This window comes from Miniopterus schreibersii (assembly GCF_964146895.1).
Source record: "Miniopterus schreibersii genome assembly, chromosome: 7".
Lineage (NCBI taxonomy): Eukaryota > Metazoa > Chordata > Mammalia > Chiroptera > Miniopteridae > Miniopterus > Miniopterus schreibersii.
Genome location: NC_138108.1, coordinates 69,051,671 through 69,628,386, shown reverse-complemented (window position 1 = coordinate 69,628,386; position 576,716 = coordinate 69,051,671). Strand labels below are relative to the sequence as shown.

The 576,716-nt window shown below is 38.9% G+C and overlaps 5 protein-coding genes across 17 annotated transcripts; 3 read left to right on the top strand and 2 right to left on the bottom strand.

Moving 5' to 3' along the window:
• Positions 1 to 43,262: 43,262 nt before the first annotated feature.
• Positions 43,263 to 87,966, top strand: ACMSD (aminocarboxymuconate semialdehyde decarboxylase). The gene is made up of 10 exons (XM_081143381.1): positions 43,263 to 43,478; positions 50,247 to 50,291; positions 54,429 to 54,525; positions 55,342 to 55,391; positions 56,721 to 56,957; positions 60,523 to 60,616; positions 63,374 to 63,469; positions 64,868 to 65,040; positions 84,769 to 84,867; positions 85,936 to 87,966. Exons 1-10 carry the CDS (start codon positions 43,422 to 43,424, stop codon positions 85,996 to 85,998), a joined length of 1,011 nt encoding a protein of 336 aa, XP_080999507.1. The 5' UTR covers positions 43,263 to 43,421; the 3' UTR covers positions 85,999 to 87,966.
• Positions 87,967 to 100,373: 12,407 nt separating this feature from the next.
• On the top strand, positions 100,374 to 137,478 carry CCNT2 (cyclin T2). Of its 9 annotated transcripts, none has more exons than XM_081143010.1 (10): positions 100,374 to 100,576; positions 101,340 to 101,421; positions 122,147 to 122,275; positions 124,018 to 124,078; positions 126,449 to 126,511; positions 129,634 to 129,679; positions 131,301 to 131,464; positions 133,142 to 133,212; positions 133,681 to 134,839; positions 134,941 to 137,478. In XM_081143010.1, exons 1-10 carry the CDS (start codon positions 100,419 to 100,421, stop codon positions 135,006 to 135,008), a joined length of 2,001 nt encoding a protein of 666 aa, XP_080999136.1. In that variant the 5' UTR covers positions 100,374 to 100,418; the 3' UTR covers positions 135,009 to 137,478. The 9 variants fall into 9 exon arrangements, 8 of the variants coding, with proteins under 8 accessions (XP_080999136.1, XP_080999139.1, XP_080999134.1 ...); XR_013999209.1 differs by having other exon boundaries at positions 100,388 to 100,576; positions 129,634 to 129,998; positions 134,941 to 136,288; XM_081143013.1 differs by lacking the exon at positions 126,449 to 126,511 and having other exon boundaries at positions 100,386 to 100,576.
• Positions 137,479 to 143,553: 6,075 nt separating this feature from the next.
• On the bottom strand, positions 143,554 to 215,097 carry MAP3K19 (mitogen-activated protein kinase kinase kinase 19). 2 transcript variants are annotated; one of them, XM_081142999.1, is made up of 16 exons: positions 214,776 to 215,097; positions 194,376 to 194,488; positions 193,417 to 193,581; positions 187,411 to 187,606; positions 179,662 to 179,850; positions 177,632 to 177,786; positions 175,843 to 175,958; positions 173,658 to 173,770; positions 163,429 to 163,525; positions 158,263 to 158,341; positions 157,134 to 157,393; positions 153,085 to 153,128; positions 148,852 to 151,305; positions 146,832 to 146,972; positions 145,168 to 145,865; positions 143,554 to 143,978 (listed from the first exon to the last, which is right to left on the bottom strand). In XM_081142999.1, exons 3-16 carry the CDS (start codon positions 193,437 to 193,439, stop codon positions 143,912 to 143,914), a joined length of 4,632 nt encoding a protein of 1,543 aa, XP_080999125.1. In that variant the 5' UTR covers positions 193,440 to 193,581; positions 194,376 to 194,488; positions 214,776 to 215,097; the 3' UTR covers positions 143,554 to 143,911. The 2 variants fall into 2 exon arrangements, with proteins under 2 accessions (XP_080999125.1, XP_080999126.1); XM_081143000.1 differs by lacking the exons at positions 193,417 to 193,581; positions 194,376 to 194,488 and having other exon boundaries at positions 214,776 to 215,061.
• RAB3GAP1 (RAB3 GTPase activating protein catalytic subunit 1) lies at positions 214,691 to 302,046 on the top strand. Of its 3 annotated transcripts, XM_081143004.1 has the most exons (25): positions 214,691 to 214,751; positions 214,853 to 214,908; positions 218,622 to 218,697; positions 245,456 to 245,588; positions 248,469 to 248,547; positions 257,428 to 257,547; positions 258,435 to 258,600; positions 261,355 to 261,454; positions 265,860 to 265,941; positions 270,424 to 270,492; positions 272,079 to 272,152; positions 275,406 to 275,498; positions 275,946 to 276,115; positions 277,946 to 278,035; positions 278,842 to 279,014; positions 280,236 to 280,290; positions 280,535 to 280,906; positions 287,576 to 287,713; positions 291,627 to 291,854; positions 294,993 to 295,089; positions 295,187 to 295,290; positions 295,424 to 295,539; positions 297,165 to 297,267; positions 299,592 to 299,612; positions 300,426 to 302,046. In XM_081143004.1, exons 1-25 carry the CDS (start codon positions 214,734 to 214,736, stop codon positions 300,660 to 300,662), a joined length of 2,970 nt encoding a protein of 989 aa, XP_080999130.1. In that variant the 5' UTR covers positions 214,691 to 214,733; the 3' UTR covers positions 300,663 to 302,046. The 3 variants fall into 3 exon arrangements, with proteins under 3 accessions (XP_080999130.1, XP_080999131.1, XP_080999132.1); XM_081143005.1 differs by lacking the exon at positions 299,592 to 299,612 and having other exon boundaries at positions 300,408 to 302,046; XM_081143006.1 differs by lacking the exon at positions 299,592 to 299,612 and having other exon boundaries at positions 214,692 to 214,751.
• Positions 302,047 to 338,852: 36,806 nt separating this feature from the next.
• On the bottom strand, positions 338,853 to 524,730 carry ZRANB3 (zinc finger RANBP2-type containing 3). 2 transcript variants are annotated; one of them, XM_081143380.1, is made up of 21 exons: positions 524,661 to 524,730; positions 502,414 to 502,581; positions 445,797 to 445,815; positions 421,595 to 421,773; positions 420,342 to 420,573; positions 418,945 to 419,030; positions 405,842 to 406,013; positions 404,595 to 404,711; positions 389,132 to 389,251; positions 386,283 to 386,402; positions 383,757 to 383,936; positions 382,806 to 382,958; positions 366,290 to 366,674; positions 363,174 to 363,371; positions 356,702 to 356,793; positions 353,725 to 353,826; positions 352,434 to 352,576; positions 346,157 to 346,267; positions 344,768 to 345,170; positions 341,790 to 341,921; positions 338,853 to 339,879 (listed from the first exon to the last, which is right to left on the bottom strand). In XM_081143380.1, exons 2-21 carry the CDS (start codon positions 502,572 to 502,574, stop codon positions 339,781 to 339,783), a joined length of 3,204 nt encoding a protein of 1,067 aa, XP_080999506.1. In that variant the 5' UTR covers positions 502,575 to 502,581; positions 524,661 to 524,730; the 3' UTR covers positions 338,853 to 339,780. The 2 variants fall into 2 exon arrangements, with proteins under 2 accessions (XP_080999506.1, XP_080999505.1); XM_081143379.1 differs by lacking the exon at positions 524,661 to 524,730 and adding an exon at positions 524,166 to 524,420.
• Between the last annotated feature and the right edge of the window lie 51,986 nt (positions 524,731 to 576,716).

The following is a 576,716-nucleotide window of genomic DNA, read 5'->3' as shown; positions in this document are numbered from 1 at the left end:
CCATTGAGCCTCAGAGTTCTAAGCCATAAAATGGGCCAGTAATCTGAGTTGCCTCCTGGGGCTGTTGTGGGGATGACATCGGGTCACCCCTGAGATGCTCTTGTTGCAGGGCTTGGAGCCCAGGAAGCTCTCACTTGGTTCCTGTCATTATCAGTGCCTGGGGCTAGGCCGCTAAGACAGCCAGTGCTTTAGCTCACAGGCACCTGGAGGCCCTGAGAACACAGGTTGGTTTTACAAAAGCCAGGAGTAAGAATTTGCATTGTGCCAAAGATGAAGCCAACTGTGGTTAAGGGAGTACATCCACTTTCAAAAGGAGGATGTGAGAGCTCAGCCGAGCCAAGCACGTTACTCATCCAGGCGGGGTGGGGGTGGGGCCTCCGCAGCAGCTCCGCAGGTCCCCCAGATCACTGCCCGGAACAAAGGGCCTCACCTGGGCCTTCACAAAGATTTACCAGCCTGAGCTCACTACCTCTAATTTGGAGGATCAGCTTCTTCTGCCTGTAACCAAAGAGGATGTATGTCCAGGTACAGATTAGTTCAGGCTCTGATGTCAGACAAATCTGGGGTGTACCCTGGCTCTAGCAGCTGTGTGGCCGTGAACATGGTATTTAGGCTCTCTAGGTTTCATTTCCTTCTCAGTCAATAGGAGGAAATAATATCTACATTGAGGGTTAATACAGAGAATTAAATGAAATATTTGTAAATACTTAGAGCAGCCCCTGCTCCCAAAGGGCAACTATTATTGTTGTTATTGATGTTCATTTGTTCAATCAATAGTTATTGATCACCTACTATGTGTCAGAAGTGTTACTGGTAGTGCGAAGACATTGGCAAGAAAAACACATGAGCTTCCTGTTCTTAAGGAGCTTACATTCAAGTGAGAAGACACAGTCAATAAATAAACAAGAAAAACTCCAGGTGTGGTTAAGTGTTATGCAGGGAATTAAAATAGGGTGGTGTTTCAGGGAGTGATTAAATAGATCCTTCGTGGCCTCTTCTTTAGAAAGACCTCTCTGAGGAGGTGAGATTCAGGCCGAAATCCAAAAACATAAGATGGCTCCAATGATGAAATGACCTGGGGAAAGTACATTTCAGGCAGAGGGAGCAGATAATGAAATGCCCAAGAGTGGGAACCAACTGAGCAGGGCCAGGGCAAGCTCAATATGTCCAAGGGATGCACACAAGTGGGAGAGGGTGGTGGATAGGTGAGAGAAGTTTCTGGCACAGTACACAGAGGAGACCAGGTAGGGTTTTGTAAACAGGGTGAGAAGTTCGGATCTTAGTCTAAATGGGATAGGAAGCAACAGCAGGATTTTAAGCTAAAGAGAGAGAGAATCTGAAACAGACTTTTCAAAGTTCACCTGGGTAATTTCATTCAATACTTAAAGGAAAATTGACACCATCCTACATATCTTTCAGAAAACTGAAGGTGAAGAAACGCTTTCCAATTCATTGTATGAGGCTGGTATTATCCTAATAATAGAGCCAGAGAGACATAAGAAAAGAAAACTGAAATCTCATACCCACGTAAACATAGATGCAAAAATCCTTCACGAGACATTGGCCATCTGAATCCAGCAACAGGGCTTTAGTGACTTTCCCTGAGCCTTCAGCTGCAGCCTTCCAGACCCTCTTCCCGCTCTGCCCGTGGCCTTCTTCTAATATTAAGCCTAATAAATCTCTAATACTTGTTGTAAAAAATGCAACTGACAGAATGCAACACCCACTCAACATAAAAGCTTTCAATGAAACAGGAAAAGAAGGGAACTTCCTCAATCTGAAGAAGGGTATCTGTGAAACACCTACAGTTAACTCCATGCTTAATAGGAAACGCTGATTTAGCCCTGAGTCAAAGAGAGGGCGTGCTGGCCTCACAAACCTGAGACTATTTGCAAACATTAATTTGACTTTTTGGATTGATCAGATGTCAACATTAGGTAACAGAATTCTGGGAAATTTGTGGGAAGCTAAATCGTATGGAAATCTCCAGACATCTTATATTTCTATGGAATTAGAAATTGACCAGTATTCAATATGGTACAAATCATCCCCAAAGCTGTACAACAGAGTGTAAAGACAAGAATGTTTGAAAGCTTCAAATACCTTCTTCCCATTTTAGTCACAGTAACTTTGACCCCCATCTGAAAACCCTGACACATCTTTTCACACCTACATGCCTAAGCCATCAGCAAATCCTGTTGGCAAGACCTTCATAATAGATCCCTAGTCTGACCTCTTCTCAACACTCTTTTCTAAGCCACTGTCATCTCTTTCCTGAGTCTGGTGCTAACATCCATTTGCTCTGTGACCCATAAAAGGAGGGGCTTTGCTTAGCTAACCTCTGAGGTCCTTGCTAGTGCTAAGAGTCCAGGGAGTCTAACTCATAGAAGGGAGTAGGCATTTACTGAGCGCTCAGTATGTACCAGGTGCTCTATTTTTGTTATCTTATTTCATCCTCAGACCAACCCAAGGAGGCAGGTACTGTAGTCCCCCTTTGAAGAGACAGGGAACTGAGACTCAGACAATGCTGGCGGCCGCCCCAGGGCCACTCTTTTGCCTCCTTGTTAATAGAGCCTGATTATTTGAGGGGCATTGGGTGGCAATGAGTACAGCTCCTCATGAGTGAGTCGAGGTTAGTCAAAGCCAGTTTTGGTCACCATGCTCTGCTGAACCATGACTGGTACAGATGTGGGCACGAGAGATATAAGAGGAAGCGTGCTGGGGGCTCCTGGGAAAGTGTCTCCTCCCTGATGAGAAAAAAAAAGCAGCAGAAAAGAAAGCCCTTTACGTCTTGTTCCTGTTGCTTCAAACTTTGGATGTTATCCGGAGAGGAGGTGGACCGGCAGCTTCGCCAGCCTTACGGCAGGCGGGAGGCTGAGGGATGGGGGCACCTGAGGACGGAGACGGAAAGGGTGAGGAAAGTGGTCCTTGAGGGTCTCATTGAGCCTGGTAGCAACTATCTACCTCCAGAGTTTTTTAAAAGCAAACCATAGATGTCCTTGGAATTCAGCCAGGTAAATTGAGACTCCTGGAACCCAAAGCATCATGATACGACTAGGAAGTGGCAGCACCGGGCTGCAAAGCCACTTCTGTCTGTCTGTCTGCCTGCCTGACTGCAAAGCCTACTTAGACAGGCTGTGGCCTCTGCCCCACCCCCATACCCCTGGAACAGAATGGGGAGCATTCAAGGGCTCCCCAGCCATAACTGATACTGGGCCCAAATCTAAACACAGCTACTCTTACCACTCTGGGCAGAACCTTCCTGACTGTTAGCCCTGTGGGAGCCAGGGTCCCTCTTGGAGTCATGGAAACCCTTGTCAGGGGTCATCATAGTAAACAGTGAGACCCCCTAGGAAGCCACCAGCCTTATCAGTTACCTATCTTCATGGCACCCCCTTCGTTTCACTGTGCTCATGTCTGCAGCTTGACTAACCTCAGTCAGCCTGTTTTCTGAGGTTGAAGCTCAACGGGTAGATCCTCCCCCCAAACCAGCATGTTCTCACTAGGAGGCCTGAGAAATCAAGCCACTTATTTTTGTACTGGATTCAGAGGGCTGGAGGGGTTGGAATGTCCCCTCTCCCCACCCCTGGCTTAGCCGGGAACCCCAATAGGCTGGTCTACAAATAGAGCTGAGGGATGCTAAAACATTTGGCCACCTTTAAAAGCCTCTCCCACTGGCCTGCTCCGGGGTGAGAAGTTCCTACCCTTAGTCAGTTTTAGGCAATATAGTAGTAGTTCAGATTGTGCCTCATGGAAAACAAATAGGGATGGCAGATCAGCTTTCTTGCTATACATGGTACACTTTTATGTTGCTTTCACTGTGTACTTTAGAAATGTCATTTGTTATTATCTGTTTGTCTTTCCCAATAGTTTGTAAGCTCTTTGAGTGCAAGGAGCCTTACATTTTTTTTACTTGCTATTGTAGTCTGAGCATCTAGCATGGTTCCTGGCCTTTGATAGGTATTTAATAAATATATGTGGAAAGAATGAATGAGTTGCAGTGCAACAAAGAGAGAAGGGAAGGTAGGAGATGAGTGTAAACAACTCTTTTAAGATTGGCTGGTTGGGGAGGAAGTGGTAGGTAAAGACAAATGTGGAGGAAAGGGACATTGTTGGTAATTGTAGACTGGGGCAAAAGAGATGGCAGAGAAGGAGTAGTTCTGTAGTTGTGCGCTGCAGTGGCCCAGTTGTATATGAGAAGTGATCACTGATGGAGACGAGGGTAGAGAGGGCAGAGATCTGGAGCATAGGTTGGCCTTAATGGGGTGTTTGTCCTCTGAGATTGGACAGATGGCTATATTTGGGGTAAAGTGGAAAGTAGGGAATTAGAGCAGTTTTTGCCCAATGGCCTACTTGGGGGTCATATAGGAGATGAAGTGATATGATTTGGGTCATCTAGGAGAAGAGGGAGCTGGGCCTGTGTGTAAGGATTAGGAAAAGTGATGAGGGTTTGGAAGGAAAGCGTTGACTAAAAACAACTAAAAGGCTGTAACTAAACTACGTGGGAAGTTGTAGGGATCAGAGACCCGGTCTGGTACCAACACGAGACTCTGGGAAACTTGGGGTCATCAAAGAGAAGGAATGGAGGCTGGGAAATACAGCAGGAAGGTGATGAAGCATGGAAGAATGTCTTCCACACATAGCCTCCAGTTCCTAAATGGTTACAAAACTCATTTTTAAGAAAGTTGTCTAGACTCAGAGAGCATTGTCCTACTGGAACGATTGTTCATAGTAGCTCAATTCTCCAGCCAGCAACCCAGCAAAGCCCATTTATTCTTCAAAATCCCTGATGTCACAAGCTAATGCTGTATTGGTCCTTCAATATTGTCCCCACTATTACTAATTATAGCCTTTTATGGGAAAATATATGCCAAGTTACAGCTCAGTCGACCAGGAACACCTCTCCCCATCCACCTCTGAGACTCTCTCCCAGCATCCCTGCCCAACCTATGTTGAGAACCTTGGCCTGCCTTCAGAGCCAGCCCCTTCAGTGGGACAAAGACTCTGTGCACCCAGAGCTGTTAGTTGCATTCACTTACCCAGTTACTGGACCTCTATGCATTGTAAAGGGATGGAGAACTCCCCCGGGGATTCTGAATCCAGGGTTAGGAAAGGGCACATTCTCAGATAAGTCTCCCTTTGAGGGGGAGGCCATTTCTATGTCATACACTTTTCCATTGAAGTGTTATTGGAAGGGCCGTTAGATTTTGACCCAGTAGTTCTATTTCTAGGAATTTATCTGGTTGAAATATTTTCACAAAAGTACAAAGATAATGCCAAAGCAGTTCATTGCAGCATTATTTGTAATTAAGAAATGCCTGGAACAATGCAAATATTCATCAAGGGAGGGAAAGGGTACATTAATTATGGTATCTGTGTCCTCTCATTCAGTGGGCCACCATGTGACCTTTGAAAAAATAAGATTGATCTACAGGAATTAACATGTGTCTGATTGCTACATTCAAGATAAAAAACGGGTTAGAAACAGTATATGCGATACGAAGTTAGATACAGCTCTATAACAAAATACAAACATGTTAAAATGTACATGTGCATGCATGATTACAAATGTTCTTATTCAAAAACACCTTCTAGGATGAACAGCTAGTTATTAACCGTGGTTGCCTCTAGGAGAGGGATTGGGAGAGGAGAAATGGGGCTTCATACATTCATACTCTACTTCATACATTACAGAATTATCAGAACTTTTTTACAATGAGCCTGAATTATTTCTATAATAAAAACACCATTGTGACTAATCTTTAAAGGATACTGGGCATAGTAAATATGTCAGTGTACCACAATTAATCTATAAACACAATGCTATCCCAGTTACAATATCAAAGGGGCTTTTTTGGGAATGTAACAAGTTGATTCTACAGTTCATATGGAAAAGATATGAAAAGATGCTCAGAGTCAGAGAATCATCAGAGAAATGCAAATTAAAACCATGAGATATCACCTCACACTTGTCAGAATGGCTACATACATTCAAAAAGAAGTTAATATCCAAAATTTAGAAAGAGCTCATACAACTCAATGCCCCCCAAAAGCCAAACTATCCCATTGAAGTTCATCTGGAAAAATAAACATACTAGTATAACCAGAAATTTTCTGAAAAGGAAGAGAAATGAGAGGACACAAATCCTAGCAGGTATTAAAATGCACTGTTAAAACCATAATAATTAATGGAATTATGTGGGTAGTGATCCATGGATAGGCACATCAATTCAATAGAAAAAAGGCCAGGAATAGACATGAATGCTTGTGAAAATTTCTTATTGGCTAAAGATGGCACTTCAAAACAGTGGGAAACAACCAATCCTTTAAAAACGGTATTGGGGCAACTGGATTGCCAGCATGGGGAAAAAAGGAACTGAATTGCTCATTTAATCTCTATACCTAATACATTCCAGGTGAATCTAGGTATTAGCAATAAGACAAAACTATAAAAGTATTGGACTCCAGTACGAGAGAATAGAATGTTTTATACTATGGGAATGAATAGTGCATTTCTAAGCGATAGGCAAAGTCCAAAAGCCATAAAAGAAGTCATTGATGGATTTGACTTGATGAAACTAAACATTTTCGGCATGGCAACAAACATCATGAGCAAAGTAGAAAAGAAAAACTACTGGCTGGAAAAATGCCCACATAATAAATGTCAGAAGGTTAACTTCATATATATATATAGATATCTCCTAAATCAATTTTTAAAACAGGTCAGCGAACCAACAGAAAAAATGAAAAATTCATAGCAAAACCATGAATAGGAAATTCACTGAAATAGAAATACAAAGGGCTCATGGCCACATAAAAGATGGTCAACCTCACATGAAACAGCACAGCATCATTTTTAATCTATTATCTTGGTAAAGTTTGTTTAAAGTTTAATAATAAAGTTTTAGTACGGCAGAAAAAGCAGAGACGCCTACATTGTCAGTGAGAGTAGGTGCATCCTCTTTGGAAGGGCATTTGGCAACATGAGAATAAAATGTGTCCCTACCCCTCGACCCTGCATTATACTTCTAAGAGTTCATCCTGGAGCTGTGCGCATGTGCAAAGATGTGTATCCAAAGACTGTGGCCGCAAAGACTCAACACAACTGGGTATCACTAGGGAACTGACTGAAGACTGAGGAACATCTAAGCCAGGCGCTGACATGTCACGCAGCGACAGGAAAGCATGAGGTCATTTTATGCGTGCTGGTATAGAACAACCTTCATGCTACAGTTTTTAGTGAAAAAGCAATGAGCAAAGCAATGTTCGCAGCATATTGCAATTTGTGGACAAAGGGGGACATGATACCTGTATTCCTAGGACGTCTGGAAGCTTGCAAAACACCTGGTCCAGTGCCTGCATCGGGCAGGGAGACCGAGGACTCTGAGTTTGGGGTAGAGGAGAAACTTATTGTCATCATACACTTTTTTCGGACTGTTTGAGTTGTTGTTTACCACGGGCGTGCATTCATTTTTCAGTTAAGTGGGTAAAATGTGCTTTAAAATCCAGCATCAACTAAGCTCAGTGCTCCCATTTTACAACAGGAGATGGAGGAAGCCCAACCCATCATTTACTCCTTCAGAAGATGCTTTTGAATGATGTCTTAGTGTGCTATTGACATGGGTGGTAAACACACAATGCAATATACAGATGATGTATCAGAGAATTGTACACTTGAAACCTACGTAACAATGTCACCCTAAGAAATTTAATAATATTAAAAACATAAATAAACGCAAGGGAGAAAGTCAGGAGGCTATCCCAGTAAGCTAGGCATTACAGGGAGAGAGTGTGGCTGGCAGGGCCAGCCGTGGACGTGAAGAGGAGAGTTTGGTTTTATGAGATGGCAGGATACAACATACATGCGGCCAGGTCTACAGACGCACTGTTTGTAGGATGTGAGAGAAACTGGTAAGTCAAGGCTGACTTTGAAAGATGGGACTGCCATTATCGGAGAAAGAGGTTTGCAAAAGAAGGGGATTTGAAGGGGATAGTCCAGTTTTGAAAATGTTAATTTTGAGATTCTATTGGACATCCGGCGGAGCTGCCCAGTGGGCAGTTGTAGATCCAAATCTTGCGTTCAGGAAAGAGGGCCACTGAGAGAGAAACACTGGGAGTCCGAGAAGCGGCATTTAAAGCATGAGACTGAACGCTGGGCTAGGGGTGAGCAGAGCCACAGCCTGCGCCCAGCTCTCCTGGTTCCTGCCCTTCTACGCTGGGGATTTGAGAGGGAGGACTGACTGTATTCCTTATTCTTTGTCTGGTTTATAAAAGAATTAATTTCCATGTTTTTTATAGGAAAGTATTTCATGTTCAATTTAGAGACTGAAAGATAATAAACACCAAAAATTAAAATTACGTATAATCTCATGAACCATAAGTAATCACTTCTAACCATTTGATTTTTTTTTTTCAGACTCTTGCCAATTGAAAGTATATATTTTGTATGTCACACAATATCCAAAAAGAATGTTGCTTTTGCTTTTTTTATTTTATAAAGAAATATGAGAAGGGAAATGGGGACAGGGCACTTTGGAAGGCTCACCTGGTGAAGATCCATGCAGGCTTTCTGCCCACGGTGCTTCATTTGGCAGAAAGAGAGTCAGTTCCCCGTCCTGGGCTGTGTGGCCGCTCGGCTCTGCCACCTGCTGAACACTCAAGGAGCCTGGTTTTCGGATATGCCCCTCTGGCACCTGGTGTATAAACACATAAACGGGCACTCCGCTGGTGTCACCGCCTCATGGATAATATGCCTCTGGCCACGGGGCTTCCACCCTCCAGCGTAGCTGGGTGAGAGGCTGTTTCTGTGGCAGCAGGAAATGCATTTCCTTTACCCAAACTGTGAGGTTCAGGAAAGGTTACTGAGCAGCGGTTTCACAGTGAAAGAGAAAGCTGTCTCAGACAAAAGGGGAAAGAAAAACCCTTGGGAATTCATTTTGTCTTTTGAGCTCCCGGAACATCTCATTCAGAGGGGAGCTGTCACCTTTCTATCCCTGATCTGGTACGAGGCTCAGAACTAATGGCCTGCCCGCCTTTTGCCGGAATTTCTTTGAAAATGTGAGGCCCAAAGTAAATCCAGAGAGCATCTGTTCCAAATACTGATTAGCAAAAGGAGCAGAGGGCAGGGGGCAAAATCCCCTGGCCCCTCTCCCGACCCCATACCTTCCCCTCACTGCCGATCCTTCCAGCTGCTCCTCTCTGGACAAGGTGAAACTGGGGCCCCAGAGCCCCAGAGTCAGCGTTTTCACCACTATGGAGGTCTGGCATCTCTCATCACGATGGCCTTAGCGTCACTTACCCCTGCAAGAGCCCAGCATGATGCACTGGTAAAAGCACCAATTTTAGAGGCAGCACACCTGGGCTCAAATCCCACCTTGAGCAAGTAACTTAATGTCTATCAGACTCAGTTTCCACACTCGCAAAACGGGGATGATCGCCGCCCATCAGGTCTGTGGGGCAAGACAAGTGAAATGTCTCATAGCCCCCGGCTCCTAGTAGGGTCAAAGCAGATATTCTTTCCCTCCTCTATTCACTGAGGCCAGCCTGGTCCATGCGGATTCCCTCTCTCTGTGCTCCTTCTGGGGACCTCAGAAGGTCATCTGGAGACACACTTCTGTAGCATCTCCAGTGGTGCTGAAAAGGAATCACAGGTCATTCCCTCGGCATTTGCAGTTGATACTAAAATAGACGTGACGTGAAGTGCAAAGTCTCAAAGTCACAGTGTGGGGCTGGGGGTGTGTTTCAAAAGAAAAATGACCTGTGATAGTTTAATTGGAAAAATGAGAGTAACTCTCTTTGGGGGGACATGTATCTGCTCCCTGAAATTGCTTCAACAGCAGCAGTGGGGAGGGAGGCATGTGGGTGGCTGGCATAGAAAAGAAGGTCCTGGCCTGTGGTCTGGGAGGCCTCATAGGACTGGAACTGCTGCTCTGCCCAGATGAGGCCTCCGGAAGAATGCTCAGGGTCCGAGAGGAACGCCTGCGCTCCGCTATTATGAAAGGCTTCACCAGATCATCTCACTGGCACCTCACAGGGTCCTCCCAGAGGAAACAGGAAAGCATGAGATAAGCGATCTTACTCTTTTCTACTTAGGCGTTGTTAGAAGATACACCGGGGGAGCAGTAGTGAATAAAAATTTTTTATTTAAAGTAAAGATTCTAGTTTCAAAATAATTTCTATAAATGAGTATTAAATGCCTGGGGTGTGACAGGCGGGGTAAAGGCCACCTCCTGCCCAGGGCGCGCTGTGCCTCTGCCCCCCTCCTTCGCACGCTCCCTCCAGCTGCCCTGAACTGCATTGAGAGGGCAGTCGGTTGGCCTTACATCAGAAGAGCCACAGCAAGTGCTCCTGATATCAGCATTTCCGTCAGTGCTTTGCTAATTAGAACAGCAAATGTCAGAAATCGCTCTTCAATAATGAAATTTGTGACTTGTTGATGAACATGATTCCTGGTTAGAAATGCATTTTCATTGGTAAAAATAATGGTATTTAAGATACGTGGGCTGGATAAAATATTTTAGAGTTGTTTCCCACCTTTTATAATCAGGAAGTAAGAATCCTGCACCCTGAGGAAGGAATGTTCCCAGTGATCCATATCCGGCCATTGTTTCAGAGGATTTCTAGTTGCCAAGGCCAACCCTAACCCTAGCCCTAGCCCTAATTGAATCCTGCCTCTGGAACGCAGCAGCGACTTCCTCAAGTGAACACTGGGGCATGGACCAGGTGAGTAACTGAAACAGCAGGAGCTGAGCTCCATTCCAGAAGAGGTTTTTCTGGACCATTTTGGTCCCTGCTGCTTGCTAATAAATGCTCATGTAATAAGTGTCTGCAGGGGTGGCAGAGTTTGGTCTGAAGCTTTTTGGGGGAGGGATTAAAAAAAATTTTAATGAGGCTTATTTTGTTATACCAATATTGTGGAGTCTACTGCAATCTTCCCAAACCATATCTGCTGTTAATTTGCAACTGGGCTCCATCACAATGACAGTATGCACTAAGGTACCTTTAAGAAGCTTCTAGAGCAGGGATGCTGGCCTGGGAGAGTCAGGACATGAGGACAGATGTGATGGATGAAAGAAGGAACTGGGGGCAGGCTTCTGAGCACTTGTGAGACAGCCCTTCAGAGACCACTAGCAATAAATAGAAGATAATTGGTAGGCAGCTGGTGAGAGCTCACAGCAAAGCTGGTGAAGGCCCAGACAATTCCAGTTGGGCCTCAAAAGCAAACTTAACTTCATTTCCTACCTACATGCCAGAGAAGCCTGAAATATTAGTTACATCCAAGGAAATTAAGTCCAATTATATATAATAATTTCAAAAAACAATTTAAATATGCAATGGTTCCTCTTATAAGCTATCCTGGATAAAAACAGTTGAGGTAACCATTAGTCTTGATCCAAAGCGTGGCTTCTGTAAGGGGTAATGGGGACATAGTCTCTTTTCCTCTACTAGACTCATAAAAAATTTTTTCTGTGACTTCTGCTGATTTTACATGCTACATTTCTGGAAGGCAGAGGAGTGGGGTGGTAAAGCTTGCTGTGCCAAAGGCTTGTCGTGGGAACCCTCTGGCTGATGGTATCAAATAACGATTACTGAGAAGATTGGGGGGGTGAGGGGGGTTGTTGGGTTCCCATTTCACCTCAAGAGGCCATTTTGATGGGGAACCTGATCAGGAGCACAGCCACTCCATGGAAAGAGAAAATCACATGGGGCTTTAAGCTGGGGACCTCACTACCACAGGTTAACAGGAGGACCCTGCTTGCCTGTGTCCTAGGAAGCAAAGTGGAAAGTTGGTCAAGTCAATCAGCAAATAGGTACTGAGCTCTTGTTAAGTGCCAAGCACTGTGACCCCAGTCTTGCTGTGAAAAGCCTTGTTAATAGCAAAGCAAAATAAAACATAATAGTAGTTGGAAATCAAGTGGTGGAACGAAAGCCCAGGCCCTTAGGAGATGGCATTTGCTATTCTAGCCAATTTGTTAGTCCCAATAAGTAGAATATCTTCGGGTGTGATGCTTACTCCACCTGAGCCTTGATGTACCCTAACTTCCCTCTTCCTCCCTTCCTTTCTTTTTCAGTAATGAAAAAATTTTCAGCATCTAATATGTTCCAGACACTTGTGTTAGAGTCTCAGGATACAGAGATGAAAACACAAGATATGGCCTTTCAGAATTCATGACCTCATGTGCGTGTGTGTGTGTGTGTGTGGAGGAGGGTGGTGGTGAAGAGATATAGATACACAGACCATTAAAACACAACTTGATAAAACGTAGGATAGCAAGGCCTCAGGTAGCTGAGGAGACACATTGAACTCAGAAAGCATGTCCAGGGTATAAGGCCAATCTCCCTGGGGCCTCCTTGTGGAAGCCAGGGGAAACCCAAGGCCCTCCCCCAGAGCCCAGGTGCCCAGGGAGAGGGAGGGACAGCCCTGAGACAGAAAGTGAATTTGAATCCACTGTTTACCCCCAGTTGACAGTTTTAAACTGGAAGAGACTTAGTTCAATAGAATAGACAAGTTAAGTGTCTTTCTCAGCATGGGAAAGAAGGGGGATGGTCTCGAGCAGACGGGCTCAGCTTGTGAATATAAGGATATAAGGTTGCTTGGTGGGGGGCATCTGAGTTACAGTGAGTAAACTCTCCTGCTTCATCAATGTGTGTGACGCACACACACGCACACACAGGCTTTTGAATTCCTTCTCTGACAAAAGCCGTCACATCAAAAATTATGCTCCAGAATAGCAGCCATCATAAGATCCTTGGAAAGATTGGCTTTTGAATGACAAGGCTGAGGACTCACTTACTTTCTAGCTCAGGAGGCAACAGAATGTGACAGTTAAGACCATGGAGGCCGACACGCTGTCTTTAAACTTTGGTTCCCCCACTGACTAGCTGTGACCTTGGGAAGAAGTCATTTATATCTCAGTTTCCTCATCAGAGAAACGGAAGCAATCATCACGCCCACCTCTAGGCTTGTTGTGAATACTGAGTTCAGATCCGGAACGTACTTGGGACAGCTTCTGGCATACAAATGGTGCCGCATAAGTGTCTCACAATCAAACTTTGGCCCCAGAACCTCAAACTCCTGAGGGACTTATGACTGAAGGGAGGGTCACATGTGAGATGGTGATTTGGAATAAACATTAAACTTTTTGTTCAGACGTCTCTATCTGAACAGGTCCTTTGGCCCTAGATCCCCGTCTCTCCCCCTAAATCTGTCTATAAAGTGCAGATAAGATGGTTTTGTCTGTTTTTGATACTAAAGAACTACAAAAATTAATAAGGAAGACTTCTGTGAAGTGCTTTGACATCCTTGAATGAAAAGTGAATCATAAATAAAAGGTAATACAATTTTTTTTTTTTTTATCCTAACTGGAGGATATTTTTTCCATTGCTTTTCAGAGAGAGTGGGAGAGAGACAGAGAGAGAGAAAAGCATTGATGTGAGAGAGACACATCGGCTGGTTGTCTCCCGCATGCACCCCGACCGGGCCAGGGATCGAGCCTGTAACTGAGGTACGTGCCCTTGGCCAGAATCGAACCTGGGGCCCTTCAGCCAGTGGGCCAACGCTCTAACCACTGAGCCAAACCGGCCAGGGCAAAAGGTAATATAATTTTTGAGGCACTTTTTCACAATCTTTAACATTCGACTATTTCATCATTATTGTGTTTCTTCTAGTGCGCTCCATTTATTTGCCAGCTGATAAAAGATAGCAATCGAAAATGCATATGTTTCATGAAATGTTTGACCTTTAAATATCTCATAAAATTTAGAGCTGATTGGCCTGTACTTTTGATATATTTGATGATAGATTTTTAAAATGTATTTCATCACAATGGTGGTAGCATTCAACACATAAGGAAGAATTTCTTAGACCTGAATCCCAGAAAATTAATCTGACATCCATCTAAAAATAAAGACGGCTTCTTTTTTTTATGTCATTTCTCTATTTTTAAAAGCTCATTACTTGTTCATTTGCCTTCCCCAAATGTTATCTGGGAAATTGAAGCCTTTTTTTAAAGCCTAGCTAGAAGAATTCACAGATACACAAAGGTGTTGATAACACCAAAGGTGCAACCTACATCAAAATATCACAGAATTCAAAATTACAAGGATTGGTGGGTGCTGCTTCCTCTTCCATTATTAAATGCATAGAAATCACAAGGTGTGTGCCTGTGAGAATTTTGTGAATTAACAAACATCCAAAATGTAGAACTAATGGGGATGACATTTAGGCTTTGAGGCAGGGCTAAATTCAGGTTTTTAAAAGGTCAGTCAGCTGTTCCATGCAGATGTTGTTTTATCTAGTGCTAAAATCATTTCATCATACAAGCATGCTTCTTGAAGAATCAGGAAACTTGAGGCTTGGGATATTTCTAGAAGAGGCTGTTCCTAGGATCCATGTAGATGCACACATGAATTACACACAGCTGGGTCCACTCCCATCATCTAAAGCAGTTTTTCAAACTGGGTCATGAACTACTCCTAGGTCCCGAAATCACCTTGTGAATCAAAACCCCATTTAAAAACAATAGAAATTAATAGAATACAAAAAACCATAATTTTGCATTATATGTTGAAAGAGGAAGTCTTTTTAAATATGTGTGTGTGTGCATATTGGATTATGATACAAAATGTGTTTTCTAGGGTGAGTCAATAAAATATATTTGAAAGCCACTAATCTAGATTACTATATGCAGATTTCCCACCCAATTAATAAGAGAGGAAATTAATACAAACCTAAAGGAAAATAATTTTCAATAAGTTTCATAGACCTTGAGATTATTCATAACCTCTAAACCAGTTATTTCATCTTTGGATATCTACCTTAAGGAAATAATCCAAAATCTAGACAAAAAATTTTTTACATAAAGATATTCACTACACTGTCATTCATTGTACTGGAAACACCCCATAGTTTAAATGCTCAATAACATGGAAACAGTAAGTCCATTTTAGAATATGAAAAGTAGTTGAGTATTGTATCATCACTAGAAGCATATTTTCAGAGGATTTATAATGATGTGGGCAATGCTTATAATATAATATTAAATTTAAAAGAATTCAAAATTGCCTATACCCAATAATCTTAATAGTTGTAAAAACTTACTAGAATAAAAAATGTTAAAATAGTGGGTTTTCTGAGTGGTTGAGTTATTGAGTGATTTTCATTCCCTGCTTTTCTATATTTTTCAAGTTTTCTACAGTGCATGTGTGACATATCTACTGTCTGGGGGAAGAAAAGTATTTCTTTAAAAAAGAAAGCTCCCTGCTCTAGCCAGTTTGGCTCAGTGGGTAGAGCGTCAGCCCGCAGACTGAAGGGTCCCCGGGTTCAGTTCTGGCCAAGGGCATGTACCTCAGTTTCAGGCTTGATCCCTGGCGCCTGTCGAGGCAACCAATTGATGTGTCTCTCTCATATCAATGTTTCTATCTCTCTCTCCCTTCCACTCTCTCCGAAAAGCAATGGAAAAAATATCCTTGGGTGAAGATTAAAAAAATAAAATAAAATTTCCCTCTCCCAGGAGAGTCAGTGTGTTTTCTCATCAGCAAGGTAACAATGCCATCATTTGCTTTTCAAGGACGCCCACCACCTCAGTTGACCCCACCTGTTGGGCCAGAGAGAGTAACATTTCACTTCTTTAAATGCATTTTCATAGTGCAATGACTTTCAAGATTCCGTTTCCCATTCTTCCTGGATGATTAACACAAAAGCCACAGAACCTGGGTCAGGGTTTCTGTTCTCCCGAACAGCATGCCCATAGGCAATTTTCCTTTTCTCAAATCAGCATCTAATTTTCCTATCCTGCTGCAACAAATCACCACTAACCTGATGGCTTACAACAACACAAACTTATTATCTGACAGTCCTGGAGGTCAGGAATCCAAGATGGTTCTCCCTGAGCCAAATCAAGGTGTCACCTGGCCTGAGATCCTTCTGGATGTTCTAGAGGAGAACCTGTTCCTTGCCTTTTCCAGCTTCTCTAAGCTGCCTGCATTCACACCCCTTCCTCCGTCGCGACCAGCAGCATAGCACCTTCAACCCTCTCTCTGCTTCCATTCTCGCCTTACCTTCTCTTGTCTCTGACTCTCCCACTTCTGTCTTCATAAAGATCCTTGCAACTACCTTGGGCCCACCCAGATAAACCAGGGTAATTCTCTATCTCAATATCCTTAACATAACGACACCTGCAAAGTCCCTTTGCCATGTCAGTAGCATATTCACAGGGTCTGGGGATTGGGACATGGGTATCTTTAGGGGGACCATTCTTTTTCCACCACCAGGTTTGACAGAACAGCCTGAAACTAGGAGTTCATCTCTCCTGCATTACAGAGTGGGCTGAAAATCGCAGTGCCCAGTTATCCCTCCCGAATGTGCATGGACCCCTGGGACTCCACTAGGGGGCAACAGCCATTAATAACAGGGTCTCGCTCAGGCACTGGCACTGGCCAAAGGTCCACGAAGGAAGAGACTTGTTTCTAGTTTTTCTGTTACTCTTCAAGTCGACAGCATCACAAAATGTAGATGAGGTGTGAAAGCAGACAGAACTAGATGCTAGAGGACCAGCTTTGCAGTCTCATTCCTTCCCATCCTCAGCTCCCAGGCTAGTTTTATGTAAAAGGCACATGAGCCAAAGAAGGGGGGTCCAGAGGCTAACAACAATAATGAAAACATCTTTATGTACTCTCAGTTTGCTGTGAGAATGAAAAAAATTCAGAGGTTAGTCTAACTTGTTTTTGTCTTTATTTTAGAAACTTTAAAGTTCCTAAAGTAATTCCACCCTGAAAAAAATTAGAAAACACAGTTAAACTATGATAAAAATATTGTTTTTATGTCACATTCAAAGTGGAATATGAAATAACTGTCAGTTTTACTTTTTAAAACGCTTTTACTGAGTTGTGGATTTAGACACTTAAAATTCATTTAAACAACTAAATTAAACTTCAAAGCAGTAAGAACATTTGGTTATTAGTTTAACAATCTTCCCACCTCCTGTGTTGTTTTGTTTGCTTTAAACTTAATAGTGTGCTATTTTTAAAAGATTACTTTCACTGAATTAATTAATTTAGAGTCACAGTTTTCTCCAGGTTGGGCAGACCCCTCAGTCCCACAGCTTTTCTTTTGTAGCCTCCAGTGTTTTCCCTGCTTTCCTTCAAAGCTGATGAAATAAAATGCCAGCATTCACAAGCCAATGAGCCTTTTCTCTTAACTTCTCATTGTGAACAATAAAGAAATCTGATTCTTTTCTGTCTGTCTCTTCATTTCCTTTCAGCTTTTTCTTCTCCAGATATTACCCTGCCTGAAATAGTGCAACTTCCTCCCCATTTGCTTAATTTCTGCCCATCCCCTCAAAGCTCAGCTTAAGCACTGCCTCTCCCTGCAGCCTTGGGGAACCACATAGGCCAAAGCCGATTTCTTCCTTCTCTGAGTTTCTCCAGCATCGATGAGCTTCCCCGAGTCTGACACTTAATCACCAATGTACTTTTCAAGCATTTCCCTGTAGCCTGGCGTTTTTCCCCTTATCTACAGCTACGGGGGCCTCAGCTCAGAGAGGCTAGGCCACTGTCCCAGAGTCACACAGGATGCTCAGGAGCAGCGTGGGCCCTCTAGCCAAGTCTCCAGACCCTTTCCCATTGCCTGAGTACCCATCCCACGCTGCCTCGGGTGTCATCACACTGCCCAAAACAGGTCTTTCCACTTGATAGTGGGATTAACCTCTCAAATATTTGTATCTTTCCACCCTAGACACATTATAAACTGCTTGAAGGTGGAGATCATATTTCTTCCTGCAAAATACAGCAAACGTTCATTGAGCTCCTACTCTCTGCCAGGTACTGGGCCGAGTGCTAGAAGTGTGAGGCTAAATTAAGGCAATTCTTACCTTTAAAGTTCTTAGAGTCTGGTGAAGACAGAGAAGTAAACCAGCAAGGACGCCGCAGTTGTGAAAAGGGTCCTCGTACAGGAAAGTGCAGACGGTGGTCAGGCAGCCTGGAGGCAGGAAGGTCTTTCCAAAAAAGGCCTGCACCTGAGGGTGAAAGGTGAGGAGGGCAGAAGGAAGGGGGAATTCGCCGTGAACCAGGTGTCACTCATATAGATCACCTCGTTTAATCCTTCCAGCAACCCTAGCGAAGATGTGGGGAGGGCAGAGGACACCAGGCAGGTAGGATTCATTGACCATGTGCCACCACCCACTATTAATACCAGCAAACTCCTGGGTAGCACTTTTTATGCGCCGGCGCTATTCCAATATTTCACATATCTTACTTGTTCAATGGTTACAACAACCCTCCAAGGTAAGTACTACAGTTACCCTTATTTTACAAATCAGTAGAGTAGGCACACAAAGGTTAAGTAACTTTTCCACAGTCACACAGTGAGTAACTGGATGTAAACCAGGCAGTCTGGCTCCAGGGTCTGTGCTCATAACCACCACACTACGCAGCCTCCACCAGAATATATTTCATCCCTTGAATACTTTTATTGGCAACAGTCATGCACATTCTTACTAAAGATGTCAATGATTTAAAATTGTGTAAAATGTAAGTCATTTTTTTTCACACTTCCCCTGATGTAATTTCCAGTATTTTGGGTGAGTTTTAAAGCTAAATATTATTATGCCCATTTTACGTATGGGAGAAGTGAGTCTTAGAAATGTTAAGTAACTTGCCTGGAGTCACAGAGTCGGTAGGTGAAATTCTGGGATTCAGAACCGTCTTTCTAGCTCTACCATCTGTGTGGGAACTGCCAAGCACACTAGGGAGCGTGAAGGGCCCGAGCTGATGACCAGCATGTGCTCACAGGCAAAATCGAGACGAGCTGCAGGAGCCATGCTGGTAAGGCTGGGCTTTCTTGTTGGTGATGCACAAGAGGGAGGGGACACGATCCTATAGGACTTTGGGGAAGCTCGCTCTGGTGACTGTGGAGACCGGAATATCAGAAACCAGGACCTGAAACAAGGCAGTGGTAAGCATAGACAAATACTCGTGATCTTGGTGGAATGGAGTGATGGAACCTGGTGACAGTGAGGGGAGCTCTCTGGAGGGAAAGCTTGCCTGAAATCTGAAAGATGAGGAAGGGACAAGCATTCCAGTAGGAGGGAATAGCATGTACAAAGGCCTTCACAGAGACGGGAGCAGGATGCCCCCAGGGAACTAACTGTTGGTAAGAACTTAAAACGAATAGTCTTTTGCGAGGCCATTTGGCAGTTGGTATAGAAACGTTCAATGTGCATACTCTTCAACCCAGCAGACCCCTCTCAGGTTTCTATCAGGAAAACTACTTGCACGCAGGCACAGAGTAGCGTTAACCTGTTGAAGACAACGGCAGTGTTACAACAAAACTCAGGAAACAGCCTAAGTGCCCGTGAACAAGAGAATGTGCGATACAGTGTAGAACATCGTCTTACAGAACAGCAGACAGCAACTAAAAGGAATGAAGTAGACTAGATATGGTAGCTTGGAAATATCTAGAATTCTTAGTGGTTAAGGAGAAAAAGAAGATTATTGGCAAGCCTGTTCCCAAAGTATCCCAGATTCCATCTCCCTCATAGTTTGGCCCCTGAATGGGAGCATTGGCAAACAAGAGTTAATCCTTCCTTGGCATGGGACCTGCTGCTTTCAGAAAACTAAAGTGGAGGGTCTTTCGAGAGCAACCCTTACGCCGCTTGCATGACTAGTCAGACCCTGAAGTAGAGTTAGGGACGCCTGACATTGTTCAATTTTCTATTAATAAATCTGGATTTCTCTTGAGCACCAAGGTAAGCTTAATTAACATTCTCTTTCAAATGATCCCCGAGTGGTTAGCTTTCTTGCCTGTAATTCAATGTCTAGTGCAGCTCCTTGTCAAATGGTTGCCAGGAGATAGCAGAAGAGCCACCTCCCATCTCCTCTGCCATGGCAACGTGACGTTATTTCCTAATCCATCTTCTTTCCACAGGAGTCTAGATTTCTGAGAGTAGTGTGCAACCCTTGATTATTTAGTTAATCTTGCAGAGAGAAAAGAACCCTTCTAACCTTCCTCCTGTGCAAAGAGACCTCGCCATGTGGTCTGTGATCTTCCCTGTAGCTGCCATCATTCTTTTTCATCCTTTCAAGGCTTCAGTGAGACACTTCTGGAGCAGAAATAAACTTTGAACCCTTAAAAGTATAATATCTTGCCTGGCAGGGTCACTCAGTTGGTTGGAGCAACGTCTGGCATGCCAAAAGGTTGTTGGTGTGATTCCCTTTCAGGGCACATTCCTAGGTTTCGGTTCGATCCCCAATCAGGGCACCTATGGAAGGCAACCAATGGATGTTTCTCTCTCACATCAATGTATCTCTCTCTCTCCCTTCCTCTCTCTCTAAAAATTAGTAAAAACGTATCCTCTGGTGATGATTTATAAAAAAAGAACAATATCTCACTTAAATGGTGACCCTCAAATAGGAGGCAAGATCTTTGTAATATTTTCCTAATCTAAGAGCAGAAAATGTGTTGAACACAGGGTTGATGGGAATGGGGCTCACTAAGTGCCTCAGTTTCTCCATCTGTAATATAGTTACATAGTCCCCTGTAGGTTCCTGCAAGGATTATATGAGTGAGTGTATGTGAAGCTCTTTGAACAGTGCTCAATAAACGTTAGCTAGGCCTGGCCGGGCGTGGCTCAGCGGTTGAGCGTCGACCTAGGATCCAGGCGATCGGGGTTTGATTCCCGGTCAGGGCACATGCCCAGGTTGCAGGCTCAATCAATGACTCTCTCATCATTGATGTTTCTATCTCTGTCTCCCTCTCCTTCCCTCTCTCTGAAATCAATAAAGATATATTTAAAAAATAAATAAATAAATAAACGTTAGCTAGTATTATTGTAAGTAAGATTTACTCCCATTTGTTTAGTAGGAACTCTAATTAAATTTACAGGAAAAAAATAACTGAATATAAATTGTTAGTCAGGACTATTTGATTTGTAAGTGACCATCCCAGTTGGCGTATGTAAAGGGCATTGTATTGGCCCCGAGTTGAGTTGTCTTCAGACAGAGCTGGCTCTGAGGGCGTAAAGAAAGTCATCAAGACTTGCATCTGTTTTCTTTGTTAGCTTTACCTTCTCACAGGTTAGCTTTACCTTCCCAGTAGAAAGAGGGTCCCAAAATGTCCCACAGTGATTTCAGGCTGAGGTCACTGGACTGATATATATGCCAATCCCTGTGGCCAGGGGGATAGGATCCACAGATGAACCAGAACTGGTTCTCAGCTCCACCCCTGAAGCTGGTGGATGGAGGGGGTCTGGGGACATGGGGTGAGCCCAACCCAAACCACATCAACTGAGGGTGGGGCAAGGGAATCTCCAAAGGGAAGCCAGAGTACTGCTACTAGAAGAAGGGGAAGGGATGCGGTGCAGGCCAAGACAGCATGTGTGACGCAATATCATTCTAGTTCATATATCATGTATGTTCATAAATATATGAACATGTTACACAGCTTCAATCTAGTGACTTTTAACAAGATACAATCATCAAAATAATTTACAGTTTATGAAAAATTCAGATGGCCAGGCACCAACTATAGAAATTCTGATTCAGTAGTCCTGGAGTGAGGACCAGGCATTCCCATTTTTTGAAAACTTCCCAGGTAAGTCTGACTTGAGGTGTAATGTGGTAAATATGTAAGTGCTCTGTTCTTTTTTCCTATTTGACAAGGAAGGCATGCTTGTTACATACACATCTAGGATTTTCAATCCTGTGCCCATATATCTAAAGAAAGATAAAATACCATAAGGAAAGATGAAAAGGAAAGGGCTCCTTCCTTGTGCTCTGACTGCATCTTCTAAAGGGACTGATTACAGCCCTGTCCCACTCATTCATCCACCCATTTATTCATTCACTTGTTCCTCTCTTACTCTTTGCTTGGTGTGAGGATTCACGATCACAGACACCACTTCCTGCCCTAAGAAGCTCCTAGACTACTGCAGAGAGATAAAGAAAAACCCAGACCTTGACAAGACAATTCAATAAGGTTGTGGTGTGTAATGTTTGCATGGTGTGATAAGGGACAGGGAAAGGCTGTTACTGTTTACCCATCTGTATCTCCCCCTGGACTCTAAGTCCCTTGAGGACAGACATTGTGTATTTTTGTCTTAAGTTTCTCTCAGGTCCCGGGGGTTGGGGGAGGGGGGGTTGATATTGAAGCAAGTCCAGGTTTTGTGAGACCTAAAGCTGATATCATTTGGGAGGCTCTCTTTATGAAAAGTAGAGAATTACAAATACACAATAGATAAAGGATGAATATTTATTTAGAATAAGAAAAGAACAGATTCCTGAGGCCTTGGAGATCACTGTCTTTTTAGTATGAGGTCCCTTTAGACGATATCAAAGCTGCTTACAGAGAAAGACTCCCAATTGCTAACTGGTTTTGCTTCCCCACAGAGCACACTTTACAGCTCCCAGCAGCAGTCAGCACCCCAGGACCCACATGAATGAGAAGCCTTCAGGCTTCAATTCCAAGAGCTTCATGATAAATCCACTTCTGATGGAGTATTTCTTCCCCTGCTCCCTCCCTGCAGGGTTGGCTTGGGCCTGCTGTGCCCCTCCCTTCAGGCCTAGGAGACGTAGCTATACCCCGCTGGTTCTAGCCTTGGGGTACTGCGCTATCCCAGCAGCTTCCCTGCCCCCTGCCTGCAACTTTGTAAATAGTCTTTTTATTACTGTCTCTCAAATGTTCTAATTTAATGTGCCATTAGTTTTACCAGGACCCTGATTGATGCAGAAGGTAAACTGTTCATTTAGATGACCCAGGGGTAAGCACTCTGTAAGTACTGTTATGCACACTATGGTATTATGCACCCCATATTCTGCATATGACATCATTATTATAAGTGTATACACTATTCCTAGGTTCTTCTAATTCACTAGCATGAGAGTTCACCATTTCTGTTCCTTCAGAGACACATGTACTAATGTTAATAGAGACCTAAAACCCAAAACAGAAAAGAAGTCAGGCCTTCCCATTGGAACAAATCTTTTGAAGGTCTGAGGACAGTGAACTATCCCCTTCCAGTCCCTACAGGTGAGCCCCAAAGTCAGGGGGGGACTCTGTGGCAACCCAGGTCATCTATAGTCAGGGTCTTAGACTGCTTAGAGGGCAAAACAGTGAGATCTTTGCTTCAAGCAGATACAATTCATCTACAGGCTTCAGCTGGGTGCCCCAGAGACCAAGTCACCCTCAGCAACTAGCACTTTTAAAATGTGCTGAAACAGGTGGCAAGCAGAATGAATGGGACAGTCTTCCTGGAGCTCCAAACTTTCACCAGGAAGCAGAATTTTAGCTTTCCAAGGGGACTAAGTTTCAGTAGGAAGTGATACATATCAAATTAAACTTGCCTAAGACGAAAGAGAAAGAAGTGCATAGGCTCATATCCCCAAAAAGTCCAGGGATAGGTCTTGCCTCAAATGCAGCTGGATTCAGGTGCTCAAAGGGTGTCACCAGGAACCTCAATCCCTCTCTCTCTCTCTCTCTGTCTCTTTCTCAGCTCTGCTTTCTTCAGGGTTGAGTCTTCCCAAGTGGTGGTAAAATGATCATGAATACCTCCAATTTTATATACTACCAGTCATCATCCTTCTCCATAGCAACAGTGAAAGACCTGACACAGTCTGATTGGCCAGACTTGGGTCACATGTTCATACCTCTAACCAATCATCTTGGCCACTGTCCAGACTGGATCCAGGGGGTGACATTAGCATCACTGAAACCAAATGAACTGAGAGTGAGGGACCGGGGAGTAGATGTTGTTAGGGAGGAAAACACCACAAATATCCATCACACGGTAGCTGCGGAGGCGCCAGGCTGCATCTAATGACCTCTCTGGCTTCAAAGTGCTAAGCAGCAAATGATGATGTGGGACCAGATCTCTGAGAGTCCTTCTGGACCTAAAAAAAAATGATGACTATGTATACTGAGCAAATATTTTAAAATCTCTAGATCTCAGAGAACAAAATTTTTTCACTTTGTTCTCCAGCAGCAGGAGCAGCAGCTCTGCATCCTCAGGCTCCCACCGAATCACACCCTCCTGAGGTCTGTCAAGGCAGCTGATGGGCAGGCAGGAGTGAGACCAGCACTTCTCCGACACATGCTGATCTTAGCACAGCAACCAGGGGCATTTTCAACAAAGGATTGGGGGCTGACAAAACTGGATGTGAAAACAAATTCATGCAGGAAAAGGAAGCAGACCTCACAGAATACAAATGGGGTGATAGGCCTGACTTTCATAGGAAGTCAGGAGTACTGATTACATCTTGGTAATAGAAATTAAAGACTAGATTTGCCACAGTTTGAAACTGATGTTTGATATTAACTTCTCAACAAACACAGGAAAGAAAAGTGATCAAATGAAGACTGCTTGCAAATAGGAGCGCATAAACCTTGACATGACGTTGACTTTGATTTTGCAGCATTGTCTTTGGTGTGAGGGCTGAGCCCACGTGCTGGCCAGATGACCACTGACACATCAAAGCTGAGAAGAAATACGTTTGTAGTGAGCAGCCTCACATCCATATCAATGAGGGGCAGAATTTGGAGTTTCAGTCTGTCAAAAGTATGTAAAGACCTTGATACCATGTCAGACCCATAAGGCACCAACTGAATTCCATTTGCTACTGCAGCTAAATGTCCATCAATCCCACTGCTTCCCTTTTTATGGACATCAACACTGTACTTTAATGGGAACAGACCCCACTCAGACCCAGAAGCCTGGTATGAAGTTCTTGCTGCCTGGTCTGGAGCTGGAGGCTGGGCATGGCTAGCAGAAGATTTGGCCTTATTAAATTTCCAGTTTGGTTTATCCCATGAGAGTGATACAATCAAAGGATGATCAGAACAAGAATATTTAGACAATTATTTGCCTGCCAGTTTCTGGTTAAATTGATTATCTGCTCAGTTACTAATCCAATCAACCACATATTATTTATATGTAGTTATGTTTGACATGTTGCCCCCAGTAATGAAATAGACCTTTATTGCAACTGCTCTTCACTGCTCTAACTCTGCTATGACTTTCTGGGTAAGAGTTTTATGACCTATCTTGCAGTGTATGAGTGGTTCTCAAACTTTTTGGTCTCAGGAGCTCTTTACACACTTAAGAAATGTTGCCCTGCTAGGCATGGCTCAGCGGTTGAGCGTTGACCTAGGATCCAGGCAATCGGGGTTTGATTCCCGGTCAGGGCACATGCCTGGGTTGCGGGCTCAATCCCCAGTCGGGGGCATACAGGAGGCGGCCGATCAAGGACTCTCTCATCATTGATGTTTCTGTCTCTCTCTCTCTCTCTCCATCTCCTTTCCTCTCTCTGAAATCAATAAAGATATATTAAAAAAAAAAATTGTTGAGGACCCTAAAGAGCTTTTGTTTATGTGGGTTAGATCTATGAATATTCACCATGTTACATATTAAAACTGAGAAGTTTTAAGAATATTTATTAATCCACATAAAAATAATAATAATTTCATTTCATATTAACATTTTGTGAAAAATAACCATATTTTCCAAAACAAAAATAAAAAGAGAGCAAAAGAGGGAGAAAGAGAGATGTGTGGCAGAGTTTTTTAATTTTTCAAATGTCTTTCATATATGGCAGAGGAGAACACTGCTGGATTCTTACATCTGGTTGTGCACTCAATCTATTGTGTTATTAGTTTTGGTGGAAGGCTATAAAGATTATCTGGGCTCACACAGATGCACAGTTGGAAAAGAGAACTATTATAATAGCCTTTTCAGATAATTTTGGGTCTTCTTTGATATTACACTAAAACTTGAGAAGTGACAGTTTGTTAAAAGTAAGCTGCAGCCCGGCCAGGCATGGCTCAGCGGTTGAGCGTCGACCTAGGATCCAGGCGATTGGGGTTCAATTCCCGGTCAGGGCACATGCCCGGGTTGCGGGCTCGATCAATGACTCTCTCATCATTGATGTTTCTCTCTCTCTCCATCCCTCTCCTTTTCTCTCTCTGAAATCAATAAAGATTTATTAAAAAAAAAAAAAAAAAGTAAGCTGCAATGTGGAATCTGAAACCATGTTGATGAATTTTTTTGTACTGTATACATTAAAATTCACTGGCCTATCTTGCATTTGGAATCATTTTATGATGTCATGCACTCCAATAACTGGAAAATATTAGTTCTCTGAATTATGCAGATTTCCCAAATGTTGAACATTTTATTATACAATATTTTTAAAGTCACATTCATTAATATCATTACCTATCTCATCAGAAAAGTCTTTAGGTAGGGGGACGTTATTGAATTCATAGACATGGATGCAAGTTTTCCAAAATTCTAATTTTGGAACACTTGAAAGCTAGAATTTTATCATTGGCAAAAAATATTGTTGAGGTTTTTTTTGTTTTGTTTTTATTTTTAGAGAGGGAGGAAAGAAGGGAGGGGTGGAGAGAGAGAGACACACACATCCATGTGGGAGAGAGACATCGATCAGTTGCCTCCCGTATGTGCCCCACCTCAGCCTTGGTTATACCTAACTACTTGCCTTCAGGTACAAGAAACAGGGAGAACCAAGGGAGTCAAGGGTGTTTAAAGGGGAGGCACACAGTATGTACTTGGAATCTAAATTGAGAACGGGAAAAAAAAAAAAGCCATGAGAACCAAGAGAGTAATGGGTAGTGAGAAAGTGGTTTGGTCAACCATAGGATGCTTTGGTCCAAGTGGATGGTTGCCATCAAGATGTCAGAGATACTGGAGCTAACTGATAATTTCAAGCCTCAGTTTTGACTCTGACAGATAGTAAGAGTGACTGATAATAATAAGAGTGGCTGGCATTTACTGAGGCTCGATGCTAAGCATATTACAAACATTATATCATTTCATCTTTATGTCAATCCTATCAGAGAAGTACTATCATTATCCACTATCGTTTATCCACTGGATAAAAGTTTAAAAAATGGTGGGTTTAGGGAGGTTACATGCTTTACTCAAGATCATTTTGTATTGGAATTGGGTTTCAGACCCAGGTTGCAGACCCCAGAGCCCACCTACTTCATCACTACGCAGTAGTTTCCTATGCCCACCAAAGTCAAGGTATTTGGAAATCAGGCTTGGTCTGCCTTGGGCTTTATAATGGAAGAAGGTTGGTATTTGTGAAGTGATGAGAAGAGAGCAACATGGTGAAACCTAGACACGTAGATAAGAGGTGGGCACGCCTGGCATCTTCCCTAGAGGTGCCAATTTCTCCTTAATAATTGTTTTCATTCAACTCATAGAAACTGAGTTCTTCACTGCTTGTGTATTATCTGCTTTATTCCAGTCTGTTCCTTGGTCCATGGACATGTGACTCAGTGATAGGAGCCTGGAGAAGGTGGGACAGAGTATTTACATGTTAATTTGAATTTGAAAATCTTTTTTTTTTTTAAAGATATGGGCAGATGCATTTTCTTCATTTAGAGATAAAACATATGTTTTGAATAAGAACAGATCATATTACTGATGCACAAAATTTGACAAAAAAACAGCTCTAGAGTTCACAGTTATCTTTACCACCATTCTTTGCCTAATGAGACAAGCTTTCTTTGCAGATCCCCCTTTTTAAAAAAAAAAGAAAAAAAGAGGTGTTTTGCATAATGCTTTATATTTTTAAAAGACTCTCATTCATTTTTTCATACATTAAAACTTAAATATAAGTATGAAATAGCAAACAACTATATAGAAGGTTTGCTCTGGCCTAGTAGATACTAAATTGCTGAAGCAAACATGGCACCTCTATCCTTATATTCTAGTTAGGGAAAGAGACAGGGAAACAGCAAGTTAGACAACCTTTCACAGGTGATTCTCTATCTTGACTCTCCTGACTCCCTGTGCAGTAGGTAGTTGTGGTAGAAAGAATAATGACCCCTGAAGAAGTCTACGTCCTAATCTCCAAACCTGTGAATATGTTATCTTATATGGCAAAGGGACTTTACTGATGTGATTAAGAATCTTGAGATGGGGAAATCATCCTTGACTATCTGGGTGGGCTTAATGTGACCACAAAGACCCATATAAGGGGGAGACAAGAGAGTCAGAGAAGATGTGTCAATGGAAGCAGAGGTTGGAGCGATGCAGGGCACAGGCCAAGGAATGTGGGAACCTCAAGATCCTGGAAGAAGCAAAGAAGTGAATTCTCTCCCATGCCTCCAGAAAGAATGAAACACTGCCAATACCTCCATCTTAGCCCACCGAGACCCATCATGGATGTCTGCTATCCAGTTACAAGATAATAAATTTGTGCTGTTTAAAGCAACTAAGTTTGTGGTATTACAACAGCAATCAAAACTGATATAGTTGGGCATCATTATTGGTCGTATTTAACTGATGCAAATGAATGAAAAGTTTACATGACTTAAGCCTCACATTCTGGAGGGAGTGTAAAATGGTATAACTTCCATGGAGGACACTTTGACTTTACCTATCAAAATCACCAATGCATTCACCTCAATCCTACAGATTGACCTACTTGCATGAAATGACACACGTTCAAGTTCATTCACAGCAGCATTGTTCATCAGAACAAAATATTGGAAACAATCCAGTTGTTTATATCTAGTGAAGTAATGAAATAAACTCCATGGTGGAATACTATGCAGCTGTTAAAAAGCATAAGGAAGCTCTCTACATACTGATATGAAAATATCTCCAAGACATAATAAGTGAACAAAAAGCATAGTCCACAAAAGTATATATAGTATGCTCTCTTTTATATATGAAAAGGGAAAAATGAGAATATATTCATATTTGCTTCTATTTGAATAAAAAAATACTGTGAAATACACAAAAACTAACAAAAGTGGTTACCTATAGAGTACAAGGCTGTATGAAATGAGGTGAATGGTAAGAGAGGTGAGAGAAAGATATTTCAATATACATCTTTTTATACCTGACTTTCTAACTATGTAAATGTGTGACCCTATTTTTCTAATTAATTTGAAAATGAGTTGGTCTAAGGCAGCACAATTAATTATAACAGTAGCAATAGAAGTAGAAAGAGCAGCAGTGGCAGCAGCTACCCCTTATTGAATGCATTATGTGCCAGGTCCTTTCAGGTCTTTCTTATTAAACCATTCAAAATGTAAGGTAGGGGTCCTTGTCCTATTTACAGATGAAGAAAATGAAGCTCAGAGAGGCTGAAACTTGCTTGAGGTCACTCAGCTTGTAAGCAGAAGAGCTGATCTCCTAGGCTGGGTCTCTGACTCCAAAGCCCATGCTCATGGGCACCGGGTTATAGAGACTAGAAACCATGTCTTCAACATCTAGCATTAGTGCTCTTAATGTCACAGCACAGCATGTCACATACAAGTTGTTGACAGACAAAAGTGAGAGCCAAGCTGGCTAAGTAAAGTATGAGCTCTTTTTTTTTGGGGGGGGGGGGGGCTAGGGGGACAGGCTCTTCAGTGAGGCTTCAGAGAACTTAATTTTGGGCCAATCCATTTATTTTTAAATTTGTAAAATTAGGTAATCAAGTAGTCTCATTGGTGTTTGCACCATGGAATTAAATCCACAGGTTCTTCCTTTTATTCCCAGGCCAAGAGCTGGGCCCCAGCCTCTTGCGTTCTCCATCTGTCTGCCAGGCCAGGTCAGGGTCTGTGACAGGGACATAAATGGAGACCTACCTGCTATACTTATGACTGACTATAAGTTATAAGCCAAGCTAAAAAACTGTCGAATAAAACATTCTATCTACCTACCCTGACAAATATACCTTCAGAACTATGTGGAAGGCCAAGTTCTGTGCCCAAACATGGTATTGCAGAGAGCTCTGGTCCCTGGCCCATGAACTATGCCCTTTCTCTCCTCACTTCTAGTTCCCTTCCTTTCCACAGTGGGCCTCAAACCCCCAGCCCACACATCCAAGCTCCATTTACACACCCCCAAACAGCCACCCCTTGGCCACTCTTTGGGCTTAGGGATGTGCATTCCGTGGCACATTCTGTCCTTGAGAGGGTGGACCAGGAAAAGGCCCACACAGACCCTAGAAGCAGGCCAGGGGCCACTGGGAATTCCAGGGCTGTGGCCTAAATGGTGAGAGGGAGGGCTACATGTAGGCATGGTCCCTTGTTCTCTGGGACTCCTCACCCTGAGGGGAGGGCTGAGGCCAGAGGAGGAGCAAAGCCCACTACACATGGGGCCCAGAGAAGGAAGCGTTCTTTCTCAAGGTCAAGAGAAACACCACCTGCCCCTGGAAGTGTTCACAAAAGCGACCCTGGGAAACAGACGAAATTCAGGGCTCAGGCCCAATCACTTAGTGAACAGGAGAGGAGTAAGGAGAAAGAATCACGTGGTTCGTGGTAAACTCAAGCAAACAGTGGGTGGGGTAAGCAGCTAGACTACACCCAAAATTCCAGTGCACTTGGGATGTTTTGGATACTTTTAAGCTCGAATTTAAAAGATGAGCAGTTGAGCAGTGATGAAAATATACCATTTTCCTTTTTGTGGTTAATGTTGTCAGGATATTTAAGTCCCACACATACATTTTGCACCTTAGAGAACATTCATTCCTACTATGAAAGTCCCTGTCCAAGTTGCTTGAACTCTGTTGATCACAAGGAACTGAATGTTCCTCAGGCCCCTAAAGCGATGTGGGTCTGTGGCGAGGCTGCGGTGGGCCAGGTCATTAGGCCCAGGCACCCTCCTCTCCCACCACCACTGAAGGCTCAGGCTGGGCCTGCTCAGCCTGCTCCCCACCCCTGTTTTGGGATTTGGGGATTTTCTAATGCACAACTGGATGAAAAGGAAAAAGGGTAGAAAAACTAGAAATCCAAAGGCCAGGGCTAGGGAAGAATTGGGGGCATGGGGCTTTATGTGGAAAAAAGCATATTTACAGACATTTGAAGATGTTTTATTTTGGTGGATGTGCCTCCTTCATGATGTTTGAGAAATATAAGTGGGAGACTTGAGTTACTTTGAAATTTCATTTAATTCCTGGGACAGGCTCTGTTGGCAGTAACTGGGTAATGTGATGCCACGGGTGAACGCTTCACGAGCTTATAGGTGTATGTGGGAATAGGATCTTGGGAATCTCATAGGGACATGGCAACAGTCATATTAACACATCCATGGTGAGCAGAACACAATGCAACAACCTTAGAGATGGTTCAGGACTAAAAGCAGCTTCAACAACCATCATCAGCCATCATCAGCCATTGTGTGACCCTGTTCGTGTACACCAATGTCTGACTACTCTTGCCACTGCCAACCAACCAGCCAGGGCTTTCCTCGTTTACTGCTCGCTGTTCTCATGCCATCTGTGTGATGTCCTCTTCCTGTGTATTGTTTTTAGCTTCAGCATCTGTGTTGTCATTAGAGCAAATATTCTGACTTTCCCTCCTAAGCGAGTGATGAGATTATGTTACATGAAGTGACACATGTCACTTCCAGGGGAAACTCTAAGAGTCAGGGTGTGCTTCACCCTTCTTTCTGCCGTGATGTCCAGAATGGTTCAGAGAGTGGCTACTGCATCAGTCTGGGTCTCAGTGTGAGGAGACTGACATTGAGCAGCATAGTGCACAGCTATGTAGGCTGAACAGGTGGCCCGAACAAGAAATAAACTTTTGTTCCCTGCATCCATGGAGATCTGGAACTTGTTTGTTACTGCAGCATAACTAACCCAGCAATCCTCAAAATGTGGTCCCTGAATCTAAAGCAGCAGCATTGCCTGGAAATATGTTAGAAATGCAAATTCTTGGGTTGCAGCCCAGACATACTAAATCAGAAACTCTGGGGTGGGCCCAGAATTCTGTGTTTTGATAAGCCTTGCAAATTATTCTAATGCTCACTAAGTTTGAGAGCCACTGACTTAATCTTCCAATTGATTCAGCTTCCATTTCCAATCATCTGACGCTCTGTATCCATAAATAAAAAGCACAGAGACTGTCTGGTCTGATGTAATCATCACACTACTGGCAGAACTCTGTACCACACCACCTCGCAGGCCACTGTCCAGACTATAAGTGGACAGTCTTGGGCCATGTGCCTCCCTCAGATTCATTCCTGCCCCAGTGGCCACAGTTGGGAAGAGGGGAGGGGCACTAATGCAGAGCATGGCTACACAGGCCTGCATAAACACCCAGAACCACCCCCTCAGCATCAGCCGAGAGTATAGTTTAGAAGGGGCTATGGATGCAGCAGTCACCGTGATTGTTCTCAGCAACTTAGAACAAGTAAAGAGCAATACATACAGGAGACAGGACAACAAAATAGAAGACTCTAGGGAGTTATGATGGGTTCCACTGACCTATCTTAACAATCATTTCCCATCCTTCTCGCTCCTGTTTTTAGTTTGCCTTCTGTGAGCCTGTCTGTAGAGAAGGCCTCTTAAGGCTTGAGTCCAGTGTTACTGAATTTTAGTGCACATTAAAATCACCGAGAGACTTAAAAAAATACCAGACCCGTCAATTCTGAATCTGATGGGGCTGGGGGAGAGCTGCCAGATTTAGCAAGTGAAAATAAAGGACTCACAGTTAACTTTGGATTTCAGAGAAATAATGATTTTTTTTAAGTATAAGTATGTCCCATGCAATATTTGGGATATACTTATACTAAAAATATTATTCATCATTGCCCTGCTGGTGTAGCTCGGTGGTTGAGCATCTATCCGTGGATCTGGAAATTGCAGTTTGATTCTCGGTCAGAGCACATGCCAGGGTTGCGGGCTCAGTCCCCAGTAGGAGGCAGCCAATCAATGATCCTCTCTCATCATTGATGTTTCTATCTCTCCCTCTCCCTTCCTCTTTCTGAAATCAAATATATATATATATTTCCCTCCTAAGCGAGTGATGAGATTATGTTACATGAAGTCTTTTTATATATATATAAAATATACATATGTGTGTGTGTGTGTGTGTGTGTGTGTGTATAATTCATTGTTTATGAATTCAAATTTAATAGGCCTCCCTGGACAGGGGGAGCAGGGGCAGGGGCTGAGAGGGGGGTAGATCAGTATATTTAAATTTCCCCAAGTGATTACTATTTGGAGTTTAAGACTGAGAGCCTCTGGTTTTACCCAACCCCTCCTCAGTCTCACAGGATAAGTTATTATTATTTTCTGTAATCAGATCTCTGAATAAGCTTAGAGGGGAATTCATTCCTTTCTAAACACACTTCAGGTGATGGATTTCACATTCATTCATTTCTGCCCCTCCTCCCACAGCACTGTAAGAACGTGCAATGATCGACAAGCCTGGCACTGCCATTATGAGTGAATAGCACATAATCCCCCGTTATGTAAATGCCTACCTCCTCATTTCCGAGTTAGGCATTAATTATGGCAATAAGGAGTGAAGAGGCTTAGTCAAAGAGGAGAGCTGATCTCTGAGTCAAGTTACAGTGAAAAAAAAGATGAATAAAATACAAGTGCACTAGCTTTTAGGCTGACACTCATAAATCTAATTTAGAGTGAGCCAATCATTCTTCCTGAGCTCCAGTAGGCACAGCTCTTTCTACCAGTGTAGAATCTTTCTAAATTACTCTAATCTGGCAAATGCTAATTTAATCAGAGGAGATCTTGGATTGATTCTTAGTTCTTGATTCCTGCAGTTGATTTAAAAAATACATATTTCTACTGGAATAGAATGTGTGTTGCTGTGAGATTATTGGCTCAATGACTGAAGCAAATAGGTAAGTTATACTGTATCTATCAGACTGAGATGAAACGTTAGATTAGCCTGTGATAAAACTGCTTAGAGAAGACAAAGCATTATGCTTCATGGTCAAAGAGAACATTAGTTATGGTGACTTTTGAGAACATTGACAACGTGACACATCACAAATTCTTTTTAAATATATTTTTTAAACCTTCCCAATTATCAGAGTACTATAACTTCATTATATAATATTTTGAAAATAGAGAGATAAAAGCTCATTCTGGGTCTTGCTCCTCTAATTGAAACAGTGTGTGCATTTTGGCTGCATTTTCTTCTGCACTAAAACATTATTTTGCATGTTTCAGGTGGTTGTCCACTGAACACTCTTAAAGTCCACTCACTGTAGCCCCTAAGATGCTAGTCATCACCTAGCAAGCAACTCAGCTGGCATTTTAGAACTGTTCCTTTCTTTAACAATCTCTAACCCTGTCTCAGTGGATGACCTCACTTCCTACCTTTAAAAGACCATAGATACCAGTAGCTCCTGGTGGTTGATGGCCTTTGGTTCAGCACATCATGGCCCCCTCCTGTACTTTCATATTTCCCTTCACCCTTAAAATGCAGAGGATCCTCTTCTACAAAACTAACCTTCTACCTGTACTCTGATCTCCATCACTTCCTGCCACCTGTTCCCTGGTTCCCATTATTCAATGCTCCTCTCCCCCTAGTGAGCTACTGCTCCATGTCTACTCGGGTCTCCATGCCTCCTCAGGTGGTTCACATCCATTGATAATACACAGGGCGGGATTATCAATCCCAACCCACCCCCCCCCCCCAAACTTCTCTACCCATATAATAACACCCGGGCTTCCAAGTTGAGCTTGCAGAAATTTCAGGTATGTCCTTGTACAAATGTATGAAGAAAATGTAAGTTTCTCAACTTTTCTGTAATACCTCTCGATTATTAATACAAATCCTTATGCCATCAGATGGCAGAAATTAGTTATTTCAGGATTTCTTTTACCCATCCATTTTCCTTGACATTGTATCTAAACTCTGGTGGGCCTACATGACAATAATAATACAAAAAATAATGACGAACCCTACATGCCACTTACTCCATGATAGGCATTGTTTTATATGCCTTCCATGGCTTAGCTCATTGATCCTTACGATGCCTGAGGTAGGTTCTATTACTCTCCTGTTTTATAAATGGGAAGACGAGGACATGGAGAATTAAGTAATTTGCTCAAGGTAGCAAAAGTCTATACTATAGAGTCCATGCTCTAAACCCTTACCCCAGACCTCCCTCTCCCCCTTAATCCCTTTTGTAGCCCAAGGCATTGGCAGGTAGAGGTAGCATCTGGTTTGGGTCGCTGCCTACATTGGCATATGCTGAAATACCTTCCTTCCATCGTCAACAATGCAAGTGCCTGCTCCCTCATCCCTCACCCCTCACCCCTCACCCCTCACCCCTCACCCCAAGGCTCCTTCATGACTGGCTTGCTGTCAGCTGCTTCTGTCCTTTTGGGATCACTCTGCAGCTCCCTTGCCTTGCTGAGCCTCGAGCACTCCGCCTACACATCTAAAGCCTTCCCTGTCCTGGTACAACTTTAACCATATTTCCTTGCCACCTTCCCAGGCATTGCCTAGGAATCAAGGCACGGGTCCCCTCTACCACCAGATCAAGGTCTTGAGGCCTATCTAGGGTTTCTTCCTCCGCCCAGCCCCAGGCGTGCCCGTGGAAGGCAGGGCATAGGGATGCCCTCCTCAGGGACCCACAGTATAACACACTCCCCCTCCTTCTCTGACTCCCCTCTGCCTGGTCTGGGAGGTCTTTATTTAATCAGTGGTGGGGAAATTTGATCTCAGCCCTGAATCCTCCTCGGTCAACGGCTCTAAGTCTTTTCATCAACCACCAAGGCTGAAGCTTTTAGAACTCAAACTCCAAGAGCTGGCTTCTCTTTTTACCTTCGAATGCTTAATTTCCAAATATAAAAAGGGCCACACGATTCAAGGAAATACTGGGAATAGCACTGCCGCTGCATGATATTGAATAAAGGCTGAAATCGCTCACACAGCAGTTCCACATGAAGCTTAGACAGAAATGCTCCTTTAAAGACATTTTATCCACTTATTCACTTATTTATTAATTAGGTCATGAAGTATTCATGAAACATTTATAAAGCATTGTTATTAATCAAGATTTCCTGAGAAACAGAACCAATAAAATGTGTGTATATACATAGAGAGATTTATTTTAAGGAATTAGTTCATGTGGTTGTGGAAATGGGCAAGTTCAAAATCTGCAAGGTAGGCCGACAGGTTAGAGATCCAAGGAAGAGTCGAAGCTGCAGTCCAAGTCCGAAGGCTGGCGGAATTCCCTCTTTACCCAGGGGGGCAATGATTGTTACATGAAGGCCTCGAATGACTAGAAGCCAGCCCTCCAACATCAGGAGGGTAACCTGCTTTTCTCAAAGTCTATTGATTCAAATGTTAATCCCCCCCCAAAAAAAACCCTTTATAATAACATCTAGAATAGCGTTCAACCAAATATCAGGGTGCTGTGCCCAGCCAAGCTGACACATAATATTCATCACAAGCACCTACTCAGTTGCTTTTCACTGAGAATGTAGCAGACAAGAGAAACATGGCCCCTGGCCCCATGCTGTCTTCTGAAAAGTTCATTGATTCAACAGTGCCCCAAAGTACACAAATTCAAATTCAAGTGCAAAAGGCTGAAACTTGCTCCTCTCTAAATAGCAAGTATCGATAAGGAGGAAAAAGAGATAAAGACATCACTGGGCGCAAAAGCTAGAGGCCGCAGAAAAGGTAGCAGAAAGGGGCCGCATTAGCTTTGAAGATGAACTTGAAGTCATTCACAGTGTTGTCAAGGTGACCCCTACTCACTGACGCCCCCATCTGACTCTTGCAGGAGGGGGTGGTCCCCCTTTATTGTTTAGAGATGGGTATAGTCAGGAGAGGCTTCGCAGAGGAAGCTAAATGTTCAGTAATGGAGAGGTAGGTGTACACTTGGCAGAAAGACTGGCAGAAAAAGGTTCTTCCAGGCATTAGAGGTCAAAGAATCCGTAAGTACAGATAAAAGGGAACTATGTTACATTTGGGGAGACACAAGTATTCCCTGTGGTTGGGGCACAGGGCACAGTGGCAAAGCATAGAGACAAGAGAAATGGACAAGTGGGGCCTTGTTTCCCACGCAATGAGAAACCATGAGAAGGGTTAAGCTGGACAGAGATAGGACCATTTTGTGCATTAAAGAGATTATCCTGGCTGAGGGTCCTGGGGATTGATTACAGTGGGACAGGACTGGAGTCAGAGACCATTAGTGGGCTGATTAAACAATCCTGGAGACATGACGAAGGTTGAAAAGTGAAACTGGAGAGGAACAAGGTTCAGAGATGCAATGGGATTAGAATAAAAAGACTTGGTGATTTACCGATGCTGTGTGTGTCAGCGGGCGGCTGGGGGGGGGCAGGGTGGAAGAGAGAGAAGAGAAAAGAGAGGGGAGGGGAGCGGAGGGAAGGGGAGGAAGAGGGGGAGAAGGGGGGGAGAGAGGGGGAGAGGGGAGAGAGAGACTTGTCATCCACTGGAAGAGAAGCAGATGTAGGGAAAAGAATTCCATTTTGAAATGAGAGTTTCTAGGATTGGTCCTGTCAACCAGTGAAGCTGCCCATCTTCAAGTGAACCACTTAGGCCTGGCCAAGGAAAAACACAATCACGCTGACCACCATAAGGGATGTGCCCCAACTCTGCAGTCCTGGATCACATAAAACCAGGCTTCTTATATAATCCAAGAAGGAGGGAGAAAGGTCCCTCAAACTGACTAATACCAGACTTCCTGCTAGTCTTTGTATCTGGCAGACTAGGAAATAATTCGATTATGTGTCATGGTATAATTCATAGCTGAGGGTTTTATCTTTGAAGTTAATACTTCAATAACTCGACTATCATCCTTATTTTGCAGAGAGACTAGGTAACTTTCCCAAGGCCATCCAGCTAATAAGCAGTAGAGACAGGGTTGAACCTTGGTATTTGAGCTGATTCATAGCCCTCTGATCAGGGCCAGGAGAAAGGAGATACTCAGACTTAATTTAAACCATTCTTTATTCTTATACAATCCACCTACTGAATAATTTAAGGATGTCTTGCTTTTTTCCACAAAGAAAGGCCAGTATAGGGGGAGTGAAGGGGTGGAAATAAGGGGTTTCTGTAATACTGTCAATAATAAATAAATAAATAATAAATAAATAAGCCAGTATGAAACTCATCTGATTTATAATTCATTTTTTTAAATGTGGAGATAAGATCTTATACAATTTTCCTTTTTTGTTGTCACTTTCTTAGTGTCGTAGTGGGAACTGAGAGAGTGTTACCTGTTCGCTCACAAGGACCCTATAAACTCCTGCCCATTTAGCCAAAAAGTTTGCCTGTCTTTATAAGCAAAATCAAAGCATTGCTCTCTTCTGCTATCGGTACACTGAACACACAGGCCTCACTGGATGTTATTACAGATGCAAGATTTAAAACCTCTCTCTTCCCATTTACCGCTGCTTGGTGAAGGGGGTCTTTCTCTTCCCTCTGGAAGAAAACCTATGCAGCCTCCATGACATTCTATTCATTTTCAGATAATAAAAATGTGTAAGTCCCCTTTCAATCGCAAACCGAGTCTCAGTGACAAAGTAAAAATGCCCAGCACAATGTGCTAGAATCTCTTCAGTGCTCATTGAAAGGTAAGGCTTCTTTCTCTCCCTGCCGGTGGGCACGTGAGCCTTTCTTAGCTCCCAACTGGCATTTCTCCCTCTCCTTGAGCTTGATCTCCTTCCCTGGGAGGTCTAGGCAGGGAGAGGGAAGAACTGTTAGGGCTATAGGACAGCTGTTACTTGGATGACCCCGTGGTAGAATGGCTCAGAGCTCTGTGGGCAGCTGGAGCTTAAATGTTCTCTTTTCCTTTCTCTTTCAGAATGTGCTTGGGGCTCTTGAGTGGCTCCCCCACACTGGGGCCTCCTCTGCAGCTCCCTGTGGGTAATTATTTGACTGAACTATCAGTAATTGAGAGAAATATGTTGAAAGATTTGTCAAATATACATATTTGTAATATGCGTGTGTGCATTACATATTTTGAGGCAATTTGGCGTACCAAATTTAGAATTATTAGGGCTTTGTACTTAGTTGAACCTTTGATTATTATATACTGATCCTCTTTTGCCCTAATAATGCTCTTTGTCTTGCAGTCGTTCATTTGGACTCCCCTGAAGTGTTTGTGACAGCCATGGTGGTCGCTGCTTTCTTTGGGTTAGGATTTGCTTCTTTTATTTTCTCTTACCTTTTTGCTTTCAAACTTTCTCTACCCTTATAGTTGAAAAGTGTTTCTTATAGACAACATATAGCAGGATTTTTTTTATTTCTACCATTTTTTGTGTGTGTGTGCTTTCTATTTGCCTACATTTTTATGTTTTGTTTTTACTTTATTGCCTTCTTTTAAATTGACTTTTTTCTTATTCCATTTTCCATTTAAGTGCACTGGAAGCTATATACTCTCTGTGCATTCTCTGTAGTTGCTTTGGAAATTTCACCATGCCCAGCTGTGGTAGGCTGACTAATACCCCCGACTCAAAGGTGTCCACGTCCTAATCTCCAGGACTTGTGAAAATGCTACCTCACAGGCAAAAAGGACTTTGAAAATGTGATTATGTTAAGAATCTTGAGATGGGGGAATTATCCTGAGTTATGTGAGTGGGCCCAGTTTTATTACCGAGTCCTTATAAGAGAGAGACGGGAAGGTTAGGGGCAAAGAAGGTGATACGATGATGGAAGCTACACTGCTGGCTTTGAAAACAGAGGATGGAGTGTGAGCCAAGTGTACAGATAGTCTCTAGAAGCTAGAAAAGGCAAGGAAACAGATTCTTTTCAAGAGCCATTCTCAGGAATACAGCCCTACTGACCCATTGTAGACCTTTTACTTCCAGAGCTGTAAGAGAATAAATTTGTGTTGGTTTAAACCACTAAGTTTGTGGTAATTTGTTACAGCAGCAATTGGAAACTAATACAGATTTTGGTACCTGAAAGTGGCATGCTGCTGCAACAAATTCATAAACATGTAAAAGTGGTGTTGAAATTGAGCAGTGGGCAGAGGTTGGAAGAACTTTGAGGTGCATGATAGAAAAATCCTAGATTGCCTTGATCAGACTGCTGGTAGAAATATGCATGTTAAAGGCACTGTTGGTAAGGGCACAGAAAGAAATGAGGAACATGAAAGAAAGTGGGGGGAAGAGAGATCCTTGCTATATAATGGCAGAAAACTTAGCTCAGTGGTATGTCCTAAAGTTGTGTGGAAATCAGAATGTATAAATGATGAAATCTGATATTTAACTGAGATTTCCAAGCAAAGCGTTGAGGGTTCATATTGGTTTCTTCTTGCTGCTTACAGTAAAATGTAAAAGGAAAAAGATAGCTGGAAAAACTTATAAGAAAAAAAAGAGGACTTGATGATTGAGGAAATTTTCAGCTTATCCAGATTGCAAAAGATGCTAAAATTATGAGATTCACTGTCAGGCGAGCAGTCCTTGGAGAGAAAAAGCCAAGAGTATGGCTGGACAACCTTTGGCTAGTGCCTTAACTCCTTAAACTAGGCATTATTATTACTGTTTTAAATATTTAATATTATTTAGATTTACTTATATGATCACCAGTTTCTTTGCTCCCCACTCAATCTTGCATTTCAGACCTTGTTTCTGGAGTGATTGACCTCCTTTCTGGAATACAGGCACACCTCTTTTTACTGAGCTTCACTTCACTGTGCTTCGCAGATATTGTGTGTTTTCCAAATTGAAAGTAAGACCCTCCACGAGCAAAAAGATTATGACTCACTGAACACTCAGATGATGGTAAGCATGTTTTTATCAGTAAAATATTTTTAAATTAAGGTACATACATTGTTTTTTAAGCATAATGCTATTGCACACTTAATAGACTACAGTATATTGTAAACATAACTTTTATATGCACTGGGAAGCCAAAAAATTTGTATGACTCACTTTATTGTTATATTCACTTTATTGTGGTGATCTAGAGTCTAACCCACAATATCCCTGAGGTATGCCTGTACACTATTAGAAATTCCTTAAGTGAGGATCTGTTGGTAGCAAATTCAGTTTTCATTTGAAAATATCTTTACTTTTCCCTCATTGTTAAAGTAAATTTTACAAGGTATACAATTCCAGGTTAATCTGTGGCATATTGAGGGGACTCAGTTGGAATGATTTCCTCCAGAAATGATATGTATTTTCTTTTTCTGGGTATGGGTGAGAAGGAGTAGTTGAGCCTTATAGTGTCTCTAAGCCTTTTGAGTGTGTCTTCCATTGTCCAATGGCCCCCATCATTGTTGTGAGAAGTTGGCTGTCAGTCTAATTACTGAGTTTTGAAGGCATTCTCTTTTTTCTCTCTAGCAGTTTATAGGATCTAATCTTTATTATTGGTGCTCTGTAGTTTCATTGCAAGGTTTCTAGAAATGGAGTTATTTTTGTTAATCTTCCTTCATCTAGGTTTTGAGTTTTGGATCAAGTCTGAAAAATTCTCAGCTATTATCTTTTGGAATCTCTCTCTCCTCTCTTTTAGTACTTTGATTAGACTCCTTTTAGACTTTCTTATTCTATCCTGTGTACTTTGTGGAACTTCTATATATGCTCAGTCTCCTCATTTCTCTGTGAAAGTCTCATTTCCAGTTTATTAATTCTCTTTTCAACTATGTCTATTCTGTTGTTTAACCTATTCATTGGGTTTGTAATTTAAATTACTATGGTTTCTTTTATGAAAGTTCTATTTTGTTTGTTTTTTCAAATTTGGCCAGTCATTTGATAGTCTCTTGGATAATTTTAAAATTTTTATTTTTAAAAACACTTCATATATAATACACTTATATACTATGTTTAATAACTCCAATATTCATGTCCTTGGAGGTTTAAATCTATTATTATTTCTGTGGACAATCACTTATGATGGCTTTTTTCCTCATGTGTGTAGAATTTTTTATTATAAGCAAATGTTTTATTGACCTTAATCTGTGACGTACTAAGGAGACTCAGTTGGGATGATTTTCTCCAGAAAGGATTTTAATTTTATTTTTTTGGGTATGGGTGGGGAGGGAGAAGTTGAACATTACCAACCTGGTACCTTAACTAAAATTTTCAGTAGGTATTTTTGAGTAGTACTTCTCAAAGAAATTCTCAAAGAAAACTATTATTTCTTATTTTCTTTTTCTTCTTTTCCTTTTACCATAGTGGATACAGATTTCCTTATGGATTCCCTTTGCTGACCAGTGGACATTTTTCAAGTCTACTTTTTCACTAGGGAGTCTAGCCCCTTCAAGAACACTAGCTTAACAAGAGAGTCTCAGCTTTGGACCAGTGCATGGTATGATCTCCCACTCTCTTGTGGAATATTTATCCTCACAGCTCTAGGATTCTACACTGCCTGGGTTCAAATTCTGACTCTACCACTCATTGTGTGACCATGGGCAAGTTGCCTAACTTCTCTGTGCTTCAGTTCCTCTTCTATAAAATGGGTGTTAGTAATAGTTCTTCCCTCATAGGACTGTTATGAGGAACAAATGAACTGATATGAGTAAAATGCTTAGAACTTTGGGTATCAGGGTGTGCCTCCATGTCAGTTTAAGACTCACTTATTCAGTTTTAGCTCATTAAACTTTTATAAAAAATGATCTTGAGGATTTCATTTTCTTTCAAGCTAAGCAACATCTAAAAGTCTGTTTGCTATACTTTATCCAGAGTCTAGTTGAATAACCTAGTAGGAAGGCTTTTTAAAACAACTTAGTCCGTGTGTTGTAGAGACTGAGCTGAAAGGGAACATCTCAAAGCAGGTGCTAGACTTGACAGGGGCCTCGGTCCCTTAAACATTTTCCACTTTCCAGGAACAGGAAAGGTTAAACATAGAACAATAAAGGGCTGCTTTGTTCCAGGCTCTCTTTAGAGGCATAACCATAAGCCCCACTTTATGCTCCAATGAAAGCCCTCCCCAAACTGCTCTGACAACCCTCAATGAAAATTACTTATTTCTTCTTTCCTTACACTTATGGCTGTGTACAATTATCTATTACAATATATGTATCATTTTAGCTCATTTGACCTTATATCATCTGCACATAGTAGTTCTCAATAAGTGTTTGTTAAATGCATAAATGAATGAATGAAAGAAAAAAGTGATGGAGGAAAAAACATGTATGAAGAATAGGATCTTTCTATGATTTAAAAGTAAAGACAAAACTTCCCCAACTTTACAACATTCTAGATTTTCATGAAAAATGCTAAATATTGTTTAAAACATGGAGGCAACAAACTGAATAAAAGGAAGAAGCTTTAAAATTGGTTGCTTTTGGGGAATAAAACCAAGAGTAAAAAGTGGTGAGTCGGGGATCTATTATTTTTCTTTAAAAAACCATCTGTTCTGATTTTTAACCAGGTACTTCTTGATTTTATTATGTATATCTTGATAAAAATGGAAATATTTTAAAACAAAGAGTCAATTTTGGACCTGTTGTACTCATAGATTTAGTGCAGTCCTTCTTTTAAAAAAAAATGTTGTGCTCCACAGCCTTGTTGCCAAAGAATTGTTCACCCAAAGCTACTTTGACAAACAGAACTTTGAACTTCAATAAGGCAGCTCCAGTGGACCTAGACTTGGTTGAGCAGGCATGCTGGCCAGGGCCTAAATACAGCTGTAAAGGGACAAAGTCAATCAATTAACTCCACGGTGTACATGGAGATCTCTTGATATCAAAATTTCTTTCTTTACATGCTTCTCCTCTGATCCTGTAGAGATGAAAATTGACATCCATAATCATATTCTACCAAGAGAATGGCCAGATCTAAAAAAGGTAATGGTAATTAATTTGCTGGATTATTTTTGGAACTTCTCCAAGGTTTCTCAATGCCTCTGTTATAAACCTAGCTCTTCTTTGAGGAATTAGATGTTAAGTTTCTCTGCTTTAGGAATGCTTTATAATTATTTGGTAGCTCTGATTTTCTAGTTTTTAAAAATAACTTTTATACTAATTTTGAAAGAACATTGATCAAAGATGTGCTTTCTCAAAATCCCTTTCTCCCCTTAAATGAAGCATTCTTTAAAACTTCTGGATAATTTAAGTCAGGCAGTTTTACTTCCATTTGAATCACATATTCAGCTGCTAGGAAGGGAAGATATGTGCCAACTACAGGATTTAAAGTTACAGTTTCAAGTAAGAGACTATTAAAAAATGGAATGTCATAGGCTTCCGGGATTTCTAAAACATATCTCCTTTCCAAAATGTTTAAAATAAGGTTTAAAAGCACCAAGAGATAACTTGTGGAATTTTTTATAGTCTATTTTAGGATACTGCCTGAAACCTTTCCTTTTTGATGTTCTTTAAGCTGTAAATCCCTGTTATGAACAAGAGAGAAGGAACATCAAAAAACCCTAGAGGAAATGACATGCCGCCTTCACACAATCAGGGTCTCTAAAGACTCGTCTGTGTTTCTCAAAAGATGGATATTTCCTCTTGTCATTAAGAACTTTTGAATGAATAACTGTAATTCTGAATAAAATCATTAGGAAGGTGGGAGACATGAAAGAAATTTAAAATTGGTTTCAGTTTTGTTCAGGCTAAATATCGGGTTTTACCCAATCTTAAACCTTCTCTAGAACATTCACATCATCGATATTTCACCTTTTTATTCCAAGTGAGGAAAATGAATTACAGTGGTACCTCGGTTTTCTAATATGATCCGTTCCAGAAAACCATTAGAGTTCTGAAACGTTTGAAAACCGAGGGATCCGCAGCAGACAGCTAGGCCTCAGGATCTTGCCCTCAGCAGAAGCCACATGGCATGTTCGGCTTACGAGGCGTGTTCGAAAACCAAAGCATTTCCTCCTGGATTTACGGCATTTGCAAACCAAAATGTTTGTCAATGGAGATGTTCGAAAACTGAGGCACCACTGTAATCTAAACTCTGATTAAATGGTGCAAGTAGCTGAGGCTATTTTCTTCTCATAGTTGTCTCCTGGAAGAATGTTAACCTTAGTGTTTCTTTTTCATCGTTATTTTAGGTAAGATAGGTGGTAGACATTGTGGATTAAAACATACAAATGATGCTGAATTATCTTTGAAAGACTGTCCTGTTACAGCCCAGGGTAAAAGTGAACCCCATCAAGCTCACCCCTCCAAAAGGAGTCTGAGTGCCGACTTGCTGCTCTGAATACGGCTGTCCTCGTCATATTTTATTAAAGTGTAAACACCACTTCATAATGTCAGTGATGATGGCCTAGGGCAGCCTAAAAAGGTGCCTCCTCTGCTAAGGGGAGGAAACTATTTACCTAGTGTCTTGTGCCACAACTCTGCCTCTCATTGCTTGTCTCCCACCCTGAAGCCTGCCTCTAGTGTGAGCAGAGAACTGGTCACCAAGAACTGATCATTCCTAAGTGCCCCCCAATGCAGGGCCCTAAAATATTGTGAAAACTGCTCAGGAAGCTGAGGGATGCAGAGCATGGGGAGGCTATAGCCATAAATGGGTGCCCTGGAGACTCAGCAAGCACAGCTTCTGCTGGCTCTTTAGCCCACCTCCTGGTCCTATCTTCTAGCTATTGCCTCAAAGAGGGGAGGGGCATTTTGTCCTGATAAACCAGGCTTTTATCTAGCAGTCTCACAATATGCAAGCAGATAATGGATGTACTTGATGATGGTGGTGGTGGTGGTAATAATAATCATAATACTCTTATACTTCCAGGGAGCAATGTAATTTGATCCACATAAAATCTTGTGAATCTAGAATTTATGGGATTTATATTACTGACCCTGCTGGAAAGATAGAGTACCAGACACTCAGGAAATAAGCCTCAAATCCCAGAGCTACATGGGACTATGGTGGCCCCTCCCCAGCACGACCACCACACCCAATTGAGAGAGCTGGCCGGGGAGAATAGCACTGCTATAAGGGATATCCCTGCTTCCTTCTGCCCCCCACCCAGTGTCTCCCTCAACACCAGCCTGCTCCCAAACACCCCAGGCCCACCTAGGGCTTTATGATGGGGTCATTGGAATCTGGCTTCCAACTTGCAGGTCAAGCAATCAGATCTGTTATATGGAAGAGGTTTCCATTTGAGTGCAGGCAAGCCAGTGACGAAAGAACCAGCAGAAAACAGTTCTGTGTTTTCAAATTGGGAGGAGTGAGATGAATAAAAATGCATGAAATGAGGCTGGGTCCCTTCTCCCTCTCTCCGCAGTTTCAGCCTATGCAGTCAGAGTAAAGTAAGTATTAAAGTGACAGCAGCTAACAGCAGATCCTCTTTGGTGTTCATATAGTTCAAGAGTTACAGCAGATTTTCCTTGGTCTTTCAATTGTTTCTTAGTGGGTAAAATATTTCAAAGCATCAAACTCTGATCTTTTCTCACCGTTTTTGCAAACTTTCCAAAAAAAGAATGAAAAGGGTAAACCAGTACTAGTTTTAGGTCAGAAGAAGAAGCCCATCTGGAAGAACAAGTATCTCTTTTCAAACCTGACCTTTTATTTTATTTACTTTTTTTAAAAATTAAATTTATTGGGGTGACAATGGTTAATATGAACATACAGGTTTCAGGTATGGGTTTCTATGTTACAAGATCAGTATATTGCTCTGTGTGCCCACCACCCAAAACCTACCTGTCTTTTATTAAATATTAATAGATACACCTCGATAACCTTGACCTCCTTATGTAACAAAGAAACAGAAGCAGAATCAACATGCCTGGCTTGATGATTAACTAATCATTACAAAAGACAGATTTGAGAAAGCTTTTCATTTCCATTTGCGATAATGATTTTAGTCAGAGTTATAATATAGATCTGCAGATGGAAAGAGAGCAGATTCAGAGGGCACTTGATTAAGTTGTGTTTCTAATGAATCAGGACCCACACTCTCTGCTGTCACAAGTAGGAGGATGGTGGCTAAGAAGCCATGGTGGACGTTGTTTCATAAAATCAATGGAGATAATAAGGTTTCAGCTTTTTCTTTCAGCATGACTCTACTGACCACCAATTATATGCCTGATAGTAGGGCTTGCAAAGATTCTTCTAGTTTTAAATGGAGTAAAAAAATTCTGGCCTTTGATAAAAAGTTTATATATTTATATATTTACATCTTCTTTTGTTAGCAAAATTTAATTATACTTGATCACCGTGAGATTTTAGGAGACAAAATCCCAGACAAAGCTTCACTTTGAAACAACCTCTGTGAGGAAATACAAATTTGGTCTCCTCTCTGAGGAGGTTCATCATTCACAATACGAAAGTGTGAGGTCCCCAGGACACTAAAAATGTCATTCAGTTCCTCAACCTGACTCATAAATACCCACTTCACAATCACATCTATTGTATATAGAACTGAATGCCCTTGAAGTTTCTAATTTTCTTTGTATTTGTCATGCCCATAAATGCCTATGGGACATTGGTCCTTGTCATCCAAACATCTTCAGACTGTAAATGCCTCCTGGCATATGCTCAGACCAAAACTACTCCCAGGGTCATAAATTTCAAACCACAGGCTTGGTTCAACCTAGGATGAGAGCTGGGGGACTGAACAAATCCCAGACTTGGAACAAAATTAAGTTGACCCAAATAAGTTAGGTATTTGCATGGGGCCTAGAAGAAGCACAAAGTGTTCAAATCTTGTGCTTTGCAAGAGAGGAGAGAATGGAACACAGGGTGACAAAGGGCTACTTCCTTCATAGTGTTCCTTGGTGTCTGACCCTAGGGTATGCCTTATTTTACCACCTAAGGATAGAATAGGCTGTCACCACTATGCCACCCCCGGGGCCATCACTGCCTGCCACCACTACCAGTACCACCACTGGTACCACCACTGCCACCAAACACCACCACAACCATCACCACTACCAGCTCACAACCTCCACCATTGTCACTATCAGCACCACCATCCCCACCGAAACCACCACCATCACCACTGTTGCCACCACCATATCCACCTCCACCACCGCCACTGTCACTGTTAGCACTGAGGAGGTCCTTTCTATACACCAGGTCTGGTGTCAGTAGCTTTCTGTGAATGACCTCAGTTAATTCCCATAAAACCTTATGGCACAGCTGCTGCTGTTAACCTCATTTTACACATAAGGAAACAGTGACTTCCAGATGTTAAGTTACTCCAACCAAGTCAAGTGTCTTCTAAGTGGCTTGTTGTGTGTGACAAGGGCCCTCTGTTCTGCCTCCCTCTGCCCCTCTGCCCTTCCCCAGATGGGATGCTTCCTAACCTGCGAAGGTATGCATGGGTTAAAGTCCCACAGGGAATTAAGAAAAAGAGAGTGAGGACAGAAAGGAGGAGAAAGAGGGAGGGAAAGAAGAAAGATTACATCCAAGTAAGATTTCAATGGTGACTTTCTTCTACATTCAAGTAAGATTTCATGGTGACTTTCCAGTTCAAGAGTTTAAGTTTACCCTGCAGTGTAACTGACGGAGGCCATATTCCAGCCTGTCCTCAGCATACGTCTCTGGGCAGCTTTATCCAGGGGAACAGGAGGCAAAAGCACAAGGATATTGAATGCACGAAGGGAGGGGGGGCAGGGGCGTGCTCAGGCAAAGGAGAAACTGGGTGCAGGGCGGAGGAGCTTGGGCCCCTGGTCCACGATTTCCCTTGCACTCCCAGCCTACGGAGCCAGGTCCTCTGATGTCACTTGGAGAGAAGCAGGTGGATCCAGAGCTAAGGTGATTATTAGGAGATGTAACTCAAGAACAGGACTTATGCTCAGGTAGGATCAAGCTGGTATAGAATTGACCCAAATCTTAAGAAGTCGTTGGAGCCAACCCCAGTCACAGACACAGAGATATGCAAACACCCCTGTGCTGCAGGCCCAGGCCTCCCCTCTCAGTCAGGAGAGGAGGGCAGGGCTAGGAGGAGGGATGGACTAAGACCTGACTTCCTCAAGACAACCTCCCTGTCACGACATAAGAACCAACCACTGTTAGCTGCTCTCATCCAAATAAAACATGTAGAAATTGTACTGATATTCAGCTTCCTTAACTCATCTACCCATCATTGATGACTGGAGCTGTGAGGAGCTCGACACATCATTGTCACCATCTGCCACACCCTCCTTCCCCTCTTACATCACAATTTTTTTCTTCCACCTTTTACATCACAATTTGAGAGCCACTGCTTTGGAGCACTGCAAGTTTCTCTCCAATCTGGCCCCAGACTACCCTCTCAACCTCCCTTCCCTGACACCACCTGACCCAAGTTATAGGTCAGAACCCTCCTCCTGGCTCCCAGAGAATTCGTGCATCACTCAATCACAGCCCGTCTCAGACGTGATTATGCTTTTCAATTATTTGCCCACCCCAGCCCCACCCTCTCAGGACTGTGCTCCACACAGGCTGGAACTGCCCTTCACTTTTCTTTTCTCTGCCCTAGTAAGGCCGGTCATGGCGGGACTCCACGAGGGTTTGCAGAATGAGTGAATGAAGGGTGAATGACTGAATGATCAACATGAGATTTTAAAACCTATAGCTACATGAGTCACATATACCTATGTTCTTAGGCAAGGCTTTCAAAATTTCTTATTCATAACCGCCAAGGAGAAATATATTTTATATTATGATTCAGTACAAACATCCGTATATATAATGGAAACAAGAGTTTCATTAAATGAATAATTACACATGGGAGGTGTTTTAATCTATTCCATTCCATTCCATTCCATTCCATTCCATTCCATTCCATTCCATTCCATTCCATTCCATTCCATTCCATTCCTTTACTATCTTGACTTGGGTTTTCTAAGAAGCAGACCCTCAGATAAAGAATCAAATGCAAGTAGCTTACTTCAGTGGTGATCTCAAAACACCAGTAGAGTGAGGAAGTGAGACAGGGAAAGCAAAGCAACCAAAGAAAGTGTAGAATGTGTGCTTCACCTCAGTCAGAGCTTTGGTCTCGTGTAGTCAGTGTATTTACAGGCAAACGTCCTTAGTCATTGGTTGAGGACTGCTGAGGGGAGGTGGGACAGGAGCTGTGAGGAGTTACTAGGTTCCTGGTACTTGTAACCTGCTAGAAGGGCCTGACCAAAGTTGATTTCAGTGGCAATGGGCAGGTGGGCACAGAGGTGTTAACACAGGGAGGGAATATGGGTGGAACACCAACGCCATCTGCTACACACACTGTTCTGTGTTTTTAGAACATCTAGGTCACTGTCCACTAAATTGATTTCATGGATTGCAACCTCCAGTTTGAAGAGCAGTGTTCTAATATGGTATTTCTTAAAGAGTGGTTCTTACCCTCCATGTACTCCTGGTGACCCTTGAAATAGTTTAGGTGGTACGGAAACAAATAATTTTTTAACATAAATCCTCATTTTAAAATTGCAACCTGCATGAGGATACAAGGTAAAACCGGCACTTCTATGATATTTTATTAGAATTTTACTCCTGAATAAATATATTTAAGGAAAGAAAGTGAATTGATTTAAATATAAATATTGAATACATGATGTATGGACATATGGAAAAATGGGAAGGTGATGCTTGAAAGGATGGAGCTCAGGATTCTTTGCCCTAGAAACGCCCTTTATTGCAGTCCTGTCTGCTTTGCTCTTTCAGTCTAACTGTGCCTCTCCCCACTGCAGAGATTCGGCTATGGAGGCTGGGTGCAGCTCCAACACCACAGCAAGGTGAGTTTCTCCCAAAGTGAGCTTGCCTCGCACCCAGGGACATCGTGAGCCCGAGACCTTCCTGCAGGCCTCCACGGAGCTCTCAACCCTTCTGTCATCCTGTTGACTTTGTAGTAGGCAAGGGAGCAGCACTGAAGTTTCTCCAAACTATTAGAAAAAAATGCTGGTAACTTCAAAGAGCAGCATTCAGGAAGATAAAATTAGAATTAGAATTTGAGAAGCCATTAAGAAACCTTTCCCTGTTTTGCCCTCGAACCAATTTTAGCATTTATCGCTCTGCCTTAAGAAAGTGACATGACCCTCTCCACAAGTCATTATAGTGTATTAAGGCCAACCAAATAAATGGAACCATTTAGGTTTGAGCACAAGCTAGAGAAATTAAACACTGGAGACCAAGGAGAAGAAGCCACTCTTTGGGTGAGTTGGGTAAGAGGAAACAGTGAAAGGAGGCCTGAGAATGAGCTCAAAGTCTAGGGCTGTACAGAGGTCAGCTCTGACTTTATTTTCAGAGGTAGCATGTGCCTGTGTGGAGTTCAGAGGGAACATTCCTGAGCTTCCAGCTGGAACACAGGCATGTCTACGGCAGGCCTGAAAGACTCATGGTCTGGGAAGACACAGTTTCCTGAGCAGGGGTAACGCGATGCAATGTTATAAGCTTAGGACTTGCTGGAGGACACAGATTTGGACACTGTTGGAGAAGTCCTCCTGGAGGAAGTGATGCTCATCTTGAGTCTTGAAGCGGGGGTGAAGGCTTGCCCAAGGAATAAAGGAAACAAGTTTCCAGGAAGAGAAGACAGGGAGCAAAGGCATGGAAATACTAAACTTATGCAAACCCAAAACTCAAGCGCTTGGCTATGGCTGGGACCAGCATTTCTCAAAATGTGATCCCCAGGCCAGCAAGTTCAGCTTCACTTGAGAACTTGGAAGAAATACAAATTCATGAGCCTCAACCCAGACCTACCAAATCAGGAACTCTGAGGATCCAGCCAGCAATTTGTGTTTTGACAAGCCTCCCATTGATTACTCAAGTTTGAAAACCACTGACCTTAATTACTCATTCACTCACTCCTTTTTATTAACATCAGTTTTGTGCCAGCTCCACCTGTTTAGACATTTAGAAATATATTGGTGAACAAGACAGACATGCTCCTTACCTTCATGGTGCTCAGATTCTAGGGGAAGACAAACCTGATCACTTTAGAGAATGGCATGAAAACCAGTGCTGTAACAGGAAGGTTAATTGTGGTTGGCTGCACAGGCAGCTAGTGAAGACTGGGAGAAACAAAGGAAAACCTGGAATAGTGACCCTGGCTTGGGGAACAGCAGTTACAGAGGCTACCATATGAGGAATAGCTGTGTTTGAGGAACAGAAAAGAGGGCAATGTGGCTGAGATGTGATGAAAGGGGGAGATGGTAGGAAATGAGCTAGCGAGGTAGGAAGGAGTCCAATCATGAAGGGATTTGTAGCATGTGCTAAGGAGTCTGGATTTTATTTTCAATGCAATGCAAATTCTTTGGAGGGTCTTAATGGCTTAAAAAGACCACTTTGGCTGCGGAGAATGGACAGAAGCAGGCAAGAGCAAACTGGTGGGAAGTAGCTGAAGAGGTGGACATAAGCCCCATCAGGTGGAGCCATGGAGGCTGGGCTTAGGCCTTTGAACTTGATCCTGAAGGCAGTGGGGAATCATTACAGGGTTTTCAACATCAGAATCTCTGGGAAAGCTCATTCTCACCTTCATCACAGAGCGCCCACTCAGTGCCAAGTTAGACGCTGAGCTGCACTTCTGTGATGAGAAGTGCTGGTTCCAAACCTGGGAGCTAGTGACCTAAGCTGTCCTCAAGCCTCCCCAAGGGAGAGAACAATCTGAGCGGAGCTGTTACTAGGCTACTAGGGAGCCCCAAATGCAGGGACAGGCAGCCTGTGATTTTTTTTTCATTCCATATCCCAGGCTGCAGTCTGTAACCTCGATAATGGATTTGAATGACCTTCATTTCACTTTGTTTTCATGTCAAGAGATTGCATAAACTTAACAGCAAATCTCAAAAGAAAAAAAAGTAACCAAGAAGGAAAATATTTTCCAGTCACATCTACTACCCACATACTTCCAGCAAAATTGGATACAATAGTGGCTAACAAAACACAACAGTGACACTCTCCTTCCTTCTCTCTCAAAAACAAAACAAAGTGAAACAAAACAGAATCTGAATTTTTCATAATTACAGTGGCCAAGGATTACAGTCACTGGAAAACAACATGCAAATGTACACAAATATTCAAATGAGGCTAACAACTTGGGGGTCGAAATTTCCTTTTATTCTCCTACATTCCTTTGGTGAACAAATATTTTCTGTCCCCACGCCTGACTTATCTCAGAGATTCCTGATCTGAAAATGATTTTCCCCTCACTGGGAAGCCAAGAAGACATCCAAATGGATAAAGAACATATAAATAGTGATAATTTTGTGCTAACTGAACTAAAGAGACAATAAATAGCAAGGGAGTTCAGGGAGTGAGGAAAGCCGAAGGCAAGGGGCAGTTTTCATAAAAATAAAGAATCAAAGACTATGATCATCTACTCCAGTGTTTGAAAATAAGGGTTACAACCCAATAGTGAGTCATCAAAACAAGTCAGTGTGTTAGGTAGGACAACTTTAAAGATAAAATGGATTACAAAAGAAAAGAGCAGAATGCATTGTTCATGGTAAGAGTGAATGCTATTTCATGAAACTGCTGTCCCAGTTTGTAGCTATATAAATAGATATATATGGGTCCGCTGGGTCACAGTGGAAAATATATTTCTGCAGGTGGGGCCACAGCCAAAATGGATTGAAAGCCATTAATCTAGTCCAATGCTGTCATTTCATGTTTTTATTTTGAAGGTTAATTTTTCATTACAAAAGTATTACTTCAATAAATTCTCCTTTTAAAGTTTAAGTTATTGCAGATAAAACTACAGTTCCCTTGGATCAGCATTCCCCATCCTCAAAAGTAATTCCTATTAACAGTTTGGTGGGTATCTTCCCAGACCTTTTCCTATGACTTTATTTATGTATACAGCACCTATAGAAACACAGAGGGCCCAAGGGCAATCTTGAGGCCCTAAAGCTCCACCAGAGGTGGTGTGTCCTCAGAGCTGGGGACACCAGGAGATAGCCCAGTCCCTAGTTAGTCGTGTCATTAATAACTAATACTTAGAATAACTAACAGTTAACGTGTCAGATACTTAACTACATGCTCTATATGGATTCTCCCATTTTGTGCTCACAAGATCCCTTTAAGGTAAGTTATATTATTTTTTTAAGATAAGTCATATTATTATCCCTATTTTAAAGATGGGCAAACTGGGGCTCAGAGGTGTTTAATTTGATCAAGGCCACACAGTAAGTAGTAGAATGGGGACTTGAGCCTGAGTGGTCTGATTTCAGGGACCCAAATCAGAACTTTTCCCTTTTCTTTAGGGATCACAAACTGCAGGCCCGATTTAGAAGCCACTGCCATGCTTCTGTACAGCCACTTACCGTGGCCCCCTGTGCTGAGTAATAAAAGAGAGTGTACCCAGGCAGGCGTGATGCCTGGTGGGAACCAGCAGCTCAGCCCCAAATTTTGTGCATGCTGCCACACTGATTCACTTCATTGCCCACCTCCTCCTGCAGGTGTTGACATCAGTGGCCCTGCTCTGCTAGACAGATCACTTATTCTCACTATCCATCTGTTGCTTCTCTATGAAACAAGAGGGCTGGACTAGATGGTCTATCTCAGAGATCCTTTTCAATTCTAAAATGTTAGAATCTGGAGTTTTCCAGACACTGGGCCTTCCTCTCAGGGCTTGGAGCCAGTGTTTCAGATAGACAAGGTGGCCAGCTGTCCTCAGTCATGAAGCCCCAAAAGGCCACGACCATGGCCTTGTTTGTCTCTGTCTACTGATACTTACAGAGCACACTCCTTTAACTCCAGGCCAATATTTAGGCATGAGGATAAAAAACTGAGTTCTGCTGAATGAACAGACTTCTATCTCTTTGAGGATTAAGTAAAAACCCCTAAAAATGTTAGGAGAGAGCCACATTCCAAAGCATACAAGAAAGGATTATCCAAGTAAACTTAGGTTAACTTTTGCTGATGTGCATCTTCTGCCCTAGGGAGAAGCAAAGATGCTGAAGGATGGGAAGGTTTTCAGGGTGATCCAAGAGAACTGCTGGGATCCAGAAGTCCGTATTAGAGAAATGGACCAAACAGGTACTTAGGATGAGAGATGTGACCAGTGATTGCATCTGATATAAGAGCCATATCTCTCCCTAGAGTCTGTTAACCACGTTGCAGGGTTTATGTGATGGTAACTTCTGATCACCTTTTCTCCACTGGGCCGACTGCTCCAGCGTCGCTGAGAGAGGGATGGGGCCTTCTACCATAATGTTTTTAGTGTAGATTAAAATTTTTTAAATCAGGTATACCTGTTTTAAAGTAGAATGCTATATCATAAAAATATAAATGTGGTATTTTATTATTTTAAAGCCTTTTTTTAGTTCAAATGTATAGTATTTACTTATTATAGAGTCAATTTAAAAAAGTAAAAATTAGAATTCAGAGTAAGGATGACAATTTCCTTCTGAGTCAGATTCAGGATCCAATTTCTTCCTACACTTTGTCCCAGTGCACAGTACACACAAAGTCCCTATTCGCACATAAAGGGTGGAAATGAGAGCAGTTAAACAGCAAGTTAATTGTGTAGTCTCAGAACAGTCTACAATGAAACTAATTCAGAAATTTCAAAGAGGAGAATTGGGAAATTTTTGTTTCAAAGCCGAATCACCAACAATTTCTAAGAACTTCTTTGCATTCCTTACCTTATATTTAAAAAGTAAACAAGTTCCACAATTTGAATTTTAAAGACCATCTAAAATATGGCCTGATGGCCACATTTAGAGTAAAACCTTGCTCTTTGCTGAGGTCTGAGAAGCTTGCTCTTCCTCTAGCTCCCCTCCCACCACATACTTCTAGGCCAGGGGCATATACACTATTACCAACTTTGCCTTTCTTTGTGTCTGTGTCCAGGAGTGACCGTGCAAGCCCTTTCCACAGTTCCCGTCATGTTTAGCTACTGGGTGAGTGTGAAACTTCAAACCATCTCCTTGGTGGGCAAAGGCTCATGTCTAGCAAGTAGGTAGATGACTCATGTCTTGACATTGCCCACCTCCCCTCCATTCTCCCCTTTAGAGATCAGTGGGGTTCCTCAGCTTCTCACACTGCAGTGTGCCCTCCCAGGCCTGTCATCTTAGTCCTGACATTGCTCTAGACCCACCTGGTCCAGCACAGTAGCCAGTGGCTGCTTGTCGCCATGTGACTCGAATTCTATTCTCACTTGACAGCGCAGTTCTACACCCAACCTTAATTTCCATCAGAATTTACCTGATGACCCATCCCTGCAGCGCCTCACTCAGTAATTAACAAGCCAGTTTAGCCTGCAGTGATAATGATTTTGAAGTGGGACTGATAATAAAGGCCTAATATGTTGCCTCTCCCAGGGAAATAGCCAATTCAAATGGGATTCCTGGAGTCGGATGCTTTTCCCCAAGTGATTAAGTGTCAAGTGCTAAAGTTTCAGGCATGATCACGCACCTGTGGAGGACACCTTTGTACACAGCTGGGGTGCAGTAGCACCTGCTCAAACCTGTAAATATTCACTTGTGTTGTGATTTAAGGAGCAGTGGAAATACCACCTGCTCACACATATTTCCCCCACCGGTGCTCATAATTCTAGTCCTAGTGATTCAGTTCCTGTGATGAGATTCATGACTTACAAATGCCCTTAAGACTTCAATATGTCTAAATTTATCAGATTGGGTATCATTCTTGCAACACAACTGGGATTGCAGGAGAATACCAAATTCCTGGCAGTGGGGCGAGATGATGTTGAAAGGAAAGAAAACAATGAAGAAGGAAGAGTTAGGGGGAAAGAAAGCAAACTTCATCTGCATCAGCATTTTGCTAGGGTAGCTGTGAGTGTCACTGCCAAGGAGAGAAAGGGGGATGAGCCGGGACAGGAGAGGTGTAGAACATCCTGACATCTCACAGTGAGAGATAACAAGGAGGTGCCCTGGTGACCTCAGGCCCTCACCAGGCCCAGCCTCCTGTATGGGGGAGAGGGGATTCCTAGGAGTGCAGCCTGCAGGCTCCTGTCTGCAGTGGGTGGGGATGCCAGGCCCAGTAACTATTTCGAATTAATCGGCAACACTAGCAGTTTTCTTTGCATTTGCAATGACTGGCTTCTGGGTCTTCTGCAGCGAGCACCCACCCCAGTCTGTGCCTCAGCTTTCTGCAGAGAAAGCCACTGATAGTGACAGTGATTTCGCCTAGGGGAGGTGTTGTTCAGAGCCAATAGCTAAAGAAGGAGATTTTGAATGACGTGTTTTTCCTTTACCTGTCCCCACCAGGCCAAACCTCAGGACACGTTAGATCTGTGCCAGTTTTTAAACAACGACTTAGCTGCCACCGTAGGGAGGCACCCCAGGAGATTCGTGGGCCTGGGGACGTTGCCCATGCAGGCCCCCGAGCTGGCCGTCCAGGAGATGGAGCGCTGTGTGAAGGAGCTGGGCTTCCCGGGGGTCCAGATCGGCTCCCACGTCAACCAGTGGGACCTGAACGCGCGGGAGCTCTTCCCTGTCTACGCAGTGAGTGCGGGGCGCTCCGAAGGGACTGCGGAGGGCTGGGCGCTGGCGCGAAGACAGATGCGCCCAGGGAGCCAGAGAGGCCTGCTGACCGCGCAGGGGTGTAGGCGGGGATGTGGCAGGGCTCCCCAAAGGAGCGGGCCGGTCCACTGGAAGAGGGACCAGGGGAACTAGGCCCGCCCTGAGTTAACTCACGGAAAACTCTTTTCTTTCTAACTCCCATGCTCTCTTTTTAATCTTTCACCTGGAAGCCAAAATGTTACCTTTATCACAGCCACTGTGCAAAAGAACCCTGTTAATGACATACAAAGAAAAGTATTGATTTTTGCTTTGGGGAGAAAATACTTATTTTTCAAAATTACGAAATCATTTTAAAGAAATTGTGGGAAATACAGGAAAATGTAAAATGGGAAACATATTCCATAATTCAAAGTAACCCATAGTATATTTCATTTGTTTTTTTATTTGCCTATATCTATAGTCTATTATACATGTGATTCTGCATCCTAATTGAGAATTTCCACCCTAAATGAAAAGTCTCTCAATCATGATTTTTAAATAACTGCATAATATCCCAATATATGCACATGTTTGGATTTATTTAATCATTCCTCAATTAAGATACTTTTTAGGCCATATATTTTGCAAATGTATAATAAAAATACACAAAAAATATTGCCATCAAAATGTTAACATTTGATGGTGAGTTTATAGATGTCTATTATACTATTGTTCAAACTTTCAAAGTCTGAAATATTGCATAATTAAATATATTTTCAAAACCTCAGTGCCATGTATTTCTGAAGCATCCAGCTGAAGTGTCCACAGTTCCATGGTCCTCTCTGCCAGTCTTCCTCTCCCTCCTGTTCTTTCTGCAGATAAACCTGCTTTCCTTAGCACCAGGATTCAAGATGCATAATTCTATATTCAACTGCATTTTTAAATTGTTTACTTCCCTCCTAGAATTATGATAGTGTTGTTTCTATTATTTTCATTGTAAATGAAAAGCTTTAATAATGAATTAAATAGATGTTGGTGAACTCCCAGGCTCTATAATCACCGATCATTTATTCATTTATCAGCTATTGAGCTCTGACTACATGGGAAAAAAATTCCCATTTTTGTATCTATGGACACTGCCCACTAGTTGGGAGGTTGCCTGTTAAATTGCCTCCTAATGACCTGGAAGATTTAATGTTCCTCTAAATTTTAAACTCCCTGAAGCTTATTGGCTGCCATGGCTGAGCTGATGCAGTGAATGTTTTCTAGAAACTTTAATGAGCTTTGAAAGAGGCTTTATTTGTTGTGCATCCAAGTTGTTTCAGCACAGTGTGAGCAAACCTTCAGCTGCAAGTCATTTTATTGTTCATTGGAATTGGGTTTATGAATTACTAAGGGGCTCGGAAAGCAGCAGCAGCTAGCTGGTTGGGGTCCAAATGGGTAGTATTTTCATTTGTGTGACTAGCTCGACCCATCCATCATTCCAACTAGGCTATTAGGGGGCTGGGAGCCTTTGAGGGGGTTCAGGAGAGCCTCCTGGCTCCAGCTGACTTACAATGTCCTGGGATTGACAGTACGTTTGTTTGCTTGCAAGACTTGCCAGCCTCACTACTTTGCAACTTAGGTTGATAACATGGGGTGAAACAAATCAGAGGGGTAACATGAGCCAAGTTGGCTTCGTCATGTCAAGGTCAGCCTGGAGATCTAGAGCGTCTAACTGTCCACCTTATTTCCTAGACTTCTTTTTTCAGTGAGTGAACCCAACAATACACATTCAGGTCCCTTTTTGGGCACAAAAATGACTTTGTGACAAGTATGAGGCAGACAGAATGGTATTGGCGTTCTGTCTCTCTCACTTACCAGCCAGAAGACCTGAGAAAGTTACTTAGCCTCTATCTGCCTTTGCTCCCTTCTCTGTAGGATGGGAGTAATACAAGTGCTCGTTTCATTTTACTAATTAATAATGTAAAATCCTTATGACAGCTTTGGCACACGGTAAGTTCTCAGTTAATGTGAGTTATGATTTTGAGAGTACAAGTGACTTCTGTTTGTGTTCTCTCCTATACTTCACCTATAAAAGGTGACCAAAAATACCTGTTAATTTGAAATGAATAGAAATGAACCATCGTAGGCCATAGAATCAACCTCTGTACTAATGAGAAGTCAGATCCCACTGAGACATCATGATCATGTGTCTTTGTCAAGCCCAAATTACCCCAAGAAGCTGATACTCTCTTTCCAGCCTTCATCCATTATCAGCTTTATATCAAAAGGTTTATGTCCCTTCTGCTCCCCAGAACCTGTTGAGTTAGAAGTTCTTTTTCCAGTCTACCCTTTGCCTGCCACATCCAGAATCTCATTGTCCCAGAATTGCTTCTCCATTTAAAAAATGCTTATGTGCAGAAGTCCCATTGTATCAAACTAGTTAGCCCACATAGTAATATGTAAAGGTAGGATGAGTCACTCAGCACCCCAAAATATTTGGAAAAGAAATGTGCTAAGGAAAATCTGTTTTGAACCTTGATAAGTATTAATATTCAATGCCTATTGAGGGGACTTTTTAAAATTAAACATTTGTTGAATAAAGGTCATTCCATCCAGATGGTATTTCCATTTCCCAGAAGGCCCTGGTACAGGTTTGCCCATGACCTTCATCTCAGCACATCCCTGATGGAGGCACTGAGAGCAAGAGCTCTTTCCTTTCTAAAGTTATTTCATTCACAGCAGACTGTTCAGGGACTCAGCTGGGCTCCTGAGGCTTTGTGAGAGCCCACAGACTGACCCCAGAAATTCCCACCCAACATCAGGCTCTGAGTGACCCAAAGGCTTGGGTCAGGCCAACCTGCTCCAGCCCAGTCCTGAACCCTTACTCCCAAACCATCACTCCCTCACTTCCACATCCTCAGGTTTTCAAGTGGAGGGAAGAAGGGAACACTCCAGTCCTGACTCCAAAGGTATGATCTGAGCAGTCCTTCTGACAGAGTAGACCAAGAAGGAACCAGCAGGGGAAATCTCCCTGGCATTTGAGGTACAAGATCAGTCCTTAAGCATTTTGCTCTCTGCCAAAACTCTTGAGTGATGGATGTTCCCTGTGACCTGTTTTGCCAAACAATATATTAAATTCAACAACCTCAATGGCAAATCTACAACCCCCTCATTAAATTTATTTTATTTTTTTAAATATATCTTTATTGATTTCAGAGAGAGGAAAGGAGAGGGAGAGAGAGAGGTAGAAACATCAATGATGACAGAGTCACTGATCGAGCCCACAACCCAGGCATGTGCCCTGACCGGGAATCGAACCCCGATCACCTGGATCCTAGGTCAACACTCAACGTCTGAACCATGCCCGGCAGGGCCCCCTCATTAAATTTAAGTGTCCTTTTATTTTCCAAGCAGGAGCAGAGTTTATCAATGACTCTTTTATAAAGATCAGAAAACAACTTCAAAAATATTTTGGTTTATGTATTCAGATCAATATAAGCCTAGAGAAAAACAATTTCCCTAAAATAGAACCCTGTATCTGCTGGCTCATCCAAGTAACCCTCTCTCTCGTTGCTTTTTGAAGGCAGCTGAAAAGCTGAACTGTTCCCTATTCGTGCACCCCTGGGACATGCAGATGGACGGACGGATGGCCAAATACTGGCTCCCTTGGCTCGTAGGTTTGTGTCAGCTTGGGGGTCTAGAAAAGAGGATCTAATCTTTGGGGTTTTTCCCCAATGATCTGTGGAACACTATTACATCAAAGAGAGAAAGTATAATTTATTAATAGGGTGGTGTGTTATTGAGCTCTTAGATTAGTGCTGTATACATTACCTCATTTAATTTTAATCATATCCACACAAAACTTTATGAGGCTGACATTATGATAACCATTTCATAGATGGAGAAACAATCTCAGAGTGGTTAGGAATGTTGTCCAAGTCACATAGTTAATAAGTGAAAATGGAATTTATACAGATCAGTCTCACGCCAAAACCACCTTCCTACACAGACTCCCAAAAAGGCTCCAAAGATAAGTAACCTTGTCTTTCTATAGATTTTTTTAGAAGCCAACAGTTGCATCAGCTCTTACAAATGAGAACCTTGGAATTTGGAGTAGAAAGTCACCTTCCACTGCCCAAGGATCTGAGGCACTCCATCGTGGGCGACCCAGGCTTTCAATTTTCCTGTTACCTGCTCTTCTCTTCTGCTCTTTGCCTCCTCCATTCATTCATGGTCTCACACGAGGGACAGGAAAAGAGGAGAGACCTCCATTTGGCCCATCCAATCTCTCATTATCACCCCTGAGAAGAAAAAGAAATGAAGACAGATTTAGAATCCTGGGGCCATGAGTGAAGAGCGCAGCTCATCTACAAACCCAGGGAAAGGTGGTCCCCGATGAGCAGCACTGGATTTTCACTGGGAGGCGATTATCCATGCCCTTCTCAGCAAATGCAACTAAGTAACCATCATAAAGTGAAGTAACCATCATAAAGAATTAAATGGAGCAATATATTGAAAGTAAAAAAACTGAATTTCAGTTCCAGCTAGTCTAGTTTTCTGTGGCAAGTCACTTCACCTCCTGGGGCCCCAGTTCCTCATCTGTAAAATGAGAGAGCTGATTTGGATTCTCTTTCTGCTCTGATATTTTATGCCCCTGGCATTGCTTTTGGACAACAGTGTATTTAGTAAGGCAGTCTCCTACCCACTCCCCACCAATATTGAGCAGTAATTAGTAGAAAGAGATAACCTATGAAGCCCCGGTGCTTTCCAGCTCCAAAGAAAATCTCATTCTAATTCACATAACACTTTGACAAGTCCTACCAACTTATTTACATGGCAACTTCCCACATGAAAAACAGAGGCAAATATTTGCATAAAGGGTCATCTTATCATTCATTTATGCAATATATATATATTGATGTCCTCTAGCATGTCAGGCCCTATACTAGGAACCAAGGATATAGACATGGACTAAACCTCTGCCCTCCTGAAGTCTATGTTCTGGTTAGAGGGAAAAGACAATAAATAGGTACACAGATCATAAACAAACAAATAGGCTAATTTCAGAATTCTATTCTTGATACAAAGGTGATCATTAGTGGATTGGAGGATTTTCAGCAAGGGGGCGGGGCATAATCCAATCTACACAGTAAATATTCTACTTTGGCTCCTGTATGGAGAATGGATTGTGGGGTTATGGTCCAAGTAATTAATGGAAAGCTGAATAACAGGACCAAAAGGAAGTGATGCTGTTCATCTCCTGCCTTCAGGAAGCTCTGCCCACTCCCAGATGAACATGAATCCATCATGCTTCCAGAATTCCCAAGAGGCCAGGGAGCCAGGGGCAATGGGGCAGGTTGAGCATCCACTAAAGCCCCATTAGGCAGCCAGAGAAGCAGGCTTCACCAAAAAGTGCAAGGTTCAGCTGTGGAGCCCCTAGAGATTTCTTAATCACCGTCTGAAAAGCAGTCATCTGAAAATGTAACCTGGACTGACTCCATGGAAGTAAAGGTATCAGGCATGAAACAGCTGCTTCTAGGAGCACAAAGCACTTACAAGAATTCATTTTAACTCAGTGGGGTGTGGTGTGTTTTTTTAATTTTAGAGAGGGGAAGGGAGAGAGAAAGAGAAAAACATCAATTTGTTGTTCCACTTATTTATGCATTCATTGGTTGATTCTTGTATGTGCCCTGAGCAGGAATCAAACTCGCACTGGTATGATGCTCTGACTGAGCTACCTGGCCAGGGCTTAATCCAGTTATTTTCAACCTCAGCTCTAAGAAGCAGCAACAATTTGGAAGGAATAATAATATTAGTCAATATTTATTGAGCACTTACTAAGTGGCAAGAACTAACAATTATCATCTCCCCCCTCCCCATTTTACAGATGAGGAAACTGAGGCACTGGGAGGAAACTAATATTTGTTGAGCACCTCTAGTGTGAGGTTCTGGCCAAGAACTTTCCTGACATCGTCATTTGCAAGGCTCCCCAAAAGTCTTGCAAGATGGACAATACTGTCCCCATCTCACAGGTGAAGAAGCACAGCCTCAGGAGCTTTAAATAACTTGCCAAAGGCTGGAAAGCAAAAAAAAAAAAAAGGAGGAGTTAGGGTTCAGCCCAGACTCATTGTACTCTCTTGCCACACTATATCCAAAACTGAAGCTGTGGGAATCAGGACAAAAGCCAGGCCCTAAGGCTCCTTGGCTATTCTAGCCATTAGGTGACTCTATCTGCAAGTGGCAAATAGGAAGCATCAGATGGTTCTGCTCACCAAGGTAATAGTCTGTAGACAACCAAGCCATGCTGGGGCACAGGGACCCCACGTTTCTTGCCACTGACAAATACAGCAAGCTGCCATTCCCCACCATGAGCATCACTGAACTTCTTACTAGAGGTAACAAGCCCTGTACCTCGTGACTGTTTCCTCTTTCAGGAATGCCAGCAGAGACCACCACTGCCATTTGTTCCATGATCATGGGTGGAGTATTCGAGAAGTTTCCTAAACTGAAAGTATGTTTTGCACATGGAGGTAAGACTGCATCTGTATTGGTCAGCTCAGCTTCCATAACAAAATACCACAGACCAGGTCACCTAAACAGAAATGAATGTTTTCATAGTTCTAGAGTTCCAAGATCAAAGTGCTGGCAGGGTTGCTTTCTAGTGAGGTCTCTCTTCCTGGATTGAAGAAGGCCACCTTCTTACTGTGTCCTCACATGGCCTTTACTCCGCGCATACACAGAGCGGGAGAAGAAGAGAGGGAAAGAGGAAGAGATGGAGGGAAGGAGGGAAAAAGAGAAAGAGAGCTCTGCTGTCTCTTCCTCTTCTTATGAGGACACCAGTCCTATCAGATTAGGGTCCTACTTTATGATCTCATTTAACCTTACTTATCTCCTTAAAGGCCCTTTCTCCAAATACAGTCAGGGGTTAGGGATTCAACATATGGATTTTGGAGGGACGTAATTCAGCTCATAACATCCTTTCAGTAATCATTCTAGTCATAAAGTATATGATTGTTCAGGGACCAAATTCTATTTTTGCAGACAACTTTAGTTTGGTTGGGAGATTTTACTTTATTTTATTTTGTTTTGTTCTGTTCTGTTTTAAATCTCGCTTGTCAGACTACAAGCTCTCCAATTTGCAATAATCCCTACCATTCACTATTGTTTACAGATAGACCTATTTTATTTATTTACATTTCCTGCTTGGTCCCAGTAGGTAACTGAGTTTGTGACTCATGAACACACAGACATGCACAATTGAACTCTTCATGCTGCTCTCTAATCTGCTTTTCCTTCTCACCAGCACACAGAGACATCTTTCCAGGTCACGAAAGACAGAGCTTCATCACTTTTGATGGTTGCATGTATGGCAATACATTTTATGGATATGCCATCATTATTTAGATAGTCCCCAACTGATAGGTTGCCTCAGTATTTTGCTACTATAACCACACTACATTTGAAAACTTTGACCACATATCTTTATACACTTGTCTTCTCTTTTTAGGATAAATTCCTCAAATCTGAATTTCTAGATGAGGCCTTGTTGTTTCTTCTGGGTCATCTCTCAGCATTCAGAACCCAGTAGGTCCTTTGTTAACCAGCTGGGCTATAGTAACTTCTCTTTGCATACAATATGAGGATTAAAAGGAATCCTTTTCAGCCCTGGACAGTGTGGCTCAGTTGGTTGGAGCATTGTCCTATACACCAAAAGGTCATAGGTTCAATTCCCAGTCAGGTCACATACCCAAGCTGTAGGTTCGATCCCCATGAGGGAGGCAACCGATTGATGTTTCACTTTTGCATTGCTATTTCTCTCTCCCTCTCCCTTCCTCTTTCTCTAAAATCAGTTTTTTAAAAAAAGAGAAAAACAAAACAGGAATCCTTTCCAATCTAAGCAAGCCCTCAGTAATGGGTTTTACTTGCAGGTGGAGCCTTCCCCTTTACAGTCGGAAGAATCTCCCATGGATTCAGCATGCGCCCAGATCTGTGTGCCCAGGACAATCCAATCAACCCAAAAAAATACCTTGGTTCCTTTTACACAGACTCCTTGGTTCATGATCCTCTGGCCCTCAAGCTGTTAACAGATGTCATAGGAAAGGTAAGTCGGGTATGCCATTTGGATGGCTTATAGAGAGCAGAGCGCAGGATCAGCAGCCAGTTACTTGGTCTCTCTCCTCAAAAGGGATGGAAGAAAATGCAGGGACAGTAAGGTTTGGGATTAGGCTTGTTTGCACAGGGATCCTATGCAGAACATCCTTCACCATAGAGTGTGTTTCACCAGGGAACTGTTGTATATGCCGGAGAAATATCAGATAATTCACATGGCCCAGAGTCATGCAGATAAGCTCCTCTTCCTTAAGGTCATCTCTGTACCCATCCAAAATGACACATTGTGATGGAGTAAGGAGAAAAGAACCACCAGTTTTTTGTTTGTTTGTTTGTTTTTAAATATGTTTTTACTGATTTCAGAAAGAGGGAGAGAAAGAGATAGAAACATCAATGATGAGAGAGAGTCATTGATCGGCTGCCTCCTGCATGCCTCCCACCAGGGATCAAGCCTGCAACTGGGACATGTGCCCTGACTGGGAATCAAATCATGATCTCCTGGATTCTAGGTCAATGGTCAACCACTGAGCCACATCGGCTGGGAAAGCACCACCAATTTTGAAGTTGGATTGACCTGGGTTAAAATCCTGGCCCTCCCTCTTGCTGATAGGGTAAATTGTGAGCCCAACTGTCCTCATTCACTAAGTAAATAAAACTGGAACATTAAAGAGGGGGGAAATGGACCACCTGAAATTTCTTTCTGAAATAACATGGCCTACATTTTGAAAATTAATCTTTTGTTTGGCAAAAAAGACCAGCACAGTAATACTTTAAATCTCACAGGAAAAAAATATTTCCTCTCTTATGGTCTGCTAGCTGATCTCTCTGCTGGCGACATCACCGCCCTTCAGTATTCTTTGAAAATGCTAACTCAGCAAGTTAAGACAATTTTAGAGCAAAGGTCAGTCTGATTAGTGAAAAGTCTGAAATAGTATTTCAGTTCTGTTTTATCACTGACAGATATCTAGAGAAAGTTTCTCGACTTTCCCAAGGAAACAAATATTTGGGGTTTTCTGAAAGAACATGGACATACTTAAAGATTTGAAATATGGTACTTGGATTGAGAGGAGACTCAGAGGCATTTAAAACCTTGTTTAGCCTGGCCAGTGTGGCTCAGTGGACTGAGCATCAACCCATGCACCAAAAGGTTGCTGGTTCAATTCCTGGTCAGGGCACATGCCCGGGTTGTGGGCTCAATCCCCAGTAGGGGGCATACAGGAGACAGTCGATTGATGTCTCTCATCGATGCTTCTCCCTCTCTCTCCCTCTCCCTTCCTCTTTCTCTAAAGATCAGTAAAAACATATTTTAAAAATAAATAAATAAATAAAATCTTGTTTAGCAGAAAAAGAGGCCCATCATCTGAAAGGCACAAGTAGTGTTCTATCTCCAGGAATGGAGACTTCATCTCACTGTAAAGCTGACTGCCTCTCTGGCTGGAGAAACTTGCTAGAACATAAATGTTATACATTCTGGTTTGGTAACAAAGTATGTGGCTGAGATGTGTTTCTGAGCCTTTGAGCTTTTGTGTTGTCCCTGACAAAATGGGTGCTTAGCAGCTGGTTGTGACTGTTCATTGTTTCTGGTTTGGACAGAGGATTATGGTCAGGTGTGTAGGCAGGAAACTGCAAAGAGAAGCCGAAAGAGACTGTGAGCTCTGGACTTTGAGCAACAGAGGAGGGAGAGGGGGGAAGTGGTGTGGAATTTTGGAAAAGGGTCATTTCTATTACCTCCCATCAAGCCTAGTACTTCCTGGTTTTCTTGGAAATGGCAAAATCAGGAAAAAACACCCTTGGCAAATGCAACACCAACCTCACAAGAGACACCGTCAACAGTGAGGGATACTATTAGCATGAGGGATACTTCATACAGCATTCAGGGCAGTCCATGTTGGTCAGTGGTCAGAGCAGAAGTGGAAGACCATGGCAAAAGCCCGTGGACAGACTAGATAGTGAGCACTTCCCTCTTAGGGACCCACAGAAAAACTCAGAGGGCATTTTGCAAAGTTAGTGGTGCTGAGATCTTGCATTCAAACTGTGAAGGTCTGAGCCATTATAATTTGGGCATCCAAAGCAAATATGACCTCATTCTATGTGACCTCACAGGCTAGTGAATCAGGACATATAAGCAGTATATATTAATAATTTAGGATTCTCTTTAAAATATTAATGCTTCCTCATTCTAGTTAGATCCATATCAGCAAATCTCTCAAAAACAACCCCCAAACCAAAACAGCTAAGGGAAGTCCTAGCACAGCAGCTGGGCTAGAGAGCCACTGTCCCGATTGGATCAAGAGGACAGAATGCTGTGGAGGGAAGTCTTCAGGACGGGAAAAAAGAACTGATGGGACATTTGATGTGTTTGAGAAGCTGAAACAATGATTGTCACGCGTGGAACAGATCTGTTGATGCATTAGGGACAAACAAGCAGCATGTGCACAGATAATTAAGCAAATGAAAGAAAAGGAAATAATGAACTCCAAGAAAACAAACACCCATATCATGGCAGATAATCATTGCACATTACTTCATCAGCAGCGAACAATATTTACAGCCATAACTGTGTAAATACTAAGTACTGGTTTAACTGAAAATTGTAATTCTACTGGGAAAATGGAGAAAAGTTGGGGTAAGAAATTCTCAATGATTATAATGGGAAGTTGGTAAATACTCTCTAAAGTTAATAAATCAAGAAACAATAGTATATGCTTATCATCTGAAATTATGAGGGGAATTATCACAAGATGCAGTTTAAAAAGGTAAAAGTGGCTGCCTTGGGGGACAAGAGCTGAGAAAGTGGGCACAGGACTGCTTCAATAAAGATATTAGTTATATTTAATTAACTACGTATGGGAATTGGGCTCCACCTTTGAAGGAAGGTGTATCAAAAATTTAAAGACATATTTTCAAACCACCACATTCCACACTCTGGCCACAAATGATTTTTATTCCTCCTAAACGCAAAATATCCTCACCCCCTCCTATAACCACCCCCAAAAGTCTCATCCATTCACAGCCAGCTTAAAGTCTAGGATCTCATCATTTAAATTAACTTGTGGATGATGCACTCATGTAGTTGGTCTCAATCTGAAGACTATGAAGTAAAGAGACAAGTTCTTTGCCCAACACATGCTCAATATAAAATGGTAAGACAGGCAAAGGATAGTTGCCACAGACTCTCCTTTCCAAAAGGGGGAAATAGAAAGTTCAGACAAGTCACTAGTCATTAGCAAATCTGAAACCCATGAGGCACATGTTGGCAGTTATTGATTATAACTCAAAGCATAGGAATGATTCTCTGTGGCTCTTGGTTCTACCCTCTGAAACATCCCTCTTTTTCCAGGAAAGGTAGCCTATGTTTATGGCTAAGGAGCTTTTCCAGACCACTTCATGACTACAAATTTGGGTGTCCAAAGACCTCTTTTCATTTTATTCTATCTGTTCCTTTCAAACCAAGCTGGTGGTGTTTCTGCTAATACAAATCTCTTAAAAACTTTGTAAGTCTTAGAATGAATCTTATAAGATTTCACACCATTAGGCCTGACCCATGAGTCTCTGAGAAAGCCCTTCTCTACCTTTGGTTTCTTGAAAGGTGCTGAGGGACAACACCGTTAAGCTACCTAGAAGCCTTTCTTGTTTGACAGAATGGTTCTTTGAGGCACTGCCTTAAATCTTTTGAGGTCATAACAAAGATATCATAGTTACATCTTAACTTCATTTTTAGGCTTTTTTTATTGTGCCTTGGTTTTAATCTTTGCCAGAAAACCAACTCTAATTTTGCATCACTTGGCATTGGAAGGACTGGGACTTTTCAAACCCAACAATTCCTGACTCCTTTATATTTAACAATCCTTCATCTAAGGCACTCTTCTTGCATGTTACTATAAGCAGCAAGTAGTTGACAGTGCTGCTAATTTTTTTGCCACTACTGAGCAAAGACCTCCTTTCCTCTAGTTTCCAATACCATTTTTCTCACTCTCCCTCAAGTCCTACCGACAGCCTTCTGTCAGGTGTGTCGGGTAAGGGCTGACCGGTCTCGGTGTCCCGTGCGTGACCCAGACCATCCTGCGCGTGCACATGATGGCAACCTTATGTAGTGACGCTCCAGCAGAATGACACTGTGCGTGCGGCTTAGCCTTCTGTGATGACGATTCAGTAGAACGCAGCTGCGCGTGCGACATTAGCGCACTGCTTGCCGTGGTCTCTGTAACCAGCACTGTGCGCAGCAAAGCAAGGAATTGTTCTCTCCATGTCGGCTCCACGGGCCTTCTTTATGCTGGGGATCTTGCCTCCGAAACACCCCTTGCAGCCTTCCCTCCCGCAATGCCTTCTCACAGTCCATCAGGCTTATAATAACAGTCTTTACAAGGATCTTTAGTCCTTCCCTATTCTCTAGGTCCTTCCAACTTCCACTAATCAGTTCCAAGTCCACTCCCACATGTTTATGTTTTCAATGAGATGACTGTGGCCCACCAATATCTATGAATCTATCTATATATCTACCTATCATCTATCTATCTCTCATTCTTTTTTTTTGCTCACCACTTACACTAAAACTCAAACTCTCCACCAATTTTGTAACTCTTTTCTAAGTACACTTAAACACGTTGTGTACCGTAGCCTATTAATCCTATCTTCTTGAAGAAATACCTCAGGAGTCTTCTGACTTGCTCCAATCTGGACTGGGTTGCTATTAAGACCTGCTGCACCACCATTATCTTGAAATCTCCCTTTGATCGCTCTCGTTCTCTTTCTCTCTGTCTCACACACACACATACACACACACACACTGAATTCCCTGTTTCCTGAATTCTATGATTTTCCAATTGCTTGGTGGAGAACATCCTCCATTAACTTTCTGAGAAACGGAGCATGGGAGATGAAATTTTGGAAAACTTAGTTAACTATAAATATCTTTATTCTTCCTTTACAATGAGTTCCTTGGCTAGGTATATAATTCTAGTTTGGAAACTGTTTTTCCTATTAATTTTAAAGACATTTTCCATTGTATTCTGACTTCTGGAGTTGCTGTTGAGTATTGTAATTGCATTCTAATCTTTGAATCTTCATATAAAACCTGCTTCTCTCCCCTCCTCCCCCAGTCTCAAAGGCTAAGATTTTCTTTTTGTCCTGAAGTTTCACAATAATGTTACTCGATGTGGGTCTATTTTCCAGACATTATACTTGCCACTTGGCGAGCCCTTATATTCTGTAAATTGTCTTAATTTCTTTCTTTAGTGACTTCCTTTCCTCTGTTTTCTCTTTCTGGAGTTCCTATTACTCTAAAGTTGAACCTTATTTATTTTTTGTCTTACATTCCCCCTTCTTTGAGTGTTTGCTTTATGTCCTGGGAGATTTCCTGAACTTATTAAATGATTCCCTCAAGTGTCTGTAATCCTTGGCTATCTGCTCATATTTAAGAGCAGTGACTGAAAAGGTGTTTAGAAATCTCTGCGTGTGGATGGGGCCTATCACGTGTGGTCTTCTCCAGAGTAACCTGACTGAGCCATGGACTTTAGAAACTCTAGAAATTTGGTATTTCCTTTTTGATTTATCAGTTTCCCGGAGAAGCTTTTTCAGTTGCTTCTCTGAATGGTAAAGGTCTAGCCACTAATATTCTGGGAACTAAGTAGGGCAAAAATACTGGAAGTCTCAATTTTTAATGAGTACACTTTTATTTAACCCTCCTGCTTTCAGAACAGGCCCCACTCTCCACTGTGCCCGGTGCCCTCCAGTTGAGACCCTCCCTTTCACCCTCTTCTGAGACTAAGCGGCCAGCCTTTTGCCAGGGTGAGGGAAAAGCAGACACTGGGCGAAGCAGTCACGGAGGTGTCTAGAGTCTAACTGCTTCTGACACAGGCTTAAATAAACCCTCCTGGTTTTAGTCTCATCTTTGTCTCTACTTCCAGAGGCAGCTGGTGCTGACAATTAGAGATAGTTGGGGGGCTTGGCAATACAAGCCAGATATATGCCCTTTAAAAATCTCTTTACCGAGGATTCTTGAACAAGATGGCGGCGTAGGTAGCCATGGTCCCCGCCGCCTCCCGCAACCACATCGAAATTTCAAGTAATATACAGAACCACCATCACTCAGCGCCTCCTGAGATCTGGCTGAACAGAAGCCCCACAACCAGGGAACTGAAGCAGCACCAAGACCGGGAGGAGGGGCGGAGACGCGGGCGGGTGGGGGCTGAATCCCGGAGACATGGCCGCGGGCCCACACCCGGTGCCTCGGTTTAAACCCGGGAGGGAATCTCGGCGGCAGAGGTTTCCCGGAGGAGCGAGGGGTCCCAGCCCCACACCAGGCCCCCAGCCCAAGGTTCCAGGGCCGGGAAGAGACGTCCCCACACCTGCGGGCTGTGAAACCAGCGGGGACTGTCGCTGAGGGTCGGGAGGCTGCGGGAGCCCCAGCAGCTCCTCTCAAAGGGCCCGGCACGGACTCACTCGGACACTCCCTCTGAGCCCAGCGCCGGGAGCAGCCTGAAAGGACCCGGGACACTCGGGGAGGAACTAACCTGCCTGAGATCCGGGCGAGAGCTGGAGGGGCGGCTTCCTCCCAGGCAGAAGGGCTGGCAGAGGCCGTGGCTCCTTTGGGGAGTCCTCCCCGCACAGCCGGCAGGCAGGCGCCATGTTTGAATCCCCGGCACCTGACTCACACCTTTGGCCCCACCCCGGTGAACCCCTGAGGCCCCGCCCCTCCCCACCTGCAGCTCATCCAGGCCATTTCCAGGGGCTTTTCTATGCAAGTGGCCTCTCCAGCCTCATGCTTAGGACTTTCCTAAAATCTCTCAAACAAGCAGCAGCGGGCCCCATACGGCTTGATAAGTGGCCCCAGGCCTGGCACTAGCAGCAGCCTGCACTGGCTCACAGCTTGGCCTCTCCTGGGCACCTCCAAGCCCAGCACAAGGAGCAGCCAACTACAGTTTGCTGTGTAGCTCATGCTGGGTGGCCCTGGGCAAGGCACTGGAAGAGGCTGACTCTGCACCTCCTGGGAGGCCCCAGAGACAGTGCACCTGGTGGTCAGACTCGACCACACTAGATTACAACCCTACCACATCCACAAGTGACACACTCAAGGGGCGCACTTGGTGAACACCAAAGCTCCACTGAAGTAAATCCTGCTCCATAGGGGTGTCTCCAGCACAGCAGCTCTTTGGCTGTAGTTGCAGCTGGTCTTCACAGCCAATTGGCCTGAGGGTCAATTCCTCCTAGTGACACCAATAGCAACCAAGGCTCAACTACAACAGGACAGTGCACACAGCCCACACAGGGGAGCACCTAGAAGGCCCAGCTCAGGTGACTGGGGAGGCTGAGCCACTGGATCCTACAGGACACCTACTACACAAAGCCACTCTACAGATTCCAGGAGACATAGCAGCTCTACCTAATACATAGAAACAAACACCTGGAAGCAGCCAAAATGTAAAGGCAAAGAAATATCTCACAAAGGAAAGAACAGAAGAAATCTCTAGAAAAGGAACTAAATGAAATAGATCCAAGCAAGCTACTAGATACAGAGTTCAGAATTATGGTTATAAGGATGCTCAAGGATATTAGCAAGACTATTAAGGAAACAAGTAAGACCATCGATGACATAATAAAGTACCAATCAGAAATGAAGCTACAGGAACTGAAATGAAGAATAATTTACAGGGAATCAACAGTAGAGTAGAGGATGCTGAGAATCAAATCAGCAATTTGGAACATGAGGAAACAAAAAACACCCAACCAGAAGAACAAAAAGAAAAAAGAACCCAGAAATATGAAGATAGTGTAAGGAGCCTCTGGGACAACTTCACGAGGCCCAACATTCTTATTATTGGGGTGCCAGGAGGAGAAGAGAGAAGAAATTAAAAACCTATTTGAAAAAATAATTACAGAAAACTTCCCCTACCTGGGGAAAGAAATAGACTTACAAGTCCAGGAAGCACAGAGTCCCAAGCAACAGGAACCCAAAGAGGCCCACAGCAAGACACATCATAATTAAAATGCCAAAGGTTAAAGACAATCTTAAAAGTAACCAGAGAAAAGCAGTTAGTTACCTACAAGGGAGCTCTCATATGACTGTCAGCTGATTTCTCAACAGAAACCTTGCAGGCTGGAAGGGAGTGGCAAGAAATATTCAAAGTGATGAAAAACAAGAACCTACAACCAAGATTGCTCTACCCAGCAAAGCTGTCATTTAGAATAGAAGGTCAAATAAAGAGCTTCTCAGACAAGGAAAAGCTAAAGGAGTTCATCACCACCAGAAGGGTACTACATGAAATGTTGAAGGGTCTTCTTTAAGAAGCTAATGAACAAAAGAATCTGACAAACTAAATAGATCCAGAGACATTGACGCATGCACCAGACAATCATATTTCAGAGGGTGGAGGGTAAGAAGAGATTAACCAAACAAGTTATATGCATATGTGCATAACCCATGGACACAGACAATAACGGGGTTGAAGGCCTGGGGAGGGGGTGGGAGTGAGGTGGAGGGGGTCAATTGGGGGAGGAATGGGACACCTGTAATACTTTCAACAATAAAGATAAATTTAAAAATAAAATCTCTTTACCATCTTTTTAGCAGGGTTTTAAATGCCACCAAAGTGTACACTTTAAAAATGGTTAATTTTGTTATATGAATTTCACCTCAATTTTTTTTTTAAGTGAAGAGGCCTCTCTCTGCAAGTTAGACTTTCAACTAACCCCTTCAACTAATATATCTATTCATATGTTCCTTTCTTTATTTTTTATAGAGAAGCCAGAAATTCCTGTTCTGCAAAATAGGAAGTATTTTTATCTCACAGTAAAAGAAATGGTTCACTTTTAGAAGTCGCAGTGTCATTTTAGGCATTTCAGGCCTCAAATTTTTACAAAAGGCTTAAATGTGATCTTGTCTTGGGAATTTGATCTTTGGGTTAAAAGATGGACCTAAGCTGGAAATCAGGCCCAAAGGCTAAAGCTTCTTCACCCCTTTTCCATGCCTTCATTAACATTACGGACTACTTTGTTCAGGGGTTCTAAAGGTTAGGATGATTGGGAAGCAATAAAAAGATCTTTTTTCACCAAAGAAAGATTATTTTATGTTTAGGCAGTGGAGCGTATCATATGTATTAGGAATATTTCCATCTGACTTGAAATTTAAATACTTGTCTGTAACAGCCTCTCCAGTCTGTATCCTAGTGAAATGATATTTTCCTGTGCACCGTGCATTGCTGTCCTCAATAGAGTGGAACCTTTTTTGATGCCTGTAAGCTTCCTGTGAACAAGAGTATAACTTACTACTTTTTCAAGAAGTTGTGGTAAATGAGAGAGAGGTCAAGTTCTGGCTCTACCACTTGTTAACTGGGTGACTTTTGCTATCAAGCCACTTACCTTCTCAGCCTGTTTCCTCAGTTGTAAAATGGAGCTGATAACGAGGTAGAGTTGATGTGAGGAGCTATATAATACTATGCCAAAGGACTATACAAATGTCAGTGATTTATATTATCCAGTGCTTTACAAATAGTAGGTATTAAATTAATGTTTGTTTAATTGAGTTGTGTAATGATCTCATGGATGTAAGGCTAATCTTACTTTGTATTGATCGAGAAAAATCTGGTTCGTTCTCTAGGAAATTATATCTCAGGGGACAAACTGAATCCTTGGTATACCAGAATACTTGTAGCAAGCTATGATATAGCAGAGTTATGTTGTAAATACTACTAATGAAATATGCTAATAAGAATATAGTTAATTGTTCCTTTTCCAGAAGAAAAATGAATTCTCTTCCACTATTTGAATGTATTTAGTAAGCTACATCTTTCAGTGTTCACAGCATCCCCTGAAAATGTGGAAGAGTTAATGCATCCCAGCAGGTGAGCAGTTTATTTCTCTTCCCTGGCAGGAATATTAATCACTATTATTATCAGCTCAGTAAGTCTTTGGCCTCATAGGGTATGTGTGCTGCTGGCTTTGGGAAGGGAAATATATGTTGGGCAGTCTTTTGGTACTGAGAAATCAATCAGGATCATTCCCTGCTTTGCTACCTAATAAAGGAAACCATTGTCTGTCTAGAAGATATAATTTCAGGATCCCAGAAGAGGCAGCCATGGTACCCAAAATGCCCACTGTTAGAATTATTCCTTTGGATTTAATAGTCTTTAGAAAGGTCCTACTAAAATGTAAATGTTGTCAAGTGTTATGTTAACACAGATATCCTTAGAAGTTGGCTCATGATCAATCCCAAGGGAATAGACTCCTAAATCACTGACAAGAAAAACAGAAGAAAGTTCCAGCTTTGGGGAGGCCAGGATCAGGTATGTTACTTGGAAACCTGAGATGTGACAAGAGTCAGGTATCCCAGGGAGCTTGAATCAGTGGAACATATATCGTCCAAGGCCATGTCCTATGCCTCTTTAACCAGGATTCTGCATGTAATCCATTTAAAACAATCCATTTACAGTTACAAGATAACAAGTAATAGAAATAGTAATACAAAAAGCATTTTTAACTCCAGAGGTACTTATTAAGCATCAATCAAGTAGAGACTGATATTAAGAAATGGAATATGCAACCGTATGACTCTTGAGGAATCTCTTCTCCCCACCTTTTCCCTGCTACTATCCCTTCTCCCTCTAAACAAGAAAAGCAATAAACAAGAACTTCATTTCCAGTTCTTTTATGTCTACTTCCCTCTCCCTTATGAAATTACTAACAACCTAAAAATGCTTAAAATTCACCAGGAGGTATCAATAAAAGGTGTAAGACCAGATAAGGGTATGAAAAATGTACAAACCAGATTGTTACAAGAGGATAATTAACCTCCTATGAAGAGGAGTCGTGTACAAGAGCCACAAATAATAATTAAATGCTGCCAAACCATAAGTTTGGTGTTCTGCAACAGGCGTCCAAAATCAGGTTAGGAAGGGGAGCAGGGAAGCATCTTAACCAGAGAGGATGAATTGCTGAGGAGTGGTTTTCATTTCTGCTTTAAAGTCATTTGCTTTCTCCGCATTAAAACAGAACAGACGCCCCCCGCTCCCTGTAAAATGTATCTATGTCCTAGAAAGCCATAATACTGGGAATGGAAGAATTCTGGACTAGAAAGAAAAATAAATTTCTAGATTTCAATTCCATGCTAATGTAGTTGACAAATATAAGTGTGGGACTTTTAAAAGTTATATTGTGTTTTGGAATTGTAAACAGCATTAGCAAGAGGAGTAGCAATAGGGACAAATGAACCTCTGGCGAATACCAATCAGGCAGTTCAGAACGAGATCAGCTGTTGGCACAGATGTGAGTAGACATAACTTTGGGTCTTCAGGGCTTCTATCAGCAGGTATAGTTGCTTGATTTTATACAGTAGTGAATATAGGAATCTAGAAATAATTGTTAGTCTATTATGGCCTTTCTCTAAATTTTATCATGTACTTACCATATTATTTAATGTAAATACATTCATAAAACCTAGGGGAAAAATTTTTTTGGTAGAAATAAAAATGTCACATCCTCACAACAGTTTCAATTTATTTAAAAATACTTTTTTTTTAATCTCACCCAAGGATATTTTTTCCATTGCTTTTCAGAGAGAGTGGAAGGGAGTGAGAAGGAGAGAGAAACATCGATGCTGGTTGCCTCCTGCACGGGCCCTGACCCAGACCAGGGAGGGAGCCTGCAGCTGAGGTACATGCCCTTGGCTAGAACTGAATCCGGGACCCTTCAGTCCACGGGTCTACACTTTAACCACTGAGCAAAACTGGCTAGGGCTAAAAATACATTTAATATTTGAGGCCTAGTAATAATGAGACTTCCCTCTTTCATACAGTAAAGCATCATTTCTTCAATACACACATTTGTTAAAGAAACTCTTAGATTGATAAGTGTAAGAATTTAATTTCCAACTTGTTTCAGAAGAGGCTTTCTGAAAAGTCCAATTCAAAGATTCTATCTCTTCAGACATTTTATAGGGGAAAAAATGGTTAGATAGTGCTGTTAGACTGGAGAATAAAAAAGAAGGGGTGGAAAAGGGGAGAAAAAGAATTATATCAAGAATGCTAATTATTGCCCTGGTCGGTGTGGCTCGGTTGGTTGAGTGTCGTCCCATGCACGGAGGGGTCACCAGTTTGAGTCCCAGTCAGTGCGCTTGGCCCTGGTTTCAGGCTCGATCCCCAGGAGGGGGCGTGCAGGAGGCAGCCGATTGATGTGTCTCTTTCACATCGATGTTTCTCTCTCTCTACCTCTCCCTTCCTCTCTCTAATATCAATAAAAACATATTTTTAAAAAAGAAGAAGAATGCTAATTATTTCCCAGGAAGAGCAGCTAGTCACATCGGGCCCCAAAGTTCTGCCCCAACTCAGGTCTGGACAGCTTTCTCACATTTATTGGGGGTGACATGCTATGCTAAGGAATTTGGACTTTACTTTCTGGATAATGGGAAATTATTGAAGGATTTGAAGTGGGGATGTGGCATGATCAGATTTGTATTTTTAAAATAGTATTCTCTCCAGCGTTAGGTACCGATTGATAAGGCTGAAATCAGAGAGATCAGTTTAAAAACTATAGTAGTGGCCCAGTTTAATTCAATAAACATTGACTCTATACCAGGCCTTTGGCTCAGAGCTGGAGACACAGTATCTGTCCCATTTTTTAGCTGAGTGGATGAGATGGAGACACAGCTGTAGATAGAGCTGTGCGATTCTAGGCGAGTTAGTTGTCATCTCTGATTCTTCATCTGTTGAATAGGAATCATAATAAAACCCATCCCATAGGAAAGTTGTGAGGATTAAATGAGTTAATGAATGCAAATGGCTTAGAACAACATCCTGCACATAGTAAGCAATCAATAAATGTTACATATTATTACTATTATTATTATAAGAGATTAGCCCATAGAAATGTAAGAAGTGCTATGAATAAAAGTGTATATAGGGTGCTTTGGGAATAGAGAGCTCACACTTGGCTGAGCTAAGAGGCGGTAGGAGCCTGAGTTAAGGAAGAAACTGGGGAAGTGAAATGTAAATGATACATGGAAGAAATAATATAGAGGAAAAATCCAAAGCTTAGTGACCCATGACACCCAGGCTCAGACATACATATGTTTATGGATTAGTAAAAAGTCCATATTGTTAATATGTCAATTCTCTCCAAGACAATCTGTAGATTCAACATAATCCAAGCTGAGGCTAATATTTTAGGCATATACACAAAGAACCAGAGAGCCAAAGTAATTTTGAAAATGAAGTTGGAGACTTGCACGATCTGACTTCAAGAGCTGCTATGAAGCTGTAGCACAATGTGGTATCAGCATAGGATGGCAAATAGGTTGATGGAGTAGACTAGAGAGTGCAGAAATAGACTCACTCTTGTCTGGTCAATTAATTTTTGACAAAGGTGCAAAAGCAATTAAATGGGCATTGGAAAGCCTTTTCATAAGTGGTGCTGGAACAGGTAGACATCCATATGAGGTTAAAAAATGAAACTTGGCTCTACTTCACACCACACACAAAACTTAATTTGAGGTTGTCTTTAATGCATGAGGGTTTGGTGTGCAAAGACAGGTGAATGGTGCCCAAAACTTCTGTTTGTTGAAATGCTGCCACGTTCCTGAGACTTTTACCTTTTCCCAAGAAGGGAATAAAAGAGGTCAGATGATGACAGCAGTGTTCTTGACTGCCAGGCCCCAGGAATCAGTGACTTTTGAGGACATGGCTGTGTACTGCACTGAAAAGGATTGGGCAAGCTGGGTGCCTGCTCAGAGGACTGTGTGCAGGGATGGGATGCTGGAGAACTATGGGAAGCTGGGTGCCTGCTCAGAGGATTGTGTGCAGGGATGGGATGCTGGAGAACTATGGGCTTTCCTAACATCACCCACTTCCAAACCAGCTCTGATCTCTCAGCTGGAACAAGGGAAAGAGCCAGGCTTCATCCAGCCACAGGGAGCCCTAAACACAAGGAGCAAGAGAGCAGGCTTTGCAGGATACATCCCAAAAATAGGATTTACCTACTTAGCTAAAATAATATCACATGTAATAAAATTTAAAATTCCTAAAAAATCATCAGTTCTGAGAAGACAGGACAAAATTTAATTCTTTACTTCTAAATACCAGTTTTCAAAATAAGAGGTTGATCTAAAACACTGTAAAATTATGTCAAATACACATTTTCTTTTTCTGTAGACTCATAGATTTACTTTCAATTCATTAAAGTTATTCATTTTGATGTATTAAAAAAAAGTTAATTTGAGAAGGATCATACACCTAAACATGAAAGTTGAAACTATAAAGCTTCAAGAAGAAAACATAAGAGAATATCTTCTCAACCTGAAAGCCAGCAAAAACTTCTTGGACAGGACACAGAAAGCAATAAACATTTAAAAAATAAACACTTCATCAAGTTAAACACTTTAGTTCATCAAAAGTTAATTAAATGAGTAGGTAAGCCACATAATGATAGAAAACATCACAAAACACACACATATATATATGATAAAGGACTTATATCCGAAATAAAGAACTACTACAACTCTATAATAAAAAGATAAACAACCCAATTTAAAAATGAACAAAAGACTTAAATACCCACTTTCCAAAAGACATACAACTAGCCAATAAACATGTTTAAAGAAGCCGGAGGATATGGGTGAAGGCAGTCAAAAGGTACAAACTTGTAATTAAAAGGTAACTAAGTTCTTTTTTTTTTTTAATTTTAAACATTTTTTTTTTAAATGAGGATGTAATGTACAGCATGGTTACTGTAGTTAACAATACTGTGTTGTATATTTGAAAGTTAAGAGAGTAAATCTCAAAAGTTCTCATCACATGAAAAAAACCTGTTACTATGTAAGGTGATGCATGTCAATTAAACTTATTGTGATCATTTCTCAATATTTACACAATAGTCCCCCTTATCATCAGTTTCATTTTCCAAAGTGTCTATTGCCCATGGTCAACTGCAGTCCAAAAATACTAAATAAAAATTCCAGAAGTAAGAAATTCATGTTTTAAATTGCACACAGTTCAGAGAAACAGGATGAAATCTTATGCCATCCTGCTCCATCCCTCCCAGGAAGTGAATCATCCCTCTGTCCACAGTATCCATGCTATATGTACAGTAAAATAAGATATCTTGAGAGAGAGAAGAGAGAGAGAGAGAGAGAGAGAGAGAGAGAGAGACCACATTCACATAGCTTTTATTATAGTATATCCTTACAATTGTTCTATTTTATTATTAGTTATTGTTAATCTCTTACTGTGCCTAATTTATAAATTAAACTTTATCATGTGTATGTATGTATAGGAAAAAAATACTACATATAGGGTTTGGTATTATCTGCAGTTCCAGGAACCCAATGGGGGTCTTGGAACATATTCCCTACAGATAAGGGGGACTACTGCATATATCAAGTCACTATGTCATACACCTGAAACTAATACAATGTTACATGTCAATTATATCTCAACTAAAAGTTGAAAAAAACAGAAAAAACTAAAAGGAAATATGTTTATTACAATGGTAAAAAATAACTAAGCAAAGATGTTCTACATAATCACTTCATCAGGGAAATGCAATTTAAACCACAATGAGAAACCACAACCCATCTCTAGAGTGGCTAAAACCAAAACAATTGAAAACTCTGTTGGGAAGCTTGTGGAGCAACTAGAACTTTCATACACTGCCAGTAGAACATATTCCTACCTTATGAAACAAAAGTTTTTGTTTTTGTATTTACGTATTTACCCAAGAGAAATGAACACATACGTCCTCAAAAAGACTTTACAAGAAAGTTCATAGCAGCTTCACTCAAAATAGCCCAAAACTGGAAACGATTTTAAGTAAAGGGACATGAGAGAACTTTCTGGGGTGATGGAAATGTTCTGTATCTTGATAGGGGTATGAGTAACACAGGTGTATACATTTGTCAAAACTTATCTAATTGAACACTTAAGAATTTTGCACTTTGGTCTGTAATTATTACCTTTAAAATATTGAATTCTAGCTAGTAATTTTGCTTTTTGCAGCTGTATGTTTTGGTAATTCTGCAATACTTTTTGTGCATTCTAAGCTTGAGCAAAATGAGTAAATAAATTTACTAAAATTCAAGTGTCTCCTTGTTAGAGAAGGTAGTTACAAATATAGATAAAGAGATATAGAAATATAGGTGCGTCTGAGTGTATATACACACACACACAGTACCATATCAACAATAATTATCACATCTGGTACTCAGATCTTGGTTTCTAGATACCATTTTCCACTATAAGGAAGCTAAACTGCTTGGAGAAAGGCTGATTTAAATACAGATAAAGTACAAAGTGAGCTAGAATGACTTCTTGTGCCTGAGAGTAAGGAAGTACTCAAAATAATGGTATCATACTTACTGGCAAAAGACTGAAATGTTCTGCCCTCACCACTTATAATCAACATTGTAATGGAGATTTTAGCCATGGCAATTAGGCAAGAAAAAGAAATGAAAGGCATACAGATTGGAAAGGAAGAAACAAAATTATTTGGAGATGACATGACCTTGTATATAGAAAATCCTTGCCCTAGCTGTTTTGGCTCAGTGGTTAGAGCATCAGCCCATGGACTGAAAGGTTCCAGGTTTGATTTTGGCCAAGGGCATGTACCTTGGTTGCAGGCTTAATTCCTGACCCTGGTCGGAGTGCATGCAGGAGGCAACTAGCCATTGTGTCTCTCTCACGTCGATCTTTCTCTCTTTCTCTCTCCCTCTCCCCGCCCCCCCATTCTCTCTGAAAAGCAATGGAAAAAATATCCTCCAGTGAGAATTCAAAAAAAACAAAAAAAAAAAACCAGAAAGAAAATCCTAAGGAACCCACAAATAAACTATAAAGGCTAATAAACAGATTCAGCAAGGTTGTAGGATACTAAATAAATATATAAAATTAACAGTATATATACTAGCAATGAATAATCCATAAATGAAACTGAGAAAACCATTTCATTTACAGTAGTATCAAAAAAGTATAAAATACTGAGGAATAAATTCAACTAAAGTACAAGACCTGGATACTAAACTACAAAACACTATTGAAGAAAATTAAAGAAAACCTAAATAAATGAAAAGACATCCCACTGACTGGGGAAAAAAAATTGTTAAATTGCAACACTCTGCACATTGATCTACAAATTCAATGTAATCCCTATCAGAAAACCAGGTGTGCTTTGGTTTTTGTTTTTTGTTTTTTTGCAGGCATTGAAAAACTGATCCTAAAATGCACTTGGAAATGCAAACGACCCAGAATAGCTAAAACAATTTTTAAAAAGAACAAAATTGGAAGATTCAAACTCCCAATTTTAAAACTTTCTACACATATACAGTAATCAAAATTGTGTGGTACTGGCGTAAGGACAGACACAAAGATCGGGTGATTTTGGACAAAGATGCCAGTACAATTCAGTGAGGGAAGAATAGTCTTTTCAACATACTGTAGTGGGACAACTGGATGTCCACATGCAAAAAAAAAAAAAACACAAAATAAAGTTGGACCCCTTCTTTACACCACACAGAAAAATTAACTCAATATGATCAAAGACCTAAGTGGAAGAGCTAAAACTACAAACTCTTAGAAAACATAGTTGTAAATCTTTGTGACCTTGAATTATGCAATAATTTCTTAAATATCATACCAAAACCACAAGCTGCCAAAAAAAACAACAGATTAGACTTCATCAAAATTAAAAATTTCTGTGCTTCAAAAGACACAACCAATAAAGTAAAAGGACAACCCAAAGAATGAAGAAAATATCTGTAAATCATATACCCAATAAGTATTCAGAAAATATAAACTCTTACAACTAACTAAACAACAACAACGAAAATATACATGGGCTTAAATAGACACAAATGATCTGAACAGGTATTTTTCCAAAGAATGTTTAACTTAATTAGCCATTATAGGAATGCAAATCAAAACTACAATGATATATCACTTTACACCCCTATGATGGCTATGATAACAAAGATGAACAACAGCAAGTGTTGGTAAAGATTTGGAAAAGTCAGAACCTCATACTTTGCAGGTGGAAATGTAGACTGCTGCAGCCTCTGTGAAAAAGAGTTCCTCAAAATGCCAAACATGGACTTAGCATGTGGTACCGCAATTCCACTACTAGATATATACCTAGGGGAAATGAACATATGTGCACACAAAAACTTGTACACAAATGTTCAGAGCAGCATTATCATAATAGCCAAAAAGTAGATACAAACAACCCAAATGTCCATCATCTGATGAGCTGGTCAACAAAATTTGGGATATCTATATGATGGAATATTATTCAGGCTTAAAAGAACTGATTTGGGCTGCAATATGAATGGACCTTGAAATCATTATACTAACTGAACGAAGGCAACATATTATACTTCATTTTTATGAAATGTTGAGAATAGGAAATTCCATAGACACAGAGGGCAAATCAGTGTTTTCCAGGGGCTGGAGGGAGGAGGTAATGGGGAGTGCCTGCTAATGGGAAAGGGGTTTACTTTAGGAGTGATAAAAATGTTATGGAATTAAATAATGGGAGCGATTACAAAAGTTCATGGATATCCAAAAGCCCACTGAATTGTACACTTTTAAAAGATTAATATTATGGTATGTGAATTATATCTCCAAAAAAAAGAAGGGGGATCTGATCTCCTGTACCCCAAATCCTAGTCTTCTTTCCTGGAAAAACTAATGTTATTTGTTTCTTGGGTACCATTCCTGAAATAGACTGTATACATACAAACATGCATTCATGTATGTATAGGTCCCTTGTTAAAAACAGAAATATGAATATAGCAGATACATTGACCTAGAGTTTTTTCTCTCTCTTTAAAATATAACTTCAAGTACATTCCTCTTTACAATATAACTAAGTGATTATTCCATTTCAGCATATGTAAGTATCCCTCATTCCTTTCTGGTTTTCGATATGCTATGATTTAGTTTGCTAGTATCCTGCTGCTACAAATAATGTTGCAATTCATTTCCTTGTATATATTTCATTACATGCATATGAGTGGGATATGTTTCTAGAAGTTCAATTTCTGGATGAAAATGTGTTCTTTTCATTTTATTTTGATAAACTGTCATTATTGATTTAATGGCCTCCTTACTGGATTATGAGTTCTCTGAGGACATGGACCACTTCTCTTTTGTTGACCCGGGTGATCTAGATTCCAGAACATTGCCTGACGTATCTGTAGGTGGTGAGCCCTTTGTGCTTTGATGTGCTAAGTGTCAAATGAAAATTTGAAGCTACTTCATTCAAAAAATAGACAATGATCCAGTTTATAGAGATGGGAATTGTTTGGGGGTTTGTTTTCTTTTCATTCAATTGTTTTATTTTTTCCTTTTCAACTGTAGTATGTTTTCAAAAATTGTGGGATAAGTTGCAATATGTCATTCTAAGAAATACAGAATCTTTAAATTCATCTGAAGGCATGAGCATGTTTTATTAAATAAATGTCTGCTTCTTATATTTGAGTATCCTGTATTTCAGTTATTGAAAATTGAAAAAGGGAAGGATGAGGGTTGATTTGCAACTTTAGGAGACCTAATAGCGACACCTACTGGAGAAAATGTCAGAATAAGTTTTGAATCCTTCAAATTAAAATTTTAGATCAATTTGTTTCTATTAATCAGGAAGAAACTTGATATTTTACCATAAAAGTGCTTGCAATAAATAAATATAAGTTTACAGGTTCTTTGTTGTTCTAAAAAATTATAAATAAAAATATATTCCCTTTTTTCAGGATAAAGTCATTTTGGGAACTGATTACCCCTTTCCACTAGGCGAGCTGGAACCTGGAAAACTGATAGAATCCATGGAAGAATTTGATGCAGAAACGAAGGTATATGCCTTTTATTTCCTTCCTGTTTTCCTGCTCAAACTGTGTTTGATTTCAGAGTACTTTGATATGTGATGTCAAAGGACAGGGAATTATTACACTTAATATTCCTAGAATTGTTACTAGATCACCAGAAATAGCTGAACTATTAAAGGTCAGGAAAAATGTTTAAAAGCTGAAAGTCAACCTAGTACAACTACATTCAGGAAGACAAGAAAGAAACCTGCAAAGAAGCATATCAAAATAATACATCTATGTTTGCATGTTAGATGAATAATAAGAAAAATGTCTAAATTTTTCATTTAATATTCCTGTTACAATCGACCAACCTCAAAAATTGTAATGATTCTAGTAATTTGAATATTGGAATTGAAGTCTTGATTAACAAGGACACAAGGACCAGAACTCTTCACCTGAGACTCCTCATCCCTCTCACTTTTCCTGCTCTGAAAGAGCTTCCCTTTTATTTGAGACCGTACAAAAGGACAGGAAGCTGGGGGGTGGCTACGTGACTCCAAGTACTGTTTCTAGCCCTCCTGTCCCACAGTCCTAAACTGTACCTTTGCTCTGTTTTGCCTCCAAATGGTCTTTACAATCCATTGGAAAGTCCTGTGGAAATTTCCAAAGAGCATTTTCCTAAGGAGGCTCTTCCCCCTTATTATCTCCTCCTTTCCTCCTACAACCAAGTTTCAAACTTAGATTTCAAATAGTGGTAAAAGGTTCATTGCTTAACCTGCTAATATTTTTCTCTCACATTGGGAAACTGATTTTTTAAAAACCTCGCCCAGCCGGGCGTGGCTCAGCGGTTGAGCATTGACCTAGGATCCAGGCGATAGGGGTTCGATTCCCGGTCAGGGCACATGCCCGGGTTGTGGGCTCAATCAGTGACTCTTTCATCATTGATGTTTCTACCTCTCTCCCTCTCCTTTCCTCTCTCAAATCAATAAAGATATATTAAAAACAAAAACAAACCAAAAAAAAAAACCAACCTGATAAAAACATTCAATAAAGTACTTAAAAACAACCGTTAAATAATGCTTTAAAATGAAATCTTTTTCTTTTCTTTTTCAGGACAAACTCAAAGCGGGCAATGCCCTAGCATTTTTGGGTCTTCAGAGAAAACAATTTGAATGACTGAATATACTACAATCTTTCAAGAGGATATTTTATTCTTGTTTTTAAATATGTATCACACATGCATACTAAAATCCTATGTTGAACTATTTTATCCAGAAATAGAATATCCTGAGTATCCTAAATTATTCAGAACAAAAATGACTCACATGTGTTTTTCACTCTGAAAAGCAGTACAATATTTCACATGCAACCAAAAATGATTTTCCCAGCACTTTAAAAATTAATGGCAGAAATAAAACATAAAATGTCATTAATGCTTTATGTGGAGAAAGTTCAAAACCAGATTCATCCTACAGGGCTCCAGTAGGTTCTCCTCTCTGAGCAAGTATATGTGCCGAGGGCCTAAATAACCCATTTTTATTCACTTTAAACACCTTCTATTGGCCCATAACTGGGCTGGGAATGCTCTAGATTCTACAAAATAAGTGATGTAAATGTTACATAACCTGTAGGAGCTTATAGTCCAAATAAGGAGACAAGTCACATGTTCATGCAATAATTACTAAGCAGTGCAACATGAGTGTCACAGAATTTCAGTAAAATTCATCTGGACTCAAACTTTTGGGAAATTTTTCACGGAAGTTGGAACTTGGACTGAGTCTACAAGGATGAATAAGGCTTGTTTAGAGTGGAGATATAAATGGATAGGAAGGCAAAACTATGGGAACAGAGGTTTCAGTCTGACTGAGAATTTATCTATTCTGGAAAAAAGTTCCAGTCTATCATTTACTTTTACCAGAGCTACTTTAATTTAAAATACTGAGCAGAGTGTGTAAAGCCAGCTGTGGAGATTGAGCAGGGCAATACCAGGGTAGCCTTGTTCTCCTCACTTCACGTATGGTCCTACCTGGGCTACAGAAAAAGAATTTGGTTCTGAGACGAAGGATGAATATCTGTGGTTTGTATACCTCTGGCTGAATTCCAAAACCAAATATAATTTTTCAAAATTACCCTCTTGCTTTGATTTATTAATATTTCTTTTCCTTCCCATTAGCCCAGAAATATCGAGAGTATTGACATATAATTTATGCTGATATAATTTTTGCTAAGTTATGTCCATCCCATTACTTTCACTTTATTTTTATTTTGTTCATTACTCCATGTCTTTGTTGCTCCTCCTATTGCTTTCTAGACTTTATCCACCCACCACTCTGCTTATTACTCCAATCTGCGTAAAAAGGAAAACAAGGTTGAACAAAAGAGCAACAGGAAGCATGTTATTTTTTCCTTCCCCACTATTTGGGGACAAAGTCCACTCCTTCTCAAATATTCTGTATTTGCGCACTTTTTAACATAATGTTTAATTACTGTTTTGTTATTTAAAGTGTCCTGATCACTTTAGTCAGTATCATAGATAGATGACGGGTAGGTAGGTAGACAGACAGATAATGGGTATATTTGTATTCACAGAGTGTTTATGTGATGTGCCCAAGCTGCAGCACTGTTCCAGGCACTGGAGAAATAGAAGGAAATGAAAAGGGTGATGGATAAAGTCCTTCTCCAATGAAGCCTCCAGTCTGGAGGGTAAGAAACATAAGTAAAGGAGGGAGCGAGGAAAGAGAAAGGAGGAATGGAGAGGAGGGAAGAAGGAAAGAAGGAAGGAAATCTTTCTTATACTGATAAACACAATGAAGGAATTAAAATGAGAATGTATAGAGCGTGACAAGGGGAAGGATGAGGGACAAGACATTAAATTGTGGGACCAGAGAAAGCCTCTTTTAAAGATGACTTTAACCTAAGACTCAAATGATAGAACAGTAAAAATTAGAAAGCCCTTCTCTACACCCAGAATAAAAAGGAATTTACTCATCTTTTCTTCTAGTGCCTGCATGGTTTTATTGTCTTATAGTTAAATCTTTGATGCAATCAATGTTGGAGTTATCCTTATGTATGATGTGGGGAATGAACCTAATTTTATTGCAGCATTATTTGTTATTGCAAAATATTAAAAATTATATATTGTCCAAATGTAGGAGACTGAACAAACTATAATACACACACATGTACACATATGCACACACACATACTGATACCTCGGAGTCAACCTTGATTCCTCTTTCCTGTCCTCCTTCTTCCTTACATTCAGTCCACCATCAAGTGTTGTTGGTTTTACCTATGACATCTCACATCCCCATAGGATGTGCCCACATCATCATCATTTCTTGCCTCGTTGTCTTACTAACATTCTTGACCCCTTAAGTAATTCTCTACCCAACTGCTAATGTGGTTTCTTTTTCTTTAAATGAAAAAAATAACTCAGAGCATATCACAAAGTTATTTTTAAAAGTCCAATGCTTCCTAGGAAACTTATAAAAACCTAAGCTCTTGACCGTGGCCTACTTATCTGCCCAGCTTTCCAGCTTCATATCCTCCCTCTTTTCCCCTTGCTCACAAACTCTGCCACAACCTCTTTTCTGCATAAAATCAATAAGGAAATATCAGCTTTAAACATGTTAGACCAGTTGGACTTAACAGATATATACAGAACAGAACATTTCACCCAAAAGCAACAGAATACACATTCTTAAGTGCACATGGAGCATTCTCCAGGAAAGATCATGTTAGTCCACAAAACAAGTCTTAATAAATTTAATGAGATTTAAGTCAGATCAAGCATCTTTTCCAAATAAAATAATATGAAACTAGAAATCAATTACAAGACGAAAACTGGAAAATTCGCAAATATGTGGAAATTAAACAACATATGTCTGAACAACCAATAGGTCAGAGAAGAAATCAAAAATAGAAATAAAAAAATATCTTAAGACAAAGGATAATGGAAACACAATATTCCAAAACATATGGGGTGCAGCAAAAGCAGTTCTAAGAGAGACATTCATAGTGATAAATGCCTACATTCATAAATAAGAAAAGTCTCAAATAAACAAACCTAACTTTACCTATTGAGGAATTAGAAAAAGAACAAATGAAGCCCAAAGTTAGTAGAAGCAAAGAAATAACAAAAACCAGAGTTAAAAATACCTATTCATTGAAATTAAAGATGGCAGTGGACTGAGTGGAAGCTACACTGACACTCTCCTGGGACCAAACTAGAATTACAACTAAAATATAGAAAAACCACCCTGAATAATCAACTGCAACTGAAGACGAGCTGAGGAGCACCCTCATAACCAAGGAGGAAAAGTGGAGACCACAGAGAGACTGGTAGGAAGTACAGAGGCATGTGAGGGCTGGTTGGGCTCCCACAGGCAGCAGCTGAAGGTCCACAGGGATATCTCAGCTATGGGGGGTTCCCATTGAGAACTCTGGGATCTAAACCCCAGGCTTGGCTCCCCAGCCCAGAGCAACAGAACTGAGAAAGGTGCTCACATGACATCTGGTTGTGAAAAGCAGCCAGGTTTCTGTCTGCCAGGGAGAGATGGCTGGAACTGCAGGCACCCTCTTAAAGAGCCAACGCACAAAGTTTCATGTGCAGCCACTCACCTTGGACTCCAGCAGAGGGAGGGCAGAGTGGACTGGAGCTATGTGAGGAGAATCTAGGGTTTTGGGCTTTGGAAATACAGATCAGAAGGCACCCTTCTGGATTCTTGTGGTGAGTCATTCCTCCATACTGCAGAGGACATCTTTCTCAGACAGACATTTTGTTGCTTTTGCCTGGAGGGGAAACAATTGCCCCACCCTGCTGTAAAACCTCTCACCCTACCCAGAGGAGTTTCCACAGCCTGAGGCTCTTTAAGAGAATCAGATTAATCAGCCTGCAGGCAGAGGCAGACCTCAGAGTGCTTTGAATCTTAGCCTAATCTTTTTCTGGAACTGGGCCTTGGAAAAGCAGACTTTGGTGCGAATCTTGGTCCTGTCCAACCACACCCAGCCCCAGCAGAGGAGTCCTCAAGCCGAGGGTTGTTGATAGCACCAAAGAGGGTACTCAGGGCCAGTCATAAACTGGTTCTGACATTGGCCTGTACCAGAGACCCTCCAAAAAGAATGAGTGTCCTAGCAGATCTACCTAATACATGGAAACAAACCCAAACAGGCAGCCAACATGAGGAGACAAAAAAACAAGCCTCCAATGAAAGAACAAGAGAAGTCTCCAGAAAAAGAGCTAAATGAAATGGAGATAAGCAACCTATCAGATATAGAGTTCAGAATACTGATTGTAAGGATCTCAACAGCATGAAAAAAGGTATGGAAATTAAGAATGACATAGCAGAGCCCAGCTGGGTGTGGCTCAGTGGTTGAGCATCGACCTAGAATCCAGGAGATCGTGGTTCGATTCCCAGTCAGGGCATATACCCGGGTTGCAGGCTAGGCAGCCGATCAATGACTCTCTCATCATTGATGTTTCTATCTCTCTCTCTCCCCCTTCCTTTCCGCTCTCTGAAATCAATAAAGATATATTTAAATAAATTTTTTTTAAAAAAGAATGACATAGCAGAAATAAAGAATACATTGGAACAGCAGATTAGAGGAAACCGAGGATCAGATCAGCAAATTAGATGACAGGGTAGAAAAAAATCACTCAATCAGAGATCCAAAAAGAAAAAACAATTAAAAAACAAGAGGACAGTCGAAGGGAGCTGTGGGACAACATGAAATGCAGCAATATTTGCATCATAAGAGTGCCAGAGGAGGTTGAAAGTAAGCAAGGGTTAGAGACACTGTTTGAAGAAATAATGGCAGAAAACTTCCCTAACTTGGTCAAGGAAAAAGTCACACAAGTTCAGGTGGCACAGAGAGTCCCAAGCAAGAATCCAAAGAGGCCCAAGTCCAGACACATCATAATTAAAATGCCAAGAATTCAAGACAAAGAGAGAATCTTAAAGGCAGCTAGAGAAAAGCAATATGTTACCTACAAAGGAGGTCCCAGAAACTCTCCAAGCCAGAGGGAATGGCATGAATTATTAAAGGTAATGCAAATAAGGATCTGAAACCAAGACTACTCTATCCAGCAAGACTATAGATGGTGAAATAAGAGCTTCCCAGACAATAAAAGGCTAAAGGAGTTTATCACCACCAACCTAGCATTACAGGAAATGTTAAAGGAACTGCTGTAATTAGAAGTAGAAATAGAGAGAGAAACATAGAGATAAAGAATTAAAATGGCAATGGATAAGTGTCTATCAATAATAACCTTAAATGTAAATGTATTAAATGCTCCAATAAAAAGGCATAGGGTGGGAATACTACGCAGCTGTAAAGAAGAAGAATCTCGTACCCTTTGGAACAGTATGGATGGACCTGGAGAATATTATGCTAAGTGAAATAAGCCAGGCAGCGAAAGAAAAATATCACATGATCTCGCTTATACGTGGAATCTAAAGAACTTAATAAACTGATGAACATGATAGATTCAATGACATGGAAGCATAGATGAGACTGATGAATGTCAGAGGGATGGAGGAGGGCAGGTGGGTGGAGGGGGAGAGAGTAACCAAAGAATTTATGTGCATATATACACAACCCAAGGACATGGACAATGGTGGGGAGAGGGACTGGGGAGGGGGAAGGAACGGGGTGGAACGGGTCATTGGGGAGAAAAAGGGACATCTGTAATATTTTAAACAATAAAAAAAAAAAAAAAGTCATAGGGTGGTTGAATGGATGAGAAAACAAGACCCAAATATAAGAATGGAAAAAATTTACCAAGCAAATGGAAATGAAAAAAAAGGTGGGATAGCAATACTCACATTGGACAAAATAGACTTCAAAATGAGGACCATAACAAGAGACAAGAAAGGTCATTACATAATATTAAAGGGGTCGATCCAACAAGGGGATATAACCCTGATAAACACATATGCGCCCAATATAGGAGCACCTAAATTTATTTTTAAACTTCTAGAGGACTTTAAGGGAGAGATTGATAGCAATACAGTCATACTAGGGGAATTTAACACCCCACTGACATCACTGAATAGGTCTCCCAGACAAAAAATCTACAAGGAAACAGTGACCATAAACAACACACTAGATCAGATGGATTTAATTTACTTTTACAGAACATTCCACCCCAAAGCTGCAGAATATACATTCTTCTCAAGTGCACAACAGTAGATGAGTGGATAAAAAAGTTGTGGTACATTTACACCATGGAATACTATGCATTTGTAAAAAAAGAAGAATCTCTTATCCTTTGGGACAGCATGGAGGAAACTGGGGAGTATTATGCCAGGCAAAATAAGTCAGTCAGAGAAAGACAAGTACCACATGATCTCACTCATATGTGGAATGTAATAAACAAAATAAACTGATGAACAAAATAGATCCAGAGACATAGAAGCATGTAACAGGCTGATAAATCTCAGAGGGAATGCGGGGGTGGGGGAGTGGGTGGGGAGGATTAATCAAAGAATTTATATGTTTATAAGCATAATCCATGGACACAGGCGGTGGTAGGGGGAAGGCCTGGGAGTGGGATGAATGTGGGGTGGAGGGGATCAGTGGGTGAAAAAAGGGGTCATCTGTAATATCTTCAACAATAAAGATAAAAAAATAATTTAAAAATCCCTATTCATCAAGTTTCAAAAAAGAAAGAAAGAAGATCAGAGTAGAAGTAAATAAAACAGAGACTAAAAAGACAATAGAAAACAGATGGGTACTATACTGATCACTTTGTAAGTTATATAAACATCTAATCACTATGTTGTATTCCTGAAACTAATGTAATATTGTATGTCAACTGTAATTGAAAAATAAAATATTATTTTGAAAAAAGACAATAGAAAAGAGCAATGAAACTAACTCTGACTTTTCTGTGCACATAATGCTGAGGACATTTAGCCTCTGAGATGTAGTCAATGGTATTAAACTCATCCACACTTTACACATATTTACTGGAGCAGCTGGGTAGATTTAGTACCATTTACCATGATGAGGAACACTATGGGATAAACAGGCCTGGGAGGGAAGGGAATCAACAGTTCATTGTTGGACTTCTTATATTTCAGGTGTTTCTTCAACATTTAAGTAGGAATGTCCAGTAAGCAGTTGGGTATACTAGCCTGGAGAATTCAGGGGAGAAATAGGGGTGAGGTCATCAATGTACACAAGGTATTTTAAAAAATAAAACTAGGTAAAATCACCTGGAGAAAAAGTAAAGGAGAGAACCAAAAGAACCTAATTCCTGCCAATACTTGAAGGTCAGATGGAGGAGCCCGCATTGGGCACTGAGTAGTAGTCAGTGAAATAGGAGGAAAACAAACAAAAATATGTGGTATTCTGAAGTCAAAGGAAGACAATGTTTCAAGAAGTCCTCACAGCTTTAGGCATAAAGAAAAAAAATCAAAGCTATAATACTATGGTACCTCACAGAATCATATGCTCTTTATCCCAAAAATTAGTTCCACTTCCTAAAGTACCAACTCTAATTAATGGCATCACCCACTCACCTAAATCCTCTCCATCACCCATATCAAATCTGTCATAATCCAATAAATTCTACCACTTTTATAGCTTTTATTTCTTATCTGTTCTTTCTTACCTATGGCTTCTAAATAAATTCAGGTCCTCATCTCTCACCAGGACTATTGAAATAATCCATTTATACTCCTAACTCTGGGCTTAGCCTGGTATAATCCATCTTCCACCATGTGGCCAGAGAAAATTTTCTAAAGTATGTATCTGATTATACCCACTCCCTCAAAATTCCTCATGAACTAAAGTGGTGGTTTCTTGGATTTGGGATTTCATTGATCAATACCTCCCCCTTTTAAAAACTGTACTGCCCGGCCGGGCGTGGCTCAGCAGTTGAGTGTCGACCTAGGATCCAAGCGATCGGGGTTCGATTCCCGGTCAGGGCACATGCCCGGGTTGCAGGCTCGATCAATGACTCTCTCATCATTGATGTTTCTGTCTCTCTCTCTCCCTCTCCTTTCCTCTCTCTGAAATCAATAAAGATATATTTTAAAAAATAAAAATAAATAAATAAATAAATAAATAAATAAATAAATAAATAAATAAAAATTGTACTGATATCTCCAATAAAGTACATCCCTCATTTTATTTTTTATAGAAATTTGTTGGTGTTGGGAGAATGACCTTTATTATTATTTTTTAAATGTCTTTATTGATTTCAGAGAGAGGAAGGGAAAGGGAGAGAGAGATAGAAACATCAATGATGAGAGTCATTGATTGGCTGCCTCCTGCATGCCCCTTGCTGGGAATCGAGGCTGCAACCCGGGCATGTGCCCTGACTGGGAATCAAACCTCGATCTCCTGGATTATTGGCCGATGTTCACCCACTGGGCAACACTGGCCAGGCCACACCTCTCATTTTAAACTGCAATTGCTACCTTCCCACTAGACCAGGGGTGGAGAACAAAATCACTTGGTCTGGCCCTGCCAAGGCAACTGCAGGCAGAACTTGAAATTCAATAAATCTAGGAGCTTTTTTCATAGCTAATTTTTAAGTTGGTAATTTTGTATGGCCCTCAAATGATGTTATAAATATCCAAATGGCCCTTGGCAGAAAAAGGGTTCCCCACCCCTGCACTAGAGTGGGACTGCCTTGAGAGCATGAACTATGCCTTCAATCACTCATTCACTTGTTCACGTTTTCAACAGTATTTATTGAGGGCCTGTTATGTGCTAAGAACCATGTTAGGTGCTAGGATAATGTAAGTAAAAATAAACATGGTTCTCAATGGTGCTTATAATCTGGTTAGGGAGACAGGTATCAAATAAGCAACAAATCGATATAAAACTGCCACCAAGACAAGAGATATGAAGGAGCATATAGTGTGTAAAGAGCTTATAATAAGGGATTTGGCCTAGTCAGAGTTGGGGGGAGACTTTTCAGAAGAAGTGTTGCTTAAAGTGGGATTAGAAAAGGCAGACAAGAGCTAAAAGAGGAGAGGGAAGAGTAGTCGGCAGAGAGAATAGCATAAATGAAACCCTTATGGCAGAGAGAACATGGCAAGAAATATGACCACTGAGGCTAGAGGTAATAAAGCAAGATGTTCTTGGTATAAAGTGGCAAATCATTTGGGGTCATAAGTCAACTGAGGAATTTATCTATCAAAAAGCAGTGAGGGCCTGGCTGGGCGTGGCTCAGCCGTTGAGCATTGACTTAGGATCCAGGAGATCGTGGTTTGATTCCCAGTCCAGGCCCTGCTGGAGGCAGTCGATCAGTGATGACTCTCTCATCATTGATGTTTCTCTTTCTCTCTCCCTCCCTCTTCCTCCTTCTCTCTGAAATCAATAAAGATATATATATTTTTTAAAAAGGCAGTGAGGTTTTTAAGGAAGGGGTGACATAACTAGAGTTAAATTTTGAAAAGACCCTTCTGGCCCTAAAACAACCCTGCTTATACCCAGAATTTTGAAAATCTCTCAGGAAAATAACATTTTCAGCCTTTCCTCTCCTTTGTTATCTAGTGTAAGTACTTCCCCCAAATAACCCTTTGACAAAAAGTCCCAGCACCATCAGATTCCAAAGGACAATCATTCATAGCCATCAAAGCATATATCTTCCTTTTACACTACCTTGCCCCACCTTTTTGATCTCTCCTAAAAAGGAAGCCAGCTCTGACTCAATTCAATTTATATTACCCAACAGAAAACTTGAACCTATATTCAAAGCAATTATTTAAGATTAGCTTCATTAAAATAAATACCCACTTTATATTTAACTTAAAGAGACGACTCAGGCTTTTTCCAACCAAAATTGAACAAAAGTGGATTGATGTTTCCATTTCTGTATATAAAACACTACTTACAACCTAATAAAAAACAAGAAGTTTATTTTTGAAGTCAATACATAAACACATTAGAAGAGTTCAAAAAGATGAAATTCAAACTATGTCTCCCAGAAGGAATCAACTTTACGTGTGTGTGTTCTCACAAAGATAGCCTATGATTATATAAACACTTACACGTACATTTTCTTTGTTCATTTTACCCAAACCGTAGCATCTTGCTAATTTTTTTTTTCCTATTTAATACATTGGTGGTCATTCCACATATAAGCTGTTTTCTTTTTTTTAAAAAAAACAAACTATTTCTTTTTGTATTTTTCAATTACAGTGGACATTCAGTATTATATTAGTTTCAGGCATACAGCATACTGGTTAGACGTTTATATAATTTATGAAGTGGTCCCCCTGATGATTCTAGTACTCCCCTGGGACCACAGATAGTTATTACAGTATTATTGATGACATTCCCTATGCTGTACTTTACATCCCATCACTATTTTCTAACTACCAATTTGTACTTAATCCCTTCTCCTTTTCACCCAACCATTCAACCGCCCTCCCATCTGGCAACCATCAGTTTGTTCTCTGTACCTATGAGTCTGTTTCTGTTTCGTATGACGGTTTATGTTTTTTAAGTTGGTAACTTAAGTTTAGACACATCCTAAATTATACATTTTTACTCCCCCCACCCCCACCCCACCTTTTATATTTTTGAGATCACAATTTATAATTTTTTATCTTCTGTATCCATTAACAAATTATTGTAGTCATTTTACTACTTTTGTCTTTTAACCTTCATACTAACTTTGCGATTAACCCACCACTTTTACAGTTTTAGATTATTCTGATTTATGCTACATAATTATCATTACCTGTGAGATTTATACTTTTATATGTTTTTCTGTTATTAATTAGTGCCCTTTCCTTTCAGCTTTAAAAAGTCCCTTTAACATTTCTTGTGAGGCCAGTCTAGTGGTGATAAACTCTTAGCTTTTGCTTGTTTGCAAACTTCTATTTCTCCTTCACTTCTGAAGGCTTTGCCAGGTAGAGTTTTCTTGGTTGGGAGTTTTTTCTTTCAGCAAAGAAAGTAGTCGAATAGCATTTTATTGCATAGCTGTATCATAATCATCAAATCATCAAGTCATAAACAATCATGTTTCCAGTCTTTTGCAATTATAAAATGCTACTGAGAATACCCTTATGGCATAATGTTGAACATGTTTTCATATGCTTATTAGCCATCTGTATATCTTCTGTGTCTGTCCACCTCTTTTGCCCATTTTTAAAATGGGTTGTTTTCTTATTGTTAAGTTTCATGAGTTCTCTGCATATTTTGGACAAAAGTCCTTTATCAGATATGTACATTGCAAAGATTTTCTCCTTGTATTTTCACTCTCTTAACAGTATCTTTTGCAGAGCAAAGATCTTTAATTTTAATGAAGTTCAACAAACTTTTTCTTTCAAGGGTAATACTTTGTTTTATCTAAAAACTCATCGTCAAACACAAGGTTGACTAGGTTTTCTCCAATGTTTTCTTCTAGAAGTTGCATATAAAGTTAATTTTTGTGAAAGGTGTAAAGTCTGTGTCCAGATTTTCTTTTTGGTATATGAATGTCCAGTTGTTCTAGCACCATTTATTGAAAAGACTGTGCTTTCTGAATTGTCTTTGCTCCTTTGTCAAACATCAGTTGACTATATTTGTGTGGGTCTATTTCTAGGATCTCTACTGTGCTCCACTGATCAAAGTGTCTTTTCTTTTGCCAATACTTGTTGTCTTTATTACTATAGCTTTGACATTGGGTAGTAGTCCAACTTTTTCTTTGCTATTATAATTGTCTATCTTGGGTCTTTTGTCTTCCCATATAAACTTTAGAATCAACTTGTTGATATCTATATAATAACTTGCTAATATTTTGGGGGGATTACATTGAATCTATAGATCAAGTTGGAAAGAATTGATATCTAACAATATTGTCTTCTAATCCATGAACCCTGAAAGCCTTCCATTTATATTTTTTTTCATTTCCTTAATCAGAGTTCTGTAGTTTTCTACATGTAGATCCTGTACATATTTCAGATTCATACCTAAGTATTACTTTTTGTAAATGGTATTGTTTTAAATTTCAAATTTCAATTACACATTACTGATATATATTGACGCTTGTATATTAATCTTATATATTATAATCTTGCTATAGTCACTTTAGTTTCAGCTTTTTTTTTGAGATTTTCTATATAAACAATTGTTATCTATGAATAAAGTCAGTTTTATGTCTTCCTTTCCAATTTGTTTACCTTTGATTTTTTCTTATTGTATTAACTAGGATTTCCAATACAACGTTGAAAAGAGTGGGGAGAAGAGGCATCCTTAACAGGAAAGCTTCTAGTTTCTCACCACTAAGTATAATGCTAGGTGTAGGGTTCTTACAACTGATCTTCAGCAAGTTGAAGAAGTTCCCTTCTATTCCTAATTTGTTTATAGCTTTTATCAAGAATAAGTGTTGGAGTTGGAACTTTATAAACTTTGCTTTAAATCAATCCTGGAACTTTTTTTTTTTTTTAATATATCTTTTATTGATTTCAGAGAGAGGAAAGGAGAGGGAGAGAGAGAAACATCAATGATGAGAGTCATTGATTGGCAGTCTCCTGCACACCCCCGGCTGGGGATGGAGCCTGCAACCTGGGCATGTGCCCTGACTGGGAATCAAACCCCGATCGCCTGGATCCTAGGTTGATGCTCAACCGCTGAGCCACGCCCGGCCAGGCAATCCTGGAACTTTTAGGTAGCATAAGACATGAGGCCAACAAGGTAGGTAAGAAATGGAGTTATTTAGACAACTAGTCATGATAACTGCCTACTGCAACCAAATCAATAGCTGGATACTGTAGCGTAATGAATGGGGACAGAGTCAAGATCCAGCAACATGTTGCGCATTGCAGCCCCCAAAAGATGACAAAAGTCTAGTCTTAATCAGGAACTCAATTAAAAATACCAGTCGCCTTTTAGAAATATATCTGCCTATACTCTGTAGTGGTAAAATTCGAAATTTAGAAACTTTCATACACAATAGTGTTACCAGTGAGACAAGGAGAAGACCTCAGTTCCTGTCTTCCTGATGGAAAGATTTCAATCAAGAGACAAAGTGTAGAAAAGAAAGCAAGAATTTATTCACTGCAGCAAAAATATACTTAGGAAAATGAAACAAGGAAGGGCATAGAAGCAGCAACAGAAGAATCTAGGCTGAGCTGCTTTGGGTCACTGGAAGTCAGAGAAAGGCCTTGGAGATAGGTCCAGGGAGTTAAGCGGGGCCTGAGCTGCCTCTGCCCATTGCTCCCCTGGTTGCAAGACTCATGAGGTCCCTGAGAGGTTGGGGGACACCTGCCAGTGGGGGAAGGGAATGACCCCTTCCTGGGTGCTCCCTGGAGAGAGAGTGCATGGGGACCTTCATTTTCAGGGGTTTTAAGGCTGGCCCTTAGGGGAGGTCTCTGGGTAGGTCAATGGAATATGCATCAGCTTTACGCTGCTGTGCCAAAATGAGATTTTTCTCTTAATTTGTCTTTGGGTGTTGTCAGCAAACGGCACTAATTGGATTTCTGTTGTCTCCCTGAGCAGGGTTATTTAAACTACTTACCCTCTGTTTGCAGAGAAGTGCAAACCATTTACTCTCAAGCCTCCTCGGTTTAGGGAAGATAGGGTTTACGAGGTGGCTGCAAACTGCTGTTTAACTGTCTCAGTTCCCTGGAATTTTCCTAGCTTTTCCTACGCTATAACAATAGGTACTGGCTCCGAGCCACAGACCTACTCACCCGCAGGGTGGAGCTCGGACGTGTTCTCTTGCAGGGACTTGAGATGAAGTTAACAGATATACGCAGTGTTACTGTATTAAATACTCAAGACTAAGTTTTTATGGAGTCCCTCTTGTACTAGCTCCTTCTCCTAACCTCTTTTAAATCATAGCAGGGTTTAAAAGCACACTATTGATAAAGACTCGAAACCTATTCTAGAAAGTCAGCTCCTCTAGTTGCTAACTGCATAACCTTTGGCAAGTCATTAGAAATGGTAAGCTAACGGCCCGCGTCCTTGTGGGACTCGCATAACTTTGCGGGAAAGCACTCGGGTGCCACACAGCAGGGCGTTCCTCCCGCGCACCCTGTCCCAGGTACGTCCTGCCCGGCGCCACCGGCGGGCACAGGCTGCTCGCCCCGCACACGGCGGCCCGGAGCCCAGGCCCTGCGCAGGCCGACGGCGGAGGACAGGGGAGGCTGCGCGGGTCGCTGCGACGGAGGAAGGTTTTCCTCTTTTAAACGCTACCACGCCCCCGGCCGAGAACCCGCCCAATTTCATAGTCCACAGCCCGGCCCCCATAGCTCGGCGCGACCGACCCCACCCGACGCCAGGCCAATCTCCTCCTTCCTCTCCTCCCCGCCCCTCCGCCCCGCCAACCCCAGACCAGGCGTGCAACGCGCCGACCTCTTCCTTCCGCCAACCCCCACCTTCGGGTGCCTCCGAATGACAACCGGCGCGGAGCATTGTGGGCCCGTACGCGACGGCGAGGAGGGGCGGAAAAAAAAGAAAGCAAAACACTAGCGCGAGCCGGCCGGGCGGCCCCCGCGCACGCGCACGGCGGCAGCGGGGGGCGAAAAGGGGCGGAGCGAGGCCTACGGCGAGCGGAGTGGGGCGGGGTCGCGCGGCCTTGGCGGGGAGTCCGCGAGCCGGGAGGGGAGGGGCCGGGCGAGGGAGCGGGCGGAGGAGGAAGTGTCATGGCGTCGGGCCGTGGAGCCTCTTCGCGCTGGTTCTTTACTCGGGAACAGCTGGAGAACACGCCGAGCCGCCGCTGCGGAGTGGAGGCGGATAAAGAGCTCTCGTACCGCCAGCAGGCGGCTAACCTTATCCAGGAAATGGGACAGCGTCTCAACGTGTATCCTTTTCCTGTTCTTGGCCCTCCACTGCTCACACCCTGTCCCCCTCGCTCCTCGCCGGGTCTCCGGGCCTGGCGCCCCGCGAACATGGCGCCGCTGCCTCCGGTGGGCCTCTGCCGCGCTTTGAGGGAAGGCAGGCTCGGGCTCCGAAGGCCGCGAGCGGCCCGCGCAGGGGGGAGGAGGAGAGGAGCCCGGGAATGCGGGCTGGGAGGCTGCGTTGTGTAATCCGCTTGCGGCCGCGCGTGGCGGCGGCGGGGGATGGGAGCGAGGCCGAGGCGAGGGAATCTTAGGGGTTCCCGCAGGAAGGAGGCGGCTGCGTGGACTTCTCGTCCGGGAAGGGGCTGAGAGTGAGGAGGAGCGATGCTGAAGGCGTGTGAGTGGTCGCAGCCTCTCCCGGCGCTTCTCGCCTGTTCGATGGCGGCTCTCGTACCTCGGGAGCGCCTGGAGGTCTTTTATGTTCTTGGTTTGGTTTTGTACAAGTGTGCGCGCGCGTTTCAACTGTTTGAGACTGGGTTTAGTCAGTCGTAGCTACTGATAAATCCTTCCTGGGCTCGCTTAGTAGTAATAACAGAGTGAAATGCTCTCGTGTTTGGCGTCGAGCCTTCACCACCCTGCGGGGTTTTACTTATTTTCTTCCTGCTTTTGGTTTTTGTGTGAACGGGAGGCACTGGAAAAGAACCGTAGATGGGGAATTTTCCATCAGAATTGTTTTGGAAATGAGATCTTGTTTTTCTCAGGTATTTCCTAAATGTTACGTTTCAGCTCTCAGCTTACAATAAACACTGCGATTGTTTATATGCACAGATTTTATATGTACCATTCTTTCACCAAATTCAATAGAAATGTAAGTACATTTTATTTTATTGTCCTTTTTACTAGTAAATTTTAACCAAGTCGATACACAGGGGGAAAAAGTTGGTTATGGATTTTACTTTGGGATTTAGTGTTCTAAGTTAACAGTGAAGGTAAATCTCCTGATAAATATTTTGCTTCAATTGTGGGGTTTCTGCTTTTTTAAATTTGTGATGACAAGCTTTCAGACACAGTATTAGGTTCTGCCAGGTATTTTGAACTAAAAGATAAATAGGAAACATTTCTTTACTCAAAGGATTATTAGCTCGGTATTCATTTAAATTTTATACTTAAAATTTCAATAATTTCAGATAGTAATGTACAGTGTAATGTGGGCAAACCTAGTTATTCTGTTGTACGTCTTAATTGTATTGGACTCATTGTTTCAAATATTGTGAATAGGGATTAATTTAATTGTAACATAGTTTGAAAAGACCTTTTGAAAGAAATGTTTACCAGAAATATTTTTACTTGCTAACACAATAATTCCTTAAGATAGCAGACGTTCCTGTTTATCACACATTAGCATTAGTTGTCAACTTAAATTTTTGGTGATTCAAACGTCCAATCTTGCTTCAGACATAACCATATCGGGTGTGTGTGGGTGATAATTTTGAAGTAAAACTTACACCCCAGTACTAAGGCACTGATTTTGAACATAACCTGTAAATCTCTGCAAATTTAGTAATGGCGTTTAGTTATGAAAGATGTGAATTTGAAGCCTGTTCTTTTCAGAGTAACTTGCATATTGTGTTGCATCTGTTAACAAAGAAAATTGCACATTGTTTAGAAATATTTAACCCTACCTTAACTCTTACTGTATTTTTTCGTCTTTTTTTATCACAGCTATTTTTAGAATGCTATTCTGAAAGGTGTGTGTAGAAAAATGGACCGTCTAAGACTTTATGCTATTTGTGGATTGTCTTTAGGACCTTTTTTGCTAAGAAAAGTCTTTGAAAAGGTCCTTAAGATATTTTTTGAATTGGAAAGAAAAGTTTCATAAATTAGATTGATTCCTATTTTCACCTCTTCTGATCATAAGTCTGGTTTGGTTTAATAGATTGGCGTATAGGTTTCCTTATCTTGATCAGTGTATTTTTGTATACATTTCGGTCTCTTGCATTCTTTGTTGCTTATACTCCTTCTCTTTTAAATTTGTATGACTCTTGATCTGTTTCCATTTTCCTAGTATTTCTTGGGCACAGAACTTAGGTCAGTGATGGTGTTACGGAAGAGAGAGGAAGCCTTGTTGGTAATAACATTTAGATTGAGGGAATTAAGTTTTATTTAAATTGTCTCCAGTGACAGTGGTGAACTAATGAATACTAATATAAATGTGGCTTTCTTTAAGTAGCCCTGGAGAATGCTGGTAGAAATCACAAGTCAGAATAGTTCTGGAAATTCTTTATGCGGCTACAGATGTCCCATTTGCTGAATCAGGCTTGCTTTTCTACATCCAGTAAATGATCTCTCTTTAAGACTACACTTCTCATTTTGAGCCCTCCCTCTTTCATAATTTGTCCCTATGACCTGGTTGGTATGCTTTAAAACAACTGTTTTGCTTACAGCTAAAATTCACAGCTTTAACTTTAAGTTGACTGGTGAACTCCAGGTCACTTGCATTCTAACTTTCACTATTTTATTTAAATGCCATTTTCAATTAAAAAGCCAGAAGATTAACTTTTATTGCCCTACTTAGTATCTTATATGTGTATGGAGGTAAACTTCAGTATTTTGCATTGACTTGTTGTTAGCAGGATAATTGAAATATGGTGTCAATTTCTATTTTGAAAAGTAACTTTGCACCGTTCATATGTAATTGTCTTTTTACCTTTGCTATTAAATCAAAAGTGGTTTTAATATTTGTGTTGGTGCACTTACACCAATTGCACAGCCTCACTCTTTTGTCTTTTTCCCCCCTATTCTTTTAGGGTGAAGGGGGTGGTCTGAAATTGAATGTGAGTCACTTTTAAATTCATACGCCCCCACATCATTGGGAAAAAGTTTTTTATAGGGTTACAACGGAATGGGATAGTAAAGTAAACTTAGAAAAAGCATGAGTCCTCACAAAGTAAACTGAACACCATTCAGTACATTAAACTCTAACAGGCTTAGATTTTAAGATGCTAGTGACAAACTATATCTAGTTTTATAATAAATATCATTAATTATATTAAAATACTTTTTACTGTTTATGTAGCTTCATTTTCCCACATTGACAAATTTAAAAAGTAAAAAATCCTATAAAACTCAAGCACTGTTGAAGAATAAAATCAGTTTCAACATGTTTGTGACCCAGAAACTGCCTTTCATTGAGTTCTGTTGTCATTTTCTCTTGGAGAGTTGGATCACTATCAGCAGTAAATGACTTTTATATGCAACCTAGTTAGGTAAATCTACCCTTTGCTCACTGGATGCAGTGAGGTTTATGTAATTGGGATTAGTAATTAAAGAATGGCTTTGCTGGATCAAGCTCAAGATAAATCTAGTAAAGTATAAAAGCCCTGGCCCCAACAGTGCCTCCAAGGTGTATACTGTGGGAGAGCATCCTCCCCAAGGTCAATAGAATAGACATTGACCTAGCTTCTCTTAGAAACTGCTCATTAATTTGGCTAGACAAGTTTATGATGCATTTGTTTCTTATATTCCAAGTCTAATGAGTTCTCTGAAGATCAGGTTGTAAAGAGCACACTCTGCTGAGTATTTTGTTGTCATGGTCTATTGTCATAGCACCTCTACTTTCCCTAGTTCCTTTGCCTCTTTTGTGCTGCAGCAGTCAAAACTGTACATAATATGCTAAATTTAAGTGTACTGTAATTCTCTTTAAGGTCCCAAGAGTACATGGTTGGTTAAGGATAGTATTCAAGATTAGTGATTTTAAGGAATGACTTCTAAGAATTAATGTATCACCTATCTCATATCTGAGTTTGATTTTATACATCTAAGTTTGGTCAGCTTCTACACATAAGTAAACTTGTATTTGCTTGTGCTAAAATCTGATTACCACTTTTTGCTTACAGTATGTATAATCTTTCTCAGTTGACTTGGCTCTTGACTAGTAGATGGCATTTGAAAATTGGAGGTTCTCTTATCTATCTAGAAAAGTGCTCACTATCTTTGTTCTTTGTCTGATAATATAACATTCTCTCATTTTTAATAACAGTCCTTACTGTAGAAATTTAAAACTTTTTTAAAAGTAAAGTTTATCCAGTTTACACGATTGCCTTTTGTGAAAGAAAACATTTGGGGGAATCGGTTAGCTAAAGGGTCTTGTTTAAATTTTTATTGTGAAAGCCCTAATTTTTCTCAAAAGATAGGAATGTAGATAAAGTTAAATAAAAACGCCCCCCTGATATTCATTCACTCATTCATTCATTCTCTCATTCTCTCTCACACACACACACATACACACACATATATTCAAACTAGAAAGTAAGCACTGTAAAGGGCAGAGTTTTTTGTTTGTTTTCTTTTTAGCTTCGTTTACTGTTGTATTACCAGTACCTCTCATAGAGTAGATATTCAGCAACTATTTGTCAATAGAATGGATCTAATTTTGTTGCCCACAGCTTTATTGAATGAATCCTTACACATTTTCCTCTATATATGTCCTCCCCACAGACACACAAATGTTTTCTTATTGAAAATTAATGTAGGCATACCGTAAATGAAAATGGTACAAAAAGGGATATGATAACCTTCCTCCAATCCAAGTGTCTAAGACCCCTGCCCTACAGCATTTGCTGTGGCAGTATTTGTGTGCCCTTTCAGAAATGCATTTTGTTTGTACAAGCATATATGTGTATATCTTTTTCAGCACAAAAAATGGTCCATCCCCCCCAGTTCTTAGATCTAGCACACAGCAGCATACAGAATTGGACTCATCCTACTTGGGGTTAGGTGTGGCTACTTCGTGTATAGAAAATGGATTCTGCTAAATATCTCACAATGTAAAGGACAGAACCCCATAACAGAAAGTTACCTGGTCCAAAATGTCAGTAGTGGTGAGGTTGAGAATACCCCATGTTAACCTAAGGAGTTGAGTGACGGGGACTAAAACTATGTTTTTTCACTAAATTAATTTTGAGTGTTTGATAAATTTCATCTGTTCAGTAAGAAATTGCCTATTCATCTAATCCCTCAAGGATCTTAAGAACAAAGATCAAATTTGTAATTTTTTTAATTGAGGGTGTTAGGGAGACTTTTTGATAAAATTTAAAGTTTAAATTTAGTTGGTTAATAAATGTTGCCTTTCTCTGAAATACTGTGTTTCTTAGCTTCTTTGAGTTTGTTATAAATTTGACATCATATTACAAAATATATTTTTTCTAATTTGTCTTATAAGTTTGTTCTTCTAATTTTAATTATGTTCTATTTCTGTTAAGTTTTTGTTCATTGAATCTACCAGCCTTGAATTTTGCTTTATTTCATTACCTTTATGCTTATCTGGCGATGAGGTGTTCCCTATATTTATTTACTGATATCATGGGAACAGTTCTTGGGTTTTCTGTTTTGTTCTTCCTCCTTAGGTTTACTTTGGTATGTGGTTCCTACACATTCATTTGAAGTTGATGTACTCTTAATTCAAATAAGGAAGATAAGAATCATAAAAGCTAAATACTTTACCTAAATTCACACACCAACAGAGTGACAAAAGCAAAAATTACAGCCAGATCTAGACTCCATAGTTTATGTAACTATCACTATATCCACCTCAAGAATCTATTTCTAGAAATCTCTTGATAGCCCTGAAATTTCCTACTGAAAGCGGTACATGTAAAGCTTTTGTGATTCAATAGCTGCCTGCATCAGAATTATCAGGGTGTTCATTAAAAAAATGCTTGAGTGGCTCAGTTGTGCATTGTCCTGTGCACCGAAAGATTGCAGGTTTGATCCCTGCTGAGGCAGGTATGAAGACCAACCAATTGATGTTTCTCCCTCCCCTCCCTCCAGGATATCCTCTGGTGAGGAAATTAAAGACAAATCTTTTAAAAAATGCTTTACTGGACCGTGCTTTAGACCTCTGTAATCAGAAAATTTGTGGTGGGACCTGGGATTCTTTAACAAGCTTCTCAGGTGATGCTGATGGCTGCTCAACTTGAAGACCATTGGTTTAAATTCTGCTCTTTCCCCTGTGTGTGTCATAATCCATTGTTAATGCTCTGGTTTTACGAAATCTGAGTGATTATTTATATTATAGCTCACTTGTACTTCTGCCTTTTAATTTAATAAAAACAATCCAAGAATAATCTTATGTTCAAACATCCATTAATACTACTGGGAAATACTGCAGTGTTGTCCAGTAGAACTTTATGCAATAATGGAAATGTTCTGTGCTGTTCAAAACAATAGATACTAACCAAACACTTTAAATTCTTTTTTAACTGTAAATTACATGGATGAAAATTTAAGATCCCAATCTGTAACAGGTGCTTTACTTAACTAAAGTATTATCTTCCTGAGAAAACAGATGGAATTACTAAGTGATTGTCCAAAATCTAAGCAGCCATTATGTGACTGGCATTTGAACTCAGATCTGTTGCCTAATCCCGTGCTGTACTCTCACTTTTATGAGAGTATGCTAATATGTTTTAGAAATAGGGTGCACTAACAGTTGATGCCAGTGATTTCTGAGGAGGAGATGAGTAGACAAGTAACTAATGAAAATACTCTTAGATTTTGATTTGCTTACCTCATTGTACAAAATCCAATAAAGTCCTTTTTTGTGGTTTGTTTTTTTTTAACACATTTTTATTGATTTCAGAGAAAGGGAGGGAGAGGGAGAGAGAAACATCAATGATGAGAAAGTCATCATTGATGGGCTGCCTCCTGCACGCCCTCCCACTAGGGATCAAGCCCGCAACCCAGGCATGTGCCCTGACCAGGAATCGAACCATGATCTCCTGGATCCTAGGCTGATGCTCTGCCACTGAGCCATGCCTGGCCAGACTAAATTCCTTTTTTGAATTAGGCCCCTAATTACTCTTTCAGCCATATATCAGTCTTAGCATTTATGCAATGTACACACACACACACACACACACACACTTACACTTCTTTTTTTCCTATATGGGGCTTTCTCCATTTCATGTGATGGTGGTCTGTCAGGTTTCATGACTCAGCTGAAAGTACAGCTCTTCATAAAAAGCATTTCCCAGATAACTCCACTCTTTTGCTTCTAAATTTTTACCTCTGATCTTACCTTTGACTCCTACTCACATCCTAGTGTATTCCATCTATTTGGTGTCCTTTAGTGATGACGCAAAACTGCATATATGAGGTGAACTGTTTATGATTATAAAATATAACACAAACATAAAACCACCAAATGTATAGCTTAGTGAATTATAATGCAAACAATCTTGTAATCCCCACTCAAGTCAAGAAACATGGCTAACTACCCCAGAAGTTCCTCCATCTGCCCCATTTTGCTATCAACCCCTTCCCTCCATTAAGTAACCAGTATCCTTACGTTACAGTAATCACTTTTTGCAGTTCATTTATACAACCCTGCATTCCTAAACACCACAGGTTAGTCTTGCCTATTACTAAAAATGTGATAGGTTTCCCCTCTATCCCTTTCTTTCACCTAAATTTTAATCTGTTGAAGGACCTAGGGCATTAGACCTGAAGAGTTTCCAACTCTGGAATCTGTTCGTTGTATACTCATGGTGCAGTTTATCATGTTTCTTTGTTCTTGTATTCCCTGCAAATTGCCATTTGGGTCCTGAAATTTGATCAGATTCATATTAGATCCCTTTGCCAAAGTACAGGTGGTGGTGTGTTCTTTCATCAGGAGGCGCCTAATATCTGGTTGTCTCTCTTTTTGTGGTGTTAGCAGCTGTTGATATTCGATCCCTAGATCCTTTCATTCATTTTGATACCCTAATTCTATCATTTCTTCTTCATTTATTAATTGGAATATTTTTATAAATGAAATGCTGTGATTCATATACTATTTGGAAACCCCATGGTACAGTTTGTATTGAAAAGGCAAGATAAATATTTGTTTCTTGCTCTATATTTACTACCTTTGTTGAGGTATAATTCACATACCATGCACTTCACCTATTAAAAGTACACAACAGAATGTTATTTTAGTGTACTCATAGAATTGTGCATCAGTTTTAGAAATTTTCATTACCCAAAGAAGAAACCCCATACCTCTTGGCCCTCTCTCCCCAGTTCCTGCCTATTCTGAACATTTCTTGTAAATGGAATCATACACTATGTGGTCCTTTGTGACTGGCCTCTCAGTGTGTTTTCAAGCTTTGCCTGTGTTATAGCATGTATCAGCACTTTATTTTTCTTGAACTACCATTATAACACATTTTATACACATTCATCAGTTAATGAACATTTGGGCTGTTTCTACCTTTTAGCTTATTATATTGCTGCTATGAACATTTATGTATAACTTTCTGTGTGGACATATGTTTTGGATTCTCTTGGGTATATACCCAGGAGTAGAATTGCTGGACCATATTGTAACTCTATACCCCAGCTTCCTCACTATCTGTTATAGTTGGATATTCCAGGCTAATTTGTACATTTTCTGCTCCACAACTGGAATGGCCATTTCTTTAAAAAATTTGCTTGCTTTTGGGAGCAAGGGGTATTTCAAGATTCCAACCTGGACACTAGGGATACTTACTGTTACTATATTGGTCTTGTTTCTAAGCATCTTTAATGAAAAGTGAGGAAATACATTATATGTTCACTATGCATATCAATATATTAAATGTTTATTATTTGTTTATACATTAAGTGTACGAAACATACATTTAGTAGGCTTGTTATATATTTTTATTTTAAATACATATTTAAAATACCTCAGGAATTCATTCTGATTCAAGACGGTCTTTTTTAGTTAACCTCTTTCGTATTACATCTCTATGACCTTTCACACCAAAAAGCTTAGTTAAGTCTCAGAAAAATAGTACTACCACCACCAAAATGTTTACTGAGAACAGTTAAAATGGTTTTGCTTTGCTTTCATTTTTCACCCCTGGTTTTTAATTCATATTATGTCTACATTACCTTAAATAGCCATTACAGAACTCTCCCTTTTAACCCTTGTTTAATCTTGGTCCTGCGCATAGCTGTATCTTTATTGTTCACCACCGGTGTTAGGTTGAAGTCTCTGTTTCTTCTGATAATAACCATCCTAATGGCTGTGAAGTGGTGTCACTGTAGTATTGATTATCACTTCTCCTATGGCTATTGATGTTGAGCATCTTTTCGCGTGCTTATTTGGCCACTTACATCTTTTTGGGGAAAATGTCTACTCATGTCTTTTGTCCATTTTTTAATTGGGTGTTTTTTATTAAATTATTGTTTTTTCTAGTTTGGATATTAATTCCTCATCAGATATATGATTTGCAAATGTTTTCTCTCATTCTGTGGGCTTTTTCACTTTTTTGATGTACACCTTTTATTTTTATGAGGTCCATTTTACTATTTTTTCTTTTGTTGCCTGTGCTTTTGTTATCATATCCAGAAAATCATTGCCAAATCCACGGTCATGAAACTTTTCCCATTTTCTAAGAGTTTTATCGTTTTAGTTCTTACAATTAGATCTTTGATCCATCATGAGTTAATTTTTTTATATGGTTCAAGGTAAGGAACCTATTTCACTCTTGCATGTAGATATCTAGTTTTCCCATTACCATTTGTTGAAAAAAAATTTTAAGCAATTCATGGTGTGATTTTGTTGCTTGAGAACAACTCTTCTAATTTTTTTCTTAGCATATCTTTGTATGACCTAAATACTCTTCTGTTACTCACTTTTTGTGAGAGATTAGTTTTTCTGATCTTTAAGTAGATGAGCTTCAGAGTAGCTTTTCTAACTTCACTGAGCTCCCTGTTTTGTGTAATATTCAGAAATGTAGCAGTCTGCTTTCTGAAGTTTCCTGTCTGTGTTCCCCTCCCTCAATTTTATCTTCTCTTTGCCTTGTCTCTATCCTGCCAATTTTGCTTTTATTCCCAGAGACAAATTTTAAAAGTTATAGAAGTTGGCTTCAAGCCTTTAAGCCTTATCTAAGCTTCTTGGATTCATCCACTTATTGGACTTGACAAAATTTCTTCCAGGTTTAGCTGCAGTTCTCAAGTTGGTCCATCATGATTTCCAATGAATGTCTGTTGGCTGCTTCTAGGTTCCTCTATAATCAAGTCCAGCACATGCCATATTACTTTCCTTTGCTTCTTGTTGCATAGATGCTGATACTGTGTAGGTAATCGTAGTTGCGCAGTAGCCTGTTTTCTCCTTACCTATTTGTATTTCGAGATTTCCTAAGAATGCCTCCTCAAGTGGTTTGCTTATAAATGTCAATGAGGTTTTTCCCTACAATATTTTGGGGCATTAAACTTAGTATTTTATACTTAAATAAGTTATGGTTCTAGTTATAAAGCTGGCATATTAAATAAGTACTTCTTATGTGATCATATTTAAGAAAATACATGCAATGTGAAGTTTTTCTCTAAATTATTTGAGTCTGATATAGGAAAAGAAACAAATGATGACTATAGTTAGCCTACTTGTGTTCAGTGTTAGAATTTTTTAAAGTTAAGTCTTTAATGCCTTCTACTTAGTGACAGTGTGCTATATATTTACATGATAATAGTTATTCCACAAACAATGCACATTATGTGACAAGCAGTATGCCAAGTTGGTATTTATTTTCTTATAAATAAGACTGCTTACCCTGAGGGACATATTCTAGTGGGAGAGCAAAAAGAAACCTGTCTTTCTAATATGGGAATGACAGGAACATAAATCAATTTGAGCTATTTTGTGATGCCTATGAACATTTAATACATTTAAATCTGTTTTTATATAATTTTAATGAATTTTATTTTCATAATGGCAACTATGGGTTTAAACCTGTGCTAATATTATATGTCTTTATAACCACCAACTAGAAGTTAATTTCCTGTTTGTTTACTATGTTAATGTGGTTACTTGAAAAATCATAATTACATTCTATTTCTGTTTGACAGTGCTGGTTTGGGCTATAAACTCTTGAAAGTAATACCAGGTAACTGCTAATGGAAAATACTGTGTAGACATTTGTATTAACAAATAAATTATTGTGGAATTTGTCCTATAGGGAAGAATGCACATTCAAACTAATTTTAAATTGAGGACTCATTTAGAAATTGAAAAAGTAAAAATGATTATTCTTTTCTAGTCAAGAGTCTTGAGGTCATGAAAACTGACATAGTTCCATGCTTGAAAAAAAATAGCTGAGCTGTGGCAGGGTGGCTCAGTTGGTTGGGACGTCATCCTGCACACCAGAAGGTTGTGGGTTCAATCCCCAGTCAGGGTGTGTATGGGAGTCATCCAGTCTATGTTTCTCTCTTACATTGATGTTTCTCTCTTTCTTCCTCCCTCCCCCCACCACTTCCTCTATCTCTAAAATCAATAAAAACATTCTTGAGTGAGGATTTAAAAAAAATAGCTGAGAGAGCAGGGAAAGAAAGTTCTGAGGATTTGGGAGCAGTCTTTAAACGGTGCATTGATTCAGAGAGGATTTCAGAGTTTTACACACCCCCCATATCCTTAGATGTTTTAGATACTGTAGTTTATGTTGCTCTAGTTAAGTGATTGTTGTTTTCAATGCCTAATAGGAGTAGCTATTTGAATTAATGTGGTTCATTTATGTAGATTTGAACATAGTTCAAATTATTTTTGTTAAACAAGCAAATTAATGGTTTTCTGAAATAATTGCATAAGTCAAAGTGAATCATTGTTTAAGAAATGGATATATACCTTCTGAAAATGGAACCTAATCTACTTTTTTAAAAAAATATATCTTTATTGATTTCAGAGAGAGGAAAGGAGAGGGAGAGAGATAAATAGGAACATCAGTGATGAGAGAGAGTCATTGATCGGCTGCCTCCTACACGCCCCCAATTGGGGATCGAACCTGCAACCTGGGCATGTGCCCTGACCGGGAATCCAACCATGATCCCCTGGATCCTAGGTCTATGTTCAGCTGCAGAGTTATGCCTGGCAGGCCCTCATTCTACTTTTAAATTAACAAATGTGCATTAAAGTTATGCATGGTTACATGTTTACCTGTATTGTGCTGTGTTTAGGCTTTTGTTTTCCTTGAAATTTGTTGGTGTGTGTACACTAAATATTTATGAGATGTCTTTAACATTAGCTCCTTTTTTAAAATGTCTATTGGGATACAATTCATATACCATAAAATTCACCCACATAGAATGTGTAACTCAGTGGAGTGGGTGTATTTACAAAGTTGTACAGTCATCATCACAGTGTTAAGTTTATAATATTTTCATCACCAAAGAGAAACCCTGTGTCAGTGAGCAGTTCACAGTTTCTCCCTCTCAACCCTAGGATACCATTCTCTGTCTCTGTAGCTTTGCATATTCTGAACATTGCATATAGCTAGAATTATGCAGCGTGGTCTTAGCATAATGTTTCCAAGGTCCATCCGTGGTGTAACATGTATCAGTACTTCATTCCTTCTTACTACTGAACAACATTCCATACATCATGGGGATATACCTCATTGGAATTGTTTCTATTTTGGGGCTGTTATGAATAATGCTACTTGAACATTAATGTACAAATTTTTATGTAGATACTAGTTTTCATTTATCTTGGGTATATACCTCAGAGTGGAATTGCTGGGTTGTATGGTAACTGTAGACCTCAGTAATCTTGGAGGGCTTGACTCTCATCATTGATGTTTCTATCCATCTCTCTCCCCCTCTCCCTTTCTCTCTCTGAAATCAATGAAGATATATTTTTTTTTTTTAAATTTTTGAAAAACTGCCAAACTGTTTTCCAAAGTAGCCACACTATTTTACCTTCCCACAAGCAATGAATGCATAAGGGTTCCAATTTCTCTACTTCTTTGTCAACACTTGGTATTTTTTTTTTAATTAAAGCCGTCTTATTGTGGCCATCCTAATGAATGTAAAGTATCTCATTGTGGTTTTGATTTGCATTTCCATAATGACTAATGGTATTAAGCATCTTTTCATGTGTTTATTGCCCTTTTGTGTTTCTTTCCTGGAGAAATGCCTGCTTATATCCTTTCCCCATTTTTAAAGTTGTGTTGGCTTTTTATTATTAAGCTGTAAGAGTTCTTCATATTTCCTAGATAACAGTCTGTTATTAGATATATGATTTTCAAATAACTCCTCCCATGCCATGGGGTGTCATTTTCACTTTCTTAATGGTATCATTTGTATTGTAGCACATGCATTTAGTTTATTCATATTTTTCATCTGTCACTTGTGCTTTGATGTCATACCTAAGAAAGCATTGTCGGATTCAAGGTCATGAAGATTTATTCCTGTTTTCTTCTAATAAGTTTTATAGTTTTACCTCTCACATTTAAGTCTGTGATCCATTTTGAGTCAGTTTTTGTTTATAGTGTAAAGAAGAGGGACCAACCTCACTTTTTTTGCATATGGACATGCAACAGTTGTCCTAGTACCATTTGTTGAAAAGACTATTCTTCCCCTATTGAATTTTCTTGATATTCTTGTTGAAAAATCAATCGGCCATAAATGTGTATATTTTGGTCTCTGTATTCTGTTTCATGATCTATATATGTCTGTCTTTATGCCAATAACACATAGTCTTTTGTTTTTGTTTGTTTTTTAATTTTTCTTTTTCACCCTAGCTGTTTTGCTCAGTGGTTAGAGCATCGGCTGTCAGACTGAAGGGTCCCAGTTCAATTCCAGCCAAGGGCACATACCTCAGTTGCAGGCTTGATCCCTGGCCCGGTCAGGGCAAGTGCGAGAGGCAGCCAATTGACGTCTGTCTGTCTCTCTCTCCCCCCCATTACACTCGCTCTAAAAAGCAATGGAAAAATCCTCAGGTGAGGATTTTTAAAAAAATAGTTATTTTTCAATTATAGTTGACATACAATATTAGTTTCAGGTATACAACATAGTGATGAGACATTTATATAACATACAAAGTGATCACCCCAATAAGCCTAGTATTCATCTGACACCATACATGTATGTAGTTATTGCAGTATTATTGACTATATTCCCTGTGCTGTACCTTTACATCCCCGTGACTGTTTTTATAACTGGCAATTTGTACATCTTAATCCCTTTATCTTTTTCACCCATCCTCCCAAGCCCCGTCCCATCTGGCAAACATCAAAATGTGCTCTGTATCAATGAGTCTGTTTCTGTTCTGCTGCTTCTTTATTTTGTTTTTTAGATTCTAGATATAAGTGAAATCATGGTATTTGTCTTTTTCTGTGTGACTTATTTCACCTACCATAATACCCTCTAGGTCTCTCATGTCATAAATGGCAAGATTTCATTTTTTTTATTATTTTTTATGTTTGAGTAATATTCCATTGTATATATGTCCTACATCTTCTTTAGTCATTTGTTCCATCAATGGACACTTAGGTTTCTTCCATATCGTGGCTATTGTAAATAATGCTACAGTGAACATAGGGCTCTCTATGTCTTTTTGAATTAATGTTTTAGGTTTCTTCAGATAAATACTAGAAGTAGAATCATCTCTCGTTGTTTGTTTTAAAGTCTGTTTTGTCCGATATAAATATTGCTACCCCAGCTTCCCCCCAACCCCCCAGTTTCCATTTGCGTGAAATGCCTTTTCCCATCCTTTTACTTTCACCTACGGAGCCACACCAGCCAGGGCAATCTGTGTATCTTTTGATCTTGTGAGTCTCTCATGTGCAGCATATGTTTGGGCCTTGTTTTCTTATTCATTCAGCCACCCTGTCTCTTGACTGGAGCATTTAAGTCATTTACATTTAAAGTAATTATCAATAGGTACTGTATGTAGTTATTGCCATTTTATTAATCATAATTCTTACCCTTTTTTCATCCTCTTAAAAAAGTCCCTTTAACATTTCTTGTAATACTGGTTTTGTGGTGCTGAACTCCTTTAGCATGTTCTTGTCTGTTCTTCAATTCTAAACTCTAGCCTGGCTGGGTAGAGTAATCTTGGTTGTATGTAGTTCCTTGCTTTTCATCACTTCAAATATTTCTTGCCAGTCCCTCCTGGCTTGCAGAGTTTCGGTTGAAAGTCTTATAGGAGGTTCCTTGTAAGTCACTAACTGCCTTTTTCTTGCTTCTTTTAAGATTTATTTTAATTATGATGTGTCTTGGTGTGGCCTTTTTCCATTCATTTTGTTTGGGACACTGCAGTTCCTGGACTTATAAGTCTATTTCTTTCACTGGGTTGTGGAAGTTTTCGGTCATTATTTCATCAGTAGGTTTTCCATTTATTTGCTCTCTCTCTTCTCCTTCTGGTACCCCTATGATGTGAATGCTAGTATGATTGTGAATGCTAGTTTAAGGACTAAATTATCTTTCCCCTACCCGTTTGCTGTTCTGATCAGGTGTTTTTTGCTCCCTTGTCTTTGAAATCACTGATTCAATCCTCTGCTTCATCTACCCTAATGTTGATTCCCTCTAATGTATTCTTCATTAAGTTATTCTTTGTTTCTGACTGGTTGTTTTTTGTTTCATATCTCCATTTTTATGTTTCCTCTCTCTTTATTAAAGTTCTCACTGAGTTAACCTAATTTTCCCCAAAGTTCTTTGAGCATCCTTATAACCAGTGCTTTGAACTCTGCATCTGGTAGATTGCTTGTCTCCATTTTGTTTGGTTCTTTTTCTAGAGTTTTGTTCTGTTTTTTCATTCGGGACATGTTTCTTTGTCTCCCCATTTTGTCTGTCTCACTGTGTGTGTTTCTATGTATTAGGTAGAGCCACCACATGTCTCAGTCTTAGTAGAGTGACCTGATACAGTAGGTGTCTTGTAGGGCCCAGTCATGCTGTCTCCCTGGTCATCTGAGCTGGGTGCTCCAGGAGTGTCCCTTGTGTGGTTGTGTGTAGTTGAGGCTTGATTGCTGTTGGCACGTCAACAGGAGGGATTGACCCTCAGGCTGATTGGTGTGAAGACTGGCTGTGACTACAGGGAAGAAGCTGTTGTGCAGAGGCTGACCCCACAGAGCAGGATTCGCTATAATGGGGCTCTGATGCCTGCTCTTTGGATGTGTCATTTTTGAAGATGGTTGAGTGGTGCTCTGGTGCAGTACAACATAGTTTTGGTTACTGTAATTTTGTAGTAAATTTTGAATTCAGGAAGTGTGAGTCTTCCAACTTTGTTCTTCTCTTTCAAGATTGTTTTTGCTGTCTGGTTCCCTTGCATCTCCATATGAATTTTAGGATCAGCTTGTTAGCTTCTGTAAAACTGAAGCTGGGATTTTGACAGGCATTCTGTGAATTTGTAGATTAATTTGAGGAATACCACCATCTTTGCAATATTAAGTCTTCTATAATATTCTTATTTGTTTAGCCATCTGAAGGAAAATGGACTTTTGTTTTGTTTTGTTTTTAGAGAGAGGAAGGGAGAGGGAGAGAGACACGTCGATATGGGAGCAAAACATCAATCGGCTGCCTCCTGCATGCCCCTACCAGGAATCGAACTGGCAACCTTTCAGTGTACAGAACAGTGCTTAACTGAGCCACACCAGCCAGGGCAAAAATGGACTTTTTAAGATTAATGTAGAATATTTGGTACCTATGCAGTGTTAATGCTCTTGTTTCACAGTAAGTACGGCATGAGTTTGGGAGATGGTAGGAGCTGAGTATGTGAGGAAGAATGGAGACTTAACTATGAAATGTTAAGTGTACTTTAAAGTATAAGTTGTTTTTTGTTTTGTGGGGGAGGTTGTAACAACTTCATGAAGGTGAGGTATTCTTCAATAAATAAGTGTTAAATTGCCAGATAGTATTAAGCATATTTAATATATTTAAATGTAATTATGGAAATCAGACCTTATTCTCTTTCTCAGGACTGCTTTTCAGCAATACTGAATACTAGTGTTTCTTAGTCTTTATTAAGCCAGCTCTCTTTTAAATGCAATTAGATGTCCCAAATAGCATCCAGCCTGAAGATTTTTTAAATTCTCAAGATAAATTATCTCTGTTGACAGTATTACATTCACATATAATTATATGAGTAGGAAAAAATAACTAAATACCAGATTGAGTTAATGACGTTTTCCGTAATACTGAAATGTCAGTCTTTTCAGCGCAGCAAAATTAAGGATTTAAACCACTTCTTAACATTGTGCTGGAAATTTGGTTTAATTTGCTTGAGCTTGGTAATCTTTCTTATTAGCAAATGTACATTTTGACCTGTTCCATTTTCTTCTTGGTGGGGGGGAGCTTACCTCCTTTGTGTTTATTTATGTCTAAGTTTCCACTTTTCCTTTTTCTATTCTAGTAGTTTCTTTCTCAGTCTTTGCTAAAGTTACACCATTACCACTTCTCCTTAACTAGCCTTAGGCAAGTGATTTCCAAATTTTAACCTCTGATACCTACAGCTAGCTAGATATTTATTAATGAAGTCCTTTTCAAAGCACAGAAATAATTGTCCTAGTTTTAGTCAAGGGAGGAGTTGGTGTTGGGCAGTTAAAAAAAAAGGGGGAAGGAATGGCTTCACTGGCCTGCATGATGTAGAGATGAAACATAAGAACAGTTTAGGAGTCTGTTGATACTGTTTTATCAAATGGAAAGCAGACTTGAAGTCTTATCTTTGCTTCTTTTAGGGCTCTTTTGGATTAGGAGATTTAAAGTTGAGTAATAAAACAGCTATGGGCAGTTCTTAAATACAAATGTACATACAGTATGTGCATAAATTTACTTGAAACTGGCTGATAGATACATCCCTCTTTGGTGACTTAGAAATTATCCAGGCTTTTTGTTAATTCAAACTGACCTTGCCTCCAGCTATCAAGGTTGAAGCCAGCATTGGAGAGTGAAGAATGTCAGCAGTGAGGGCATCATCAGGAGCAAAAAGGGGAGACAGCGGCCAGGAGTGGGCAGGAGGAATGAGGCAGATCAAGAGGTAGGAATGAAAACCTATAAAGGAATAGAAAAAGAGAAGGGGGTGAGCACAACTGCAGGAAGAAAGGAGTGTGGGTATAACCATTAAAGTCATGTCAAGTGCCATAATTTCAGTGTTTGAATCTGCTTAGTTAGGAACTAAGAACCTTTAAAGAATTGGGTTTAACTGTGGAAGGAAGGTGAGCAAAAAAGGACATTTTTTTAAGGCATTTAAATCACATTTAAAATTTGAGCTCAACAGTAACAATACACAATTGTTAAGTATTTCAACATAGTAATAATATTTGAGTCACACTATGGGGCACTATTCTGAGTGCTTTACATATCTTGATTCGTTTAATTCTCACCACAACTTTATAGCAGATGCTATTTCTCCCATTTTACAGATGCAGAAACTGAACCACAAAGAGAATAAGTAATTTGCCTAGGCTAGTCAGATTCTACTGAGGCAGTCTGACTACTGTGCTGCAGCTGGCTTCATCACCTCTTCCTCCCCCTCTCCGTGATTTGTATGGTATATTTCTGTAGAAGTTTGTCTTGTTTTGAGAATGTAATATCTCCTTGAACTACTCATACATTTTTGCTAGAGTAACAAACTCATGACTATTTAAAAATCAATTTCTTCCCTTTAGTTATAGTAATTGGAGAACATTTATCAAACTAGGGACCAGAACACAAAACGGGTAGTGCATGGTTCCTGTCCCCGGTGAACTGAATCTCAGTTTGTAATTGTTTGGTCATTTGAACCAGCCAAGTATGTATTCCAGTTTTGGTGTGAATTCTTTGACTTTGAACAAAGTTTACGTGTGTTAATGAATATTTGTTCCCTCAAAAGACACAGACCAACTACTAATATTGCCAGTACTTAAAACTTGGAATTCTTTTCCTTTTAATAAGCCACACAACAGAATCAGCTTTCCATACAAAAAGCAGTAGTGCCTAGTTTGATTACCTTTCTTAGTCATCCTTAAAATTAAAGTCTCACATGGATATTCACAAAGTATTTCCCAAAAAAGGTGTTTTGTTTTTAAAGCCTTGATGAAGTAAAATGTTTGCAGGCTATAGAGAAGGAAATGTAACTGGAGTTAGTGGATTTCACCGGGAATTTTGAAAGAGTGTTGGGTATTAGTTGCAGTGGAGGAGGGTGAGAATTGAGCCCTATTTAGAGAGAACAGAAGGATTTCTGTGAGGAGTGTCGGTAACTACACAGGAATCTACCCTGAAAATCATTGCTTAGCTCCCGGATATCTAAGTTCAGTCTGATTTGACTTTGACTTGTCCCTCGGTTGCTTCACTCCTAGATGGATAGTTGTAGCATTTGAAGGCTGGCTTAGCCACTCCCCTCTTAGACGTGAATAAGATAAGTGAGAGGTTATGGGAAACTCTTCATTTTATTGGGTGTTTCTTGTATTTATTTATTTATTTATTTATTTATTTTTGTTTAAAATATTGCAGATTTTCCTTTTTCTCCCCAGTGACCCACTCCACCCCATCCCACTCCCCTCCCCAGTCCCTCTCCCTCCCATTGTCCATGTCCTGTTTCTTGTATTTCTTACCTTGGTATTGGTTCTTAGATTTTTACTGTGGCATTTGGAATACTTTGAATTTAATATTGGTGCCTTTATATTTATATATAGATTATCCACATGTTATTCATTCAAATATATTGAACAGCAGCTGCACAATGCTAGATAATGGGAACATGAATGAATAATTCAGTCTCTGTGTTCAAGCTGCTTCTAGACTGGAGGACAGACAAGATTAATAAACCAGAAGTTAGAATGCAGTATAAGTATACAATGATAGAGGTATGCACAATTTTTCATTGACTAAAGAAGGGTACTACACTGTGACTCAGAAATTTTACTTTGAAAGGAGATGCTCTTTTGAGTTAAGCCTTTAAATAGAAAAGGAATTAAATTAGGTAACAGTGGTAGGAAGTGGGGAAAAGTAACAGATAGGAATAATTGTCCAATCTCAGTTATCTTACATTTTCTACATCTCAGAAACACCACCACCACCATCTCTGCCCCCTGCCCTGGTGACTGCTATTTAACTAGCATTTCAAGAATATTAAGTAATTTTGATGTTGGTTAATTAAATTTGTTGTAAAGAATAATAACAGTAGTTTATTCTAAGTTTATGAAAACTAAGAATACATTGTTTTTTAGAGCATTCTCAATTTAAAAATATTTTTTGTTGCAATAATTTTAAAAGATGGAAATAATTTGAAAGTTCAAGTTGAAATTATTCAGTCCTTTTAAGATAACATTATTTCTGGTTGTTTGGAGCCAAACTCACTTAATTTTAGGTCTGTTTTAAAGATTTATACACCAGGAAGAAAACTTCTAGTCATTTTTACTCATTTACTAATCTGCAAATGCATTTGGAATAGAGAAGGTCCTTTTCATATCCAAAATTCAGCAATTAAATTTCATGTCTCTGCAATGATATAAAGGCTCCACCTTCCCTGTATCAGAAATTCTCTCCTTTTATTACCTGCCCAATCATATAGCATGATTTATGCTTCTCTCTCTTCCCCTCCCTCTTTTGATGTTTTTGTATAGTGATTGATGACCCCCAAAGTACAGTGAGACTGAGATGTTTACCTCTTGAAAAATAATGTATCTGAATCTTGACATTTAGAAATTCTCTTTTCATAAGATATTCCTTTTTTTAAATTAAATTTATTGGGGTAACATTGGTTAATAACTTCATATAAATTTCAGGTGTACAACTTTATAGTGCAATATCTGTATACTCCATTGTGTGCTCACCATCCAAAGTCTAGCCTCCTTCCATTACTATAGTTCTCATATGTAACCTTAGAATGTTATTAAATATGCCCATTTTCTGAGTCAGCAGTTATTTGGTTTATTAGTAACTTCAGGGGTAAATATATGTTCAAAATTGGTGTTTCTCTTTTTAGTCAATGTCATTGTTAGTGCTATGTTCTTATACTTTAATCCAAAGAATATAACTCAGTAATGCTTTAAAAATTGCTAATTTCTTGATCTCCAATTGGCAATGTTTCTACTCTGTTGGTTTGTCTTACATGTTTATTTCCTGTTTTTTATGCTACTTTTAATGGTGTTAGTAAAGTAATAGAGATCAAGTAGCAGTTTCATGGGCAGAATCCTCATTTTGCCTTGTAGATCATTTTTCTGTCACCTTGCTGACTGGCTATTTTGAGCCAGACCTAGCCCGTGTGCCTGGCTACTTTGGTCAGCAAGGTGTTTAAAATTACTGAAATTAATGTAAGTGCAGACACAAGTTATCTCGTGACCAGTCAGCAGCTTTCTGACACTGAAGCACGCGTGTACTCCTTACTGGTCAGCAAGGTGTTAAGCAAGATTGTGTAGCTCTTAGCCACACAATGAATCATTGATTAAGAAAACCCTACAAATTGGTGACTGCCCTAAAGGAAGGAAAATCTGGATATACATTACCCAGTTTTTTTCATCTTTTTTTAAAGCTGTGGCTTCATTTCTTGTCTTGAGGGGTCTTTTCCCTTTTTCCTTCACAATGTGCATTAATACTATTATTTACCTAACTTTCTGTTAGGTAGAGTATAAGATTTTTCCTTTTTCCCTTTAGTATTCTATCTGCAAAACAAGTAAAACAGATTTTATCAGTTAGGGGTACTAGTTCTATTTAATGAATAACTTTATTAAAACTTTTAACATCAATTTTTTCATAGCCCAGCTAGCAATTCATACTTTTAATATTGCATTTCTTCTTTACACACCCCACCCCTTTAGAAAGTAAGTTTTTCCAAAATTTGTTTGTTTTTAAATCACCAACTTTTTTCTTTCCTGCAGATAATATCACCTACCGCATTATTTTTGGCGGCAAAAGTGGAAGAACAGGCTCGAAAACTTGAACATGTTATCAAAGTAGCACATGCTTGTCTTCATCCCTTAGAGCCACTGCTGGATACTAAGTGTGATGTATGTAAAAACTGGGTTTTGGGGGTTTTCTTTGTAAAGTTGGAATCTTTTCATTATTTATACCTAATAAAAATATAATTCAATTAGTGTTGCATTCAAATGCTGTTTATTCCTATTACCACTTAGGAATGTAATGGCAGGAAGCAATCTGGCAGAAACATTTCATGTATGTTCATGAATTATACTGTCATTCTGAATTTTGTAAGGTGCTTTTTAAGTGTTTCACTTTTTGTTGTTTATCCTCATAGCAAACCTGTGATACATGTAAAGGGTAAATCATTTCACCTCCATTGTTTGGGTGTGTTCAAGGTCAGAGATAAATAATTTGTCAGCAAATGAAGGAATAGGAAAACCTCTGGATTTACCTCCAGATCAGTAATTAGTCTTTTTACAGAATTGTTTATTTAATGCATATATAGTACTAACTAATCTCTCTGATACATAAAGGTACATTTTACCATGCTTTCATGAGTGCACTTTTAAAAAATATTTTAATTTTTCTAAAGAGTAATGCTAGTTTCTAAACAAACTTGTTCATCATCGTTTTAATAGACCTTATTTGAAAGCATCATTTAAAATTTTTCTGATATCTTAAAACAGGCAAGAATTCTGGGCCTTTAAAATCATTTTTCTAGCACTCTTGTTATAGGTGAGTTACTTTGTCAGGAACTTTTACCTACAGAATGACTCCAGATCTATATTAATTCAGTTTGATTTGGATCAAGTTTAAGGTCCAGTTAAGTATATCTGATTTTATTAATGACACGTTTTATCCTAGATGTTGTTAAGGAAGTAAAATATTCATGTAGCCATTTCAATAGTAGAGAATGTGTGTATTCAAAAATAAGAACTATTTAGAGTTAGTAGTGTCTACTAATTTTACAAATTCAGGATTATTTCTTTTGGTTACTTATATTGTTCAAATAATAGAAATCTGTGTTTTAAAAATCAGCTCAGTGACCTTTTCAAAATGGGGCGTAAATAAAATTAAAGGTGCTTTCACTCTAGGTTTAGCAATATGTTCTTACATAAATGAATACTGATATATATTGTTTTCTTATCATCTTAGTCAGTTGTCATGATCTAAGAATGAGATGGCAGAAAATTTTTCATACCCTTTATTTCCAGAGTAATTGCAATAGGTGAATAATTTATTGATGTTGGGTGAAACATTATTTTGGTATTTTATATCTAAAATTTTTTCTTTTAATCTAGAGATTATACAACTTGTTTTGATTTTATTTTGTCTTTTTTGAAGAGAGGGAGTTAATTGTAAAAGTAACTCACTCACTGTCACTGTCAAGAAATTACCACATGAAGTATCTTAAATTAAGTTGATAAGTCTTTTCCTTAAAGGTGGCTTTGAATTTGGTGTTCTTACTTGGGCTGGTGCTTCCTGTCCTTAATGTCTTGAAGCACCAGTAATACCTAGGTCAAGTTTTACATTACAGACTGGAGATCTCTTTTGTTCCAATTAGCCCACCCCCTTTCATATTATCATTATCCTTAGGTTGTTTTGGGGGGGTTTTGCTTTGTATACATTTCCTATATAGAAGTAATTCAATTTAGACTTGTCACAGAATATAGGTTTTTCTATCTCCCTCAATTTCTTTCCTTTGTATTTATAAACTACTATGGTTCTTTTGTAATCAATCTGTAACTCTCATGAAATTTAACGGTCCCATCATCTAGTAGTGTTATGTTTATCTTAAGCATTTTAATATTACTATTTTTACCTGCAGGCTTACCTTCAACAAACTCAAGAATTGGTTTTACTTGAAACCATAATGCTACAAACCCTAGGTATGTACTTACATCATATATTTTTGTTTGTTCTTCAGTGCAGTACAATAAGTTCTTATTTAATGTCATCACTTGGTTTCGCGACTGAGTGAAACAACATATAACAAAACCGGTTTACTTGGCCTAACTGATAAAAACAAGAGTTCAGTTCCTATGGTATAACACATGATGTTGAATGAAATAACATTATTCGAGGACCTGCTGCGTTCTAAATAAAGGAAAATTTCTGGAGTAATTTTGTCTTTTTTTTAAACATATCTTTATTGATTTCAGAGAGAGGAAAGGAGGGGGAGAGAGAGAGAGAGAAACATCAATGATGAGAGAGTCATTGATCGGCTGCCTAGCCCGCAACCCGGGAATCGAACCCCGATCTCCTGGATCCTAGGTCGATGCTCAACCGCTGAGCCACGCCCGGCCGGGCTGGAGTAATTTTATCTTTGATGAAAGTTTCATTTTAAAACAAAGTTGGGCAGAATACTGCTGGCTGGTTATAAGGAAACCATTTTTAAAAATTAAATTTCATTTGACATAAACAACCTTGGGTGAGATTTTAATGTTTTCAGACGGTTAAGACACTGCTTCATTCTGGGTTTGCATTGGAGAAGGAAATACTCTCTCGAGCTGTTGCATCTGATTGTAATGTGTACAAACATACATGGCAGTTCTTGTTCTCCTAGGGCTTATAGTCAGTGTTTAATGAATTTAGATCATTTTTAATGTGACATAATAGTTAATTAAATGTTGAAATCCTTTTCTAAAAGTTACATTGTCTGCAAAGTTCATGCAACTTAAGTGATTTCTAAAGATCATCTACTCTTAGGTTTCACTTTACTATGAGGAAATTGAGGCTGAAGGCAGTTTTTACTTGTGTAAAGTCATGTGTTACTTCTAGAAGAACATTGTCTGTATGGAGATCTGGGTTTAAATCTGTAGGCCTCTGACTTGCTTAGTAAACTTGGGCAAAGTTCCCCACTTGACTTTTTATACCTCCATTCTATATATGCAAGGTATAATAATAATGCCTGCCGTAACATTGTGAATCTGAAGATGAAAGATATATAAAAAATATTGCTACATAGTGTGTATATCATAAATAATCATTATTATGGTAGTTATTTTTTATTTATTATTCCATTCCCAAATGTTGAATAGAATTGGTAATCACCGCTTCTCATAATGACAGTCTTTTTATTACAAAAGTAGCTTGTTTGAAATGTATATCACTTGTTTGAAGTTTTTATATTATAAAAAGATACAAAAATAAAAGTGAGAATCTTCTCATTCCCTCCAAATCCTGTAATGTAAATGTTATTGTTTTATTATATAAAATTACATAATTATGAAAACTTATAAATAAATAAATAATGAAAGTTGAAAAGATTATATTATTTTAAAATAATACAAAGTTATATTATTTAAAATTATTGTGTCATTTGCATTGTTTATGACAGATTCTTAAGCACTGAGAATGAATAGCATTTAAGGGGAGCATAAGAATTTATAAGAAATACCTCTTTGACTTTCATTAAAGTATGATATTGCAGGTTTTATTACAGTAGAAATATAAATAGACCATATAGTAACTTTATAAATCCAGATTACCTGTTCGTTAGGATATTATTCACTTACTGCTTTGAAGGCATTAGATGCGACCGACCTCGACTTTTTAAAAAAGGAAGAGCCCTGCCCTACTTAAGGGTTGATTGAACATTGAAAGCTTTTCTACATTTTATCTTTGGTTTTAGAAAGTGATTTAATGAATCATGAGGCCTACAAGGTGTACTTACCTTAACAATTTTATTAATGAAACGTAGTTGTAAGCTAAGTGGCTGAAACCCTTTGATCTAAGGCACACTAAGAAAATAACAACACTATGTTATTTAAAAGGTCATTTCTTACACTGAGCTCAGAGGTTATATTTATGAAAAATGTTCTTTTCACATCTTCTAAAAGAGTTGGAATACACTGAAGAACCCCAGTAAATTCAGTAGGGGGAGGGTATATTACATATTGAATTCCCTGCTTAACCTGAGGCGCAAGCTTAATAATAATTGTATTTGTGATGATTTTAGTTTGTTTTTAACATGAGGATTATTTCAAACTAATTGTAATTCAGAATTTTCAATGAATATTACCCCCTGATCTACAAATAATTTTGATAATCAATTTTCATAATTGGAACATTGTCCTTAAGAAGAAATGATTTCTTATCAGAAGTATAATAATCATGTCAGTGATAAGAAACATTGTCTTTGGGTTTTTTTAATAGTGAAAAATATATTACACATTTATGGTTGTGTGGTGAGTGGCATATCTCAGGCAAGTATTGTAGTGGTAAGTGATTGGGGAAAAAAGTGCTTTTCTTTTCAGGTTTTGAGATCACCATTGAACACCCACACACAGATGTGGTGAAATGTACCCAGTTAGTAAGAGGTAAGTGATCTTTGAAACTTTTAAATTAAGTACAGTAGTAATGATTTTTATTGTCTATAATTGATTTGAATGCTATGTTCTTACAGCCTTTTCTTGAATTTTATTAAAATAAGGGAAATGTCATTTTGAAGCATTACTTTTCAGTGTTCCATATCTTCCTCTTCATCTACTTCTATTTGTGGTTCTCCCAGTCAATTAGCTTCCTTTACACTTCCACTTCAGCAAGTCTCATTTCACTGAAAAGTTGGAGGGCTTCCAAATATTAGGACTCTGTCTACCTCCCCATTGGGCTATGCCTGTCCGATTTCAGTTGATATTTAAGGTGGAGGCCGTTAATACATGGGTGCAGAAAATAGTAAAAATTTTTTATTTATGTCAGAAATGTTCACTGACTTCTTGAAAAGATTACAGTATAAGAATTTGCAAGTCAACCTCAGATTTTATTCTATAAAAATTGCCTTTCTTTGCAGATTTGCCATGTTTGCGAATGTTTTGCCCATGTTCATTTGAACAAAATTGGTTTTATATATTTTTCACAGTTCTTTAGTATTACTAAAAATGGTTTCCTTTTTGTGTATAATGAGGAATTATTTATACAGCTTGATACATGGTGTATGATGTGGCTGTTACACCTTTTATAAACAGGAGTAGGAAGCTTTTGTATTTTCTGCTTTACTGCTTTAAAGCATGTGGTACACATTTTTCTATTCTTGTTAATGAATCCTATATACCTGCTGTATTCCTACAAATATTTTTTACACAGTTGCATGTTGTTATACTACTACTTCTATTTTCTTGTTTCCCATTAGAAGTATTACATACTAGTAACAACCTCTTGGAATCTTTAGTTTGCCTTTTTCTCTTACTTCCATTTTGAAAATTAAATTTTGCAGTTTCATTCTTTCACCACCAGACTTCTTTAGGATTATTCTAAACAAAATGGGTAAGACTTTTGAAGGCTTTGTTTTGTTTTTTTTAGTGTTTACCTAAATATTCTCACATTTTATTCATTCTAAATTGAATTTATTTTATACCTAGGTAGGATTTTATTATGTTATGGCTACATTTTAAAAAAAAGAAAAGAAAAAGCTCTGTTATCTGACACCACAATGCCACAGTGTTTTGTTAAGATCTGGACCTCTAAAAATGGTGTTTATATATTTTTTATCCTAATAGCATATATTAATTATCACTTGTAAACTAGAACATACTTAATTCCTGTTCTTTGTTGTTATATGAGTATATTTTATAGCACATTCTCACCCCCAGTATTACAGTGTGGTATAGATTTGTATGGATAACTTTGTAGATGTTGAATTAAGAAAAAAAATCTGAGATAGTAGTTCTGTTTTCCTGCAAACTTGAAAAGGGTAAACTGTTTTGTCAGACTAATGGAAAGCCACTTAATTTGTTTTAAATTGAGTCTGATGAAAAAAGATATTAAAGGAGGATATTAATATGGGTTAAAATAATACTTTGATTTAGTAGGAATTGAAACTGGAGTTTCAGCTTAGTATTGTGAAGTTTTAGCTTTTTAAAAATCCTTTTTTATTAATATTTTTGTACGTTGTCCTATATCTAAAGAAGCTAGAGACATAAAGAACATAGATTTGCAAAGTTGAATAGTAAATTTTAAAACATTTACAAAAATTACAAGTTTGATAAATCATCCAAAGCAAAATATTAGAATATTTTTTGTTAATGTTTAAAATGTGACTGATTCTTAAATTTTAGTACAGATCTTATGTATGTTTAACCTCCTTTTGTCTGACTAACATTTCAAGTAACTAGGGTTTGTATCTCACTCTATTTAATAAATTTTCTTTCATGTTTGGTTTATTTTCTCTATTATAATTTTTAGCTAACAAAAGAACATTTTCCCTCCATTCTTCTGTTGCACAGTGATGGGTTATTGAATTTAGATATATTCTGAGGTGAAAACTGCTATGGCAATTAAAATTTTCTTCTCTGCATATTTTGAGTCTTTTCTGAAGGGGATAAATGGTTCGGCTTCTTTAAAGCCCTTTACCGCCTCCTTTTCCCCTCAAGAGAAAGCTGGTATTATGCTCCTTTGCTGCAGAATTGACCTTTCACTTCTCTGATGGAAAAAATGCAATAATTAAGTCACACTGTCTCCAAGACAGCTCATGCTTTGCACTCTTCCTTAGCACGACTCTGCGAAGCCCAAATCCCTTTTTAAAAGATTCACATGGGCAGCAGGGATTACAGGTGCTACAGATAAAAATAGGAGGGGCAAGAATTTGGAGCCTTTTAGAGAGGGGTGAGTTGAGCGGAACTGACCCTAGTTGAAGCAAAGGGGAAAGGGATGTCAGGGCCGATGAGAGTGATTGGAGGAGGTCACCCATAGCAGAGGCATCCCTGCTGGGAAGAGAGAGAAGCAGAAGGGGCCGGGCTGTTTTCAATTTGTGTCTTAATTTCAATTTGGGGGTTGGGGGGGTATGTTGAAGCATCCTGATTCCCTCTAGAGCACTGTACTCATATCTAAAGTTCTTGTTAATTGGAATCTATAATTTTTAAAAAATACAGTGGAGTTTCCTATATCTATGTCCTTACAATGTTTCTAGGTTGTTTATTCTGTTGATGCTTTTAGTAGCATGATGAAAAATTGAGCGGTTGTGCTCTCAGTTTGGAGGGTGGGGGCTTGTTTTCTTTTATTTTGATGGAAGTACTAGCCAATTTAATATGACTGAGGATTAAGTCTGGCAGGCAACTCTGTATTTTGTATTAGACTTCAAAATCTTTTCTTCTTCTTCCTCTTCTTTTTTTTTTTTTTTTTTAAATCCAGGAGAATGCTTTATTGCAACTTTTAGCTGACTAGATGCTTAACTTAGTAACAAGTTTAGCCCTTGTAACTGGCTAGCTAAAAGCAAATCGGCTTGTTTCTCAGATCTTTGGGGGATAGCAAGAAACATTTGAGTGAATGTTGTTGAAGATTTTCAGTAGTATAGAAAATGATGGCGCTCTTGTGATATTTGTAAGTAGTAAGTAAAATTTACTTTTTGTGTACACATCTTTGAAGTTTTTGTTCTGTTGAGAATTTTTTAATAGTAGCATGTTAAAGCTGATAGTATTGTCTTCGTTTTTGTTTTTTTTCCTTACAGCAAGCAAGGATTTGGCACAGACATCCTATTTCATGGCTACCAACAGGTTGTTATCCTGACCCTCTTTGTTGCACTGTTGTAGCACACTATAGCTTCCTTTAATGCAGGGCCCCCTCAATGTGTCTCTTACCCTTGTTGCAACAGGAGACTGGACCATCTACTGTGGTGGTACCTTCCTGTCTGCTTTGCGGTGTATTGTACAAGGGACTTTGGGCACAGAGGGGTTAAATGCACAATGTGAAGTGTAGTGGTGCTTTCTGATGACATATTCTCGATTTGTGAGTGCATAAGTCTAAAATTGGTAGCCTGAATAGCAGCTAAAGATTACAGAGAGCTAAACTTAACGTAGAAATTCGAGCAACTTGGTAAGTATAAAGCTATTTCTAGTTTATAATTATAGTTAAATGACAATTTTTAAAATTTCACATTTATCCGATCTTAACTTTAATCATTAAAATTTTTTTAATAAGTAAAATTTATATAACTTGGGTTTTGTTCCAGATAATACCCACTAGTAGTAAATTAGAAGTAGTCATCTCCTATCAGTGCCTGGATTTGCATAAGTACAATTTGTACTTTTTAAAAAAAGCTTCTTCCTTTTCAGTTTATATAAATAAAAGGTGGTGTGGGTTGTGATTGATCAGTAAACATTTTCATCAATTCTGAAACTGAAGTGGAAGAATAGTTTTTAAAAGCCTTCGATATCTAACATAAAATTCTGTTCTGTATTGATTATATTAATTATTTGTTTTTTAAATGGGTCATTGGGGAAGGGACCAAACCAGCTTTGTGTGGTCCTTAATTTTTTTTGTAACACTATTAAGTTTTATTTTTGGATTGGCAAATACCAGTGTATTTTCTTAGATACGTGTTGTTGGGATTTAACCTCTATCCCAAGGAATTCTGAACAATAAAAGCAGAAAACACTTAAATTTAAAACTGGTTAGAAAAGCCTAATTGTGACATGTTACATGCCCAGCATAGTAGGAGAAAGTAGTATTTTGTAATATGTAGCAACAGTGGACCTTGAAGCTGTTGTGTAAATGGTAAGTTTTCTCTGTGGCTTTATTGAAAAGAAAACATAGGTTTACATAGATAAGTATTAAATTCTCTTTAACTTACTTGAGAATTATGTTTGCTGAGCCACATCAACTGGTAGAATCCCTTATAATGCAGTGTTGAAATTTGTCACTTTTATGAAGAGTCCTCTGCTTTTTCTTTACTTTTTTGCCATGATATTACAAAAGAAACAAAAATGCCATCAAAAAAAGTTTAAGGTGTTGTACTTGTATATAGTGACTATTGGAAATAGAAGTATATTAGGTATATCTTCCCCTCCTTTTATAAAGAAATAAAAATACTTTGAATTTAGATGTAAAAACAAAATTTAGAAACATTAATATCTTAGTAGTATTAATAAAATATTAATATAATACTCTGGGTAGTAAGAGTATGGGGAATGTTCATAATCTAATAGGTTTTTTAGTACTAGAATTATATAACTATAGTGTTAACTTAATTTTATAAAATAAGGTTTTGTACTCTAGGCTTACAGAAGAAAACCTTTGTAATTCTGTTTTTGCTCTAATCTTACTGGTAAATGTTTTTCTTTGTTTTACATATTTGAATTTCTATGGCTCTTCATTTTCAAACCTACGCCACAACAGTCTACATCTTACCACCTTCTGTCTTCAGTACAAACCAACAGTGATAGCATGTGTATGCATTCATTTGGCTTGCAAATGGTCCAATTGGGAGATTCCTGTGTCAACTGATGGAAAACATTGGTGGGAATATGTGGATCCTACAGTTACTTTAGAATTATTAGATGGTAAGTAGAGAAAATCTTTTCTTTACAATAAAAATATTTCTTTTTATTACGGAAAAAAGTCTGTCTACTTCTGCATAGGTTTGAAAACTAGTGAATTCCATGTACTCATTCCCAACTGAACAGTTAACCAATTCTGGTCAATTCAATATCCTTCTTCCCCTGTGGTTTTTTGTTTTTTTTTTTAATTATTTTAAATATGTCTTTATTGATTTCAGAGAAAAGAAGAGGGGGAGAGAGAGAGAAAGAAACATCAATGATGAGAGAGTCATTGATCCGCTGCCTCCTGCACACCCCCTACTGGGGATCGATCCCACAACCCCATCATGTGCCCTGACCGGGAACTAAACCTCAATCTTCTGGATCCTAGGTCGATGCTCATCCACTGAGCCACGCCAGTTGGGCTATTTTATTTTTAATCCTCACCCAAGGACATGCCTTTATTGATTGAGAGAGAGAGGAAGGGAGAGGGAGAAAGAGAGAAACATCAATCGGATGCCCCCTGTACACCCCCCCACTGGGGATTGAACCTGCAACCTGGGCATGTGCCCTGATCGGGAATTGAACAGATGACCTTTCAGTGTACAGGAGGACAGTGCTCCAACCCACTGAGCCACACCTGCTAAGAATCCCAGATAACACTTCATCTATTAATATTTCAGTTTGGATTTCAAAAAATAAGCTTTAAAATCATAACTATAATTGTGTTTTAACAATTTGGTAATAGATTTAAAAGAATAATTACATGATCAAATGAACAGGATGAAAATAAGTATTCATTAGCCCAACAAAAAATAAAATGAACATATGTTGACCACTCAAAAGCCCTTTGAGATGTTTTCAGATTTTAAAGATTAATTTTGTTGAGTTTAAAATGTACAGACTCAAAGTCAGGTATTATTGCAGAAGATGTGAAGCAGTGAGCTAAAGGTATTTTCCAGGTAACATTCCTTGCTCTGTAGATCCACTGAGGAAGCTTGCCATTGTTGTCTTGCATTATTAAATGTGAGTTGACAGGGAAAATTGGAGGTGCGAGTTCTCTAAATTGAACCTGGAATTTGGGAGTCTCCTGATAAGATATATCTCTGGTTGAGAAATAAGAGAAGTTGGCCAGAGGTAGGAGATTCTTGGAGATTAATACATTTTAGCCATGTATTCTAGATTTCAGACAGGAAATCTTGCTTTTACTTAATACATATGCCTAAACTGGTATGTTGGGTTTTCAGCTTATTCTTTTTGTGGGCTTTCCCCAACTTTGTTCACAAAATATGAAGGTAGTGGAAAATAGGGTTTACATCTGTTGCAACTGAGGACCCTACTACCGTAGAAATGCATTTTATCAGTGATACATCACGTTGATAAGATCTGTTGGTAGACCTTGCCTACAACAATTACTACTATTGTTTTTATCTAGTGGAGATTTCTGTTTTGGGGGAATATTTTTTAATGCTACTAAATTTTCCAGAGATTCTGAGTGAGCACATAAAATTGGGGTGGGGGGTGATTTTCTTTAAAAATACGAATTCAGAGCTGTGTCTATTCTATAAATGCTGAAGGTTGAATAAGAGGGTGCTGGTGGACTAGATGAACTGTTGAGATCCCTTTTTAATGTTGCCCACTTGAGAGAAGTTTAAATCCTAAAGGCACCTTCTAAGTTATAAATTTAAATTTTATTTTTAGAGTTAACACATGAATTTCTACAGATACTGGAGAAAACGCCTAATAGGTTGAAGAGGATTCGAAACTGGAGGGTAAGAGATTGGCAGGGTTTAATAGACTATCAGTTTGTCATTTATCTAACAATTACATAGCTAACCAGTTTGAATTTTTATCTAACAATTACATAGCTAACCAGTTTGAATTTTAAGTATTCTTATTTCCAGTATCCCTAAGTAATTACAGTGTATTATAAGCTACATACACACATAGTTTATTCAGCTACTGTGTCCAGTGGACTTTGCCAAGTGTTTTATAAATTTTTTATAAATCTCTCAATGATGGAAATAGTCTTCTCTTCTTACAAATGGGGAAGTTAAAGCCTAGACCAGTTACTTTCTCAAATGGCTAGGCTAGGGTTTAGCCTGTATCGAATTCCAAAATTAGTGCTTTCACATTCTCTAGCCTTGTTTTATACCTATAAATACAGAATTTCTATAAGCAAAGAAATGTGTATTAAATTCCTTTGCTGTCATTGATTCTTTTGTGTTTTGTTTAAATAGGCTAATCAGGCAGCGGCTAAGAAACCAAAAGTAGATGGACAAGTATCAGAAACACCACTTCTTGGTTCATCTTTGGTCCAGAATTCCATTTTAGTAGATAGTGTTACTGGTGTGCCGGCAAACCCAAGTTTTCAGAAACCGTCCACGTCAGCATTCCCTGCACCAGTACCTCTGAATTCAGGAAATATTTCTGCTCAAGACAGCCATACGTCTGATAATTTGTCAATGCTAGCAACAGGAATGCCAAGTACCTCATACAATTTGTCGTCACACCAAGAATGGCCTCAACATCAAGAACCAGCAAGGACAGAACAGATATATTCACAGAAACAGGAGACATCTTTGTCTGGTAGCCAGTATAACATCAACTTCCAGCAGGGACCTTCTCTCTCACTGCATTCAGGATTACATCACAGACCTGACAAAATTTCTGATCATTCTTCTGTTAAGCAAGAGTATACTCATAAAGCAGGGAGCAGTAAGCACCATGGACCAAGTTCTGCTACTCCTGGAGTTATTCCTCAGAAGATGTCTTTAGATAAATACAGAGAAAAACGTAAGCTAGAATCCCTTGATCTGGATGTCAGGGATCATTATATAGCTGCCCAGGCAGAACAGCAACACAAACATGTGCAGTCACAGGCAGCCAGCAGCAGCTCTGTAACTTCTCCCATTAAAATGAAAATTCCCATCACAAATGCAGAAAAACCTGAAAAATATATGGTAGATAAGAAGGAAAAAAGTGGATCATTGAAATTACGAATCCCATTACCACCCTCTGATAAAAGTGCCAGTAAAGAAGAACTGAAAATGAAGATAAAAGTTTCTTCAGAAAGGCACAGCTCTTCTGATGAAGGTAGTGGGAAGAGCAAGCATTCCAGCCCACACATTAGCAGAGACCATAAAGAAAAACACAAGGAACATCCCTCAAACCGCCACCACCCCAGCAGTCACAAGCATTCCCACTCACACAGCGGCGGCAGCAGTGGCGGCAGCAAACACAGCTCCGATGGAGTACCGCCCACTGTTCTGAGGAGTCCTGTTGGCCTGAGCAGTGATGGCATTTCCTCTAGTTCCAGCTCTTCAAGGAAGAAGCTGCATGTCAATGATGCATCTCACAACCATCACGCCAAAATGAGCAAAAGTTCCAAAAGTTCAGGTAGTTCATCTAGTTCTTCCTCCTCTGTTAAGCAGTATATATCCTCTCACAACTCTGTTTTTAACCATCCCTTACCCCCTCCTCCCCCTGTCACATACCAGGTGGGCTACGGACATCTCAGCACCCTCGTGAAACTGGACAAGAAGCCAGTGGAGACCAACGGTCCTGATGTCCATCACGAGTACAGTGCAAACAGCCAGCATATGGACTACAAAGACACATACGACATGCTGGACTCGCTGTTAAGTGCCCAAGGAATGAACATGTAATCATTTGTTTAGGTCAATTTTTCCTTTACTTTTTTAATTTAAAAATTGTTAGAATGGAATCCTCCTGATCTAGCAGTGGTAACACCTGCTGTTGCTGCCACTGTCTCAATATTTGTAAGTGCTGCTTTATTCTCTTAAAAGAAGAGATTATAGTAAACAAGTCTTTCTCTCCACATATGATAGTGTTATAAATACTGTAAAAGCATGGAAGGTGCAAAACTCAGTATTTCTACAATTGCAGCTAAGAACATTAGGATGAATGGCTGGCTGCTTCTAGGAATATAATATGCCTCAAGCATTCGTTATTTATAATTTGAATACTGTAGCTATCTTATTTTTTTGTTGCTTGGCTTTTGAATGAGTGTAAATTGTTTTCTTTTGTGTATTTATACTTGTATGTATGATTTGCATGTTTCAGTGTTAAAGGGATAAAACAGTATACTGAAAACTGTTTACAAGAAAGTGGAGAAAAATGTACATACATTTTTGTATGTTTAGATATTACCATAAATACTCAGGATTGGAGCTGCTTGTAAGTATAACAATATACAGAATAACTTTATTTTATCTCGTCAGAGTCCATCACTAATCTAAAACAAAGGCGGCACTTTTTCATGTTAACCTTAAACTCTAGGCCTTACTGGAAGCCTCTGAAGGGGGACATTCACTACCAGATGGGTATGCAGTGCCACACATGGTCACTACACTGTGAGGCACTGAACTTCTGCCTTCAGAGGTTCTGACCAGATTGGCTGCTGAAATAGCCCCTAGTTTTCTGAAGGCTTGAAGAAGAAAAAATGAAGTTTACACACTCTTGCTGTGAAGTGCAGTTAAATGTGTGTGGGTCTGTTGCAGTGCTGTAGCAGAGCTGTTAATAATGGTTATGTAGAGTACTGTGATTTGAAAACTAAAGTCACAAGACGTACATAGTGAAAAATTAGTAAGTTTTTTCTTCTTAAATAAAGAACTTTAACACTACGTAGTTTAACAGTAAACAGGGATCATTTCCTTTAGCATTCAGAATGACACCATATTCTTAAACATACTCCTCCCCTGAAGCGTGTTTGTGTGTGATGCCATATTTCTTTTTCAGGTAAATTCAGTCTTCCTTATAAAAATAAAATTAAACCTATTGCTCTCTCAGTTCTTTTATATTCTAACAATAAATAAAAAGAAAAGATCACTGTGCATTGTACCTGTATTTATAGCTTATCGGGAACCTCTGAGAAAAAGATGGTCATCCTCCAGGTAGACAGCTAGTGGAGGTTTACATTTGTTTGCACATCTCAGTATATTCCTGTTGGGGGCAAATTGGCACAGTCGTCTGACTTCTGAATAAGCGGTAAACATGAACTTGTTTAAAATTTGTCTTAAACACCAGTAATATGGCTCCAGTTTATCAGTGAGTCTTGTATTTATTCTGTGGTAAATCTTTGAGCTGTTGAGTATCTTTGAGATGGGTTGAATTCAACTTCCTTTGAACTGAAAGCTGTCTTCATTTTTCCTCTATGTATATGAATTATTTTTGTTAAAGCCACTGATATGTGCACAATTGTAATTTTACTCAAGTATGTTGCAGTTGTAAATATTAGAGTTTAATCTTGTGCTCTACTTTTATTTAGCAATTACCTAATTTGCCAGTAGCTTTATAATTTTTTAAAGATAATTGTTGGTTATTTTGTCAATGTTATTTGAATTTACAATACTAGGAGCCTCTTTCTAGGGACTTTGCCTAGCTAGCATGTCCTAACATTTGTTCTTGTCTTGCATAACTTTAGTAATCTTTGTCATTATGTGTAACTGTTCTGTATGGCATATTATTGTATCCACAAACATGATAATTTTGATACAGTTATACTTTGACAGTGGTACATAATCCAAGGACTAGTATATAGAATTAAGCTGAGTGCAGAATGAGGGAGGGAAGGGTTTTGTTCTTGATAATTTAGATGTGAAACCTCTAAGGAACTATCATGTGAAACTACATAGGGTGGTTGTGCTACTGTATGCTTAGGGATGATAATACCAGGAATTTTAATAAGATTTTGTAAAGAATATCCAGAAAATTAGTGAACTTATTTTCAGTATGACATAGAAAACAATGTGAATATTTAAGGTCTGTGACTATACTTAAGCTTCACAAAGAATTGCAGAATTGTTTGAGATGTGGGAATAAAGGTAATTTTGTTGAATCTTTATTGGTGCTAATGATGGACAGTTTAAAAGGTAGCTAGTGTATATTGTTATGGGTCAGTACTTATTAGTACTTCCAAAATTGAATTTAAAATGCTATGTATTCACTTTTCACTCTGTAAATGTAAATCTTTACAATGACTTTATTTATTAAAGAGCAGCCAGTTGTAATTTTTACAGGATTGTGTGAGCTGTTCAAACTCTTTAACCTCTGAACAGGATTTTAGCTTCCAAAACCACAGTGGGGATAAATATGGAAATCCTTTTTATTCCATTCAGTGAAAATCCTTAAAATTCATATTACCATGAATTTGCTTTAGCCATCTCCTCAGCCTGGTCCCAATAGGCTCAACCAAAGAAAAAGACTCCAGTGAATGGACATTATTACTGAGTCTTCTTGTAAGTAGCCATAAGTAAACCAAAATAATATCCTCAAATTTAGGTATGAAATTCCACATGTGCAAAGTACTGTTAAGGTGAAACATTTTTGATGAGATTTTTAAAAATATTTGAAATATTAAAAAGCATTATCTTTAAACAGCCTATAAAAGAGTGATTCATTTTTTAGTTGTGTTTTCCCAAGATCATAGTTACCTTTATGCAGAAGCACATTACATACAAAGGCTTTACTTCTACCTCTTTCAACTAATTTTCCAATATTGAGCTGTGCCCCCTAAATATTTGCCTTAGCTACTTTAAGATACAGTATTTTCAGAACCAAAGCAAAGGAGTATCTTTTCACAGAAATATTCCTGGAGGCCTGCTTTACGAAACTGGCAGTAGTATTTTTTACTGATAAGACCTTGCAAAAATCCTAGTTCCTTTTTCTTGTTTAACCTAAGGTTCATTTCTTATGCAGGTTTTTAAATACTGAAAAGTCATGTAATCTCCCCTAAGTTGATCTTTGAGTGTATTTATAGATGCATCTGGGTCTTCCTGTGAGTATGCAGTATATTCTGGTTAGTCCCAAGAAAATTTCTAATGTGATGCCTGGTTTTATGCAGAATTTTGTGGAGGGGTGCTTACTTTCCTTTGGACCAACAGATTATAATTATGTAATGTTAAGAATCTTCAATGCCAAAAGATTTTTTGAAAGAAAGGGCTAGCCAGAGTAAGGACCAGGCCCTGGGACGTGCACCCTAAACCAACCGCAGGGCTCTATGCTGCCATCCTAGAGTGGGTGGGGCTCTGTCATACAATGAGTTTGGGGAAGAAAGGTGTAAGTTGTTATGAAAGAATTCACATTGGCTCTAGATAACAGGGGGCTGGAAAAGGTGAAGCAGGGACAGTTCTAAGACAGGCTGTGAGGGAAACTTGTTGCTTTTGTATTGGTTGTGGGCTACAGTCTGGAATATTCGTGTATAAACGGGATGAGGCATCCTCAGGTGATGGCTGTTCCCTAGATAATCAGGAATCGCTACCTGGGAGTTCAGTTTCAACATACATTCAGGAACAGGAAGTCTCTGGTTTCAGCCCTAGGTTCTGTTTGTTACCTGACTTCCTGTTGCTCCCACCCTCCAGCCTGCTGTAATTTAATTAGGATATCAGAATTATCAGCTTGTCGGTAAGATACCTTAATTTTGGCCTGTCTGTCCCCTTGGAACTTAAAGAAATGACTAGTCGAGGTCTACTTTAGATAACTAATTTAAAATGTTTTTTGTTACTGAATGCCTTGCCTTAAAAGCATTTTAAGCACATTTTTGTTATATTTGACCATTTAAATTGCTGATTTTTATCCCTCAGCCAACCTTAGAAATAAACCACTGCTTGTAAGTGAACGACTGTTACCTACTCTTTAAGTCCTTGGTTGATGAAAGATTTTAGGGCTTCGCATTTTATGGAAATAAGGAAGGTGTTTTTTAAACCTGGTATTATCTATAAAGGAAGATGGTCCTATTCTCAAGATAATCTCACTCTTCCCAGACTATCTAAACCGAAAGCAGTCGTTTCTCACCTAGAACCGTGCTTAAATTGCTAGGTAATTTTTATAGACATCTTGCTGTCTCATGTGCCCATCTGTATATAATGGGCTGACTTAGACGGATTTTTACATTGGAAAAGCACATTCTGTCCCTGGCCACCCAGGCTGCCAATTTACTGTACAAATGTGTTCATTTGAAAATTCAAAATTCAGCTATGTTAACATCTGAAATTTGATCACTGTGGGCTGACACATTGTTTTGTAAGAGAAGTTTGCCTCTGAAACATCTTCATAGCCAGTGGTCTGGGATGCTCAGTGTTTTCAGTCTGAGACCGCGCATCCGTTTCCTCCACGCTGTAGAGTTGGGCGCAGCTGGCCTTTGCTCCTGTGGCTCCTCTTTTTCTGTCCTGTGTAACTTACCAGCGTCTGCTACCTGACAGGTTCTTTAGGAAGGTTGGTAAGCAAGGCCCGTGGAAGGTTGTGCGGCTAGGAGCAATTTTGTTCTTATAAAGGTGACTTAACTCATTCACTGTGATCCATTAGTCTCAAAAGTAAATTCTGAAGGCTGTCTAATTTCCTTTACTTCCAAGTTTTTGAGGGAAGACTCGCTTAAAACCTGTTCAGTTGTTGATTTAACTTGATTGGCCTGTTAATGAGTACATCCTTATTTTTAAGGTGTGTTTTTCAAGCAGTTTCACTCGGTTTGAAAAACTTCACATGTACTCATTTTGTGGTCAACAATGACTGGAATTTCATTTTCTGAATCCCCCAAGGACTCTTGATGGGATGTTTGCTGATAGAAAATCCAAAACAGGAATATGTGTATATGGCATGAATTCAATTAGTCATTGAATTTCAGCTCAGTATCTATTACAAGGAATTAATAAAATTTGTGTATTGACAACATAAATCCAAGGCTCTAACATGTCTTGTTAATGTGAATCAGAAATAACTTTCAGTCCGTGGGAAATAAGGTCTCTATTAATATAAGTTACTCTGAGTAACTTCAGACACCATCATGGAGTGCGGCCTCGGGGGTCAAATTGTCCGCAGTCTGGTCTTGGCCTCACCACTCTCTTCCCCAAAATGTTGGTGATAGTACCTATTGTAGGGTGTGAGGGGTAAGGCCTGGGTGATGGGGAAGGGCTGTATATAAAGAAAATAGATGACACAGAAGAGCATCCTAATAGAGGTATATATTTTGGATATTAGAGGGAATGATGAAGGCCAATCCTGGCGGATTAAACTTAAACACTGCATGCCTCTGTTTATAGACTTAAGTTGTTCACTTTAATTCATACTTTGGAATTTTCCTGTTTAACCTCTTGCATCACCTCCACAAAAAGCAAAGAGTAAGTAGTTGCATTTATATGGAAGGAGAATTAACCAGAAAAATTCTAATCATAAACTGCTTCAGTACTGCTGCTCTTCTCCAGCCCCCTCCCCCACAGCCACCCCCACGGCCTTGCCTGTACCTCCCACTTCAGAGACTGGAAGCCTTGCATGGCTTTAATAACAGAACTAGGTAGTAGAAAAGTTACTTCCTCCACAATGCATTTTAAGCCTAAATGCGAAATAAATGTTTTGAAATCACGTGAAAAGGTTTGTCTTCATCTTATGTTGATAATACGAGTAAGGGCTTATTTCCTTAGCACACAATAAATTGCATAAGTTTTATTTAGAAACGGTACAAAGCCGGTAATTACATTTAACCAAACTTAGTAATTCCATTTAGTGATTCATCCTACTCCATTGTCTCTTCCTTCACTTTCCCTCTGCTGTTTTCCATATAATGAAAAAAATTGTACATTTTTGTTTTAACTACTATATGTGCTTGCCTGTTCCCTCCCCATACTCCACCTCCCAAAGCAATGTAGGACCTCACTAATGAGAGTTTCTATCACTTTGCCATGAAATTAAGCTTATTTAGACCTTAGAAATGTCCAGACATATACCTGAGATCGGTTTTTTTAGTCTTTCAAGTCATAACCTGTAGTAGCAACTGCTTTAGGGATGACATCAGCCTGGTGGTTTTCCACACGTTTGGGCAGCCTTCCCTGGAGCGTTTGCTATCCCAGCTTCTTCCTGTGGCGCCATACACAAGGACGTGTTAACCTTGTTGAGAACCAGTGAGGATGTTAGGCTACCAACGCTGGGTGCTTTAAAGTTCACAGGTCACCTGGGAAGCCTTTTTAAATGCAAGTTTCTACATTATGAAGTTACTTTAAATTCATACATGTGCAGCAAGTATGAGGAATAAAGACAGGCCAGTAGGCAAGGAGGCTTTTGGCTGCTTGTTGGGCATATGGAGTGGGTTCATCTCAGAGCTACTCGTTACACTGTGGAAGGCCCAGTCTCATGCAGGAGGGACTGGATAAAGCAACCACCTGGAATACGGCGTATTCCCCAGCCTAGTACTCTAGAGCTCCCTCCCACTATGGCAACTCCTAATTCAGCCACTGAGAAATGGCCACAAGTGCTGTAGAGTTGGAACTACTTTTAGACGTTTACTTGGGGAGTTTACTGGTGGGTTTATCAGCATCCCAGTGGAGTTTTGTTTGAGTACAATTTAATGATATAATTGATTTATAAACCATGAATCTGGGAGGCAGCAGGGAAAACGCTCTAGAGTCAGACAAATCTGGGTAGCAGTCCCAACTCCCACCTACCAGTTGGATGACCTTAGGAAATTGGCTCTGAGCCCAGTTGTTCATTAATAAAATAAGAAGACTACCTACCAACCCAAACAGCAGCCAGAATTAAGTGATGTGCCTTTTCTAAAAGGGCTCGGTGAGTGCTAGCCCTCCCAACCCCCACCTATCTGCACTTCCAGTGTCCTTCCAGACCTTTTTCCTATTAAGGAAGCTATAACGGAGTCAAATACCTGGGCGATGATAAGAGCAGGATTCCAGTCTGTTATGTCTTAAACACGCTGACCAACAAAATAGAAAGCTTTTAAAACCAAGACTGGTCTATTGAAACTTGAAAGTTTTGAAGCTTCTCTTTAATATTGTAAAACTCTTCTATATCAATAAAAGAGGGGTAGGTTTGTCAACACCAAAGGCATGTGTCCATTACTGTGATTTGTATACATAGTATAAACATCTTACTCCCTGCCCTTTCCCCTTATGGTTTAATAGGCTTGGATGTAAATAATTGCTTCAAAATAAGAGATAACCAGATTTTAAAGAATACTGAAAATCCCAACTAAAACTTTTTAAAAATTTAAGCCCTAATTTAACAAAATGTTTCAGGTTATGTTGGTATACAAGTACAGGCGTAACTCAGATACTGAGGCTCAGTTCCAAAGCACTGCAATGAAGTGAGTTGTAAACTTTCTGCTGGTGGAGGGTCTTCAATTTGTTAAAAAAAAAAAAAAAAAGTGACATCCTTGAAATGGTAATAGAGCAAAGCGCAATAAAATGAGGTATGCTTGTAAGTAAGGGACATATCCCTTAAATTCCTATCAAATCTGAGAAAACTGTACAACTGGAGAGAAGGAAGGTATACCCACAAAGACCTGTCTCAGCATGTTGGCCAAAGTAAAACCCGTTTTACCTCAGCTGGACTACCTTTCACATTCATTTCTCAAAAAGTTAAAGCAGCAGCTTGATTTTAACAAAGTCTGACAACTGGTGTTAGAATACACCTAAAGTTTATAGTTGTACCATGTTGAAATGCTAACCAGCTTTTTTAAAAAAAATCTACATACGTAACTAAAACAATAGGTGTCAATTAATGGAGCTGACAGCTATAGAAACCTTATCAAATGTGCTTAGTCCACCAACTTACAACAAGAGCTTGTAGTAACTTTGACAACTTGCCCGTGTTCATTTCTGTGAGGCTGAGCAATGTTTGGGACATGAAGGTGAGGCGCGACCTAAGTGGGGATGCCCTTCATTCAAGTGAGGGGAGCAGAGTGCCCTGGGAAGCTGTATGTGCTGACCCATTCTCCCCCTATTCAGTCCTGTTTTATCCCGCCACCTGGCTTAGGTTTAGCTGCTTCTAGATGTGGCAATGACCTAAGTCACTCTGAAAACAACCTAAGACCTAAATCATACTATAAATTGCAGGGAAAGCAGCCTGAGGTTTATGAGGCCACCTTGTATAACCCAGCTTCTTGTAGGTGAAGACTTCAGAGGAGTTTGGGGACCTCCAATAATGAAATACCAAGGCCCTTAGCCTTTCCTGTTAACCTTGAAGCTCCTATGACCTGCAAGGTTAAGACTGAGGCCAAAATAAACAGAACCTAGTGCCTCTCCACTTTTAACTCCTCACCTTTCTCAAGACTTCTGTAAAAAATGTGCCTTTACTTACCAGGCAATTAATTACAATTTTCTTGTTTCTACAATTTATTTTAAACTAATGACATTAAAATTGACAGGACAAAAATAAAAAGAAATATAGTATAAGCAATAGAGATTATAGTTCCTGGATAGTCAAAACTGTAAATACTGGAATAGGTTTTTTTGTTGTTACTAAGAAAATTTTTTCATCCACCTAAGTAATCGTGCCTGGAGCTTGAAGAGACTAATATGTAACAAACTGCAGTAGTGACACTGTAGAATCTTGTTAAATTGGGTTAGATTGACTTTCCAGTAGGAAAACAAAGGTCCTTCAACCATCGTTCCCAAAATGAAGCAGTAACATTATCTGTAATGGAACTGGAGAGAAAGTGTTGGTGTATTTTCAGTGACTTCTCTTCAAGAAGGAGTGCTTCAGGAGCTGAACAGCGGAAGGTCGCTCATGCTGGTCCCTAGGAAGGGAAAAGCACATTAGAAGCAACACCCCAAAATGTGCATGCCAACTAGATATACTTGACTCAAAATGCCAACTTTAAGATGAAAGTACAACCTCCGCCAGTCAAACAGATGGATTGAGTCCAGTCTGGTTTTCAGCTGTGTGATTTTAGACAAGTGACGCAAACGCTTTCCTTATCAGTAAAATAAGGATAACAGTAATAATGTATATGCAGCTTTTAAACAGTGTCTGGCACATAGTAATTGTTCAAAAAAATACTATTAAGATTAAAAAGTAGGCCCTGTTTTTCACATTGTGGTTTTGTTCAGTTTGTTTGGGGTATAACTTATACACAAGTAAAATTATTTTTTTAAAAAAGCTTGCCAGCCGGTGTGGCTCAGTGGTTGAGCGTCAACCTAGGAACCAAGAGGTCGTTGTTCGATTCCCTATCAGGGCACATGCCCTGGTTTCCAGCTCGATCCCTAGTAGGGGGTGTGCAGGAGGCTACGCATCAATGATGTTTCTCTCTCACTGATGTCTCTCTCTCATTCCATAGATACCAGGGGGCATCAAAACAGGAAAAAGGCAATTTATTGGGGCTTTTCTGCTTCCCAAAATATCGCCCCACTTGATGCTTGAAATGCTCCAATTAGGAACCTGTTCTTTTGGCTCCAAATGTTTACCCCCACTTTAAATGCAAGTATTTCTGGGGGAACCAATACAATAAATATCAGTCATCAATCAATCAATCCATATCAAGCCCACTATATGAATGAATTTCTCACACACTTTCCTGAGAGCTGGTTTTAGGAAGGAAATGAGAACACGGTTCCCTGAGAGGAAAGGGAAACCTAAGCACAGGTGATGTCATTTCACCTTGGCCAGTCCCTGGAGAGGTGTCCCACTGGTAGGTAAGTAGATGTCTAGCAACTTTTATACGTACCTGTTGAATTGGGGAAGAATTGTTAGGACCTGATAGGACATTTAATTGTGGCACTTTCTGCTTGAAGCATAGCCCCCCTGGACCCTGACACAACAAGGCAGGCAATCACCCAGAATGGCTAATGATTCCTTTCGGCACAAAATCACTCCCTACCTGATCTTCATAGCGCCAGCGGAGGTTTGAATGGGCCAGAAATTGCAGGGGAAATGTCAGCTGCTGGAAATCTCTGGGCAGCACCTTCCTCCTGCCTTCAGCCTCTTACCTGGTTAGGCACACGCGCACGAAGTCCGCGGCGTTCTCTGAGAAGCGCTCTGGTAAGGGGGGCATCAGCCCTCTGTGCGCACCGATGTAGAACATGGCTGCCATCCTGTCCATGGACGCCAGCGGGGGCTTCCCTGTGGCCATCTCAAACACAGTGCAGCCCACGCTCCAGATGTCCGACTTCCTCCCGTAGCCAGACTCATTGATCACTTCCGGTGCCATCCAATACGGAGTCCCATGCATGGACTTGAGCATGTCACTGTGGGTGCCACTGAAGCCAGCCCAGGCCAAACGTTTGGCACAGCCAAAGTCAATCAGCTTTATGACCCCGGTAGGCATGAGCATAACATTATTGCCTTTGATGTCTCGATGCACCACGCAGTTCTCGTGGAGATAAGCAACACCTTGCAGAATTTGTTCTGTGTATTTACAGAACACCATCTCAGGCAACGGCCCAAAACGGTTGATAATACTAGAGATGGAGCCACCTGGAACAAACTCCATGAAAATGCTCACCGTGTTTTTTTCCAAGCATGTCCCCAGGTAGGCCACAATGTTGACATGTTTCAGTGCTTTGAGCAAATCTACTTCTTCCTGCAGTTTCCGGTACTCTCTTTCCGTAGCTAATTTATCAGAGGTATCCAAAGCCACCTGCTTTACAGCTATTAGCTGTCCTTGGCTAGTGAGACCACAATATACCTAGAAGCAAACCAATACCTATGATTAAGTATAATCCAGTGTTTCCATGGAGCCCAGATGGGGATGAGCAGCATGGCGAATGGCTTTCACAATGGCTTGGAGTCAAGTGGCTGGACTGGCTGGGTAGAATCCTCACTGCACCCATCCCCAGCTGTGTAAGTTGGGTAAGTTGTATAACATTTTTTACTTCAGTTTTTTCTCATCTATAAAGCTGAGGTAACAGTACGTACTTCACAGATATCTACGACGATTACATGAGATGGTGGTTTGGGAAAGTTCATCATGTAATAAGTACAATGGGGCTATTTCAGTGCTAAAGCTCTAAGGAGAGAGAGGAAGGCAGGTCCTGAGAAAATTCACCAGTCACCTCTGCCACGTCCTCAAATGTCTCCAGCTAGAAGCGTAACATGCTGTATCTGGGGGACAGTCTTCTCTTTACCCATCTATGTAAATACTATCAATAGTGCTAGGACTTCAAGTAATCTTTTTTTGCAATTCACAAAATCTAAGGAACATCTTTTGTTTCTGCCACTCAGCAATGATTCTCCCCACTTCTGGTAACATACTCTGAGCTGCTGAACAAAGAGACTCCTTTCCCACTGGACTTAAACCTAGGAGACTGAGAGGCTAGAAATGCAATGGCCATTGTACCACCACATGGGCCTGAGAATGAGAGCCGGAAGGAGGGATTAAAGAGCCCAGATCCTGATGACATTGTTTCACCCCTGAAACCACCTGTGCCCAGAGCCAGACCTACTCCAGATCCTTCCATTATGTAAAGCAGTGAGCCGCTTTTTCCTTAAGCTAGTTTGGGTGGGTTTCCTGTTACTCCCAACTGAAATTGTTCTAAATAAAAGATCTGATGGGGGCTGCGGAGGGAAGGGCCCGCTCAGAGCATTAGAGAAGAGGGAGGGGTCAAGGAGGAGTAGGGATTTTTGGTTTCATCTTGTTTCCCATTTAACTTACTGTGCCGTAGGCTCCCTTCCCAAGGATCTCACCCTTGGTCCACAGGATAGATTCTTCATACTTTAAACTATTTTCAGAAAATATCTTCTTTTCATTGAGAAATGTCTCATTGTCATATATTCTGAACCCATTACTATGTCTCTGGAAGAATGAGACAAAAAGAAAAGTCACCAGAAAACTGAGTCTTTGGGGTGGAGAAAAGAGGTGGGGAGGAGAGTCTTCCTGTCTTCTAACTCAGGACAAACTAAGTAGAGAAAGCCAAATATGCACCCCTAACTAATCACATAGGCTGCCCCTTCTAGTTAGTCCGCCGACGGCTTCCCCAACCAACAGCCTCTGATCAGGTCACACCTGCAGACCAGCCGTACCAGCATCACCTGGTGCTTGTCAGACATGCAGAATCCCAGGCCTCAGACATACTGAATCAGTGTCTACATTTTAACATGATCCCCAAGAGATGTGCATTCACAGTAAACTGTGAGAGGCCCTGCCCTAGGAGGGAGGAAACAAGTATCCCTTTGTAGAATTTAGACCATGTTTTCCAACTGGTTGATCATGACCAAAAATGCTTAACAAAGCATTTGGTCTCCTTTACAAGTCCTTAAAAATAAATGATGATGGTGATGCAGAGGCATGGCAAAGGCCCTTTATGAACAAGCCTCCTGTAGGATCACCTTCCTCACAAAGGAGCATGCATGCCGCCAAAGGGCCATCTGGGTTCCTCCTCCCCATTCTCTCACGTTTCTCTATCCAAACTGAAATTTAAGGACTGCATGAAAAAGAAAAGGTCACAAAAGGTCAGTTTTTGACTCCATGATTTCAAGGTAGGGTTATGACTGATTCTATTTACCAGCTTGTTAGCTTTTCTTCAGTTTGAAATGGCAGAGTGGTAGACCCATCTCAGACACACCGGCACATACATACCCCTATTTCCCACCCAGCCTGAAGGCCTCTCTGAATCACTCTCTTCTTCCCAGCGGAGACCAAGATCACCAGGAAGGCAGAGCTGGCCTTTTAGGACACGATTAAAGGTGTGAGGCTGGAGTCAGAATGCCTGGCCCCACCATTCACTAACTGGGTGATTTTCTACACTTCAGCTTCCTCATCTGCAGCATGGGGACCGCAACACAGCGCCTCTAGAGCTTATCTCACAGAGCTGTTACAAAGCACGCAAAGGAAGCAGCATGTCGCACTTCGCTCAGGCATGGTAAGTTCCCCATAAACCCAGTTTGATACAGTTATTTATCGAGTGTATTGCTCTGATCGACTATTTAAAATAATATTCTAGATCCTGGTATAGTGTGACATAATCTGAGTTAACTCTCAATGAGTAATATTTCAGCTAAACCTACTGTTTCTGTCTCTAAAATCTGAGAACAGAAACGTGGGCTCATGCACTTCAGTGAGAACTAAACAAACAAACAAACCCAACTACCTGTTGACACTCTGTGCCCCCAGTCCCATGCCAAACATTAAAAAAAATTATTTTCAAGATCATGGCGTATGCTTCCTTGAGAACATGTTGTACCCATCCCAACATGTCTCTCGTTCTTAGCCCAGTGCCAGAGACACAGTAGCCATCACCAATATTTTCATGGTGAACTAGTGAACTAGATGGTGAGCCACTCCAGGACCATGTTAATTTCTTTCTACTCACACACCAGAGACCAATACTTTACCCATAATTATCTCGCTGCTGCGATTCGTTGATTGAAAACCATCACTGTATAAAATATTGACCTCTTTAAATAAGTAGTTTTGCCGTATTAAAATACCCCAAATGTTTTCTTTGTAGTGTCAGGCCAATGAAATTCCAGAAGTAAAGCAGCATGATGAGAACATTTTAGCCTGAGAGTCAGGGACCTGGATTCCAAACTTGCAACCTAACAATGAGACCTGGACACAACTATCTAATTGTTTAGGATTTCTGATTCCTTATTTGAAAATAAGGGGTTCGAGCCAGATTGTCTCTGGGGTCCTCTCCCACCCCAATTAAATCACTGATTCTAATTATACCAACCTGTATTTTGACATTTGTTGTCACTCCACCCAGCTCTTGCATGGTATTACCTCTCTCACCGAAGACAAGATGTAGGTTTTCAGGATCTGTTTCCTTTGCCATTTTCTGACAAGAGTTGTTATCTTTCTCATCAAGAGCTAATAGTTCTGCAGCTAGACAACCTAATAGTTCATCTGTCAATTCTTCGCTCTTTATAGAGTCAAGAATGTCTTGGGAAATTGAATTTGCTTCATTTAAAGTTTTTCCAAACATCTGATGTGTAACTGACTTATTAGCTAAACTATCATGGTCAAAAGAATGTGCCCAATGTTGATATGCTTGGGAAGATGCGCTTCCTTGTTTCTCTTTGAAAGAGCAATTCATAAGTGTTTCAGACTTACCTATCAAACTGTCAAATTCTACATCATTCATTAAAATTTGGTTGGCATTTATTTTACCAAGAGATACCGTATTCTGCTTTTCTTGTGGTACATGCTTGTCCAAACTCTTCTCACTGGGCACTGGCCTGCTGTTTTCTGAAAGGAAAAGCAAGGTCTGGTGATGTAGCTCTTCAAGCTCATGCAGATCTCTGAGGCTCGTGGCAAGTATGTGATTGTTAGAAATGTCTCCTTCATCGGCAGACTCTTCCATTGAGACTTCTTCAACAATGGACAAATCTGAGGCAGGAAGGAATTTGTCCTGTTCAATGGACTGCTCATGAGTCTGAGCAAAGTTCATGGGCTGGACTTCATCTTTGGAAAACAGAAAATCATTTCCCGAAGGCTTCATCTGCCACTCTGGTTCTGAAATACCACCACCATTTTCAAAGTCTTGTAGATTGCTACCTACAGCCTTGCAACCCTTTTCTTTGGAAATTAAACGTTTGTGTTTGTGTTTATTTCCAAGCAAAGCCTTTGGGGGTTTAACATGTGGTCTTTTCTGAGAAGGTTTTGTTCTGCTGTTGCTACTCCTCTCACTGTGTGAAGATCGACATTTACTGGTGATACATCTGCCTGATGGAGCTGAACATATCTCTTGGTAATATTTGTTTTCATGCCTTTCAGACTCTCTCATGTGACAATAAACAGGGGTCCCAAACATTTCATAGATTCCAGGTCCATTAGCAGTTGAATTGATTTCTTTGAACATATCACTATACTTAAGATCTAAATCATTTAGTCTGGGCTCTGTTGGTTGAACAGGGAGAGGAACTGAAGATTTTTTTATTCCTGGATTTTTACAGATGCAAGGAAATGATTGCTTTTTAGGCTTCAGAGCCCGGTAAGTTGATTGTTTCTTTTCTGTCTGTGGTATTCTCCTTTGAAACTTGAGTGATTGCTGAGGTCTCGGGTCAACAAGCCCCAAAGAAGGGAAAACTTGCGTTTTTATGCTGGTTTTATGCATGGTAGGCTTAATGGAATCTTTCATGGAAATCATGAAATTCTGAGGTGTCCTGTTACTGGTCTTGGTTTTTGAATCTAACTTATTTCTTTGGGTTTCCATCTTCTGCCTGTCATTTTCTTGGTGTGCAAGTATGTTGAAGCTATAGTTATTATGAAGGGTGCCCTTTCTTTTTTGGAGGCTTGGTTTGGCTACTGCTGGTCCCTTGGGAGTCTCGTCTCCAGGGAAAGTGATGTGGATAAGAGGCACTATCCCATTCATTTCTGGCTTGGTTGCCTCTGCTATTGATATTTTTATATTTGTCTCCATGTTGTTATGACCTTCCGGCAGCTTTTCAATGGGGCTGTCAGGAATTACATTGGACAAACTTTTAAGTACAGTAAACTCTTCTAAAATATGATTTGGCTCAATTTCTTCACCTTTAAGTGCCAAAGCACTTTTTGAATCACCTTTATCATTTCCAGTCTCTTTATCCTTGCTTAGAGTTATTTCTGAATGCTGGGCTTCTTGGAACTTGATTGGCTTGGTACATCCAGCGTCTGAATTGTACTCACAATTTCTGACTACAGAACCCTCTGTCTTTCCTGATGAAAGATATTGCAAGCTGTCTTCTTTTGCTCTCCGCATTTCACTACCATGGCAGTCGATATCCACTTCCCTGTCTGCAGGAAAATTGCCTTCCTTAAAATTCTCAAAGGACACCAAAGAGTCACTTTTTTCAAAGTGAGAGATTTGAATTTTGTCACTTCCTTCCATCTCCTTAGGCTTCCTATTTGCCTCCATCTCCAGGTGTTGTCTGTGATGGTTAGCCTTCCAAAAAGAGCACATGTTTCTGGACCAAATAGACCTATCAGAGGACCTGAGAGTCTGATCCACAAACACCTTGAACGAGTCTTCTGGTTGCTTGTTTGATGGCCTAAACTCATCAGATCGAGTAACCAGCTCTGAGAGCTTAGGCACAAAAGATACAAGACTTGGGATATTTATTTCTCTCTCTTTTTGATCCTTGTGATTTGGGGGGATAGTAAGAAGACCATGTCTCATGGGCAAGAGTGACAGTGGTGGCAGAGGGAACTAAAAGGAAAGAGAGAAAAAGCTAATGAATGCAGAAACATATATGCTTATCACGTTAACTGGTTTAAAGTAATTTGAAGAGCCCTGGCCAGTTTGCTCAGTGGTTAGAGCATTGGCCCGCGGACTGAAGGGTCCCAGCTTCAATTCCAACCAAGGGCATGTAGCTCAGTTGCAGGCCTAATCCCCGCCCTGGTCAGGGCCCATGTGGGAGGCAACCAATCGACGTGTCTTACATCGATGTTTCTCTCTCTCCCCCTTCCACTCTCTCTGAAAAGCAATGGAAAAAATATCCTCGGGTGAGAGTTAAAAATAAGTAAGTAAATAAATAAAATAAAGTAATTTGAAGAGATTCTAAGATTCTCTTTAGGAGGGCCTTGTACTTAGGAAGCACAGAGCTATTCTTGAGATCACAAATTTAAAAACTAAAAGCTCATTCCCAGTGTTTGTTTTTAGAACCAAGGTAAAATAATACTTTTAAAAACCAAGATTATCATAAAGATTCATGGTTACACATTTAAAAGAAGGGCCCTATAATGTAAACATTAAAAATATAAGATGAGACATTTTATTTCTCTTCTCTTTCCTTTTGTTTTCCAAAGAATTGATCTTAGATTTTTTAAAAATTTTAATTGATTCTATCTATCATCTATCTATCTATCTATCTATCTATCTATCTATCTATCTATCTATCTATCTATCTATCATTTATTATTGTTGACACTATTGCAAGATGTCCCCCATGCCCTTATCGACCTCCCCCCAGGCCCTACCCCACTCCCTGGACTCTCCCCACACTGCTGTCTGTATCCATGGGCTATGCATGTATGTTCTTTAGCTAATTCATTCACTTCCTTTATCCGGTGATGTAAGATTTTTTCAATCCCCACTTAGAACAGCTTAAAATTGCTGTTTACATTGATTTTACTAATGAGTTACAGACTGACTCATAATTTGTATCCAGAACACAGCTACTCCTCATTGTTTTTGCTGATCTGTTCTGTTGAAGGTGGCTTTTAAATGTGCCTCACTATCCCCTTGAAAGTTAGCAACTCTGATGGATTTTAATTCTCCTTTGCCCTCCAAGTCGTTTCAAACTAAGCTAGTTTTTGCTTTTATCAACCTCTAGAGGTCAGTGTAACCCAATATGTAATATTCAGCTTTCAGGTCATTAAGCTATAAACTCTTTATGCTTCTTTTCATTGAGACCTTTCCGTGTGTATACAGATTTAATACTTAATTATGTCAGAATATTTATGGGCTGGATCTTGGGTGGTAATTGAGAGCTATGTGTTTCATTTTCATTCTGTTGCCACCTGTGTGTAAGAAGAAAGGAAAAGGAAAGGATCCTGACACTAGAAACTTAAGCTTTAGAATCAGGTGAGATGCAGTGTAATCTCCCAGTTTTATTGCCTAGATGATTTTCTCCCATCTCTCAAAAATAACAGGAAATAAAGACAGATTCTCCTAGTGTTTAAACATGTCCTTAAGAACAGCCATTTTTTATTTATTTATTTTTTAGGCCAATAAACTCCTTTTACAACAATAAGCAGTAGCTAGGCATTTTCTCAAAAGCTCCTGGGTACAGGAGAGTTAGACAGTTGAGAGAACTGCAATTTTCCCAGAAATTATTTGCTACTCTATAAGCTATAATGTGAATTGTTGCTTTTTTTCCAAGAAATAATAGCTGAGGAGTTTGGTTCTGAGTTCTTTGATAAAGTTTGTCTCTAACAACAAAAGTTCTTAGGTGTATTCAATGACACTAAAACTAATTAATCATACCTCAGTTCTTCGGCTACTGTACTTCATATCAGAGGTAGAAAACTCTATAACAAGAAAAAAATAATAAAATTTAGATATTCTTAGTCGTAGAGCTTTGTCCCGATATGCCAAGGTTGTGGGTTGGATCCTCAGTGAGGGCACATACAAGAATCAGCCCATGAATGAATCAATAAGTGGAACAACAGATTGATGTTTCTCTCTCTCCCTCCTCTCTCTCTTCTTCTCTCTCTAAAATCAATCAATAAAAATAAAAAATAAAAAAAGTTATTTCAGGTGTAACCCATGTGGCGGTGGGTATGGTATGATTTTGTAGATATGTAGGTATATAAATATATAAATATATATTGATATATATTTATAATCACATTCTGGCAGGAAACACGAGATCTCTGGATCAGAGAACAGAGCCGTTATTACTCACAGGGCATCACCGCACCAGCTGCCAACACCCCAGTTTTACAGGGAACGCGCCAAGAGCCAGATGTTTACCTGTACATGTAGTGGGGCTGCACCACAGGAATGAACACAGGAATTATGAGATTCAGAGTTTATATAGAGTGTTTGGCACTTTACCCACCTTTCCCTCCTAAGAAAGACAGATCTTTACTATGAAATGTAAGCAAATGTCTCCAGGAGGAAGCAGAAATGTGTCTCTGGGTTTTATTACCCTAGAATGTAAGCAAACAGCTCCTGAGGAAAGAAGCCTCTGAATCTCTCTGGAACAAGACAACATCTCTCATTTCTAAAACATGTTTAATATTCAATCATCTTTTAGCCTAGTTTCCTAGTTCTTTTTACTCAGAAAGCCTGGACTGTGGAGAAATGTGAAAATATTCATGTATCATTCTCTCCCAACCATCATTTGAACTAAAACTTGGAATACATCATGATTTCTGAAGGGGAGGTTTGTGGAGGGGGAGGTGGGATTTACCAGGTAGTGTAAACCCAGTTGTCTTCTTATCAAAAAGTAAGAGTGGGCCCCAAACCCTACCCACCACCACAGCTTAAAGCTGAAGCCAAAAGTGCCAGTGTGTCCAGAGTCAGAGCAGGTCACACACATGGTGAAGTGGGACAGGTGGGGACAGGGGTAGACAGAAATCATGTGCCCCAACTAAAGGGACATCCATTGCCAAGTCCTAGTTGATGTCCTTCCAGATGGGTAATCCATCACTGTGAGATCTCCAATTGTCAAGAGAAGCCAGAAAGCTGGAGACTTTACATGGCATCTCCTTCCCACTCCCCCCCCTTTTTAAAAAAATATCTTTATTGATTTCAGAGAGAGGAAAGGAGAGGAAGAGAGAGAGAGAAACATCAATGATGAGAAAGTCATTGATTAAGCCCGCAACCCAGGCATGTGCCCTGACCGGGAATCAAACCCCAATTGCCTGGATCCTTGGTCGGCGCTCAACCGCTGAGCCACGCCTGCCCCCCCCCCTTTTTTTAAGTGCTTTGAAGGCTGAACAAAATAGGTCTATGGGTCCATTTTAGCCACAACTACCATTTCAAAATTTTACTTAGAAACAGACCTAAGATGTAACAGGTAAAGAAGCCATTCTCGATGAAAAATGGTCACCTAGATAAGGATCCCAACTGGAGGGTCACAGCTGGCCAGGGCACCTCCCCCCAATTCTTTATGCACTTATTCAACAAATACCAAGTGCCTGCTGAGTGGCCAACACTGTCCCAGAAGATGGCACTATAACTGTGAACCACAAAGACAAAACCCTTGCCCTCACAGAGGTCATATTCTAGAGGTAGAGATCTTTCTGCTGGGAAGATTCTACATGTTAATACCAGAAATACAAATGAATATAATTTATAGTTGGGTGCATATGTATAACTTCCCGAGTTTTAAAAAACAGCTCTCTGGAATTATTATAAGCATTTGGATAAATGGGACCCAGCATTGGTAGGAATGACCCGAGGTGGGGAGGCCCTCAAACACTTCTGGCCAGAAGCAGACACTAGGTCTTTCTGGTGGGTAATTTGGAAGCCTTTTAAAATGTACATAGAATTCCAGTGAAAAGAGAGAACATACTTTTCTCCACTGTCTTCACAAACCTCACTAAAAGGGCAGTAAAGGAATTTTAAAATGCGTGAGTAAGAACAACGAAAACCCAGAGGACAGAACAGCAGGTGAGCAACGCCAACAAAACTTGGGGCAGGGAGATGGTGCAACCGATAGTAACTGACTACCCATCTGCGGTCTCCAGGCCGCTCCCGGCCCGCAGGGGGCAGACCTCAGCCAGGAGCCAGGAGCCAGGAGAGCCCCAATGGCTCGGGCAGCCCGGAGGGCAGGGCCCGCTGGGCCGGGACAGGAGGCTGCTCGCAAGTCTGCAGAGGAGGCTCTCAGCCCCCGCTCTTCTCCGTCCTGGCTGATGGCTGGAGGCTGGCCCTCTGCAGAGCTTGAAACAAAGATGCCCAGGAGCGAGGTGCAGCTGCGAGCAGATGCGGTGCCACCGTGAAAACAGGAGGGTGGAATGAAAACCGACGCCTGGCAGGCGAAGCCCAGCCTTGCACGGGCAGGCAGGGGCCTAGATGCTCCCCACTCCCTCTCGAGGGAAACCGCCGCGAGGAGAGCAGAGCTGTGCGCCCTGAGACACGACCTAGGCCCACTGTCCCTTCCGCAAGGCCCTGGGCGCTCCACACATTTAGCGCCGCCTTCTAGGTACAGACAGCTGGCCAAAGCCCCAGGCTATGTGAGCAGCGCCTCCAGTGCGGAAAGGCAGGGAATACGGCCACGGGAAGAAAGCAGAGCTCAGAGGACCTGGGGACCATGCACAACCATCCTCAACGCGTCCTCAGGAGGCCCCTGGACATGCACTCGCTGAACCTGGGGAGTAAACCGAGGAGGACCCTGAGTGCCGGGGACACGAGTGCCCAACGCAGCTGGACGCCGAGGCAACCTTCCAGAGGACAGCGAGGGACGCCCAGACAGACAGCTGCTCAGAGGGCCCGAGGGCCCAGGGCTCCGGGAGCAGCTTCTCCGAAACAACACTGACCAACAGGAGGCCTGGCGTGCAGGCCCCTGAACTGAGGCGCATTTTCCAGTCCATCAGCCAGGATGGGAATGAACTGGGAGCGGTTACAGGGTGAGGAATCCTGGACTGAGGCATTCATGACACTGGAACCAACACCAGGTCTCAGAGGAAAGGGAACGAAACCGCAGCGCGCTAGTGACCTCGGCTGTAACAGTCCTTTGCCCAGTCACAAAAATGGACACATTGAATGCTGAATTCTTTTCAACACGAAGGCTGAGAAGATTGGGGATTTCCCATGTGTGAGGAGAGTAAGGTAAAAGTGTTAAAATCTAACAGATTAGGTCTAAATTGAGCAATCAAACAAAATCATGATGAAGATGTTATTTAGAAATATGGAAGTACATGCTAGAAGAAATGGTCTTACAATGCTATTCGTACTTCTGTTTTTTATATTTGCTCATCCGTCTTTCCTGAATTCTGGGGATGGATGGTGGTGATGGCTGCACAGTGTGAATGTACTTAATGCCACTAAACTGTACACTTCAATAGTTAAAATAGTAACTTTTAAGTTATATACATTTTGCCACAATAAGAAACTTTAATTATAATAAATACTGCTTTATTTAAATTTCACTTAAGCTCTACCCATCTCCCTAATTCTTATAATTTTATTTTTTTCCTTTGTTTGGTGAGATGCCTCACAGTTCCCATGATGTGCCATCTCCCTCACTGCAATAAGCCAATAAATGTAGCTTTTTGGATTACAGGTTTGTCCCAGGTGGTTGGTGCATTGGTCCAGGACAGCAGTAAGCAAATAGCAAAGATAGCATTGCCCTGAGGGGAAATGCTGGCCTGAGGGCTGCTACCTCGTACATGAGTCTTGGGCTGGATAGAGCGGCAAACTCATATCCTGCAGGAAAGCATCCTCGGTGTGGGCTCCAAGATTCCCACAGATAAACATCAACCAAACATGAGTTCGCCAGAAAGATTTTCAAACACTCAAGAAAAAGATAAACAAACATGTGTTAAACTAAGAATAAAGGAATCCCTGCATTTAAATGGACTCACCTCCAGATTTTCTCTGCTGGCCTTTAGAAAAGTGAGGCGCATCTTCTCTGGCTACAGACTTGGAGATGTTGGGTTCTAAGCAAGGTCTTGGCAACAAGAAGCCCAGGTTCTCATTGCAGGACTCCTTGGAGCTCTCCTCTGTCTTCAGGAGTAAAGGCTGTGTGGTTGGCATCTTTGTTCTGAAGTCCATCATCTCAGTTTCATGTGGAAGTGGAACAGAATGTGCTTGTTCCCATTCCTGATGCTCTGAGGTTATCTGACTAAAAGGAGGAGGAAATGGCTTAATTTAAAACTCACTCCCCATGTCTTCTGGATCCCTGGTTGTCAGTCTAGCCTGGCTTCCTAGGAAATTTGGAGAACTATTTCCAAATGGTGCTGCTGAGCAGGTTGGCTGCATTCCTGAAAGGACAAGACCTCTCCACCCTTCAGCTTTGTTCCCTGAAACTTCTGCCCTCTGCACCCCACACTCAGGCTTCCCCAGTCCCTATTTTGAGCAGAGTGACCAAGGACACCCTTGTACTTCTCCAAAGGAATTAACTAGCCAGGGCTTCTCAATCTATCTTTGGTAAAGGGCCAGTTTTTAAATTTTCCAGTCCATTGTGGACTGACACTTTTGTAAAATGTTATCAAAGTGAATGACTATAAAAATAAAATGAAAATCCAAAATAAGCCTCCATTTTTTTCATTATCAGATCCATGAACATAACATTACTTTGAAAAATTGCTATACAACTTTTTAAGTGTCTAAATTTTTGTGTTTATACTGACTTCATCCTGGACCCATAACAGAAGGAGCACAGAACCACACTTCAAGCAGCACCAATGCAGGGAAAGCAAACCATGACCTTTGTCTGTTTTTTGTCATTTTATTGAATCATAGCCACACCTGTTTGTTTTCAAATGGCCTATGCCTTCAGTCAAAATTCAACTGCAGAGATGAATTATTGCAGTAGAAACCAAGTGGCCCACAAATATTTACCTGGGCCGTGCCACAGTAATATTTATTATGAGCCCTGCTTTCAGGTGATATTTTTCTTCTTTTTGATTGACTTCCTAAAAATGTAGGTTGCCATACAAGCATCATTTCATACTTAAATTCCAATCTAACACTTCAAAGAATATTCCTTACTTGTTTTCTTTTAAATCTTCTTGGTTCATCTCTTGGGGGCGATGAACATCTCTTGGAAAAGTAACGATAATCTCAACACCTAAAGAAACCCGTGACAATAATAGAAAGAAGAAGAAAGGAATGAATTCAAGTGGTAACCGAGAGAAGTATTTTATTTTTGGTTATTTGACTAATCTATTTTTAATGATTACAGAATGGAATTAACCAGGAGGTTTAGCCATAATTGTATCTTTTCTGTCCAGCATATAATAGGTCTTAAATAAATGCTTGCTTAAAGACCCCCCAAAAAACTGTATAACAAAACTTTCCAGATGTAAACTAAAGTCTTATGTGAGCAGTGTTGTCCCGAGGATAGAAAGACAAAGCTATCTTCTGTGAAGTGTAACTGATGACACCTACATTAGAGACTGCCGTGAGAGTTAAATGAGATAATTTATGTATTCCCATGGGAGCTTACTTAACTTTGTCATTTTGGTCATTTCCTGTCTGATTCCATGGAATGATCCCCAGTATAACCCTTAAAAGAGAAAGTTCCAATTTGTAGAATCAATGCTTGCTTACAGTATTCCATGTTAAACAAATATACCTAAAAAACCACTGTGAGTTACGCCCAAATTGCCTGTACTTTAAGGTTTGTCTGTCCGTTCCTTTCTTCCATTCAACAAAGTTTTATTGAGTGTGTAGGCCAAGCCCGAGGCCTTGTGCTGAAGATGTAGAAATAAACATGGTGCAGCTGTGGCCAGCACAGAGCCGATGAGTAAGGAAACAAAGAGAACAGCAAGATAAGTGTGGTGACAGAAGTGAGCAAATGACAATGCAGGAGCCGGCTCGTCCCAGCTTTCAGCCCTGTCCATGGGTTTGTCAGAGCTTATTCAGGCTGCATAGCCTGGAAGAGGCCTGGTTTTAATCAGCTCCACTGGTCAATTGCTAGGGAAAAAGTACACAGGGAAGACAGAGCAGGGCGTGAATCTAGGTCTGCATCCCTCCTCCACTCCTTGGGTGACCTTGGGAAAGTTCCTTAATAGCTATCATTATCAGCATTATCTCAATTAAGGATTGTTTTTTTAAAAAAAGAACTTTAAATTTTATTTTTCAATTACAGTTTATAGTCACTATTATTTTATATTCGTTTCAGGTGAACAGCATAGTGGTCAGACAATCATGTTTTTATTATTTTTAAAGGGCTTTGGGTATTCTGTCACATACACAAGAACCACCATAACAAAAGCATTTTTATTGTTCAATTTTTATGCCTGTGTTATCAATGAGGCTAGTGCATGAAAAACGGTAAATATTTCTAAAAGGGAAAGTTTTGTTTACAATGATAATAGCATTTGCTATCTTTGTTATTCAGTATTATATTTTGTGGCACCATGATGACGTGTCACTAAAAATGAAGTCTCTCTGGAGTGGTTTTGTTTAAAAAACTTTCAAAGTTCCTATCACCGCACTAAGTGAACACAAAATGAGAGGCTTGGAATTACTGCAAAGAGCTGGAGAGAACTTAGAGGCCATCTGATCGGAGCCCTCCATTTGAGAAACGGAGAATCGGATACCCACGAGGCTGTGTGACATGCCCAGAGCCACCCTTGTACTTGAAAGCAAGAGGGATGTCTTTTATAACATTTCTGTAATCGGCCCAGAGGGCAAACACCGAGCTGATGTGTTAGTGTAAGAAAAACACGCAGCAGCCATTCCCAGTCGCTGTCTGCACTGAAAGGATGTCCTGGACAAAGCAAGGTGCGGTTAGTTCTTTGCTACGGAGGGTGCAGTGTCTTCACGAGGACATGCTCTTAAGGATGACTGTATCTTTACAGCAACTGAGGACTAATAAAACCAGAATGTTTTTAACCACATTTAATGTGTTTAAAAAGTCTGTTTATTGGTTGATTTCTTTTCCACACCAAAGAACAAAGATACAGTAGTAAGTATAAGAAATACCCGCTTTTAAAGAAGTTGTTAAAAGCTGATGGGCCGAGCCCTGGCCAGGTAGCTCAGTTGGTTAGAGCGTCATCCCAGGACGCCACGGGTTCGGGTTCTATCCCGGGTCACGGCACAAACAAGAATCAACCAATGATGCATAAACAAGTGGAACAACACATCTCTCTCTCTCCTCTTTCTTCCCTTCTCTCTAAAATCAATCAATAAAAAATATGTACTTAAAAAATGCCAATGAGCCCATCCTAAATTGTTGGCCCTAAATGGGAAAAGAAATTATAAAATGTGCTGACTCTGAAATCAGCTGGGAATATACAAGTGTGTTCTCTCTTTTGTCCCTTGAATGCTGAGAGTGGTCTGGGAGCCTCTGAACCTGCCCAGTGGGCCAGGAAAGATGACGCACCGTCATAGGTGAAAACAAAACACTTGCTCCTTTCTGAATGCATCTCCCCACATGAGAAGGTGTAAATTAACCCCACCAGAAAAATGTTATAGTAGAGAAACTAAAAGGCAACATTTACACGTAGGCAGAAACATAATCTTCTCAAAAATGGAAAAAAGGCCTTCGTAAAGCCTGAAAATGATTGCTAATTTGTAATGTTAAAGCCATTATTAAAATGAAAATTTTAAATTGGCCCAGCCTACTTCATTCAATAAAGAAAAATTATTTTCTCCTGAAAAGTCTCATGTTCCTGTGTTTTTCTGCTTGTTCTGTTTAAATTGATGGGCATCAAGGTTCAAAATATTTTTATAACCACGCCATGTTTTGACAATTTCCTAAATCATAAATCTCAACAAAGAATTTTCAAAAACTGCATTTTCCAGTCTCCTTTGCCACTACAGTTCAGAAAAATAACTTGAGAGACAGGTTCACGTGAGTTACATGAAAAAAGATAAGGTGCAGGCATCCCTTTGCTGATGCGGTGCGGCAGAGAGTCTAAGGTTGCTGCAGACGGAGCTCCCTGGTCGTGGCAGAAGCAGCATGATCGGGGGTCAGTAGCAGCTGGTTTTGAGATGTAATTATAAGAATTCTTTCTGAAAATCCAACCTACAGTCTGCTCTTCTCCTTTGGCTTTTCAATGGTCTATGAACTTTCTAATATCTTTTAAAACTTCCTTTTTAACCGACCTCCAGTAGATTCTGTTATCTGCAACTAAGAATCCTGATGGATATACACTATAGTAAAAATAAAAAATAAAATAAAATAATTAAGGCCTGGCTCTGTGGCTCAGTTGGTTGGGTGTTGTCCTGTGCACCAAAAGGTTGCTGGTTCAGTTCTCGGTCAGGGCACGTGCCCAGGTTTCGGGTGGGATCCCTGGTAGGAAGCATGCAGGAGGCAGCTGATCAAAAACACTGATGTTTCTCTCTCTTTCCCACTTTCCCTTCCTCTCTCTCTAACGATCAATAAAAATCTTTTAAAAAAAAATTAAGCCCAGTAATTTCAGGAAATAAGTTCTTATTACTCATGAAAAGAGCAATTTTACACACTTTATTTCCAGTCTACAAGGTTTGTATCTGTTATGTTCTGGGAAAACAGGTGATTGAGGAATGCAAGATTTTTATACAAAGGAAAGAGATGAGGGAATCTTTGTTGGAATCTATAAATTGTATTTTACACACCACCATCTGTAAAAGCCTATAATAAAGCAAATGCATGGTGCGGGAATACTTAGTTGTTAAAGTCTGTGGGAATGATCCAAACATGGAGATTAATATTTGTGTGTATTTTAGTGATGCTCCCCTTTTCATAGAATACTGCAATAGACAAGCAGATATAAACTAAATGATTAAGTGTGTATATATCTACAACAGAATAAATAGTCTGATGGTATATGCATAAGGTCTTCATAAAGCGTGGAAGCACTTTCAACATTAACCACTTGGAGTATGTTAGAAACAACACATAAATGGGATTTAAAGAGATGTACTAATATTTAAGATGAATGTGACCCACAACAATGCCCCAAACATTTTTATTTTAGACTTTGTGACCGAAAAGAGTAACTAGCTCAACTGAAGACTTTATCAACTATGAGAAGAAAATTTAAAAACATAAATGTTTCTTTTCATACTCCAAGTTACTAAAGCTTAAAGCCACAAGAGCTTCGTGGAGATGCTGAATAAGTGCCATGGCTCCTACATGAAAACGTGAAATACTGCAAATCGATTTAAAAAGAATTGCTAGCCCCTCAAGTGGCAAGTCATCTTCAAACTGAGCCCAATAAATGAATTATGTAACCACTTGGAAGGTGATTGGGATACAACTGGGCATCTGAGAACTTGGCTTTGAATCTTTGAAAGTCAAAGGCCAACCTCAAGGACTGCTTGGAAGGGGACCAGGATTTGTTTATTTTTATTAGGCCTTTCAGGGTTCATGGTGTGAGTAATTTTAAATGTTGCTAAATTATTTGCAGCCTGGGGAAAGGAGATTCCGAGTGAGGCTGAGAAGGCTGCCCAGCAGAGGGCAGCATTGCATAAGGGGCCGGAGGAGACACCGCAGCTTGACTAGCGCTGCTGCAGGGAGGGAGGGTCCCAGGACGAGAGGAAAAAGACATCCAAGGGGGCGGCTTCCCGGCAGTGTTAGAAATGGAAGCCGGAAACTGCAGCAGTTTGAATAAACATTTAATTTAAGAAGTTTATAGGTGATTGGGATAGACAAATGTGATGCTATGGTGACTATTTTCTCAAGTGAAAATTTGCGAATACTTCGTGGTCTGTTCAACGCAAGGACACTTATAGATATGACAGGGCAACATATTTGGAATGGGTCATTGTTCTGGGAAATTCCAGACTTATGGCCTCATAGAATAAAAGACTGAGACTTGGAGCTTTACGGCCTTGTTCAGTTCCCCATCTTCCCCTCAAGGCGGGAGCTCTGGGACAGCAGCGGATGGCCAAATGAAAGGGAACAGATCCTTGTTGCTGATGGAGGATTCTGTGAGGAAAGACATGGGGCGGGGCAGGGGCGGGAGAAATATTACCAAATAAAAGGAAAGGGGCAGAAAATGGCTGGCTGAGATGGCGTGGGGTAGAACAAGGAGAAGGGACACCCGAGGGATGCTCGCTTTGACAAAGCAAGTGGACAAGACTCGCTAATTCGAGTGGACCAAAGGGTAGAATTATGAATGGCTTTTCATTCTCTTTGTGCTTTTCTGTGTTTCCAAAGTTCTGCATGGAGCACTTCTGAAATGAGGGAGAAATCCAAATAACCCACATTATCCGAGATACCTTCTGTCCTGGGTTGCCAATCTCGTCCATCGCCGCTCCAATCTCCTCCTTCGGTAACCAAGATGGAAGGACTGCAGTCATCGTCTTGATCAAACTCCTGAAATATCATAAAGTAGGAACTCGGTTGTTCAGTGTGCTCCTTTTATTTTTTGGCAGAGTGAATGTTGACTTTTCTAGGCTAAAGTTTCACACTGTGGATTCCTTTTAAATTGGATAAAGTATTTAGGACTAAAATAATGGGAGAGTATCTGCCTCCAGAGCACCCAGACGTGGACGTGATTAATTGCATAATCAAAAATGAAGATTAAAGCTGAAATCACATAGACACATAGAAATTCAATATTTTATAATTTATCATGTCGACACCCAGGCTTCTAAGCTGCCACAAAGTCTATCTGGGCGGGTAACTGGAAAGAATCTTTTGGCCACAGTCACAGTGAGCAACCCCAACGGAACAGGATCTTTTCCATGTGCCTCCTTGAGGCATCATTTACAGATGCTGAGGGTGGAAATCCCTGCCCCATATGGAAGCTACAGATAGGGCCCTAGCCCGAAAGGAGGCAGCAAAGCTGATTAAAGTTTCATTCTGCCAGACTCCTGATAAAATCATGGCACACAACCTCTCAAATTTCCTTTTTACCCTCCAGAAAGTAGTCATTATGCCGAAAAACATGGCTGTGAACCAACTTGATTTATAAAAAACTCTTTAAAGAAGAAATGCTTTCTTATTGGAATTCATTGTTGTTGATAGGTTCCTTCATTAGAAGTTGTTGCTGGTGGTTTTGCCCCTTTTAATGACTAGAACAGTGACAGGTGCAAGTGGCAGTTACAATATCCCATCCCAAGCAGCGTATTACAATGAGCTCTCTGGCTTCTCTGATGTGGGTGACCGACTATTTAAGGAGACTGTTGGATGAAAAGTCTTTGCCCGAAATGCAGATGCCTGTTGGACCAGCAAGTAGTCTACCTCAAAGCCTCTGCCAAGAGAGAGCATGGGAATCTTTTTTTTTTTCCCCACTTTGTTCATTTTAATTATCATAGAAAATAATAAAATTAAAACCCTCATTTATACTGCCATTAACAATATTTTAGGTATTCAATCATACTAACTTAGTTGTCATAGCTTACCTTTATGCAGCAAGTCATGCTTTTAAAAGTATTTTCTACTTTCCAGCAAAGGTTAGGTACCCACTCAGACTGTCCTGGTTGTCACTGGCAGATGGGAGACCTGGACTGGTTCACCCTGATCCTAGACTGTTATCAATTTCATGCTCACCCTCCTCTGCATTTCAAAAATTCTACCACTATCTGGCAAATTTCTTCTTCCTCCAATCCAATTACAAAGGGGAGGGGGTGTCCTCTTTTTAGAATGTATGGAAATACAAAATACTTTTTTTTTTAAAGCAAGAGAAAAAATCACCTATAATCCTACAAATGAAAAGCAAACATTGTTAACTGTTATTAACATTTTAAAACATTGTTAACAATTATATTTCCTTTGTCTTTTTCCTAAGAATTTAAATATAGAGTTACATCGTATAATTTTATATCTTAATATAAGCATAAATTACACAGCAATTTAAAATTTCTTTCCCTCACCAAGTACTATCAGAGGGTCATAGCAGTACTTCGTAAGTCCCATGAGTCTTACGACATAAGCTCTATAATGTTTATTAGGCAGTTTTTAATTCTCCACTATTACACATAGTGCTGTGAATATCTTTGTAATTAATACCCTAATTTTGCATTATTTCTTTAGAGTAGATTCCTAGATATGGAATTATAGATCCAAAGAGTAGGAAAAATTTTAAGGCTTTTTTACACACAAAGCTTTAAAAGTAAAGCTTCACCAGCTGTGCACGGGTGTGTTCCATTCCATCTTCCCCTTATCAGTTACCATCACTTTTCATAGTGATGTAATACATAGAATTGGTTGTCTTATTGTTGTTTAAATGTTCATACTTTGATTAGCTGAAAAGTCAGAGATAGTTTCAGATGCCTATTGACCACTGAATTTTTTTTTAGTATATATAGCTTTTGTTCAGATCCTTAGTCAAACAACACTCCATGAGACCTCAAAATGTATTCCTACCACTTCGCATAATTACAATGATTCAATGAAATTTTTATGTTAAGCTTTGGAAAATAGCAGTCCTTATTTGGAAGTGTTAAAAATACAACTGGTTCTCACACCAGGCTTCTATGTTGATTAATGTCAGCTTCAACTGCTCCGTTCATTCATTAGTTGGTCCTTTAGGAAAAGTTGGAAGATGCAGAGTATGGGAACACCTCCCTACTAAATCCATAGCGATAACTAGTATTGACTTACACAGTGCTGACCCTGTTCTCTGCACCCCACATATAGTAGCTAACTTAATGCTCACAACATTTCTAAAGGCAGGAACTATTTTCCCCTTTTCACAGCAAGGCCCAGAGGAGTTTAGTTACTTATCCAAGGTCACATAGCTGGCCAGTGGTAGAGCCGGGATTCACACCCAGACTCTGAAGTCTGGTTCCAGACCTCTTAACAACTCCGCTTTCTTGCTACCATGAAAACTTCAAAACAAAGAATCTCAACAAAAACCAGAAAGGAAAGAAAATAACAATGAGCAAAATTCAGAGAAAGGGTGCTCAAGCCTGGCCGGTGTGGCTCATCGCTTGAGCATTGACCTAGGATCCAGGCAATCGGGGTTTGATTCCCGGTCAGGGCACATGCCCGGGTTGCGGGCTCAGTCCCCAGCAGGCGGCGTGCAGGAGGCAGCCGGTCAATGATTCTCATCATTGATGTTCCCATCTCTCTCTCTCCCTCTCCCTTCCTCTCTCTGAAATCAATAAAGATGGATACTCAAACCTAATTTATAAGTTTTGCACAGGAAAGAATAAGAGATGTGTGTTACCTACCAGTGGCTGACAAGAATGTCTTTTTAGAATAAACTGAAAAACCATAAGCATCACAAACAAAAGGATGCAGAGAATGATATCCACCCCGAAGGCTGTCATGGAAATGAAGACTCATACGGAAACAGCTCAGAATTTTCTAATTCCTTTCAGAATGCTAAATCTGAAAGACTTTAACATGTGCTCAGGTGTCACAAGGAAGGGAATTTAAATAATGACACTCGGTCGTGAGTGGAGAGAAAATGTTAGCGTAGCACATCCCAGACACAAATGAATTTCAGAAACCACTGACAATAATGCAGGTGGTGACAATAGACCAGAAATAGGGCAGCATTCTCATCTACGAGCAGCAGAATGCTAAACAGACAGGAGAGAAAAAGGCATAGAAATCATACATAATTAAATTTGGAAAGAAGATTCTTCTGAGATGAGAAAAGACTGGGAGAGTCTATAAAGAGCCTCTGGGGACAATCCTGCAAGCAAGGCAGCTGCTTATATTTGTCAACTATAAAAACCTATTGCAGGCAACCAAAAAGAAAAGAGAGCTTTCATTCAAAGAAAAGAAGTGATGGATGACCTTCGGTTTTGCAATTGAAACTCTAGAGAAAGCGCTAGGGAAGAAAAGGCAGATTCAACAGTGAAAGGGTCCTGCTTCTCTCTCAGAAATGAGTGCAAAGTTACTTCAACCATAACAAGAAAAACTATAGAGGGAAAGTTCAACAAATATTTTAAAGTTGCACCAAAAAACTGGTATTAATATGAAGGGATTTTTTTGCCTTTTCAAAAAGAAAATTGCTTAAATATACCATAACGCTTTTAAAGTAAATGTGTTTTGTTAATCAATTTCTAATCCATGACACTCACTCTAAAGATTGGTCTCCAGGTATTTTATTTCGATTACTATGTTGTATTAGTAACCAAAAACAACACAACTGTTACAGTGTTGTGACAAAATCCACTGCAAAGCAGGGTTTCTCAGCCTCAGCACTATTGACATTTGTGGCTGGATAGTTCTTTGCTGTGCGGGCCTCCCCTGTGTATTGCAGGATGTTTAGCAGCATCCCCTACCTCTACCCACTGGATGCCAGTAGCACCTCCGCCCTGGTTGTGACATCAAAAATGTCTCCAGCTCTAGCCAGTGTTGCTCAGTGGTTAGAGCATCGGCCCGTGGGCCAAAGGATCATGGGTTCAATTCTCAGTCAAGGGCACATACCTGGGTTGCAGGTTTGATACCCAGCCCTGGTTGTGGCTTGGGGCACATGCAGAGGCAACCAATCGATGTGTCTCTCTCGCATCAATATTTCTCTCTCTCTTTCTCTCTCTCTTTCTACCCTCCTTCCACTCTCTCTAAAAATTAATAGAAAAAGTATCCTTGGGTAAGGATTAACAACAGCAGCAAAAAATTAAGACCCATAAAGATATAGATAAATTCGTTTTCATCAAAATTAAAAACTTCTGTTCCATAAAAGACCTGTTAAAAGGGTCAAGATGGTGGTGTAGGTAAATGGAATACTTGCATCCTCCCACAACCACATCAAACTTACAACTAACCGACAGAACAACCATCACTCAGAAACACCTGGAATCGCTGAACAGAAGTCGTTTAACTAAAGATATAAAAAAGAAGCCACTGAAACTGTTAGGAGGGGCAGAAATGTGAAACAGGCTGATCCCACACCCACGTGTGATGGATAAAAATCCAGAGGGATATCTCGGCTGCAGAGGTCCCTGCTGAGGATCCCGGGGTCCCGGCCTATACCAGGCCTCCAGCCAGGGTTCCAGTACCAGGAAGAGAAGTCCTCATAACTTCTGGCTGTAAAGACCAGTAGGGATTGTCGCTGAGTGGAAAGAGGGCTGCTGGAGTCCCCTGTGTTCCGTTTAAAGGGCCCCCACACAGGCTTACTCAGACTCACTAGCTCCAGGCCTGGGGCACCAGGGACATACAGGGAGGAACTGAATTGTCTGGCTTTGGGATAAGATTTGGAGAGGCAGTTTTATCCCAAACAGAAGTGCTGTCAGAAGCCATTGTTCCTTTGCTGAACCATCCCCCAACAGAGCTGACAGGTGCTATATCTGAGTCTTCATCAACCTGGTTCACACTATTCACCCTGCCCTGCTGGTCCCCTAAAACCTCGCCCAATTGCAGGCCCAACCAAGCCATTTCCAGTGGTTTTTCCATACAAACGGCCTGTCTTGGTTCATGCTATGAACCTTCCTAAGATCTCATAAAGGTTCACAAACCCCAAACAAGCAGCATCCGGCCTCTGCATGACCCGTGCCTCTCACTAGGGGGCCCCAGGCCCAGCAATTGTGGCGCTAGCCCCCGAGCCTCGGTTTGAAGCTTGGCCTCTCCTGGGTATCTTCAAGCCCAGCACAAGTAGCAGCCATCTGTATATTGCTCTGTAGCTCATGCCAGGTGGCCCAGGGAGGGCACAGGCAGTGGCTGGCCTTGGCCTACACCACGTGGGGAGCACCAGGGCAAGAGCTTCAGACCATGCGGGATTACAACTCAACTACCTCCATGAACAACAGACTCAAGGGGCGGACTCAGCAAGCGCCAAAGCCCAACTGAAGCAAGTCCTATCTGTGGGGTCGGCCCTTGCACAGCAGCTCCACCACTGTAGTCACAGTCGGTCCTCACAGCCAATTGCCTGGGTGCATGGAGGTCAATTTCTCCCAGTGATGGGCCAACAACAATCAAGTCGCAACTACACCAGAAGAATATACACAGCCCACACAGGGTGTGGGGGCACACCTGGCGTTCCCAGCTCAGATGACTGGGGAGTCTGACCCACTGGGCCTTACAGGACACTTATGGTGTAAAGTCTCTCTGCCAGGACCAGGAGACATAGCAGCTCTACCTAATACATAGAAACAAACACAGAGAGGTTGCCAAAATGAGGATACAAAGAAACAGGTCCCAAATTACAGAATAGGAGAAATCTCCAGAAAAAGACCTAAATGAAACAGAGGAAAGCAAACTACCAGGTATAGAGTTCAAAATAATGGTTATAATGATGCTCAAGGAACTTAGGGAAAAAGTAGATGAACTTAGAACTTCAACAAAAAGATAGGAAACATAAAAATGGCGGTAGAAAATATAAAAAAGAGCACTGGCCAGGTAGCTCATTAGTTGGAGCATCATCCCATGCACCAAAAAGTCTCAGGTTCGATTCCTGGTCAGGGCACATGCCTAGGTTGCAGATTTGGTCCATAGTTGGGGTATGTACAAGAGACAGCTGATCAATGTTTCTTTCTCTCTCTCTCTCTCCTTTCCTCTCTCTAAAATCAGTGAATGGTCCAGCTGGTGTGGCTCAGTGGTTGAGCATCTACCCATGTACCAAGAAGCCACTGGTTTGATTCCTGGTCAGGGCACATGCTCAGGTTGCAGGATCGATCCCCAGTAGGAAGTGTGCAGGAGGCAGCTGATCGATGTTGATGTTTCTCTCTCATCAGTGTTTCTATCTCTCCCTCTCCCATTCCTCTCTCTCTAAAAACTCAATAAAAACATATTTTTAAAATAACTAAGATAAAATTAGTGAATGTATCTTTGGGTGAGGATTAAGGAAAAATAAAGAACTAGTCAGAAATAAATAATACAATAAATAAAATGAAGAATACATTACAGGGAATCAACAGTAGATAAAGCAGAGGATCAAGTCAGTGGTTTGGAAGATAAGAAAGCAGGAAATACACAATCAGAACAGCAAAAAGAAAAAAAGAATCCAAATAAAGTAAAAATAGTATAAGGAGCCTCTGGGACTTCAAGCATATCAATATTTGTATCACGGGGGTGCCAAAAAGAGAAGAAAGAGAGCAAGAAATTGAAAACCTATTTGAAAAAATGATGATGGAAAACTTCCTCAACCTAGTGAAGAAAGTAGACATACAAGTCCAGGAAACACAGAGTCCCAAACAAGAGGAACCCAAAGAGGGCCACACCAAGACACATCATAATTAAAATGCCAAAGGTTAAAGGCAAAGAGAGAATCTTAAAAGCAGCAAAAGAAAAGCAGTTAGTTACCTACAAGGGAGCTTCCATAAAGTTGTCAGCTGATTTCTCAATGGAAACTTTACAGGCCAGAAGGGATTGACATGAAATAATCAAAATGATGAAAAACAAGGACTTACAATCAAGGTTACTTTACCCAGCAAAGCTATCATTTAGAACCAAAAGACATATATAGAGCTTCTCAGACAAGAAAAAGCTAAAGGAGTTTATTACCACCAGACCAGTATTATAAGAAATGTTAAAGGGTATTCTTTAAACAGAATAAGGGGGAAAAAGATTTTAAAAATATGAACAATAAAATGGCAATAAATACATATCTGTCAACAATTGCTTTAAATGTAAATGGATTAAATGCTCCAATCAAAAGACATAGGGCGGCTAAATGGATAACAAACAAGATTCTTACATATGCTGTCTACAAGAGACTCACTTCAGATCAAAAGACATACGCAGACTGAAAGTAGAGGGATGGGAAGTGATATTTATGGGGGGGGGAAATAATCTGGAATAGCAATACTTATGCCAGACAAAATAGACTTTAAAACAAAGGCTATAACAAAAGATAAAAAAGAACCCAACAATTATACTTCTGTTTATTTATTCAAAGAAACCCAAAACACTAAATTGAAAAGACATCTGGATCCCTATGTTCACTTCATCATTATTTACAATAGCCAAGATATGGAAGCAACATAAGTGTCCATCAATAGATGAATGGATAAAGATATATTGTATATATACAATAAAATATGACTCAGCCATAAAAAAAAGAAATCTTGCCATCTGCAACAACATGGATGAACCTAGAGGGTAGTGTGCTGAGTAAAATAGGGCAGACAGAGAAAGACAAATACCATATGATTTCACTTATATGTGGAATCTAAAAACCAAAATAAATGAACAAGCAGACCTAAAACAGACTCACAGATATAGAGAATATTTTGATGGTTGCAAGATGGGGGGCCTAGGAAGGACGAGTGAAAAAGGGGGAGAGATTAAAAAGTATAAACTGCCAGTTATAAAGAGTCACGGGGATGTAAAGTACAGCATAGGAAATATAGTCAATAATACTCTAGTAACTATGTATGGTGTCTAATGGGTACTTGATTTATTGGAGTGATCACTTCATCTAAGTTATATAAATGTCTAATCCCTGGGATGTACACCTGAAACTAATACACTATTGTACATCAACTTTAATAGAAAAATAAAAATCAGTTTTTAAAAAGGGTGAATAAGGAAGCCAAGTTTTTCTACTGATGAGCAGAAAATATTTGTGAATCATATATTCAGAATATATAAAGAATTCTCTAAACCCAACAGTAAGAAAATTAATAATCCAATTAGAAAATGGACGGAAGACTTAGACAATCAATGCTGATAGCAAATAAACATATGAGAAAATGTTCAGCATTGGTCATTAGGGAAATACAAATTAAAACTACAATGAGCTCGGCTGGCATGGCTCAGTGGATGAGCATCGACCTAGGATCCAGGAGACTGAGGTTCAATTCCTGGTCAGGGCACATGCCCGGGTTGCGGGCTTGATCCCCAGTGGGGTGTGTGCAGGAGGCAGCGAATCAATGACTCTTATCATTGATGTTTCTATCTCTCTGGCCCTCTCCCTTCCTCTCTCTGAAATCAATAAAGACATATTTTTTTTAAAAAAATACAATGAGATACCACCACACAACTATCAGAATGGTTAAAATAAAAAAAATACTGACAGTACCAAATGCTAACAAAGGTGTAAAGAAACTGAATCCATCTGGTGGGAATATAAAATAGTAAAGCCACTCTGGAAAATTGTTTGACTTTTTTAAAAGTTAAACATACATATGGCCTAGTAACTGGACTCTCGGCATGTATCTTAGAGAAAGAAAACATATGTGTGCACAAAAATCTGTGCACAAATTTTCACAGTAGCTTTATTTGTAATAGCCCCAAACTGGAAACAACCCAAATGTCTTTCAATGGGTGAGTGGTTAAATAAACTGTGGAACATCTGTATCGTAGAATACTACTTAGTTATCCAAAGAAACTATTGACATACACAACCTGGATCTAACTCAAGAGCATTATGTTGAGTAGAAAAAGCCAATCTCAAAAGTTTACATATATGATAATTCCATTTATATGACATTCTCAAAGTGAAAATAAAATTATAGAGATGGAGAACAGATCAGTGGTTGCCAGGAGTTAGGGAAGGGAGGTGTGTGTGGTTAAAAAGAGGGCAGTAGGAAGGGATTACTTCGTGGTGACAAAACAGTTTTACATCTTGATTGTTGTGATTCAGGGGATAAAAGGTCATAGAACTCTGCACACAGACTCACACAAACAGAAAAGAGAGAGAGAGAGAGAAAGGCTTACATGCAAAGACTAGGGAAATCCAATTAGGTCTGTAGGTTAGTTAATTGTATTGCATCAATGTCAATTTCCTAGTTTTGGCAATGTACTACAGTTACAACAATAGTTCTCGTTGAGGGAAGCTGGTGAAGGACACAAAGGACCTCTATGTATAAGTTCTTGTGACTCAATAATTATTGCAAAATAAAAGCTTAAAAAAGGATGTCTTGTTTTTTAATTTTCTTTGTTGTTTTGGGATGATTTTTGAAAGGGAAAAGGGAATAAAATGTGTTTACTCCACCATCTCCGAAACTCCTCATTATTGTTTATAAATAGTATAGTCCATACTTCATTAACTTTCAAAAATAAACAATTTTGTGGCCATATTTTTCTGATCCATAAAATATTGAGTAGTAATATTTTTAACTGCTTGGGCTATGTTAATTTTTATAAAAATTCAAAAGGTACTATTACCAATTTGTTTAAGTCTTGGGTATCACTCCACAATTTTCTATGGATCACAATGTTTATTACTAGTACTGTTACTGCACTAGGAGGGGCATTTGTGGAGTCATTCATCACAGGCAGGGAGTGGCAACTAGGGACAAGAGGAGGCATCTCCTTTGTGGTACCCTGTGATGGATTTGATATGATCAGATTCATGATCTTCTCCTTTTTCATATTAACACCCATAAAGACAAGCCACACTTTGTTTAGTGTGGATGCAACAATATTTTGTGGTATTAGATACACACACATACACACACAATGCATGAGACTGAGGGTTGACTAGCTAATTACTGCTCTGAGATTAAACTCGAAGAACACTGTCTTATTTAATGTGCTTTAAATTTCTTTTAATATAATTGCGGTACATAATTGTTATAAAATATTCAAGCAACACAAATGAAGCAGTAGATGAAGTAGGTTATTCATTTTTTGTTGGTTTGTTTCTCTAAAGAGAGCAACTTACCTCACTGCTGCTGATGCTTTGCAAGAGTATATTATGGTTTTTAGTAACTGTCATATCAGTTGGAGAAGAGTTTGTATCGTGACAAATGTCAAGAAATGATTCAGTATGTCTTTCTGCCAAAAGAAACATAATAACGTGTTTTGATAACACTCATCTCCGGCAATTTCACAGGAGAATTTAGCTCTTGGTTCTAAAATCAGTTCCATTTTGTCAAAGATTTTCCTGAAATAGTGGTCTGGGATCCTGATGCACTTCAGGGGATAATTTTCACAGGAAGAGATGCGAGGACAAGAGTCCACAGAATGAATGGGGTTTTGTTTGATTTTTAAAAACTAGACAAAGCTGCTATGTGAAACCCCGAACAAGGGGCTGGAAATTGCATTTGCTCTATAGTCACCAAAATTAAAAACATTTAGCTACTCTGAGCACACATCCCGTCTAGTACTGAATCCACATTAAATTGACACGGTTTGAACACCAGTGAACTCCCAGGTAGCTCCTGAGGGACACTGTTCTGATTCATGCCCCTCCTGCTAGCCTGCCTTCCTCAAATAAGCATGGGCTTTTCAATGAAAACTTATGCTGGTTCCAATGGCGCTTCCATTTATCTTGTAGCTGAAACAAAATTGAACAAGTGATCCATACTCAGACCCTCTATTTCTTCATCACATTTTTCTTCTTAACTCTTTGCAATCTATCTTCTGCCTCTATCCTGCCATTGAAACTTCTCCCTTCCTTACCATACCTGCCTTGTAACCTCTTTTCTAATTTGATGTTGTTTCCATTTATTCCTCTTGCAACTCTCTCCCAATTCTCCTCCACCCCCCTCACTCCCTTGAGACCCTATGTGCACAACACTCCCTAACTGTGGGTACACCTCCTCGGCTCAGTACCCCCAATTTTTTCACCGTCATTAATCTGTCAATGATTTTGTCCACTTTCAGGTTCTCACAGTCTCCTTTGTGTAGACATCTCCCAGACTAACATATCAACCCATCTTTCCCAGAAGCACTGTCCTACAGAAAATTGCTACTTGAAAGTGCCAAGGTTCCGTCAATACAGTGTTTGAGAACACATTACCTTTAATATCCTCACCAAACCACCCTTCTTCTAGTTTGTTGATTATATTTCCATCTTCCCACGTCCCATGGCTGAAACTCCGGAATTATGTTTGACTCAACTCTTTCTCAACTTTTGTCTTTGTGTCTCCTCTATCAACTTTACATTACTAGGTTCTGTGAATTCTTCTTTCACAATATCTATTAAACTCACCACACCCAGCACCTCTCAGACCTCCTGCCACATCTTGCCCACGGATTCTTTCCCTGGCTCTTACCACCATATGCGGACACTTCCATACTTTCTTAATAGAGCTCCCTGCCACAAGTCTCTTTCTTTGAACCCATCCTACACAATAAGAACAGGTTAATTTTCCTAAAACATGGCTTTCATCATTCTCTGGTTCAAATTCTTTAGTGAATCTATTTTATTGGAAAAAATTATATCAGCTTTACTTTTAATGGGTCCTCAATGGACCCAGTGTCTTTATGTATCTGATGTTATGCGTTCCTTTTCCCTGACATGAACTTTCGGTTCTAGTCTCCCATTTGGTCCTGGGATAACCATGCTCCCTTATAGCATGGTGCCTCTGCTCCACAAAATCAAATCCCATCGTTTTTCAAGGACCAGACTGAGTCTCACCTCTTCCATGAAACCCTCTTAGGTATACCCTTGTTTCCTGCCCAGAAGCTTCAAACAAAAAGCCAATTAAACAATAAAGTCAAGCAGGTTTCACAAAGTCGTATGTTACTCAGTAGCATTTTTTTTCATTTTGCCTTTCGCTATGTCTTTGCTCAGACTCTCTTTCCCTATCTCTATCAAGCCTTCTCTTTTTTCTTCCTACCATATCTCATCCAGCATTCAAGAACCACCGTAAGTCCCTCTTCCCCTTTCAAGTTCACAATAAGTTCTTTCTCCTCTGACTTATATGATGTGTCTCTGACCACTTTCAAAGGGCTTATTTGCATCCCTCAGAGAACCTGGTCATGGGCTTTCAGTCACTGCTCAATAAATAATTGTTGGCTAGATTTCTTTAAATGGACCATCAAATACATGTAGAAAAAGAAAGATTCGTAGTAGGGCTCTTATAGTTGGGAACATTTGAAAGTGAAATAAAAATATTTACCTGGTTTGGGCATTGAATTCATCAGAATGTCCAATAACTGCTGTTTCTTAAAACTCTTTACTTGTGACACATAATGTATTGCTGATTTTCCACTAAAGTCACAGAGTTTGGGATCTCTAGGAGGAATAGAATCAACACAAAGATTATTAGTTAAATCTGTAGAAAAAGAAAACGAATATGGAAGGAGAAACATTGACACATCAAATAAATGAAAATAATCTTATGTAGTTTGGGGATGACAATAATGACTTCAAATGTATGAGGTAGTGACAATTTTTCTAGAAACACTCTAATATTTGTGGAAAAAGTTTTGGACAAAAACTTTCATAATTCTTCAGTGAGGTATAAATTAAGTAAAGATAAAACATCCTGATAAACCATTGTCCTATCATTCCAAACAGTTGACTTGACTTTTTCTTTCCAGTGTCTTAGCTAACTGCTTACTTTCTTGATATATCTTTTTTTCTAAGGCTAACACCTAATTTTTATCATTCAAAATAGTAGAATCTCTCTTTAAAATTAAGCTGATATGCTTACTTCATAGGCTCTTGTTTGAGTGGAGAGATCTTGTCATAAAACCCTGCTCTGCATGGTCTTTTCATTTCTCTTTGCTTTGCCCTGTGGTGGTTAAGCCCAACTGGCTGATCTTAGGGCTCCTTGCAACAGCACTAATATCCTCTCTATGCTGCACTGAATCTAGACATCAGCTCAGAGAGACCCAGAGGGTAAATGATGAGAACCGGATCAACAGGTTATGGTGAGGAAACAATGGTAAAACTTCACTCGTCATGTTCTGGGACAAGGAGAGAGTTGAGCATGGTCTCCGACCTAACACCTTCGAATTTGAACCTGTTGTTATGGGACTGGGTATTGTTTTATGATACGAAACAATATTCTATTATGGCCTTTTCTCCACTAAGGTCACGATTCAAGAGAAATAGCATAAGATCAAGGATCAGGAAACTGCCACTACCTTGATATGTGGCCTTAAGCAAGTCACTTTACTTGTTGGGACCTCAGTTTGTTCATCTGCCTGGATAGTGTTTCTCTGTGTGGCATCATTTAATCTCCTGTATTCTGGACCCCACTTCAGGACTACTGAGCACCATCTCTGGGGTGGTATCCAATCTCCTCAGCTGTTCCTCAACACTAAATTCTGAGGTAGCTTCAAACTTCCATCTTCAACCTCTTATACTAACTGATACTTTTACAATAGCTCACATTCCAGATTATACTTTTCTTTTTTAAGCTCCCTCCCCAAAACAAAATCCATATGAAAAAGCTTGGGCCATGTGTTCTTATTTGATGACAAAATATCTAGGTAACAAACAGCATCAGGAAACCAATCCTAGCATGGGAGGCTACTTGTTAACCCTCTGATTTTTTAAAAGTTAATTGTTTACTTGTCCCCTCCTAAAAGAGCATGTTAGCATATAGTAATTTTTAGATTACTGGAAATCACTACTATAAATCCTTTTGATAATGGACAATGCTTTCCAAAATAATTAATAACACACTGGAGGTAGGAAGCTATATACTAAAGAATCATCTGACATGCCCAGTAACTATGAAAAGAGTAAGTATTTAAACAAATAAAACAAAGGACCAATGTAATAAGAATAATAGATAGCAACATCCAACATCCGTACATCACTTTGCAACTGCAAAGTCCCTTTTATGAACACCCATGTGCATTTAGTATATGTAATTTGAACAATCTAAATGACTTCTGTAAATAAGAATGGCATCTATGCCTTTCCATAGGTGATGACGGACCACTCATACTCACGCACGATGCCTGAGGAGCTCAGTCAGAACCTCCACAGGACTGTAGGCTGTTAGCATATCAAGACTCTCAAACAGGTCCACGTCTCTCACAGCCAGCATCAGAGGGGTCAGGCCATGTTGGTTGGGGAAATTTACATCCAGGAACTCTTCAGATGCCTTTAAAAACATGAAACTTTATTTCCTTTATGTTTTTCTGAATGTTTATTATACTAATCTTTGCATTTTCATTGGTTGACCAAATTCTTATTTTAACTTCAATATATTTGAGAGGGAGTTGATGAATTGAAAGAACACAGCCTGAGAGGCAGACAGCCCTGGGTTTGAATTTTAGCTTGAGTTGGTTATTTAACCTCCCTGATAGGGTTCTATCAAGGACACTCTGTTAAAAGGTGATTAAATCACACTGATAAAATAAGGGACACCACCAGTTACACAATGAATCATTTTCATTTGGGACATAATTATACTACAAAATTGATATTTATCTAAAATTCAAATTTAACTGAGTGCCCTGTGTTTTTGTTTGCAAAACTGGCAACCCTCCTCACTGGCCTTTAGAGCCCTTAGCTATAAAGCAGCAATAACAGTGTGTTCCCTGCAGGGCTGTTTTAACGACTGGAGAGCAGAGTGTCTGACAGAGGCTCAATAACATTTGTGGAATGAATGGCTGATTTACAATAATAAGGCCTCTCATTTAACTGTATTTATATAATCAAATGGAGGCTATATAAATGTTGTTTTAATGTCTTAATTAAATTTTAAATTTGGATAATTCAAAACTGAAAAGCTACTGGAAGGCCAAATTATCCAAATTGTTTATTTCATAGACCAAAGTAACTCACTCATTTTCATCTTATTTCACTTTATGCCATGTTAATATAGTCAGCGTCTCTACCTCAGTTCCTCCAGGGACAAACTAGAGATAATGATATTACCTCAGAGTGGTGTTGTGGGAATTAGTTAACTTTTTTTCAGTCTCTGAAAAGAAACCACCTCTTATATCAATGTTTATTATTAGTTAGAACCAACATGAAAATTTTGAGCTGAGACAAGTCTTACAGCAGCATATTAATTCAGCATCTGCTGCTTAAACTCGGGATCCAGTTATAGGCACCAGTTTCTTAAAACTCGGTTGCCAATCTTTAGGGGTGAAAACTGTGGTCACAAAAACAGACACTAGATTACAACTGTTGCAAATACCATTAAGATAAAATGTACTGTCTTTCAAAAAGAATTCTAAGCCAGAATTCATGACGTATGGCAATTTTAGACTATCATTTAATTCAACAAAAAATGTAGAGTCCTTTGGATATTGTTGTATATTTTCTTGAACTCTAGGTGACTAGAATGTCATTCACTTTTTCTTTATCTGTTTGTGTCTCTACCATAAGGGAATGGAAGAAACTGTTTCCTAGCAGCAATTGATTTTCTTTCAGTCAAAAGGTGATGTGATCTGACGGTATCTCTGAAGGTAAATGCCCTCGGTTATGCATATGGTTTTGCAAGTTACATTGGGAAAGAATATCTATGGGTAGAAAATCTAACCAAGAAGATCAATACCCTATGAAGACAGCATTTTAAAAATGTATCGTCTTAACTCCTTTAGTCACAACTAAATACTATGCAAAGCTAGGCTCTCAGATTCCCTTTTCTGGATAAAGATAATAACTGCAACTAGTCCAAAGGGATCTAAGCAGCAATTGTACAAACGGCAATGATGTCAAGGGAATGCATCTGAGCAAGCTGACAGCTCTCCAGGGGCATCCTGGGACCACATCATTTCCCAGAGGTGTTGCATCCAGAGCAGGAAGGTGGAAATAGGCTGTTGCTTTGTTCTTTTATTACATTATTTTTCAACCCAGTGTCATGTCTGATCCTGTTTCTTTCTCATATTTCCTGCCTGAAACTTCCTGGGACTGTATTTGCAAAGAACTGATTTCTCTTTAAAAGGAGTTATATGTAGCCTGTGCCCTTCTTACCACCCACCCACCCACCTACCCGAAGGCAGAAGCAAACATCAATTTGACTGACCAACAATTGTTGAAGTTGTTCTAGATCACCTTGCCATGAACTTTGTAGAAGTTGCATTTGGGGAGCTTGGATTTCATTGATGGCCAAGAGCTGTCTTTGGACATCACAATTAGCCACATGGACCGCAGTTTGATGCTTGTAATTGCAAAGGGTGATATCTGCTCCCTTTTCCAGAAGAAACCCAACAACCTGCAACACCACAACATTCTCGTTTAGCATTTTTCAGGGCCAATAGTGTTTTCGGGGCTGAGTGGAAAACTTACTTAAATGTGGCTTTGATTCATGATATAGGAAAGGAGACTAAGAGGGGCATAAAAATGAAGAACTGATTTGGAAGTAGGTGATTGTATTTGCCTTTTGTAAATTTGGGAAACAAAAATCTCCATAATGTGGATGGTTTGAGGATACTACAGTTTTTTTAAACTAACGGTCTGTGAGTATTTCATGTCCAGATAAAACATTCAAGTCTTATTAGTATCATCTGTAGTTTTAGAATATCAAACCCCAAAATTCAGGCTTATAGATTATTGAATGTTTCAAGTATTTCTAGGTAGAGAACAAGCTCCAATTATGGTGAAGGCATCATTTACTCAACAAATATGGATTGAGGGAGTGACTAGCATGTGTGTCAAGAACTGTTCTTGGTGCTGAGACCTCAACAATGAATAGACAGATGACCAGCCTTTAAGGCATTTGCAATCTAGTGAGGAACAGAGACAGATAAAAAGATAATTACAACACAGTGTGATATACGCAATGTTAGGGTAAATACAGGAAGCAGAGGGGGGCACTTAGAAGAAACCTGTTAAGCTGTCTTAGAGGGGCTGGGAAGACTTCCTGGAGAAAGTGCTGTCTAAGTTGAGAACTGTGGAAACAGACTCAACTGACTAGGCAGAGACTGCTGGGAAAGATTGTTTCAAGCAAAGGATATAGTGTGAACAAAGTACTGTGAATGCTATGAACAGAATTATGTCACCTAAAAATCCATATGTTGAAGCCCTAACCTGCAATGTGATTGTATTTGGAGAGAGAGCCTTTAAGAAGTAATTAAGGTTAAATAAGTTTGTAAGGAGCGGGCCCTGATATGACAGGCTTAGCGTCCTTATAAGAAGAGGCATCATCTCTCCCTCTCCCTCTCCTCATTTCCTTGAAGATTATAATTCTAATTCCTAAAAAGGGGTTGGTAAGGCCTTTCAAGTTAGCTACTAATGATTTCATCACATCTCCTACTCCTGCTTCCCCCCCGCCCCCGCCCCCCCCCCCCAGCTCCTTCCAGAGCTTTGAATGTCATTTGTCCTCTTGTCCACTGTATCAGTTCAGGATCCCTCTCTTATAATCCAGCCCACTGTATGTGTATAGGTATCACCTCTTCACGTTGCCCTGTGGAGATTGGGGCTCATGGAACTGAAGCAAATGCTGGCTATTACTATTATGAATAATAAACTATCATTTTTCTCTGACCCAGGATCTTGTGTCTTCTGCCAAACTCTGAAACTATGGCAATTTCAGCTGCTTCACAGTTGATAATTTTTGCAAAAGGTAAGATGATTAAACAGGAATGAGGGCTTCAGGGGCTAATTAATGGTATTTAAGAAAAGTTCATGGGAAATGGTAACAAATATGTTAACCAAATTGTATGGTAAATGGGACACTTAATGATCTTCCACTTTACTGACTACACATGACTGTTTAAGGAACTAAACAGGGAGGTAGTTATAGGATGTCTATCGGGAAATAAGTTTAAAACAGCTGTCTCCTGGTTTTTGAGAATTCTTCTGTGGGTGGTACCTTCCTTACCAATCTGGCAGTTGGCCTCAGGTTCACGCCATTGTAGCAAATAATGCCAAGATTTGTCCTGGGTGAGCAGAAGATTCTAATTCCTTTCAGACAACAGTTACAGAGATGCATGTCTTCACTGAGGATGGAAGTAGGAAAATTGATGATTGAAATGGTAAGAAACCAGGCACACTTTGAACTTTGGCTGGTTCATTTAGAATATGGGTGGTAAGATGCATAATGCTTGATAAGGAGGAGTGACAATAGCTATCTTGCAGCTTAGCCCTTCCTGCTGACCACCTTAGATCCATTTAATGATGAAGGCAAAGTCTCAGAATTTTTGCAGTAGGTTTAGCTACTCTAAGGGAGCATTGGCTCTCTTGGGGGATTTCCCTGAGACAGAAAAATTCCCATGGTAAACTACAGATGAGGCATTAACTAGTGTTCAGGTTCTTACTGGCCTGGATTGGGTTAGATTGCTGATGAAGGTGACTCACTAGAGAAAGAGAAACAGACACAAAGAAATCTAGACAGTTTCTTCTGATCAGCCCCACTGCCTTGAAAAACTCCCGTAGACTTTATGTCAAAATCAGGTGAAATTTTAAGAGATGTTATCATGACAATGAGTCAGCAAATGATTTATATTAATGTAGAATCCTTAAAAAAAAAATTTAAAGGTCCTGCTGTGAAATTTAAGTCCGAGTCAACCAAAGGCTTCAAACCCTGAAGCTCCAGTCAGAAAGCAATGGGGCCGTAGCCACTGAGTCACCCTTGCCTGTAGCTGAAGTAGATGGTGTCAGTAATAGTTACTTTGCCACCTGATAGAGGGCTTAGACAGACTGAAAACATCAGGACTTCATTTAGTTGAGCAACGAGAAGCCTCCATGTTTCTGGAAACCAGAAGTAAATGTACCTTGCTTATTGGCCTATAACCACCCTTTCTCCTTGTTCCTAACCCCTCTCCAGCCCCCTGTACCCCAACCGCATCTGCTTTAAGGAAAAAGAGCATAAGAAGTGGGACACCCTATCTTCAAAGGGGACTGAAGATCATGGCCATCCATGAGAGTACATTGGTGAACTCTGGGGAGAGGAAAGACTCAAGCCTTTATGGCTCTTGGAGTTGCATTGCTTGCTGCCCAATCCTTGGGTGGGTATCTGAATTCAGCTAATGGGGTTTGCAGTAGGGAAGGAAAGCTAGCGTGGTTCTGTGGGTGGTGCTTTTGGGGTCAATTCAATGTACTATTGTTGCAGCTTCTATATCTGAATCTGCAATAGGAATTAATGTATTATAAGTGTATACTTCCCAATCCCATTAAGTGTCAGGTAGGATTCTTCTGACCATGATGAGTTACTATGTAGAAAAGTGCTAGTATCTTTGGAGCCCCTGACCCTTTTGAGTCTCTATGACTGATCATATTGCCAACTGGGAAGCCTCTGGCAAAGGGAGGGAGTCTCCACCCAGAGTTGTCCCTTGGGGATTTGGACTTATAGACTCCCTGACATATGCAATAGGTACATCACTTTTGAAAAGTAGATATTAGCTTGCTAGTGGCTCTTGTCAAAACTGAACACATTATGCATGGAGACCTTGTGACCCTCAGGCCCAATACAGGGGTGAGCAAAAGTAGGTTTACAGTTGTTCCTATGGGAAAAGACATGCAGGTTATGATTATCACAACAGTTTTACTAACTCAAAAGAATGTGATTCACAACTGTAAACCTACTGAATTCCCTCTTTGTGGTAAGTTAGTTTGGACTTGATGACTAGAATGATGGGAAAGACTCAAGCCTTGCTCTTCACATGGAAATGATATATTTAAGAAGCCGCCTGCCCAGCCAGTGTGGTTCAGTGGTTGAGCATTAACCCATGCCAAGAGGTCACCAGTTTGATTCTGGGTCAGGGCACATGCCCGGGTTTGGGGCTCAATCTCCAGTAGGGGGCGTGAAGGAGGCAGATGACTGATGCTTCTCTTTCATGGATGTTTCTATCTCTCCCTCCCTTTCCCTTCCTCTCTCTCTAAAATCAATAAAAACATATTTTTAAAAAGGAATAAAGGAAAGCCACTGACCTGGCCACACTAGCATCTTCGCTCTACATGAAAATGTGGTACCTTTTCATTCAGGGGAAATTTTATCCCACAATTCACCACCTGAAGCAAGACTGTTGGCTCAGGGGAATTTCACTTCACAGAGGTCCCCTAAATGCCTGGGCCTGGGTAACTGATGGTTAAGCCAGGTTGAAACCCAATGGCATGCACTGGGCTGCTGCAGCTGGTTGGCCTCTGTGTCAATGATACAGAACCAACAATGGATGCAGTTGTTCCATTCAATGGGTAGCACTGAAGGCTATTCACATAGCTCTGGCCACTACTCTCCTTAATGAACTTGGTTTTTACTAATTCTTGGGCTGCTGCCCATGGCCTAGCTGTTGGGTCTGCCACTTGGAAAATTATAGACTGACAGATTAAAAACACCTCTCTTTAAGGTTGTGAACTATAAAAGCAAACTGTCTCGGTCAGCTCATGTTGGAACCCATGGTAAAGGTCTGCTCTCTGATGAAATAGATTGGAATGAAACTATTGATTGACCCTGCTTGACCCACATTGCCTCCATTGCTGCCTGGACCCATTATAATCAGACATGGCAACAACCACCAATGTAGACTGGGCACAAGGTAAAAAACTCCATGTTTCTGATATAGGGGTAAAGTTGTAGCTACTGAAATGCGACACACAGACTTTGTGGTGGTGGAAGGAGAGAAACAACCCTCGTACCTAAAGAGAGAACTTTCTGTAGGGTACAGGGGAGGGAGGGACATTAATGACCCTTGTCCTTCAGAACCACCCTCCTGAAAGAAAATGTCCTGGTGTGGCTCTATAAAACATTAACAAGCACCTTAAATTTGACTGCTGGGCCTGCCAGATAGCCCAATCATGATTTGTTTGCCAGTTCCCTTAGCCTTACCAAGAAGTCTATTAACAATAGTGGGCAGCAGCCCCAGATCTTGCACCTTCCATGTAAAACACTATCAACACCAAATTATTCTCACTTCTATAGCCATCACTCATCCATTCTGTGGGGCGAGTAACTGCTACTAGGCTATTGGCATGGGCAAACAGTACTGATAGTCCCTCTAAATCAAGGACCAGGCACAATTATTCAGACTGAGTTGGGAATCTTCAGGCCTACTGGCCATCTGAAAAGCTACATGAAGGTAATGTCAACCTGTGCCCACTTACTAATGCAGGTCCCATTTGTAAAACCACCTCCCCCCAAAGGGAAAATACTTATTGAGTAGAAATCTGGCATTAACTTGCATCCCTTCTGAAAACATGGTGACTTATGCCTTAGGGGTGGTCACAAGAGACTTTCAAATCTTTAAGGAAATACCATCAGTAGATGATATAGCCTCAGATGACTCCAGAGATCTCCCCAAAATGAAGCTACCATTGGTTATATGGGGGAGCTTCCAGAGGGATAGCTGACTTGTCGTTTATGTGCCCCCTGTGGATAATTATTCCTAAGATAGGAGTCAGACCATTAGAAAAAGGAGGACAACATTTGCCCCTGAATTTAGTTGAAGTTACCAATCACACCATCTCATCCTTGAAAGACATTCCGATCAGCAGTCAAATCACTGGCCAGGGTCGTTACCCGTGATATAATTGCCCTAGATTTCCTGCTGTGGGCCAAGGTGAAGTCTGCAATGGCTAATACATGCTACTGTACCTGGATTGATGCCTCAGAATGAATGGGACTAATCAAAAGAGAAACCTAAGGAAAAAGCCACCTGGTTTTGTAGGGCAGGTCCTGGTGGTTTACGGGATTTGCTCAGCTGGAGGGGTCCAGGACCCTGCATGGCAGGGTTGAGGCTAGCCTACAGTATGGCCTCATTCTGCTGCATGGAGTCCTATATAGTAGCTTTAATTGAATGTTGTGTGAAACAAAAGGATGGATTTGATCCCAGCCTCTGTTCGTCAGATTAGTCAGAGTGACCAACAGAGTGGTCTACTCATGAGAAAATTCACTAGAAACGAAGACAATGTAGAAATAAAGGGTAGATATTTTTAGGAGACAAGGCTCCCTGGGTCTCTTACATTTCTGCAAGTCTAATGGGCAGGAGCACTGACTGCCTTGGCCCCAGACTCCCTTTTCAAGCTTATTTGTGTAGTGTTTGTATAGTGAACAGCCTTGGATAGAGATAGTATCTCCTCTGGAGCAAAGAGTAGGTTTGCTTAATGCCCATTATAAAAGATTTGGCTTCCATAAATTTAGGGTTCTTCTCCTGCAATCTAATCCTCTGTTTGATCAGGTCCTCCGGTCCCCTTCCTATCATCCTGTAGGAATTAAGGTTTAGGGAACTGACATAAAACCAGTAATACTCTGGCAAAAACTACTGTTTCTGACCCTGCTTTGTTTCTTATGCCAAGAACCCAAGAAATTGTATCAGGCTAACAATTTGTAAGACGGACAAATAAGTTGTGGCATAAATGGAATACTAAACAGCAGTAAAAATGAAAAACCACAGCTACATGTGTTGAAGCGGGTGAATCTCAAAAACATAATAATGAAGAGAAGCAGCACGTTACAGAGAAACACATGAAGTGCAGGTTTGTTCTTATAAAATTCAAAGACGGGAAAAGCAAATAATGCATTATTTAGGAATACATGCAAAAGTGGGAAAACTAAGGAAATGATTAACCCAAAATTCAAGATAATGGTTATGAAGGGTAGGGATGCAATTCAGGAGGAACATATTGAAGGCTTCTGAGGCATGGCTATGTTCTAATTTTGGCTTGGATGGTGGGTACATTGGTGCTAGTCTCATTTTTAAGTTGTGCATACATGTTTCTTTTTAAAAAGCATATATAATAATATTTTATAATTTCTTTAAAAGGTGTTAATAGAAAAAAATCCAAAGAGAATAAGAGTTAAGAATTAGTCAAGAGAGAGGCTAATTGAAGTGGCCAGGCAGGGTTAAGGATCCATTTCCATTTAGATTCAAGAACTTGTAGAGGCACTGGCCTGTGCAGCTGAGCAAAATTTGTTATTCACTGTAGTTTCTCCATTCTAAGACCTTTTCTATTCCCCTTATAGCTTCCTCCTTGCTGACCCTCCAAATTCTAAGTGCTCATATTGTTGTCACTTTCACCTGCATTCTTTTTTTTTTAATCCTCACTTGAGAATATGTTTTTATTGATTTTTAGAGAGAGCAGAAGGGGGGGGGCATTGATGTGAGAGAGAAATATTGATCGGTTGCCTCCCATACATGTCCCTACTGGGGATCGAACCTGCAACCTTTTTGGTGTACAGGACGATGCTCCAACCCACTGAGCCACCTTTCCAGGGCTCACCTGCATTCTTAAAAAGGACCTTATGAATTACTACACACAATAGTATAAATGATCAATAAGACCCAAATAGATTATTTAATCATTAGTTTACCCATTTAATAAATATTTATTAAGCACTTAGATGTATGAGGCACTCTAGCTGGATATATAGCTAAAACAAAGAGGAAAATCTTCTGCCCTTTTATGTCTTACTTTTATTTATTTACTCTTTTCTCCCTGCTTTCAGGATTATATGCATTTGTTAGAGCAGGGAACAAATTTCCAGGTCTAATGGGGCTTAGGGTGGGGATTAAAAAAGAAGAAAAAACTCAGGCTCCATTATGTGGTCCCACTAGACCATAAGCTCCTAAAGGTGACATCTGTGTTTGATTCAACTTTGTATCCAACACGAAGTCTAGTATCCTGTTGACTAAGGGAATAAATAAAAGTGGTGACTGTCTAGATTATTTAGGATCTCCTAGTTCTCCCTCCAGTTGCCCCTCACCCCCATCCCGCACCTCCCTGCTTTGTATCTTCAGGAGTTCTTTCATGGAGGTGGGAGATAATGCTATTCCCAAACATCCCATCGTGGAATCCTTAGGTAGAAGAGTATCCATGGGCCCTGGACAGCACATATTACCTCTGTGAGATTTCCTTCTGCTGCAGTAATGAGAGGTGTGTTCCCAGTCTTTGGATGCTGAAAGTCAAGGTTTCCAAGGATGGAATGGACTTTAGTAATATGGTCACAGATGAGTGGCACATCACCTCTTGAAACAACTTCCAGGAAATCATGAATCAGTTTATTTTTATTCATCTTGCTTGTTCCATATAATTGCCTTTAAGAGAAAATAAACGATTTAATTCAATGAGAGACAACAAAGCAGTGGGTGATTCAAATGTAACAAAGTCTATCTTTAGGTCCCCTGTTTCCTTCTTTTATGTGTAAAATACTATAATAGTTTTAAAGACAATTTTGAAAAAGAAGAAAACCTCAGCATCCCACCAATCTTGGCTCTTTGCACACATACAGGATGGGGCAAAAGTAAGTTTACTGTTGTGAGTACGCAAAACGGAGTTTATTCTTGTAATTTTACTTATTAATTTTTATAGTATTTTCCATACGAACAACTGTAAACCTACTTTGGCCCAACCCTATATTTTAAAATTGGAACAATAATAATTTTACTATCACTTTTCAAGATCTGCTGTGGTACAGGAGAAATAAAAATGAATCAACACTGGAACGGAAAGTGCACAAGTTTAGAGTCCGACAGACCCAGATTCAAATCCCTCCTCCTCAGATCATCAACTGTGTGATCTTGAGCGTACCATTCAACTTCTCTGAACTTTATTTCCTCATCTTGAAAATGGAAATGATATTCTCCTTTTCAAATAGTTGGTAAGGATCTGAAATACTATATACAAAGTGTTGGCTCATTCCACTGGTGAAAATATTCGTAGGATTTTATTTTTTTTAGTGTTGTTATTAAAACCCCTATATTATTTTCTTTTTGCAAGTCCAATCTTCCCAACAATGCTGTAAACTGCTCAATAGCAAGGACGTTCCATGCCTTCCCCTTTTATATCCTCCATAACTCTAGCACAGTGTGAGTCATTGAAGAGCATGGTGGCCACTACTCTAGATTTTTCAGGGAAGTCCTAATTTGAATATCCCATCATGGTATTCCAAATCATTGAAATAGCTCTTAAATTACATTTTTTTGTAGTCACCAAACTACCTCCCCCATGGAGCCTCTTACTGTTGGAAAATCCTTCATCAGACTCTATATTCCAATTTCACCTGACACCACAGTCACATGCTATTTTATTGAATGGGCAATTTACTTGCAGCATACTGGCATTTGTTTGAAAGCAAAAAAACAAAAGGCCCATTTCACAGTACAACTTTGTGGAGGAAAGCTAAGAAAAATAAACAAGAAAATATCTAGAATTGGTCTTTAATATTCTAAACATACAAATGTCTTCAGAATTCATGGGCTAGGCTATATGAAGCTTTTTTTCTCAAAGAGAACATGTACTTCACCCTAGAATTAGTACTATTTAATAAATTCATCCATTTGTTTCAGAGGATACTATTGTCCTTCAGGATCTTTTATGGACCTGTCACAATAGAACATAATATAAAATAGTCAAGACAAAATACAGGAAAGAAAATATATAATTGTCAAAGCAAATGACAGATATTGAATTTTATAAATGCCAGAGAAATGGGATGGCTAAGTGGGCTGGAGCACTCCATGGACACAAAGGTGTCAATAATATTTGGAGACCCAGAGTGAAGGAGAAAGGGCAGTTTTGACTGGGGAAGGGCATGAACAAAGGCAGATACCCAGGGTCAATGAGGAGAGAATGGACCAGATGGGAATTTACACTTTACTTCTAAGCAGGTTGGGAAGGCCATGGAGAGTTCTGAGTAGTGCCTTTTAGGAACATTGGTACTTTTAAAAGATTATTATGATAGGGAATAGAAAGGCAGAAACAAAAATTTGAAAATAAAGCTTAAGAGGATTTGTGACACATTGGCCATAGATTAATAAAATATGGGTCCAAGAGGATGGGATTGGGCAGCAGAAGGCCTGATGCAGGAGGAGGCAGGCATTTGCTTTTATGGAGTGATAATAGATGAGGTCAGCAACGGAGCCAGCAGATAACTAGGGTGTCTTGTACCTTTGGCTTTTAAAGAAATGTGGCCTTAGCTCAGTGCAGTTTCCTAAACTTGCTTGAGCATAGGTATTACGCTATACCATTGTTATAAATAAAGATTCCCAGATTCCTTTTGGTTTAGTAGGTCTGGAATAAGGCTGGGGGTTCTCCCCCTTTTTGTTTTAATTTTAAAAAAGAATAGACTCTTAAAATATTCCCCGACCCCTCCAAACACAGCCTCCCCTCCATCAACATTCAGCACCAGTGTTGTACATTTGTTACAATTAATGAACATACATTGACAACCATTATTATCCAAAGTCCATAATTTACATTAGGGTTGGACATCCTAGGGGTCTGGACAAATGTACAAGAATGCCCCCACCATTATTGTATCATACAGAGTAGTTTTGCTGCCCTGAAAATCCCTCGTGTTCCACCTATTCAACACCCCCTCTCAACCCCTGGCAACAACTGACCTTTGTATTGTCTCCAGAAAGCACCTTCCACCTCCCCATCCTCCCCACCCCCAGCACCACCCTCCCACTTAAGCACTCACGTGATTTCTATCATTAGACAACTTCTGGAAACACTGACCTAGTGATTAGAATCTATCTACAATCTTTCTTGCAATTCACTTTATTTTCTAATTGACATTTATCATTACCACTTATTCCCTTTAAGTCTCCTAGGATAAATACTAGTGTTCCCCCCAAATTTCTAATAGAGAATAAATCGAAATAGAGAATCAATTCCTCAAGTCTTTTCCTACCTTTGCTCGAAGTGATGTTACATAACAATAATACTATAATAATAACAGCAATATATCCAACATTTATTAAATGTTTACTACGTGCCATTCATTATTCTAAATGCTTTACACGTATTTTATCTATTTAATTCCAAATAACAACATTTTGCAGATGAGAAAAACGAGGCACTGGTGAGGCAGGACAGTGAGAAGCTAGGAAAATCCCTGGGCAAGGGGAATGGAGAAACTGAGACAAGAAAATTAAACAAGGCCAAACAGTTTGAACTTTTCACAGCCAGCTGGTGAATCGCAAGACCTTATCTCCCCTAACAAAGGACACCTGAGAGTGAATGGTTATTCTCCCCAACCAGAGAATACATAGCTTAAACCACTCTGGTCGGGGAAAATAAAGAACAGAGACCCAGTTAATGCTATTTCTGCCAGACAAACCCAAGGGCAGATGAAGTCTGGGGAACAAATAACAAAAAACCTCATTAGAGCAAAACAGACCGAAGATTAAGTAAAACAAACCAAACAATGCATCAACATATTAAAAATTGCACCTGGAAAGCTGATGAATATTCTGCTGAAACCCTCCCCTAAAATTTTCACCAAAAGAAAGGATATCAGTCCTGGCTCACTCTACAGCATGCCCATGCCCCTTCCCAGGCATGAACTTTTTTTAAAAAAAAGAATATGTTTGTTATTGATTTTAGAGAGAGAGGAGTGGAAAGGGAAAGAGAGAAACATTGATTGGCTGCCTCCTGCACACTCCCTACTGGGGATCGAGCTTGAAACCTGGGCATGTACCTTGACTAGAATTGAACCAGTGACCTCTTGGTTCATGGGAAGAAGCTCAACCAACTGAGCCACACCAGCCAGGGCTTGGACATGAACTTTTTATTTTTTCCTAAACTCTAAGGGTCCCCATGAGACTTGCAACAAAGGGAGCAGCAGGCAGGGACAGCTCAACCTGGGCTCACCCCCAATCCTGTCTCCAAGGCTCCCTTTTTCTCTGACTTCCCAGTGAGGTAACAGCAGCCCCACCTTGGCTCACTGCTTTCCTATAACATTTCTAGGGAGCCAAAGCAGAGCACCACCGAGGCTCTCTCCTGTTGCTTCTTCTATCCTAAATTCTTCCTTTGTTTCGCTGCCCCCGGCTTTAATAAACATACTCTCAAACCCACCTGGACGCATGTTGTGAAAACTTTCCTGCACGAAGTCAAGAACTTACACACTACAGGCCAGCCTGAGGCAGACCCGCCCCAGGCCGGTCCCTGTCTGGTAACACTGGCATTGGCAAAATGGGATCGCACACCGGAGAGATGTGGGTGCTAGTGACCCAAAAACTTAATGCAACTAGTATTTAAAGGAACATTTGTAAAATAGGCCTATTTTCATGTCCTCGTTTGGACCTTCAGTAGAGGAGGTTGGGTTAATCATGCTCCTCATTCAGCTTTCCTTTCGTTTTATTTTATTTTTCCCCCTTCAGCTCTAATCCCCTCTCCCACTCCCTTCTGCCTCACGGGAACCCAATCTAATGTTCCTGGAGGTATCCTCAGATATCTGTATGTCTTTATAAGGCATATGGTGCTATTATGTGTGTGTGCCTGTTTTAAATTTGCAGAAATAATATCGTACTATAGATTTGGTTGCTTTTTTAAAATTCATTTAACAAATACTCATTTTAAAAAATATTATTATTGACACTATTACCGATGTCCCTCATTTGCCCCCCCTTATCCACCTCCACCCAGCCCCTGTACCCCCTCCCTCTGGCCATCACCACGCTGTTGTCTGTGTCCATGGGCTGTGCACATATGTTCTTTGGCTAATCTCTTCACCTTCTTTCAGCCAGTCCCCCTATCCACCTCCCCCCTGACATCTGTCAGTCCATTCCATGTATCCATGCCTCTAGTTCTATTTTGGTTGCTTATTTTTTAACTTACCACTGTTTTTAAGCTTTAGCCTGTACTTATGTGTACCTCTGGTTGTCTGTTTCTAATGGCTGTATCGTGCATGCTCAACACCATACTATTTTATTATCCCTTCCCTTGGTGATGGGCATCTAAGGTGCCTCCAACTTCCCACTCCACAAACAGCACTGTGATAAATATCCTTGTTCAGGCCTTATTTCACATCATGCAAAAGTTTCTCCGAGGTGAATGGGCCAAGTATATTTAATTTCACCAAATACTGTCAGATTGTTCTCCAGAATGGCTGTACCAATTTATACTCTCATCAGTGCCTGACTCTTTTCTTTAAACTCTTCTAAGGGAAGCAGACATTTGGTAGATTGTTGTCCCTTCATCATCATTATCCTAATCATTAGCATTAAGTGCACCATGTCCTTGGAACTTTACTAAGAGCTAAAGGAGAGATGATACACTCAAAATCAGGCCACAGAAAAATTTAAAACTAGGATAGATATCTGTTCCAGCAACTAGCTTTGCAACTTGGATTTACATACTTTTTTTTTTTTAAATGCAACAGTATTTGCAATATCATGTTAGGTAAAAGAAATGCTTTCAGAAACAAAAAATAATTAAAACCTGTTCTTCAATAAAGTTGAAAACTGGGTATGCAAATAACAACCAGGCAAGAAATATACATTTGCATCATCAGCTTAGTCATAAATTGGAAATAAGACCCCAAAGGTATTTTTTCCAAAGTTATTATCCCTAGCAATGAAAAGACAACGTATGGTGGGGGTTGGGGGGAGTGGAAGAGGGCATAGAGGGGATAAATGGTGATGGAAAAAATAAAATAAGACAATGTATGTTATGGAGTTGTGGCTTAATTCTTTAAAGAAATTTTTTTTTTACTTCTCAATTGCAGATGACATACAATATTATGTTAGTTTCAGGTATACAACATAGTGATTACACATTATATAACTTACAAAGTGACCATCCCAATAATCTAGTACCCATCTGACACCATGCATAGTTATTACAATATTATTGACTATATATCCTATGCTGGACCTTATGTAGTTTAATTTTTAATGTAACCTTTAAATTAGAGTATTTTATAAGTAGTATCTATCATCTACATAAAAAATGAAAATTAAGATTTCAACCAAACTGCAACCCAAAAGTTATTAAATCCATTCACTACAATACTGGGCAATGTTGTCATTATTTGGTCATCCATTGCCTCACACACTCAGTAGTGACTGGAAGAAGACAAGAGTGACATATAGCAGCATCCCTACGGACAGATACTCACTGCTTTTTATTAGGGAGCTCCATTTCCTTTTGTGATCTTCAGTATGTACATTTCCATTTTAAGTTTTTTCATAAGAAAACTTTTCTCAATCTTCCCTTCAGGATTGTTCTGATCAATTTTTTTGTTGTTGTTGATAACCCTCAGCCAAGGATATTTTTTCCCTTGCTTTTCAGAGAGAGTGGAAGGGAGGGGGAGGGGAGAGAAAGAGAGAGAGGAACATCGTGTGATAGAGATACACTAATTGGTTGCCTCCCGCACACCCCCCCAACAGGGGGTGGGAAGCAAACCCACAACCCTGGTACGTGCCCTTGACAGGGAATCAAACTCGAGATCCTCCTGGGCACAGGCCACTAAGCCACACCGGCCAGGGCTTGATGAATCATTTTTGAGCAATAGTATTTCATTGCACAGGGGTTTCTGGTTTAGCATCTATGAAGCCCATTCTCTTTTATGTTTAATTGTATGCATGATTAATCTATTTTTAAAACAAAATATTTTTACTACACTGTATATTTGATTTGGAATCTTAAGAAATTAAGACTGAAAGCAATGGGAATCCTCTTTCATTTTGAGAAAATATGGCCAAGAACACAAATATACAATACTGAGTGGTTACAAGGTTTGTACCACATAAATTTAACACATATTCTGGTGATTAAAATAAAAGATTGTGGCTGGGTATAATTCAATGGAAGCAATTTTATCTACTTTTCATGTCCTTACCAGTTTAGCCTATAGTCTAGAGGCATTTGCATAAGATTAGAAGGGATTGTCTCAATATTGGAAAAGTCAAAAGTAGTTTATTACAACTCTAAGGATATAATTATTTGAGATTAGGACACAGTTTTCTCTCTCCATTTATCTGATATTCCCCCTCTGGGACACACTTTGGGGAGAAAGAAATTGTTACAACATATGGTATTATGTAAAATGTGATGAAAAATGGAGATTTGGCTTACCTATGGAGTGCTTTGCCGAGAGAGTTGGTACCCAGTGGAAGAAACATCAAGCCAAACAGCAGTCAGCGTCATCCTAACTCACTGTGGCACTACTTTCTGGGTCAGCTGTCAGCCTGCACTTCAACAAGGGGTCCATTTAAAAGCAGCATAGATTTAGATTTTTTTTCTTTGCTTATTTTCTGGTGTTGCACAGTTCAACGTACTTTTGAAATATATTTAAAGCTGGTTCTGTGTACACAAACCCTTCAGCTAGCTGCAAAACGACTACTTAGTTTACGAGCTGTCACCCAGGCAACCATCCACTGTGCATTTAGCCTGGAGAATTGAAAGCAGGACAATCTCACCCAGGAAGGAAAACAAGTATTGCACACTCCTCAAAGTTGCGGTTTAAGTACTTCGAAGAGTTGGATCCCTGTGCACTTCCATGATTAGCATCAACTCACAGAGATTTTCTCCAGGAAAGCCATTATAATTGCTCTAATGTGCCAGAAGGGCCCCTTTCCAAACCTGAATCTAATATAGTGAGAACCCAACAGATTGCCCCCAAACTGGTTGCACTCTTAGAGTCATGCTTGAGAAAGTACCAGCGAATGGAAATTCTTACATTAGAACATATTTCTTATCTACACTTGTGATATTTTGAAGAGCAAACTTCAGTAAAAGGACTGCACTTTTGTGAGTCAAAAATAGTAATAAACCCAGCTGTATGTGACTTTAAATTCTGGACTACAAATGCATACTCAGGAGAAAGTATACTCAGGGCATTCTAAAACATGAGGCCACCTGGAATTTGTGTGCTGCTAGTTTTTTTCTTGCCACTTACTGAAGGACACAGGGGGTTCTAGTCTAAAGATGTACTTAATCTTATAAATACTCAACTGAATAGGGTACAAATGTTTTATCATAACAACAGCTTATATGTATTAAATGCTTGCAAAGTTAGTCCTTTGCATGAATGATATCATTTAAGTCTCACGACAACTCTATAAACACTATAATCATCATCATTCCCATGTTACAGATGAGGACATTGAGGCTTGCAAATCTTAAGCTAATAATTGGTAGAGCTAAGGGATTGAACTTAATTGGCCTGACCACAATGTTGAACTTCTCACCGCTTTTACTGTGTTAACACACAACTCACACACATACTTCTCTCGTGAGTGAAGACTTCAGGGTTAAAAGCACTCAGTGATTGCTAGTTTTATGTATACTCTTTCATCACCCAATTCAGCTTGAAGTAGTCTGACATTAATCCAAGCACTGTCATTCTGTTTTACTTCCTACACTCGACCTTGTTTCTCCCCCCACCAGGAATAGTACTGCCTCTTAGCTTTCAGGTCAAGAGAAAGTTAAAGTACTATGGTTTCTGATATTAAGGATCTCTGCTGGTCTGCAATCCATTAATATTTCAGTTGGGTCCCCGAAGAGTAATCCTCTTGTCTCTCATTTTGAGAAAGTCATTCATTCAAATAATGTTTTTTCAAGAAAACTTGGGTTTTCAGAAACAGTGGTGAGTCAAGCATGCAAAACAAACGTAATATTAGGTGATAAGGTCACCATGGAGCTGTATAAAAGGCTCTAAGAAAGCATAGAAGTGGAGTGTCTAACTTTCTGGGTTGGAAGGAGTGGGGTATATTAGTTTTCTAGGGCTACCATAACAAAATACCACAAACTTCGTGGCTTAACCAACAGAAATTTATTTTGTCACAGTTCTGAGGCAGGAAGTCTAAGATAAGGTCAACAAGTTTGGTATTTCCTGAGGCCTTTCTTCTTGGCTTGCAGATAGCTGTTTCTTACTGTGTCCCCACATTGTCTCTTCTCTGTGTATTTGTAGACCTGGTGTATCTCCGTGTGTCCTAATCTCCTTTTCTAATAAGGAGTCCAGTCAGATTGGATTAGGGCCCACTCTAATGGCCTCATTTTAACTAAATCTCCATTTTAACTTTTATCTCCAAATACAGTCACAATCCAAGGTACTAGAGATTAGGGCTTCAACAGATGAATCTTGGGGGAACACAGGCTCATAACAGAAGGACATAGGGAGTCTTCAGAAAAGACAATTATCTGAGCTGAAAAGTGAAGGACAACCAATTCACCAGGTAAACCACAGGCAGAAAGGACAATGCAGGTAGACTAAACAACAGCATGTCCAGAGAAAAGATAAAAGCACAAAATATTGAAAATATTCAGGGAGACACATGAGTAAATCTGTATTTTAGAAAGAACCCCCTGAAAGCAGGATTGAAAATTAATTGGAGAGAGACAGATAGAAAAGTTAGATTATTATAATGAGTCAGGAAAAAAATAATGGTGACAATTTAAATCAATGACAGCAAAGATAAATGGAAGGAGATGAGTCAAGAGATTAAAACAAAACAAAGCATGTTTCAGGTTTTTCCAGAATATGGTAGGCTATGTTATTTGGACCAATCTTCCTACAGATAAAAAATGAAAATGCTGGATAAAATATTTTAGGATTTTCTTAACAGTAAAGAAGAACTAACAAGATAATAAAAAATTACCCAGTCAAAATGTAGGTGAAAATAAGAACCCATGTTGTCAAAGGATGACTGCTATCACCACTTCTTTTCAAAATTGTGCCAGAGATTTTTGTAAGCACATTAAGTCCAAAGAAAAAGAAAAGAAGCAAAAAACAAGACACAAAAAGTCAAAGATTGGAAAGAAAAAAACAAAATTAACATTATTTATGGTTAATACAAATATGTATGTGAAAATGCAAAACAATTATATTAATAAAATAAAAATTATAAGAATTAATAAAATAAGTGGATACAAAATCAAGATGGACTATATTTCTATGAGCTGGTCAAAAACAGTTAGAAAATAAAATTTTTGAAAAGGTGTCATTTACAATATTACCAACAGATATAAAATATCTAGGAATAAATCTAATGAAATGTGTCCAAGACTTCTTAAATTTTTATTCATAGGCTTACAAGATATGAATAGAGAGATATACCATGTTCATGGATAAGAGAGTCACTCAAAATAGTCAAGAGACTATGAAAGAAGTGGGGCCTAGGCAGCCTGTGCACATCTTGTGCCTCAGTTCTTAAAGCTGCCATTAAGCTGCAAAACCTGCTGCTTAACTCAGCTCAGAGTCCAGCCATTAACATCCTGGAACAACAACTGCTGTATGGACACATATAGACTTGACCCCCCCCCCCTTGTAGTTTCTGCCCCTTCATTCGCATATTGGAACTAGCCAATCCCTGTTAAACTACCCAGCAATCCTTCATTTGAATGAAAGAATTGCGCTTTGTGGTTTTTGCCTTTATAAACCCTTTCTTTCTTCTCACAGGAGCTCAGTTTGGTTTGCTAGCTGAATCTGCATCTCTCAGATTGTAATCCTTTTGCTCAAAAAATTTATATAAAGTATAATTAGATAAACCACTTCGAAACACTAGCATTATCCAGTTGTTTAACACTCATATTCCATGACCTAGAAAATCCATTCCTACTATTCTCACAAATACATACCAAGATATAAGTACAGGAATATTTCTAGCAGCATAATTCATCAAAACCTGAAAACAATCTAAATGTCCATCAGTAGTTGAATGGATAAATAAATTGTGTTATATTCATGTGATGGAACATCATATAGCAATAAAATAAATGAATTACTACTATACATAGTAGCATGGAAGAATCTCATGAGCACAATGTAAATAAAATAAGATACATACACAAAATATAAAATGATTCTATTTAAGGCGGGCAACACTAAACTATATTGTTTAGGGATGGAATTTTATTATAAGTAAACTATGTTATAGTAAAACTATAAAGGTTAGCAAGAATATCACCATCAAAGTTGGGGTAGTACCTATCTTGAGTTGAGGATGAACTATAATTGGTAGAGGACACATGACTGCTGGCAATGTTCTATCTCTATTTCACCTGGTTGGTATGTGGATGTTTGATCTGTGAAATAGTAAAACAAAACAAAATAAAACAAAACCCTTTCATTAGTTTTCTTACTACTACAGAAGAGACAAACGAGCCGAGACCTAGCAGATGAGAATGAGCAGGCCATACAAGAGCCTGGGAAGAGCATTCCGCAGAGGGTGCCTCCGGCTCCAAGGGCCGAGAAAGCGGAAGAACTTTAAGCTTTGTTCAAATAACTAAACGGAGATGACTCAAGCACACTGACCAAGGGAGGAGGTGGTAGCTAGTATGTGAGGTTTGCACAGCAGGATTGTGTTGAACCATGCAGGCCACAGTGAGGAGTCTGAATTTATTCCAAGGGCAATATAGAACCATTAATAGGTTTTAAACAGGAAATTGGCATGCTCTGATTTTCTTTTCTTTTTCTTTGTTATTTTTTAAAAACCAACAAAATCAACAAACCCTGGAACCAAAAAACAAACCCTGGAACAAATAACCGATTACAGGAAGGTAGCAGGGTACAAGGTAATACATATAAGTCAACTGCTTTCCCATATACCAGTAATGAACAATTGGAATTTGAAATTAAATCACAATACCACTTACATGAGCAACAAAAATGTATCATACTTGGGTATATATCTTTTAAGAAAATATGTACAAGATTTTTATGAGGAAAACTATAAAAGTCTGACGAAAGAACTCAAAAAGACAAATAAATGCAGAGATATTCCATGTAAATATAGAGAAATATATAGGAAAATTCAATATTGTTAGGCTAGCATTTCTTCCCAGAATCAATGCACTACCAATCAAAATCCCAGCAAGTATTCTGTGGATATTGATAAACTGATCTGATTTTAAAGTTTTTATTGAGAAGCTAAAGATTCAGAAGGGCCAACACATTATAGTAGGAGAAAGAACAGTCCGAGGATTCTTAAACTATCCAACTTCAAGACTTACTATAATGTTACAGTAATCAAGACAGTGTAGTATTGGTGAAAGAACATACAAATAGATTAATGGAACAGAATAAACAGCTCAGGAACAGAACCACACAAATATATTCAACTAATCTTCGACAAAGGAGTAAAGGCAATTCAATGGAAAAAGGACTGATATTTCAATAGATAGTGCTGGGACAGCTAGACATGCAAAAAAATTAATCTAGACACCCACCTTACACCCTTTACAAAAATTAGCTCAAAAAAATCACAGACCTAAACGTAAAACACAAAACTATAAAACTTCTAGAAGATATTGTAGGAGAAAAATCTAGATGACCTTGGATTCAGCAACGACTTTCTAAATACAACATTAATAGCATAATCCATGAGCCCTGGCCAGGTGGCTTAGTTGTTTGGAGCATTGTCCGAAAACACCAAAAGGTTATGACTTTGATTGCCCATCAGGACACTACAGGAAGCAACTGACTGATGTTTCTCTCTCTCTCCTTCTCCCTTCCTCTCTCTGAAATTAATAAAAATATATATTTTTTAAAAATGCACTGCACCAACACAAGTGTAAATAATAGGGGAAACTGTGTATGTGTTGGGTGGGAGGTATGTGGGAACTCCCTGCATTTTCCAATTTTTCCTTAAACCTAAACCTGCTCAAAACATAGTCTATTAATAATGTTTTTTAATTAAAGGACATTAAATGGAAGACATTTTTACATAAATAGAAACGGAAAGGAGTTGTCACCGACAGACTGGCACTACAAAATGTGCTAAAGGAAGTTCTTCAGTGTGAAGTAAAATGATACCAGACAAAAGTTGGACATGTAGGAAGGAGTGAAGAGCACCAGAAACAGTAAATATGCAGGTAAAGATGTTTTTTAAGAGGGGGCTGTATGTCAATTAAACCTCAGTAAATAAAAAAAAATAAACTGGCAAGGTAAATGAACTTACATGGTTGGAAGACTCTAATATTTAATGAGAAGTGATACAGTATATTAACCATAAGTAAATTGTAAAAAGTTAAGAATGAAATTTTCATTCCTGGAGTTCTCACTAAAAAACCTCTAATTAGTAAACCTCTAATAATGCAGATATATAACTAAATAGCCAAGAGGTTATTTTAATTTATTAATACAAAAGATAAAGAGGTAAAAAGGAACAAAGAATAGATGGGGCAATACAAGATGGTAGATACAAATTTAAACACATAAGTAATTACATTAACTATAACTAAAAGGTATATATTGTTATAATGGATTTTAAAAGAAGATTAAAAATATCAGCTGTATATAAGAGACATGCTTTAAATTGCAAGAATAAACTCAAAATGGATAAAAGACTTAAATGTCAGTTGCAAAGCCATAAAAATCCTAGAAGAAAATATAGGCAATAAAATCGCAGACATCTCTTGAAGCAATATTTTTGCTGATATATCTCCTAGGGCAAGGGAAAGAAAGAAAAAAATAACCAAGTGGAACTACATCAAACTAAAAGCTTTTGCACAGCAAAAGAAACCATCAACAAAATAAAAAGGGAACCCACTGTATGGGAGAATGTATTTGCCACTGATACACCTAATAAGAAGTTAAAAAATCCAATTAAGAAATGGGCAAAGGACCTGAATAGATACTTCTCCAAAGAGGACATACAGATGGCCAAGAGACATATGAAAAAATGCTCAACTAATCATCAGAGAGATGCAAAAAAAAACTACAATGAGATATCACCTCACACCTGCCAGAATGCCTATCATCAATAAACCAACAAACAACATGTGCTGGTGAGGGTGTGGAGAAAAGGGAACCCCTAGTGCACTGTTGGTGGGAATGCAGATTGATGCAGCCACTATGGAAAACAGTATGGAGCCTCCTCAGAAAATTAAAAATAGAACTGCCTTTTGACCCAGAGATTCCACTTCTGGGAATATATCCTAAGAATCCTGAAACGCTAATTTGAAAGAACATGTGCACCTCTGTGTTCATTGCAGTGTTATTTACAATAGCCAAGATCTGGGAACAGCCCAAATGCCCATCAGTAGATGAGTGGATAAAAAAACTGTGGGACATTCACACAATGGAACACTACATATGCAGCCTTAAAAAAGAAGGAAATCTTACCTTTTGCAACAGCATGAATGGACCTGGAGATTATTATGCTAAGTGAAATAAGCCAGTCAGAGACAGACAAATACCATATAATCTCACTTATATGTGGAATCTAATGAACAAAATAAATTGATGAACAAAATAGAAACAGAGGCATAGATACATGGAACAGTCTGACAGCTGTCAGAGGGGGTCTGGATGAAAGAAGGTGAAGGGATTAGCCAAAAAACATATATACATAATACATAGACACAGACAAGTGTGGTGACAGCCAGAGGGAACAAGGGTGGGGGTTAGGTGGGAGTGGGCAAAGGGGGGTAAATGGGGGTGGAAAGAGACTTTGCTTGGGGCGATGGGGACACAATGCAGTGTGCAGGTGATGTTTTATTAAGTTGTACATGTGAGACTTCTATGGTTTTGAGAACCAATGTCACCCCAATAAATTCAATAAATAAATAAATACATAAGTAAATAAATAGAAACAGGTTGAGAGTTAACAGATGGCAAATATATACCACACAAAAATCCACTTTAAGAAGTCAGAGTGACTATATTACTATCAGATAAAATAGACTTTAAGACAAAGGGTATTACCTGAGATAAAGAGAAGTGTTTTATAATGATAAAGAAATTAATCATCAAGAGTCATAACAATCATAAATCTTACAGGAGATATAGTAGGCATAGGGTGGTTTAGGGGAGGAATTTGTAAACCAGGTAGATTGCTAGAATACTCAGCAGCTTTATCCCTAGAATATGTGAATCTGTGTAGTATTACTACACCTGTACACTTGTTTTGGAACATACAGCTCTAAATTAAGCTTAGTTTGTTTTGCACATCATGGTTTGGTACAGTTTATCTGTTTTATGTGTCAGGGAACAGTTTGCTCTGTAAGTGGTTATGTCTGTTCCAATTTTAAATTGGACAATTTGAAATGTATTTTAGAAATAGAATTAAGAGGATATGCTGAGAAGATTGAAATTAGGAGGTGAGGGACAGGAACAGATCAAAGAAGACTTAAATTTAGGACTTAAGCAAATGTAAAAATGAGGGTGTCATTTATTGAGATGTAAATAGGAGAGGAACATTTGGGGCAAAACAATCAAGAGTTGTATTTTGCTACCTACTAAGTTTGAGATGCTTGTTAGTCTTCTAAAAAGCAGCTGAACAAGAAGTCTGCAGTTTAGAGGTGCTCTTTGGGTGGGAGATAAAAATTTGAGGGTCATCTATGTATAATATATGACATTAGGTCACCTTTGAAGGTCAATGGTTTGGGCCCTTTTTTCTTTTCTAATATAAGGCTATATATTTCCCTCTGGGCACCACTTTTGCTGTATACCACAAATTTTGATAGTTGTACTTTTATTGTAATTCAAAATATTTTCAAATTTCTCTGATGATTTCTTCTTTAATCTATGGGTTTCTTTTAAGTGTGTCATATAATTTCCAAATATTTGAGAGTCATCTACATACTGATGTTAGGTTAGATTACCCAAAAGTGTACCTGAAGGAAAAAAGAGGGCCCACCCATTCATTCATTCATCATATCTTGAAAGTATTTTTGTGCAAAGCATTATTTTAAGCACTGGAAAATATCAGATAAACAAGATAAATAGATAAACAAATAAAGAATGAGCCCTGGGTGGTGTAGCTCAGTTGGCTGAGGGTCATCCCATGCACCAGAAGGTTGCTGGTTCGATTCCCAGTCAGGGCACATACCCAGGTTGTGGCTTAGGTCCCCGGTGGGGGGGCATATGAGAAGCAACTATTGATGTTTCTCTCACATCAATGTCTCTCTTTCTCTCTCTGTCTCTCTGTCTCTCTTCTCCCCTTTACTATCTCTCTAAAATCAATAAAAAGATATTTTTTTAAAAAAAAAAATCAAAGTAATATCAAATGGTTATAAATGCTATGGAGAAAATTAAAGTGATAGAGACTGACAGTAGTGGGTAAGAAGGAACTTTATTAGATTGCATGCTCATATAAGATCTTCCTCGCAGGTAACATTTGATCTGTTACTTGAATGAAAAGAAGTAGTCAGCTGGAGGCAGAGAATTCAAAGGCCCTAAGGTATATACAAACATAACGTGTTCAAGTTACAGAAAGAAGGAGCTTGGGGAAGGTGTTAGAATTGAGGATGGAGAAGTATGCTGGGGCCAGATCTAGAAGGTCCTCATAGGCATGGTAAGAAGTTAGATTTTATTCCAAGTGCAATATGAAACCATCAGAGCATTTTACTCAAGGGAGTAACAGAGTTGATTTGTTTTTTTAGGAGGTCACATCAACACTTCTATAGAGAAAAGAGCGTAGGGTGCAACAGTGGACATCAGAGGTGAATGTAAAAGCAATTGGTACTTCGTTTGCCATAAGTACCTACCAGTAAGTGAAAGCTTTGAAAGCAAAAAATATTACATAAATGACTGTAAGAGTGCTCTTGTTTGAAGGACATTCTTATGAGTACATTTTTGTGGAAACCAAGATAGAGTGAAATAAAAGGCTTTGGAGAATTAAAATGATGAGACAACAAGATGGCGGCGTAGGTAGCCACCACCTCCCGCAACCACATTGAAATTACAACTAAAATACAGAACCACCATCAACAGAGCCTCCTGAAATCTGGCTGAACAGAAGCCCCACAACCAGGGAGCTGAAGAAGCACCAAGACGGGTAGGAGGGGCGAAGACGCAGGCGGATCAGGGCTGAATCAGAGACTGGCCGAGGGCCCACACCCGGTGCCGCGGTTTAAACCCAGGAGGGGCATCTCGGCGGCGGGGGTTTCCCGGAGGAGCGAGGGGTCCCAGCCCCACAGCAGGCCCCCAGCCCAGGGCTCCAGGGCCGGGAAGAGACGTCCCCACAACTCCGGGCTGTGAAACCAGCGGGGACTGTCACTGAGGGTCGCGGAGGCTGCGGGAGCCCCAGCAGCTCCTCTCAAAGGGCCCGGCACGGACTCACTCGGACGCTCCCTCTGAGCCCAGCGCCGGGCAGCAGCCTGAAAGGACCCGGGACACTCGGGGAGGAACTAACCTTCCTGAAGTCGGGGCGAGAGGCGGAGGGGCAGCTTCCTCCCAGGCAGAAGAGCTGGCGGAGGCCATGGCTCCTGTGGCGAGTCCTCCCCGCACACAGCCGGCAGGCAGGCGCCATGTTTGAGTCGCCAGCACCTGACTCACGCCTTTGGCCCCGCCCCGTGATTCCCGGAGGCCACACCCCTCCCCACCTGCAGCTCATCCAGGCCATTTCCGGGGGCTTTTCTGTGCAAGTGGCCTCTCTAGCCTCATGCTTACGACTTTCCTAAAATCTCAAACAAGCAGCAGCACGCCCCATACGTCTCGATTAGTGGCCCCAGGCCTGGCACTAGCGGCAGCTGCATTGGCTCATAGCTTGGCCTCTCCTGGACACCTCCAAGCCCAGCACAAGGAGCAGCCAACTACGGTTTGCTGTGTAGCTCAGGCTGGGTGGCCCTGGGCAAGGCACTGGCACAGGCTGACTTTGCACCTCCCAGGAGGCCCCAGAGACAGTGCACCTGGTGGTCAGACTCGACCACGCTGGATTACAACCCTACCACAGCCACGAGTGACACTCAAGGGGTGCACTTGGTGAACACCAAAGCTCCACTGAAGTAAATCCTGCTCCACAGGGGTGTCTCCAGCACAGCAGCTCTTTGGCTGTAGTTGCAGCTGATCTTAACAGCCGATTGGTCTGGGGGTCAATTCCTCCCAATGATGCCAACAGCAACCAAGGCTCAACTAGAACAGGACAGTGCACACAGCCCACACAGGGGAATACCTAGAAGGCCCAGCTCAGGTGACTGGGGAGGCTGAGCCACTGGACCCTACAGGACACCTACTACACAAAGCCACTCTACAAATTCCAGGAGACATAGCAGCTCTACCTAATATATAGAAGCAAACACCTGGAAGCAGCCAAAATGTGGAGGCAAAAAAACATGTCACAAAGGAAAGAACAGAAGAAATCTCTAGAAAAGGAACTAAATGAAAGAGATCCAAGCAAGCTAACAGATACAGAGTTCAGAATTTTGTTTATAAGGATGTTTAAACATATTATTAGGGAAATAACTGAGAAAATTGATAACATAATAAAGTACCAATTTGAAATGAAGTCTACACAAACTGAAATGAAGAATAATTTACAGGGAATCAACAGTAGAGTAGAGGACGCTGAGAATCAAATCAGCAATTTGGAACATGAGGAAACAAAAAACACTCAACCAGGAGAGAAAAAAGAAAAAAGAATCCACAAATATGAAGATAGTATAAGGAGCCTCTGGGACAACTTCAAGAGGCCCAACATTCGTGTTATTGGGGTGCCAGAAGGGGAGAAAGAGACCAAGAAATTGAAAACCTATTTGAAAAAATAATTACAGAAAACTTCCCCTACCTGGGGAAAGAAATAGACTTACAAGTCCAGGAAGCACAGAGGGTCCCGAACAGGAGAAACCCAAAGAGGCCCACACCAAGACACATCATAATTAAAATGCCAAAGGTTAAAGACAAAGAGAGAATCTTAAAAGCAGCAAGAGAAAAGCAGTTAATTACCTACAAGGGAGCACCCATATGACTGTCAGCTGATTTCTCAACAGAAACCTTGAAGGCCAGAAGGGAGTGGCAAGAAATATTCAAAGTGATGAAAAACAAGAACATACAACTAAGATTACCCTACCTAGCAAAGCTGTCATTTAGAACTGAAGGTCAGATAAAGAGCTTCACAGATAAGAAAAAGCTAAAGGAGTTCATCACCACCAGACCGGTACTACATAAAATGTTGAAGGGTCTTCTTTTAGAAGAAGCTAATGAACAAAGCAAACTGACAAACAGAATAGACCCAGAGACACTGAAGCATGCAACAGATGGTCATATCTCAGAGGGAAGAGGGAAGGGGGTGTGGGGTGGAAAGAGATTAACCAAAAAAGTTATATGCATATATGCATAACCCATGGACATGAACAATAATGGGGTGAAGACCTGGGGAGCAGGTGAGAGCAAGGTGGAGGGAGTCACTGGGGGGAAAATGGGACACCTGTAATACTTTCAACAATAAAGATAAAGTTTAAAAAAAACAACACAATTTTAAAAAAAAGAAAAGAAGAAATATGACTGCTTGCCTGTGGTTCTATTACTTGTTTGGCCCCAAGAAACTGATTTGGGATAGCATTTTTACAGATTATGATTAAAGATGCTCCAGAACCGAAATTCTAATATTTCCATCTCCCTCTCACTCTGATCTTAGTTAAATATGGATTCTAAAACAGTAAGAAAAACAATTTTGTTTACACAGTAAAAACTAAGGAATGAGAAATAACAGTGATCAAGTCCTCCCTCTGGTGGTCACCACATTCACAAGCTTGCCGCTATTCAGCCATATTCCTGAGGACTTCGGTACCCCCAGGCTCTACTCTGTTCTCTGATGCAATAGACTCCCCTCCAGTTCACTCTATCCCCATGTCATTTCACGCTTCTATTATGACACTTAACAAAGTCAGGCTCGCTGTAGAGTTATTGTATCTCTCCAATAGATTCCAGTTTCTAGAGGACAAGGAATGCATTTTAATTATCTTTGTTTCCCTTATTGTGTTTATGTATTTTACACATAGAAGGTTCTCAGTGAATGTTTCTAGAGGAAAACAGTGGAGAATTGTACACAGTGGCATTTTGCTTACTGTAGGAAAAGCTCAAGTTCTCAGTAGAGCTATGTTTTTATGACATACTAGCTAGGTACAGAGGAGGAGAAATAGTTAAAGGAAACAACAGTAGCAAATGAGATGCTGTAGAGAGCTTGAAAGGAACTATAATTAATGTTTTAAATCCAGTGTTAGCTGTCAGAATACACTATGAATAAATTTGGAATGCCTGGCAACCCGAACGTATTGAGCAGGACAGGATGAGAGGATTTAAAAGTTCTAAAAGGAGCTTTTCTGCTGAGGTAGCAGTGGTTTGAATGTGAGCTGCCTCCTCTGCATGTTAAGCTCAACCTGTTTGTCCCTTGCAGCACAGTTGTGGAACAAGGTGGAAGCTTTTCCAGGAAGATCATGAAAGGACTGGTTGCTTTTAAGGAACATAATCTTCTAGGACACTTTGCTCCAAATCTCTTTTCCACTTAGAAGGTAATGGAGGGAGCGGGGGGATGGAGGAAAGGAAGGAAGATAAATTGGGCATTTTAGTGGACTGAGAAGAGAGGCAAAAGGGGATCACTGAGGTCTAAGAGGCATAGTAGCCTAGAGAGAGACCAGGATTTTCTGTGACTCTGAAGTGGGCAGGGCTACTGGTTTCATTAAACAGGAGTTCCGCAACTCAGAAAGAGAACGTGAGAAGAGACATTTCCAAAGCTATGGGATGGAGCCAAAAATGACAACCCTTAAAGCCTTGGCAAACAAATATGGTTGACGTCAGCCTCATCTGGAGAGATTTTATAAAAACACTGATTCTTACAATCTGACTGAAAAACAAATAGAAGATTTGAAAACATTCTTTATAGGAGAGAAATATGAATGGCCAACATACACATGTAAAATTGTTTAACTTCACCAAGGGTCAGGGAAATGCAAATTAAATCCCATTTTTTGTTTGGCATATTGGAAAAAATTTAAAAGGCTGGTAATATTAAATATATGAGAAAATGGATATTCTTACATAGTATTAATGGGTGTGTAAATTAGTAATGCTTGTATTGGACATTGCAGTCTGGTGCTATCTGCTACGGCACAACTTTAAATGCACATACTATTCAACCTGTATTTCCATTTCTCAATATTCACCCTAGAGTAATTCTCACACATGATTACAACAATGCTGGCATAATAAATTTTTATCCTAGTATTCTTTTAAGAAAACTTTTATCGTGGAAAATTTCAAACATGCGAAGTAAACAGTGTAATATAATGAATCTCTATATACGTATCACCCATCCAAGAATGTTATTGATAGCTTTAAGCAGTAAACCATCTACGTGTCAAGCCATAGGAGACAAATAAATAAAAAGTAGTACACCTATGCCTTGAATTCTGGAAAGCTGTGCAGCAGTGTGAAAAAGGTGGAAAGAGCTTCACATCACGTCCTAAATGGGCACCAAGTCATATAGCTGAGTAAGGCATACACAGTAGTGTGATACTGATATTGTCACCCTCGAAAGGGTTCTCATGCCCCCCCCAATAGAAATCAGGAAAGGAGGCAAAACAGATTCAAAAGAAGAGATTTACTGAAAGCAAGGTGAAGGAAAGGAGAAAGGGGGGCAACTTGATGCACCAAGAGCACACGCTGAAGACGGCGTGGCTCCCGACTGCTGCCAGGTCTGGCTCTTATAGGGCCGCTTCTTCATGCAGGCACAGAGGGCATTTCTTTGTTTTCCAGGTTCCCACCTTTGGCTGGTATCCACCCACCAGTGCAGGCACAGAGCAGAGCTCTTTAAGGATTGCCTGAAGAGAAACTTTAAACTTATCTAGGAGATGCTTTAAAAAAACAACTGAAGAGCATTCCCATCCGTTTAAGAGAGGCTCAGCCTGAGCATCATGAGGAGGTTCAGGAGCCAGGCCCAGCATTTACTAGGTGTACGACTTGGGCAAGTTACCTACGCTCTTTCTGCCTTAGGTTCCTCATCTGTAATATAAGGATGTCTGAGAAGAATAGTATCTACCTCACAGGGTAATTGTAAGAATTAAATGAGCTAAAATGAGTAAAGCACTTAGAAGAATGCTTGGCAGATACTAAGTGCTAGACATTTTATTTCTGTAAAAAAAAGATTTAAAAAGGGTAAAACAATATATTTTATATAAACAAATAGTATGTAAAAGCATAGGAGAAGGTCTGAAAGGATTCACACTTAACTGGCATTAGTGATTTTATCTTGGGGGTACGGGAATTGAAAAGACAGTCAAGGAGGCCATTTATTTTGTGCATATGATATGAACCTTTTGTGAGAAGAAATTCCTATTACTTATACAGTACTTGCACATTTAAAATACAATTCCCAGGCTCTACCTTGTGATAGTGATTTAAGTATCTTCTACCAGGCAGTATATTGCTGTACATAAATGGACAAATGCAAGAACAGAGCTAAAAGAAAAACAGCAGATTAACTGCAGCACTACAGCAGAAGCAGTTGAGATGGAAATCAGTTCATTTAGTCTAGTTAGAAATAAGACTGATGTGAATGTTAAAGGGGACCTGAGGAGCAGATCAGCAAGCATTTGGAAATATTATTCATGTAAAAATAGTTAGTGGGACTTATAACAGTACAATACAAAGTAAGGTCAGGATTAGGTTTAAGATTTTGCATTTATTAATCATCCGTGGCTAAAATAGTTCACTCTCCCTAATAAGGAAGCATTGGTGATTAAATAAGAATATGCCAGTGTAAAATATAGTGATTAATTGTACACACACACACAGGCTTAGAAGAACATGCTTATTCTGTAAACTTGTACACAAGTCTCATGACTCTTCAATTAATTCTTTTGTTTCCCAGATTCAGAGTTCAAGAACCATGAAAACATTTTAAAAACAGAAACACATAGACTTGGGCAAACTAAATCAACCTGCCAGCAAGTACTGTCCTTTCTGAATCTACCAGACAAGTTACAAACTTAAAAATTAGAACTAGCTGCTCTTGGCTTATTATTATCTAGAAGGACTTCAGTTACTTGATATTTGAAACTTCCTGAGGGCAGGCGCTTTGTTTTATATTTTCATTTCCCAGTTTCTGCACATAGCAGCTTCTTTTAACAAAGGTTTACTGAATGAAGAAATGACTGACTGAATGATGAGACTATGAAGATGGCATTACTTCTCTTGAAATTTTCTGAAGATTCCTTGACTTGTTGATTATACCTCTTTCTAGTTCAAGAAATAATGGACTACTTATTTAGAATATAAGATAGTGTATGTGTTCTGAAAGGTCACTTGAATATTTTCCTGCCTCTGATTTTACAAAGAGTTTTAAGAAGTTGGATAACCATGTTGCATCCCTTTCTAAACCATATTATAGTTCTTTATGTCTTATCTCAGATTGTGAGCACTTTGAGGGCAAAGATTATTCTTTGAATCCCTCCATAAGATTGACCACAGTCCCATGACAGTAGATACTGAAAAAATATTACTGGATGAATGAATAAATGCTGTCTGATCATTTTGATTTAGAGAATCTCTCTTTAAAGAGCTTCTTGTTCTCATAGCACGTCTTCCTCCTCCAGCTGTGCCTTCTACTGCGATTGTTCTCATGGCAGCAGCGTTGAAATTCCTGATTCTCCCTGCGCAAAGGCCATCAAGGTGGATGCAGACAGTGTAGTCCCATTGTTGTTGCTCCTCTCACAATGTTTACTCTCTCATGAAGACCTAATTAATCTGTTATGCCCCCACATTCCCCTGAGGACTAAGCCAAGGGGGATTTTCCAGGCTTCTTAAATTGCCTATGCCTCAAAATTCTCCCCATTGCCATTATTGGTAACGCCTTGAAGTAACTGAAAATCATGCCAGAGAGGAAACACATTTGCACAGAAAAGCCCATGCCTTTGGATGTGTAGCAAAATAGCTCCTAATATGGAAGAAACAAAATCTTTTCTGCTTTGTGAACCAGTGAAAATCTAATAAAAGTGTGTCTCCCCTGGGTACTTTACATCATTAGCATCCTGGCTTCATGCTTCTCTTTAACAAATAACTTATTTTAAAAGTTTCTCCAGGGAGAAGGCAAGGAGCCAAAAATATCTTGGAAGGAAACTTTACTTAGCAACCCGATAAGGCTGTTTCATACAGTTTCTAAAATTCATGCTGCCAAGTCTTTGTGATTTTTTAGTTTCTGATTTTGATATGTACTGAAACTTCTTCATGGCTAAGCAAGGAGAGAGAAAAAAGTAAAGCCTTACATGTGAGTAGCACTTTATGGTTTTCATAGTACATTCATTATAAATGCTGCTACCAGAATTGATCACCTACTACATTCCAGGACATGTGCTAACCACTGTACACATGTACATAGAACTTAATCTTTACCACAATCCTATGAAGTAATAGGTATTACAAGTCCCATTTTACTAATGAAGAAACTGAGGTTTACAGGAATTAAATAACTTGCTCAAAGCCACATAGTTAGTACATGGCTAAACCTGGATTTGTCTAACCTTGAAACCTACAGACTTGCCCTAGCCCGTTTGGCTCAGGGCACGTACCTTGGTTGCAGGCTCTGGCCCCCGGGGCTTGTGTGAGAGGCAAACAATCAACGTGTCTCTCTCACATCGATGTTTCTCTGCCCCTCTCTCTCTCTCTCTCTCTCTCTCTCTCTCTGTCTCTCACCCCCCTTCCACTCTCTCTGAAAAGCAATGGAAAAAATATCCTCAGGTGCGGATTAAAAAAAGAAATTCAAACAAACCAACCAAAAATACCCTACAGACTTATTTCACTTGGTGACAATCTTAAAAATTAGTTAAGTGAACAAGTTACTCTTTTCCTTTCATATGTACAAATCTCCTGATGTTTATGTTCGCAGCCATCTTTTTCTTTCCTTCTTTCCCTTCTCAAAAAAAAAAAAAAAAAAGCCAACCTGCACACATATCCTTCATTCCCTCCCAATACATGTGTCCTGAGTTCCTGGTACCACCCTGCTGCACAGCTCCAGGGAGGCTATTCAAGAGGCGATCTCTGTGGGTAGGCCGGAGGGAAGCCAGACTCCAGAATGCAAGTTTTGAGTTGTGCGACCACCAGCTCCATGGATTTCCTCCCCTCTCACCTTGTCAAGAACTCCCTCTCTCGTTCATCCTACTCCTCCTCTCCCCCTCCCCCCCCAGATTATTATCATCAGCATGCAAACTCATCTACAATTGACCTGTGAACAATGTGGGGGGTAGGGACTCCCAGCCCTGTGCAGTCAAAAATCCGGTATAACTTTTGACTCTGCAGTTGCCTTTTCACATTCACAGATTCAACCAACTGTAAATGGAAAACAGTATTTTTGATCCACAGTTGGGAATTCATGATTGGAAATGCAAAAATACTGTTTTCCATCTGGGGTTAGCTGAATGCTGTGCAAAATCCCTGGGTACAAAGGACTGACTGCATTGAAAGAAATCTGCGTATAAGTGGACCCAGGCAATTCAAACCCGTGTTGTTCAAGAGTCAACTGTACTACCTTCTGCCTTAAAGACAAACAAAAAAACAAAAAACAACAATCACCCTTGATCCTATATTCCTCTCTCGCTTAATTTTACAGCAGCAGTCAGTATTTACCATCTTGAAACATTCTTCTTTCTTGGGTTCTGTGCCATTACTCTTTCCTAATTCTCTAGCTACTACTTTCTTCTCTCTGTCAATGGATACTTGTTGTTTTTAATCCATCTCTAAGTAGGAAATTTCTTCAGGCCTTTATGTGAGGCTCCTTTTCTTTCTATATTCTCTTCTTAAATTATCTCATCTATTCTTGTAATTTAAAATACTACCAAATTTACATCTTCACTTCAGGTCTTGCCTCTGAGTCTTATTATTATACCCAATTTTCTCCTTGACAACTCCCTTGGAATGTCTTACAAGCCTGTCAGACTTGCCAAACGAAACACTAGTTTCCTTGTTCCCATCTCAGGACATGGCATCATCCTCAAATAGCTGCTTAGGCAAGAAACCAGAAAGTTATCTTCAATTCCTTCCTTTCCCTTATCACTGCATTTAATTCATTATCAAGTCCTGTCTATCATATATCCAAAATACATATCAAATAAGTTCACCTGGTCTACTGACCACCCTAGTCAAAGTCTCCAAACCACAACTCACTGGATGCTTTACAGCAACCAGCTGTTCCTACTTCTTTTGTGCCACCTTCCAATCTATTCATATAGCATCCAGACTGTTACAAAATGTAAATTGAACCACATCGCTCTCTTGCTTAAAACATTTTAGTGACTTCCATTGTACTTCAAATAAAGTTCAACCTTAGCCTAGAAGGCCCTTTAAGGTCTGGCCCATACCTACTTCTCCAATTTCATCGCAAACAGTGTGTTCAAGGTGTTTTTCTTTGGTCCATTATACAGATCAGAGTTTTCTACCATCGAGCCTCTCAGGACATGCTATTTCTCCTGCTTAGAAGCCTTACCCCCACCAACCTGGCTGCCCCCATCTTATCCTTCAGCTTTCCTCCAAAATTCTTCTTGTCAAGGTTACCATTGACCTCCACGTTGCTAATAGTGATGCTAACTCATATAACACCTCTTCTTTCTGTTCATTCAGCAAATTTCCAGTTTCCCTACTAGACTTCAAGAACCATTTCTACAATACATCTTCATATCCCCAGACCCTAGCATGGTGATTGGTTTGTACTATAGTAGGTGTTGGATAAATGCTTGAAAATGATTGAAGGTGCAAGTTGAGAACTCTTGGGAAAGATTGATGCAGTAGTAACTCACAACCCCCCACCAGTGTAGTGGACAGAAATTAGAAGGCACATCAAGAGATAGGGTTCAAGGTTTGGCACTGGCAATAACTATCTTGTTAAAATTCTTCTGACTTTAGTTTCCTCATCTGTCCTAACTAGGTCACCAAATTTTGGTATCTCTAACCCTTAAGATTGAATTGTGTGTTGCTGATGCTGAATTTCTTAGTTGTCTACCCCCAAATTCTTTCTTATAGATTGCAAAACTCATTAAATAAGATTTAATTTTTTAAAACTGTTAATATGAAAAACTTCAGACCTAACAGAAGCAGAAAGTATAAACACCCTTGTACGTATCCCCAACTTAAGCAATTACCTACTCGTAGCTAGTCTTGTTTTATTCCTAGCCCAACCTACTTCCCCCTCCTATGATTTTCAAGCAAATCTTGGACATGGTATCACTTTATTTGTATATACTTCAGTATCTATGAGATATAATTATTAAGTGCTAGACAGAACACCTCCTCGATGGCTTAAAAAGTGAAGTGTTCATTGAACAGCACGTTGCTCTTCCTAGAAACCAGATAACTAGCATGATGATTTTTATTTCCTGGCCTAACTAACCCTGTCAATTCTTTGAGGGGGGTTGGTGGGGGAGGGTGGATAATAGAGCGTCTAGGTCAGTGCCCCGCAATCAACAAAGAGAGAATGAATGAAAACTCAAAGAGCTTTAGGTTTTTAATACAATCGTACCCTGGGAATCTAGGACCTTGTCTTACCTCTTCGCTTCTGTTCCCTTCCTGAACTCATTATAGAAAAATTTCAAGTCCAAAGCACTTTTTAAATGTACTTCTTTCAGGCTAAGGACCCTTTCACAAGCAGGATTGACAGGGGGCGGTGCCTCCGGGGGCGGGGCTGCGCGAAGGCCCCGCCCCCGCGCCCTCGGCCCTGCTTTTCCTCCTCCCCTTCCCTTCCCACTCTTCTTCCCGGCAGCCCTAGCGCCCGCCCGGCGGTCCTCAAGATGGCGGCCGACAGTGAGGTGAGGTGTTGGCTCCCCACCTACCCTGTCTGTAAGTTCGCTCCTCGACGTCAGCGCCTAGGTGCTCAATCTCTTCCTTTCTCTCCTCCCTTTTCCCGCAGCCCGAGTCCGAGGTATTTGAGCTCACGGACTTCACCACTGCCTCCGAATGGGAAAGGTGAGTGAGGCGTGTCATTGGTTGTCAGTCCCTTGGGCCGCGGCGTCCCCCGCTGCTTCCCCAGCCTAGGCAGACCACAGGTGACGCCACTGCTTTGGGAAAAGGAAGACGCAGGCGTCCCCGGTCTCCGCCGCCTCCCTTCTCTGGTCAGCTGAAGGCCTCTTCCGCGTCTCGCGTCCGACAAGCCCCGGCCCGCCCCGGTCAGCTGAGCCCTTGAGAGACCGGCTCTCAAAGTTTTGTTTATTCTCACACCGCTTGCCTTAGACCTTGGTTGCTGCCCTGACGCACAAACAATTGCCGTGGCTACCACTTCCGTGCTGTTTTCATTTATGTTTAACTCGGTATCTGTCATAAGCAATAAACTTCGCAGCTGCTCTTTTTCCTCCGGTGTGACGTTGGTGCTCCCTTCTCAGGAGGGGGCCTCCAGCGCCGTTACTGGTGGTCGTCCCTCTGCCGCGCTCCAGCCCCTTCCATCCTGTCTTTTAGCACAAAAGAGCCTGCAGATGACTTTGGAACGCTTTGATTCAGGTGATCACATTTCAGTGGGTAATGTGCCCAGGCTTCCTGTGCCTGGCAAACTCCATCAAACTGCTGAAACTTGTATCACCGGAATTAGTTGAAAGCCAAGTTTGTGGAGGAGTGATAGCTTAGATCAGCCCTTCAGTTTTCTGGGTTTTGAGTTTTAGTTAGCTTGTTGCAACATTTTATAATCTTTCTGGTTGGGAGAGGAAATTCGAATGTCATGTCATTAGATGACATAGGAAAATATAAAAGATCCCTGCTGGGATAATAGTTTGTTTTGTGGCACCTTCCAAAAAAGAAAAGTCAGTAAGACATAACCACACTGGCAAGGCTTTATTGAGCAGATACTGTGTGTCCAGAATTATGCTATTGGGAAAGAACAAACACGAAACCCTTGATCCATATTTTAAAAAACAAACATCAAATAGTTAAATTGTAAGCCATCTGGCACTAACTATAAAAATAGCAGTTTAAGTGAGGATGATATTGTTGTGGATTAGAATTGTTGGAGATATTTTCCTAGAAAAGGTAGTAAATGAGCTGGGCCTTGGAAGTAAGAAGTGGTTGGTTAGACATGAGAAGGTACTGACATGAGGAGAGACAGGTGAAATGAACCTTTGGGACTTCATGAGGAGGTGCTTTACTGGAGTGAAGGTTACCTACTCTAGGGAAATAACCAAGGTTAATAGGGAATGATAGGACCAGGGTATGGACAGCCTCCACATCTAAATAAGGGAAATTCTAGATTTGGTGCTTTAAGACCAGTGAGTCTTAGAATTTAGTGTGCCTCAGAATCATTGTTTCTGATTACATCTGAGGTAGACCCCCAAAATTTGTGTTTCTAACAAGTTCCCTCTGGGAGAACACACTTAGATTGAGTCATCAAAGAACAATAGTGAGAGACACTTGATTGTAGAGTGGCAAAGTGATGTGAGAGGTCTTTCAGAAGATGAAGTAAAATTAAGGCAGGTGACTTTGATCCATAGTTAGGTTGGTAATTTGGATACTGGAGAGAGGATAGAAGGAAGGATTATAAGGCATTTGAAACAAGATTTAGATTGATGCACTTGATGAAATGTAAGAGTAGAAAGAAGCAAACAGAACTGCAGCTTCTTGCCTGAAAGAATGAAGATAAGAAAGTGATAAAGTGAGAAGAGTGAAGTTTTAGACCTGTTGAATGTGAATTAACAACTTGATGTCTTGAAGGTAGGTAGGAAAGTGTAACCTGAATCTTGGAGGATGAGAGCTGGGGTGAGCGAGGAAACATCAGAATATTGAATGGAAAATGATCACCACCACCTAAATATTTAAAATATCCTGAAGTAGAATATTAAAATCCTTTAGCTCCTTATATGAAAATAATTGTTAATACAGTTATGAGTACTACCACAAAGTGGAACCTTTGGATATTGACTTTTATGCTCTTGTTTCTAGAGTGAAATAGTGTTTTGTGATTCATGGGAAGATGTTAAAAGACTTCGAAGTCTCTTAAACTTTGAGTTTAATGTTTGAATGAAAAGTCCTTCTTAGTATGTTATGAGCGATACAGTTTATTGAGAGGACTGACTCTAAACCCATACTCTCTTTTTATCATTTGTCCATTGAAGAAATATTTATTGTGCTCATGTTTCACGTGCAATTCAGGGCATTAGGGATGTGAAGGTCAGTAAGAACAGGATTCCTGCTCTTACTGAATGTACAGTCTAGTAGAAGAGACAGGCATGAATCAAATAATAATAGAAATGAGTCTGTATTTACAATTGAAATAAGAGCTGAGTAAGGGAATAAACCTGGTTTCTTATAAGAGCATATAGCCATTAGACCTAATATAGAATGTGAAGTCAGAGGAAATGACCCTTTACCTGGATCTGCAGAGCTTTCAGGGATAAAATTATTAAATTTTTCTAGTCAGATCTCAATACTTTCAGGATAGAGTCCAATAGTAGAATTAAAAAGAAAGAAAAATCACCTGTAATCCTACCATCATTATAGTTACTGTTAATATTTTGAGAAAATTCCTTCTAATCTATGTAGTAAATTTTTGTATCAAACTATTTTAATACTTGTTTCATTTAACATATGAACATGTATTTCCTCAAATGGTCTTTAAAACGTGATGGCTAATGGGTACATATTATTCCGTTGAATAGATACACCATTCATTTACAGCTGTTTGCCGCAGTTGGACGTTAAAATAGGTTACTGATAATTGCCTTTTGACTGAACTCCCCCCAAAAGTGAATTAGTATATTAATGCCTTTAATTTTAAAGAGGAATTAATTAGAAGTTTGAATCATAAAAAGTGATTTATCATTACTGTCTTACAACAGAAATGTAAAAATTATTGTGTAATATCACAAGAAAAAACCTCTGATGCCTTGTATTTTGACTAGAATTAACCAATACTCTAGCAATACTAAGTAGTGTTTTAGGAGAGCAATGTTTTTATATTGCATCATACTTACATAAGACGTCAGCTGCTTAGAGTAATAACAAGTCTTCAGAAAGTATCTAAACATTATTGCTGAGATTTGACAGTTTTCATTTGCTGATATTGAGCATATTGCTAGTCAGATTAATTCTTTTTTTAAAAAAATAGGTGTGCATGAAAATTAGAATTAAAGATGTGAATAATTATAAAATCTGTCAATTATTCCTTAAAGCTGACAAATGCACTTGCATTTTCTTGCCAGCTGTTCCTTAAAACTTACATTTTATATTAATGAGCAGTGTTCCCAAATGGTTTTTTTGGAGGGGGGAGCGGAGGAGGAATATCAGAGAATTCCTAAATCTTTAAAGGAAAAGTTAAATAGATCAGTTATTTTGAGGATGGGGAAAAGATTATGGTTTCATAATTATCTTTAATAGTATATCATGTTAATCTGTCAGTTTTTACTTCTGTCTTGAATTTATTCATTTTATATAGACATTCTTAATTTATATTTTATAGCAGGCAGAATGCCTTTGTTGGGTAAGCAATAGACTTAAAAATCAAAATCTAAGGATTCTTGGGTTGAAGAAAATTATTTTCACTTTTATTCCATATGATAAATTAGACTAACAATACTAAACTTATGGAGACTTCTCTGATAAAAATGTTTAAATATAAAAAATGCTGTCTTAAAGAACTGTATAACAGTAGAATAAAATATGCAGTTACATATTTAGAAAGTTTTTTTGCTCCTTCCTAGGTTTATTTCCAGAGTTGAAGAAATCTTGAATGACTGGAAACTGATTGGAAGCTCTTTGGGAAAGCCACTTGAAAAGGTCAGATCTATTTGCTCATGTCTCTAAATGAGTATTTACTTTGAAACTTCTATTTTTAAGCCCTTTGCTGCAGTTGGTACATTTGAATTAAAAGTTTTTTTAAGTTATGTATAATCTATGAACATAAAATGGTATCTGGAAGAATTTGGATTTGAATATGTGACATAATATATGAAAGGCATTTGTGAACTTTTTTTTAAAATAAAACTTTATATGTACAATGTCATTCTTTGTGAGTTATTTTGTTTCTCCTAATGTTTACTTCTCTCTTGCCTTATCCCTTAGAATGTTAGAAAATCTTTTTTAAAGTTTTTAGTTGGTTAGAGAAACACTACAGTTACCAAATTCCTGGGTAGAGTATTTTGCTTAATTAATGAGCAAAAAATCGTGGACTTAACAACTTACTGTAATAATTAGCGGCTATTTTACTCAATATTTGTGTTTTACAAATACCACTGATAATACTTGTTTTCCCCACCTCCTTTTTTTTTTTTTTTTAAACCTCAAAGATGTTTTGAGGATAAGACTGAAAAAAATAATTCAAATCTAAGGTACTGGTGGTTTTACTCATAAACTGTGCACAGATGTTTACTGAAAAATACTGAGAATAAACCTAGATTTTTCTGTAGTTTGATAAAGGGAACTAACATTTTGATTTAGGCTTATGTATAGATGCTTCATTTGTTAGATTCATTCTTTTGAAGTAAAATTGATCATTTTTATTATAAATCCATTAGCTACAATTTATCCCTCTGTAAGGAACTCTCATTTCTCAATATTTGCTAGTTTTTTTCACCTTAATAGTGATGTTAACAGAATTTGAGTCTATGAAAGCATTAGGATATTTTTCTTTAGCTATGTAAATAAGAGCAGGAAAAGTAACACTACGTGTAGAAATCACATCATTTAGCCCTAGCTGGTTTAGCCCAGTGGTCAGAGTGTTGGCCTTTGGACTAAAGGGTCTCAGGTTTGACATACCTTGGTTGCAGGCTCGATCCCCAGCCCCAGTTAGGGCATGTGCCCAATCAATGTGTCTCTCTCACATCTATGTTTCTCTCTCTGTCTCTTCCCGTCCCTTCCATTCTCTCTGAAAAATCATTGGAAAAAATATCCTCAGGCGAGGATGAACAACAACAAAACAAAAAGAGAAATCACATCATCTAAAGATATGCTGAAATTATAGAGTAAATTGACTTACTATTAAAATATTTTTATGATTACATTTTTAAATAAAGAAAATGTGAAGTTCTCAATTACAGATCATTCTATTTCACGTGAAACAAATACATAACAGCAATTGATACAGATGTCAGTAAGATTAAAGGCAAAACAAGCTGGGTATAACTGGAATGAAAAATGATTTGACAACCAAAAAGATAGTTAAGTTGGGTATTTTTGAGTTTTGATATTATATTCCTCAGTTCTATGATTTACAAATATTTACTGAGTATCTGCTGTGTGTCAGATCTGAAGAAATAGTGAGCAAGATCCATGTTGCCGCTGAACATAAATTCTGAGAGAGAAAAGTAATAAACAAGACTGAAATTTTAGATGCCAGATTTAGCTTTGGGATATAAGTTGGGTAATGTATTCAAAGTAGGTAGCATACTGACTGACATGTAGTAAGAGCTAAAGGAGTGTAGCTCTCCAACTCTCCTTCCTATAGATTATAGTAAATAAAATGAGATGTGGAAAATGTAAAGAGATTTCAAGGTGAACTGTAAAGAAAGTTTCTTTAAAAGATTCCTTGTAAAGAAAGTTTCTTTAAAAGTTTCCTTGTAAAGAAAGTGTAAAGGAAAGGGATTCTTCATAGAAAAGAAAGTTTAGGGAATGCCTTTATGAGATATTTTTACTTTATGTGAAGGACAGTGATTACCAATTTTCTTCTTTCATTGACAGAGAATTAAGAAAAATTATTTTTTCAAAATGCTTAATTATGAAGAATTTCAAACAAATAAGATACTGTAATTTAATGAACCCTTGTGCCCATTACCCAGTTTCAATAAAGAATATTCTACCATTTCTTGTTTCAGTAGTACCTCTATCACCTCCCCACCCCACCCCCACTAGATTTTTTTTGATAATTGGTTTTTGGGGGATAAAATATACATACATTGTAATGCACAAAACTGCTTAATTTTGACAAATGTTTATATCATTGTAACACTCTTCACTCAAGATAATGGATATTTCTGTCACCCTAGAAAGGTCCTAGTGACCCTTTCCAGTTAATTCCCATGCTTCTCAGCCATGACCCCTAGGCATCTACTGTGTTTTTTTTAAACTATAGATTACATTTGCCTGCTCTAGAAATTCATATATATATGATATCATACAGCATATACTCTTTGTGTCTGTTTTTTTTAAACAGAATAGTTTTGACATTGTTCTAGGGTGTCACATGTAACTGTTTTTATTTGTATGAATATACCACAAACTGTTTCCCTTGTTGACAGACATATGAGCTATTATGAATAAAGCAAAACATTCTTGTATGAGGCCTTTTGTGGACATATGTTTTTATTTTTCTTGGGTAAATACTTAGGAGTGGCTTTATAGGGTCATAGGATAGTGTATACTTTATGGTTCACTATAAGAAGTTGCTGAAACTTTTTGTACCATTTTAACCCCCCCACCAGCAAATATATGCGAGTTTAGAGTGGCTGCACATTCTCACCAACAATTGGTTTTCAGTGTTATAAATTTTAGTCATCCTAATGGATATGTAGTTTGTGGAATTAATTTGTATTTCTCACTCTGGTTTTAATTTGTATTTCTGTGGTGAATATTGGTATTAACCACTTTTTTAATGTGCTAATTAACCATTTGTATGTGTCTTTGTGAAATCTCTAAGTTTTTTTGTCCATGTTTTAAGTTGGCTTGAATTTTTATTGAGTTGTGGGAATTCTTTTAGTTCCTCTATATATTCTGCTTTTAAGTCTTAACTCAGTTTTGCTAGGTTCTGAAGATATTCTTTTTTTTTTTTAATTTATTTTTATTGTTGAAAATATTGCAGGTGTCCCATTTTTCCCCCCATGAACCCCCTCCACCTTGCTCCACCCCCTCCCCAGGCCTTCCCCCCATTATTGTCTGTTTCCATGGGTTATGCATATATGCATATAACTTCTTTGGTTAATCTCTTCCTACTCCCTACCCCCCTTCACCCTTCCCTCTGAGATACCAGTTTGTTGCATGCGTCAGTGTCTGGGTATATTTAGTTTGTCAGATTCTTTTGTTAGCTTCTTTTTAAAGAAGAGCCTTCAACATTTCATGTAGTACTGGTTTGGTGGTGATGAACTCCTTTAGTTTTTTCTTATCAGTGAAGCAATACCAAGACACATCATAATTAAAATGCCAAAGGTTAAAGACAAAGAAAGAATCTTAAAAGCAGCAGGAGAAAAGCAGTTAGTTACCTACAAGGAAGAACCCATATGACTGTCAGCTGATTTCTCAACAGAAACTTTACAGGCCAGAAGGCAGTGGCAGGAAATACTCAAAGTGATGATAAGCAAGAACCTACAACCAAGATTACTCTACCAGCAAAACTATCATTTAGAATTGAAGATCAGGTGAAGATATTGTTTTTATGCTTTCTTCTAGAAGCTTTATCATTTTAGCTTTTATTTAGGTCTGTGATCCATCTTGAACTAATATTTGTATATGATGTGAGGTGGGGCATCAAGGTTCAGTTTTTTACATGTGGATATCATATGTATTGCAGAATCTTCTAGGGAAAAACACTTCCTTGCCCATTGAATTGCTTTGTTGTATTTGTCAGACAGTTGACCTAGGGTGTCACCTTCTGGAATCTATATTCTGTTCCATTATTCTTTTTGACTCTCCTGATGTTACTAAGTTGTCTTGACTACTGTAATTTAGGGTTTACCCAACCTTGGCATCATTGAAATTTTGGGACAGATTGTTGTGGGGCTGTATTGTGGACTATTTAATAATTAGTAGTATCCTACTAGATGCCAGGAGCACCCTCCCAGTGATAACAACCAGAAATGTATCTTGTCATTGCCCAATGTCCTCCCAGGGGCAAATTGCCCTTAGTTTAGAACCATTAAATAGCTTTATAGTAGGTCTTGAAGTTAGTTCATGTAAATTCTGTAGCTTTTGTTGTTTTTCCGAGATTATTTTGTCTATTCTAGGTCCTTTATGTTTCCATTATGAATTTTATTTTACTTATTTATTTTAAATGTTTTTATTTTTTATTTTTTTATTGATTTCAGAGAGAGGAAGAGGGAGAGAGAGATAGAAACATCAATGATGAGAGAGAATAATTGATCAACTGCCCCCTGCACATCTCCTACTGGGCATCAAGCCTGCAACCTAGGCATGTGCCCTGACCAGGAATCGGATCATGATTTCCTGGTACAAGGGTCGACACTCAACCACTGAGCCATGCCAGCTGGGCTCCATTATGAATTTTAGAATAAGCCTGTCAGTTTTTATAAAAAGGATGATTATGCTGAGGCTGTGATTGGGATTGTATTGAATTTATAGATTACTTTGGGGAGAAGTGACACTTTGGCAATCTTGAAGCTTCTAATCATGAACATGGTACATCTGTCTAAGTCATTAATTTTTCTCAGAAATGTTTTATAGTTTTATTGGAGGTCTTGCATATCTTTTGATAAATTTATTACTAAGTATTTTATGTTGTGTGATATGTTTGTGAATGGAATTATTTATACATTTCATTTTTTTTAATCCTCACTCAAGGATATTTTTTCCACTGCTTTTCAGAGAGAGTGGATGGGAGAGCGAGTGAGAAAGAGAAACATCAATGTGAGAGAGAGACATCAATTGGTTGCCTCCCGCACACCCCCAACTGGGGCCGGGGATCGAGCCTGCAACCAAAGTACATATCCTTGGTCAGAATCGAACCCCAGACCCTTTAGTCTCAGGCTGACACACTAACCATTTAGCCAAACCAGTAAGGGCTTCATTTTCTAGTTTGTTGCTAGTGTATAGGCATATAATAAAATTTTATATGTTGACTTTGTGTTTGGATAAATGTAAAAATTCATACTCTTTGTTAAATCTTTTGTATTTTCTATATTCATAATCATATTGTCCATAAGTAGGAACAGTTTTACTTCTTTTTCAATATTTTTATCTTTTATTTCTTATTGCACTAACCCGTAAAATATTGAATAACTGTTGAGAGTAAATATCCTGCCTTCTTTGCAATGCTGAAGGGAAAATATTCAGTACTCCAGCATTGAGAACTATAGGTTTTTCATAGATATCTTTTATAAGAATGCAGAAATTCTTTTCTTAGTTTGCTGAAAGGTTTTTAATCATGAATGAGAGTTTATTCAAATCATATTCTATATTTATTGAAATAATCATATGGGTTTTTTTAAATTCTCCGAATATGGTTATTTATGTTGATTTAAAATTTTCCTTATTGTGGTAAAATATGTATACATAAGAATTACCATTTTAACCATTTTTAAGTGTGCAATTCAGTGGCATGAAGTACTTTTACATTGTTGAAGTTTTTATCAACCCAAACTGAAACTCTGTAGTCATTAAACAATAACTTTCTCTCCCCTCCTCCAAGCCCCTTGTAACCACTATTCTATTCTTTTTTTCTATGAATTTGACTACTTTAGGTATCTCCTATAAGTGGGATCATATAGTAGTTATCCATTTGTGCCTGGTTTGTTTCACTTAGCTTGTCTTCAGGGTTCATCCATGTTGTAGAATGTGTCAGAATTTCATTCCTTTTCAAGACTGAATAATATTCCATTGCATGATATTTTGTTAATTCATTTATTCACCTGTTGATGGGCTTTTGGGTTGTTTCCACTTTTTGACTATTGTGAATAATACTGCTATACAAATATCACTTCAGGTCCCTGCTGCTTTCAATCCTTTTAGGTATATACCAAGAAGTGGAATTCCTGGATCATATAATTTTATTTTTAATTTTTTGAATAATTGCCATACTTTTGCCTGGCTACAAATTCTGTTTATGTGAAAATATCTTTTTCTTCCTTGTTTTTGAAGGACAGTTCTGCTGAGGAATTCTGGCTTGACATTTTTTTCCTGTTCTTTAAAGATGTAGTTACATTTTCTTCTCTCTATAGTTACTGATGAGAAATTATGTTTCATTCATATTTTTGTACTATGTTGGCATTTTCTCTCTGGCTGCTTTGAATATTTATTTTCTTTATCTTTCTATTTACGCTAAGTGTGATGTATATAGTTGTGTTTTCTTTGTTAATATTGAGTGTATAAATTTTTTGTTTTTCATCAAGTTAGGGAAGTTTGGCTGTTATTGCTTCACATATTTTTTTGCCCCATTCTCTACACTTTCCGTGACTTAAATTATACTTATCTTTGACTTTTTACTAGTGTCCCATAGGTCTCTAAGTCTCTGCCTTTCCTCACTGTTTTTTTCCTCTCTCAGATAATATGTCTTGCTTTATTTTTGAGTTCATTTACTCTTTCTTCTGCTGTCCCCAATTTGCTTTTAAGCTTACCTGATGTATTTTCCAGTTCAGTTATTGTATGTTTTTGAGTCTAGAATTTTTATTTGGTTCTATTATAATTTCCAATTTTCTGAGGCTTCTCATCTCTAAATTTGTTTTGAAATGTCTCCCTATAGTCTTTGAACGTATTTATTACAGCTAGTATAAAGCCAATTGCAACACCAAGGCCTCCTTGGGTATAGAAGTTGACTGTATTCTCTTGAATTGGGTATAGGTTACATTTTCCTGTTTTTGTTGTTGTTGGGTAATTTCTTAATTTTATAATTGTATTTTGAGTGAAATATAATGACTAGATTCTGTAGTGGCCCTCTGAAGAGTATTTTTTTTTTCTAGCAAGCAGTTCACTTGTCTGGATTAAAACTCCATTCTCTTCTCAGTGGTGACAGACAGCTGAAATCATATTTTTCAATCTCCTGCTTTTCACTGTACCCTAGAGACTCCATTGCATGTGCATGGTTTAGCAGATAGCCAAGATTTGACACAGAGTTTACATTCAAATTTTGAGGCTTATTTCTATTGGCTTCCAGAATTTATGCCTTAACTTTAGAACTTCCTTGCTATCTTTGAACTCTGTTTTCTGTTACCTGAATCCAATAAATCCCCATCATTCTGCAGCCGTGAGTTGTGCCCTTATATCAGCAGTTCTCATGGTGTAGTCTGAGGACCCCTGTTGCTCACTGAGAGCCTTTCAAGGGTTGACAAGGCCCTTCCTTTTCCAATTACCTAGTGTATTTGAGGCCAGTTTTCTTCATGTACCTCAGTCAGAACAATGGGTTGCAAAAATTGACTGAAGGTGTGGAAATCGGAATCCAGTTGACTTTTTAAAATGAATTCAGAGAATTACAAAATGTAAAACAATGCCACCCTTCTCATTAATATTTTTGTTTGTTGTGGAAAATATTGTTAGAACTTTATTTAACATGTAATAAGTTCATTATTTTAAATGAGTTAAAAAATATGTAATTTTTTCATTTTTAATTTCTAATATGGGGTCCTCAGTAATTTTTAAAAGTGTAAGGAGTCCTGAGGCAAAGAAGTGTGAGAACTGCTGTATTAGATAGGTACAAACACTCACATCTCATCAGTTATAATTGCTTTGTTTCATGCATATACTCTCCAGAGTCTGCCTCCATTTGGTCACTTCAGAGCCTTGAAAAACTGTGTTGTTTGTCCAGATTTTATAAGTTTTATCTGAAAGATGGTTAATTTGACCAAGCTACTTTACCACATGAGACCTTGAAGTGCTGGAAAATGACTTTGAGAGAAGGAAATGGCAGTTACTGAGCATCAGCTCAGGCACCATACATTATAATTGGGACTTTGCCTATTAACCTAATCTTTAGACATATTTCGGTGATGAAGTATTGCCCCATTTTATGGATGAGAATGAGGCTTTGGGTGCTTGTAGTAGTTGCCCAAGGTCATTCTACCAGTAGTTGGTGCAAGCACAGTTATGCCTAGGTCATGCTTACCTTTAAAACCCATATTGTTTCTATTTTAATCTGCCCTTTTTGGTTTCAGATTTAAGTAAATGTAAGATTACATAGTGGAAATATTAGAATAGGTTTCTAAGGCCCATTTTGGAATTTTAGTGTCTTGGGCTTAATAAAATAGATAAAAAGGTCTTGGTGGTATGAGTATGATACTTCTTGAAGGCAGGAAAATTAAAGAAATTACTGTTTAAATTCTTTTTAGCCTTTTTAGCCTTGTAATTTTATGATTCTGTGTAGCAAAAATTGTAAGTACTGTTTATGAGATGATAAGTTTAGGTATGGCATGATCCGGTAATAGACCAATTTAGTCAGTGACTCTTATCTCACTGAAAAATTTATGGAAGAAGAATCACTAACTTTAGAATAATAATAGAGGAATAAACACTATAAAAGTATTTGAAGTGAGTTCATATTTTTTTATACCCACCCAGTAGATTGGAATGACATTTACAGTTGACCCTTGAACAACAACATGTGGGTGAAAGGCACTGATCCCTCCCTGCACAGTTGAAAATTTGCATATAACTTTTGACTTCCCCGAAACTTCTAAATAGTCAAGTAACACATATTTTGTATATGTATTATATACTGTGTTCTTACAATAAAGTAAGCTAGAGAGAAGAAAAAGTTATTAAAATCATAAGGAAGAGTAAATAAATTTTTTGTATTCATTGAAAAAAAATCTGCATTTAAGTGGACCGACGCAGTTCAAGTGTGTGTTGTTCAAGTGCTAACTGTACTTTAGTACTTAAAGTTTACATGGCAGGTATAAAATAAATTTGAAGTATAGGCTTTCTCTTGTGTGAGAAACTTCCCAAACTAAGTTATAACAATAGGTCAAACTTGGGACTGATATAAACATTATAAACAATTTATATTCTTTTATTTGCGTTCTCTTAGAAAATTTAAGTGTTTTATGGATCATTAGAATGGGAGAGAGTGAAGTAACTTTAAAGCTAAAGTTTTTGAAAACTAGACAGTTGAGAATCAGTGATGAGAATACAGTGTTTCCGAAATGTAGTAAATCAAAATGAAAGCGAGATTGAGCTGTCTATAATGTTTTTAGGAATAGGATTATTTAAGATAAAGTTTGTAGTCTTTTTTTCCTTTTTAATTTTTCCTTTAAATAGTAATCATAGTGTCTATAACTTTTCTGGATATTATACAGAAGGAAAAAAATCAATATTTTGTCATAGCTTCTTTACTTTTTCAAATTGGAAGTTTTTGGAGTTCTTTGTTGTTATTGTCTTAAATTTTTATTATAATAGGAAGTTGCTGGGGATATCTTTAAGAGACAGCATAGCATAGTGATGAGAAGAGTATGGGTCCTAAAGGCATACTGCTTATATTGGAATTCTAGTCCTATTATTTGCTCCCTTTGTGTCATTGGGCCATCTTCAGTTAGTGTTAGTTCCTGCTACTGCTGCTGTTGCCTCTCTGCCTTAAAACTATTCACCAAAGGCTTTAAAATTATATTTGCTTCAGTAGATTGGAATATAAACTAATAGAATTATTTAATATACTTTTTTGCTATAAAAAAAATTCATTGTTTCCTTAGAGCTCTAAGAAATTAAAAACTTAGCATCTAGCTGGGGAAAAATAAAGTTTTATGTAATGTATTTTGGTGAAAAAGCTCAGAATTAATCTGAGGATAGATAAGAGGTCCCTTCAGATGTTTTTAGTTCTATTATTTCTTAGTTCTTATATTTTTTGTATATATTTAAAGATTTTTTGCTTGCTATTTAGTTGTAGCATAAATAAATAAATATACATCATGAATTTCTTTTTTTTAATGTTTTTATTGGTTTTAGAGAGGAAGGGAGAGAAAGATAGAAACATCGATCAATTGTCTACCATACACACCCCAACCAGGGATTGAACCTGAAACCTGGATATGTGCCCTGACCGGGAATCGAACCGGCAACCTTACAGTGCATGGGGTGACACTCAGCCAGCTGAACCACACTGGCCAGGGCTACATCATGAATCTTACTTTGAACTTTAATTTCTATAGGATGTATGCCACTAAAACAAGAACTACACAAAAATATTTCTAAACAAGTAAATAAAAAGGACCTAACAAAAACCATTGGTTAACTTATTTTAGGCTATTTATTGTAATAAAATTTCTCTTCAGCATAACTTTAAAGAACAAACATAAATCTGCTATGTGAGCTGTTCATAAATTAATACTCAATTTCATTAAATGATGCCTTTAAATGTTACTAGTTTGCTTGGTATAGATCACATCTTGTTATAACAAATGCAACAATAAAATATTTTTAGCAAAGAATTAGTTGACTATAATCACTTCTGAGAGAATTCAGTTATGTCTGTATTGCTATAACTATTAACTTTTCCCCCACAGCAAACAGGCAGAGTGTGTGACTCAAAACCATTAGTAATAATTGCTAATTTCCTAATTCATTTATTGCATACATACACATTGCCTGGTATGTGCTCAATAAATGTTTGCTGATTGAAGCCCAGAATACCTGATTAACCTCTTGAACTTGTGTTTCCTTCGCATAAGATATATACCTTAAACATTTAGTTGCTTGGCATTTTGATAAAATATGATGATGGTGACATTTTAAAAAGCATTTTACTAAAGGTAGCAAGTCTTTTAGATGGTCCGGTACATTTCAAAATAAGTAACATTTAATTTCTCTGCATTTAGTTTTGTATGTAACCCTTGTCTTTACATTTTGATTTTATTTTCTGGTTTTTTCCTCCCTCAACTTACTATTTTATTTTGAATTACTAATTTGATTGTTTTCCTTATAAAGAATGTTTTATATACTGTAATTGCAAGTCTAATGGATTAGTTATTTTCTAAAAATTTGTTTGTAAAAATGACTGGTGAGAATTTTTATTGGATTTTTCCATAGAGGGGAAATGTTCAAAATATATTTTCAGGGTAATACACAAATATTAAATTTTCCTCCCTATTTCTGGAGCTGTGTTATAAAGTCTTTTTTAAAGTGCTTACTTTTGTTTATTTTATTTACTTGTCTTTTATTCATACATTTATATAGTTCCTACTTTCTGTTTATTAATAAACAACCTTTTCTCTGCCTTCCTTCACTTCCAGATTGTTAAGTTCTTTACCTCTTTACTCCATAGTAGTGTTTTCCAGCTCTCAGCTACCCAGCATTCTTGTATTCCTTTCTCCATGAAGTATACAACTTACGACTTGGAGCTGTTCAGGCCGTTAATCCCTAATTAGATCTCTAAACTCAGTTATTTAAGAAAATTATAATGGAAGTTAGGTTTTATCATGTTAGTAGAATTAAATAATTTTAAAGGATAAAGAGCTCTTTGTGGACAGAGGGACCTTACCATTATATTTAATAGGAATTCTTAACCAAGAATCTTGGGTCTTTTTAAATTGTATAAATGATTTTTTTATTATTATTATTGACATTATTACAGATGTCCTCCAACACCCCCCCCCCTTCTCCCACCTCCACCCAGCCTGTGCCCCCTCTCTCCTGGCCTTCACCACACTATTGTCTGTGTCCATGGACTATTCCTTAATTTTTAATGTGAATATGCATGATTTTCTTGGGAGACTGTCCAGAGCTTTCATCAGATACTTAAAAGAACCTGTGATTCAAAAAATGTTAAGTAAAAACTATTAAAATTTTTATTTTGTATTTACTTATTTTAAAAATTAATGTATTTTGTTTTGGTGGAATACATATCCAAAGGCTTACTTGACCATGAACTTTTGGGACAGTTTGTATGACGAGGACAATACGTCTGTGTGGAAAGCATTGCTTACTCTCACATGCAGGACTAACAATTTTTTAAAAAAATGTATATTGTTGAAAGTATTACAAATGTTCCCCTTTTCCCCCCATTGATCCCCTCCCACCCACACCCCTCCCCCCAGGCCTTCACCACACTATGGTCTATGTCCATGGGTTATGCATATAGGCATATAAGTTCTTAGGTTAATTTCTCCCCACCTACCCCTGCCTCCCTTCTGAGATTCGTCAGTCCGTTCCATGCTTCTGTATCTCTGGATCTGTTTTGTTCATCGGTTTATTTTGTTTATTAGATTCCACATATGAGTAAGATCATGTGGTAACTTGTCATTCTCTGACTGGCTTATTTCGCTTAGCATAATATTCTCTAGGTCCCACCATGCTGTTTCAAAAGGTAAGGGATCCTTCGTTGTTACAGCTGCATAGTATTCCATGGTGTAAATGTCCGAGAAGATACTTGATATGATTTCAATCTTCTTGAATTTGTAGAGACTTTTGTGTCCTAACATGTGGTCTATCTTTGAGAATATCCCAGGTGCACTTGAGAATGCATTTTCTGCAGCTTTAGGGTGATATCTTCTATAAATGTCAATTAAAACCATCTGATCTAATGTGTCATTTAGAATCACTGTTTCCTTGATTTTTTTTGTCTGGGAGACCTATCCAGTAAAGTAAGTGGGGTCCTAAAGCAGGACTAATAATTTTTGAGTCAGTGAAATTTGTACTTAATACCCTTCTGCCTCTAGCCTTTTACAATTTCTTGGTATCCTTGCCCTTAAGACTCAGAACCTCAAGTTTTGCCAGCTGGCCCTACCGTTCAGTATTGAATGCTCTAAAATTACCTACTTCCTTCAGTACTGAATGCTTTAAAATTACCTACTTCTTTCCTTTGTTTTCCTCTTTCTACCCTCATCTCCAAAATAAAGGCTGATTTCACTTGGTTAAGTAGAGTTTAATTAATTTATTTAAAAATATTTGAATGGATGATAATCACTTGATCTTATAAAATTATTTTGGTTTCATATTTTACTAAAATACTAAAGAAAAAATAAAAATGAAGTCAAAATTGTTACCCTTTTAAACAGAGTTCTTTATCCCAGCAATAACTAAAGTTATTCACAGAAACTGCGTTTGGGCTCCTAGCCTGCATTCCTTTCCACCATTTAGTCCTCAGGTTTTTAATGCTTTTAAAAGTATGCTTGTGGAATTTCAGAAAAATGTAAGAAAAGTAAGTAAAGATTTTAAAATTGTATGGAGAAATATATTGGGGCAAGATATTCCTCATATGGCCTAGAAGGTGGTCCTGTGGAATCAGTTATATCAGATTAATTGTTTTTCCTGTTCTTTCCATTTTCTGTTTGTGAGCCCCAAATGCTTTCATTAAAAATTTAAAAACCTTTAATTACAGAGTAATTTAACCAAATCAAATGTATATCTTTTTGTTGTTGTTTTTTTTATATCTTTATTGATTTCAGAGAGAGGAAAGGCGAGGGAGAGAGAGAAATAGAAACATCAATGATGAGAATCATTGATCAAGCCCGCAACCCGGGCATGTGCCCTGACCGGGAATCAAACCCCGATCGCCTGGATCCTAGGTCGATGCTCAACTGCTGAGCCACGCCCGGCCGGGCTCAAATGTATATGTTTATTTAATTTATTTATTTTGTTAATCCTCACCCAAGGATATTTTTTTCCATTGATTTTTTTTTAGAGAGACAGAAACGTCGATGTGAAAGCCACACATTGATCGGTTGCCTCCCTCAGGTGCCTGGCCCAGGGGGAGGATCAAACCTGCAACCAAGGTACATGCCCTTGACCAGAAATCGAACCCAAGACCTTTGGTGGGCACGCCAGTGCTCTAACCATTGAGCTACACTGGCCAGGGCAAAAGATAAGTCTTTTTAAAACACGATTTGTCAGCTGCCTTTTTTAAAAAATTTGTTTTTTTCAAGATGGGACATAGACATCTAATTTTCTAATGCTCGAATTGTAGTCCATTGAATGGATGACTATCATAATGTGTTTATGTATATTCCTATGAAGGATATTTACTTTACAATTTTTGCACTTATAGTACTGGGGTAGTAAGCATAATTGTACTACATACATTTGCATACTTGTTTGAATATTTCTGTAACATTTCCAAAAGTAGAATTACCAGGCCAAAGGGGATGTGGTTTTTATTTTTGATAGGACCTTATTTTCCACCAAGATGATGGAATGTACTTATTCTCTCCCCACACATGGCATATGAAAGTACTCATTTCTTCACTCCTCTAACACTATTTTCATCAATGTGAGAGACTAAAACTATCTAATTTTTATTTATATTTTCCTGAACACTGATGAGGTTGAGTCTTCATGTTTATTAGACACTAGAATTTCCCTTTTGATTGCTTGTTATATACACTGACCTATTTTCTGCTATCTTCTTGAATTATAGAAAGGCTTTTATGTTTTTATAAACATTTACTCTCTGTTACAAATAATTTCCCCAGTGTGTCAGTTTTTTAAAATTTGAATGTGTCTTTCGCCTTACAAAGTTTATACATTATTTTCATTTTATTGAAATGCATAATAAAAATTGTAAATAAAATATCACTTTAGCCCTAGCCGTTTTGGCTCAGTGGTTAGAGTGACAGCTCTCGGACCGAAGGGTTCCAGGTTCGATTCCAGCCAAACACGTACCTTGGTTGCAGGCTCGATCCCCAGTCCCTGACCATGCCCTGACAGCCAGCAACTGAGGTACGTGCCCTTGGCCGGAATCAAACCCGGGACCCTTCAGTACAAAGGCTGATACTATAACCACTGAACCAAACAAGATAGGGCCATTTTGAGGTGATTTTTGTAAATGGAGTAAGGTAAGAAGTGTTTATATTTTTAAGTAGTCTCCCTTTATCACTTCTAGATTTTATGTACAAAGAGTCTCATGACCCTAAGATTATATATTTATGCTTCTCTATTTTTTACTATTTACTAGTTCTTCTAAATATTTTTTCTTTTAACATTTAGAAATCAAGGATTGTCTTAAGTTACATTCATTCAGTTTTAAATTGTGAATGTCTTTATCTCCAAATTTAATCAAATGGCAGGAATATATGCAACCTAATGAAAAAGGTACTACATCTTATGGCAACTTTTTTCCAAGTTCCTGGCTTTTTGCTTGTAGCAACTACTCACGGTTTCACATTCCCCATTTTCTCCTTTCCTTTCAGATATTTTAAAGGTCTGCAGATATTTTTGGAATTATTCTGAGAATCCTATAATTGCTACTTTAGGTTGGGCCTTGTCCTGATTGCCCATCAGTCTGGAGTTATTGTTGCAAATCTAAATCAGAACCTACTGTGCTCTGTTTTTCATATTTGTGGCCATTGTTTTATTAGACCTAGCCATCTTACCCATGACACTGAGTACCATCTGGGATGACATTAGTGACTTAGGTTCTAAGTATTTGTGTAAGGGGCCAACTTCTACAGTATTTTAGAACTTTTTACTTCACTTCTGAATTTTTGACAATACAACAGCTGCTTTATGTCATTCGTTGAGTGCTTACTATGTGCTAGGCACTTACTAAGCACTTTTATATATCATCTCATTTAATCCTCAAAAACAGTTTTAGGAGATAGATACTATTATTATTCCCACGTTATAGATGAAAATTGAGGCATAGAGAGGAAAGTAATTTGCTCAAGATTACTTTAGTTAATAGTCAGGGGTGGGGAATATCCAGCCCACAGACTGTATATGGCCCACAAAATCATTTGGTCTGGCCCTGCTAAGGCAACCACAGGTGGGACTCGAAATTCTATAAATCTAGGAGCTTTTTCATAGCTAATTTTAAGTTGATACTTTTGTGTGGCGCTCAAATAATGTTATAAATATCCAAGTGGCCCTTGGCAGAGAAAAGGTTCCCTACTCCTGTTAGAGCTACTCTGAACCCAAGACCTCTACCCTGAGATATAGTCTTCCCAGTATAATCACTGGGCTATATTTTATTTTTTTCCATCACCATTTATCCCCCATACCCTCTTCCACCTCCGCCCGCCCTTTCCCCTACAATCACCACACTGTTGTCTGTGTCCATGAGTTCTTTTTTTCCTTTTCTGCTCAATCCTCTCCCAACACCCCCCTCTACCAGAGCTGCCTGCCTGCTATTACTTTCTGACCACCCTTTTTGCACACCTCTTCCTGCTTTCACCTTTACTGCCTTAACCCTTTCCCATTTCTTTTTTCCTTCCAGTGTATTCTGAGGAATTTCCCTAAACTGATATTGTTATGTTACAAGCCTGCACAGAAGCCTTCAGTGGCTCTCTACTGCCTACGGGGTAAAGTCTGAACTCATAGGCATCCTTCCCAGGTCTCTACTTTCTCCACTTTTTTTTCTCTTTTCCCCTGTAGCAGTGATTTTCAACCTTTTTCATCTCATGGCACACATAAGCTCATTACTAAAATTCTGCAGCACACCAAAAATATATTTTTTACCAATCTGATGAAAAAAATAGGTATAATTTTGATTCATTCACACTTGACGGCTATTATTGTGTTGGCTGTTGTCATTTTTTTATTTGACAGACTAAGAGAAAAGATGTCAGTGCCCATGACTAAGAAGTTTTAAAAATTTTTGCAGCATACCCGTTGAAAATTGCTGTCCTATAGGAAACTTGAGCAGAATTAAGCTATTTGTTCCCTAAATTTGATGTCCAGTTTCTTGTCTCAAGCCCTTGTCTTTCTCTTACCAGTCTTACCTAAAGGCTAACTGGAATTCAGTTTTCTGAGTAAATCTATTTCTGACTCACTTAGCTGGGATTTATTCAACCATCTCCTTAAGTTCTGACCCATATATTGTTCTCTCTTCATATCTAGTTCTCATATGTACTATTGAATTTATACATATATATTTATACACATACATGTACATACATTTGTGTGTGTGTGTATATATACAGGGAGGGGCAAAAGTAGGTTTACAGCTGTGAGTATGAGAAACACAGGGTTTATTCTTTTTATTTATTTTTTTAAATTTATTTTTTTTAAATATATCTTTATTGATTTCAGACAGAGGAAAGGAGAGGGGGAGAGAGAGGTAGAAACATCAATGATGAGAGAGTCATTGATTGAGCCCACAACCCGGGCATGTGCCCTGACCGGGAATCGAACCCTGATCGCCTGGATCCTAGGTCGACGCTTAACCGCTGAGCCACGCCTGGCCGGGCTATTCTTTTATTTTTAGTCATCATTATTTTCCATATGAACAACTGTAAACCTACTTTTGCCCCACCCTGTATATGTATCTGTCTTAACCTCTAGTGGAAAGAACAGGGCCACGGCGGGTCCAATTCTAGCTTTACCTTGGACAGGTTTTTAAATCTCTGAACCTTTTTTCATCTATAAATGGAGTTGAACTTATATCACAGTGCTAGGAGATTTTATGCACACACACATATACATACATAATTACATGTGAATTATTTGGCTCACTCAGTAGATGTTAGTTCTTATTCTGAAAGGCAGGGATTTAATTATATTGGATTAATTAAAATCCTTGGTGGATATACACATATGTGGTGCATATATAAACAAATGGGAAGAAGGTCACCTGTACAGATGAGAAGGTCAGAACAAGCGACGAAACCCTGGCCTTCAATTGCAAGCCCCGCTCTTAGATCCAAGCTCCTATTGGAGTTGAGTGCCCTAGGTGGCGCTAAAGAATACTTGTCTTTAAAGAAGACTGACTTGGGTCAACCAATGTGTCTTCTGCCTACTTGACTAGTTCTCTTTCCTGAGGTTTAGCTTATTATATTGGTTATGGTCCACTTCTAGTTGGCTATGTCCCCTTTTTCCAGGAACTTTTACTATTACAGTTCTTAGGTAGCTGAATGTTCTCTGGATGAATTGTGGTCCTTTATTGATTCAGTAGGTACTAATCTCAAGTTCCCTTGTGTTTCCAAGTTTCCCTTGTTAGGGTATTTAATAGCCCTCTGAAACTAAAGTCACAGTTGCGTACAGAAGAGCTTCTAGACTAAGTTTTTATATCATTCCCCTTTTTACTTCTGTACTTTTAGTGGGATGATCCTGATCCAGGCTGAGGGTTGTTAGCTAGGCTACCTGAGAAGAGTGGAAGATATAGATGGCTGGAATTTTTTTTTAAATGATTAGATGTAGTTTTTAAAAAATCATTATTAATTTAAAGTTGTCATCAAATATATCTATGACTGCATAATAAGTATACTGAACTGGAAACTTTGTCATGAAACAAACATTAGTATCACAAACTCTGTCACATATTATATTCATTTCATAGCAAACAAAAATTCTTCAAAGTAGTAAAACTCCTGTGTGACAAAATGGTTGGAGAGAGCAGTGTCAGCCTTCTAGATTAAATATGTTCTTTCACATTTTTGCTCTCTTTTGGAGTTATCGTTTGTGGTCATCAGGAGACTAGATTATCTGTTGGAATTGAGTTCTACTCGGTGTTTATTTGGATGCTACTTTGCTAGCGTACATGCATATTTCTTTTATTTGGGGAAAACTACTTGAAAACTATACAGTTTGAGTCACTTGTGACTAGAGAAACACTTATTTTGTTTTATTCCATAAATAGATGAAATGCCCAGTGAGTGTCTTGTTATCTTCTTTATTTTTAAAGATTCCTGTGCATTTAGATTTGAAACTGCATGGGGTATCTTTTCAGACAAAACAGATAGATGCAAAATATTGTGATTAAAATAGAGTCCTCTCAGTCTGTTTTTCTTGAGGTATAATTGATATACAATTCACCAATTTAAGGTGTACAGTTCAATAGTTTTTAGTACAGTATATTGACAGAGTTGTACAACCTTCACCACAATCAATTTTAGAACATTTTTATCGCTCCCAAGAGAAACCCCATATGTGTTAGCAGTCACTTGTTATCTTCCATCCCTAGGCAATAGCTCACCTACTTTCTGTCTCTATAGATTTGCCTATTCTGGACATTTTGTATAAATGGAACCATAAATATGTAGCCTTTTGTAATTTGCTTTTTTCACGTAAAGTTTTCAAGATTGGTTCATATTGTAGCATTTATTAGTACTTCATTTTCATTGCTTAGTAATAGTCCATTGTATGGATATACTATATTTCCTTTTATTTATTTATTTATTTATTTTTTTGGCTTAAGCAACAGAAATTTATTGTCTTATAGCTCTAGAGCAGGGGTGGGGAACCTTTTTCTGTCAAGGGCCATATAAAATTATCAACTTAAAAATTAGCTATGAAAAAAGCTCCTAGATTTATTGAATTTCAAGTCTTATCTGTGGTTGCCTTGGCAGGGCCAGACCAAATGATGCCAGATGTCCCCACCCCTGTTCTAAAGGCTATAGAAGTTCAAGATCAAGGTGTTGGCAGGGTTGGTTCCTTCTGAAGGTTAGGAGGAAAAGTTCTGTTCCAGGCCTCTTTTCTAGTTTCTGATGGTCTTAGATGCTACTTGTTAGGTAGATAGCATTCTCCTTATATCTTCACATCATTTTCCTTCTGTATGTGTCTGTATCTGGGTCCAAATTTTGGATATACTCTATTTTCTTTAGGCATTTATCACTTGATTGACATTTGCATTATTTCTACTTTTTGGCTATTATTAATAATGTTGCTGTGAACATTCATGTATAGCTTTTGTGGGGACGTATGTTTTCATTTCTTTTGGATGTATTTTTAGGAGTGTAATTGCTGGGTCATAAAGTAACTTTATTTTTAACCTTTTGAGGAACTGCTGGACTGTTTTTCAATGTGGCTGCACCATTTTACATTTCTGTTAGCAGTATATAAGTGTGTTGCTATCTCCAAATCTTCACCAGTATTTGTTATTATCTCTGATTATCGCCACCCTGGTGGATATGAAGTGATATCTCATTGTGGTTTTTTGATTTGCATTTTCCTAATGACTGTTGATGTTGAACATCTTTTTATGTTCTTATTGGCCATTTGTATATCGTCGTTAGACCTATTCAGATCATTTGCCCATTTTTAAATTGGATATATATTTTTTAAATTTTTCATTTGTAAGACTTCTTTATATATTCTGGATACAAGTCCCTTAAGAGATATATAATTTGCAAATATTTTCTCTCGTTCTTGTTGTAGCATGTGTCATTGTGGGTTGTCTTTTCATTCTCTTGATGGTATCTACAGTTTTTGCTCTTACATTTAGATACACAATCCATTTTGAGCTAATTTTCATGGCTAGTGTAAGGGAAAGTTACAGCTTCACTGTTTTGCATATGGATATCCAATTGTCCCAGCATATGTGGCTTTTTAATATTTGTACTTCAATACTGCAAATGGTCAAAAGGATTATTTTCTACCAGTGGATGAAAACTTTAATTTTTAGCTCTATACCCAAGTGGCTGTCTACCCTGGCTGCACATTAGAATCAGTGAGGAGCTTTTGGAAAATTCTAGTTAGGTCAACTTCGAAGATTCTGATTTAATTGCTCTATTGTGGAACCTAGTTATCAGTATGTTTTTAAAGCCTCTTAGGTTATTATAAAGTCTAATTAGGTTAAGAATCACAGCTCTGTTCCTCAAAAAAGAAATGGAAAAATGCCACTGTTTTTTAATGCTTTACTCTGTTTTTCTCCTTTTCAAAATTGTGTTTCTTTTGTAAGTAGAAGAAAAAAAATTTAATTTGTTAAACAATAATTTAAACTGTTAAATTTCTATTTTTAAAATGGAAGATTATATTTTTACATGATAAGCTGTTTAAGATGTGAAATTAGATTATGGAAACCAGTAAATCCTAAAGATGACTTATGTTTAGGTATTATAGAAAATCTCTTAATCTGGGTAGGCAGTGAATTTACCTATCTGTGTTTAACCTGTTCAGTGAGGAAATAAGTTTCATCAAGATCTCAGTCTGCGGATTCTGATGTATATATGTCAATTCAAGTCAGAATACCTTTTGGATTGGCTTTTGTGCTATTTCAGGTTGTTAGACTAGATCACAGTGTATATTATCAAAATATATGTGATGGTATTTGGATAATATACTGGTATTTCTCAGCACCTTTGGGCCATGTGGGGGTTATTACAAATATTGAAAAGTAATCCCTAAGATACCTAGTAAGCATGCAGGCACTGTTAAATTCTGGGCTGCAAAGAAGAATAGAACAGTGTTGCTCTTCATAGTCTAATGGAGAAACACATATAAACAAATGATTAGATGTAATTCTAGTGATTTGAACAAGATACTGAGAAGAATCACTAACTTGCTTGAAGATAAAGCAGATTTTCTACAGGAATTAATATTTAGGTTGAGTTTTGAAAAATGGATAAATAAAAATATGCTAAGAGAAATAAACTAGTGAAGAGCAGGATAAATAACAGCGTGTGCACAGGTGTGAAGGATAGAGCACACCTCTGGGGAAATGCAAATCATTAGGAATAATTGTAACAGGGTAGGTGGAAGGTAGCTGTGAGATATAAAACTGGAAAGGGGTGGGGCCACACCTGTGGGCTTTGTATTTCTATCAGTGTAGATACATGCCACTGTTAGAGGCACTTGTCATGAGGTTTTTGTGTGTTATGATTTCTAATTGTATTATATTTTACATCCATTTTTAATGTCAATTTTTGTGTTTTTTTGTACAATATGCATAATATATTGATATAATAATGCTTAATTTATGAATAAATATACGTAATGGAGATGAATATTCAAAAATTTTTACCAATAGAATATATGATTAAAAATCTCTAGCAGTCACTCACTATGTAGATTATAGAAAGCCACTAAAGTATTTTAAATGGAGAAGAAGCAATATCAGACTTGTATTTTAGGAAGATAACCATGTGGAATAAAGATTATAGGATAGAGTAAGGAGACCAGAGAAAAGCTATTAAAATACTCTGGGCCAGATATTGTGAAGGGCCGAATCAAGTATTAGAGAGTGATCTTCATCCTGCTGAGGTCTTGCGCCCACCAGAGTTCTGGCTCAATATATTGTTAGTTACCTAATTATTAAGTTAAAAGGTAAGTGGGAAGGATTGTTAGGTCCAAATTATGATGATGTTTAGTCTATGTTGTTCTTGCATAAATGGCATTATTTATTTTATTTTTTTTTGAAAGAAAGCATCTTTCTCTTCTTTGTGTTTTCTCCAGAAGTTAGAATCTCACCCTTCCCCCACTTCCTTGTTTCTTTAAAATCCTTTTGATTTTTTTTCTTTATTGGATTATAATTGCACACGGCAAAATGTTCGGAATTTAAGTATACAGTTTGTTTTGACAAATGTGTGTGCCCAGTTACCACAATCTAAATAAAAATATAGAACATTTTCACCATCACAGAAAGATTCCTTGTTTCTTTCTCCAGTCATTCCCCATAGGTAAAACAAACAAACCCAAAACCTGTAATGCCACAGTTCTTATTTCTTTCACTTATAGAGTGTTTTTCCTGTTCTTGAACTTCATATAAGTGGAGTCATACACAATGCATGTTATCTTTGTGTCTGATTTTTTGCTCAATAGTGTTTTAAAAATTCATCCATGTTGCCCATATAATTCTCTGTGTTGTATGACAGTGCCACAATGTGTTTATCTTTTGTCCTGTTGATATTTAAATTGTCTCCATTTTTTACTTTTATTAATAAAACAGCTATGAACAATTTTGTGAACTTATGCTTTGATTTTTTTTCTTAGTATGTTCTTAGGAGTGAATTGCTAGGTCTTGTGTTTAATTTTATTAGAAACTGCTAAAATATTTTCTAAAGTGGTTGTACCAATTTATGTTCTGAGCAATGTATGAGATTTCAAGTTGTTGCACTTTCTCCCTGACACTTAGTATTGTTAGTTTAAGTCATCCTATTGGGTGTGAAGTGGTATTTTATAGTGGTTTTAATTTGCATTTCACTGATGACTACTGATATCAAATAGTATCTATAACTCATCACAATTAACTATTTATTGGTCATTCATAGCTTCTTTGGCTAGGTGCTTGTTTGTCTTTTGCTCATTTAAAGAAATTAGTTTGGCCCAGCTGAGCATGGCTCAGCAGTTGAACATCGACCTAGGATCCAGGAGATTACGGTTTGATTCCCCATCAGGGCATATGACCAGGTTATGGGCTCCATCCCCAGTCGGGGGCGTGCAGGAGGCAGCCGATCAATGATGACTCTCTCATCATTGATGTTTCTATTTCTATCTCTCTCTCTCCCACTTCCTTCCTCTCTCTGAAATCAATAAAGATATTTTTTTTTAAAAAAATTGGTTTCCTGCCCATTTGGCTCTGTGGTTAGAGCACCAGCCCGTGGACTGAAGTCTCAGGTTCGATTCCCATTAGTTGCATGCTCGATCCCTGGCCACAGTCAGAGCTCATGAGGGAGGCAACCAATCAATGTGTCTCTCACATCAATGTTTCTCTTTCTCTCTCCCCCCCCCCCCCCACTCTTTCTGCAAAGCAATGGAAAAAATATCCTCGGGTGAGGATTTAAAACAAAAGATTGGATTGTTTAGTTTTTAAATTATCCTCATATATCTGGTTGTGCGTCCTTTGTTAGGTATATGTATTTTGAGTGTTTCCTCCAGTAGCTTCCTTAATCATTTTCTTACCTGTGTCTTTTGATAAGCATAATTATATTTTAATGAAGTTCTTTTTCTCAATTTAAAATTTTTATTGTTAGTGCTTTTTGTTTCCTATCAAAGCATTCTTTGCCTAACTCAGTGTTGTGAAGATATTCTCCTGTGTGTTCTTCCATGTGAATATCTTATTATTCCAGAACCAGTTGAAAAGATCATCCTTTCCCTACTGAATTGCAGTGGCTCCTCTGTGGTAAAATGAAGTATATATGTGAATGTATTTCTGGGCTATTACGTTTTATTGATCTATTTGTCTTTACGCCAGTGTTATACTGCCATAATACTGCAGCAAAGTAAACTTTAAAATCAGGTAGTATATTTTCCATCAAAATTATTTTAGCTATTCTTGGTCCTTTAAGTTTTCGTATTAGTGTAAGAATCAGCTTGTCAGTTTCTACAAAATGCCTGCTGGGATTTTGATTAGGATTGTGTTTAACTTATAGTTTAATTTGAGGAGAATTAATTGACATCTTCACAGTATTGTGTCTTCCAATCTATATGTACATGATATATCTCTTAGGTCTTTAATAAATGCAACATTTTGAAGTACTTTTAGGTATAGTTCTTGCTCATCTTTAAGTTTATTCATAGATATTTGATTTATTTTCCATGTTGTAAGTAGTATTTTTTAAAATTTTCATTTTCCAAGTGTTTGCTGCTAGTATATAAAAATACACATGGTTTTTGTATATTGACTTTGAATTCCACAACTTCGTAAACTCAGCAGTTTGTAGATTTTGTTGAATATTCTTTGTATATAATCAAGTCATCTGTGAGTGCTGACAGCTTTATGTCTTTCCAATTTATGTGCTTATTTCTTTTTATTATCTGATTGGAGCCCTCAGAGGTTATTTTCTTTTTAAAAATTTTTAAGATTTTATTTATTTTTTATTGTTCAAAATATTACAGATGGCCCTTTTTTTCCCCATTGACTGCTTCTATCTCGCCCCCACTCCCTTCCCCAGGCCTTCACCACACTATTGTCTGTGTCCATGGGTTATGCATATATGCATATATGCATATAAATTCTTTACTAAATCCCTCCCCACCCACCCCCACCTTCCCTCTGAGATTCATCAGTCTGATCCAAGCTTCTATGTCACTGAATCTATTTTGTTCATCAGTTTATTATGTTCTTTAAATTCCACATATAAGAGATCATGTGATGTTTGTCTTTCGCTGCCTGGCTTATTTCACTTAGCATAATATTCTCCAGGCCCATCCATACTATCCCAAAGGGGACGAGATCCTTCTTCTTTACAACTGCATAGTATTCCATGATGTAAATGTCCCACAGCTTTTTTATCCACTCACCTACTGATGGGCACTTGGGCTGTTTTCAGATCTTAGCTATTGTAAATTGTGCTGCTATGATCACAGGGGTGCATATATTGTGTCTGGTTAGTGTTTCAGGATTCTTAAGATATATTCCTAGAAGTGGGATCACAGGGTCGTTCCACTTTTAATTTTTTGAGGAAACTCCATACTGTTTTCCATAATGGCTGTACCAGGCTGCATTCCCACCAGCAGTGTACCAGGGTTCCCTTTCTCCACATCCTTGCCAGCACGTCATTTGTTGACTTGTTGATGGTAGCCATTCTGATAGGTGTTAAGTGATACCTCATTGGAGTTTTAATTTGCACCTCTGATGATTAGCAACGTTGAGCATTTTTTCATGTCTCTTGGCCATCTGTATGTCCTCTTTGGAGAAGTGTCTATTTAGGTCCTTTGCCCATTTCTTAATTGGATTTTTTGTCTTCCTCTTGAGTTGTATGAGTTCTTTGTACCCTTTGGAAATTAGCCCCTTATCAGATGCATCCTTGACAAATATGTTCTCCCATACTGTGGGGTACTTTTGTATTTGAGGGATGATTTTTTTTTGCTGTGCAGAAGCTTTTTAGTTTGATGTAGTCCCATTTGTTTATTTTTTCTTTTGTTTCTCTTGCCCTAGGAGATGTATCAGTGAAAATTCCACTGCATGAGATGTCTGTGACTTTACTGCCTATGTTTTCTTCCAGGATTTTTATGGTTTCACAAATTACATTTAAGTCTTTTATCCATTTTGAGTTTATTCTTGTGTATGGAGTAAGTTTGTGACCTGGTTTCAGTTTTTTGCATGTATTTGTCCAATTTTCCCAGCACCACTTATTGAAGAGACTGTCTTTATTGTATGCTCTTGACTCTGTTGTCAAGTATTAACTGACCATAATGGCATGGCTCTATTTCTGGGTTCTCTGTTCTGTTCCATCGATCTATATGTCTGTTGTACTGATACCAGGCTGTTTTGATTACCATGGCTTTGTAGTGCAGTTTGATATCTGGTAAAGTGTTCCCTCCTACTCTGTTCTTCTTTCTCAAGATGGCTGCGGCTATTCGGGGTCTTTTTTGGTTCCACATAAATTTTTGGAATATTTCTTCTAGCTCTGTGACATGCTGTTGGTAGTTTAATAGAAATTGCATTGAATCTTTAAATTGCTTTGGACATTTTAATGATATTAATTCCTCCAATCCATAAACATGGTATATTCTTCCACTTGTTTATATCTTCCTCTATTTCTTTTTTCAGTGTCCTGTAGTTTTCCGAGTATAGGTCTTTTACATCCTTGGTTTATTCCTAGGTGTCTTATTTTTTTTTTTTACTTGCAGTGGTAAACGGTATTGTGTTTTTCAGTTTCTCTTTCTGAGAGTTCATTCTTAGTGCATAAAAATGCCATCAATTTCCTGATGTTAATTTTGTATCCAGCTACCTTGCCAAATTCATTTATCAAATTTAGTAGTACTTTGGTGGAGTCTTTAGGGTTTTCTATGTACAATATCATGTCATCTGTGAATGATAGTTTTAATTCCTCCTTTCCAGTTTGGGTACCTTTTATGTTTTCTTCTTGTTTGATTGCTGTGGCTATGACTTCCAGTACTATGTTGAATAAGAGTGTTGAAAGTGGACACCCCTGTCTTGTTGCTGTTTTTAGGGGAAATGGTTTTAGTTTTTGCCCATTGAGTATGATGTTGGCTGTAGGTTTGTCATATATGGCCTTTATTATGTTGAGGTGTGATCCCTTTATTCCAACTTTGCTGAGAGTTTTTATCAGAAATGGGTGCTGGATTTTGTCGAATGCTTGAAAATTAAAATTTTGTAAGTTACTTGATAGTTAATATTCTAGGGAATTGTTTTAAAGGAACATCAATAAATCATTTATAAAATAATTTCCTCTTTGTTTTATTCACTTATGTATTATTTTTCCTTTTTCTTTATGTGGAAGATATAGGATGAAACTTTTAGATTAGTGGGCAAGAAGAGGGAAAAAAATCTCTGTGGTTAACAAATATAATGGTAGGTATTGAATACTTTTTTCCCCCCTCTTATCGTTAAATACAGGGTATATTTACTTCTGGTACATGGGAAGAGAAATCAGATGAAATTTTCTTTGCTGACTTCAAATTCTCAGTTACTCATCATTATCTTGTACAAGAATCCACTGATAAAGAAGGAAAGGATGAAGTATTAGAAGGTAAGTTTTTATACATATTTTAAACTCTTGACTTGTAGGGTTGATTATCATTTTGAATTACGAATTTAGTTCTCTTAATTATATAGTATCCTCTGGAGATGTTTTATAAATGAAAGCTGTTTCACCACATCTGAAATGGAGTATGATCTTTTCAAGGGAGAATAACAGCATTTAAAAATTAATTAAATCAGCAGATATTGAGAGCCTAACATGTGCTAGGTACTCTGCTAAGCCCACTTGAACCCAAATTTAAATTTATATTTCAGTAGGGGAGATAAGGTTTATAAGTTAGTAACTGTAATAGGTTGAAAGTGATAAGTGCCATCCCAAAGCACAGATAAAGTTCTCCTAGAGTTCAGAGGAGAAAAGATTGCTTTTAATTGGGAAAAGTCAGAGAAGGTATTATGGAGAATTAGGCAGCGAAGCTGGGATTTGAAGGATAGAAAAACATTAACAAGTTGTTTGTTTATTAGTGTGGTGTATTGTGTGTATCCCAGACTTGAGAGTCAGATCAAGTGGGTAAAGTTTTGGTTTTTCTACTTAGTAGTTACTTGACCTTTCTATACTTGAATTATCTTAAAATGAAGTAATACGACTTGGAGGGTTAATGGGAGGGTTTAATGAGAGAGTGCCCATAAGTTCCTCTCTCACTATCTAACCATACTAGATGCTCAGTAAATGTGCTTGTAGTTAATAGGTCACATCATCCAAAAGTCTCTGTAAATGGTGCTAATAGTTATTTATACGTCAAATCACCAAAACTTTTGTGCTGAGATATATTAGTATATAACAGTGAGTGAGCAAGGTATTGAAAATACATAAATTTTGGAGCTGTCAGTCAAAAAATATTCAGAAAATAAATATGCAGAATGTGTAAAGTTTTTCTGGTCAATTGAGGACATTTTGCTAAGTGAAGTAAGTCAAACCAGAGAAAGGCAAATACCATATGATCTCACTTATATGTGGAATCTAAAAAACCACAACAACCAAGTTCATAGATGCAGAGAACAGATTGGTGGTTGCCAGAGGCAGGGGGTAGAGGGTGCACAAAATAGGTGAAGGGAGTCAAAAGGTACAAAATTCTGGTTAGAAAATCAGTAAGTCATGGGGATGTAATGTACAATTTGGTGACTATGGTTAATAATGCTGTAGTGCATATTTGAAAGTTGCTAAAATAGTAAATATTAAAAGTTCTCATCACACACACAAAAATTTTTTTGTAACTGTATAGTGACAGATGTTAATTCGACTTATTGTGATCATTTCACAATGTGTACAGTTATCAAATTGTGTTGTGCACCTGAAACTAATATAATATATGTCAATTATACTTCAATACAAAAACAAATTTTTTTAAAGTTTTTCTGGTGAAAACAGATTACTAATTGTAAGTATAGGCCTGAAATATCTGCGTGCCTTTTCTTGTATAGGAATGAAATTGTATTACCTTCTCTGTTATATATATTCTTCTTACAAACAAAACAGGTAGATAGCGTCTGCATTTAGATTCATGAACTAGGACAGGTAACATTGACCATCCATACACATATGTAACACAATTATACAATAAAATAAAATAATTAAACCAGAATATGAAATATGTACTTTAGGAGTAAGGGGAAGAGGAATATATATGAAACTGGTGAGAAGTCTGATAATGGCCCAGAGATTTTTGGGTCCAACATTTTCCTGATTAATGAAGGCAATTTTTCAAGGTAGAGAAATTTTAAGTGCTATTTTTAGGAAAGGTCATACATGAAGGAAAAACTGTTTTGTTAAAGAGGCTTAGAATCAGTGCTTCTGAGGTGAACAGATGAGGGGGCTGTGGTATGAGAGAAGATGAATGGATTAAAGACAGTTAAGACGTTATTGTTGCATGTGTGTAGTATTGTGCAGTTTTAATTTAGTTGTGACTAAAGCTGTAACTAATGGTAGAATTTATAAGTTATAAGTAAACCATTAGTTCAGTTAATGTAGAGATACACATTTAAAACCGTATTATCAAAGATCAGAAGATTTGAGCACTGATCTTTTATTTTGTTGGAGTTGCTTATTGCTTTAGTAAAGTAGAATGTCAAGTTATTAGTGTTCTCTTTATATACTTTTTGCAAATTAATAAAATATAAATTTGCTAAGCAATTATAGCAATATAGCAAAAAGAAATATTTTAACAAGTATTCTTTATGCTTTGAATTTATTATGCATTTATGAATAAATAATGATCATTGATGTTAGTATTTTATGGATAGAGGTAGCAAGTGCTTTTGAAGATATATGGTTATAAGTGGGAAGATGGTTAGTGGTTTAAAGAACATTTAAGATGGCCAGGTTCCAGCAAAGGCTAGTCATGGGAGGTGATGAGTTGATACCTCTAAGCAGACTTTTTAAAAGTGGAGACAAGGGCAGGCAAAGAACAAATCAAACGGCTTTCTAGTAAGGACGGGGAACTGTATGATTCGTGGCTTATAAGAAAGGAAAATAGTATAAACATAGGAATATACAGGGGTGAGCAAAAGTAGGTTTGTACTTGTTCATATGGAAAATTATACAATAATACATAAAAATACAGATTAAACTCCATGTTTCACATTCTCACAACTGTAAACCTACTTTTGCCCACCTTTGTGTGTGTGTGTGTGTGTGTGTGTGTGTGTGTGTGTGTGTGTGTGTAAGCTGATTTTTTTTTGGAGAAAAGAGATTGAGAGAGAAAGACATCCCTCTTCCCCCAAATGTAAGTGCTAGCCCTAGATTTAAATCTTTAAGCAATTGCAAAATTACGTGGACTAGCAAGACATGTTATATAATGTTTCTTTAAATCATATTATAAAATTCTGCTGTAGAACAAACAATTAACTTTTTCATTATCTAATGTTTTTGTAGATGTTCTTCCACAATCTATGCAAGATTTGCTGTGCATGAATAATGACTTTCCTCCAAGAGCACATTGCTTGGTAAGATGGTAGGTATACATTTTACTCAGATAACGTTTAGTATGTGTGTTGGGGAGGCCTCAAGATCACCCCAAGGTTTGATGATTTGCTAGGAGGACCCACAGTACTCAGCATATAGTTGCACTTACTGCTGTGATTTAGTACAGTGACAGTATGCAAAGCAAAATAGCAAAGGGAAAAGGTGCTTGAGACAAAATTAGGAAGCAGTGCAAGTGTTTAAGAGTCCTTTCCTAGTGGAGTCACACAGGACGTACTTAATTCCCTTAGCACCAAGTTGAGACAAACACATGAAATGTTGTCTACCAGGGAAACTTGTTAGAGGCTCTGCTCTCAGGATTTTTAATTGGGGATGGCATCTTCTGACTGTAAATAACAAAATTTCAGACTCCCAGAAGGAAGCAGGTGTTCAGCATAAACTACATTGTTTGCACAAACATTTTAGGCACAGTGACTCTTATCAGTTAGAGCAGAAGTGAGAATCTTCCCTAAATCCAAGTTCCCAGGTGCGAGCAAAGGTCAGCCTTGCAAGCAGATTATTCTAAGGGTAGCAGTCACAGGCCTGCTGTTAACTCTTTTCTGCACAGTATGTATCATATTTAGGATAATATCTAACCTAATTCTGATGATTAGTATAGAACACTAAATATTATAGAAAACAATATATATTGTTGGAAACAATTGAAATAAAATGTTGATCTCAGTTACATGATAACATCAAAATTATAAATTATAAATGCGATACATTAATAAAAGAGGCACAACACATTTAAAAGGTATTTATCTTTTTCAATAATTCAGAGTATATCTGAACTTTATTTATTTTGGAGGTAGTGTTATTAAAACACACAATCACCAAAATGGCCCAAGTATGAGTATATGGTCAAGAAAGGAGACTTAGTAAAGGGAATTTCTATACTGGTTTAAAATTATTCTGTTGCTGTGAGTTGGTCTTTTGTATTAAAGAATTTTTAAGAAAGGGGAAAATTATAACATCTGTGTTTATTCTTTTTTTGTTCATTCCATTGTGATTACTATAGCAAGCAGACTATGTAGCACACTAAAAAATAGAAGAGAATTATTTGCAAGTGCAAATAAACTGGATATTGTTTCATAAATATTGTTATTTTACTGTGACATTCTAAAAACTGTGAACTTAAACAATTTAAACAACTATAAAAGGAATTTAATAAATTACCCATTTAATTTAATCAGAAAAATCTCCTGATCTTCTAAAATGTGAATATATACATTAACATGACAAAATATATTGCAAGGCAGCATGTTATTATAGGGCATGAATTTCATGTGCTCATTCATTCATTAAAAATTAATTGAACATCTAGTGTTTGGCCAGACACTGAATTATACAAACTTATGTTAATTTCTAGTTCAAGTACTTATTATGTTGGCAACTTTGGGCAAGCTACTTAATTTCTCTGAGTTAGTTTCTGCATTGGTAAAGTCAGCATAATAAATAGCATGCACCTTAAGGGTAATTGTGAGGATTTAATAATATAATGGCATATAATGTGCTTATCGGAATCTGAATTCTGTTATGTAATTTCTGTTCAGCTTTTTAATATATATTTCCAGAAACAGTATTTGGCACATTGTCTATAGTTTAAAATTATTTGTTGAATGAATAAATAAAACCTTTTTTAACATTTCCATTTACTTTTTTGTTCCAATTGCTGTTTACATTCTGTATCAGTTTTAGATGAAAAGAGTCATGGTTAGATAATCCATGTAGGTTACAGAGCAGTCCCCTGATATTTCAAGTATCCACCTGGCCCCATACATAGTTGTTGCGATATTATTTATATTCCCTATGCTATAGTTTACATCTCTATGACTACCAATTTGTACTTCTTAACCCCGTCACCTTTTTCACCCAGCCCCCCAACCATTTACTTTAAAAACAAATTTTTTTAGAGAGAGGGCAAGGGATGAAGGGAAAGAGATAGAGAGAGAGAGAGAGAGAGAGAGAGAGAGAGAGAGAGAGAGAAACATAGATATGAGAGAGAAACGTCCATCAGTTGCCTCCCATAGAAGCGCTGACTGGGGATTAAACTCGCAACCTAGGTATGTGCCCTGACTGGGGATTAAACTCACAACCTAGGTGTGTGCCCTGACTGGGGATCGAACCGGCAACCTTTGTTGTATGTGATGATGCTCCAACCAACCGAGTCACCTGGCCAGGGCTCCTCTTTAGATTTTTAATATGGTAATTACATTGATTGATTTTTGGATATCTAACTAGCTTTGCATTCCCAAGATAAACCCCACCTTTTGTGGTATAATTTGTGTAATTTGTATTTGTGTTTATATGTGTGTTGTTGTTGTTTTTGCTGGATTTAACATGCTATATTTTTGTTGAGGACTGTCTATGTTCATGATGAATATTGGTCTGTAGTTTCCTTATACTTTGGTTTTGGTATCAGAATTGCTGGCCTTATAACGTGAGTGGGAAGTATTTTGTTCTATTCTAATTTCTGGAAGCAAGTGTGTCAAATTGACCCTGGAGTTCTCATTTTATTGAGGTGGTGGTCCCTTCTAGGGACCAGGCTTTGAGCAACTCTCTGTTCCAGCTCCTTGTCTCACACCAGTATCCCTGAGGGGCCATTCAGAATGTAACAACCTGTGTACTGATTTAGATTGATGAAAAGTCCATGCACAGACAATGCTTCAGTGAATCTAAAGCAGAAGGAAGCTGGCATGTTTAGGTTACTTTGTAGAGAGATTGGTGACATTATTGAAAACATATACAGTTTATTCCCTGTGCCTACTAAGCAAGGGCATAGTTGTGGATAATAATATCTGAGTGATATGCCTCTGGATCTCATGGCACACATAAACTAAGTACTAAAGCCCTGTGGCACACCAAAAGGTATATTTTTTGCCAATCTAACAAAAATATAGGTCTAATTTTGATTCATTCACACCAGACGGCTCTTGTTGTGTTGGCTGTTGTCACTTTTTTTGTTTGATAATCTAAGGGAGAAGAGGTCAGTGCCCCTGACTAAATAGTCAAGTATTGCATGTTTTAAAAATTCTTGTGGCACACTGGTTAAAAATTGCTGCTTCAGTCTATCAAAGCAACAGTTTTACAAACACTTCTGAGAGTCGTACTAATAGGCTGTTAGCTTCTGAAAGGCTTAATGTGTAACATCTCAACCCCCAGTTCCTAGCTGTTAGGGCCTGTATCCTGAGTGGATAATCCCCTGGGTTTCTTCAGAGTCACCTTGAGTGCTTGCTTCTGGCTTTCAGTTTCCTCTTTGTGCCTGTCCCCCAGTAATCTCCTTTTGAAAAATATATCTTTTTATTGACTTCAGAGAGAGGACAGGAGAGAGAGAGACAGAAACATCAATGAAGAGTCATCGATCGAGCCCGCAACCTGGGCATGTACCCTGACCGGGAATTGAACCCCGATTCCCTGGATCCTAGGTCAGTGCTCAACCGCTGAGCCACACCTGGCCGGGCAGTAATCTCCTTTTTATTTCTTCAAGTTTGGCTATGCATTTTTAAAACATTGTCATATTTAATCAGTTATTTTGGTGTGTTTCAGGGAAGGGGGTTCTGTGTCATGTCAGTCTGTCATATTGCTTCCCTTTTTAAAATTTGATCTTTCTTAAAGATTAGAAGGCCAACAACCAAACTTTTGAGAATTATTTGAAAATTAGGCATATTAAAAGTATATGTTTTCTTTCCTTAGGCAAACATTATTTTTAAACATTTACTGTGAGCCCCAGATACTAGGATACTGTGGATAAAATATGATCCCTGTCTCAGTAAGCTTTGGAATTAGTAGGGGAACAGAAAGGGGAACAGATGGCAACACTGTTGATAGATGCTCTCAGACAAGGCAGCTCAGGGCTCGATGCTGGCTCGTAGGAGGTACCCCCCTTTCAGACAGATTAAGTCAGGAAAGTGTTTCCAGAAGAGGTAATACCTCACCTAAATCCTGAAAGACAAGTGAGAATAATACAGGTGATGACTCTTAAATTAAGAATATGAAACCTGCAAGGTAGTTTGGTAAGCCTGGTGGGGTGTAGCAACAGAGAGTTGAGAATGGCAAAAGATGAGAAGGGATCTGTGTAATTTGGGCCTAATGTGAACCAGGCATCTTAAGATTTCATAATATTCTCATACTTCTATTTTTTATAGAATTTTTAAAATATAGTGGTTAAAAATTCAAATTCTTATCATTTGAAAGATTTTAAATTACTATGCTTTTTAACAACTGAAGAATAACATACACAGACGCTTTTACCTATAAATGTTTCCTTTATAAAAATTAAATTAAACTTGATACTGAAGCAATGAAGATTTAAAAACTATTCTGCAAAATATTCATTCATACCATTTAAATATAATCAGTATAGGTTCACCCTGTCAGAATGAGATAAAATTCATATGTGATTAGCTTATATTTTCATACCAAACTTTAAAAAATAGAAATTTGACATGTCAAATGCTTAACTTTAATAGTTCTGGCTTATTGATCTACAACTATTTTGATATCCTATAGTTTCAGTTTCTATATTAAGCACCTGTCAGATTAGTTCCTAAGCCTGCTTAACTATTTTAAGGGCATTTCATAAAACTGGTCATTAGAAAGTATGTGGACATGATCGGTTTTTATAGTCTAGGCAAGGTAATTGATCTTGATGATGTGATTTGTTGGATGCGCCTCTGTATCTCCTTATATAACCTGTCCTTTAAATATCTTCTAATGCCCGATTCCTGAAACTATCATTAGGGATTTATTCCCTTGGTTAATTGTTATTCCCTATAGCACGTGAATGACACACATTAGCCGTAGCAGACATTTGTGCCCAAATGTAAATGCATGAGATCTTTACTAAGCAGAGGTTTTAATAAGAAAGCAGGATCACGAACCTCTCTACCTCCTAAAGATATCCACATCCTAAAACTTGTGAATATAGGTTACATGGCAAGAAAGAATCAAAGGAGCAGATGGAATTAGGGTTGCTAACCAACAAACCTTAAGATATATCTGCATTATCTGGGTTCCTAAAAGTGGAAGAAAGAGGCAGAGAGAGTCAGTGTCAGAGTGAGGTGGTGGGAAAAGAAGCTGACCTGCTGCTGCTGGATTTGAAGATGGAAAAAGCCCAAGCCAAGGAATGAAGGAAGGTAGCCTCCAGAACCTTGCTAACAACTTGATTCTAGTCTGGTGAGACATGTGTCAGACTTCTAACCTATAGAGCTGTATGATAATAAATTTGGGTTGTTTTAAGCCCCCAAATTTGTGGTATGTTGTTATAGCAGCAATATGAAAATAACACAGAATGTGAGAGCATAAACACGATGTGCCTGGGAAAGCTCTACTGAGACTGGAAAAATATGCTGAAACTACAGCTGGGTTTAACTGAGGCCAGATTTGATCTCTGTGGTTTTGCCTTTACCTGGCCTAGTATTCAGACCATCAGCTTCAGTCACTTCATTGATCACTGCAAGGGAATAGCAGCAACAGTACAAGAAGCAGTCCACAAACAATCTTATGAACTGTGTAGCTGAATAATTATGTGGCTTTTCATTTTTGTGGTTTTAATGTATTTTGCTGGTCAGAGAGAGAGAGGGGTGTATGAAAGGACCTGATAATTTTGAGAGAATGGTATTTTAGAATAGCCCTAAGGGCCTATAAAATGTTCTTACTCTTTGAAAACAAGTGCTCAGAGAACATCAATAATGGTAACATGAAGTCACTGGCAATTACTCTCTAAGGAAAAAAAAAAGAATATGAAACTAGAGAAAGTTGTCTAAATAACCGATTTTAGGGCTCTGGAAATTGCCTAAAGGCAGAAAACAAATTGAGAAGTATTTTTTTTCCTTGAAAAACTGCTTGAGTTTCTGGTAAGAATAGAAAAGCCTCTGGCCCTTTTGGCCAATGACTGTTCTATTACTGTCCCTCTTCTCCCAAATCTATATTGGTGAGAACTAGTTTTCCAGTCTAGCCTGGTCATGAAAACCACCAGCCCTTTTGTCAAAGAGGCAGACTTGATTCTGGGTGGAGGGCAGAAACCTGTGGCTTTGCCATCTCCAGGTAGCACACTGATTGAGAAGGAATGGAGAAAACCTGTACTGTTGCTAAGCCAAGGTTGCAGTCCATAGGCAAGTGGTGGATTTGTCAGAAATTTAACAAGGAGATCCTGTATGGGAACGATAGGAGAGCTTGGTACACTCTGTATGCATTCCTGTATGATAGGGAAACTACCCATGTACATAGGAGACATGGGAGCCCAAAATTTAAAGCTAGCTGTGACTCTGAATGAATTATCCAACCCCTACTGATCCATTTTCTGATCATCATCAGAAAATGAAAGCCTTATGGGTTCAGATGTTTGAGCACATCTGTGCCCAAATTATTGGCTTATCACTAAGACAGGGGTAGCCAGGCTAAAAAATAAGAATAAAATGACTGAATACCTTGGGGGAGACAGATTGCACAGTTTAAGTCCAGGCAAGTTACTAAATACAAACAAAAAAGAAACAACCCTCAGAAAAGTTAAATAGGACCTGGTTTTGCTACAATATATTATCTAAATGTAATTTTCAACCACAAATGACTAGATGTGCAAGGTCACACATTAAAGTGTGGCCCATATATAAGTGGGGGGAAAAACAGTAGAAACGGACTTTTAGTGGACCCAGATGTTGAGTTTAGCAATAGTTTCAAAGCAGTTACTATAAATATGCTCAAAAAAATAAAGGAACTGTATTTAAATAATTAAAAATATACTAACAATGGGTCAAATAGGAAATCTCAATAAATAGAAACTATAATAAAGAACTAAATGAAAATCCTACAGTTGAAAAGTGTACCTGAGACTTGAAGCTAATAATTGCCACATTTTTTTTCATTTATTTAGTTTTTCTTGACTTGCAGGCTAAGTCCCAATACCTCTGTAAAATGCCACTTAATAAAATTGTACAATTTTTTTAAAAGTGTAACTGAAATAAACTCACCAGCTAACTTATATTGATCCTTCAAAGATAATAAATAGGAAAAGTACATTAGAATTCAGAGAAGAGAGCATATTTAACAGGAGTAATGGGATGGTATTTGAGATAAATCCTCAAAAAAGATCCATTAGGGTTTGGATATTCAGTGATGGCAATACTGTGTGTGCTCGAGCACGCACATGCATGCATGCAGGGGGCATTTCAGGTAGAGGAAACAAAGCCATAGAATTTTATTGTAAATAAGTAGAAAGCAGTTCAGTTTGGCCTATTTGTTGTTAATGTCAATATACACTGGCACAGTCTGTGTGTAGAGGGGGAGGAGATGGTTTGGCAATAGCTATCAATGTTAAATATACAGATGTTCTTTTCTCCAGCAACTTCTAGGAATTTATCCCACAGATATATTTGGAGAAAGAGACAATCACACTATTGTTGCAACAGTATAGTACTGGAAACAAAGTACTGATGAGTAGGGATAAGGTACAGAAAATATATATAGTATAATCTTATTTGAAGATAGAGTTGGCATGTGGACAAATAGAATATTTCTGGGAGAAGAACCAAGAAACTGTTGGCAGTGGTTTCACTCTACTGCGGGGGCGGCAAGGGGAAATGTTCTCTTGTTTTCTTTCTTCCAAGGACATTAAAAAAAAGACTATTTTTAAAGGCCTTTAGAGCTTAAAATTCACAGCTCTGGGCTCCTTCCATTGTTTGATGCTGCTTCTATATAACTAATTTTGATTTCAGAGGTAGGGTGGAGATGAGGTGAGAAGATGAAATATTTTTGTTATCTGAACAATAAACAGATTATGGGTTGGACTTTTTAAAAAAGATTTTATTTACTGCTCTTTGGAGGATTTCTTGAGGAGAATGTTCATAAAAATAAGCATTCACAACTCTACATATCCAGAGTTCAAATAAATTAGGCAAATGAGTAATGCCTTTCATAAATCTTTATTTTTAAAAAATATTCAATTAAAACACATTGAAGTGTGAATAGGACAGGAATTTTCAATAGGCAAGATCACCAACTTGAACTTACATGTTTGTAAAGTTTGGCTACAAATTTGTGGTTTTTAAAGGACTTGACAACTAAAGGGGAAGTTTTCATTATTATAAGGTACCATAGCAAAATTATACCATTTTCTGATAATTTTGTGATGTAATCTAATGTGTTATTGAGTAAAAGAATACAAGAATTCCTTAATTATGATACTTAAGTTAACCATGTTCTCACTTTGAGATAGCACAAGTACATCATGGCTGATAGTTATTTTCCTGCCATTTAGGGAATCTTTCAAACCTTCTCTTTCCATACTGGTGGACTTAATGTTACCAGTTAATTAAAGCAAAATTTAATGTTATCAGTTAATTAAAGTGCTGGCTTTCATGTTTTATCTTTAAAATTAAACTTTTAAAGCAAAACTGTTATTGTTCTTTCCTTTGTGATTTCAGCAGATTGCTTCTGGTTTGTAAAGAATAGAAGGGAGCCCTGGCAGGTGTGGCTCAGTTGGTTGAGTGTCGGTCCATGCACTGAAGGGTTGCCAGTTCTGTTCCTGGTCAGGGCACATGCCAGGGTTTCGGGCTCGATCCCCAGTAGGGGGCGTGCAGGAGGCAGCCAATCAATGTTCTCTCTCATCAGTGTTTCTCCCTCTCCCTCTCTCTCTCAAATCAATAAAAACATTAAAAAAAAGAACAGAGGGAAAATAGTAGTTGAATAAATGAAGGAAATTCAGATTGTAGGTTCAGTTGCCATTTAAAAATTAAAAAAAAAACAAAAAACCTGTACTTCAAACATAACTTGTTAAATTTCCTTTAGGGACACTTTTTCATGTTTTTCAAATGATGGATTTTTGTGTTCTGAAGTTTCCTCCTGTTTAATGGCAGTGATTCTTTTTTTAAAGGTATGGACTGCGAGAGTTCGTGGTACTCGCCCCTGCTGCAAACAATGATGCTGTTCTCAGTGAATCCAAGTGCAATCTTCTTCTGAGTTCTGTGTCTATTGCCCTGGGAAACACTGGCTGGTAGGGGGACATTTCAAAAAATAGACAATAAGTTAAAAATTATTTTTGATTATATTTTATGAAGGAAAGTAGTTAATAACTGTTAGGATTTTTATTATAATTGGGGTTATTATTATACTATTGGAATATTGTATATATAAGACTAACTCAACAAAAGCTTTAGGGAGAGCATTTGTAAAGGGAAACTTACTGAAATACTCAGTGAATATTTGAAATGAAGAGTACTATTTTTGTGCTTCCAAATGTTTAGCTTATTTAAATTTTGTTACAAAATCTAATTTTAAAATTTGATGACAGCATTGCCTTGTTAGACCTCAGCTGGGAACACACTCATCAGGTGACTCAAAATTTTTGGTGTTCAGCACATGTCTGTAAATGACAGTGAAAGTGCTGCAGATACTGATTTGGGGATTAGAAATAAATTTTGGCAAATAGGCTAACTTGCTCATAGGGAAATCTGTGAGTAATGAGGATCAACTATATCTTCAAATGATAAAGTAAAAAATATTTCACCATGATTGTTGGTTTAATTTTTATTATTTAATACCTGTGAATCAAGTTTATGTATCATGACTTTGGAAAGGCTATTATTATATGACTGCTTTTATTGAAGAAAATTTTCATTTTACTTTTTTTTAACTTTCAACCATTTTAAAACAATTTTCTTACTACAAAGTGCTACTACATGATAGTTTCTTCACTTTACTAGTGTAAGGAGAAAAGAGATTAAGAGTGTCTTTATTATAAATATGTCTGTGGAGTGTTCCTTGTCTAATGCTTTTAAATATTTGAGATTCCTATAAGATAACAGTGGAAATTTTGAGATTTAGGAGATTTTCAATGTTTAATGAACTTACAGTCTATTCCTACTTAATTATGTCCTACAGCCAGGTGCCACTCTTTGTGCAAATTCATCACAAATGGAGAAGAATGTATGTGGGAGAATGTCAGGGTCCCGGTGTTCGAACTGATTTTGAGATGGTTCATCTTCGAAAAGTGCCAAATCAGTACACTCATTTATCAGGTCTGCTGGATATCTTCAAATCAAAGATTGTAAGTTGGCCTTCATGTTGTCAGTCTTTTCTGGGATCCAGATAAAAGTAGGAGATTGGTAATTTGATTGAGTGCATAGAAATATTTCTCTGTAATAATTGATAATGAAATTTTACTTAGAAGAAAGATGTAATTAGCTACATAAATTTTAAATTCCTGTCTCTTGTGGGTTTGTTTTTTTTAAGATTTTTAAATTAATTTTTAGAGAGAAAAGGAAGGGAGAGGGAGAGAGAGAAACATCGATGTGAGAGTAAAACATCAATCGGCTGCCTCCTGCATGCCCCCTACCAGGGATCAACCCAGGTATGTGCCCTGACTGGAAATCGAACAGCTACCTTTTGGTGCACCCGGTATCTTCTGGTATAATACATTGAGTAGAATATATCATCACCTTTGTTGTAATCATGCCAAAAATGTTTAACATAAATCAAAACATAAGGAAACACCTGCATAATTCCAGAATGAGCCATATTTTGGAAACTAACTGGCCTAGACTCTTTAAAAATGTCAGTATCATTATACGCAAAACAAAGATTGGGAGCTGTTTAGATTAAAGGAGTCTAAAGTGACACAATAGCTAAATGGAATATGTGATCCTTGATTGGATCCTTGATCAAAACAAAATGACACAATTGGGGCAATTTTAACAATTACTATATATTAGAAAATGGCATTAATGTTAAACTTCTTGAGTGTGATGATTGTTTTATAATTGCATAGTTAAAGCTACTCAGTATGTGACTCTCCTATACTATCTTTATAAAAGTTACTCTTTAGCATCTACTTGAAGTGCCCCAGGGCACTCACCCTTCACTGGCAGTTTATTTCATTTTCACATAGATCTAAGTATTAGAAAAGACTTCCTTTTGGGGTGGGAGCAGTTCTGCCCTCTGGAGTCACATAAAATTTAAGTTTAAATCCTGCCATAATCCTAAATATACACATATATATATTTTAATCCTCACCTGAGGATATGTTTTATTGATTTTTAGAGAGAGGAAAGCAGGGGAGAGACCACAGAGAGACAGAGAGAAAGAAACATTGATTGGTTGCCTCCTGTACGTCCTGTACTCACCCTGACTGGGAATAGAACCTGCAGCCTTTTGATGTATGGGACAATGCTCCAGCCAACTGAGCAACCTGGCCAGGGCTCCTCTAAATATTTGAAAAAACTCACACACTAGTCTTTTCTTTTTCTGTTTAGACATTCTTTTGTTTTTGTTTTTCAAATGTTCTTTATATTTCATGGTTTTATATTCAGATTGTTGATTAGGGTATTTGTCTCTTTTAGAACTGCATTTCTTCATGTTTTGAGAAATATTTTTGCAGGCTCATTTTGAATATTTAACATTTTCAATTTCTCTCACATTTTTTTCTAGTGGTTTCATAGTTTGTCGTTGCTCCTTACCTGCAAAATATTTCAGAACCACATTTTAAAATGGTGTTTGGAACCTTTTGTACTGTAGTGATATATTTGGGGTATTGGAATTATTGGATTGCTTGCTCAGATCATGAGAGTGGGTTTTATTTTTTTTCCCTTGCACAATAATTCTCCCCAGTCCCATAGCTTCCAACAAAGCCTGTACCAAGCAGGAGTGCCCTGTCCCAGTGAGTCTTGTAGTGCCCTCACTCTTGTGGGTGGAGCATTTTGGTCCAATATAGTACAATCTGCAATCCTAGGCTCAACTCAGCAGGCATGTGCCTTGAGCCCCATTTATCACTTTTCTGTACCTTTTCTAGGCCCTGCAAAGATATATATGTCATGTTTGATCTTAGCTATTTCTTTTTGGTTTTCTCTTTCTATACTTATCTACATTGCTATATGACTGGAGCAGAGGTTAGTGTCAAAGCAGCCTTATTATAGTTTCTAGACCATTTGTAGCTTATTATTGTGAACTCTTATTTGATATCTGGAACTGGTTAAAAAGATAATTATTTCTGACCAGCCAGAATCTTACCTTGCTTGTCTAGGATATAGCAGCCCCAAATGGAATTATCTTTTTTTGGCAATCACCTTATGTTGTGACTTTAGATTGAGTTTGTATTCAGTTAAAGCCACTAGTAACATTTATAGATGCTGCTGTTGAGCTAACTGTCTCTCATTCCTCCTGACCAACAGTATCTGCAACACCTGCAAACTGGTTAGATATTCAGAATACTATTGAATCTACATTTTTCACAAGCTCCCTACATGATTCCTATGCACTTTTAAGTCCTATTCCACATTAATGTAGGATAAGTATTATTAAGGGAAGTGAGATCATAGGATATTTGGGTGACATTAATTTTTATGATTTTTAATGAACGTAAAGATAAATCTAAATCTTCTGTTAACTGATTCATTAATATAAACTATTTTACATTAGTGACCATTTGTCTTAGTCAGAATTTTGGTTCAATATTCAAGACTGGCTTTAATTTGAGTTTATTTTTATTTAAAAGAAAGAAATTATATAAATCATCTCCCCAAACCTAGTCTTACTCTTTATAATAGTTTTACCTTTAAAAAATGAATCATAGGTTTTTCACATTTAATATGGCTGAAGAGAATAGTAAGAAATTATACTTGTATAATTAAAATTGTGTAAGATATTTTGAAAGAGTATTTTGCTTAATGGAATTTAGTATCTTGTTTCCAGATAGTAGTTTAAACAGTTTTATTCTAATGTAATTTTGCTGTCTGGCATTGTTTCTTTAAAACAGTTTGGGTTTTTTTTAAAGCTACACCATACTGTCTTTGCATTTATTTCCTAGGGATGTCCTTTAACGCCATTGCCTCCAGTTAGTATTGCTATTCGATTTACCTATGTACTTCAGGATTGGCAGCAGTATTTTTGGCCTCAGCAACCTCCAGGTGAAATAATTTAAAACTATATTTAACTTACTGAATATAAAAAGAAAATAAATGTTCAGAAATTTAAATTACTTAACTGTTTTAGGTGTTTTAAATTTGAAATATTTGTAATCCACTCTAAATATAAGATTGCTGATTTCATTGCCTTATCATTTTTTTCTTTTAAAAAAGCTCACTAGGTTGTCTACACACAGTATTACTCGATATTTGACAACCTGTCTTTGAAAGCTAATATTGTTTATAAAGCATCCTCCTGCTGTGGAACATTGTGTGCTGTAAATTAGTATGTAGTGAATGATTAAAATGTCTGTTTTTAGAATATCATAAGAGGAGTTATCATAAGCTGAGGATGGACTGCAAAGGACTTTGAAGTTTAAGAGTGCTAAATCAGGAAACCAGAAAAGAAAAAAATGTTTAATTACACATACACTTATGATGGGAAAGCCTGTAGAATATTGTACTTTCACTTGCATTTGATTAAAATGTAATTAAAGTCAATTAACCTGCTTGGCCATTGATATACTGCTTCATTCAACAGTCATTAATTATTGGCTTATAGTAGGCCAGACTATGCTAGGGACACAAATATGTACAAAACATCACATAAGTTCTAGAAAAGCTCAACCTGATAGATATAGAGCCTAATTAAGCGAGGTTTTAGTTCCTGGGTGTTTCACATATAAGTGTAATTATATTTACGTACATCTAATAAGAAACTAAGTACAAACTTATAAATTATTACAAGGATTTTACTAGCCTGAAAGCATTTTTCAGTCTCCCTCCCTCAAAGAGAAATAAATTAGAATAAAATTAACTTAACTGTTTATTTTTATTCCAAGTAGTTATTTAAAGGATTGAAAATAATAAATTGGTAGTCTTGGGATGATGTTAAAATTAATGTAGTGTACCCTTAGCTCTTGGTAGTGATATATACTACTATTTTATTTTGTGTACCATTGAATAATTTGAAATTCTAATGTACATTAAAAGAATTGCATCTAAATTGCAATGAGAGGAAATAAAAGCCAAGCTGACATTTGTATTGAAGAAAGGCTCAAATGTTTGTTTTGGTAATTCTGATTCTCAGACAATACCCTCCAGACAATTTGTAGTCTGCTTCTAGTTAGAAGTTTAAATTCCTACCCCCCTTTTCCTTTTTCCAAAGGCTGCTCCACTATTAGTCAATTTTAAAGATTTCCCAAGAAGGTACATTGGTCTGTTGATCTAAGAAGAAGCCCAAGAGCCAGAATTTTAGCAGTGTAATTCTAATTGCCAGTAAGGCCTTTGTTAACATTCTATTGCCAATTGTTTTTTTTTAATGGAGATAAAAATATCAGCCTTCTTCCTTAGTGGATTGAAGGCCATACACATTTTTAATATTTTCTCCTAGAAAAGGTAAAAAAGGGATTAAACATGTAATATGGGCCAAACACTGTACTTGGCATTTTAGATAGTATTTCATAAAATTCTCATTTGCCTATGAGGACAGGTATTATTATCTTTCTTAGAGAACACAGGTAACTGGACTGAGGTCACATGGTCACCAAGTGATAAAGTTCTCATTCAAACACTAGTCAAACTCTAAATCCCATGATCCTTTCATTTCACAGTGTTATTTCTCAACTTTTAATTCAGTTAAAACTTTTGTAAAGGTATAGTCTAGTAATGATTTTTAATTTACAAAATGTGCATATAAATTTTGAAGCTCTTAAAAATTGGAATCTTGTAATAAATCTAGTCATTGTGATCTTTATTATTGTAAACATTCTTTTGTTGGAAAAACAATGAATTGACTTCAGAAAATTTACTGATTCAAGTAATTGAACCATATAGAATTACTAACTTTAATTTAGTTAGGGTATAGATAATTGTCAAACATGGTTTCAGCAAATCTGGAGAGTGTTCATAACTCAACAGTAGACTTTAATTTTAGGAATTCCCAGTGTAGTATGAATAATTAAAAACAACCATCTGTATTATTTCCGATAGAAATAAATCCTTTTGATGTGTTTTAGAAGTGTTTATTATTTCTTCAAGAGGGATGGCATTAAGGGGAGTGATTTACCCTCTAAATTCTCTTATCTCAGAAAACCATTCATAATGGAAAGGAAATTCAGTGAACTCTATATATTTTCATGTAGTATCAACTGAAATATAATTTTATTAATGATGACTAATTTGTTATTCAGAAACTATTGACAGCAAAACTGATGAATGTAGAGTGGTGCTTAAATTTGGATAATCTTTCTTTTAGATGATATTAACCACATTCTTAGGAAATGCAAAAAAACTTTACAGGAGTAATGTTCTCTTGAGTAATATTTGAGAAGGTTAAAATTAGAATGCATGACTTTAATTAAATACTGGATAAACAGGGATTAAATGTGTTTTTTTACTATAACTTTCTTGGAGGTAGGTATAGTAATACCAGACTGCTCTCTAACTTGCTATATGTGCTCTTTTTTTTTCTCTCCTTTTTCAATAATTTTTATTCTTTTTTTATTTTTATTTTATTTTTGTTTAAAATATTACAGATGTCCCTTTTTCTCCCCAATGACCCATTCCACCCCGTCCCTTCCCCCTCCTCATTCCCTCTCCCCACCATTGTCTGTGTCCTAGGGTTGTACATATATGCATATAAATTCTTTGGTGACTCTCTCCCCCTCCACCCACCCGCCCTCCTCCAACCCTTTGACATTCGTCAGTCTGATCTATGCTTCCATGTCCTTGAATCCATTCTGTTCATCAGTTTATTAAGTTCTTTAGATTCCACATATAAGCGAGATCATGTGATATTTGTCTTTCGCTGCCTGGCTTATTTCACTTAGCGTAGTATTCTCCAGGTCCATCCATACTGTCTCAGAGGGTACGAGATTATTCTTCTTTACAGCTGCGTAGTGTTCCATGGTGTAAATGTCCCACAGCTTTTTTATCCACTCACCTACTGAATGGGCACTTGGGCTGTTTCCAGATCTTGGCTATTATAAACTGTGCTGCTATGAACATCAGGGTGCATATATTCTTTCTGATTAATGTTTCAGGATTCTTAGGATACATTCCTAGGAGTGGAATCACTGGGTCAAAAGGCAGCTCCATTTCTAATTTTTTGAGGAACCTCCATACTGTTTTCCATAGTGGTTGCACCAGTCTGCATTCCCACCATCAGTGTACTAGGGTTCCCCTTTCTCCACACCCTCGCCAGCACATGTCGTTTGTTGAGTTGTTCATGGTGGCCATTCTGACAGGTGTGAAGTGATACCTCATTGTGGTTTTAATTTGCATCTCTCTGATGATTAGAGACATTGAGCATTTTCTTATGTGTCTCTTGGCCATCCGTATGTCCTCTTTGGAGAAGTGTCTATTCAAGTCCTTTGCCCATTTCTTAATTGGGTTGTTTGTCTTCCTCTTGCTGAGTACTATGAGTTCTTTGTACACTTTGGAAATTAGTCTCTTATCAGATACATCCTTGGCAAATATGTTTTCCCAGACCATGGGGTTCCTTTGTATTTTGAGGCTGTTTTCTTTTGCTGTGCAGAAGCTTTTTAGTTTGATATAGTCCCATATGTTTATTTTTTCTTTTGTTTCTCTTGCCCTAGGAGATGTATCAGTGAAAAGTCCACTACGTGGGATCTCTGTGACTTTACTGCCTATGTTTTCTTCCAGGGTTTTTATGGTTTCGTGACTTACATTTAAGTCTTTTATCCATTTTGAGTTTATTTTTGTGTATGGTGAAAGTTGGTGATCTAGTTTCATTCTTTTGCATGTATCTGTTCAATTTTCCCAGCACCACTTATTGAAGAGACTGTCTTTACTCCATTGGATACTCTTGCCACCTTTGTCAAATATTAACTGACCATAGTGGCATGGGTCTATTTCTGGGGTCTCTGTTCTGTTCCATTGATCTATATGCCTGTTGTTGTACCAATACCAGGCCGTTTTGATTACAATGGCTTTGTAATACAGTTTGAAGTCTGGTAATGTGATCCCTCCCACTCTGTTCTTTTTTTCTCAAGATGGCTGCAGCTATTCGGGGTCTTTTTTGGTTCCATATAAATTTTCAAAATGTTTGTTCTAGGTCTGTGAAATATGCTGTTGGTATTTTAATAGGAATTGCATTGAATTTATAAATTGCTTTGGGTAGTATGGACATTTTAATGATATTAATTCTTCCAGTCCATGAGCATGGTATATTCTTCCACTTGTTTAAATCTTCCTCTTTTTCTTTTTTCAGTGTCATGTAGTTTTCTGAGTACAGGTCTTTTACATCCTTGGTTAAGTTTATTCCTAGGTAGCTATATGTGCTCTTGATGTACTTTTAAATCTATAATCTTCCAAAGGTCTAACCTATCTAATTCTTATGTCTCTGTTTTTTGCTCAGTAATGGAAAAATATTTCTTTTGTTTAGATATAGATGCCCTTGTAGGAGGAGAAGTTGGAGGTTTGGAGTTTGGCAAGTTACCATTTGGTGCCTGTGAAGATCCTATTAGGTGAGAATTTGAATCTATCAATTGAATTATGGGACTTCACTTTAAAACTTATATTGATACTGATTTTACTGTGCTTTATAATAATGTAGCCTCCTGGAGTGAATATAGTACAGGATTCAGACCTATGACTAACAACCTGTCCATCTTTTTCTCTGTAACTTAAATAATAAGAGAGACTTTAAAATAATATATAAAATGTATATAATTTGTAAAAATGTATATAATACCATTTATTGATTATTCCTTATAGAAGTGACTCTTGGTCTGCTTTTTGTGAAACATTTGAAATATATATATATACTTTTAAACCTGACCCGAGGATATTTTTTTTCCATTGCTTTTCAGTGAGAGTGGGAGAGAGAGAGAGGTAGAGAGAGAGAAACATTGATGTAAGAGAAACACATCGATTAGTTGCCTCCTGAACATGCCCTGATCAGGGCCAGGGATGGAACCTGCAACTGAGGTATATACCCTTGGCTGGAATTGAACTCAGGAGCCTTCAGTCCGCAGGCCAATGCTCTAACCACCGGCTAGGGCAACATTGGAAGTATTGAAAACACAGACTGAATGTTACATGTAACAAACTTTCATGTGTCTGTCACCCAAAATTAACAGTTGTTTATATTTTTCCTGACTACTTTTTCAAAATGTACAAATTAAAACTTAAGTGTAAGTCTTAGGCATAAGGGTGACCTCTTGGGTGACCTACCTGCCTTTCTAGAAGAGCTGCTGAACTTTAAGAAAAAGTTGTTTCACAAGAAAATGTGGGGCTTGGAAAGTTTAACCACCAATAGCAAAATATTTGGAAAATATAAACAGAGATGATTTAGAAACCATTTTATTTGTTATGTTAAACTATTTGGTTAATTAAAAAATATATACAAATGCGTACATACATTCTTAATACTCTTACATAGAGGTAGAAATAATAATACTTTTAACTTAAAATTACTCAAGAGAAGATAAAGTGAGTGTCCTTTGTGATTGTATTTATTTTTGTATTATGTGAACTGGGCACAGTGCTAAATGAGGAAGGTACAGAAGTAAGTAAAACAGTGGCTGCCTTCTTGGCATTTACAGTGTAGTCTAGTTGAAGGAAAGAGACTGGAAATAATCACCTAAATAAACATACAAGTTGAGGGATAATTTGAAGGAAAAGTACAGAATGTAATGACAATAAAATGAGGAGCTAGTTTAGATTGGGACACAATCAAGAAAGTGTTCTCAAAGGAAGTGATACTTAACTTTAGTCTCAATAAGGAGAGGACTTATCCTGGCAAAGGTTAGAGAATGACCATTCCAGGTGAAAGGAAGAGCCTGTGCAAAGGGCCTTGATGCAGGCAGGAGTTTGGCTGGTTTATTGGAGGAAGTACAAGGCGGCTAGCATGGCTATAAGATAGCGAACAAGAGGGAAGTGGTATATGGCGACTTACAGATAGATTTATCACCCTCCAGCTGGTTCTTTCATTTGAATTTTGCTTAGGAAAAATTTAGGGGGAAAGAATAAAATGATGTGGTAGTAGAAATTTGAAGTAGTTAGTTATTAAATATTTCTTCCTAATTTTATATGTGATGAGGAGTCAGCAGAGAAACAAATGATTGAAGAAGAATGCAAAAATAAATTGGGGGTAAGTAAGAGGGTACATATCATACGGTAGACCAATTAAATCAGATGTGATTAGCAGATGTGAGCATTATGCTTTTGGAAAGGAATCTTTGGCAGTGGAAGAGGAAATGAAAAGGCTTTTTTTAGTGTTCTCTCTCCTTGTCAAAGAAATTGTTCTATAGTTAGAGGGAGAGGAGAAGACATAGTCATAGAGGCTGAGGAACTGAATCTGAGGTTAATACCTAAAATTATTAAGGAGCTTATAGTTTTAAACTCTAATCATCTATAATATCACATACTGTTTATGGCCATTTTTTTACTTTAAAAATTAGTTTTATTATGAAAGTAATAATTCATGTTCAGCAGAGAAAATTTAGAAAACATTTTTACAAAAGCAAAAATTGTATGTTTACTAATCAGGTTTTTAGTTGCAGACTGTAGTAGTAAACTCTGACTATTTCATGTAAAAATCAGTTTATTGGAAAGATATTTGGTAACTCAAAGGTTTAATTGGGACCATTATAGGACTGGGCTTGGAAAATAGGCTTGAGCCAAGGGTGGCTAGTTGTTCAGTTCATAACTGAGATTACACTGCATTGTTGTGGAGAGCTGGCCCTGCTTTCACAGTGAATTCTAAAGTGTACTTGTGGATTCAAAGGCTCAGTCTGGAGTTGCCAATTAGTTGAGCACCACCAAAGATGAGAGAAATAATGTAATTGGCTCTGTTGGCTTCTGTAGTTTCCAAACATAAGAAGTGAATTGAGCCAGGCCTGCGTGGCTCAGCGGTTGAGCATCGACCTATGATCCAGGAGATCACAGTTCGATTCCCATGCCGGGGTTGCGGGCTCGATCCCCAGCAGGGGGCGTGCAGGAGGCAGCCAATCAATGACTCTCTCATCATTGATGTTTCTGTCTCTCCCTCTCCCTTCCTCTCTCTCTGAAATCAATAAAAATATATTTTAAAAAAGAAGTGAATTTAGAATCTAGACAGGAAAAAAATTCACTAAATTCATAATCCCACCACTCTTAGGTGATCACTGATTAAAGCTTAATATATATGCTTCTAGCCATTCTTTCCTGTGCGTGAATTTGATGTGTATATATGCATGTGCAACAAGGGTCTACAAGACCGCCCTCAGGTCAGTGATTTGCTAGGAGATCGCACAGAACTCAGCAGTTGTGCTTGTGGCTATGATTTATTACAGCAAAATAATACAATGCAGAAATCAAAGGAAAAAGGCTCATAAGGGTGAGGTCCAGAGCAGACTAGGCACAAGCTTCCTCTCCCAATGTAGCCACACAGCACACACTTAATTCTCCCAGCAGTCTACCAGGCTGTCTGCCAGGGAAGCTCATTAGAGGCTCAATGCTTGGAGTTTTGTTTGTTTTAATCCTCACTCAAGGATATGGGTTTTTGTTTGTTTGTTTGTTTAATTGACTTTAGAGAAGAGGAAGGGAAAGAAAGAGAGAGAAACATCCATTCGTTGCCTTCCATACATGCCCCAACTGGGCATTGAACCTGCAATCTAGGTCTGTGCCCTGACCAAAAATCGAACTTGCAACCTTTTGGTGTACGGAACTATGCACCAACCAACTGAGCCACCTGGCCAGGGCGATCTTGGGGTTTTTATCTGGGGCTGGTCATGTAGGCACCCTCTGCCTAAAATGTATCAAAAAGAAAGCAGATATTCATCCTAAACCATATTGTTTATACAAGTAGGGTAGGCACAGTGAACCACCCTAATCAGGGAATGGTACGAACCCTTCTGAAATCCAGATTCCCAGATGCCAAACCAAGGGCCAGCCTTGCAAATAGTCCTTTCTAAATATCAGGCCTGCTTATTAACTCAGTTTTTGCACAATATGTTTGTATATTTTATAAATGTATATCATCCTCTGTGTTTTTGGGGGCTCGCTTTTTTTATTTTATAATTTTATATGAACACTTTTTGAAACTTAAGAAGAGGTCAGCAAACTATGACCTGTGGACCAAATCTGGCCAGTAGCCTGTTTTTGTATAGCCAATGAGCTAAGAATGGTTTTTACATTTTAAAGGGTTTTAAGAGAAGAAATAACCAAGAATGTAACTGAGACTACGTGGCTCACAAAACCTAAAATATTTACTCTCTGGTCCTTTGCAGAAAAACTTTGCCAACCCTCACTTATACCATTTTTCCCCCCAAAATTGACATGTAATTCACACACCATGAAATTCACCATTTAAAAGTGTACAGTTCAGTGGTTTTTAGTATTTACAGAGTTGAACAACCATCATCATTATCTAATTCCAGAAAACTTTTATCACCCCAGAAAGAAACACTTCACATCTTAGCTGTCATCCCTCCCAGTCTCCCCAGGCTCTCCAGCTGTAGGAAAGCACTACTCTGCTGTTTCTATGGATTTGCCTATTCATGACATTTCATATAAATTGCCATATACAATCTGTTCTCTTTTGTGCCTGGCTTCTTTCACTTAGCATGTAGTTCACCTATATTATAGCATGAATCAATACTTCATTGTTTTTCATGGCTGTATAATATGCTGTTGTGTGGATATACCACATTTTATTTATCCATTCATCAGCTGATACACAATTGGGTTTACACTTTTTGGCTATTATGTTTATCATGTTTTTTAATGTCTGTGAAGACATTTACTTCATATGGATTACTACCATTTGCTAAACTAGTTTCCATTTTTATTGTATTATAGTACCACTTTTAACGTACTTGTATGTATATCTCTGGTTATTAGGATACATTTCTAGAAGTAGGATTGCTGAGTTAGAGTATCAACACACACACACACACACACAAACATACACACACAAACAGTATTAAGCTCTTGGATATATTTTGTGTTTTATTTCTTTTTAGTGAACTCCACTTAGCAACTACATGGCCTCACCTGACTGAAGGTATCATTGTGGATAATGATGTTTATTCGTAAGTATGTTAAGAGTAGTACATTGAGACTCAAATATTTCAGTAGAATAAATTAACTGTCAAGTGTTTAGCAACTTTTCTTTTTATTTATATCAGTTTCTGATGAGGTTGATTTTTCTATTTTTAAAGATCACCTTTTAACTGATTAATATGTATTATAGATGTGTTTTTAAGCTGCTGACTTTGAGGATGTGATCCTTAGTTCAGAGATAATGAACAATCTGAATCTTACTTGGTTTTAGCAAAGATATCTCTGAGTTTGGGATTTAGTGCATAATTCTGTTGAACTTTTCTTAGCTGGTTAGAAGCATTTCATGCAGTGCTTTGAAGAGATGATCATCATCAGAATGTGTAGAAATAATATTTGCTCTTTAAATGTCATAAGTAACATCCATATCATATACTCCTTTGCAATGGAAACAATTTAAAAATTACAGCAAGTATGATCTAGGAAGGATGTGGAGAAAGAGGAACGCAATTTTAGTACTCTTTCATTCCTGATGCAGAACAGTGAGAAATAGGACACATTTTTTTCATAATTAAATGTATTATATTTGCTGCTGGTAAAAGTAACATGAGCTTTTTTTAATCGGGTAATTACGATGGGTATAAAGAAGAAAGTAAAGACTACTTACAATCCCATTACTTAAAAAAGAGCAAGTTAACATTTGTATCTTTTTTCTTATAATTGAGTTATAATTGACATATAACATCATATTAGTTTCAGGTGTATAACATAATGATTTGATATTTGAATGAGGTATATCTTTTTAAAATTTAAATTTATATATTAATTTGCTTTACTCATTTAGTATATTATTTTACATCTTTTATGCCTATAAATGTAGATTCATGCTGTCATTTTAAAAATTGCTGCAGCCTAGCCAGGCATGGCTCAGCGGTTGAGCATCGACCTAGGATCCAGGCGATCGGGGTTCGATTCCCGGTCAGGGCACATGCCTGGGTTGTGGGCTCGATCCCCAGTCGGGGGCGTGCAGGAGGCAGCCGATCAATGACTCTCTCATCATTGATGTTTCTATCTCTCTCTCTCTCCCTCTCCCTTCCTCTCTCTGAAATCAATAAAGATATATTTAAAAAAATAAATAAAACAAAAATTGCTGCATAGTTTTTCATTAAGTGGATGCATGATAGTCTATGTAATTGTGAAAATAGGCCCTTTGTGATCTTTGGCAAACTTTTGTAGTTTTTTAAATTAATAGTGTATAAAAAAAGATTAATGATTGGCATACTTGCTTATTTCTTGTTCCTTTTTTATAATTCCTAAAATAAAATTCTCTCATTAGATTACCAATGTACATTGCCCATTCAGAATCATTTTTATATGTTTTTTTAATTGTTTTTGTTTTTTCCTGTTGTTCTTTTTTGTCCAAGCACTTTCATTTCTTAAGATATTTTTTTTTAACGCATCCAAATGCCTAATGCATCAGAATAATAGTAAGTTTAAGGGAGGCAAATGGATAGCTTGTCCTTCTATATAATGTTTTTATTAGACTGTATTTTGATAAATCTGTGAGCATTATAGGCTATCATACTTAGGATCTTATATTTATTGTTTTACATTTTAGTGATTTGGATCCTCTTCAGGCTCCCCATTGGTCCGTTAGAGTTCGAAAAGCTGATAATCCTCAGTGTTTGCTGGGTAAGATATATTATCTTCCTTTCTTGAAATACCACCAGTCTGCGCATCTTCCAGATGAGGGACACTGAATTCATTCTTTATACTTTATTTTATCCATCAAAAAAGAATGTTTGCCCGGCTGGGCGTGGCTCAGGGGTTGAGGGTCAACCTAGGATCCAGGTGATCAGGATTGGATTCCCGGTCAGGGCACATGCCCAGGTTGCGGGCTTGATCCTCAGTCGGGGGCATGCAGGAGGCAGCCAATCAATGGCTTTCTCATCGTTGATGTTTCTATCTCTCTCTCTCCCTCTCCTTTCCTCTCTCTGAAACCAATAAAGATATATTAAAAAAAAAAAAAAAAAAGAATGTTTTTATTTTAATTTTTTTACATTTGTGACCTCCTCAGTTAACTACGTTTAAAAAAATATCTTTGTGCCCTGGCCATTGTGGCTCAGTTGGGGCGTTGTCTCATACACAAAAGGTGATGGGTTCGATCCCTAGTCAGGGTGCGTTTCAGGGGCAGGAAACCCATTGATGTTTCTCTCCCACATCAATGTTTTTCTCTCTCTCTCTAAAAATCAATTTTAAAAAGTCTTTGCTAACAGCAGTGAATTCTTCTAGTTACTCTTGAATTGCATTAGCAGAATTTCATTTTTTTCTTTGTTTTAATGAGTCACACCTCAGAATTCTCTGATATTTTCTCATGATCTGAGTTTTATTCTTAAAATGCTTGTATGTAACTTCCCTTTTTTCTTCCTGTGGCATAGTCTACATCTTCCATTCCAGTTACTGGAGCCCTTTTTGCCATTTGCTGTCCTCTGGACCTGTGGTATATGATGGGAAGAACACTGATTTTTAAGATCAATTAGAGTCCTTTTGAAGAGTTGTACTACATATGCCAACCTGTTTTCTGTTAGAGAAAAAGAGGTGTCAATAATCTTGTACACCTCATAGGGTTATTTGAAGAATCAAGTGAATTTACATAAGTAGAAATACTTTGAAAAATATCCATTGCTGTTTAGATAGTATTATTGTATCCCATGTCTGGAATTACGTTTCCCTTCTCATTTTTGTAGATATATCTCTTTCATGAAGTCTTCTGAACCCATCTCCTCAATGTGCCTTTCCATCTTTTTCTCTCTTATAGTTAGTACACATGAAAAGATTTTCCGTTTCTGTGTTCATCCTTGCCACCTTCATTCCATATAACCTGATATATTGCCACTCATCTGAATTGAGTTACTAAATATTTATTGATGACAGTAATGACACATTTCTCTAAAGCATTATTTTCTTGGGCTCTATCATTCATCACATGCTACTCATCAAATGCTGGTTGAGACTTGCCATTTGTGCTAACTGTAATAGTGAGTATAGAGATACATAACATGAAATTCCTGCCATCGGTGAATTTGTCTTGGAGTGTCAGGGAGATAGATATCAAGAACTTGAGAGATGGGTAGACCTTGTTTCAAATCCTAGATCTACCAGTTTGAGCAAGTTTTGTGATTTCTTCAAGTCTTAGTAGAATAGAGATAATAATAGTACATACTTGATAGAATTGTGAAGAGGCTCAAATGAAATTTATGTGTGTATGTATCACATTTAACACAGTGCCTATCATAGTAGATGCTCAATAAATAGTTTCTCTTGCTTAATCATTGATTTATTAAATTATTAAATTTACTTACTAAATTGTGTTGTAGTTATTATTCCTTATCCACTGACTTCTGTGATGATTACAGAGGACATTAGAATTAAAAGTATTTTCATAATTGTTCCATGATCTCTCTCTACCTCTTTGACTTTATGTGTTTACGTGACTAGGTTATAGGATTTTCCTACTTTTCTGAAGAAGTCCAGAAAGTGTTCTAGGTTTATCAGATCTAATTAGTGAATTCTCAAACTTAGATGTACTCGGCATATTGTATTGTCATAATTTTGGACTGACGGTTCTTTTTAAGCTGTAATTTCTTTGAGCAGACATCTCATTGCAGCTCTTTAGAAGACATCAAACCTTTTCTCCCTTTCTTATAATAATACCACAGAGTGTACCATTAAAATGCAGCTAAAGCTGAAATAACTTCATTCTGTGTTCTTTTTTAAAAAAATAATATTTTATTAAATTTATTGGGGTGACAGTGGTTAACATGAGCATACAGGTTTCAGGTGTGGGTTTCTATGTTACAGGATCTGTATATTGCTCTGTGTGCCCACCCCCCAAAATCATATCTTCTCCCATCACCATATATTAAGACCCCCTTCATCCCCCACCCCCCACCCCCTTCCCTGGGGCAACCACCACACTGCTGTTTGTGTCCACAAGTTTCAGTTTTATGTCCCACATATGAGTGAGATCATATGGTTCTTAGCTTTTTCTGACAGACTTATTTCACTTAGCATAATATTCTCAAGGCCCATCCATTTTGTTGCAAATGGCAGCATTTCCTCCTTTCTCATGGCTGAGTAGTGTTCCATCGTGTACATGTCCCAGGCCTTCTTTATCCAGTCCCCTATCACAGACACTTTGGTTGTTTCCATGTCTTGGCCACCATGAATAATGCTGCATTGAACATAGGGGTACTTATGTCTTTGTGAATACAAGTTCTTGAGTTTTTCAGATATATACCCAGGAGAAGGATTTCTGGATCATATGGTAGCTCTATTCTTAATTTTTTGAGGAATCGCCAAACTGCTTTCTATAGTGGCTGTGCCAGTCTACATTCCCACCAGCAGCAAATGAGGGTTCCCGTTTCTCCACAACCTCTCCAACACTTGTTATTGCTTGTCTTCTTGATAGTAGCCTGTGTGATTTCTTAATCCTCTAGAAACATATCTTTAGAATTTCTTTTTAATTTTTTTAATGGATTCAGAATTCCAGTAGGGTGGCAGTTAGGGATGAAAGACCACTATATACCATAGACTAATATTCTTGTTGCTTATAGAGCTTAATGAGAATAGATACTCTTTGTCTTATTCAGGCACAGAGCAAGGACATAATATTATTAGGTACAGTTACTTTCCTTTCATTCTAGAAGGAATTCTGAGGAAAAATTTTACTATCCTGGGACATGGAGAAAAAGGAAGAGCCAGGCTTCCTTTGAAATAGGATTAATATTTGTCTTGAGTTGGAAATACTGAATGTTTTTTGTTTGTTGTTGTTGTTGTTGTTTTTTGCCATATCTTAGTTAATAGCTTTGTGAAAAGACGTGTACTTTATAGGACTGATTTCTTTCAATTAAGTGTCCAAAATTAGTAACTTCTTTCTCTGTAGGTGATTTTGTCACTGAATTTTTTAAAGTTTGCCGTCGGAAGGAATCAACTGATGAGATTCTTGGACGATCCCCATTTGAGGAAGAAGGGAAAGGTGACCTACTTTTTTTTTTTTAAGTTATTTTCAAATGTGAAACCCCTTTTCTTTGTCATGTTTCTAGCAACTATTTTCTTATTTAAATCAAGTTGGAGAAGCAAGTATTGATGGACTAGATAGCTACCAGTTCTTTCCAGGCTATACTGTATACAGTTAGCTTAAAGCATTTAATAAGCTCTTTTCACCAAAAATGTAAGATATTTTGAAAAGCAGAGTTTTAGAAGTTTATTTTTTAAGTCCCCTGGGGAGAAATAACTTGTATTAGACGTTTGGCAATCATACATGCATATGAAGCTGAACATATGTATTAAAATGTTATAATTCTGAGACCATGTGACACTAGTGAAAGGAGTGATGAAAATATTCTATACAGTCTTCAGTTTACTTATCTCTTTAATATGCTAAGGTCGGTGATATAACTTGTATTCATTTCTGTTCTTATAGAAATTGCTGATATAACTCATGCTTTGTCAAAGTTGACAGAGCCAACGCCGGTTCCAATTCATAAATTATCCGTTTCAAATATGGTACATACTGCAAAGAAGAAAATACAAAAGCACAGAGGTGTAGAAGAGGCACCACTGAATAATGATGTCCTCAATACTATTCTCTTGGTAAGTAATAGTGTCTTTATATGTCTATATGCAAACACATTTCTTCATTGTATCTTCAGTCCTTTCTGTGTGGCAGGCACTAGATTGGGAATATAAACTGAGTAAAACAAAGTCTCCACATTCAGAGAGTTCTTGCTAGTGTGGGGAAAAGGAAAGTAAATAGTAGTTACAATACCATGTTGCATGTGAGAAGTCTGGCAGAGGGGCTGTGAGAACACAGCCGAGGGTGTGCCTGTCTCTGGGCAGTGGCCAGGGAAGGCTTCATAAAGAGGGACACTTGAGCTCCATCTTGAAGAGAAGAAGGCTTTAGAAGCAGAGGAACAGCAGAGGTCTAAAAGAGCGTGTTGAATTGTTTGGGGTAGTGTATGGTACTTCAGGGAGTGGCCAGGGACGATGCTGAAGAGGTAGCAGGTAACCTGCCATTCTGAAGCACTGGGCTTTATCATGCAGTTTCATACCATTTTAAGCAGGTTAACATGATCAGAATTGTATTTTTCAAAAATTTCTTTCACAGCAGTCCAGAGAAAGCACTATTTTATAGTGAGTACTAAAAGAAGCTAGGCTATCTCCTACATATAATATGGTAGAACAGGCCTAGCCTGGGAGCCTGACTTACTGTGTGAATTTGAACAAGCCATTTAACTTCAGTTTCCTCATCTGTAAATGAGGCTGATAAAACCTTGTGAAGTTGTTGTGAGGACTAAAGGACCTTCTGTTACACTGCCCGGCATAAAATAGGCCTTTGATAAGTGATAGATATTCTTACTATAATTGTAGTTATAATCATATTTCTGGCAATTTGTGCATTAATTAAGACAGTCTTGGGGAAAACTTTCAAGACTAGTGCAATGAAAAGCAGTCTGGTCTTGGAAACTTGGTGTTGATTTTATCCTGGTCATTACCCTGAACAATACTCTTAACCAGATTTTCAGCTTTTGTGTCTGTAAGACATAGGCAGTGATGCTTAGCTCAGACAGTGATATGAGACTAGGATATTGTTTATAAATGTGCCTAGTAGTGGGGTTGACACACAGTAGTTCTTCTGTTTCTAAAAATCTATTATGTTCTGTAATATGTGTCAAAGTATGCATAGTAAAAGGAATTATAAGTCAGCAGTACCACAAAGCACTGAAAAGAAAAAAGACTGAAAATAAATTTCTGTAGAGAAGGCCCCTTCCTAAGAATATATCCTTGGAAGTATTATTCCAGTTATATAGCTCAGTTGTCATATGTACTGAATTTTTCTTTTTTAACCACTCCCGCACACATACACATAAACAGAGACCATGTAGAAAAGATCCACTGGTCGTTACAGGTTTAGACTGCTTCCTACTTTCTAGGGGTGTCTCATAAAATGAAGTTATGTGTCTTAAATATCATACTTCTGTTATTTCGTATATGAAAACCTGTGGGTAATATAACTCTACCGTCTCATGAGTATATGGGTGTTTTAAATTTTTCTTTTATAGGTTTGTCAATTTTATAATATTAACACTTTTTAAAAACTTTAATGTCCTTGGATGAGCCTTCATTCATGGTGAAGAAATTTTGGTTTTGCATTCTCTTTAGTTCACAGAACCAGCTGGTTACTATTAAGAAAAACCTCTGGTTTTTAAAATTCACTTGTCACTAAAACTCTGTATTTAAAAATATATATATATATTAGGAAAAGCTTGAGAAAATGTAGAACCAGCTGGCCAATACAATAAGAAGATTTTCATTGTTTTAACAGCAAAATCATTAAAAAGTCAAATAGTGCCTGTATGAGTAACAAAAATCAACAAATTAGGAAATTTGGTTGACAATGTGGTTAATTTCTTTCTCCCTAAGTTTTTATTCCCTGATGCTGCGTCTGAGAAATCATTAGATGGATCTTCTTCCACAGACAACGATAATCCTCCATCAGAGAGTGAAGAATATGTAAGTTGATTAAGTTGATTTGGAATTCAGTGATTAAAATTTGTAAGGCTTTGCTATATTTCTAGTTTATAGCATAAGGATCTTTTTATTTTAAAAATCACCTTAGGAAAACTTGAGTGGAGGTCATGGCCTCCACTCAGAAAATGACCTGCTATAGAGCATTGACATGTTTTGAGTAGCAAGAACTTTTCTAGTAACACTGGAAAAAAAAATAACAAATATACTGTGCGTGATTATGGGATTTCCCTCATTTTAGACTTATCGTAAATCATTTGTTTTGCAACAGATTTGTTCCTGTATTTCAAACTAGGAAGTGAATGAAAAACTCTTTAAAGAAGTAAAATATGTTAAATTTTCATGTTTTTCTTATCCAGGTCTTTGGTAAATTGTGAAATGAGAGTTTGAATGACAGATATAGAGAGATATCAATCTTTTAAAGCAGTTACTGTTATATTTCAATCTGTACAGTTCTGAGTTTATGTTTTTGGTTTTGACTATTTTTAATTAAAAGGTTTTTAAAGTAACACATGAAATATGGAATACATCTTGGAGATTCCACAGAAAAAAATGAAACTTGTAACTTCAGCCTCTCCAAACTAGAGCTTCACTTTTTTGATCCTTGTAGAAATCTTGAAAACATGGAACTGCCTAAGAACAATTTAGGCAGTAATGTATTAGATATTGATAAAAGCTAGCTTTGGTAGGATAGATTAATTTTAGTATTAAAATCTCTGCCCACACAGTTTTTGATTATGTACATAAATATGTTAACAAGTTTTACTTTATTTCTATTCTGTTAAATTTAGAATCTCTACAATCAGTTCAAATCTGCACCATCTGACAGTTTAACATACAAATTGGCTTTGTGTCTTTGTATGATCAATTTCTACCATGGAGGATTGAAAGGAGTGGCACACCTCTGGCAGGAATTTGTTCTTGAAATGCGTTTCAGATGGGAAAACAACTTTGTGATTCCAGGGTAATAATTTCAATATTCAGTTGTATGGTTAGGACTTTTGTTTGTTGGCAGAATTTGACGTTTGAACCATTAATTCTCGTCTAGGAAATCTGCCCTAAGAAAATGGTAAGAAACTTTGGACATGATTTATGTTCAGAGTTGTTCACTGCAGCAAATTTATAATAGGGAGGGGGAAAAAGGCGAAACAGCTTAAGCAGCAAACATAAAAGAGTGGTTAAATAAATTATGATATATCTCTACAATGGAAAGTTATAGATCCATTACAAGTTTTCCCCCCCCACGAATCTCTAATAACACTGAAAGTGATCCTCATTTTTGTAGTAGAGTATCATATTGCATATACCGAGCACTTTCAACTATGCTAATATATAATATTAATACAGCCAAATAAATGGAAAGAAATATAGCCAAATATCAACAGTAGTTTTCCCAGGTGTGAAGTTAATTTTTATTTTGTTCTTTATACATTTGTGTATTTTCTAAATTTTATGTAGTGAACATATATTTTTAGAGTTGGAGGGAAAGCATCTCTGTGAGTTCATAAGTTCAGATATTAAACATTACTTGTTTGTGTGTGTGTAGTTTATATTGACATTTCACTTAATCACGTAGGAGAGTTTAGTTAGCATAAATGTCGATATTGCGTAGGTTACTGCTCATCTACCCTTGCTAAGGGAGGAGACTCATGATATGAGTAATATAAAATGATGACTAATCCAAAAATGCTTACTCATGTCATTGCTAGTCTCCACTTAGCTGAATTCTCCCTTTGCTGATTACTGAGAACTTAGTGGTTTAGAATTAGAGGCAGCCCAGGCAAAAGAGAGATTAATGGTTTTTATATTGAGAATCTACTATAATAATTGAGAACTAAAATAGTAGTCAAATCTACTTTGTAAGGTGTGAAATACTGTATGCTAGCTACTTCCTGGGGTAGATTTAGAGACTTTCTAAGTTTCTGATAGCTTGGGAGCTATCACTACTTTACTCTTAAGCTTTGAAATATCTATTATACTTGCTGTTGTTGATTTGTGGGCTAGCAGAATAAAATAAATTCTGATCTTTTAATCTCATTTGCTCCATCTCAGTTACCTTACATATATAACTCTAGTTTTGATTTCTTATCAGTATAGCAAAAATTTGTGGTAGTATAAAAACTATGCATATCTGAAGCAATTTTACTAAAACTAATCTTCCTTTTCCCACTGCTTTATTTGATAGATTAGCAAGTGGACCCCCAGATCTGAGATGTTGTTTACTACATCAAAAACTACAGGTAAAGATTTTCCAATGACAGTATATAAATGTGATCTTGAGTCAGTTGGAGCTTAATTCTAGTGCTAAATTTAAGTATGAATTATAGGCTATTCTATTTGTGCTGCTGCAGGTTACTTGAAATCACTGTCATTCACAACAATGTCTAGGAAAAGGAAGGAGAATGAAAATTAAATATTCAAGCCGTGGATAGATTTTTACTTTACTGTAACTAATTCAAATATGCATATTTCTGTTTTCTTAAGATGTTAAATTGTTGTATTGAAAGAAAGAAGGCACGTGATGAGAAGAGAAAGACAAGTACTTCAGATACTGTGACTAATACATACCCAGGGGATGCTGGAAAACCTGGAGACCAACTGGGGCCAGATAATGTGAAAGACACAGATAAGGAGAAGACAGAGGTGGGGAAGTCTTGGGATTCGTGGAGTGATAGTGAAGAAGAATTTTTTGAATGCATCAGTGATACTGAAGAACTTAAGGGAAATGGACAAGAGAGTGGCAAGAGAGGAGGACTTAAGGAGATGGCAAATTTAAAGCCAGAAGGACGACTCTACCAGCACGGGAAACTTACACTGCTGCGGAATGGAGAGCCCCTCTATATCCCAGTAACCCAGGTAGGGCATAGACTTAAAGTCGTACTTTTAAAAAATTTGTTGTTTATATAACTTCATCCTATGGAGATGATTGCTTTGGATAGGAGCAGTTCTTTAAACAGTCTGTGTTCAGAAATCCAAGATATGAAATCTAAATAAACTATTGAGGCTTTTAGGTCTGCCATTTCTCAAATTGAGAAATGTTTTGAAGTTAAGTAGATAGTAGCTCATTATGTATAAAGTGATCTATTATTTCGTGTGTTTTTTTTTTAATTTTATTATTGTTTAAAATATTACAGATGTCCCTTTTTCTCCCCAATGACCCGTTCCACCCCGTTCCTTCCCCCTCCCCAGTCCCTGTCCCCACCATTGTCCATGTCCTTGGGTTGTGTATATATGCACATAAATTCTTTGGTTACTCTCTCCCCCTCCACCCACCCGCCCTCCTCCATCCCTCTGACATTCATCAGTCTCATCTATGCTTCCATGTCATTGAATCTATTCTGTTCATCAGTTTATTAAGTTCTTTAGATTCCACGTATAAGTGAGATCATGTGATACTTGTCTTTCACTGCCTGGCTTATTTCACTTAGCATAACATTCTCCAGGTCCATCCATACTGTCCCAAAGGGTACGAGGTTCTTCTTCTTTACAGCTGCATAGTATTCCATGGTGTAAATGTCCCACAGCTTTTTTATCCACTCATCTACTGATGGGCACTTGGGCTGTTTCCAGATCTTAGCTATTGTAAACTGTGCTGCTATGAACATCGAGGTACATATGTCCTTTCTGATGAATGTTTCATGTTTGGGATACATTCCTAGGAGTGGAATCACTGGGTCAAACGGCAGCTCCATTTCTAATTTTTTGAGGAAGCTCCATACTGTTTTCCATAGTGGCTGCACCAGTCTGCATTCCCACCAGCAGTGTACTAGGGTTCCCCTGTCTCCACCCCCTCGCCAGCACATGTTGTTTGTTGATTTGTTGATTTATTATTTCTTAAACTGAGTGGTGAGTACTTGGGTGTTTAAAAAAAAAAATCCAAAAATATGGAGGGGAAAGAAAAGTAAAAATCCTTTAATTATATGATTAGTTTCTGTTAGTTCAAAAATGTAGTTTGAGGCCATTTTACACCATTATGAATTGTACAGCAACAACTCAACACCTGAGGAAGAATAATAGTTTTTGTTGGGTCATAGCAAACTAGATAGTAAGGTTCTTATGCTCCTGGTACTTATACTCATATTTTATTTAATTTTTATAAGTAATTGACACACCCAGTCATATAAATTTTTGCCAATATGACAGGCAAAACTAGTATCTCTGTTTTAGATTGTATTTCCCTGGTTTTTGATGAACCTAAGCATCTTTAATATGCTGTTAGCCACCCTTTCCTCTGGCTTGCCTATCATTTTTCTTTAAGTTAGTCTTGTTTTTTGGTGTGTGTTTTTTTGCTGTTGTTAGTCCTCACCATTAATTTTAGTTTTTAAAGAGAGTGGAAAGGAGTGGGGGAGAAGAGAGCGAGAGCAAGAAACATTGATGTGAGAGAAACACATCAATTTGTTCCCTCCCACAAGCACCCTGAACCAGGGCCAGGAATTGAACCGGCAACTCTTCTGTATGCAGGCCGATGCTCTAACCACTGTGACACATGGGCCAGGGCACTGTTTTGTTCTTATTGGTTTATGAGTCCTTCATAGTTTAAATATAAATCCTATTATATTTATTGTATATGTTTTCTCCTAGTCATTTGAAAATGTATATTTATTTACTTACTGAGTTATAAATTAATAAAGTATATAAATCTTAAGTATATAGATTGGTGAGTTATTTCATATTTAAAAACCCATGTAACTACCACCTAGATCAAAATATAGAAAACTCCTGTTCTGCTAGAACAGTACTGATTGATAGAACTTTCTATGAAGATGAAAGTTTACATTTTCTGCTGTCCAATACTATAGCCATTATCCATATATGGCTTTTGAGTGCTTGAAATGTGGCTAATGCAACTGAGGAACTGAATTTATTTTATTTTATTTAAATTTTAATAGCAAGATATATTGGATAGCATAGCCCAGCACTCCTCTTCAGGGAACTGTTTTTCTAACTTTCATCACTATAGGTTAGTTTTTGAGCCTCATAAATAGAATCACACTTTGCTTATCACTCTTTCATATATAACTGGAATCATACATTGTGTACTTCTGTGTTGAGCTTTTTTTATTTAACTACCGTCTGTGAGATTCATCCATGTTGTTGCAGATATTGGTATGTGTGCGTGTTTATTACTTTGTAGTATTCTATGAATATGCAATAATTTGCTCATCCATTCACCTATTGATGGAATTTGACTTGTTTACAGTTTGAGCTATTATAAATAAGTGAATATTCTCATATAGTGACAATAGACACTTTCAGAGATATTCCTAAGAGTAAAATTGTTGTATTATATGGTAGAAATATGTTTTAGCTTTAGTAGATACCACTGTTTTCCATAGTGGCTGCACCAGTCTGCATTTCCACCAGCAGTGTAGGGTGCCCTTTTCTCCACATCCTCGCCAGCACTTGTTTGTTGATTTATTGATGATAGGCATTCTGACAGGTACGAAGTGATTCCTCATTGTAGTTTTAATTTGCATCCCTCTGATGATTAGTGACATTGAACATTTTTTCATATTTCTCTTGGCCATCTGTATGTCCTTTTTGGAGAAGTGTCTATTCAGGTCCTTTGCCCATTTTTTAATTGGGTTGTATGTCTTCCTGGTGTTGAGTTGTATGAGTCCTTTGTATATTTTGAAAATTAACCCCTTATCAGATGTATCATGGCAAATATGTTCTCCCATAAGTGGTCTCCTTTCTGTTAACTTTATTATCCATGCTTATATTGTTTCTTTGCCAAGTATCTATCATTTAAGGGATTAGATGTTTTGTTTGACAGGCCTTATGCTTTTTGCTTTATTCTTTTAAAAGTAGCTTATATTTTAGGTATTTTATCGCTAAATTTTAGTATTAGGACAGAATCTTCTAATGCTAAAAACAAAATGTATTTTTTTCTTATTTTATTATGAAGCATGCAGTTGGTATTGCGGTCTTGTGGTATAGACCTGGGTTTTGGGATCTGGTAGAACTAGATTTATATCCTGGCACCACCGCTTATTAACAGTATTGCTAGCAAAAGCTATGTTTTCTCTCTGAGCCTCTTTTTCTCTCTTAAAAAAATAGGTTACTTTGTAGTTTCTAGAATTTTATGTAACTGCAGTTTGGTTTTTTATTTTTGGTGTGGTAATTTTTTAGCACAATTATTTTATGATTCACACATAATGTTCAGTGTGTATCAGTAATCATTTATTGTTATTGCTTAGTAATGTTCCATTGTATGGATATATCACAGATCATTTATCCTTTCATTTTTTGGTGGATGTTCCAAAAAATGGGCATAAGAAAACTTTTGGGAATGATGGATATATTCATTATCTTGATTGTTTCATGGGTGTATATTTAGCAAACTCTTTAAATTATTGTATGTTGAGCCCTGGCCAGTGTGGCTTAGCTGGTTGGAGCGTCATCCTGTACTCCTAAACGTTGCAGAGTTGATTCCTGGTCAGGGCACATGCCTAGGTTGCAAGTTCAGTCCCGGTCAGGGTGTGTAGGAGTGCATGTGGGAGGCAACTGTTTGATGTTTCTCTCTCACATCAGTGTTTCTCTCTCTTTCTCCCCCCCCTTCCTCTCTCTCTAAAATCAATAGAAACATATCCTCAGGTAAAGATTAAAAAATAGATAAATTATTATATGTTGGTTATAGTTCAAAAAAGCTGTTTAAAAAGTTAAATTGTCATATGGTGAATGATTGACAAGAAGAAGAAAATGAAGTATTTCTATCTTGTTCTAATGTATCTCCAGTTTTAAAACCTTACCTACTTGTTTAATAAAACAATATTAAATACTTTAAAAGCCACTACTGGTGTATATTACTCTGGGTTGTTCAGGATTAAATCACATATCATATTTAAAAGCATTTGTCAGGTAAATGTTCAACAAAGTTAATTTTTCATATTCTTTCTCTTTCTAAGTTTTAATTAACAGCACTCCCTATTTCTAATGATCTAGTTGCAGATTGTCTTTGTTTGATTGGGTTAATAAAGAGCCCAAAAAGGTGGTCCTGGAAGTTCAAGTTTTATTTTTTTTCAAAAGGCTATGCTTCTCTCATTTGTTTCAGATGCTTCAGTTTCCACATTTGAATTTATAATCTAAATCTGAAATAATTTAAACCTATTATTCTCTCAACATGTATCCTTTGTATTATGAAATTAATTTTTGTATCTTACCTTTAGGAAATCAGAGCAAGATTTAGTCCATTTTACTTTCTTACCTTAAAGTTAATCATATTTAAATTATAACCATTATATATGTGCTCATATAAAATGGTTGGAATTCAAAAGGATCCCAGCTAAAACCAGTATAATTTCAAACTTTAGAAGTTACCTTAAAATGTCCCATTAGTCAGTTGCCCACTTCACACACACAATTATATAGGTCCTTGCTTCATAAGAATTCAGACACACTCCCATAGTCCTTATATGTAGACTAAGTCAACCTAAAATGTATGGCTAGGAAAGGCTTAAAGAGTTTGTCCAATACTCTAGAGCCAGGGCTAGCTAGGAGAGATATCTGTGGAGAATCTGTCAGAGCAGGAGTCCTTAGCTAGTGGATTGGAACAAACCAGTAGTTCTCAAAGTCAACATCAGACAGATGTCTTAAGTTTGCTGCTTGGTAGTTTTTCCACTTGATGATCTTGGGCAAGACATTTTATCTCTGCACTTCAGTTTCATCACTTGTAAAACTCCCTGACCACCTCTCAGTGATCATGAGATCATGTATATGAGAAAGCTTCGGGCATATTCAGAAGATGTATATATGAAAATGTATGGTCCTGCCCCTTGGCATGGCTCAGCAGTTGAGCATCAACCTATGATCCAGCACATGCCGGGATTGGCATCTATTAAGCATGTGCCAGGATTTCTTCTTCGCAACAGTGAGTCACAGAATGCTTCAGTGATTGTCCAAGGTCATAGAGCTGGATTCATACACAAGAATGTTGCTTCTAGAGCCCAGACTCTTAACCATACTGTCAACCCTCAGTATCAATGTGAGACTTTAAAAGTGATGCATTATTCATTGTAGAGAAAACAAAAACTTATAATTTTATAATCCAGAGATAATCACTGTTAGAGCAGTTCCCTCCTGTTTTTTCTATATCAAACCATTTCCCTGTTACTGTATGTTCAGATTCTTTCCACTTTTACACTATTATCAATACTGCTGCAGTGATATTGGAAGTGGAATTATTGGATCAGAGGATATGGTCATAAGTGCTTGCCATGTATTGATTGCCAGATTGTTGTCTGGAAAGGCATATATATTATATTATTTTCCACAGTGTTTGAAAGTACCCCATTTAGGTTTGTTTAAAAAATTAGGATGGTAGAAGAAAAAACTTACTTTTGTTTGTTGCTCTGTGTTTTGAATGTCATAGCTTTACTGTGCTCCTACTTTATTTCTGACAAGTAGTTGTGAAAATTACTTATCTTCAAGGCAGTAGTTCTCAAGTGGGAAGTGATTTTGCCCCCAGGCACATTTGGCAATGTCTGGAAACATTTTTTATTGTCAAGAGGTGTAGTGGTCCTATGGGCATCTAGTAGATAGAGGCCAGAGATGCTGCTAAACACCCTACAATGGCATAGGAGAGACCCCATAACTAAGAATTATGCAGTCTAACATGTCAGTAGTACCAACGTTAAGAAACACTGGTTTATAGTAAGCTCCTGAAATCTAGAAGAAATCTATTGACAACTGCTCTGAAAACTTCTTCATCTTACCCCATTATCTAAGAAAAGAAAAGTTTAGGTTTTTTCTGGCTTTATCAGCAAAACAGGCGAGGTTTATTTTGTTGGTTTCTGGATTGTTAAGTTCTTCATATTTCACATATAAAATCTAACGGAATCAGTTTTCAGAGAACTTTCCTAAAGCCCTTTGAAAGTTTTGAAATGTTTTTGTCACTCTTTTAATGATTCGACAGTGTATCCTTTAGATTTGCTTTAGCTGCTTTTTTTATTTCTAAAATATATACTGTCTCTGGTTCCCAAAACAAAAAACGCACAACTTCTTATGGGAATTAGTAATTAGAATGTCTTTTGAACCTAAATTCAAAGCAACTCCTCCAAAATAAAACTTAGTTATTTGGGGACTTTTAGTTGGGGTTCAATTCATTTGCCTTTAATTTTCATATGTATCAATTTTCTTCTCTTATTAGCTATAATAAAAACCTTATTGCAATTAGTATAACATATATGAAAAAATCATTAGGACTTTATTTCTGTGTCATTAATAAGCAGGAAATGTTCACTGCTCCCAAATTTCTCCACCTTTGAGCCATTAGTCTTCACCAAGGGGAACGTGATAATCTTATCTGCTGGGGTTAGGGGAGACACTGAATATCATATTTATTCTTACTAATTTGTTACATTTCTATGTAGTTTCCAAAAAACCTGTGAATTTCTCTGAATTCTTTTAAAATACATATCTTGGAACTGCTAGAGCTAAAATAATTGTTGTCTTTATTCTATTTTTATAGTTTTTCTTTGTCTGCACAAAGGCTGTTGGTGAGCTTTGTCCTTTTGTGCTTCACAGGAACCAGCACCTATGACAGAAGATCTGCTGGAAGAGCAGTCGGAGGTTCTAGCTAAATTGGGTACATCAGCAGAAGGGGCTCACCTCAGGGCACGCATGCAGAGCGCCTGTCTGCTTTCAGATATGGAATCTTTCAAGGTGGGTCACACTGTCAGAGCTCAGGATTCTATTGTGAGTTATTCTGGGACAAAGCTGTGAAAGTCACTCAGTAAAGTGGTAGGAACACCTGAATGTCTTTTTTATTAAATGTTTTAATTTCATTAGTAGTTAATAACACCCCACTTCTATCCCCTAAAGGTTGTATTGAGAGTTGATTCTTAAGTTTAAAAAAAGAAGAGAAGAATCTTTGAATAATAGTTGAAAGTTGAAACTTGAATAATTTTTATATGTGCACTGGGCTGTCTTCCTCCTTTGTGTGTGTTCAGCCAGTATCATGCAAGGCTTTTAGGAAACCCTTAGGATTTAACATGGATTCCTTGTCCAACCAACCTTTGATATCCTACTGTGGGACTTGCACTGTGATTAGATAAGTAAGAAATACAATGTTTACCCTCAGTTACAGTCTACTGAGGTAGTAGGAAGACAATGTGTAAGTAATTATGTGATGAGTTCTCTTATGAAGCCAGGTCTAAAAGGTGACTGGCTCTACTGAGTGGGTCATGGAAGGTTTCTCAGATGAGCCACCAGTTAGGGTGAGTAGGCATTTGCTACCTAGAGAAGACTGTTTTAGGGTTAAATATAGGCCTATATCTAGACTGTAGAGAATTCAGGGAATGGTGACATTTGGGTTATTAGCTAAAAAACCCAGGGATGAAAAACAGTCTTTTATTATTATTATTATTTATTTTTGAATTCTGGCAAATCTATGTTTTTTGTTTTAAAAAAAGAAACAAGTTGTAGCCCATAAGGCAACAACGCTTCCCTTTCTACTGCTGACCCTCTGAACTGTCTCTCCCTGGCCCAGACTTTCTGCCTTACCCTGCTGCTACCCTGATGGCCTCCAAATCACAAATTGCATATCCCTACCAGGTCTTGCTTCTGTGCTTTGTCGGCCAGCCTGAGTTTTGAGTTTTTACAACATAAACACCCCCATGAGAACCCATGCCACTTTCATCTTCACTGCTAGCAGATTTGTGACAACAAAAGGGAGCCTGTCTATTCCCTGCCTATTTCTCCCATATTTACTAAAAGAAAAAATCTTTAATAAACCTCTTAACAGCAGCATGTTTTCCTTAGAGACTAAAAAGATAAACAAAATCTGTGAGTTATTTTCTGCTGTGAAATACGAAAGAGAGATGTATTGTTTTAAAACAAATAGCCATGGGGATGGGGGAGTGGGTGGGGAGAGATTAATCAAAGAACTTATATGCTTATAGTCATAACCCATGGACACAGACATTGGTATGGGGAAGGCCTGGGGGTGGGGTGGATGCGGGGTAGAGGGGATCAATGGGGGAAAATAGGGGACATCAGTAATACTTTCAACAATAAAGGTAAATTTTTGAAAAAAAGTTAATACAGTGAATAAAGACCAGTCAGTTGGGCCCTGCCCGGTGTGGCTCGGTTGGGCATCATCCTGTACACCAAAAGGTTGCAGGTTCGATTCTGGTCTGGGCACATACCCAGGTTGTGGATTAAATCCCCGGTCATGGCACATACAGGAGGCAACCTAGTGATGTTCCTTACGTTGATGTTTCTCTCTCTCTCTCCCTTCCTCTCTCGGAAAAATAAAATAGAGAGAAGGCAGTTGGCTCTCAGGGTATGTGTTTAAAAGGTAGATAAGGGAATTGGCTTAGGAGGTGTGTGCACAGTAGGAAGTACTAGCCTGCCCAGCAGCTGGGGTTTTTTGGTTTTGTTTTTGTTTCTTTTAATCCTCACCCAAGGATATGCCCTTACTGATTTTTTTTTTAGAGAGAGAGAAACATCCATTAGCTGCCTCCCATACCTGCCCTGACAGTGGGGGGGGGGGGGGGCAGGTGGGGTGAAACCCTCAACCTAGGTATGTGCCCTGACCGGGAGTCAAACCCACAACCTTTTGGTGTATGGGATGATGCTCCACAACTGAGCCTTCTGGCCAGGGAACCAGCAGCTGTTTTTTATCTGACCTCTGTCTGCCTTTGTATTCATCTATACAGTGTCCTTGCAGAGGCAGGTACAGAATGAAATTCCAAATTGGAACTGTAAAAGTTTTTCCCCATAGAAACTATTGGCCCCTGATGGTAAGGTCCTATATAATTCCTTTAACACTGCACTTCAGCAAAATGAGAGTTCATTAGACTCTTAGATTAACCTGGGCTCCTCCAAATCTCTTAATCATAAAATAGACAGTATTTCAGATAGCCTTTTTACACATCTGTCCCTATGTAGGAATCAGGTAATACACTTAAGGAAATATGTAGTCACTCTAAAGTAGATATGGTTGCCTCTCCTTTTTGTGTAGGGATGACTTGCTTTAGTGGCCTTTGGGAGAGTCCCCAGAGCTTTGGATGAATGCTGATATGTACCTGAGGTGCCTAAACCTTACAGTTCCAGAAGGGCAGTGTCTATTCTTAAGCACGCTCGTGGAGTATGTACCTGGAACAGAAGAACAAAGATGAGCCATAGCTGAAGTGAGCCTTGACCTTTTCCTGGTAGCTGTTTGTTTAGCCTGGTATAGTAAGGACAGCCAGAAGGAAGAATTCTGGTGTGAACTGTCTTTCTTTAACACATTCTGTGGTACAGGAGTTCAGTATTATTTTCTTTTAAGTTCTCTCTCTTCACTCGAGGCCTATTTCTAGGTTCCTAAGATGTTCCCGTGTGGGTATGGCATTGCCTGGTTAATATCCAGATCTTTGTGTATGAATCCTGAAGCATGCAGTAATCATGCTTCATAGCAGTGCTTTGTTGCAGTTCATAGCAGTGCTTTGTTGCCACGGTGCCATAGCCTTTAGGAGTTCTGTTGACTGTCAGTTAAGGACCCACCTCTGATTCCTCATCCCCTCAGGGGATTTCCTAAATTGGTGGGGACGGTTAAGCTGGTAGCCAGTGACCTCAGGGAGGAGGAATTGACAGTTTTGCTCTTTGCTTTAAGACTAGCCATTCCCTTTGTGTTTGTTTGCATTTTGGTCTGGGGTTAATTTAATTAAAGAGAAAGAAAATGGCTTTCTACTTAGCCCTTCTTTGTTAATACTTAAATCACAATTATTTCAGGCAACTAAATAGAGTACTTATATCAGGAAGAGTATGTGTGGTAGAAAATACAACCAAAAGACATGTGTTTAATGTGTGTACACATATCCTGTGGGTATTAGGGGGTGATACATATGCCCATCCTTCATGCTGTGTTGATACATTACTGGACACTTGCAAAGAAGAACTCTGTGCCTTACCACTGACACTGTGAAGCTCTGCCTTTATTCCAGGCTTGAATGTAGAATTGCTTAATGCACCATTGTAAATTCTATAGAATTATCCTCTGAATAAAAATTTAATTAGTTAGATTTCAGAAACCTGAAAAACAATAGTTTGAATTTCAGTTCCTTAACGGCACAAAAGCAATTTATGTGATGGTAATTTGTTACATACAGCACAAGAATCCAATGGCTAAAGAGAACATTTTTGAGGTTAACTGATATTTACTGCAGTACCAGTATTGATTTATGGAGGGAAAAACGAGCAGAACTTTTCCATTATGGTGTTATTATTCTGATCATGTTGTGTATCATTTAATTTACTTGACTTGCACTTATTTGATACTATTCTAAGTTTTGAATAGTATACTATAATTTTAAACTATGTAATTTATAATCTGTTTAAGAGTACTATTTTCACTTTACATCGTATTTTTATTTCCAAATTCGTCAAATGGAAGTGTTTTCTTTTTCTGTTAAAATAGAGATGGAAAAAACAAAGTGTTTCTGGTACTTTAAGATGACACCCAAACTCATGTCACAAATTATATTTTGTAAAGATTAGATGGGCATTTTGTGAAAGGGAAAGTATGATTTTGCAAACAGGTTTATCGGTAACTTGATTTTTATTTGATTCTGCTGACATTTTTGCCTTGTTTTAGGCAGCTAATCCAGGTTGTTGCCTGGAAGACTTTGTGAGGTGGTACTCACCCCGGGATTACATTGAAGAGGAAGTGACTGATGAAAAGGGAAATGTGGTTCTGAAAGGAGAACTGAGTGCTCGAATGAAGATTCCAAGCAACATGTGGGTGGAAGCCTGGGAAACAGCTAAGCCAGTTCCTGCTAGAAGGCAAAGGCGACTCTTCGATGATACACGGGAAGCCGAAAAGGTAACTGAGGTTTGGGTATCTAATACTAAAATGGTAATTATTGTTCTGGCGTTTTAAAAACACTCTCTCATGGACATGAGAGCTTTGGACACACTTGAGAAGTAAGGTGTTGAAATTTAATGAACCTTTCATATATCTACTATTTACATTTAAGATTTTAGAACTAGTTGCAGATAGGCCCAAAAAGAAGGCATGCATATTTATATAGAATGCTTAGCATTGGACTGTCTCGTCTCAAGGCAAAAGCCTTAAAAATAGGAATGTTCTTTCACCTAGCAATTCTACTACCAAGAAATTTATTAAGGAAATAATGAGAAATATGTAAAGATCAGTGTACAAAAATGTTCAACTAAAGTTTTTACAGTGAAAAAGTGGATACAACAAAAGTTAGCAAAAATAAGCTTGTTTCAATAAATTATGGTATGATCATTTAGTGGACTGCTTTGCAGTTACTAAAAAATATTTGGAGTTCTGGTGAATAGTGGTAGCCACCTGATATCACATTGCCCCACACACCATCCTACCCACCCACCTCGCAAATAATCCCATGCACTTAATAAGTAAATCCATGCCTTAAGCATTACTAGGAAATAGAGATTACAGTGGCTTTCAAAGTGGAGAAAAAATACAAACTCCAATGGAGTGATTTCCCATTGCTGCAAGCCTTTGAGTGTAGGAGAGAGAGACGGAGTTTAAGAAGAGCTGAGGGATACAGAAGACAGATGGAGCACAGAGTCACCCCAGGAAGAGAGAGCGTAACACTGCATGCCAAATACTCGGTACAGGTAGAGCTTGGTAGTTCACAGCACTGGCCACAGGGAAGGGGCTTTAAAGTAAGCCGGACTAGAAGTGATTACTCAGACACTGCCTTGGCAAGAACCAGATATATAGAGAAGGATTGATGGCGCTTAGAGATAAAGCAGTGATGGGAAAGAAGGAAATAAGGGGGAAATTAAGGATCTTGCTGAAGTGAAAGAGAAATAAGACTTATCAACCTCCCTCCTCCTCAGCCATCTGTTAAAGGAACTGCAGAAAAGGTCACTTGCAAATTGTGACGTGAGTAGGAACAAAGAGCAGATCACATCCATACAAATCTATAAAAACAAAATGCAGTTGGATTGTTTTAGCTAATGAAAACATTTCCCAGAAAATCAGCTATGAAGCTGAAAATTGTTAACATAACACTTCATGCTGAGTCAGATATCTTTAAACGAGCATGGGGGACTTGAAAAATCATTTTTAATCACAAATACTAAAACTAAGAGCAAAAATGGACCCAAAAACCCTGCAAAGAAATGAAACCACAGCTGGTTTAACTCAGGATAGAAATAGAAGAAACATACACATATCAAAAATAAACACTAAATGACAAGGGGCCCAGGGAAGAATAGATTCCTTTTTAAATTTAATAACAGGCATCAAGGAAAAGCAGCAAAACAGCCAAGAGAATGAAAATGAGATAAAGGACTAAAAAACAGGTTGGAGAGAAAGTAATAGAAATGGAAGATAGGAAAAGTAGGAATAATACTCATTTTGTCAGAGTCCTTGAGGAAGAAACATCAAAACACTAGTCCTGCCAGGTGGCTCAGTTGGTTGGAGCCTCATCCCATACCCCGAGAAGTTGTGGTTCAATTCCCAGTCGGGCACATACTGGAGACAGCAGGTCAGTGTCTCTCCCTCTCTCTCCCTTCCTCTCTCTCCATTTCTCTCCACTTCTCTCCACTTCTCTCCCCTTCTCTCCCCTTCTCTCCCCTTCTCTCCCTTCCCCTCTCTCAAAATAAATCAATAACATATCCTCAGATGAGAATTTAAAAAAAAAATCGAAACACTAAAAACAGAACTAATGTTTAAAATTGCAACCCAAGAAAATTAAAAAGAAAATGGTATCACTTCTGCTAAGTAAAAGCCAATGATACCAAACCTAGATTTAATACCTTATCTAATTGCAGTTTTAACCTCTCCCAGAAACATAATCTACCACTCTGGAACTTTCTGGCCAAGTGGTGCTTGGCCAGTAAGGTAATCTGTCACCTGGGCTCTCTCCATCCCCCATAGAAAGAAGAGTCAATCTTCATGATAAAAACTCTGTATTTTTGAAATCAGAAATATAAATATAAATTTCTATTTTGGAAAAAAACCAATAAATTAAAACAACCAAACCAAAAAAATTAGTGGAGGGTCAGTAGAAATGTTCAGAAACGTTAAGTGAGAAAAACAGGTCACAAAACAGTATTTTACATACTTCATTTATTTTTTTAAAAATATGTTTTTATTGATTTCAGCGAGAGGAAAGGAGAGGGAGAGACAGAAACACATCAATGATTAGTCATCCATCGGCCACCTCCTGCACGCCCCCTACTGGGGATCGAGTCCGCAACCTGGGCATGTGCTCCAAACAGCAATTGAACTGTGACCTCCTGGTTCATAGGTTGACACTCAACCACTGAGCCATGCTGGCCAGGTTACACACTTCATTTTATATGTTATGTGTTTTTGATGTCTTGAAAAATCCTGGAATGAAAATTGTTAACAATTTTTTCCCCATGTGGTATAATTTGTAGATTTTATTTTCTTTGTATTTTCCTAATTTGCATGCATTACATATGGAAGTGGGGGTGTGTGATGAGAATATTCACCCTTATTAAAGACAAGTACTTAGTTGTTTTCAGAAACATTATTCTTACCTTTGGGAGTAGTAGCTACTTACCCGGATGGGTATGGGTAGATACTGAGAGAAGAGAGCTCTTCTCTACTCTTGTTACAGTTTGTGAGTTCAGTGGTCCAGAGCAGCGTTTTTCAGCCCATGTGTTGCAAGAATTTTTAAAGCATGAAGTACCTGCCTATTTAGTCAGGGGTACTGACCTCTTTTCCCTTAGATTGTCAAATAAAAAAATGACAGCAGCCTGTTCACACATCAGCTGTCTGGTGTGAACAATCAAAATCACACCTTTTTTTTCTTTTTTGTCAGGCAAAAAATATGTTTTTTGGTGTGCCACAGAATTTTAGTAATGAGTTTATGAGTGCCATGAGACAAAAAGGGTTGAAAATTACTAGTCCGAGGACTTTTTCTTTCATAAACGGCTGCTTTATTCTTTGGCAACTGCATTGATCATTTATCTGCCTCTGTGCCGCCTCCAGGTGCTGCACTATCTGGCAGTACAGAAGCCTGCAGACCTTGCTCGGCACCTGTTACCTTGTGTAATTCATGCAGCTGTACTCAAGGTAAAGGAAGAAGGTAAATGTCTTGTTTGATTAGTAATTAGTTCATTTCTAAAATGAAAGTGTACTTTGTCTGACTTATTTAATGATGAATTTGATCTTTTTAAAAATAGAAAGTCTGGAGAACATTTCTTCTGTTAAGAAGATTATCAAGCAGATAATATCCCATTCCAGCAAAGTTCTGCACTTTCCCAACCCAGAAGACAAGAAACTAGAAGTAAGTTTGATGGAGTGTCAGGGTCTTGCCAATGCTCTCCTAGTTGGCAGTAATTATTTTCAGTGTACATTTTAAAAGGCTTTGCTCCTTTTTGCTGTTTTTCAATGTGTGCCTCCCCCTTTCCTGCTGTTAGGAAATCATCCATCAGGTTACTAGTGTGGAAGCCCTGATTGCTAGAGCCCGCTCACTGAAAGCCAAGTTTGGAACTGAGAAGTGTGAACAAGAGGAGGAAAAGGAAGATCTTGAGAGGTAATTGCAATTTGACTTGCTTATTTTTGTCTGCAGTAGGAAAAGCCACCACTCTCTTTAGAAAATTTTAATGGAATATTGAGATTCTTTGTGATGCTCCCATATTATTTGTAACAAGCATTGGCTAGAGACAGAGAAATAATTATCGTAGGATTTGACCTCTACTGTATTTCTGAGTACTTGCTAGGGGGTTCCATTACTTTCAGAAATGAGTCTACTAGGTCTCTCTCTAGCAGTGTCTTTGTTTGCTTCTGGAGGTGTGGTGCCTGCAGTTTCCTGAGGAGAAGCTATGTACGATTTGTTACTTGTGCCCCAGAGCTTTGCTTTCAGCTCTCACTGTTCCTTAACCACAGTCTGAGGTGTTCTGCAACTGTATTTCTGCTCAATATTCATTTCATTTTTTAAAAGATTTATGATTAGCAAAGGTGCATATTACTATGCACCTTGGGAATATGTTTGGAAAGTGACCAGGTGGTCTCTTCAGGATGAGACAAATGACTGGGTCAGTCTCTTCCTCCTGAGACAGCACCATTACCCAGGGAGCCTTTCAATGTGAGCCCCTATTTTTGTCCATTGAAAGAACAGTGTTGTTTTAATATGTGATAGTTTCCAAATTAGCTACTTCAATAGGTTGAATTTGTTACAACATTAACATCTTCATTAGCCTTTCTACAAGGAATGGCATTATTTATGCTAAATAATTAATAGTATACGACAAGGCATTTGCTATAGCTTTTAACAAGTTTTTGTTTGAATTTTATATTTTTTATTAAGTGAAATTTTCTCCCAGCCTTCTTTGCTCTTGAAAATGCCTTCCTTTTAAATGAGAAGGATAAGCTCTAATCACGCGAGTCGTTTCTAAACCAGCAGCATGAATTAATGAACAGGTGCTGCGCTTGGTGACTGTGCCTCCGCCTGCTAACTCCACTGTATGTATCTGTGATAGAACTGGAAGTGCAGTATTTCCAGCACAAAATGGCACAGTTTACAATCGCGACTTTGCCCAGCAAAACATATATTTTATGTACACATGCGTGCACATGCGCGCACACACACACCTCAAAAGAACAAAAACAGCCCTGGCCGGGTGCCTCGGTTGGAGCGTCATCCCGTGTGTGGGTTCGATCACGGTCAGGGCACATACCCGGGTTGCAGGTTTGATCCCTGGACAGGGCATATAGAGGAGGCAACCGATCGATGTTTCTCTCTCACATTGATATTTTTCTCTCTTTCTCTCCCTTCCTCTCGAAAATCAATTAAAAAAATATATATCCTCGGGTGAGGATTTAAAAAAAAAGAACAAAGACAAGAAATACGTGTCATTGCTTTGCTGTATAAATGAAACTTGGTTTTTGTTATCCAAAGAAATGGTTTTTGATCTCTTACTGAATATTTCTTCTTACACTTTGACAGACATGGGCTTTTCACAAATTTTATGAAAACAGTTGAAGGCAGTAAGATTGTCATTTGAGTCCATTTTAATTCCAAATGTCAATTTATCTGTTATAAAATTTCCATTCCAGCCACGGTAGTTTAGCCAGTATCAATTTGAAGGTTTGTCCACAAAATTAATCTGGGAGGATTGATGGGAACTGAGCAGCTCTCCTTCTATTCTTTCCCCCCAGGTTTGTGAGCTGCCTTTTGGAGCAGCCTGAAGTGCTTGTCGTGGGCGCAGGGAGAGGACATGCCGGCAGAATCATTCACAAGCTGTTTGTGAACGCGCAGCGGGTACGTGAGGCTCCTTGCTGACGGCAGCATGAGTCCTCGGACCTCTGCTCAGCAGGGGGCTGTTCAGTTCCCACACATGGCTGCTCATGCAGCTGCTAGCTGAGTGTGAGTCTGGTTATTGGGTTCAGACAGTGAAGACACAGTGACTTCTGAGGTTTTCAAATCCATTTGTTTCTTATGTGTTTAAGTAAAATGATGAGTATATTTTCTGACCTAAATTTCAGAAGTGAGAAGAGTCTGAAATCCATTGTTGCAGAATCTGATAGGGACTCACTTAACAGTGGCCAGTGCTGTACTGTAGAAAAATGTTTACTATCAAATTAGAACAGAGTTCAGTTTTACCATTTAAACCGCATGTGCAGCAAATGGTTTCATACTTTAGCTTATGAAGTTAGATCTGACTTTTTATAATGGTGACAAGATCTAACTTTAGAGGTTTCCTAGGAAGGCAGAGCAAGATTTCAGATTTTTAAGACTGGAAATTTGGTCTTCAACAGGGGAAGAAGCCTAGTTATCTTTATCATTACTTCTGTTTTGAAGGTAAAGGTTTAAAAATTATATAATATCTCTGACATTGTAAAGCTGTTAACATTTGGGTTTTTATGAAGATTATGCTCGTTACCCTGGGTGCTGCTTCTCTACCTCACGGTGTTCCACGTCCTGGCTCATTAGTATTGAAGGTTCTGTTAAAAATACAACCAAGTACACTAAATCCAGGGTTCCCTTACCTGACATTGTGGTGATACCAGAATGACCCAGTTTTGAGGGTGTAATTCTCAGAGTCAAATAAGAAAAAGACTTTTAATGGGTTTCACCTGGAGTAAAAACGTCATCTCCTTTAAGTTGACCTGGAATGCATCTATTTAATGTATCAAAATCATAGCCAAGTATATGGATCTGAATCTTTAGGAAGAACTAAACTCTGAATTATTTAGGGGGGTAGCTCTTTAAATTTAAAAATTTCAAGTTAAAAACTAAGTATTTTACTTCCTTATAAATTAGAGTTCTAAGAAGCAGTAGATAATTACTTTGATTTATTTTGTTTTTGTCTCTGGCATGAAACCAAGAACCGAATTTGTTTTCACATCCTACAGTATTTCCGTCTTCTGCTTACTCTCCAGAAGCTTAAAGCACATTTCCTTGTCATCACCAATATGAATTTTCCTCATACTGCAAAAACTCTTTCCTCAGTTTTTAAAATTCGTGTGTTAAGAGGATTTAAAATCTAAAATATTTATATATTAAATGCTGAGAGTGTTACTTGTTTTGAATAGTTAAGCAAAATTATTTTCCCCAAAGTAGAAATAGCCTTTTCCCCCCAGACTGTAAGTAAAGGCTCACTGTAAAAATTTGAGCATACAGAAAATGATAAAGAAATCATTAATCACATTAAAACTTAATCTCACTACCCACTGATGATTACTGTCAGCATTTAACATGTAGTGTATACAAATATATGTATATTTTACAAAAATAGGAATATATAATTTACTTGGTTACTCTTGTTGTCCACTCAATATAATTATCTTTCTACACCAGTAAATACAGGTGTGCATCATCTTTTTGGTGGCCTCATCGTATAGCCAATCTGAAATTATACATTCATCACACATTATGTAATTTTTAAAGATTTCAAACTTCTACACCTTGTGGGGAATGTTTTTAGGAAATCGGTAGACTAATCCATATAACAGGCACTTGGTTGGTACATTTTTAAACTCAGTCCTTAAATGCCTGGCTAACTTAAACCATTCAAGTTTATTCATGTAACTTTTCATAACTAACGTTGTGTATCAGTTTTACTAATGTAAGCATACAGTAATTTTACATATGTAGAACTTTTTCTTAAAATCATACATTTTAATTGACTTACATGTTTCAGTGGTATATACGTATTTAAATGGAATTCAGCAAATAAACCACTGATTGGATTTTGCTTCAGTCTTGCTAAGTGGAATAACTCTGAAACACCCATTCTTAAGTCGTTGGATTACCTATTTTTCAAGCCATGAGTAGTCTTTTTTAGCATCTTAATTTTTCAGTAAAAGCTAGGTTTTCATTAAGTCATTTCCCCATTAAATGGCACTCTTTTCACCACCTGCTGAGCCATCAGAATCTTGAGTAGAGGGTAGTTCTGCTCAATTTGATGACTAAGTGTGCTGTATGTGGTGTGTGTCTGTCTTGATAATTCTTTTGATAGAATCATGTTCCTTAATGTAGTGCATGCTGTCTGAAATAATCTTGAAATTCCTTGTCTAGTTCTTTTTAAAACCATCTTGCTTGTTTCCCTTTCATCACTGTTTCTTTTCTCGCCCTTTCTCAAGCTGACTGAATCTTCTGATGAGGTAACAAAACAGCCTTTGTCCCTCATAGTTTCTTGTTCCTTCCCTTCCCTCTGACTTCCTAAGGTCATTAAGACTAACCACCTCTTCACAGTTTGGATTTGACATACTGGATTCTTGCTGATGTTTACATAACATAATTTCATATTTCCATTGCCAAAACAACTATTTTTGTTCCAAATCAATGGTATTCTGAAAGAAATATAGTGATCAGAGAAATTAAACAAATATAGTGATCAGAGTTAAAATAAAGACTCTAACTGGATATATATTTTGTGCAGTTTTGAGGAAAAAATAGATGCCTTTGATGTGGAGAACTTCTTTTTGTGGCCATTGCTGCATCACATAGACCTCACTACTACCTCACATTAGCTGCCCAGCAAACAAAACCAATGTCCCCAGTTTTCATACAGCCAGTGAGCTTTAAAAATAATTGGAAACCGGGATAAAAACCATCTTTCTATACTCTGGAGAGAACCAGCTCCTACTGGACTAAGGACTCGGTCTTGGGTCGTTGCTAAAAGAAACATAGAAACCAGCACATTTTCCCTCTTCGTTGGATGTCTGAATGTGGCCCCACTTCTCAGAGCAGTTTGTCTGGCAGTCATTACCCGTCTCTCTCTCTCACCAGTCTATTTGTAATCTCTGCCTGCTCATGCAGTGTTCCAAGATCCTTGCATTTTCTGTGGTGTGTTCTTGAGTAATCATAACATAGTTGGCAGCATTACTGAATAACATGTTTACTCATCTGTCCTTCATAATGACCTAAGTTTAGCATCAACTTGCTCTTGAATGTAGCATTTGATTCTGTTCAAGGCTGCAGCCATGGCTCCACCAGAGGAGGAACCGAAGAGAATGGGCTCCCAGGAAGAGAGGCGGCAGAACTCGGTGTCGGACTTCCCCCCCGCTGCCGGCCAGGAGCTCATTCTGCGCACCACTGTGCCCCGCCCCGCCCCCTACTCCCGGGCCCTGCCCCAGCGCATGTACAGTGTTCTCACCAAGGAGGATTTCAGGCTGGCAGGTGCCTTTTCATCAGATACCTCCTTCTTCTAGTTCTTCTAGGGCCATTTGTGGCTTCAGAGACAGTGCTGACCCCTCCTATGGGAAGAGGTCGTGCTGGTCAGAACCCAGGAGGCCATGAAGAGGGCCTGTGTAGTTACAGGATCGGGCCTCATACTGGCATCTGAAAGACTTTCTGGTGCAAAACTTGGACTGTGTGGTAGCTTGTGGGTTCAGAGGTAATGGGCTTGAGCTGTTGAAAGATTTCTTCCCCAAAGAGATGGCCCTTGGGATGGGGGTGGGGACCAAAAAAAGCAGGAGCTCCCCTTACTGACTCTGGCAAGATTGTGTTCCTGTATCTTTTCCATGACTACCCCTTGGGCTGCTGCCTTGCATTTGTAGTCTGAGTAAACACTCCTTCCTTTATTAGTATCAAGTATGCAAAATACAGTATCTGTTAACTCAGATTTCTGGATATTTTGGAGGTAGATTCTATTTCCAGAATCTGTGTTTTTAAAATATTAAATGGCATTCTGTTTATTCAGTCACCTTATTGTACTAATTAACTTTTGATGAGCATTTTGAATATTCTAGGAGAAAGCCTAGAGTTTCACGTAGCTTATGTGTTTTACCATGTAACTGTGACCGAAATGTATTCCTTCTGATAAAACTATATTAAATGTCGTTCGTTGCAAATTAGTTTGATATCTATCTTGTAAGGTTTGTTTCTCTTACTTGTTTGTTTGGAGTGCCATGTAAAAAGATAACCTGTCAATGTTCTCTCCTCTTGCTGTACAGTATGCATTCCCCTGTGTGGATACTATGTTTAATGAAGTATAATAAAAATATAGCCTTGGTACATAGAGATTATCATGCAGTTAGTATAATTTGGTATATGTGCTAATGTCATGAATAGATTGTTCCAGTGAACTATTTTCCTTTTGTATATTAGTTAAAATGAAAGTGATCGATGGGGCTGTGTAGTAGCACTGAGCAAAATACTTCCATTTATCTGGAAGTCTATGTTGCTATATGACCTTTGTTCAATAATCTTAAATCTATTTTTAGGCCTGAAATTCCCACTTTAATCCAAAGTAAAAAATGGTTATAATGAAGCTTAGACCTTGCTATGGCACTTTAAAGAATCAATAGATCTGTGTAAACTTGTTATTTTTGTAAAAAAAAAAAAAGTTTGTGTGAACATGTGTGTGTCTGTGTGTGTGTGAAGTAGAGGAGGCCCTGGTTAAGTCCCTCCCGGCCCTCTCAGTGCTCTTCTCTGAGATGCTGACTTGGTTGCTTGTGCACCACGCAGATGCAGTGACGACTGAGTTTGTCTGCTTTACAGTGAGGATGTTAATAACATTTTGCAGAGAGAGGCTGGACTTCTAAAAGGCATTGTGGATCTAATAAAAAGGAAAGTGTTGCTTTTTCTGCCTGATTTTCTCTTCTTCTGGTGTTTTATTCTTATTTCAGTTAGTTTTATACTACTATCTCAGGTCTTGCTAAATATTTGCAGCCTGCTGGGTCTTGCAAGGGGCCTTAAAAATGGAAATTACCCCATGTTACCTTTACTATAGTTATGTGGTTATTTCACAGGTATTTTTAAGAACCTACTTCAAATCAGGTATTGTACTAGGCAATGAAAACAAAACAGAAACCACACTCGCTCCCTCTTTCAGTGACCTTCCCATCAGGTAGGGAAGGCTGATACTATGTTGCGGTCAAGTGGAGAGTACAGCCAGCCAGCTATGAATTGGAGTCCAGCGTGTATCATATAGATGTATTCATTCATCCACTGGCATGGAGAGTATTACGTGCAATAACAGTGATGCATATAAGGTGTGGTGGGAGAGGCTTCTCACTCACGCTTTTGGGATCAGGAGAATCTAGAGGTGATTTCTAGATTGAGACACAAGATGAGTAGGAGCTGAGAAAGAGGGGGGACAGTGAGGTAAATGGCTTGCAAAGAAGAACTATAATGATTCCCCTACCCCTCTATGTTTGCCCATAATTTATTGGGATTTTACCACTGCTCCTGTGAAGTGGAATTCATTTTTCCACCCCGTCAGTCTTGACTTAGCCATGTCTTTCTTTCATCTGTGGACTGTTAACAAGTGTGACACAGGCCGAGACTTGGAAAGTGCTTGCACATTGGGGCTGCCTTTCCTTCCTGCTGGAACCTGAGATGTGAAGGAAGGCCATTGGGAGGTATGTTATGCAGAAGTTAACTGATGCAGGAGGGGCAGGAAGAGTTACAGGTAGAGAGAGGAGAGTGAGCCAAAACTCAGAAACAAGAGAAACCGTATCCTTGGAGAAGAGTCAACATTTCCATTTGGCTGGAGTGTGGAACTGAGCATAGAAAGAGCCAGCAATGAAGATGGTAAGGTAAACGGTGAGGTCAGGAAGTTCCCTGTGAGCCACAGCGAGGAGTTCGGGCTTGATCCTCAGGGCAGGGGAGTCACTGAAGAGTTTTAAGCAAGAGTGTGTGTGACTTGGTGGGTTTTAGATCATCATATAGCAGGACAAATGGATTGGAGCATCTGGGAAAGTGTATACATGTCCTAGATCTTGTACTAAATTGGAAAGGAGCAATTACATCATCGGTGTTCTTCCTTCCCTTTTGTGCTTTGTAATGTGCTGCAAAGAACCTGAAAGATGCTCATGGAACCAACGTGAAATGTCCTCACTTGGGCCCCCCACACCTATATATTCCTATACCATGTCAACATAAAAACATTCAAACCTATAGGGAATTTCTGTGAGTTTATTTAAGCCAAATGGTTGACAATTGTGGAGAAGCAAAATCTCTACAGACTGAGATGATGCTCCAGAGAATGTCACTTTTGCAGCTTGTTTTATAATTACAGTCAAAGGAGGAGACATGTGGGTTACATGAAATCCACTGGTGACAGATCAGGGAGGTAGAAGGAAGCAAAGTGGGGAAACCTTTGGGATTGGATGAAAGGTAAGGTGATAGACACATCTTTTACATAGGTGGGTACTGGACAGTTAGTTACATGATTACAGTAAGAATGGGGGGCTGTGCCCCGAGGGGTCTGGAAAAAGGGAAGTTACCCTGAAATTCCCGAGGTATATTATAGATGCGAAAGACAATAGATAGGCTTAGTTAAGGTAAAAATTGACTTGTCAGGGAAGATTCTAGCCTGAAATGTGATTACCTGCCATAAACTGCTTTTAGTTAAAAAGTTTTAATTTCAGACCGTTCTTTGTGGTTATTTTAGGTCTGAGTTTGTAAGGCCACCATGCTGGCCTCCCCTGAACTGGCTTAGCGTGTGGCCCCTTTTCTTCCACAACCACCATGATAATTCAGAGTTTTCTTTAGGCTGGAATTTTTTAAATTCCAGTAAGCATTTATATTTATTTTCCTTTCATTGGTCCAGCAAATGTTTATTGGGTGCCAGCTGTGTTCCAGGTACTGTTCTGGGCAGTGAGGATACAGCAGTGACCAGGACAGTGGAAAGGCCGTCATGGAGATTACAGTGAAGGACACCACGTCTGAACAAATTATCTAGGGCGGGAGGAGAGCTTTTTAGACAGGTGATAGGGAAGGCCCGTAAGGCCTGAATGGAGTGAGGGATGCCACCTGGTGAGTGTCTGGGAGATGGTTCTAGATGGGGCTGACCTGTGCAACCCCAGGTGGGCGTCAGCTAGGTGTGTTGGAGGCACAGAGAAGAGGCCAGCGTGGTTAGAGTGGAGCTAGTGAAGGGAAGGGAGTTGGGTGGATGGGCAGGGACCAGGTTGCACAAAGCATTAGGAGTCTGTTCTGATCGAAAGGGGAAGCCAGTGGAGAGTCCCGGGCAGGGACCGTCACCATCCGACATGAAAAGTGCCCCCTGGACTGCTGTGTGGCGCATGCACTGCGGGGGCAGGGGTGGAAGCAGGAAGAAGAGGAGGGTTGCCAGAGGAGCCACCAAGGGAGAAGGGAAAGAGAATATGATGTCCTAGGAGCCAAGAAAAAAATGAAGAAGGTGGGAGTTGGTCAACTGTGTCAAATGCCATTAAGATGTCAGGTAAGAAGTGGACTGAGACTTGGCCGTTGCACACCTGTGGGCTCGGAGTAACGCATTCAGAGAGGTAATAAAGTCCGTACTGGGGAAGGACGGGTGTGCCTGGGGGGAACTTGGTCCCCCTCACCTGTGACTCACCCCATACTTCTGTCCCAAGCACGAAGGGTGTGGTTGCTGCGCAGTTTCTTGCCAGGAACTGGAGGGCAGGGGCCGGAGGGTGGGACATCGAAGGGGCGAGAGCACAAAGCCAGCGGTAACCCTAGTCCTTGCCCTCTGCTGCTGCAGCTCCGTCCTGCAGGCAGGGTGATGGAGAGGGCTTGGCACTTGACAAATGCTGGGTGGGTGGATGTCTCTTGATGGCAAAAGAGGCCCCACTGTTGTGTTTGAATCTCTGGACTCTCTTTGGCTATTGGGCACCATGAAACCAGAACACTTCAGAATATTAGCTCCGAAAGCCAGCATTCCTCTATCTCTGAGAAAGTGGGCTTGGCTAATTCTCGAAATATAAAATAAAGCTTGTACGGCTTCTTTGCCAGCAATTTTTGCCTGGCAACTTGTGCTGACAGTTAGTGATGCATAAATCAACCCCCCTCCCCGCCCTCAATGCGGGCAACCTTGGCACTCCTTGGCTTATAGCTGCAGCGCTTCAGCCTCTGCCTCTGTCGTCACATGACGAGACCCGGCCTCTCCCATGTGTCTCTCTCATGACACCAGCCCCCCTGGTGCAGTGTGACCTCATCCGAACTGATTACAGCTACAATGACCCTATTTCCAAACAAGGTCACATTCTGAGGGACTGGGGTTAGGACCTCAACACAGCTTTCTTTTTTTGAAAGGGGGCGGGTCACGATTCAACCCATAAAGCACCCTTCACAAGCCACCCCCACCTGGCTGCTGTGGGCCGTGGAGCCTGACATAAAAGCAGAGGCCTAGCTCAGAGAGCAATGTCGAACCCCAGCCTTCTTTACCAGCCATGAAACCCTGGCTGGGACCTAACTAACCTCTTCCTCTGCCAAAATGGGGACAAAAATAAGTACCAACCCAGCTGTTACAAAAATGAAACAATCTGAGAAGTGCCCAGCATGCTGCATGGTGCAGGATGCATAGGTGTTTAAATGGGCTGTCCTAAGTGGCACACATGTGGGCAAATGAGTGACTAGCAGCTGGACACCACTGTGATGTGAGGACACACCTACTGAGCCAGCATTCATATGGCTGCCCAAGTGGCCCGTGGCAGGAAGGGGGACTGAAATCTACCATCTCATCAAATGAGCTGTTTTCTTTTGATTCCTTTCCCCGCCACGGAGGAAGTTACACAAAGGCCGGGTAGCCTCTGGGTTGGCGAAGGACTGAGGTGGGAAGTCAGGCAGTGCGCATTCCAGGCTGGGGCTCAGCCGAGGACGCCCCGGACTGTGGCCGGAGCGCAGGGAGGAGCGTGAGGAGCGAGGCTGCTGCAGAAGCCACGGCCAGTTCAAGAGCCTCGCCTGCCAGAGGAGCCTGGGCCGGGTGAGTGAGAGCGCAGAGGCTCTGGGAGGTCGGCAGGGGAGGGAGAGGAGCAGGATTGGAGGCCGCTGCTGGGAGCGGCAGCCATCACTCCAGGGGTCCCCGCAGGAGACGGCCGGGCTCTGACCTACATGATGGTCGTGGGGCGAGACTCAGCGTGACACTGGCAGGACTTGCTGAAGCCTGGGAGGTGGGCTGAGGGCAGGATGAGTCCTGGACGCCCTGAGGGGCGGCTGCTCTGTCGCGAGAGGGAGGCGCCTGGCCCGGGCTCCGTGGCCCGTGACCGGCCCCAACAGAGCCACCTGCCACCATAGCAGCCCCCAGCAAGAACACTGCTCGATCTGTACTCCAGTGTGAGCCGCACCTTCCTGTTAGATGACACACGGCGGGTGATGTTTTGTGAGGAAATGCCCTTTACTTCTGGCCGGCGGCAGAGGTATGGGGTGCCAGCAACAGTGACCATCTGTTTTTCGGAGGAGCATATGGGGGCGTGTTACCTGTTCGGATATCTGCCTCCTTCACCAGGCAGCCGGCGCCTGTGGGTGGCTGCTTACTGATGTCTTAATTCAGCGTTGCATCGGCCAGGTCTAGCAAAGCGCCTGTCAAGTGAGGGGATCAGGAAGGATTCCTTGTCTTGGGCATGGGCTGTGGGCCTTCTTTGCCATCTTTGGGAGGGTGGCCTGTGTCCGAGGACCCATGATGAACAAGCCCCTCTAAATTTGTGACAGAGCATCTGATTATAATCTTTCTACCTCTGAAAGGTTGTCTTAAACTCAAGTGAAGCAAAAACACCCTGCGTGACCTTGGCGTGGAGTCCTTCAGGACTCCCACATTCATGACATGCTTGTTTCACTCTAAGCACTCACTCTCCTGCCTGGTCACAGTCACCTCCTCTGCAGGCCTTTGCCTCCGAATCATCCAGCAGCGGTTACTGGAATCCTAGTCCCCTCGATCCCTGATGCCCTCTACAAGCTCTCTCCCCTTCCCCTCCACATGGGTGGGGTTTGCCTGCACTGCCGAGGCCTGTGCACGTCTCAGATCTTAAACTCAGGTGTGAGGGGGCCAGAGCCACTTCATTTTCTCCAGGACTTGATGTCTGTTTTGAGGGCACTTAGTCTTGATTAACTCAGGATTCTTTTCTTTAAAATATATCTTTTTATTGATTTTAGAGAGAGAGGAAGGGAGAGGGATAGCGACAGAAACATCAGTGAGACAGAAACATCAATTGGCTGCCTCCTGCCTGCCCCCTACTGGGGATCGAGCCTGAAACCCGGGCTGACCAGGAAGGGAATCAAACAGGTGACCTCTTGGTTCATGGGTCAGCGCTCATGGGCTAACACTAGCTGGGCTAACACAGGACTTTTGTCTTCTTTCCCCAGTATCCCCCAAGTGTAGCAGGTGGGTCTGCATAGGGAATGGGGTGGAGTCAGGCCCAGGCCTCACGGCTTCTTTGATCCACTCCGAGTGACATCCACCAGGAACCTGGCCTACTTGGCCTGAACCATCAGCTCCACAGGTTGGGCTGACCTGTCCAAAGCCCTGTCTTGGATGCTCCCCTGCTTCCTCCCTCTCACAGGCTTAGGGATCATTCCATGGCCCCTGATGTAGAAACTGCCCCCGAGGACTGGCAGGAGGAGGTGCCCCGTGGTTCCCCACCACCATCAGGTGTGCAGGGCTCAGCCTGAAGCCCCTCCTCCAGGCCAGGCCACTGGGATCTCTGGGACGCTCAGCCCACGGCCCAGCCTCCACCTGGGCAGGGGGAGCAGAGCAGCCACCCGCCTCACTTTCTGACGCCCACATCCTGTCTGGGGCTCTGTCATACCCTCCCCATGGCTCTGCAGAGATGTGAGAGGCAGGCACAGGGCCCCTTCTCAATGACCTGCCAGTATCTTGGGGTGCTTGCAAGGGAGCCATTATAATGAGAGCAAGTGAAGTGAGGAGGGGAATGGAGGACAGTGAGGAGCGGGTGGAATGGTACATGGTGGCTCCGGGGCCCGAGAGGGACAGGAATGGGGCACTGGAGCAAATGCAGGTCGTGGCACTCAGCAAGGTGACACAGACATGCGGGAAGGGCTGTAATAGGCTAGGAACCATTGGTGGCTTGATGGGATTCTGGCTTTTGGGGCATTTGCTTGGGGACAATGCTGATTGTCCCCAAGTTGAGGTGAGTCCACCGAGACTCCAGAACCCCAGGGTCCTCAGCCCTGGTTGTCAAGCTCATGGAAATTCTGGGAAAATCATTCAGTCACAAGTGGGATGGGTGTGGATTTGCTCCTTTCCCTGTCAGGTGCTTTGAGCCTGGTGTTCAGTGTTTGGTCATTTCTGTCACTGTCCTGGGAAATCTCCTCGAGGTCCTTCCTGAGACTGGAGAGCAGAGATTGTGACCCCTCTGTGCGGTCACCTCCCTGACTGCTGTCGGGGCCCTTCTCCTGGGCCAGGGGGCGGCCTCCAGTGTGCCTGGCTCTCAGTGTCCTAGCCCAAGGCCCTGGGAGGACTCAACTCTCCAGTCTCTTGCTTCCTGACCAACGCTCAGTGCTGCCTGTTTCCCTGAACCCCTAGGCCCGGATGCCCGAGACAAGCATGGCCATCCCATTCATTCTAGGCGATTCCTGTGCAGACATCTCCCAGACACCCAAGCGCAGGGACTGTCTGAGCCCTGACCCTCCCATGGAGGGGCTACCAGGAGAGGGTAGATGTGCCCAGGAAGGAGACCAGCAGTCTGCCTGGGCAGGAAGCAGCCAGGATGGGGCCTGACCCAGGCTGACCCAGGCTGTAGAAGGACTTGCTCCGGTCTGGCCCAGGCACTGCCTCTGGCAGTCTCATCAGGACCTCAGTGTGCTTATGTCTACAGAGCGCACAGCTGTGCTGCAGAAAGGGCTCCCAGGCCTCTCTAGAATTCTGTTTCTGAGGTCACAAAGACAAATCTCAAGGGAACAAAGGCAGGCAACTCAAATTCCAGAACCCCACAGGCTTGGGCTCACTCTGTGCATTGGCAACGATGAGGAAAAAGCAACCTTTCTATTTCCCAGCTGCCTCCAGACCTTCCTCTCCCTCACCTCTTTCCCCTGCCTCTTCCCCCTCACCTGCTTCTCTCCACCCCTGCCTCCTGCAGGCCCCGACTCGGGGCCCTCAACCCGGCCCTCCTTCTGCTCTCCCACCTTGCCCAGCCAGGTTCCCATCTCTCACCGGCGCGCCCCCTCCTCTCCTGAGAGCCCGCAAAGCCCTCAGCCTCCGCAGGTGCCCTGGGTCGTCAGCCTCCCCTTGCCCTGTCCACCTGGCCAACCTCTCTGTTCTTCAGTCTCCCTTTGCCCCGCACCCCCCTTCTGGCCCTTCTCAGGCCTCCAGCCGCCTGGGCAGAAGGCTCGTCGGCCCCTCCTCCCCTCCTGCCCAGTCACCACTTCCCAACATCTCTGCTCCCTCTGGCCGCCCAGCAAACTGTCCCAGGGGCCAGGAGTCCCTGCCATTGAGCACCCAGAACTTGCGAAGCTTCGTGAATCAGGCACCTACTGGGAACAGGGAGCAGAACTTGGTGGGCAGCAACTACAGGTAATCCCGGTGCACCCTCCAGCAACCCAGGGAGCCAGTCTCCTCAGTGAGTCCCCAGCCATGTGGGCATCTGGCCTGTGTCACTGAGTAGATGCTCTTCCTGGGGATTGGTTCACAGGCGAAAGACAACTTAACAAGAGCCTCTGTGTTCACATGTGGGCCCCTCCAGGCTCTCCAAGCTGCCATGAGAAGGGGGTGGCTGGGCCTGGGGTCTGTGGGCCCTCCCTCCCCCTCTGCGTGGCCAAGCACAGTCCCCTCATTCAGAAGGAGTGACTGTGCCCTGTGCCTTACATAACCCACTCCCCAAACCAGACTCCCCAGGCAGAGCAAAAACTGCCTGGGTTGGGGGAGGGGGTGCGCAGTGGCACTGGGAGGAGAGGTGGAGCCCTGCTGTGAGGTATTGGGGCCTGGGGGCTGGGGGGGACTTGGGGGAGGGCTGGGCCTCACTGTGGTCCTGGGCACTCAGAGGGCAGCTGCTGAGCTCTGCAGTGTGGCCGGCCATCAGCACAGCTAGGTCAGGACCCTGCTCCCAGTCTCCCTGGGGGACAGTCGTAGGCTTCTGGGGGTATGGGAGAAGATTGTGGCTGGAGGGGAAGGCTGCCCGGAGGGTCCTCTCCTTCCCGCTCCTCCCCTCCCCACAGGCCCCAGGGTAGCCAAGGCTACTCCCGCTTCCCACCTGTGGCAGAAGCAATGAAAGGCCAGACCGGCCAGAAATGGGGAAACCCACGTTTAAACTCTTCTGTCTGCCCAACCGGGCCAGACAACTCGAGATTGGATGGCCGGAAAAAGTCGGCAGCCCGCTCCCTTCTTCCCCTTCGAAAGGTGAGTCGAGAGTGCTGACTGAGTGTGGGGAAGGGACCCTTGAAAACTCCCCAACCCCACAGCTGCCGGCCCCCTCCACGGGGCACATCCTCAGCTGGCTTTCCCACCATGGCCTGGGGTGCTCAGGGCCCAGGACTGTACTTTCTTTTGGCCCCTGTAGGCATCTCAGTCTTGATAACCGCCTTCCTGCCGGGTGCCCTCACGCTCTGAAGACACACCCTGTGAGCGAGTGAGTGGCACCCCTTCTCCAGGCCAGGGGAGCCCCATCCCTCCTGCCGACGGCCTCAAGTGGCAAATGGTTCACTTCATAGTGAATGCAGCCTGCCTGGACACCCCAGCCTTGAGCTCTGACTGCTGTTCCAAGTGCAGGTGGGGAGCAAGGCAGAGTTTGAGGACCCCGTCCACAAGACCCTTCCTCTCGATCCATCTGCTGCACTCCAGGGGTAGATTCTACCCTAAGTGGAGCCTCTGCTGGGCCTGGTCCAGGCTCAGGCCCAGAGCCAAGTCAGAACCTGCTCCCGAGGCTCTGGCATCCTGGATCAGCACACAGGCCTCCAGGGTGTCCCCAGATCAACGTGAGAGGACAGACTCTTCTGGGGCTGCCTCCCTGCTGCAGCCTGTGTGCCGTCGGGTCGGGAACCATCGCCTGATCCTGCGTTCAGAACAACGGTGTACCCTGCCCACTGCACCCAGCTGTTACACTCACTGCTTCACCTGACTCGTGACCTCCAGTTCCTCCCGTCCGTTCTCTCTCCACACATGCATGAACACCATACACACACACACACGCACACACGCACACAGAACAGTTCTCCAAATACGGTACCGGCCACCTTTGTCCGCTTCAGACCACATACCACTGCTCTGCACTCCTGGCCCCTCCCCCTTCTTGATGGGGAAATGGGCACGTGCGGGCCTGGGTTACTGCCAGAGACCCGCAGACATTTGTGCTTTGGGATCAAGAAGCCCTCGGTCTCCTGCACAGTGGCCTAGAAGATACCACTGTGAATGACTGTGGAGCCAGTGGTTCAAGGCCTGGACCTGTGCAGCCAGCGAGCTGGGCAATCTAGAGGATACGTACAGTCTTTTCAGGGCCACAGAAGCAGACGGTTCCTTTGAACACCACCCTGGACCACAGGCATCCTTATGGGTTTGGAAACTTCTCTGGGAAATATCTGGGGCTCCAACTAGCCCCACTCCTGAGGCCCTTCCCTTCTCTCCATGACCTGTGGCCCCCCAGGCACCAGTATATCAGACAGGACTCACCAAGGATAGAGGCATGCAATGTCCAAGCAAGTAAGGAAACCAATGACCCAGCTCCTTGGGGTCATGGGACAGCAGTCCTGCCCCCTAGAGCTCCCAGCCCCCGCCCAGGGTGAAGGTGAGACTGGGTTCTCGGAGGCTCAGCCCAGGCCCAGGGCTGCAGGGCAATGGACAGACCTGGGAGGAAGCCTGTGGGAGGGTTCATGGCTGGCTAGTCCCCTCGCTCTTGCCCTCTTAAGAGATGGGAGCCACGGGAGCCAACTTTTCTTCCCAACTGCTACTCTGGGCAGTGTGTAAGCAGCTCCTCAGAAAGGCCAGGCCTCCTACTGATGCTGGGAGTTGTTGACCAAGACCCTGAGGAGATGCAGCTGGAGTCAGTTCCCACAAACACAACTTCCCAGGGCACAGGAACAGAGGCGAGGTCACGGGATGTCCTAGAGAGCTTCCCAGTGCCCCAGGGCGGAGGAGGGAGGGTGGCTGAGCCAGGGCCCGAAGCCCCCACCTTGGAGCCCTGCCCTCGGCCCGCTGCTTGGGGTCCCCAAGAGTTTCGTATTTTCAAGAACTGGTAGGATTAAGCCAAAGAGCACCGGCATCTTCATTGACCTCCTCCTCACTCGTGTCCCAGCACCAGTCAAGCTCCTTCGTCTTTCCTTCAAGTGAGGCGCCATCAGGGAACGCAAATATTTCTTACAAGGATGGAAAATATTTGTTAAAACCACTTCACAGAAACATGGGGCAAAATACCAGGCTATGCAGGGCTGACTCAATCAGTTTTGGGTCATCTGGTTACAGAACTATAATTTGATTTTCCTTCTTATATATCTTATAATGAATAAATGGCATTAAATGTTCTTTGTGAAGAAAATTGATTTGGTCTGAAGCCCATCCTGACAGCTCCACTTCCTCTCACGGCCCTTCTGAGGCCCTCGCTGAGGCTCACGCACCCGCCCGTCTGTCAGCGTGAGAACACCTAGCAGGGCTGTAAAGGATGCAGGCATCTTGCTCTCCTTGCTGCACTCTCTCTATTCTGTGTGCTGACCCACAGCATCTGTGCTGCAGGGTTACAAGTTTTGAAAAATTAGCATTAATCTCCTAGATGAGGCCTTTGCCGTGTGATTTTTTTTCTGAACGAATCAGGGCAAGACTTTTTTCAGTGGTTGACATTTTACCCAGAACCCACAGAATAGGTAGTTGCTAATTATTGTTATTTTAAAAATATATATATATATATATATTTTTTAAAGGATCTTTTTTTTTTTAAAGTTTTATTATTGTTTAAAATATTACAGATGTCTCTTTTTCTCCCCAATGACCCATTCCACCCCGTTCCTTCCCCCTCCCCAGTCCCTCTCCCCACCATTGTCCATGTCCTTGGGTTGTGTATATATATGCACATAAATTCTTTATTGATTTCAGAGAGAGGAAGGGAGAGGGAGAGAGAGAGAGAGAAACATCAATGATGAGTCATTGATTGGCTGCCTCCTGCATGCCCCCTGCTGGGGATCGAGCCTGAAACTCGGGCATGTGCCCTGACCAGGCAGGAATCGAACCCCGATCTCCTGGGTCCTAGGGTTGATGCTCAACCACTGAGCCACGCCGGCCGGGCAGTCGTTGCTACTTATTATCTACTATACTTTTTGTAATGGAAGTCATAAGGCCCAAACTAAAATCAGCATCATCTTATTCAAGGAAACCAACTTAAAAATGTGTTCAATTTGTTTTTAACTTGTTCACATGTGTTTTAAAAGTTAATAAACTTAGGAGATGAGAGAGACAAAAGGACTGAAGGTCAGGGAAACATTTTTTGGCAAAGGAGCTCTGCTCAGTGCAGACCAAGAGCCACCACTGCCAACCCTTTACATAGAAGCAGAGGAGCCAGCACCATAAACACCATTGGCTCACCACTGGCCTCCAGCCAGGCCACTCAGTACGCCCACGACACTTGTTAACACTTAGTCCCTGTGCTTTTTATTAGAACCAACCTAGTGTGTTGGTCACAAGCTTGAGACGTCCCACCATAGGCTCTACTGTTGCCCTTTGGTCTCATGAGGCTACTATAGCTTCCATTTTCCTGTTAATCGGATAATCTTTGCTAGCTTTACACTAAGTTGGTGACCCAGGGATTCTCAGCTATAGGAGGGGAATCCTGATATATACTAACCATGATGTGAGCTGAATGTTTGCCCCCAAAAAACTCAAAGAAACCAACTTTGCCAGCATACAGCCACACTCACAGTCTACTGTGGGAGTACAGAAAAGGAGAGGTGCTATTAACTTGGGGGAGGGGTGTAAAATTTTTAAACAGGGGAACTTTAGGACCTCTTTAAACCTACAATATGTTTGTGGTGGAAGGTACCCCGGCCCAGGCCTGGGGCATTCAGGCCTCCTGAGAAAACCACAGGAATAGGGGGAGTAACCCTTCTCCCGACCAGCCCCACCAGAGGAATTTCTCAGGGAGGCTCCTTACTGTGGTGTTCAGAGCCTTATGGGTATGGAGACCAAACCCCGGGGCTGGGGACTCCAGTGAGTCAGAGCCTGAGACCGGCGAGGGTAAGAATGACCACTCCCTGTATATGAAAAACACTCAGAGGAAGGTTTCCCACATGGCCAAGAATCAAATTAGGTTCTCCATCTCTCACCTTCAATCCCACACCTACACCCCCACCCTCCCGTCTCCTCCACCCCCAACCTCCCCACCCCCCTTCAACAAACTCCTGGAAAAACCAAGGCACTGCCCATGGAGTTTACATAGGGAGGGCCAAGGTAGTTTTCCTTAGGGCTGGTTGATGATTTTAAGTATGGTTGTTTTTTGGGATTGGCAGCCAAGCAGATGTCTTGAGTAACATTCATTCAGTAAACTAGGTTCTATCTCATGTTTGCCTCATGCCAAGGAAAGTACCACGGAAGTTCAGAAGAGAACTTCCACCTGGTGGATCAGGAAAGGCTGAGCAGGTGAGGGGTGCTTGTTGGGGACCTACCTTAACAGATGGATGTCACTGAGACGGAAGAGGACAGGGGAGGGAGGTAAAGGTTGCCCCACGTACACACTGACGGCTGAGCCTGGAAACCAAACCAGAGTAGAATGAATACTGAAATGTATCCAAAATTTTATTTCAAAGGTTTACTGGCCAAATTGAAGTTTAGGGACAGAAATCATAATTCCTTGGCACTGTTAATTGTGAGATTTCTTCCACAGTTACTCTACTGAACATTTGCCAGATGAAATTTTCTACTGAGGCAGATGGTATATTTCTGTTGGGGGGCACCTGGGCTACAGGCACCATCACATTTATCCCTGGGGTCTAGGTGTAGTTATTGCAAGCGTCTGCTTTCACAATCCAAAGGGTCCCAATTTGGACAATACATTATATTGTCACTCTAATTATCATGGATTATTATTATTTTAAATTATTTAATATTCTCATTTAAATCTTTACATTATGTCTTGCACTATAAAAAATACATTTTTTTCCTTGAAGTTATTTAACTAAAACATTCTCTCTTAACCATTAATCCACTTACTGATTTATCTATTGGGAGTCTCTTGATAACTGTTTCTAATACATAAAATAAATGCCTTTCACAGTCATTAATTCTTGCAGCATTTTAGTCTAGCAATTAGTATCATTTTTTCCTTAAATGTTTGGTAGAACTCTCCAGTGAAACCATCTGGGCCTGGAGCTTTTTTGGTGAAAGGTTGTTAATGACTGAATCAATTTCTTTGACTAGACCTAGCCAGATCTATTTTTCCTTGAGCTAGCTTTGCTAGATTGTGCCTTTGAAGGAATTGGCCCATTTCATCTTAATTATCAAATTCTTGGGCAAAGAGTTTTTAATAATATTCCTTTATTTTCCTGTTAATGTCCATTGGATTAGTAGTAATTGTCCCTCTTTCTTTTTTGACAGTAGTAACTAGTGTCTTCTCTCTCTGGTTAACCAGGCTAGAGGTTTTTAAATTTTATTGATTTCAAAGAACCAGCTTTTGATTTGTTGATTTTTCTCTATTAATTTCCCATGGTCAATTTCATTGATTTCTGCTCCATTTTTTTTCTTCTGCTTGCTTTGGCTTTCTATTGCATTTCTTTCTCTAGTTTCTTCAGGTGAAAGCTTAGATTATCAATTTTAGATCTTTCTTCTTTGCTAATATGTGCATTTAATGGAATAAATTTCCCTCTAAGCACTGCTTTTGCTGTGCCCTACAAATTTTGATAGTTTTCATTTTCAACTAAAAGGTTTTAAAATATTTCCAAAAAATTTTTTGCTTTTCACCCATATGTCATTTAAAAAAATATGTTGTTTAATCTTTAAATATTTTGGGATTTTACAGCTATCTTACACACACACCATTCTACTTTCTATCTCTATAATTAATAATTTCTAGTATAATTCCATTATGGTCTAAGAACATAACTTACATGATTTCTATCCTTTTAAACTTGTTTTGATATGTTTTATGACCCAGAATATAGTCTATTTTGGTGAATGTTCCATCTGAGCTTGAGAAGAATGTGTTGGGTGAAATATTCCATAAATGCCCATTAGAACCAGCTAATGATGGAACTGTTCATTTCAACATTACGCTCACTGATCTTCTGCCTGCTGAACCCGTCAATTACTGAAAGAAGGATGTGGAAATCTCCAACCGTAGCAGTGGGTTTGTCTAGTTCTGCTTGCATTTCTACCAGTTTTTGCCTTATGTGTTTTGACAGTCTATTGTTAGGACCATACACATTGAGATTATTATGTTTTCTTGGAGAATTGACCTATTTATTATTATTCAATTCCAGTCTTTCTCCCTCATAATTTTCCTTCTTCCGAAGTCTATTTTATCTGAAATTAATATAGATACCCAGATTTCTTTTGACTAGTTTGCACGGTACACTCTGTCCCTTTACCTTTTTCCATCCTTTTACTTCTTACTTTTTACTTTTTAAAAATAAAACTTTATTGTGGTAAAATACCACTAACATAAAATTTACCATTTTAAGCATTTTTACGTGTACATTTAAATTGTATTAAGTGCATTCATTTTGTCGAGCAATTTTCACCACCATTCATCACCAGAACTTTTTTCATTTTGCAAAACTGAGACTCTATACCCATTAAACAATAACTACACACACACACACACACACACACACACACACACACCATTCTACTTTCTGTCTCTATGAATTTGACTGCTCTAGATACATCATATATGTGGCATCATACAGTATTTATCTTTTTGTGACTGGCATATTTCACTTAGCTAATGACCTCAACCTTTATCCATGTTGCAGCATATGTCAGAGCGTTCTTCCTTTTTTAGGCTTTCATCTTTTTAGTTCTAATCTCCCTGTGTCTTCATATTCAAAGTGGTTTTGCTTGTAGATAACATAGAGTTGGGTCTTGTTTTTGTATCCACTATGACAGTCTCTGTCTTTCCATTGGTCTATTTGCTACAGACAGTTAGACAGACACAAGAAAAACAAGGACAATGGGCCAGGTACAGAAACTCACCAGGGCAAAAAGCCCTGGATGCCTAGCAAGGAGCAAAACTGGGAAAACAAGAACCTGACCCCCAGGGTAACCTTTCCTCTCCTAGCATTTTGTTGGTCATGTGGTTTGGACACCCTGACTTTTCATATCACTGGTGATGCGGCTTGGACCATGACCTTTTCCTTCCTAAAGATAACATCTAGGCCTCAGTCGTATTTCAGCTCCGGGCCCAGAAAAGCAGCAAAACCAGACAAGTGACACTGCGGCTGCCTCAGGGCCAGCTACATTGACTAGTGACCCCCTGCCTTGGCACCCACCAATCTGTGGAGACCATGACCCTGAAAGAGCCCACCTGAAAAGCTAATGAATATTCTATTGAGACACTCTCCTGAGACCTCCCCTCAGATTCCACCTGCAAGAGAGAGAGAACTATGCTCAGGATGAAGGACCCAGTGTGCACTCTCCCCCAGGGGAGCACTCCTTGGCCATTCCCTTCCCCTTCTTCTCTCTAAGGAACCCCATGAGCCTTGCAACCAGGGGCGCAGTGGGCAGCTGCTGCTCATCCCGGGCTAAACCCTGAAGCTGTCTCCAAGGCCCCCTTTTCTCCAACTTCCCAGTGAGCCAGAGCAGCCCAACCTGGGCTCTCCTGTTCGTCTATGCCCTTCCTTGTTTCATTGTCTTAAGTATATTTTTGCTGCAGCCAATAAGTTCTTTCTTTCTTTGCTACACTTCGTCTCTTGATTAAAATCTTTCCCTCAAGAAGAGAACTGAGGTCATCTCACCAGTACCATATTTATACCATTTGCGTTTAAAATAATTATTGATATAGTTGCATTAATATCTGTCACATTCGTAATCGTTTCTATTCAGTGCACTTGTTATTGGTTTCTTTGTAAAATCTTCCAGTTTTTTTCCCACCTTCTCTGGTTTTAATTGAGCACTTTAAATGCTCTCATTTTCTCTTTTCCCTAAGCATACCAATTATGCTGCTTTTAGTGGTTGCCCTATTGAAAATGCAATAAACATTTACAAATAACCTAAGTCCAATTTCAAATAGCACTATATGGCTTCACTGGTAGTTGCACTTCCTCCCTCCTGTCTCTTATAACATTGTTGTCATTCCTCTTGCTTATCCGAAAGCTATAGCCACCTAATACAGTGTTGCTATTATTACTTTGAACAAACAATTACCAATGAGATCAATTTAGAATAAGAAAAACTTTTAAAATCCTTTTACCATCATCTATTCCTTCTCTCACTCTTTTTCTTTCTGGTGTTTTATAAATCCCAGTTCGTGATCTCTATCATTGCCCTTCTCTCTAAAGAGCTCCTCCTAACACTCCTTGCCAGGCACGTATACTGGCAACAGATTCCCTCCGTTTTTGTTTCTCTGAGAAAGTCTCTTCCTTCTTCACTCTTGAGTAATTTCACTGCCTACAGAGTTCTAGGATGCTGGGGTTTTCTCTTTCAACACTTCACTCTCTTCTTGCTTGCGTGGTTTCTGACAAAAAAGCCAACAGAATTCTTACTCTTGTTTCTCTATAGGTAAGATTCCTACGGCCCCCACCCCACCCCCTGCCTGGCTTTTTTCCTCAAGGTTTTTTCTGGCCTTTGGCTTTTTTGCAGCTTGACTATGTGATCTCTAGGTGTTGGATATTTGGTATTTATCATGCTTGTTCTCTGTTCTTCCTGGATGTGTGGTTTGGTGTCTCTCATTCTGGAAAATTCTCAGCCATTATCATCTCCCTCTCTTTCTGATATTCCCATCATGCACCTGTTACACCTTTTGCAGTTGTCCTTCTGTCCTTGGCTATTCTGTCCCATTTTTCTCTTTTCTCTTTGCCTTTCAGTTTTGATTTTTAACACTTCCTTTTGTCTCTTTCTTAGACTTTCCATCTCCCTGCTCCCCATCAGAGGCCTTACTACGTTAATGATACCCATTCAAATTCCCCGTCTCATAGTTCCGGGACCTGGGTCACAGCCGAGCTTGGGTCCTCCCATCGCCCCGTCTCTTCAGGCGGATTTGCTGCCTTTCAGCATGCTTGTAATTTTTGTGTTTAAGGCTGGATAAAATGTCTGTGATAATAGCATCTGAGCGAATCAGGCTTTTAGCTGAGATTTTTGTTAATCTGGCTGGGATCTGGGCTCAGTTTAATGTTTGCTGTAGCCGTAGGTGCCAGAGACTTCAGTTCCCTCATTTTATTTATATCTTTTTCTCCTCTGTTGCTTTTGGGTTTCCCTAAGAACTGCATCTTAAATGGAGCCTATGTCTCTCCGTGTCTCCCAGTTGTAATGCACTTTTATTACGCTGGAGTGTGTTGATGTGGTGGTGAGTGCACCGGGTTGAGTGACGTTCCCCCCAAATTCATGTTCGCCCAGAACCTCAGAATGGGACCTTATTTGGAAACAGGGTCTTTGCAGATGTAATTCGTTATGTTAACAAGGTTGGACTGGATTAGGGTGAGCCCTAAACCCAAGGACTGACGTCCTTATTAGAAGAGGAAAGGATACACACAGGAACAAGGCCAGATGATGATGGAGGGCGGAGGGGAGCCGGGAACCGCAGGCATGGCCGCAAACACGGGGCCTAGGAGGCGGCGAGGGAGGCTCCCTCCCAAGGCTGCGCGGAGAGAGGCCCTGCCGGCACCTAGGTTTGGGATCCAGCCCCCACAACGCTGCGAGAATAAATTTGCGTTGTTTAAGCCGCCCAGTGTGTGGGCCTTTGTTACAGCAGCACTAGGGAATGAATGCAGTAAGTACCAGGGCGGGGAAGTTCTCTAACCTTGTGGTTAAATCTCAGGGCCCTGAGCTCCTGGGCCTGACCCTCAGAAGCCCTCCCTGGCCTTTCTGTTTGTCCCCTTACGTGAGCCTCGAGGTCTGGGGGGGCAGCAGTGGTCTCGTCGCCCCTCCCCCAGGGCAGAGAAGGCTCTGGGGGAGCAGTTTCCCTCCTGGCAGGTCTTTGGTGAGAACAGGATGCTCTGGGCTTTCAAAATGGTTACATTTCCCCTGAGCATATTTTAAATGGTGACTCTTCGCCTCCCCTTCTCTGAAGCAAAGGGGATCTCCTCCCACCTTCCAGTGGTATAACCTGGTGGGGCTCCTGGGATAAACTCCAAGGAAGTGTGGGGCTCTTACCCTTTGGGACAGCGTGGTGGGACCTGGAGAGCATCACGCTAAGCGAAATAAGCCAGTCAGAGAGAGACAAGCACCACATGACCTCACTCACAAGTGGAATGTAATAAACATAATAAACTGGTGAATAAAATAGATCCAGAGGCACAGAAGCATGGAACAGACTGAGGGATCTCAGAGGGAAGGGGGGTGGGTGGGGGAGTGGGTGGGGGTGGGCAGAGATTAACCTAAGAATTTATGTGCATATATGCATAACCCATGGACACAGACAATAGTGTGGTGAAGGCCTGGGGGGGGGTTGTTACAGGGTGAAGGGGACCAATGGGGGGAAAAAGGGACATTTGTAATACTTTCAACAATAAAGATAAATTTTAAAAAAGTAAAAAGAAAAAAAGAAAGTATGGGGCTGCCCTAAGACCAGACCCAGGGATTTTTCAAATTTCAAGCTAGTCCACACTCAGCCTCCAGCAAGTCCTCAGGCCGGTTAACTGTTCCTGCCGGTTGCTGGCTCCAGTGGCAGCTTCTGCTCCCGGTAAGTTGTGACATTCTGTCTTCCCCTCTCTCCAGACTTCAAGGTGGTGGTCTGCCTCGTGACCTGTTCTCCAAAGGGTCTAAGAAAAGGTGTTGATTTTCAGATTGCTCAGCGTTTTTCTTGTAAGGATGGAAGTAATGACTTCTGAGCGCTTTACAAGTAGGAGCTGTCTCTTGGTGCTTTTTTCTCAGAACTGTCAATGTAAGAAACATTCAAACCCGTAGAGAATTTCTGTGAGTTTATTTGAGCCAAACTGATGACAACTGCCAGGAAGCAAAATCTCAACGGGTTGAGAAAATGCTCCAGAAAACGGCAGTTCTGCACCCTGCTTTATACATTACAATCGAAAGAGGAGACGCAAGTGGGCTACATGAAATTCACTGGTGAGAGCTTAGGGAGGTGGGAGAAAGCAAAGTGGGAGCTGGGGGACCTCTGAGATTGGATAAAAGTAAAATGATAGACACATACTTGTTTTACACAGGTGCCTGTAGGATAGTTAACAGTCAACATGACGAGAATAACAACGAGGGGGTTTGTGGTCTCGTTCTGGTGAGGCACCCTTGCTTTGAGGGGTCCAGAGGAAGGAAATGACTAGCATTCCCAGGGTATGCTATTGTAGATGCAAAACATCAATAGACAGGCTCGATTAAGGTAAAGACTGACTTGTCAGGGAAGAGTCTAGCCTAGGACATGACTACCTGCCATAAACTGCTTTTAGTTAAAAACGTTTTAATTTCAGACCATCTTTTGGGGTGACTTTAGGTCTCTGAATTTGCAAGGCCGCCACGCTGGCCCCCCTGAGCTTGTGAGTTTTTGTATGTGGCCCCCTTTCATCCACAATACTAAAAATTATGCATAGTTTTGTGGTTCAATCTCCCTACTAATTCTTTTTTTCTTCACTCTTTTCTTTTTTAAAGGAATTATTTATATTTGCTGAAGACCATAGGAAAAAGACATGGAGTAACAAAAATGAGAAACATGGGAAAGCTACACAAGCCCAGAATCTTATAAAGTCTCTCGGAGCCAAGACTTTCTGGTCTGTGATTCTGACTTCCCTCCTAGAAATTTCTTGAAGCCTCGTGACCTTGGCAGATGGTGGTCACCCCTCTTCCTGTGCCGCCAAGCATCTCTTATCTTGTCCTTCTCAAAAATTGTTTCTTGTGTCTCCTTGTCTTGCTGTTACTGTGTACACCATTGGAGACCCAGGGCTCAGCTTCCCTGTCCTTGATAGAGGGCAGAGGCCTGCAGTCTTTGCGCAAAGCCAGTCTGTGAGGACGCCTCTGGGGAAAGGGACCATTAGTTGAATTGGGTTCTTTCCCCAGCTGGTTTGGTGCAGAATGTATTGTACACATCACTAAATGGCCACTCACTGCCGCATAAGCCCAGGCGTGCACCCAGGTGGCCACCCTGTGAGCCATGCCCCGCTGTGTCCATCCTGGCTCTGAAAGGGACAGACAACCCCTAGGAAGAGCCTTTCTGAATCTGATGACTAGAAATTTGCCCAAACCATCCATGCATGTTCATTGTAGAAAACTTGGGAAATACAGGTAAGTATGAAGCGGAAAAAAGTAACGACCCATAGTCCCCTAGGGACTATTTGGTACAAGTCCCGTGGCCTCTTTACCATGCAGGGCTGATACTCAGAGGGAGGGTGCAAGTTCTCTAGGAATCAGCAAGGTCAAGGATTCCTGCTGCCGGGACGGTTAGATATGGACACAACAAGGGAGAGCACAGTGGCTTAGGAAAGTGGCTGGGCAGGAACGTAGCCTTTCGGGCCAAATGTGTCTGGGTTCAAATCTGTCACTGGCAAGTTGCTTCTCTGCATTTCAGGGTCCTCATCTGCAAAATGAGACCAATACCATTGACTTGCTAGGGTGGTGGAGAGAATGAGATGAGCCGATGGACATGAAGCACCTATCACAGCGCTGGGAACAAAGTCACTTGGAGCGGTTGGAGGAAGGGGGGTGAGGAGGCGTGGAGACCGTGCCGCACGTGTGTCTGCCAATGTGCTTCCAGTGGAAGATGTGTTGTTTTAAATGTGACGGTTAAAATGACAAAAACTCAGGTTTCAGCGTGTCTTCACAGAAAACACCAGCTAGTAAATAAAAAAGGAATGATAGAATTGGATAGTCACCATTTTTCAAAGACCCCTGCCCCCCAAAAAATAACTGATTCAAATAATATCATCAATGGATGCTAAAGCCACGGGTGAAAGGATGTTGGATACAGGATTTTCACACAGAATCAAAGCATCACTTTGCAGACTATGTATTGATTACATTGCAGAGATCTGTCAGGCATCACGTGAGCTAAATGATCAAAATTCGATTCATAAATAATGGGACGAACTGTCTGTGCCTCCTGATGTGATGTATCAGGAAGGAAGGACACAATACTACAGCGTAACCTCAGCAGTATCCTCACCAAAAATAGTTCATCTGAAATACATCATGAGGAAGTAATTGGGCAAATAGAGTGGGGAATAGTCCAGAAGTCTCTTAAAAAAATGTCAGTGTCATAAAAGACCAAAAAGGTGGGGGGACAGTTCTAGATAAAATATATTAAACATCAAATACAATGTGTGAAGCTTGATTGGATGTGGGATAATCATTTTTTATTTTTATTTCTGAAGAGGCTATAAAGACTTTTTGGAGACAATTGGGCGATTTGAATGAGGGCTGTTCGTTAGGTAATATCATGTCCATGTTAAATTTCTTTGGTGAGAAGGTGATGTTGTGGTTATAGAAGAGAATGGCCTTCTTGTTGTAGATACAGGTGAAGTAGTTAGGGTTGAACGGGGCCTTATGTCTTCAACTTGCTTTCTAATGGTTCAGCAAAAAAGATTATGTTTGGTAAAGGGTAAAAGAATATTGATTTAATTGTCTGTCAACTTTTCTGCAAGTTTGATATTTAAAAAAATGAAAAGTTGGGGATAAAACCCCATGAACGAATGCTAGGACAGGTGTTCCCACTGGCCTAAGTGTTGGGACTCCGTCTTACAGAGTATTAGAGAGGCTCTGGTTTAAAGACACTGACATATTTTTTTTCTCTCTGCATTTTACTGCATGTCTCTGATCTGGACATCTGGTCTAACAAGGGAAATGTAAACATCCCCTACCTCTGAATTGTATTTGGTTTTGCTTTACAGTTCTAAGAACATTTTCATTGAGCTGGTATTTAGTGATACTACTAATGTGCTACTCAATGTAGGCCCTGGACTGTCTTAAATCGGCTCAAGAGAAAGTACAGTTAGAAAGAGCCTGTGTTTAGGTTGTGGGCATTTCACAGTTACACGAGGAGCCTGTGTGAAAGCCACTTTCTCTCCTAGGAAACATTCCATCCATTGTGACACCTGCCATGACAGGAACTCAGACCTGTCGTCACATCCGGGAAGTCAGAAGATAAGATTTTTTACGGGGTGATCCCTAAAGAAATAGCATGTAACCATTAGACAACTAAGGTTGTAGTGTGGTTTGTGTTGCCTCTCATGACCTCCGTAGTGGACTGTGAATTACTCTTTTTCTTTGCCATTCAAAGCAGACGGAGATCATCATTTCATAGAAAGGATGAATAAGTTGTGATGCCAGCACTTGGTGACAGAGGAAATCACTGTCACACAGTAAGTGGGGAAGAATAGTGGGGAGAGGGAGGAGTTCAACACATAAACCTGACCCTAAATGCAACTGCATCAAGGGATGGCCCCTAAATGCCTTTTCACCTGCCAGTCCCCGTTGTTTGGTCCAGGCTGCCCGGAGGGCCGTGTCTAGAAGGAAACAGTGCAGCAATCGGTTAGTGATGCCTCTGTTTTGATTTTTGAAGGAGTACAGTGGCACTCAGGCCACATTTGCCATCTTTAAATTTCCAACACAAACTGGATGCTTGAAAAACACTAAAGCCTTCAAAAAACCATTTAGTAAAGTAATGGTCATAGCGACACCTAATATTTATTCAGCACTTACAATGGGCCAGACAGTAATCTAAGAGCTTTATACGTATTAACATATGTAATCCTCATAGCAATTCGAGGGGGAGTTTACTGGACACTGAAGCTGCCTGGGCCGGAGAGCTGGGACCCAGAGACCCTGCGTGGCCAGGGTCGGAGCCAGGCCTGTATTTTAGGAAGCCCTCACTGGTAGGGGTGTGCAAACTGCGTTAGACTTGGGGGAGGCTATTGAGTTAAACACAGTGGGACTTAAAAGATAGCACTAAAGTCCTCAAGTCCAGCAACAGACTCAGTGTTAGTGGCAAAGGAATGGGAGGTTGAAATGGGCTCTGTTCCTGAGCTGAATAGATAACAAAATCCCTAGTTGCAACTTGCAAGGCAGACACCACCTTCTACGCCTGCGCAGTGCCCCTGCCTGTGACCTTGCCCTTCACACCGGAGCAGGGCTGACAGCCTCAGGCCCGGGGAGCAGCCGACTGAGGTTCAGGGCCGGTGGCTGCAGTGCACCTCCCCATTTCCGTCTTGGTCTCTCCCTTATCAGTGTCACTTCCTACCACGGTATCAGTGCTGTTTTTATCCCTGGCGGTCATGAAACAATAAAGACTAACCTCAGTGGAGCGCCCCATGACCAGTGCGTGGTCCAGACCTAGGGAGGGAGATGCACCAACAGCTGTTGGCTGCCAGGCAGGTGCTCCAGGTGACAGTTCAAAATGTCAGTTTGATAGCTAATGGATCTCTCTGGATTGGGTGTGTGAAAGGGGTGGGGGTGCCGGTCTGTACTGCGGCCAGAGGATGGGGCTGCCCAACATGGGAAAGTTCACAACAGGTTAGGCTGAGCAAAGTGCAGCGTGAACTGATAATTCATATTTACTTTCGGGGGGTTCACTAGAATATCATGAGACTAAGATGTTCTACTCTCCAGGTTGGAGGCATGTCTCGGAGAGCTCCGTACAGTCCCATAAAACCCCACTGAGCACCCCTTGCCCTGTCCTGAGGACCCAGGAGTGCCCAAGGGTCCATGGGGCGGTCCCGCCTGCTTCCATCTCTGCCAGCTGTAGGACCAGGATGAGCAGGAACTTGTCCCGCCCCACTGGGAACCCCTGCCCAGCTGCCACAACCAACTCCTGCCAACCTCCCGTCATGGATTTCTTCCCCACATCCACTCCCACTGACCTGATGACATCCCCGCCTAACAATACTTCAAGGTGCATCTCTTCTGTTCAGGGCACTTTTTAATGCAACCGCCGGGCCATCATTATAGCTGACAAATTTAAAAGCCAGTCTTTAATGTCATCTACCACCCAGTCCAAAAGTGTCTCAAAAGTGTCTTTTTATAGCTGGTTTGTTTGGATCAGGTCAGGGCCCAAAGGAAAGCACCGGTTGCATCTCTTCATGTCATTGGTTTGTTGAGGAAACTGAGTCATTTGCAAGTGCATTCTTACTGCACAGCAAGTAATTGACATCCCCTTCAGCACTACCCCCAAATATACTCCACATTGCCCCCCTGAAATCATTCTCTTTCAGTCTCTCAAATCCTAACCACCCTGTCCCACGTCCCCAAGCTGGGTCTGGCAGGCTTTCCTCTCCCCCACTCACCGTCTTTTTTTGTACAAATCACCTTGGTCTTCTTTAGCGTTCTCTCCGCTCGGCCCATGACCAGGATTTGTTATTGCAAAGGAGAGCCCGGCCTGAGCCCGCAGGCCCGAGGCTGGTGGCAGAGGCAGGAGGTGCCAGCAGCAGGGTGACCATCCTGGCTCCTGTTTCTCGGAGGAGCATGTGGGGGCTTCGTTTTCTGTTTGGATACCTGCCTCCTTCAGCAAGCAGCCAGCGCCTGTGGGTGGGGTGATGTCTTAATTCATCTTTGCATCAGCTGGGTCTAGCACAGCGCCTGTCGCTTGAGGGCGTCAAGAAGGGTTCCTCCTCGTGGGCCTTCTGGTCCCCGAGTCCTCAGTCTTGCCGGTTTGCTAATAACGATGGGGAGGAGAGTGAGCCCTGCTGCTCCTTGCCTTTCCTCAGGCAGGCTCCTCCACACACAGGATTTATTCGTGTTAAACATGACCTGTGTTGGGAAAGCGGCAGTGGCTGCCCCCAGGGCCAGTCGGACCCGACAAGTAAGGAGTCACAGATCAGAACTTCTCCTGAGTTCCTCAGCCATTTGACAGTTTGAGTAAATACTGACTTACCAGCGCTATTTATTCACATTCCTCTCTCTCAGCCCTATTTTTGGCCCAGAACACTCTTTATTTTTGTCTGTTACATAATGAGGGAACCGCATTCTTAGTAACCCACTGTCGCTCCTGTTAAGTTATCTTGCCGAGAGAAAAAAAAACAGAAACATTTTTAGAGTGTGAATTTCCCAAACGTTGTCAGCTATTCTGGGACCAAAGCATGACGTCATGGGGAGAGGAGGATTGCGGGGAGAGGGCCCAGTGTTCGCTTTGGCTGAGGCTGAACCCTGACCCTCCGAAGTCGGGACCCGTCCTCCCTGTCCCTAGCCACGTGCAGCAGGCTCCTTCCTGCGCAGGGTTCTGCATTTCCAACAGCGGATTCAGGAGCCCAGGACAACTCTTAGTTGCGATTCCTGTCCTTTGGGATATTCAAAAGATTGGGAAAGGTCATCTGTCTTTATTTTTAAAAAAGCTTTTAACAAATATGTCCCTGAAATGAGAGATGGTCAGTAGGCCATTCAGCCACATGACGAGAGATTTCACCTCTGAGCAATGAGACCCGCTTATAGGAGTGTCCTGCAGCAGGGACCTGACAGTGTGATACTGACGCCTCTGTAGTGAATTTGCAGCCTCTCTCAGTAATTATTCTAGAGGTCGTTACGCAGAGAGAGAACCTGCTGTCTGTAACCGCACACTTATTTGAGTTTGGGTTCTCAAAACACAGGGTGACCCTGGGCAGAGAAGGGAAGCAGCCTGGACGTGGAGCCTGCAGGTCCTGCCCACCTTCCGCAGCCCAGCCTGTGCTGAAGCGCGGCCAGGGGAAGAGCCTCCTCCCGAGCCAGCGGGTCCCCAGTGTCAGAAAAGACTCATGGACACGAACATGGGCACGACAAGGGACAGGTGCAAATCTGCACGAATTTTTTAACAACTTAAAGAGAGTGTGCACTGGTTGGGCCTCCCTTGAGCTGTTCCCTCAGACTCTCTGGGCGTGAACTGGCCCATTTTGCTCTGCTACCAGGGGCTGCACTTGGCTGGAAAGATTTGCAAAACACTCCCTAAGTGAGGCAGGGAGTTGGGGCCCACGGAAACTGCCCCCCCCCCCCGCCCACCCGGCAACGGGGGCGCTTAGGCCGCTGGCTGGGAGTGATCCAGGGCCCCAGGCCTCTCTGCCCTCGCCCTGCATCACCCCCAGCGGAGATCACGTCCCCGCTGCCGTCACATCCCTGAGCCACACCGGCCAGGGCCACCCTGGCGTTTCAATGACCACCTGGGCGGCCATGTGGAGGTGGGTTAGAGGAGGCGGCGGCTACAGGTGTGGCTGTCGCCATCCAGGTGCTTGGATGCTACCTGCCTCAGAGTCAAAGGTAAGTAAATGCTGCAAAAAATATTACAGTTTCTCGACCTGTTTCTCACGGAGAACAAGAGATTGCTTGTGGTTTAGGGTAGAGCTGCCTAGGGTATGTAAAAGAGCTGGGAGCCTCTCGGAGCTCAGGAAGGGCTGCCGTCCTTTCAGGACATGTCCGTCCTTCAGGGACGACACCCGAGGGCAGCACTCCCACAAGGGTTGGTGGGCCACCGGCCCTGAGAAGACTTGCGAGCCCTCTCAGCAGAGCCCTCCCCTCGCAGCCTTTTAGATCCTGTCACCGGGCTGTTACCAGACCTAGTGTCTGAGAACACGTCAGGGAAGCCGCCAGCGGGAGGCTTCTCCTGGAAAGGGGCAGGCTTCTCAAGGAGACTCCACAGGAGGGGCCCTTTGACAGTAGGAAAGCGGTAGGTAAGTTTCAGGAGCAGAGCTGGCTGGAGGGTCAGGGTGAGAAGAGGGGCACCTGGAGAACGAAAGGCACCCCACAGGGCAGCCCTGCCCTCCTTCTCGGCTGCAGCTCCCAGCTCCTACCAGGTGGGAATGTTCTGGGCAAGGAACAAGGATTTTTTTTGTTCAGATCATCCTGAAATCGAGCTTCGAGGACTTTCACTGATTGGAGAGAGGATGGGAATAGGCCCTGATGGTGCTGACTGTCAAGGTCACCTTGTGCATCATGATTCATTGCCTGGGCTGCTGGCCTCCATTCTGAAGGTCACCTTGTGCCTTAAGATTCATCTGCCTGGGCTGGGCTGCTGACAAAATGCCCAGTCCCAACCAGGGACCAGCTCAGTCACAGTGGTACAGGCAGTTTAGGACTCTAGGATCTAGCAGGAAGATATTTCCTCTGCTACTGTCCTCTAAAAGAACAGAAAATGTCACCGGGTTCCCATGGAGAAAGGCCGCTCTCCTTTGAAAAAGTATCCAAGCCTGGCCGGCGTGGCTCAGTGGTTGAGCATCGGTCGACCTAGGATCCAGGAGATCAGGGCTCAGTTCCAGGTCAGGGCATGTGCCCGGGTTGTGGGCTCGATCCCTAGTTGGGGGCATGCAGGAGGCAGCCAATCAATGACTCTCTCATCATTGATGTTTCTATATCTCTCTCTCTTCCTCTCCCTGAAATCAATAAAGATATAAAAAAAAAAAAAAAAAAGAGTAGCTGAGAAATTACACCCAAACAGACCTATTGGCAGGACACGATCTGACCAGCTGAGAGATAGCTGCACCTCTGCTCACAGTTCTGGTGGCTTTTCCTGGAAAGAGAGGGGGTAGGGGTGGGGGCAGGAATCACATGCTCTCTTGTTCTTCAGAGGAGCAATGGGAAGACTCTTTGGGAAAACATCCTGGGTTGTTAGGTTGTTATTTATCATCTATATTAAGTTTACTAGAAACAATAGGCCCCTTTCTAATTAAAACATTTATAAAGATGACAAGAGAAGACAGAAATCATGTCAATTAACTGCAATGATTCATTTGGTTGCTGTTAGTTCAGGTCGATGGAGTTCATAGAGCAGATGTCTTCGGAATTTTATAAATTGCTTTGCTGAACACAGGAATTGCTATTTTGTTCTTCAGTTATCTTGATATTTTCCTTTTAGGATCCATGTGCCCCTGAGCCTCGTCAGCAATATACCCATAAAGATGTATCTGTTAGGTGCCCAGGTGCCTGGCCCACAGCTGCTCAGGATCAGCGCCGGTTTGGGGAGGTAGGGAGTGGGATGCAGATGAAAAGGTTACCACTAAAATAATGGGCTCAGCTCCAAAGTGATGCCCCCGGCAGCCAGGAAGTCGGCATTTCCCAAGGATTAGTCTGCTCTGCCCTTTAAACCGCAGGACACACAGCAAGAACACACTGAAGTGTAAACTCACGATGCTCCTCGGGGACACTCTATGCCACCAAGTTCTCCTGAACAGGGTGAGCAGAAAACCGTCCCAGTTCTTCAAGTGGCAAAGTGAGGAGATGATGGCTGCCTTTTATTTGCCGTAGGATCCCTGACATTCAAGGCTGATTTTCAGCGATAGGTGAAGCATAATTTGAAGTCCTTCCTGTTGGGAATCCCACCCACCTGCCTAAACTGGTCAGCCCCCTCCTTGCACACCCCCCTCTTGCAAGCCACCCCCAAATACACTTACCCGTCCTTCACAGCCTTTGTGCCAGCTAATCTGGTGAATGACTTCCGGCTGGCACACAGGCGCCCACGTGGCACAGTACACTGTGCAACAGACAGGCGAGCTGCTTGGGCACCACTGCATCTTTCTTTCCTCCACCAAACCCTTGCACTACATATAACTATTAAATGAACATGTGGAAGAGTCGATACAAAAGTACATTTACTAATATTTCTTTTACCTGAGCTATATACCATTAAAATTTTTTTTATCTTCACCTGAGGATATTTTTTTTTTTAATTGATTTTACAGAGAGAGGAGGGGAGATAGAGAAACATCAGTGTGAGAGGAACATCCATTGGTTGCCTCCCGTATGCACCCTGCCTGGGGATCAAACCTGCAACCCAGGTATGTGTCCTGACCGGGAGTCGAACCTGCAACCTTTGGTGTACGGGAGATGCTCCAACCAACCGAGCAACCCGCTCAGGACTATACCAATTTTATTATAAAATATTTCAGATTTTCAAATATGTGCATTTGAGAAGGTACAAAGAATGCTAATGATTACCTGCGACTTGCAACCCGGCTTTAGAAAGAGGACATTCCTGAACTTTTAAAGGCCCCTCTGGCCCCCCTTTGATCACATGTCCCTTTTCCCACCCCCTCAAAATGTATCCACTCTCTGGGTTTTGTTAAACATTCATTCCCTTGCTTTACTTTATACTTTGCCATAGGAATATGCTCCTAAGTAACACATTTTCCAGTTTTGCGTGTCTTTGACCATGCAAATGAAATTGTAGCAAGAGCAGCACGAGGTCTGGTAGAATGCACCAGTGAAGTCTGGTCCTGGGCTTTTTTTGGGGGGAGGGAGGAGGTTTATTACTGTTTCAATTTCCTTACTAATGATTGGTCTATTCCGGTTTCCTAATTCTTCATGAGACAGTCTAGTAAGGTTGTAGGCGTCTAAGAACCTGCCCATTTTCCCTAGGTTGTCCAAGTTGGTGGCATATAGCTTTTCACAGTATTCTGTAATAATCCTTTATATTTGTGTTATCTGTTGTAGCTTATCTTTCATTTCTGACTTTATTTGCGTCCTCTCTTTTGTTTTTAAGGAGTCTAGCTAAATATTTGTCAATTTTGTTTACCTTTCCAAAGAACCATCTCTTCTGTTCATTACATTTTCTATTGTCTTTTTATTTTCTATTTTATTTATTTCCACTCTGCTTTTATTATTTCCTATCTTCTACTGACTTTGGGCTTCATTGGCTCTTCTTTTTCTAGTTCCTTAAGGTATAATGCTGAAAACTGATACAAAAATCTCAACAAAATACTAGCAAGCCAATTTCCTTGGTATATTCAAAGAATCATACACCACGTCCACATGGGATTTATTCTTGAAATGCAGGGGGGTTCAACATACAGCTGTCGATTGATGGGACACACTGTATTAACAGAATGAAGGGCAAAGCTACATGATCATCTCAGCTCACGCAGAAAAACCACTTGACAAGTTTCAACACCGTTTCATCATCATAAGGACACTTCAACAAATTAGAAATGGAAGGAAACTACCACAAAATTAAAAAGGTCATATACAAAAAGCCCACAGCTAGCACATGCTTAATGGTGAAAGACTGAAAGCTTTTCCTCTAAGATCAGGAATAAGACCTGCCAGTTATCACACTTCCATTCAACAGAGTATTGAAAGTTCTAGGAAGAGCAATTTGCCAAGAAAAAAGAAATAAAAGGCATCCATATTGGATAGGGAAAGGTAAATTATCTGTTTGCATATGGCATGATTTTATACATAAAAAATCCTGAAAATTACACACATACACACACACACACAACTGTTAGAACTAATAAGTACAGCATAGTTGTGGGATACAAAATTAACTTGTAAAAATCAGTTACATTTCTATACATCAACAATGAACAATCTGAAAAGTAAATTAAAAATATAATACTATTTATAATAAAAAAAGAATAAAATATAAAGAATTAAACAAGGAAAGAAAAGAACTGTAAACTAAAAATTACAAACATTGCTCAAAGAAATAAAAAAAACAAACCATAAACAAGCCCTAGCCAGTTTGGCTCAGTGGTCAGAGCACCGGCCTATGGACTGAAGGGTCCCGAGTTTGATTGCGGCCAAGGGCACGGACCTTGGTTGCAGCTCCACCCCTGGCCCGGTCCGGGCACATGCAGGAGGCAACCAATTAATGCGTCTCTTTCATGTCGATGTTTCTCTCTCTCTCTCTTTCCCTTCCACTCTCTCTGAAGAGCAATGGAAAAAATATCCTCGGATGAAGATTTAAAAAATAAAGAAAAATAAAGAAGACATAAACAAAAAGAAAGATATTTTGTGTTCATGAGCTGGAAGACTTTATTTTATTGAGTTCAGAGAGAGAGACAGAGAGAGACATGGATTTGTTGTCCCACTTATTCACGGGTTCACTGGTTGCTTCTTGTATGTGCCCTAACTGGAGATCGAACCGGCAACCTTGGCATATCGGGAAGACGCTCCAACCAACTGAGCTACCCGGCCAGGGCGAGCTGAAAGACTGTTCATTGTTAAGATGTCAATACCTAAAGTGAGTCATTCTTCCCTGCAAGCTTCTCTAGGCACGGGGGGATCAAATAGGTCTCAGAGATGCACCTTAGGCTGGACAAAGGGCAGGCGTTGATTTCGGGTGGCAGATGGCCGCCAGTGCCCCAGGGGAGCTTAGTGAGTACATTCCCAGCTCAGAGACAGGATAACATTCACTAGGAACTGATTTTATCATCGTGCGTAAGAAAGAAGGCAGACAGTGAGGAAACATGAAACATCTATTCCTCACACCTCAAGTTTTGCCAAAAGGGGAAACATTTGGTCTCTCTTGCCCCTCGCCCCTCCTCCCTGAAGGAGGCAGTGACAAGCCACTGGAAAATCTCCGCGGATAAAGCACCTGCCCCTCTCGTGTCTCATCTGCCTGCCTGCAAGACTGGGGCTTCCTGCTCTGCCACTTTTACGAGCTAGAGACAAGGCCCTAAAGATAGGCCTGTGGGTCCTTATGCCACTGACCTCAAGATGCGGCCCGGTGACTGGGGGGGGGGGGGGTCACAGGACATATCAGGCTCCTACTTTCCTGCAGGGGGGCTGCCAAGGGTCCCGCCCTGGACACAGGGGCAGGAAGTACTGACTGAGGAGCAGATCCATGCCATGATCTCCCTGCTTTATAAACCTCGACACTGACGCTCTGAATTTCATCTTTCCGACTCTCAGTCTTGTTTCTTGACTGCTTCCCAATTTGCTGTGTGGAGAGAGGCATTAGTAATTATCTTCCCCAGTCCTCCTAAGAGTAGCTTTCAAAACAACAACAATAGAACAACAGTAGAGCAGTTTCGTGTATGCCTCTTTAAACAGGCAAGAGTTACTGAGAAGAAAGTAACAGAAGAAACATTGTGTGGAAAGTGGGTAAAACATTCTGCAGGATTGTACAGGTGGCCCTACAGCTGAAGGGCAGCAGCCTGGCGTTAGCACCACGGTGGCTGCGCTGTGTGGCTACCTAAACGGTGTGTGTTCACTGTGCTGAGGACTTGCTGGGGTCAGGCACTGCGATCGTGGGTTTTTTAAAGCTCATTTTACGAGTTAAGTCAAACTGTGTTAAGATCTTTCTTAAAAAGACCTTAGCTGTCACAGATACGGATGCTCGGGGTTTCTGTAAATGATGAACTCTGACGTAAGGAAGGCAGATGTATAAGAGCAGAGAGGCTGAAATACGAATACCTTAGGAAAGGCAGAATATTTAACAGTATTTTTAAGATGTTCCATTTGCCAGTTTCTAGAAAAAAGCTGGCATCTCCTAATGAGACAGGGCCCCTTAGTAATTTCAGAGAAGCAGGAGAAGAGCTGCAAAAGCACAGAGCAGCAGTCAGAACCGAGTGCATCCAAGCCCAGCGACCTTTCTCGGCAGTAACAGGGGCACAACCAGGGCGGCAAAGCGCCCTCGCCAAACAGAGCAGCTGCCAGCTGGAGAGGGGCTTCCCCTGGGGGCCCGTTACTCACTTAGATCCGTGCAGTGAACAGGAGCTCACAACTTTCCAGTTTAAAAGAATAAAAGGTAGAATGAGAGGCAGGTTAATAATATGCAACAGCAAGTGAGACACGATTTTTACAACCTGTTTTTGATGTTTGATACCCACGGGCCTGTGTCCCTTAAGTAAACAGTTTTCCCGTTTTACTCTGAAGAGCCCAAGGAAGTTGGCTGCTTAGCTACATAATTCAGAGTGCTTCACGCTCTTATTTCCAAAGAAAATACATTTTAAACGTTTCCCTCAAGAACCTGAAGGTTTATTAGTAAGACGTGGGCAGAAGATGCTTTTCCCATCAACAGTTCAATGTAAAACAGTGTTTATTTGTCACAGGGAAATCTCCCCAAGAAATGTACCTTGGGCTGTGATGAATGCCGAGAGGGTTTCTTTAGAAATTCCAGATGAGACCTTCTCTGTAGCTCTGGGGCTGCTAAAAGCAACTTTATTGGTCATCAGAGTTTCCGGAGATCAGAGTCACTCAGTGGGCAGCCCAGGCCGGTGCGGTTTGGGCGCTGACCCACCTGCGCAGGAAGCCTCAGCCCCGCTCAGACGGGCCCCGGCTCCGCTAGGGGGTGGGCGCAGCCCCAGGAACACGCACCGCGTCTCAGCACAGGCGTTCTCACAGCTCCCGACTGTAAACTGTCCATCCCCCGGCTGGCAATGTCCAGTTCTGTCCCCTGGATCCAGAGCCCTTTCTTTTCTAAGTTTAAACTGTGTCTTGTAACTGCTCCCGGTCTTTCCAGAGCTGGGCCCTCCTCCTTCACACCACTAGCCCCCCGTTTTTCACTTTATCTCCATTTTCTGTGTGGTAGTAACAAATGTCTTCCTGGGGGTGGGGGCACTCTGCCCTTCTTCCCGCACCAGGGGCCGCCGCTTGCCCGACACCTTCCCTGCCCTCCGTGGAACTTCCCACTTGCCATCCACAGAGGGCAGCTCGTCAAGGCCGGAACAGCCTCCCCAAGCGTCCCTGCAGCATTGACCCTCCCAGGCCTTTGCTATTATCGACCTCTGTCCACCTTTATTTTCAGCCCCAGAATGCTTGGTCTCAATGCGCCCCACAAGTAAGTAGGTCAAAGCAGGGAAGGCAGCACACAGAGCTGGGGGACCAGGCGGGAAGGGACGGGACGGGTCAGTCAAGGTCCTGGGCGGCCAAAGCGCACTGTTCCTGAGGGTGTCATTCTCTCCAGCTTTATTGAGGTCTGACAAATAAAATTGAAAGATGTTTCAAGTGTACAATGTGATCATTGGATACGCTGTGAAAGAATGACCACTATCTAACACACTCATCACCTCACATATTTATCTTCTTTTTTTGGGAGGGGGGACAACACATATGTTCCACTCTCTTAGTAAATTGCAATTATACATGTTATCAACTGTAGTCACCGTGTTAGTATTAGATCCTCAGATCTTCCATCTCAAAACTCAAAGTTTGTACCTTATTAAACTCTCCCTATTCCCTCAACCCCCAGGCCCTGGTAACCACTTTTCTATTCTCTATTTCCATGAATACTTTTTTTTTTAAATCCTCACCTGAGGGTATTTCTTCCATTGCTTTTCAGAGAGTGAGGGGGAGAGAGAGAGAGAGAGAGAGAGAGAGAGAGAGAGAGAGAGAGAGAGAGAGAGAGAGAGAGAGAGAAACATCGATTCGAGACATATTGATCGGCTGCCTCCCACACGGGCCTGGACTGGGGACGGGGATGGAGCCTGCAGCTGCAGTGCGTGCCCTTGACTGCAACCGAACACGGGAGCTTTCAGTCTTCCCACCGACGCTCTACCCACTGAGCCAAACCGGCTACAGTGAGTTTGACAGTTTTTAAAAGATTCCACATGTAAGTGATGCTGTGTAGCATTTGTCTTTCTTCATTTAGCTTATTCCACTTAGGATAATGCCGTCCAGGTTCATGTTGTTGCAAACTGCAGGATTTTCTTCTTTTTTAAAGCTGAAAATAATATTCCACCGTATGTATCTACTATGGGTGGTTGTTTTTTTAGAGGGAGGGGAAGGAGAGAGAGAGTGGGAGAGAAACATCTATCTGTTGTTCCACTTATTTATGGCTTTCTTTGGTTGCCTCTTGTATATGCCCTGACCAGGGATTGAACCTGCAACCTTGGCCTGTCAGGACAACACTCTAATCAACTGAGCTACCCACCCGACCAGGGTGCTATGTTTTCTTCATTCATCCGTCAACACTTGGACGCCTTAGCTATTGTGAATAATGCTGCAATGAGCATGGGAGTAAAGATATCTCTTTGGGATAATAGTTTTGTTTTCCTATGTATATATACCTAGAAGTGGGATTGCTGGATCATAAGATAGTTCTATTTTTAACTTTTGAGGAACCACCATACTATTTTCCACAGGGGCTGCACCAATTTACATTCCCACCAACAGTGCACAAGGGCTCCCTTCTCTCCACATTCTCACCAGCACTTGTTATCTTGTCTTTTTGATAACAGGCACTGTAACAGGAGTGAGGTGGTATCTCGTTGTGGTTCTGATTTGCATTTCCCTGATAATTAGTGACTGTTTTTGTTATTGAGTTGTATGAGTTTCTTATTTATTTTGGATATTAACCTCTTACTGGGTATGTGGTTTGCAAATATTTTTTCCCATCACATAGATTGTCTTTTCATTTCGTTGATGATTTCCTTTGCTGTGTAGAAGCTGTTTAGTTGGATGTAGTTCCACTTGTTTATTTTTGCTTTTGTTGTCAGATCCAAAAAAATCATGGCCCAGACAGTTGTCAAGGAGCTTGCCCATGTTTTCTTCTAGGAGTTTTAGGCTTTCAGGTCTTATGTCCAAGTCTTTAATCCATTTAGAGCTGATTTGTGTGTATGGTGTAAAATAGGGGTCCAGTTTCATTCTTTTGCACGTGGTGATCTCATTTTCCCAACACCGTTTATTGAACAGACTGTCCTTTTCCCATTGTACATTCTTAGCTCCTCGGTAGAAAATTAGTTGAATATATAGGCCTGGGTTTATTCTGGGCTCTCTGTTCTGTTCCATGGACCTATGTATGTTTTAATGCCAATGCCATGTTTTGGTTACTACAGCTCTGTAACATAGTTTGAAAGCATGGAGCATGATTTTTCCAGCTTTGTTCTTTCTCAAGATTGCTTTGGCTACTCAGGGGTCTTTTGTAGTTCCATACCAATTTTAGGATTTTTTTCTATTTCTATGAAAAATGCCATTGGAACTTTGATATGGATTGCATTAAATCTGTAGATTGCTTTGGGTAGTATGGATATTTTAACAATATTAATTACTCAGATCCATGAACACAAAATATCTCTCCACTCATTTGTGTCTTCAATTTCTTTCATTAAAGTCTTATAATTTCAGTGTACAGCTTTTTTTAAATCTTTTTTTGTTGTTGTTAATCCTCACTTGAGGATATTTTTTCCATTGATTTTTAGACAGAGTGGAACAGAGGGAGGTGGAGGGGGAAGTGAAAGAGACACATCGATTGGCTGCCTCCCGAATTTGCTCTGACTGGGCCGGGGATTGAACTTGCAACCCAGGGAAGTGCCCTTCACCAGAAATTGAACCCGTGACCCTCTGGTGTGTGGGCCGATGCTCTAACCACTGAGCCATACCAGCCAGGGCCAAGTGTACAGGTCTTTCACCTCCTTGGTTAAATTTATTCATATTTTATTCTTTTTGATGCTCTTCTAGTGTTTTTAATTTGAATTTTTGAAATCTGTCAAAGAGACCACCTTCATGGGTCATTTCACCTGAAACCACCACACAGTTCTTACATCTGAGAATGTTCTCTCTAGAATTACCACCTTCGTTTGATCTAAACAGCAAGCTCCACTCAATCCTGACCTACTTAGGCTGAAGTCTCACTTGCAAACACCCTATGCTGGAAGAAAAGCAGTGTGAAGACTTCTTAGCTCTCAACCGTGAGGAATCCTGGGTTACCCTGGCAATGAGGCAGAAAACTGCAAAGAGCCTGGCCAGCAAAGCAGAAAAAAGGCCAAAGAAAGCCCAACCTAATTTGTATAACAACACTATTTGATCTTATACAGTAAAATAGTCATAAACTTAATAAAAACTCTAAAAAGAAAATTCACGATTGTATAATCTTTCTAAAAACAAGTCCTCTACACTGTAAAACATCAGCTACTAATTAAAGTGGGAAAGTCTCAAACTAATGGAGTTCCAGCACACATTTGCAGACAGGTCTTTGTGAGCGCACTTCCTTGAGCCTGGGCTGCGTGCGGGTCCGATTCTGGGCTTCAGACTCGGGCATATCACAGGTTACGCTCCGCTTTTGTTTCACCATCACCCTTTTACCTTTTTATTTCAGTTACACTTTATTTTTTAACATACATCTCAATCTGATCATGCTTTAATGTAAAGTGCTTTATTCTCTTTACTCCTTTTAAAAGAGGTACCGGGAATACACTTTTAATAAGACAGGCTTTTATGAATAAACAGTGATAACAGGGAGACAAGGGTGCTTTGACAGGAAGCCTAGTTTTAAGCATGAAAACAAACCAACTAACTAAAAACTGTAGTTTAAGTGGCATCTTATACTTTGTTTTCAGTTTTTAATATTTTTAACAATTACTTTACCCAGAACCCCTCATTTGTCCACAAACACCATAGGTCCAATTAGCTTATTTTCAAAAGCATAATTTCAACAAAGACAACTGGCTAAGAAATAAAACAACACAAAAACCCCACACAAAATGTGTACCCCAATCTCACTTGGAGGCATTCAGTGAACACAAGTCCCTCTTGCATACTAAGTAGGCTGGTCACACGTCGCCCAGGATTCCTGAATAATGATGATTTGCTTCCAAAATTTCCCTTAAGGTTTTGCAGTGTCCCATTTTATACACACAGCAATCTAGAACCAAGTCCAACTGAGCAGCATTTTGCAAGTAATTGTGAATATATTTTTCAAATACAATCTATGCAAAACACCACCATGATTAAGGTATAGTAGGGGGGAAATGAAAGCTTAACCAAACCTTACTGAAACATAATTGAGACTGCATGATTTCACAGAAATAGTACTGTGTCCCGGGATTTCTATAAATAGGTATTGAACACTAAAAGCATTTAATATGAAAAGGGAAGTTGAATTCTTGATTTTTCAGAAATTTTTCACTCTTAAGATATTAGACAAACATGAAAAAAAATTGAGTTAAATTCCTCCACATGTAAACCATCTGTCATCCGTTTAAAGTTTTTTAACTTCATTTCTTCACCAAAAACCGTGTGATGTCGGATCCATACTTTGACGCCAGAGACTGTCTCCTCACCTGGCTTCTTTCCTTGGCTTGTCTGGCAGTTCTCTGAAAGTTAAAAAACATGAATGTGTTCACATGTTGGGAGAAAGTACTGGCTACAGAAAGTAAAAAACTCTGTATTCTGTTAGTCTGGAAAAATCTACATGATCACTACACCCATCTACCAATGTTTTGCCATTGGAGGGGAGGTCACCAAACCTCAAGCAGCAGACTCAAGTAGCTCTGCTAAGTGTCCTAAGGTCCCAGGTTCACTTAGGGCCAGATGCTAAGGAGAAAACACATAACTTTGGGGGATGCTACCCAGTGAGATCCGTGCATTCCTCATTTGGGGTTTTGGGGTGGAGGCTATAATTCTCTTGTCCAAGTGGGAGTTTGTAAGCCCTCTTGGGGTTCCCCCAAGTGCAGTGCGCACAAAGCCCACCCCTTTCCTCTTCATGGGAACTCCCAGTCCACCAGCCGAACCAATGCAGAAAAACAAAATGAGATAGGCAAGGACTGGATTCTTCTGCCAGTCCCACAAACAAAATTTTTCATGAGCATCTGAAAAAGTAATTACAGAAGGGGCAGCATCTTAATTCTCCTATTAAAGTCCTAAATGTGTTAATAATTTGCACAGCTGAGAAATCAGATGACTTTTCCCCCAGTTGGAGTACATTTGATCCAGGTGGAAGGGTGAGGAAAGCAAAGACGGTTCAAAGTGAAAACAAACAAAAACCCCTCGCACATACGACATAATCCCATTTATGTAAAAACTGTTTGTGAAGAGAGGAAACTAAAATAGCAAAAGAAGGCTAAGAAAATGCTCATACAGTACGAACACTGGCAAAGGGTCAGAACAGATCTCAAAACTGTAAATACAATTGATTAGCGTTTTGAACAACATCAGGGTCTTCAGAGCACAAATGCGGGCAGGCTGCTCGGCCACCACGCCGGCGCTGGCGGATGCAGTGAGACGGGCACTCTCCGTCGCTGACGGGAGGGAGGGCCCAACGGTACCACCTTTTGGACAACAGCTTGGAGATAAAAATATCAGCCTCAAAAATATCCAAACACTTGACTCAGTGATATTTTAGATCTGAGAATCTATCTTAAAGGAATGACCTCAAACACACAAAAAACCCATTTGTCTACGAAAAAAAAAATGTGCTTGGCAACATTATGTGTAAGAACAAAAACGGGTGTAAATAACGTCAGTGCTCGTCAGTGTGGGGAGGGCCGAATAAACTATGGTAGAGGTCCACGCAACAGAATAGCACGCAGCCATTTCAGACAACAGACATTATGAACGCTTATGGGAATGCGGGAAAATGCTCAAATCTGCCATAAGGGGTGAAAAAAGTTAGAAACAAAGTTGCATATTGAACATATGCTTCTTTCTAGGACTATCCCAACAGGTAGGTCTGACTTCCTTTTGCTGGACTGCCTGTTAAAAATTCATCCTAGCCGATAAACAGTACTATGTCATGTTTCCCTCTCATTTTAAGCAACAGGTAATTAAGTGCTCAAAGATGTGCCAAGGTTCACAGGTTTCCTACTTTGACCAGGAGTGCAATGTTTGCATGTTGAACTGAATTGGTCCCAGAGATAATTCATTAACGTTCTCAGACATCTCAGGACATTCTTAGCTGCAAATGCAAACATAGGTCACTGCCCCAATTCACTAAACTTCTAGTTTGATGGTCTGGGGCTCTTTAAGACTATGCAGATAATACATGGCATTCATTTTCTTCTCAGTGGTGGTGAAATTTCCTGGACCTAGGATGAGTTAGAAGGCAAACAGCTTCTCTTCCATCTGTGACTGAGAATAGGCCTCAAGAGGAAACACAAGTGTTAGGTGATGAAAGAAATGAAACGCATCTTGGATCCTGGACCAGGGATATAGACTCACACCTGTGTGCACAATGTGCACTTTGGTGTCCCAGGATAGAGCCAGGGTGTCTGAGAGCTGCACTGACCTCTCTGTGACAGACTGTGCAGAGCGTCTGCAGGTTGTCCAGGGAGCACTGCCCTCCTCCACTGAACACAGGCTTGATGTGGTCCACCTGCCAGAAATGTCCCTCCCCTGGGGCTCTTATCATTTCATTGAGCTGCAACGAGAACACAAGATCAGCACTTTTTTACATACACGGTGGGAACTGTTGGTTTTGCATTGTGTAATCATGTTTATACAGCAAAATCACAGGGAAAAATACATTAGGATGGCTTTTTATTGCTTTTTTTGTGAATAGGAAAAAGCCTCTAGGTTAGCAATTTGAAAGCAATAAAATGTATTTCTGAAAAAGTTCTTTTTCCCTTACTTAACCCATTTTGAAAAAATTACAAGCAAGTATAAAATACCAAGACTCTTGACAGATTGGGAAAAATCAGTTGCTTCTGCACTTTTGAGCTCGTTTATATAGTCACTAAAATAAACTGAGAGACGAATAAGAAAAGATTAGAAACTTAAAGCGTCTAAATATTTCTGACTTGAACAATCTTTAATTGTTGACCTAAATGCATTCATTACTATACCAATGACAGTTTAATATTAATAGCTATCACCTGGAACTTTTATGCTAGTCACCTGGGAATCTCCCAAGCTGCATGGACTGGTACAATATTTCTTGAACAAACCTCTATAAGTTGCATATTCTGAATAAACAAAGATGTCCATTTAAAGTAGGCACGATTTAGGCCAGTCCACATGCACACACTTTATATTTAACCACTGATGACCTACATTCAAATGGGATGTATTTTAACATTTTACCTAAGGTAGTAAACCAGCTCACAGCACAGCCGTGCAGCTGTTTAAATATCACAGAGATGAGTGTGGAGGTTTTTATTTTCTCAGTCTTGAACAAGGAAGAAATGGTGATCAAGTTCATGGCTGCCAGCATATAGGTCTAAAGCACTTTTAAGGAGCCTTGTCAGACCCCTGCAGGCACAGGGACCTGATCAACAGTGCCCAGCCTGAGAGGAGCCCCAAGTGGTAGCAAGTTGGAGCAGTTAACTTTGTCCAGCTGTGGTTGGCACTGGAAGAAGCAGTTATAAATGGAAGTCTTATGCATAGAGCAAATGGCACATTCGTAGGAAGAAAATCCATTTTGGTTCTGCCTTTTGTAACCAAGTCTCCACAGTGACAGACTATGATCCAGAGATGATTCTTTATTCTTCCTAGTAACTGGCAAATCACTGGCGGCCAGTCTTCAACATCCTAAGTTAAGCTCTCTGACTGGTCCTCCCCCGCCTGAGCCTGCGCTGCTCCTTAGCCTCTGAGCGCTTTTGTTTTAGGTGTATACTAGTTACTCTGCATTCCCGGGCAGGCTGCTCTCAGGGTGTCCTCGAGTCCTTTCATGTGTGTCTCTGGGAAGTGTCCACACTGAGGCAGCAGACAGTAACTGGAGTCTGGGAGACACTCCTGGGACAGGTGCAATATGTCCCTCACCAATTAGACCAAAGGATATTTCAGGAACTCAGGATACCATTTAAAAAATAGTGTATCTCCCTAGTTCTCAAAGTCATGTGAATTCATCTATGCAGAAATGCTTATTAATTAATTCTGTCATAATTCAGCAATACTAGGTAAATAAAAATATATGATTAACTAACTGGCAGAAATGTATCCAGTATTTTAGTAGGCAGGGAATGGCTCAGGAGTGATTTTTTAAAAATTAAGCTCACTATAAAATTACACATTTTGTTTTAGTTAGAAGTTTAGGGCTGATTAGATCACAACATTATAAATCCAACTGAGTTTTGGGAATCAAAGTGAATATTGATGAGTCTAAGAATAATATTGTGTCATAAACTGCTCTGCTAAAATTGTATTTTACAACAGATGAACAGATATGTTTCCTTCTTATTGCAATGAACTACATTTTTAGGGTCATCTGTTTGCCCTTTATCATTCAATATTAACATCATGAAAAGTGTAAAAACTGGACTATAGGTGTGTTTTCTTAAATTAAATTTATTGGGGGATGTGGAGATAAAGGGATCCTTGTACACTGCTGGTGGGAATGTAAATTGGTACAGCCACATGGAAAACAGTACAGGGCTTCCTCATAGGTGTCTCTTGATGTAATGTATCATCTGTTAAGACCTCTTCCCCAAATAATTTAATCCAATTAAGCCTCTATATTTTATAACCGTTGTTCTGGAAATCAGGGGGATAGGGAAACATGTCAGATAATACCATGAGAATACAGGGAGATAAATCCAGAATATGGGAAATCCTGCACACAAATTATCCAGCATCCTCAACAATCAATGGTGTAAAAAAAGATTAAAGAGGCCACAACAGGCTTAATATTTTGATCCTAATTTGAACAAGGCAACTGCAAAAAGATAATTTGACACAATCTAGAAAACCAAACATGGATTTACTATAATCAAGAAATTATAATTGTGTTGGGTCTGATAAAGGGTATTTGGGGTATGGGATTATATTTCAAAGATAGAAAGAGGAAAGAAGTCTTTATCTGTGAGAGATACATAATGAAAATATTTAAAGATGAAATAAAATGTCTGAAATTTGCTTTAAAATAATTCCAAGAGAGCCCGGCTGGTGTGGCTCAGCAGTTGAGCATCGACCTAGGATCCAGGAGATCGAGGTTTCCCGGTCAGGGCACACGCCCGGGTTGCGGGCTCCATCCCCAGTGGGGGGCGTGCAGGAGGCAGTCGATCAATGGCTCTCATCATTGATGTTTCTCTCTCTCTCCCTTCCTCTCTCTGAAATCAATAAAGACATATTTAAAAAATAATAATAATAGTTCCAAGAGAAAAAAAGAATTGAGGTAAGGGACAGATGAAAATGAAGGCAAAATGTCAATAACTATTAAAGTTGGGTGATGGGTATTTGGGTTCATTATTCTATCTACTTTTGTATATATATTCAAAAATTCCCATATTAAAACGTTAAAAGGAAACTGAGTTACACAATTATCATTACCTGCTCTAAAGGGAGCTTCGAGGTCCAGGTAACATCCAGAAGACTCTTGCGCTGACTTTTAGGAGCATCTCTCAGACGTAAGAAGAGTTCTTGAGCGTTGAGCTTGCACAGCTGACACACACCATGTTCAATTTCAAATACTTTGGCTCGCAGGTAACTGTTATTAGAACGAATCCAAAACTCCTCCTGACACTTCAGAGAGCAAAACCGTGAATCCCAAGCACTCGCTTTACACTCTTGCTTAGTTTGGCAAGTGGGTTGCTGACAGCGGAGGCAGAGTGGATTTCCTTCTTCATCCACAGCTTGCAAATAGCCTTTGGATGCAGGAGGCTTCACACTGAGATTGGTTTGGGCGAGGCAGGGATTCAGAGGTGGGACAGAGGCTCCATTTTCAAGACACTTTCTAGAATTGAACAGAACATAGCTAATAAATACTTACCCTAGTCCAATTAGGCCTAACTTCATATAAAGGTCTTCAAGATTTCTATGTGGATAAACAGTAAACATAGGACGCAAGATTCTGTGATTCAGGGTGGAAATGAAACAGCTACCGTCAGCATCCTACTCCATGCCAAATAAAGGAAAGAATGGTGTGTTTAAAAAGGTTAATTTGAATACAAATATGCAGCCTCTCTTGGGAATTTAAATATTGTCAAGTTAAACAGGTAATCAGACTTTGAAACATGTGGAGAAGTTAGAAATGCTTCTTCAGGCTCAGAAGGGCAGGCTAATGTGAAATCCCAGCTAAGGTTAATGGCCACCATGCTCTCCACTGTCACACTCCTCACCAGGGCAGAAAGCCTATTCCCAAGGCTTTCATGACCCTGTCCTCCGGGCTCCGCTGGCCCACAGGAAGCAGTCACATCCATGAAATGACCGAGCCAAGTAGCTGACAGTGTCGATAGGGTTAGAACCAAAGACTTGCTAAACACGTGCCTCCTGCAGGTAAACTCAGAGTTTGACTGAATTAAAATAAGAAATGAAACATGATAGGACTTGTGCTCAATTTGTTAGAATAAAAGGAAAAGTCCTACATGGGGAATTACAACCATGGCTTTGCCTATTTTCTCTGGCTGCTTATTAGCAGTGTTAGAAGAAAAACTTACTAAAGAATGAGCTCAGGGTTGGGGGACAGAGCCCATATTTGACCTCAGGTCCCCCAGCATCTTAGTGGCCTGAGGCAGGTCACTTTGTCCACCTGGCCTCAGGGTCCTAAAAATAACTTTCCCGACTCCAATTTCTAGGGTGAGGACATCATGTGCCTCACAGGGCTGCTAGGACTGAAGAGCTACTAAATTGTAAAAGCTCCTTGTAACCGTAAAGTACTATTATGAAAATGGAAAGGAGCAGTCTTGGTACCGTGGTGCCCGACTGGTGAAGGAACCTTACCCTGCGGCTGTGTCCCGGGGCCCGGCCTCCTGGGTGATCAGACGGACGTGGCCGCCGTCATTCCTGACCTTGTCCATCGAGGCCGCAGCAACATCTTCTTTGGTTATGTATCTAAAACAGTGACATGTTAAGTAGATCGCCTCTCTCCTGTAAGACTGTCTATCTCACACTCACACTGCTCCTTGCAAAAGCAACAGGAGGGAAAGCGAGGTACAGGTCTATCGCTGTGCTGATGCTTGTTCGGGAATGAAATTTTCTCCCTTTACCCTGGTCTCCATGTGTGGGAAACACGCCTCTTTCTTCCCACATTAGTTTTCTCACAATTTATTTTTCTAAGAAATTCAAGAGTCATCCAAAATTCAAGAGTCATCCTCAATTTTCACTTAGAGGAAAAAAGGAGCGGGTGTAGGAATAAGAAATGATCAATGGCAGCTAAGTACACAGCTTGCAGCGCCATGCAGAAAATCTCTAATTGCATTTCCCCTCCCCTTGGCCTTCTCTTTAAGGTTCCTCAAGTCACCTTGATCCGTTATAACAGTGTCTCAGCGTTTCAGGTAGTGATTCTCTTTTTAGTTAAGCAGCTTCAATCACACCTTCTATACTCTCAAGGTTGTTTCCATTATTAGCAGCCCATGTGGGGCTTACGGAATCTTCCACCGGAGCAAAGCCACTCTTGATGCGGGACTCAAGCCCTTGTAGCACAGCACTGTCGATGCCGCACAGTGGTTCAGGGACTGGAAGTGAGGAGAGTCATTCCAATTCAGCGTGACGGGGGAATTCAAGTAGGTGAAATGCAATTACCCAATTAAGTCCTTCTAATTAGCGTGGCCCAGTTTCTCTGGGAGTTAACACCTACTGTATTTTTTTTTTTTTTTTTCAAATCACTTTAAACATAAATTTCCTCATATTTTTGAATATGTCACTCGGGAGCTTGACAAAATCAAAGTTAAATCACAATGGAATCGTCCTGCAATTGTAGGTAAAATTTTAGAAATTTGCTTTTATGTTGTTAAAGTAGATTTAGTAATGAACAGATTTCCTTCTTATAAATGCTCTTATTGACTTTTCAGTTAGGTGATACATGGCGCACATATTTGAAAACTCCGACAGCACCCAAAGTGTACATGACGGGGAAGCCTCCCCTCCGTTTCCATGCTTTCCACCTCCCTGAAGCGGCCTGCTGCTGGTTTTCCATGTATCCTTTTAGAAGTAGTCTTTTCTGTATATAGTGATACATTTCACTTATTTACCTCTATATTTTTATTGACATATAACTCATACCACTAAATTTAACATTTAAAACTTTACCATTTCAGTGCATCTTAGTGTGTTCCCCAGGTTGTCCCACCATCACCGCCACCTAATTCCAGAACATTCTGTCTCCTCAAGAGGAAGCCTGCACTCATCAGTAGACACTCCCCATACACTCTTCACCTTTAAAAACAGACGGGAGCATCAGATACACACTAATCTTCACCTTGTTCTTTTTACCTAAACATACATCTCCAGAGGTCTCTCCAAAGCAGTACACACAGAGTTGCCCTATTATTTAAATGGTTACAATATTCTGGTATTTGGATAAACCATATATCTAACCAGCCTCTGATTAATGGGCATTTTGGCTGTTCCAGCCTCTGCTATCACAAACAATGCTGTCATAAATATCCCTACACATGATATTTTCTACACATGAAATATATGTAAAATAAATTCCCAGAAGTAGAATTGCTGGGTCAAAAGTCTTGGGTGCTTTAAATTTGGATAGCTTCTGACACAGTGCTCTCATTTGGATTTGTGCCAACATCCAGATCCACTAGCAATGAATGAGAATACGTTTCCTCACAGTTCCACTGGCACAAAGTGTGTCGGTTAAAAACTTCTTGCCCTGGCCAGTGTGGCTCAGTTGGCTGCGCGTTGTCCTGTGTACCCACCTAGGTTGCGAGCTGATCCCCAGTAGGGGTCGTGCAGGATGCAGCTAATTGATGTTTCCATCTCACATCAATGTTTCTCTCTCCCCTTTCCTTCCTCTCTCTAAAAGTCAATAAAAATATTAAAAAATAAAATAAAAAACAAAATTTCTCTGTTAATGGTGATAGGTATCTCAGTATAGCTTTAAATTTGCATTTCTTCTGTTAAGAGTAAGGATGATTATCTTTTCATGCATTTGCATTTCTGTGTGTCTTTCTTAAAGCAATGAAAAATCACAGTGAATTCTTTTAAAATTCTCTAACTTTAGTTCTTAAACTCCCCATCCCCATTTCTTCAACCATTTTACTCCCTTGACAAAAAAACTTCACTAAAGTATTTCAGTGGATTCTAAATGAACTTGAAAGCTTCCTAGCCTTGAGGGGCAAGGGGATATTAAGCCTTGCCTTAGGTATTGCTCAATGTTTAAAGGCTTAGAAACCTAATTCAGTAACTTGAAAAAAGATGCTGGGAAATCTATTCAGAGATTTAAGAACTAAAAATAACCTTTCCTACAATAGTTTTGAGCACAGATTTTTGGAAACCGTAAGGAACAGATCAATCAACTCCAAATTGGGGGAGAGGGGGATGGGTGACAACTTTTCAAACATAGCTGTGAGTCACCAATATTTAATTTTCCACTGAGGTTTGCTAGGAAGTTCATCTAAGTATGTCAACTCTGAAAAGGATTATGGCAAATCCCAATTCTGACAAATATGGAAGGGAGGTTGTTGTCTACAACCTACTCCCTGGGTGGGGCTGCGAGTAGAGGACGGCAAGTTTTGTAAGACAGAGGAGAGGGCGTGTGTTGGAAAGTGGTCCACACCCATGAAAACACTGCTGGCTCTAGGTTGCTGGCCGCTCAGGAGGTCAGCTTTGGCTAGAGGATAACCAGATGGCATCCTAAACCCAACAGAGCTCCCACTGAATCGGGCCTGTCTCTGGCGAATGGGAACTTGCTTAGGAACCGAAACAACGGCTGGTGATCTCGCTTCTACCCACATTTAAGAGAAAGTTACTCAAAAGCTGACTGCAAGCCCTGAGCTTGGATGGGCCTGAACGCTGGTGGATGACACTGGAGGATAATCTGGGTGGAGATTTAGCCATTGCTTTTTGGGGAATTCCTTAGATCAGTACCTATGTGTCTTTATTCTGAGGCCATTCCATTTTTTTTCAGAGATGAACCTTCTACTCTCCTGCCCAGGAAATAAAACGTGGCTGCTGGTGTTCTGGAAGCTGAGTGAAGAATGTGGAAACATGCTGAACCTGATGTTTCCAAGCCCGATGCCTCTGTGGTTCAGTTTCTCTAGAAAGTAAACTGGTAGGACAGTGGGGGGAAAGGCATTGTGTGTGACCCCCTCACACAGACTTCCAATCCGTGTTGTGCAACCCCGCCCTTCACACCTGCTTTCAGAGAGATGGGGTTACTCCAATTCACTGAGACTCAGTGGGGTTCCATGGTGAGAGTCAGCATCGCCCCTCTATAGGGACACGAGCTTCAGGGTCATGGCTCTGCTAAGTAGGTCTCCCTGGAGCCCGCCCTCTTCTAATCAATGGCCAAGGTCTCTAGATCTACCTCAACACCGCTCTTCATTTTTCTCCATTCCCATTGCTAATGCCTTCATATAAATCCTCATCTTTCCTTTTTTTCCAGGTCTACTACAATGTCCTTTAACTTGTGTGGTAGGCAGAATTTTAAAGACATCTCCCTAGGATTCCTGTCCCCAGTATCCAAACAACCACTCATCTAGGTATCACTGTACAGGGACTTTGCAGATATAATTAAGTTTACTAATCAGCTGACCTTAAGATAGGTAACAATTCCAAGCACAAGGAGTTCACACAACTTTGCTGGCCCTGAGATGTAGGGGTCCTTCTCCTAGAACTAGGAAGAAGCCTCTAGGAGCTAAGAGTGAACCCCAGCTGAGAGCCAGCAAGGAAACCAAAGTCCTACAACCACAAGTAACTGAATTCTGTCAACAACCTGAATGAACTTGGCAATGGGTTCTTCCTGGTCAATCAGTAAAGCCCAGCTGGCCAATATCTTGATTTCAGCCATATAAAATTCATAGCAGAGAAACCAGCAGAGCCAACCCGGGCTTCTGACTTATAAAAGCGTGAGATAAAAACTGCTGTTGTTTTAAGCCACTAAATCTGTGATAAATTGTTATCGTAGCAATAGAAAACCAACTCAACTTGTCTCCCCAATTTGAGCCTCACCCTTTCAATCTTACCTTCCAACTGCTGCCAGAGTGAGCTCTTAAAAATACAAGTCCAGTGATTTACTCTGCTGCTTGTTAACACAAGTGTTATCTGTAAGATATCATCTACATTTAATTTTATAAGTAACTTTAGTTTATATAAATTTTATGACTTGCTTTTAGCCTGATCAGCCATCTTTCTTTAAGTGGCCAGCCATGTCCAATGGAAAAGAAACTAGAAATGTCTGGAGTGGGCAATAAATCCAGTTAAGAAGGAAATTATGATCATGCAAGGAAAAGACCAACACGTCAGCTACGACTGTGGCTATAAACATGAGAAAATGGAGAGGCCTGGAAAAAGTATTGAGAAAAATAAAGTAGGCATCATGCCTTTTGCTACGTGTGTGCATATATGTATGTGTAGGTGTGTGTATATATAAATACACACACATGTTTTATTTTATTTTCTTACACACATATATTTTAAATGTATTTTTTAATATACAGTAATATATGCTCGTGAAAAAAATTCCACCAGTACAGAAGAGGTTAGGCAAGAGTCCAAAACTGGCAGCTCATAAATAAATCCAACTCATTTTATTTGACTGATGCCATATTTTATTTTTAAATCTGAATTTAAATGATGTTAGATGGGTTATGCCCTTTACAATTTGCCATACACCTCCTACCCATCTTTCTCTAGTTTTATACATGACCTCATCCATTCATTTATGGTACCTGCTTTGTTTTCCTCATTAGTTTGTGATCCTGGCATAAAGCATAAAGTCCCTCCCTATGATCTCCACAAATCCCCTAATCTTATGGTCTACAGCAAGACTTCTCAATAGTGGCACTACTGACACTTTGAAACAGAAAATTCTTTGCTGGGGAGTGCAGTCCTGTTCACTGCAGGGTTTTTAGCCAGACGTTCCCTTGTTGTAGCCCCTAATTTTGACAAACTAAAATGTCTCCTAACATTGCTACCCTGGAGGTAAAACTGCCCCCAGTTGTGACCCACTGTCCTAGAGAAACCTCTGGTAAGATTTTCTCAGGTATCCTACCAGACACATTCTATGTCAGTAACAGCAATCACATATATTTGTGTCCCCAACCTTTTTATACTTATTTTTACCTTTAATGACTTGTTGCAAGTATCATTCCCCGTTCTCCCATATGAATATACCACATGCCATATTTTGAAACGGCTGAAGATTTTTCACTGCGTAGAGATATAATTTGTTTAATCATCCACAGCCTCTCCTATACCACTGGTGAATTTTTTTCACCTGTGTGCATGGGAAAGGCTAGAGATCACAAAACGCTGGGATGTGGGTGTGAAGAGAGATTACAAATGTAGGGAAACAGCAAGGGCCACAGGGGATTTTCCTGCCGCGTGGCTGTTGGTGCTTTACGATCTCTTCCAAAGCAAGAGTGGGGCAACACTCAGCTGCCTGCCATCCTGGGAACCTGCTTCGTGCTGAGGAAAGAATCCACAGAGAGTGGGGATCAGGCAAGGGGATACGATACTTAAGTAAGGCAAAGATGATTATGAAGACAAGAAAGAAAAGTGAGTGTTCAGAGATTACAAAGGGACCTGCCACGATAAAGGCAAAACAGCTATAAACAAGAGACACTTAACCTCTCCTTTCATTTCGTTTCCAACCACAGGCATAATACTTACCTCCCACCACTTCAGTGGTGGTGCGTCCAATAGAACCAGCCCCCCGCTGCATGGCACCCAAGGTCCATGCTCAGGAGCGCGGGGCAGACGGGCCCAGAGGTGTGTTCTGCTGCTCTAACAGGGAAATGTCTTCCTATTGTTAATAAGTGTCCCAGGCTTGGCGGGTCACAGGTCGCACCAACCTGTGACTCTGGCCTCTCACCTGGCAAGTGAGACTCAAGGCGAGCAAGGTCCTGACACTCAATCTTTTCCAACAGATTTGATCAAATTCACAAAGTATGCAATGATGTTGCTATGAAATAAGCTGTCACTTTATGTATACTTTTCACTCATCAGGATTTCATTAGTGGTTACATAAATGCCCCAGACCCCCTAAGAAATAACCATGACAAGTAATAAAACACAAAATAAAGAGAAAGGCAGCCCATACCTTTTGGTGCTACCCTGTTTGGCTTGCTGCTTTGTGATCCCTTCGAGAGCCAGGGCCGGGCTGCACAACAGCTGCCCGCTTTTCCTGATCACCCTCTGCTTCATGGCCGTCAGGCTGCTCCACTCGCGGACAAACTTCAAAACCTGGCGGGAGATGAGACAAGGAGAAGAGCGCACACAGCTCAGCACTCATCTTCCTTTGAAAGCGAGGTTACTGGTAACATCGGAGAACTGAGGTTTTGTTATATGCCCCAAATAGGCTTCTGAGTGTCACAATTTAAGGCTTTCCCCAATTTGATGCAGCTCTCACCTGTTTCTCGTGAACCATCTGCAGCCAGTTCTGCAGGCGTCTCTTTCAGTCCAGAGACTCTGTAGGCACGTTTCAGGCACCCAGCATGTCCCTAACACACAGGGACCAACTGCAGCGACGTGCTCAGTGAGACCGACAGAGGCCTGGCTGGCAGAAGCAGTGGCTGAGGCAAAGCTTGTAGTCTTGGGGACAACAGTGTGGCAGTTGTGACCAATGGACACAGCAACATATGAGAACCACTTTGTACCCCAACTTAAGTTATCACAGGAAGACAGCCATCACTAAACCTGGGACATTTCTATCAGAGTACCATTAATCTTACTTATTGGTCAAGTATACACACTGGCTATTTTCTCAGATCTGAGAACCAGGATTAGAGGACACTGAAGAAAGTAACTCTCTGCTACCTTTTTCTAAGATTTAAGACAGGTGCAGCCAATGCGTGGGCAATGTTTGATTTCCACTCAAAGGGCAAAACACAATCACGTTTTCTTGTAGAGCGTGGTACTCGGCCTGCTGGGTCAGCCCTGCACACACTGACTTTCTTGGCAGTGAAGGTACCCAGGCCACAGAGAGCACTGAGGCCTCCTGGCAGGTGCTTGGCCCGCAGCTGCAGTCACCCAGCATGGTTTCATCTCGGCCCCCAGAACCTATCCTGGTTAGAACTTAACCTTCAAAGGTAAAATGTGATTCTGTGAGATACAACTATCACAGCTGCTACTCCTGTGAATGAAAAATTAGATGTGAGATGATTCAGTCCACAGAAGCAGCAAGCCTAGGTGTGATCGCTCACCAAGGAAACGGATTTCACATATATTCTTAGCACCGGGGTAATTCATAGGCTCGGCCTGGACTGATTAAAATGCAACCAGTGATGGGATTCTGCAATAGGCCACAGAGTACGCTGCTTTTATTAAACTCAAAATGGTCATTAAAATGCCTCAAATTTTAATTTAAAACAAATTCACAGAACTATTCTTACCAGGGAGCGGTTTTGTTTTAGCTGAAAGCTTGCTGGTAAATCTTCCCAAAGGTCCAATTTTATATCCAAAGGAATGAAATTACAGTTCAGCTGTTTTCCATCCTGATTACAGATTAAGAAAGATTATCAATCCATTTTGTCTATAGGCACTAGTAATTATTTTATTTTATTTTATTTTTAAAATATATCTTTATTGATTTCAGAGAGGAGAAAGGAGAGGGAGAGAGAGAAATAGAAACATCAATGATGAGAGAGTCATTGACCGGCTGCCTCCTGCACGCCCCCGACTGGGGATCGAGCCTGCAACCTGGGCATGTGCCCTGGCTGGGAATCGAACCACGATCGCCTGGATCCTAGGTTAATGTTCAACCACTGAGCCATGCCCGGCCAGGCACTAGTAATTATTTTAAAAGTAAAGAATTATATTATGACATAATAGCCCAGTCTCCTAAAAGGTAAACTGAGGTGGCACATTCTAGACAAGATCCCACCCACACAGCTCCCCAGGAAGGACTCTGAGAGGAGGAAGGAGGCTCCCTACCGCCCTCCGAAAGCCTGCAGTGCATTCACTGCTCAGGGTAAAAGTACCCTGCAGAGGGGGTAGTCAGTTAAACACAAGGTTGAAACATGAAGCATTTCTTTTATAAAGGGGGAAAGAATCTCTGCATATGAACATATAGCAATAGGAGTTGAATCGTATTATAACTCTGGTGGAAATGGAAACGCTCCAGCTCCCACAGTCACTTAGGAAAAGACACACAAAAGTAATTATATGTAGATTGAAAGTTTAGATACATAATTGTTATTCTAAACTCAATCAGACTTGGAATTCTGGCTGAAATGAACAGTTCTTTAGAGTTACACTGTTAATATGACATAAATGGCTAAATATCTGTTACTGCTCTCCCTTTTAAGGGGTGTTCTTTTAGGCAGGGAACTGGGCATTTATCCAGATTTCTACTTCGGCTCTTCGAAGGTAAAAAAGGAAAGATTTCATCTCAACTCTACTGTAGCTGTGAAGAGACCTGCTAACCTTTCATCTGCCTCGTGTCTCGTGTTTAGGAAATTAACTGAATGATGTTTTATGGTAAAGGGCGTAGTCATATGAATGCACTTGGAACTACTAAGAGGGGCGTTGAGAATGTGAGGTGGCCCGTGCTACACAGGCTGGTGGCAGAGCCAGGAGATGGATCGGTGAGGTGGTCACCATGTGGCCCGGGAGCTGGCACCCTATACCCTCTACCAGGAGCTTGCAGTTTCTCTCCCATCTCCACCCAAAGGGTGAGGAACACTCATCAGATGATTTAGGATACGGAAATTTCATTGTGCAGAGTAAAAAGTTTAGAGAGTTTAAGGGCTTCTGAATTGCCATATGTGCTCTGCCTGGTGTCCGACTTTTGGCCTCCTGACTTTCAAGCCCACCTGGGGATCAGTTCTCTGTTGATCTCATGTGATGGTCTGAGAAGCGTGGCCTGGAGCTCTCTCCCCAAGGGGATGGAGGTGGGTCAGGTGCTTAGATCTGCCTCTAGGGGAGCAGAGGAGCCCTTGGTGCTCCTCCCAGGTCTAGACATTTCACACATGGTGGCCTGGGGTCCAAGCCTGTAAGAGGAGCATTGCTGACTGTCTGGCTTCATTCCTGGTGTTCCTCTCCTGGCTGTGGTCTCATCACTGAGGCTGTGGACCTATAATGGAGGCTGTTTGGGGATTCTGTATTCATGATCCTGGCCACCTCCTGATCGTCTACCCATCTCATCTAATCTTCAGTTAGAACTGAAAATTACTACATGGTACACCATCCATCTATATTTATATTTGGTGTAGGAGATAACATGTAACTCAGTTTGGGCAGCTCCAACATAAGTTATCTTTAAAAAGGCATTCTTTCAGTAGAATGGCCAGTGAGTTAAAAAAGTTACAAATATCATTTTCCTATACTTATAAAAATTAGAAATTTGAAACTGCAATCCAAACAAGAGTATTCATAATCTCAGCAATTTTTCCTCAAATATTCATACCAGTTAACCTAGGCCAAAGATCCTCACATGGCCCCTGAGAGCTTTCCTGGGGATCCACGAGTTGAAGTGTTTCTGCAATAACAGTAAAAACGTGATTTCCCTTTCTAGTTCTCATTATGCCAGGACTGTACAGTGAGGTTTTCCAGGAACAGGCAGATCTGAGAATCCTACTGTTTCCTATTGAGAAAATTGTTAAAAATGCAAATGTTCGTTAAATATTATTTTTGTTTTGGAAAATATTATTTTTCATGAAAATATGCTGCTGATATAAATATGTATATTTATATTATGGCTACTCTTAAATAAAATAAGTGAATATTTTTAATAGTTTCCATTTTAATTTTAGATATAGTTAATACCAATAAATAAAACCCATAAAAACAACTGCTCCTTGGGGTCCTCAACAAATTTTAGGAGGGCAAAGAGGTCCTGAGACTATAAGGTTTGAGCTCCACTAGCCTAGGCTCTGGCAGGAATCTGAGAGATCTTGTCATTAAGTCACCATAGAGTTTAGTGAACATGACGGGCAGGCGGTGGCTTCTGTGAAGACAGTACTGTCACTGCTGCTCCAAATGGACAGGGCAGGAGCTGGTACTTCACAAGTTCACTATGGCTGGGCACTGTGCTGACTGCTTTCCAGGAATTAGCTCATTTTTCCTTGCAATAGCTCCTCTCCACACTTTATAGTTGAAGAAACTGAGGCACAGAGCAACGAAGTAAGGTGTTCCAGAGTCCACAGCTAGTGACAGATCTGGGCTGAGGGTCCAGCGCTGAAGTCCGGTCTCTTCACTACTAGGCCGTTTGCCTCTTTGACTTAACATCAGAATTTGATGATTTTCTCTTTAAGAAGAAAAGGAACTAGATGCCTATCCCTTTGTTAATAAAAATAAATATTTCATTGAAACATGAAAAAAAGGAAGCCTTCTGTATGATTCAAGGCACGGAATCCACAGGGCGCTCACCTGGGTGTAGAGGTGAATCCGGTCAGTATTCCTACTTGCACGGAACATCAGGGCGCCGTACACCGGCAGGGGGGCTGAGCTCTTCGATTGCTCTAACAGAAAAGGTAAAAGAGAAGCTGAAGGCTCATCCACCGTCTATCCAAATTAGTTTACTTCAGTCTTCTGAGGGTTAGGATGATGAGAGTTTTATCAAATATATCAACATCTGTGGCAAAGAGCACGTGTCTGGGCCTGAAACGGAACTCATGGGAGGCCAGCTCAGAGCATACTGGCCCACACAGGCAGCAGCTGCTCTGCATTTTTGCTAGTGACCCAAAAAGAAAGAACCAAATTTAGAATTAGTTGAGAAGTTACAAGTCAGGTCTAAGGGAGAATTTCCTGCCACCAAGAGTGAAGGGGTCTCGCATCTAGATTTGTGCTAGAGCCGATTTAAGTGGGGGCTGAATGGGCACTGTTTTGAGTATTAGCAGCAGTACCGCTCCGTCGAGGGCCCTGTAAGTGCCTGACTCCCTATGGCTTCGGGCCTCACATTCACAAAAGGAAACGAGTGGAGAAGCTTCCTTCCTCATAATCTTTTTATTTATTCCTCTCTCAGTTCCACTGACCAATATGTTCTGTAGGAAAGATATGGTTATCAATGCTGATCTAAATAAAACTGTAGTTAACATTTACCAAGTACTCACAATGTTCTAGGCCTGGTCTAAGCACATATGTTAACACCCCCCCAGAAAGAAGCAGCGCATTATACAGAGGAGGACACTGAGACACGTTCATTTGCCCAAGGCCACACTATTGGTCACGGTACTTAGCCCAGTAATCTGGCTCCAGGGCCCATGCTTTTCACATGGAACCCCCACAGTTCCTCAGTGATCTCTGAAAGGATTTCCCAAATCTAGAAGTATATGATTTATTTGCCATACTACTTGACAATATCATCATATTTTTATTTTTCTAATCAAGGCACTGGTCCCTTGACAAACTTGGTTTGTGCATTATTCCCATATTTCACAGACTCAAAAATGTACATTTCCCCCCAGACTTCAACATCTCTGAAACTGGCATGTCAGTCAGTCAACGACTGGCATTTTACAATCACTGCCAGCCAGGGGGCAGTTGTGAAGCAGTTGTCACTGCCTGACCATGCATGAGCTCAGTCAGACTAGAAGATCCTTGTTACATCAACACTACACTCGAGGTATGTGCGTTACTGTTACTACACGTGTTGAGTTTAATTACCTTTAAAATGTCTTCAAAATGTTTCTCTATGATGCGGTATTAAAATGAAAAGTTATCATGTATTAAAAAAACAACAACAAACCTTAGATATGGAGCAGGATAGCATAAACTTGATATTAAAGAAGCAAATATATATCATTGGAGGAATAACCAATTCTTTTTATATTCTTGCAAACCAATAACCAAGTGGCTCATGAGACCTAAGAAAAGGAGATCCTTACAGATAGAGGAAGCGGTCTGACATTTGGATACTGAGATGTGAAAAAAGGGTTGCCTATTACATGCAAAGCAAAGCAACTGGAGACAGGAGAAACTGCCACATCCCTCAGAAAAAATGAAAGAAATGTCAAAGCAACAGAGGGTGGTATGACTGGGTCTGGGCTTGTCATTAAGATATTGTGTCATATTTTAATTGGCAGAGTTTTTTTTCTTTCTTAGTGTACATAAAATAAGTGCCTCTCATAAGCACTATGTTTTTAGATTTAAAGAATGAAGCACTAATGTGCAAAGATCATATGTTTTTCTTTGATAAAAAGCATTATAGGAACGATTCTAAATCAGTTGATGTGCTTGGTAGCTAGCAGCCATCCTGGAGAACGCATTTCTCTTTGTTCAATTTCCATGAAGTATAATTTAATGGTTCGAGATTATGGATGACGTTTTGTGAAGATACAGCCACCCTTCCAGAACCCCAGAATTCCCAAACTACAGTTCCAGTATAGTACATACCACTGCAATTCTAAAAGCATATGTTAGTAGAAAAACATTTTAACATAGTGTGTTTCCTCTGTTTTCATTCTGTTTGTTTTCATGGAAATCCATGTTAGTGGGGAGATGTGAAGCACATGGCGTGTATGGAGTTCTCAGCCCCATGATCTGAGAAGTCGAAGAAGAAAGAAGGGTGAGAGATCCCAAGATGTTGGTGGATTGAGTGGAAGCTACATGGACACTCCCCCAGGACTTAACTGGAATTACAACAAAAATATAGAAAAACCATCCTGAATAATCAATTGCAACTGAAGACGAGCTGCAGACTACCCTCATAACCAAGGACGAAAAATGGAGACCACATAGAGACTGGAAGGAAGTGCGGAGTGTGAGAGGGCTGGCTGGGCTCCCACAGGCAGTAGCTGAAGGTCCAGAAGTATACCTCAGCTGTGGGGGGTACCCACTGAGAACTCTGGGCCTAAACACCAAGCTGGGCTTCCCAGCCCAGAGCACCAGAACTGAGAAAGGTACCCATATAACATCTGGTTGCGAAAAGCAGCTGGGTATCTGTCTACCAGGGAGAGACAGCTGAAAATGCAGGCACCCTCCTAAAGTGCCAGTGCACAAAGTTTCATGTGCAGCCACTCACCTTGGGCTCCAGCAGAGGTAGGGCAGAGTGGACTAGAGTGGTGTGAGAAGAATCTGAGGTTTCGGGATCTGGAGACAGAGCTCAGAGGGAGGCCATCTAGATTCCTGTGTTGAGTCATTCCCCTATACTGCAGAGGACATCTTTTCCAGGCAGACCTTTGCTAGTCAGGCAGTTTTTGCCTGGAGGCGGAGCAAACGCCCCACCCACTGGAAAATCTCTCACCCCACCCACCCTGTGGAGTTTATCCCTTCCTGTGGTCTACAGACTGAGGTTCATTAAGAGACTAAGATCAATCAGCCTGCAGGCAGAGGAGGACCTCTGGGAGCTTTGAGTCTCTGCCTGATCTGCTTCTGGACCTGGGCCTTGGAAAAGCAGACTTTGGTGTGCATCTTCATCCTGTTCAAATGCATCCAGCCCCAGCAAAGGGAACCACAAGATGTGGGTTGTTAATAGCTCCAAACAGGGTACTCAAGGCCAGCCACAGAGCGTCTGAAATTGGCCTGCCCTAGATACCCTCCAAAAAGACTGAGAGTCCTAGCAGATCCATCTAATACATAGAAACAACCCAAACAGGGAGCCAAAATGGGGAGACAAAAAACAAGCCCCCAGTGAAAGAACAAGAGATACTGATTGTAAGGATGCTCAAGAGCATGAGAAAAGATATAGAAACTATGAAAAATGACAAGTCAGAAATGAAGAATGACATAGCAGAAATAAAGAGTACATTGGAAAGAATAAACAGCAGATTAGAGGAAGCTGAGGATTGGATCAGCAAATTAGAAGACAGGGTAGAAAAAAATCATTCAGGGATCCAAAAAGAAAAAACAATTAAAAAACAGGAGGACAGTCTAAGGGAGCTGTAGGACAACATGAAATGTAACACTATTCGCATTATAGGAGTGCCAGAAGGGGAAGAGAATAAGCAAGAGATACAGAATTTGTTTGAAGAAATAATGGCAGAAAACTTCCCTAACCTGGTCAAGGAAAAAGCGGCACAAGTTCAGGAGGCACAGAGAGTCCTAAGCAAGAAGAAACCAAAGAGGCCCACGCCCAGACACATCATTATTAGGATGTCAAAAATTCAAGACAAAGAGAGAATCTTAAAGGCAGCAAGAGAAAAGCAAGCTGTTACCTACAAAGGAGCTCCCATAATGTTGTCAGCTGATTTCTCATCAGAAACTCTACAGGCCAGAAGGGAATGGCATGAAGTGTTCAAGGTAATGCAAAACAAGGATCTGAAACCAAGACTACTCTATTCAACAAGACTATCATTCAAGATAGATGGTGAAATAAAGAGCTTCCAAGACAAAAAAGGCTAAAGGAGTTTATCAACACCAAACCAGCATTGCAGGAAATGTTAAAGGGACTGCTGTAATAATAAGAAGAAATAGAGAGAGGAACATAGGCATACAGAATTCAAATGGCAATAAATAAGGACCTATCAATAATAGCCCTAAGGACTTTAAGGGAGAGATCAACAGCAATACAGTCATAGTCAGGGTAACACCCCACTGACTTCACTGGATTGATCTTCCAGACAAAAAGTCAACACAGAAACAGTGACTCTAAATGGCACACTAGATCAGATGGATTTAACTGACATTTACAGAACATTTCACCCCAAAGCTGCAGAACATACATTCCTCTCAAGTGCACATGGGTCGTGCTCAAAGATAGACCACATGTTAGGGCACAAAAGAAGTCTCTACAAGTTCAAGAAGATTGAAATCATATCAAGTATCTCAGATCACAATGGCATGAAATTAGAAATTAACTACAGTACAAACACTCAAAACATTCAAACACATGGAGGCTAAATAGCATGTTATTAAACAGTGAATGGGTTACCAATAAGATCAAGAAAGAAATAAAAAAATTCCTGGAAACAAGTGAAAATGAGCACACAACAACCCAAAATCTATGGACACAGCAAAAGCAGTCCTGAGAGGGAAGTTCATGGCACTGCAGGCCTACCTCAAAAAGCAAGAACATTTCTTCCTAAACTAAACCTACAACTTAAAGAATTAGCTCCCCTGTGAAGCCACCTGGACCAGGGCTTTTGTTTGCTGGGAGTTTTTTTTATTAATGCTTTGATTTCATCAGTTGTTATTGGCCTATTCAGGTTTGCTGGTTCTTCCTGATTCAGTTTTACATGATCTCACTCATATGTGGAATCTAATAAACAAAATAGACTGAGGAACAAAATAGATCCAGAGACACAGAAGCATGGAACAGACTGATGAATCTCAGTGGGAAGGCAGGGGCGGGTGGGTGGAGGGGGAGAGATTAATCAAAGAACACATAGCATATATGCATAGCCCAGGGACACAGACAATAGTGTGGTGAAGGACTGGGGGGAGGGGGGGGATGCGGGGTGGAGGGGATCAATTGGGGGGAAAAAAAGGGGATATCTGTAATACTTTCAACAAAAAAGATAAATTAAAATAAATAAATAAATAAGAAAAAAAAGGAAGAAAGGATATACAGGTATACGGGGAAATGCTAGCACTGCCTGGAATGGATGAAACCTATGCAAATTTCACCAGCAGAATACAATTTCTAAAAGTCCAGTGATCTTTGAAAAGTGTGTGTATGTAAAGCTAATCCATGTCCTGATCAAGAGACAAATTTACAGCCGACAAGCCAGTATTTCCCTGCCACTGGTGTAGACTCAGGGCCCGGCTGGTAACAACTGCCCGCTGCCGACCCCTCGTCTGCTGAGCGCATGCTGTCCTACAAGCTTCATCAGCACTGAGGGACTCGCAGTGCGGACAAGGAGACCAGAAACATAAAAGGTATGCCCCACCTTTGTCGCAACTGTCTACAGAAAGGCCGTTAGAGGTAACAAACCTAAACAGGACCCACCCCAAGATACCCTTTGGGAAGACCCAGAGGAGTTAGAGGATGGAAGGCTGAGGGAAGAAGAGAGGAAGATGTCCTGAACTAGGAAGGTCTGAAATAAACAGTTTTATTTTAAAGCTACATATCCAACTCCAAATTCTATCTGTTTTAAAGTAACTAGTTTAGAAGGAAAACTTCAACAGTCCATCCCCACAATTTTTGGTTGTTAAACGAGACATGAATCAGTGAGTTACTATGGTCACTAACTGAACAACAAAGAAAACAACCCCAAAGCACTCACAATCTCTTGTCAGCTGACCCATAACGACAGTGATGCATGACATATAGGCTGGTATTGGCCAACCACCACAGCTATAAATAATAAATGGAACCAACTGAAAAGTAAATAAATCTGAAACACTACATGGTTAGCTCCAAGTGCAGTCATGATTCATAGTCTTTTTTAAAAATTAAAATATAGTTAACATACAATATTATATTAGTCTCGTGTGCAACATAGTTATTCAATATTTATACTTATCAAAGTGATCATGTGATTCATATAGTCTTGAAATTATGTCCTTAGAAACATTTTCTTAAAAAAAGAACACAAACCCCAAACCCTAAATTTAAAATATGCCAATTAGTTGTATACATTTAAAAGAAATTCATGTGTAAGGTATTAATTATCTGCTAAGTGGTTGTTAATAATCTGTCAATCTTACTATTTGGCCAAAAGAACGTCCCAAATATCAAACTGCCCCCTCACTGTGTGAATGGGCCATGCTTGGCTGAGGATGGGCTCAGGCCTGGGCAGCATATGCAGCCAGGTATCGGTTTTGCTCTCTCTATGTGATGCCTGAATGCCAACAGTTCTGCTCTCCCAGCCACCTGGTGTTTAAGTATATGGTTTATATTTTTAATATACGTGAGAATACAAGGAACCAGGACCAGGTCATAAGCACAAATCAACTAACAGTATTATGCATCTAAGCACATGCCTATTATTTGGGCAATGGAAATGGGAGCAAAACTTACCATCATCCAGCTGGGCTGTGAGTCTGCCGTCTCTCTCGATTTTTGATATTTCTTCCTTGCTCTCAGCCAACAGCTCATTTTCTGACCGAGCAAGCACTTGTTTTTCACAGTCAGAATTCATCCCAACATTCTTGCACGTGTCTTTCTGAGAATCATCTTTCTCATTTTTGTTTTCATCCTGGGTAGCGTTGAGGTTATCTATTTGCAGAATTAAACAAATAATTTACATATAAATTTAAAAATCAAACAGAATTTATACATAAATTTAGATAAAGTCATTATTTACCCTAAGCTCAGTTTAAAAGGAAAGTTAAAAAAAGTCATAGTAGTTCCTATAAAAAGAAACAAAGTCAACAATGTTTGCCTGTTCTTTGGAAACATTTACTGAAAGTCAGTAAATACCAAGTTCTACTCCAGGTGCTGGAGGGGAAGCAAAGGACAAGATAGATTCGTCCCTGCTCCCTGGAGATTCCATCCTAAGTGGCAGATTGACAATAAACAGGTAAACAAACAAGTAAATAGGATTTTTTCAGATAAATGGGGTTTTGTAAGTAAGGAGATGGTAGGGCAAAAGTCAGCAGGACCAAACTCTTGGAGCAGCCCCATTTATGCTGAGAGATATTCATGAATCTAGGAAGCCTGGCCCTGGGCCTATATTCTTGGATTAGATTCTAAGTATAGCTAGAAGCCATTAGACGGTTTTAGGCAAAGGAATACATTGATTTAAGTTTTTGAAGGATCACTCTGGCTGCTGTATAGAGAAGAGCCCCAAGGGGGAATAGAAGAGAGGCTACTGAGGTCTGGGAGAGAGAAAACAGTGGCTTACAGGGGGATGGTAGCAAAAAGATAAAGTGGCTAGAACTGGGATGTATTTCAGAGGCTACACCAGCAGAACTCGATGGGTCAAGTGTGGGAGGAGAGGAAGGAATCAAGAATGCTGCCTAGGTTTTTCGCATGATGTGGGGAAGATGGGAAGCGAAAATTTGGGTGTTGGTGGTGAATCAAGAATTCCATTCTGGACATGTTAACCTTGAGGTACCCATTAGACATGCAGGTGGAGATGCTACAGAGACCACTGGGTATAGTCAGTCTGAGTTCAAGTGAGAGAGAGAAATCTGGGCGTATGAACTGTAAGATGTCAAGTGTAAACTATAGATTTTTAAGAACAAAGCACAAGAGAAGTGTTACTTATTGACACATATTAGTGTTCATTAGTATACTGCACCAAATTTTATCTAATGTACTACAGCCTGCATTAGCAACCTTTATAGGACTGTAATATCCTAATACTTCTCCTTTATTTTTCTTGGATTCCACTGTTTCCTCAAAGTGTTACATGGCAGCTAAGGACTTAAAAATTTAGATGGATTAGAATTAATTCTGTGTTTCAATACTTTTGGAGTATATCCAAATCAATATTTGAAATCACTATGCTAAATTACAGTAATATTGATCTAATAATAACTTTTATATATAGTAACATCACTGTTACTTAGAATACATATTTCTCTTTGATCAGACAGTTCCATGTTCACAAAAGGTGTTTTTGTTTAGATTGCTTGAGAGTTTGCTTATTAAATCATGGGTCTAGAAACTTTCATTGTTGCTCTTGGTATTATCACAAAGAAAAATCAGAGCTATAAAACCCTATTAAACTACAATTTTTGTTGCTAAATCGTTCAACTTACATATTTAATGTGAACTGACATTATTTTGTACTCACGAGATACTTTATTTTTATTGCCTGCAGCACTTGGAAATTGAAGGAGATAACGTAAATTGTGAGAGAGGTGATATGGGATAAGCCCGTGGTTCCAATTTAGCTCAGAGACAACAGGTGTCCACGTTACTAACATAACCACCCAGATGGCAGCCTTGCCAGTTTTGGTAGGAACACCCGGAACTGAAAGAGGAAAGACTCAGCTACTGATTACATTTTTCTCTCAAATCAAAGCTAAGACAGAGGGAAGTGAGGCAGGCAAGAAGGACTGCAGTTTCAGCTTCCATCTTAGCTGAGTCTTTGTTACTGTTAATACTCTGGAGAATTCACTTTTGGTGGAAAAGTAGATGTGACCAATTATTACACTTGATAAACCAAAATCACTTCCTCTGGTTTCCAAAATTATGGACTTGGCATTTTGAGTTACCATAAAAAGGATCTCCAACATTGGAGAATTGGGAACAAAAGGAATAAGATCTTTTTCTTAAGACAACCACAGGCATTAATAATCATTTCAAAAACAAAACATCAGAAAATGGCATCTTATGTTATAAAACCATACTCTCACATATGATTTATACTTTTAAAATAGCATGTTTTAAAAAATAAGCTCATAAAACAGATATAAAATTGATTCTTAAAAAAGATCTATAGCCCTAGCTGGTTTGGCTCTGTGGTTAGAGTGTCAGCCCAGGGACTGAAGGATCCGGGTTCGATTCCGGCCAAGGGCGCGTACCTTGTTTGCAGGCTTGATCCCCAGGCCTGGTGGCGGGGCACGTGCAGGAGGCAACCAATCAATGTCTCTCTCTCACATTAATGTTTCTCTCTCCCTTACACTCTCTCTGAAAAGCAATGGAAAAAATATCGTGTGAGGATTAAAAAAAAATTTAAAAGAAAAAAAGATCTATAGAGGAATTTTTATGGTTGTCATGCAAGAAACATGACCCAGTGTATATTTTACTAAACAAAGAAGCTACACTGGGTTATTTTGCCATTTGAACAAAAATAATCTATAATTTCTTTAAAAACAAGTAGTATCTACAGAGCAAAGGAAACAGCAGGTCTACGACTATAAGGCATATTTGCTGCCATAGCAACAGAGCTTCTATTCCTGCCCACTGAATCCACATCCTGCTGGCATTAATCAGAAATGTCCATTTGTGCCAAATTAATGCCATGTCACAAATGCTGAGGGATATACATTCTTGACAGAACCAGGAACTTTTCACATTCCACCAGGGGATAAATTCACTTCGCTATGTGAAGTTGTTACTCTAGCTTAAAAGCTAAAGGCAGTGCGAGTCCCATTAACCTCTGATAGCAGCAATCATCTCTAAACCCACAGGCCATCTGAAGACACGGCTGCCAGCCCCCTCCCCCTCCCCTGCATACTCACCAGCACTGCCATGAGGATTCCTACACATTTCACAGTAAGGTAGCAATGAGTTATTAATATAGGTGCAGAAACCACACTGCCAGTCCTTTCCAGGAAGGGCTCGGGAGGTTGCCTGGGCTAGAGCTGTGGTTTGCCCGGGCCCGGATGGCTGCTCCTGTGGGGGGCTGCTGCGGTCATCCGTGGTGGCTGACTTCAGTCTTTTAGCTTCAGGCTCAAAATTGTTTTCAAAATCAGTACTATCTCTTGTAGATATTTTTCCAGGGTCTGTTGGGACTACAGTATTTTTCTCGTGGCATATCTTTGATTCATCACAGGTTATCAACTGACTTTTTTTAGATTTTGGTAAAAAGAATGATCGAATATCATGCTGTTTTTCTTTTTCAAACTAGAAAAAACAAATAGTTATTAAATTAACAAGCAATCTAATATCTGCTTCCTAAATGAAACAGGTTAACAAACTGCTTTCATTAACCTTATCTTTTATCTTCTGAATACCTTGCTGGAAATGAATTACATTTTGCTGTGACTCTTCATATATACATAGATGCAGAATACCATTCACACATCCATATATTCCTGTGTGATTTTTTTTTTTACCATTTATAATGTGTCAAGCACTTTACATATATTAACTCATTTAATCCTCATGCCTGCTCTGTGAGGCAGGTACCATTCTTCCTATATTTCAGATGAGGACAGGGCAGCTTTAGAGAGGTTAGGTAAATTGGCCACAGAAGTTATGTAATTAAAATGTACTTCATAAACTCTCTCTGCCAGAGAAGGGATGCATCAGGGAAAGAAGGTGACTGTGTGTGTTTAAGTACTGCAAGTCAATCAAGAACTAGAAGAATGTTTTCACACCCAAACTATAAACACAATGTCCATAACAATGTTTTTCACATTAAAATATTTTTTCTTGATCAGGGAGAATTTTTAAAATAGCATTAAATTAGAACAGCTACTTTAACGGCACATTTTAATAATTATTCTGTTTTCAAGAAATATATTTTTCTTTTCTAAGAGCAGCTACATAATCATCTCATGTTTTTTATCTTCTTTTCAATGTGTAAACCTCAACCTCCTAATTAGAGAAAGCAGGATGCCTATCTTCTCAGCTGATGAGCTAGCAGTTAAGGTAAATTAAAGGAATTGACTTCAGAGAAGTCCTGCTAGGGCTGCATCGGGTACCTCGGTGCACACACACACTGCACCAGTCTGCACTCCAAATATGGTCACACCAATATTTATCCCATTTCACATGCTCTTCTCACAGGTGACCTTGACACACCTACATTCAGAGGTGGGGTCTGTGTTCCTCTCACTGGAACCTGGGCTGACTTTTCTAACTGTCTCAATCAATAGAAGGCAGCGAAAGGGAGGCTGGGTGACTTCCGAGGCCGGGTCATTGAAGGTAACGTGGCCTCCATTTGGCTGATGGCTCTCTCTCTCTAAGTCTCAGGATGTTTGCCTTTGAAGCCCAGCCACCACGTTGTGGGGAAGCCTGCAGCACGTGGAGAAATCACGTGTGGATGTTCAAGCTGACGACCCCAGGCAGGCCCCCAGGTTACAGCCAGCACGTGAGTGAAGGAGCCTTCAGATGTGTGCAGATCCCGGCCTTGGGGTCTTCCAGCAAAGGCCCAGTCGTTGTGGAGCAGGGGCAGGTATTCTCCATTATACCCCCACCCACAAAAACATCAGAAATAACACGATTGTTATTATCTGAAGAAACTAAGTTTTGGGGTAATTTGTTAAAGAAACTATTGTTTGGAGAAACTAAGTTTTGGGGTAATTAGCTATGCAGCAATAAATAAAAAGGGCAGGCACTACAGATAATGACAGCATAATATAATAAACTGTAAAGAGATATTTAAAAATCTAATCTAATGAAGTAATTAACAACGAGACAAGATTTTTAAAGCGATGCACAAAGGAAATTCTAAGAAAAGGGTGGAGGAAAGCAGAGAAATTGGCAGACCTGATCGAGTCCCACTGTGTTGTCCACTTCTGTTTCATGGGAGAGGCTTCCTTCCATGCCTGGTGGCCTTGCTATCTCCTCATATTTAAGGATAAGACACTAAAATGCTACTGTTGGAAGTTCCATGTGGGAAACGTCACTGAGGGTCATCTGTGACTGTCTCTGGGCAACCCTTCCAGTCTCCCTTGTCTTTCTTTGTCCAGTCAGTTTCTCCAGAAAGGGGTCCTCCAGTCTCCTGCCTGGAGGACACTATGGTGGTTACCAGTGCCCAGGCAGCTTCACAGGGGAGCTTTCTAATTCTTTAAGTTGTAGGGTTAAGTAGTTTATTAAACATTTTTCTTGCTTTCTGAGGTAGGCCTGAAGTGTTCCCTCTTAGGACTGCTTTTGCTGTGTCCATAGATTTTGGGTTGTTGTGTGTTCATTTTCATTTGTTTCCAGGAATTTTTTAATGTCTTTCTTTATCTTATTGGTAACCCATCATTGTTTAATAACATGCTATTTAGCCTCCATGTGTTTGAATGTTTTTGAGTGTTTGTACTGTAGTTAATTTCTAATTTCATGCCATTGTGATCCGAGATACTTGATATGATTTCAATCTTCTTGAACTTGTAGAGACTTCTTTTGTGTCCTAACATGTGGTCTATCTTTGAGCACGACCCATGTGCACTTGAGAGGAATGTATGTTCTGCAGCTTTGGGGTGAAATGTTCTGTAAACGTCAGTTAAATCCATCTGATCTAGTGTGCCATTTAGAGTCACTGTTTCTGTGTTGACTTTTTATCTGGAAGATCAATCCAGTGAAGTCAGTGGGGTGTTACCCTGACTATGACTGTATTGCTGTTGATCTCTCCCTTAAAGTCCTTAGGGTTATTATTGATAGGTCCTTATTTATTGCCCTTTGAATTCTGTATGCCTATGTTCCTCTATTTCTTCTTATTATTACAGCAGTCCCTTTAACATTTCCTGCAATGCTGGTTTGGTGTTGATAAACTCCTTTAGCCTTTTTTGTCTGGGAAGCTCTTAATTTCACCATCTATCTTGAATGATAGTCTTGTTGAATAGAGTAGTCCTGGTTTCAGATCCTTGTTTTGCATTACCTTGAACACTTCATGACATTCCCTTCTGGCTAGGGCTCCCAGTATTTTGGATGGTCTCTGCTGCAGGCCAATGTCAGATGCTGTTTGTGACTGACCTTGAGTATCCTGTTTGAAGTTTTCCACATTCACAGCTTCTGGTTTCCTCTGTTGGTGCTGGGTGTGTTTGGACAGGAGCAAGATGTGCACCAAGGTCTTCTTTTCCAAGCCTTGGGTCCAGAAGCAAATCAGGCAAAGACTCAAAGAACTCAGAGGCTGTTATTCAGTCTAAGGAGCCTCAGGTTGTAGAAACTCCATGGGGTGGGACCAGAGGTTTTCCAGCAATCGCTTCCCTTCTCCCCCCTAGGCAAAAGCTGTTTGGAAAGGAAGTGTCTGCCTGAGAAAGATGTTCTCTGCTGTATGGGGGAATGACTCAGCACCGGGGTCCAGACAGGTACCCTCTGAGATCTATTCCCCCAGCCAGCTCCCCTAGATTCTCCTCACACTGCCCTAGTCCACTCTGCCTCCGCTGCAGCCCAAGTGAGTGGCTGCACATAGAACTTTGCACATTGGCCCTTTAAGAGGGTGCTTGAATTTCCAGCTGTCTCTCCCTGGCAGACAGAAACCCTGCTACTTTTCACAGCCAGACAATATGCGGGCACCTTTCTCAGTTCTGGTGCTCTGGGCTGCAAAGCCCAGCTTGGAGATTAGACCCCAGAGCTCTCGGTGGGAACCCCTCAAACAGCTGAGATGTCCCTCTGGACCTTCAGCTGCTGCCTGTGGGAGCCCAGCCAGCCCTCACGCGCCTCTGTACTTCCTACCAGTCTCCATGTGGTCTCCCCTTTTCCTCCTTGGTTATGAGGGTGCTCCCCAGCTAGTCTTCAGTTGCGGTTGATTATGCAGGATGGTTTTTCTATATTTTAGTTGTAATTCCAGTTTTACCCTGGGAAAGTGTCAGTGTAGCTTCCAGTCAGTCCGCCACCATCTTGGATCTCCTCTTTATAAAGCATTTTAATTTCTCCATCTCTCCACCAAAATATAAAGCAAAATTGTTTAAGATATTTATAAAAAAGCAACTCTCCCCGAAATAATACAAAACAAAAACCTAAGAAATCTTTCAAAAAATCCTCAGAGCCTTAAAATATCAGCTTTTACAGTTGATCTCTTCAATTAAGCTATTTTAAAAAATAACTTCCTTTACTATTTAAGTAATGACTAATTTTGAAAATTAGCATTTGAGAAATTCTCAGTCTGTGCCAGAGGCAGGTTGCAAGTCAGGGTGAGCAGTGATCGGCAGTAATCAGAAACTGATGTAGCCCCCTGCCACTGCGAGGTTTACTCACAGGGCCTGGGAGTAATCAGTATGGGTGCTATTTTGAAACTATGGCTGCATGGGTAAGAATAAACTGAGACTTTAGCATGCAAATTTTGGAAAAGGAGTAGATAGGTGGAAAGGGAATCATTTGATATCACTTCAGGAAACAAAGGATACATAGAGAATAATTTTAGAAAACGGAGAAGGTGAGATTAATCAGTAGCAATGACTTCAGCTAATGTCATGATGGCTAAACTGGGCAATGAGGACTTGGTTCCAGGGAGTGAATGTTACCAGTTACGGCCCTGGCCACGGGGCTGCCAGAAGCTGTGAGGTGTAACAGGAATGAAAACTTCTTCTGAGATCAATTAGAAACCTGACCCATACCATCAGTTACATTTCCTGATTGTAGCCTCTGAGCAATCGGGCAGGAAGTTGGTTGATGAGGTTTCTTTGACGCTTAGCTATGACTGATAGAAAAAACAGAAAATCTCTCTGACACATCCTAACAATAACTGTCTGTTGGATGGGAACAGAGAACAGTCTCAGGTTTGCTGAATACAAGTTCTTAACCTGAGATTCACGGGCCTCTCACTAGACTTCAGGTGGCCTTCAGCGAGCCTGAGAAACTCCTGAGATTGTCTAGAAAATGTATTGTATGTGCATTTTCGGGGAGTAGTTTTTTAATCTCTCCATAGTCTCAAAGGGATTCAGGACCCAACAGAGGTTAAAAGCCACTGGATTAGAATAAAATATCTGAAGATGCACATATGGTTCGAGTAGCTCCGTTTCTTTCCTTAATTTTCTAGAGGTAAAGAGAGATTGAGGGTTCATATGTGAATGTACACATGGGTGGTGAACTAACTCTTTTAAAGAGGAAACAAATGCATAAATTCTCTTAAATAATGATGATCCCTCTAGGTGATTTCAAATAATAATTTTAAAAAAGCAGAATAATACCAAAACACAGAAACTTCTGTGCAGGCATGAAACATGCTTGCTTAGCTCACTGGTGTGTCACTGTAACTGGCTCTGAACAGCTTCTCATAAGAGCAAATGACATGGGAGTGCCACAGGGTCAGAAACGGAATCTGTTGATGAGGCAAGTAGAAGAAAGCACATGGACTGCAATGGCTAGGGACTCTGGGAGACATTACTGTGTTGGCAGGACTGAGGTGTGATGTCATGTAGGTCAGCCTAAAACAAAACACAACTCTCCTTGATGACTTGAGACAGGGACATATCCTCAACAGCTCCTCCTGGAGATTCCACTTGGGACATGTGTGGTTAATAAAAGAAGGAAGTGACCTTGAACAAGATCTGTAGACACAGATACTAACGTGAATGCAAAATTCCTGTATCTGTTAAGGTGCTTCTAATTACTCTTCTTTTGTTCTTTTTAAAATTAAATTAATTTTTAAAAAGTGAATGTGGATCCACTGATTACAGCAACTGAGAAAAGTCATAAAAATGTAATTGTAAACAAGATGCTCCCCAAATAAACAAGTTTTTGAAAAATATTAGATTTAACAATAATATGACTCCCTGGAGGAGCAAGCTTTATCAGTCTCACGAAACAGACCAGAATCCTCAAATTACAACAGCCATACTGAGAGTTAAATATTCAGCACCCACACTGCTGTGGCAGGTCCACAATTTGAAAAATTACCGACTTATTAATGTTACCAGCATTTCTCCGTAGTAAAGATAAGCAGGAACACAGAAAGACAAAATATTTTATGGTCTAGGAAAGCTTTGTTACTTAATAGGAAGATTAAGCTAAAAAGCCTTTTGTCTTTTGTAACTACATTCTTGCCTTTAGAAGAGACATAATAGTAACAAATTATTGACAAATGTCCTAGCTTATCATGACTGTCCTTGCAAAGAAATAACTATCTATCTTAAGTGACCCTTTTAATGTGATCATTAAGAAACTTACATGTAGGTGTTTCTAAATAGGAGGAGCAATCTGAGCTTACAGTAATTTTTAGCAAAAGGCTTTGGGGAAAATATAATTAAGTCAACAGGCCCATGTCATAAGCAGTGTGGAAAATGGGAGAACATATTCCTCTCTTTGGTTATATTGCTGACACTCAGTTATTGTGTCCCTGTCTTTTGTCCAATACTGTTTTTGAAAAACAAAAGAAAAATATTGCTTTTGGTGAGAAGTGCTGGGCATAAAAACTGCAAAAATGCTTAACGTGGCAAAGCGAGTGTTTTTATCTGAAAGGTTCAGGGACCTGATATATTTGCTCTGTTTTGCAGCATGGCAAACCCATGGCTCTTTAGAGACAAATCCCCTGGCCATGATGATAGGATTTTAAAAAGTCAGTTACTAGAACTGAAGGAGAGGAAAAGGAAATCTAGTAAGACTCATAAAAAAACTGATAAAGCACTTCAAAGCCTGGTGCTATTCCAGCTCAGCACATACCACCGACAGAAACAGTGGCATAGGGTTTAATAGACTTTGATCAAAGCGCAGGTCTGGTAGAAACCATCACTAACTCATGTTAATTCATCTCCTGTTCCTAAAAGAATTAACAGAATTGCTGTGTTAAAAATGGGGGGTTGGGAGATTTCACTGGTCTCCTGAATAGCCGATGATTGGTGATTAGGACTGGAACTAAGAAGCTTTCTCTACCATTTGTAAACAAGTCAGAGGATATAGAGTGACAAAAGTCATGTTTTAATCATCAAACTGAAAAGAAAAAAAAAGAATTTAAATTCTACTAAATTACTGAATTTTTCAGATTTTGCAAAATGCCCATGCTCATGTAGTTAAATACAGTTTTGACAGTGATCCACTCTTAGGCACCAGTTTTTCTCCATGGGCATAGAGAAAACAAAACAAATAAAATAAAACACTCTGATTTAAAAAATGGTAAAAATGAAAATGTTATTACTTATTTTTAAAAATGACATCAAGAGCAGTGCAGGCAAATCTCTTTGGGGATGACTCTCTTCCAACAAGGACAATAAGGACAATTAGAATTTACAGCAAAAATTATGTACAGATTGCTGGAATGGGAATCAGGGGGTAAATTATTCAGAGCCCAAGGGCCCCAATCTCTCCCTTTGGCTCTAGGTCTGACATCCAAATGCCTCCTGGACATCAGCCGACTGGTTCAGAGGCTCTTCAAACTCGAGGTCCCAAATGGACTCTTCACTCTACCTGTAAATCAGTTCCTCTCCTACCATCAGTCTCTTGGTTCTCTACTGCTTACCAAATAAACTGCAAAATCCCCTGCTATGGGTCCTCCAGTTACAGACAGAACTAGATCGCTTCCTACTTTAGCTTGTCCTCTCCTTACCTATCTACATGCCTCTGCTTATGGCATCTCCCTTACATGCCTGTTTCAATCCCTTCTACTCTTACTGCACATAATAGTATTAATCAGGGTTCCACACAGGCCTCACTGTATTGATTCTGCCTCTGAAATGTCTGAAATCTTCTCTTCCACTCTATTACCACTACCACTGTAGCAGTTCAGGATGTTTAGTGCCCCAAATCCCATTTGGGAGTCCCTGACAAAGGAGACTTCTGTATAGTAATATCCTTACTAATAAAAAGGAACTGGCTTTATCAACAGACCTGTAAGTGCCTGATAGCACCAAAGTAAAAGTTTAGTGAAAGGTGTATTAAAGAAAGCAGCTGAAGGCCACGGTGAGACTTCCCGCTGTTCACCCCAAATCTAGCTGTAGAAAACGCTATAGGGCTGACAGGGCAGGTGCCTTTTCTCTGCTTACGGTGGAGACACCAGTGTAGGAGAGGCTGCCTCTGTGGAGGACAGTGACCCGTTAGCCTTGAAGTGTGGCCCAACCTAGTTCTCAGGCTCTGAAAAATCAGACTAACAACTCCTCCTCCTGGGGCTGGGAGAAGCCCTGTGAGGGAGCAGAGAGAGAGAAAATCCCTTCATCATGGGCTGGACTAGATGGGAGGGGGGGGCAGAAAAATAATCCATTCCCCAAATACCACTGCATCCAAGAACTTCTGTCTCTTCTTAGGATTCATCTCCCACACTGCCAATAGAATTCTTTTGAAAACAGAAATCTGATCATGACACTCATCTGCTTAAAAGCCTCTGATGAGCCCTGGCTGGGTGGCCAGTAGGGGGCATGCAGGAGGCAACCCATCAATGTTTCTCTCTTCTCCCTTCTTCTCTCTCTAAAAATCAATAAACTACTCTTAAAAAAAAAGAATCAGTTGAAAAAAATAAATAAAAGCCTCTAATGACACCACACTGTTTCGGGGACAATGTCCAACTTCTTGGCATGGCATGTGTGGCCCCTCCCCATCTGACTGCAGTTTTGGGCTTCCTCTCCTGTGATTCACTCTTCCTGTGCCCTCTGCTCTCACTTTCATACGGAATCCTATCCCCAGAATAACGGATGTCTGTTCCCATCACTGTGCTTCTGGAGTGCCCTCTGCCTCAACCAAAACCCCCCTCTCTGAACATGTCTTCAGAATCCATTTCCAAAGAAAAACTCCCCACATGCCCCAGGTAGTTGTTTATTCTGTCCTGTGTTTCCTGAGCCTGGTTTACATATCTCTATTTTCACAGTTATCATATTACATTAAAATGATTTGCTTATAATAGCCTCTCTCAATTAGAGGAAGTTCTGAAGGAAAGCTAGTGGTTTTCCTTACTGTTGCACCAGCATATAGTCTTTTATAAATAACAGCTTCATTGAGATAGTCTATGAAATCTACTCTTTTAAAGTGTCAAGCGATGCCCCTAGTCTACTCTATATCTCTATGGATTTGCATATCTGGCCAATTCATATAAATGGAACCAGACAAGATGCAGCCTTTTGTGTCTGGCTTCTTTCACTTAGCGTGTTTTCAGGGGTGCCTCTCTTTTGAACTATGTATCAGGGCCTCGATCCTTTTTATGGCAGAGTAATACTCTACCACGTGGATATACACTATTTACCAATTCATCAGTTGATGAATATGTGAACTGTTCTAACTTTTTGGATACTTTGATATTCAAGTACATGTTTTAGTGTGGACATGTTTTTAATTTCACTGAAAGTGGAATTGCTGGGTTTGCTATTTTAAGGACCTGCTAGACTGTTATTCAAAACGGCAGCACCATTTCACATCCCCACCAGCAATGGATGAGTGCTCCAATTTCTTTACATTTTTGCCAGTACTTGTTGCCTGTCTTTTTAATTTTAGTCATCCTACTGGGTGTGAAGTGGTATCTCACTGTGGTTTTGATTTGCATTTCAAATAATCTTAAGTATCTACATATATAAGCATCATATATATAATTATCTTTGAATGCATTGCACGTAGTACACATCCCATATACACTGGCTAAGTCAAACTGAAATGTTTCAATGTCCTATTCATTCCACAAATAACTGAGGACCAACAATGCACTAATTCTAATGCACTAGTATAGTTTGGCAAGGTTATGAAGGTAGACTTTAGAGCTGGAAGGCATGGGTTCAATCTCAGCTCTGCCATTTACTGACTGTGGGCAGCTTACTTAACCTTTCTGAGCTTTAGTGGGACTCGGTAACACTATCTGCTTCACGGTGTAGCTGTGAAGGTTAAAAAAGATCTTGAGTGTTAAAGGCTTAGCACAGTGACTGCACGAAATAACCACTCAGTACATGTTAATTATTATTACTAAGTGAATTGGAGTCATAGAGGTAAACAAGACAGAGGCTAATAATAGCACTATGTGATGTAAGCAATGACAGAGATGTTTGTATGTCTCCATAACAATGCAGCACCCTCTTGACCTTATCATTAGGCTATTAAGAATACTAATTACATAATGTTTACAGAGTGGTTTGAATTCTAAAATATATATTAAATAAAGAGCTAATTTAAGGTGTGTTAGCTTCAAGAAACCAGTGTTTTCGCATATTCAGAAACGAGGGATTTTGGATAAAAAAAATTTAGACTTCATGTATGCCACGGCCTCTGGGGTCAACTTTCTTTTTGCTGTTACCATTTTTTCAACTAGACACTACATGGGAAACAAAGTTATTTTATATATATGTATTTATATATATCATATGTATATATATATATAAAGAAGACTTGTCCTAAGCAGGATTTGGACCTGTTACCCATGCTCAATTAAGAGTCCTTTCTTTTGCTCACCTATGAATCACTTATGCACCAACTTGCTCTTCGGATACTTTATAACATTATAAAGTATAAATTATATACTTGGAAAGGACCTCAGAAGCCATCTAATGATCTAGGAACTCAATGGCTGAATAAATGATGATGCTGATTTACCCATTAAGGGCCAAAAAAAGGATGGAAAAAGTCCCCAAAGAGGTTAGTGGAAGGACCAAGTTTCCCGTAGCTATAGCTAAAGGAAGGAATATCCCTAAAATATAGCGACAAAAATGAATATGAGAGAGAGAGAGAGGCTATTTGAATACTCCACTCAGTTTCTGTTTTATTCAGAAACAGCCTTTAATTATTTGGAAATGACAACATAGACTAATATAGTTCATATCTCTCTCCCTCCATCTGGAGTCAACCTACTTTATCATTCAGTGGAAGCCAATGTAGGAAAATCAAAGCACCTCAAAACCAAAAGAGTCCTTAGAAGTCATGCACATTCAGATGCAGGAGAAATGAAGCAGCTTGAGAAAGGGGACCACACCTGAGGCAGGGACCCTGGTGGCGGACTCCAGCCAACTGGGCTGTGCGAGGGCACCTTTCCTCGTGGTGGTGGGATGTTTGCTCTTCATTTGAGTTGGACCTCAATTTGAGTTTCCTTAGGGTTAATAAAGAATGTCTTTAAAAAATGTAAACATATCTAGGATGGGTAGAGAATTGTGACTCATACATTTGTGTGGATTAATGCCACACAGGTGATTACTCGAATATTTAGCAATAGCTACAGCCCTGGTGTTAAGCAGTATTGGGCTGGAGCAGAGCCCGAGAGGCCCTGTGCTGTGCAGGTCGCGGGAGGCCCATGAGACCCTAGCAGCGAGGTGAGGGTACAAGGAGGGGAGTAAGAAAGTGGCTGTTTACCAACCATCACCAAAATATTTAGTATTTGAGCAGCCAGTACACTTATACTGGTATGTACTGGTAGAATACCAGTCCTGGTTCCACATGCTATTTTTATCCCAGCAGCTGGATTATACAACAGAGTGAGGGTTCTGAGTAGGAGAGGAGGGCGATACAGGTAACGCCTTTCTGAAGGGCAGTGAGCACCAGGTCTCGGAGAGAGGAGGTAGGAAATACCAAAACTAGTGAAAGATTTTATCCACAAAAGCTTTCTCTCCTTTTCCTCCTCTTCTTCCTAACCATGTCTCCCTGCCCTCCGGGTCCATAATCATACTAAAATTAGGCTCTAGACCAATTCACTGAAGGCCAATTTATCAAACTGACCAAATGTACTGGTTTCCTAAAAATCATTCATAGTCGTCGCAGTATTTTGAATGTGATGGGTTGGCAGGGTTAAGACTATGGGGTCCAGGGCACTTGAGCCTCCTGACTCTCCTCCTGCCCCAGTTTATCTGCTCTTTGCCCTTCAGGCTCACTCTCCCCTCCGCAGGGCTGAGGCCTGAGCTGTCACGCTGACTGACATGTGCAGCCTGTTCTTCCCCAGTGGAAGGTGCCTGTTCTCTGCCCCGGCTCTACCCTCCAGCTGCAGCCGCGGAGCACTGGCACAGAGATAAAATGAACACTCCCTAAAATGCTGACACTACAGCAACAGTCACAAGCTGTTCAAAGCCATCCAATGAGAACTGTTATAAACTTTTCAGTTAACCAAGTCTTTATGACAATTGGCAAATTTAGTTAATTTGGCAAAGTTTAATTAACAAAATTAGAAATAGCCTAAAATGCCAAATGTAGGGAAAAATTTTTAAAGGATATAAAAAGGGATCAGAGAGAAATCAGTATAAATAGAAAAATTCCCATAGGAAATGCTGATTTTGGCAACATTCAGAAAAAAAATGTTTGTCAGTAGGCTAAAATTTTTTAGGACCTTTCAACAAATTGAACATTTCTTAAAAATGCATGAAACTGGAGGATGCAAAGTGAAAGTGGGCCTGGCCCGTGTGGCTCAGCAGTTGAGCATCGACCCATGAACCAGGCGGTCACTGTCCAATCCCTGGTCAGGGCACATGCCTGGGTTGTGGGCTCGATGCTCAGTAGGGGGCAGCCGATCAATGAGTCTCATCATTGATGTTTCTATCCCTCCTTCCCTCTCCTTTCCTCTCTCTGAAATCAATAAAAACATATAAAGAGAGAAAGTGGTGTGTGCCATTCCCATCTAAAGTCATTCAAAACACATTTCACATGCTGGCCAAAAAACAAATACAAAGCAGAACAAATGGAATTCGTGTTATAAGATTCTGATTTTCACTCGCCCTCCCTTATCCATGAGGATATGTTCCAAGACCTCCAGCGGATGCCTGAGACCAAGGATAACACCAAACCCTAAATACAATATGTTTTTCCTATACAAACATTTCACTCAAAGGAAGCCCATTCTGGCTCCTCTTTGGCATATCTGAATCGCCAGGATCACTACTCTTGTGCTTGGGGCCATTATTAAGTAAATAAGGGTGACTTGAACACAAGCACTACGACACTAGAACAGCTGCTCTGACAATCCAGGTGGCTGCTAAGTGACGAAGGGGCGGGGAGCATATACAGAGCAGAGATGCTGGACAAAGGGATGAATATGGTCATGGGTGGAATGGAGCTGGATGTCGGGAGGTTTCCTCATGCAATGAGGAAATGGTGGCACAATGTAGAATGGTGGCACAATTTAACACTTATGAATTGTTTATGTTTAGAATTTTCCATTTAATGTTTTTGGATCACTCTTGACCACGGGTAACTGAAGCAGTGGAAAGCAAAACTGCGGATAAGAGGGAAGAACTCTCTATAAAACCATGTGTGCATAAAGCCATGCGCTGGAAAACCTGTGCAAGGTAACAGTAAACTACGAAAGACAAGTACCCGACTCAGGAAAGCAAGCTTTGGTCAGGGTGACTGGGTGACATCTTCAACTTCATACGAAGATAGATATTCTTCTTCAGATACACATGAAAACAATAAACATGTGGGAAAATGTATTTCAAATTTCAAAATATTCTTTTTTTAATCCTCACCAGAGGATATTTTTTCCATTGCTTTTCAGGGAGAGTGGAAGGGGGAGAGAGAGAGAGAAACACCGATGTGAGAGACACATCAATTGGTTGCCTCCCACTCACACCCTGACCAGGCTAGGGATGGAGCCTGCAACGGAGGTGCATGCCCTTGGCCAAAACTGAACCCAGGACCCTTCAGTCTGCAGGCTGACACTCTAGCCACTGAGCCAAACTGAACAGGGCAAATTTCAAATTCTTAATATTTGTCATAGAAATGCACTTTGAAACACAGTGCAATAGTTTGGAAATTTTTGAAAAAGAACTACTACAAATCATAGTTATATTTTTATAGTTTGAGTTATATATTTTTTAAATATTTAGAATTCCTAATTTTTTTTTTTTTTAATATATCTTTATTGATTTCAGAGAGAGGAAAGGAGGGGGAGAGAGAGAAAGATAGAAACATCAATGATGAGAGAGCCATTGATTGGCTGCCCAGCCCGCAACCCGGGCATGTGCCCTGACCGGGAATCGAACCCTGATCGCCTGGATCCTAGGTCAATGCTCTACCACTGAGCCACGCCTGGCCAGGCAGAATTCCTAATTTTTAATTGACCAAAGTATAATGTAATAAACATTATTAAAAGGAGTTTTTTAAGTTAAAAAATTCTTAGAAATAATCCTATTTTTTAGCAATATTTGACAGAATGGCAGTCTAGTATCCTAGAAAAAAAGTACTAGCCCTGCAAATAAGATACATAAAAAAATGTAGTAAGATTCCACAAAAAGTATTATGTTTTTATGCAACTAAACTTTATATTAAAATTTTAATTTTACATTTTGAAGAAACAGGTATAGACTTTAATTTTATTCCTACAATTTCTGATCAATCCTTTCAAAAATTAAAATTAAGCTCCCCATAACTCCCCTAAAAGGGCGAAAAAAAGCAGACAGACCGAATGACTCTAAGCTTCCCTAATATATTATTTTTTATCTGGTTTATTCATGGCCTCCAAACAGCACTTACTACTGTATAGAGAATATCATAAACATCCATATACCCACCATTCAAAATCTGGTCATTTGATACATATAAATCTAAATCATTCATTTAGTATCTAAATCATTTCTAAGTAATATCTTATGAAAATGTATATAGCCATTATCCTACTGATGAGCATTTTGGTTTTTTGCAAGTTTTTGCATTACAAAAAATGATTCAATAAACATCCTTGTATGGGTATCCTTATACACATGTGTGAGAATATATTTCTACCAATGGAATTGTTTGGTTGAAGGGCATATCCAGCTTTACCAGGTATTACCAAATTGCTCTTCCAAGTAGTTACAATAAATTATACTCCCACCAAGCAGTGTATGAGAGTTTAGTATATGAAATGTTCCTGAAATTTTAATATGTCAAATGTTTTCATTGTTGCCAATCCAGGGGTATGAAGTAGCACCTCATTTTGTTTTAATTTATTTTACTGAAACACAAACACACACACACACACACACACACACACACGCAGTTGTTCATTTTTGCAGAAAAGAAAATCTAAGAAAAATTAAGCCAGAAACTAGTAAAAATGGCTACTTATAGAGTACAAATAGAAACAAAAATAGGAATGAAAGTCAGACTTCTCTGAATGTACTTTATATAGTTTTGACTTTTGAGTTTTAAATATTCAAAAAAATGTAAATCCTACAATGAAATACACACAGAAACAAATGAACCTAAATGCCTATCAAATTGATAAGATACCCACATAGAAAAAATACAATTTAAGTAACTTTTGGACAGAATACCATAACTATATGCCTTTAGTAGAGCATATTCAAAACTTCTAAGAAATCTTGACTTTTGCTTAGCTGTTGGTAGTGGTATTAGAGTAGTCATTTCAAAAGTATTTACATGTGTGGAAGGATAGAACAAATGAGTAAATATGTTGATGATACCAGGAACCAGAGTTCCCGCTGTTGGAAGGTAAATACAGATATTTCTATTTCTACAGATATATGGAGAAGGCGAAGAAGAACTTGGTGGCGCTGGATTTGAACTGAAGGCATTTGTATGAACTTATGACTTAATAATGCAGACATATATATAGACATACACATACATACATGCATGTTTACCCATCCATGCAAAACTGTGTATTTGTGTATAAATAGCTCTGTATGTTGAAAATATTCCAGAAGCAACAACTTCTCAGAGCAGTAAAAAATCCTAATTTCTAAATATCATTTGCCAGTAAAGGGAGTCAGGGCTCCTTAAAGAAATGTCCAGTTCCAGATCTGGGGCAAGGAAAATACATGGTGACTCTGGAATATATTGTTTGTCAGAAAGCATAAAGCATTCAGAGAATTATAGAAACTTTTTTTTTTAAAGAAGCTTTCACTAGTCAAATATTTTTTAAAAAGTGAAGGATTATAACACATTAAATAACAGTAATAGAATTTCCAAGTTTAGCAAAATTTTTTTACTGAGAAGTTCCTCTTTACAGAAAAATGCCAAGTAATAAATATAGAAGCAATGATGGAATTAGAAAAATCACTATTTTAGTGAGGCCGAACTTCTTTTTATATTTATTGACTATTTAGATCTTCCCTGATGCTCACATTTTCTGTTGGCTTCTTTGCGCTTTACTAATTAAATTGTATAAATTCTTTATATACTTTAGACACTGTAATGAAAATATCTTTACTGGGTCTGTAACTTGTTTATGTTACACTTTGTGGCAAATTTAGTACATCTCTCCCTACCCTCGGGGTCATAAAGATAGCCTCCTATATTTTCTTCTGAAGTTGGATTCTACTTGGCTTATTTTTCTAAGGAGCTGAGCAGTAAGGCACTGATATGAACTGTTGGAAAATGTAAGCCAGGGCCGTAGCCTCCTCCCATCCGTTATCTTTTGGTTCTAAGAGGTTTTTCAGCTTTATGTGGAGGCTGCTTTCAATAGCATGAATAATTGAAGATTGCTATTTAAAACAATATACAATAAAGTTATAGTTTCAGGATATTAAAACAACAGAAAAGAATAAGTCATAATTTTCTTACATGAGTGAACAAGATGTCATTCCTGAGCTCCTCCGAGCTCTCATTTGGAGCCCAGGCCTTGGCGAACTGCAGGAAGTCCCACTTCTCCCTATCTGCTTCCTCAGCCTGAAGCCGCTCCTTCCTCCCGTTCAGGGTGCTCCCAGTGACCTGAGCCTGTGGGACGGAAAAGCAAATGAACTCTATAATGTTCACCGCACCGCTGGTATTTGCTAAGCAATAGCTGGATTTCGCATTTGAGTAATAAGCAGTCCATTCAAGAAAGTTCTATTGTTTCAACATATCATGGGCTGCAGTAATATAATTATTCAAAATTAAAACCAAATTGCCAACTCAGTGATATGAGGAAAAGGTCTAACTAGACAAATGATCCCATGTGCTTTTCTCATAAAAACTTTTATTCTAATATTTATAAACTTTGAAATTGAACCTACAAATGATTGGCCATTTTGAATATCTATACTCAGTGCTTGAAAACTGTCTTCTAATCCTTAGTCAAATCCTGTCTGTAAACATCCCTCAAGGCTGGGAGAAGAGGCAGCTCAGGGGACAGCGCAAGCAACGTCCCTCCCACCTTTTCTAGAGTCTGGGTGCAGGGTGTCCTCTATCCAATATTAGCTGTGAATCCAAGAATCCTTCTGAAAAGAATTCATTCTTTACTTACGGAGAAGACTTGGTGCTTGAAAGCACTGTGGCTCCTTGCTGGCTAACCCCCCCCCCCCAAAGTGGTAGAAGAGGGCCTGAGAGACAGCAGGAACACGGGTAAATTCACGCCTGTCTCTCATCACGGAGGACAGCAGGTGCGGCACCACCAACTGAAGCCTTTTCCATCATCAGCATCTTGGTGTACTCAAGTATCCTCTGCCCGAAAACACTAAAACTCAGCCTCTCAACTCATGAAGGCTACGGTTAATAAGGAGGAAGTTGCTAACCTGGCTCAGATTCACGCCTTACCTTGCGATTCAACATTCCCCACATGAGGGTGTCGAGCGTCCCATTTGCAACGAGGTAGTGAATGTTCACAGAACTGCACTGTCCGATTCGGTGAGCACGGTCTTCGGCTTGCTTTATATGCCCAGGGTCCCAGTACAACTCAGCAAATACAACATGAGTTGCAGCAGTAAATGTCAAGCCCTTAGCAAAATAAAGCGAAGAACCTGAGATGCAAATAAACTGAGAATATAACATAGAGCCACGCGTAACAGTCTTTCTGAACACGGTAAGTGGACAAGAGAACACCGAGGGCCTTAAAGACAGATCAGTCTTTCACACTAAGCCAAATTAAGAAAACTTAATTCATGAAAGGCAGATGAAGACTGCTTACTGCAAGACAGCCGGTGAACCACAAAACATGCAAAGTGTATTTCAGTATTTCAAGTTGGTGTGACGGATCCATATACAGAACCGCTTTACCCTCTGATGAAAGCTGGACTCACAGTGCCACTGGAAACTCTAATAAGGCACATTATAAATGAGAATGTCATCTCTAACACATGGTATCCACAGCAACTAGGCAGAGAGCAATGACATCCTCTGTTCACTTAATTCACACTGCTGTTCTATAAAGCAAGAAAATCACGTCTCCAGTCATGCTGTTTGAAATAGTGCAACATTAAAACTATTCACTGTCTTGTTTTATAAACAAAATAGGAAATAAGCAATCTCCTCAAACTAAAAAAGAGTAAAAGAAAATGCCTGATGTTAAAGCTGGCAGGTATGCGGAGTGAAAGGTGAACCACGCTTGCGCTGTCGGCACGCACCGGGGGTCGACAGAAACACCCGCCATCCGTTCCACGCTGCTCACACGCACTGGAACTTGGGGTAACTTTTGTGACTGCAGTGCTGTTATTTTGATATGTTAACTTAAACTATTTTTATATCACATAGCCACCTCATGCTAGCATTCATTAAGTGGTGGCACTAGTTCTCAAGCTGAAAAATTCACTGAACATCAATCACTGTGGAAGAGAAGTTAGAAGTAATAAAAACATGGAGAGAGCCAAACCACCACCAGGCTAAACTGTGCTGCTATTTAGGACAGGAAATACGCTGGCAAGACCAACATCTCTCTAAGACACTACTAAACTACAATGGGAGATTCACACACCCCAAGAACAAAGCTCTTTCTACTTTCCTTTATTCCTGTGAAGATCCTAGTGTTCAAGTATATGAGTTCTGAATTACACAGGTCTTTAGGAACACAGCCCTGAATAAAATGTGAGTGCCCTGCGCAATCTTAATTTCAGTCTTTCATCAGGCCACTCCTGAACTCTCCTGCCTGGCTTCCCCCTACATTTCTCCTCCCAGACTGTGAATACTCCATTTCTAATTTTAAGCTCTTTTTGATGATATTTTATATGTCTGGAATATTCTAGCAGATATAAAACTCAGATTACTAGAAGTTTGAGACAACCCTCCTTCTGGTTAGAATTCCTAGTGAGTTCTAGAACCATGCAAAATTGTATGTGTGTATGTGTAAATCCTCATGGAGCTTCTCTGTATATACAATTTTATATGCATACATCAATTCGCTGGGTAAAAGCAGATCTTCGCTCTGGTTCGGATTCAAGTCCATGGGAGACACCAGATATGGCATAGCGTATACCAGGTTGGACACACAGCAATATGCTCAATTACTTTTCCCTATGCTAAATATCCTGGCTTAGTCATTTACATCAAAATATTTAAGAATATTAGTAGAAAAAACAGTCCGGAAGGATCCCATTCCATAGTGTGGCAGAGACTGTTACTGCCTTCCCCATTTCCTACTCTTATTCCTTTGTAATGAGAAACCTGGGTTAGCATAACTGCCTGGAATAAAGGCTCCATTTCCCAGCTTGCCCTGCAGGAGCTGTGGCCACAGGACTACCTGCGGGCAGCGAGAGGGAGCAGCCCCTCGGCAGCAGCTGCCCCAGAAAAGAGAGGCCCCCCAGGGGCAGTGCGGCAGAAGGCCAGGGGAGCCGAAGTCTAAGGGCTTTGTGGAACCACCGTGCTAGCCTCGAACTGCCTACGTGAGAGAATAGGGCTTTATGTATTTAAGTCTTTCTTAACTTGGGTTTTCATTTCCTCACAGCCAAATGTAACTGTGAGGGACAGGCGAGGGGCACTCTACGAGAAGCCCTCAGGCAGAAGGGCTCTTACTCCTCAGGCCACCTTGCTCACAGACCGAGGAAAAGGACCACATAAGAGAAGTGCTGTAAGAGAGGGATGGGGAAAGCCCAGGCACGTTCAAAGGAAAAACGGTCCCCAAAAAGTATTACAATCAAATGAACTATGTTCTTCTAGAAAATTCTTTCCTTAAAAATTTAGGAAGATTTCAGCCAGAGGTGTTGAGGTCTCCTATTATACTTTCTAGCATTCTCCAAAATAGAATGAATATTGATTATACCAGATATCAGATTTAAAGTTATCATTATGATTAATGGCCTTTTTATTATTTCAAAGGCATTTTATTATCAAGTGGAGACCTGAATTTCTTACCTGACCAGCAGCCTGAATGCTCAGGATAGCCACGCGAGTCTCAGGGTCCTTCTGAAACTGGTTTACCAGATGTATTCTTTCTGAAGATGGAACACTTCCATCTATCCTAACGTAACGAGTCTAGCATTAACAAAGGAAATGGCAAAATTAGGACAAGCCCTATGTACCCATCTTATTTTATATACTTTCCAGCTTATTCTTATGTTCACATAATAAAATAGAAACTGGTTGACAGGTTAGTAAATGTTATACAAGAAAAATCTTAACCAAATTTCTTTATAGCTTCAGATAACAATTTTTTATTTTTTATTATTTGAGTTTTATTTAAGATGTTTGCAAGGTTTTTTTTAAAAAAATTTTATTCATTTTTAGAGAGAAGAAGGAAGAGAGAGAGAGAGAGAGAGACAGAGAAACACTGATGTGAGAGAGAAACATCAATTGGTTGTCTCCCACACAGGGACTGAACCCGCCACCTAGGTTTGTGCCCTGACCAGGAATTGAACCAGCCACCTTTTGGTGTATGGGACAATCCTCTAACCAACTGAGCCACACCAGTCAGGGCCTAACAATTTTATATTTTTTGATCTTTTAAGCCACTTGAGGGTAGGAGTTATGTCCAATTCATCTTCATACCATCATTACCAAGCGCAATGCCTCGTACATAATAGGAGTTCCATAAATCATGACTGTGAATTAAGCTAATATTGCCTCAGTAAAATTCTATGTAAATTGATCATTTGTAATTGAACGATGTATCAGAATAACTTCCAAGTTATAGGAGCACTAACTCCAAAGTAAAAGTAAGATCAGGCATGCAAGAAAGGAAAAGAGGATTCTGTCCATGTGTTAGAAATTCATAGAGAATAGTGCGTCTACTTCTGAAATATCTCATTAACTGGGAAAATATCTTTTTAAATGTGCCATTTGAGTTTTCTTTTTTCCACAGTATTAAACTTAAAAAAAATGTGTTATGGTCATCTCCATTGGGGTAGAGACCAAGACATCCATCCATACTTAAAAAGCAGGGAAACAATAAGTGCCTAACTGAACAGTGCTGTCTTTTAAGGATGATTTGAGTTGAGAAAAAGGAGCAATCGGTGTGTGTTAGAATAGCTGAAAAGAACTTATTACTCAACTTTGTAAAATAAGTATAAGCCCTGAATTTCAAATAATCTCATTTATACGTGCACTTTTATAGAAAGCACAGTTTTACAGAGTTGAGACAGAAATAGTCACTTATGTAAGAGGACAGTCAAGTTAATCAGTAAATAGAAAGTCCCTTATTAACTTTCTCCATTTTCACAAAACAGATATAAATTGACCAGTGATCCATTTACTATCCATTAAGGAGATTATAAAATCTTCTGAGGGTCTTTCTAAAGAAAACACATTGTTAGACTCAGGGGTGTTAGAGAAATTCGCCCCCAACACCATGACTCCCTACATCTTTAACTCTCAGTGATGTAAATGGGATTCTAAATTCATCAGTACAGCAAATGTGAAAAAAGGAGATAGACTGCTATTCTTGGAATAGATTCCAATATTTTAAGGTATAATGGAATCAGAATAAGAAAATATTATGAATCTAATATTATTGCTCAATTATTTAAAAAATGATTTCAATGGTTAACTCTTCCTCAGAAGGTGTTTTACACACACTATAAGGTAATCAATGAGAAAATACCTTTCAATGTACAGCACTCTGTTATATTATCATAAATCTTTCAACAAAGGAAACACTGGTATTACTTTTTTGGTAATGTTAATATACCTATTAGCTAGTGCTTGAAAAATCTACACTGTACAAAGTAATCAAAAATATGGCTTTACTCCTCCATTAAAAAAAAAAAAAATCTACCTACACAGGCAAGAGGTTCTGCTGTTACACATATATCAAGTTCACACAGTTTGTCAGGACATTTATCTGGCTGCTTCTGCGCTTCTCTAGAAGCCCTTGCACATAAAGAGGGACGACAGGTTTAAACTTTGAAAGAAAAAATGGAAGATGTTGTCACTGACAGTACTGTTGGGAAACAAGGTGAACCTAAGAAATTCATGCAGTAAGGCCAGCAGGCTTGTTGGAGCTAACCTGATAGATCACCTGGGCCATATGTTATAAATTCACTTACACTAAATCTTTTTTTTTTTTTTTTAACATTTTTTTAATTGATTTTTAGACAGAGAGGAAGGGAGAGGGAGAGATAGAAGCATCGATGTGAGAAACAACAATCAGCTGCCTCCTGCACACCCCCTACTGGGGATCAAGCCTACAACCCGGGCATGTGCCCTGACTGGGAATGGAACCAGCAACCTTTCGGTGCACAGGACGACACCCAGCCAACTGAGCCACACAGGCAGGGCCATTCACACTAAATCTTAATAATCATATTCTATAGAATATGGTACCAGGATTTTAAAAGGTATGACTATAGCCGGGCACAAAAATCAGCACAATTCATTCTTCCTTTCCCCTCGTCATTACCCACATTCCAGAGGTGCTATTTGGGTAAACAAAAAATTTAACTTTTAGCTGCCTATACCAATTTCAAATGGCATATCCATTAACAAAACCAAAATTCACATTATATGCTATTAAGGCAGCATATTTTAATCAATTCAGATCATTTGATTAGTAGAAAATGATTAGACTGGTATAAAAGGCAAACTTTAATAAGATAACATCAATGCAATAGTAATATAACATCAGTATAATTTTCAAGACAAATATCTAATAATAATTTATATACCACCATGTAAAGCAGGCAAAAAACTCAATTATAAGACAACTGATGTTTAGCACATTAAAAATCTGCATCCTAAAAGTATTTTATAGACAGATGGTAACATACCTTGTTTTCTATGACTGCTTCTGTGCAAGCTTGGAGCATGATCAAATGGTGAGCGAAAACCAGAAATTTAAGTGAATCGTTCTGAAGCATCATCTTAATGTAATCCTTTACAGCACCGGCCTGAATATTAAAAGTTAAACCTTATTAATGTCATAAACATGTTTATTAAAAATCCATTTTCCTTTCTTTTAATAAATCAAGAAAAATTCAAACATCAGTAAGTTTCTATGAACTTTTAACTGCTTTTTCTAAGTAGCCTAAGGAAGCAGAAGCTCACATAATGTAGTGAGTGGGAGAAAAGGGCCACAAGAGGAAAAAACTGCATCAACAGGAACAATACACAAGAATTAGAAGGGAAGAAAAGACAAGAAAAGAGTTTTGATGGAAAGTGGGTACTCGAGCAGACGATGGCCTAGAAGAGGTTGGTGGTTTTGTTTAGGTAATTTTCAAAAAGTTCATACAGAAGGCTAAGTGGAATAGAGTTAAGGAGGAAATGAAAGGCAAAAAATTAGACAAAAGGGTTTTTTAAAAGGGAAGAATAAGAAAACTGGGACTGAAGCTAGACAATTAAGAAGGTCTGGCTTATTCATTTTTTAAGCTAAAAAAATTAAGCAGATTTACAAATAGGGCACTTTCAGGAGAAACAGAAAATGAGGGGCTTAGTTTGTCTCCTGGGTAGATAGAGAAGGTCATAGGAGAGGCTGGAGTGGTAAGATTACGAGCACAGAAGGGAGGTCTGAGAAAATGGGGAGATACAAAGAAATTGTTGGGTAGAAAAGGAAAAAAGCAAAAAGATTGCAGATTGAATAGGCTTTTCTTAGTTAACTTGAGGCCAAGTTACCTATTAAGAGTAAGACATCAATATGAGATGAAACAAGACTTAAATTTATAGTGGAGAGCATGAAATAAATCCAAAGCTTGAATATAGTCCCTTAACTGTTTAAACTAGCAACTTTGAAATTTTGGGAAAAGATAGTAGGCAAACACATTTAACCTCCACTCCCTCTTAGTGCTATATTTAAATGAGAATGAGTCTAGGGAGAAAGGGAATTGGAGGGGGATCAATAGCAATAAAACTTTAGAAGCTAAAAAGTAGACAGATGCCTGGTAACTGATCAGCCAACCTAACAGTTCCTAAGCTATCAGTGCTAAAACGGAGAAGCACTGCTTACAACGCAGCAATCTTAAAAAGTTCAGGAAATGGCACCTCCGGAAGGAGCATGGGGAGTGGCTAACACGGGGAGACTGGTGAAAGAATATTTAAGTAGTTGATTATGTGCAACACTCATCCATATCCTGCCTCTACCCATTCCAAACAATAAGTGACTTCCCAACTCATCCTGGCAGAACACTAGATGTTTATTTTCTAGAGACGGTAAAACAGAGGGTATCTGGATGGAGAATCCCACGTCGATGGTAGGCCATCCTATAAAAATCATGGGGATTAAATGGAAGTTACATCATAAATACTAAGATCTGCTCTTCTCTCTCAACCTTCTTACCACCGCCCCACCCCCAAGTCCAAAACAGAAAAACAGTCTTACAATCTCTAGGCAGAAGAACAGAATCACATAAAACTATTCTTTTCTGACGATCTGACCACCCGAGAAAAGAGTAAAGATATTGATATTAGGGGTTCCTCAGCAAGACATCCCAGTCAGATCACCCTTTATTGAAGCCCACAGTCCTCGAGCCATATCCACAAACAGTTTCCAGTTAGCACTCAGTGTCTTACTTGTAAATAAAAGCAAACAACCAAGGATCACCAGGCATTTGTAGAAAGCAACCTATATGAACAGATCAACTATACAGAGAAGAAAACCAGAAGGAATAACATTTATAAAACAGGAATAGTATGCTACAAAAAAAGAATAGTTGGGGAGGAAAGGAAATACTCTTGGTAAAAATATAATAACAGAAATAAAAAATTCACTGGTTATTAAGATGAGAAAATTGTCCAGAAAGTAGACGAAAAATCATTAAAAATGTATAAAATACAAGGAAATTAGAGCACCAGGCCATGACAACATATGAATAAAAAGTTCTAGAAAAAAATGCAGAGAACACAGAGGAAAGGAAATAATCAAAGAAATAAAGAATGTTTTACAGAACTTAAGGACATAAGTTTCCAAAATGGAATATGGAAAAGGCCCAAGAAGATTTTTCACATTGGATGAAAATGGACCCAGAACAAGGTCCATCATGAAATTTCACAATACTGGAGATAAAGAAACACGCCTGTGAGCTTCCCGAAAGGGGAGGAAAAGATTTCACAAAATCAAAATAAAATAAAAATTTTGAACTGCATTGGATATCTCAATATCAATACTAAAAATTCTGAGAGAAAATGATTTCCAACTTAGAACTTATATCCAGCCAAATTAATAATCAGATATAAAAATAGAATAAAAGCATTTTCAAATATGCAGGGATTCCAATAGTTTACTTCTAATGTATACTTTCTTAGGAGGATACTGAAGAATGTGGTCCAGCAAAACACGGGAATAAACAAATAAATAATCAAATAAAGAGGTATAAATAAAGAAGGAATAAAGAAAGAAAATCCCCAGATGAGAGCTGGGTGAGCAAGAATCCTGACTGAGCTGATCAAAAGCTACAGGGGAAATTTCTTTATATAGATAAAATTAATACAATGTTAATATTTAAAGATGCTGAGAATAAATTAAACCACTAGGGAAAAGTCTGAAGATAAATTACTGATAATGAGTTGTAGAAGAAAGAAAATATATCCATAGTATACTGCATGGTTCACCTGTAAATATTTTAAACATGGTTCTAATAAACATGGTGAATACTGATCAAGCCAAAAAACTAGTAAAAGTCTAACTGTATCCGCCCATCCATTCATGTGCCTACCCACCTACCTACCTACCTATCACTTCATTGGGAGAATGGGAATACGGGAGAGATTAGGGTGTGAGGGTGGGGCAGAGGAGTGAAAAAGCTAAAATTCTATCTTCCACATTGGAAAGCCAATTGTTAACTGCTACAATCACAAAGCAAACAGTAATACAAACCAAGAAGCAAGATAAACGTGTAGCTGAGGAATTTGAGGTAAATACTAAAAAATCAGCTATAAGAATAGAAAGTGGTTGCCTTTGGGGAGCAAGTTTAGGGGACAGTTAGTTTTCGAAATGGCTATTTTTCCTTATTAAACTATGACCATATGTGGCTTTGGTAATAATAAAAACATTTTAAAGCAGGGGCATTTCAAAATTGAAAAATATCTATTGAAAATTTGTGCATATGACCATAAAGTCACAAGACTGATTTTGACAGCTACATTTTGTGTCTAAATTTTCTAAACAATAGATATTCATCATACAATGAGGCTGGAGGCTGTTAAGAACTTTAGCCTTGGATTTCAGTGCCTCAGAAAGTGGAAATGAAGCCCTCTCAAAATAAGGAGCTCTAAATTCTGGATATGTTGCCATGGTAACCAAACCACTTTAATAAACTTCATGTTTGCCTAAAGAGCTATATTTACTGTGATAAGTCTTTCAAAAAGTACATGTCAAGTTGGAGCATTTTTAAGGCATACTCATTTACCATCCATTGCAGACTAATCACTGTACCCAGTCTGAGATGCATTCCGTGCCTCTTCATAAGAAAGTCATTTCTACCAGAACCCTCCACTGATGTCACCCCTCCTCATTACAACTGCTGATGCCAAACTGCTGATGCCAAAGCCCCAGGCCCCTGCTCCTGACTCCTTCCAATCACTGGTTCACAATATTATTAATATTATAAAGTTCAATCACCTTATGGGCTAACCGGTCTCTAGGGACTAAACTAATAACTCCATCATCATTGTGATATTCCTTTTAAGGAGTAAATGCATTTGGAGAACCAAAATAACTATGTAACCAACACACTTTAGGATTATCTCAGGGTCTTAGGTTGGGATTGCATAGGTTTGCAGTCTAAAACATATTATACATGCATTTTAACTATTCTAATTTTACTCTGATTAAAATGGTCACTGCATTGTCCTATTTTAAGTTATCTGAGCAGAAACTTGCTTTCAAACTATCTTAAGTGCATATTACGTGGAATGGCAGGTTCTATTAATGATCAGGTTATGCTGGTTCAGGTTTTATAAACATAGCAGAAAATGCATGTATTCACCATTCTATTTTATTTTATTGAAATTGGTCTGTTAGCAATGTGCTTGTTAGTCAAATATCTCATTTAAATAATTAATGAAGGCTACTCACTAAATCTCATTTTTAAAAATGCAGAAATGAAGAGAATATGTTGTAAAATTTGTTTCTTAAATTTCTTTTTCAGTGAATAGGTGCACATCATACTTTTTGAAGCAAAAGTAATTAAAGAAAAACCTACACTGCATTAAAGACCTGTTGAAAGTTACTTAATTTTTTAAATTGTTATCTTTTAATCAGATAATAAGAGGGAGAAAGAAAAAATAAAAGAGACATCAAACTGGAGTTATGACAAAGACTCTCGTTGACCAAACTTTAGTTAGGCTTCTCTGAGCCCTTTTCTTGACTAGGCCTTAACCTTGGCCTTCTGAGTCTGGCCTGTCCTTGCCAGGCCTGTGTGGTCCATTCTTAGCAAGAATCTTGCTAAGTCAGTTATGGAGAAGAGAATTCCCCATTTTTGACACCTGATCAACCCTTGATATCTGATCAAGTTTTTCATAGTCCACTCTTTTTTTAAAAAAAAATATATCTCCATTGATTTCAGAGAGAGGAAGAGACAGGGGAGAGAGATAGAAACATCAATGATGAGAGAGTCATTGATCAGCTGCCTCCTGCACGACCCCGACTGGGGATGGAGCCCGCACCCGGGGCATGTGCCCTGACCAAATCCAACCGAGATCTCCTGGATCCCAGGTCGATGCTCAACTGCTGAGCCACTCCCGGCTGGGCTCATTGCCCACTTTTGATATCTAAGTCCTTGGCCTTCCTTTAGCAAGAATCCTATTAGGTGAGTTTAGCAAGAATCCTCCTATGCTTGATGCCCCTTCTTACTACCTTTCCATCCGCCAACCCCCTTATCCTGCTGGTTGGCTGTAAATCCCCACCCGTCCTTGTTGTATTCAGAGATGAGCGAGCTCTTTCCTCAATTGCAGTAGCGTTCACTCCTATTGCAATGACCTTGAATAAAGTCTTTTGTACCATTTTAACAAGTGTCAGAATAATTTTTTCTTTAGCTGCTATAAATTCTAGCTAAGGAAATGTGAGCCCCAAAGAAGCTTCTGTAAGTCCTGAAGTCCTCAGGCCCTGGACCAAGTGGCAGTTTTGTTTAGATATCTGGTGGCCACATGCTTTCAGAAAAGCTCTTCAAGCCCTTCTCAATCAGTAAGAGGGGGAACTATGACTGCTCTAAGCAGGCCTAGCGCTTTCACCTCCCCCGCAAGTGATTCTGACTAATAAGAAATGTGGAAAGTCTGCTGCGGGCTTCAAAACATCCTCACTCACAAAGGGACTATTAGGAAAGCTTTTCATTGCTTCAGACATTATGCCCTGCACATGATACAGGAACTGCCACAGTCTCCTTGGGGTTACTATGGAAGCCAATGAGGACAAGTGGTGAACTAGGTCAGCCAAAGTAGAAAGACAGAAGGACCTGGGTTCTAAAAAACAAAAACAAAACAGCTTTGAGGTATAATTCAGAAGGCATAAAATTCACCCTTTTAAAGTGTATGATTCAATTTGGCTTTTAGTATATTCACCAGATTGTGCATCCATCACCACAATCAATTTCAGAATATTTTCATTACCCTAAAATAAATCCTTCACCTCTTAGCCATTGCCTCCCGACCCTAGGTCCCTGCATCACCCCTAGCTCTAAGCAAACGCTAACCTACTTTGTCTCTATGACATGGACTCTTTTGGACATTTCATATAAATGGAATCACACAATGTGTGGCCTTTTGTGACTGGTTTCTTTATTAGCATAGTGTTTTCAATCCATGTTGTAGCATGTATCGGTATTTAATTTCTTTTCTATTGCCAAGTGACATATCACTGTATAGATATAACACATTTTATTTGCCCATTAATCAGTAGATATCCTTTCTGCCCTTCATGATTTTATTCATGTATCTAGTTCACCTTATACTGTTTCTTATTAATTATTTGTTATAGTCAGCTTACCTTTTATCCTTTAAAATGACCTTAAATACGGCAAGGAAAGTACCAAAGTCAAAGAGAATATGCATTGCTTGTCCACCCAGACGCACCTTGCCCTGCAGGCCATTACAAAAGAGACGCTGCTGTGCCTTCCCCCTTGCTCGTGGTTCTGTTGTTTTTTTTTTAATCCTCACTCAAGGATAAGTTTTTATTGATTTTAGAGAGAGAGGAAGGGAGAGAGAGACAGAGAGAGAGATGTGAGAGAGAAACATTGGTCAGTTGCCTTCCATATGTGCCCTGACTGGGAATTGAACCCAAAACCTTTTGGTGTGTGGGACGATGCTCCAACTGAGCCACCTGGCTGGAGTGCTCATGGTTCTTAATTTAGAAACAATTTCATCAACCTGAAAAAATATTTTCAAATCTGGCAGAAGACAGCCTTCGGGTAAAGACTGGTAGTTCCATACTATAATGCTAGTGTTTTGGAAATTTTCCCAGAGGATCATGCCAAAATTTCCCATAGAAAACAACAGTTTCCCTTTCAATGGTGGTTTGGGTGAACTACTGTAAATGTTATTTTCTTATCTTTAGGCATGTTCATGACTATATCTGTAAACAAAAATCTAATACTTCTAATACATCTAATCTTTTGACATTAACCAGGTTTCCCAGCAGCCCACTTTGCACTGAGAACCAGAGGGCTACAGTACAGTGCAAAGAGAGCAACTCCAATTCAATACCTTAACCAACACAATTTTAAAAAAGAACCTGGGATTCTAAACCTTCCCAAAAAACTTTCTGGAACAAGATATACTAAAGCAATCATTCTATCTAATCATTCTGCCTAACACAGAATGGATAAGAGAGAACATTCCCATTAATGACATGCTCCACTGGGTTGACTCACATTTAGAGAAAGTTAGGCAGTAAAGCCAATAGTATTATGGATTTCTAAAAAATTGTTTTCATATAAGTTGACTTCATGGAAGTTTGGTCATAAAAATCATTAATCAAAACAGTGAATCTAAGTCTTTTAAAACTGAATTCAATTTTACAACATTCTCGATTTCTTTCCAAACTTCATCGACTGGTTGTGTCAATAATCAGCTTTGTACTCCTAAGGTATAGGCATGAATAAACCTTATTTGGTGTTAAAAATCATAAAACATAGAATATGCAGACTTTAAAATTCTGTATCTTCCTCATGCCTGTGCAAGGATGGTGAAGAATCACTAATAGAGAAACTGGCACCACTTTAACCCCAGGTCACTAACAACTATTAAACTTACTCAGCAATCCTGTGGGAGTGATAGCTAAGTGGCATGACCTCTGGAGCCACACTGACTGGGTTCAAACCTTACCTCCATCATTTACAATCTGAGGGTCCTTGAGCAAGAGGCTTACACCGTGTTTTCCTTTCCCCATCTATAAAAGTACCTGTACCCCAAGAGTGGTGGGGAGAAGTAAATGAGTTAGTGCATATATAAGCTTGGAACAGTGCCTAGCAGAGGGCAAACGCTGTAGAAGTGGTAGCTATTACAATTACTACATTTCCCCAGTAAATTGCAGAAACAACTTCAACCTTTTACTGCATTCTTCGAAATCAAAGCCTCTGCCTCTTGGCTCTCATACTGCCCACTGCCCAGAGGAAACAGAATTTATCATCTGAGAATTCTATTACCTTTCCTTACTTTTACTCATCAGAACTCCCTTCCCTTTTGTAATGAGAGAAATGTCTTCTCTTCTCTAAGGCAAATCCCTCCACATGTGATTCCAAATGTAACGATTCCTACCCCTCAGGATCCTTACACCTCTCTCCCTTCTCCAGCGGACATTTCAGCTTTAACAGAGTCTTCCTCCATTCCACATGGCCACAGAGCTAACACACTATCTTTCTTCCTCCTCGAAAATGATAACATTATTGTTTTATTTGCACTTTGTTACTGACCATCTCCTTACCAATGGACAGGAGGCAGACTGTGCCTGGTTTGGAGCCAGAGGCTCTTTCCTAAACTGAAGAACTGGCCGAGGAAGAGGCCCTCTCCAGTCTCACAGTATCCCAGGCCCTGTGCAGCAGAGATGATCACAGTGGCCTCATTACATCTCACTGCATATTATAAATAGGCTTCTACCTGTGTTAAGCTGCTGAGGCAAAAGAGCAAAGAGGAAACGCACTTTGTGCACTATGGAACTGTGTTTAAAGCAGTCTGCCTTCTGGAAAATTTTTAAGGCACTAAGGAATGCTGCCATTCCCAAAATAACAGAGAAATTTAAATTATGGGTTGGTTTAGTGATAGAAAAATAACTGGCATTTCTCTTAAAATGGTTTTCTCTAAAAATGAGATGTTGCTGTGATGTACTGGAAAATAGCTAAAAGTTGGCTAAGCCATACATACTGCTTATATCTGTTTTTTTCCTAGGAGAATATTATACTGATCGTAAATCTAAAAAAATCTGTTCAATTGTACCCACTGTACTCTTAATAAATGTTAAAAGCAATAAGAATACTAATATAGAAGAAAAGTAATTCTAATAATCTCAGATCCTTCACTAATTGACTTTTTACCAGTAACATTGATTATTTTATGATTTTATGTTCATTCATTTCCTCTGTTCAGTGTTTTTCATAATTATTTACTGCTTCTTATCATTATTAAACTTCTTATCATTAAGAAATGCCTGAGAGATCTCAATAGTGTAGTAACAAAACTAAGGAGATATTAACAAGCAAACTTAAAACTTACACAGCCCCTGTCCTCCTAAGAAGTATAAGAACTAAACCTCGAAAGGTGGACCAGCATACAGGCTTGCACAGCAAACGGATGACGCAGGTCTACCATAACTGCGCGGCACTTTAACGCCGGATGTATTAAAAATGATCACATCAATATGACCTAATTTGCTGACATGACCTAATTTGCAGCACTGGTACTGTATTCCTGTCTGCCTAGGAGACACTGCAGGATATATGAGAAAAAGAAGAGAGAAGATCAGAGCAGAGCAGGAAACCTATCCTGGAGCTGTATAAAACTAAAATAGATGGAGACACATTTGTCTGGAAGGCTTCAGACATAACTCTGCCTGGAGCAAAGGAAAAGGAAAGATGACCCTCAGAGGTCCTTTCCAGCTCACTGTTCTTTAACCACAATTAATGAACAGTGTTAAAATAGTCATGTAAATGGATGTGGGAAGTATTCACTTCCTCAGAAGAGCTGACTAGAAAAAGATTTTACACTTTATACATTATTTATTATATAGTTATAGTCTTTTAAAAATTAAATACCACAAACCCTGGCGAGGTGGCTCAGTTGGTTGGAGTGTCATCCCGCACACAAAAAGGTCGAAGGTTTGATTCCCGGTGAGGGCACACACCTAGGTTGTGAGTTTGATCCCTGGTTGGGGCACGTATGGAGGCAACCAATCAATGTTTCTCTCTCCCCCCTCTAAAATCAATAAACATATCCTTGGGCAAGGATAAAAAAATTAAATACCACAAATAGTAAAGGTATGTGCCCCCATATCCTATAAGTAACTATACACTCACACAAGTGCATTTACTTGAAAACTCATTATTTTCTTTAAAAATCTCCTTAGTATTGTTCAAATGACTCAATAAAGAGAGAAGTACTTCTAACACAACACTGCACAGTACAAAGAAATCTATTATCTAACAGCCTGTGCCTTGCTGAGTTTGGCACAGATCATACTTAATGGGGGCCTGGGCTTAGACTGTATCTCCTGTTTTCCCATTTTCAATGGGTGGCACAAACATCAACCCAGCTGACCAAGCGGGAAGCCTAGACTGCTTCTCCCGCCCCTCCACACTCAGTAAATCACCACTGGCTCGCCTCTTAAGAAGTCTTCAATTCCTCCTTTCTTTCCAGTTCAGATGTGGTGCAGCCACTGCCCTGGCTCAGGCCCCCCCGCCGTGAGCCTGGATCACCAGTGCCCATCCCAGCTGGGTCCCTGCCCTCGGCTCAGGTCCCCGCCATGAGCCTGGATCACCAGTGTGCATCCCAGCTGGGTCCCTGCCCTCGGCTCAGGTCCCCGCCGTGAGCCTGGATCACCAGTGCGCATCCCAGCTGGGTCCCTGCCCACGGCTCAGGTCCCCGCCGTGAGCCTGGATCACCAGTGCGCATCCCAGCTGGGTCCCTGCCCACGGCTCAGGTCCCCCCCTGTGAGCCTGGATCACCAGTGCCCATCCCAGCTGGGTCCCTGCCCTCGGCTCAGGTCCCCGCCGTGAGCCTGGATCACCAGTGCGCATCCCAGCTGGGTCCCTGCCCGCAGGCTTGTTTCTTCCAGCGCACTCTCCATACAGCTACAGTCCTTTTTCTGAAGCACAGATCTGATCATTTTACTCTACTCCACTCTATCAGATCACTCAAAACCCTGAGGAAAAGTTACAAACTATGAGCCTATGAGCTGCTCTCTATAACCTCCAGCCTAGTCTCTCTCAAAATTCCTCCCTGACATTCTATGTTTTAGCCATGATGACCTACTTTTGGTTCTCTAAATATGCAGTTGCTGGTTAATTTTTGTGAGTTTGTAAAAACTATTAATCTGAAATATACTCCATCAGCACCACCCCCTTCCTATTTCACTCCCCTCAATTTTGGTTCCTAAATCTTATGTCCCGTTCCTTGGGACGTCTTTCCTGAACGCCCCCCCCCACCCCCAAGAGGAGGCCAGGTGTCTTCTCCCATGTGCTTCCACGGCTTGAAGCACTAAATTTCTGTAGTTGCACATTTATTTTGCTATCTTCCCCAACACACTAAGATTCTTTGAGAGGTAGACACTATATCTTGTTCACTATGCCTCCCTGGCACCAAGCTGTACCCTTGCCACATAGTAGGCACTCAATAAGTATCTGTTGAATTAGTCAGGAAAACAGCTAAATAGAGTAATCTTCAATACTAATTTGCATATAACAATTTATAATCTGTAGTATTGCAAAAGTTCATTTACAAACTGGCTTGGGAGAACTCTGAACACATTTTCTCACAAAAACAATATTAAACATAGCTGATAATTAGCTACCTTCCCCCAACTCTATTTCATCTATAACGTAGCTAAACTGTATTGTTTACAGTTACTATAGACTCTAAAAGCTGGATATCAAAAATGTTTCTGGGGGAAATGTATGAAGAATTCCAGCTTAGTAATGCCATGAACTAATTCCTTCTAGCTGCAGCCCAGGAATAGAAGCACAGTATATTGTTCCAGTTGATGTAAGTGGTTCAGGACAGGTTCTGATAGGGAGGGAATGAAAAATGACTAAAAATTAGGGAATTGGGATGGCAAGGACTGGTCTTCTGCTGCCATTAAACTTTGGGAACATGTTCCAATCTAGATTAACTGATTTTTCATCTTTTCTAGTCCTTCGAGAATCCTAGGAATTAGCTACCAACTTCCTACTGACTATCAACACTTACTTCCAACAAGGGTTTCCTATCGCAGACAGGAAATTATATACAAGGTTCTCATATACATTACTTCCCCTTAAACAAGCATTCTGTACTCAGTATTAAGTGCAAAGAAAGTTAAGCAAGCAAGCAAACAAAAAACAAGATAGCTATTAACTCTATGAAAAACAACTGTAAAAAAAGAAATGTAATTATAGTCAACTGTGAAATGTTTAACTGAGTAATTATACTGTAAACAATGAACACTGATCAAAACAAAAATTATGATAAAAATTATGATATGGGAAAATGAAGCAGGGATTCTGAATGTGTCACAAATACTTTCTTATCTGTATTTTGCATTTTTATTTTTATAACAGTGCCTTTCATACATCATACTTTTGTAACCACCAAAAGTTTTAGTTTTGACTCTCATTTTTTCCTTTTAAAGCACGTGCTTTTACAGATGTTGAATTATAATGTTGTACACATGAAATTTATATAATGTTATTAACTAATGTTACCTCATTAAGTTAAATAATAAAAAGTATGTATTAAATAATAAAAAAGTTTGTATCCTATCTAAAATTTGTTTTATAAATTAGCTTGTATTTATGTCTTTGACCTACTGCAAATTAATTTTTATATATAGTGTGAAATAATAGTTAAGGCTCATTGTTTTCCGCAGGGATAACCAACTGTTCCTATTGACAGTTATCCCCTTTCCTAACAGCAATTGATAATCTATGTAAAGGTCTATTTCTAGACTCACTTTCTGGTTCATTAATATAAATGTCTCTCCTTATGCCAATACCACGAAGTCTTGATTACTGTAACTTTATTGTAAGTATTTATTTATATCATGTGCTGTGAGTCTTCCAACTTTGTTCAGAATTATTTTGGCTACAGCAAGTCCGTTGTGTTGCCTCATAAATTTTACATTCAGCTTGTCAATTTCTACAAAAAAAGACTACAGGGATTTTGATTAGCACTGCACTGAATATATAGATTAATTTACAGAGAACTGGCCTCTTAGCAGTACTGAATCTTCTGATTTGTGAACATGACCTATCTTGTTATTTATTTAAGTTTGCTTTATATTCGCTAAAAAATGTTTTGTAGTTTTCAGTGCATATATTTTGTTGAATTTATCCTAAAGTAGTTCATGTTTATTAATGATATTGTAAATTGTATTTTTAAAATTTCAATTTCTAATTTTTGATTGTTAGTATACAGAACTACAAATGATTTTTATACATTGAACATGAATCCTGCAACCTTGATAATTCACTCATTAGTTCTAGTAGCTTGACTGTTCCTGGACTTTCTATGTAGACCATCAGGTTGTCTGTGAATATAGACAATTTTATTCCTTTTCAATCTGCATTCCTTTTATTTCTTTTTCTAGCCTTATTGCACAGTTATAAGAGAATGTTGAATCAAACAATGCTGAACAAAAGTGGGGAGAGCAGTCTCTTGTCATGTTTCTGATCTCAGGGGAATAGCACTTAGTCTTTGAACATTAAGTATGTTATTAATTGTATGCTTTTCATGACATGCTTTTTACTGGAATCAGGAAGTCCCTTTCTAGTCCTACTTTGCCAAGAGGTTTTATTATGAATGGATGTAAAATTATGTCATATGATTGGGATAATCATATGGTTTTCCATTTTACATCATTAATGTGGTGAATTACAGTGATTAATTAATCCAATGGTAAACAAATCTTGTATTGTTGGTGTACTTTTTTACATATTGGTGAATTTGATATGCTACTATTTTGTTAAGGATTTCCACATTCATGAAAGATTGACCTGTAGTTTTCTCATGACGTGTCTGTCTGTTCTTGGTATCAGGGTAATCCTGGATTCACAAAATTATTTGGGAAGTATTTGTTCCCTTTCTGTTTTCTAAATAAAAAGTTTTAGTAATTAGTTTTAGTTATCAGATATACACATGTCTGTTGTTTATTTTCTCTACTACATCCTTTATTATTCATAGCTTTTAAAAAATTCCTTGTGTAATGGTTCTACAATCTGGGTCATTTTTCCAATTGGCATTATTGATTGCTTTATCTTTTAACTGGATTTTTTTAAATTTATTTTTTATTTCATAATTTCTATTTAATGCTAGAAATTATGTCTAGAAGAACAGGACTGACTGAGATAAATGATGCTTACATCCAGAAATGGACATGCTTCTTTTTCTGTCAGGGTAACTGTATGGGAGAGACTAAGACAATCTAGTTAGTATTAAGTAATATTTAGGTTCTCTTACGACATTTACCTTCAGTGCACCACAAAACTGAATTTTGAATTTTCCTACCTTGTGATAGTGTGTACCAAGGGTTTTCCTACGTGTTTCAGCTGTATCCTTAGCTTTCATCAGTCCCTGCATGCCTGCACTATAAATAGGTGTCTCTCTCCACCAGTAGATTGACCTTGATGATTTCTCAGTGTTAAGTTCATGGTAGGGGGAAAGGGACCTCTTGGGTCTCCTGGTACTGACTCAGTATAAGGCAGGCCCTTTGCTCCAGCTGAGTCTTGGGGATGGGACTTTCCTGATGTCTCTGCCCCTTTCCCCCATGGCAACTAAACTATGTCTTATAGCTGTGAGTGCTCCTGGGCAGGAGAGTGTTCTTGCCCCTCCTCCTGCGGTAACAGTTCTCTGTCAAGTGCAAGGTCTTGATTTCAACAGGCTTTCCTGCCCAATCCCCAGCTGTAGACAGCTGTTGTTTCAACTCAGCCCCCAGAAGCAGCTGATCCTGAACTGGGCTTTGGCTGCTGGAGAGGGGTTTTTGTCTCTCCCACAATGGCTTAAGGCTTTTGCTTAATATGTGAAAAGAGTTCTGGAAATAAGCAGGGAATTATGCTTATACTCCACCAATGCAGGTGCCCTCTGATCTCCTAGTCAGCACCAGGTAGAGGCCAATGGAAATAAAGCTGTGTGTGAGGGTGAAATGCCTGTGTCAGAACCCCCAACATTTTGAACTGTCATGACAATCCATGTTCAGCCTTTATAATTTTGTTAAATTTCTTTTTTTCAAAACACTTTATTAAATTTATTGCAGTGACAATGGTTACTATGAACATATAGGTTTCAGGTGTGGGTTTCTATGTTACAAGTTCTGTATACTGCTCCGTGTGCCCACCACCCAAAGTCATATCTTCTCCTGTCACCATATATTAACTAATTTTGTTAAATTTCGGCTGTGTTCTTCTTATCCATTTTTATGGAAGCCACCTCCTTCCTAGCTCAGATCTTAAAAAAAACCTTTTTTTATATGTCTCATCTCTCCTCTCAACAAACGAGGAAAAGAAGGACATTTTCTCAATCTACGAAAGGGCACCTATGAAAAACTTAAGGACAACATCGTAATTAACAGTGAAAAACTGAATGCTTTTCACCTGAGACTGGCAACAAGAGAAGGCTGTTCAGTCCTGTCACTTCTAGTCAAAATTGCACCGTGTTCCTTCAGTGTGACAGGCAAGGCAAATAAAAGACATATTATTACTGGGAAGAAACAAAAGTGTCTTTATGTGCAGACAAAATGATGCTCTACGTAGAAAATCCCACAGAATTTACAAAAAAGCATAAGAACTAATAAGTGAGTTTAGCAAGGTCACAGGATGAAAGGTCAATATACAAAAATCAATAATTCTATATTTAACAATAAGAATGTAGAAATTTAAATTAAAAAAATGCTACTTACAAGAGCATAAAAGGACATGAAATACAAAGAAATAAATCTAAAAAAAATATATTCAAGACAACTGAAAACATTGCTGGGAGAAATTAAAGAAGACCTAAATTAAAAGAGAGAATTAAAAAATAAAATGGCAGACATGGTACAATATGTAAATAAGCTGTTTAAGTCAAAACATTAAAAAACATTAAATAATTTGTATCAAGACACACACTTGATGGCCCAGCAAAGAGTACCTTGGCAATAGCAGTTTGTTTAAACAAGCGAGTAATCAATCCCATAATAGTCTCAGTGGCAATGGAATTTGGAGCTCTCATTAATTTTTCCCATTCCTCAAAGCTGGTATTCAATTCCTATGTGGGAGAAAATAACAACATTTAGACATGCAGCATAAAGAACAGAACAATTAATGCAGCAATGAATCATGTCCTACCTTCTTTTTTATATATAAAGATATAAAAAGAAAATTCCCAAAGATGCCAATGTGTTCACTTAAAAACATCAACATGGAGGCAGGCCAGTCACATGTTCACACCAATGACAGAAACTAATGACAAGCTGTGGGTGAACACCAAGCCCTTTGCTAACATCATAAATCAAACAACTGTAGCTTCCTCTTAAGGGGAAACATTTTATAAAGTAAACATAAAAATTTAAATACATAAGAAAGCAGGATAATGAAAATGTATATGGTAGCAAAGCATTTTTATAAAAAGATATGATCTTACTTAAATAAAACAAAGCATAAAGACATGGGGGATATTAATTAAATAAAAATACAATATAATCATATATTCTTTTATTTTTCTTTCTAATGCTAAAATAGTGGGTAAAGGAAATTAGATCATTCTTATTTTTTCAATAACATATTGCTCAATATTTACAAAATGCTTACTCTAAGATTTAAAAATAAAATAATGCAATAAATAGTGTTTGTCAACAAAATTATGTCCAGATTTTAAGAAATTTCAGAGAATATATCAGCATTGCACTACTCAAAATGTACATAAAGGTTTGCTAAAATGCAATTTGGCTTTCTGATATGTTTAACTTCATATCTCACATGATCACAGAGTTTTAAGATTTCAAGAGCAGGGCTGTATCTAAGTTATTTTAGAGGACAGCTATTCATACTTTAAAAAAAATCCTAGAGAAAGAAACATGACTTCCCTTGCTTCATACCCTACAGATACTTAGAATTCTTAGTACTAAATCTTTGTTGTAAAGTACTTTTTTTCTATATTCAGCAGAAATATATTTTTTAATCACAAGGATACTGAATCTTTTCACATTATATGACTAAAGTTAAATTCTTCCTGCTCGCTTCTTGAAATAATACAAAGCCGATTCATATGCTCTATTAATTAAACCTATTTTAAGAAAGCAGACTTTTCCTTCTGTAAAATATGAAATATGTACAATCTTTCCTAGTATAATTTAAAATGATTTAAAATAAGAATTTCAATCAAACAAGGGTTCTCACCTTGGCTGCTGCTGGTGGAAGGTCAAAAGGAATACGCTGTCTGATTTTAGGGGGCAGCTGGGTTAAAACTTCAGTCTTTAGCCTTCTAATCATTATGTCACTTAATAACTGATGAAGTTCATTAAGATTTGACGCCCCTCTACAATCCCACTGAGGCCTTTTACCAAAATATCTGTTAATATGAAGAAGAAAACTGGTAGCAAAGCTGAATGCTAGAGTGAGAAAACAATTTATCCGACATGGCACTGCTTATACTGTTGCTATTGAATGCAAATTAGTTTCAAAAAGCTCAGCTTGAGAAATAGTCAGGAATAAGATCACATAACTCTCAGCGATAGAAAATATTAGTGTCTAAACGTACTGTTTACACTGAGTTCATGCAAGGCTGGGGCGAACTGGAACCCGACGGCCCCTGGCATCTTGGGTGGGCTCACCCGGGCCGAGCAGTGTGTTCAGCAGACGAGGCACGAGCCGCCAGTACGCCAGCCGGTCAACAGCCAAACACCTAACCCATCTCCACACCCTCTAGACGGGGATACTATGCACATGGACAGCAAAGGAAATGTCAAAACAACAAAACAAAACAAAAGGGGGCTACAACTTAAAATGCTTGCAAAGGATAACTTCTCTAGACCTCTGAGATCAGGAGTTGGAAGCGCCAAGCACTGTGGGCAGGTGTTAAGACCGAAGTATAAATATTTAGAGCTTGTGGATCTACTAAACTTAAGCATTAGGACAGCTGGTCTGAAAATATGCCCCTATCATTGTGACAACCCAAACACTTCTCCACAAAATCCCAATCATCTTCAAAGGGCCCATATTAAACCTTAGCTGTTAGAGAATAATTAACAAGGGGAAAATTCTTGTTAGGCTGTATTATCATTACTAATATTAACAATTAAATAACTATAATTGTAATGGGATTTTGGTGGTATTTTAGCACAACAGGTGTCAACTTGAGAAAGTTGAAAGTTGTTAACATGAAATTTCATGTTAGCAAGTTTAAAAATTACATGTATTTTGATAGCAAAATACTGAGTAGTACAGACAACATTTAAAACATGTACTTGCATGTAGAATTTACAGTGCCTGAATGGAGCTACAGTATTATAAAACGATAGACACCATTCAGTTGTCATCAATAAATTTACTTGTTTAAAAAGAAACTGTTAGCATTATAAGAAAATTCAATAGGTTTATAATTGTTATAAATTACTGAAACTTGTTCACTGAAATATTTTTACTTTAATGTTTTATAGGCCCATATTTATATTAAAAATACACACACTAACGAAAATGAAAAAATATGTGCCAATACCCAATTCTGTCACCTATTTTACCATTTACAATCATATACTTAGGTACATTTTGACATCATGGTTAAAAAAAATCTAATGTTCAGAATTACCAATGATGGGAAAAGAGACTGGGTTTGGCGGGAGAGGGTGGTTGAGAATGAAATGTTTTCCATTAGAATGGGTTCTAAGCACACTCTCTATCTATGTGACACATTCAGCAGGTGGACAACATGCTTGGCGACGGTCTTACAGCACAATTGTTCCACTGGCACAGACAGCACACGGGTATCTTTAAACAGGCCCCCATAGGCCTCGCTTGCCTTCTGCAGGGCACCGATAGCCCTGCTCCAGAGCAACCTAATCTCACATGCCAGCCCCAGGCCTGTAATGATGAGGTCTCTTCACCCCTCCACGAGAGAGTACTACTGAGAGAAGCTTCTGTTGCCTCCTGGGTGATTTACCACTGGTTGATTGCAAGCCCCATGCCCCTATGAGCCATGGTTTGGAGAAACCCTTTCTCCCACCCCCCCTTCTCATCCAGCTTGAGTCAGGCCACTAGAGGTGGCAAGGACTCTAAATAGTGTCGGCAGCATGACATGCCACTGAACCCCCCACCAGGTTGGGAGCGCAAAAGGGAAATGAGAGGGGCAGGGAGGGCTGGAAGAGTGCCCCCTGTAAACACTTGGTCTCTTGCTCTTCAGTCTGATGGTTACTATATATATTTTATGGAATTTCCTAATCTCTTTTTATTTAACAGCTTTATAAAGATATAATTCATAAGGCCATACAATTCACTCAATTAAGGTATACACAGTTCAGTGGTTTCTAATAGATTCACAGATAGCACAACCATCACCGAGGTAAGTATCAGAGTGTTTTCAGCATTTCAAGGAGGAACTCCTGTATCCTTTAGCTATCACTCTCTGTTTTTTAATCCTCACCTGAGGATGTTTTTACCACTGCTTTTTCAGAGAGTAGGAGAGAGAAAGAGAGAAATGGATGTGGGAGAGACACATCGAGTGGTTGCCTCCCACAAGTGCCCAGACCAGGGCCGGGGATACGTGCCTTTGGGTGGAATCAAACCTGGGACCCTTCAGTCCACGGGCTGATGCTCTAACTGCTGAGACAAACTGGCCAGGGCAGCTATCACTCTCTTAACCGCTGCCCTGCCTTCCCAGCCCTAAGTAACCACTAATCTATTTTCTTTCTAAAGATTTCCCTATTCTGAACTCCCATATACATGGAATCACACAGTATATAGTATACACTAGTATATAATGACTGGCTTCTTTCACTTAGCATAATGTTTTCAAGGTTCATCCATGTTGTAACATGTATCAGTACTTTATCCCTTTGTTGTTGTTGTTAATCCTCAGCAGAAGATATTTTTTCCACTGATTTGTAGAGTGGAAGGGAGGAAGAGAAGGGGTAGAGAGAGAGAGAGAAACATCGATGTGAGAGAGACATATCGATGGGTTGCCTCCCACATGTGCCCTGACCGGGGCTGGGGATCAAACCTGCAACCCAGGTACATGCACTTGACCTAGAATTGAACTCGAGCCCCTTCAGTGCGCCTGCCGACACTCTAACCACTGCGCAACACTGGCAAGGGCAGTACTTTATCCCTCTTTAAGGCTCAAAAATATTTCATTATGTGAATATGCAACATTTTGTTTATCCATTTATCTGTTAACATATATTTTGATTGTTTCTAACTTTTGGCTTTTATGAATAATGCTGCTAAGAACATTCAGATACTGTACAAGTTCTTGTGTGGACATATATTTTCGTTCCTCTCAGGTATAAACCTAAGAGCTGGATGCCTAAGCCACATGGTGATTCTATGATCATTTGAAGAAGTGCCAGATTGCTTTTCAAAGCAGTTGGATTTGCTTACATTCCCATCAGTAGTGTTCAAGGGGTTCTGACTTCTCCATGGCTTTGCCCACACTTGTTATCCAGCTTCTTGGTCCTACCCATCTGGGTAGGTGTTAAGTGGTATCTCACAGAGGCTTTGATTTGCATTTCCCTGATGACTAAGGATGGCAACCGTTTTTTCGTTTGCTTGTTCACCATTTGTGTATCTTTGTTGCAGAAATGTCAAGTAAGGAGCTTAGAAGTTGCTACTCCATCCTAACAAGTAAAAATCTAAACAAACCAAAAAATCAACAACTCTTCTTAGATTTTTCAGAGAAGTGAGGTCACAGGGCAAACCGAAGCCCCCCAAATTGGACAAAGTAGCATCAATATGGTTTAGGGTGGAATTAATCACAAAGGAAACAATTTCTAACAACCTAAAATTAACAGTAATAAAAGTTCAAATGTCTCCAAAGAAGTTATGGAACATGAACCTTTGAAATTAATATAGGCTTTCTCATTCAGATTTACAAAGTAAAAATTAATTTCTTCTTTTCTAAATAACAATAAACACACACTTCTTTTATCTTTCTTTTTTATAATATATAACAAAAAATTTTAAAAAGAGGTATTTCCCAATAGGCACTTAAAATTAGCTAGAACATGCATACTTATCTGTGTTCATGAACACACACACACGAGTTAACTTTGGAAATTACCCTGTGACTTTTCTTTTAAACCCTCACCTGAGGATATGTTTACTGATTTTAGAAAGAGGGGAAGGGAGATAGACATATATATAAAGAGAAACATCGATGTGAGCAAGAAACATTGATAGGTTGCCTCCTGTAAGCGACCTGACCCGGGCTTGAACCTGCAACCTAGGTATGGGCCGACTGGGAATTAAACCCAGAACCTTTTGGTGCACAGGATGATATTCCAACCAACTGAGCGATCTGGCAAGGGCTACCCTGTGGCTTTTTAAAAAGTTACTTCTCCTGTGTTCCTCTAGCAATCCCTTTCTCCTATCCCTAGCTCCTGGGAAACACTAATCTGTTTTCTGTCCCTATAGTTTTGCACATTCCAGAATGGTATATAGATAGAATCATATTGTATGCAGCCTTTTAAATTTGATTTCTTTCATTTAGCATTTGAAATTCATCTATGTTGTTGGGTGTATAAGTAGTTCACCCTTTTTATTGCTAATATCTTCTATGGATATATCACAGTTGTTTGTGCATTTACAACGTGAAGGACATCTGGATTGCATCAAGGTACAGGTAACTACAAATAAAGCGGCTATCAACATTTCCATACAGATTTCTGAGTGAACACATGTTTCCATTTATCTTAACTAAATACCCAATGTGGGATTGCTAGTTTGTATGGTAGGCGTATGTTTAACTTTATAAGAAACTGGCATACTGTTTTCCAAAGTTCCTACACCATTCTGCATTCCACCAGCAATGCACGTGAGTTCCAATTGTTCAGCACTGTTGCCATAATGTGGTATTATGTTTGTAAAAACTTCACCTATTCTAATGCATATGTAATAGTATTTCATTGTGGTTTTAACTAGCATTTCTCTAATGACTAATAATATTGAGCATCTTTTCAAGTGCTTATTTGACCTCCACATATCTTCTTAGATGATGTCTCTAACTCTTTCAATCATTAGACAATTTTTTGTTTTATTTTTGAAAGATTTATTTTTATAAATTCCTTTTGTATATTTTAAAATTTATATATATATATATGATTTTGTATATTCCTTTATCAAATATGTGCTTTACAAAATTTTCTCCTAGTCTGTGGCTTGTCCATTTATTCTCTTAGTGTCTTTGGAAGAGATCTTTTCAATTTGATGACATAAAATCACTTTTGTATTTTATAGTTTATCTTTTTTATGTCCTATATAAAAACGTTTGCCTAACCCAAGATCAAAAAGATTTTCTCCTTTATGTGCTTTAAGAATTTTTATAGTTTTATGTCTTGTATTTATGAGCCATATTTAATTGATTTTTTCAATTTTTAAATTGTGTTAAATAGACATAACATAAAATTTACCACCTTAACCATTTTAAGTATATCTTTGTTTCAGCAGTATTAAATACATTCAGAATGTATTTAAACTGAAACACCATATCCATTAAACTATAATTTCTCATTGCTCCCTACCCCTAATCCTGGCAACTACCATTCTACTTTCTGTCTCTATGATTTTCAATACTCTAAGTACTTCATATAAATGGAACCATATAGTATTTCTCTTGTGGAGACTGGCTTACTGAATTTAGCATAATGTCCTCAAGGTTCATACATGTTTCAGCATATATCAGAATTTCCTTCCTTTTTGAGGCTAATGTTCCATTGTGTGCATTAACCACAATTTGCTTATCTATTCATCTGTTTTTTTGGGACACTTAGGTTGCTTCCACATTTTAGCTATTGTGAATAATGCTGTTATGAACAGGGGTGCACAAATATTTCTTCAAGTCCCTGCTTTCAATTCTTTCAGGTATATACCCAGAATTGAAATTGCTGAATCATATCAGCCCACTGCCTTCTGGCCTCCAAAGTTTCTGATGAGAGATCTGCCACCAATCTTTTTGAGTATCCCTTATGTGTGATGAGTTGCTTCTCTCTTGCTGCTTTTAAGATTCTCTTCGTCTTTTGAAGATTTGATTATAATGTGTCTCAATATGGGTCACTTTGAGTTCATCTGATTTAGAGTTCATCTTATGGAGCTTCTTGGATGTTATAAATATGTCTTTGACCAACTTTGGGAAGCTTTCAGAACTTATTTCTTCAAATATTCCCTCATACCTCTTCTCCTAGGGCTCCCAGTGTGCTTGTGTTGATTGGTTTGATGGTTTGCATGGGTCCTTTAGGTTGTCACTTTTCTTCATGCTGTTTTCTTTCTGTCCCACTAACTGGAAAATTTGCATTGTCCTATCTTTGAGTTCTCTGATTCTTACTTCTGTCTGCTCAAATCTGGCTTTTACTCTTTCTAGTGAATTTTTCATTTCAATTATTGTACTTTTCAGCTCTAGAATTACATTTCTCGATTTGTTTTCTATCTCTTTATTAATAATATTTCCATCTTGTTTACTTTTTTTTACTTTCTTCAGATCTTCCTTTAGTTCTTTGAACATCTTTAAGACAATTGTTTTAGTCTTTGCCTATAGGATCTGTCATCAGGTCTTTTTCAAGAGTTTCTGTTGACATATTTTTTCCTTTGAATGGATCAAGTGGGATTTATGCCGGGGATGCAGGCTGGTACAATATTCAAAAATCAATAAATGTGATACATCACATAAATAAAATGAAGGATAAAGTCACATGATCATATCAGTGGATGCAGAGAAAGTATTTGGTAAAATCCAGTACCCATTTATGATAAAAACTCTCAGCAAAGTGGGAATAGAGAGAACCAAAAAAAGAAGCATGCTAAACAGCACCACGCAAGTTGCAATCCAGAGATTAAGAGAGACATAGGAGATATTTATCATTTATAATGTGTAAGCCTTACTTTAGGTACTGATTTAAACAAACTATGGGAGGGGGAAACTGTAACATTATGATATTCACAAGATAACTGGAAATTAGAACATTTACTAGAGTTTTTAAATTATATTGATATTATTAATTTTAATTGTTTAGGCATGATAAAGGTATTATAATTGTTTTTTTTAACCAATCCTTACTATTTAGAGGTATGTACTGAAATATTTTGTGTATAAAATGTGATATCAGGCTTTGTTTCCAAACAATATAGGGTAGTGAGGGTAAATGGGAGTATAGGTAAACCAAGAGTGGTCATTTGTTGATAAATGCTGAAGCTGATGAAAAAGGATACATAGGAGGTCATTTTACTATTCTGTCTACTTCTTCACATATTGAAAATTTTCCACAATAAAGTATTAAAAATGAGACCAGAATATAACTAAAAAACAAAAATCAAGAAATTCAGGAATCTGGGAATCTAATAAAGTAGAATGGCAACAGAAAATGCAAGCTGACAGCTCTGCACCATGCCTCAAGAAAAACCATCCAGACTGGAGTAGAACAGAAGACTGTGGGATGGGAGGCCTCCAGGAAAAAGAAAAAAGGTTACTTATGTGCTCGTAAGACCTTTTGGAAGTCGACAAAACTGTTGGTGTTTTTGAGTAAAAAAAAGTGATGGCTACATATAAAACGAAGAGATGGGGGAGAAGGGGAAATAATTTTAAGAGTAAAAGTTGACCAAGAAAGAAACAGTCAACTACTTGATTCATTAAAAGAATAATGACTTATTTAGTCCATTATTCTATTTATTCAGTCAAAATAAACACAGATACTGAATTACCAAATAATTCAAATACTGGAAAGAGATTGGAAGGTGGTGGCAAGGGGGATTTAAACTACCTTTTAGTTTTGTGATCTGGACAAATTAGTTAACCTTTCCAAATCTCAGTTTATTAAAGATAATACATCTAAAATACATGGCACAGTATCTTATATATAAAAGGTAATATCATGAAGCCAATGAATATGATATATTTTTGTTATTGATACAGAGATATACTAAATGTAGTGTTACATGAAAAAGCACATTACAGAAGAGTACGTATAATAAGGCTCTATTTAGATAAAATTGTCTATCTATCTATCTATCTATCTATCTATCTCTCTATCATCTCTCTATCATCTATCTATCTATCTATCTATCTATCTATCTATCTATCTATCTATCTATCTATATCATCTATCTATCATCTATCTATCTATCTATCAATCATCATCTATCCTTATGCACCTAAGCAGAGAAGCTACCTAGAGGGAAGGTTACCAAAACACATTAGTAATGATTATCTCTAGACAGTGCAATTTCAGTTGATTTTTTTACTAATTAAAATTTTTTCTCTTTGATTTATGAAAATAAGTATAAATCATTTCCTCCAAATCAATGAACTATAAATTAGTAAAAATAAAGGAAATAAACAAAACTTATAACGACAATTTTAAAGCATGGGACAAGGTGATGCTAAGTGAAATTAGCAGATGATAGCATTATAATCAGGCTCTATTAAAACTATGTAAAAATTATTAGATCTGTAGACAAGATAGAAATAAAGAAAAAAAAGAAAACTATTTACTTGTTAGTACAGCCAGATTATGGCATTTTTCCTTTCCACTTCTATTGTTATAGTGTTACATATTTTTATTGTTTCATTGTCAAAAATACATATATAAGGATGTATATTTTATAAATTCTTACACATATTAAGCTAAAATCTACTCCCCTATTAAGTTTCACTACTTGATAATACTTTTGTCCTCTGAGGCCACAAAGACAAAAGCCTAATTCCTTCAAAATGACAGATCTTTAAATATTTAACAACTTGTTCCCTCTAGGTCTTCTCTTTTTCAAATTCCTATAGGCTTCCTAAGACCAGGCACTATGTCTTACTCATCTTTCTATCGCCGGCAGCTCTGAAATAATGTCTGAAATATAGTAGGCAATCAATAATATGAGGCATTGTACAGCTGAATATGAAACCCCTCGTTGTTCTGGCTACCCTTTCCCAGATATGTTTTCATTTGTCAACATGCTTCTTAAAATAGGATTTCTAGTTCCCTCTCAATTCCTTGTACTCCTTGTCTCCAATGACCTTCTAAAATCTACTCCAACCATTCATTCCACACTCATGGTTATAAAAAGTCCTGAAAAAACAGCTCTACCTAATAGATTCAAACTAGCCCACTTGTTCATTTATGCCCACTAGGTCTTCACTACCTCATCAGGACCTTTCAGTCAACGGACTGCTCCACTTTCACTATAGCCACAATATTCTTCCTGTCTTCACATCCATCCTCACCTTGTTCTGATCTCTGAGCCCATACATTAATTAGCTTTGTAATTTTCAATATAACATCATTTCCTTTGTCCCACAGTCCATGAATCACAAGCTCATGAAGAAAAAATCTTCAATGGCTCCAATTAGTAAGTTTTTTCCAAGCCTGTACCTCGGCTGCTGGGTGTCGTGGGGAAATTGTACCTTAGAAAAGACTGGTTCTTCTACAAATCCAGAATTACTGATCTCAAATGGTTACTCAGTGCCACTACCAATTCTAAAACACTAGTCTCAGTATTTCATTCTCCCATTAGGCAAAATGTCAAACCACATCAATATTCATCAAACTTTTTTAACCCTCCACTTTTCCATTTCTCTGAACACGATTGTCCTTCCCATTTCACAGAGAAAGTAAAAATCACCACATGCAAACCCCCTCCACTTCCCAGCACCTCAGAAACGATCTGTTCTCAATAATACCATGCAGCCATAAAAAGGATGAGGCTATTTATGTATACAAAAAAGAACAAATAAGGAAAGTACAAAACAACATTTTTGTTTATAACATACTATCATTCATGTAAAAAACATAAATTTGCTTGAAAATGCATATAATTTCTGTGGAAAGATTAAAAACTACATATAGAAATGAAAAAACTACATATAGTTGCCTAAAAGGAGGGAAACTGAGGTGAAAGGGAGATTTTTCAAAGTATGTACTCAGTATTACTGGTTTAGAATTTTGAACAATGTGAAAATATAGTCCAAAAAGATAACAGACAAAACTAGTAAATATAATCATGTATGTCATGCTTTAAAATCCTACAATGCACTGCCTAGGTGGGGTAACTAGGGAGTTATTATTTAACGGGCACAGTTTCGGTTTGGGATGATGGAAGAGTTCTGGAGATGGTGGTGATCACTGCACAACGGGAATGTACTTAATGTCACTGAACTCTACACTTAAAAATAGCTAAAATGGCCCTAGCTAGTTTGGCTCAGTGATTAGAGCATCGGCCCAAGGACTGAAGGGTTGTGGGTTCGATTCCAGTCTAGAGCACTAGTACCTCAGTTGCAGGCTGGATCCCCAGCCAGGGCAGGTCAGGGCACGTGCGAGAGGCAACCAATAGAAGTTTCTCTCTTTCTGTCTCTCCTACTCCCTTCCACTCTCTTTAAAAAATCAATGGGGTGAAAAATATCCTTGGGTGAGCATTAACAAAGCAAAACAAAAACAGCTAAAATGGTATATTTTTTAATGAATATTTTATTACAATAAAAAAAAAAACTAAAATACTGATAACTAAAATATAAAACAAAACACTCTCCAATGCTTCTTCCTGCTATTATGATAAAGAACAAGACTCTGACCAAGTCTTCATTAGCTCAAGAATATTCAGCTGAACCAGACTTCTTTTAGCTCCTCAAAGGCACAGCAGCCTCTTACCTTAGGCTTTAGCGTACAGATTTCTCTTCCTGGAATGCAAACAAGGATCTGTCATTCACAGGATGCTTTCTTCTGTCCTCTGTGCTCTGTGCATTCTGCTAGACTCGGCCGTAGCACCCTTCACTTGCCTTTTATGACTAATCACAACTGTAACTACCTAGTTAGCTGGATTAAAAACTCAGTGAAGGCTGCAACCATGTGAGTCTTGTTACCTAATGCATACTTGATGCCTAGCACATGGCAAGACATATAACAGGTAGCATATATATATATATTTATATTTATATTTATTTATTTTATTTTATTTTTAAATGAAAGGATTAATTCAAAATTAAAGCATATTCCAGATGTACTCTGATCAATGAGTGGAACAGAACCAGCCCTTACTCTGATGTTTCTTTGATTAATGTGTCCTAATATTACTTTAATTTATTTTTATCAGTTGTGACAGACAGTTGACTTCCATTTAGCGAAGGGTTATTCAAAACCAGAAATCTTTTTTAACTGAACTACTAACCATAGGTGGGAATTTCTCAAATCCCTTCCACACAAAACAGACTTTCTGAGCATAAGTGCAGAATTTATCCTATTAATTTTTATCTAATTATTTTTCAAACTTATCTCTGCCATGTAGTATATTAACTATGTCTCTCAGATTTGAGCCATTTGCAAATGGAATAGACCTGACCTCTATTTAGTCACAGATGAGAATTGAATGTGACGGTGCTGAGGACAAAGAACTGTGCAGTTTCATAAGAGACATTTCTTGAAGCTGACAATGACCTATTAATTAACACTTTTGGGGGAAAGCTATAAATATATTTAATATGTATTACTACTCAGAATTTTCCCTCATAAAAATTTAAACAACTATTTTTCCTACGAGGTGAAACCAGCACAAAATAACAATGACAAAGAAAGTTTAGGAAACTTGATAAATTACTATAGACATTCTGGGATATTCTTACCCTTTAAGGATAACATTAGCGAGGACAAATACATCTTCCCATAGAGTGGCTTTTGAAGGTGACTGCTGATAACGGGGTGCTTGGCTGGATTATCTATGTGACCTCTTTTTCTATGTAAAAGGACATTTATTAAAGTTGCCATTCCCTAAGTCTTTCTTACTTTCTTACTGAAAAAGCAGTAAGAGGAAGTCAGATGCGGGGCAAGCCATTTAAGCTCAGCAGGGGTCTATAAAATGACCGAGGGGACTGGGGAAAGGCTTTTCTAGCTCACAAGTGCTAATGGTTGACAACTGAATGTGCTGCCTTTTCCATGTCATATTTGTATTTATATCTCCCTCTAAATATAACCTAGTAGAGGGAATGATGTAAGGGATTTTTGGATATGAGATGTTCCGGTTGAGTAACACTCTCTCTGTATCTGGTATCGTGCCTCTCTAATCAAAGGTGGTCACCTATACCTAGACTTCTCATCTCCAAACCACATTCACATTAGTATACTTCTGTTTGTCATTGCTTATTTAATTTAAAAAACTTTAAATGGTAAAGTTACATTTTGCCTAAGTTTCACTCCACTTTATTATGAATACAGTCATGACATTTCAAATATAAAATATGAGTCTAGAAATGAATAACTAACCATAATTTGCTTTCTGCAAAATTATAGTGTGAAAATGACACCTTCACAGAATCAAAACATTACGGGGAAAATTAACATTCCACAGACTAACTTAGAACGCCAGGAAGTGCCTTGGTCTAAAGCAGAGTCTACGAAATCATAGCGTTTTCAAAGTAAAGAAGTAAAGGAATAACATAAAACTTCTGAAATGGAATCTGGAAGAAAACGCCATTTGAGAGGCACAATCATAATCTTGAAATGGCTGTCTCTAGTAAACAGGAAATAGGACACAATCTTCCCAGTCATAAAGCACTTCATAAAGATAAATTTTTCTTTGAAACAACATTTGTGTTAATAAGTAAGAAAGCAACAGGCATACACTTCTGCTGTTGTATGACAAGTCCTAATCCAGTTAATGTTTGCTTTATGTAGGCAAACTGGTGTTGATGGTCTGCAGGATTGTGATGAAGGGCTTGCCAACAACATCTGGTATCGTGCCTATTTGGTGGTGTATCTTAAAACTATTTATTATTACTTATGTAGAAAAAGACTGAATTTTTAATAGCAACTTTGTGCTAAGACACCTTAGTGGATTCTTTTTTGTTTTGAACATTTTTCAGCTGTTCCTCTCAGATCTTCCAAATGAGTAATATCACTGGCAAACAGTGATAAAAAAATTTTGCCTTTTTCTTTCCAATATTTACCTCTTATTTTTCTTTTGAGTAACTGAACTAGTTAGTGCCTCTAGAATAAAGGTAAACTGTGGCCACAGTGAAACATCCTTGCCTTCATTTTAGTGTTTCATGTGATGGTGGCTTTGGGCTTAAAACAGACACACACACACATACACACATTCATAAACATATATATTGCACACTTGTGTATATAGTTATAATTACACTCACACACATTTGTACACCTTAAATTTATTAAAAACTGTATGTAATCAAGGGTGGATGCTAAATCCTTGTGATGTGAGCTACCACAAGTTTGAAAAACACTGGAACAAGGAATGACTAATTAAGCTTAATGTTCACAGTAAATAAATGAGGATTAAAGTTGATAGAAAATAGTTTGTCATACCTGACATGTGCGTCACAGTATCTTTTGGCATATTCAGTCCATGTTCCAAATTTTTGTGGAAAGAGAGCTTCAATCTGCATAAAAAGCTGTAACATATAATATAAGTGTTCTCAATATGTTATAATATTTTCAGGTAAAATTTTATTATAATGATAAATCCAGTTAATAAAATAGTAAAAAGGGAAAGCTACCTCTCCCTCCTCGAGGTCCCTTCTTCCCCTCTCTCCTCCCATTGCTGTCATCCTATTTTCAGGGATAACTGCTGTCCTTTTCTTAAATATACATTTGTATATTTTCTATGCCTATATAAGCATATGTACATATTCATGAATAGGGCCATATTATACACAGGAAACTAGAATTTCTCCACCAAAACATGTCTTAGACACCATCAAAGCACATATATATTTATTTTTACTTAATTTTTAAAATTATATAAGCAATGTGTTACAATAATAAAGCACTGTTTAAAATCTACACCCGTGGTGTAGATTACTGTAAAAGGTTTAAATAGTCTCCTATTAATGGATATCTAGGCTGTTTCTAGCTTTTATGTAACTACAAAAATGAATAACAATGGAGGTCTGCAGGTATATGTACGCATATATAAAATATATGTAGATGTAGGTATATGTACTACATCTACCTTTATCAATCATCCATCCATCCATCTGCATTTCTATTAGATAGATTTGTAGGGTATATTTTAAAAACTGAAACAGATGGGTTTAAGGTAAATGCTTTAATAGGGCTCCCCTGGGTTACAATAACCCTTATAGACTCATAAGAGTTTCATCCATTATTTCTTCTCCCCAACCCTTTAATCACTCCATACCCCACCTGCCTCTCAGAGTGGTAAAAGCTAAATGGGGCATCACACCAATGCCTGATTCCTCCATCCTAAGTAGATACTCTATTTAGTCTGCACCTAAGTGCTCTATCTTCCCAAACATGGATCTTACAGTGAAAGAAACAGAAATAGGTTATGTAATACAGCATAAAATATATAAAGATATATCCTTATATAAGATACAAAGTTGATTCAACTCCAATCCTAAGATGCTAATAATGTAAAATAAACTGGACAAAATGAAGATTAAGGCCACAGAACAACCAAAAGAACACAAATGTTATTTACAAATTTGTACTAAATATGAAAACCTTATAATAAAGGTAAAAATTATTTTTTAAATAGCAGGTACTCACAAGCATGGCTAAGGTACACATGTAAATAGATAAAAGTCAAGATAAAAAGTATATTTAATCATTAAGAGCTATCTAGAAATTACCACAGTGTTCTTCTGGCATTTGAGGCATCTAATTTAAAATTTCACACCAGGCGACTGATTGAGTTTTGTGGGGTTGTTCGTAAGCCCAAAGTGGAAGGATCTGGATACCTCTTCAGGCCTTCCCAAAGCCGGAGTTCCTGTGAGGAGCACGGCTCGCCTGGCCTTCTGCACCACGGGCAGCAGGATTCTGCTGCGGCTCGCGTTTCTGGACTTCATGTAGTGGGATTCGTCCACTATCACGACGCCGAAGTTCTGCCTATTCAGCGCCTCTATCAAAGCCTGCGCATCTGTCGTCAGGAGGCCGTAACCCAGAATCGTCACTTTGCTGGTCGATATTCTCCTAGAAAAGAAATCCATGTACTTTAAAAATACTATTTAAGTAACCGATTTATCATAAACAGTACAACTCTTTGAGAAGAAATGCGAAGAAGAGGAAAAAACAAGAGCAGATGATACCACCACTGAAGCCCAACTTCTCTTAAGACTTTATAGTCTTCGAATATAATAAACCAGAATCCAAAACTTAAAACCTGGTTAATCAAATCTGAGTTTTTTTGTTACATGGGCTCTGGAAGATTTTGGCATCCCAGCAAGCCACGTTTTACCAGGGTAAGAACGTTACTTTCTGAGAATGTTTGGTTGGTGACTCCATGCAGCCTTCCTACAAAGAGGATCGCAGTGTGTTTTAAGACAGGTGTCACCAGGATCTTGAGCAGGACAATAGTTAGTATTGCAGGGCTGTCTAGTACCCTGCAGGGCATCTCACATTCCTGGACCTGCCCTTAAAAGCCAGTAGGGTCCCTGTCACAATGACAACAAAAATGCCACCGGCCCTGGGACGATAAAGTGTGGGAAAAGAGGGGGTACCACATCACGTGGAGAAAACACTGGGCTAAAGTGATCCCTGATCTTTTGAACTATCTCTAATTCATATGTCTATAATATTACTTATCATACTCTAATGAAATGATTCATTTACATATTTATCTCCCTTACTATACTATAAGACAGATGAGGGCAAGGGATGTGTCTTAATCATTTTTGTATGTACGGTGCTATGATCCCAATGAGTTTGTAGAATTAAATATTGTAATTAGACAATAAATGCATTAAAAATAAAACATGTCACTTTGCATTTTCTATATCACCAGTGAAAACACAGGACAGAGTTAGTCTTCTGTAATTTCCTACCCTCTAATAGAAAAGGATGGGCTCCTAAACAGCCAGCACCAACACTGCAATCACGTTTTTTCATAATGACAACTGCATTTTCAGCTGTGGAGAAATCTACTATTGAGATTTACTTGATAATAATAGTGCTTGGCACTTTCCCCCCATAAATATTAGAAAGTTGTTCTTACCCAACATCAGTTTTATTCCGAATAATACTGATTTCTTCTGGATCTAGTTCTGGGATCCATTTCTCTATTTCTTCTGTCCAAGGGTACCTCAGAGATGAAGGGACCACTATTAAAAGTGGCCATTCCTCCTTATAGAAGTAAGCGATGGCAATTGCTTGAATTGTCTTTCCTAGACCCATCTAAATTAAAAAAAAAAAAAAAAAAAAAGATAGATCAATATTAAGGCTAAAATATTTTGAAAGAAAACATAAAATATTTTATTTAAGAGTATTATTATCAAAATAATTTTCCAATGTAAAGTCAATTGGATTACACAGCTAATTAAATGTTCACGATTATGATGACCCTTAAAAGTCATTAGAAAAAATTATATTTTTTGCAAATCATTAGTGATTGGACTTAGAGACAAAATGACCCCTACTTTAAAATATTAGTTATACTGGTTTCATATAACTTCATTTTATAAAGATTTAGGTTACCATTTATAATTTCTCCTTTTAGAGAACTCAAGAGCAAATGCCTTACCTTTACACTACAAAATCATGTTATTTTAAAGCTAGAATAAGCTCTAAATCATATACCTTTTATAGGAGAAGTAAGCACAGAGTGGTTAAATCATTTGTTCAACTTAACACTTAACTGATTGCAAAACTAGCATGATGTCTGGGGCCCAGGTGCCTGGCGTCCTCCCACTTGATAGTTTCACACTTATACCGCAATGCCCCATCTCCAAGCTGAACCCACCTAACAATTAGTTACTAAATGAATGTTGATAAAGGCCACATCCTGTGCATGTGCAGTTTAGGAGATGGCCAAGGACTTGAGGGTAATATGTATGCAGGTTTTGTGCGTCTTTCACTCAAGTTTCTTCCTTCCTGATATTTTTCTCTTCATGTACCAATGGCACAATATATAGTTTGAGAGCTAGACAGAGCAGCAGTCTCTGATAGAAACAGGTATAATCAGTCTATTTCAACTATGTGCCTTATGGCTTTAAGAAGTGAAGTGATGCATCTAGGCAGCCAAGGAAGAATGGAAAGCCAATTTTGTAAGCTATGAATGTACTACTTTATTAGGTTTGGAAAATTCTAAACACTTTCTTACTATTCCCAGCTATTTTATCACACTCTTTCCTAATAACATAAAAGTTATGATTGCCTTTTAACAACTATTAAACTTAAAATGTTAAGTATCAATTAAAAAATGAGACATCTTAGAAAGAATAGTTCCCAAGCCAGGAAGTCTTGAGTTTAACTAATGGAAGGATCAGCGGGCTCAGGAGATAATGTGCTGAATCCAAGAACAACTATGGAAGCAGAGAATAGAATATAATACAGAGTCTGACTCCATTCTGAATGTTTGAATGTTGACAGCTTTTAAGTACCATCAGTTCTCTTTACCCTTCTGCCTCAAATTTCGGGAAGGTGATAAGAAAACATGGGTGCTACTTTCTTTGTCACCTGAGAGAAATTCAACCATATAAGCCCAGCCCACAAATGGAGAATCCTCATCCTAGACCCACCCGGTGAATCCAATAATAAACCAAGCTAGTCTACTTTTCCTGTTTTCTCAAGCTATTTTCATCTGCTTAGGATCCTCCCCTGCTCTCCCCAGAAAGTTTTATTATGTGAGTAATAAACTTTTTCATATCCTATGGTCATCTGTGTGGCATCATCATTTTGACATCTGAATCAAATTTTGGTGGAAGAGTCCACCTACCTCTTCTAAGAATATCACAACAAAGGAAAAGCCATTTCTCAATATATGTTAATAAGCAGGCATCATGATTTATATGAAAAGTTTTCCTTGAGCTTTTTGTTTCCTTGAGCAAAAAATCTCAGAATCTGATCAACTTGGAAATCACTGAAAAGAATGTTTTTCTGAATATGCACACCTGAAGATAATACTCTATATTGGTTAGGGAATTCACCTAACAAATGAGATTCTAACAACTTTTTATCCAGTTACCTTTCCTGGTAACCCCAAACCTTCTATTCAGCATCTCTTCAGTTAAAAGGTCATGTAGTTAAATGACAAAAAGTGATTTATGGAAATTGTAAGATATTTATCAACACAAAAGTAGTCAGTTGCTAATTTTCTTAAGTATTTGCTCATGATTGTTCCTTTGGGGGGCATTACCGCTAAATGGTAAAGTTTGATGGAATAAACTCAAACAAAGCATGATTCCAAATTAGAAAATAAAAACATATTAGTGCAATCTCAAGTCCCCATTAATTAAAGAAATTATACATAGCATAGAATAACTGAGTTCTACATAAAATTTATAAATAGGAAAATAATTGTCTGAAAGTCTTTTTCCCACTAGAAACCAACTTTTAAAACATGCACTTAAATTTCAGTATTTTGCAAAGAATTTTAAATAGCATAACATTCAAATATAAAGGCAATAACACATGTGAAGTAATTTGGGTACAATTATATAGGTAACTACACAAGAAGAAATAAATAGAATACATTAACTTCAAGAGTACATTTTATCAATGTTTTCAAAATAATAAATTGCTTTTACTTAGGAGAATAATTTTAGATTTTCTTAATGTCTTATTCTATAAATATTAAGAGAAGGTAAATAATAATGATACTAAATGACATATAATTTGTTTTTACTTTTTATATGATTGCTTTAAACAGTAACTGTATACAGAAGATGCCTGCTGGTTAAGAATTTTTTAAAACTGTAAAATGTTCCAGTTTTAAAGCTATAAGCAGCTTGTACCTTTTAGGGCAGAGAGATAGGGCTGTCTTTAGAATAGGTGGCCTCTTTGTTCTAGAAGAGACTCCTTTGGAAGACCCTTTTAGTTATGCAGATTTAAACTCTTAATGAAGAATTAAGTTAATTAAGTAAATCACATAGGGAAATGCCAGACTGAAATCCTATGTTCTATTATTTATTATTTATTATTGTTAAGGAGGTATATGTTTTAGAACTATTTCCTTGTTCTTGAAGATTAAGTTATAATTTTCTTTCCTATAGAGAAGTTTATATGGTATGTCTGAAAATGACTGTGTGTGTGTGTGTGTTCATTTATGTGTTATTGGTTCATAAGAGACAAGGAGAAGGGGACAGACAATAGGGATATGGATACATAGGCCCAGTCTTTTCATTATTCAAGACTAAAAAGGCCAGGGTAGAGAATTTAAGATCCAATATGGCAGTGGAGTAGGTGGAAAGTACACTCACCTTCTCCCAGGAACAAATTGGAATTGCAGAACAATCAACCAGAATAACCAGTGGAAGACTAGTTGAAGAAAAGTCTTATAACCAAGGATTTACAGAAGAAGCCACATCAAGACTGGTAGAAATGTCAGAGACGTAAAAGGCTGGCTCTGCTCCCATGGACTGGAGCTGACATTAAGGAGGGATATCTCAGCTGCAGGGGTTCCCCCTGAGAAGTGTGGGTTCTCAACCCCAAGCCAGGCTCCCCAGCTTAGAGCACCAGAGCCATGGAGAAGTGCCCACACATAGCTGTGAAAATCAGCAGGGATTCTGTCTGCCAGGGAAAGGTGGGAGTCTGCTAGAGACACAGGCACCCTCCTGAAGAGCTAATGCACAAAATCTCATTTGCAGCCACTCACCCTGGGCTCTGGTATAGGGAGGGCAGAGCAGACAAGAGTCGAGTGAGGAGAGACTGGGATTTGTAGCTGTGGGAAAAGAGCTGAGGGAACAGCGCCAGGATCCCTAAGCTGAGTTCTGCTCCCACACCGCATATGCCAACTTTCCTGGGTGGAGCACTCCCTTCCACACAGCATCAGCCTTGGGAAATGCAATAGCCCCAATCTCATGGGAGGGCCACTAGCCCAACTCTCAGGGCTCCAGGCAGCCCAACCCTCCTGACTCCTGGTGGCTCCACCGTACGGAGGGATGAGCAGAATCCAGGACAAACTGAATTGTGTGACCTGGGGTGGGGTCACTTCCTCCACTTTCCCCCAAGCCTGACCAGTACCTCCTCCTAATGGGAGATCCACTAGCCCCACTCTCCCAACTCTCAGTGGCTCCGCCCTGCTGAGATTGGGTTCTGGGAAGAATCTGGAACAACATGAATTGTGTGGCTCTAGGACAGAGGCCATTTTTGCCTGATGCCTGACCAGTGCAGAGCCCTCCCTTCACACAGCCAAATCCAGGTCTGTTTGGGCCTGATAAACTCTGCTAGTCTCACCCTGACAACCATAGCTCATCTACCTAATACATAAATAAATAAATAAAAACCACACATAAAAAGGCAGTCAAAATGGGGAGACAAAGAATCAGGCCCAAATGAAAGAATGGGAGAAATCTGAAAAATAGCTAAATGAAATGGAAGCAAGCAACTTATCAGATATAGTGTTCAGAAAAATGGTTATAGGCATAATACACAGACACAAGAAACAGTGTGGTGACAGGCAGAGGGGACATGGGGTGGGGTGTAAGTGGATGTGGGAAAAGAAGGGGAAATGGGAATGGAAAGAGACACTGCCTGGGGCAATGGGTGCAGGATGCAATGTGCAGATGATGTTTTCTTGAGCTGTACACTGGAAAACTGTACAGCTTTGCAAACCAATGTCACCCAAAAAAATTCAATTAAAATTTTTTTTTTCATTTAAAAAAGAGATGGTTATAAGGATGCTCAAGGAACTTTGCGAGAACTAAAAATAAACTCAGTGGAACTATAGCAGCATGGAAAAGGACATGGAAACAACAACAGAACCAGCAGGACATGAAGAACACGCTGGAAGGAATAAACAGGAGGCTGGATGAAGACAGCCAAACCAGCAATATGGAAGACAAGGCAAAAAAACACACAAAAACCAATCAGAGCAGCAAAAAGAATAAAAGAATTAAAAAGAATGAAGATAGTTTAAGGTACCTATGGGGACAACAGTAAGCATAGCAACATCACACTATAGGGGTACCAGAAGGAAGAGTGAGAGAGCAAGAAATTGAGAACCTATTTGAAGAAATAATGACGGAAAACTTCACTAATCTGGTGAAGGAAAAAGACACACAAGTCCAGGAAGTATACAGAGTCCAAAACAAGAGGAACTCAAAAGAGACCACAGCAAGACACACCATAATGAAAATGCCAAAGGTTAAAGACAAAAAGAGAATCTTAAAAGCAGCAAGAGAAAAGCAATTAGTTACCTACAAGGGAGCACCCATACGACTGTCAGCTGATTTCTCAACAGAAAACTTGCAGGCCAGAAGGAAGTGGCAAGCAATACTCAAAGTGATGAAAAGCAAGGACCTACAACCAAGATTACTCTACCCAGCAAAGCTGTCATTTAGAACTGAAGGCCAGATAAAGAGCTTCCCAGATAAGAAAAAGCTAAGGGAGTTCATCACCACCAAACCAATATTACATAAAATGTTGACGGGTCTTCTTTAAGAAACAGCTAATGAACAAAAGGAACTGAAACAAATTAGACCCTGAAGCATGCAACAGACTGTCTATCTCAGAGGGGAGAGGGAAAGATAGAGGGTGATGGGTGGTGGGAAGGGAATGACCAAAGAACATATATGCATATATACATAACCCATGGACATGGACAATAACGGGGTGGAGACCTGGGGAGCGGGCGGAAGTGGGGTCAAGGGGGTCAAGGGGAGAAAAATGGGACCCCTATAATACTTTGAACAATAAAGATAAATTTAAAAAAACAAGAAGAAAAAAACCCCACAATGACATATCACCTCACACCTGTCCAATGGCTATCACCAATCAATCAACAAACAACAAGTGTTGGCGAGGAGGTGGAAAAATGGGAGCCCTCTTGAACTACTGGTGGGAATGCAAATTAGTAGAGCAACAGCACGGATGGACCTAGAGAGTGTTATGCTAAGTGAAATAAACCAGTCAGAGAAAGACAAGTGCTATATGATTTCACTTATATTTAGAATCTAATGAACAAAATAAACTAATAAAATAGAAACAGACTCATAGATATAGAGAACAATCTGACAGCTGTCAGAGGGGAGGGACGTTGGGGGGCTGAATGAAAAAAGTAAAGGGATTAAGCAAAACACACACACACACCTCATACACACAGACAATAGTATGGTGATTATCAGAGGGAAATTGGGGTGGTGGGAGGGAGAAGAGGGTAAATGAGGGATAAATGGTGATGGAAGGAGACTTCACTATGGGTGGTGAACACACAGTACAATATCAGATGATGTATTATATCATTGTGCACCTGAAACCTATATAATTTTATTAACCAATGTTACCCCAATAAATTCAATAAATAAATTTTTTTTAAAAGACTAAGCCACAATCTGGGAAATGTGCAGCCACACTTCCCTGATGGTCTGGCTCTTTTCATGGGAGGGAGCAAGCTTTCTCCTGAAGGGAAAACACTGGATCAGGTAAGGTAGAAAGGAGGTGAGCCTTAGAGGGCAGCAGGATGGAATGAAAAACCTCTCTAAGGACAAGATACTGAGCTGAGGATATTAACTTAAACAGGACTGTGCTCCAAGCATGGCTTATTGATGCCCCTGCCCTGCCAGGGAGCGCAGATAGTAGAGGAGTGAAAAGGTTCTGTAACGGACAGAGAGGCTGGATCTGAGCAAATGTACTTAAAGAACAGCCATTTCTAGTATTAGCAGTTAAATGTTATACTTTTAATATCATAGCTTTATTCTTCCCAAGTCTCCAGGAAAGTTTTATTAAAAGTCACATCTTTACAAATGGGATAAAAATGTTATCAACAGATAAACCTGAGTAAGGGTATCTCGATGTTTTTTCTACTATTCATATTTTTACAACTCTTCTGGAAGGATAAAATAACTTTCAAATAAAGGGCTGGAAGAAGAAAGTTACAGGTCTAATATCCAGTATCAGTTTTTCTGGGAAGTACCAAAGGGCTGTCCGATTTCAAAAGGAGTGGCCAAAAGAAAATGACACTAAACTACCCCGGACAGTGGGGTAGAAGAAAAACTTCCAAATTATTTGAAAATTATTTTAAAAAGTCAACATAACACTGATACTAAAACATGAAAGGCAGCACAAAAGATAATGAAAGATCAATCCCACACGTGAGTACTGGTGCAAACATTTTAAGTAGACTATGAGAATACAGAACTCACTAGACCATTAAAAGGGTAACATGACCATGAGAAGTTCAAGTCCAGAAGTAAAAAGACTGCTCAACATAAGAAAGTCTGATACTATAATTCACAATATTAATACTATCAAAAAGGAAAGTGTCATGATAATCTTTAGATGTCAAAAAGGCAACTAAAAATATTCAATTTTCATTCCTGATAAAAGCCCTTTATTATTAACTATTACTGAAAGGATAAGTTCCCACATGAGAAAAACTATGTATCTCAGCCAAAAATGCTACATCATGCTTAATGGAGAAAAAAACAATCCCATTAGTATCAGAAACAGGAGAAAGAAATGCGAGATAGAAATACTAGAACAGAGAGGCAATAAGTGTATTAGCTGCAGATAAGGTGACCAAATACTTAAAAACCAAAAGAATCAATAGAAAAATGATTACTACTATTGGCAGTAATACCTAATATCACCTGAAGAATTTAGGTAAGTGGCTAGTTCAGATTATGATGAAAAAAGCTTAATACATAGAAAGAATAAAGAGAACAGAGCAATTAAACAAGAGAACACAGAGCAGGCCAAACACTCATGGGAACTGAGACATGACAAAGGTGGCATTTCAAGCCAATGGGAAAAAATGGTTTATTCAATTAATGATGTTAGGAAAATTGGTCTATGATGGAAACCAGAATATGTTATCCCCAAATATTCCTGCTTGACATAAAAATATTTTGAGTTGAAGGCACTTAAGAAACCATAAATGCAGAAAAAGCTCCCCCTTTTCTACCTAAAAGCAGAATATAAATTCTCCTTTTACTGGAGGCAAACTCTTACCAGTCCAGGGAGGCACCAGAGAAATCTGCAAATAACCCTTGTTGAGCTAATGCTTATCTTTCTAGTTACTTCTTCACCATTTACCACCCCTAACCCCAACCCCTTTGTCTTGTCAATTCTTCAAAAATTTATTGTTTCTTTTTCAAAGGTCACTTCTTTGGGTCTTCATTCTCTTGTGAAAGATCCCATTGTTAACAGTGTGGTATGAAGCTAGGAAAATTCCAGGACAAGCGGAAGAGGGAAACTAAGACAGACAGTTAAACACCAGTTGGCAACCACCCAGTATCTTCCCTAAACCAAGGACACGTGAGAGTAAATGGTTTGCATTTCTCCTCCCCAGCCAGAGGGTAAATAGCTTAAATCACCCTATTCGTGGAGACATAACAAAAATCCAATTAGTGCCATTTGCCAAATGCATCATCCAAGGACAGACAAATGAAGAGAATAAACCTCCTTTTGGTACCTCTGCATAAAGCTGATGAATCTATTGATCTGCCCCTAATACCTCCCCCTAAATGCCCAGCCTTTAAACCCCCTGAAAAGGAAGGTCCCAATATGCTCTCCCTCCAGGGAGCACACCCTTGCCATTCCCTTCCCCTACAGGCATGTGTCCTCTAACCTCTAAGGGACCCCATGGGGAGCTATCAGTGCAACCGGGGGAGCTGTGAATGGGCAGTGGCAGCTAGTCCGGGGCTAACCCCCTGAACCTGTCTCCAAGGAGCCCAGCCTGGGCTCTCCTGTTACTTCTATGCCCTTCCTTGTTTCATTGTCCTAAGTATATTTTTGCTGCGGTCAATAAATTCTTGCTTTCTTTTCTACACTTTATCTCCTTTTTAAAAATACATATATCTTTATTGATCTCAGAGAGAGGAAAGGAGAAGGAGAGAAAGAGGCAGAAACATCAATGATGAGAGAGTCGTCATTGATCGGCTGCCTCCTGCATGCCCCTGACTGGGGATCAGCCCGCAACCCAGGCATGTGCCCTGACCAGGAATTGAACTGCGATCTCCTGGATCCTAGGTTGATGCTCAACAGCAAAGCCACACCTGCTGGGCTCTACACTTTGTCTCTTGATTGAAATCTTTCCCTAAAGACAAGAACTGAGGTCCCACTGTCTCCCCAGTAACACCATGTACATGTAAAAAACCCACAAAAAACAATAACATCTGTGTGCTTTTCTCCTGTTTATCTCTTTGTCAGTTTAATTTTCAGACCCAGCCATGGACTCTAAGAAGATTAAGGAAAGTTTTTTACTTCCCTACATTAACCATTACAAAAATAATAAAACTGAGTCTTTGCCTCACTATAAGACCATTTCCAGATAGACCAAATATTTACATATTAAAAAGGAACACATAAAAGTGATAGGAAAAAAATGTGTAAAAACAAAAACTCAGAGTAGACATTTCTTTTCTTTCCTTTCTTTCTTTTTTGTTAATCCCCACCCAAGGATATTTTTTCTATTGATTTGTTTAGAGGAAGTGGAAGGGAGGGGGAGAGACAGAGAGAGAGAAACATCCATGTGAGAGAGACATGCTTCGGGGAAGCACCCTACCTGGGGCCAGGGATCCAGCCTGCAACCAAGGTATAAGGTAGATGCCTTTCACCACCATCAAACCCAAGACCCTTTGAAATGGGACACAATGGGTCTGGGCTGCCTGTCACTACTTTAGCCAATTAAGCACAGGCAAGGTTGAATCATATATGAGTGTTTATTCCAAAAACGCTGGCAGTATGGGAGAGCTGAAGGGTCATCCACATAAAATCTGCTCTAACCCCCGCCCCCCATAAGCCAGCTGCTTATATTGGGTAGAAGGACAAGATTACATGGGGAAGTAGGCAAAGGAATTATAGGCATGGGGAAGTGGGCAGAATGAATAAGAATGGATATAAGGTTCAGTGGAGCTGGGGGTTTGCAAAAGGGTGGGGTGCCTCCACCTCTGGGTGGAGGGGATGTGAGTGGGGAGGGGGGGTGGTAAAGGGCTGGTGCCTCCAGGAATCCATTGTTTCAGGAGCAAGATTGTTAATCTTTTCATGATGATCATTCCAAGGTTAACTCCCATGAACCCAGCATACAACTCTCAGCAAGGTTAGAATATGCTTTCTCTAATCAGAACAGAACAATCACAGCTAACAGAGCATGATTAATGTTATTATAACTATGGCTAACAATCACAGTAACAGAGCATGATTAATATTTCTGCACATAACACCTTCAGTCCGAGGGCCGACGCTCTAACCACTGAGCCAAACTGACTAGAGCGAGAGTAGACATTTCTATTATATCAAATCCAGAAAACATAAAGGAAAATACAAATAGAACTAAATGAAAATTTTAAATTTACCACAAAGAGAATAAAACAAATGGAAACCAAAACAATTGTAACGCAAATGGCAAAAGGCTAATTACTTCCATTTATAAAACGCTACTACCAAAAGGAGGACAGACAATCCGAGAGAAAGATGGAAAAGAAATACAACCAACTCACAAAGAAATAAATACGTTCAACAGGCATAAAAAGATGCTCAATCTGGCTCATAATTATAGATGAACAAATAAAAACTGTAAGAAACTTTTTTTTCAGTTACAGAATAAGATTAACAAAAATTAAAGATGTGGTAATAGTGCTGGAGGAGGTTTGGAAAAAAAGGCACTTGTACACTGTTGTAGGAATAAATACTGATTTGACTATCTAGCAAATCCAAGACTTTGTATTCATTCAGGGACTAAATCAATAAAGAAGACCCCAGTTAGAGAAATTATGGTACGCTGTAAAAAAATGAGTAAACAGAATTCTTATTTAAAACGCTGTAAGGAGTCCAGAAGGGAGAGCTCTCACACCCTCCACTGATCTTGAAACAAGCAGGAAGACCTCTTTGTTGGTAACAGCCCGCCCAACTTCCACTTCCCCTCTACAAGAATTTCCTCTCCTTTGTTTTAGCAGACTTGCTCACGGACTGCCATGGCTGCTTCTTCCAGATCGCAATTCTTCGCTGTTCCCCAATAAACCCATTTGCTGGAGAAACATCTAGCTGACTTTTTGTTTAAGGTCAACAACATCCATACCATGAAATAGTATGTAATCATCTTTTAAAAAGTGAGCATATATCTATATGCTGATATGGGAAGATTGATAAGTCAATAACTACAAAATAGTATATTGAAAAGCAGTATGGTGAATATGAATATGGTGAGTATTCAGAGGGAGAACAGAAAAGGAAGAAAGAGAGAGAAAAGAAGACAGAGGGGAGGGAAGGAAGAAGGGGAGGAGGAGAAGGGAAGGAACTGTTACTAGTGTTACCACTGGAGGGTTGGACTGCAGGGATAGAGAGGGAAGGAAAATACAGACTTTGAGCTTGTGTTAAGTCTTCCACGTGTGCGTGGTTCCCTCTGAACAAATATTATTTGTAGGGGGTAGGTAGTAAAGAACAAAGAGAGAATCTTTTAAAAATATCCAAGAGACTCTGAGATAAAGCAAATTTCTGCCAAAATCTGGACATCAGCTGTGACCTTATGATAAAGGGACAGTCTACGGAAGTATTCTGACATGGGGGTGGAGCGTTTGGGGGAGGGAGAGGGAGAGAAGGCAGGGAGAGAGCGATGAAGAGCGGGAGGTGGGGGAGACAAATTAAACACAATGTATGTGTAGAATGAAAAAATAACTTTTCAAAAAAAATCTGGTCAAACCAACACTGGAAGATGAGAGAAGCAGCAGACAACTGGAGCAGCCTTGGACTGCAGGCCAGGTCTCGTTTCTGCTGCTGATTACAAGGCCAAGACTCAGTGTAAGGCACTTTTCTTTAATATGCTTGGATTTTCAACCTGTAACGATGTGTAGACTTTGTAATTTATCACTCATTTCAAGGGAATAAGTGGGAAGATGTGTAAGAAATAATTTATGTGTTTCCCGGGGAAAAACAGTTTCACTCAATAAAAGAAAGAACAATCCCATTATTTTGAGTTTCAAAACACTGAAAAAAGAACAATGAACAGACTATAATGTTTTAGAAAAATTTTAAGTTATATTTCTAATGTGGACAGCAATCTGTTCTTACCAAACTGAAAATCTTTAGTGATGTTTACTAAAGGGTAGTTTAACTTGCCACCTCAAAATATGCCTCCTTAGAGTAAGGATTACTTTGAGCTGATTATCTCTGAGAAACAGCAGATACAGGAAAAACTCTGAAGATGGGGTAGAAGTTCCCTTTTGTAAGGAAAACTTACATTTATGAAGAAAGCTCTAGGCATAAGTACCTCTCTGTACCTGGAAGGGAGGGATGGCTCAAAACCAGAAACTCTTAGCATGGAGAAGGCTCTGCCTTAAATCCGGACAACAACCGTTATTCTTGTGTACCAGGCTTTACCTGGTAAATTCCCATAACTGTCCCCTACACGGATCTTTCTCTTCTGTTTAGCTGAAGGTGCTATTTACGGTGGTGGCTTGGGCCAAACCCAGGGAGTTTACTCACTTTTCCTGGGTCTCTCCCTGTGTACACGCAGTATACATGTCAATACACTTCTGTTTCTTTTTCTCTTGTTCATCTGTCTTTTATTACAGGGAGTCTCAGCCAAGAACTCAGAAGGGTAAAGAGAAAATTACTTTTCCTCCTCTACATTCATATTTAATCTTAAGGAGTCACAAGGCATAGTAAAAATGAGATACTTAACTATAATGTGAAATGCTCAGGCGAATATGTATTATTCATCAAACAGCACCACTCCTAAGATGAAATGTGAATAAAGAAAAGATAATGACAGAATAGTGTGGATTAGTAATGCTCAATAGTTCAGAAGTAGATTTTCCTTATTTTTTTTGTATCTTTTAAAATCTGTTTTATAAAATAAAAATCAGGTGAACATAAGATTCCATTCATTTTCTCCGTATGTATTATGGGATTACTGCCTTGGGGATTTCTTGAAAATGAGAGCCCAACACAACATAAAGAACACAATTACAGGTGCTGAAGGAAAAAAAAAAGGAAAGGAAAGGTGAGGAAAAAGTAACCCAGCCTTTTAGTTACATGCTCTAGGTTCTGAACCATTGGAGTACGAGCTAAAAATTCAGACTTCAGGACACCAAGTCCCTAAATTTTGATTCAATAGAACTGGACTTTTAAAATAAGAACCTCTAAAGTGATTCTTCTGTGGATAGCTCTCGGTCTGCCTTTGAGAATAACTACGCTGAAGATTAAACCTTGGCGGGGGGAAATCTCAGAGTGCTTTGCCTAATTTTTGGCCATTTTCTCCTCAGGAGGAAAAAAAAAAGATGAAAACAGAGTTAACACTTTCAGGGTTTTATTGTTGAACTTATTAATTTCAGGGGGGATCTTGTTCCTGGACTGATCTTCAAATACAGTTCTAAGGCCGGAAAAACACAGTGCTTTCTACTTTGCTATATAGTATTCAGAATAACCTTTCAGTCTCAACTGCCATCATGTTTTGTAATTTGGAGTCTTGATTTCACCACTGTTGGTAAAGAAAATTTTCAATAAATATGCATCACCTGTACGAAGCTGGAAAAAAAAACACCTACCAGTTTGGCTTTATCTTATTAGATGAACTAACAATTTAATAGAAAAAGGCTAATTTTATTTTATTTTTTTATTTTTTTAAATATATCTTTATTGATTTCAGAGAGAGGGAAGGAGAGGGAGAGAGAAAGACAGAAACATCAATGATGAGAGAGTCATTGATCGAGCCCACAACCAGGGCATGTGCCCTGACCGGGAATCGAACCCCGATCTCCTGGATCCCAGGTCGACCCTCAACTGCTGAGCCACGCCTGGCCAGGCAGAAAAAGGCTAATTTTAAAAGTTTAATGAAACCTCTTAAAGGGAATCTACTTTGTACATGCTTTGATTACCTGTTATTTTAGGTTATCAATTAAAGTATTATTTAAGCAGCTATGATCAAAACTCAATGGTTTAACAGTTGGAAGAATAAATAACTTACATCACTAAAATTTCTAATAACAAGCACAGAAAAATAAAATATGATGCATTTTTAAAAGAAAGAAAAATGTATGAAAAATACAAAATATTTCATGTTGTATAATAATACTGTAAATACACTGATCACAAATTTAAACAAAGGAGTCTTTTAGAAGTACATGAAAACAGGGACTCAGAAATGACGAGCAGACAGTGAACATTTGCACTTGTTGAACTGATTATTGGCATTAACAATCATAGATCAATTCAGATAGAGAGTTTTAAAAAGATGAGATGAGTAAATTCCTTGCTCAGCATTGTAAATAGAGTGTGGTGCTTTATGTGGCAACACTATAATTGATTTGAAGACATCAGAATTGAGAATAAAAAATCTTGCGCTAAAACCCAGATCAGTACATATAAATAATACTTTCTTCGATTATATGATACAAAAAAAATTTGCTGGAAGGGAAGTAAATAAATAAGGCCACCACTTATTTGTGACAAGAGGAAAATTACTTCTGCTTTTAAAATAAAAGATCAAATGCAAATCAATTAAAAGCACATCAACAGTTTCAGAGACAAAATTTTTGCAAGGTTATTAGAATGTTTTCAGTTGAACAAGTACTTGTATTAATCTGTCAATTCATGTGTTGATACATAGCAATCAACTTGGAATCATTAGAAAAAACTTAAAATCTCAATCCAGTAATTTTTGAAAATGTTAATTAAGCAATGTCAGAGATTCACTAATCAGATTCAGAACTGAGACCCTTTTAAGACAAGTCTCATATATATTACAAAGAAAGTAAATAGTACTTCTCATAAGAAAAGTTTATTAAAAAAACAAGAACTTACTTAAATAGTTACATAAAATGAAAAGGAAACAAGCAAGAAGAAATAAAATGCTAATCACAACTTCTACCAGTTGCCAAAATGCGACTATTGAGTAAAAATGGAGCCCTAATAAGCTTCAAAATTAAAAAATAAAGGATGGCCACCAAAGCTAAGATTACGCTGGAGTCTTATCGCTGAAACGAAAGCAAGAACATGATCATAAAAGGCTGAAAAATCAATTTATCATTCTAAGAAAAAGATATGGAATGTTAACCAAAAGTTAAAATTGCTGTTTAAATTTGCTTAGGTCTGATCAAGAAAACCACAGGCTCAAGATGGCATCACTCATGGTAAAAGTCCATGATAAAAAACCTAGATATAAGACCTGATCTAACTGCAGTTTCAACCTCTCCCAGAAACATAATCTTAATCACCAGTTTAGAAATTCTGGCCAGGCACCAGTAAGGTAATCTGTCCCAGTGGACCCTCTCCATGCTCCATAGAAAGAAGAGGCAATCTGCATGATAAAAACCCTTTCAATTCTTTTCCCCCAACCAAAAGACATCCAGAGCCAAAAATAATCCTTCCTTTTGTTAATATTTCCCTTGCCCTACCCTTCTTCCTATAAAAACCTTCCATTTGGTACAACCTTTCAGAGTGCCCTTCTAGTTGCTAGATGGAATGCTGCCAGGTTCATGAGTGGCTTAATAAAGCCAACTAGATCTTCAAATTTATTTGGTTGAATTTTGTTTTTTAACAGGTATAAAGAAAAAAACCAGGACTACTAAGGAATAAAAAAGAGAAAACCATCGATATTTTAAAAAAGTACTTATTACTTAAATATTAACTTTTATGTTTAGGCGTGTGTTTTTTTTTGGTGGGGGGGTCTAAAATACAACCACATGGTAGATTTTCCAGGGTCCAAACTATATAGTTTACTTCTCAGGAGTAGAAGCCGTATAGGCTGCTTCTATATTAGACAAAGTTACAGATGTTTTCTCCTGCAATACAATGTTACATGAATCCCAGGGAATTAGTTAGCAAGGTGAAATACATTTGGTTTCTGACATTTTTATTGGATAGGGATGCCCCTTGTTTTCTCAATATAACTAAATATGTTATTGGATAATTTTTCTGTTATTTCTCTTCATTTGTCTTCTACTAACACTAATACTGGCTCTAAATTTCTTAAAAAAATATATGTACAGAAAAGGCTCAAAAATGTATAGCCTATCAATTATTACTTAAGGAATTCAATTTTAATCTATAAAAAGAAATAAGGTATGTCAAAATTACAATAATGGCATCATGTGCTAGTTACATTCCTCATTTATTAAATATTACGCACATCAAAATTTTAAAATGACTGGTTTTGTGGAACCAGTTGACTAGAGAAAATGTATCTCAACTTCAGAAAATTTAATGAAAATGTCATTAAGAATATCTTCCTAAGAAATAGTTTCAAATTGGGTTTAGAATCAAAATAAATGTTACTTGCAAAGTATTAATGACTATAACAATAAATAAATAACAAAAGGAAATTTTTAGGAGGAAGATGCAATGTTAAGATTAAACCTGGACTTCATTTTATTTTACTGAAGGACTGGTGACATTAAAAGCAGAGAAAATATTCTTTAAATTCATACTTAATACTACGTCCTAAACTAATAAGGTAAAGAAAATAACAAAAAAATATTGTGAAAATGCTAGAATAAAAAAAGTAATTAATGTTAGGAATTAATGTTAGAATTTATAAAGATAACCAACTCAATTGATGAATTAATGGCATATTATGAAATAACCTAAAATATGGATTTTAATAAAAATATATTGAAAAGTGACAAGAACATTCAGTCAATAGCATTTATTTGTTTATACTTTCTGATATCATTTACCATTAATAGCCTCAGTACTAATATTAAGAAAAACAGTCATTTTTGGAAACTCAGTACAGGGAAGGAAAAGGCCTTGGAGTAGCAAAAATGAAGGCTAAGAAGCAATTTAAAACAGCCTGGGAGACTTCAGGGAAGGGCCTAACTTGCCTCAATAGCTGATAACCTTGATTAACTGAAAAAGGTTGTGTTATGGGTAGTGTGCAATGTTTAAAGAAGCAGGAATTTATAGAGAGCATGTGGGAAATCTTCCCTTCAAAATTGTTATGTTAAAAAAATTTGGACGGCTAGTTGTCTTAAAAACTTTGACTCTAGAAATATCTCATTTCCTACAGGCTTAAATACATAAAAGTTCAAACAGGGAAATATTATCAACATTAAAGAAATAGTTTTCTAAATTAAACTGTCTAATTCTAGAGCTTGAAAGAAGAAAATGAAAAAGATTGAATTATCCTACTAAAAACGTTTGGATCATTTATGAGTAAATTAGGTAAAGGTTAAGAAAGATACATACTTCACATCACTGTAATATACAAAAAGAAGACACTAAGCATCTAGAAAAGCATTCTTAAACTTTTGAAAAGCAGTGTAACCCTTTTTCAAAAGAAACATTACACAGAAATCTAACGTTTACAAAGCGGGAAAAGTGAGCCAGCAGCTCGGGCTGAAGCAAAGCAGGGACCTCACAGCCCCAAACCCCCGTCTCACCTCAGTCGGTGACACTCAGCCCGCCAACCGCGAAAGGGTCCCCAGTCAATAAACTGTGTGTTTTTTCAGGGCTGGTTTTCTATTGACTTCTTCCTGAACGCCCGCCTCAAATTTACCTTCTTCACAAAGCCTCTGACTTAAGCTGGAATTAATGGTTCCTTCGACACAAGTCCCGTAGAATTTATATTGTAAACTTCATTTCCAACATTTCTGGTATTCTGCCTTTCACACTGACCACACGGAGATATATAACCCTCCACCACCACCACCACCACCACCTTCCATTCCTACTAGAAGCTTCTCAGAAGGTGGGCATGTGTTTTCGCCTATATGCCCAAGAAGTTATCAAATAGAAGACCCTCGATAATATTTATTTATTGAATATAGGAGAAAAAGGTAGATTAATCAATGGCTAAAGGAAAAAATGACTTTAAAATGTTTTAATGTAAAGAAGTAAGACCTAGGCTGATAGCAATCCCTAGCAGCTCTCTGAAAAGTCTGGAGGCTGTATATATATTCATAATTGTTCTCCAATTCACACTGCAGCTGTGGCCTCTTTGGGATTTTAAGTTTTGTGGAAACATAAGCCCATTACTAAAAAAGGAAAAGATTATAGGCTGATATTTAATTTTAACCGCCCCTCCTGATTTTAAATCATTTCTATTCACTAAGAACAATCCACTTAATAAAAACTGGTGAGGCAGGAATGTTTTCAGCATCCTCCTTACAATATACTTGGAAGTGTTAATGTATAATAACAGTGATTTAAAGTGAGATAATGGCAGTAGTGCTTTGTGCCTTTCAAATGCTTATGTGAATAGTAAACATTATATTCCAGGAAGATGCTTTGTGTCTGGCTCTATCTGGGTAGAGTTTAACTCACCATTACTGTCACCTCTGCTTTTCATTTTGAATTTTGTCCAAGACTATTGAGAGAACATTGTAATAACCCAGCTGTGCAAAGCAGCAGGAGCCCTAAACAAAATTACAGCAGCCTCCAAAGAAATCAGGGTAAACTTCTTTAAAATTGAAAATGTAATCAGTTGCATTTGTACATTGCTGTTGTTCAAGATAAAAAATTTCAGCCTGAAGAATCACTTATATGACAGCCAGAAGACTATGCTAGACATTTTAATAAAGTTTTCTTGTGTGTGTTTTTAAATCCCCATGTCTGAAAACTCAAGAAAAGAAAAGAATCTTTTCTCCATTACCTTCATGACCTAGGATAACTAGAGGTTATCCTAGTGGGCAGCAGTGGGTTGTGGACCTGATTTAAAGTACTGGTGACTAGTAGACAAGATGTCCCTCTTGTTCAGATGAAGAACTATATCTTGATGAGCTCAAGTGGTCTCAAGTCAACAACAACAAAATTAATAAAACAGCAGACCTTATTTCTCTTTCCCTCTCTTATTCATTTATTCAGAAGGCATTAATTGGAAATACTATTCCCCAGGCACTGCTGGGCAGACATGGCTTGAGTCCTAGGAGTTCCAATCTATGGGCCAGAACCAGATAAGCACAGTAGAACATCATTCAAACTACAGCAGAATTGAGAGCACAGAGGAACCAAAAGGCACCAAGGATAGCGACACACAGAAAGTGATCATTAAAGAGGGTTTGAATGATGATTTTATTAGATGGACTTGAGAAAGGACTGAATACAAACAGAAAGGAATCAATCAGGAAAAAACTCCAGCCCATAGAGATACCAAAGCATAAAAAGTCATGGTGCTTGGGAATGGGAGAAAAGGGGAAACGAAAAGCTGAGATATAGTTGTCCTGTTCCTTACATAAGGAATCTCATGATAAAAGTATTATTATTCACCCCAATCTGTGGAAAACATCAGGCAAACCTCAATTAAGGGGTATTCTATAAAATACTGAACCATTAATTCTCAAAACTGTAAAGATCTTCAGAAACAAGGGAAGTCTGAGAAACTGTCATATCCAACAGAAGCCTAAGTAGATATGACCACTAAATTAATGCGTATCCTGGTGGAATCCCAGAACAGAAAAAGGACATGAGAAAAAAGGTGAGAAACTCTAAATAAAGTATGGTCTTTCGATAACAATAATATATGAGTATTGGTTCTTTAATTGAGACATACAGACAATACTAACCCAAAATATTGCCCAGCCGGCATGGCTCAGTGACTGAGCGTCGGGTCGACCTAGGATCCAGGAAATAGAGGCTCACTCCTGGTCAGGGCACATGCCCAGGTTGCGGGCTCGATCCCCAGTGGGGGGGCGTTAAGGAGGCAGCTGATGAATGACTCATCATTGATGTTTCTATCTCTCCCTCTCCCTTCCTCTCTCTGAAATCAATAAAGATATATTAATAAATAAATAAATAAATACAAAATATTAACAATAGGGGACTGGATATAGTGTATACGAGAACTCTGTATGAGCTTCACAATTAATCTGTAAAACTAAAATCTTTATTTTATTAAAATGACATCCAAAAACTAATAAAGTTGGCCTTAGAAATAAGAAAAGAAAGGAAGCAGGCAAATGATACTGATTTAAAGGAGAACAGATAGTCTCACCAACAGAATTTTAATGCTATCACCTTCATTCTAACATTAAGCTTCATTCATCTGAGCTCTCTGTCTTGCAGATTCTTCTGTCCTCAAGAATCCTGTTTCAAAATACTATAGAAAGTCTGGTACCTGGAGACTGTGTATAGAATAGTAATAGATAGAGAGACTTGGGAGCTGGATTACTTTAGGCCAAATATCAGCTCCTAGCATATTGTAGCTGTATATTCTTAGGCAATTCACTTAACCTCTCTGTGCCTCAGCTTTCTCATATGTAACATGAGAATAATAACAATATCCCATAGAATTGTTGTGAGCATGAAATAAATTAATACATGTAAAGAACTAGAATAGAACCTGGCACGTTTGTGTTAATTGTTAACAATTTAATCAATTCTTTCATCCAACAAAAATGTGCCAACAACCAAGAAAAGTTATGAATTCTAAAGAGTAAGAACTCAAAGGAGGGTACATTAAATTCACCTTGGCCGGTAAAGGAAAACTAGGGTTTGTAAACGCAAGTAGAACAAAAATCTCCATCTCAGCTTACTTCATCAAATCAGACTAGGCTTATATAAAATGAAGACTAAAATTCTTCACGTCTAGTTCAATTTCTTCATCCTCAAACCTATACATTAATGTTGGAAAGGGCTGCATCACAACATCAATTCTAAGGTCTTCTGTGTAGAAATAACCTTCCAAGGGGTTCCTCAGTGTTCCCAGACACCTCTACATTTTTGCCTGCAGAGAAGCTGACAAGGTTTTTCAAACTTGACTTGGCCTGCAGAAGTACTTCTACCAGCACTGAACAGGTCCCACCACCTCTCCCAGCCAAACTCTTCCAGAGAAGCACTCTGACCAAAGAAAAGCATCCATAATGATGACTATAGGGCCTCTCTTCCAAATATTTATCTATTAATATGTCACAAAGTAGCCACAAAAGAAGCCAAGCCAAATAGCTTGGCCTTGACAGAAGGTTTCCTTTCCTTTTGAAAAAGGAAGAACAGCACTTTATTTGGCATCCCGTTCTGCACACTCCCCAAATGTTTTCTCAAGTAACAGAAATTTTAAAAACCTGTGTGTGTGTGTGTGTGTGTGTGTGTGTGTGTTTTGGGAGGGGGTGCTAAAGTACAGCACTAACAAAAAAATGTTACATAAAGGAAAGTAGGAATTTTCTGAATTTGATAACAGATCCTATAGACAAGAGGACAGAATCCATGTCCTGAGAAGATTTTTTCCATTAGGACACACTATTAGGCTATTCGCGTAAATCCAAAATATTAATCCCATTTCCTTAAGTAAAAACTAACATTACAAAATTTTCTAAATACTGAGTTTCTACAAAGAATAATAGTCTTTAAATACTTACTTGATAAATAAGGTAGGAAGTATGTAGGTTAATATTTTCCCCCAAGTAAATCCAACTAAATTACCTGGTTTGTGTTAATGTGAAATTATTCTTCACATTTAAAATCTTTTATGAATATACATTTTCAATAATTTCCAACTGGAGAGCAACAGAACAAGTACACAGTGGTTCAAAAGTAATTATTAAAAAGCAATTAAGATAATAGTGCAACAGCTTGACTACAGACTATGGTCTGAATTCCATTCTTTATGGAATATGAATTCACAAACAGTTTTGACATATTTACTACATAGCTCTTGAAACAATATTTATTTGCATTAAACCAAGAAGGGGTCCAGTGGCTCGGCTGGTTGCAGTGTCCTCCTGTACACCAAAAAGGTTGTGGGTTCAATTCCTGGTGAGGGCTCATACCTAGGTTTCGGGTTCCATCCCCAGTAGGGGAGCAAGCGGGAGGCAACCAACCAATGTTTCTCTCTCTCATCAGTGTTTTTCTCTTTCTCTCTCCCTCCCTCTCTCTCAAAAATCAGTAAACATATCCTTGAGTGAGGACAAAAAGAAACCACAGTCTAAACTATGTCTGCAAAGTTAATTTTATTAAAAGTTATAGCTTTGTTGGTTACCTGAAGTATCAGTTTATAACCAAAATACACAATAATCACACAATTAAACAGAACTGAAATCATCATTCCAATTTAAAGTTAATGATTACCTTATATATAGCAGACTATATAATTCCACAAAGACTGAATACATTAGAAAAAGGTAATAGTGGAAAAATACTAGAAGAATAATACCAGTGAAGGAAGCCATTTGTGTCTAAAGCCAGGAGGGAGCATCACAGTAGACAGCTAAATTACACAATACTCCAAGTGGGTATTCAAGCGTCTAAAAAAAGGAAGTTCAATAACAGAGATGTAAAATTGCTCTCCTATGGCTTTTAGCTATTTGATGAGTCAAATATTCATATCAAACTGTATTTTTTAATTTGAAAATCAAAAGGCGGATGACCTCCAAATTATAAACTGCATTTCCTTCTCTGACTTCACTACAATTTTGTGATAAGAGCAAGAGAAAGAGAACAGTATCAGGAAATAGAATGAAGGTCAAACCCGAGTTCATATAATTTACATATATATAAATTCTTTCCACTTCAATACTTTTAATTTACTAACTAACTTTTATCCACACTAGCTCAGTAAAGATTCCATAAAAATGGCATTTTAACTCCACCACTAGTAGAGGATATCAGTGATTGTGAGCTGGGATCTTAGACTTTGTACATCATACTGTTTATTTCTGTAGCCTGTTTTTGTACTCATTTGTAAAGTTGTGGATTTTTTTCTTAATTCACTTTATTAACAGTATTTGATATAATAAGCCCTGTGAAGTCAAATAGGTGTAAAAGAATGAGAGTCTTTAAAATGCTGGTGAAAAGAGAGAATTATGATGGACGCAAAAGTGGAGGATTGTTTTTTAAGTATTGAGAAAATATTAAATTTATTAAATTAAAAAATAAGAATGGCTTTGAAAGGCACTCACAAATCACTCAACATGTGACAAATGCTATGTAATTTTAAATAATGGGAGCTGAGGAAAAGCAATTGGTATGATGAAAAAACTTGCTGCCTAACGGTTCATCATGAACTCTCCATAATCCTTAGTCTACTGCTAACTGAGAAGATAAAAGTTCGTTGGAAAACAGAAGAGTTAAGGTGCTGATTAAGTATTTATTTCAATTCATGAATGATTCCATAGATTTCACGCCTATTCAAATCTCTAAGAGATCAAAATGAAGACAAGGTAGCAATGATATACCATAGCTGCCCACTTTCCCCAAGAACTGCTTGTGGAGATTTTTAAGATGGTGTTACCTTTTATAATACATTTTCTGTAAATATAAAACTGGTCTGTTTACAAAAATTATTAATATACACATCCATAAAGTATCACATTTATATATTTTATAGATGTTATATAAAATAGTTATGCCTAATTTGGGGATTTTTAAGCAGTAAATTTACATTCCTATTTGGTGCAAACATATTCAGGGAGTAAAACATATGCTTCTTTCAGTCATTTTGGGCGCTCAAATTTATTATTTTATCAAGAGCCTTTTGGAGTTCATCCTGTTCCAAAACAGAAATTCCTCTTTTATGGTACCACTTATATTTTTTAAAAATTCAGTATTCATTTTTCTCTTTTCTAATAAATTTTAAGTGTACATGTTTTGCTGTTATATGCTTTAAAGGTGTAATGAAAACAGCAGCACATTTCTCAAACTGATGGTAAAATTAGAAGTTCACTGATTTATATTACTCTGAGAATATATGTAAAGAGTACCATAGTTTATATAACAAGAATTTCTGTTTCAGTGAGAAAACATGAATATCAATATATACAAGTACATGCCACTTATATGTATCATATTGTTTAAGCGATAATAAAATACCTTTTTAACATTAAGTTTTATATAAAACAACCTTTAAAGTAAAATCTTACAAGTTTAGCTTCTAAGCAAGCAGTATTATGACAAGTCAAAAAGAGTTCAGTTTCATTTGGGGCTGCATTTCAAAGCACATTCATGCTTTTTAGGGCAACAATACAGAATTTTGAATCGCTAGTATTAACAACATTTTCCAAGTGCACACACACACACATTTATTCTCATTCTTTTTAACCCTCACCCAATATGCTTACTGATTTGGGTTGGGTGGAGAGAGAGAATTGATTGGTCGCCTTCCATACAAGCCGCAACCAAGGATTGAACCTGCAACCTAGGTACGTGCACTCACCCGAATCAAACCTGCAGCTTTTCAGGTTACAGGACAATGTTCCCACCAACTGAGCCACACCAGCCAGCACTAAGCCCATTCTTATTCCCACTATACCCCTCCCCACCTTCCTCTCTCCCCGTCTCATTCTTTCCATATATAGAAATATAGCCACGTAGAGAGACAGTACATAGTAAACAATAGACACTAAAAATTGGTTGTGGAATTTAATAAAATACATAAAAATCATAAAAACACTTACTTCATCAGCTACCATGCACCTGGAAAAATAAAAAATAAAACCAAATTAATTTCTTGATTATCCGTCAACCATTTTAAAAGTACTGATTAAGTAGCTTGCCACAAAATAGTTTACAAATGTTAAAGTACTAAGGCAGAGAGAAGTGTTTATAAGTGCGCATGAGAACAGGGGCCAGTGCTGAGACTCTCCAGCTGCCAATGACATATGGTTATGTGGGCGTGTCAGAGCTTCAGATGAGCCGTTCCCCACTGTCCACCCATGGGGACAGCTACAGTGAGCCTTCAAAAATGTGAGCAAAATGGGAACAGACTGTACCAATGAGTTCCCTCCTTACCATCAAACCTTAAAATTGGTCTTCCCTAGAGATTAGAAGAACACTGTATTAAAGTGCAAGAAAATAAATGCCAACCATATATCAGTATGTTAGACGTATAATTATATGTGCTACATTATATACACTAAATCTATTTTCAAGATGAATTTTGATTTCCACTATTATTTTGCTAAATTTTCTATCCTTTCTTATGATCCTATAGGAGCAAATTCTATTCACTAGAAATTGAGGTTAGGAGCATAAACTGAGCAAAAGAAAAAGCAAAGAACAAAAAAGAAAAAATAACAGGTATGGTCAGGATCACGAGAGGTCCCTTAGAGACAGTGAGTACACTATTGATAAAAACAATCTCTTAAAAAAGTTTTCCAGGCAAACTAAAAAAAACTGAAATGTTACAAAAGATTGAAAAGACTAAAGTCCCTATTTCTGTTATTTTCTTCCTTTTATTCCCAATGGTCTTGACATTATATAATTTTATAAGGTTTCTTTTAACATAAAACACAAAATTAAGAATTTGACAATAAATATGTTATTAAGGAATAAGTTATAGGTAAAATAGAATTTTGTTCTTAAAAAGAAAAAACACGTCAGTTTACTTAATAAGTATTTTTTATGGGAAAATAAAGTACAAATACTTTAACTGAAATTTAAGGCATATGCAAGAGTAAAGAGTTTATAACACTTTTGCAAACAAGCCTAAAAAGTAGAAATGGGAAAGCAATACTTTGAGAATCGTGATTTATTTCTAGGAAAACTCATGTGTCTGGCTAGTTTTTCATTTTAAAATTCAATTCAAATTTGGTAAAGATGTCACTTGAAGTATATATTATTTATTGAATGTCTACTATGTACCCAGCTCTGTTCTAAGTGTGGGGATGTGGCAGTGAACTAAACAGTCTTTCCCTCATAGAGGGAGACTGGAAGAAGACAGTAAACCAGCACATGACTCCAGCGGTGATAAGTCCTATTAAAAAATCTAAAACAGGGTAAGGTAAAACAGGGAATGTAGGGGAGAATTTATTTTATGGAGTGGTCAGGAAGAATCTTTATGATTAGGCAATTTGGACAGATTTGAACAAGACATAAATTTAATGAGGAAGGGAATTATAAGAAAATCGGGAGGAAAAATATTCTCAACAGTGATCAGCAAGTCCAAGGACGCTGAGATAAATCGTTACGATGTAATATAAAATGGACAAGGAAGCTAATATGACTGAAGTGCAGTGAGAACATGGAAAATGGTAACGATGATGATGATGATGATGATAATAAGGTTGGAAGGCAGCTAGGCTCTGACCATGGAGAACCTTACAAGCAATGGCATAGGGTTTGAATTTTCTTTGAATCCTTTGGAAGGAAGCAGCATATTTCCTTTTAAAAAGATTACTCTGGTTTATAAAGAATAAACTGTGGAAGGCAAGAGCAGAAGCACCGAGAGCAGTGAGGAGGCACCTGCAGTGGACCAGGAGAGAAACAACTATGTTTGGATGAGCGGCAGAGCTGCAAGTGGTGTGAAGTGGTCAGTTTAGGTGCTTTCAGAAAGTGCGGCCAATAGGGTTTGATGATCAGCGGGGATGTGAATGTGAAAATAAGAAAGGGGAGCCAGGAATGAATCTGAAGATACTGACTTGAGCAAATAACTGTGAAAACGGTGGTGATGCCATTCCCCGAGAAGGAAAGGCTGGAAGCGGGGTAGGTCTGGGGACAACAATCAAACGCTCGGCTGGGCCCTGCTGGAGTGTCGGCTCAGTTGGAGGGTCACCCCGTACCCCAAAAGGCTGCGCACTCGGGCAGGGCACGCACCTAGGTTGCGAGTTGGATCCCGGTCGGCGTGTATGCGGGAGGCAGCCGGTAGATGTTCTTCTCACATTGAAGTTTCTCTCTCTCTCCCTTCCTCGTCTCTCTAAAATGAATTTAAAAAACACATATCCTCCGGTGGGGATTAAAAATTATATATTTAAATAAATGTTCAGTTTGGACATTAAATTTTGTGGTATCCATCAGATATCCAAGTTGAACTGTTAAGTAGGATATGTGAGTCAGGGGAATGATGGGGACTGCAGATATAAATTTGATAGTCATCAGAATATAAATGGCATTAGAATGAGTGAGGATACGGAGTACTTTGAAATTTGACTGTGGCCTGTTCCCATTTATGTCCAACTCCATGTTCCTTAACTTCTTAAAATTAAGCAGCTGCAGAGACCTGCAGACTGCCAGATTGTGCTTACAGGAGGGTAGCATCAGAGCCAGATGGAACACAGCTAAACCGCCCTGTGAGTGGCTAACCAGCTGGAAAGCAGCACCAGAGCCCTGGGCAAACTTAGGGCTGTGGATCACTGGAATAGACTGGCTTTCAGGTGTCTGAAGACCCCAGTGAAGATAGCCTTCCATCCCTCTGAATATGCTGGATTTTCCTAATTGAGACAGGTGGGTCTTCCTACTTTGGAAACTAGGAGAGTTAAAATAGATTAGAGAGCATTAGGCTTCCTTCAGGTAGCTCTAGTGGGTTGGCTCTCCTTAAACATCAGGCACTATTCCTATTCCAACCTATGGGATCCCTGCTGTTAAGGATAGTTCAGCAACCAGATCTGAGTTTCAATGAGCCATCATAGAAAAAGAAGTGACCATGTGAGAGGCCCCAACATTTGAAAGAGCAAATTAAGAGTAAATAATCAGAACACTTACCTTGCAAATGAAAAGTGCTAGTAAAGAAAGATAAACATCTGCACAAAAACTGAGTGCTTAAATAAATTTAATGCAACACACGCACACACACATGCACACGCACATCCTAAAGCTCAAAGCCACGATTATCAAATAAAAGAAGATGAATTTTTTTTAAGAAAAGGACAATCATTAATGACATCTAATAAGTAGACTGGAAGATGAAGCATAAGGGTATCTCTCAAAGCACAGAGCAGGTTAAATAAATAAAATACTGAAGAAAAAAACAAAAGACTTGAAAGATAGATTTAGAAAACTAACATGTGAAAAATTGGTGTTCAAAAGGAGAAAAGACATCATATGAAGTAGAGGCAACAATTAAGTAAATAAAAGAAAATTTCTCTGCTCTGAAGAAACACCTCTGGTAGATAACTGGAAAGAGTAACCAAGTTTCAGGTTGGATTCACATGCATGAATTCAGGGGATAATGTGTACTACAAATGAGGACCCTAGAAGTAGAAGGGGCATATTCTGAAAGCCTGAATGTGCAAAATTGAAGGACGGTAACAAAAAAGAGGGATGCTAAAAGTACAGTAGTCCCCCTTTATCTGTACGGGATACGTTCCAAGACCCCCGGGGATGCCTGAAACCTCAGATAGTACTGACCCTATATAGGTTTTTTCCTATACATACCTATGATAAAGTTCAATTTATAAATTAGGCATAGTAAGAGGTTAACAACAATAACCAATAAAATAAGACAATTCTAACAATATACTGTAATAATAATTATGTGAATGTGGTGCCTCCTTCCTTCTCTCTCTTTCCGGTAGATTTTTCACTCCAAACCTATTCCTGAAATCTGCATAACCACTCCTGTAGGAAATGGCTTAGTGTCACTTGTTTCAGGGGACCCCTTGCTGAAGTCTTCCTATAGGGTCAATGCTTTCTGGAACAACATGTAGCAGTCAGTCAGAACACATTTTCTGTTCATGTTTTCCACCCACTAATTTGATGCCTTTTCCACCCTAACTAAGCACTTATGCACTCTAGCCATAACTTTTGCAGTTTGAGGTGCTACAGCAAAACGCACAAATTTCTTTTTCCTTCACAATTTCATGGGTAGAAGATTCATCTTAAATCTTAGCAACCTCAGAATATGATTTTATTTCCTTATTAAGTCAAAACCTTTTCCCTTTTCCCTAAGCACTTAACAAAGGCTTCTCTTTGGCATATCTCAGTTACCAGCATCACTACTCTTGTGCTTATTTTTAGGTAAAATAAGGGTGACTTCAACACAAGCACTGCAATACTGCAAAAGTCGATCTGAAAACCTAGAGGGTTACTAACTGCCTGGTGGCGTGTACACAGTGGATTGGTGGGACAAAGGGATGATTCAGGTCCCAGGTGGGATGGAGTAGGATGGCAGGTTTCATCATACAACTCAGAATGGTGCACAATTTAAAACTTATGAATTGTTTATTACTGGAATTTTCTATTTAATAATTTTGAACTGCAGTTGACTGTCAGGAACCATGAAAAGCAAAACCTGGGATAAGGGGTAGGGACTAATGTATTTACAAAAGTAAATGATAGGCTTGACTTGGCCCATGGGGAGTAATTTGCAAACGCTTGTTTTAAGGGAGTCAGAATTCTCTTTTTAAATGCTGAGTTTTCCTTTAGATCATAATAAAAAATAATGCGCTGTGAATATTCTGGATTATCTGAATAACTACTTTAAAATCAGGTGTGTGTGTATTTGGCATTCTCTCTTGCATTTAGGATTGTATGAGGCATATATTCTCCTCTACACACCCACACCAAATACTTCTTACTGTGGAATGCTGAATGAATAAATATTTTTTAAAATAGTTAGAAGAGAGAAATGTGGAACAGTCATGAGGGAACTGACTTTTTTCTTAGCTCCAAACTTTAAACTTCATTATCGGGTTTTGTTTAATCCTCAACTGAGGATATTTTTTCCACTGCTTTTTCAGAGAATAGAGGAGAGAGAGGGGACAGTGGGGAGAAACATCGATGCGAGAGAGACACATCAATTGGTTGCCTCATGCACATGCCCCAACCAGGGCCGGGAATCGAGCCTGCAACCGAGGTCTGTGCCCTTGACCCGAGACCCTTGAGTCCGAGGGCCGACACTCTAACCACTGAGCTAGACCTGCTAGGGCAAGGATTTTACTCTTCTTGATTACAACCACAGTTACAGACCTGTTTGATGCAGACTCAATAACACCTCAGGGCTGAATTGACTTTATGTGGTAGAGATGATTACCGTGTTTTCAAATCACTCCTTAAAATTGGCCTTGGAATTTGTGGCAGAGCCTGTGTTGCTTTCCCCAAATCTTTTCTTCCCTTTCCCCTCACTAATACAACCCTGAGGGTGGGGTCTATGTGACCAGCTAAAACCCTCCTTTTCCAAGCACCATTTCAACTGGGAGTGGATGTGACACAGTGTGAGGCCAATGAGACAGGAGAGGTCACTGGGTGGAGATTCTGAAAAAAACTTGTTAAAATAGGGTCAACTCAGTTGGCAAGTGCCCTTTTGACTTCTCCTCTTTTCCTGCAGGAAACAATGATGCCAAACTTGAACTGTAAGCTATCTTTTGACCTATCAGGAAAGAAAGGGCAAGAAGATTGCAGAGGTGTGGCTGGGATAGCAGAGGTAGTCTGCTGCTCTCGCATGGACTATCTAACTCCAAACTTCCTGTTGGGGGAAATGGGGGGCAGAATAGCCCTATCTGTTTCAGCCCTTGCTATTTGTTGTCGTCTTTATTCTGTGTAGCTGGACTCAATTCCCTAGCCTGAAAAAGTAAATTCAGGATATGGATACAATTTAAATGCTAAATAGACATAAGGCTATTTCTTTTCACCATAAAACCCAAAGGCATCAATTTAGTTTCCACAAAATAACATCATCCCTCATATTAAATTAATATCGTTACATTGAATTGTCTTTATTTTGTGGTTTACTCTTAATTTTACAAATATGTTTTCATTTAAAAATATTTCCTAAAATCTATATGTTTAAGGGATTTGGACTTAATAAACAGCGGGGCTTTGAGGGAATTTTTTCCTTTGAAATGAATTTGGAGATTACTCAGGCATGAGGACCTGCTTGAGGGCGAGGCAGAGGCATTCATTTTGAATCCTGGCAATATTTTAATGTTTCACCATGTCTTTCTCCCTGTAACCTTTATTGCATATTTGGACAGAAGTGACTACTCCCCTCTTCTTACAGTGTTTACCCTGAAAGGACTTCTACCATAATATCAGGAACATTTAGTACACTTACTTGCTTATATGTCTGTCTCTTGCTCAGACTAAGGGCCTAGCACTATGCCTGGTGCTGAAGTTATATTTGGTGAATGATTAAATGAAGTGTATCTGGTGGTTACTGAAATTAAAAAACAATTATGTGTGTGTGTGTGTGTGTGTGTGTGTGTGTGTATCCCCTGATTCACTTCCACATCTCCACAAGATGGAGTAGAGATTATATTAGAAGTGCCCAAGTTTTATTAACATATAATTCAATAAATCCAAAAACCAGGCAAAAAGGAATTCATAAAGAATAGTGCCGTACTATATTCTGAGAGAGGTTCTCAGTTTATAATAAAACTATTTAACTTATTTCTCCATCTCCCTATCAACATTTAAGTATCAATGATGCACATGTCTTTATTAAGAGAGCAAATTTAATACTGCTATTCATTTTTACTACTTATAAAATCCCTTTAAGACTAAATCAAGCAGACTTTACCTCTTAGTTGCTTTTATATAAACTATATTTTTGTTTGTAACTCCAAAATATTATAATGAATGCTACTGTCTAATTAAGCCCTAAAAATTCTCTACTAATTGCTTACAGGAATAATTAATGTTTTTGACCTGCAGCTTAATAAACAAGAACAAATAATTGTATAAAAGCAAATGTGAAATAATGGCCCAGTGGGAATTATTATACATCCTGAAAACAATAATTCTCTCAAAACAGCTGAAATACACCTTTTTTTAAAAAAAAACATCCATTTTGCTCTTTATTAGTAAAAGTTATAGGGTAATTTTGTGCTAATGAAGTCGGACTAATGAAGCATAATATTTTCAAGATATACTCAAGCATTAGAGACTAGTTTAATTTTTTTTAAGCTCATGAGCAGAAAAACATTCTTTTTAAAACTTCATCTGGATTTTGGTATACACAGGATTTGTTTATAAAACCCATGTCTCTTACGTACTTTGAAATTATCACACGCTTTTATGTCCTTCCTGTATGTGACTGGTGCTTCACAATGGGTAGAAGAACTAAAACAGAACACTAAATGTTACTGTAACTTGTTTTTCAAAGTCATAATAAATGCAGCAAATGTGGGCTGCTTCACCTAAAGTCTTTCTCCTTTTATTTCCCTATTATAGACTAGAATTCTTTGCGTATACTTTCCATGTGCTTCTGAACATTGCTGGGTAAGGATGTGTTCTCTGGAACTACTTATGATGACAGAGTAGAAAGATGACATAAGTCAGCTACTAAATGAACCACCCTAGAACCATCCGCTCCTGGATTTCTTGTCATGTATTATGTGATGTTTCTCTTTAGTAATTAAGCCATTTTGAGTTGAGTTTCTATTCTTGCACTGCATCCTAACGGAAACAGTATTTATAAAACCAGTTTTTAAAGTCAATCACATTTTCTTCTGTTTACAGCTAAATTTGAAGCTACTGTAGTCTGTAATTCCCCTACACCCACTGCCAGTATTTACTTACTAACAATGAACATAGTTATTTGCTTTTTATTGAACAGAACGTATCTTCACCATCATAACAATAAAGTTTTTATGATATATTTGCATTTACAAAGTATTACCTTACCTCGATCACAGCTCAGCTTAGTCACCTCATTAAACAGAAGGGACTAAGAAGCTGGATATAGAGGTCTAAGATCTTTTAAATTATACGCTTTCAAATAAGAGCAGCATGTTAAGCTTGTAGAGAAATGTGCAGACTGTATGATATACAACCAAAATAAATAATGTTATTTTGTAGTTTTTATTTTAACATAAATTTCTCACCCAAGGGTAAGAATCACTCAAATCAATTGTTTAAATAACCCCTTTAGAGATTTTTTTTTTTATCTAGTTCTTAATTAGCTTTAGTTTCAAATATCAACATACATTGTACATCATAATAACTTCAGGATATAAAAAAAAAAAATGTCCAAAAGAGATTTTAAATGTGGACCTAGAGAATATGCTAAAAGCCTTAGGGTACAGATTTAGGGCTTGTATATGAGTGGTACTTAAAAACTATGAGAATGGATGAGAGCTTTAGAAATTTAGGTAGAGAATGAAGAGAAAAGGACTGGAGACTGAAGACTGTAAAGGATGGACAGAGGACTATGCATCAGGAGAAGGGGCAGAGATTAGAGCTAGGAGGAGAATCAGAAGTAGCCCAGGCACTACGAAGAGGCCGAGCTAGATGAGAGTTGAAGCTGAAGGTTTCCTGACTACATACACTACAATGTTTTTCCTTTTGTTTTTCATGTTACACCTTAGTACCATGTTACAATACTATATTGTGCATTTTGGGGATTTTATACAAGATCACAAAAAGCATAATTCTCATATTACTTGTAACATATATATTAACTTGTACTTACAGAGAATATTTCTGGAAGGCTAAACAAGAAATTGGTAATTCTGTTGCCTCCAGAATAGTCAATGTCTGGGACACACTAGAGGAAGAGAGATTGGAGACTTTCCACTTCTGTACCTCTTGAATCATATACATAGGAATGTATCCCCAATTCCAAAAATAAATATTAAACCTAAACAAATAAAGGCCATTTTATCATGCTGAATTTTTACAGTTACGGGGGAAATATTTTAAGACACTGCTGTGGCTGGAAAAAACTGTTATAACTTGGTCCTCTGAAACCATGGACTCTGCGGCTTGGTCTGTGGAGGAGGGTGGGTGGAGTTCATTAAAATAATATTAACTTAGCATTAGCCAAATATACCACACTGAAGAGTGGTGTGGTATATAATATGATATAGTATGTCATGAACCATTTACATGCTAACTGGTTGATTAGTGCTAATGGACAGATTACATATGAACATCCTAAAGGTATTATTCCTGCGGCACTTAGCCCTCCTCTGAAGTTGAAACATTCGTGTAATAGGTTAAGCAGATACTGTTTTGAGGTACAAAGTCCTGAATCCTGTATTTATGATTCAAAACATAAGTAGAGTGCTTATATTATATATGTTCACCTCATTCATTTCTCAATGTAATCAAAATTCTCTTGGAGAGTTTTGCCGTTTTCTTTGTACAGACATGATTTATCCAAAGGAGACACGGGCCCTGGCCGGTTTGCTCAGTGGTTAGTGTGTTCTCCTGTGGACCAAAGAGTCCCAGGTCTGATTCCAGCCAAGGGCTCGACCCCAGCCCCAGCCCCGGCCCTAGCCCAGGGCGTGTGCAGGAGGCAGCCAATTGAAGTGTCTCTCTCACACCAATGTTTCTCTATTTCTCTCCCCCTTCCACTCTCTCTGAAAAGCAATGGAAAAGTATCCTCAGTGAAGATAAGAAAAAAAGAGAGAGATGGGTGTTAATTATAGAAAAGGTAGTTTATTTAATATAAAGAAATTGAAAAGCCTTAGGTTAAACAAATTGTTCAGTTCTGAGAGTCTTGGGTTTAAAATTTAGCTGGTGCGTAAAATGATTCTCAGAAATGGATAATGCTGTTCAGTTTTCTCCTTTCTATCTGTATGACAATTTGGGTGAAAAACAGCCAACACTGAGCATGCGCATCCAAAGATATGGCTGCTGCACACACGAGTATGTATGTCTTGATATTCTAAGTGGGTGATTAATGTAAGGAACTTCAAGGTTTTGGAAACAACTCAGTGAAATGAAAAGCTGCTTTTTGATGTCTGCAGCCATACTGGATAAATTATAATTCAAGCAATTAATGAATTTGGAACAAAGGATATTATTTATTTTTTGAAACAATGGAAAACTGAACTGGTTGTACAATTCAGATGGAATTGCATAGCTGTTGGCACACCAGACCAGGTTTGGCAAATAAAATGGATACTCTTTAATGAAGGAAGTTTTCTTTTTAGCTGTAGGGTAAAGTCTCTACAACTCGGACTGCATTTGCCATTTCTCATTGGGGGAAAAAGACTTTTATTTCCGTGGATAGTTGTGATTATGGACAGTCCTTCGTCTACAAAGTAAACTTTAGTTTCATTCAAATGTAGTGTAAAATTTCTATGAAGTGAGAAATTGTACTAGCCATATGTTCCCTTTTTTTTCTTTTTAATCTTCACCGAGGATAGTTTTTCCATTGCTTTTCAGAGAGCGCGGAAGGGAGAGAGTTAGAGAGAAACATCGATGTGAGAGTCATCGATTAGTTGCCTCCCACGGGCGCCCCAATGGGGGCCGGGAATGGAGCCTGCAACCGAGGTGCGTGCCCGTGACTGGATCGAACCCGGGACCCTTCAGTCCGCAGGCCAAGGCTCTAACCACTGAGCTAAACCGGCCAGGGCTATGTTCCCTTTGTAAATTGTGGTAGCGCAGTAACGTCTACATTAGTCACCCTTCCTGGTTTCCTTTCTCATGGCTCACTCCTTGCCCACTATTCAGACTTCCAACATGTCCCACAGCTACTGCACACTTTCAGTCTGTTTCCTTTTTTGTTCCCAATTCCTTTCTGATGGCTCTGCTGCCTCCACTTTTACTAACCATCTTCGTAATTATTTTTGCATAATGCTTGCACATGAGCTCCTCATAACTTAGTACGGTGGCCTTACGTAGCCCTCATCCTTTGCATTTGACACTTGACCCACGGACTCCGCTATGCCTGGGTTTCCCTGGGCTCCTCAGGCCCTGATCCCTGTTCTCTTCCTCTCTGAACACGTCTAGTTCCTTCCCTTTGCTTTCAGACTGAGAGTGTCCCCTGGGTTCTCGCCATGAAAGGTTTCTGCCCTCTTCTTACAGTTTACCATGAGAACACCACTCATTCTACGTCTGCTGCAAAGCTTCTTTCTCTTTTCTTTCTTTTTTTTAATCTTCCCCCGAGGATATTTTTTCCATTGCTTTTCAGAGACAGTGGAAGAGAGGGAGGGAGAAAGAGAGACAGCAAAGTGAGAGACACACCGATTGGTTGCCTCCCACACACGCCCGACCGGGACGGGGAGGACCTGTAGTCCAGGTATGTGCCCCTTGATAGGGAATCCAACCCATGACCCATTGGTATCCCAGGCCGAAGCTCTAACCACTGAGCCCAACCGGACAGGGCTATTTTCTCATTTTTATTTATTGTCTTGATTTGATTCCCAAGCTTCTGATCCATACTTGCATATACCTGCTAGATGTTATACTCATAGAGTTAATAAGATATTTATTGGGTTATTACACTATTCTATCTTTTTAAAAATATTCTTTGGACCCTGGTTTTCCCACTAGCTACCACCATGTTTCCTTGCTCCCATCTATCTACAGGATAATTCCGTGAGACAGTCATACTTACTTCCTCTCTCCCCATCCTCTCTTCCCACTCTCTCCTGAACCCACTCAAGTGAGGCCTTTGTCCCCTACCGTTCTAATTAAAGTTGCTCTTGTCAGAGACATAAGCAATCTCTTGCCAAATCAAAAGGTCAACTCTCAGACCTCATTTTACTAGACTTAGCAGCAATTGCTATAGCTGTTCATTCCCTTTCTCAAAACAATTTCCCTACTTGGCTCCAGGGCCCACACTCTTGCATCCTTTGGCATTACTGGGTGCTCCTTCTCAGTCTGCTTTGCTGGATCCCTCTCCTCTTTGTGACCTCTAATTGTTCTTGTGCTCAGGGCTCAGTGAACAGACAGCTCTCTTCTCTTCTCCCAATATTCTTACTCCCCAGGCGATCTCGTCCAGTCTCCTAATTTAAGGATCATCTATTTGGTATTCTACTTTAGAATACAGTAGTCCCTTTTATCTGCATTTTCACTTTCAGAGGTTTCAGTTACCTGCAATATGAAAATATTTAGTTGAAAATTCCAGAAATGAACAATTTTTAAGTTTTAAATTGTGTGCCATTCTGAGCAGCATGATGAAATCTCACACCGTGCCACCCCGACCAGCCCGGGACATGACTCCAGCACATCCACGCTGTATATGCTCCCCGCCTGTTAGTCACTTAGCCCACGTGGTTAGCAGACCAACTATCGCAGTATTGCAATGTCCAAGTCACCCTTATTTTACTTAATAATGGCCCCAAAGCACAAGAGTAGTGATGCTGGTAATGCAGATAAGCGAAAGAAAAGCCTTTGTTAGGTGTTTCCTTTAGGGAAAAGGGAAAACTTCTTGACTTAATAAGGAAAGAAAAAAATCATATGCTGAGGTTGTGAGGATCTACAGTAAGAACAAATCTATCTTAGAAATTGTGAAGGAAAAAGAAAGTCATGCTAATATTGTTAGTTTTGCTGTCCGATCTCAAACTGAAAAAGTTATAGCCACAGTTTGTGAACAGTGTTTTCTCAAGATGGAAAAGTCATTAAAGTTGTGGGTGGAAAATATGAACAGAAGACATGTTCCAACTGACATAACAACATATTGCACCAGAAAGCATTAGCCTATAGCAGCATTTTTCATCTGGTTTGCCACGGGAGGCACACTGGTGTGCCACAAGGTTTTTAAAACACACAACACCTGACTGTTTAGTCAGGGGTACTGACTTCTTTTCCTTTAGATTGTCAAATAAATTAAAAAAAGACAGCAGCCAACACAACAATAGCCATCCGGTGTCAATGAATAAAAACTACACCAATTTGTCAAATTGGCAAAAAATAATATATTTTTTGGTGTGCCACAGAATTTTAGTATTTAGTTTGTGTACTATGAGATGAAAAAGACTGAAAATCACTGGCCTATAGGAAGACTTCAGCAAGGGATCCCCTGAAACAAGTGACAATAAGCCATTTACTGCAAGTAAGGTTGGTTACAGTAAGGTATTTTGAGAAAGAGACCAAATTTACATAACTTTGTGAATTATTATAATTATGATAGTATGTTGTTATAATTATTCTTTTATTATTTGTTGTTAATCTTTTATTGTGCCTAATTTATAAATGAAGTGCTATCACAGGTATGTATAGGAAAAACCATAGTATATACAGGATTTGGTACTACCCACCATTTCAAGCATCTGCTGGGGGTTTGGAGCACATCCTCCACAGATAAGGGGGGAACTACAGTAATGTTTTATTGGAATACAGTGCTGCTCATTCATTTACATACTGCTTAATGGCTGTTTTTGTGTGACAATAACAGAGTTGAGTAGCAGTGACAGAGACTGTGCAGCATGCAAAGTCTAAAATATTTACTCTCTGGCCCTTTATAGAAAATGTTTGCCAATCTCTGTGTTAGCATATATCCATGAACCACCTTTTAAAAATTAGTGACCCGAAGGAAGTTTCTGATACAGGGCCAAAGGGTTATAAGTTTGGTTTGATAAATAAAACCTTTCTATTAAGACTGGATGAGTAAACAGAATGTGGATTGAAAGAAGCGTGAACACACAGAGCCCCTCCCAACAGCTGTGATTTTATAAGAATAAGTTCAGAGTACTATGCTTGAGTATAAAACAGAATTGTTATACACTCAGAACTGAGGAAATACAAAGCTATTACTTATATATTATAATAATAGTTAAGAGAAATCAGATCCCACATATAGAAAGAGCTACAATGTCACAGAGATAGCCAGTTAGAGGAAAATCTCTCAAACTGATAGAATCTTATGTTTCAATCCCACTGCTCAAATACTGAAATCCTCTTTCAAAAGCACATTATCAGCATTCTTTATAAACGACACTCAAAGAATGAAAGCTGAAGGAAATTATGATAATTTAAAGAGAAAATAACTCAAGAAAAGTTGTCATTAATATCCTCAAAGAGAACTCAACATGAAGCTAGAACAGATAACTACAACAAAAAGGGGCTCTTGGAAAAATATGATAGCACAGATTAAAAGCTCAATAGAAAGCCCAGGTGGCGTGGCTCAGCAGTTGGGCATCGACCTATGACCCAGGGGATTGCGGTTCGATTCCCAGTCAGGGCACATGCCCGGGCTGCAGGCTCAATCCCCGGGTGTGGAATGTGCAGGAGGCAGCCGATCAATGACGACTCTCTCATCACTGATGTTTCTCTCTCTCTCCCTCTCCCTTCCTCTCTCTGAAATCAATAAAGCCATATTTTTAAAAAACCAAAACAGCTCAATAGAAGAACTAGAAGATAGAGTTGAGGAAAATTCTCACAAAGGAAGCAAAGAAGAAAATGGACTGAAAAACAGGCAAAGAGATAAGAACATTAGATGACCAATTCAAGGCATCAAATATCTGAATAATGTGGAAAGAAAAGAGAAAACAGGGAGGATATACAAATAATATTAATATTAATAAATATTTTTAGTCCCCAACTAAAGGAAACGAGCTTCCATACTGAATTGGGCCAACCAGTACCTAGTACAAAGTATGAAAATAACCCAATAGGTAACGTCTAAAACTGAGGGGAAAGAAGTTGCACCATAAGCACATTACTTAGAGATAGGGTGTGAATAGCTAAAGATTTAAAGAGTTGGAAGTGACAGCTCTGAGGAATTAGAAACTGGAGAGAAGGTTGGGGGATACCAGGAGATGGCTGTTTTTTATAGGAGCCTTAAGAGTTACTGACTTCTTAAACTATAAATATAATACTTTGATAAAAAATTAAAAATAAAATCAAGACTTTTCCAGTGGTTAAAACAAACCAGTTATAATGCAATTGTCTAGAAGTATTCTTTCTTCTTTTCTTTTTAAAAAATATGTGTTTACTGATTTCAGAGAGAGGAAGGGAGAGATCAGAGAGAGCCATCAATCGGCTGCCTCCTGCACACCCCCTACTGGGGATTGAGCCCTAAAGCCAGGAATGTGCCCTTACCCGGAATTGAACTGTGACCTCCAGGTTGGTGGGTTGATGCTCAACCACTGAACCACACCGACGGGTCCAGAAGTAATCATTTCTTAATTAAGAGAACAGTGGTTTCTGAATGACTTGACTATCAAAGGAACTATGCTTTTTCTCTATTGAATTCAAGCAACCTTCTTTAAGAACATTAATGAACAATTATTCTACAGAGTTCAACTCAGTTCAACAAATATTTACTGAGCTCCTAGTATATGATAAGCTCTGAAGTTAAAAAGACAAAAACATCTTAAAATGAAAAGGTCTAGAACTTTAGTCCAAATTAAAATGTGTGAACATTTATTCAAACAGATATAAAATGAGGTAATCTTATTAATAATTAATCTTATAGGTAATCTTATTCTAAAGGGCATACTTATGACCAATAGGAAGAAGCTATAGATAGAGAAATCCCAGCTCAGTACTATTTTCCCATAATAAGAATAAACCAAATTTCAAGATTTACTATTGAGCTACAATAATCTAATCAATGTGGCATTTGCATAAGGATAAATTTATGGATCAACAGAACAGAAGAATCGAGAAATAAACCCACATACGCAAAGTCAACTGATTTTAGACAAAGGTAGCCAGGTAATTTGATGGGGAAAGGGCAGTCTTTCCAACAAATGGTGCTAGAATAATTGGACAGGCATATGCAAAACAAAACAAAACAAAACCCTCAACCTATATCTCACATCATATACAAAAATTAAGTTCAAATGGATAATACTACATGTAAAAGATAAAACTATTAAATCTGTGCAATGAAAGATGGGGGGGGAAATATGTGACCTTGGATTAGGCTTTTTCTTAGACAAGACAGCAAAAGCACATATCACAGAAAAAAATGATAAACTGGACTCCATTAAAATTAACACCTGCTCTTCCAAAGACACTGCTAAGGTAAGCCACAGGATATGAGAACTTGTAAAAAATGACACAGACTTGTATCCAGAATATATAAATACCATATTTCAATAATAAGATAACCCAATTTTTGTTAATCCTCACCAGAGGATATTTTTTCCAATGATTTTCAGAGAGACTGGAAGGGACAGAGAGAAAGAGAGAGAGAGGAAGAGAGAAACATCAATGTGAGAGAGACACATCAATTGGTTACCTACTGAATGTGCCCTGACGGGGGCCAAGGATCGAACCTGCAACCCAGCTATACGCCCTTGACCAGGAATCTAATCCTTTGGTGTGAGGGCCGATGCTCCAACCAATTAACTACACCGGCTAGGGCAATAATCCAATTTTTTAATGAGCAAAAGGTTTGAATAGACACTTCAACAAAAATTTACAGATGGCCAGTAAGCACAAAAAAAGTGCTCAACATCATTAGTTAGTCATCTGAGAACTGCACATTAAAATCACAATAAAATATCATTATACAACCTACTAGAATGGCTAAAGTTGAAAATAATTTATAATGCCAAATGTTGGCAAGTGTACAGAGTGACTGGAACCTTCATATATTTGCTGGTGGGAATGAAAAATATATACCCAGTTTAAAAAACAGCACAGAAGTCTCTTACACGGTTAAATGTACATTTACATATGTCCCAGCAATCCCACTCCTAAGTATTTCCACGAGAAATAAAAACATGGCCACACAAAGACCTGCATGTGAATGTTCATAATCATGAAAAACTATAAACAATCCAAAATGTCCTTCAGCAGGCAAACAGCTAGATAAATTTTGGCACTTCCATACAATGGAATATTCCTCATCAATAAAAAGGAATGACACATTCAACAAATGGGTCAATCTTAAAAGTATTATGTTAGAGAAAGAACTCAGACACAAAATGCTACATATTATATGACTTCAATATGGTAGTCTCTATAGGGACAGAAATCAGATCAGTTGTTGCCAAGAGTGAGAAGCTAAGGGAGGGAGTGATTACCGAGGGGCACAAAGGAACTTCCTAGTGTGATGGAAGTCTTCTCCATCTTGCTTTTGATGGTGGTTACACAACTGTATAAAACTGTCCAAACACATCAATCTGTACACTTTAAAAGGGTGAATTTTACTATATGTAAATTATACTTCCATAACCCTGTCTTTAAAAACTATTTTAATAACCATTATTGTACTAGCAATAAAAATGTCAGTGAGATTCAAATTATTGAGCTCATGTATAAAGCTAATAAAAGTCAACATGTTCTATGTACTCAAGTAAATTTTAAGATGACATAGTCCTCTTGCCTTAAGATTTTAAAAGTAGCAGCAGGATGTTAAAGTGAGTAATTAAGCAATCAAAATGAACTAATAAGCAAAACAGAGACAGACTCAGATAGACAGCAGGCTGATAGCTGTGTGTGGGAGGCTTGGGAGGCTGGGTGGGTGGGGGTGGAGGGATTGAGAAAAACAAAAGAAAAAATTCATGGACAGCAGCAACAGTATGGTGACTGCTAGGGGGGTAAAAGTGGGGAGGGAGGTGGAAGAGGGCGTGGGGGGAAAAATGGTGATGGAAGGAGCTTTGACTTGGGGTGGTGAACACACAATACAGTGTACAGATAGTGTGCTGTGAAACCATGCACCTGAAATCTGTATAATTTTGTTAACCAGTGTCACCCCAATAAATTCAATTAAAAGGACAAAAAAGAAGCGATCAGGAAGTCAAGGGAACCAAAACACCTCTGAGCATCTCCTGATTACAAAATTCGGATTTTTTTTAGCTGTTAAAAAATCCCAAATAGACCATAATAAAAAATAAGAATTCAAGTGTTTCTAGAGAATTGTTAAGCAATCAACATAAAACAAAATCTAAAAATGAGAGTAAGAGAAGGATGTATAAGAATGATTTTCAGACAATACTAAGAAAGCATGGCTCTAACGTTTGGTAAACTGCAGTTTTAAGAGGTAAAACTTAGAGTAGCTGACAAGCTGAATGGATAACATGGATGGGTGGCAGGTATTTTCACAGGCGGGCACTGAGCTCGACCTTAGCCTTTAGAGCAGCTATCCTTCCATCCTTTCCCCTGTCCCAGCTACAGTTAGCCCAAAGAGGAACACCTGAAAAACAGGGAACACCTTGGTGAAATATCTTCACCAAGACCAGAAAGGAGCAAATGAAAAAGTGGGGAGCGGAGCTGAAGGGCTGTGCCTTCAATAAGAGGGCTCCTGCTCCAGAAGCTGGCAACAATGTTCTACGTCATTGTCTCAAGTGTGCTGGGAGGAAATGCATCCTGACTACAAATAGCCAGAGCTGTTTGGTGTTAGGACTTTGTGCCTCAGGAAAATCAGGCCAAGCTAGGCTGAAGTGCTTATTTCTCCCCTCCTCCAAGGAGAAATCCTTGGGTGAAACAGTAGACTTTGAATATTTTACAGTTGGGGAGACCATACCAAGTGCCAGAGTTGGGGGTCTAACCCATGTAACCTGACTGAAATTCTGGCAGGTCTAGGTAAACTGAGGCAGATCACAGGATATTCTATGTGGATAAAGAAGAAATGAATCTTTTGCAATAGATTCAGACATGAATCAGAGTTTAATGAGCAGCTGATCAAAGATGGGACACACAGATTTTCTCCTTTCGGGGAGCACCATGTATTGGAAGTTTAAAATTCTCAGGCTCAAACTAAAAACATGAGATAAGTTCTGTCGAAGTAGCTCAGTTGGTTAGAGAATTGTCCTGACACCCCAAGGTTGCGGGTTCAATCCCTGGTCAGAGCACATACAAAGAATCAACCAATGAATGCATAAGTAAGTGGAACAACAAACTGATATTTCTCTGTCTCTCTTCCTCTCTCTCTCTCTCTCCCCCCTTCTCTCTCAAATCAATAAATAAAAATTTTTTTAAAACACTAGATGAATTTGGCAAGAAAAGAAAATTTTGGGTGGAAAGCTGATCAGGATTGGCCAAGACAAAACATATGTTAATGCCCAAACACTGACAAGTGAAAGTAAATCCCTTGTCTGTTTATTAATCGGTGGAGATATTCTGACAAGGGAACAATAGTTGCCCCCAAAATAAAATAGGAAGGCTATGAGTAAACAAAAAGAAGACTGAATGGTGCAAAGGCCGAAGAAGTGAATTAGAATAGGACTAGGATTAGAGAATGAAGCCAAAATTAGAGGGCATGTCCTGAAACATTGGCTTGTGAGCAAGTGGAAGGATAGTTTAGGAGCTACCTACAGGAGCACAGTGCACCAACTAAAATGGTGCAACAGCACACCTCAAACAGGGCCAGGAGCGAAGATTTAAAGGGGTGGTGTTTGCCTTACAGTTCAGATATCAAAATCAAGCCTGCAACTGTTTACCCTTAATTATTATCCCCCACCTGCTAGGAAACCCGAGGGGACATAGGTTAACTTTTACATACCCAGAGCTTTACTATCACCAATCCTGTTTTGCCATTTAATAGCAAGTGTACTACATAGGCCCAATTATGTATTTGCAGAATACAAATTAGTCCAGGCCGCACTGCCCATAAAGAAGTCAATGATAGAGGGGTATGCTACTATGCATTCTTAAAACCACACGCAAGACTTCTGCAAATGAAAGCTAATTTTATGCTTATTTTCAAAATCAGTTATTATGTGATTGCAATTTCCTTGGCAATACTAAATTTATTTTAGGCAATTCTACTAACAAAAAAGCTATGCACAAGAATGTTCATAGCAGTACACTTCATAATAGACTAATAATTGGAAACAACATAAATGTCCATCACTAGTAGAATGGATAAACTGTGGCATATCCGTAAAACAGAATTCTACACAGCAACGAGAACGAACAAACTACAACTATACAAGAGGATAAACTTCACAAACATAATGTTCAGTGAAGGAAGCCAAAGACAAACAAGTACATGATCTATGATTTCACTTATATGACATCCAGAAACCAAACCAAACCAAACTATCCAGTGGTTTTCAAAGTCAGAACTGTGGTTGGAGGAGGACAGTGACTGGAGGCAGCACACCCTGAACCTTTTTTGAGCTTGGACAATATGTAATTCTTGACCTGGATGTTAGTTATACTCAAGTGTTTGCTTTGTGAAAAATTCACAGAACTGTTCACTTATAATGAGGGCATGTACTGTATGTGTGATATACTTTAGTATAAAGTTTACGTTAAAAATTCAGTAAGAAACTTCCTAAAAAGATCTTTTTTAACTTTACAAAATGATATCCTAATTAACTGATCTTATAAATTTTGATTCTTATAAAGAACATTTTATTATTTCAAAATGTAAGGGAATGATACTTTTCTATCCATTAATTTCTTAATCAATGTAGTTCAGGAACATGGTTTTTACTTTTAAAAAGCACATAGTACAGAAGAGCATATAATGAAGAGCAGTTGTCCTCACCTTCATCCATTCTCACCCCCTGGCCCCAATACTACCCACGAAAGGCAACCTTGATAATCTTAAGTAATATGTTCATTTTGCCATCTCATTACTCATCAACTCCAGATGTTATCTACTGACTTCTGTGGAAACAGAAAATCATAAACTCATACTCTTTAATTCTAGCCTAACTACATAATACCTCAGGTCTAAGCATTAGGCTCCAGTTAACAGTTGTTAATGAAGTGTTTTTAAAAACAGAATACTAATTTTTGAAAGTATTCCAGGAGATTCTAATGCATACCCAAGGTTGATAAAGGCTGAAGTGATTAGAGAAGGAAAAGGTTGGGATACATTTACATTTCTGTTATTATAAAATTTAAAATAAAGCCATAATTATTTTGTATCTTGCATTCAAAAAGTTCAGGTTCTGCCTAAGTTATTTGCTAAGAAAGAGAAATGACTATATGAAAATACTGAAAGTTTTCTTTTGATAGTCCTAAGGACTATTAACACTTAACCTTGTATCTAAAATATTTATAAGAGGAAACTACATTTACTAAAATGTCTTTTATAGAAAACTGCCTATTCACTAAAAAATGTAAACTATGTTTGCCACAGGAAGTTGGTTTTAACATCCAGATAATTTATTAAAAATAACTTCATTGACCTAGTTCTAATTAACTCAATCTACATAAAAATACAGTACAGAGTCTCATAAACTAACGAGGCATTTCCTCTTTGAAGGAAAATAAAATGACTAACAGACTAACTTTGAAACAAAATGTAGAACTTGATTCGTCACACCCCACTACTAAAATAGATCTGGCTTCCAACTGAGGAAAACTTGGCTCACTATCAGCACCCTCCTACCTCACCTCCTCCTCCTTTTTCCCCAATGAGATAGTTATAAGAACGATTGTACGACTCACCACTTTTGTAACTTTACAGAATATAATTCATCTTGTAGTTTTAGTTCCATAAATTTTAGACAACTGGTTCCCAAACTTGGTGACACACTGAAATCAACTGACAAACTTAAAACAACAAAGTGATTTTCATTTAATTGGTAAGATGCAGTTTGGGCTTCAATATTTTGAAAGCTTCTCAGGTGATTTTAATAAGCAACGAAGTTTGAGAATGGATATATAGCATGAAAGTTTAAGTAGTAGCAGTCATGCCCGTCCTTCCCAACTTCTGTCACAGTTATTTTTTTACATATTTTTAGGATGATAAGATAAAGGTTATATTCTATAATCATAATGAAGACTGTCATACTTTGGAAAGAAAGTTAATTCTTTTTTAAGAAAATGAAAATCAACATAAACAGAGCATGTACAATATCAGAATTTATATGAATACTGTTCACAGCAGAAACAAGAAGTGCACTCAGGTTATATTCCCTTCTCTATACTACCTCAAAGTCAGAAGTACTTCTACTCCATTAATTTTTCAAAACAATATTACTTTGGGTCTGCCTAATATCTATACATTAACTTTCTTACCTAGTTATTTTGTTTTTCCTTAACTTCCTATCTTTCTCATTTTTATTGATAAGAAACATGCCTATTTAACCATTCCCAGTTTTATCCTGCCTGTTATTTAAGCTAATTTATCAATTTTTATTCCAGTCTTCTTAGACACAACTGAATTCCTACTTTAATAAGGTCTGATTGCTTCTCTTGCCTGATGCACAAATGTCATCTGGAGTTTGTACTCATTGAACTTTTGAGCCAGTTTCGATGGTGGTTGTATCTACCCCTGGTTTTCTTTTTGTTGTTTTTCTGCTTGTTCATTTATTTTTATTTATTTATTTTTTTAAATATATCTTTATTGATTTCAGAAAGAGGAAGGTAGAAGGAGAGATAGAAACATCAATGATGAGAGAGTCATCAATCAGCTGCCTCCTGCCTGCCCCTGACTGGGGATCGAGCCTGCAACCCAGGCATGTGCCCTGACTCAGAACTGAATCGCGATCTCCTGGATCCTAGGTCGATGCCCAACTGTCGAGCCACGCCCAGCCAGGCATTTTTTTTTTTTAATTCAATTGTTCATAGATATGTGTTTATTGTCACTTTATTGTTCATATTTTTTATCTTTTTTTTTTCTTTTCTCCTTCTTCTTAAAGAAGATCTATTAACGCTTCACATCTGGTTTGGTACTGATGAACTCCTTTAGCTTTTTTCTTTTTTTTAATATGTTTTTATTGATTTGAGAGGAACAGAGAGGGAGAGAAACATCGATCAGCTGCCTTCTGCATGCATCCTACTGGGGATTGAGCCCACAACCCAGGCACGTGCCCTGACCAGAAATTGAACCATCTACCTCTCCATGCATGGGACAATGCCACACCCATCAGGGCCTTTAGCTTTTTCTTGTCTGGGAAGCTGTATATCCTCCAATTCTAAATGACAGCTTTGCTGAGTAATCTTGGTTGTAGGTCCCTGATTTTCTTCACTTTGAATATCTCTTGCCAGTCCCTTCTGGCCTGCAAAGTTTCTACTGAGAAATCAGCTGACAGTCTTATGGGAGCTCCCTTGTAGGCAACTAACTGCTTTTCTCTTGCTGCTCTGAAGATTCTCTCTGTCTTTAACCTTTTGCATTTTAATTATGACGTGTCTTTAATTATGATGTGTGGGCCTCTTTAGGTTCATCTTATTTGGGACGCTCTATGCTTCCTGGACTTGTATGTCTATTTCCTTCACCAGGTTAGGGAAGTTTTCCATCATTATTTTTTAAAATAGGTTTACAATTTCTTGCTCTCTCTCTTTTTCTGGCACCCCCATGATGCAAATGTTGGTATGCTTGAAGTTGTCCCAGAGGCTCCTTATACTACCCTTATTTGGGGGGTTCTTTTTGCTGTTCTGATTGGGTGCTTAGTGCTTCTTTATATTCCAAATCACTGTTTTGATTCTCAGCTTCATCTACTTTACTGTTGATTCCCTGTAAATTATTCTTTATTTTTGTTAGTGTATCCTTCATTTCTGACTGGTTCTTTTTTATGGTTTCCATGTCATTTTTCATGGTGTTGAAGTTCTAAGTTCATCTACTCTTTCCCTAAGTTCATTGAGCATCCTTTTAATGAGTGTTTTGAACTGTGCATCTAGTAGGTTGCTTGTCTCCATTTTGTTTAGTTCTTTTTCTGGAGTTTTGTTCTGTTCTTTCACTTGGGACGTGTTTCTTGTCTCCTCATTTTGGCATCCTCCCTGTGTTTGTTTCTATGTATTAGGTAGAGCTGTTACATATCCTGGGCTTGGTAGAGTGGGATAATGTAGTAGGTGTCTGTAGGGTCCAGAGGAACAGCCTCCCCATGCACCAGAGCTGGGCACTCCAGGTGTACCCCTTGTGTGGGCTGTTTATACCCTCCTGTTGTAGTTGAGCCTTGATTGCTGTTGGCACATCAATGGGAGGGACTTACCCTCTGGCCAATCAGCTACAAAGACTGGCTGCAATCACAGTGGAGGATCAGCTGTGCAGAGGCCCGCCCCATAGAGCAGGACTTACTTCAGCAGGGCTCTGGTGTCTGTTGAGTCCACCTGTAGAGGTGGTTTGGTGGTGCTTTGAAGTGGTGTGAAGGTGTCCACTGGGTGTGCTGGCTCTGGGGCCTCCTGGAGAGTGCAAGCCAACGTCAGCCACTGCCTGTATTCTGCCCCGAGCCACCAAATGAGCTACAAAGCAACCTGCAGATGGCTGCTATTGGTGCTGGGCTTGGAGGTGCCCAGGGGAGGCCAACTTGTGAACCAAGGCCGGCTGCTGCTAGTGCTGGGCCTGGGGCCACTTAACAAGAGGTACAGGGCATGCTGAGGCCAGCTGCTGCTTGTTTGAGAGATTTCAGGAATGTATGAAGCATGATCCAAGACAGGCCATTCCTACGGAAAAGCCACTGGGAACGGCTTGGGTGGGACCAAATTTGGTGGGATGAGGTCCTGGGCAGGTGATCAATGATAGCCAGGTTGATGGAGACTCAGATATGACACCTGCTTATTAGCTCTGTTTGGGAAGGACTCAGAAAAGGAACAATGGTCTGCCAGCACTTCTGCCTGAGAGAAAGCTTCTCCTCCAGTTCTCACCCTGATGCCAGATACTTCCATTCTTCCCTATATGTCCCTGGTGCCTTTCAAGCTGCTGCCCCAGCAATGGGGCTCAGAGGGAGTGAGTCTGATTAAGTCGTGCTGAGGTCTTTTAATAGAAATGCCTGGGACTCCAGCAGCCCTCTGCTTCATTCAGCCTCAACCCCCACTGGTTTTTATAGCCACAAGTTATGGGGACTTCTCTTCCTGGCACTGGAAACCTGGGCTAGGTATGGTGGTGTGGGGCTGAGAACCCTTGCTCTTCAGGGGGGACCTCCATAGCCAAGATATACCTAGTGACTTTTTTTTTTTAAATCCTCACCCAAGGATATTTTTTCCATTGCTTTTCAGAGAGAGCACCAAATAGAGCCAGAGACTAGCCTGCAACCGAGGTATGTGCTCTTGGCCGGAATCAAACCTGGGACCCTTCAGTCTGTAAGCTGACACTCTTAATCACTGAACCAAACCGGCTAGGGCTATACCTACTGACTTTTATTCACCACATGTGGGTATAAAACCAGCCTGTTCTGTGTCTCCAGAATAACCTTTATTTTGACCTCACATTTTTCTATAGTTTGCTTAGATATTGAATTCTAGATTAAAATTCATTTTTCTCCAAAACTATGATAAAATTGTCCCACTAACCATGTTCTACTGCCGTATAGAAGACATATTTGCTCATTTGTAGACTTGTTTCTTTTCTCTAGAAGCTTTTTGGGATGTTGTTTATAATGTTAATATTTTGAAATTTCACAAGAATGTGTTTCCCTCACTCTATGTGACATTCAGGGAGACCTTTAAATCTGGAAATGCATGCCTTTCTTCACCTTTCACTAGAAATACCCCAAATTTATTGCAAGCATAAATGCTAGGAAGTGTTTTAGGATCTAGTAAAGTACAAAAAGAACAAAATTCTGCACTTGTGGGGCTAAAATTTTAGTGATAAAAATAAAGAATAAACAAATAAGAAAAATAATATATTATACAGTGATTAGTGCAAAGGTTAAAAATTAAAGCAAGAAAATGGAATATAGAATATTGGGTAAGAAGGCATGGAAATTTGGATGGAGTGGCCAAGGAAGGCCTCACACAGAGTGAATTTTGGATAAAGACCTAAAGCAACTAAGGCAGCTAAGGGACAAGGACAAGTAGGAGGTTGGGGGGAGGCCATTCCAGGCAAAGCGAACATTAGTACAAGGTCTGAAGGAAAGTGAACTGAGTGAGGGAGAGTAGGAGGTTATGAAATTAGGAAGGTAACGGGAGCAAGACTCTGTAGGATCTAGTAAAACTTGGTAAGGAATGGGCTTTTAATCTGAGTGTGATAAGATATCATCCATTAGGAGAATCTGAGCAGAGGAGTGACAATATCCCATTAATGATAAACAGGATCATTTTGACTGTTCTACTGAGAACATATATAGAAAGAAAGGACAGTTAGAAGAAAATAGTTAGAAGACTGCTTAATAATATCAGGTAGAGATGACGGTGGCTTGGAAGCAGTGGTAGCAGTAAGGATGGTACAAAGAGGATCAAATTTTATGTATATTTTGAAAGTAAAATTAACAAGATATTCTGATACAGTGGACCTACAGCTTGAAAGGAAGGGCTCAAAAAGCAACCCAAGTTACTGGCTGAAGAAATAAAAGAATGAAGACATTGATAACTGAGACGAGGTAGACCGTTTCTGGCAGCACATATTAGGAGGCGTTTGGTTTCAGCCCTACTAAGTTGGAGATGTCTATTAACCATCCACGTGGGATGTCAAATAGGCCGGTAGATGCACAGATCTGAAGAGCAGGGAAGTCTAGTCTGGAGCTCCCCATTTAGCAGCTATCAGCATCTATACATTTTAAATGTTGAGACTTGATGAACTCTTCCAGGGAAGGCAGAGAGAAAGAAAAGAGGGAAGGTTCAAGGTCTATGCTCTAGGACAGTCTGTCATTTAGAAGGAAACATGTGTAACAACCTGCAGAAGCCACTAAGAAGTATCCAAGAAAGTGACATTCAGTTACAGTGGTGTGAAGAGGTCACTAATTCCTTGCCACAAAAAAAAATTATTAAACTGTACATAATTTTAAAAACAATCATTTCAGGGCTGTAGACTGATGCAGAAAACAAATTAAAAACATTATTCTTGAAATCATACTAAGGCTTCAGATAAGAACAGCAGAAGACTGTGGCCGTTTTGCCTGAGCCTGATCCCATCTGCATTACCCTCCATACACCTCAGTTCTGTTGGCAAGAACAGTAGTTTCTTTGTTTTTAAATTGTGATAAAATACACATAACATAAAGTTTACCAATTTAAGTGTACCAGTTTAACTGTACAGTTCAGTAGTGTTAAGTGTATTCTCGTTGCTGTGCAACCAACTTCTAAAACTCTTCATCTTGCAAAACTGGAGCTCTGTGCCCATTAAACAGCAACTGTCCATTTCCCCTCCGCACCAGCCCCTGGCAACCACCATTCTATTTTTTGTCTCTATGAATTTGCTACTCTCAGAATAGTAGTTTTATCACCGTGGGGCGGGCAGCGAAAGCCAGCAGCTTTACTGCCAAAGGGGCTGGGCCCAGAGGTGGAGGAAAAAAATCATGGCTTTGCCCTTTAAAAGCGGTGGACTTAGCACTTCAGTTTGTCAAGTAACAGGGTGGACTATACAACATAATATACCAGAATAACACTTTTAAAGTTTTCGTTGTATAACAAATATATTGGAATTGGCATTAGGTGTCAGTAATACTTATGTAAGAACATATTGGCTTTCTGCCTTGCAAGTGTATTACCCTATTAATAAAAATACAAGTGAAAAATAAAAGTGGTGGGCTTAAATGAAAATGAACAGAGAAAATCTGCAGCTCTACTACATTCAAGGTTGCGATCCCAGGTGGGATAAGCAGTGGACAAACCAGAAATTAAATGGGATATCCTAGAAATAAGAGAGTCATGCAAGGGCTAAGTTCTCCACACGGTTCCTGGCTGACTTGGAAACTACAGATGCACGCACAGGAGAGACTTCAGAGAGCCTGGTGAAAAGTGAAACTAAGAAAGGCTCGAGAAATGACTGCAATTTTGAATGAGAACCTCAACCCACATACAAATTGTTAGGCAGAAGGTGGAAGTCTTAAAGGGTTCAAGGTTTTTAAGCACAAGCTCCACCTAAATCATTGGCTGATGATTACACTGTATAGTCAGAGGAACAACACCTAGGAATCTAGGCTAAAAAAATAAAAATAAGAATAAAAACACTGAGCAGAGAAGTCATTGTCCGCACACTATATATGGAACAAATAATATAAAACAGAATCCGGATCTGCTGTATTATGTAAAATGTACAATTTTCAAACAAAAATTACTAGACATACAAATAAACAAGGAGAACATCAGTTAATAAAAAGTGAGTGAGCCCAGATCGTGAATTTAGCAGATAAAGAGGTCAAAGTAGTTATTATAAATATGTCGAAAGAATTAAAGGAAAATATGATGACTATTATCTAATTTGGGTATCTTAGTAAAAATATAGAAATTATAAAAAATAACCAATTGAAAATTCTAGAACTGAAAAGTACAATAGTGAAAGTAAAAAATTCCTTGAGGGACAGACTGACAAATCTCAGAGGGAAGGTGGGGGTGGGGGAGTGGGTGGGGAGAGATTAATCAAAGAACTTATATGCATATATTTGTAACACAAGGACAAAGACAATAGTGTGGTGAAGGCCTGGGGCAGGGTGGCGGGGAGGGCTGATGTGGGGTGGAGAGGATCAATGGGGTAAAAAATGGGGACATCTGTAATACTTTCAACAATAAAGATCAATTTAAAAAAAATTCAAGGGGCTTATGTCAGGCAGAATTCTAAGATGGTCCCCCCCAAGACCTCCACCTCACCTTCATGTACACACCCTGCATAAACACAGAAGACTGATCAAAGGGTTCATAAAAGACAGCAATGAGAAGGAATTGATGGTATTATCCTCAAAAGATGGAGTTTGCACTCTGATGAAAGACTAATGATTTATAGGTCTCAACTGGGAGCAAAAAGAATGCCAACACCACCTGCTGGCCACAAGGTACTTTAGATATGGACAAAAGAGCTTGCAAAAAGTACATGGAAAACTATAAAGTGTGTGTATTGGGGGGACCAAAACTTTATGTAAAATGTTTGCATGTATGTAAACATGCACATGAAAAATAACATGGCAGATTGTATTGTCTAAAAATGACTGCATCAATATCTCCCATTACACAGGGTTCTTGTAAGGTGATGTTGACATTCCTCTAAAAATTAGGTGGGTCTATAACTACAGCCAAAGTAACGCTAGGTGACTTCTGAGATTCTGCCTAATCCTTTTGAGATGCTTGTTCTTGGAATTCAGTCACCATGCCGTGAGGAAGTGGAGAGATCCCAGCCAAGAGCCTAAATCAACTGCCAGACATGTGACTACAAATGCCTTCAAGATGACCGCAGCCCTGCCACTGTCTGAATGCAACTGACTGAGAGACTCTGCATGAGAACTGCTTAGCTGAGTCCACCCAGACCTCTGAACCACTCAAGATAATAAAACAATAACTGCTAATTTAAGCCACTAAGCTTTGTGGCAATTTATTCTGCAGTAGTAGATAATCAAAATAACAACGATCAGTGAGCACCTAATCTGTGCCAGGCACTGTGCCAAGTGCTTTACAAGTTTCATTTTATTTCAACCACACAACTATTTAATGAGTAGGTGTTATTATCCACTTTTTGTATGGAGCAAAATGAGGTTAATAGGGGCTAAATAAAGCCACAATGGTGGTAGAGCTGATACTGAAACAAAGATCTCCCTCACTCCAAAGTTGGGTTTTTTTTTGTATTAGAAATTTTCTATAATAATAACAACTCACTTGAGAGCTTATATGCCAGTTACTTTTTGAAGTATTTCACATATCCTAAGTCTTTTAATCCTCAGAAATACCCTATGATATAATATTATTTTCCTTTTATAGATTAAGAAGTTGAGGCACAGAGAGCTTTAGTAATTTGCTCCAAGTCAAAAAGCTAGTAAGTGGAAGAGCCAGCATTTAAAATGAAGCAATAAATCTTTAGAGCCTTCTCTTATTACCTGTATATTGTTCTTAAAATTACAGAAAGAGTTCCAACAAAGATAGAGACTAGATTTATCCTTCTACCTAAAACAACCCAAAAGGTACAAAATAAATTAAACAATGGCTTTTAAGACATTGGACATGAGGCAACAAAGGGCAGTGATCCTTGAAAAATAGAAATCAAAGAATGTGAGCTCTCAAAATTCCAAAGCTTACTACCTGGAGAGAGCCTCCAAGAGGACCCCAGGCAGAGCCTGGTAGTCTCCACAGTCTCCCTGAATTGGAGAGATGGTGCTGGAAGTCTGGGGAGATCAAGAATATTACAGTCCATGGGGCAGAGTACCTAGGAGGAAAGAGCTGACTACAGAGAGCTCCAGAGATTTACAGAGGGTCCCCTCGTTGGCCAAGTACTAATCAGGGCATGCCTGTGAGCAAACTACCTGAATCTAGGGAAAGAATCACTTGAAAGATCAGAGGGGACAATCTCCAGACAAGGAATAGTTCTTGCTTATAATTCACAACTAAGTTAAGTGGTAAGCAAAATGCCTATAAATTAAGTTTGATGACAAGATATAATGATAAATTTAATCAATATTATTATAGTAGACTGTGGTGTTACAGTTCAGCACTACAAGCAAGTATGGGTCTAAAACTATGAGCTTATAAATTGAAAATACTGTATTCGCACTGACCAGGCAACTCTCAATAGGCTCTTTGGCATTGTGGTGCAAGGAAAGACATTAGTTCTTAACTTAAACTATTCAAAGAAGGGTTCTGCCATTTTCTGGCTGAGAAACACTGAATTTGTTGAACCCAGTTTGTTCCTTACAAAACCTAGACAACAGTACATGTCTCAAAAGACTGTAGAAGGATTAAATCATTTAAAGCATGTAAATCATTTAGCAGAGTCTCTAGGCAAAGTAAGAATTCAATAAAAATTCTAGCAAGCAAAAGACTGAACTGGATGCAAGTTCAGATGGAATTGAAAGTAGCATAAAAATATTAATGACCTTATTTATTCAGTCTTCAGACACACTTGTGCATATATGTGAATAAACCGCTGTGCCACAAATAAGCACTTTAAGGACTGCATATAAACAAAGGAACCAACAGACACTTCCCCCAGCACATCTACTAGCATAGGAGTCTTCTTTACTTTGGTTAATCACAAGTACTACAGAGCTCCTACTTTCCTATAAATGAGACCCCAAGGGTCACTTTAAAAACTAGTTCCCAAAGTCTGCATCCAGTTATAGAAATAATCAATGGCTACAATTCCATATAACTAAAATGAGTACACACATACAAGCACACACAGTATTTAAAAGCCTGTGATTTGCTTTAAAAAAAAAAAAAAAAAAAAAAGTCCAGTGGAGGGGATAGGACTTGGGGGATCTACAGGAGTTGGAAACTATCACAGCTGATGGGTACACTACAGTTCATTATATTATTATTATTCTGTGTGTGTGTATGTACATACATATGTGAAAAGGTCTTACATTAAACATTTAAAACAATGTTACAGGAAGATGACATAATAGAAATTTTTATTAGATGACTTATATAATATTCTTGTCTTTCCATTAAATGCATTGCATTTTTTTTTATTTAAAATATATCTTTATTGATTTCAGAGAGAGCAAGGGAGAGGGAAAGAGATAGAAACATCAATGATGAGAGAGTCATTGATCGATTGCCTCCTACACGCCCCCAACTGGGGATCGAGCCCGCAACCCGGGCAGTGGTTGCAGGTGGGGCAATGTGGAGGTCCAGGGATCCATGGCACACTGTTCTCCTAGAGCAGAGATTCCAAACTGGCTGCCTGGCTTATCAAAGGATCTGCTTTGAACCAAGAATGCCTTTTGGAAATTTACGTTAGTTGCTAACATTTAACAGGAGAGCAGAAGGAGAACGGAATGGAAGGTCAGAACTGGAATGGAACGCCCCAGTTCCTGGTGGGGAGCAGGGCTGCTGTAATGATTCCTGCACATGCATGGATAAACCTCCTCATTCTACTGAGGAAGAAAATGAACCCTAAACAGACTGATCAAAGGACACCCATGCAAAATATCTCAGGCTCAGGAATCCTTAGTTCTCACTGTGTTTTAAAGTTCATGTAAACATTTCCCCCTTAACTGGCAGTTACCTACCTAATTTTGTTAGCATCCTACCCATCTGTTCCTATGAAAGCTAGATAAAACCTATATCCAGGAGTACAAGTCTGAGTTATTAAACATTTACTTTCAACTTTGTATATATACTCAGTTTCATGTTCTGCAAATTGATTCAATCCATCAAAAGAAAAAATAGAAATTCAGAAAAATATGAAATGTCATTGATGCATTTGTTCAACAAATCCCCTCTGGAACAGCCAGTCTGTGTACACTCTGAGAATAATGAAGAACTGTTACTTGACCTAAGTTTTTAGATTTTTAAAAGGTTTTCATGAAAAGATTCCTAAATGAAGGAAAAAAATTAAAGTTAAAATTGAAATTTAAGAAGGATGCCCTGATATAATTTTATGAGACCAGAGCTCTAACCCCTGAGCTACGGAGCCTCGGCTACCCTGATATAATTTTAAAGGAAATTAAAATCTAAATTACTAAGGAAATAGCATATTCACTGAGAATATTTATTCCATCATGTAATAAATATTTACTGAGTAGCAAACTTAAGTTGATGGTTTTATCTAACATATATTCTGTAGACCAAGTAGCTGACAATCTAGATTTGGGAATTGAAATGTCAATTAAATGCTAACAACTCAGAAGACAGTCACTAGGACAGTGAAGAATCTAAAAAACACAAATAGGAAGACTAGATAAATAAAAAGGAAAAACATTTGGAGAGGCGAGGATCAGGCTTGATGGCAATCTTCAAATACATATAAGGACCTTGCAAAAATAGTTTTAATGAGTTGCTGAAATGGGAGGCAGCATGGTATGGCAGAAAAAACTGTGAGTTAAGAACCTGTGGTTCAAGTTTGGACCTTACCACTAAAAGCTGTTTCAGATCTTGGATGAGCCACTTAACCTCTCTATTAAATGGACAATAACAGTTTATAAAGATCTTCCAACTTTAGAATTCTATAAGATTCAGTAATCTGAAAAGTTCTTGTATATAAAAGCTCTTAGAAAAAGTTTAGATCCTTTAAGTGTGATGCTATCACTATTACTGTAGATATCACGTTTTAATTTCCTTTAAGGTAGTTGAGTTGCAGGAGGTATCTCTCTTGGTTCAGTTCCTCTTCCAATGGCTTAGTTTGTGTTTCTTGCTACACCTTTCCCTAGACCAGGCTTGAGACTGTGCTAAGTGGCTTCCATTCTCTGCTTCCATTTAAACAACTGAACAGTGTTATCCAGTCTTCCCTCTTGTACTATGTATGCATCACAACTTTCTCCCTTAAGACTCCCAAATACCAAGCCTCTCCCATGCTCCTCAGCTGGGATGAATTGCATGAGCACTTCCTAAACCGTATGTGGCTGTTTTTTCAGGCATACATCAGAGAGAGCAGTGAAAGATAACATGCCCAAGCGAAGCAGCCCAATAGGCTGCTACACGTGATATATTAAGCCCCCTCTAACTTCCCAGCACCAACCTAAACCCACCTGCATCTCTACCAGGCGCATCCCCCTCCTTGGAAGGTGTTCCACCTTGTCTTACATTCTCAGAACCTTCAGTATTGATTAACCCGCCTGTCACCTGTATCTTCTAACTCTCTGCCTTTGCTCAATTCTTATATTAGTATGTACACATGTCAAGCATTACCCATCTTAAAAACAAACAAGAATGCCTTCCTGGTCCTTACCTTGCCTCTCTGGCTTCACTCTCTCCCACCTCTTCAGCCAAGCTTCCAGTCTCCTTCCGTGCCTCCTCTCTCTCACCCCCTCCACCCCGTACCCACCGACCTTTTACAATTTCTTTCTGCACTGGCCCTGAAATCACAATGCACGCTGGCTCCTCCACTTACACTAGTAAGGGTAGGAAAATCACTTCACCTCTGTACCTTAGTTTTCCGGCTTGTAAAGTGAGGATACTGGCTTAACATAAATGTGTTGGATAAATAAATTCTGCACAGAATTTATAATTTAAACAACATATAGCTAAATTTTCAGTTAGCTATAGTAAAGTTACATATTAAAAGTTGGCAGAGCCCAGTCAGTGTGGCTCAGTGGACTGAGTGTTGTCTCGTGCACCAAGAGGTTACTGGCTCGATTCCCGGTCAGGGCACATGGCTGGGGTTGCAGGCTCCATCCCCAGTAGGAGATGTGCAGGAGGCAGTCGATCAGTGTTTATCTTTCATGGATGTTTCTATCTCTTTCCCTCTCCCTTCCTCTCTCTCTAAAAGTCAATAAAACCTTATTTTTAAAAAAAAAAAAAGTTGGCAGATAATCCAGGCATCTTGTCCTTCAAGTTCCCTCTTATTACCTTCTGTTTAATTATTTTATCATTCATTTGTACCACCATTAATGCTTAGCAATGATCAGAGATGGCTGGAAACTTAGATCAATGCAAATACTGTTTGATACATGCTCTAATTACTGTAATGTTTTACTTAGAAAGAAGAATCGTGTTTAAAATAACCTTCTGGAATAATATGTGGATTCTTCTTCAATATGGAAGTTACCTAAACACAGTGTTTGCTTTCCCTGAAACGATCCCAGGAAAACTCCCACCTATATTCCACCATTAGTGAATGCACATTTGTCCTTTAAAACCCACCTTAGACATTAGTTTCCTGAGCAGCACTCTCAGATCACCTTTGTTCCATGCTTCCATCTTCTATCTGTACGCCCTCTGTACCCTGAACAACTTTCCACTGTGACATCCACCACACGGTAATGAAATTCTTTATGTATGTTCTGCTACTCGGCAGTGTATTTCTTGACGATAAGACAATGTCTTATTCATTCTGTATGCCAAGGGCCTCTCTGTGCCCAAAACTAGCTATTCAGTGAATATTTATTTGAAATGACCTCAGGAAAAATACAAGGTATTTGGAACCTGATTTGAGGAACACCAGCTTAAGAAACAAAGTCTAGCCCTGGCAGGTGTGACTCAGTTGTTAAGAGTGTTAGCCCATGTACCAAAGGGTCATGGGTTCGATTCCCAGTGAAGGACATGCACCTGGGTTGCAGGTTCAATCTCCAGCCCCCGTTTGGGGGTCTGGGTGTGTGTGGGAGGGAACCAATTGATGTGTCTTTCTCACACTGATGTTTCCCTCCCTCCCTCCCTGACAGACATATTTGCAAACAATGATTTAGCAGAAAGAACTAAGGATCAGTTGTTACAAACAGTTTGACTTCTACTTCTGATACTATGCAACACTGAGAAAATCATCAACAATTACCCACCTCAACATATCTTTCTCCATACAGTAGAAGTAACATCTAAGATGAGATCATAGAGATTAAAGTGTAAATGAAAAATAAAGATGCTACCGAATCCAAGCAATGATTACATAGATACAAGTATGATTACAATTTAAAATTAAACCTCTGAAAATGGAGCTGCCGTTTGACCCAGTGATTCCACTCCTAGGAATGTATCCTAAGAATCCTGAAACATTCATCAGAAAGAATATATGCACCCCGATGTTCATAGCAGCACAGTTTACAATAGCTAAGATCTGGAAATAGCCCAAGTGCCCATCAGTAGATGAGTGGATAAAAAATCTGTGGGGCATTCACACCATGGAATACTACGCAGCTGTAAAGAAGAATCTCGTACCCTTTGGGACAGTATGGATGGACCTGGAGAATATTATGCTAAGTGAAATAAGCCAGGCAGCGAAAGACAAATATCACATGATCTCGCTTATATGTGGAATCTAAAGAACATAATAAACTGATGAACAGAATAGATTCAATGACATGGAAGCATAGATGAGACTGATGATTGTCAGAGGGATGGAGGAGGGCGGGTGGGTGGAGGGGGAGAGAGTAACCAAAGAATTTATATGCAGATATGCACAACCCAAGGACACGGACAATGGTGGGGAGAGGGACTGGGAAGGAGGAAGGAATGGGGTGGAACGGGTCATGGGGAGGAAAAGGGACATCTGTAATATTTTAAACAATAATAAAATAAAATAAAATAAAATAAAATAAAATAATAAAATAAAATAAAATAAAATAAATAAAATAAAATAAAATAAAATAAAATAATAAAATAAAATAAAATAAAATAAAATAAAATAAAATAAAATAATAAAATAAATAAAATAAAATAAATAAATAAATAAAAATAAAAATAAAAAAATAAAATTAAACCTCTGAGTCTCTGCTGATCAAATCAACTCTTCAATGACTAAGAAAAGACTCAGGAAGAATGGCAAATCAATAGCTTTCTACATGTGCAACACAGTCTAGTTAAAATTTAATCTGATATACATACAAATATACATATATGATATACACACACATATATACATATATATATGTATATGTATACAGAGTGCCCCCCAAAAATGTATACACACTTTGAATAATTATAAAGGTAGTGTTTATTAAAATCTGAAAAGAAAGAAACAGCAATTGAGCTATCAGCTGTTAAAGTGTGTATACATTTTTTTGGGGACACCCTGTATATATACATATATCTGCCTTACAGAAATTAAGATTTACTTAAAGTGCTTTCATGCTTCCTCCTTACTAAGGCAAATAAGCAACTCATAAAAATAATATTGGTTATTTGATCACAGCTTTAGTTACATGATATGGCATAAAAATTCTAAGATAAAAATTCTCTGATGATAAGGAGAGGTATTTTAATCATTAACATATTAAAAACAATAATTTAAATTTATTCTTAAAAATATAACCATAATAATCATAACAGATACCAGTTTGAAGAGAATTTCATTTTGAGAAGACAAAAGGGACACATTTTTTGTTATTTTTTTTGGTTTGTTTTTTTAACAAAATCTGAGACAAGCATGCCAAGCAATAGAAATCACATATATACTATATACACTACTATTTGTAACAGCAACAAAACATCCCTCAAAAATGATTTATATACAAATACAGATATATTATGCTTATAGCACACAAAAATTGAAGGACGTAGTTTTTGTTTAGCTTTAAATCCCAACTCTGCCATTAGGTAAGCAAGCCAGTTTACCCCTCAAAGCTATAGCTTTCTCTTCCAAAAATCTGGGATAACACCACTACCATCAGAGAGATCTTGTAATAATTAAATAACTTAAATGCAAGTGTTTAGAGGGCCTGTTTCACAGCAAGAGCTGCCCTTTGGCTATTTTCAAATAAAATATTTCAACAAAGTAGGAACATTTTAAAAAGTATTGGTTGAGATTCTCAGTTTGGACAAAGAATGTTAGTTAAAAGAGGAATGAGAATTCCAATAAAACAATAAGGTTTAGTCAGCATGTGGTAAAAGAACATAGGAAGTAGTCTTTAAAAATAATTTTTTAAAAATCTCCATACAAACAAAATCTAATTTGTGCAATCCAACGAAAACAACATTTCGGATAGTATAATAAACATATTTAAGAAAATACATAATGTTACCATGAAAAATACCGTGATTAAAATTTAACACCAAATGGGCTGAATCTTAGATAACATTCCTATACAAACACTGTTTTTATCAGTAAAAGAGCATGAGCTGTTTATCAAGACCAGAATACTTGTTAAAAGATCATTCGGTTGTATTTATACAGGATTTAACAAAATTCTACAATACTCCAAAAGGAGGTGTGCTTTAGTCTCTTGACTTTAACTAATTAAAAAACTAAAGCACAGGGGAGTGAATTACTTCAAATTCTGAATCAAACCTTTTATCTTATGAATCAAACCTTTTATCCTTTGAACAATGGTTTTTTTCTGATGGTAAACAATGTTACCTCACTTTTTTTTTAAACAAGAAGATTTTCACCAAGGCAATGAAAGGAAAGATAAAGATTTCTTTAATGAATACCGCTCAATTAAGCAGGGCGGCGAACACAGTGTGAAGAGAATCGGCACATACCGGCTTTCTGAAGTGCTGCTGTACTGCTATTCCTGGGATTTCTCACCCACTCACACGAGTCAGTTTTATATAACACTGTAACATATAATTTCCCTCCTACTCACAAGCCAGCACTTCAGAGATAACATCTCACCATTAGTTATTTAAGGAATATGCTAACTTGGAACATTTGAATATTTTATAAAATTTGCAAACAACCGAGTTATTACTATGTCAGCAACAAGCACCTTGGCTTCAAAAGAAGATTTCCAGTGTGTTTCAGTACGTTTTGGGGAACATGTTAAGAAAATATGTAAATTGTTTCACTGTACCCAAATATCAAAACTTGACTTAAAAATCTAGATGTTTTACCAAGTATTACTCATTTTTGTACATAAAGAATATCAAGTAATTAGGTAGTGATTTAATAATTACATTCTTACTAAGGAATTATTTCCATGGCTACTAAAGATAGTTAAATACCAGAGTTCAAAAAAAGTAGGATCAATTTTGTTTTTTCTGTAGTGTATCAAATTTTCCATTTCTGAAGGGTAATGTGTAAAATCAAATAAACACAAATATAAAGGGAATGTCCAGATCTTTTTGATGTTTATGCTAAAATTCTTTCCCTTATAGCATTACTAGAAAACAGTGGTTCCATGAGTAGTTTGAAAATCATTACTAAACTGAGATATTTTCTATTAAATTATTTATCATGATGAGATAACTTTAGTGTTCTTTCACTGGAAAGGAGGAGTCTCCAAAGGAAGCAAGAAAAGCAGATAGGAATGAAGGATGCAATTTAAAATAGCAAATAGATCACAAAAATGAATCTCTTCCCTTAGAGACTCATGGTATTATGAAGAGAAGCACTGACTGTATATCTGATGGGAAACTAATTTAAAATAAAAAATATTGTAGTAGATGACCTCATGGAACATGAGTCATTTCCACCTTACACAGTCTACTCAAATTAGACATGACCTGTTTAAAGCCCACAGATGTTACACACAGCTTGGGGTTATCTCAGGGTGCTCACATTGCTGCTATGTGACTTCTTTTTTCTGGTGTTGAGTCATGACTTGTCAGAATCTATAGTATAACAGAATGCCACGTCAACATCTCACTGTAACATGAAGCTGCAATATTCTCATGGAACTAGAAATAGCACCTGCCTTAGTCAAGCAGAAATAGGTCCAAATCTCAACATCTTTAATTAGCTAATAGGTCTTCTACATCAAACAAATTATCCTGAGAGTAAAGCAAACAGTAAGCTATGTGTGACTTAGTTATAAATGAACCTCTATAAGACCTTTAGTTTCTTAATGGGGAAAAGAAAGCTAGTAATAAGTACATACCTCATAGGCTTGTAACCTTATACATGTAAAGCTTCTAGCACATTATACATTCTTTTTAAAATTAATTCACATGCCTGTTCATTCTTCTGCCCTAGGAAAGTGTAGGACAAAACTACTAGTATAGTAGTACATTATTATTGTGGTTATATATAACATAAAGTATACCACTTAAATCATTTTAAAGTGTACAATTTCAGTGGCATTTAGAGCCTTCCCATTGCTGTGTAACCATCACCACTATCCACCTTCTGAACTTCCTCAACATCGCAAACTGAAACTCTGTATGAACTAAACAATAACTCCACATTACCTCTCTCCTATCCCCAGCCCCTGGCAATTACTATTCTACTTCAGTATACCTATGAATTTGACTTAACCTAGGTACTTTATATAAGTGGAATGATACAATTATTGTTCTCCAGTAATATATTTTAAAGAGTCAAATAATTGGGAGTATTTAAGATCATGCTCCCCAGTATAAGTCATCAATTTGGCTCAAATAAATTCTTACAAAAAATTTAAAAATATATAAAGTGTCAAATAATCCAATGGCATTATACTTAGTAACACAAACTCAAATAAGTAAATGCAAACATATAAACAGTATAAAAATGTTTATATATGTTCAAAGTACTTGGGCTAGTAAAAAAACATGCATTTACTAATCAATACTATGGTATCAACGGGAAACTATTACCAGTAAGTACCTAATGCCTTTTTTTAAAAATCCTCACCTGAGGATATGTTTTTTAATTGATTTTTAGAGATGGGGGTGGGGGGAGAGAGAGAGAGAGAGAGAAGCATCACATGAGAAACATCAACTGGTTGCCTCCAGTACTTGCACAGACCGAGGATGAAAATGCAAACTAGGTATGTGCCCTGACCAGGAATCAACGTTTTGGTGCACGGGACAACGCTCCAACCAACCGAGCAACCCGGCCAGGGCCATAATACCTTTTATAGGTACTAAGCTGCAGTCAACATATAAAAGAACACAGAGAATGTACATTAAATTTGTCTAAAGATAACTGGTAATATTCTAAAACATAAAGGAAAAGTGAAAGATAGAAAAAGAATATGAAGTATCACAATAATATCATAATAATTTTTTTACATGTAAAACAATTTTATTTATTTGGGTGATATTGGTTAATAAAATTACGTAAGTTTCTATGCACAATTCTATAACACATCACCTGTATATTGTATTGTGTTGACTACCCAACGTCAAGTCTCCTTCTGTCACTATTTATCCCCTTTACCCTCTTCTACCTGCCTCCACCCTCCATCTCTCTAGTAATCACCATACTGTTGTCTATGCCTATGAGTTGCAGGGCTTTTTGGCATAATCCCTTCATCTAGTTCACTTAACCCCCAGCCCCTCTCCCCTCTGAGAGCTGTCAGTCTGTTCTCTGTATCTATGAGCCTGTTTCTATTTTGTTTATTTTGTTCAGTAGATTCTACATATAAGTGAAATCCTGTGGTATTTGTGGTACTCTGATGGGTTTATTTCAATTAGCATAATACTCTCCAGGTCCTCCATGCTGTTGAAAATGGTAAGATTTCCTTCTTTTCTATGGCCAAGTAGCTCTCCACCGTGTAAATGTACCCCAGCTATCTTATCCATTCACCTACTGATGGGCACTTGGGCTGCTACCAAATCCGGGCTATTGTAAATAGTGCTGCAATGAACATAGGGCCGCATATATTCTTTCCAATTACTGTTTCAGGATTCTTTGGATATATTCCCCAAAGTGGAATTGCTGAGTCATAAGGCAGTTCCATTTTTAATTTTTTGAGGAAACTCCATATTGTTTTCCACAGGGGCTGCACCAGTCTGCATTCCCACTAACAGTACATGAGGGTTCCCTTTCCTTCACATCCTCACCAACATCTGTTGTTTGTTCATAGCCATTCTGACAGCTGTGAGGTGATACCTCATTGTGGTTTTAATGTGCATTTCTTGGATGATTAGTGACATTGAGAATCTTTTCATATGCCTATTGGCCATCTGTATGTCCTCTTTGGAGAAGCGTCTATTCAGGTCCTTTGCCATTTTTTAAATTGGAATGTTTGGTTTTTTTGGTGTTGAGTTGTATAAGTTCTTTATATATTTTGAATAGTAACCCTTTATCAGATGTATCATTGGTGAGAAGTTCTCCCATTCAGTGGGGTATCTCTTCATTTTGCTGGTGGTTTCCTTTTCTGTGCAAAAACTTTTTAAAGTTTGATATAGTCCCACTTGTTTATTTTTTCTTTTGTTTCCCTTCCCTAAGATATATCAGAAAAAAATATTGCTATGAGAAATATCCTAAATTTTACTGCCTATGTTTTCTTCTAGGATTTTTATGGTTTCAAGTCTTAAATTTAAGTCTTCAATACATTTTGAGTTTATTATTGTGTATTAAGAAGGTGGTCTAGTTTCAGTTTTTTACATGTATCTGTCCAATTTTCCCAACATTAATTGAATATACTATCTTTACCCCATTGTATGTTCTTTCTTCCTTTGTCAAATATTGACTAGAAAGGCATGGGTTTATTTCTGGGCTATCTATCTGGTTCCACTGCTCTCTCTCTGGCTATGCCGCTTATGAAGCTAAATGGATCCTGCTCTGACACTGTCTAAAACTGGCCACTGGGTGTATTAGTTCTGGGGTATCTTGGGAAAGGCTCTGGTGCAGGCCAATGTCTGATACTGCCTATGACTGGCCCTGGTTAAACTGTTTGGAGCTACAAAGCAATCCAGTTTGCTTGGCCTGGGTGTGCATGGGAAGGGCCAAGCCGTGCACCAAGTCTGGCTTCCACCAGCACTGAGCCTGAGGGCAGGTCAGCAAAAGGCACAAGGCTCCCAGTGATCCACCTCTGCTTGCCTCCACCTGCCTTGGCCTGCTAGGCTCAGTCACTGAAATAGCCTCTGATGGTATTTGAGTTGCATAACAAGGTAGGTTCTCTTTGAGTCACCAGGTAGGGGCAAGTGGTGTTCACAAGATTGATACAGGTTCAAACTGGTGTCAGTGCTGGGTCTGAGGCCACTCAGCAAAAGTCCTAGGGTACAACAAGGCTAGCTGCCACTCACCGGGGCCCACAGACCTTTGTGGTATAGCGGGTTGTCAGGAAGTCATCAGGGTGAGTCCAGCAGAGTTTTATCAGGCCCAAACAGACCAAGATTGGCCATGTAAAGGGGGCACTCTGCACTGGTCGGGCATGCAAGAGAAAAATTACCCCTGTCCTACAGCCACACAACTCAGTCTATCCCAGATTCTGCCAGGACCTCCTGGAGAGCTTGAGGTAAGCAGTGCAGAGCTGCTAGGAATCAGAAGGGTGGGGCTAGTGGATCTCCCATCAGGGAGACACGCAGGTCAGGCTGGGGTAAGATGGCAGAAATGGCACCCGCCCCAGAGTCGCACAACTCAGTCACTGACACTCCAAGTCTGCCAGGACCTCTACAGCTCCAGCCTAGGCATCTGACAACTCTGTAGGGCATAAGTTCTGCAGGGTGGGGTAACAGGGAGGCCAGAGGGAGGGGCTATTGCATTCCCCAGGCTGATGCTGTAAGAAAAGGAGCGCTCCACCCAAGAAGGACGGCGTTTGCAGTGTGGAAGAGGGACTCAGCACAGGGATCCTGGCGGCTGTCCCTTTAGAACTCTCCCCCAAGAGCTACAAAACCCCAGTCTCTCCTCGCATGACTCTAGAACACTCTGCCCTCCCTCCACCAGAGCCCAGGGTGAGTGGCTGTGAGATTTTATGCATTGGCCCTTTAAGAAGATACCTGTGTCTCTCCCTGGCAATCAGAATTCCTGCTGATTTTCACAGCCAGATGTTATATGGGCACCTCTTCCTGGCAAAACAACCCCTTTTATAAAGGAATGTTACCTTGCCTGATAGACAAATATACTCTTAGACATTAATCTATGACACTAATATTAAGCAATTAGTTTCAGTCTATTTTGAGTAAAAAATATCTATTGATTGGATTCTGTCACATACTCTACTCAACCCAACTCTAGCCTTGAATTTCATCTTACAAAAGAATGGATACTGAATATTCTCAACAATCCCTGTGGTTTGGTTTCTATACAGTTCAGTTACCATGATAAGCTAAAGGTTAAATATTTTAGTATCAAAAGCTAAAAGCAGGAGGAGTGATATCTATACTAGTGAGGTATCATATACCCAGAACAGAGATGCAACTCAAAAGGGTGCGACTCTAGTCCCACCACACGCCACCCCCACACTCCACTCACAGACAGAGACTAACAGCAGAATACTGGCCACCTGCCTCTCTCTTCATGAGCAGAGAGGAACAGTGGCATTTTTCTTCTGCAAACCAAAGGGCTGTTTTAGTTTGTGCTCCATTTGCTGGTTTCCTCCCTTTCTAATGATGGGATCCACCATTCACTATCCCAAGCGACCAGTTTTAACTGCTTCCAGAAATAGTAACATTCTTCTAATTTTTGTCATTATTCCCAAAGTCCAGTTTCTCAGTTAAAAAAATTCATTACTGATAAAAACAAAACAAAACCCTGCTCTTCCTTTATATACAATAGAATACTCAGGTTTAACCTCTGAGTCTACACACGAATATGAAATGTTCATTTACATTCTGGTCTCTATTATTTCGTCTTCACTGCTAAAGAGAACGCTCTTCCTGCCCTTCATCTCTCTCTGTCATCATTATGAAAGCCTGAGGTCTCTAGAGATCATTCATCTATTCATAAGTATTTAAATAACTAATTCACAATAATTAAATCTAACACTTTTTGAGTATCTCTTTTGAACTAGGCATCATGTTATCATCCCAAATTTCAGAGTTTTAAAAATATTCCCAGGATCATAATGGTAGAAGGGGCAAAGCAGACAGACGATATGGCCAGCTGTGGCCAACGCATGCTCCTTTTGCTCCACACCAGTGTTAAGTGTGTGGCACCATAGGCACCACACAGATACTTTCTGGAAAGGCCAGGCATTAAAGTATTGCTTCATGCCACTATGTCATTTTGAAGATTTGTGAAAAATACTAAGTGCTGGTAGATACATAAATTTATCAAAGAATGTTCCTTATATTTAAAATAAACTGCAGCTAAATTAAGACAAAATTTTAAAAATAAGGCAAAGTTGCAAATAAATATAAAATATTCCTATAAACTTGGTGATCTATAAGCTAAAGAGTCAACCAAATGCAATGTGTGAACCTTGTTTGGATCTGATTTAAAAAACCCAGCAGCACAAAGACACTTTGACGTAAATGAGGAAATTTTAATATGGGCCAAATAATAGATATAATAAGGAATTAATTACCTTTAATTTATTAGCTGTGATAATGACACTGTGGTAATTTTTTTAAAGTCCTATTGTTAAGAGATTAAAATTAAAGTGTTATGGGTAAAATATAATTTCTTGAATTTATTTTTAAATACTCCAAGGAAAGAAAAGCATGTTTCTAGGTACGGAGCACAGAACAGTACAACCAATAACTGGCAAAATGTTGATGATAATTAAAGCTAGGTGATAACTACATGGAAGTTACTTATAGTATTCTATTTTTGAATACATTTGAAAGTTTCCATAATAAAAACATTTGGATAAAATACGGGGCAGTCATTGACACAGACAATAGTTTAGTGAGGGGCTGGGGTGGGGCGGGGTCTAGGTGGGGGGCAGTTAAGAGAAGAAGGAGGACATCTGTAATACTCTCAACAATAAAAAATAAAATTAATTAATTAAAGTAAATAAAGGGCAGTACTGCACTTTGTAAACTTTCTTTCCAGTAAAACTTTGGGTAACCATGTGGCAAAACTCATTTAAAAAATAACCTCAGCCCTGGCAGATTTGACTCAGTGGTTAAAGCAACAACTGGTGGACTGAGGGTCTGGAATTCAATTCTGGCCAAGGGCACGAACCTCAGTTGTAGGCTTCGCCCCAGCCAGGGTGTGTGAGCAGGAGGCAACCAATCGATGTGTCTCTCTCACACTGATGTTTCTCTCTTTCTCTCTTTCTCTCTCCCCCTCCCTTCTAGTCTCTCTGAAAAGCAATGGAAAAAATATCATCAGATAAAGATTAAAAAAAAAAAAGATAACCCAAAAATCCAACAAATATTTAGCTCTCAATATTTCTAATGACTTAAATTTCTTTTTCTATTTAAACTCTTGCCATAATATTTGTTTATAAAGCATCACTTTTTAATTAGTGGTGATTTTAAATTTAGTGTTAATTTTCATTCTGCTTGCTATGGAGCATGTGTCTGTGTATAAACAGAGACAGGCAAACGGGGATATGGATAGATGGCTAAATATGTTTATGTAACATGAAAATTACACAAAATGGAACTTCAGAGGCAAAAGGCAATAAGAGGGCCAAACATCACATTCTATATGAATTCCCTGGAAGTTTTCCTAAGTGCAAGTAGTTGCACTGGTTACTCTCCATTTGCTCCTTCCTGCAGATTACTCCCTTGCCAGGTGGTTTCAAACGGTTTGATCCATGGAGGTACCACCCTGAAAGTGTGGAGTGGGAGGAGATTATGTTTTGGGAGGAGGAAGGTCTGGTAGTGGCTGGGTTCCTCCAGAACCACAAGTGCTGCCTGTGGCCCCTCCTCCTTAGCTCCAGTGCTCACTGGGCTCATATAACACTATTTTACCCTCCTGCCTCTCAGACCTGGGAGTAGTCATAACTGGCTAATATTTATTGCTGGTTTATTGGTGGCTTAAGCTAATTACTGGCTCTCTTAGCTTTACCCACTCCTCCTAATAGCCCCCCATTAAGATCTCTTAAATTGAATCATCTGAGTAAAATGCTATTTTATGCCAGAATCAACTAATAAAGTAGTATAAGAAAACAAATGCAGGTTATATATATAAAACCATATATATAAAACATATATTACATATTTACATAAATTTTATTAAGATTTGTTAAAAACTATTAACAATTATTATTAAGACTCCACGTAAGCTTATAGAGAGTTTGAAAGTAAAAGAATGGGAAAAGGTATAGTGGGAAATTATAACAGAAAGAATGCTGGTGTAACTATATTAACATCAAACAAAATAGAATTTAGGTCCCAAAACATTATTAGGGGTCATGTGAAAAGAGGAAAAATTCTCTAGAAAGATATAGCAATTATAAACTTGCTTGCAATTAACACCACCAGCTCAAAATATGTAAAGCAAACTCAACGGAATTACAGGGAAAAGTTAACAAATTGATAAGCACAGAAAAGCATTTTAACAAATGTCTCTGTAATTGGTGAATTAAGAGAACCAAAAATTCAAAAGGATAGCCTGGCCGGCATGGCTCAGTGACTGAGCATAGACCCAGAAGCTAAGAGGTCAGGGTTCATTTCCCAGTCAGGGTACATGCCCGTGTTTCAGGCTTGATCCCCAGTAGGGTGTGTGCAGGAGGCAGCCAATCGATGACTCTCTCTCATCATTGATGTTTCTCTCTCTCCCTCCCCCTTCCTCTCTCTGAAATGAATAAAAACATATTTAAAAAGAACTGAAAAATACATAGAATAATAAAATTAACATATTTTATATAACAGAAATGAATAAATTATATATCCAACAATTACAGGATATATATTCTCTTAAAGCACTTATGGAATACTTACAAAAATGTACCAGACCACAAAGCAATAACTTAACTGCTTTTGTCTCCAGAGATTAATTTGCAGGCTGGCTTCCTTCAGTATAATCATTCTGAGATTCTTCCATGTTGATGCATGTCAACAGTTCATAATCTTCTATTGACCAGGAGTATGCCATAATTTTTCCACTCAGTAGTTAATAGACATAGAATTTTTCCATCTTTTGCTTATTAATAAAGTAGAGAACTATAACTACCTTAACAGGGGTCTATCCTTAAATATATATGTATATGTATATATACACACACATATAATATACATATGTATACATACATATGTGTATATGCATACATACATATGTATATGTTTAAAAGCAAAGTACATTTAATATTTTAGGTGAACTTGTTATTGAAGTATAAAAATACAGAAAATTGCACAATTCTTAAGTATATAGCTCAATGAATTTTCATAAAATGAACATACCCATGTAACAGTACCAAGACAAAGAAACAGAATATTATCAAGACCCAAGAAGCCTCCCTTGTGGTCCCCTTCCTTTCATAACACTCGCCCACTGAAGGGTGGGCTACTGCCTGAGTTCTAACACCGTACATTAGTATGTTGTATATATTTTACATAAATGGTTATAAACTAATATATGTTTTTTATATAGACATACAATTAATGCATGTACTCTTTTATGTCTGGTTTCTTTTCCTCATCACTATGTAAAATTCATACAGCTATTATAGTAGCTGTAATTCCTTCATTCTCACTGTTAAAAGTTTTCCATTGTGTGAATATACCACAATTATTTCCCATTCTACTGCTGGGTTTTAGCTATTCTAATAGTGCTGTATGAGTATTGTTTTAGTGGATATACAGGGTGGGACAAAAGTAGTTTTACAGTTGTGAGTACACAAACTACAGTTTATTCCTGTATTATTTATTAATTATTGTATTAATTTCCATATGAACAATATAAACCAACTTTTGCCCCACTGTGTATATATGTATCTATATAACCAGGGGTAGGACTACTAGGTCTCAGAATATGCACATGGCCTGGCCCGTGTGGCTCAGCAGTTGAATATTGACCTGTGATCCAGAAGATGACAGTTCGATTCCCAGTCAGGTTGTGGGCTTGATCCCCAGTAGGGGGCGTGCAGGAGGCAGCCGATCAATGACGACTCTCTCATCATTGATGTTTCCCTCCCTCCCTCCCTCCCTCCCTCTCTCTCTCTCTCTCTCTCTCTCTCTCCCCCCCCTTCCTCTCTCTGAAATCAAAAAAGATATTGTTTTAAAAAAAGAATACACATATGTTCATCTATGGTAGATATTGTCAAACAGTTTTCCAAAGCAGTTGTGCCAATTTTCTTTTCTAATGGTAGCATAAGATAGTTACAATTGTTTCACATCCCTGCTGACATTGCTTTGGGGATTGATTTTTGTTTTTTAAATTAGGCCATTCTGGTAGATGTATATTGGTATTGCAATTTCACTCTTATGTATATCTCCATCAGAAATTAGTATATATGTTAATCAAAGCACAGTTTTATTCATCAAATCCACAGGATACTTCCAGAAAAAAATTCTGATTAAATAGTTTTATCTAAATTGAAAGAAGCAGTTAAGTTCATCTATTAAAATATACACCTATATTTTCCAGCTTTATTAAGATATGATTGATGCATAAACTCGTGTGAGTTGAAAGTGTATACAATGTGCTGATCTAAGTATATATTTTGAAATGATTACCACAATAATGGTAGTTAACACATCTATCACCATACAGTCACCAGTTCTGTATATGTGATGAAAACATTTAAGATTTACTCTTTTAGCAACTTTCAAATATGCTGTACAGTATAACTATAGTCACCATGTTGAACATTAGATCCCCAGAACATATTCATCTTACAACGAAAAGTCTGTACCCTCTGACCAACATCTCTCCCTTTCCTCCAAACCCCTAGCCACCACTAATCATATATATATCACATTTTCTTTATCCATTCATCCATCAGTGGGCACTTAAGTGGTTTCCATGTCTTGGTTACTGTGAATACTGGTGAAATGAACAGGAGGTGCAGACCTCGCTTCAAGATGGTGATAACGTTTCCTTCGGATATACAGTATACCCAGAACTGGGACTGATGGGCCATTTAGTAGCTCGTTTCTTCCTTTTCTGAGGAAACCCCATACTACTTTCCATAATGGCTGTACCAATACATATTCCCATGAACAGTGGGTTCCCGTATCCCCACATCCTCACCAGCATTTGTTATCTATTGTCTTTTTGACAATAGTTTTTCCAACAGTGTGAGGTGATATCTCATTGTGATTTTTATTACCCTGATGATTAGTGATATTAAATACCTTTTTATGTACCTGTTGGCCTTGTATGTCTTCTTTGGACAAATGTCTACTGAGGTCCTTTGCTCATTTTTAATTAGATTATTTGTTTTTTGCTATTGAGCTGTATGAATTTTAGATATTAACCACTTACTAGATATATGGTTTACGAATATTTTCTACCATTTGGTAAGGTTACCTTTTCATTCCGTTCATTGTTTCCTTTGCTATACAGAAGCTTTTTACTTTGATATAGTTCCACGTGTTTATTTTTGCCTTTTTTTTTTTTGCTTGTGCAAAATGTATACCTATTGATTACACATCAAAAACACTTTTGATACAGTCAGGTCTCTCTCTAGACTCTGATAGGGTCCTCACTGCTTGGGGAGGAGGCAAAACAATGAACGATGTTATCCTACAACACAAATTAATACTATTTAAAATGTCAAGATTTGGTTGCTCATTAATTAGATGACTCAGGCTATAGAAATTAATATGTAAATTTTTGTAACTTATTTCTTCTAGCATTTTTATACCCGTGCTTCAAGGTTTGTTCATACTTTTACCTAATTATCCTTATATTATTAAATTGAGATAAATAAGCATAGTGTTTTATACCTTAGTATGAAAATGATTTAACAAAGAATCTTCTTGTAGCAAAACACCAGATGTTTTAGTATTTTTGTTCACTGCAAAAGCAGTATATCTAAATGGGTAATATAACAGAAACTTTTCAACTTTAGGAGAGAAAAGAAAACAATGAAAGATTTTCCGTTTCGTCAAGTGGTACCTTTAAAGAAGACAAATTACTACAAAATAGTCTCATACTTTTTGTAAAATCCATAACTACCACAAAGTCTTCTCCTCCTTCATACAAACAGAAAATTAAAACAAATTGTTCCACGATGATTTTCAGAAGAAATGAAATACAGCTTATTTTACAGAACACCATCATTAGTGTTAACTAATGATGAATATAACAATGACAGTGTGCGATGCTGAGCCTAATAATTCATTCGGAGACAGGCATCTTACATCTCATCAGATGTGAGTAAGTAAACGACACATAGCAAAACTTCTCCTTCAACTGAATACTAAAAATTTCATATATTAATAAGTTTGCTGATTATTTTTAACCATGTATATTCAGACATAAATACAGGGATATAAACATAATTTAATAAATACCTAAAAAATGTATCTAACACTGAAATTGGTAGAGCACAGATTCAAAAATTTAACACATGGTTATTTATCATCTTTGAAAACTAGACAAAACAAGAGGATGGCTTAAAAAATGTTAAATAGTAAAAGTAGCGACAATAACAACTGAAGGAGTATAACCACAAAGAACACTTTGGCTACACATCTCCGGGACACAAAACAAAACAGCAGGACACAGCTCCAAAGTGAGGGGGGCATGTACACTGCAAAATTAAAAATTCCTCCTTTGTATCAACAGGAGGATAGGGAGACTGATAGTCAAAGCACCGCAGGGTCCAGTCTGGCTACAAGGAGAGGAAAAAGACGCAAGGCTCGGTGACAAACCCCAAGTGGCTGGCAAGCAGAGGGAGGCCCGGGCAGGAGCGAGAGGCCACGTCCTTAGCTATCCTGCTATGTTTATTTCAAAAGAAATATATTACACACACAAATAGTGTCATAAAGAGAATAGGTACTCGTCTCAAACATTACTCTAGCCCTCCATGAGATGATCTTTTGCAAATAGGCTCAGGAAAAAAAGTTCCTCATTGAATGATGAATAGTAATTTTTAAAAAAATCAATGCTACAAATACAGGAAGCTATGGCAAGAAAAATGAAGAAATTAAATGTGAACTGACAAGTCAGAGAAGTAAAAGAAAAATAAACATCACTGAAAGGAAGATCAAATGGAAGCAGAAGCGAGAACAGGCACTGCTAAAAACAGAAAAGTACACATAGGACAGGATCGAAAGGAAAGGGAATGAAGAAAGGCAAAAAGAGTTTTAGGCAAAAAATTAATTAAGACAGAAAAAGACAGGAAGTACAAATAATATAGATGACAGGCCAAGACAAATCAACAAACATAAGCATACTTGGTGTCTTCAAAGAAGAAAACCAAAATAAAGGAACTGAAAAATTGTTCTCAATGTAATTCAAGAAAAGTTTCCAGAAATAAAGAAAAATGTAAACTCCAGATTAAAATAATATAGCACATCCGGGAAAGAGACATATAAGCATCAACATCAAGACACACTCTAGTGCTGGAATGCCAAAATGGATAAAGGGACAAAAAGAATACCCTCTGAGGAGAGAAAAACAAGGGAGCCCTCAGACTTGTCTACGGCAGTGGGGTCTGAGCAATGCCTACACCAACCAGAACAGAAAGTGGGACTGAGAAATTTCTTACCCAGGCAATTTGTCATTTAATATAAACTCAGTGAAAAGACATACATAAAAATACAAGAAACTGGGTAACCGACTTCTCATTAGCCTGTCTAAAAAAACTTTGAGAAGGTAACTTCAACCAAAGAACACTGCAGAAACAAAGTGACCTGGAGGGAAGCAGTGAAATGATTTAGCTATTTAAATAATCTGTGTACAGAAAAGAATGTAACAGTTACAGACTATGGCATAGAAATTACATACCTAACAAGAGTAAAGAGGCAAAAAGCAAAGATAATTTAAAATTGATAAAGAAAATAATATAAATAATTTATAGGAACAAATTATAAGTATTTTTAAAGATACAAAGGTGAACATCAAAAAAAATAATAATTTAACCAATTAACATGATGTGCTGAGAGAGGTAGAAAGGGAGAAAAGGCAATATACCAAATGTCACTGCATAGAGTTGGGAATAAGAAAACACTGCCTAATAAAACAGAGAACCAAATATATTATACAAAGCTACAAGTTACAAAGGTTGTCAATGGACTCAAACTCTAACCTTTCAAATTACTAAAAGTGCATATTAAACATGAAGAGCACATAAATTGCATACTCATATACAAGGCGGGGCAAAAGTAGGTTCACAGTGTTTGTATGGAAAATAATACAACAATTAATAAATAATAATACAAGAATAAACTGTTCTGTGTACTGACAGCTGTAAACCTACCTTTGCCCCACCTTGTATTTAGTGTATCATCTAGTGATTATACAGTAACATAGTTTTAGGAAGAGAAACCATAACAAATACTATGATGACAGAATTAAAACCAACTATAGCTCTAATGTCAATGAATGAAAGTGAGAGTAATACTACTTAAGAGAAAAGACAAACTGAATCACAAAGTGAAATCTAACTTTGGAACTTAACTCACCTAAAGGAAGTGTCTCAAAAATGTTGAAAATAGAAAAGGCATCCAAGGAAAATATGGTCAGAAAGAAATAGTTGTTGGAATAGTAATTACACAAGATTAAATTCAGAGTACAAAAGGAAAGAATTAAGTAATTTTATAAGGATATTTTATAATGATAAAGAATATAATCCCAAATGAATGAAAATTCAATAGTAAGATTTCTGCTCTCAGTACAGTAGCTTTTAAAATATTCTAAAGACCCTTCCCTTTGCAAATACCTAGAAATGCTCAATGAGATAAAATACTATCTTTTAAAATGCAGAGAGGTCTGAAGAAAAAATTTACAATGGGCAGAAACAAAAGAGAAAGTCAAATCCAGAGTGATAGGCGAGTAACAAAGGCACAGGACACAATGAAGGTGTCTGTAGACACCATCAACATGGAAACTTAAGACTTAGCCAACCAGAGCAATAGGAATAGGTCCTAGATCTACACAAAGTATACAGCAGAAATGAGACTCCTAGAGAAAATTTGAGCCTAAGAATGCTACAAAAAAGTGAAAATGGAAAAGGAGTGACAATGGAAAAAGATATTATTGGTACAACTGACAACATATATGTAAATTACTGTATAGAAGTTAAATTTCCTGAATTTGATAGTTACTGCTATACTTTTAAAAAATAACTTTTTCTAAATTATTTCTAAATAAAAACTTAAAAGAATAAAGAGACCATGAAGTAACTATAAAAAACTACATTCCGGTGAAAGACGTCAGATCAATGGTTGCCTAATTCAGGGGATAGGGTTGATTAGAAAGAGGCCTATTCTGGGTAATGAAAGTGTACAACATCTTGACTGTGGTGTTTGAAAACACAGATGTATACGTATATCAGAATCCACTGAACTGGACACCTAAAATCTTTGCATTTCATTAAATTTAATTATACCTAATTTTTTTTAAAGCCAATAAGGAAATTTGAAGTTTAGCATGAGGTGAAAATTAATAATCACAATTCATAATCATAAGCCTACCTGAAAATGAATTTGAGGTTTTGATTTTAAACTGCCTATGTGACCTGGGAAACCCTAAACTAGGACCTTAATTTTGCAAATCCTCCCTAAAAGAATTTACATCTCCTCAAGATTCCCAGAGATTAAGATTGCCTAATTGTTAAAACAAAATTTTTAAAAATTAGAAAATACATTGGGAAATGAACCATCATCATCAACAACAAAAAGCAAAATTAGCTTCCAAAGGATTTAAGACATGTAAAATAAGTATGTTGTAAATATTTACACAGATAAGAGATAGAACTAAAACATGGCGAGAAACAAGATACTATCAGCATAACCAGGCAAATAGGAACTGGATATTCTAGGACGTAAAAATACACTATCTGACATCAAGAACAGAAAATAAAATGTTCCTATTCTCCAATTACAAGAAAGGGAAGGACTGACTGTTCTTTGACATTAGTCAGCTAATCCCTAAACTATACTGTGACATTCAGCAAATCTTTAAACACTCAAGCTTTATAAGTCTCCAGACTTCCCCAATGCTTGATACAATACCAACTCTGCTTTGTTTAAGGAGTCTGTGTCTAACAAATCCAGTTCTCTCTTGCTTAGCAAGTAATAAATTCAGCTTCTTTGTTTCAAACATATTGATCAGATTTTGGTTTTAGGTATTTTGAGTGGTGGTCTCTTCCTTAAGAAAATTCAATAGATGTATTTAACAGCAAATGATAGGATTGGTAAATGAGTATACGGGTAAACAAAAAATATCCAACTGAACTACAGAAATTTTTAAAATTAAGAAAATATGAAAAAGAAGATAAATATTGATATACCAAGAAAAGGTCTAATACAGTTATAGCTGGAGATTAAGGAGCAGAAAAAATGGGGCAAAATAATATTTGAAGAGACAGCAACTAAGTATTTTCCAAAACTAATTAATGATATCTACCCACAGATTAAGTTATAAATGCAAAAATTACACCTAGGCATATTATAATAAGACTTTTGGGTGGCCAAACTGAGAAAAGCTAAAAAAAAATAAAAAATAAAAAAAGCCAGAGGGAGGAAGACAAATTGTAATAGCATCAAAAATATCAAATACCTAGACCTATACACTAAAAACTACAAAACCTTATTAAAGTGAAATAAAAGGATGACTGAGATAAAAATAAATGGAGAGCAATTAAATAAATGGAAGAATTCACATTCATGGATTAAAATACTCTACATTATAAATATATAATTTCTCCCCAAACTGATCTATAGGTAGGTGCAAAACAATTCTAGGCACAATCCCAGCAACCTTTTTTGGTGAAAATTGATAAATGATTTCTATAATTTACAGACAATGCAAAGAGCCAACTTCTGGCCCCTAGAACTGTGAGACAATAAATTTCTGTTGTTTAAGCCACCTACTTGTGGTACTATATTAAGAAAGACCTGGCAAACTTATATAGGCAGTAGCTACTTAGTGCAATATATGCACACTTTATGACCCAACAATTTCTCTTCTTGGTATATACATAAGAGAAATTATCTATATTTACCAAAAGATTTGTACAAGAATGTTCATAGCATTGATTTTCTACAGGCCCCAAACTAGAAACAACCCAAATGCTCATCAACAGTAGAATCAATAAACAAATCATGGTACATTTACACAATGGAATTTTATATGGCAGTGAGGATAAACCAAGTACAAATACATGCAACAATATGAAAGAATCTCAAAATGATGTTGAGTGAAAGAAGTCAAACACAAAAAAGTATATATATGGATGATTACAATGATATAACTATAATAGTAATTTGTAGTGTTAGAGGTCAGGATAGTGGTGACCTCTGGAGAGGAGGGAGGTAGCAGTAATTGGGAGGGGGCAAGAAGAAAATTTCTGGGATGCTGGTAATGTAATTCTCTTTCTTTATCTTAGTGATGGCTGCATTGTGAAAATTCTTCAAGCTGTACACTTATAATCTGCATACTTTTCTCAGTTTTTTACAAGCTGAGTAGGTGAGTTAAACAGCAGATTAGAACAACTGAATCATGAACTATAAGGGAGATCTTTAAAAACAGACACAATGTAGCACAGACACAGAAACTATTAAAAATATTAATAAAACTATAGAAAATATAATCAAGTATAAGTCTAATAGAAATTGAAGATCATAACAAAGAGAATGGGAAAGAATCAATATCTGAGAGGTAATAGCTAAGAATTTTCCGGAATTAACATGATACAAATCCCATATTAAAAAAATGCACAATAATCCCAGGCAAGATTAAAAAACAACAACTGAGTAAATTACAGTGAAACTGCAGAACTCCAAAGACAAAGAGAAAATATTAAAATCAGATACAGATAAAAGACAGATGATCTACAAAGGAATGAAAATTAGACTGATTCAGTTACACCACGAGAAAATCTTAAAATCATATACAGATGAAAGATATCTACAAAGGAATGAAAATTGACTGATTCCTTTAGACAAACAGAAAATCTTTAAATCATATAAAGATAAAAGACAAATGATCTACAAAGGAATGAAAATTAGACTGATTCCTTTATGGGTGTTTTTTGTTTTGTTTGGGAAATTTTTCAAACTCTCAGAAAAGCCACAAAGAATAATACAGTGAACACACTTACACCATGCACCAGATTCACTGTGTTAACATTTTGGCTAACCCACTCAAAGTTTTTCAAAATAAACACATATCCTTTCTTTTTGGGAAAATGTAGAAAGTAGACTGCAGATAACAGGATTCTTCACCCCATAAATCTTTATCATCCCAGGAATAAGAAGATTCTTCTATTCAACTACAACACCATTACCTCATCTAAGATAATGAATATTAATTCAATAACATCACTCTATTTAATAGAGTCCATATGAAATTTTCCCAGTTATCCCAAAAATGTCCTCTAAAGCTTATCTTTTACTTATCCAGGACCCAACCAAAGTTCATACATTACTTTCACATATTCTAGCTCTTAGTTTTCTCTCCATTTAGAACATTCTCACCACTTCCATAGGTTTTTCATGACACTGAATCATTTGAAGAGTTCAGATTAGTTGTCCTGGAAAAATGTCCCACATTCTGAACTGGTCTGACTGCTTCCTTATGATTCTCAGGTCAAGTATTTCCTGGAAGAACACCACTAAGGAATGCTGTACACCTCCCGTGCACCACATTATGCCTGTAGGTGTCCGACTACTGGTGATACTAACACTGCCCATTTTGTCATTTTTCTCTTTGTAATTAATAAGTCGCCTGGAGAATATTTTGAGACTGGAGAGCACAATTTTAATGGCAACTGTGGAAACCAAAAGACAGCAAACTACAACTTTCAGTGTTAAGAAAAAAAATAGTTATCAAAGTAGAGCTGTATGCCAACCAAAATATCATTCACGAATGAAGGCAAAATAAGATATATCTTGAAATTATTATTTCATGATCCAGTAAAAAAAAATTAACAGAAGATTATGTACACACACACACACACACACACACACACACACACAGCTTTGCGCAGAGCTTTGTTTTTTATACACTTGCCAAGAATTTTACATTTTTAGCATGTCTCAAAAAATGTACCTTACCTGCCATTTCTTCTAAGGGCAAAAGTGATGCCTTCTTTCTGAAAAGGAAGCAGCTTTGCTCTTAGTTTGTCAGGCAAAAAATCCATTTGTACGTAAGATTCACTTGTCAGACGAGAAATCTGAGATGTAAGAGGCTTTTTTATGTTATGAACTTTGGACATGATGATCCTAAAATCAAAGAAATCACAAAAGGGAAGGGGTTGGGGAAATAGATATTACTAAATGTATCAGAGTTAAACATAAATAATAATATTAACATACTTGATAAACTATCTACATAGATAACTAAATCATGTTCCCAGAATAAGCTTTTAAGAAATTCAAAGCACTAAGTTCAAAAGCAATTACTTAATTCACTCTCTAAAAACACAGCATCCTCTATTTCATTATTTCTAATTGAGCCATAATATAGCCATAGCCCTTTTTAAGCAATAAATATATTACTGAAAAGTTATAAATCAACTACATTTTTACCAACTGAATAATTTTTAAAATAAAGGATAAATTTGCTATAGAAAGATGAATTCTTTCATAATTTATAGATGTATATTTTTATATCATACCATATTTTCTAAGAATGAGATAAAATGGCATTGAAAAAATTATAAAATACAAAGACATTAACTCAAAATTTATAATAATTAAATTAAGGCAACATTATTATTAAATAAGACTGAGTTTTAAATATTAAAATTAATTGTTTTAAATCTGTTGAATCCACAGTGTAAACTCTGCCTGATAAGCACCTTCTTCACCACTGGGTTCCCACAGATATAACTTTAATTTCCTACCACATAAAAATTTCATATTTATAAATTCTTAGACCTCTGCAAGAAAAAGTCACTATAAACTATAAAGCTCCTCTAATGATAATACTTTGTATTTAGATTGGACATATTTATCTGTTTATATATAATCTCATTCCATCTTTAAAATAAATTTGCTTTTTTCTCAATTACTTGTAGACTTATAAACTTTAGTTCCCCTCCCCCTCAAAAAAGTAATCAACCCCCGTGTCTGATGTCTAAGAATTTTAAGAATTCAACATTTATTAATTAAGAATAGGTACTACATGTCACAATCTAGAGAAGCAAGGGCTACACCCTCACAGAGCTTGCATTCTTAAGGGGAGAATAAAAATAAAAAATAAATAAACAAGATGATTAATTACAGTATAGTACAAAAGTCATGAAGAAACTTAAGAGAGTAATGGCCACTTTAGGTTGGCTGCCCAGGAAAAGCCTCTCTTAGATCATGCTTGGTCTACAGTCTGAAAGATGAGAAAGAGACAACCAGGTTCAAAATTAAGAAGAGCGCTTCAGGCAGACAGCATCAGAAAAGGCTCTGAGTTGAGAAAGGGCTTGGTGTTTTCTAGCAACAGAAAGGAAGCCAATGTGGCTGAACCAAGAGAAAGAATGGTATGAGATGAAGCTATTGAGATAAGAGTCAAATCATAGAAGGCCTTGAGAAGGACTTTGGATTCTATTTTAAGAATGAAGGAATAACAATGGAGTTGTGCTGTTCAATACACTATTGGCTAGATGTGACTTTTTAAATTTATTTAAAATTAAAAATTTAGCTCTTTGGTTGCATCAACCATGTTTCAAGTGCTCAATGTCCACATATGGCTAGTGGCTATCATATTGAACAAGGCAGATATAAAACATTTCTATCTACATTGAAAGTTATATTGGACAGCACTTATTGGTGAATTTTAAGCAGTAGAGTGGCAAAATCTGACTTAATTTTAAAAACTACCAGCGGAGGGCAAAGCTATCAATAGAAAGGCAGGAGATAAACATAGGACACACCAAGTCCACAAAGCACCCCTGCTTCAAGTAGGCAACCGGATTCACAAATGATTTCTGACTTAAACCTGTGTGATAAGGTCCTCATAAACACCAATGAGCAGGTATCTCTAGTACCATCTCAACAACAAAAACAAAACTCTGAGTAAAAAATAGAGAATAGTTCAAAAAGGGAGAAAGCATAAAAGCAAGAAACCTTATCAGGCTGCAACAGAAAAGGCAAGAATCATCTTTGGCAGTGGAACTGGTGAGGCTGGAGAAACGTATCAGAGGTAAAGCAAATGGGACTTGCTGATGGAGTACATGTGCAGAATGAGGGAAATGTGAAATCAAGATGCACATTTAGAGCAATGGAGATAATGCAAGTTACTGAGATATTAAAGACTATGGAAGAAATGGATTCGGGAGAACAAAAATTACTAGATGTTTTAGAAATATATAAAGTTAGAGAAGGCTATAAAATATGAAATGGAAATGTCTAACAGGCTTGGAAATATATATGTCTGGAACTCTAGGGAGTGAACAAGACTAGATATGTGTTATTTGGGAGTAGCCATGGGATAATAATGAGGCCACTCAACATCTGGGAACCCTGCTAAATTCAGGAATTTCCTCATATTAGAAGTCTGAATGGGAATCAGACATCACCTCCCAATAAAGAAGCTGGAAATATCAGATTCTTGCATTCCCAGCCTGCTTTACAGCTGTTGGGTTTGCTAATTAGATATATCCATTCTTGAGTTTAATCTAGAAAGACAAAACTGTAAGGAGTAGGGATTGAGTGAAACCCAGTCTGGCAAGAGTAGCAACAGCAGAAAGAGCCATGTCTACTTTCCAGAAGTAATAGGGGTTAAGATGCACTTCTCAGCGTCAAAGATATAAGAGGTATCAGGCTTTAGCATGAAAAACTGGCAAGAAGCTAAGAGAAATATAAAAAACAAACAAACATTTTATTGTCTATTATCTTTGCTTTTTTTTACAATGTAAAAAATTTTAACAAACACTCCAAGAAATCTGCTAAACTGAGGTCACATTACAATTTATGTGATTTATTGTATGAGGACTGAAGCAGGGACTATATTTATAAAAACAAACAATGAAACTAAAGCCACTTTAATAAAAAAAAGTTTTAATAGAGTCACAAATCAAAGAAAAATAAGAATTGAAATATGAAGATTAAAGAAGTCTAAAATTGTATGAAAATGTTTAGAAAATTCTGCCCGGCCGGGCGTGGCTCAGTGGTTGAGCGTCAACCTAGGATCCAGGAGATCGGGGTTCGATCCCCAGTCAGGGCACATGCCCGGGTTGTGGGCTCGATCAGTGACTCTCATCATTGATGTTTCTGTCTCTCTCTCTCCCTCTCCCTTCCTCTCTCTGAAATCAATAAAGATATATTTTTAAAAAAAAGAAAATTTTTAACTGAACTAAAATTATGGTGTGGCTGGTTCACTGATGATTCATATAGGTACTGACAAATATGTAGCGGTACAATCTAATTAATAGAATGTTTTAGTTAATACTCAAAATAAAATAAAGTAATTTTTAAAAGCCTTTTACCATTTATGCTATCTTTCTAAAGCCTAAAAAGTATGTTATAATAAAAAATATCTCATGTAGTTAGTTCAGTCATATAGGTTCATTGGATGTAACAGGTCAGTTGTAACCAACTGTTATTACATTAATAACAGAAGACTCTAAATTATCAAGAAACTAACAGTTATAATAAATGTCCATGTCTCTCTAATCATGAAAACTGTAGCGGATTTAATTCAGAGATTTAGCAAAAAGGTTTCATTCAATGTATACATAATAGTTTACTTTCAGTAGGGTGGTGGGATACTAAGATGGAACCAGCTCACAGACTCAGACTGGTTTATGGTTTGCTCTAATCATTACTTAGGGTTCAGGTATCCTGGCCTACTGCTTCTTCTACCAATGCTGTGGTCTCTGCTTGTAAACTGAACACTCAGAATGCCTCCTCTAAGGCTCAGGGACTATCGTGGAAGAGGTAGATGTGTGAGGTTATATGAGCCACATAAGAGGGTCACAATGGGCAGACAAACCTGACTCCATCTAACAAGGGAGTCCTCCCTCTTGATTGAACCTGAACCCAGTTGTCTTATATCCCTCAAAATGGAGGGATCAACAGAAAAGGGAGAGATTGTAACAGTGAAATGTAGCCTCTCTCTGGTGGCCTTCAGGCTAATAGCTCATGCTATAGACATGCTAATTAACTGAAGGTATTCTAAGTGAGGCTTGAGTTGCCCCTTTGTCAGTGAAAAGGTGGGAAAAAACGCACAAAGAAATGACCAGAACTGGTCTAGGATCGGTTTGGTTCAACCAGGAACAAAAAAGCATTTAGAAATTTTGAGCTCTTGCTCCATCCCTTTCATGGCAACCTGTGCAAGGCAGTACCCACTCCTTGCCTAGCCCCTCCTCCCTTCCCTTGAAAATAAAAGACACCTGATTTTTATACACTCTTGAAATTGTTTTGAGAATTAGTTCTCCCATCTTCTTGGTTGGTGCCTTTACACACACCCCCCCCAAAAGATGAAACCAGTAATATGTAACTTTTAATACCATATTATTAAAATTATCAACATAACTATGGCTAGAAAAATTTAGTGAAAGCAGAATCAAGCAGAACTCATTTTCTAAGCAATTCTCTTAATAAGCAACACTTGAGAATACAATGAAGGAAAGTTTTAATTTTCAATCAGTCTTTAAGATCAAGATGGTATTTCTGTAAGCAATTGGGAATAACGTAAATTCAATTGGATTTTACTGATACATTCTTAAGTAAATAATAGAACTGTGTTGAAAAGAATCAGATATTGTTAAAATATACTACCAAGAGATTTATTTTGGGAATAATAAGCAAATGGCTGGTCAAGGAAATTATATACTTTAAGGAGATAATGTTGTTAATTTTATTTTTTTTAATTAAGAATTTTTTGGCCCGGCCGGGCATGGCTCAGCGGTTGAGCATTGACCTAGGATCCAGGTGATTGGGGTTCGATTCCCAGTCAGAGCACATGCCGGGGTTGCGGGCTCTATCCCCCAGTCAGGGGTGTGCAGGAGGCAGCCAATCAATTACTTTCTTATCATTGATGTTTCTATCTCTCTCTCCCTCTCCTTTCCTCTCTCTGAAATCAATAAAGATATATTAAAAAAAAAAAAAAAAGAATTTTTTGGATGGGATTTACAACAGAATAGATATAGACTAAAAGAGAATTAGTGAACTAGAAGAGACAGTAAATATAAATGGACTAAAAATGCCAATTAAGAGAAAAAGATTATCATACTGAATTTAAAAATTATCTATATGTTGCTTTAAAATACATAGATTTTTAAATAAGATTTGTAAACAATGAATGTAAAAGAATAGAAAAAGACATACTATGCATACCAAAATATAGCTCAATAGAGCTTTATTAACATCATATAACATACATTGAAGGCTAAAAACATGATAAGAAATAAAGTCCCTGGCTGGATAGCTCAGCTGGTTAGAGCTTCGTCCCAATACACCAAGATTGAGGATTCAATCCCTGGTCAGGGCATATCCAAGAATAAACCAATGAATGCATAAATAAGTGGAACAACAAATCAATGTCTCTCTCTCTCTCTCTCTCTCTGCCCCCCTTCTTCTTTCTCCCCCACTTCCTCTCTCTCTAAAATCAATAAAAAATAAGTAAAGAAGGGTATATTATAATGATAAAAGGTTTAACTTATTAGAAAGATAAACAGCCTCAAAGTAAATAAAACTATAAGGAAAACGAAACAGAAAAAAAAGGAAATAGCCAAATCTATAACTATAGTGGTATATTTTAATAGATTCTTCTCAGTAATTGATTATACAAGCAGATTAAAAATCTATGAGGATGTGGAAGATTTGAAGAACACAACAAACAAACTTGAGCCATTTGGTACAAGGATAGAAATGTTTTTTTCAAGCTCATTCTATGAAGCCAGGTTAAACTTGAACTTGTTATGGGCAGAAATAGAATAGTGGGAACTAGCTATAGTTATAAGAAATATTAATAATGCTTTATTAGCCATGATTATTCTGTTCTGATTAGAGAAAGCACATTCTAACCTGGCTGAGAATTGTACACCCTGGAACATGGGAGTTAACCTTGAAATGTGGTCCATTCTCCTTTTCTAAGAACTGCCTATCATCATGGAAAGATTGGCAACCTTGTTGCTGAAACAATGGAGTCTGGGAGGCACCCACCGTTTGTGATTCCCAGCCGGCATTGCTTGTAGCCTGTAACCATTATACCTTGCTGACTTCCCCATGCCTGTAATTCCTACTTTCCCATGTAATCTTTGTCCTTCTACCCAATATAAGCAGCTGACTTATGGGGTCGGGAGTGTGGGGATAGAGCAGAGTTTTGTGGATGATCTGCTGCTCTCCCATACTGCCAGCATTATTGGAATAAACGCTCATATAGCATTCAACCCCGTCTCTGCTTAATTGGCTCAAATAGTGACAGAGAGCCCAGACCCACTCACTGTCTAGTTTCAATCTGACAAGCACAATACAAGAAAAAAATAGATAAGCCATTTTCTTATATTCATAGGTAAGCAAAATATTAGCAAATCAAATACAGCAATAAATTAAAAGACTCAGATATCAAGACTAAATGGGCTTATTTTAGGAATGCTAGGCTGATTCAACTTTCAAAGCTCAATCAAGAGGATCTGAGATCTTGCTCCCCAGGATATGCTGCCAGTTTGGCTCAAGTAAACTCTTATAAAAATTAAAAAAAAAAAAAAAAAAAAAGCTCAAGTTGATCCTAAAATTCATGTGAAAAAGCAAGGGACCCAAAGTAGCAAAAACAATCTTGAAATAGAAAAAAAACAGAACAAAGTTGTAGAACTTATACTCCCTGGTTATAAAACTTACTACAAAGCTACATAATAAAGACAGTGTAGTACTAGCATAATGATGGATACATAGATTAATGGAATTGAGAGTCCAGAAATAAATCCTTACATTTACAGTCAGTTGATCTATGACCAGGGTGCCAATACAATTCAATAGGAAAAGAATAATCTTTTCAAGAAGTAGTGCTGGCACAACTAGATATCCACCTCTAAAAGAACAAAGTTTGACCCCTAACACACCATATATAAAAATTAACTCAAAATGGATCAAAAACTAAAATATAAATGCTAAAACTATAAAACTTTGAAAAGAAAGCATAGAGTATATCTTCGTGACCCTTGGTTATGCAACAGTTTCTCAAATATAATGCCAAAAATTAAAACAATAAAAGAAAATCTATAAATTGGACTTCAATAAAATTAAAAACTTTAGTACTGCAATAAGAAAGTGAAGGCAACCTATAGAAGGGAAGAAAATATTTGCAAATGATATCTGACAAGGGCATCAATAATATATAAAGAGCAATTACAACTTAATAATAAAAAGACAACCCAGTTTTTAAATGGGCAAAAGATCTGAATAGACATTTCTCCAAATAAGATATAGCCAATAAGCACATGGTAAGATGCTCAATATCACTAGTGATTAGGACATGCAAATCAAAAGCACAGATACTACTGCATACCCATTAGGTTGGCTAAAATAAAAAACCTAATAACAAGTGTTGACAAAAGCGTTGAAAAATTAGAACTTTCAAACACTGCTTGTGGAAATTTAGAAAAGTGTAGTCACTGTGGAAAATAGTCTGGCAGTTCATCAAAATGTTAAATATAATTACCATAAGATCTGGAAATTCTACTCCTAGGCATACACCCAAGAGAAATAAAAACATACATCCATACAAAAACTTGCATGTGAATTTTGATAGCAGCACTATTCATAACAGTTAAAAAGTGAAAACAATCCAGATGTCCATCAACTGATAAAGACAATATAGTATATCCATACAACAGAGTTACTGACAATAAAAAAGAATGAAATACTGATACATGCTACAACATAAATGAACCTTGAAAATATTATGCTTAGTGACTGAAGCCAGTCACAAAGAATCACATAATGAGTGATTTCATTTATATGAAAGGTCCAGACTAGACAAATCTGTAGACTGAAAATAAATGAGTGGATGTCTGGGGCTGGGGTTGGAATGGAGGGATGGAAGAGAGCGGGGCAGCGGAGAATAGAGAGCAACTGCTAATGAGTACTGGGTTTCTTTGTAGAGTGATGGAAAATGTTCTAAAATTCTATCATGACGATGGTCTCACAACTCTCTGAATGTATCAACCCCACAGAATTGTAAAACAAGTGAATTCTATGGTATGTGAATTAGATCTTAATTAAGCTGTTAAGAAATATAGTGTGAAAAAACTCAATAGATGTAATTCTCAACAATAACAAAGTAAAGAAAAAAATGTGTATGGTCATTGCAATGGGGGGAGTGTTAGCATATGATAAAATTCAAAATCTATTCAGAGCAAAAGCTCCCTGACATAGGAAAAATAGGAAAGAACTTCCTTCATATGATGAAAATTTTTTACCAAAACTCCCCCAGCAATCATCATACTTATGGTAAAATGTTGAAAGCTTTCCCTGCAAGATCAGACAGGACACAAATATGTCTATTACCTCATGTTTTATTTAAAAGTGGACTCAGATCAGTTGAATAAGCCAAAAGGAAAAGGAGAAAGAAAAAAATATTTCAATTAACAGATGACATAACAGGATTATATACACAGAATAACAACAATCTACAGAAAACTAGTAGATTTATAAGCCAATTTAGTAAGGTTGATGATTGAAGACTGGAACTGATTATAACATAAACAAACTTCTGAGATGAAGTTACATGCCACTGAAACAACATGAACACCAGCAAAAGGAAGCCCAGTTATTAGTTCTGAAGGTAGGAAAAGAACTGGTATTTCTGGAGTGCCTAACATATAATAGTGTCTATTATGTGCCAACAACTTCAACATATGCTATCTCATTTAATCCTCCAAAGAACCCTACGAAACAAGTACTGTATTATTGATCACTCAGGAGGAAACTATGATACAGTGCGTGAGAAAACCACATTCAAATGCAAATTTGTATGACTACAGAGCCTAAAAAGAAGTAAAGCTTCACCCAAAGATTTAAAACACAAAAACCAAACAAATAAATCCTGGCTTGATGTATGATTCCAGTAAGATGAAATAGACATACAGTCAGCTGGAAAAACTGACAACTTCTTAAATAACTACCCATGCAATTACCATATGGTCCAGCAATTATTCTCCAGGACATTTATCCTAAAGAAATGAAAACTTATATCTACACAAAAACATATACAGGAATGTTTATAGTACAGTAGTTTTATTCATAATAACCCAAAACTGGAAACAACCCAGAAATCCCCCAATGGGTGAATGGTTAAACGAAGTGTAAGTACATCCCTATCATGCAATACTACTCAGCAATAAATAAGTGCAATTAATACACACAACAATGTGGGCGAATCTCCAAAGCATTATGGTGTGTGAAAAAAGCCAGTCACAAAAGGTTACATATTATTTGATTCCATTCATATAACATTCTTGAAATGACAAAATTATAGAAATGGAGAACAGATTAGTAGTTGCCAGGGGTTAAAGAAGTGGTTGTGGCTATAAAAATGTAACATGAGGGACCCTGTAAGATGGAAATGTTCTCTGTATTGATCATGTTGATATCTGGGTTGTGATATTGTACTACAGTGGTACCTAGGTTTTCGAATGTCTCCGCTGATGAACATTTTGTTTTACGAACCCTGTAAACCCAGAAGTAAATGCTTTGGTTTTCAAACACGCCTCGGAAGTTGAACATGCCACGCGGCTTCCGCTGAGTGCAAGATCCTGAAGCCTAGCTGTCGGCTGTGGATCCCTCGGTTTTTGAACTTTTCAGAACTCCAACGGTCTTTGGGAATGGATTACATTCGAAAACCCAGGTACCACTGTAATGAGGACCAAAAGATAAAACTCCAAGATCATGTAGCTAGTGCAGAGGTAACACACACATCTGGATCTTTGCTCCCATTTCAACATAAGAATGTTCCAGCTCTGCTTCAGGGCTAAATCCCAGTAAAAATGTCTATTTTAAATTGCCAAAATATTTGCCCTACAAAGAATTAGTTAAAAAATAATCATCTAATAAATTTCATCCCTGAATTTCATTCTTTCATGCATTCAACAAAAATATATTTAGGTATTTACACAGAGCAGACATTGTACGAAGCTCTGGATATATAACTAGATGTGGTTTTGAAGAAATACTATAGGGGAAGTAGCAGTGGGTTAAGGAAGTATAGAAGAGGTACTGTTTTCTAATTTGGGGGCTTGGAAAGCTTCCTAAGAGATACACATATATCAAAGCTGAAACCTGAAGAATATATAGACCATAACCAGACGAGAGTATATGTGAAAGTCCTGAATTGGAAGTAAAAGGAGTATAGGAAAGAATTCTCAATCTTCATCTTACTGAACCTATCAGTAAATCATTCCCTCCTCACTAAATCACTTACATTCTAGAACACAACATCCTCATGGTGTTTATCCTACACAGTGTTCCTTCTTAGACTAAACTTTTCCTGGTTCTTCCTCATCTCCTTGCCCTCTTAAGTTACAGTATACCAGGAATCAGTTCTTAGTGTCCTTTGCTCTATCCTTTAGAGATCAGTCTCATCGCTTCAAATATTACCTCTATGGCAATGAATCTTATATTTATATATGGAGATAAGACCTCTCTTGAATTTCAGATTCATATAGCTAACCAAATATCTCTACCCAGCAATCTAATGGGCATCACACAGTTAACATGGCCAAAAGTGAACTTTAGATCTTTCTCTCAAACCCTATTCCATCCATGGTCTTCCCCATCTCACTCTTCCAGGCACTCCTTTGGCTCCTTTCTTTGTCTCTGACTGCATATCCAATCCATCAACAACTCATGTTGGATCTACATTCAGAATATACCCAGAATCCCACCATTTCCTACCACCTCCAAATCTCCTCACCTGATCTGAATTCCTTCAAAAATCTGATATCCCAGCTTCCTCTTCATTCCCCCCATTCTCCCAATACAGCAGTCAGTGAGATAAAAAGAAAGGCTGATCATATCACTTCTCAAAACACTTCAGTGGCTCCCAATTTGACTCCGATAAAAACTTAATTAATTAATGGTTTATAAGTCCTTCCACAATCTGTCCCCTTCCACTCCTGTTGCCTCTCCACCTTACTTTTTTCCTGTCACACTGACGTCCTTACATGTTCCTGCTTTGGATTCTACACTAGGTGGTCCATCTGCCTATAGCACTCTTCCCCCAGATATCTGCATGTCTACCTCCCCTACGTCCCCTACTTCTTTTAAGACTTCTTTTAAGAAGTCTCTTCTGACCATGGCTGGTGTGGCTCAGTAGATTGGGCGTCCTCCTGTGCACCAAAAGGTTGCCTATTCAATTCCAGGGCAGGGCAAATGCCTGGGTTGCAGGCTCGATCCCTGGTAGGGGGCATGCAGGAAGCAGCCAATCCATGTTCTGCTCTTGCATGGATGTTTTTCTCTCTCTCTTCTCTCTTCCTTATTCTCTCTCTAAAAATCAATAAAAAAATATTTTTAAAAAGAGTCTATTCTGAAATGTCAATTTCTCAATGAAAACTTTACTTGACCACCTTGCTTAAAATTGCAACTTTCGTGGTTGCTTCAGCAGCACATATACTGAAATTGGAATGATACAGAAGAAATTAGCATGATCGCTGCACAAGGATGGCATGCAAATTCATGAAGCATTATGTATTTCTGAAAGAAAGAAGTCTAAAGTAACCATGACAAAATGTTAACAATAGGTGATTCTGGGTCAAGAACATATGGATCAAGTACATACTGCACTATTCTTATGACTTTCTGTAAGTCTTAAATTATTTCAGAATAAAGTTAAAAATTTTAAAAACAAAAAATTGAAACTTCCTATAGTATCTCTTCCCTGCACTAATTTTTCTTTCTTGATAGTACTTACCACCTTGTAAAATGCTTTAACTGACTTACTTATTATAATTTTATAATTTTTGTTTATTGTCTTTCTCACCACTAGGATTTAAGTTCCATAAGGTGGAGACCTTTGTCTGTTTTGTTTCCTAGTATATTTCATGTACCTGGCGCCAAGCACTCAATATTAGTTGTTATTAAATCTTCAAGGACAGGAGGGCATGATTAGAGAGTCTAGAGGTAGAATAGTTCCTAGAGATGAGAAAGTATAAGGTGGGACCATAGGAGTACATGGCTGAGCTAGTGTGGAAATCAAGTTCACAGGAGACAGGCAGTCTAGGAACTAGGAAACTAGCATGTTGTGTCAGCTGGGCTGTATGTTCCAATGTAGAAGTCACCCTTACAGAAAGAGAGTAAGCCAAGTTCAAGTTATAGCAGGGAAATTGGGGACACAATTTGCAGAGTGATTAAGATTAGGGGGGAATAGTTTATTGAACACAGGTTAGAGTTTATTATTAGAAAGTTCTAAGATAGAAAGAAGGCCTGCATATGGGAACTTTTTCTTAATACATAGTATCAGGCAAATCTGTTCAATTTAAAAACAAATTCGGTTAATTGAGACAACTAAATTTTATAAATTTATCCTAGTCAACAAAAATTATCAGTGGAAATGGTCTTAATTACTATGGTACTTTGGCCACATAGACACAACCAGTAAATGCTGTTGAATGAACTATCTTAAGCAAATCTTGGGATCCCATTACTCACTGCTCCTCTCCTCCCATCTAGCTGACCACGGAGGCAAGTGGGCAGCGGGGAGTGGGAGGACTAGGAGCCTGAAACCTTAGGAAATACCTTTCCTCAATTAAGTAAGTACAGAAGTAACCGTGTAATAACATAAGTAATTCCAAATCCTTATTGGAAATACAAATTTGGCTTGAGTAAACTGCCAGTTCCTGTAAGTAGTGAATATGGAGGTCTATTAGACACCTCTCCTTTAAATTACGTGGATTCCAGAAACCACCACACACACAAGTTTGTGATTATGGGTTTAAAAAGGTAGTCAATGTGGATGTCTACTTATCTAGTCAAATATTTTCAAAATGATTATACACAAAGTCATATACTCATCATAGAAATTCTTCAGATTTATTCTATATTTTAACATACTCCATGCTTATACCGCACTGTACATTCAATTTACATGTTTGTATCTGATATAGCTATATTTATAGATTGTAAGTTACAACCTAAATGTAACAAATTGAAATCACATTTTTGTCAGTGAAATGGGATATTCTAAAATGATACAGGATCAATTTCAGTAAATTATAGAATTATATAATAGTTTCAATGTCACTTACAGGGCTTTAAAACTGTCATATCTAATATCTAACTACTTTAAAAGCAAGGACACTAGAATCTTTCATTGTATAGGCAACTGTTTTCAGAATAATGATAAAATAACTCCCACTTACTAAGTGGCGTCTTTCTGTGAGGTACTATGCTAGGAAATTTTAGAAAATCTCTTGTAATTCTCTAAATAACCCACAAAGATAAGCATTATTATTCTCATGTTAGGGACAAAAAATATTGGTGATATTAAGCCTAGAACTCAGATTGGTCTAATTTAAAAGTCTGAATTCTTTTCCATTATGCAACACTGCCTCTTAAAATTACTCATTCAACAAAAAATTATGGAGTGCCTATTATGTACCAAGCATTGCAGAAAGTACCAGGTATACAAAGATAAATTTATGTCATTGTATTCTCACTTCCCAGCCCAATCGAGGACAGAAATAAGAGTTACAAACAAATAACTGCAACACAATGTAGTAAGTATTATGAAAGGAGTATATATAAAAATCCCATACAGAAGTGGGAGTGTTGACTCTGTGTAACATAGCGAACATTTAGAAAAAAAAAAATTGCTTAGTATATAGTAAAGCTAGTTTAAATATTTGATGTAACTCTTAAATTGAAACTACAGGAAGAATGGAATTTGCTAATGGAGAATCAAGATAAAAATATTCTACGGAGAAAGAAGTCACATTTGCAAAAGCATAGAGTTCCAGAAAATCCTTAGCAGTTTAGCATAGCTAAAAAATAAGATGCTTGTGACAAGTGGTAAAGAAACAAAAACAAGTCATGTCAGGGAGGTTCTCATATGCCATGCTAAAAGAGTTTGGTCTTTATTCTGCAAGAAATTGGGAACTTTTCTTAGAATTTAATCAGGCTGCTGTTTTACTAAGAATACCTTGCCAAATTTGCAAAAATGGATATGGAGGCAGGGACAATCTTTCAGAAGGCTACCATAAATAGTCTAGCTAATACAATTTATAATCTCTTAGCTTCAGACTCCTACATTTAATACATACCTGACATTTTCGGTATCTCATAGGCATTCTAGCCTAAATGTCTAAAACCAGTACCTTGAATTCTCCACCAAATTTGTGTGCTCCCTGCTCTATCTCTCAGTAATAGTACAATCATGCAAGTTAGCAGACCAGCAAACTGGGTTCATTCTTGATTTCTCCCTCTCCCTTAACCACCACATTAATTTGAGTTATTATTAATAATTCCCAAAATATATCTCAAATGAATCAATTTCTTTCCAGTTCCACTGCCATCACCTATCCTGAGGCATCACTGCTCAACTGGAATACTGCAAAAGCTCCCAACCTGACACCCCGACATTTTCCTCAATATCAGTTTATTTCCTTAAAGCACTTACTGTAATTGGCAATTTAAAAAATCTGTTTGCTTGAAATTTGTCTCACCCTCCTATTAGAATGCTTTTATAAAGTCAAGGACCATCAACTAGCTTTATTGTTGTTTTACTTCAGCACTCTAGCATCAGCCAGGTCAATAAAAATTATATTAACAAAAACCAACACACATCTACTAGGTACCAGGCATTACTTTAAATGTTTTATATATATTAGGTCATCTAATCCTCACGCAATACATAGGTATTCTATTATCTCGATTTTACAGAAAAAAACTAAGGCACACATAGTTAACTAATCTGCCTCAGGTCACCCAAGGAGTACGTGGCAGAAAGAAGAATCAAACCTAGGCCCCCTGGAGTCCTTCCTCGTAACCTCAGTACCTCTCTTGGTAGAAGCTCGATAAATACTTCTTGACCAAAAAAACAAGTGAGATAAAAGAGGAACAGATTTAGGGGACAGGTTGAATTTGAAGTACTTGGAGAAGGCTATAGGGTACAGTGTGATAAATAGTTATAAATTAGAGATAAGCACTCAGAAGTTATCAGGTTCTACCAGAAGCCACCTATCAAATGCAAGCCACTGTCTAAAAAGTGATTATAAAATTTAAAAAGTTAGATATGCTCGTAAACTGCAACCATCTTGGTCCAATTCTGTAATAGAAACGTTTTAACAGCACAAAGAATGCCCCATTGAGCCTTGATTTTACCTATGAAAAATTCTGATTGCTAACAGTAATTGAAATACTTTCCTTGCTTTATGTAGTATTCAGTATCTATATAAATGTAATTTGTCAAAACAGGAAAGTACAGAGATTTATTTTTAATTTGAAAAATGAAACGAAAAATCCACCTAATAAAACATGTGAATGACAAGAAGATATCTAAAAAAGAAGAGGGAAAGCACGCTTTACTTAGTAGATATCAATACAAAGCTACAGAAAGTGAGATAATGGGTATGGCAAAGTAAAAAAAAAAAAAAAAAAAAGAACAACAAAAGAGAACAAAGTCCAAACAAAACCAAGTATATATACATTATAAAATTAAATGTAAAAACAAATGAAAATTTATATTTACATATTATTTCTTATTCTCTAATTTCTAAGCATCAAAAATAAACTAGAATTATACAGGAAAAGACAGATTTCAACATTAAATAACTGAAACTATATCTTGGAAAAACAGCATCAAAAAGTAAAAAGACATATTTCAAAATGGGAGTAAAAACTTGTAAAATATGTAACAAAGATTTAAAAACCTAAAAGTATTAAGAGACTATGATCAGTAACAACAGGCTACTCAAAAGAGTTCAAATAACAATGGACAACATAGATATAAAAGATCTTAACATCAACAGAATTCAATTAAATTAATGAGGGATCACTTTTTACAATGTGACTGGATAGAATAAAAGATGGGAAATGGGTGCTCTCAAACACTGTAAGTAGGAAAGAAAATGGGCACAACCTTTTAAAAGAGTAATTTAGGAATTACAGAGTATTTGTGGCTAAATAATCCTATTTCTAAAAAGTTAGATTTAAGGGATAATCAGACGGGCACATAAAGGTGGAGCTCACAACAGTACTGCTTTTAAAAATTAGTAACTGATCCAACAATTCAACTTTTGCGTATATCCAAAAGAATTAAAAATCTTGAAGAGATATTTGCACACCCATGTTCTCTGCAGCATTATTTATAATAGCCAAGTGGTGGAAGCACTCTGAATATCCATTGGGAGATGAATAGATAAATAAAATGTAATACACATATATACACACACACACTTGACTAATATTCAGCCTTAAAAAAAAAATCCTGTCATACGCTACAGCATGGATGAACCTTGAGGACATGATGCTAAGTAAAATAGGCAGTCACAGAAGGACAAATACTGCATGATTCCACTTATATGGGGTATCTAAAGTAGTCAAACTCTTAGAAACAAAGTAGAATAGAGATTGCCAGGAGCTGTAGGAGGGTAAAGGCGGAGCTGTTGTTCAATGAATACAGCCTTTCAGTTCCGTAAGGTGAAAAAGTTCCAGAAAACAGTTGTATTACAGGTGCATATACTTAACACAATTGTACTATATATTATGGGGTGGGGGAGGGAGACACAAAATGAGGGACATCTGTAATAGTGTCAACATTTAAAAAACGGTTAAGTTGGTAAACTTTGTTTTTTACCACAATAAAAAAAAAGTTTCATAAAAAATAATGTAAATATCCACCACTTAGGAACTGATTACGTTAGAGACATACATTGAAATACCAAATAGCTACCAAAAATAATAATATAGATATTTATTCAGTCATATCCACAGCCTATTGCTCAGTTAACAAAAAATTTTCCAGGGGAGCATTTGAAATCTTGCTCCCTACCATATGTTGTCAGTTTGGCTCAAATAAACTCTTACATAAAGTTTTTTAAAAATTTACAAAATTTATATGTCTGCACCTATAAGAGGGAAATATCTGCAAGGATATTTGCTAAAATATAATAGTGATCTCTCGGGGTAAAAGGATTACAGATTACCTTTATTTTCTTTTTTATATTTTCCTGTGTTTTTAAATACAATGAATATGTATTTTATGAGGGGCAAAAGATAGTTCAAAAGAGGAAGTGACTGCCACTATTGGTTCCAGAATCCTGGGGTAGAATTTTACCTTTCTCTCATTATGTGTCTGGCATATATTGGGAGATGAATAAATATTTGAGAGGCAGGATAAGCAGTGGTCAAGAGCTCAGGAATGAGAAAGATCTGGATTTGAATCTCGGCTCCAAAATTTACTGACCAACGACTTAAGGTCTTACTGAACCTCACTGAGCCCCAATTTCTTCAACTATAAAACATAAAGTAACAATACTTGCAGAATTGCAGGGGAAATGTACTTAAAGCACTTTAACATCATTCCTGGCTCAGAGGAAGCTCTCAATGAAACGATAGCTGTCATTATCATTTATTAACTTGATTTACACTGGAAGAGCTCACAAAACAAGAACTAAGCATCTGTAGAAGTCTATACTGCTAAATTATACCAAAAATTCCAACTGCATTAAAAAACAAGAGAAAGGAGATTCCAAAATGGTGGTGCATTAAGTGGAAGCTACACTGACACTCTCCTAGGACCAAATTGGAATTACAACTAAAATACAGAAAAACCATCCTGCATAATCAACCGCAACTGAAGACTAGCTGGGGAGCACCCTCATAACCAAGGAGGAAAAGGAGAGACCACATAGAGACTGGTAGAAAGTGCAGAGTGTGAGAGGGCTGGCTGGGCTCCCACAGGCAGCAGCTGAGGGTCTGGAGGGACATCTCAGCTATGGGGCATTCCCACTGAAAACTCCAGGGCTTAAACCCCAAGCTGGGCTTCCCAGCCCAAAGCACATGAACTGAAAAAGGTGCCCACGTAACATCTGGCTGTAAAAAGCAGCGGGGTTTCTGTCTGCCAGGGAGAGATGGCTGGAAATACAGGGACCACCTTAAAGGGCCAATGCACAGTTTCATGTGCAGCCACTCACCTTGGGACCCAGCAGAGGGAGGGCAAAGTGGACTAGAGCTGTGTGAGGAGAATCCAGGACTGTTCACTCTGAGGATAGAGCTCATAGGGCAGCCATCTGGATTCCTATGCTGAGTCATTCCCCCAAAAAGCAGAAAATATGTTTCTCAGACAGACATTTACCTTCCAAGCAGCTCTTGTAGGGAGGGGGAGGGGGGATTGCCCCACGAGTTGAAAACAGCTTGCCCCACCCTGTACAGTTTCTACAGCCTGAGGCTCATTAAGAGACTGAATAACAGCCTCTGGGTGCTTTGAGCCTTTGCCTGATTTGCTTCTGGAACCAGGGCTTGGAAAAGCGGACCTTGGCACTCATCTTGGTCCTGTCCAAACACACCCAGCCCCAGCAGAGGAAACCACAAGCTGTGACATGAGAAAAACTTCAAACAGGCTACTCCAGGCCAGTCACAAACAGCATCTTACATTGGCCTACACCAGACACCATCCAAAAGACTGGGAGTCCTAGAAGATCTACCTAATACATAGAAACAAGCCCCAAAAGGCAGCCAAAATGAGGACACAAAACAACAAGCCCCAAATGAAAGAACAAGAGAATTCTCCAAAAGAAGAGATGCATGGAATGGAGATAAGCAATCTATCAGATATAGAGTTGAGAATGCTGACCATAAGGATGCTCAACAGCATGAGGAGGGATATGGAAACTATGAAGGAAATTAAGAACATAGTAGAAATAAAAAATACATTGGAAGGAACAAACAGCAGGTTAGGGAAACCTGCGGATCGGATCAGCAACTTAGAAGACAGGGTAGGAAAAAAACCCCTCAAGCAGGGAACCAAAAAGAAAAAATAATTAAAAAAACAGGACAGTTAAAGGGAGCTGTGGAACTACATAAAATGTAACAATGTTCACATCATAGGGATGCCAGAAAACGTAGAAAGTAAGCTAGGGTTAGAGAACCCGTTTGAAGAAATAATGGCAGAAAACTTCCCTAACCTGGTCAAGGAAAAAGTCACACAAGTTCAGGCAGCACAGAGTCCCAAGAAAGAAGAACCCAAAGTGCCCCACGCCTAGGCACATCATAATTAAAATGCCAAAAATTCAAGACAAAGAGAGAATCTTAAAGGCAGCAAGAGAAAAGCAAGCTGTTGCCCAGCGAGGCATGGCTCAGCAGTTGAGCATTGACCTAGGATCTAGGCAATAGCGGTTCAATTCCCAGTCAGGGCACATGCCCAGGTTGGGGGCTTGATCCGCCATTGGGGGCATGCAGGAGGCAGCCGATCAATGATGGCTCTCTCATCACTGATGTTTCTCTCTCTCTCTCTCCCTCTCCCTTCCTTTCTCTGAAATCAATAAAGATATATTTAAAAAAAAAAAAAAAAAGCAAGCTGTTGCCTACAAAGGAGCTCCCATAAGGCTACCAGCTGATTTCCCATCAGAAACTCTACAGGCAAGAGAGAATGGCATGAAGTATTCAAGGTAATGAAAGGCAAGGATGTGAAACCAAGATTACTCAATCCAGCAAGGCTATCATTCAAAATAGATGGTGAAATAAAGAGCTTCCCAGGCAAAACAAGGCTAAAGGGGTTTATCACCACCAAGCCAGCATTGCAAGAAATAAAGGGACTGCTGTAATTAGAAGCAGAAATAGAGAGAATGAGAAACATAGGCATAAATAAATAAAATGGCAGTAGGTAAGTACCTATCAATAATAACCTTAAATATAAATGGATTAAGTTCTCCAATCAAAGGACATAGGGTAGCTGAATGGATAAGAAAACATGACCTAAATATATGCTGTCTACAAGAGACCCACCTCAGAACAAAAGATTCATACAGGTGAAAAAAAATTCTTCTGCAGGACTTCAAGGGAGAGATTGACAGTAATACAATCATAGTAGGGGACTTTAACACCCACTGACTTTACTGGATAGATCTTCCAGACAAAAAAATCAGCAAGGAAACAGTGACTCTAAATGATACACTAAATCAGGTTGATTTAATTGACATTTACAGAGCATTTCACCCCAAACCTGCACAGCATACATTCTTTTCAGGTGCACAAGGGACATTCTCAAAGACAGAGCACATGTTAGGACACAAAACAAGCCTCTACAAGTTCAAGATTAAAATCATATCAAGCATCTTCTCAGACATTTACACCATGGAATACTATGAAGCTGTAAAAATGAGGGATCCCTTACCCTTTGAGACAGCATGGTGGGACCTAGAGAGTATTATGCTAAGCGAAATAAGCCAGTCAGAGAAAGACAAGTATCACATAATCTTTACTCATATGTGGAATCTAATGAACAAAATAAAGCAATGAACAAAATAGATTCAGAGACAGAAGCATGGAAGGGACTGATGAATCTCAGAGGGAAGGCAGTGGTGGGTGGGAGGGGAGAGATTAACCTAAGAACTTATATGCATATATGCATAACCCATGGACAGAGATAATAAGTGTGATAAAGGCCTAGAAGGAGGGGGAGAGGGTGTGGGGAGAGGAAATCAATTGGTGGGGAGGGGGATTTGTAATACTTTCCACTTAATTTAATAAAGATAAATTAAAACATAAAAAACAAACAAGAGACAAGGCTTTATCTGGTGGACCCAACAACACTGTTTGGCTGAAAGGTATGGTTATGTCCCTGTATCTAGAAGCATTAGCTATAAAATTTATAATCTAGTTGGTGCATAAGCACCACTCATGAGTATTAGACAAAGACTTCTTAATGCGTCAGAAAAACAACAACAGAAAATATGCTTACTTTAATCCACAGGTAGAATGAAAAGAGGTGACAGAATAAATGCACAAAACATGAGTAATGAAGACCTAATTTCGAAAGAGATTTAAAAAGAACGAGTCACATTACCTCTAATTTTCTTTGGCCTGTCTTCCTCACTACTTTAGGACAAGGAAGGAGCCTGTCTTTTTGGCACTGCTTTTATCCCCAAAGTACGAAAGTGTAAGTGCTAAATAAATATTTACATTATATAAGTAAGTCTCAGTGAGACAACTGCGACAACTGAGTTAGAATTTATCTAAGAAAGTCTCACTCAAAATGATAGAGAGGTGGGTTTAAGAATGAAAGCCATTAGTCTAGCGGAGGAAAGGCCTGCTCTGATAACTCCTGCATCTTCTTTCATTAAATGAGTTTCCCAAGGTAACTCAAAGGGAACGTCAAACAGCGAAAAATACACTCAATTTTGCATCTGGAGAGGGGCATACACCAGAGCCTAATGTGCTAAACTTAGGCTATGGGCTCTGAAGTCCTTAAATTTCTTTATTCATCGTTGTGTTACAGCTGGCACCTGTCGCCACTTGTTTGCTGTATGCTTGACTCCATAGTCACCGTTTTTGAGTATCAATCCAGAGCCCTTCCCTAGCTTTTTCCCTTGGAACCAGCCTCCAGAACTTGTAAAAGTGGGAGGAGCTAGCTTAGAACTCCAGAGCCGGTTTGGACAAACTGATGGCGTGAAGACAAGCTCACCGACGACGGCTAACGGCACTGGAGGCACCCACGACAAATATGTAGGTGCAACCTAATAGTGAGCAAGTCAAAAAACAAGAAAAAATGGGACTCTGGGATTGAAGGCTGGGAGGAGAATAGCATTATGGATTTAGGAACTACCCCTATCCTATTTCACCCACTCTTTCTTAAAATGCAATTAAATTCCATTCAGTTGCCTATCTCTCATGCAAGAAACTACCGACTTGCCCGCCACCCCACTCCCAGACGGCCACACCTGGTGCACTCGCTGAAGAATCTTCCAACTCCCGCCACAGGTCTGGCTTGTGTCCGCCCAAAAGCGGAAGTGACTTCAAAGGGACGAACTGAAAGTAACAGTTCAAACATCAGGAATCTACACCAACCGTGTTCTGAGAAAGCTCTGCTCTGACTACCTTGTTCTTCTCTCCCTCATCTCTTCTGTTACGGCGGCGAAAAGGATTCATCACAGCCTCGAGACAACTAACTCCTCCTCAAAAACTCCAAATTATTCAAAAGTTTATCCCTTTTCGTTGGACAACGAGGCGGCATGGGTCCCTCCCCAAAACTACAATTCCCGTCAGGCTGCTTGGGGAAGTAAACGGAGAAAGGGGACCTGAACGGGAGCAAAGCATGTTGGGAAATGTAGTCCACTACAGACCGAAAAGGGCAATCACCCCGCCTTCCCCCATTTGGGCTGGAGAAACCAGGTGTTCGGCTTAGAACCCATTACCGCTAAGAGGAGGAGCCAAACCTTTAAGCTGTAGTCCTCTCTTCTCCCCACATGGAGGAGGAAAATTTTCCTTTACTCCTGTTAAGCGTAATAAATACTCCTTGAAAACAATGGTTGTCTTTCCAATATCTCCAGGTCAGTGAAAACTCCCAGAACTCCCCCACTTCAGGCTCCAACTCGTGGGAAAAGGTGGCTCTTTTTCAAGTGGGCAAAATGGCTGTCTTCTTAGTTTTACCATTGGTTACCCTTTGCGTCCTTCAAGGGCGGTTACTAATCACCGATTGGTTCTTTTTCCCTTGAGGGTGGAGGAAGATTTGGCACGGTTCTCCCGCGGCCCGGGAGGAGATAAAGGGGTGGAGAGAAGGCCGTTTGTCTAGGCGTGATTGGATGATCCTCATATCACTCCGAGGGTGTACAGCCTATGATTTGCCGACTGCCCCTCAAAGAGAACGAATAGGCGGGGCTAGTGCGTGGTGGGAAGGGGCGGGATTCTGCCAGCCGCGGCTGCTGCTGGAGCCGGTGTCCGGGCTGGTGATGGGGTTAATTCCCTTTCGTAAGACTCTCACTTGCACCCACCCAGGCCCGCCGTCGCCCCGCCGCGCCGCGCTCCAACCGCCTCCTCCTCCTCAGTAACGCGGGTAAGAGATGCCCTCCCCTCCCCCCTCCGGCTCCCCGGGAATAACGCGCCTCGCTCCCCTCCCCCGCCGGCCAACCGGTAGCGCTAACGGAGAAGGGAGGCAGGGGAGAGATGTGGTGTGTGAGAAGGTGGCCTTCCCCGCCGAGCCGTCGGCGCCGCGGCCGGGGCCCGCTGAGGGGCTTGCTGCCAGCCCACCGGGAGGTCGGCTCTCCCGGCCCGCTGCTGCGGGTGCAGCTGCAGCCACTACCTGGTGCCCACCGCCCCCACCCGGGGGCCATGTGAAAAGCAAACCCCTCGAGGCCTAGCGGAGGAGGCAGGGGAAAGGTTCCCTCGTCCCTGCCATGGCTGCTGCCGCTGCCCTTGCAGCCCCGGGGACTCGGGCGCCCGCCGCAGCAGGCCCGCCGGGAGCGGGTGCCGCGCGTGGTTCCGCTCGCCGCTGCCTGGCGCCGCTGCCCGGGCTCCTCGGCCCACCCCGCGGCCGCGGCCCCCGGCCTGGCACCGCGAGGATTTTTAGAAAGAAAATAAGGCATTTCGGCCGGTTGGTGCAACGTAGGTCCGTCTTGTCGGTGGTGCCAGGAAAAGCACAATGGGAGAATTAGAAAGAAAGTTGAATGACTGTCAGTGCCGCGGACTCCAGGGTTCAGGGTTACACACTAACGTTATGGTTGAGCCTTAGGCTGCACCGGGAATCCCGGGGCGTTGGAAGTTTTTTGTCGTTCTCTCTCTTTGCTTCGTAGGTGCAGAGGGGAGTGCCTCTGCTCTCCGAGCTCGCTTTTTTATGTAAAAAACTTAAGATTGTCGAGGCCATCACGCCCCGCGTATAATTGTCCCGGGATAGCAAGTCCACTGAGTAAAAGGTGAAGGTGTTTTGTAAAATGATAAAGGCTTAGTAAATGGCAGGTGATTTTTTTCTAATAAGATTGTCCAGAAAAAGAAAAGAAGGGAAAAAAAAAGTGTACCTGTCTTTCTCCAAGGTTATAGTTTGCCTCGTTGGAATCCTGAAAAAACCCTTTGCTTTTAGCTTAAATGTCATTGACTACAGGAACTTATCAGTAATGAAAAGATGGTTAAAGTCAAACCGGAAGCCCGCCTGTGTATAATATTTGGAACAGTAAGATCTCTGTAGTGTTTCATATAGTAGGATACTGGTATGATTAGAGCAATTGAACAAAATTTGCCGTATTTGGCTCTGAGACCAAGTAGCTTCTTCCTTACATATTGAGTGCTCATCTTTTTACTCCTTGCTTTTTTGCCTGGGTAAAATATGTCCTTAAATAATGGATTCTGTAACTTGTATACATGTATGGAATCAGTGATAAAATTCTAGGCCCACTTCTGAGGCTTGTTACCAAAATAAACGGGTTTTCAAGAAAGACCTGAGTTTTGACCAAATGTTAGACAATTTCTTCAGGGTCTAAGAAGATTATACTGGCTTAATCTTCCATATTCCGTAATTAATACACCTAGATACAGCGTTTGGCATAGATCCCTAGATTTAGGAACTGGAAGTAATTTAGATGTTCCTGAAAGGGAAGTCCCCTCGGTTCCCAACAAAGTACCCAAAGCATACATTGCCCGGCCTAGCATTTTCTAAATCTTGTTGGTTAATTGATAAATTATACAATTGATGCTTTCAGATTTCATGTACTTTATGTACAGAAAGGACTGATAAAAATATAGGAGGCTTTTGCATTCTGTTAGCTGTGGGACCCTTCTGTGAGCCTCAGTTCAGTTTCCTCATCTGTGAAGTGGGGATGATAATGCTTATTAAGTCATGGAGTTGTGAAGCTTAGAGATGAAGCAGGTAAAGCCCCTAGCGTTGTGCCTAATACATAGTATGTATGATTAAATATTAACTATTGCTATTTACTGTATATTAAGAGAATAAGTTTTTTCTTCGCACACACCAGGTGTTGCAGCCTCAGAACATGTTCTGTTAGTGAGGAGTACTATGGGGTTTTCATTTCTAGGGGTGGGAGACCTTTTTCTGCCAAGGGCCATTTGGATATTTATAACATCATTCCAGGGTCATACAAAATTATCAACTTAAAAATTAGCTATGAAAAAAGCTAGATTTATTGAATTTCTAGTCCCGCCTGTGGTTGTCTTGGCAGAGCCAGACCAGATGATTTTCGTCCCACTCACCGGAGGTTCCCCACCTGAATTTTATACAGTGACTTAAATGAAGTGCAATTTGCAGCTAGCCATTTTCAAAGTTAAAGATATGTGGGGCCCAGCCGGGCGTGGCTCAGCTGTCGGGCATCGATCTAGGATCCAGGAGATCGCGGTTCGATTCCCAGTCAGGGCAAGTGCCCAGGTTGCAGGCTCGATCCCCAGTCTGCGCCGTGCGAGAGGCAGCCGATCAGTGACGACTCTCATCATTGATGTTTCTCTCTCTCTCACTGAAATCAGTAAAGATATATTTAAAAAAAAAAAAAAGATATGTGGGAAATTGATTATCCCATACAGTGTCCTTGGAGTTTGTAGAGATAGACAAAATTTAAAGTTAGCATGAAAACAGTTTTATTACAAAGTCTTCTGACAGTAATGTCTGGCCAGGGTTCAAGGCAGCTGCACCTTATGCTGAATAGTGAGCTGAGGTACATAATGTTATGGCAGGCTTCCCAACTTATTGAACCCAGTACAATTGGATGCTTCTTCAAGAGCTTTACATGACAGCAGCAGTAGAAAATTTTATAAAATTGAAATAAGCTTTTTCAGATATTATGCAGAAGATATGCATTGTCATTCCTTGCCAAGTAATAAAAGATTTTCTTGTACTGGCCCTTTCGAATAGCTGATTGTACCCGTTTGAGTTAATGTTAAGTTTAATTCCTCAAAATAAAGAAGCACTGAAAGTTGGTAACATTTTTATTTTTTCCATTATTAAAAGTGTTACAATAATAAACATTGTTGCTATTTGAATTAGAAAATTTCACTTAACACTTTCATGATAAATATCAGGCAGTCTGTGTCATAGAGGTGTGGTTACAAATGGCAGTTAACTTTTCAAATAGGTCTTATAACTCATACCACAGAATCAATACTCTGTGTTTGTAGTGACACCTGCATACAGTGATGATAACTTATTTTTTATAACTTAAGATAACTAAATTAAGATGGTTCTCTTAAAGATAAACGAGTGTGTCAGTTTCTACTCAATATAAATTTTTTTAAGTAAAATAATCTCCCAATTGATCTCTGTGAATTCTGATGTTTACTTATAGTACAGATATATGCAATAAACAAAATTTTATGTTAACTTTGCTTCCTCAATGAAGATATTGTTTTATGATTAAATTTGCTTGTACCTGATAGGGTGTGAGCATATGTATCTTTTCCAGAACTTAATCCAATTAGTCATTGGCTGATGGTTGAAATAAGAAATGAGTTATTTAATCTGGGCTCAAAACTAGTTCTCCACCTAATTTTCCAGCAATTTGTTTTTTTATTCCCAGATTTTATCCTTTAGTATTTTGCCTTTTCTTACCTTCGTACTCTCCACACATGCCTATTAACTTGTTTTTCCACTTGAAAGCCTATGCTTTATGATTAGTGTTGTTCTTTCTGTGCCTTCTGAAATATAGATTTGTAACTTTTTAAAATTTTTCTACTTGTAAGCTCACTGGTAGGCAGGTTGTAAGGTTTTGAGCCTTATTTCAAAATAATAGACCACGTAGGCATGTTTAAATGATTGTTTTTATAGCTTGCTTGACTAATGTTTTCATGTACAACTCCCTGATACTACTTCCTCTCCAAAAGAAATTAAGTATGGGAAATAAACTACATTTGTTTTTATTCTTGACCTTTCTTTTTGAAAGACAGTAATTTGATACTGTCTTGTCTAAGAGTTTCGAGTACTATAATTTGATTTCTCACAACTTTAGTTTGATCAGTTATAGATATAAATTATTTTTGTGGGTTAGTTTACAGTTAACTTTACTAACCTTTCTTCTACATGAAAGAAATTTTATAAGTGGTACAAAATATCACCTTTTAGTATGAAGTTGAAGTTTAACTAAGTGAAGATTTACCTTGTTGCACTGGGGAGGGAAGCTGTGGGATTTAATTTTAATGTGGAAAGAAAAAAAATCTCTGTATATGTATGCAAAGCTATGGCTTAATTGAACATAAGGACCTCATTTTAAAATTCCTCTTGTGAAAGAAGCTTGCTTATTACAGAATTGCTATGTTTTTTTTTGTTTTTGTTTTTTGTTTTGTTTTGTTAAATATATCTTTATTGATTTCAGAGAGAGGAAAGGAGAGGGAGATACAGAGATAGAAACATCAATGATGAGAGAGTCATTGATCGAGCCCACAACCCGGGCATGTGCCCTGACCGGGAATTGAACCCCGATCGCCTGGATCCTAGGTCGATGCTCAACCGCTGAGCCACGCCCGGCCGGGCCAGAATTGCTATGTTTAAAATAAGTATATTTTTATTGGAAACAACCCGAATGCCCTTCAGTGAGTGAATGGTTAAACAAACTGCTATATTCATAACCTGGAATACTATGCAGCAATAAAAAGGAACAAGCCATTGCCCCATGCAGCATCTTGGCTGGATCTTTAACAACTATGTGGTTCCATTTATGTAACATTCTCCAAATGACAAAATTATAGCACTAGAGAACAGATTAGTGGTTGCTGGGCATTAGGATGGCATGGGGGGAGCAGGATGGTTATGACTATAAAGCAGTAGCATGAGAGATCTTTGTGGTAATGGACCAGCTCTGTATCTTAATTGTGGTGGTGATTACATAAATCTATACAAGTGATAAAATCGCATAGAAACACACAAGTGGGTATGTTTAAAACTGATAAAATCTGAATAAGGTTGTGTGGATATCAATGTCAGTCCTGGTTTTGATATTAAACTATAGTTATATAATGTTATTGTAGGAAAATGAATGAAGAGTGCATAGGACTTGCTGTACTGTTTTTTTTCCCAACTTTCTATGAATATAATTATTTAAAAATTAGAAAGTCAAGTACAAAAAAATGCCCATTTTATATATATAAAAATATATATATAAGTATAAATATATATGCACACACACATATATATGTTCTTGTACGGTTTTGAAAAAAAAGAAGTGTCTGTTTAAACAGATATTCTCTGCAAAATACCATTCATACATTTCATATTGTCGTTTGTGTTATTTTTACTAAGTCATGTTCACATGTATCTGAGCACAATGGAAATACCCCTACATCAAACATGTACAAGATGCAGTTTCCATTTTTATTTTATATGCCTCCTTTTCCCTAAATGCCAATGCATTTTCATTCTTCTTTTATTAGGTCTTGCTGCCCTTTCACTTTCCAACCCCTTGTCATATAAACTAAAAAGAATCTGATGCCCATCATCTATATTCTTCATTTTTCAGTTGCTTGTGCTTTTTGAGCAAGCTCTTTTTGGGAGAGAAATCAGGCAGATAATTTAGCCTTTGCCTTTGCCTTTGCCTGAACTATTCTAGTGACAGAGGTGGATTCCTAAGGGACTTGATGTCTCTATGATACATTGCCTTATTTTGGGGTCTTCATTTACCACACACACACACACACACACACACACACACAGTTGATGTGGGGAGGGAGGGCATAGAGAAGAGGAGATCCAACTGGTCCCAGACACAATTAAAATATTATAAAGGTGCATCAGTGACACCTATCTTTCCTACCTTCGTGCCCCAGAGAGTTGAAGCCAAAGTGTGGGTAGGGATGGGAGACTTTACCTGCTCAGGACCAAGATGCTCCTATTTGGCCAGTTGCCCTAAAAGGCAGGAAAGGGTAACCCTATAGATATCCTCAGTAGGTACTTGTCCCCCTTTATATCCTCCTGGGTGTTTAGCACCTTCCTCGGGCTTGCCAAATTGTATTCCATATTGTTGCTGGCTGAGAAACAAGATCTATTCCTCAAAGCACATCAGATCTTGTCACAGAACCAGACAACTAGGCCATAGTGGTATCTTTGTGATTTTAGATTTTCTCTTACTCAGGGTGGTACGACCCACAGGAAAGAAATATTCTGAAGGACAATTTAAAAACCTATTTTTAGATCATTTGGATAACAAGTTGATTTGAGAGACATGATGCTCAGACTTCAGTGATTTTACTATAGTAATTTTGCCAACTTCTGTGTCTTTTGAAGGAAAAAACATTCTTTACTATTCAGTACACTCAAAAGATTGTAAACTTTTTTCCTTTTTTTTTTTTTGGACTGGGATAGAAAACTGAGCCAGTGAGGCACTTACTACATTTCTAAAATTAACTTTTTGGAAAGTCTGCATTTATGAAAAGCTTTTTTTAAAAAATCAGTGCATACACACAAAAATCAAACAGTACAGTGGATCTGTGATGATTATCATTCCCTTATCTACTGTATTATTACCAGGATTCATGACTCTCTTGAAGACAGTCAGAATGTTCTTAGCACCAGAAGTCAAATGGAGTCTTTTTTATGCTTTTACCAATTTATCAAAATCATGTCACATTGTTTTGTTACATGTTAGAGCATGGATATCCTGTAATTTTTTCACTTTTCCTGGAGATTTTCATTTTCTTTTATTCTGATTGACAAACAATAATGTACCATTGACATATCCTGAGAGTTGTTCAGTCTCTGTTTCATGGAGGTCTCTTTCCCTCAAAGATTTTCATTTGGATTCTTGTGTCCTGCTCTCATTCTGGGACTTCCCTTCATTGCTTTCCTAGGTTGAATCACCTGTTTGCTGAATACTGTGGATACTTCCTCCTTGCTTTTTATACTCTTGCCAGTAGATAATAGCCTGAGGTATTTTCCCAAGAAAGGTTGCTTAGGAAGTAAACCTTTTGAAACCTTATATGCCTGAAGTCTATTCTGCCATCATACCTGACATAGTATACAACAGCGATTTTCAGCTTTTTTCAGTCTCATGGTACACATAAACTAATTGCTAAAATTCTGCGGCACACCAAAAATACATTTTTTACCTCTCTGACAAAATAAGTATAATTTTGATTGATTTACAAAAAACTAATAATAATAGTAATTACCTACCCTTTTTGCTCCAAAGTCACTTTTTAAAAAATCAGGTGCCTCTACTTGTATATAAGAATTTCTGGTACCAAGAATTAACCAATCAGACTCGACCTCGCTATGCGACATAACCAATAAGGTGCAACTCTATTATATGACCTATATGTTTATGGTTAGAGACAGGGCATTCACATCTTACAGCTGTTCTGTTGGCTGTTGTCTTTTTATTTTACAGTCTAAGGGAAAAGAGGTCAGTGCTCCTGACTAAATAGTTAGGTATTGCATGTTTTAAAATTTTTTGCGGCATACCAGTTGAAAATCGCTGGAATAGAATGCTAAGTTCAAAATCATTTTCCCCTTGTACTTAGACCTATCACTAGTGTCTTCTAGCATCTGGGCTGCTTTTGTGAGATTTGCTACTGAAATTTTCCAATCATACACAAAATTTGATCTATTACTGAATTCTGTGATTAACATTTTGTGCTATTTGCTTTATCCTTATATCTACGTATCAATCCATTTTTGATGCATTTCAAAATAAATTTCAAGGATTATTATACTTCATTCTTAAACACTCTGGCATACATATAATTGACTAGGGTTCAGTATTTGATTACTTTTTTATAAGTAGATAGGCATACAGAAAATGCACAAATCACAAATGTACCAGTGAGTTTTTGACAAATTGTATACATCCCCAGAATCCATGTGTCTATCAAAATATAGGACATTACCATCACCCTAAGAAACAACAATCAAAAAGTCTGATTCTTTTTCACCATATATTATATTTTCCTGTGCTAGGACTTATGTAAATAGAATCATGCAGTATAGGGTGGAGCAAAAGTAGGCTTACAGTTGTTCATATGGAAAGTAATACAATAATTAATAAGTAATATAAGAATAGACTGTGTTTCACGTACTCAAAACTGTAAACCTACTTTTGCCCCACCTTGTATGTATTCTTAAGGCTTCTTTTAACTCAACATGTATTTCAGATTTATGCATGTATCAATAGTTCATTTTTATTACAGAATAATGTTTTGTGCAAATATGCAGTTCTTTTTTTTTATGTTTTGATGATGGCCACCTGTGTGCTGTTTTTGTTTTTTAGTTATTATAAAGCTGTGTGACTCACAAGAGTATTTGAGAATGTGTTTTCAATGCCTAACATGCAGTATGCTGCAAAATCCATTTGTTCATGTCTTTATTTCATTCTTGTTCTTAAATTTCAGTTAATACAATATTAAGTTATAACTGCTGAGAATACTGTCGTGCTTTTATTTTTTCCCCTAAATCCTCACCTGAGGATATTTTTTCCATTGCTTTTCAGAGAGAGTGGGGGGGGGTCCTCGATGTGAGAGAGAAGCATTGATTGGTTGCCTCCCACACAAGCCCCAACTGGGGCCGAGCCTGCAACCGAGGTACATGCCCTTGGTCAGAATTGAACCCAGAACCCTTCAATCCGCAGCCGATGCTGTAGCCACTGAGCAGACCAGCCAGGGTTGCTGTAACTCTCTTGATTTCTTGCTATTCTCAGTAATATGAAGTGTTAGTAGTAAGATTATTTCAATCATCCCCCCTTTTTAAATTTTTGAACCTTTTTGTTGTAACTTTAGAATTGACCTGTTTTTCCTAGTCCACGTAGGACTTTAGGTAATTAGGTTTTTATATTAATTAGGTGTAATTAAGAGTGTGTCTTTCCTAGAAGTTAGCATTTTGCCATATAAAGTCATTGAATTTTAGAGGTAGTTTTTAAGGAATATGTTAGTCTGACATTAACTTGATATACAGGGTGTCACAAAAAACTGTATACACACTTTGAATAATTATTAATTCCAGTGGGTTAAGTCTGAAAAGAAACATCAGTTGAGCTATCAGCTGTTAAAGTGTCCCATTTTGGGGGGACACCCTGTCTGAATCACCCTTGATCCAGAGAGACATGACTTTTTCTGTTATGAATGCACTTCTGTTATGTGGCACTTTGCTTGTTTTTTAAAAAAGGTTGTCATTTCTACTTCTTACAGTTTTAGAATGGCAGTTTAAAGACCGGAGTTTAAAATATATTTATGATCTGGAGGGCTTTTCCAGCTCTAAAATTTTGTTAAATCCATACGATAAATTAAAAATGAAATTTTCTGGTTCCCCTTTTACATTACACAAAAAATTTTATCCTAGTATAATGTCCAATGTATACATCCCACAGCTTTTTGTGAGTGCTGATTTTCTTTTTAATGAATGCTGATTTTAAAATTTAAAGCAGAAAAAAAAAAAAATGTTTTTTAGTCTAGTGTGCAAGTATTTGTGGCATATGAAAGTCACTTTGTGGCTTTTTTGACAGCTGCGTATAACTGCTACACACCTTCATGTACATTTACCTTACTACAGAAAAGGAAACCCCATTGATAAAATAGGTGAGAAATTAGAGGATTGACTTAAATGTTAAATGCAGCTTATATCTACTTGCACTTTATTGGTATCTAACACCTATTCTTTAATTTTATGAAGGACTTACTCATCTTTTCTCATGTCATGTTTTTCTTTGTTTGCATGGTGTTAGTGAAAATGTTTACAGAAATGCTGTTACTAAGATGAGGTATAATTGATGTTCTTGTTTGTGAAAGATACACTAAGATCACAGAAATGGCTACTAATTAAATTGCTTCTGTCCCTAAAGACATACATACCTCTGTTTTCATGATGCTCTTCATACCTGAAAACTAGAAGCAAGAATTAATGAGGAAGGAGGGAGGTGGAAAAAGTACTTTCAGATTCTGAGGCCATGTTAAAATTAAGAGGAAGATAGAATGGTTTTTATTTGGGGGTCAGTGGGATTCGGTATTTGCATAAATGCTCATTTGTAAGTCAGGCACTGGGTAAGATATCTGTGCCCATTTTGGCTTTAAGATATTTTTTTGTTTGTTAATTGTATAACTTTATCTCTAATTTGAGAGTGAACACATTTGACTCAGGATAAAGTAAGTAATATACACTAATTATTTATAGAGGGTCTTGTACTGAGCCATTCACAGTTGCTCATTTGATTGATTACCTTTTAGCACCAATGGCACATAATTAAGAAGTAAGAAATGGCTAGAAAGGTTGGAACTTACCTGTGTCCCAGCATAGCTGTTGGTTCATGATAGCTCCATTAGTCAGTACCTCGAGCTAATTCTTTTATGGCTATAATGCCAAGCAACCTGTCTTAAATATAATTACCTGCACCATAATATTTCATTTGAAACTCTTTGGAGTTTGAAGTATAATTGACATACAATAAATTACATGTATTCAAAATATATATTTTGAAGAGATGCTAATTTTTAGATTGATACTATGGCAAGTCACCATTATAATTTGTCTTCTATGCATATGGGTGGAGAAATGAAATGGCCTATTAATTTAACTTAAGGAAACTGTCATGAATTAGCCATAGAAAGATGGTTTACATTGGATAATTAAAACTTGTCCATATTTGTGGAATAGGTCCTTTTCTCTCCAAAATTCAAGAGCTAGTGACTTTTCATTTGTACATATTTAACTGAGAGAATGAGAGCAAATAATTACATGCCAAAAGAAGGGCTTGAAATAATAAATGCTTGAGAAGTTCAAAAGAATAAGGAGTGGCTGGACTGGAGAGGGTAGGAGAAATTGTGAGAAAGTATATCATGATGTGAGTGAAGACAGAAGAAGACCATCCTAATGAGTGCACACTGGCTCTTTTCTCTTCCTGAGATGCTTTTCTGACATTTCCTCATGCCTTGCTTTGCAGTACCTTGAAGTCTGGGTTCAATATTCCCTCATCCAAGAAGGCTTCTCATGTAACTGTATAAAATAATACCATGCCATTTGGAGGGGTGGGGTATTGGTTTGACCACTGATCCATGACTGCTGATTTCTTCTTGAAACATACCTCATGTTGAGTATCTGCTACATGCTTGGGGAATACAAAAATCACTGATTTGGACTTTTGCCCTGCAGGAGCTCAGTCTAATAGGAGAGATGATCTAGTAAGTTATTACAAATCCACTTGATATATTTGGTTTAAAAAAAAACATGTTGAGATAAATACAGGGTGCAGTGGGAGCAATATCCTGCCTTAATTCTTACCGGAACATTTCTTAACCCTTAGAATTAACCCTACCTAAAATCAAACAACTGAACATTCCCTAAAATCCTCACGAAGTTTCTCACTACCAAGTCTTTGCTCATATTTCTTCTAATTGGAATAACCGTTTACCAGTCCTTGCCTCCTCCCATTATGTATGCCACATGTTTTCATAACCTGTTTTTAAATCCTGATTTCTTTTTGAAACATACCTCAGAAGTGCTTTCTCCCATATATTCTCCTGTGGGTCTATATTTATGTGTGTCGTTTTCATTAACTTATTACTCCGTACCTTGTGTTATGCATCGTTCATCATACATGTGTACAACCCTACCTCCACTACAACCTGCCGTCCCCCTCCACTGCTCCATTTTAAACTTACCTGACGTCAGCCCAGCCAGTGTGGATCAGTGGTTGAACGCCCACCCAGGAACCAAGAGATCACCAGTTCCATTCCCGGTCAGGGCACATGCCCGGGTTGCAGGCTCAAACCCCAGTAGGGGGTGTGCAGGAGGCAGCCGACTGAGGGTGTTTCCCTCTCATCAATGTTTCTATCTCTATCCCTCCCCTTCCTCTCTCTCTGAAAATCAATTTAAAATATATATATATATTTAAACTTACCTGAGGTCAAGGACTTGGTCAGCTTGATAAAAATAGCTTCTACACTGCTGTCCTTAGTAAATGTAAATTGAAATGTAATTAGATATCTTGTGTTGAGAATAAAGTAGAGATCAAGGTTACACCTCTAGAATATTCTATTTAGTAACAGATTTAGAAAAAGAAACTTCCTTTTCATAAATTCAGGTATTTTCAACTTCAGGCTAAAATGCTGCCGTATTGTTGTCTTGAATAAAAGTCTTCTCCCTTGGTTTAAGTGCAACTCCAGTAAGAAATGATTACAGTCTGTTAGCTGATAGATACCCTTTTTAAAATGAACTGATAACTCATATCCCATTACCCTCATGTCCATATCCCAGTTGATGCCATATCCCAGCCTCGTCACTGACATTAGGTCCATTTTTCATGAATGCTGGACTGCCCTTATTCTTCCTGATACTCTCATTTTTCCCTCTGGACTGAGGCATGTCTCGAGGCTGCTTGGAGAACTCGTGTTTCTACCTAGTTAGGAGATTTGATTTTCAAAACTCTGCATTAGTTAACATTGTCCTGTTTTAAATTTTGTCATAGAAGGAACTGGTAATGTAATCACTAAGAATAAAGAATAGCAATCTGGAAAAAAAAAGCTTATGGTATACTTTTGTTCTATGAAGCCACATTAGGATTACCTCATTAAGAACCTTTCACCCATTTTGTTTCACAGTAAACTCATTACTCTCCTATTGTGAAACAAAATGGGACACTAAGGCCAGTGTTCTGAACTTCATTTCTCCTTTCTATACTTTTTCTGATATGTGGGTGGTGTTAAAAGAAGATAAAGAACTATTTTTATTGTGGTAAAATACACATAACATAAAATTTATTATGTTAACTGTCTATAAGTGTACAGTTCAGTAATGTTGAGTACATTCACACCACTCTGTAACCAATCTCCAGAATTATTTTCATCTTGCAAAACTGAAACTTTATATCCATTCAATAACTCCTCCCCATAACCCTCTTTCCCCGTTCCTAGAATCCAGCATTCTACTTTCTATCTGTATGAATCTGATTTCTCTAAGGCCCTTAAGTGGAATCATACAGTATTTTATGTTTTTTTGTGACTGGATAATTTCACTTAGCAGAATGTTCTTAAGGTTTATTCTGTTTTAGCATGTGTCACAATGTCCTTTTTTTTAAAAGGCTGAATAATACTCTGTTGTTTGTATATACCACATTTTGTTTATTCGTCTGTTGGTGGGCGTTTAGGTTGTTTCCAACTTTTGCCTATTGTGAGGAGCGCTGCTTTGAACATAGATGGACAAACATCTCTGAGACCCTGCTTTCACTTCGTTTGGTTATATACCCAGAAGTGGAATTGCTGGGTCAATATAGTGGTAACATTTTCAAGTTTTGCAGAATCACCGTACTGTTTCCCATGATGCCTGCACCATTTTGCATTCCCACCAACAATGCACAGAGATTCCAGTTTCTCCACATTTGCACCAACACTTGTTATTTTCTGCTCTTTTAATAGTAGGTATCCTGATATGTGTGGAGGTAGTATCTCTTTGTGGTTTTTATTTACATGTCCCTCATGATTTATAATATTGAGCATCTTTTTATGTGCTTGTTTGCCCATTTGTATATCTTTGGGGAAATTTCCCTTCAGATTCTTTGCCCATTTTTTAATGGGGCTGTTTGGTTTTTGTTTTTGAGTTGTAGGTGCTTTTTGTTTTTACCATAGCTTTGTTGGGCTTCACTTTTTTGGCAATACTTTTTTAAAAAAAATAAGATTCCATTATTATTTGATGATGAATAAAATGTGTTCAGATGTGCTATACATGTAACTAGGAGCCTAAATATTGGATACTTTGTAAAGTAATTAAAGTTTAAATTAGAATTACATCTTAATAAGTGAAATTGTTTTTAAAAGGCATTAATTTGAATTTTCACACTTTTAAAGTTAAAAGTAGAAGCATCTAAGGAATGCTGATACCAAAATTCTGATGCCTGTGTCTGTTGGCTATTTTATAAATACTTTAATGTGCACATCTGTGATAAGTTCAGTGTTTTTTAAAAAACCTTTTCATTTTCACTTCTAGTCTTCAAAACTTTATAACAATGCTGTGTAAAAGGCTTTTGTATTTTTAAAAAATCTTAACATTTACTAAGGTACTATGAAAAGTAAGGCACTAATGGAAAAGCTGAAAGCCTATGAACGGCCAAAAGCTTCTGAAATATAGAGGTACTGTTGTGGGATTTTTTTGAGACTATTTCTTTCTTTAAGAGAACCTCCACTTATTATTAGCCTTCTTTGATTGCATTGACAGGAACAGTTTGAACCAAACCATGTGATCCCAGTAAAGATCTCAGGCTTCTGTTATTGCTGGAACATGTTCATAACAGCACCAGTAGGAATCATAGTCCGTGCAAAAGGCATTTTGACAAAGCAAGATCTAGTTTTAAAAGGGAATCTAAGACAGAGCTGTGTCCTTTCCTCTATGTCGCCTTTTTTAAACCATGAATTTAAAAGATATTGTTATGTGTTGAATTGCCCTTCACCAAATTCTTATGTTGAAGTCGAACCGTCCAGTACCTCAGATGTGACCTCATTTGGAAATAGGGTTCATTCATTGCAGGTGTAATTAGTTAAGATGAAGTCATACTAGAGTAGCATGAGCCCTTAATCCAATATAACCACTGTCCTTATAAAAAGGGAAATGTGGATACAGATACTTATATAGGAAAATTACCACATAAACATGAATACTGCCATTTACAAGCCAAGGAGAGACGCCTGGTACCTATACTTCATAAGAAGCCAACCTTGCCAGCACCTTCATTTTTTCCTTCTGGCTTCCACAACTGTGAGACAGTAAGTTTCTGTTGTTCAGGCTACCCAATTGTAGTATTTTGTTGTGGCAGCCCTTGCAAATTAATGTAAACATGAAGTAGTTTATGTTCACCATATCCCAGCAAATATACATACATCTTCCTCTGTGGTGATGACATAATTCTGCTGTCACATTCAGGAGTCAACTTATAAAGTAAATAGACATCCTCAGCCAGCAAGAAAATGCAAATCAAAACTATAGTGAGATACCACTTCAAACCCACTGTGATGTCTATAATCAAAATGTCAGATAATAACAGGTGTTGTTGAGGATGTAGAGAAATTGGAATCCTCATATACCACCTGTGATAACAAAATGGCGCAGCCACTTTGGAAAATCTCCTGCAGTTCCTCAGAGTTAAACATTTAAACGATTAAACCATATGACTCAGGAATTCCACTCATTAGGCGTATAACCAAGAGAAACGAAAATGTAAGTCTACCCAAAACATGTAAGTTAATGTTCATAATAGCGTTATTTATAATAATGAAAGGGTAGAAACAACCAAAGTGTCCAATCAGTTGATGAATGGAGAGACCAAAGGTAGTATATTCATGCAGTGGAATATAATATGACAACAAAAAGGGATGAAATACCAATTGATAGTACAACACAGATGGACCTTGAACATGTGCTGAGTAAAGAAAGACACACATAAAAACTCATATTGTGTGGTCTATATGTGAAATGTCCAATATAGGCAAATTTGTAGAGACACAAAGCGAATTAGTAGTTGCCATTGCCTGGGGAATGGGGAGAATTAGAGGGATGACAGCTAAGGGGTTTAGGATTGCTTCTTGGGGATACTGAAAGTGTTCTGCAATTGATCATAGTGCGGGTCATACTCTTATGAATATACCAAAAGCCATTGGGTACTTTAAAGGGATGAATTCTATGGTATGGTAATGATAACTAAAGCAGTTTTTGAAAAACAAAACATATGATAAAATCACAGTTATTTGTGGTTAGAGACACGATTGATCATGCTGTATTTCAGGTTTTTTGTTAAATACTAGGTTTAAAAAGATCACTAAGAGACTTAGGTTCTTCTTAGTTGCAGAGACAGATTCATTAACAACTAACTTTGATAAAACATAAATCAAAATAATCATTTTGGAGCAACACTCATTAGAAGTCAGATGAAGAGGGAAAACACTATTATAATTCCTCTCCTTGGATTTTATAGATCTTACAATTTTCAGTTACCTATATACCTACATCCTGTTGCTATAGCCCCATAGAAATGTTTGTTTCCCGTGTAGGAAAGGTGCCCCTGTTTAAAGGTTTAGGAGCATAAGACACTAAAATCTAAGATCATATAGGGTTGTGGTTGGTTTGTTTTTTCTTCATAACTTTTTTTTTTTTTTTTTTTAATATATCTTTATTGATTTCAGAGAGAGAGGAAAGGAGAGGGAGAGAGAGAGAGAAACATCAATGATGAGAGAGTCATTGACCAGCTGCCTCCTGTATGCCCCCCGACTGGGGATAGGGCCCACAACCCGGACATGTGCCCTGACTGGGAATCGAACCCTGATCACCTAGATCCTAGGTCGACGTTCAACCGCTGAGCCAGGCCCGGCTGGGCATCTTCATCCATAACTTTTAAACTCCCACTTGGCTCTAGTTCAGAGACCCAGAACTGGGAGTTCAGGACAAGTGCCTGTTTTGCCCCACTTATTCTACAGTGTAATTAGCAATATATTTATCTTAGCATAGTATTTTTTGTTGTTGGTTTACTTCTGATTTTTTGTTTTTGTTATTTTTTGCTTTCCTTTACTAATTTGGTAGTTAACACACAATAATATTTATTTTAGTGATTACCCTTTTTCAACATAAGTATATTATTAGTGCCTTATTCTCTCTCCTCCTGTTCTTTAAGTTGTAAGCGATAGAAATCGAAAGCATACTAACTCAATAAAACGGGAATATACTGACTCATGAATTCTAGGTCCAGAAGTTAAGGAACAGTTAGGTCTAGGCCTCAAATGCTATAATCTCTTATTTCCTCTCTGCAGGTAATCTGTAGACAGCTTCATTCATCTTGCCAGGAAAAATTGGTTGCTATAAGTCCTGGCTTACTTGGTTCTTATGGCTCTTGATCCCAATAGGAATGAGCTACTGGCAAGGAAGATGACACATTCTTATGAATGACCCAGCTTAAGTCACAAGTTCACAAGTGTGATCGGAGATTGGAGTCTAGTACAAGCCTAAGCCTTGTTCTCACTTCTGGTCATGTTCTCTGGGGCTGGAAGTGGAAGTTGAGTCAAGTGTCAGGCAGGGCCATGGAGGACTGATACTACTACCAGAAGTAGAGAAACAGGGCATTCAATTAATTTCTCTTAGACAGAAATAACAGAAGCTGATATTCATAGTCAGTATTCATTGAACAAAACACATAGACCCATATGCAAAGGAATGTAAGTCCAAAATGAGATCCGACATCAGATCTCAGAATACATTTCATTTATAATTCTTTAAATTGATGCATGGAGTCCACAGTACTAAAGAAGTACATATTTGAAGAGACCCAGTATGGTAGGTATAGTTAAGTGAGGGGGGTGGAATAACAATAAAACGCTGAAAATATTGAATTATAGATTAATTGATTCAATGTAATACCAATTCTATAAGCACACATCAGTTTTCACATACAAGTAAGGTAGTCTTAGGTACTGGCTAAGAATGCAGACAGATCAGTACTGTCCAGTAGAACTTTGTACAGTAATGGAACTGTTCCTTATATGCATTGTCCAACATGTAACCACTAGCCACATGTGACTACTGAGATATGTGGCTAATTTAAATAAATGAATTTTTAATTTTATTTACTATTAATTAAATAGCTACCTTACTAGACAGTGCAGCTCTCTAAACTTGAAATACAGTTGAATGATATTCTGCCCCCTCTTTTTGATAGCTTTAAGGCATTGGGCAGTTTACAGAACCTTCCTCATCTTTTTCCTCCATCCCTAAAATGGAGATAAATATATAGCTATTTCAATGGCTTATTTTAAGTATTAAATGACTTAAGTTATGTAAATGTGTTCGGCACCCATTGTCTTTCAGTTTGAGCTGCTGTAACAAAATAACAAAGACTGGGTGGATTATGAACAGCAGAAATTTATTGCTCACAGTTCTGGAAGCTGGAAGTCCAAAATCAGGGAGTGAGCATGTTTGGGTTCTGGCGAAGGCCCTCTTCTGGGCTGCAGACTGCCAACTTCTGGTTGTGTCCTCACATGGTAGAAGGGACCAGGGAGCTCTGTGGGGTTTCTTTTATAAGAGCACTAATCCCATTCATGAGGGCTCCATGAATTTTGATCTCAGGACCTAAGTACCTCCCAATGCCCTACCTCCTAACACTATCACATTCAGCATTAGTATTTCTACATATGAATTTTAGGGGGACCAAACACTCAGATCAAACTATAGCACCTGGCATATGGCACTCAAGTGTTGATTAGTCATTTATCATCTTTATTGTCATCATCATTTCACTACCTTGGAATGGGAGCTAAGAAAATGAGTAATCCAACAATGAAAAAAAATATTTTTTTTAATCCTCACCCGAGGATATTTTTTCCATTGATTTTTTAGAGTGGAAGGGAAGGAGGGAGGGGGAGAGAAACATCAACGTGAGAGACACACATGGATTGGTTGCCTCCCGCACATGACCAGGGCAGGAATTGAACCCGACACCCTTAGGTCCTTGGGCCAACTCTAACCACTGACCAAAACCAGCCAGGACAACAATGAAAATTTTTTATTGACAGTCTTTGGAGCTGTAGCACTTGGGATATTTATTGATAATGTGTACATTATTGTTGATGAGGACAGAAAATGGGATAGTTCGGGGAGATTTAGGGAAGAACATTTCAACTCTTGTTGTATTGTCAACTTTTGGAACTAGCTGTCAAGAGAGATGGGGAAAATTTTATTTTTATCAAACTAAGGTCTCTGAACATACCTCATGGTGATTTGGTCAGTGTTTTCCATTTTTAAGATGGCTAAATGTATTTTTAAACCTTTAAAATCATAATCATGTTTTTAAAAATACTTTGAAATATTTTTAAGTTATTTGCCAGTAATACCCATGGCCTTACTAATTGACATCTTTGGCAGAACTTTAAGGATTTTCTTCTCTGAAAGTCAAAATACAGTTAAACAAAACATGAAGATTACTACTTTTTCATCTACTTCCATTTTAAAATTGTTTAATGAAACCTTAAAACTAAGATGCCTTTATCACTGGTATTCATGATTTCACTGGTGTTCAGAAATGAACATTAATATTTTGTCCCCTGAAGTGTTTTGAGATGTTAGAAAATCACTGGGTTCATCTTGCATTTCTTCTGATTTCTTTGACTTTTGTAATTTTTTTCCATCAATCCTTGACTAAAAGTAAATTTAGTACCTTAATTGCTACATTATCAATTATTAGTTACTTAAGTAGTGCAGAGCTCCTGAGCCCTTAGCATTTCTCTACACTCAAGCTACAATCTGCCTGTCTGCTATCTACAATTTAATATTTTAGGCAATTGTTTCGTAGTTCATTGTCTCTTACCATGAATATTCGAAGTATGCCCTGACAGAGCTCTTTATCTTTTTGAAATGTGGAACTAACTGTAGCTTTCTCATAGTAATATTGGTGAGCTTTGTTTAGAAGTCTAGCTATCGATTATATATATATATATTTTTTTACATATATCTTTATTGATTTCAGAGAGAGGAAAGGAGAGGGAGAGAGAGAGAGAGAAACATCAGTGATGAGAGAGTCATTGATTGAGCCCGCAACCTGGGCATATGCCCTGACCGGGAATCGAACCTGGATTGCCTGGATCCTAGGCTGACGCTCAACCGTTGAGCCACGCCCGGCCGGGCTATCATATATTTTAGTTCATCCGCATTTAATTTCTCATACTTCCTTCATCATTTTGGATATTGATAATTGATTATTAATATTATCTTATGAACAGGCAATCCTAGTTTTTGTGATATGCTTGTTAGATATAGATTCTTAAAATTGTTTTTTAGAAAAAATAAATTGTTTTTTAGTTTTTCTTATCTAATAAAATTCTGAAATATATATTTCCCTTTATTCCTGTCATTTACTCTTTGGTGTGAGTTTTTAAGATTTTTTTTTTATCATATTTATATATTTTCCTATTGTACCTGGCAGATTGGGATAGGGTGGGTATGTTGACATGTGGTGGTGTTTTTTTAAACCTATTTTGACCTATGAACTCATTTTTTAAAGCTTGGTATGTTTGTATAAGTGAAGTCCTTTTACCAAATAATGAAACATTCACTTGCTAAATTAAAGGGAAAAGAAATACTCTAATTTTTGTCTTTTATATGCCCTGTAGATATGGATGAACAATCTATAAATATTTCACTATCATCATGTATAATTCAGCTCACAAATGCTCCATAACTTACTAATTCAATTCAGTGAGAAATGTTGAGATTTTGAAATGACCAAATTACCAAGTTTTCCCTGCAGTGATGACATAAAACATACTTTATCTTTATTTACAGAATCAGTATATGTACATATTTTTCTGCAAGACCTATCAATTCTTCTGTTCCAAATCATTTTAACGTTTAAAATTTCACGTTTTTGTGATTCATTAGTAACATTGTAGGCCTACTAAAAATTGAAGACTATGTAAACTGAAGAATTTTTAATATAGACATGCTGCAGATTATATTGAGGTTTCTTTGTCATAGTTCTAACTCAGACATAAAACCATTTTTATTAAGATTTATACTAAAAATGAAAGTTATAGTTGAAATATTTAGAGTCATAGAATCCTTGAGTTAGAATAAAATATGCAAGTTGTGGAGACGTGCAGTGTGTTCCCATGCCAGTAATCTGCTTCCTTGAGCAGGAACAATACACATCCCAGCCCTGTTCCAGTTAGGTGAAGCCAAATGACTCATTCTGTAGTGTGAGCAGAAGAGACTATCATGGAAGATAGGTGTTGATTTGGCAGAGCCAGTTAGAGAAAGAAGTAAGGAGTCAGTCACAAGATGGAAGAAACCTGAATCTCTGAGTCACCACAAGACAGGCAGATAGTAAATATTTTAGGCATTGCAAGTATCTTTTACATTTCTGTTACATATTCTTTTTTGTTGTTTTGTATTGTTTCCACAAATCTTTAAAAATGAAAAAGCCATTCATAGCTCAAGGGACATACAGAAACAGACCGTAAGCCCTAGTTTACTAACATCTATACTAGGGAGTCACCTTTCTGGTATCAAATGTGTGGTGCAAGCAAGACACAAGTCTCTGTTAACACAGTGAATTGTAGCTGTTAATGATGACACCATAACTTGACTAGCACACAGTGATCTCATCTGACTCCCTTACCCCACCAGAATCCTGAGGAATGCTTCTGATGTCAGGTATCTATCTCATACCACAGTCTCTGAAATGGCCTGTTCCATTGTTGGACAGCTCTATCTGTAAGAAACTTTTTTCTTTTTAGTGAAGCAAGTCTTGATTCCATTTTATCTGTTAGTTCTTCTGCCTCTGGGAAAAGTATATACTTTATGGCAGCTTTTATTGTCCTAAGATAGTTTTTAGGTCTCCCCTGGTCTGTTAATTTAGGAGAAAACAATAAAATATTAAATGACTTTTAAAAATTAGACTCAAACCCAGCAGGTATAGCTCAGTGGTTGAGCATCAACCTGTGAACCAGGAGGTCACCAGTTCGATTCCCAGTCAGGGCACATACCCAGGTTGCAGGCTCAGTCCCCAGGAGGGGGCATGTAGGAAGCAGCCAGTTGTTTCTCTCTCATTGATGTTTATATTCCTCTCCCTTTCTCTCTTTCTCTAAAAATCAGTAAAAACAAATTTTTTTTAAAAATTAGACTCAAAATAAGTTATATAAACTAGAATATAATAAACTGCATTTAAGTATAGAAAAATGAGTTTTATAAGTGGTAAGACAATTTGACTCAGTTCATGAGAAAACGACTGTCAACTCAGTATGAAACAGTCAACTGACAATTAAAAATTAATCCAATTATAGACTTGGCTTTTTGTTTGATGTGGGTATCTTTCTACGGTACTGTAAACCAGTCCAACCACATCTGTTAATTTAAGGCAAGCAAGTTTTTTGTTTGCTTGTTTGTTTTTTAAATATTTTTTTTCTTGACTTTTAAAGAGGGGAAAGGGAGAGGAATAGAGAGGTAGAAACATCAGTGAGAGAGAAATATCATTGATCAGCTGCCTCCTGCTTGCCCCCTATTGGGGATTGAGCCAGTAACCAGGCATGTGCCCTGACCTGAATTGAACTGTGACCTCTTGGTTCCTGGGTGGATGCTCAACCACTGAGCCACACCAACTGGGCAAAGGCTACCACGTTTTAAAGGGAAAATTGACAAAGTTAGTCTAGAGCAATGGTCATCAGGATGACCAGACTAAAAGTTTAGGAACCATAAGTTTTCTTTTTATATCTTCACAGAGGATGGTTAATGGCTGTTTGTAGGAATAAGGCATATGGGCATCCAGGCTTTGGGAGAGACTGAGACATCGGGTTTTTTTATTTTCTCTTCTTTTTTTAATAAATTTTATGAAAATTTCTTTTTTTTAATTACTGATTTGAGAGAGAGAAACATCGATTTGTTGTTCCCCCCATTTAGGCATTGGTTGATCCTTGTATGTGCCCTGACCAAGAATCCAACCCGCCACCTTGGCATGTTGGGATGCTGTTCTAAGCAACTGAGCCACTCAGCCAGGGCAAGATATCAGGTTTTTAAGGTTTGTGAGTTTTAAGCAGTTATTCCAAAAAGGGAATATTATCTTTACATTTGATCCTTCTAGCCAGCATTTTCCAGTGTGTGTTTGAGCATCATGCCTAAAACTTCCTTAGGATATTTGGTCAATAACTTTTTGGAAATCATATAGCATGTAATCTGTAGTATATTAACAATATAGTAATAACCGTATCAAAAAATAGGAATTTTAGTATTATATGATATACTCTGCCCATGCTAGTTCTTAGTAATTAGCTATCATATCTTTTTTTAAGTTGCTTTTCTTCTAATATCCAGTCTGTAATTCTGCAGAGGATTGACATCACATTTATCAGTCTTTAGATTTGTTGAAAATTGGAGATCAGCCTGGCCGGTATGGCTCAGTGATTGAGGGTCGACCTATGTATGATCCAGGAGATCACAGTTGTTCGATTCCTGGTCAGGGCACATGCCCTGGTTGCGGGCTTGATCCCCAGTGGTGGGACGTTCAGGACGCAACCCATCAATGACTCATCATTGATGTTTCTCTCTCTCTCTCTGTCTCTCTGTCTCTCTCTCTCTCTCTACCTCTACCCTCCTCCCATCCTCTCTCAAATCAATAACGACATATTTTAGAAAAAGAAGAAAATTGGAGATCACATACCAATATCTAGACTTTTAAAAAATATTATGTACTTAGTTTTATAAAACTTGCCATTTCAGATTTGTTTATACCTTCAGGTTCATGAAGACCTTAAGTGGCTAGGTGCTTTCACATTTTCATCTCTGCCTTAGCCCTGTAATTTTAGCAGGTATCTTTTTAAAGCTAAGTATGTTTGGTAAACTAATCTTGTCTGGCTGGGACAAATTCAGCTTTAGGAAAAGTGAACTTCCTATTTCATCTTCAGTAAATACGTGGCCAGTGTTCATTTCATTGTGATGGAAATAAAGGAGCTATTTCTTTCTTTTACTTTCTACCTTTACCATTTGTTATTAGGTTGATAACAAGGGTGACCACACGTACCAGTTTACACCTTTTGCCTAGTAAGAGTAACATGGCCCCCTTACTCATCCTAGTTTGGACAAAAAATGGGCGTCCTCTTTATCACTTTTTTTTTTTTAATTTTATTGATTTTTTTAGAGAGAAAGGAAAGAACGGGAGCAAAAAAGAGAAACATCAATGTGAGAGTGGAGCATTGATTGGCTGCCCCCAGCACGGGGTACTGGGGATCGAGCCTGCAGTGCAGGCACTTGCCCTGACCAGGAATCAAACCAGCAACCTTTTTGGTACACAGGATGACTCCCAACCAACTGAGCCACACTGGCCAGGGCTCTGTCATTCACTTTTAGCAGTCATTGGCAGAAATGTCTTGTATTAATTGGCTGATAACAACCTGGTTTCCTCATTTATCTCTTACAACAGCAAATAGTCTATGAGATGATACTTGGACTCCCTGAAACCTTTACCATGGGGAATAATTCATAAATGTGTGTGTCATCCTTATACAGGGGCCATATAATATAATTCTTGTTTATGTAGTGCCAAAGCAAATACAAGAATTACCCTTTAAAGAGAGAAAAAGTCTCTCTGTTCTGAAGGATTTGGTCATTTTCTCATTGTCTTAGAATGAGAACTCGTGCCTATCTTGTGTTCCTTTGCCCTTGCTGCTATGACACTCAGACCCAAATCTGATCCTCAGTCAAGTATCTGTATTAGCTGTTTTGATGGTTAGCATATGTCTTCCCTTTGGGTAAGGGTGATTTTATTGTATACTCTGGCTCTTTGTTAGCCAGCTTAAATTTTTCGTAAGGTTTTTAATATAAAATCATAACAGGTACCTTTCGCCACTCAATAAATGTTAGCCATTACTATTTTTGAAATGAACTGGGGCTGTGTGGAGAAAATACCGAAAGCACAGTGGAATGAATGCCTCTATAACCCTGATACAGAGAGAAAAGACCAATCACTTAAAATAAGCTAGCTATACAATACAGACCTTAAAGTAATTTTTAATGCTTACTGTTTGGCTCTTTATTATGTGTTAGCCTGTGTATTTTGTATCTCTACTGCTAGGCAGTAAGTTAGCTATGAGCAGTTGCTTACTTACTGTGTACAAAGTATTGTGCTTAGAAAGAAAAGAGAACAGAGTAAGATAAGTCTCAGTCACATTTCCCACAAGTATAGATGCTGGCACATAGATTTTTGTTGATATTTTTATAAATACATAATACATGTTCATAAAGACAAGAAAATATAAACAAAAATATAAAAACTAGCCACTAATAAATTACTGTCACCCAGAGAAAACCAATGTTAACATTTGGTATGTATCCTTCCAGACTTTTAAAACTTATTCACATTCCCTGGCACATAATTATCACTAAATAAGTCATTTCTTTATTATTATTTTCATTATTCTTATTATTTTAACAAAAAATCAAATCATACATACTGTTTTGTGGTCCAGTTTTTTCTTTTACTTAAAATGTCATCATCTTGGCTGCCAATAAATGAGTATCTGCAACTTGAGTGTATTTCCATTTACTCAGCCAGTCCTACAGTGTTTACAGTTTTTCAGTCTTTTACACAATGCTTTCTATGATATACATTGTAATTTTTTCTTTAGGATAAAATTACTCTACATGGTCTCCCTGGATTAAAGGATATATTGTTCATCATAAGGCTTATGATACATAGTGCTAAATTGACCTTCAAAGATTTTGGACCATTTTTCACTCCCAAAAGTGTATGAGAATGTCTTTCCTTCTGGGCCCTACCATTACTTGGCACAGTTCTATCTTCTTGCCAGTAAAAAAAAAAAAAAATTAAAAAAAAAATGCTATTTTTTAAAAATTGCATTTCTTTAATCAAATATTTTTTATTTATTTTCTGTGAAATAACTTTATTCTTTGGCTATATTTCACAGGGATGTTCATTTTTCTTTATTTGCAGAGTAATTGGCTTGAATAGTAATTATTAAATTCCGTTAGTAGAAATCACTACACAGAACTAACTGAAGAGTCTTTGCAGTTTCAACTGTAAGAATAAATTAAATTATTGCCTTATGCAATAAAAAGATATATTTGAAACTTAAATGTAGATATACGTATAATAAAATTGAATTGCTTCTGGTCCTTTTGGCTAATATCAAGTGTAGTATCTGTTACCAGTTTAATAAAATTAAAAACTTAAATAATTTGTGATTCAGATATTACTTTTGCACCTTATTTTTATCTGACAGGCTCTCCTGAATAACTGTTCTCCCTGAGCTAGGTACATGCTGTTCATAGAACACTAGAGTTCTTTCTTTTTTGTAAACTTGGCAGTTGCTTTACTGATCTAGGATATGTATATAACTACTGATATTTTACATATTTCCCTTATTAGAAAGGGAAGGAGTTAGGGGTAAGAGTGGTACTGCCAGGAGACCTCACATAATATTTATGTTGGTAGATTTATACAACTTTAGTGTTTGGGGCCTAAGCTTTAAAAACTCAGAAATCTTGTTTTTGTAGACTCACATAAAGTAAATTAGATACTCAGATTATGTAAATGAAGTTACAGAGACTGAATAAATCTGGATGTCAAATTATTCATTTATTGTGAGAGTTGAGTTCTGCTCGTGTCAGCATTACCAGTGCATTCTCTTCTGGTTAATCTCCATGGGCTAATCAGATTACAATTAAAAGGTTGTTTGGTTAGCAGAAGTTCAGATTAAAGTGAATTGGTTGGTTGGATGGTCTGGTAGGAATATATCTGTCCTAGGGAAGGAAACAGTCAAATCAGTAGGCCTGAGCAAGATGGTTTTTCCCTTGTTGGGATTGATACTACTGTCTTTAGTACTTGTCTTCAAGGTCAGGTTCTCAGCTATGAAACCTGACTTTGTATGAAAGGTTAGGTATGAAGGAAATTTAAAATTTTCTTTTTAATTTCCAAAGTATTTGTTTGGCATATAAATGGATGTATGAATCCCTTGCTGTAACTCAGTGGCATCCTAACAATCTGTAGCCCATAGTCTGGTAATCCCTGCTATAGCCTATACATCTTGCTTCTCTTTATAAACTTGGTCCAGTTAGGGCCCAATATAATTAATTAGTGCTCACTCCTTGAGATTATACACCCAGGTACTTTGCATGCTGTTAAACTCTGGAGTCATTTTTATAGACAGTAACTTGATTTATTCCCAGAGCTGGATAATTACATTGTGCGTGTGTGTGCACATAACACATAAGCTTTACTTTTCACCCCCAAAGTGTAGTTTTTTAACCACTGCACAGGAGCGGGTTAGGGGCTATCTGCTTGCCAAGAGTAGTAAAGCTGATACACACTGGCAGAGCAGAGTGTCCCAGAGTTTATCAGGATGCACATTATATCTTCCCTTTTAAAAAGTAAAGGTTAGATGTTTCAATTTTTATATATATATATATATCTCTTTATTGATTTCAGAGAGAGGAAAGGAGAGGGAGAGAGAGATAGAAACATCAATGATGAGAGAATCATTGATCGGCTGCAGCCCACAACCCGGGCATGTGCCCTGACCAGGAATCGAACCCCGATCACCTGGATCCTAGGTCAACGCTCAACCGCTGAGCCATGCCCTGCCGGGTGTAGCTGTTTTAATTTTTAATTAAATGTCTAAACTGCCATGGTATTCATAACAGCTTCTTTTCATTGTAGAGTTAAATCATGCCCAAGAATTATCTACTGGTCTCCTTTAAGGGTTTATTTTCTGTCTTTTTCTGTTTTCTCTTTGAAATGGAGTTCAGTGTTGATATAAGTTTAACAGTACTTTTTTAATTTACTTTTTCATTAAATGAAACCTATTCAAAGGGAATATGGATAATCTGTTAAAAGAAGGAGATAAGGAGTTGTCACTTGGCTACTAAGTTGTGCATAGGAGACCCGCTCAAATTGGTGAGCCATCTACACATTCAGTCCTGGGATTTCTCTGCCCTGAAAGCCAAAGAACATGCAAGGGGACAGACAGCAAAGGGAGGAAAGACTTCCTGCTCTCCTGCCCCCACCCAGGGAATCCTGATCTTAACAAACCACCTCTGTACACCCAGCTGCTCAAGAAAGAAACTAGGGCATCATTTATTTTCTCTCATCCTCCCCTATCCAGTCCAAGTCCCACAGATTTTACCATGGAGGCTGGTGTTTTAATTTCCACTGGCTTAATATTCTGGAATATATGGGCCAAACTTGCCCTCTTCTATACTGCTACAGAGGGGAACAAATAAGAATAGTTAATAGCATTTGTCAATGAAACCAGTTAAGAATGTAGAAATGTTTTAAAGATTACACAATCACAGAGAAATAGGTGATTTATCAAAGTGATTAAGCACATGGACCCTAGAGCCTTCACTTCCTTGCTTTACCACTCACTAGTTGTGTGACCTTGGACAAGTTACCTCACCTATGCCTCAGTTTTCCTAATTCTAAAATAAGGATACTTATTTATCCAGTCATCTATCAGAGGACACTTTGGTTGTTTTCATGTCTTGGCCACCGTGAATAATGCTGCATTGAAATAGGGGTGCATACATCTTTGCAAATGTTTTCAAATTTTTCGGATAGATATCCAGAAGAGGGCTTGCTGGGTCATATAGTAACTCTATTCTTAATTTTTTGAGGAGCCTCCATACTATTTTCCATTGTACACTTGAAACCTATATAAATTTATTAACCAATGTCACTCCAATAAATGTAATTAAAAATAAAATAAAATAAGGATACTTATACTATACTTGCCTCATAGAGGATGCTTAGAATATATCTGCCACATAGTAAACCCTTTGTAAGCAAAGCTCTTGTTCCTTCTGTTGTTTTTGTTCAAGAATTAGAATCTGTTCGTCAGTTGATAAATTTGGATCTAACTATTGATGATCAATAGCTCTTTTATTGAATAGGGTATTTGAGATGTGTAGTTTTAAGATTTAGCAACTAAATTACCCTCATTTCCCACCACTTAAACTTGTGTTTCATCGTTTGATTCTGGATTAATTCTCAACTTTGTTATTTGCTGTAGAAGTTAAGTGATCCAGGTTTTAAATGTCATGTATGATCTTAAAGCATTTCTTAAAGTGTTACCTTGCACGTGTGATGAAATCTCTATAATTTAGGAATGTGTAAGCAATTACTGCCTTGGTCCGTACACTTCGCAAAGTATCATCTTTTATTTGTTTGTGGTTAGTGGTTAGATGGCTGCATCATAATTGGTTACCTTCAGCCACTCAAAAATCTATTTTGTATAACTTAATTATCAGCCAAGAAGGTGACGATCAACACCAGAAAAACACCAAATGGACAGAAAACTTTTGGGCAGTTAAAAAAAAAAGCTTACTGATTGCATTGTGCATACCACATCTAGTGCAAGAATAAGAATCAGTTTCCCTTTTCAGAATCTGGTTCTTCCAAAGTTGTACAAATAAGTATAAGAAGAAAGAAATTAAGTAATTTTCAGACATAGTTGTAGAGATATGTATTGAAAAGCTTCTCACCAGTAAGGCCAGAGGCCTTTCTGCTCTTGCATTATATTATATATGCATTTTCATTATTCCAGGTGCTTTGGTCTTTGATTTGTCTTGGTTGTCTCATTTTCAAAACTATTTTTGATATATGTGTCCTTTTGGCCAAATTTCTTTCAGGAAGACTCATTTAGGCAATGACTTTATCAAAAACTGCCTTTGTATCCCTCAGAAAAATCAACATACACCTTACTAGCATTCTTTGACGCACTTCTCTTGAGCCCAAAAAAAACCTTATACATTGTTCCTCTTTTTTTTTTTTTTTTTTTTTATGTTTTTATTGATTTCAGAGAGAGGAAGGGAGAGGGAGGGAGAGATAGAAACATCAATGATGAGAGAGAATCACCAGTCGGCTGCCTCCTGCACGCCCTCTACTGGGGATTGAGCCCGCAACCCAGGCATATGCCCTGACCAGGAATCAAACCATGACCTCCAGGTTCATGGGTCAACACTCAAGCACTGAGCCACATTGGCTGGCCTACATTGTTCTTTAACTCTGTCCATACTACCAGAATTTCTAAAGTTAGTACGATTTGTTGTTGTTAATGAGAAGTATAAAATGTTTGTTGGCTATTGTTTTTTGAATGTGGCAGATATAGATAAATTGATTCATCAAATTTCAAATGTTGTATCTCAAATGATACATAAAGAAAATGAAAATACAACCCATAGAAAAGGAGAAATTATTTGCAAATACAGGGAGTAGCAAAAGTAGGTTTATAGTTTTTCATATGGAAAATAATAATTAATAATAATACAAGAATAAATTGTTTTTGTATACTCACAACTGTAAACCTACTTTTGCCCCACTCTGTATTTACCTGATGAGGCCTTATAGACAGAAAATACATATAAAGAACTCTTACAACTCTTTATAATAATAAAGACACATAACCTAATTTTAAAATGGGCAAATGATCTGAATAGACAGTTCTCCAGAGAAGATATACATATGGTCAATAAACCATGGAGAATACTCGGCATCATTAGTCATCAAGGGAAATGCAGTCAAAACCACAGTGAGATACCACTTCATACCCACTAGGATGGCTATAATCAACAAGACAGGTAATAAATTTTGGCAGGGATGTAGAGAAACTGGAACCCTCCTACACTGCTGTTTGGAATAGAAAATTGTACAGCCACTTAGGAAAGTACAGAGTTGCCATTTTGATTCAGCAGTTTCACTCCTAGGTATATATAGCTGATAGAAATGAAAACTTGTACATGAATGTTCACAGCAGCATATTCATGATAGCCAAAAAGTGAAAATAACTCAAATGTCTGTCAGTTGACAAATGAAAAACAATTTATATGTTTTTGAAATAGGGAAATCTATGGAGATGGTAGATTAGTGATTGTCTAGGGCTGGGTTTGGGGGTATAGGGATTAGAAGGTAATAGCTAAACTGTACAGTTTCTTTGTGAGGTGACGAAAATGTTCTAAAATTGATTGTGGTGGTAGTTACACAACTTGGAATATACTACAAGTTATTGAATGTTATACTTTGAATGGGCAGTTATATGGTATGTGAATTATATCTCAAAGCCAATTCCAAAAATAAATGTTAAGGAGAGCTTACAAATAATTGAAGACAATGGTGGCCATCTAACTACTCCCTCCCAATTTTTCTTAAAAGAAATATTGAATAAGAAAAATAAATCAATCTATACAAAATTTGAAGACATAGCATAATTTGAGAGAATTTAAGACTTCAAAATAACTTAGAAAAACACCACCAAATCCAGTGTGTGGCCTTTCACACTCTCATTCTATTCCGGCCTGCCATAAGACTTTGTGGCAAGCACAGGCCAAAAAAAACGGAGGGCAAAACAGAGAAACTAAGCTTGATCTAAACACTTACCAGAATGACAACGTCCACTCTGAAAATTGTAAAAGGAGAAAAAAAGAGCCCTGGCCATGTTGCTCATCTGGTTGGAGCATCGTCCCAATATGCCAGGGTTGCCAGTTCGATCCTGGGTCAGGGCACATACAGCAATCAACCAGTGAATGCATAAATAAGCGGAACACAAATCAATGTTTCTCTCTCCTTTCCTCTCTCTCTCTAAAATCAATAAATAAAAAAGATCCAAGTTAGAGTGAGGACTACAGGAAAGGGACTCAAAAATACATACAATTTGAAGCAGCAGCCTTCAAAATGCGTGGCTTCTAGGGGAGACAAAAAGGCACATAAGGAAAGGAGAAGAAGCACTCTTAGGCAGTTGGATAGTTAAAAAGAGAATAAAGTGCAAAGGGAGGAAATTGGGAATCCAGCAAAACAAAGAGAACCACAAAATTGCAGGATTCATAACCAACTTCCACCAGAACAAAACAATTGGCTGAAATATCTGGACTTTGCAATATTGACAGAAGAGGGCACCATTAAAATAGGAATCTGTAAAACATCCCAAAAAAATAGTGTTCAGACGAAAATTCATTGCCTTCAACACATTTATCTGTTAAAATGAAAATAAATTAATTAAACATCCAGCTCAAAACAAAATCTAGTAAAACATCAACAAAGTAAACCTAAAGAGAGCACAAGGAAGCAAATAATAAAGGTAAGATTAGAAATTAATGAGGTAGATAGAGATTAGAAAAACAGACTGAATTAAGCTATATTTTGAATTTTTAAAATTATCAGACAAATTACTAGCTAACTGTTCATGGGGAATAGCACAAAAATATGCGTGATAAGGGTGAGTAAAAATAACCATTGAAAATTAATTTTTTAATTTTAAAATTCACAAGAGACTATATACCAGACCTCACAGCAATTAATTTGAAAATTTAGATGAATAATTTCCTAGAGAAATGCAGATTGTCAAAATCGAGTTAGAAAATTTAAACAGACTAATTTCCATGGAAGAAATAAAAACTATTATTAAGAAATTGCCCCACTGAAAAGCATCAGCTAAAAAGCCAGATGGTTTCACGGAGGAATTCTACCAAACCTTCAAAGACCAGATAGTTCCACTGTTCTGTAAATTATTCCAGAGCATTGAAAATTATAGAAAGATTCCTAATTCCTTATATGAAGCAAATTAGTATTGATACATAAACCTGATAAGAACAGCACAAAATAACCATAAACAAATATCTTTTGTAAATGCTGATGGAAAAATACTAAGTAAAATAACATCATTGATATTATTAAGTAATGTGCCACGACCATGTGAGATTTATTCCAGGAATGCAGAGATGATTCAGTATTAGGATACCCATTAATATCATATTCCATACTAATAGATTTGGAAAGAAAAATCATTTATCTCCATAGATACTGAAAGAACCTTCAAAAAAATGTTACCCACTCATGATAAAAATAATATACACACACATACACACTCAGGAAAATAGAAATTGCAGGATGTGCTTTAAAAATAATTTTTAAAATCTAAATCTTAGTCCTAAAGCCAGAAAGCTTATATAATGGGAAAAACTGAAAGTATTTCCACAGTATACAAAAATAAGACAAGTTCTCACTATCTCCACTAACACTAAACATTGTAATGGAGGTATCAGCCAACACAGTTTAATAAATCAGAGGCATGAGAATGAGTAAAGAAGTAAAACTATCTCTATTTGTAGATTATATGATAGTATTGCTAGAAAACCCTAGCGGATCACTGGTAAAACTAATTTAAACAATAAAAAAAATTCAGTAAGGTAGCAGGATATAAAGTTAATTTAGAAAAATTAATAGCCTCATATACACAAACAATTACCAGTTAGCAGCCATAATGGTAGTGAAAATCCCATTTACAACAGCAACAAAAAAGATTAAATACTTAAGGATAAACTTAAAAAGAAATGTGCAAAACCTGTACAAGGATAATTTTTTTAAAGTTTTGAAAGTCACACAGGTAGACTTGAATAAGATAATTTGACATTATAAAGATGCCAGCTCTCCTAGATTCCTAAATTTAATGCAGTCCCAGTGAAAATAGCAAGAAATTTTAATGAAGTTAGATATATTGATACTAAGTTAAATGGAAAAACGAACATACAAGTATAGCCAGGAAGAAACTACAAAAAGAAAACTGCCAAGTGGAACTACCCCTCCCGAACATTAAAACATGTATAGTAGTCCTCCCTTATCTGTGGGGGATACATTCCAAGACACACACACCTGGTGGATAACTGAAACCACTGATAATACCAAACCCTATATATACTATGTTTTTTCCTGTATGTACATACTTTATCATAAAGTTTAATTTATAAATTAGGCACAGTATGAAATTAATAACAATAGCTAATATAGAACAATTATAACAATACACTGTAATCAAAGTTATGTGAATGTGGTCTCTCAAAATATCTTACTGTACTTTTACATACAGTGTGGATGTGCTGAACAAAGGGGGATGATTCACCTCCTGGGCAGGACAGAACTATACAGTTCGAGATTTTATCATACTACTCAGAACAACACATGATTTAAATCTTCTGAATTGTTTATTTAAATATTTTTTGGGCCACAGTTGACCACGAGTAATGGAAAGTGAACAACTGTACTATAAAACTTCTACAATTAACACAGTGTCTTAGTGATACCTGAATAAAGAAATAGAGCAGTGGAATAGAAAGCCCAGAAAGAAACCGAGGTACAGGTGGAAAAAATAAAGGTAGTATTTCAAATCACTGAGGTGGACTTTTTAGTAAATGCTGCCAGGTTATCTATGTAGCCATTTGGAAAGAGAGAAAATTAGATCCACATCTTGCATAAGAATAAACTCAACATTAAAATCTATACACAGATGCTCGTAGCATTATTCATAATAGCCAAAAAGTGGGAACAACACAAATGTCTATCAGCTGATAAATGGATATGCCAAATGTTGTATATCCATACACTGGATTTTTTTTTTTTTTAATATATCTTTATTGATTTCAGAGAGAGGAATGGAGAGGGAGAGAGGGAGATAGAAACATCAATGATGAGAGAGTCATTGATCAGCTGCAGCCCGCAACCCAGGCAAGTGCCCTGACCGAGAATCAAACCCTGATCGCCTGGATCCTAGGTCGACGCTCAACCACTGAGCCACGCCTGGCTGGGCCCTACACTGGATATTATATTTCAGTAAAAAGTACTGATCCATACTACAACATGGAAGAAACCTAACAACATGCTAAGTGAAAGATGGCAGCCACAACAGGCTACATATTGTATTCTACTTATATAAATACATATAATAGGCAAAGTATAGCAACAAATAGTAGATTTGCTAGGGGTTGAGAGACTTTGGGGTAAAGAGGAGTGGCTGCTGAGAGGCGCAGTGTTTTTCTTTGGGATGAAGTGAATCTTCTAAAATTGGTTATGGTGATGGTTGTACAACTCTATAACTATATTTAAAATGATTGAATTGGATACTTTATATGGTTGAAATGTATAGTATATGAATTATATATCAAATAAAGCTGTTACCAAAAAGAAATTTTTAAAAAATAAACTCCAAATGTATTAAGAATCCAAATGTTAAAGAGACAAGAACAATGAACAAGTACTAGAAGAAAACATTGGTTTTTCTTCTTTAACCGTGGTGTATGGAAGGACTTTATCACTATGACTCAAAACCCAGAATCCATAAAAGGTTGGTAAATTTGACTACATGAAAATAAGAAAATTTTGCATGGCAGAAACATCTCTGAGAAAGTCAAAGGACAGCTGACAGACTAGGAGAAAATGTTTTCACATATACCATAGACAAGAGGCTGATAGCCCTAATTTATAAAGCACTCTCAATAATTAAAGAACAGAAAAATTGAGAGACAGAGGACGTTAGACGTGATAGAAGAATGACTAAAAGATATAAATGGGCAACTCACAAATAATTAAATCTGACCCTTAAATATCACAAAAATACTCCCCAAAATTAGAAAAATACAATTTAAAACAACATTGTGATAACATTTCTTATCTATCAGGTTGGTAAAAATTAAAAAGAATGACAACACGTTCTATTGCAAGACCGTTGGGAAGTAGGCACCCTTTAGTATACAAACGGGCATTGCCCTTCTTCTTGAGGGCAACTGGCAATACCTAATAAATCTACATATGCACTTCCTACCCAACAATCCCACTTTTAGGAATCTTCTCTTAAAGACTTCCTTCCATATCACAAATGTATTCATTTTAAGAGTGTGATTGCAAAATATTGAAATGCCCATACTGGAGAATGACTGAATAAATTATGGTACAGCCACACAACAGAGTACTATACAGCTGTAAGAAAGATTGAGGAAGATCTCAGCTGTTATGGTATAATTAAGCGAAAAGAATAAAGTACAAAGAGTATCTAGCATGCTATTCCTCATGTATGAAGGGAGATGTGTACACATGTGTCTGCTTATTTGTGCAAGAGCAATACAGGGAAAATAAACCAGAAACTAAATAAACTGGTTTCCTACAGGGAATGGGTAGAAAGGGGGTAGAAAGATTGGAGACAATGGGAATGAGATAATAGGCGATGGCGGGAGCAACACTTCTCCAACTATACTTTTTTGTAAAACTCTGACTCTTAGAACTCTGATAACTTATCACATACCCTCCAAAAATAAATAAAAATCAGATTGGATGTGTGTCTGGGATGGAGGGGAGTATTCCAAAATGGAATAAAAACACTTACAAATGAATCTAACTGTATTACAGATGAATAACATAGTCATGCTGACTTGAGTGGAAAAGAGGTGGAACTAAGTAACTTTGTAAAACAGTGTTCTGGTTATGTACTCTAAGGCTAAAGACAAAAAGAACAAATATTGTACTCTGTATAATAAATGTGTTTCTCACAGAGGTAGTAGTTAGGAATTGTGAAACTAATCTTCTGTGTATACTGACATTGAACAATTGAATATATTGTAGATAAGCAGTTACAGATAAAGAAAGGAGTAGGCTAGAATGAACCCTGTTTTCTTTTATTGGAGTTGGAGATATCCATATGAGCCCATGATTTTTTATATATGCAGATTCAGAAATAGAGAAATAAATATAGATGTGTGAATGTGTATGTCCCACTTCTGTCCTGAGAGGGGCCAAGAGCAGTGAGAGCCTACTCACAGTGAGCAAGCACATCGAGTACCCAGATCTTCCTAAATACTCTCCAGACAAAGGAACCTCTTGAGGCTGAGATAGGGAAAATACAAGATGAACCTGGAACATCATGTGGTACCAGAATGTAATTTTAAAAATGAAAGTATTGGATTATGACCCACAGAATAAAATGTATAGCCAGACACTCATACATAAAAATAAATACATAAATAAGTGGGGAGTAGGGACAGCACTTTCTTACAATGGAATTCCAATTAGTATAGAACAGGGAAATTAAAATCACCACTAGGCAGACAGCACTGTAATCATTATTGCATACAAGAATTATCAATGGATGCTAAAATTAGTGAAATTATGAGAAACAAGATATTTTCAAAGTCACAAAATATCTTCCCACAAGATACTTATTAACTATAAAAGGGGAAAAGAATAACTATAGGAAAAACATGGCAAGCACCACCTTAACCAGGTTATCAAAGTAAAAATCACCAGTTGTAAGACATATCAACATTGTGGATACCCAGATACGGTACACTGAGAAGGGCATAATTTTACTTTGGTAGTATTCTTGCCAAAAAGGCATTGTCTTCCCTAGCTGTTCTAGTGGTTAGAGCGTCGGCCCGCAAACTGAAGGGTCCCTGGTTTAATTTTGGCCAGGAGCAGGTTCGATCCCTGGCCCTAGTTGGGCACCTGTGGGGGGCAACCAATTGCTGTGTCTCTCTCACGTCAATGTTTCTCTTTCTTTATATCTCTCCCCGTTCCTCCCCCTCTTCCACTTTCTGAAAAGCAATGGAAAAAATATCCTCAGGTGAGGATTTTTTTTAAAAAAAGCATAGTCTTAATATAATCAGGATAGAACAAACCTAAATTGATGATTATTCTGCAAAGTAACTGACCAGTGTTTTTCTTTTTTTCTTCTTTTTTTAATATATCTTTATTGATTTCAGAGAGAGGAAAGGAGAGGGAGAGAGAGATAGAAACATCAATGATGAGAGAGTCATTGATCAGCCTCCTGCATGCCCCCTACTGGGGATCGAGCCCACAACCCCAGCATGTGCCCTGACCGGGAATCGAACCCCGATTGCCTGGATCCTAGGTCGATGCTCAACCGCTGAGCCACGCCCGGCTGAGCAAGGTTGAGTACTTAAAAAGTCATGTAAGAGCTAAGGCACCAAAAAATTTAAAAAGTTTATCAGCAGTGTCAGTAATTAGATTTAGACAATTAAATTTCTGTTATTACTTCCATAGTTGCCCCAGTTCCTATAATTCAGTTGGGAACTATCTCTTTACCTTATAACTATAGTTAAGCACTGTGTTAATAGTCAGTGTGCTTCTCTTTTTGCAGAAGTTGCCGAGCATTCGAAGAAATACAGTATGAAGTTTGAGATGCAAGCACAAAATTAATGTTTAATTCATATTTCTCTGTTTGATGATTATTCTCTGAAAGTTTTTCTTATCTGATCTTGGTGGCATGTTTTAAGCACAGTTCCAAGACATCGTAAGAAACCTTTCTAAATCTGTTTCTCTATTTGCATTGAACACTTAAAGCTAACTTATGTAATTAATGGTGTAGTATCCAAATAATATTGATGTCTCCGTGTCTTACTAGCTAGTTGTAGGTTGTCCCTAAATTAAGAGTTCATTATTGGAGTTCATGATTAACAGCTAAGTCCTTTCTCTTCAGAATTAGAGGGGATGCTTCTACTTGACAGTAATAATAACTATATTTTAAAATATTTTAATTATGAGTTTTCACTAATTCAGAATTACTTGAATTTATAAGGCCTGACAATTTTTATAACTCAAAGAAAAATAGAATCATTTGAAATACTGTCATCCCTATATACAAGTGAATTTATCCTGATCTTTCGGACTGGTAGAAATAACTCATTTTAATTTTTGCCACAATGCTAGTGCATTCCTTCATTCTGCATTTTATTTTGTCCATCTGTTTTGTAACTAGAGGTCTTATTACAGTTTTAAGGAAAGCTGCCTTAATTATATGATTATCATGTATCTGAGAGAAAAATCGCTTGTACCCTTTGATAAAAGTTGAACCATTTCTGAAAAAGGCAGGGTTTTGGATATTTGTTTTTAGGGCGCTCAGGCTGGCACTAATTATTACTTCTTGCAAGTATGTATCTGGATACCAAAAAGTATAGGAAATGGTAAAGGATTGTACACTGGAAAAATAGGCCTTTGGGAAAATCAATATGAAACCTCTCAGACAAGAATCACTGATACTAGCTGTCTTACCACCTTTGTTGTTTGAATAGTCAGGGAAGATTTTTTGTGGATTTATATCTTATTATTAACTTAAACCTATTTACAGGGCTGAAATAGAGCCTGTTTTGAAAAAGCAATGGCATTTTCCAGTTATAAAGTCAATGTCTTATTTTGCTGTTTAAGCTGGTATATAGGGTACTGCTGATCTGTAGGGTTATATAAACTGTAAGACTTAACCATTTAGTGACAAAGGAAAAGTAGTATTTCCGGTTAGTGGCATTTCTTTCTTCTTGTAATAGTAAAGGTAGTGTATGAGCCTTGTCTAATAGGCTCCTTATACAGCATTCCTATATACTTATGGAAAGTATGATCTTTGTTTCACAAAATGGGAAACAGGCATGTGCTTTACCCAGCTATCACAGAAATCAATGCTTAGAACTTTTAAAAAAACAACACAAACACATCTACTTATTCGGTGTTCTGCCCCGCAGACAGTTTGTTTTCTTCTTCATTTTATTTTGTCTATATGCTCAGAATTATTGAACATTGAGTTTTTTAAAATTTCATTTCAGTTGATTTCCTTTTCTTGTAAGTTCACCACTTGAGCTGATAATAGACAAGCATCTGACACAGGCAGAATTGACTCTCATCACAGTTCTATTGCTGTCTCCATCTGTTGGTATGAAGAAGTAATGCTCCTGCCAGAATAAGCAAGCTTATTTTAATTTTAGCAAAAACAAATTAAGAAATAGTGAATTATGCTCTTAATGCATTTTCTTTCTTTGTGACAATTCAGTTTGAAAATGCAAAACTATCGTGGTATGTCAGCTTTTGTAGACAGATGGTCTTTGCTTTTTTTAAAAGCTTTTTGTTAGTGGTATTAAAGTGTCAAAGAGAGTTATTAAATATCTGATGTATTATCCATGCCTAGATTCCATACATCTTGTTCCTTAGGGAATTGGAGGAAAATATCGTTTTCTCAACTTTTTCATCAGTTTGAGGTCAAGTATCAGTGTGCACCAAAATTTTAATAGTGAGAAATCTCAAAAATCCTGACAGTCTTTGCATATTCACAGTTTCATGGGCTTTTGCATCATTGCTTCTGAATTGCTAATGAAGTGCTCAATATAGCTTCTGATGCATTTCAGATATTCTGGGCGGTGACTAGCTAGAGTGTTACTGACATCACAACATACAGCTGTTGACTTTCTATTGTCTCTGAGTCCCCGGCAAGTGCTTTAGACTGCTCTAGCAGTTCTCTCCCAATGCCTGACTAATCAGCTGGCTGTGTGTGCAGTGAGCTCTGGAGGAGCAATGCAGAGCATCAGTTTACAGATACTATGGAAAGTACATTTTTATTCACTCTGTATGATGAAGCAGATACCAATACAATGAAGGTATGTGACTCTTAATTCATTTACTAAATGTGTACAAAAGGTAATAAAATATATGAAGAGTTATTTATGTTCACTTAATACCATAATTTTTGCTAGAGACGTGTGGTAAAATCCTTGCCATGTCCAAGGTTTTTGTTTATTTTGGCAAAGGTGTATTTGTTTAGGTTGATAGAATGAGGAGCAGGAGTCATTTACTTCTCAGCTGTAATACAAGTTTTTTTTCCCCTACCCCCCAAATTTGTGATAATCCTTGTACTTATTGATAGAATGGTTTATGTGTGTGCTCGTTAGTATTTGCATATAGCAGAACAAATTGTCGGTTGGAAAAATGACTTCTCTTTCAAGTTCATCTTAAAATAGATATGCTGTATGGCTTGTTCAGTGTTAAAAATTTCATTGTGGAACTAATACAGTTGTGGATGAGAGCCTTCTTCTGGGAATTAAGAAACTAAGAACCTTAATTTTCAAAATTGATGTTAATTTTTTTTACCCTTTTTGGGGAGGAAAGAGGGAGAATAATTTTAAAAGTGCTTATAAGCAAAACCTAGATCTGTCGTTACTGTATTTAGCATAATCAAATACCACATTGCAAAAGAAAGCAAATGCTAATCAACTGTAATTTTTCTAGAACTATCTGATTTCTAATCATACTGCCTGAAAACTTTTACATTTATTTTGATATTTTGTGATTCTTCAAACTGGAACCTCACCATGTAGGTGATACCGAATAAGTAAAATATGTCCATTAGTGTGTAACTGACTTGTTTGAAAGGTTTTTGAAAGTTTTCCTTGCTTTTTACCTGGAATTAGCCAAAATTTTAACAGAATTTGAAATTGCTGTGATATTTTCAGTCTCTCCCTTCCCCATATGAAACAATTATTTTCAGCTTGAGAAATAACTCTTTTTTATACATAACAAGATAACAAGAAAATCACTAAATGGCCTTTCATCAGTGGTGAATATAATTTTTTCTTTTGTTTCTTTCTGATTTGCAACTGTGTAAGTAATTAGGATCATGAAAATATTAATAGCTATTATTAAAATTAGGGTCTTTTATCAGATGCATTATTTCAGCCTAATGCCAGGAGAATTTCATCATCATTTTTTTAAGCTTCAGGTATTTAAGTTTTATGTTGAGAACTACAAAAGAAAAATAAAATAAAATAGCACATACTCTCCATTCTTGCCTACAACTGTTGTTATCCATCCTTTGTCACATTTCACTTTTTTCTTCTTTATAACCTTTCCTCTTTTTCATTTCTTTTCATTAGGTTTCTGCTAGTGTCTCTCTGCAGCCCCCCACCCCGCGTGTGCGCGCGCGTGTGTGTGTGTGTGTGTGTGTGTGTGTCTGCGTGTCTTCGTGTGTCTTCCCCGGTGTTTGCCTCTCCCTCTCTTTCTCTGGTCTGTATGTGTGTATCTGTCTGTCTTTCCTTTTCTGCATGTCTGACTCTCCTTTTCCTGGTATCCTCCTCTTGTCTAGCTGTCTGTCTGTATCTTTCTGTGTCTGTCTCTGTCTTCCTCTCCTTTTCTGTTAGTCCATCTTTCCCTCTTCCCCTCCCTGTGGTTCTCGAAGTTTCCTTTCTCCCTATCTTTCTGTTTCTCCACCCCTTCCTTCTTCCTCTCTCTCCTTTTATCCTTCTGTGCCTCTTTTTCTTCCTACCTCACTGTTCCTGTTTGTGTCTCTCTCAGTTTCACTGACTGCCCTTCTTTCTGTCCATCTTTCTGCCTCCATCCTTCCCTCTCTTGGCATTCTGCTCCCTTTTCTAATTTACCCCCATGTCTTTCCCCAGTCCAAGCTTTACTCACATACACTCTCCAAATTTTTGTTGTGATACAGGTTTTCAGTTTTCATTGGAACCAAATCTGCACTTCACTTTAAGTTTTTTTTGGTTAACTAATAGCAGTTATTGAATGCATTTTAATTTATGTTAAACTTTGCCCTTTATAAAATTAGCTATTAGGTAAATAAATATATTTTGAATAGATTTTACTCTTTGCTAAATTTCTTTAATTTTTAGAAACATATATTTTGGGCCTTACAAGTGGATTGAGATTATCACATATTGAAGTCATCATTTAAAATGTTTTGTCTTCCAAGGATACACATTTTAGATTGTTAAAGGGAATTTGTTTTCTCTTCAATGATTTTTCTATCAATTTTTCAGTTGTTTTTTTAAGCAGTTTTTAAATTTTTACTTAAGACAATATCCCACTTCATAATTGTGTTTGTGGGTAAACTTTTATTTTTTTTTTATACCTGTGTGGCTTTTTTATACACCATTCTGTGTTTTCCAAATGTATTTTAGTGGATGTATGTTTGGATGTGTTCGTTAATTTTTAACTTTTTATTTCGAAATAATTATAAATTCACAGATAGTAGCAAAGTAGTACAGAGATGTGGCATGAGTGTTTTTAAAGATTTTTAACATTTTAAAAATGTTTTCTCAAGATTTTGTATCTTGTATCTCTTTAAGTATGAAGAACAAAACCTTACATTTACCTGTTTACATAATCACAAACCTAGCAACTGTCTTTGTATTGTTTTTATTTGGTAAAGCAGATTAAGACAGCAATTTTATGAAGGCATAGTATATTCTATTAGCACTGTGGTTTTATGATAACTAACATAGAGCTATCAGGAAAGAAAATTAAATTTATGGTTAAATTATATGTGTATAAGAAGCGAAAAAAGATGAGTGAGGTGAAAATCTTTTTAGAGGTGAGTCAAATGTCATTTTCCTATAGTTCCCTTCTCTGAAATTGTGTAGCACTTCTCGTTTCTACATTCTTTTGATGCTTGTGTAGTTCCCTTCTCTGCTATATAATTAGACTCCTCATTGTGTGAGGCAGGGGGAAGGGGCAAAATAGAACCAGTTATTGTCTCTAAAGCTTTTGTTACACCTCCGAAGCCGACTGACCCTCATTCTGATTTATATATGATATCAATAAAGTTAGTACAATGATTTTTATTGTTTTAAACTAAGTTCTTCTAAGCCGTTAGAGTTCCATAGATGTACTTTAGGAACTAGAGAAAGCCTAAAGCCCAGTTATTTCTCAACCCAGCCCCAGCTTCTCACTTGACCAGAGCAAGTTAGTGTAAAACAAATGTGTGTGTGTGTGTGTGTGTGTGTACAATAACTGATTACCAAGCACATCAGATGTTAAACAATACGAGATCACCAAAGAGAGATAGCAGTACCAGTATTTGCAAAGTGCTAACTAAACCACAACTTCTTTTAACAGGTAGAAAATTAATTACAACAGAAGTTGAAGACTATATGTCCCCATTGAGCTCCAATGAAGCAGTTGTAAAGAAAACCAAAGAAATTAGTATTAATAACTGCTAAACAATTTGATGTGATGGACATAATTAGGAAATAATGAAAGCCATTAGAAATTAAATCTGAAATATATTTGAATCTGAATTTATTTTGTGCAAGGAAATAGGGAGTTGACAACCAATTAAATTGGACAAAACCTTAGGTGCTCTAAAGAGAAGTTATGTCTGTTCACTCTACGAATACAGTGTATAGTGTAAATTTCTAGAGATCATAAGGTTCTCAGCGGTGTTCACTCATGCTTTGCAGGAGCATCTTCAGGCTATAAAAGTGTTTGCACACATCCTTTCATAGAGTATGAATTGAAGGTTGGTGACGGCAACTGAAAGACACCTGTTCTACCTCAAGCTGTTTTTAAGCTATTTTTACTGATCACGAAATGCTCTCTGACTGAAAGAAGAAATAAAACATTTTTGAGCCGTTTTTCCTGAACATAATCCCTAGGTGCTTTCTTAAAAGAGGGCTGTGATCCTTTGTTAGAATGTAGTTGACAATTCAGGAAGCAAGAGGGTGGCACATTAGTAGTTCTGAAACAGAATGTCTATCAATTGTAACCTAAAGTAAAATGGTACAAAGGGAACATTTTTGTCAAGAAGGAAATGGGTCATGTTAGACCTACTGATTCAAATGCTAAAGAATATGAAGTTTCACGTTGATGAAACACATTAAGCCATCAAAGAACCTTTGGGTAGTTAGATAAGTGTGCCAGGAGTCCAGCATGAGTTCTTCTAAGAGTATTTGATGACAGAGCTTAATACTTTCAAGGGTTTTCATTGTGATCTTGTGATAAGAATGAAATGCTAGTCATGGGTAAAAAGTACACAGAGATAAATTCATTTAATTATATTAGTAGTACAGAGGGGGAAAATCAAGTGAAATAGAATTTTGAAGAAGTAAAGATAATACCACATCAGAATCTAGCTAAAAAGCCAGTAAAGACTGAAGGTTTCTTATCAGGTGGCCTAGCACTTGCCACAGTCTGTAAAGCATATGCCTTCTCATTGTCAACATTAGGAATGACTGAGTCAAGAAACTGAGATAATGCTCATGAGGACGTTCATTTTTATTCATGAACTATAGACTACAGATACCATGCTATGAACCTTGCACAAAATACATTAGTAAAGAACGGAATGTATGATATTTTACTAAGTGAGATAGAGAACGATAAACACCATATGATTTCACTTAAATGTGGAATCTAAAAAACAAAATAAACAAAATTGAAACAGACTCCTAGAACGGACTGATGGTTTCCAGAGGGGTGGGGGGTTGGCTGGCTGGGTAAAAGAGATGAAGGGATTAAGAAGTGCAAATTGGTAGTTACAAAATAGTCTCAGGGATGTAAAGTACAGCATAGGAAATATAGTCAATAATATTGTAATAACTATGTATGTGCCAGGTGAGTACTAGAAATAGCAGGGTGAAAACTTTGTGAAGTATATGATTGTCTAACCTCTATGCTATACACCTGATACTAATACAAAATAATATTGAATGTAAACTGTAATTGAAAAAAAAAAAGAATATAATGTACAAATTGGACAAGCCAAAAGGAGAGACACATAAGGCAAGGTCTGGGAGAATCTCAAATGCAAAACTTCCCTTGTCCTTTCCCTGTGTAGTTGGAATGTGTTACCCTCTCAGTACAGTGACATGTGACAATATGCAGAATATTGCTGTCCAGGGAAGCTCATCCAAGCTTCATCATTCAGAGTTTTTGTTGGGGTTTCATTAGGCATGACTGATTGAATTTATTGGCCATGCAGTTGAACCCAGTCTTCTGCCCAACTTCCCTTCCCAGAGGCCATGCCGATATCACTTGGCTAAAGCCCCGACTTTCTAATCACATGGTTAGTCTTTCTGATGTGGTAAGTCCCCATCCTGCATCATCTCATTAGTATAAACTGTGTAGGGGCCCACCAGGAGCCACCTAAATAGCATAAACTATCAGGCCCACCATCAGTAACAGAGACATTCCCATCGCTTCTCAAATTCCAAGGATTTAGAAGCTACCTACCAGGAACCAGGGACAAAGGCCAGCCAAATTCTTTATTTCTATTGGTAGTGTCTTTGGTGTTCTACATTAGGGAAATATTTTATTTTTCTGATTGTTATTATAACAGAGAACTCTAAGGTCAACAGAATAAACAGGTGTTTCTCCTAACCAGTTCCCTCTAACAAGTTTCATAGCTCAAAAGTATCTCTAAGTAGGTAATGTACTGTTTAAAGAATTAATTATAATCAATTCAAACTCACTATGGAACAAAAATCTATATTCTCTCTTCTTACATGCCCATTATGTTAAATTCTCCTCTCACATCCTCATTGTCTGTGCCCAGTCTCCAGGAATCTAAACCTTTGAATGTTCTTTATTTCCCAAAGCATGGTCAGATGGTAAGACCATCCTTATTTCTTCCATGTAGTCTTTAAAAGTTATTTTATTATGGGCCAAGAGATCTTATTACAGACTTATTTATTTTCATCTTGCATTTAACACATATGTAGGGAAGCTCCCAGTATAATTTGAGACTATGTTTAGGTAGTCTGTTGAGGTAGGTTTAGAATTAAAGCAAAATTCATTTTACCCTCACTAGCACTATATTAGGAGGTACTTAATAAAGCATTCAGGTATAGAGTTATATTAATGGCCCTTTCTTTATTTCATTGTCTCTTGCCTTCATCTGCTATTATCTAAATACCTTTAGAATCTCACCAAGTTATCCCAGGATTCTCCAAGGTCTCTCCCGTGAGCTTATGAACAGCCCTTTCATGCTCTTCCAGTTTCATTGTTCTCTGGCCCACTGCCACTTTTGCTAGCACTTGCCATAAATTTGCTCATATCCCTGTCAAAGGTTTCGTCTCCTAGAGCTACAGCATCATTAGTCTTCAGGGTACCATATTGACTAGAATCTTTTATGCTGAGCTTGATTGCCTGAACACCGTGAGCTATGTGCTTTCCACTTCTCCAGTTTTGGTTGTCTAATGAAAACACTTTCTTTAGCTTCTGCTTTGGCTCAAACTAGGCCCTCTGCTACATGAAGATATATGTGGAGTTATTTTAGTACACTATCATTCCTAATTTCCAACTTTTTACATTTTGATTTGGTGTTATTAGGCTTTTTAAGCACTGTACCACATAGTGATGTAAAGTCAAATCTGGAAATAGCTGTGAAAGGACATTCAGCCTGTTCTAAGGCCAAGTAGTACCTGAGCTGTCATAGGTAAATTACTCCCATTGCACCTACCTCAGTTAAAGAATTGCAGAGACCTCCAGTCTTGTAGTCTACAGACTTCTCCCCCAATGGACTTCTCCTAAACAAGATGTTGGTGTCAGCTGTCAGGAGCCTCCCCTTAGAGACTCACTCCAGTGTTTATCCCCACCCACTGTTCTCCCCAAGCCCCACAGCCACCCCATCTTCCTCACTTCTAGCAGATAATATTCTGGGTAAAATAAAATATAAAAAGAGCACATTAGATATGAATTTCCTCTGTTTCCTGCCACATTCCCTTTAGTTTCTGAGGACAATAAACATTTTTTTATTTTTATTTTTTAATATATCTTTATTGATTTCAGAGAGAGGAAAGGAGAGGGAGAGAGAGAGACAGAAACATCAATGATGAGAGAGTCATTGATCGAGCCTGCAACCCGGGCGTGTGCCCTGACCGGGAATTGAACCCTGATCACCTGGATCCTAGGTCAACGCTCAACTGCTGAGCCACACCCGACCGGGTGACAATAAACATTTTAAAGGCTTATCCTTCCACTTGTGCTTCTGTCCCCATTTTCTCAGTTCTTTCCACTTCAGATATTCCTTCTCTTACTCACACTTTTTCACTCTTGAATGGCCTGCCTGTCCCCCTGTTCTCTACTGGCTCCTCTCTGGCCTGTATACTTGCCCCAGCTCCGCATCTCTTGCTATCCTTGTTGCCAAATTCAGTAGATCTTTTTGGTCCTCCACCTCCCTCCTCATCTGTTAAGGGTTTGGTGTTCCCTAGAAATTCTATCCTAAGACACTTTTCATACTCAGTGACTCACGGGCAACTTCATCTATGTTGATAATTCAAAGTTTCCATCTATATAGTGATTCTACCCAAAGAAATAGCACCAATCCTGCCTTCTCTCCTTAGCTCCAAGTCATCTAATTCCTTGTCAGATTTCTCCAACTGAATGTCCTGAACGCACTTTAAATTCCTGTGTACAAAACAGACATTGTTCTGCACCAAATCCTCTTTTTCCTCCTCAGATATTTCTTATGTTAATGAGTAGTAAGCACCACCTACAGCTTTACTGTGTCCTGTCATAACTACTCCAGCTATCACAGCCCTAGCCTTATCCCTGACCACTCCTGTGTTGTTAGCTTCCCCCAATTAGTTACTTTCTGTTATATTAACCTCTTCATTTTTAGTGGCAGTATATATAGGTAGTGGCATAAATATTAGCAAGGTCCTGGAGCCAGACTACCTAAATTCAAATCCTAACTCTGCCAATTACTATTCTTGTAATCTTGGGCAAACTGCTAATCTTTCTCTACCTCAGTTTCCTCATTTGTAAAATGGGGATAATAAGACCATTTATGAAGATTAAATGAATTAATACAATTAAAGCATTGGGAATAGTGCTTTGTGAATAATAAGTAGCTATTTAAGAGTTTGCTATTAATATTATTGGTTTTAAAGTACATGTCATAATCAGTAATTATCTTCTTTGTCTGCAGTAGAACGTAAGCACCTTGAGGACTGGGATCCTGTCTGCCGGGTTCACTACTGTATCCTCAGCACTTAGAGCAGTGCTTAGCACATAGTTTCTAATCAAAAGATTAGAATGAACGAAATCTCTTTTTTCCTTTTCAGCCTTCACCTCTAATCCTTTGTTAAACTCTAGTCATTTTCCATCACAGCTCTAATAACATTTTACCTGCTAGAACAGTTTATCTGTATTGTAGCTAAAATAATTCTCCATGGCTTCTCTTAAAATAGTTCTCTCTTATTTGGGCTTTCACATCCCTCATGAGATCAAGACTAAACTTCTCAATTTCAAATATAGCCACCCTTTGATGCTATTTTCCTATTGTTTGTTTTTAGGACATTAATGAAAATATTAAGACCAGGAAAAGGACCATTATAAAAAACATTCAGTACTTACTACTCCAAATTAGCAGATGCTAACCGTTTCTTAAATTTGCTACAGATTTTTTTTAAGAAATAAAATAATAAAGCCATCATCGAAATCCCTTTTTATCTCACCTAAAATCCTCCTTTGCCCTCTCTAGAGATAATTACTAACATGAAATAGGTGTCTATCCTTTCTATCTATTATGCTTGTGTGGTTTTTAATTTTTTACATAAGTTGCATTGTATTGTAGAGGTCATTCTGCTTTTTCACTAAACAGTCTAACATTTTTGGGGGGATCTTTTTAATATAGCTTTAGTTCATGTATTTTAATTGTTTTATATTGTGCAATATGAATACACCACAATTAGGATTTTCTTAAAATCAGTTTCTCTGTTGATAGACATTTTAGTCTCCCCGTTTACTTTTAAATAAGACAATGCAGTGAATATTTTTGTACATGTCTCCTCATGCACGTGAGTCTCTTTACTGTATAGGTCCAGAAGTGGAAATGTAGATCCCTAGGACTTGAGGAATTTAAACTTCATTCAATATCATAAATTGTTTACTAAAATGAACTCAAGTGTTTGAAAATTCCCATTCTCCATGCCCTTGCTACCTCTAGATATCATCAAATTTTTTTGTCTTCACCCCCAGTTCATACATTCTATTTCTATTAAATGGGCTTCTTTGTTCTATGTTCCCTATTTCTCCACTCAGAATGCAACATATTTGTATAAAACCTTACCTTTCATAGAACTTTTTCCCTAAACATTATTTGTCTCATAGTCTTATAGGACTCCATTAAAATTTTATTTCCTTCCATTCTTCAACTTACCAGGAAGTCTTTCTCCCTCTCTTTAAATATCCTCTTAAAATTATTTTGTGCACTTGTTGGTAAATGTCATTATTAACCTCCTCTTCGGGGTTTAACAAAAAACTCTTTCAGGTCAAGGTAGTTCTTTTTCTTTTGCTCTGTATTGCAGCTATATTAAACTCTCGAGTTACTCAGTAAATTTTTGTTGGATGACAGTAACTGTTTATAAATCACATAGAGATTTAGCATTTTCAAATGTTGGTGCTGTATTCTCATTTAAGTAACTGACAAGTGATTAATTGAGAATGTGTATTTCTACTATTTCTAAATAAAGCATGAACAGTTTTCCTTGTCCTTCTCGAGAGGCCTTTGACCAACTGGTTGTGTCATTATAACCATAGGAGAAGCTGATGTATATTGTTCTTGTGAATTTGGTTTATTTTATAAAAGTGCCTGCTTAATTTTTTTTTCCTCTAAGGGAAGCATTGTGTCCCTCTAACTAAATGACATTGACATTGGATAACCAGGTAGCCATAAGGGAAGAACAACGCACTGTCTTTGTGAAATAAAATAAAATAAAAATCTCACTAATAAAGGCAAACATATAGTGAAGATAGTACACCAACCATTTATAAATCTAGTGTGAAAACAACTAAAATAGCAATAAGTACATACCTACCAGTAATTATTTTATTTTTTTATGTTTTTAATCCTCACCTAAGGATATTTCTTCCATTGCTTTTCAGAGAGAATGGAAGGTGGGGTGGGGGGAGAAACATCAATGTGAGAGAGAGACATTGATTGGTTGCCTCCTGCACTCACCCCAACTGGGGCTGGGAATCAAGCCTGCAACCAAGATATGTGCCCTTGGCCAGAATCGAACCCAGGACCCGTCAGTCCATGGCTGACACTCTAACAACTGAGTCAAATCGCCTAGGACTCAATAATTACTTTAAATGTAAATAGAGTAAGTGCTTCATTCAAAAGACATAGAGTCACTGAATGTATTTGAAAAAAAGACTCTTACATATGCTACCTGTACGAGACCCACCTGAGATCTAAGAACACACACAGATTTGAAGTAAAGGGATGGAAAAAGATACTTCATGAAAATGGAACCCACCCACCCCCCCAAAAAAAAAACCCAGGAAGGCAATAGTTATATCAGACAAAATATAGTTTAAAACAAAAACTAATGAGACAAAGATGGAGCCGGCAATTCTACTTTGAGTGCTTATCTGAAGAAAATGAAACACTAATTCAAAAAGATATACACACCTCTATGTTCACTGCAGCATTACATACAATAGCAAAGATATGGAAACAACCTAGGTGTTCATCAATAACAAGTGGATAAAGAAGAAGTGGATATATATACAGAGTAAGATAAGTAGGTTTACAGTTCGTATGGAAAATAATACAATAACTGATAAATAATATAATAATAAACTCTGTTTCTCGTACTCACAACTGTAAACCTCCTTTTACCCACCGTGTGTGTGTGTGTGTACAGGGATCTGTTGGAATGTGTGCATGCGTATACACATTCACACACCTACTGGAATATTACTCAGCCATGAAAAAAGAATGAAATCTCGCCATTGCAACAACATGGATAGACCTAGAGAGTATTATGCTAAGTTAAATAAGTCAGGAAAAGACAAACACTGTATCATTTCACTTATATGTGGAATCTAAAAAACTAAACAGGCTCATAGATACAGAAAAACTATCAGTACAAACGTATAAATAGGTCATGGGGATGTAAAGTACAGCATAGGGAATGCAGTCAGTAATATCACAGTAACTTTGTATGGTGACTGATGAATATTGGACTTTTCGTGATCACTGTAAGATATATAATTGTCAAGTCACTGTTGTACACCTGAAACTAATATAATACTGTATGTCAACTATACTTTAATTAAAAAGAGCTTTACATTCCAGAATGAAAATTAGACATGGGTTGGGTGGAGTGGATGACACAGAGAGTTTTGGCATTGATCTTTCACATGTCTTTAAAAATAGTCGTTCCATCCTTTAGAAACATTTGCTTTTAACAATGTGGGTTTCTTTGAAAATGTTAAATGGCTTATTATAGACCTATGTTCTTTTGAAAATCTCGAGTGTGATTATTATTCAAAATTACAGTCTTTTTTTAAGTCTAAGGAGTTGTAGCTCTGGAATAAAACTCTGAAAGTCATGGTTCTTGGTGTCAGATGATCCTGGTTGTGATCTTGGGCAAACCTTTTTTTTTTTCCTTATCTGTAAGTGAAGATAGTATCTGCCCTACAACACTGACCACATACTAGATACTTATTATATGTTAGTTACCTACTTTCTTCTCCCTTCTGCTTTTATTGGTATACTCTCTTTTTTTTTTTTTTTTTAAATATATCTTTATTGATTTCAGGGAGAGGGAGAGAGAGAGATAGAAACATCAATGATGAGAGAGTCATTGACTGGCTGCCTCCTGCACGCCCCCAACTGGGGATCGAGCCCGCAATCCGGGCATGTGCCCTGACCGGGAATCAAACCCCGATCGCCTGGATCCTGGGTCGATGCTCAACCACTGAGCCACGCCCGGCCGGGCACTGGTA

What these genes read in the sequence shown, in the direction of transcription:
- ACMSD (XM_081143381.1), top strand. Translation starts at nt 43,422, where the DNA reads ATGAAAATTGACATCCATAATCATATTCTACCAAGAGAATGGCCAGAT. An exon ending in AGCTCTTCCCTGTCTACGCA is followed by an intron (nt 56,958 to 60,522) that starts GTGAGTGCGGGG and finishes TGCTTTTTGAAG; the next exon opens with GCAGCTGAAAAGCTGAACTG. An exon ending in CTGGCTCCCTTGGCTCGTAG is followed by an intron (nt 60,617 to 63,373) that starts GTTTGTGTCAGC and finishes TTCCTCTTTCAG; the next exon opens with GAATGCCAGCAGAGACCACC.
- CCNT2 (XM_081143007.1), top strand. Translation starts at nt 100,419, where the DNA reads ATGGCGTCGGGCCGTGGAGCCTCTTCGCGCTGGTTCTTTACTCGGGAA. An exon ending in CATAATGCTACAAACCCTAG is followed by an intron (nt 124,079 to 126,448) that starts GTATGTACTTAC and finishes TTTTCTTTTCAG; the next exon opens with GTTTTGAGATCACCATTGAA. An exon ending in AGAGGATTCGAAACTGGAGG is followed by an intron (nt 133,213 to 133,680) that starts GTAAGAGATTGG and finishes TTGTTTAAATAG; the next exon opens with GCTAATCAGGCAGCGGCTAA.
- MAP3K19 (XM_081142999.1), bottom strand. Translation starts at nt 193,439, where the DNA reads ATGGAGCTCCCTAATAAAAAGCA. An exon ending in TTGGCAACCCAGGACAGAAG is followed by an intron (nt 158,342 to 163,428) that starts GTATCTCGGATA and finishes GGGTTTCTTTAG; the next exon opens with GTGTTGAGATTATCGTTACT. An exon ending in GAAGATTTAAAAGAAAACAA is followed by an intron (nt 157,394 to 158,262) that starts GTAAGGAATATT and finishes TCCTCCTTTTAG; the next exon opens with TCAGATAACCTCAGAGCATC.
- RAB3GAP1 (XM_081143004.1), top strand. An exon ending in GTGGATAATGATGTTTATTC is followed by an intron (nt 270,493 to 272,078) that starts GTAAGTATGTTA and finishes TTTACATTTTAG; the next exon opens with TGATTTGGATCCTCTTCAGG. An exon ending in CATCAGAGAGTGAAGAATAT is followed by an intron (nt 278,036 to 278,841) that starts GTAAGTTGATTA and finishes TGTTAAATTTAG; the next exon opens with AATCTCTACAATCAGTTCAA.
- ZRANB3 (XM_081143379.1), bottom strand. Translation starts at nt 524,275, where the DNA reads ATGTTTGAACTGTTACTTTCAGTTCGTCCCTTTGAAGTCACTTCCGCT. An exon ending in AACAAACTGCTATTGCCAAG is followed by an intron (nt 389,252 to 404,594) that starts GTACTCTTTGCT and finishes TTTAATATTCAG; the next exon opens with GCCGGTGCTGTAAAGGATTA. An exon ending in CGAAGCTCCCTTTAGAGCAG is followed by an intron (nt 341,922 to 344,767) that starts GTAATGATAATT and finishes TTCTCGTTGCAG; the next exon opens with CTCAATGAAATGATAAGAGC.